This window comes from Lygodium microphyllum, chromosome 30 (assembly GCF_053477565.2).
Source record: "Lygodium microphyllum isolate KBCC chromosome 30, Lygodium_microphyllum_v1.1.10, whole genome shotgun sequence".
Taxonomy (NCBI): Eukaryota; Viridiplantae; Streptophyta; class Polypodiopsida; order Schizaeales; family Lygodiaceae; genus Lygodium; species Lygodium microphyllum.
In genome coordinates this window covers 112091281-112667996 of record NC_141164.1, presented here as the reverse complement: position 1 = coordinate 112667996, position 576716 = coordinate 112091281, and the positions used below count along the sequence as shown (strand labels likewise).

The window sequence follows — 576716 nt, the reverse complement described above, 5'->3', positions numbered from 1 at the left end:
TTTTTCCATAAAATCTTCTCAAAATGACTGAAAGCTATCTACTTTCTTTTAGATCTCATCCCAATCTAAAAGTTATCTATAGTTTTATGGATTTTTATAAAAGAGAATATCTAAAATATCAAAAATTGGCTAAACTTGTCCAAAAATCTAATATTTTTAAACCATGGGCACTAACACTAATGTCTATTGGCTCTCTAGATCAATAAGAAAGTCACACTTTAGAGTTTTTCATAGTATGCATGTAGCGGCACAACATCCACCCCTCCTAACCTGCACATCCTCTGGCATGTGCCAAAGTCTTATGGATCTATAGTGTCAAAAGAAGTATCTTCTACCATGTCAATGTCTTCATCTTCCACCTCTTTTTCTTCCATATTCTCATGTTCATACTTAGTATCCAAATCCTTCAACTCAAATGCTAAAGACTCCTTACGTTTAAAGAGCTTGATATATTTTCCAACCACTGGAATCCTTAGAGATGTCCCATCCATCTCATTTAATGCATAGGTAGCATTATCAAAAACAAACCTTGCCATGTATGGACCAAACCACCGCTTTGCCATCTTTCGAAACTAGCATTATGCTGATTTTCCAAGCTATTGTCATAAACCAGCACCCAGTCCCCTTCTTGCATAGCTCATGGTCAAAGTCTATGTCACTTTTCAAGTCTCTTCTTGTTTATGATCCTTGTAATCTTCAGCTTTTTCATGGCTATCTCAATGACTTCAGGCCTTCTTTCTAACTGTCTAATGCATAGGACTAGCAACTCTTCTCTATTCAAACCCTCTTCCCATGGTAGAACACTCCAAATAGCAATAGTCTCCTCAATAGGCATTATTGGCTATTGTTCATATATTAATTCAATAGGCATATACCTTGTAACTACACTATGAGTGGCCCTATCAGCCCATAAAGCAATGGGTATCATTATTGGCCACTCTTTCATCTTGCCCTTGCATGACTTTGCTAATGCCTTAATGATAGGCTGATGACCTCTTTCACTTTTTCCATTTGCTTCAGGATTGTAGGTTGAAGTTAAAGCTAGCTTGATACCCAATCGTGAAAAGAAGTCATGAGCCTCATCCACATCCAATTCTCCTCTATTTACAACCACTTTACCAACACAACAATACCTGCAAAAGACTTCTTCCAGTAAGAACATGCAAACTACTTGAGTAGTCTTTGTACTAAGAGCTCGTCCTTCGAGTTTATTTTTCAAGTTTTCTCATGCAAGCACAAGATATCTCATATTCCATAAACTTGTAAACATGGTAACCAGATCAACTACCCATTTGTAAAGCATAGATAATGGATAGGTCGGTTGCAACCCATCTCTATGCTTTACCATGGAATTCATATGACAGACACTACATGATTCCACATAATGCTTCACATCTTTATACATGTTTTTCCACCTATACTTCTCTTTGATCTTGGCAAATGTGCCCCAAACTCCTCAATGTCTAGCCCATAAGCTTTCATGAAACTCCTGCATCACCTATTGTTGAGAAGCCGTATCTCCCAATACACATATTGGAGCTTTATCTTTTTTTCTTTGCATGCTTCCACAAATATCCATGTTTCACGAAAAACCCATAAGATTTTCTTTTAATTCTTTTGAATTTAGCTTCAGACCACTTGGCCTTCTTTGTAATGAGGCAGAGATATTGGCCTATTTTCAGCCAATCATCCTTATACAACTCTTCCAAAAATTGTGATCTCATTGAAGCATAACACTGATGATGCTTTCTCTCTACTGCCCATCTCTTCTCCATGGCTGTAAGCTCTTTTCTTACTGCTAAAATTCATGTTAAAATACTTGTACTTGCAGTATTAGCAGCTACATACTCAAAGCCATACTTTAGAGTTTTTCTACACAATGTGCCTGTAGCAGCATGACAACGATGAAGCCTTATACCGATATGATAATGAAGCATTATTGATAAATAGTCGTAGATGTTAATTTTCTAAAGAAGAGGTTAATAGTATTTTGAGATGATAGCAAAAGCACGTGTTAGCTACTATTTTGGATTATGGACATCATCATATTATCATGGATGTATTACTTTGTGAGAACAGAGTGGCTCAATCCCATACACATTGTATTTATCTCCCATAGTTGTATTTGTCGCACCCACAAGTGTCGCGTGGGTTTTGCGCACATGGATTTGTGATTAGATTAGCATAGGCCTAGTCTATTTAGGTTAAATTTGAAGCATGTTTCTTGGCCTAGAGCCTACTAAGTGGGTATAATGCCCAAGAGAGGGTGCAAACCCTAATTCGCAGTTGTGAAAATCCTAAACAAAAAATGCACAAGGGGCACAAAACCCTAAACAAAAAACACAAACCCCAACCCTAACCCTAATTTTTGGTCTATATAAGGGTGAAAGGTCTCAATTTTATTCACCCTTTTGGCATATCCATGTTGCAGAAGCTCTATCAGTGTGATTATTCAAGCTTTCTATTCTATCTTTCCATTCTATCATCTTGTTTCCATTATGTTGAGAGTGACTGAGAGGGAGAGAGTGAGAGGTGTGTTGAGCAAGGGACTGAGGGAAGGTGAAGCTCTTTGCCATCCTCTTGCTTTTCCCATCTTCTCTCTATTGGCTCTTTGACTCATTGATATACTAGGTGGTGGATGCAAAGGAGTGATGACGGCATTGGATCATGTTGATCATGGACATGGAACCATCTTCGAGCCTTCAAAAGGTAAGTTAGGTGAGTTGGCTACAACTCAAAGCTAGTCATACCAAAGAGGCTAAGCTATTAGGTGTGATTGCCAATTTGTCAACACCCCTCCTCAATCACAACCAGAAAAGTATAAAGTGTGTAGAGGCTTTAGTGAGCAACCACCTACAAAGTGTGGGCACATCACAAACATGGTAAACACTAGAGGCTATCTTAGAAAAGGCTAAGTGTGGGTACCAAAGACATGGTGGACATCCAAAGGATGTAACAAGGGACTCACAAATTGTACAAAGGCTGTAGTACAAGGTTACATGAGGAGTTTACAAGCTTATGTCAGAAGCATTAGGGCTAGGCAATACAAGGCTAAAAAAGTCTATCAGAATAGGAGTAGAAGGGCTGATGAGGCTTGTCCTTCTCTTGGTGGTCTTCTTCTTCTTCTTTTGTTCCATGGTCTTCTTTTTCTTTAACAGTAGCTAGATAGGCCTTTTGCGACCTCTTTCTAGCATGTCAAAATTTCTCCATGTGCCTAATCCTTTTGCAGAAGTCACATACTAGCTAATCTTTCTTGCCCTTGTACCTGTTATACCAATATATAACATTTGTTCATCTTTAGATATGCTTGGTTCTTCTTTGTTTGGATTTTATCTTCTTTTCTTCTTCTAGCAAAGGAGGCCTTAATGTCAATCAGTTTAGGACTAGTAATGTTGATTAATGTAGTTGATACATTATTATAGTTAGGAGGTTGGCTTTTTAACAACACATCAATACAAATATCTTCATCCATCTTGAGATTTATCTGTGTAAGCTGGGTTAGGAGACTTTCCATGTAGTTAAGATGAGATGCCATGGATGCATTAGGTTTCATATCAAGCCGAAAGAATTGAATCAGTAAACTATACTTTGAGGATTTAGATTGCACACCAAACAAGATATCTAATCTATCCCAAGTGTCAACCAATTTAAGACTAGGCATGTTGATTAATGTAGTTCACACATTATTAAAGCTAGGAGGCATGCTTTTTAACAACAAACCAATAAAAATATCTTCATCCATCTTGAGATTTATCCGTACAAGCTGGGTTAGAAGACTTTTTATGTAGTTCAGATGAGATGCCAGGGATGTATTAGGTTTCGTATCAAGTCGAAAGAATTGAATCAGTAAACTATACTTTGAGGATTTAGATTGTGCACCAACCAAGGTATCTAATCTATCCCAAGTGTCATGGGACATGTCACAAGCATCCACATGATGGATGTAGCTATCATCCAAATCCAATCTAATTATGGCCAGTGCTTTGTCATCATTCTTCTGGCAAGTAGTTGCAAGAGTTGCATCCCGGGGCTTCTTTTCTTGTCCATTGGTAATGGCCCATAGGCCCTTCTTCATCAGGATGAGTTTGATGTGGGTTTTCTAGTTGTGAAACCCAATTCCATTGAATTGAATAGTTGAAGATCATTTTCCCATGTTGGAGTGGTAGAGACAACAACAAATCAACTAAAAAGTTATCAGCGATTGAGATGTGTTAAAAGACACAAGTGCTAAGAGCACTAGATGAGTATATATGGACACTATGTTTCTTCTTTGAGTATTCAAAATATGAAAAATCCTTCAAGTTCTTCCAAATTGAAGTCTTCCCATTGATTTGATGCTAAGACCTTTAGATCTGAGCGATAGAGATTTGATTTGAGTGTCAGGAGAGAGAAAATGAAGAAAAGATGAAGCTTCAAGTGAGTTGGCTATGGCTGCCCACGTAAGGGTTTCTATACCCAACTTTTTTTTCTCAAATTTTAGCTCATACAAGAGATCATTTAGGGAACCCTTTGAGTGGGAGAAAGCTTAGAGGTAGAGCCTTAGTTGCCCTATGATGACAATGGCGAGTATTGTCCTACATGTAGAGAGAGCATGCTGTATGAATAGCAACAGGTGCAGTTCTGAACAACGACAATGAATTTTGAAAATGTTGAGCTTTGGAGTGGCCAATGTCAAGCTCTTATGTGATATAGAGTAGCGCCCTGAGTCAGGGAACAAATCCCTAGAAGGAAACAAGTTGAGATATGCTCTACTTTGAGAGATCTAGAAGCTCAAAGTCATGTAAGTGCTGTTTTGGCTATGATAGACATGAAGTTCAAGATGAAGGTGAGGTTAACAATGGAGTTATGAGCTAGATTTGAGCTGATCTGAGGGACTGAGAGAGCAGAGAAGGGAGTTATGCCATGCTTAACTGAGCTCTCATACCATGTTAAAATGTTAAATCTAGAGCATGGGAGGAGTTGTGGTGGATGGAAGATGAAGGCTAGATTCATGTTGACATAGACAATGAGTAGACAACTATTACACAAGTGAATTAGGTTCTAAGATGGAAGCTTGGACTCATAAGCACAATCTTGTGTAATGTATTGACAATGAAAATGACACTAACTAAAAGAGGAAAGCATCATGATATTGCATTACTCATATGAAAGTGATAGTCAAGTACAATGCTTTATAGAATCTCCATAGGTGGCATTCTGCACCATTGTGCTTATGGGATTGAGAACCCTGAGCCCAGACTACTCCATACAAAAAGGCTAAGCTAGGTGTGATTGCTAGTATCTCAATATTTATGTAATTGTGGGGGATTTTTCCTTTGTTGGTAATTGGTACTCAAGTCATAAGTCCCAGGGTTAGGTTAGGCATGTTTGAGGGAAGTTTGAGTAGTTTTCCACCTTGTGTTGTAATAGAGTAAAAATGCCTTCATACATTAGCCAATATTTAGCCTATTAGGGTTAATATAAAAGGATATCTTATAACTAGCCAAGGACCTTTTTTCTATTTTACAATATTTTATACTTGAGGTCTCAACCGCCCACCATCTAAGAGGGTGCATACTCATGGCCACCATAGCTTAGGGTGCATACCATGTTGCAACCTCTCATCATTTGATTCTCAGCCATCAATGGTAATATCATTTCATGCCTAGCCACCTTGGCTATGGTTTCTTGGCATTTTAGTCTATTGCTTTGTATTTTTAGTTTAATGGTTTTCTATAGGAATCAACTTCTTTACATTGATATCAGAGCACATGTTTAATCCAATGGAAAGGTCGTTTTCATTGTGAATCCGGTTAGAAGATTAGGCATAGTGTAACTAGAGGACAAGAAATAGTCATAAGATTTGACATAGTTAAAATTGTGACTAGTTAAGATCTTTGCAGTAAGTTGTGATTAAATTTGATGGTCTTAAAGAATGTCTAAAGAAATAATGGCAAATTCATGATCATTTTGGTGGTTCGTGGTCAATTTGGGGCTATTTTGAAGGATCATGGACTTAGTTGAAGCCTAAACAGGGTTTAGAAGGGTTAAACCATGGTCACTTTTTGGAGCAGGCTTCTCTTTCCTCTTTCCAAGCTTCTTGTTGAAAACTTCCATGGAGATCTCTCCTCATATCTCCTTGCCATGGCCATATCTCTTCGTAAAACTTTCAGAGAATGATCCTTGATGTCTCAAGCAACCTATGGACTACCTATTTGCTCAAACATCACCAAAGTATTGACCACGTGAGGCCTGGGACAATTTGCATCATTTTTTTCATGCTCATCTCCTCCTAATGAATAGTTAGCAATCTTCTCCACCATTGAAGCTTCTATCTCACTTGGTTGATCAATGACAGCCCTACCATGAAGTACTTACCCTCTAATGCTTGATGTTTCACTCTCCTTAAGCCCCCTGAAGCTTCCTTCACAACCCTAGCTATGGCTGAAAATGGAAAACATGAATATTTCAACAATTTCTTGAAGTTTTGAGTCAATCTTGGTGCCTTTTAGCTTCAAAAAGTGAAAAGCAAGTATCTACAACCGACTTTGGGCAAACATTGGAGCTTCTAGGAAAGATTGAAGCATTTTCCTCATCTCAGATAGGGGCTAAACAGGGTAGCCATCAATCTTCATCAAATTTTTCTTCCTTGAGGCTTCAAATCATGGGGCTTTTGTTGTCTACAACTCCTAGAAGGTTTAATTGAAGGCATTTCATCAAGATAAGGCTTACATTGAAGCATTTCTTTAAGATTGAAGGCATTTTCAGCCTCTTGAACATGGCGATGTCTGAAAATTCTTGGAATCCTTGATTTTATTAAGAATTTACACTCTTCAAAGCTCAAATAATCTTCTCCAACAAACCATTTTAGACTTTTGTTAAATCATTAGATTCTCTTGATGCATTGGAGCCATCTTATTGATTGGGAGAGCTGAAAATTTCAATGAAGCAATCACATTGGATAAATCTTTCTTGAAGCTGGCCTTATAATCTTCAATCTTGATCCATGGATGGTGGTTTATGCTGAATATTGATTGGTTGGATTCATCTACTACTCTTTATCAACATTAAAAAGGTAATTCTATTTCTTTCCGCTAAATCTCTCTTTTCATCCAATTGTTGAACCGGTCCTATTATTGATAAAGAGAGATTGAGTGTAATAGATCATCTTAATTCCCCATTGAAGGGTATGTAGAATTCAACCTAGTAATGATTATGATTGCTTTATGAATTTTCTTTCTTGTCCATTCAAATGTTGATACTAAATTGATTGCATAAATGTTACTCAATGCCTACTTAGCTTGGATTTTTGTTGGATGATTGAACATTGATGCTATAGGATTGAAATGATGATAAAAATGGTAAGTGGGAATATTGTAAAAGAAGTGGGTCACTACAAAAGGTAATGCCCTATCCATAGCCTTTTCAATTCAATCATTTTCCAATACCCACTTGCATTTTATTGAAGAATTTAAAGGCTTTTCCAATCATCAATGAATTTTATTGAAGAATTTAAAGGCTTTTCGAGTCATCAATGCATAGCATCCTTATTTGAGTAGCCATTAGAATGTACTTTCCATGTTGATTCCTGCAAGGAAAAGTGGAGGCCATGCAAGTTGGGAAGACAAAAGAGAGGTGAACCTCCCTTCCTTATTATGACCCTGAAGGGGTGCACAACCCAGCTTGAAGAGGAACTTTGCACACCCCTCAAATCTCAGAGCCCATGCAATTTTCAAATTTTGATGTAGATACATTTTCCATTGTTAGATTTTGGCAGTATTATAGCAATTATAATTTCTATTTAGGGTACCATAGGTGGTTGAAGGTTCCATTGGAATAAGATTGAAAGAAGTGTAGGGCATGTCCTATTTTCAGGATACCTATAGGTGGTGGTCACAGTTTTACATATAGTAGATACCTACCAATCTACAGGTTATCCTTGAGCCCTACAAGTGTCCCATAACCCTCTTTAGGTTACTACAAAGGTTTTCCAGGGTTTCTTCCTCCCAAGATACTCCCGCAGAGTCAAATAGGATACTTATAGGTGGTGGATAGGGTACATAAAACTTCTATTTAGAACTAAAGATTCAATTCCATAAAATTCTGTCCCTATCCAAATTAAGAACTTGATAGCTCCATTCAAAGAGGGGATCCTAATATAATATTTGAAACAAAAACTTTATTGATCCAATATTGGGAGCTCAAGTTATTGTTGATTTACTAATAGTAGGTAAAGTGAGACATCACCCATACAACATATAGGGGAACACTATTTGTCATTGTTCCACCTAAAATGTCTAACCCAAGTTCATATCTTTTGAAATCTAGTATATCCCCATATAATAAGATTCATATAGAGCTATTAAGAATTAGAATTGGTGCTATATTTCAAGAGAAATAGGGGATTTATTGACAAACTGTCTATTATTACAGCACTATCTCCTAATGGCTAGGAATGAGAAGAAAGATCCCATTATTGAAGCATTAAATGATTGTTGAGATGGCAAGCTCAACACGTGCAGACATTGATGATGGACTGCATGGCCAGATGAGTTTGCACATCTACACTTAGAAAGTTGGTGGTCATTATGATACTCACATGGCCACTGACTTATCACTTATTATATTTAGTTTGTTACACCTACCTACAGCTGGCAAAGACATAGCGCCAATTGATTAGTGTAGTCGATTATGCACTGTTTGACTTAGAAGGCCACTTTCCTGTATGTTGTATCTTATCTATACTTTGTGTACATTGTATAGTGTGTGAGAGAAGAAGAAGAAATAAGCAAGAAGACGTTTTGGCCTCCATCTCTCTTCTTGTGTTCCTAAGTGAGCTTCCTCTTGTGTATACAGTGTATGTTTGGCACATCAGCTCAAGCACATTCCCCCATCACGCAATTCTTGACAATGATGGTGTGAGGAACTTTCAAGAGGATCAAAATTACACAAATGAAGCCCATAATGTTGAACAAATAGATGAATATTCAAGCATTGGGATTGCTTACAGCACACACCAAAAAAGGGATGACACACATGAAATGCATGCAGTGAATGATTGCCTATTAATATCAAAAGAGTTGGGACATGTGAATGAAGGCCTTTTTAAGGATTTGAAGACTTTGAATGAAGGCTTAATAATATGAATCAAGGTTTGTCGCAAGGGATGGCATAAGCAAACAAGGGTATCTCTGAACTGCAGCAAAGCAACAAATCTTGATTCCAAGAACTCATCTAAGCCATAAAGGAAATTGGGAGCAAGCCATACGGGGAATTGTCAAGATTATGGGAGAGAAGGAAGGAGTCTCGCTTGAAGCTTTCTTGCTTGCACAATGGGGGAAGACACACAAGGGTGGAGGCTGAAAACAGTTTTCCTCTTCTTAGTTGTGTAAGCCAAAAGAACTCTAGTACAAAGAAATAGAAGAACCCTATATGTGGATCTCAAACCAAACTCAACTAACTAAGGTGGCATACTAACTGAGCCACGAACTAGAATAGATAAGGATAGCTATCATGTAGCTATTATTCATAGGCGGTGTACCAACCGCGTCTGCAACTGACAAGTCGGTGACATAAATACACAACGGTCACCCTGGCGTATCACGAGTGGAGCTCGATATCTCAACACTCCCCCTCGAGCTCAATCCCAATTCCTACACACCAAGCAGGTCTCTGAACTTGCGCAGCTTCTCTGCGCCCAATGCCTTCGTGAATATGTCAGCTACCTGATCCTCTGTGCTGACATAAACTAGATCAATAAGACCTAATAAAACCCTCTCTCGCACATAGTGATAATGCACCTCAATGTGCTTTGTTCTAGCATGATAGACTGGGTTATTTGCCAAGTGTATACTACTCATGTTGTCACAATAAATGACAACTGGTCTATCTGTAGACTGATGCATATCATAAAGTAGCTTATGCAACCAAGCTACCTCACATGCAGCCATTGCTGCACCCCTGCACTCAGCCTCTGTGCTTGACAAGGCAACTGTAGGCTGTTTCTTGCTGCTCCAAGTGACTGCAGCACTCCCAAAAGAGAACACATATCCACTGGTAGATCGTCTATCAGAAATACTACCAGCCCAATCAGCATCAGTGTATCCATGCAACTGTATCTAAACCCCAGTCTCATAAAATAGTCCATACTGCAATGTGGACTTCACATACCTGAGTATGCGTCTAGCCACATCCAAATGTGGTTTCCTTGGAGCCTGCATAAACTAACTTACCAATCCAACAGCATAGCTCAAATCTGGCCTGGTAATAGTCATATAAATCAAACTTCCTACTATGCGTCTGTACATAGTAGGGTCTTCTAGAAGCTCACCTGCATCTGTGCTCAGCTTCACATTTTGCTCCAAAGGAACTGAAATAGGCTTACAGCCTGTCATCCCATATTTGGACAGCATGTCCAATCCATACTGCCTCTGCAAGAGCTGTATCCCACTTGGTGATCTAATCACCTCAATGCCCAAGAAATAACGCAGCTCTCCCAAATCCTTCATCTCAAACTTCTGCTTCAATAGCATTTTCACATGAAGGATATCTTCATCACTGTCACCTGTCATAATCAAATCATCAACATAAATGACAAGTAACATAATACCTTTCTCTGTTTTTCTCACATAAAGTGAGAAATCTGCCTTGGAAATCTAAAGGCCAATAGTGACAAGATACTGTCCTATCTTGTCAGACCATGCTCTAGGTGCTTGCTTCAAGCCATACAAGGCTTTCTTCAACCTGCAAACAAACTCAGGATGAACAGCATGCACATAACCTGGTGGCTGCTCCATATAGACCTCTTCTTGCAAATCACCATGCAAGAAGGCATTCTATACATCCATTTGATGTAAAGACTATCCCTTTGATGCAGCCATAGCAATGACTGCTCTTACGGTTGCCATCCTTGCAACCGGACTCAATGTTTCTTCATAGTCAATGCCATATGTTTGTGCGTACCCCTTGACTACTAATCTTGCCTTGTATCTATTCACAGAACCATCTGCATTGTGCTTCACCTTATAAACCCACTTACAGCCAATTGCATTTTTACCTTTAGGCAAAGGTACCAATTCCCATGTAGCATTTGCTTCCAAGGCATCCATTTCTTCATCCATGGCTTTCTCCCATTTTTCTTTTCCCATGGCTTCCTCAAAAGAAGTGGGTTCTGGTTCCTGTATCATTTTAACCATATATGCATAGTGAATGGCTGTAAATCCATCATATTTCAGCCTATCCACAGGATACCTAGCTCTCGTAGACCTGCGCAAAGTAGGTTCACTCCCAGGTGCTCTCAAAACATCCCTGGTCTTCCTTACTCCAGGTGTAACAATAGAAGGAATACCCAACTCATCATCAATGCTCTGTTCTGAGCCACTGGATTCACCATCCACATATAAGTGACCTGCATTCACATCAAACATGGGCTGATCAACCTTCTCTTTTCCTTTTCGTGATACCTGCATACCACTATCTGCATTACTTTGAGAAGATTCTCCTGATCTCAATCTGCCTGTCCACGGCGAAGAATGTGAACCACTGCTAGAGGACGCTCCAGGTCCACTAATATTTTGTGACTGCTGCTGTGAATTCTGTGCAGCATTACCATTTTGTGCATCTACATCATCAATCACATTTACTGATTTATACCAGCTACTCATCTCATCAAAAACAACATCTCTGCTCACTGTAAACTTACGAGTAGAAGGGTTATAGCATCTATACCCTTTTTGGTGCAGAGAGTAACCAATAAAGATGCACTTCTCAGCTTTTGGATCCAACTTGGATCTCAACTCATCTGGCACATGTACATAGGCAATGCAACCAAAAATTTTCAAATGAGAAATATCTGGTTTCCTACCAGTATACCTCTCCTCTGGAGTCATCCCATGTATTGCTGCAGTGGGAGTCCTGTTCATTATATAGACTGTTGTAGCAACTGCTTCAGCCCAATAAAAATCTGGCAAGTCTTTTTCATTGAGCATGGCACGAGATACCTCTCCAATATGCCTGTTTTTCCTTTCTGCAATTCCATTTTGTTGTGGGGTATAACTGCATGAATATTGCTGCTTTATGCCATGCTCCTGCAAGAACTTTGCAAACTCATTTGAGAGGTACTCTCCCCCTCCATCTGACCTTAGGCATTTTATTTGCAGACCTGTTTCTTTTTCAGCCATAGCTTTAAGGGTTTTGAAATGCCCAAAAACTTCACTTTTCTTTTTCATAAAATACACCCAAACTTTTCTGCTATAGTCATCAATAAAAGTGACAAAATAATGACAGCCTCCAAGAGATGCAGCTTTAGTAGTCCACACATCAGAGTGGATTAATTCCAATGGCTTCTCACTCTCTTGAACATGTCTAGGAAATGGTTTCCTTGCCTGTTTTCCAAACTGACAGGCTTCACATACCTTATGCATTTCTGCAACCTTGAATTTTGGCAATCCTGCAACAATATTTTGGGCCTGCATTGATTTAAGTCATTGTACATTAACATGACCAATGTGTTTATGCCAGATATCAATATCTGCAACTACACCGGTCCCATGTGCAAACATTGCTGCACTCAATTCAGACATGTCTGCATCCAACGTAAACATTCTGTCCTTCTTCTTTCCTTTTGCTATCAGGCGACCTTTATTTTTCATATCCTCAACAAAGCATCCATGAGGATTAAATTTGACCTGCAAGCCCTGCTCAACCATTTGACCAATAGAAACCAGATTCTTGGTGATATTTGGGACATGAAATACATCGGACAGGTATTTCTTTTTCCCATGCAATACATCGGACAGGTATTTCTTTTTCCTGAATATGCACAATCATAGAGTCTGAAATGGTGATAGACAGCCAGTACATAACTTTCCTGGCTCTCTCATGCCATGTTTTGAATGCCTGCATTTGTTGTTGATTGGGAACATCAGGAAGAAGTGGTTCTTCTTCATTTCCTGCAACAAATTTCAAATATCCTTTTCCCATAAGGAAATTCGTCATTCTAAACTTCCATGCTTGGAAGTTGTTCTTGTCAAGCTTTTCAGTTACAATCTGTGAAAGAGAATCAGACGCCATTACAGAATACTGCAAAAAATTCTGTCACTTCAAAGAACACAGCTTCAGCCTCACAAGGGCTAATCTGCAAAACTGGCGAAAGTGGTATTTGACCACACAGTCACTTCCTAGTGACGATTTTGCATCAACAGGTAACAGGGATGATTCTGTAACTCCCAATGTCTCTGTGCACAAGCATATGATGCAATTTCTACATTAACTTTTCACCGACCTGTAGAACAGTGGCTGCACAGCATAAAACTGGGCCTTTTTCTGAGTGCGTGCAGAAAACTTCCTCCTCCAAAACAGGCCCCGAAATGGCCTCAAATCAAAAAAAACAAGGTCGCCGAGGGCTAAATCCCTCACCCGCAGCATATACTGCCCTCTTGCTTTACCGCGAAGGGCGTCTCAACCTGAGACAATGCACTCCTGCACTTTCCGACTGTGCTACCTGCAGAGATCTGCTCCCAAAACAGAAATGAAAGCAACACTGCTCCTCTTACCAGAACACCGCGAGCTTGGCTTGCTTTCTTGAGCTCCTTACCACGAACAAGGCTTTGATACCATGTCAAGATTGTGGGAGAGAAGGAAGGAGTCTCGCTTGAAGCTTTCTTGCTTGCACAATGGGGGAAGACACACAAGGGTGGAGGCTGAAAACAGTTTTCCTCTTCTTAGTTGCGTAAGCCAAAAGAACTCTAGTACAAAGAAATAGAAGAACCCTATATGTGGGTCTCAAACCAAACTCAACTAACTAAGGTGGCATACTAACTGAGCAACGAACTAGAATAGATAAGGATAGCTATCATGTAGCTATTATTCATAGGCGGTGTACCAACCGCGTCTGCAACTGACAAGTCGGTGACATAAATACACAACGGTCACCCTGGCGTATCATGAGTGGAGCTCGATATCTCAACAGGAATCTCAAACTATTAACGATCCACATGCAACCCCTTTTGAGGTAATCCTTCCCATCCAAACAAAGAAAGTTCTCAACCAGTTATGCATGCTTTTGAAAGGGGAGAACCATCTAGAGTGAGGGGTAACCATCACCCTTCACAAACCCATGGCATTCATACCACAAGGCCTCAATTTAGTAGCCCAAAAGATAGTCATGGACATGAAGGGGGACAAGATTACAATCAATGGGACGATGACTATCATGGATGCAACCCCTTCTACAAGTCTTTTTACCATCAGCCCTCAAATGTACAAAAAGGAAATGCAATCAACCATCAAGTTCATGAAGGTGGAAGGTATGATGAGAGAAGATCAGCCCATGATATCCCAAACAAAGACCATATTTCAAATGGTCAACCCTCATCTCATGGTTTTGGGCCACCTACTTTTAGGAAAAACTCATGGAACAAAGATTTATGGAAGCAACATTCTTATAGGCAGCCATCTTACAATAAAATGAGTATAAGGAAAAGATCAATATCACTCGTTTCAAAAGGGATAATGCTTCACCTTTGGAGTGGGAGGAATAGATTAATAAGCTTGAATTATACTTCACCCTTTATCCTAGAAGTGAAGAAGCCAAGATCTATTTTGCGGATCTTAATGTGGTGGTGGATGCCTTATCAAGAATGTGGGCATGTTCTATCTTTACCATTTCAACCGTGCATAAGGATTGGATCCATGACATTCAATTTGATTGATAAGAAAGCATCCAAAATGATGAAGGAATTTCAGCAAGGCAAAGGAGAAGAGTATCCAAATTATAAATGGAATCATGGTCCCTTATGGCATCAAGGACATGTTTTCTTGGCTCCTCAATCATCTTGCATTTTGCAAGAAATGCACTCTTCACCTTTAGCAGGACATCGTGGTTTGTTCAAAACATTTGATAATATCCATAAGAGATTTTATTAGAAAGGGATTTGGAGATATGTTAAAGACTATGTCATGAGTTGTCTTCCGTGTCAACAAAATAAGGATTCCACACTTCTATTTGTCGGTGGTTTGCTTCAATCACTACCTATTCCTCATGGGAAGTGGCCTGATATTAGCATGGATTTTGTAATGGGATTACCCACAATAAAACATGGGTGGAATAGCATTTATGTTGTGGTAGACGAGTTGACTAAATCATCCCATTTCATTCCAACAAAGGCTCAATTTATAGCAAAGCAAGTGGTTGATCAGTTTATGGAATGTGTCTTTAAGCTTCATGGAATGCCAATGAAGATTGTGTCAATCATGACACAAAGTTTATGGGCAACTTTTGGAGGATTTAAGTTCTCTTCTATGGGGACTATTTTGACTCCTAGTATGGCTTATCATCCACAAACAGATGAGAAAACTGAAAGGGTCAACAAATGGCTCGAAGTTTATTTGCGTCATTTTTTCCATGATACACAAAATGCATGGGACCGTTGGCTTCATCTTGCAGAATTTTGTTATAATAATACTCATCACATGAGTATTGGAATGTCTCCTTTTGAAGCATTATATGGCTACAAGGTTCAAGTTCCTTCCGCATTGTTTCATGATTATATGAATCCTAATGCTCATAAAGAGTTAGAGAAGATAGAGGCTCTTATGAAGCAATGCAAGGATAACATTAGAAAAGCTCAAGAGACAATGAAGGCCTATCCAAATGAGAAAAGAAGACATGTGGAGTTTGATAAAGGTAAATGGGTTTCTTGAAGGTTTCAAAATCCCATTATGCTTCTCTTAAAGGAGGACATAATAAAATTGCTCATAGATATTATGGTCCATACCAAATAATTAAGAAAGTTAGGGATCTTGCCTATAAACTTGATTTGCCTTCAACTACACGCATCCATAATGTCTTTCATGTATCTCACCTCAAGAAGTATGTTGGCTCTAAAATCCAAGTTCTTGAAGAACTTCCTCCCCTTAATGAAGATGGTTTGATCATTTATAAACCTGAAAAGATTTTTGGTAAGTGGGAGAAAGTTCTAAGGAACCGAGTTCTTATGGAGTATCTTATAAAGTGGAAGGGTTTGCCTATGGAAGAATCTTCTTGGCAGCATGCTTCATATTTGGAATAATTTCCATAGCTTCTTCAAGAGGATAGTTCATTCACTAGACAATAATCACCTTGCTATAATAACAATTTATTTTAAAGCTAAATGCTTGAGGGTGTATACTTTTGGCCACCATAGTTTGGGTGCTACCATGATGCAACCTCTCATCATTTGATTCTCAGCCATCAATGGTAATATCATCTCATGCCTAGCCACCTTGGCTATGGTTTCTTGGCATTTTAGTCTATTTCTTTATATCTTCAGTTTAATGGTTTCCTGTGGGAATTAGCTTCTTTACACTTGTCAAGCATTCTAAGAATGGTTTTCAAAGGTAGTCTTAGTGAGCATATTCTGCTAGCCTACTAAAGAGTTGTTTCTAGGAGCTTTTATTAATAGTGAGGCAGTTAGAGAAGCCTACCAAAATCAAAAGAATAGAAAATTTTGAATATACTTGAAATATAAAAATACAAAGGTGTGTCAAAAGGGGTTCTAATCCCTCAAATAGAAAAGGAAAAGAAGAAAAATATTAAGAGCAGTTGATCATTGCCTTGCGAGGGCCTAGTAGGTTCCTGGGGATGAGTCAAATGACATGGGGTCGATGCCTTGTCTTCCTAGGGATGGCATCTAGTTGGAAAAAATACTAAGGAAGGTTGGAATAAAAATAAAACTGAGCAATAAATATTTAAGTGCCGCCTGGCGAGGGCTTGGTAGGCTCTTGGGTACTGAGTCAAGACTTGAGATTGATGACCTATTCTCCTTGGGATACTACACTTAGCTCCCTCCTTTTTACATGTCTGAGTATGGAAACTAGATAGAAAAATATCATAAAATGGAAATATATGCTACCAGACTATAGGAGTCCTCGCCTAGTAGGAGTTCCTCGTCCAGTTGTCGTAAGTCGAGTAGGTAGTTCATGCCACCACTTAAGATAACTTCTGTGATGGTTCTTTTCTTCCAGTTTGTGTTGGAGTAATTGATTAGTGACTCACTCTCAATTTCTGTCAGATTATACTAGACCTCTCCGTCATGGGTTTCATGCCTTGATCTTATCACAGAGTAGGGTGAGAACTATTTTGTGTGCTTTGTTGTGTATTCTATTTTTGTCAAGATTGTGGGAGAGAAGGAAGGAGTCTCACTTGTAGCTTTCTTGCTTGCACAATGGGGGAATACACACAAGGGTGGAGGCTGAAAACAGTTTTCCTCTTCTTAGTTGTGTAAGCCGAAAAAACTCACATACAAAGAAATAGAAGAACCCTATATATGGGTCTCAAACCAAACTCAACTAACTAAGGTGGCATACTAACTGAGCCACGAACTAGAGTAGATAAGGATAGCTGTCATGTAGCTATTATTCATGGGCGGTGTACCAACCGCATTTGCAACTGACACGTCGGTGACGTAAATGCACAACGGTCACCCTGGCATATCACGAGTGGAGCTCGATATCTCAACACTCCCCCTCGAGTTCAATCCCAATTCCTGCACACCAAGCAGGTCTCTGAACTTGCGTGGCTTCTCTGTGCCCAATGCCTTCGTGAATATGTCAGCTACCTGATCCTATGTGCTGACATAAACTAGATCAATAAGACCTAGTAAAACCCTCTCCCACACATAGTGATAATGCACCTCAATGTGCTTTGTTCTAGCATGATACACTGGGTTATTTGCCAAGTGTATACTACTCATGTTGTCGCAATAAATGACAACTGGCCCATCTGTAGGCTAATGTATATCATAAAGTAGCTTATACAACCAAGCTACCTCACATGCAGCCATTGTTGCACCCCTGTACTCAGCCTATGTGCTCGACGAGGCAACTGTAGGCTGTTTCTTACTACTCCAAGTGACTGCAACACTCCCAAAAGAGAACACATATCCACTGGTAGATCGTTTATCAGAAATACTACTAGCCCAATCAACATCAGTGTATCCATGCAACTGTATCTGAACCCCAGTCTCATAAAATAGTCCATACTGCAATGTGGACTTCACATACCTAAGTATGCGTCTAGCCACATCCAAATGCGGTTTCCTTGGAGCCTGCATAAACTAACTTATCAATTCAACAGCATAGCTCAAATCTGGCTTGGTAATAGTCATATAAATCAAACTTCCTACTGTGCGTCTATACATAGTAGGGTCATCCAGAAGCTCACCTACATCTGCGCCTCAGCTTCACATTCTACTCCAAAGGAACTGAAATAGGCTTACAGCCTGTCATCCCATATTTGGACAACATGTCCAATCCATACTTCCTCTGCAAGAGATGTATCCCACTTGGTGATCTAATCACCTCAATGCCCAAGAAATAACGCAGGTCTCCCAAATCCTTCAACTCAAGCTTCTGCTTCAATAGCATTTTCACATGAAGGATATCTTCATCACTATCACATGTCATCATCAAATCATCAACATAAATGACAAGTAGCATAATACCTTTCTCTATTTTTCTCACATAAAGTGAGAAATCTACCTTGGAAATCTGAAAGCCAATAGTGACAAGATACTGTCCTATCTTGTCAGACCATGCTCTAGGTGCTTGCTTCAAGCCATACAAGGCTTTCTTCAACTTGTAAACAAAATCAGGATGAACAACATGCACATAACGTGGTGGCTGCTCCATATAGACCTCTTCTTGCAAATCACCATGCAAGAAGGCATTCTTTACATCCATCTGATGTAAAGACCATCCCTTTGATGCAGCCATAGCAATGACTGCTCTTACGGTTGCCATCCTTGCAACAAGACTGAATGTTTTCTTCATTATCAATGCTTTCTCCCATTTTTCCTTTCCCATGGCTTGCTCAAAAGTAGTGGGTTCTGGTTCCTCTATAACTTTGACTATATAGGCATAGTGAATGGTTGTAAATCCATCATATTTTAGCCTATCCACAGGATACCTAGCTCTGGTAGACCTGTGCAAAGTAGTTCACTCCCAGGTGCTCTCAAAACATCCCTGATCTTCCTTACTCCAGGTGTAACAATAGAAGGAATACCCAACTCATCATCAATGCTCTGTTCTGAGCCACTGGATTCACCATCCACATAAGAGTGACCTGCATTCACATCAAACATGGGCTGATCTACCTTCTCTTTTCCTTTTCATGAAACCTGCATACCACTATCTGCATTTTTTTGAGGAGATTCTCATTATCTCAATCTGTCTGTCCATATTGAAGAATGTGAACCACTCTAGAGGACACTCTAGGTCCACTAATATTTTGTGACTGCTGCTGTGAATTCTGTGCAGCATTACCATTTTGTGAATCTACATCATCAATCACATTTACTGGTTTATACCAGCTACTCATCTCATCAAAAACAACATCTCTGCTCACTATAAACTTACGAGTAGAAGGGTTATAGCATCTATACCCTTTCTGTTATGCAAAGAGTAACTGGTATAATCCTTTCTGCAATTCCATTTTGTTGTGGGGTATGACAGCATGAATATTGCTGCTTTATGCCATGCTCCTGCAGGAACCTTGCAAACTCATTTGAAAGGTACTCTCCCCCTCCATCTGACCTTAGGCATTTTATTTGCAGGCCTGTTTCTTTTTCAACCATAGCTTTAAGAGTTTTGAAATGACCAAACACTTCACTTTTCTTTTTCATAAAATACACCCAAACTTTTCTGCTATAGTCATCAATAAAAGTGACAAAATAATGACAGCCTCCAATAGATGCAGCTTTAGTAGTCCACACATCAGAGTGGATTAATTCCAATGGCTTCTTACTCTCTTGATTATGTCTAGGAAATGGTCTCCTTGCCTGTTTTCCAAATTGACAGGCTTCACATACCTTATGCATTTCTGCAACCTTGAATTTAGGCAATCCTGCAACAATATTTCGGGCTTGCATTAATTTAAGTCATTGTGCATTAACGTGACCAATGAGTATATGCCAAATATCAATATCTACAACTACACCGGTCCCATGTGCAAACATTGCTGCACTCAATTCAGGCATGTCTGCATCCAACGTAAACATTTTGTCCTTCTTCTTTCCTTTTGCTATCAAGCGACCTTTATTTTTCATATCCTCAACAAAGCATCCATGAGAATTAAATCTGACCTGCAAGCCCTGCTCAACCATTTGACCAACAAAAACCAGGTTCTTGGTGATATTCGGGACATGAAATACATCCAACAGGTATTTCTTTTTCCCATCCTACATAGACAAAGGAATTTTTCCAATCTGCACAATAGGATGAGCAGTATCATCACCAGTCTCCACAAATCCTGGTTTTTCCATTTTCCTTGCATCCTCCATCCATTCTGCATTGCCTGTCATGTGGTTTGATACACCTGAGTCAACATACCACACATCGTTGCTCTCTTATGCACTTGTCACAGAATTGGTCATGTGCTGCACCATAAACAAATGCTCATTTCTGTCATCACCCTGTCTACTAGAAGATGCATAATTCCCTTGTTGCAATTTTCCATTCATGATGTCATTCTGCTTTTTATAGCATTCTTTAGCCATATGACCCATTTTACCATAGTAGTAGCATTCAACATTGATGTTTGCATTTTGGCCTCTTTGCCATCCACCACGACCTCTTTGGCTCCCCCTGCCTCTAGAGTTACCACATCCTCCTCCATAGGACTGGTTTTCTTGAGTTTGATGCATATTCTGATTTCTACCACGGCCTCCAGATCGGCCTCCTCTACCTTTGCCTTTACCTCTTTCAGCATTTGAGTAGAAGATAGCTTCTTTTGAAGTTCCTCCTAAAGAAGATGCACCACCATTTCTCTGCTCCTTAGAAATTAGAAGAGTAATCAACTCCTCAAAATCAGGAAATCTTTTACGGACGGAAATCGATGTTCGGAACTGTGCATAATCCTTTCCTAGACCATTCAAGGTCACAGAAACTAAATCATCATCTTCCACTGGCAACCTAATGGAAGCAAGTGCATCTGCAATCTTCTTCACCTTCATGTGGTAGTCATTGATGCTCATACTTTCTCTTTGCACATTGTGCAACTCTTGCTTGAGCTGCATTTTCCTGGCTTGCGTATTTGTGCTATACATTTTTGACAAAGTATCCCATACCTCCTTTGGCATACTTGCATCCTGAATATCCACAATCATAGAGTCTGAAATACGGATAGACAACCAGTACATAACTTTTCTGGCTCTCTCATGCCATCCTTTAAATGCATGCATTTGTTGTTGATTGGGAACATTAGGAAGAACTAGTTCTTCTTCGTTTCGTGCAACAAATTCCCAATATCCTTTTCCCATAAGGAAATTCGTCATTCTAAACTTCCATGCTTGAAAGTTGTTCTTGTCAAGCTTTTCAGTGACAATCTGTGAAAGAGAATCAGACGCTATTATAGAACACTGCAAAAATTTCTGTCACTGCAAAAATCACAGCTTCAGCCTCACAAGGGCAAATCTGCAAAATTGACAAAAGTGGTATTTGACCACACAGTCACTTGCTAGTGATGATTTTGCATCAACAAGCAACAAGGATGATTCTGTAACTCCCAATGTCTCTATGCACTAGCATACGATGCAATTTCTATGGTAACTTTTCACTGACCTGTAGAATAGTGGTCGCACAGCAAAAAACAGGGCCTTTTCCTGAGTGCATGCGGAAAACTTCCACCTCCAAAACAGGCCCCGAAATGGCCTCGAATCAAAAAAACACGGCAACCAAGGGCTAAAGCCCTTGCCCATAGCATATACTGCCCTCTTGCTACACCGCGAAGGGCATCTCAATTTGAGACAATGCACTCTTGCACTTTCCGGCTGTGCTACCTGCTGCAGAGACTTGCTTCCAAACTCGAAAAATGAAAGCAACACTGGTCCTCTTACCAAAACGCCACGAACTTGGTTTGCTTTCTTGAGCTCCCTACCACGAACCACGCTCTGATACCATGTCAAGATTGTGGGAGAGAAGGAAGGAATCTCACTTGTAGCTTTCTCACTTACACAATGGGGGAATAAACACAAAGGTGGAGGCTGAAAACAGTTTTCCTCTTCTTAGTTGTGTAAGCCAAAAGAACTCTAGTACAAGGAAATAGAAGAACCCTATATATGGGTCTCAAACCAAACTCAACTAACTAAGGTGGCATACTAACTGAGCCACGAACTAGAGTAGATAAGGATAGATGTCATCTAGCTATTATTCATGGGCGGTGTACCAACCGCATCTGCAGCTAACAAGTCGATGACATAAATGCACAACGGTCACCCTGGCATATCACAAGTGGAGCTCGATATCTCAACAATTTTATGACATCTTGATGCATTTTATGGTTGTTGTTTTGTGCAAATCAATTCATGGATTTGACAGACTGAGTCGCCCTATCCTGTGATCTCCAATGAGAGCAAATTCTTGGAGCCTGATCAAATGAGCAAAAAGACCCTAGGAGGCATAAAAGAGCAATTTTTCGTGGAAAATGAAACCATTATGGATCGATGAGTTGGAGTTTTCCTAGATAGATTTTAACGGTAGGAACCCAACATAAGTCTTTATTGGTTGATCCAAGTCAGTTTGATCGCCCATTAAATCTTTACGAGAAAAAGCATGACAAAGGCTAGAATGATAGATTTTGATGCTATGAAGCCAGCTATCCAATCAGATTGCAATTTCGAGGCCATTTGCACCCTCAATGGAGATAAAACCACTCATTAAGTAGTGTGAACACTTAGCCATGAACAAGATATTTTGAAAGTTATGTGTAAAGCTTGGTTAAGAGAGGGCTTTAAGTCCAAATTTGAAACAACATTGGGAGGGGGAGCACAATTTTTTGGCATATGCAATTTTTGCATTAAAATTTGATTGCCATGACCGACGAAATCAGAGGGCAACACTTGGGGGTTGAGATCTCTCTATTCCACACTTCAGAATGCCCCAATTTGGTCAAGAAATGATGCAATAAATGAAAACTTCAAAATTGAGTCTTTCTCTCTCCTCTCTCCTCTCTTCTCTTTATGTATGTTTCTATGGTTCAATCTATGAGAGAAGGAGGTGGGCTGATTTGAGAGATTTTGATTGGAAGATGATATTGAGACATGATGGAGCATAGATTGATGTTTGAAGAAGCATTAATAGTTGTTAGTGAACATTAGTGGTCTTCCAAATACGAGATACGTGTGAGATAAACCACAGTTTTATGAGCACGTGTTAAATTTTATCACTTTATGATAGATCTTTATTTGCAAATCGTTGAAAATGATTGCTCTTGATTGTCAATGATCTGTTAATGAGAAAATTTAAGAAAATTAGCAAGGATCAGTTATCTATTGATTTTTCCATAAACACGCAAAATCCATAAAATTACAGTTTTAGGGAAAATCATGGATTTTGGAGATTTTGATGTGTCAATGATGTTCTAATGGGATGAAAATAATTACCAAAATTTTAATCAAGTCACATTAAAAAATCAGAAAATATCAATATTTATTGATAAATAAATAGAAAAAATGAAAACAAATAGGTTTTTTTATGCTTAAAAATATAAAAAAATAATATATGTATTCGAGATGTATGGTAGGGCTGAAGCATAATGTTTATCCTTAGTTTAGCCCTATTTTTATGTTAAAGTGAGTATTTATCACTTTGTATGAAGAAGAAATACATCAAAATGCTCTCTAAATCTACCACCAAATGCACAACTCTAAATGGTAGGGAGAGGAGGGGATAATAAGTGCTAATTACACGTTGACTGTGATTTTTTTTTGTGCACTTTGTATATAGAATACATGTGCTTTGAGAATTGAAGGATTCAATAGTACGAGCATGCTTGGTGGTGCTGACCCTATGCAATGCAGCAATTACGTTTGGAATGAACGCATGAAAAGAAATGGTTTTGCATTGTCACAATGTTATTCTAAATTAATTAAAATGCTAGATCACTGTGAATCATTCACAAATGCATTGTATTCAATGCATGGTATCATCTTGGATGCATGGCAATTGTTTTCATAAACATTAATCCACATTGAGGGTGAGGTATCCCAAGCTGTAGGGCTAGTGATCGGTTTCTTTAGGGAGTGTGCAGTGAGGACCATATTCTATCTCCTAGAACGATTGATTAAAAGAGAGAACTGTGTATTAGACATGCTTTATGTGATCACGGCCATCTCACGGCTAATCCTCAAGGTATAGGGGAGAGCCATAGAGGGGTCGTGGGGGTAGTTAGCCAAGGGTTTCTCCCTATATTTGTTTTACATGCTATATAACACTAGTATGTGTAGGGACTCCATGTGAGGAGTTTGGGAAGGGTTATCAATTAGGCTACAAGCCATACAAATGCTTATTTGGTTAGATCACTATGCAGCCTCCAGATGCTCCTGGCCGAGAGGCGGTGGGGTGATTTGGTTGAGCATAAAGGCCCGTGGCTAGAGCCTTAGAGCCAGTGTTAGGCCGTTTTAGGTCTTGACATTGGGGCATGTGGAACTTATAGTAGCAACTTGGCTTATAATTTTTTGCATGCTATTCGTATATGCTCTCTCTGCTTGTATCTCATCTCCATTATTCTTTCGGGGGGTATGGCTTCCTTACCTTACTCTTCTAGTTGTGCTTGTGGCTGCAAAGGGGGGTTCGGTTCATGCAATTCTTCTTCATCCACCTGGTCTTGCTCAAAATCAGGCTCTTCTTCATGGTTTGGCTATCTTGGCTCTTGTGGAAAATACCGTGCTTATTGCTCCAACTCCCCAAACCCTAGCAATTCACGTTCTTCTATGGTTAAGCCGACTGAGATCAAATGGATTCTTTGCTTATCCATTCCTAAACCCGTGCTAGGTCTAGGTGCCTTAGCATGGAGGCCATGTTGAAGTGCTCTCCTTGCCAACTCTTTCTTTTGACTTCCTCAAGAGCCTCTTGTTCTCTTGTCTATGTTACATTTAGCACTATATTTAGAAAGGCTCTTTGTTGCTCTAACATCCTCATCTCTATAGCTACAACTTTGCTCTCTACTGTCAAGATTGTGGGAGAGAAGGAAGGAGTCTCACTTGTAGCTTTCTTGCTTGCACAATGGGGGAATATACACAAGGGTGGAGGCTGAAAACAGTTTTCCTCTTCTTAGTTGTGTAAGCCAAAAGAACTCTCATACAAAGAAATAGAAGAACCCTATATATGGCTCTCAAACCAAACTCAACTAACTAAGGAGGCATAGTAACTGAGCGACGAACTAGAGTAGATAAGGATAGCTGTCATCTAGCTATTATTCATGGGCGATGTACCAACTGCATCTGCAACACGTCGGTGACATAAATGCACAATGGTCACCCTGGCATATCACGAGTGGAGCTCGATATCTCAACACTCCCCCTCGAGCTCAATCCCAATTCCTGCACACCAAGCAGGTCTCTGAACTTGCGCAGCTTCTCTGCGCCCAATGCCTTCGTGAATATGTCAACTACCTGATCCTCTGTGCTGACATAAACTAGATCAATAAGACCTAGTAAAACCCTCTCCCGCACATAGTGATAATGCACCTCAATGTGCTTTGTTCTAGCATGATAGACTGGGTTATTTGCCGAGTGTATACTACTCATGTTGTCACAATAAATGACAACTGGCCCATCTGTAGGATGATGCATATCATAAAGTAGCTTATGCAACCAAGCTACCTCACATGCAGCCATTGATGCGCCCCTGTACTCAGCCTCTGTGCTCGACAAGGCAACTATAGGCTGTTTCTTGCTGCTCCAAGTGACTGCAGCACTCCCAAAAGAGAACACATATCCACTGGTAGATCGTCTATCAAAAATACTACCAGCCCAATCAGCATCAGTGTATCCATGTAACTATATCTGAACCCCAGTCTCATAAAGTAGTCCATACTGCAATGTGGACTTCACATACCTGAGTATGTATCTAGCCGCATCCAAATGCGGTTTCTTTGGAGTCTGCAAAAACTGACTTACCAGTCCAACAGCATAGCTCAAATCTAGCCTGGTAATAGTCATATAAATCAAGCTTCCTACTATGCGTCTGTACATAGTAGGGTCTTCTAGAAGCTCACCTGCGTCTGTGCTCAGCTTCACATTCTGCTCCATAGAAACTGAAATAGGCTTACAGCCTGTCATTCCATATTTGGACAGCATGTCCAATCCATACTTCCTTTGCAAGAGCTGTATCCCACTTGGTGATCTAATTACCTCAATGCCCAAGAAATAACACAGCTCTCCCAAATCCTTCATCTCAAACTTCTACTTCAATAGCATTTTTACATGAAGGATATCTTCATCACTGTCACCTGTCATCATCAAATCATCAACATAAATGACAAGTAGCATAATACATTTCTCTGTTTTTCTCACATAAAGTGAGAAATCTACCTTGGAAATCTGAAAGCCAATAGTGACAAGAGACTATCCTATCTTGTCAGACCATGCTCTAGATGCTTGCTTCAAGCCATACAAGGCTTTCTTCAACCTGTAAACAAACTCACGATGAACAGCATGCACATAACCTGGTAGCTGCTCCATATAGACCTCTTCTTGTAAATCACCATGCAAGAAGGCATTCTTTACATCCATCTGATGTAGAGAACATCCCTTTGATGCAACCATAGCAATGACTGCTCTTACGGTTTCCATCCTTGCAACCAGACTGAATGTTTCTTCATAGTCAATGCCATATGTTTGTGCATACCCCTTGACTACTAATCTTTCCTTGTATCTGTTCACAGAAGCATCTACATTGTGCTTCACCTTATAAACCCACTTACAGCCAATTGCATTCTTACCTTTAGGCAAAGGTACCAATTCCCATGTAGCATTTTCTTCCAAGGCATCCATGGATTTTTCCCATTTTTCTTTTCCCATGGCTTGCTCAAAAGAAGTGGGTTCTGGTTCCTGTATCACTTTGACCATATAGGCATAGTGAATGGCTGTAAATGCATCATATTTCAGCCTATCCACAGGATACCTAGCTTTGGTAGACCTGCGCAAAGTAGGTTCACTCCCAGGTGCTCTCAAAACATCCCTGGTCTTCCTTACTCCATGTGTAACAATAGAAGGAATACCCAACTCATCATCAATGCTCTGTTCTAAGCCACTGGATTCACCATCCACATAAGAGTGACCTGCATTCACATCAAACATGGGCTGATCTACCTTCTCTTTTTCTTTTTGTGATACCTGCATACCACTATCTGCATTGCTTTGAGAAGATTCTCATGATCTCAATCTGCCTGTCCATGGCAAAGAATGTGAACCACTGCTAGAGGACGCTCCAGGTCCACTAATATCTTGTGACTGCTGCTTTGAGTTCTGTGCAGCATTACCATTTTGTGCATCTACATTATCAATCACATTTACTGGTTTATACCAGTTGCTCATCTCATCAAAAACAACATCTCTCCTCACTGTAAACTTATGAGTAGAAGGGATATAGCATCTATACCCTTTTTGCTGCAGAGAATAACCAATAAAGATGCACTTCTTAGTTTTTGGATGCAACTTGGATCTCAACTCATCTGGCACATGTACATAGGCGATGCAACCAAAAATTTTCAAATGAGAAATATCTGGTTTCCTACCAGTATACCTCTCCTCTGGAGTCATCCCATGTATTGCTGCAGTGGGAGTCCTGTTCATTATGTAGACTGCTATAGCAACTGCTTCAGCCCAGTAAATATCTGGCAAGTCTTTTTCGTTGAGCATGGCACGACATACCTCTCCAATATGCTTATTTTTCATTTCTGCAATTCCATTTTGTTGTGGGGTATGACAGCATGAATATTGCTGCTTTATGCCATGCTCCTGCAGGAACCTTGCAAACTCATTTGAGAGGTACTCTCCCCCTCCATCTGACCTTAGGCATTTTATTTGCAGGCCTGTTTCTTTTTCAACCATAGCTTTAAGAGTTTTGAAATGCCCGAACACTTCACTTTTCTTTTTCATAAAATACACCCAAACTTTTCTGCTATAGTCATCAATAAAAGTGACAAAATAATGACAACCTCCAAGAGATGCAGCTTTAGTAGTCCACACATCAGAGTGGATTAATTCCAATGGCTTCTTACTCTCTTGAACATGTCTAGGAAATGGTTTCCTTGCCTGTTTTCCAAACTGACAGGGTTCACATACCTTATGCATTTCTACAACCTTGAATTTAGGCAATCCTGCAACAATATTTTGGGCCTGCATTGATTTAAGTCGCTGTACATTAACATGACCAATGCGTTTATGCCAGATATCAATATCTGCAACTACACCGGTCCCATGTGCAAACATTGCTGCACTCAATTCAGACATGTCTGCATCCAACGTAAACATTCTGCCCTTCTTCTTTCCTTCTGCTATCAAGCGACCTTTATTTTTCATATCCTCAACAAAGCATCCATGAGGATTAAATCTGACCTGCAAGCCTTGCTCAACCATTTGACCAACAGAAACCAGATTCTTGGTGATATTCGGGACATGAAATACATCCGACAGGTATTTCTTTTTCCCATCCTACATAGACAAATGAATTTTTCCAATCTGCACAATAGGATGTGCAGTATCATCACCAATCTCCACAAATCCTAGTTTTTCCATTTTCCTTGCATCCTCCATCCATTCTGCATGACCTGTCATGTGGTTTGATGCACCTGAGTCAACATACCACACATCGTTGCTTTCTTCTGCACTTGTCACAGAATTGTTCATGTGCTGCACCATAAACAAATGCTCATTTCTGTCATCACCCTATCTATTAGAAGATGCATAATTCCCTTGTTGCAATTTTCCATTCATGATGTCATTCTGCTTTTTATAGCAGTCTTGAGCCATATGACCCATTTTACCACAGTAGTAGCATTCAACATTGATGTTTGCATTTTGACCTCTTTGGCTCCCCCTGCCTCTAGAGTTACCACATCCTCCTCCATAGGACTGGTTTTCTTGAGTTTGTTGCATATTTTGATTTCTACCATGGCCTCCAGATCGGCCTCCTCTACCTCTGCCTCTACCTCTTCCAGCATTTGAGTAGAAGACAGCTTCTTTTGAAGTTCCTCCCAAAGAAGATGCACCACCATTTCTCTGCTCCTCAGAAATTAGAAGAGCAATCAACTCCTCAAAATCAGAAAATCTTTCACGGACGGAAATGGATGTTCGGAACTGTGCATAATCCTTTCCTAGACCATTCAAGGTCACAGAAATTAAATCATCATCTTCCACTGGCGACCCAATGGAAGCAAGTGCATCTGCAATCTTCTTCACCTTCATGTGGTAGTCATTGATGCTCATACTTTCTCTTTGCACATTATGCAACTCTTGCTTGAGCTGCATTTTCCTGGCTTGCGTATTTGTGCTATACATTTTTGACAAAGTATCCCATGCCTCCTTTGGCGTACTTGCATCCTGAATATGCAGAATCATAGAGTCTGAAATACTAATAGACAGCTAGTACATAACTTTCATGGCTCTCTCATGCCATGCTTTAAATGCCTGCATTTGCTGTTGATTGGGAACATCAGGAAGAACTGGTTCTTCTTCATTTCCTGCAACAAATTCTCAATATCATTTTCCCATAAGGAAATTCATCATTCTAAACTTCCATGCCTGGAAGTTGTTCTTGTCAAGCTTTTCAGTGACAATCTGTGAAAGAGAATTAGACGCCATTATAGAACACTGCAAAAAATTCTGTCATTGCAAAAAACACAACTTTACCCTCACAAGGGCAAATCTGCAAAACTTGCGAAAGTGGTATTTGACCACACAGTCACTTCCTAGTGACGATTTTGCATAAATAGGAACCAAGGATGATTCTGTAACTCCCAATGTCTCTGCGCACAGACATACGATGCAATTTCTACAGTAACTTTTCACCGACCTGTAGAATAGTGGTTGCACAGCATAAAAATGGTCCTTTTCCTGAGTGTGTGCAGAAAACTTCCGCCTCCAAAACAGGCCCCAAAATGGCCTCAAATTAAAAAAACAGGGTCACCGAGGGCTAAAGGCCTTCTCCTGCAGCATATACTGCCCTCTTGCTTCACCGCAAAGGGCGTCTCAACCTGAGACAATGCACTCTTGCAATTTCCAGCTGTGCTACCTGCAGAGATCTGCTCCCAAAACAGAACAAATGAAAGCAACACTGCTCCTCTTACCAGAACACTACGAGCTTGGCTTGCTTTCTTGAGCTCCTTACCACGAACAAGGCTCTGATACCGTGTCAAGATTGTGGGAGAGAAGGAAGGAGTCTCACTTGTAGCTTTCTTGCTTGCACAATGGGGGAATACACACAAGGGTGGAGGCTGAAAACGGTTTTCCTCTTCTTAGTTGTGTAAGCCAAAAGAACTCTCATACAAAGAAATAGAAGAACCCTATATATGGGTCTCAAACCAAACTCAACTAACTAAGGTGGCATACTAACTGAGCCATGAACTAGAGTAGATAAGGATAGCTGTCATCTAGCTATTATTCATGGGCGGTGTACCAACCGCATCTGCAACTGACACATCGGTGACATAAATGCACAACAGTCACCCTGGCATATCACGAGTGGAGCTCGATATCTCAACATCTACCACATGAGACATTCACTCTCTGAATGGGCTAGTCAGTAAGCTAAGTCTTTGATTTTTTCCTCATTCTTGGCTACCCATTCTTCTACTTTCTATTTCATCTGCTCTGACCCTTGATTTTGGTATTGGGATAGAGTGGCAATTAATTGCTCTTTCCCTCACCATAATATATGTATTTAGTCTTTTTTTTTTTTGTTTCGGTGCTCTACTTGCTCCTTTAGGATTGCTTGTTCATGTTGGAGAGCTGCTTGAATTTCGTTATACAGGTCTATCGACTTGTTCCCAGCCTCTTCATCTTTTTGTGTTCTTGCCATGTGCAAATCTTTTCTTGCCTCCTCTCTTTGCCTCTTCAACTCCTCATTTTCCAACTCTAAATGTCTATTTTACCTAGAGTTATAGGCACACATTTCTTCTAGAGCTATATGGTTTTCTCTTTCTTCTTGTACATATCTTTTAAGCTTTCTTCTCCTTGCCTTTCCTTTAAGGCATCTTTTAATGCAATCATCTCCCTATTTACAATGGTCATTATCCTCATTTTTTCTATCTTGTAGGATGTAAAGGCATTCTTTTCTTCTTCCCAATGTGCAAAGTACGACCTTTTTCTCTTCAGTCAGCTTGTCAAGTTGGCTCTGAAGTTCTTTTACCAACTCATTGTATTATTTTGTGTCGCACAAGGATGAGGGCACCAAAGTGTTTGACACTTCCAAGTAGGGTACCTTCAGCCCCGTTGGTGCGATTCAACATTATCTAGAGACTACTACTTGGCCTTTTAGTTCCTACAAGGGGGGTCCTTCACTTGGTGTAGGCACAAGTTCTTGTACTTTTCTCATTAGGTATTGCACCCAAGCCATGGCATCGCTTTCATTGACTGCCCCTTTGGTGGTTTCTTGTGTCAAGGTGATTGTCTAAGTGACTATGACTTGTAGAATTGCATATAGAGGGGCCTTATCCTTGCCTTTTGCCACTGGCCTTTGTCCTACCTCTTTTGCCATTGCACTTGTGCTTGGCATGTCATCATGTATGAGGCTCATCACAGCCAACTCCTAAGATCGGGAGGGTTGCTATACTAATCTTCTAATGGCCAAGGCTATCTTCTCCTCCTCTTCTTATCTCAGTATTTTTTCCACTTTCTCTTGTTTCTTCTTACACTCCTCTCTTCAACCTCCTAGATTCATTTTCCATACCATGTAGTTCTCTATTTTCCTCTATGGTGGATGGGGTCCTCTTGATGGGGATTTTCAGTGTGATCTTTTGTCTTTCTCCTTAGCTTGACAACTTTGATCCTTGCTATTGCTAACTATCCTTTCACATGAGATTCCTTACTGTTGAATGGGTCAGTCAACATCTTTCTCATCAGCATCTTGTTTTGTATTGTCATGTTAATCCATGTTGAATTCTTCCTCCCCCTGCTCTTCAGTTGAAAATGAGACAGGAGGGCTCACTAGGGTAGGGGAGTCATGCTCCTCTTGGATTGGTGATGGCTCTAGGGTTTCTTCCACTACTTCTTCTCTTTCCACCTCCCCAGTCTTCCTCGATTATAACCATTAGGATCCCTCCAAACCCTACAATTGATGCCTTGAAACCTAGTTTTTTTCTTTTTAGCTAGAATTTTTCTAGATGGAGTTCGATGCAAGGAACCCAAGGCAGCGATTCGTCGAGTTTGTTTGACCCCCCATTTAATCCCCGCAAGGTATCTCATTATTAAGCAATTATATGATCCGAAAGCCAAAAAGTGCATCACGATGGCCAAGTTTATAGATTTCCACGTCACGAATCCAATTGTTTAGACAGATCTTGAATCCGAGCTTGTTTGCCCCTTTGAAATTGAAAAAACCACTTGGGAGAAAGTGTGAAAGCAAAAAATTGAACAAGTTTTTTTGTCAAATAAAGTTTAAAGCTTAGTTAAGCTTTAGATGCCAAAAGGCATAATTTCATGAAACATGTGGGAGAGGGGGGGCATTTTTTATGGTGTCTCCTAAATCATTTAAAAATGTCATTTTTGATCAAGCAATCATAAGAGAAATCATCATGGCTGTAATATCCACCAATTTATCACTTCCCATCCCTTCAGAAATGACCAAATTTGATGCACTATACAGCAAGATTTGATTTTAGTCTTTGTCTCTCCTCTCTCCTCTTGTGGACTGTTCTTATGGATCAATATAAAAGAGATGGGGATGAGCTGAGATGGAAATTTTTGGTCAAATGATGATGTGGGAGTGGAAAGGGATGTGAATCAGAGTTGGACGGATCGTTAACGTCATGAAAGAGTGTCAGCAGGCCTTCAACATCAAACCATGTGTGTCATAATGAGCAGTTTTATGAGAAAAATGTAGATTTTACCATTTTATAATGAATTCTTATTTGAAATGGTTAGTAATGCTTGGATTTGATTGCCAATTATTTGTTTGATCAGTCATGTTGAAAGAATCATAAAAATTTAGTCGTATAATAATTGTAGGTAAAACATGGAAAACCCGAGACTAGACGGTTTAAGGAAAAATATGCAGTTCCATGTTTTAAGAAACTCGATAATTATTTGTAAATTTATATAAATAAATAGGAAAACAAAAAGAAAAATAGGATAAATTAGGTTTTTCACATCATAAAAGTAAGAAAAAATAAGATTAATGTGTGTGGATGTATGATGGAGCTGAAGCATGGGGTTTAGCCTCATTTCAGTCCTTTTTTTTTATTAGAGTGAGTTTTTTGGCTTTAAATAAAGAAAAATACATAAAAAACCATGCCCCTTACACCTGCCAATGCAAGAAAAATTTTAAATGGTAGGGAGTAGGGGGTGGTTAAGTGGTTAAAGTACGTTAAATGATGATGTTTCATGATGCATATCATATAGAGTTCATGGTTGTTTAAAAATTAAGTGGTATCACAGCCTAGAATTTGAAGCCATAACTATGATTGACTTTTTCTTTGCAACCTTTCGAAGAGAGTTTGCCCCTAAAAGGAGAGGTTAGCATTGGCTACGTGTCCTCAATGTAGCATATCAAGAACCTCACGAGATGTTCATGGGTATGCCAAGAAACTAAATGAAGTATTTTGTAAGTTGCAAACATATATCCCTATTCTAGCTGTTGCTCAATTGCAATACTTTTTGAATGGGTTAGACTTTAATATTCAAGTGTAGTTGAGTAATGTTGCTCTTGCTAATAGTGACACGGCTATTACAAGAGCAGAGGAGGTAGAATCACAATTGCAAGTGGCTTATACTTCTAGGGAAAACTGAAATCCAAGTTTAGTGTTGGAAATACTTTAGCATTGACGAATGACAGTTAAGGGATACCCATGAATACTCCTAATGGGAGAGGAAGCATGGTTCAAAATGTGCATGCATGATTCAAAATGTGCCTATATTGATAGCTCCTCCCAATGTGACCATGCCTATGGCTAGTTAGATGACTCCATGGAATGTTGGAAGTGAAATAATAAATCCTACCATTGTTCCAAGAATTCAACAATTAATTCCTAATCAAATGGTTAGGCTAGTGGAACGACAGGTAGACAATCACGGCTATGACTCAAGTGCCTTGATTGTCCTCGGAAAAGTTTAGGATGTGATGAAGCACTATATTGACATGATCATCGAGCAATATAGAAAAATAGTTGTAAATAGTTGTTGATGTTAATTTCCTTAAGAAGCATTAGAATTTGGTAGGGAGTTGATGCCTGAAGAGGGTTCCCCCTCTAGATTCAACTATATGTGGTGTGTTGACCAACATCTCCCTAGGAATTGTCCAAATGTTAAATGCGACATATGTGGAAAGTCTATCCATTTAGCTAGTACTTTTTGGAGCAATATTAGCTCTCTCCAACAAGGAAGTAAACAGCCAGGTCTGGTTAATCATTGAGCTCAAGGAAACAATCTTCAGCAAGATGAAGGACCGAAATAAATACTACAAAGAGGGAACGCTATGGTAGAGGAGCTACCTACTGGCAGTGGAGTTAGCCTTATAGAAGCTATTTGTGTCAATTGCAGTGAAGCTTTTAACCTAGGGGTCATTATGAGAGGGAAAAAAGGTAAAGAAGTTGTAACGTGTCCGCTTGTCCGCTTGTGGGATACGTCTTAGCAGCCCATCAAGAGGGGAGTCTAGAAAGCGCCACTTGGCACTCGCAAGGAATGTCATAGGGTTTGTGCTCTAGGTCTTCCCGAGTTTACCCCGAAGCGGAAGTATCCGGCCGTTCCAACTTAGACCTGAAGTCAGGGTGTCTTTCCTATCAGCCAAGTCTCTAGGAAGTAGCTAGCGTCGAGCTCCAGATGACCCACTTTGAGTATGAACAATAGAGTCGAAGTAGATTTATGCTGCACTTGGTTCATAGAGAATGGGAAATGAGAGGGATGCATCGCTCAACCTCTCTGCCCGTAAGTAGGGCATAGTCCCATTCCAGTCCCCTAAAACGGCATGAATCGGGTTCTAACTTAACAATACCTAAAGTCATTCAATGGTAAATCCTTGTGAGAAGCCTCCCAGTTCTCTAGGACCACCCAACCGTAGGATGGACCTGTCGGGGGATTTCGTCCACCCACTTCCCTTGATAGCTTTAGTTGTCTAATTAGGTCCTACCACATTTATGTGCAACATTTAAAATCAGCTTCATTAATTAAGCCTTTTAGGGCATAGAGTTCGTTCACGTAATTTACAACAGATACACAAAAACAAAACAAGCAGTCTTTTTATCAAACAAGTTCCTTAACTTATCTTTAAGTTAATCTTTGTCTCCTGCCCATACAGGAGAATTATGTATCCCTTTTTTCCAACAAAAGTACCCAGTCCAAATCTCATGGCACCGAAATTTCCATCCTTTATCTAGAATAGGATCTTCCAATGTCCCAAATGTTTGGCTCACGGAGGTCTTCAACTCCATTCTAGACCTAGCAAGGGGTGTCCAGAGCTCCAACTTGTTGAGATTCAGCAATCATACTCACTAAACAGCCTCTTTGTATGGAGCTTGAGGGCCAAGGACATGCAGGTTTACCTATGCCATATGCACAATGGTGCCTACTGCAGTTTCCTACTTTCCTATAAAGCATTGTACTTGCTTCCTTTTCTTAATGCAATGATAGTACTCTTTTTTTTTCAGTAAAGTGTCAGTGTCATTGTCCACATACACAAGATTGTGTTTATGAGTCCAAGTCTCAATCTTGGAACCTAATTCACTTGTGTAACAAACAGTGTCTTTTCCATTATGAGTCTACACTTCTCCTTCCATCCTCCATAGCTTCCGTCTTTGCCATGCTCTAGATCCCGCATTTCTCACATGGTATCAGAGCCCAGCTGGGCATGGCATTGCTTCTCCAGCCCCTCTTGATTCCTCTCAACCTCAATCTAGCTCAATGTCAGCTCATGACTTCATCTCCCAACTCTACTCTCACTGAAGCTTCCATGGCAGCCATAGCCAGCAGCACCCTGTCAAATTGAGCTGCTTATATCTCACTCCACAAATCAAATCTCTTGGAGCTTCCTTCTGGAAAAGTATTCCCCAACTCACAAATCTTCCCTACATCAATCCAGGACTTTTGACCATCTGGAGCTCAGCATTGTGAAAATTCTCAATCTCTGCTCTGTGTCTGCCATAGCCAGACAGGACCTACCTTACTTGGAGCTTCAATAACTCCTCAACCAGGCCATTTCAGCTCTTGATTTCTTCTAGGGAGTTGTTCTTCTACTCAAGACTCTTCATCCTGGCACGAGAATCGACGACATTACTGTGCCCTAACCCCAGCATTGCGGAAATCGCGCAAACATGTCCTGAACTGTGCCGAATCTGTTCGAGGTGTCTGCGTGCTTCATACAGGCCACAATCTTGACGATTATGATAGGGCTTTGATAGCCCATGAATTCAGCTTCCTAGGCATGTAAAAATTTTTGAAAATAATCAAGTATAGCTCCTGCAATGTTGAAAAAACCAGGCCCCTGTCTTAGAAACCCTAATTCCACCATAGCCAAAATTTCTCAAGCTTTTTTTCTCTGTTTTTTCTTTCTCCTAACACTTAGCCCAAGTCTCTGTCACTCTAATTCATTGACCCAGCATCAAATCAAGGAGGGGAAGGACCTGAGAAGATTGAAGAATGACCAAACGATCCCGAACAAGAAGAATCAAGAATCAAGCTCAACATCAACACTGACATAGTGTGTTTTCACACTGTCACTAACTGTGTCTCTTGACACACTGCAGTCTGCTCTTCTACTGATAAAATCTCAGAATTCTGGTGTTGATTTGCTGCTAATCTTGCAACCTCAACATGGGAAAAGACTCTCCAAATGCTCGATTCAAAGGAGTCGGGTTCCACACTTGGCAAACCCGCATCAAGCTCATCCTGATGAAGAAGGGTCTTTGGGCCATCACAAATGGCAAAGAGAAGAAACCTCGAGATGCAGACCTTGCAGTTACTTGGCAGAAGAATGATGACAAGGCACAAGCCATCATCAAACTGGAATTGGATGACAGCTACATCCATCATGTGGATGCCTGTGACACGTCCCATGACACTTGGGATAAATTGGATACCCTATTTGGTGCACAGTCAAAGTCGTCTAAATATGGTCTATTAATTGAATTTTTCCAACTTGATATGAAGCCTCATACATCCCTGGCATCCCATCTGAACTACATGGAAAGCCTGCTTACTCAACTTGCAGGAATAAAGCTAAAAATGGATGAAAATGTTTGTATTGGTGTTTTGTTAAAAAGTTTGCCTCCTGCCTATGATAATGTATCAACCACTCTAACCAATATGCCTGATCCTCAACTTGTTGATATTAAAGCCTCTCTGTTAGAAGAAGAAAAGAAACTTAAAAGCAAAGAAGAGCCCAGCACCTCAAAGGATGAACAAATGTTATATGTAAACAACAGGTACAAAGGTAAAAAGGAACCACTCTTCTGTGACTTCTGCAAAAGGACCAGACATACTGAAAAGTACTGTTATGCTAGGAAGAGGTCCCAAAAGGCCTATCTTACAGCTGTGAAAGAAGAAGAAGACCATGGACCAAAAGATGAAGAAGAAGATGAAGATGAAGACCACCAAGATCGGAAGGACAAGATTCATCAGTCCTTCTACTCTCATAACTCTGATAAACTGTTTTAAAAGCCTTGTACTTCCTTGCCCTAATGCTTCTTGCCATAAGCTTTGTAAACTCCTCATGTAACTTGGCATTACAGTCCCTGTACACTTTGTGAGGCCCCTGTTACAGCCTCTGGATGTCCATCATATTTTGGTACCCACACTTAGCCCTTTCTACAACAGCCTCTGGTGTCTACCATGTTTGTGGTGTGCCCACACTTTGCAGGTGGTTCTCATTACAACCTCTACACACTTTGTGCCTTTCTAGTTGTGATTGAGGAGGGGTGTTGAGATTCAGCAATCATACTCACTAAACAGCCTCTTTGTATGGAGCTTGAGGGCCAAGGACATGCAGGTTTACCTATCCCATATGCACAATGGTGCCTACTGCAGTTTCCTACTTTCTTATAAAGCATTGTACTTGCTTCCTTTTCTTAATGCAATGATAGTACTCTTTTTTTTTCAGTAAAGTGTCAGTGTCATTGTCCACATACACAAGATTGTGTTTATGAGTCAAAGTCTCAATCTCGGAACCTAATTCACTTGTGTAACAAACAGTGTCTTTTCCATTATGAGTCTACACTTCTCCTTCCATCCTCCATAGCTTCCATCTTTGCCATGCTCTAGATCCCGCATTTCTCACAAATCTGCAAGCTGTCTAGGAGTGAAACATCATTCCCATGGTTGGCATTTTCACCACTCGACCTTCGGCCCATGAATTGAGCAGTGCCCTCTCGGGTTAATCCACGATGCGATCATGGAGGTGATCCACCTGTGCAATATATCCTTCCTTAATTAAATCCTTTAAGAATCAAGCACAAACAAGGCATTCAAACCTAATATCATTTTCCAAGAAAACATTCCTTTATTCCCATGGCGACTTGTCATCACAGACCCTTGCCATGCATTTACCATAAATCAAAAGTACTTGGAGTAATCATCCAAACAACAATTAACAACCAGTTGAATGTAAAAGCATTTAGGATGTTGTTTGATCAACCAACAAAACTGTAACGTGCTCGATCCTCGAATCGTGGGACACATCTTAGCAGTCCATCGAGAGATATATCTAGAATACGCTGCCCGGCACTCCCAAGGAAATGACCTAGGGTTTGCCAACTAGGATCTCTTGAGTCTACCCTGCACAACGGAACTTATCGGGCCAATCTCGCTAGGATCCACCTGAAGTCTGAGTTCTTAGTCAACATTGCCTAAGGTCATAGACTGACTTTTTCCTAACAATTCTTGTTAACCTTTCCCTTGAGGAAAGCTCTTGGCTAACCGAGAACACCCTTCCATAGGATAGACCCATTGATCACATCCACCACGCTTCCCTCGAGGGTTGTTTTAGTTATCTAATTACCTACCACGTTATGCTTGACACATAAAAGTAGCCTCCTTAATTAACCCATTAGTCACAGGTTCCTTTACGTAATTTAGGCCACAGACACAAAGACAAGATAAAATAAGATCAAACACTTCCTTAACTTATCTTTTGTTTGTTTTGTAAGTGTGCGATTTCGCAGAGAGTCTAGCAAGTGTCATAAAGCAGCAATCCGCCACGATCCCTCGGTCTCTCTCTTTTTGACTCTCTGGGCCAGCCTTCGGCCAATAGCGAAGGCTGTCCAAAATAAGAAGACATAAGCTTCATAAATTCGAATGGACCAAATTAATGTGTGTCTCCTTCCCATACAGGAGAATTAAGTGCTTCTTTCTGCCTCCGCAGAAAAATCCTTCTGTCTTTCGACAATAAAACCCGAAGGTTTATCCTTCCAAGATTCCACCTTGTAACTAGTATCAAGACCTCGAGATCCCATCTCGAGTCACGTAGAACACTTGTGTAGGGCCCGGAGGCATTGGGATTTACGGCCAAAGCCCCCACTCGCACCCAAGCATCCTCCTACGCCAAGTGATTTCCACGGAGAGACCTCTCGCGGCGGGTTCGGTCCACATTCCCGTCGCGGATGCATAGCCCCCTTGGTTAGGGTTTGGCGGCTTGCGGGGGGTAGCTAGCACCATCCTTCCTTAATTATACTTTTAGAAAATCAACCATAGATGAAGCAACCAGTATAGTAACAATTGCTAGGGAAAAAAAACATCCCTTTCATTTCCATGGTAATCAATCATCTCAAACCTGGCCATGAAATCATCAAACACTTCCCACTTGGATTAACATCCAAAACCACATTAACAAACAGTTGAATACACAACCTCTTGCTTCAAGGCATCGCAATCCCATTGCATTCACAATCAGAGTTTTAACTGGATGTATCAAAACACTTGCATAAGGGATTTACAACCTTTTCAAAGTGCCAAGCATAACTTGGGTCAACAATCCATTTAGGGTTAGGTCACCAGCTTCAACTAAGATAGGAGCGTATCCATTTGCGATAGTCCACAGCAATATTGATAAAACAATTTGCAGGCAATTATACTTATTCCTAATGCCCGGATCACATGTGACTTGCACCCATGAAAGTCTAGGGTTTTGTCTAACGATGCAAGTGTATCTCATGAACAGAAATTAACATTTCATGTGTTTCTTTTAACCATGATTGCGAAATGTGAATTCTAAATGACTATTCATGCACTGATTTGGTTAAAAAACACCATATTGGAGAATATGGGAATTTCCCATAAGTTTGGGACACGTGGTCAAATCTTTGGATTTGTCATAACTTAAACACTATAAATCCAAATCGAACATTCTATAGCTCAATAGATTCCATCTTTCAAGCACTTTCGAATGATAGGTCACAACTTATAGAATTGAGAAACTTATGGGCATGTTATCCAAGTGCCACCTTTTTAGCATTCCAAAAATGGGAATTGGGAGATAAGGCGACCTCTCTCCCCTCTTCTCTCCAAACTACTTCCCTCCCCTCTTCTCTCTTCTCTCCCCTACCGTAAAATGGAATTGATTTGGTTAAAAGCTATCATTTTATGTGAAGTAAGGCGATAACCTTATCATTTTATGTGTGTAAAAGCTATCATTTTGTGCCTAAAATCTTGTGCGAATTCCAAACTCTACCATTTCGTACATGCAACTTAGCTCTTAGAGTAAAGAAAACCCTATGCATGACATCAATCCTTTCCTCCCTTCCACGAGAAATAACTCCCAAATTAATTTTTTTAACGCCTAGAACCTGGGCTTGATTCGTGTGTGTTGCGTTGGTCGTTCTGCTCACCCCTCCAGCATTAACGGTGGCTTGGGCACCTATGCTTCCCACGACTTTCTTCTTGGGAGCCATTCGCCTCACGGAGATTGGGCAGTCTAGACCTTGATGGTTTTGGTTAGACACAATCGGTTGGGAGGACCACCGAATGTGGTTCGTTGCCAAGAGAGTGGTTTGGGTGACTAGTAGCGGTTATCCCCTTTCTCTCTCTTCTTCCTCTACCTCTCTTCTTGTCCTTCTCCCACTTTTTTCTCCTTCTGCTCCTTCCTCTTTTCCTTCCTCTACCACTTCTCACCTCTCTTCCTCTACCTCTTCTTCTTCTTCCTCTACCTCTCTCCTTTCCCTTCTTCTTCTCCTCTCCTCCTTCTCTCCCTCTTCTTTCTCTTCCTCTACCTCTCTCCTACTCCTTCTCTTCTTCTACTACTCTCCCTCTACTTCCCTCTTCCTCTACCTTCTTTTCCTCCCTCCTTCTCCTTCACTTCTTCTCCTTCTCTTCTTTTTCTCCCTCCTTCTTGCTCTTCTACCTCCTTCTTCTTCTCTACCCACTTCTTCTTTCCTCTTCTCTCCCTCATTCTTTCCCTTCCCTCCTTCTACTTCTTATCCTCTCCTCCTTCTTCTTCTTATCCTTTCCTTCTTCTACTTCTTATCTCCTTCTCCTCTACCTCTCTCCCCTCTTCTCTCTTCTCTCCTACCTCATCCTCTTCTTCTTCTTCCACTACTTCTCTTCTCTCTCCTTCCACCCTTTCTTCTTCCTCTTCTACTTATCTCTCTCCTTCTCCTCCTCTTACTACCTCTTCTCCTCTTCTTCTTCTTCTTCTCCCTTCTCTCTCTCCTCTCCCTCCTTCTCTCCCACTTCTCTCTCTTCCCTCCACTTCTCCTTCTTCTTCTCCTTTTCTCTTCTCTCTCTCCTTACCCCTTCATCTTCACTTCTTCTCTTCTCTCTCCCTGTCCTCTTCCTTCTTATCTTCTCCTTCTCTTCTTCTCTCCCTCTTCTCTCTCTTCCGTCTTCTTCCCCTTCTTCTTCTTCTTTCTTCTCTCTTCTCTCTCCTCCCTCTTCTCTCTTCTCACCCTCTTCTTCTCTTCTCTTCTTCTCCTTCTCTTTCTTCTTCTCTCCTCTCTCTACTCTCCTCTCTCCTCTATCTTCCCTCTTCTCTCTTCTCTCTCTTCTTACCCCTTCTCTCTCTCACAACGATCACAGGTCGGGTGGGCTACTGATCGGACGCCAAGGGGTGTGCGCTGAACTGGAGGGAGGGGGCCGCTATTGCTCACGGCCAGTGCTTACAACTAGCAGGGGGTGCCTGTCTCTGACAAGGGGGGGTCTCTGACAGTCTGCAGGGGGGAGCTTCTCCCCTCTTCTCCACGAGGCCCCACGGGAGGGGGGGGGGAGGGGGGTCACGGGGGGGTCACAGGGGAAAAATGTTACATCCTCTCCTCCTTAGAGGAATCAAGATGTCCTCCTCTCAAAAAGACCTCGGTGAGACAAGCACTACTGGGCCTTAGAGCCTGTGGGTTAGGGCCCATCACGCTTTCATTGCACTACTTTGATTACTCAAGTTCTTAACTTAAAATAACAACTTGTCACAACTCATGGGATTCAATAGGTTTCATTCCAAGTACAAGAATTATTACCTCAAGAATATCTTCCTAGGATATCTAGTCATCCTCAAAGGTTACAACAAGCTCCAGGCCTTCATCATCATGTGATTTGATGGGACCTAAAATGGGCCAGCACTGGCTATGGCACTAGCTGGACCTCATGCTCATAATAGACAAACACACCTCACGGCCTCGCAGACCAGGAGCGTCTATCTACTGCTAAAGGACAAACTGTCCTAAAGCCTAATCTATGCGTTTATAGTTTTATAGTTTTGTAGTCCAGCGTTCCCTTTCTATAAACTCCACAGAGGGAGAACCCATACAGATTGGCCATAAATACCACGATAATCACATACATGGGAGGCAACCTCTCGGTGGAAATACCACTCCCCCACTGCAGCTCTCCTGCATCGCAGGGATTGGCCCCTTAATGCGCTGCTCAACATATAAAACAAACGAACAAACTCCACTTTTCATTTTCAAACATCTCCAAGAGATATACCATGTTTCCTCACCAAATAATCCCCCAAGAACTGAACGTCTATCCTACAGCTTAAGATGCCTTTTCACACTCAACCGTAGGTCATCGTTATCGAAAATAGGTGCTACGCATCCAGGTTTTTCATTCCGATACCATGGTTTCATGCACATGCAAATGTGAATGGTTCTGAAGTGCTCAAACATCATTTTCAAAATCAGCAACGTGCTTATGCACAACCAGGCTTTCCATGCTTATTCACTAACTCGTTGCAACGATGAAAGGATAGCACTGAAATAACACTCGTGCTACTACCCTCTTAATCAAAAATAACACGGACTCTATGTCATGGTATGCAATCAGAAAATTAGCAACAATCAGCACACAAATCACACCATTCAAACATCCCAACCCCCTACGTTTAGGTATTACTTTCATTGCATAGGTGTAGAGGTTCATTTTGTCATGTTTTGATGTAGAAAAAGCAATAAATCACAAACTTTGACAAAGAGATAGGGAAAACTAAGGCTAAACCTCATGCTTTACCACTACCACACATCCACAAACAATTATTATATTTTTCCAAGACGTATTTCTATTTTTTTCCTTATTTTTCCCATTTTTTTGATTTATTTGGTAATAAAATATACTATTTTCTGATTTTTCTTGTTCCAATCACTTCAGCATACTAACATTTAATTTATCTTCCATATTCCCCCCATGGGAACACCTTTTACCCACCCGAAACGGAAAAACTATCATTTTTCCACTTAAAAACCGCATTTCGGGTTTATGTGAATTAAATAAACCATGTAAATAATTGCAAAACCAAGATTTTCTGATAAAGATCAATTACTCATAATGGAAACATCCCACAAACAAATTTTCATCCAATAAGAACATAATTATCATCATAAACTATCAAAAATCCTTCATTTTCTTCATAAAAATGGCCATACCATGTTTTACGTAACCCGAGACGCCTTGAATGAATGCATAATCAGTAGAAGGAGCCTCCATTGCTCTCAATCCAATGCTGTACTTCAATCTTCAGCATCTCCATCAATCTTCATTACCGTTTCCTTCATTCTCCTTCCTCAATTCCTCCATCAAGATGGTACACATGAACAACCCATAGAGAAGACAGAGAGGGAGGAGAGAGAAATACTAGAATCTGTTCTCTTCATCCACACAGCCATTGCTCGCGTGAAGGGCAGTGATAAGATCAGCAAAGAGAGAGAAGTTCAGTCCCAATGTCTGTTCCATGGGGTACTCACAGCCTGCAAATCATCATCATGGGAGAAGGAGCGCAAATTTTGGCACATCCTACCGCCATATCTCATGCCATTCTTCATGATTTTTTTTGCATGAAAATTTTAGGGGGGGTTAAAATCTCCAAAGGCCCCCCCCCCCCCCCCCCCCCCCCCTTGTCCAAGGTTTAGTCCACCTTTTCGTATCTTGCCCATTTTGTGGCCACTTCTCCGTCCAGACTCCGATCAAGCTCTGAAAAATCATGGACGTCCGGCTTGACATCCCGCACTAACTGGCAACTCCTGGCATCCCGCACAGCAGTCAAAAAAATTATCAAAAATCCACAAGTGTCGCTCAGGCGCCTTTTAAAAGACATCTTTCACTTGGTGCTTAAAATCGTCCTAGTTGCAGCCATTGCCTTCGATGTTAAATATTTTTCCCCTAAATTCTAGATTTTTTGGCAAATTTTAGGCACATCCAAGGCTCAAAAATCCGCTCTCATGATTCATAATATGAGCCAAAAGTGGAGTTTAGTGGCTTTGTTTGATCACACGTTCCTGATTCTTAGGGTCCAACTCAAGACAATCTGTTTGGATGTGTCCTAGTTTATTGCAATGGAAACGTCGGCGGTTGGGGCATCTCTTACGGATGTGTCCTATCTCTTTGCACTTGTGGCACCTCTTGTCTTGATCCGGTGAGTCATCTTCATCATAGTTGTCTGATTTAAGTTCTTGGACAATTGGATTCTCTCGGAGTAATGCATCTTGCAAGTCCGTTGGGCACATTGATTCCAATCGAGTGTTTATGGGTGGATTCAACCCAGCACAGAACTTTGACACCTGTTGTGTCATATCCATTGGGGGCGCGTACTTTAGGAGTTGAATAGTATGCTTCAAGGGATAATCCTAGCTGTTTCAAGTCGTAGAATTCTTTCATCTTTTGTGTGTGGTAGGCAGGTGGCAGATACCTCCCTCGCACAGATTTCTTAAGCTTATTCCAGGTGATGGTCCCCTCCAAGATTGCTTGGTCTCTGCACCACTGTTTCCACCAAAGTCTCACTTTGCCTGTAAGCTTAAGTTTGGTGAGCATGGCTTGGTTAGCAGGTGCAGTTCCTGCTGCCTCAAAATAGTCCTCCATGGACTCAATCCAGATCTCGATGTTAGCTTGAACAGTCCTTCCCTTGCCATCAAACTCGAGTGGCTTAATTTGCTTGAGAAGGAACTTCTTCTCTTGCATGTTAGCACTCGTAGTGCAGAAGGTGCCTGACAATCAAGCCATACCACTTAGGTTATTTAGGTTATGTCTATGATCCAAACATTAATCAATCATGCATCATTAAGAAGTTCTGCTCTGATACCAACTGTAACGTGCCCGATCCTCGAATCGCGGGACACATCTTAGCAGTCCATCGAGAGATATACTTAGAAGACGCCGCCCGGCACTCCCAAGGAAATGATCGGGGGTTTGCCAACTAGGGTCTCTCGAGTCTGCCCCGCAACGGAACTTATCAGGCCGTTCCCGCTAGGATCGACCTGAAGTCCGAGTTCCTAGTCAACATTGTCTAAGGTCATAGACTGACTTTTTCCTAACATTTCTTGTTAACCTTTCCTTTGAGGAAAGCTCTCACTAACCGAGACCACCCTTCTGTAGGATAGACCCATTGGACACATCCACCATGCTTCCCTCGAGGGTTGTTTTAGTTATCTAATTACCTACCACCTTATGCTTGACACATAAAAGCAACCTCCTTAATTAACCCATTAGTCACAGGTTCCTTTACGTAATTTAGGCCACAGACACAAAGACAAGATCAAACAAGATCAAACACTTCCTTAACTTATCTTCAGATTAATGTGTGTCTCCTGCCCATACAAGAGGATTAAGTGCTCCTTTCTACCTCCGCAGAAAAATCCTTCCATCTTCTGGCAATAAAACCCGAAGGTTTATCCTTCCAAGATTCCGCCTTATAACTAGTATCAAGACCTCGAGATCCCATCTCGAGTCACGTAGAACACTTGTGTGAGGCCCGGAGGCATTGGGATTTATGGCCAAAGCCCCCAGTGGCACCCAAGCGTCCTCCTACACCAAGTGATTTCCACGGAGAGATCTCTCGCAACGGGTTCGGTCCACATTCCTAGTGCGGATGCATAACCCCCTTCCTAGCGCCATCCTTCCTTAATTATTCTTTTAGGAAATCAACCATAACTGAAGCAACCAGCATAGTAACAATTGCTAGCGAAAACATCCCTTTTGTTTCCATGGAAATCGGTCATCTCAGACCCGCCCATGAAATCATCAAACACTTCCCACTTGGGTTAACATCCAAAACCACATTAAAAAATAGTTGAATGCACAACCTCTTGCTTCAAGGCATCGCAATCCTATTGCATGCACAATCAGAATTTTAACTGGATGTATCAAAACACTTGCATAAGGGATTTACAACCTTTTCAAACCGCCAAGCATAACTTGGGTCAACAATCCATTTAGGGTTAGGTCACCAGCTTCAACTAAGCTAGGAGCGTATCCATTTGTAATAGTCCACATCAATATCGATAAAACAATTCGCAGGCAATTATACTTATTCTTAATGCCTAGATCACATGTGACTTGCGTCTATGAAAGTCTAGGGTTTTGTCTAACGATGCAAGTGTATCTCATGAACAGAAATTAACATTTCATGTGTTTCTTTTAACCATGATTGTGAAATGTGAATTCTAAATGACTATTCATGCACTGATTTGGTTAAAAGCTATCATTTTATGTGAATTAAGGCAATAACCTTATCATTTTATGTGTGTAAAAGCTATCATTTCGTGCCTACAATCTTGTGCGAATTCCAAACTCTACCATTTTGCACATGCAACTTAGCTCTTAGAGTAAAGAAAACCCTATGCACGACATCAATCCTTTCCTCCCTTGCACGAGAAATAACTCCTAAATTAATTTTTTTAATGCCTAGAACCTGGGCTTGATTCGTGTGTGCTGCATTGGTCGTTCCACTCACCCCTCCAGCATTAACAGTGGCTTGGGTGACTACGCTTCCCGCGACTTTCTTCTTGGGAGCCATTCGCCTCGCGGAGATTGGGCAGTCCGGACCTTAACAGTTTCGGTTAGACATGATCGGTTGGGAAGACCACCGGATGTGGTTCGTTGCCAGGAGAGTGGTTTGGGTGACTCATAGCAGTTACTCCCTTTCTCTCTCTTCTTCCTCTACCTCTCTTCTTGTCCTTCTCCCACTTCTTTCTCCTTCTGCTCCTTTCTTTTTTCCTTCCTCTACCACTTCTCACCTCTCTTTCTCTACCTCTTCTTCTTCCTCCTCTACCTCTCTCCTTTCCCTTCTTCTTCTCCTCTCCTCCTTCTCTCCCTCTTCTTTCTCTTCCTCTACCTCTCTCCTACTTCTTCTCTTCTTCTACTACTCTCCCTCTACTTCCCTCTTCCTCTACCTTCTTTTCCTCCCTCCTTCTCCTTCACTCCTTCTCCTTCTCTTCTTTTTCTCCCTCCTGCTTGCTCTTCTACCTCCTTCTTCTCTACCCACTTCTTCTTTCCTCTTCTCTCCCTCCTTCTTTCTCTTCCCTCCTTCTACTTCATATCCTCTCCTCCTTCTTCTTCTTATCCTTTCCTTCTTCTACTTCTTATCTCCTTCTCCTCTACCTCTCTCCCCTCTTCTCTCTTCTCTCCTATCTCATCATCATCATCTTCTTCCACTACTTCTCTTCTCTCTCCTTCCACCCTTTCTTCTTCCTCTTCTACTTATCCCTCTCCTTCTCCTCCTCTTACTACCTCTTCTCCTCTTCTTCTTCTTCTTCTCCCTTCTCTCTCTCCTCTCCCTCTTCTCTCTCTTCCCTCCACTTCTCCTTCTTTTCCTTCTCTCCTCTCTCTCTCCTTGCCCCTTCTTCTTCTCCTTCTCTTGTTTTCTCGCTCCTCTCTCTCTTCCCTCTTCTTCTCCTTCTCTCTTCTCTCTCTCCTTACCCCTTCATCTTCACTTCTCTTCTCTCTCCCTCTCCTCTTCCTTCTTCTCTTCTCCTTCTTTTCTTCTCCTTCTCTTCTTCTCTCCCTCTTCTCTCTCTTCCCTCTTCTTCCCCTTCTTCTTCTTCTCCTTCTCTCTTCTCTCCCTAGTCTCTCTCCTCCCTCTTCTCTCTTCTCTCCCTCTTCTTCCCTTCTCTCCTTCTCTTTCTCTTTCTTCTTCTCTCCTCTCTCCTCTCTCTTCCCTCTTCTCTCTCTTCTTACCCCTTCTCTCTCTCACAACGATCACAGGTGGGGTGGGCTACCGATCGGACGCCAGGGGGGTGTGTGCTGCAGAACTGGAGGGAGGGGGCGGTTGTTGCTCACGGCTAGTATTTATGGCCAGCATGGGGGGCACCTGTCTCTGACGAGGGGGGTTCTCTGCCAGTCCGCAGGGGGGGAGCTTCTCCCCCTTCTCCACAAGCTCCTAGGGGGGGGCTTTATAAAGGAGGTGGTATGGGGGGGAGGCGATGTCCTCCCACCACCTGGGGGGCTGCATGCCCCTTATATTCCACACATCTACTCTCTCTCTCTCTCTCTCTCCCCCTCCCATGCACACGGCAAGGGAGAGAGTGGGAGAGATCATTAAAAAAATAGAAAAAATTTAAAAGGGGGGAAGAGTTCCTATGGGGGGGGTCACGGGAGGGAAATGTTACAAACAAAACAAATTGCATTCTTTCCAACCAATACAAGACTAGACGATATAACATTTCCATTGTATATTTGCTCTCCCCCTTGGGATCAACAAGCGATTCTATATAAAATTTACTTAACACTTTTATGCACAATTTTTAATGTCATGATTATGCCATTCATAACCCTTGCCCAATTCTTCCTTGTAGTTGCTCTATCAATGAATAAGCCACATGCAACTAGGTGCAATTAACTTTCCTTAATATATGCACTTTGCAAGCTCCATCTTACAAATATGTGAGATGAAATGATCTATACTAGTGCATCATAGTATGGGCCTAACATATCTCATACGAGAATCAAAACAAGCATCTATCAAATTAGAAATACATTACTTACGACTGGTACCACAATTGGATTGACGGTGATGCCTTCGCTCAAAGCTTTGTTGTTGGTTGTAGAATTGTCATCTGCATGCAACATTCCTCGCTTGGAGGCCATCATCTGCAAGTAGACTCAATAGATTAAAAAGCTGGAATAGATTTGAGATGGGAGAGCGAAAGAGAAGATGGTTAAATCGAGGATCGAGATAGAGGGAAATTGTGCAACCTCTCGGGGTAACTCCTCTCTCTCTCTCTCTCTCTCTCAAGCTCTCTCTCACAATCTCTTGGAAGGGTATACTCTCTCTCTCCCTCTCTATTGCAGCCTTTCGGGGTCTCCTTATGCCTCCTCTTGCCTCTCCCATGCCTCCTATTTATAATGAATTAGAGAGGAGGGGATAAGTCTGAGAACAAGAGTGGAGGGGCTCTTAGAAGACTGAGTGATCTAATGCTCAGATCATAAATCTGACGGTTGCATTGGCTCCAAAAGGGGGGTAAAAGCCCAAGGTACTTGATTAGAAAGCTCTTAGTTCACTCCTTCTTTTCTCAGTTCGAAGTGTTGTCTACTACCTGTAGACTGCGACCGTGGCGCACGATTTCTCAAATCATTTTTCTTTATTTTTCTTTTTACAAATTCTCTAAAACTAACTAAAACATCACTTGTTTTTTCTTTTAAATGACATCCAATTCTAAAAATCTCCATATCTTTTTTTAAGGATAATATCTAAAGTATCTAAAATATACTAGTTTTGCCCAAAATCTAATATTTTTGGACCATCCAAACTATACACATTAATACTAGTGATTAATATAGCTCATAAGTCTCGTTCACGTTGTAACTTACGTGAAGGGTGGCACGGTCCTTGTCAATCTGAGAAAAATATCAGATTTATGACTCTTAATTTTTCTAAATAAAACATTTTTAATTAAATAAAAGTCCTTAATTATTAATGTTAATTATTTTTAACCTTAATTAGTCTTTAGTTAGTAACCTTACTAACTTATTAATTGACTAACTAACTTTCAAACTAACCAACTAACTTTTATTGTGCGGAGATATTACAGAAGTTGACAAAGACAAGATAAAACCTATCGAGGGAGACCCTATGCAAGATGGTAAGGGGACGCAAGTCCTTAATCCCAATATAGAAGGTGGACCTCTCAAAGCTATAGATGGTAAAGTCAACCCTAAATAAGGATAAGGAGTGGTTGAAGAAGAAGGCAAAAGGGAGGAAAGAGGCACCAAAGCTGGTTAAGACCAAAGAAGAGAATGGTTTGGCAAGAAAAGTGAGCTCTTGCTAGCTATCATGAATTTGATTTAGTAAATTTTCTTTGCAAATTTAAGCCGAATGTAAAACTCCTACAATTGATTAAGTTGTCTTCCAGAGTGCATTAAAAATTGAAGAAGATTCTTTGCATTGGGTATATCATTGAGCCCTTGGGAATAGCACAAGTAGGAGACAATTGGTTTACACATGCTGAAAAGCATTGTCCAAGGCTAGTAGCATATGTTGATGGAATATTAGTGGACCATACTATTGGGGACAAAGGATCCTTTGTCAATATTATGAGTTCAAATTTGATGAAGAGGTTGGGATTAGATACAAAAAAGGATACCTCCACGATTCTTCAAATGGCTGATGACAGTTTAAGACAACTTGAAGGTTGCATTACTAAAGTCCATTTTATCATTGCCAATGTGCAATGCATTCTAGAATTTAGGGTATTTAGGTTTGCAAGGAAACCTAGCTATCAAGTATTGCTAGGCAGGCCATGGATTTTACAAGTAGACTGTCAGCTTGATATACCACTGGTCAGTTGATCATTGGTAGAGGTGCTAGACATGTGGTGGTAGATGCCTATCTTGAATCTCCTCAAAGTAAGAGAGTTCATTTATCCTCATCAAAGTTTGATACACTAGATGTTCCATATGCTAGTGAGTCATCATCAAGTGATGAGTCCAATGAGAGGGGTCCACTACAAAGGATTATACCAAGTAACTTTGAATGAGCCAACGGAAGCTTAGGAGGGGATTAGAGATGCGGATGTAATTGAGTTAGACCTTGATATGCTAAATGATTCATGGTGGCCAATCAAATTAGGGTCCATGCTCAATTTGGAAGACAGGAAGGACTATGTTCCCTTGATATAGGAATTCCGCGACATCTTTGCTTAGAGTTATGTTGAGTTGAGAGGAATTCCTCCCAGCTTGGCTATTCATAAGATTCACTTAAAGGAGGGTAGCCTCCTTGTGCAACAAAAAGTAAAGCGCATACCTTTCGAATTGAGGGATGGGTTATTCAAAGAATTGATAAAACTATGGAAAGCTATGGTTTAGAGAAGAAGAAGAAGCCAAAGCAATGTTTTGACCAGACAATTAGGGCATAATAGATATTCTATGCTATGAACACTCAAAGAAGACACCCTTCAGAATCTTGCCTCCATCAATAATGGAGTCCCTTTCACATCCCCTATTTGCATGTCCCTCAACAAAGGATAGTAGCACAAAGAAGAAGATGGTGATGCAATCTGCAAGAATGCAATGTTTCTCTTTCCATAGCCACAATTGAATAGTTATCTTCTAATGTGAACTTGTCCACAAAAATTCACTCCGTCTCTGAGAACATGATTTGCCTTTCATGGTCCCTTGTAATGAAGATCAGGCAAGGGGTTTCAAAGTAGGGCGATCAAAGGTATTCCTGAGATAAGAAAAAGGATGGCCTTCTTGTCTGGGGGATTGCAAATTGGAATTGTGTTGCTTGGTATTTCTCTTGCTCTGAAGTTTCTTCCTCTATATATAGACAACCAGTAGGAAGAAGAAGAAGAAGAAAACAATTCGGGCTTTTGGAGCAAGAGGAGGCACATTTTTTCTGAAAAAGAAGATATGTTGAAGAATAGATAGCACAATCCTTCAACGGCTACTCCTCTCTTGGTCCATGGTGTCGCCTTTCCCCTCCGTTGACACCCTACATCTATGCCTCCCTTTCAAGCAAGGCAATAGCAACGTATTTAGAAATGAATTACCTACTTCACAATGGGGGAATGGCAAAATTTTGCATCTCCTAGCCTTTCACAAGAAGATGAAGCACCACACATATACAGAGATACATAGAGAGAGGATGTAGGAGGTTGACGATGGTGAAATGCATAATTGAGAAGGCAACAAGCACGAGATTTCACAGTCCTCCCCCTTGACTACACCGATCCATATAGAAAACCCTAACTTTGCAACTGCGTATGTAGACGCCATGAGAAAGCTCTCTCTACTCTGTTATTGTTATGCCTTATCATCCCACAAAACCCAGCGATCAACACTAAATTAGATAGTGATGGAGAGATAAAGAATGTCCTCGAGTAGCGGGAAGTACAAGGTCCCATCATTGATGAGCAACAAAGCGAAGGGGGAGGCACACCCTCACAATTACTTGTAGAGGCAGAGAGAGAGGTTGATTATCGGCATGCGAGAGAGAGAGAGAGGAGGTGTCTGTGTTAGACACAGTAGACGAGTCTCATCCCATCAAAAGTAGAAAAAGAAGAAGAAGAAGAAGAAGAAGAGAGAACATCCTAAATTGTTATCTCAAATGAGGTAGAAGATGCCGATGGAAACGCATTAGTTGAAGAGAAGAATAAGACAAAGCAACCTAAATTGAAAAGAAGGGGCACACCATCCCACATCGCACCTTTGAGGAGAAAGAGGGTGAGTGCACCTGCCATGGATTCCTCTCGACCTTCACATAAAAAAGAAAATGATGAGAAAAGAAGATGAGGAAGAAAAGAAGACGATGATGAAACTCTTGCCCCTACTTGTTACAAATTGAGTAGTCCTACATCCTGGAACAAGCCAGTGACCATGGAAGGAAGTGGCATATGAACATGAAGAAGATGGAAGCGAGAGAGAGAGAGAGAGAGAGAGAGAGAGAGAGAGAGAGAGGGAGAGAGAGAGAGAGAGAGTCAGAAGACATGCTTGACAGGCACCCGGCATGACAAAAATCACGCAATAGGCAAAGCAATTCACCTTATTGCAACATAATTTTTCCATCTCAAGTGGCTTTGCTACAGAGCACAAGGAGCATGTCAATGGGCTACATGCACCTAAAATTTGTAGAATGGACAAAAGACCATCATCTTGGCTTAGCCTTCCATGCCGGATTATCCAGATTTGAGTCGAGGCCTCCAGGTTACTGTGACATATCTTTCCATCGTTAGTAGCAGGAAAAACCAGGATGAGAGATGTTGAGAGAGATAGAGGGATAGATGGCAAAGGATTTGAGAAGCAATGCAGAGCTTGACATAGGTCTCAAAGATGGCAACCCTGCCTGTTTGCACTTCTGGGCCTTGTGTGCTGCGTTGCCTTGGATCAGATGGACACATAGACAGAGAAAGATAGAAAGGGAGGCCTCATTTTCGAGAGATGGTATTTCTATAGTTCTTGACCTTGTGCTTATCACCCGGGACATGATGAAAACCCCCTACCCTCAATGACAACTCCTTTCTCCCACCCTATCGTAGCATGTTCACGAGATCTCCATATCTATAAAGTGATATCAGTTTTTTTTTCTTTTATTTCCTTATGCCCAAAACCTTAACTTAAGAAAACAATGAAGACATTAATTTTAACATTCAAGTTAATTCACCAACCATCCATTTGAGCTTATTCTTATTCCCCTCCTTTCTTTGTCTCCCTAATGAATTTCTCTCACATCATTTTCTCCACCACTCAAGCCCCTTTCAATCCTTCACAAAAGCTAGATTTCTCATATCTCCTCAATAACCACTTTGTCTCATAGCATGTGCCTTACTAGATTTTTTACATTTCTATCTTCCAAAAGCCACATGTCATCTTCCCTTTCCTTTTGATACCCATTTCAACCCTACAATCATATCCTTTAAGATCTCATAATGTAATAAACATAATTTTATCTAACAATAACTAGTCCAAAAAAAATTGTGATCCTTTAAAGTTAAAGCCTTGTTCCCATAGCACAATCCTAAGATAGATAAGACCTTGAAAAAGGCATAAATATAACATTTAAACCTTATTTGTATTGAAAAAGCCCTTTTCACAAGGTCATGCTCTCTTGCTTTTGTTTTTCACCTTACACAATTTATCAAGAGCTCCATGGCATTGATGGCTTCCCTTAGCCTTCAAAAGATGAGACAAAAGTCTAATTTGAGAGGACCTAAGAAGACTCATTTATCAACAATAGTCTCTTCCTTCCCTCACCCTTTGAGCTACATAAATAAGGAGTCATCCTTATTTCCCCTATTGGGATGGAGGAGTTGGGCTCATGATCCCTTATTGAAGACTGAACCCTATCCTTGAACAAGTACACAATTTTTTTAGTGTGGGAGTGTGATGGAGGCACAAGTTCCCTTACTCTGGTGGTCATGGCTTTGGAGTCCCTATACCCTACCATGGCTAGGCCTTGTGATTGAAGTTGTTTTACTAACAATTTTGAAAATGTTTTGTGGTAGACAGTGGTTCTTCTTTGACAAGGTTTGCAAGGACACTTCATGTTTCAGTGTGGGAGAAAATGATGACACCAAAAGAAGCATAAAAATAAGGCACAAGAATGTCCATGCATATATCACAATTTCATCTTTTGTAAAGGAGATAACATTTACATTGTTTCAAAAGCACTAAAATACACCCTTACACATGGGGGGGGGGGGGGACCACATTCACATCCATCATTATAAATAGTGTACAAAAAAGTGTACATGCATGCATTTGCAAAAGGTAAGAAAGAATTGAAATGTGAAGGCTAAAGCCTTATGAATAAAAATGTATCAAAAAAATCAAAGAAATAAAAAAAATATGAAGGGTGGTGTGTCTTTTGGGGAAAAGGTGGGGTGGAGTGCACGGTTGGTTATGTGCCTCTTTCTCTCCTTTCTTTCAAAACTCATACATTCTCCTTTTGGATGGTGCCAATATTTCTCTCTCCTCTCTCCTCTCTCTTTTGTTCATAAATTCCTCTTTTCCCTTTCCTCTTGTACAATTGAAGCTATGGAGGATGAAGATTATGTTCATTATTAAGAGAGATTTATGGTTTCTTTTTAGTTTTGAGATTAATGGCAAAGTCATACACATAGATTTTGTGTGCTTTTCCCTTTGTTTTGTGGTTTTTTCTATTTGTGGAAGGGTTGCTTTCAAAGACGAGCTGAAAACAAGATTTATCACTATCTTCGGTACTTTTTCGTATCATGTGATGGCCTTTGGACTATGCAATGCACTTGGTTCTTGGTAATAAACAAGTGATAAGACTTTTGATGACATCTCCCTAGAGGATTTAAAAGTCTTCATTAATGATCTGGGGGCAGCCACCACCATAGGGGAAATGCAATCGATTATTCTAAGGAAATATTTTGAGTGTTGTAGATGGTTCTGCATCGCTCCTCTTAACTCACGAAAGTGTGTCCTTGGGGTGCCCTATGGGTTGTTACTTGGCCATGTGGTTAGTTCGGTTGTGGTATTGCAACTAACCCTGAAAATATAAAGGTTAGTTACGAGCCCACCATGTACTCCAAAAATAGGTAAATAGATTTTTGTCATCAATGGGATATTATGGAAGATTTATCAATGCACTGGCTAAAAGAGCATTGCCACTGATGAACCTCGTATCTTTTAAGTATCTATTTGAGTGAAATGAAACATGTCAAGTATCCTTTGAGGATGTGAAGTAGAAACTAGCAAAAGTATCCATCCTAAAAGCACTCAGAAGTGATGAATTTTTCTATTTATTTTCAACAGCCACAATGCATAATATTAGCTTTTTTTAAAGCTTAAATTTGGGAGAAGAAATGGTATCATCCAATTGCCCTTGCTAGTAGCAGGAAATCTAAAGTCAATTATACTTACATGGAGAAATTGTGCCTTGAAATGGTCTTTGCAAGACGAAAAATTTAGGAATTATATTCTCTATGAGAAGTTAGTATTCTTCACAAAGGTTGAACATCTTAGATTGTTGCTGAACAAGTTGCAGCCGCTTGACCATTTAGCAAAGTGGTTAATCACTTTATAGGCATTTGATTATGAGATTAGGAGTAAGCCATCAAAGTTGAAGGGTGTTGTGGAATGTTTTTTGGATTTCAGGGAGCCAAAAAAATTCTAGCTAAAGGACGTGACATCAAAGGCTTATTCAAGTTTGATACAGCTTCCATCCCTTCTTGGAATGCAGCTACAATGCATTATTTATCTATGGGAGGATTTGGGACTACTTTATCAAAGTCGAAAAAGAGGATGATCAAGAAATAAGCATTACACTTTTCAATTATAGCAGATGTTTTGTATCAGAGAGGAGTAGATGACATTTGTACCATTGTGTAGTACCTGATGAGGTACCATTCATTCTAGAGGAGTGCCATGATTTAGCATGTGGGGGATGTTTTGCTAGACGGCTTACTGTCCAAAAATCTCTCCATGCTGGCCATTGGTGGCCATCAATTTTCCAAGATGCTTTCAGTTATGTTGAGCACTATGGTGTCCATCAAAGACATGATGTGAGGGAGAATCGTAAGCAGCCTCTAAACCCTATTTTGGTTACGTTATCCTTTGAAAAATGGGGTATTGATTTTGTGCGATAAATATACCCTTCATCAACCACGCAAAAGCGGTATATTATTGTAGCAATAGACTACTTTACAAAGTGGTCTAAAGCTCAAGCAACAATGAAGGATAATGCTAAGGAAACAACTACTTTCATTATGGAGCAAATTGTCTGTCGTTTTGGTCTACCCAAGGAGATTGTGTCTGATCGAGGGACACACTTCTTGAATAAAGTTATGGTAGCTTTGAATGAAACTTTGAAGATTAAGCACAACAAGACTACCTTGTATAATTCTCAAGAAAATGGTCAGGTTGAGAGCACAAATAAGCAGTTGGTGCGAATCTTATCCAAGATAGTATATTGGAAAGCAAGCATGATTGGGATAAGAAATTATATGTGGCAGTATGGGCTTACAACATGACATTTAAGAGAGCCATAGGCCACACCCTGTTCAAGCTAGTATATGGGGAATAGTGCATTTTGCCATTGGAAATAAAGTTGCCCACTGTGTGTTTTTCTCTCAATCATTTGTTTGGGAGAGGCATAAGCATTAGAGGAAAGATATACTTCTCTTGCACATCTTGATAAGATTCGGTTCTAAGCTTTACTACATCAAGAAGTAGGGAAGCAAAGAATGAAAGCCCTTCATGTCCTTTGGGCTTAGAAGTACAAATTTGCAAAAGGTTAGTTTGGTGTTGTATTATGATGCTTGTCGTGAGCTATTCCCAAGTGAAATTGGAACTCAAGTGGGATGGACTATACAAGATTGTACGTTTAGAAAAGAATGGCTTTTTGGCCCTTTTAGCAGATTTTCAAGGGGAGTAGAGTTTAATAATAAAGTTAATTTTAATAAGTTGAAGCCTTACTATGTGTAAGGGTTGACATTGGGCATGGTGCCTGTGTAGGTTCTTCAAGATTCAACTTTACTTTGCAATAGGCACCAAGATGAAGAGCAGATGGGATGAATCATTCCATATCTGGAGCATCCATATCTAGAGCAAAATTACCACCAAGGTTGAGTGATCTAGTGGAGTAAGGACTATTAGGTTATTAAGTGGCAAGATATATCTTTTATGTGGGAAATTAAGGTCTACTATCACCATTGTCAACAAATTTGGACTAGCGTTCTTATTGAGTTTAGCAAGGAAGGAGGTATTGTCCCTATTATATATCTGGTGGCCTATCACTAAAGACTGGGTCTATACTTTGTAATTTGACGTGGCGCTTCTAGAGGGACCACTAAACATATGAGTGTTGGTGTGGTCATTAAAGATCCCCGACTTCGGGTTATTTTTATGAAGATGGGAGTCTATTTAGGAATTTCTTTTACTAATAATATGGCATAATACAAGGCCTTGATCATGGGGTTAAATGTACCCCGATGTGGTGGTATCCGTTGATTATTGGTTAAAGGTGACTTGCAGTTAGTAATCAATCAAATGAATGGGACCTATAGCTAGGACCTAGAGCATGCAAGATCCCATTCTATACCATCGTGCAGCCTTGGATATGTTGCATATCTTTGAGAAAGTGACTTGTCAGTAAGTTTCTTGATAGTGGAATTGCTTTGTGGATTCCTTGGCCAACTATACTTTTGTTGAAGATGTCTTTTTCAATTGTGGTCTAGGGGAGCTCTTACAATTACCTTCTAACATTAGCCCTGGACTACTTTGGGGTCTTCTTGCTGACACGTCATATTTTGGCGGCCGATGGTTAGTTTGGATCATGAGTTAGTTAGCGAGTGAGCGCCTTCCTACTGTGTTGTCATGGTGGACATATAGGATTGTGAATCGTCATATTCATTGGACACCCCTTGCTATTTATGCTGGGGGATTAGCTAATAACCTAAGGCACTTAGTGTAGGGTGTGAGGAGCCCTTATCCTTGGTGGATTTTGTGCTTTAGTAGAGTTACGTGAAGACCAAGGGGTTTGTTTTAGCAATACATTGTTGAATGGTAGTGAAGTATATTATTTTGTTAGGCCAAGAGGGCCATCTTTGTTTAATTCTAGTGTTTTATCTCTTAAGGCCAAGAGGGCTAGTTTATTTTGGTTATGAATTGTTATATTCCTTTAGGCTAAGAGGACCATGTGTATATTTGATGTAAGTATGTTTAATGGTTTTCTATTTTAGTGATTGCATTAGACAGGATTGACGAAGTGTACCTGGAGGGAGCCTTTGCTATGCAGGAGCTTCTTGTGGCCATTCTAGGTGGTGTCATCAACTTTTTGAGTTTTTCCTTAAGCTGGTAGATTTTGCCCACTTGGTAAGATAGTCTGTGTGGCAACAATGATGTACTTGGCTTGTGATGAGTATTGTGCCATAGGGTGATAATTGGACTAATGAAGTCAATTTCCCATTTCTCAAATGGTTGGTGCACAATCATTGGGGTCAACTCCATTTTTTCCTTTTACAATAGGGAATTTGGTCTATTGGCACTCATTACAATGCTTCAAAAACTTAGCTGCATCCGGAATAGCATTGGTGACCACAATTGAGACTGGACCATCTTGTGTATTGTGGTGTCTTCACTAAAATATCCTCTAGCAATCTTGCCATGTGCTTCCATGAGCACATCGTGTATTTCATGTTCGCAGACACATCTCCTTAAGAGTCCATCCTATCCTAACTGATCCAATTGACCAACGATCAACTGATAGGGTTTGATCTTCAAGACCAGTTTCCTAAGCCTAGCTTTTTGTATGGATCATTCATGCAATCCATTCTCTAGGATGTGGACTATGTCATCCTCTTTTCTCTAAACAGATCTCATTCATTGGACATTCTAAAAATATGTGCATCTGGTAGGTGTTGAGATATCGAGCTCCACTCGTGATACGCCAGGGTGACCATTGTGTATTTATGTCACCGACTTGTCAGTTGCAGATGCGGTTGGTACACCGCCCATGAATAATAGCCACATGATAGCTATCCTTATCTACTCTAGTTCGTGGCTCAGTTAGTATGCCACCTTAGTTAGTTGAGTTTGGTTTGAGACCCATATAGAGGGTTCTTCTATTTCTTTGTACTAGAGTTCTTTTGGCTTACACAACTAAGAAGAGGAAAACTGTTTTCAGCCTCCACCCTTGTGTGTCTTCCCCCATTGTGCAAGCAAGAAAGCTCCAAGCGAGACTCCTTCCTTCTCTCCCACAATCTTGACATGGTATCAGAGCCTTGTTCGTGGTAAGGAGCTCAAGAAAGCAAGCCAAGCTCGCGGTGTTCTGGTAAGAGGAGCAGTGTTGCTTTCATTTTCTGTTTTGGGAGCAGATCTGTGCAGGCAGCACAACCGGAAATTGCAGGAGTGCATTGTCTCAGGTTGAGACACCCTTCGCGGTGAAGCAAGAGGGTAGTATATACTGCGGGAAAGGGCTTTACCCCTTGGCGACCCCGTTTTTTTGATTTGAGGCCATTTCGGGGCCTGTTTTGGAGGCGGAAGTTTTCTGCACGCACTCAGAAGAAAGCCCTGTTTTATGCTTTGCAACCACTGCTCTACAGGTTGGTGAAAAGTTACCACAGAAATTGCATCGTATGCTTGTGTGCAAAGACATTGGGTTACAGAATCATCCTTGGTTCCTGTTTATGCAAAATCGTCACTAGGAAGTGACTGTGTGGTCAAATACCACTTTCGCCAGTTTTACAGTTTTTCCTTTGTGAGGGTGAAGCTGTGGTTTTTGCAGTGACAGAATTTTTTGCAGTCTTCTGTAATGGCATCTGATTCTCTTTCCCAGATTGTCACTGAAAAACTTGACAAGAACAACTTCCAAGCATGGAAGTTTAGAATGACGAATTTCCTTATGGGAAAAGGATATTGGGAATTTGTTGCAGGAAATGAAGAAGAACCAATTCTTCCTGATGTTCCCAATCAACAGCAAATGCAGGCATTCAAAGCATGGCATGAGAGAGCCAGGAAAGTTATGTACTGGCTGTCTATCAGTATTTCGGACTCTATGATTGTGCATATTCAGGATGCAAGTACGCCAAAGGAGGCATGGGATACTTTGTCAAAAATGTATAGCACAAATACGCAAGCCAGGAAAATGCAGCTCAAGCAAGAGTTGCATAATGTGCAGAGAGAAAGTATGAGCATCAACGACTACCACATGAAGGTGAAGAAGATTGCAGATGCACTTGCTTCCATTGGGTCGCCAGTGGAAGATGATGATTTAGTTTCCGTGACCTTGAATGGTCTAGGAAAGGATTATGCACGGTTTCGGACATCCATTTCAGTTCGTGAAAGATTTCCTGATTTTGAGGAGTTGATTGCTCTTCTAATTTCTGAGGAGCAGAGAAATGGTGGTGCATCTTCTTCAGGAGGAACTTCAAAAGAAGCTGTCTTCTACTCAAATGCTGGAAGAGGTAGAGGCAGAGGTAGAGGAGGCCGATTTGGAGGCCGTTGTAGAAATCAGAGTATGCAGCAAACTCAAGAAAACCAGTCCTATGGAGGAGGACGTGGTAACTCTAGAGGCAGGGGGAGCCAAAGAGGTCGTGGTGGATGGCAAAGAGGCCAAAATGCAAACAATAATGTTGAATGCTACTATTGTGGTAAAATGGGTCATATGGCTAAAGACTGCTATAAAAAGCAGAATGACATCATGAATGGAAAACTGCAACAAGGGAATTATGCATCTTCTAGCAGACAGGGTGATGACAGAAATGAGCATTTGTTCATGGTGCAGCACATGAACAATTCTGTGACAAGTGCAAAAGAAAGAAATGATGTATGGTATGTTGACTCAGGTGCATCAAACCACATGACAGGTCATGCAGAATGGATGGAGGATGCAAGGGAAATGGAAAAACCAGGATTTGTGGAGACTGGTGATGATACTGCACATCCTATTGTGCAGATTGGAAAAATTCCATTGTCTATGCAGGATGGAAAAAAGAAATACTTGTCCGATGTATTTCATGTCCCGAATATCACCAAGAATCTGGTTTCTGTCGGTCAAATGGTTGAGCAGGGCTTGCAGGTCAGATTTAATCCTCATGGATGCTTTGTTGAGGATATGAAAAATAAAGGTCGCTTGATAGCAAAAGGAAAGAAGAAGGGCAGAATGTTTACACTGGATGCAGACATGTCTGAATTGAGTGCAGCAATGTTTGCACATGGGACCGGTGTAGTTGCAGATATTGATATCTGGCATAAACGCATTGGTCATGTTAATGTACAGCGACTTAAATCAATGCAGGCCCAAAATATTGTTGCAGGTTTGCCAAAATTCAAGGTTGCAGAAATGCATAAGGTATGTGAAGCCTGTCAGTTTGGAAAACAGGCAAGGAAACCATTTCCTAGACATGTTCAAGAGAGTAAGAAGCCATTGGAATTAATCCACTCTGATGTGTGGACTACGAAAGCTGCATCTCTTGGAGGCTGTCATTATTTTGTCACGTTTATTGATGACTATAGCAGAAAAGTTTGGGTGTATTTTATGAAAAAGAAAAGTGAAGTGTTTGGGCATTTCAAAACCCTTAAAGCTATGGCTGAAAAAGAAACAGGTCTGCAAATAAAATGCCTAAGGTCAGATGGAGGGGGAGAGTACCTCTCAAATGAGTTTGCAAAGTTCTTGCAGGAGCATGGCATAAAGCAGCAATATTCATGCAGTTATACCCCACAACAAAATGGAATTGCATAAAGGAAAAACAGGCATATTGGAGAGGTATCTCGTGCCATGCTCAATGAAAAAGACTTGCCAGATTTTTATTGGGCTGAAGCAGTTGCTACAGCAGTCTATATAATGAACAGGACTCCCACTGCAGCAATACATGGGATGACTCCAGAGGAGAGGTATACTGGTAGGAAACCAGATATTTCTCATTTGAAAATTTTTTGTTGCATTGCCTATGTACATGTGCCAGATGAGTTGAGATCCAAGTTGGATCCAAAAGCTGAGAAGTGCATCTTTATTGGTTACTCTCTGCAGAAAAAAGGGTATAGATGCTATAACCCTTCTACTCGTAAGTTTACAGTGAGCAGAGATGTTGTTTTTGATGAGATGAGTAGCTGGTATAAACCAGTAAATGTGATTGATGATGTAGATGCACAAAATGGTAATGCTGCACAAAATTCACAGCAGCAGTCACAAAATATTAGTGGACCTGGAGCGTCCTCTAGTATTGGTTCACATTCTTCGCCATGGACAGGCAGATTGAGATCAAGAGAATCTTCTCAAAGTAATGCAGATAGTGGTATGCAGGTATCACGAAAAGGAAAAGAGAAGGTTGATCAGCCCATGTTTGATGTGAATGCAGGTCACTCTTATGTGGATGGTGAATCCAGTGGCTCAGAACATAGCATTGATGATGAGTTGGGTATTCCTTCTATTGTTACACCTGGAGTAAGGAAGACTAGGGATGTTTTGAGAGCACCTGGGAGTGAACCTACTTTGCGCAGGTCTACGAGAACTAGGTATCCTGTGGATAGGCTGAAATATGATGGATTTACAGCCACTCACTATGCATATATGGTGAAGGTGATACAGGAACCAAAACCCACTTCTTTTGAGCAAGCCATGGGAAAAGAAAAATGGGAGAAAGCCATGGATGAAGAAATGGATGCCTTGGAAGCAAATGCTACATGGGAGTTAGTACCTTTGCCTAAAGGTAAGAATGCAATTGGCTGTAAGTGGGTTTATAAGGTGAAGCACAATGCAGATGGTTCTGTGAACAGATACAAGGCAAGATTAGTAGTCAAGGGGTATGCACAAACATATGGCATTGACTATGAAGAAACATTTAGTCCGGTTGCAAGGATGGCAACCGTAAGAGCAGTCATTGCTATGGCTGCATCAAAGGGATGGTCTTTACATCAGATGGATGTAAAGAATGCCTTCTTGCATGGTGATTTGCAAGAAGAGGTCTATATGGAGCAGCCACCAGGTTATGTGCATGCTGTTCATCCTGAGTTTGTTTGCAGGTTGAAGAAAGCCTTGTATGGCTTGAAGCAAGCACCTAGAGCATGGTCTGACAAGATAGGACAGTATCTTGTCACTATTGGCTTTCAGATTTCCAAGGCAGATTTCTCACTTTATGTGAAAAAAACAGAGAAAGGTATTATGCTACTTGTCATTTATGTTGATGATTTGATTATGACAGGTGACAGTGATGAAGATATCCTTCATGTGAAAATGCTATTGAAGCAGAAGTTTGAGATGAAGGATTTGGGAGAGCTGCGTTATTTCTTGGGCATTGAGGTGATTAGATCACCAAGTGGGATACAGCTCTTGCAGAGGCAGTATGGATTGGACATGCTGTCCAAATATGGGATGACAGGCTGTAAGCCTATTTCAGTTCCTTTGGAGCAAAATGTGAAGCTGAGCACAGATGCAGGTGAGCTTCTAGAAGACCCTACTATGTACAGACGCATAGTAGGAAGTTTGATTTATATGACTATTACCAGGCCAGATTTGAGCTATGCTGTTGGATTGGTAAGTCAGTTTATGCAGGCTCCAAGGAAACCACATTTGGATGCGGCTAGACGCATACTTAGGTATGTGAAGTCCACATTGCAGTATGGACTATTTTATGAGACTGGGGTTCAGATACAGTTGCATGGATACACTGATGCTGATTGGGCTGGTAGTATTTCTGATAGACGATCTACCAGTGGATATGTATTCTCTTTTGGGAGTGCTGCAGTCACTTGGAGCAGCAAGAAACAGCCTACAGTTGCCTTGTCGAGCACAGAGGCTGAGTACAGGGGTGCAGCAATGGCTGCATGTGAGGTAGCTTGGTTGCATAAGCTACTTTATGATATGCATCAGTCTACAGATGGGCCAGTTGTCATTTATTGTGACAACATGAGTAGTATACACTTGGCAAATAACCCAGTCTATCATGCTAGAACAAAGCACATTGAGGTGCATTATCACTATGTGCGAGAGAGGGTTTTACTAGGTCTTATTGATCTAGTTTATGTCAGCACAGAGGATCAGGTAGCTGACATATTCACGAAGGCATTGGGCGCAGAGAAGCTGCGCAAGTTCAGAGACCTGCTTGGTGTGCAGGAATTGGGATTGAGCTCGAGGGGGAGTGTTGAGATATCGAGCTCCACTCGTGATACGCCAGGGTGACCATTGTGTATTTATGTCACCGACTTGTCAGTTGCAGATGCGGTTGGTACACCGCCCATGAATAATAGCCACATGATAGCTATCCTTATCTACTCTAGTTCGTGGCTCAGTTAGTATGCCACCTTAGTTAGTTGAGTTTGGTTTGAGACCCATATAGAGGGTTCTTCTATTTCTTTGTACTAGAGTTCTTTTGGCTTACACAACTAAGAAGAGGAAAACTGTTTTCAGCCTCCACCCTTGTGTGTCTTCCCCCATTGTGCAAGCAAGAAAGCTCCAAGCGAGACTCCTTCCTTCTCTCCCACAATCTTGACAGTAGGTCATCAATGATGCCCTATCCATCCACTTCACCTATATGTATGCGAGATATGTGATCTTCTATATAGTGTTGTTTACCTTTGTATACTACCAAAAAGAAGTCAAATCCTAAAAGAAAAAGTAACCATCAAGCAATGCATCATGTTGCATATGGTTTGTTCACAAGATAAAGCAATGCTTGATGATCCACAAAGAAGGTAAAGGGTTTCACAAGAAGATAATGCCTAAACGTCTTTATAGCAAACACCATAACTAACCATTTTCTCTTTGTTGTAAAATACTTTATTTCCATATTAGTGAGTTATTTACTAGCAAAGCTCATTGGATTATCAAGATTATGCTCACCAGGTTGTTGGCACAACACTACCTCTATGACAAACTTTGATGCATAAATGTGCACATGGAAGGTAATGGACCAATCTAGAGCTCTTAAGATAGGGGCTAAAGTTAGATCTTGTTTAAGCTTTTCACAAGCTTACTAATATTCTTTGGTTCACTCGAATACTATCAATAGCTTGTAAAAAGGTTTAGCAATCAATGAATATATTTAAACACAAACTGTCGCCGATAGTAGCCTATGTGGCCTAAGAAGCATTGAACTCCCTTGAAGTTGATCAAACATGGAATGTCTACAATTACCCTAGCTTTTGAGGAATCTATGGCTATCCTATTCCTTGACACAAATTTCCCTAAAATACATTACTTCACCCAAAATTGACACTTTAAGGGGTTCAGTGAGAGATAGTATTGTCGTTATCGCTCAAAGACTACTTGCAACTTTCCTAAGTGTTCTTCCCAATTGGTGTGGACACACAAGTCATCGATGAATACTTTTAACCATTTTCTGAGCATGTCCTTGAAGATGGCATACATGAGATGCTGGAAAGTAGCAAGGGTGTTAGTTAGTCCAAATGGCATGACTATGTAGGTAAATGGCCCCCATTCAATAGCAAATGCCATCCTGTGTCTATCATCTAGATAGACTTGCACTTGGTTATAGCTAGAGAAGCCATCTAGATTATTGTAGGCTTCCTTTCTTGCCACTCTCTCTAGCATGTGCTTAGTGTATGGTAGGGGACAGTTGTCTCTCTTTGTAGCTACATTGACCTTCTTATAGTCCACACACAATCGAATCTTTCCATTCTTTTTCATGACTATTACTATGGGTAATACCTAGTCCGTGTGCTCTATTTTGTAGTTGAATCATGCCTTCATTAGTGGCTTATCAATCTCTTCTTTTACTACATGTGCATGCTTGGGATTCATTGTGTATAGTCATTGCTTTATTGGTACTACATTAGGGATCATAGGAATGTTATAAGTCACGATAGTCAAATCTTTTCCTTTCAGCTTATCTAAGGACCATGCAAACATGTGGGAGAATTTCCTTAAGAGATTTATGTGACTCCTTAGTTAGATCAAGGCTTGAAAATGGGTCATAATGAGGTGATACAAGGCTGAATTAATCCCACTCACTCATAATCTACTACCTCAAGGCATTCTAGCCAAACTTGATGGCAATCTACCTTGGCAACTCCTTTGTTTACTCTAAATGTGTTGATCTCTTGGGGTTTAATATCTACTCTAATTTTCTCAATCACTTTTCCATCCATATCATACTCTATGGTCTCTACTTCCTCTTTGTTTCCCTCACTAATGGAACAACAATCCTCATACTCATAATTGAAATCCTCATACTTAGACTGTGTGTCATTTTTAGGGTTCTTGTTCTCAAGATTTTTCTCACTAGTCATGAGAGTCTAGTTGTATGACATGTTTAAGTTGTGCACCTTAGTCCATCGCCACTCCTTGCTTTCCATGAGATCCTTGAGAGGCTTTAGGTTTGCATCTGGGTTACTAGCTAGCTCATTAGACACATATTCAAAGATCATATGGAGTTCCCATTTGTTAGTTGAGACCTAATAGGTGATTGGTATTGATCAACTAATGGAACTCTTGGCCATCATGCATAGGGATACTGTGGTGGGTAGGTTTGAAGTTTTGATGTTGTTGGGCTTACTAAGTAAAGCTACAACTTGCCCACTTTCATCCTCACCCTCGAAAAATGGGAGATCAATGGTTGCCAACACATGCATCTAGTCTCCTCATCCTCTAGACAGGGAATGTTCTTTGTTATAGGTCCATACTCACTTCTAATCTTTGGGCCACTCTTGAGCATGGTAGAGATGGCATTTAGGCTCACTATTGAGGTTTTTTCCAAGTGTCCATCTCTAGTCATACTGCTTCTGATCTATTGTCTAAGAATATCATGCCATTACCCCGATCGTTTATCACCAAAATATTCCTCATCTAAGGTCTGCCTAGCAAAATATCATAATCCACTCCCTTCATGACCATGAATTTCATGTAAAGGCCAATCCTTTAGGACTCCAAAAGATCTAACCTTCATTTTTTTCAGTAGAGTTTCTACGGATGGGTTTTCCCAAGCTTGTAGGGCTGCATGGCTAAGTACACTAACTCTTGCTCCTGTGTCTACTATTCCCTTCCACAAAGTATCTCCTAGGGCAATGACAAGTAAGACTACATGCATCTCAATGCCTTTTCAAAAGGAATTTAATTGTGGGGACTTAGATATTGGATTCAATTTTAGTCTTGGTATGTATGTCACAACATCATGATCAAGCAAGTTGTGTAGTTCATGTTTATCAATTTGTTCACCCATCGCTTCAATCCTTGCCATAGTGCAAAGTTTTGCCTAAGCAATTGTCCTAGTGACAATGTCACAGGATTTGATATTAGTGTGGTTGGAAAATTTCCAACCATCTTTCCCTCCTCTACTTCATGGGCTTCCTCCCAATACTCTTGAGCAGCCCGTCTATTCATGGCATCCATGATCTACCTATGTGGCTGTGCACTCACTGTGCATGTGGTGATATTGCCTCTCCTACTCTCAAGTACATGGGAGAGACTGGTAGACTCATGGTTGAGAGTTCACTATTCCTCAATGATGGGTCCAACATCTCACAAGTGAGCTTGTGCTTCCTTTATCCATTCCTTGACCTTATCCATAGCCTTTAGTTGGTTGGGGTTGGGATACTCTCCAACCTTAGCACTTACCTTCTCGCTCATCTTAGGAGTAGAAGTTTCTACTTCTACATTCGTAACCTAATTTTCCTTTGTTAAGGTGGTCACATTCTTTTTTTGAGTGTTACTTTTGCCTTAGTCCCCTTTCTTCTTATACCAGCTCTTCTTTCCTATAGAGGCTTCTTCCAGGTTGCTAGGTCTAGGTAAAGAGGTACTAGCATGCTTTCTTTGGGCTTATGTCATCACATTTATGGGGATGTGTATGGCATCATTGTTAGGTAATTTGACACAAAAGAATCTGAATAGCACATATGGCATGATTGCCAAACTAATGAAAGGTTTCTATCTAGGGTAATCTGTGAAAATGTGTGTAACTCCACATTCAGGGCACCTCAAGTCAGCCTTCTCTCTATTTTCTTGCTCTTTTTCTAGGCTGTGAAAAATAAGATATGCCCTAGATGGCCACACTTCCAACATGCTACGGGCTCATGGTTCTATCTTCCTCTTAGGCCTCTACCTCTTCCTTTGCTTAAAGCCATGACCAGCATAGGCCTAAAATTCATCAAAATGGGATTACCCTCTTGGTCATAAGAGACATAAGGGTTCACATAGGAGTCTTCCTCTAGTGGTTCCTCAATGAAGTGCACTAGAGCATTGCTTGGTGGATGGGTCACTATAGGTCCTGGTGGTCTAGGGATTCTTGTTGGGTTGATGTCGATCTTTGGATTGGATAGCTTTGAATCATTAGGTGTGGATAGAGCTAAAGGACTCTACTTCTAAATTAAGGCTACCTAACCACTCTTGGATAATATGGCTGAGTGTAAGGTTACTGTATGGAAACCATCTTGGAAACCGAAAATGAATAGCATCATGCCCAAATCTTTTGCAGTTGGCACAAGGCCAAGATCTAGGATTGGGACATTCAAATGGTAGGTGGTTCCCTCTATACTGCATACATTGCACGTGAGGTCATACTGGTCTTCATATTGACTCTTGTAGCCTAGTCAGGTCTAACTTTAAATTAGCTATCACTTAGGCATGATCAACACTCTTTCCTTTATATTGCTTGTTGGAGACTATTTATTTGCTAAGTACCGTAGTTCTCTTGGCATTTCTAAACATGTTGTTCCCTTGTTGCATACCCCTAGAGCTTCTCTCTCTAAGCAAGTCATCCACCCGTATGGCCTCCTCAAAGACTCTTCCAAGGACATCCCTTTGCAGTTTTGAGTTGCTTGCTAGGGCATTATAGAGTTATTTGTTGTTTTGCGGATCCCATTAATGAATGCGGTAGAGCTCATTGGGTCATTTAGCTATAGATATCCTCTTGCAGAGACTCCTCACATGCGTAATGTAGCCTCACATGTCCTCTTTGTCTTTTTGGATGACATTCATCAGCTTAACAATGAGGTTATTAGAGTATTCTACCTCTAAGAATATCTTGATGAAGATATTCTTTAGATGGGTGAAGCTATTGTACTCAGAATTATTGAGACTAATAAACCAAGTCCATCCCTTACCTCCCAAGAAAAGACCAAATGCTTGTGCTCGTTGAGTAGGGTCCATGAGGTTGTTAGCCTCGCACACCTCCTCAAATTACTCAACAAAGTCGTAGTGGTCATTGCTTGCTTGATATTTATCAAGTTGCTTTGCAACTATGAGTATCTTCATTTGGCTCTTGGTATTTGGGGTGACTCCCAGCCCAGCTATAGCAATGATGCTACCAAGACTACCCCACTTTGCTCGATGCTGGTATTGACTAGCAATCATTTTGTGAGTAGCTCACTCACTATAAGGTCAGCTTCTAAGGCTCTCTCCCTATCGGCATTGCCTCCCATTCTACTTCTATGTGAGATGGGTAGGATCCTATGAATCTCATTGAGCTCTCTCTCATGGCATAACCTTTGAGCCCTTTGCTCTCGGCTATAGCTCGCTATGCACTGCAATGCAATCTGTTCTAGCCTCCTCTCCTCCTCAATGTCGACTAAGATATCAATTCGGTATCAATTTTGTAATAACCCCCCCTAAAGACAAACCAAAAAAATCCCCCCTGTCGCCGCCCACGATAGAGGTGGTGAGGGGGGGAAGGAAAAGGGGACGACCATGATGCCACAAACGACGTGGAAGGAGAAGGGTGGAGTTAACAAGGGAGGGAGGAAGCCATCAATAATGACATCAAGTGCAACTCTGCCATGCAAGATAGATGAGAGGTGGAGGCTCCGCCATCACTCCACCTTCTCTCCACAGTCACCTGGAGGGCCAAGGAGCCCCCACAGTCATGCAGAATAGGTGGTGGGTGGGGGAGGAAAAGACCAACAGAGGAGGAGAGAATGCAGTACGGCATCAGCTTAGAAATCCATGCTTAGAGTCAGCTAAAATTCTACAGCATTCACAACCTTGAGAAGGTGGTAGCCAAGGAGCAGGCCGCAAGGAGAGTAGTGGAACAATGTAACCTCTCCAAGTACCTAGAGAAGTTTGCGCAGGAACCTTACTACACGAAGTGTGTGGAATTTTTGAGAACATACAACCTCGACCAAGAATGCAGAACGGTGAGTGTGGGAAGAGGGGACAATGCTCGACAGGTGCAGGTGCCATTAAACCAAGCCTTGGTGGAGAAGGCACTAGGGTTAGAATCTAAGGTGGAGAAAAAACGTAAGAGAGATGTGTATGCTATGCTGAAGATGAAGAGGGAAGATGTTTTGACAAACGACGGCATCAGCATACAAGATATCCCCAATGCTAAGATCCATATGCAGGCAAAGTTGGTGCACTCACTTTTGTCCAACCAACGCTATAACTCCCTCATGAACCGGATCAGTGTGCCTGTGCTGGAGAATGTGGCAACCCACACCCTGGATGAGGTGGACTAGAATGGCTACGTGTGCAAGACGATAGACCAAGCAACCAAAGCACTAGCCCTAGGCAGCAAACAAGCAGGCAGAGAATCTCCAACCTCTAAAAATACAGAAAGGAAGAAACCTTCCTCGAAAGCCTACTTCATCGGGTATGGAAGTGTGATGACGGCCATCATCTAGGCAGTTGTAAAAGAAGCCCAACAAGGAAATAAAGGAGCAAATGAGACCCTAGATAGGTTACTGACCCACCAAGGGAAAGAGCCATCGAGCGAATGAACAGAAATTGAGACAGAGAAGAAGGAGCAAGAGGCTCAATCCGGAAGAAAAAAAACAAAGAATCCCACTGGAAAGACAACTCAGAAGAAGAAACGGAATGGGGGTAGAAAAAAAGAAAGAAGATCTAGAGAGAGCCAAAAGGGAGAGAGGCGGTGGAGAGGAAAAAGAAGAAGAAGGAAGAAGCTAAAAAACTGGCAAAAGAATCAAGGAAAACAGAAGAAGAGAGAGAAAGAAGAGTTGTGGAAAAGGAGGGGGAATTGAGGAGAAAGGAGGAGGAAGACATGGCCGAAGCAACTCGTCGGTCCTTAGAACAGCAAAGCCAACTCGATGGCCTAGGGGCTTTAAGTCCACCTAGGGAGGACAGACCTAGCTCAAGCGCCCACGTACCCGAAGTCATGCTACCCATGGTCATCGAAGGCAAGGGTAAGGCTCCCATCCATCCCGTCCCGTCCCTCTTGGTGCCTGCTAGCGAAGCAACCACTATCACCCCAAGCATCCCGGTCAGCACCGATGTGAACAGTTTTGTGGCCTGGATGCAATATTTTATCAATAAAGAACTAGCACAAAGAATGAGCGGGGAGACTATGGCCACCGGGCAGAAAAGACCAACCACAGATGCTGAGTCTAGGCAAGATCCTAAATGTCAAAAGATGGAAGCTTTGACCACGCCAATCCCTACTACTACGACGCCACCAGTAAACCATGACGAATATGTTAATGAATTTCTCTCTCAGTTAGAGAAGGCAAGGGAGGAAAGAAAGGTAGCGGTGGCTGAGTTGGAAGTGGAAAAGGAGGCGGTAGCAACCTTCTAACTCGAAAAGATGAGGCAAATGGCTATGCAACAAAAGGAAATCCTTCACCTAAAACGGGAACTAAAAGCCAAAGAAGAAAATGAGCAAAGATGGCGGCAACAGCACGTAGATGAAAATCAAGAGCTGGAGAAAATGCGGAGAGAGTATAAGCTTCTAATCATGCAACATGAGAATCTGGTAGCAAAATAGATTGGATCAAACAGGGCATGAAAGAGTTTGCCACATGGAAAGAAGGAAGGAAGCGAGAAGAGAAACAACACCACAGAGAAATGGAAACCATGACCGAAAGGCTTAGCCTTGAAAGAGAGAAGTATGAGAGAATGAGCAAGGAATTGGAAGACCAGGAGCAGAGGCTCATGGCCCTGGTGCAAAGACAAGGAGAGGGTATGGAGGACCTGGGCATGTCGCCTGGCTCTCATGGAAAAAGAGAGAAGTCCTACCAGAAGGCATAGCACGAGCAACCCAAGTGGCTTTCAATACTCAACAACGAATCTTCCTGAATACCCTGATGGATGCCACTCACGCAAAGGAAGGGGAGTCCTTGGAGGTGGTAAAGAAGAAGTTGAGCATAGCACGTAGAGCTCCGCGAGCAAGGCTACACATGCCCCCCCAATCCGTTGCAGTTGGGTTGAGCCTTGATGAACAACATAGGTACATGTTATCAGCCAGCCTAACCCCCCAGGAGATTGATGCTCTGGGGTTCACAAAGGAGGTACAACAGCAAGAGTGCCCGGGAAGTAAAGCTGAACTGTAATTCGACCTAGGCGAATTTGAAGAAGAAGTGATCCCACAACCCCCTTCACCCCATTTTGAAGGGCAGGGGCAGTAGCAGACACACCCACGGAAAGAAAAACCACTCTGAGGGAGAAGAGAAGGAAAATGATGGAAGAAGCTAGGCAAAGATTGAGGGCTAACCCTATGGCATAGTCTGTACCCCTCCCACCATGCCCAAATGACCTACCGGCCAGTTTCCATGTGGAGCTCATAATCTAGGAGAGACAAGAAAAAGAGAAGCAGCCCTTCAACTTCAGCTTCCTCATCCCCAATGCCCTGCGCATAGTCCTTCCCCCCAAAATAGTGGACGAGGTGATCAAAGTCAGAAGCCGCCTAGGCCAACAGTGGTTGGAAGAAAGAGAGAAGAATTCCACACTTTGGGGCACCAAGGATGCGAAATACTGGCAAAATAAAGTTTTTGAAGTGCCTCGGTCCATGCCAGGATACGAGTGACAGCCATTGTGGCGAAGATGCATCTACGACGACAACATGTTCGCATGGATGGCTTTTTGTAATACCCTCCTTTATGAGAGAAACAACCCCACCTACATGGCGTACCCTCGTAGACTAGGAGTAGACTTTGATGCAAACATCCATGGCTGTTACGACTTCCCCATCATATATAACCCCAGTACTAGCACCTTAGCCCAAGCCCTCACCTCCACCTCCGACAGCCTAGATGACACCATGACCCATTTTATTGCCGATTTCTCCTCCTGTCCAGATCTTGCTTTCATTACCACTTTCTACTATCATAGGCTATTAAAAATCCTACTTAGGCAGGATCCCACCCCGGCTGAATGTTGCCTCCCCCACTCTTTTTTGACCCCTAATGCCATTGATAGCTACGCGATGACCTGCCTGATGATGCGAGCCAACTTCATGCCTTCCTTCTGCCTCCTTGTCGTTGAAGATATGAGTGACAACCAGTTCACCAGCTATACCCATCCATCCTCTCCACCACCTCTCTCTAGGTCCGAATGAACCTTAAGAATTTCATGTAAAGCTGGCAATTTTTGAGTCACTCCATTAAATCCCCGTCATGACCACCTTCTGAGGACGAAGCTTACCTAGAGTTAGACCCAACTCCTTGTTCCACCAGCATGAGCACCAAGCACCGCACGACGAGGTAGACACTCCCCTTAGGTCGAGCACTTTCTCTTTTCAGGTACAACAAGATGCTACAAACCACCAACTTCGAAGGCCCCCATCATCCACTCAACACACCTTTAATTGTCCATCCAAATCATTATTGAAGCTTCCCAACCAAACGAGTCCCCCAGCCCTGGCCCTGAATCTGCTCTTCCACAACAAAGACCTCAAAGTGTCATGGGATTGGCACCTGTCTCGGAGGGGGTAATGTTAACCTCAGTTCAAGATGGCAGAAAAATGAAGCAAAAAGCGAAAAAATAATAGAAAAATAGCAAAGGTACAAAGGCGACCCCTAAAACCTAAGCTGAGGCAAAAGCGCAATTTTAAATAGAAGGAGCCTTAAAAAACTCTAAAACCCCTTGTAAAAGAGTGCCAGGCTAGATGGGTGTAGGCTTAAGGCATGAGGCAAGAAAAGGGAATTAGGAAAAAGGACTTTGCCATAAAGGCTGGTCATGTAAAAAGGGATGGGCGCCCATGGAATTTTAGGGCTTGTATATAAAGTTCAAAAAGTGAATGGAAGCTCATTCTTTCGTGTGTGGCTAACAAAAGACCTCTCTTCTTCTCTTCTCCTCTTCTCTTTGCTTGTGTGTGTGTGCTCTTGAGAGAGGGAGTGTGAGAGTGTGAGGGAGTGAGTGTGTGGGAGTGAGGAATCAAGAGGGTGAAGCCCTTCACCATCTCCTCTTCTCTTCTTCTCTTCTCTTCCCTTTTCTCGCGCGCATATGTGTTAGCAGTCATGTTTGTCATGCCTTGTCATCTCCTGCTTGTGAGCCTCAGTCTGAGTCACACGAGGACATTAGGAGCTCTGATATGTCTGTCATGTGTTATGATGGGGGAGGCTAGTCACTCTCGACTGGCTGTCTTAGGATGTGTATTTCTTTTTGGCCTCTTTTAGTGGGCAGCCACTAGCTGTCCGGCCACTTTTTGGTCACTGTTGTGGGACGCCCATTTTAGGGCATTTTTAGGGTTTGCGCCCATTTTAGGATTAGGGTTAGGGTTTTTCCTTTTGCCTATTTATAGACAGCCCCTCTCCCCACTTTATCACTTTGTCTTCTTTGCAGATTCTGACACTCCTTCTCCCTCATGGTGGCTGCCATCATCATCAGCCTGATCTAGTGCCCTCACTGACGCTGTGGGCTGCATGCAGGGACTGATCAGTCTCCTTCCGCCTTCCCTTTTGTATTCAGTATTCATTTCAGTCAGTGTAGATTTCTCTTCCTTATTTTCTGCTTTCTCTCTCTCTCTCCCTCCATGTTCGTATTCCCTCTTCCGCAGCACACTCTCATATGGTATCAGAGCCAAAGGAGAGTACACAAAGCTGAGATTTATGCGGGAGAACACCCACAACTTTGCATTTGCTGGTCAAGACATCTCCAACAGCTGAGACGTCACCTTCTGCACCATCTTCTTGATCAAGGCGGCCTATTTTGGTGTCACATCTTTGTGTTTGCTACTCGCATCATCCCCAACAGCCAAGGCGGCCCTTCCAAAAGATCCCAAATATTTGCGTTTGCTACTGGCGCCTTCTCCAGTGGCTGCCACATCATCAACAACCTCTTCCTGCTTGCGTTTTCAGCCAGGCGGCCTCCCCAACAGCTGGGCGACATCTTCCTTACTGGCATTTTGAGGCTAGAGGCTGTTTTTCTATGGTGATTGCATCATTAGCACTTGCGTTTGACATCATCCTTGCATTCTGTGGAAGGCGATCAATTCAGGAGCTTCTGGTGTTTGTGTTTCAACACCGGCAACCTTACCTTGTTGTGTTTTGGTGTTTTGCACATTGGAAGATGTCTTCTCATCAGTTTACGGGCTTTGATGACTCAGATGACGAGCTTTTGTCTCGACACTCATCTGAACGGAGGTGTGCTTTCTATCACGAGGACCATCATCCGGAGTCTATTCCTCTTTCCCGTCCCCCTTCTATTCATGTATCTCGGCGAGCCCCTTCCAGTGGGCCGAAGATGCACCCTTTGGTACCCCCTCTACAGGTACCCCTACTTCCTCAACTACCCAAAGAGGACCGATTGGATGGCTCCAACTTTTCTCTGTGGTCCTGCAAGGTGGAGTGTATCTTGGACTCCTTCGATCTTTAGAAGCTTGTTTCTATTCCTATTCCTCGGCCTCAGGTGGATCCCGCAGATGGGACATCTATGGATCGTGCAGCCTTATGGGATCGGCTCAATTCTAGAGTTTTTTCCTCTTTCTGAGTTTGCAGGATTCTGTCCTTGTTCATGTTCACAGGTTGAAGACTGCAGCAGATGTGTGGAGAAAGCCCGCGGCTCTCTATCAACAGAAGACATTTGCCCACTGAATATCTCTCAAAAAGAAGTTGTGGATGCTCGCTATTGATGATAGTCCTTCCATGAAGGACCACATCAACAAATTATAGGATATGAGGGATGAGCTTGCATCGCTCGGTCGGACGATATCTTCTGAAGACATGGCTATGATTCTTTTGACTCAGCTCCATCGCCTCGCTACACCAGCCTTCTTACATCGAGGACCCGTGAGCAGCTTCTATGGGAGGAGCTATCCCCGCTTGTCTTGGAGCATGACGAGTGACTCAGAGAGGTTAGTGCTAGTGGATCTGACTCCACTAGAGCCTTTGTTGCAGGTTCGGGAGGACAGAAGAAGAAGAAGAAGTCAAAGGCTACAAAGAAGGACAGTTCTTCAGGCTCTGACACAGATTCAGAGAGACCGAAGTGCCCACACTATGGGAAAGGGACACATCCCGAGGAGAAATGCTGGAAGAAGTACCCTCACCTTCATCCGGGAGCGAAGGGTGGATCTACATCGGAGCCTTCTTCTACCTCTACACCAGCTGTTACCCATGAGTCAGTGTTCCTTCATATCCATACTTTGGAGGAGGATCCTTCTTCCGTGGCTGCAGTGTCTTCTGCGCAGCCTTGGTTAGTGGACAGTGGTGTCAAGATTGTGGGAGAGAAGGAAGGAGTCTCACTTGAAGCTTTCTTGCTTGCACAATGGGGGAATACACACAGAGGTGGAGGCTGAAAACAGTTTTCCTCTTCTTAGTTGTGTAAGCCAAAAAGAACTCAAGTACAAAGAAATAGAAGAACCCTATATATGGGTCTCAAACCAAACTCAACTAACTAAGGTGGCATACTAACTGAGCCACGAACTAGAGTAGATAAGGATAGCTATCATGTAGCTGTTATTCATGGGCAGTGTACCAACCGCATCTGTAACTGACACGTCGGTGACATAAATCCACAACGGTCACCCTGGCATATCACGAGTGGAGCTCGATATCTCAACACTCCCCCTCGAGCTCAATCCCAATTCCTGCACACCAAGCAGGTCTCTGAACTTGCGCAGCTTCTCTGCGCCCAATGCCTTCGTAAATATGTCAGCTACCTGATCCTCTATGCTGACATAAACTAGATCAATAAGACCTAGTAAAACCCTCTCCCGCACATAGTGATAATGCACCTCAATGTGCTTTGTTCTAGCATGATAGACTGTGTTATTTGCCAAGTGTATACTACTCATGTTGTCACAATAAATGACAACTGGCCCATCTGTAGGCTGATGCATATCATAAAGTAGCTTATGCAACCAAGCTACCTCACATGCAGCCATTGCTGCACCCCTGTACTCAGCCTCTGTGCTCGACAAGGCAACTGTAGGCTGTTTCTTGCTGCTCCAAGTGACTGCAGCACTCCCAAAAGAGAACACATATCTACTCGTAGATCGTCTATCAGAAATACTACCAGCCCAATCAGCATCAGTGTATCCATGCAACTGTATCTGAACCCCAGTCTCATAAAATAGTCCATACTGCAATGTGGACTTCACATACCTGAGTATGCGTCTAGCCGCATCCAAATGTGGTTTCCTTGGAGCCTGCATAAACTGACTTACCAATCCAACAGCATAGCTCAAATATGGCCTAGTAATAGTCATATAAATCAAACTTCCTACTACGCGTCTGTACATAGTAAGGTCTTCTAGAAGCTCACCTGCATCTGTGCTTAGCTTCACATTCTACTCCAAAGGAACTGAAATAGGCTTACAGCTTGTCATCCCATATTTGGACAGCATGTCTAATCCATACTGCCTCTGCAAGAGCTGTATCCCACTTGGTGATCTAATCACCTCAATGCCCAAGAAATAACGCAGCTCTCCCAAATCCTTCATCTCAAACTTCTGCTTCAATAGCATTTTCACATGAAGGATATCTTCATCACTGTCACCTGTCATAATCAAATCATCAACATAAATGACAAGTAGCATAATATATTTCTCTGTTTTTCTCACATAAAGTGACAAATCTGCCTTGGAAATCTGAAAGCCAATAGTGACAAGATACTGTCCTATCTTGTCAGACCATGCTCTAGGTGCTTGCTTCAAGCCATACAAGGCTTTCTTCAACCTGCAAACAAACTCAAGATGAACATCATGCACATAACCTGGTGGCTGCTCCATATAGACCTCTTCTTGCAAATCACCATGCAAGAAGGCATTCTTTACATCCATCTGATGTAAAGACCATCCCTTTGATGCAGCCATAGCAATGACTGCTCTTACGGTTGCCATCCTTGCAATCGGACTGAATGTTTCTTCATAGTCAATGCCATATGTTTGTGCATACCCCTTGACTACTAATCTTACCTTGTATCTGTTCATAGAACCATCTGCATTGTGCTTCACCTTATAAACCCACTTACAGCCAATTGTATTTTTACCTTTAGGCAAAGATACCAATTCCCATGTAGCATTTGCTTCCAAGGCCTCCATTTCTTCATCCATGGCTTTCTCCCATTTTTCTTTTTCCATGGCTTTCTCAAAAGAAGTGGGTTCTGGTTCCTGTATCACTTTAACCATATATGCATAGTGAATGGCTGTAAATCCATCATATTTCAGCCTATCCACAGGATACCTAGCTCTCGTAGACCTGCGCAAAGTAGGTTCACTCCCAGGTGCTCTCAAAACATCCCTGGTCTTCCTTACTCCAGGTGTAACAATAGAAGGAATACCCAACTCATCATCAATGCTCTGTTCTGAGCCACTGGATTCACCATCCACATAAGAGTGACCTGCATTCACATCAAACATGGGCTGATCAACCTTCTCTTTTCCTTTTCGTGATACCTGCATACCACTATCTGCATTGCTTTGAGAAGATTCTCCTGATCTCAATCTGTCTGTCCATGGCGAAGAATGTGAACCACTGCTAGAGGACGCTCCAGGTCCACTAATATTTTGTGACTACTGCTGTGAATTCTGTGCAGCATTACCATTTTGTGCATCTACATCATCAATCACATTTACTGGTTTATACCAGCTACTCATCTCATAAAAAACAACATCCCTGCTCACTGCAAACTTACGAGTAGAAGGGTTATAGCATCTATACCCTTTTTGCTGCAGAGAGTAACCAATAAAGATGCACTTCTCAGCTTTTGGATCTAACTTGGATCTCAACTCATCTGGCACATGTACATAGGCAATGCAACCAAAAATTTTCAAATGAGAAATATCTGGTTTCCTACCAGTATACCTCTCCTCTGGAGTCATTCCATGTATTGCTGCAGTGGGAGTCCTGTTCATTATGTAGACTGCTGTAGCAACTGCTTCAGCCCAATAAAAATCTGGCAAGTCTTTTTCATTGAGCATGGCACGAGATACCTCTCCAATATGCCTGTTTTTCCTTTCTGCAATTCCATTTTGTTGTGGGGTGTGACTGCATGAATATTGCTGCTTTATGCCATGCTCCTGCAGGAACCTTGCAAACTCATTTGAGAGGTACTCTCCCCCTCCATCTGACCTTAGGCATTTTATCTGCAGGCATGTTTCTTTTTCAACCATAGCTTTAAGAGTTTTAAAATGCCCAAAAACTTCACTTTTCTTTTTCATAAAATACACCCAAACTTTTCTGCTATAGTCATCAATAAAAGTGACAAAATAATGACAACCTCCAAGAGATGCAGCTTTAGTAGTCCACACATCAGAGTGGATTAATTCCAATGGCTTCTCACTCTCTTAAACATGTCTAGGAAATGGTTTCCTTGCCTGTTTTCCAAACTGACAGGCTTCACATACCTTATGCATTTCTAAAACCTTGAATTTGGGTAATCTTGCAACAATATTTTGGGCCTGCATTCATTTAAGTCGTTGTACATTAACATGACCAATGCGTTTATGCCAGATATCAATATCTGCAACTACACATATCCCATGTGCAAACATTGCTGCACTCAATTGAGACATGTCTGCATCCAACATAAACATTCTACCCTTATTCTTTCCTTTTGCTATCAAGCGACCTTTATTTTTCATATCCTCAACAAAGCATCCATGAGAATTAAATCTGACCTGCAAGCCCTGCTCAACCATTTGACCAACAGAAACCAGATTCTTGGTGATATTCGGGACATGAAATACATCGAACAGGTATTTCTTTTTCCCATCCTGCATAGACAAAGGAAATTTTCCAATCTGCACAATAGGATGTGCAGTATCATCACCAGTCTCCACAAATCCTGGTTTTTCCATTTTCCTTGCATCCTCCATCCATTCTGCATGACCTGTCATTGGTTTGATGCACCTGAGTCAACATACCATACATCATTGCTTTCTTCTGCACTTGTCACAGAATTGTTCATGTGCTGCACCATAAACAAATGCTCATTTCTGTCATCACCCTGTCTACTAGAAGATGCATAATTTCCTTGTTGCAGTTTTCCATTCATGATGTCATTTTGCTTTTTATAGCAGTCCTTAGCCATATGACCCATTTTACCACAGTAGTAGCATTCAATATTACTGTTTGCATTTTGGCCTCTTTGCCATCCACCACGACCTCTTTGGCTCCCCCTGCCTCTAGAGTTACCACGTCCTCCTCCATAGGACTGGTTTTCTTGAGTTTGCTGCATATTCTGATTTCTACCACGGCCTCCTCTACCTCTACCTCTACCTCTTCCAGCATTTGAGTAGAAGATAGCTTCTTTTGAAGTTCCTCCTGAAGAAGATGCACCACCATTTCTCTGCTCCTCAGAAATTAGAAGAGCAATCAACTTCTCAAAATCAAGAAATCTTTCACGGACGGAAATGGATGTTCGGAACTGTGCATAATCCTTTCCTAGACCATTCAAGGTCACTGAGACTAAATCATCATCTTCCACTGGCGACCCGATGGAAGCAAGTGCATCTGCAATCTTCTTCACCTTCATGTGGTAGTCATTGATGCTCATACTTTCTCTTTGCACATTGTGCAACTCTTGCTTGAGCTGCATTTTCCTGGCTTGCGTATTTGTGCTATATATTTTTGACAAAGTATCCCATGCCTCCTTTGGCGTACTTGCATCTTGAATATGCACAATCATAGAGTCTGAAATGCTGATAGACAGCCAGTACATAACTTTCCTGGCTCTCTCATGCCATGCTTTGAATGCCTGCATTTGCTGTTGATTGGGAACATCAGGAAGAACTGGTTATTCTTCATTTCCTGCAACAAATTCCCAATATCTTTTTCCCATAAGGAAATTCGTCATTCTAAACTTCCATGCTTGGAAGTTGTTCTTGTCAAGCATTTCAGTGACAATCTGTGAGAGAGAATCAGACGCCATTACAGAACACTGCAAAAAGTTCTGTCACTGCAAAGAACACAGCTTCAGCCTCACAAGGGCTAATCTGCAAAATTGACGAAAGTGGTATTTGACCACACAGTCACTTCCTAGTGACGATTTTGCATCAACAGGCAACAAGGATGATTCTGTAACTCCCAATGTCTCTGCACACAAGCATACGATGCAATTTCTACAGTAACTTTTGACCGTCCTGTAGAACAGTGGTCGCACAGCATAAAACTCGGCCTTTTCCTGAGTGCGTGCAGAAAAATTCCGCCTCCAAAACAGGCCCCGAAATGGCCTCAAATCAAAAAAACAGGGTCGTCGAGGGCTAAAGCCTTCTCCCGCAGCATATACTGCCCTCTTGCTTCACCGCGAAGGGCGTCTCAACCTGAGACAATGCACCCTTGCAATTTTCGATTGTGCTGCCTGCAGAGATCTGCTCCCAAAACAGAAAATGAAAGCAACACTGCTCCTCTTACCAGAACACCGCGAGCTTGGCTTGCTTTCTTGAGCTCCTTACCACGAACAAGGCTCTGATACCATGTCAAGATTGTGGGAGAGAAGGAAGGAGTCTCACTTGAAGCTTTCTTGCTTGCACAATGGGGGAATACACACAGAGATGGAGGCTGAAAACAGTTTTCCTCTTCTTAGTTGTGTAAGCCAAAAAGAACTCAAGTACAAAGAAATAGAAGAACCCTATATATGGGTCTCAAACCAAACTCAACTAACTAAGGTAGCATACTAACTGAGCCACGAACTAGAGTAGATAAGGATAGCTATCATGTAGCTATTATTCATGGGCGGTGTACCAACCGCATCTGTAACTGACACGTCGGTGACATAAATGCACAACGGTCACCCTGGCATATCACGAGTGGAGCTCGATATCTCAACAAGTGGTGCTTCGAGTCATATGACTCCCCGAGGTGATTTGTTACAGGATCTCCATCCATCAGAGGGTTCAGTCAACTGTTGGTGACATTTTATCGGTGCCTATTAGTGGTGTTGGCACATTGCCTTTGTTTACTGACCGACCTTCGAGCTCCTTTTCACATGCCCTACATGTTCCAGATTTGGGCCTTCCCCTCCTCTCAGTTTATGGCCTTACGAGGCTTGGCACATGAGTGATCTTCACCAAGCATGCCGTTGTTATTGAGGATTCTCTTACAGGAGCTATCTTATCTACAGGTTGGCAGGAGAGCGGGCTTTACAGGCTCCATTCCCCTTCTTTGATGCAGGGTCCTCCGAGGCAGTCTATTGCTACACCCATTCCTGCTTGTGCACCTTCTATTCCACAGGTTCCTTCCCATCCCCCACGTTCTCCTCCGGTGGTTCCCTCGTACCCCCCATCCCTTTCAGAGGGGGACGATCTCGGTGATGTGACTATGGATTCCCTGGCCCCTAGTGTTTTAGAGGGGGATTCCCAAGATCGTGAGAAGCTCCTTCAGCGACAGTCTACATCGACGGACTTCATCAACATTGGCACTCCTCTTGCCACCCCAGGATCTATTTCCTCTTCGGCCTTCAGTCACATCCAGGATCTGAGAGGGGGTGTTAGCAGTCATGTTTGTCATGCCTTATCATCTCCTACTTGTGAGCCTCAGTCTGAGTCAGATGATGACATTAGGAGCTCTGACATGTCTGTCATGTGTTATGATGGGGGAGGCTAGTCACTCTCGACTAGCTGTCTTAGGATGTGTATTTCTTTTTGACCTCTTTTAGTGGGCAGCCACTGGCTGTCTAGCCACTTTTTGGTCACTGTTATGGGGCGCCCATTTTAGGGCATTTTTAGGGTTTGCACCCATTTTAGGGTTAGGGTTAGGGTTTTTCCTTTTGCCTATTTATAGGCAGCCTCCCTCCCCACTTTATCACTTTGTCTTCTTGCAGATTCCGACACTCCTCCCCCGTGGTGGTACTGCATCATCAGCCTGATCTGGTGCCCTCACTAACGCTGTGGGCTGCGTGTAGGGACTGATAAGTCTCCTTTTGCCTTCCCGTTTGTATTCAGCATTCATTTCAGTCAGTGCAGATTTCTCTTCCTTATTTTCTGCTTTCTCTCTCTCCCTCCCTCCGTGTTCGTATTCCCTCTTCTGCAGCGCACTCTCACAATATGACTATGGTGGATGGAGCTTGATGGAGGAGGCTTGAGGATGCTTGAGCTAGCATCTAGGATCGTGGAGCTACCGGTGTGTGCGAAGAAGGAGGCAACTCATTTTGGCATCAAGGTAAGCTCATTATATTCGTAGGTTCAAAGGCGTGTCAGCTATGTGAGAGGTAGCCATTAGAGCTCGCTTCGAACACTTGAACAATAAGCGATCCGTGGGTCTTGGTGGTTGAGCAAGAGCTCCTATAGAAATATTAAATTTGGATCTTTTTATTTACTACATTTCTGGTGCAGTTTGAAGCATCGAAGAGCAAAGAAAATCCATATCTCATGGCCCGAAGATGGGACAGAATTGCAGTAGGTACAAATATTATTTTTTAATGAGAAAGAGGCGCCAAAAAATATGTACCTCCCCTCCTCTCTTGTGATTTTTGAGAGCTTATCTCTCTTAAGCATGGTTTAAACACTAACCACAAAAAACCAGCTCAAATTTCAATGTTTACACTTGCTTGCAAGTGATTTTGGGATCCATAATTCCGAGGCTGTTTGCCCCTCAATCCATCCCAACAGCCTCGGAATCGTGATCTAACCAGACAAGGGGCTTTCTGGTATCAAAATCTATCACCATGGCCTCCATCACATGCTTTCTCACTTTCGGATCTAGTAGTTGCTTCATAATGCCAAACCTTGTGGCCATTAAATGGGGGGGATAATGGACTCCGATCAACAAACGAATACTTACATTGGATTGGTGGCATCAAAATTCATCAAGAAAAAATCGAAATCCTTGATCCGTTATCGTTTCATTGGCAACCTTTGTACTTGAATTTTGCCTTTAAAATCCGCTCTCATTAGCGACCACAAGATAGGGCAACTCAGTCTGTCAAACCCATAAATTGATCTACAGAAACAAAAATCATAAAGAGCATCAAGTTTCTATAAATAAAAATACATGACAAAGCACAAACACATCTCTCACCCTACTCCTTTGACAAAATCAAGGCATGAAGTTCACGAGGAATCAGCCCAGTAGAGTCTGACAAAGATCCCGGAGCTAGTCACTAACAAACTACTCCAACATAGGCCGGCTAAAAATAACTATCAAAGAAGTCAGTCTAAGTGGTGGTCTAACCCGCCTACTTGACCTAAGTGGCGGTCAAAGAAGTCAGTGGTGGTCCAACCCGCCTACCTGACCTAGGACAATTGAACCAAGAACTCCTATTAGATGAGGACTCCTATAGCCTAGTCTATAAAAAGTCACATTTTTTCATTTGACCACATTCTTTTTTTCTTAAATACTTTATACTCGAGTGTGTTAAAAGGAGGGAGCTAAGCGTATTGTGACCCAAGAAGAATAGGGCATCGATCTCAGGTCCTCGACCTCAGGTCCTATCTCAATATCCAAGAATCTACCAAGCTCTCGCAAGGCGACACTAAATCCTTTTTTTCTTCTCACTCACTTTTGTTTTCACTCCAACCATCCTTATTTACTTTTTTGGCTAAAAGCCACCCCTAGGAAGACAAGGCATCAGCTGGGATTACACTCATCCCAATGAACCTACCAGGCCTCTGCAAGGCAATGATTATCAGCTCTTGGAATTTTTTCATTTCTTTACTTTCTTATTTTAGGAATTAAAACCCCCTTTTTACACACCTTTGTATTTTATATATTTTAAATATATACATTATTTTTCCTCTTTGATTTGGCAAGCTTCTCTAACTATCTCACAACTAACAAGGATTTCTAAAAACAGTTACCTAATAGGCCAGCAAAACAAGGTCACTAGGGCTACTCTCAAAAGTATCTCTTAGAGTGTCCGACAATGTCTTTACAGGAGGTCAAACACCCCAAACACACCTAACCAAACCCTAGGTCTTCATGCCTTGAATGTCAGTCCCCAACAAAATAAAAATACCCCACATACATATACACATAAAACACAAAGGGAAAGACCTCATAAGGGAAGAATATCACCTCGACTTGGCTGAAGAAGCTTCTCCGTAGCAAGAGGCTCTCTCTAGGTGCTCCGTCAAATCTCTTTAGTGCAGCAGGAAAACAAGAAACTATTAACTACACCCACACCAAACAAACAAATGGCCCTCTTTGCCTAACAAAATATAACTCTAAAGCACACCATTCAGCAACCTACTACTGAAAACAAATCCTTGATCCCCATATAAACCATACTAAAGCACAAAGTAAAGGATGTCTACCTCAAAGCATTGGCCACTCCATCAAACTCCAAGCGGAGCTTGTAGAGTACTGTTCCCACTAGATTTGCCTTTGGAAGGGCAAACTACATGTGTTGAAGCTAGTCATGTACTTATGTAACACGGAAGTATAAATGACGGAATAGTGTCCTTTAACTCAAAACTTCATCTGCTGAAGCTGTCCATGAAGGGTCACACACACATGGGAAAAGGTGTCTCATGTAACTAAAGCTTAAACCATATTTCTGGTGAGATCCTGCAAGAGATAACCATCAAGAGAATTTTAGAAATACACCCACGCAATACCAAATATGCACATGCATTGTTGGAATTCCATCTAAGCACAACTTCCTCATGGTTGTCCTCATCAAAATCTTTGATAAGAGAAAAAGGGCATTGAGTCCGAGGAATAGCTCCATATACAATGTAGCAAATCCGCTTCTGCACAAACTAAGCTTTCATCACAGCACTCCATGTAAGATTGCCAAGGTCATGTAACTTATCATCTGTAGAAATGCACGGAGGAGCCATTAGGAGAGAATAAGAAGAGAAGATAGAGAATATAAGGTATGAGAGAAAATACAACCAAACCAATAGCAAAGACTTCACAAAATGAAAGCTAACATGTAACGTAATCAAAAATTTAATCAAAAACAAAGGTTGATTGTTACAAAATGAAAAAACCCCAATCAAGCATCGCCAAAAATAGAAAAAATGACCTATACAAACAATTGCCCAACCATGATTAGGGACAAAAAATTTAAAAAAATACAAGTTAGTGAAGCATTTAATGCAACAAACTGATTATTGCAAGCTGGAATCTAGACACAAACTAAAAACTCAAGTTGTTGGTTTAAAAAACACATGACTGATTAATAGGTGGAAGAAAGATATGTAACCGACAAAAAAATCACATCACAAATCTAGATCCTAGAATTTGATACCATGTCAAAAGTGATGCAATAATGAAAGCATAGACAAGTGCCGAAACAAACTATTGAACACAAGACAAAAGAGAAAGAAAATAAAAGAACACTAGAAAAGAAGAGAACTCAAAGATATGCTCTAGAAATGGAATCCATATACCAAACACAAGAATGACGCGTACAATAGTGAGTCACTGACTATATGGGCACTGGCACTGTCCTCTTTCCCTTGCTTTTCCTCTTAGCTCCCCACACCATATGGACCCTCCAAACACACCACCTCTCCCCTCCTTACCCATCTTCAAGTAGCCTATTGAAATTGTAACTTCTCCACAATCAAGGATTAAGCATTGCCTATCATCCTACTACAAGATTGTAGTATTACTCGCCAATGCATGCAAGAATAGATTGATAAGATTCTAAAAAGGAAACAAGGTATATGTGTGAGAAAGACCCTCGATGCCACTCAAAGATAAAGATCTCTAGCTCCTTTGTTCCTAATCAATCTACACATCTAGGCTTCCATCCATCCCTTATGTTAACTCCCTTCGTTAATGTATCATGAACCTTTGCAACAACCATTTCAAGAATTATTTATATAGTCACCAATGCTCAACTCAACAACATTGATTCTCTCTACAATACACACGATATCTATAAGCCCACACTTATAAGCAGTAATGTCTCAAGAAAAATCATGTTGTGGATAAAGTGATTGGGGAGCCAAAACATAACAAATAGTGCTACATTAAAAGTTTGCTTTAACATTTTCTAATCCATTAAGAACATGACCATTAGAGGAGCAACTCAATACCTCACTTTTCATAATGCTAGTTGTGGGTTGATGCAATGTTGGTTAAACTCCAAGTGGAGTAGGAAAAAAAAGAGAATTTGTCAAGCTCAAGTACAATATCTTCTTCCACTAGCGAAGCGTGTCAAAGGGTGCATAGATGGAATATAATGCACTCAAACAAGCTCCCTTATCCATACAACTCCCTCCTTTGGGCAATGCATGACATTGCTCCTCAACACAAGCTACCTCATCTCCCCTAATATATCTTCCCACCCTTTCCCATGTGTTCTTCCTCCTCCTCCATTCACTTTCACTCTTAGCATCAAAAAATTAGCAACTTCTACTAATGCATGGCAACCAATGGCATTAGAGTTTCACACAAGTTAAATAAGCAAAGAAAACATTGCAACTTCTACATTGGCTTATCAACCATCTTGCATGCCCTCACACAAGCCAAGCAACACTTCTAGAGACAATTGAATACGAGTCATCTTGAAATGTAGATGTTGATCCTCACCATGCAATTGAATACTCTATTTACTTGCTAGGTCCTTCAAATGTCCCCACCCCTTGATTATAATGTTTTTGCTTATCAATGGGGATAGTATTTTTTATGATGAGGTTGCATCTCATAACCCATGCTAAAAATGAACAACAAACTCCAAAGAATTGCATAGCATCGACTGCAACAATCAATATTCAAAGCACCACCACCAAAACCCCACAAAACAATGCGACTCTACGACTCAATACACATAAAGAGTTTGCTAGTGCAAAAATAAGCATATCGATATATTGGTCAAATCCCATCACCATACCTATAATCAAAGGCAAGCATCTAGAAACAAGCAAAATCAAGCTCGCATGCAACCAAAACCATCTTACTCTAAAATCACTTTCAAGCACAAGAAAAAAGAAAATGACAATAATTCTAGCAAACTTGTCCGCTTATTGTCATTATCAGCTTTGGCTTACGAGCATACAATAGCAACTCGTGATAAGATAGATAAAAGCCCTCCAAAACTTTACCGTGATTAGTGGACAAGCAAGCCCTTGTCAAGATGCTTGAAATGCCTCGACAACAAGAAAATGGCCTGCCCATTATGAATTTCCAAAGGAAATTGTTACCCCATAAGCCTATAATTTCATTTCTGGAAGACGGGTTCTTTTTTTTCTTCCAACCAATCAAATTTATTGGCACAAAACAACAGCATAACATTGTGATTTTAATCAATGGTTCAGTTAAAGTTAAATAGGGTCTAACATTCATCATGCTCTATGCCGTTTTTACACCAAATCATACTGACTTGATCAAAGTTTGCTTCTAACCAATGAAGTTTCTTGGTACAAAGGGACAGTATGATGTCTATGCATTCATCACGCTAAGCATTCCACTCATCAAACCAGAGTGACAGTTTTCAGTACCACCACAATTATGCACGTGTTCATCAAAGGTGATCAGTTCTAAAATATTTTGAAATTCACTTCTCAAACCTCTCCTCTCCTCACCACATTGAGGTTCCCACTTTCCAATTAGGCCCAGTTACCAACTTTAGAGCACTGCCAACTTCAGTTTAAAACCAGGCTGTTTCCTTTAGACTCATCCCACATCTCTATTTGCTATCAAAAAGAAAAAACTGTACAGGGCTCATTTAGTCAAGCCTACACTCAAAAACAGTACATACTACAGATTTTCTATTTATTGCACACCTAGACCATACATCGACTTTTCTCCTGCTCAACCGCCAAAAAACCACAATCCTAAAAACAACAAAACACGATTAGAATCTGAGATTTTCTGGATTTTACAAAGAAAATTCATAGAAATCCACAAGGACTACACAAGGGTAACATAGCATGGGACAAGCTTGGCAAATGGCTGCAGAAAAATGTTGAATACCTTTAGAACATGTACTTTTTCACTTCGTTACTAAGTGATATTCCCTGCCTGCATATGCTAAAAACATCAAACAAGAAGAGTTTGATATGTAGTAGCCAAGTGCCAGTGGCTATAATTCCTAAAAGGACTATAGTCATAGCCCATTACTCTGCCATTACTATCAGACTGAGATGTGTGGTATTCAGGTGTCTGTGCCTGTAACTCCCAAAAGGACTACTGTCTCAGTCCATTCCTGTGTAATGAGCTACAAATTCATGAATCTCAGAAAGCACACTGCAGTGAAAACAGCAGAGATACAAATACTGAGCTACAGACAAAATATGCCTACAGATTATTGAAAGCAAGGTCCTGCTTCCTGCATGAGAATTGGTTCCTCCTTTTTTCTTTTTTTCTTTTAATTTCTGTTTTAAGAAGCCTTCACTTGGACATACACCAAGTCAAATCCTGTGCTAGCATAAACATAAATCAAAGCCTTGCAGCATGACACCAAAATAGCTGCAGCCTCAAGTTATGGAACAATTTAATGAAGGAAGAGAAATGATGTGATTGCCTATAATCTATAGATCAAATGTTACCCAAAACTAACCGAGCCAGATAAGGCTACCCAACCTTCAAGATCAGTGGGAGATTCCCCTTCAGAAACAAGATTCTGGAGTCACTTTTTCACGAGAGCTTTAGGGCCCAAATCATCAATCTGCATATCTTGCAGGTTCAGCATCAAACCATCAGAACTTAGCAAGACTCTGTTTGCTGAATTGGATATAGTGCCAGCGATTTCTCTGCTAGCCTCAATCTTTCTGAGTGTAATGAAAGCAGGATTGTTGGATATAGCTTCTCCGATAAGTTGAGCACTTTTCGCCTCTCCCTGTGTTCATTACCATGTGTTAGTTTTTGAACAAAAACCAAGCCACCAAGTCTACTGTAGGTAGTAGCAGCATGACAACTTACTTGTGCTCGAACAATGGCACTTCTTTTATCTTGTTCAGCTTTCTCAACTATGAACTTAGCTCTCTCAGCTTCCTGAGCAGCCACCTGTTTTGCTTCAATAGCAGCTGTAAACTCTTTACCAAAAGTAAGGTTAATGATTGAAACATCATCAAGTGCAATATTGAAATTTGCAGCCCGCTGGGTGAGAATTTTTCTTATCTCTCTGCTAACAGCCTGCAAAAAGATTACTATCAGCATTAATAGCCCAAAGAGTAGATTGACCTGCTCTAAATCTCCTTACTGATGAACTTCCTCCCTCGCATAATCACGTGGCAAGGTGATTCTGAATATGGTAATATTAGCGCTCTTATTTTCGTACCTCACGCTGTGTTATGAGCTGGCTTGCATTATACTGTGCTACAACTGCCTTCAAGGTCTCATGAATTATGGACGGTAAAACTCTTTCATTGTAATTAGTACCCAAGGTCCTGTAGATTGTTGGCAATGTATCAGCTACAGGTCTTGTCAAGACACGAAGTCCTATTTTAACCTGCAATACCATCCAAAGAGGAACTTGAGAAAATATACTCCTCACTTAGAAGACCAACTACTACTTCAGTTTTCTAAGTCAAGGAAACAATCAGGTGCTACTCATAACTCAATGGCTATTTTAGAGGGGATTATGGCAAGCTCTGGGCAGTTTTCCTTGAACCGCTTTGGAAAGAAAACATAGTTTCCATAACATATGAAGATTTTGAAAATTTTGCCCATTTTTCCAAATTACTGTCTCTAAATACACCACCTTTACGCTCTTATCATACAATTCAGCCTTAATTTTTACCCTGCTCTTTTTTTGGCTTTGCTCCCACGCAAAAAGTTGACTTGCAAACAACCTCGAATTTCGAAGTCAAGTAATTGGCTGTTTCCAACATAAGCACATCTTCAGCATGCAATTTAGAACATGGACACAGACATGTATCAGGAGCAGATCTCCTAACTGCACATCTTGAGAATGAAAGAGGACAACCAGTATTTCATAGCATCACTTGTTGACAGAATTAGGATGTTCAAGCTAGTCTGTCTACTGAAACTGCAATAGCAAGAAAAAGGCCCTAAACTGCCTTCTATCTGACATCTCTGAGAGTTCCCAGTTCCCTTGGCGACCAAGTATTAGACAAGTCCTATTCATTGCTACAACAAATTCCATTAGAACAAGTTCCAACAGCATTCAAGCATTCGAACAAGTTCCATTCATAGCTACGCTAAACAGCGTGTGATTTTGTCCATCAAACATTCTTTCTTGTCTCATCAAAAAGCCGGAAGTGAACCTCTAAAGTTTCAACACATAAGTACAGAGCCTTTGAGATGTCAAAACTTTTGATTCTAAACACTGTTAAAGGCTTAAAACCTTGCAGACATAGACAGTTGCTATACAGAAGGATAGCATACCATTTGCAGATCTTTACTTCCAGAAGTACTCTCAACAACATGAGGCCTTGCTCTGACATCAAAGATAATCGGTCTGTCAAACCAAGGAATCATCAAATGGGTTCCTTCGGGATAAACCTGCATATAAATATTAAAGATTGTATGTCATAGAAGAAACAGTCTAGAAAATACTCTCAAACACTGTCCTAATAATATGAAAAGGAAAAGAAATAAACCTTCTAATAAAATATTGACTTTTGATTCCACATAACTAAACTAATCACATTAAGCATTTATATTTTAAAGGTTTGTCCACAAAAGCCTGTGGTGCAGATGACTTTGCATAGATTGGAGGACCACCCTTGGAAAGAGCTCTCTAGCAGGAGAGAGATGAACCTCTTTTGTTAAGGACATTTTATTCATCGTTCAACAAACTATGTAAACTTGTGGGTGCAAAACTGTGGGTCTAGGGACATAAACAGGATCAAAACTTGAGTTGATTTCAAGATTGATATGTGTACATATGCTGGATGGTCGGACAAAACTGCCTGTACCCGCCACCACCTGGCTGAAATTCACCAACAAGCCTGTCCCTCACTCCTTGCCCAGGCAGCACTGTTGCAATTGCTTCTCTACTCCTGCTCCTTGCTTCCTGCCTTTGCAACCCTGCTTCTTTCTCCAGCAGCCCCTCCACGCTGCCTGTCTTCTCCCACCACTGCTTTCTGCTGCCAGTTCTAGAAGAGTGCAGCCACCCAGCTCTCCTATTGCCATTGCCACCACCCTCTGCCACCAACTGCGACCTTAGCCCTGCTGTTCTCACTGCTGCCCAGCTTTCTGGGCAGCCTGCCACCTGCCATCATCCTGGTCAGCCAACAACAATAATTGGCAGCAGCTCCCTTCTGTCCAATGGCAACATCCTCATCTTCCTCTTCCATGGTGGCTGCCTTTCTTCACTTCTTTGCCCAAGCTTCTTCATTTTCCACCTCTTCCATCTTCACTTTCCCACAAGCGCCCAATTTTGCCCAGCTAGCCCCTGAAGCACAAGCAATCCAAGACAATTCAGCAAACCAAACTGAAAGAGTGAGTGAGACTCATGAGATAGTGGCTGGTGCTCCAGCATCAACAAGGAACTCCAATGCAGCCCAACATGCACCCTTGGACAATCTTTTCCTACATATCCACTTTGCTCCATGACATATGAATAGAGTGAAGGCCTTGAGGTGTCTTCTTTGGCATGGCAGTTGGTTGGAGATCATCCCTTGCACAGCCTAAAAGACTCCCTCCAAGAAGCTCTAACACCCCATCCACATAGTTTCTTTTGAAGGGTTGTAGCAGATGGACCAGCATGCGACCTTCAATGTAGAATGTGTAGGAGTAAAAGTATGACTAGTATGAGGGTTTGCTGGTTTTTGACTAACATGCTTGTTTCTGGCTTGATGCTTGCCCTTTCCATGATGGCAAGTAGAAAAGGTCTACTCCATCACCACAGTAGCCTTGCAATTGAGAACTTTATTCTTCCTATAACAAAAGAGACACAAGCTAGTTGAAAGTATAGGTAACTTAGCTTCCCATAGTTACCAATTGCAAAGTATTTGCAAAGCCTTGATGAGATTCAAGGAGACCATTAACAGTAATAGAAACAAGCTGATTACCTCCAAGTACTTCATCAATATTCAATATCTACTCTCAAAGATCTTTGATACCAATGAGATAAGCTTCCATGTTATACCTCCTTTGCTCATGCAAATATCTTCTAGTTGCTTACGCAAGTAAGCAACATGTGCTTCATTGCCCACTTGATACAACAATGTAAGTTGTCCCCATGCATCCTTGGTTGACTTGCATGATCAAACATAAGGAATGATGCCCTCCTTTCATGGATGCTTAAGACAACAACAAGCAATCTACTGAAATCGATGATTAATGGCTATTGATGATCTAAAAATGTGAACAACAATAGATTTAGAGAATGTTTGCCCATAAATGGGCCTAAAAGGTACAATTTTGCTTCCTCAAAGATGAAATTGGGCAAAATCCCAAATTTTTCATGGATCAAGGCCTTGTATTCTACCATATTATTAGTAAAAGAGTGTCCTAAATATACTCCCATCTTCATAACAACCCTACATCAAGGATCTTTAATGACCACACCAATGCTTGCATGTTTAGTGGGCCCTTTAGAAGCTCCGTCAAAATACAAAGTATAGACCCAATCTTCATTAATAGGCCATGTTATACTAAAATTTGATGATATTTTTACCGAATTAATGCCAGTCGTCACAATTTTAGCTGAATTGAGCGAGCTAATTAAGATGAAATTTGTGGCATTTCATAAAAATCCTTAATTTGCCAATGGAATTCAATGAAATTGAACCCAAACAATGAAAAGTCCACATTTTATCAAGAAATTGAAGAGAATTTTATAGAATTTGTATGAAACTTTTATCCAAATGATACTCATGTCATGCCAACTGCCAAATTGAGCCTTATTTTGAATGAATTCAATCAAAATTCTCACAAGCACCAAAATATTGGAAAAACTTCGAGAGAAATTGATGACATAATGATAAATTCCTACTATTAGATTAAAAATTCCTGAGAAATAATGAGAAGAACCAAATATTTAATGCAAATTGGGGTTTAATTAGAGGGTTTTAATGAAAATCTCCAAAATTTACCCAAAGTGTGCTTGGAAAGGGTAGTGTGTATGAGCTATTGATGTGGCAACAAGGACGAACAAAGTATATCGACTATAAATGTGACAAGTTGGTAATTGTGTCAATTGATCGAGATCATGTTGACTAACTCGTCAAGTGATTGCGAGCAAGAAGGCAATGGAAGAGCAACCTACCGATGGGAAAGGCTACATGGTAGAGATCAAATATCGCAAGCCACAGCAAGGCAAGAGTAGTGCCTTTTAGGTAGGGCAACGATAGCTCAAAGCAAGGACAGCTAGTACAAAGGGTGTCAGGTGGATTGGGGGGCAACATAACTCTATTAGTCATTGGCAACATCGAACGTAAGGCAATGGACAAATTGCCAAAGACAAGGCTGCCAATAGGTGGGCCAAGAGGCAATGTGTATTGTTGATACAACAAAAAGGGCGTGTTCTAAGTGGCACACATACTAGCTATGGGGCAACAAAGACATTGCTATTGCATAGTGCTAAACAATCTGTGAAACAATAGCATGTAGAGATGCAAGCTATTGCTAGGCAATGCAAGCAGCTTGGACACAAGGGCAACAACAATGGCAACACAATGACATATGGCCATTGAGAGGAGGTGAGAGAGTTGGCTCGAAGGCAATGGCACAATGTGGCAACTGGCCAAGGTGCGGCCTCCAATGGCAATGGCTAAATGGAGGATTGTCACACGCAATGGCGATGATACCACTATTAACCCAAGTGTGGAGGAATTACTTGATTAATTGATAGAGAATGAAAGATAATAAGAGAATCAATCAATGGCTACCATGAGGATTATCACACGCAATGGCGCTGATACCACTATTAACCCAAGTGTGGAGAAATTACCTAATTAATTGATAGAGAATGAAAGATAATGAGAGAATTAATCAATGCACAATGATACTCAACCACAAATGTACTATGATTGAATGAAAGTACAATGCTCAAAAGACCATTGTGAATAATGCCACATTTCACATCTAGGGTTGCAAAAAAATTGTGTTTGTAGACAAACCTAACCCTATATGGCTTAACCATCATAAGAAACCCTAACCCTTGAATCACTAGGGTCCTAGGGCACCAAGGGTAGCAACTATTTTAATAACATTTTAAAAACCTAGGAAGCCCAAAACATGGATCAAAGGGCATCAAAGTGAAGCCCATGAGATGGCCTACAAATAAGGCAGCAATAATTGTAACATAAGAGTGTTTGCATAATTGCATAGCTGATTTTCATTTGACTGCTGCATATCATATGTTGTCATCAATTCTGCCCAAAGCAAGACATTTGTCCATGCAATACTGTGTTTCATAGTTATTCAGTGCATAACAGTTTTTCTCCCCTGCTAGCTGCAATCCAGCTGTGTTTAGCACTGAAACATATGCAAGGGATCTTATACTAGGACACCTTAGGAATATGAAAGCTCTTGTCAGGGGTGTAGGTCCATTCTAAGGTTCAATCAATTAGGAGAGCTAAAAAGAATGCCATGCAATCACCTGCCATGTTTAAGTAAGAAACAGTATTAAGTGTTTTTAGTCTTCCCATGTAAAGCTACTCAAGGCAAGAACACAACCCTTCAACCCGAAATCAACACTCAAATAGAAACTGTTTAACCAGAACTGTTACCCCTCACATCTATATGCATGAAGCTGCAAAAGAAAACCAGCTGGACACTGCAAAAGAAACCAAACGCTTTTTATAGTTAACGTTGCACAGAAACCTAACCCTGCCACTTCCAGAATATTGTGTGATGACATACAGTTGTTCACTATGCCACAGCGCTTTCACATTGTATAACAGGCAGCATGCATATTAACCTTCTCGAAATGCAGAGGACCAATATAAGGGAAGACCATGACGAAAGCATGAGAAACAGATGAAACTTGAGGCGAACGGCAGCCAAAGTGACAAAGAGAACGTATTCATGACTATCAATCCGACTTTATTGAAAGGTATCCGCACAATGTATTGGAATGGTCTGTATCGAACCTTCTCTTTGATCCCCACGATGCGGTTGAAGACGATGGCGCGATGTCCTCCCTCGACATTGTAAAGGCTGTTGGCAGCAGCATACAGGCCCACGCCACCTACCACCGCGACTTTGAGTATCGCGGAAAGAGGCCCTGCGTTAGGAATCTTAGGGTTGCGGAAGTTCATTGCGCCTCAGAGAGAGCGCTCACAGGAAAAGCAGGGCAAATCGGTGCTCGCTATGCGGGAAGGAAAAACAGAAGGAGGTTCAGGGTTTTACAGGTCTTTTGATTCAGGGTTTTACATTTCCTTCGTCTTTTTTGTTTTTTTAACTTAAACATCTTGTACACACACACACACACACAAAAACCATCCTCTCCCCGTACACACACACCCCCATGCCCCCTTCCCCCCGCCCCCCCCCCCAACACACACACACCAAACCAAAAAAAAGGGACAATTCTATTTCTTTGTTCGTGGAGTTTGAGAGTTTTCTCTAAGGAAGCTTTTACACATGCAATAAACTAGGTTGACAAGTATAGCTCAATAAAGGAGTATGAAATTCTATATGCAATTCTTGCATGTTTGTTATGTAATAATTTTATTGATAGTGTTTAGACATGCATCGTGTTTCAAAGCATAGAACGATTGTAGATAAGTTTTTGCATTGCTTAAATACATGGAGGATGTCGAAAGGAGAATATGTATGCATATGGAGTTCGAGTCACCGATCGTGATTTTGAACATTCACATTTCTTTTGGTATGTTAAATGAGATTTCTTCTCTTCAAAAAATAATATTTTTTACATCTTGTTGGGTGTCCGTATAGGTTGTCGTACCCTATCTCACAGTTACATTTTTCTTACAAATGGTGGCCTGCTCAAAATTCCTAACTTTGTTTATGCTAACAAATATTGCTTCTATATTAACCTCGAAGTTATTCTCAAACGGCTAGAATATTTCTATGTCTTTCTTCATTTTCTTGACGGGATTTCTTCAGTACTGTTGGATTCTTTTCTCGATGTTCGTCATCTATCCTATGCACTCCTTTCCATTTTTCTTACATCTTATGCTGTAGATGAAGTCCTTGCTTTTATATCTCTACGTTGCTACTTCTAGACTGACTCGTGGGTCTAAGTTGCGGGCGATGCCGAATGATATGGAAGTACTTGAGCTAATGGCAAGACTTGCAGTGATTGAGGCTAGAAGTTTGGTGCTAGTGGTAGAAGTTTTGTTTGCTCTTGGTTTGCTTCTGTCTGCATTTTTGCGAGAGAAGTTAATATCGTTAGTTTTTTTTTTAAGTTTGAGAAGAAGTCATGTTTGAGAACTTACCTGTTATGTAGGTTATGTCATTGATTGGATTGGAGTTGGAACCATTTTTCTGGGTGTAGACCTCTTTGCTCAATAGGTATATGACCTTCTCGATCGTTATTGCAAGATTGTCACAACCATGATTGTAATGGTTATTTTTCATGTAATCTTCTAGTGTGTCATTGCCTTCTTTTTTCGTGACTTTTGCCAACTAGTTGAGCGAGATGTTAAATCTATAATGCAGCAGCTCAATTGGATATGTTTTGATCCTGTTTATTATTGTGTCTAGTAGCGCTTGGGCCATGCTTGTTCATAGTGGATTGTCAACCGTGTCTTTATACTCAAGTTCGAGTCAGTCAAGTATGTATTTGAGAAATCCGGCATGTTAAGTGCATGTGAGTTAGCATTGTTATTTGTAGTAAAAATTAAGGTTGCGAAGTTTTAGGAGGTTGTGTACTAGTTGCGAGCTTGTCATCTGATGCAAGACACCTTTCATTGTTGAGAATTTGAGAACATGTGGCCATCAATTTTTGGAGGTCATTGTAGGTTGTGAAGCCGTTGGTGTATGTTGATGGCTTTTGCCCAATGGCGTTTGCCATTCTCATCTCATTTGTCGTTACATATTTGCGATTCTGTATATATGCAGGATGGTTGTTGATAGGGTGATGGGTGTTCCTATGGTTTTGAATGTATAGCTAGAATATCTTCATGCATAGATGAATGTGGTTAGGTAAATTAATCTATTAGATTTTAAATACATAGTAAGTATCATTTGGTTTGTATGTACCTCATCCGAAGTCATCTTTGCCTTGAAGGGTGTTGTATATCTGTAAAGGAGAAAATGAGGAAAGCACATTTGTTTGTTAATAAATATATTTGTTGGAGATGAGAATTTGGAGAACACATTGGTCTATTAACAAAAAACATTTGAAAGAAGTTATAGAAGTTTGATTTATTACTTGCTACAAGAAGTGTATGAGATTATTGTGTGATAGAATGTGTTGTGTTTAATTTTTCTTTTTTGTTGGGTTGTGTTGTTTCTTCACTTGAGTCATGGTATCAGAGAAGGTATCGAAGCAAAGACAAATAAATCTAGAAGACTGAGGATATGCAAATTTCTTCTTTCAATTACGTAGGAGAGCATTACGTACACTAGCCTTGGTGCGTGAATGCTTCTAATGTGTAGAAGTGCCTTTTGGTTCACAGTGGCTCCTTGCGATTTGTGATCAGTGATCATGTATGCAAGGGTCAAAGAGAATGTGGATTTATGGTACCACTTGCTATTTAGTGCCTTGCGTTGGTGCTTACTACATCGCAAGGTGAGTTGCTGATTCATTGAAAGGATTGTGACCTAGATTCCTTATATCATTTTTTTCATTTGTTGTGTCGATACGGTTGATCTTACATATTGCACCATTTGTTGCACCTATGGTGAGGTCAATGTTCTGAGTTATCATTGTAATCACCCCAAATGTTATCTCGTCTATCTTGTGGAAGTTCTTGTCATGTAGCAAGGTCAGCAGTGCTAGCTCGTCATTTTCATTCGTTTGAACATTGATGGTTTGGATTTGTTCAGTCGTGTAGTATTTGTGTAGAATCCACTTGTTGTACTTGTGAACATCTTCCTTGTGTGTGCATATGATTGTTGTTTTTTGGTCGACGAAATATAGGATGTCCTTCTTGTCAATCATGCACTAACATAAGCATTCATGTATCTCTTGCTTTGTTGGACAATGATGCCTAATCACTTGTAGGAACTGTAGGAACGACAAGTCACGTGTGTGCTGATGGAGAGTGTGTTGCTTTCCATGTGTCGAGTATGAGGAGGACATGATGTGACATTGTTCAAGAACTCGATTTGATGGTTGCAAATAGGTGGTAACTGTGCAAGATCACCAAATAGTATCAAGAGCTTCTTGCTGAATGGATTGAGTAGCGATCCTTGGCAAACACTCACTGAATGACACACTATTATATCGAGTGTTGTCCTTGTTAACATGGACATCTCATCGATGATGATTGCATCACGTTCTCTTATTGCAATGTAGCATTCGTCCATCTCTTGCAATTGTAATGGATATTGTTGTGCACATACTGGTATCTTGAACTGGTATAGTGGACTTGGTGGATAGGGTGCAAAGTCTAGTTGTAGTTGCTCCTATGCTTGCTATCAACAATACGCTCTTATTCATGGCAATGAGGTTGTAACTATAGTAACATATGAGGAAGCTTTTTCCACTACCTGGTGTGCCACTGATAATGTGTAGGCCATATGTCTCATCGAAGGGGTGGTTGTAGATAGCTTGTTGTTCTGTTGTTAGAGTACTTTCAAGAATTGTTTGGAACTCTTTCATGAGCTATAACATATGTATCTGTATTGATGCAACGGCACTTTCACAGTCAAAAGTTATTGGAGGTACTATGAATGTTGTTGGGTTATCTTTGATGAAAGGGATCTTTTGAATGATCATGTTCATTAGTTAGTGGATTCGATCTAAGGCGAGCAAAATTCTTTTCATGAACATTTCAAGGTCTTCCTCATTGGACATGAGACCACAGAGTTGGCACTTGATCTAGTATGATTGTGTCATGTTCTCGGCACTTATTAGTTCGATCTTTGATTTGAAGGTTTTTCGCTATAGTAATGTGTTGAAGAAGAAACCTTTAGTTTGGTGGCGTGGGTGAAAATCAGTGAAACGCACAAATCTCGTATGCTCTTGCACTGTATTGCCATAAGTGTTGTGGAGAGTGGGTTCATGATCAGATATAGTGGTGGCTTTTGTGACGCTATAGTTTTTGTGGTAGTGGTACAATGTTAAATGCTCTAAGCTCGATGGTCAAGTATGGTAAAGGGCTACAAGGTGCATGATAATATTCCATGTCCTTATGAGCTTCTGCTGTTGTATTTGTGCAAGGAAGCTATCAATGTACTCAATGGACTTGCTTCTTGTGATTATCAAGATCTACTAGCAATTCAACGCCACTTCGATGTGGGTGACACTGGCTTGCACAATATTGCGGCAAAAGTTAATTTCTGCTTGTTGGAGTCCAATTCCTACAATCCAAGTTTGTGGCATCTTCTATTTGGATGTTTATCTTCCCGATTGGCTCTGCCTTCATTCCGTACTTGAGCAAGTAGTAAGAGATGGAAGAGTTTGTTACTTGTTAACCGTCAGATGAACAAAGTGGAAAATCTGGAAAAGCTAAAGCAGAAGACAAAGGCCAAGGCAAAGTGAAACGGAAGATGAAGGCGCGCCAAAAAAAATCTAGAAACACAAGAAGTGCAAAAAAGTTCTAAATAAGGGAAAAATGCACACAAGGAAAAGTGCAAGTCAATACTTTTGTAAAAGAGCGCAAGCACATCATGATTTAATTCAAGGAGTGCTGGGCTCTCACTCGTGCAATTTGTAAATGTAGACGGGCGGTGGAAAGGAAGCTAGGAAGATAGAAGGACAATGGGAAAAAGGGCCTAGGCCACAACCGGCCATGTAAAAAAGGGGATAAGGGGATGACCGCCCAAAAGGGATTTAGGGTTTTGTATATAAAGTTGAAAAGTGAATGAGAAGCTCATTCTTGTGTGTGGCCAAAAGTGAGTCTCCTCCTAATTGAAAAGTGAATGAGAAGCTCATTCTTGTGCGTGGCCAAAAGTGGGTCTCCTCCTCCTCTTCTTCTTCTTCTTCTTCTTCTTCTTGCTTGCTTGAGCTTGTGCTAGAGAGAGGGAGTGTGAGAGTGTGAGGGAGTGAGTGTGTGAGGGTGAGGGACCGGGAAGGAGAAGCTCTCCATCTTCCTCTCTCTTCTTCTCTTCTCTTCTCTTCTCTTGTCTTGCTCGTGGTTATGGAGCTTGGAGTGTGGAGCTTGCTTGAAGCTTGCACTTTGGATCGTGGAGCTACCGAGTGCATGGGAGAGGAGGTAACTCGATCGGCATGAAGGTAAGCTCACTACACTCGTAGATATGGATGGTGTGTCGGCTATGTGAGAGGTAGCCATTAGTGCTCGACTTGGAACGCTTGAAACAATAAGCGGTCCGTGGGTCTTGGCGATCGAATCAAGCATAGAAGTAGGGTTTTCTTTGAACCAGTGCTTGAGATAGATAGGTAGAAAGCAAGGGAGTTTGAAGAGGTATTCGATCTCCTTAGCAAGTAGGTTTTTGGTTTTTTGGATTTGGAAAAGCATATTGGAGTAGTGTAGGTATTTTCTTTGTGATTTGGATGCATTAAGGTAGGGGAAAAAAAAGAAAGAGAAGAAAAATAAGCATCAGGGTTTTTGCTGTCATAACAGGGCATGAGAGTTTGATTCGGTTGCCGATTTGCATTTTGGAGTTTATTGGCTATTCCAGGTGTATACAACTCTTCCCCACCATCCATAACTTTGATCTGGAGGTGTGTGTGATAGATCGTAACTTGAATCTTGTGATTCTAGCGATTTATCGTTGCGCCGGCCAAAGTCACGCTGCGTTCGGCCAATCCAAGCGACGACGATTCTGGACTGAGTCCCAGAATCGGCCCTCGGTCCACTATCGCTCGGACCACCTGACTCGGACCACTCGCTCGGACGTCTCAAAATTCGGCCCTCGGCCCACTCAACTCGGACCCTCACCACTCGGCCCGTCCGAATCGATCATTCGGACCAACTTTGAAATTCCGCCCTCGGCCCTTAGCCCTGCGGACTCGGCCCAACCCCACTCAGACAAGTTGACATTCGGCCTAACCGAATTCACCATTCGACCCTCAGTCCACTTGACTCGGCCCAACCCCACTCGGACAAGTTGACATTCGGCTCGGCCGAATTCACCATTCAACCCTCGGCCCACCTGACTCGGCCCTCGGCCCACTCAGACAACCACACTCGGACTGGCCGAATTTGACATTCGAACCAGTTACATTCGACCCTTCCTCATTCGGCCCTTCGACCCTCGAATGGGCCAAATCGGGCATTCGGTCCCTGCAATTCAAACTTGTGATCAAATTTGGATTTGTCCAGATTTTAACCTGTAGATCCTGAAACTAACCGAGAGACCATATAGAGCCGAAACCATATCATAGTTTGATCACTGGGCTAAAACTTAGAGCAAGTAGTTCAAAATTTGGCTATAAACGGTCCTCCAAATCGTGCATGGTGGTTACCGTGATGGCCCTGTGGGCCGGGGGGGTCTGTCCCCCAGGACCCTTGCAGAGGGGGCTCTGCCCCCTCTACACCTTCCCCAAGTAGGTTGGAGAGAAAACGCGCGCCGTGACAGGTCCTCCAAATTGGACCCTAGTGTAGTAATGGCTCTACATGAGCATGGATTCTCACTTGCAAAAGAGCAACCAAAAGCCCATACCCGAACATGGACAAACAACGACCCTAAAACCTCAATGGGCCAATCTAGCCCAACAAGGGCAAAAAGGCCACACTACAAAAACATGTACGTGTTGCATTCGGATTGCATCTGGTCAAAGCGAAAAGTAACAACATCAAGCTACAACAGCGAGGATAACTAGATATAACAGTCCTAACGATATATGCACCTTGAATAGCACTGCACAAATGATCCAAGACATTAGTGGAGAATCCACATCTAGTCGTGCAGTTGGGGACCCAAGGGCGTTTGGTAGAAGGCTTAAATTTATAAGCCAAGACCCAGAAGATGAAGACATAGTATCACCTACTTATCTTAGGGTCAAACTCACCGCGAAAAGAGAGCACACTATCAATGCTCTAATTAATGAAAGAGCAGATTTTAATATCTTGACCTATGAAGCATGGACCCTACTAGGCTAACCAGAGCTCACACCGACTAATGCAACTCTTAGTCCTTACGGGGGACACCCACAAGCACTCATAGGGAAGTGCAAAATCCTTACGACAATTGAAACTGAAAGCTTTCCTATCCTATTTCATGTTCCTCCAAATAGTGCTAATTGCAGGAAGGAAACCCTCCTAGGAAGACCCTTCAAAAGGGCGACCAAGTGTGAGGCTGACTATGTAGCACAGAGGATACACCTGACACTACCGGGTGTGAGGATAGTCGCAACCTTTAGCAAGGGTGACCTCATCGAACCTCGAGGGAAAGGCAAGGAAGGTGCTGACATAACAGTCAAGCCTGCTAACGAGAGCAAGGACTTGTTGGAAGATTTGATACAAGCACAGGTCGAACACGAGAACCAGTGAGTGAGGCCATACCTAAAATAAGAAGGTCAGGAGACAATGCCAAGGACGGCTTTTGAACTTACAAATATTGTAGAAGACCCTAAAAGAAGCCCAAGCCTTATAGATGAAGGCATCGATGGAGGGTCAGCGCAACACTGCGATGGATATCCAAAGCATTGCTACATGCTCAAGGGTATTACATAGGTAACTGATGGATTTGGGTGCCAAAACCCCCTGCTAAACCTCCTCTGTCGACTGAAGGCCAGATCGTATCAAGAGAAAAGAAGCGTAGGAGGAGATCTAAATGAAATACCAAGTCTTGAGTCAAAAACATTGGAGTGACCGAGCCCCTCATGGTCGAAATCAAGAAACCAAACAGGACCAATCGGAGGGTAGATCCTCAGCCTAGCATGCTTGACAAGCAAATATTATATGTAATCGTTGAAGATACACAAAAGCCACTAGTGCCCAAGGAGCCTTTAATTCCTCAAGAGGATAACATGCATCATAGGCACAACATTGCTTATGGCAAGGTTAAATGCTCAACAAAGCTAATGGTAAAATCATCTAACAGCCACGAGCAAATCTTCCAGCCAATGTCGGAGCCACTTAGGAGTCCCAAGTCCCCTACACCCTCTTTCTCTAAATGGACACAAGAAGCACAACAACAATCATCAAGTGTAGCTGCTCAATCCCAATCTGTATCTCCATCTAAGCTTCCAAATGTCCAAGAAGTGGGACATGACACCATCCGTAGCTCTCGGCCCAAGGATATGCCTGTGCAACCTAATGTGACTAGATCAAATCATGCTCGATCTACACAAGTGAATGCTCAAAGGGCAACAAAAGATATGACCACTTCCGATTGCCCTAGGGACTTGACACTGAAATCTACTAACAGTAGCCAATCCACTGAAATAGTTGCTACTACTTCCAATTAGGGATCACAACAGTCACAACCCTTGGCCGTGACAATGCTCCTTGCGGAACATGTCCTTAGCAGTTCACCTGTGGAGGAGGTGCCTCAACCAGCATGCTTGACAACTCCAGCACTTCCAACATGCTTAAAGCCTAGGCTGGAGGAGTTAAATAGAAGGGAATTGGCTGAAGAGCTAGATTCTCCAAAAAGAGAGGCAGTTGTACCCTCACAACCTAGCGAGGCTATTCAGCAAGCTACGGTTATGCCCCATGAGGACACACTAGAGAAAGAGAATGCTGAGGCCCAGCCAAGCACATAATCGACTGACCTAGTTCAAGGTCCCGAGTCTTTAAGGGATACACCTCGATTGCCTAAGAAAAAGAAGAGAAAAGAAAGAAAACAACAATGGTGGTTGCAAGTGGCTATAGACCCCAAGAAGATTGAAGCCAAGAGTGCCGAAGAGCTGAGGAATAAAGCATCGAGACCATCCACCAACGAACCCATTGATGTCTCTTCTAATAGCGGTGAAACCTCAGACACATCCGTGTGTTCTGAAAAATCAAAGCAGCCGTTACCATCAACGGTTTCTTGCAACACTCAATCCACCGACAACAGAACTCGCATTGACTAATCAAGAGTGGATACAACATTGTCACAACAGGGTGACAAATTTATACCAGTCACATCTAAGGAGAACCATGATGCAATAACAAAGCCTCAAGGGAAACATGGAAACCTCAAGAGCATAAGCAACCCTAGCGTTGACCAATCTTGCTCATCTAGGCCTGAGTCCCCAACTATGCTAAAGCCTAGGGAAACTCCTAGAACCTTGCATGAGATAGCAATCAAGCAAGCCCTCATTGAACATAGAAGTGTCGTAGATTAACTGAGTTGGATGCTAAGCTCAAAGTATTCACATGTGTCTATGTTCTGGCAGACATGGGTGCATTCCCTAAGGAGTAGCTTGAAGAATACTTGCCATTTTTCCTATCCTAGGAAGAGCAAGAACATCTTGACGAGCACTATGACAAGCTCCTACATGAACGCATGCGACTCACCTCTGACGAGGAAACCGACGAACTATGCTTAACTGTAACATTCAATGATGTCCTCTGCCAACCAAATCTCTTAGGGATAGAGCAACTAAAGCGATACTCGGAAGGTCAAAGTCAATTTGAGAAACGTTGGTTTGAAAATCGTGTTGTAATGGCTGAACTAGGAGCCCAAATCTTGACAGTCTCAGAAGAGAGATTGGCCAAATGGCGGTCTCAAAGAGACCCAACCTATGTGTCACCAACTTCCTTTTGAGTGCTAACTGCCATTCGGGGTACGGACTTAGCTGGAACTAGTCAAGAGAACTCTTTGGCTGATAAGGTTCTCACTGAGGAGGAGCTACATGTTGCAAGTAGACTTGAACAAGGTACCATGATACTTGACATTGCAAAATACCTGATGTTATTAAGAAGGCTGCCACGAGTACTGGATGTGTGCCACACTCTAGTACAATCCTGAGTTCTACAATTGGTTTTTATCCTTGTGAAGTGACATGGATTCGTAAACATGTACATAAATAAACAATGAATTTTGTGACCTTGTATAGATAATATCAACACACACAAGCAATGATAGTCAAGCGCAGGGAGAAGAGTTGGGTTTGACAGACTAAGCTCCTCAGGTCCTCCTCTCACCACACATTTAGAAGTCGTGTGACCATTCCCGCCTCTAATTGGAGGGCATGCAACCCTCATTATCGCCATAGGAAGCCTTGGCCAACATCTTTGATGGTGTAGATGGGGCATCATCCCTTTCTATACACCTTTCCCCTTTTTCGGTCTATCCTTCTAGGGATGAGCCCTGCTCCACTCCATGACAACCACTCTGTGCAACTTGGCATAAGCCAAGATTTGTTAATGGTTGGAGGCAACACGAACACCAATAGGGGGCTGTCCCTCAATAACAAACATTGCATGCCTCACCTCACCCCTCCTCATCATATACGCTTGATAACCCACTGTATAATCCCTTCCATGCGAATAGTTTTATCCTGCCTCAAGGCCTAATCCTTGGTTCGCATTTTGCAGGTCCCTCCACGGTAGCCGACATGGAGCACCCAGTACAGTTGGCTTGTAAGGATGCTATCCGCCGTCAAAGGGAGCATACATCACAAGCTCCTCCGCCGGAATGCTACGTACCTACCCTTAAAAGGTATGCAAAGAAACGAGGCCCCAAGCGACACCACCTCGGACGTAGGCCAAAAAATCCCCAGGCCAGGGGAATAGAAGCTCAAGGGAGCACACGGGGCATGGCAACACCGATTGTGCGGGCCCCCACCAGACACTCGGGCACCAGGTGCTTGAAAGAGGAGAGGGCAGCTCGAGACAAGCAAGAATTTGATGCATTGTTCAAAAGCATTCTGGAAATAGTTGCGGCTAGGGACTATACCATTCAGGTCCCGGCCGACATTTTCCCTGCCCAGCCTCACAAGAGCTTCTCACCAGCACAGCCTTAGTCGCCCGACCACCCAGACTCGCCCCGCCTCGTGCAAATAGAGTAGCCCCATGTTGTATAAAAGGCTAATCAAATGCTACCTGGCCATGACTTTTTGTCTTTAAATGGTTAAGTGTTGACATGTTCCCCAATTGTACAAACTTTTCATATCTGCGTTTAATATATTTCACATCTTTAGCAAAAGAAAAAGCTAATCAAGCACGGGTGATAAGTATCTAAGTCAACACCATGGAATTCAGATAAGTGATATCTCCTTGAGTTGCACTGGTTTATTATAGTTACAGCATATGACGTGCATGTACTCTCATGAAGGGACAAGTGGATGCAGGATGACGCATGTCTTTGTGTGAAAGTGTTCAATGCCCAAGTCACCACAAGACCACCGATCCCACAAAGAGCCGCGACAAATCCACGCTGCCAAAAGCGAAAATCACCCTTGCCGACTGCCCACATCGCATGGCCCAAACCATAGTCATGGGCTACACTCTCTTTCTAGGTCAAGCTCTACATTTGGCTCACGACAGTTGTTACCTCAATTGTACCGACATCGTGTGTCGCAAAGAGGTTTGCAAAATCTCAAGTGTATCTCCCCATCTCAACAACAGTTTCTCTAACAACGAGGCTAGGGCACAATCATCGTTGTAATATCCATTTCGTGAGCCTTCGAAGCTCGACATTTTCCAACCCATGGAAAGGCTGACAGTCTCAACATATTGCAATGGTTGTACCTAGGCAAGTCCCAAAAAAAAACGGACAAAGAAAAAAAAAAGAGAAAAGAAAAGAAGAGAAAAGAGACGAAAAGATAAGAAGCACCCATGATCACAGCACAACACCTAGGGGTCCTCAAATTAGGTACATCAAGTGACCTTGGTCGGTTGGCTCCGTCCCTAGTCCCCTCGCCCTTTCGCATCACCCACAATTGTTCAGGGCACATCAAGGGTAGGACATACCCTGGGAGCTTGTCTCTCCTATGGTTAGACCTGTCACCCTGACCCATTCACACGATTCCCTCTTGCACTCTGCCTTAATACCATTGCAATCAATCATGGTAAGCACCGCACGAATGGCCATGAAAAGTACACCGTCCTCATCAAGTAAGTCCAATAGCTTCCAACTACCAAAAGTGCGGTGTCCCTGTGTTCAATTATGCTACGTCGTGTAGTCACAACGCAAAGGATGTCTCATACACCTTCACGTGTACTTCTTCTCAACATGGACAACTTTACTTCATCCACACATTGTTACAAGAAACCAGTCCGCGGTCTTCTAACTATGTAATATCTAAGTATGCAAGAGCACTCACATAATATCTGCACCGAAATATATACACAGTTTGGGTCCTCAAGTCCAGGACAATACTCTTAGCTTGCTTAGAGTTCGACCTATCTCCCAAACTAATTGAATTATATCTTGTACACGATAGAGAAGACTAGCACTACCCCTAGGGAGAGACCACCTATGAGAGGTTTTCAATTGTAGGTATTGAAGACTCCAACGAAAGTGTCATTCGCTCTTCATCGACACTCAACTCTGAATTCTTATCCTTTATCATCCTGTAAGCCCGCCAAGAATCGTCATGTGTAGAATCCCCAACAAACCAAAACTTATGTTGGCTATCAGTGCAATCCCCAACAAAGAACAACCCTACCACTAGCCACCTAGGCCACCAACTCGCCCCCAATGACCTTCCTCCACACTACTACCAACACTCCTCCACGGCAACCATAGATGTCCCTTCCACCCACGTCTTTAGTGCAGGTCAAAGCCTACTACCTACGACGGTGAGTGCCATGGGACTGGCACTTGTCTAGGAGGGGGTTACTGTTAACCGTCAGAGGAACAAGGTGGAAAGTCTGGAAAAGCTAAAGCAGAAGACAAAGGCCAAGGCAAAGTGAAACAGAAGACGAAGGCGCGCCAAGAAAAATCTAGAAACACAAGAAGCACAGAAAAGTCCTAAATAAGGGAAAAATGCACACAAGGAAAAGTGCAAGTCAATACTTTTGTAAAAGAGCACAAGCGCATCATGATTTAATTTAAGGAGCGCCGGGCTCTCACCCGTGCAATTTGTAAATGTAGATGGGCGGTGGAAAGGAAGCTAGGAAGATACAAGGACAATGGGAAAAAGGGCCCTAGGCCACGGCCAGCCATGTAAAAAAGGGGATAAGGGGATGAAAGGGATTTAGGGTTTTGTATATAAAGTTGAAAAGTGAATGAGAAGCTCATTCTTGTGTGTGGCCAAAAGTGGGTCTCCTACTCTTCTTCTTCTTCTTCTTGCTTGCTTGAGCTTGTGTTGGAGAGAGGGAGTGTGAGAGTGTGAGGAAGTGAGTGTGTGAGGGTGAGGGACTGGGGAGGAGAAGCTCTCCATCTTCCCCTCTCTTCTTCTCTTTTCTTCTCTTCTCTTGTCTCGCTCGCGGCTATGGAGCTTGGAGCATGGAGCTTGAGGATGGAGCTTGCTTGAAGCTTGCACTTGGATCGTGGAGCTACCGGACTGCGCGGGAGAGGAGGTAACTCGATAGGCATGAAGGTAAGCTCACTACACTTGTAGATATGGATGGTGCGTCAGCTATGTGAGAGGTAGCCATTAGTGCTCGGCTTGGAACACTTGAAACAATAAGTGGTCCATGAGTCTTGGCGGTTGAGCGAAAGCTCTCACATTACTCGTTGAATATTCATGTGCGCTCCCCATAGGAGTAGTAACATTGGGTGATAAGGCACAACATTTTTTGGTGCTTATCTCCAGGACAATAGTAGATGTATCTTTGAGTTTCAGGGTCTATTGTTGGTTCACAATCATCGTGTGAGGCATACAAAAATTCATACTTATATTTATCATGGTCATTACTTTTACTTATATAGCAGGCACGATGGCACCTATGAATTTGCTTTGCCATGATGAGGCTCTTAGTTTTCCTGTCAAGTTGCACTGATCATCATTGGATGGAGTGTACATGCATATCTTGTTAGTCGTATTTCCGACGCCTGCCTCATGTAACCATAGGATTACGTTTGCATGTAAGGAGCCCCTATGTTGGATCTCATACCTAATGACATGGTGCTAGACATGCCCTATGTAGGCAGGTTTGCTAAGGATGTATTAGTTGAAGAAAAGATGGAACCTAGTGTGGAAGAGGATAACGCACTCGACGGGACAGTCTTTCCATGAGAATTCAGGATTGAACTCCTTTGCGATGCATTCCAACTTGTTGATCTTGGTCCACCTTGTACTGGCGACCTCATCTGTAGTGAATATGAGGAAGAAATGAGGCATTCCCCATGCATCGACCATTGTGATTAGGTCTTTCAAGTTACATCGGTGCCAAGATGGGGATCTTGGTATTGAGGTGGGAACATTGTATTGGAGGATGTGCTTGATGACCTCTTCATTGGAATTGTGCTTGTTTGCACACTTGTAGTTGTTGATGTCCCTTTGTAGGCAAGTCGTGCTTGTGTTGTTCATGATCAAGACACCTTGTTTTAGGTGGTATAGAATCATAATGTAAGGCTTATGTAAGGTGTACACAGAGAACAGGGTTGAAGCCCGCATCTTGATGTATTCGGTAAGGTAGATGTTGCCATCATAGGTGCCATGGCCAAGTGGGAATAAGAATGAAGACATTGCATTTTCCAAGGTGATATCTAGGTAGGGTGAGGTTCTTGCATGCAAGTCGTCTATCTTGAACATCGTTGTTCTTTCAACGAGACAGTTATTATTCCATAATATGATGCATGTGAACTCATGTTGATCGGCTCTTTGGAATGCCTATCGTCGGCTTGGCTCGACTACACTTTCGAGTAAACTGTAGCATCTTTCATTCTCATGATCTACTTGAAGCATTGGGTCAAATGGAGAGCTTTCATAATGGAGCTCTATAATCCTTTCGATGGATTGCTTGTTGAGGATGCAAAGCCTTGTCCTTGGATGTGGATATTCGGCTATAGCCACATATTTCTAGATCTGTGAATTATGTAGCATGTTGAAAGTAAACACATATGCAATATTGGATATAGTCAAGTCAATTCTAGTAGATGGTTATGAAAGTGATCAATCATTCCAAGAGACTAGAGGGTTATTGAGAATAGATCAATGGTCCAAGGTTCCATTCGGAATCACTCTTGTCATTTTGCAAGCTGAGATGGATATATCAATGATGCTCAATAGATGAAGCTATAATAGTTTTGCATTGAGAATTCGTTTTGTGTAGTTTGGTAAGAGTGAAATCACGTATTTTTTTCTCTCTTTCTTTGCAAGACATGGTCGACATTTAGTTATCATCATGTTGATTCCGTGTTGTTGGCATGCAAAGATGGGAATAGTGCTTGACAAAGCCATTGTAACTTGTATTTCTTTTGTAGATGGATCATTCTTTTGCGAGTTGACAACATGATGTTGCATTGTGACTATACCACAAGATGAACACATTGTTAGTCTTTCAATGATGCTTTCACATTCTGTTGCCCAAGATGATTCGAATTTTTTTATGTCGTACCAAGTTGCAACAAATGGTTTTAGTGATATTTTTCTAGAAGTCATAGTTTTCCTTTTTCTAGAAGTCCTGAAGGAGGCCTTGTGACTTTGTTTCTTCATAGCGTCCCCATTGATGTTGATGAGAACAATATGTTTTTATCATAAAACTGCAATACACTTGTTCACAAAAAAACATGCTATACTTTGTAATTTCATTTTTTAAAAGATAGTTTATTTTTTCGCATGCAAGGATAATGTTTTTTTTCTTCTTAATAGTCATTATAATAAAATAAATGAATGAAATCAACAAATGACAACAGTACTTCAAAAACTTAAAACAAACTAAATGAAATGAGAAAACATGCTATATAGCATGCCGAAGAGTTATCACAAATCTCTTCGTAATTAAATAATTATGGGAGAATGTGCCATTCCCCCGTCTATTAAAAATATTAAATTTATTAAAGTTTTACGTTTTTGTTGTTTTTTTTTTCCAGTATGTGTTCGAAAGTTTGTTACACTTTCGTTTTCACCATACGTTCAAAAAATTGTTAACAATAACAATACTTCAAAAAAAAAAGAGAGAAAACATGCTATATAGCATACCGCCAAAGAGTTGGCACAAATCTCTTCATAATTAAATAATTATGGGAGAAGGTGCCATTCTCCCATCCATTCAGAATATTCAATTTGTTGAAGTTTAACGTTTTTGTTTTTTTCAGTACGTTTGAAAGTTCGTTACGCTTTCATTTTCGCTATACATTCAAAAGATCGTTAACAATAATAGTACTTCAAAAAATTTTATTAAAAAAATGAAATGAGAAAACAAGCTATATAGCATGTCAAAGAGTTGGCACAAATCTGTTCGTAATTAAATAATTATGGAAGAAGATGCCATTCCTCCAGCCATTTAAAATATCTAGTTTGTTGAAGTTTTACGTTTTCGTTTATTTGAATATGTTCGAAAGTTCGTTACACTTTCGTTTTCACCATACGTTCAAAAGATCATTTTCTTTCATTTTCATTTCACTACTATTTAACTATTAACTAACATAAGTCTATCTACTAATATTGCAACTATTAATTGCATACTAACTATATTTACAAATACTATTAATATTACATAAGTATATCTAGTTTACTAATTACAATAGAACTATTAAAGTTACTAATAAGTCTAACTAATTAAGCACTACTAATATTACTAATAAGTTTAAATACTAATACTGGAACTACTAACTAACTATTAACTAGTACAAATACTACTAATACTACATAAGTCTATCTAATTAACTATTACTAATATTACATAAGTTGAGAACTAGTAGTCCCTCAGTACCTCACTAGCATCCAAGTGATTCACTAGCTTCACCTTGCAAATACTACTGATACTATAAAAGTGTACTAATTAACTAATTATACTACAACTATTAATTAACTATTAACTAGTACAAATACTACATAAGTCTATCTAATTATCTATTACTAATACTAGATAAGTCGAACATACTACAACTACTAATTAACTATTAACTAGTACAAATACTACTAATGCTACATAAGTCGAACTAGCAGTCCGTCACAAACACCTCACTAGCACCCAAGTGATTTGCTAGCTTCGCCTTGCTTGCGTCAACTCATATTTTGCAAGCTCTACATTGCACCTTAGCTTGCCCAAGTCATCAACCCATTGCTCTGACTTTGCATGTGCAAGTATTGAATCCGTCCAACTCCGCCTGGCAATGGTGCTGAACCTATTGATGGCTTTGATGTAGTGATAATAAGTTGTAGCTATGGTGAGTCTATCATGACATGCTAGCTATTAACGATAGTGCCAAGAGTTTGCTTTGCTAGGACTCAGAATGGTCATTTCATTTACCATTTGCAATGACAAATCGTGATTCCTTATTATCAATTAATCAATTCTGAAACTTGGCACTAGGGTTGTTCTTGTGCATTTTAGCTCTATAAGCTAATTCTTGTGTGATTGAACCAAAAGAATTGTGTAGATGTGGGTTACAAAGAGAATGGAGGGCTATGTTGTTGCCAAATGCTCAAACTTTGGTTGGAGACCATAAAGGAGGACTTATTACTTGAAGCTCAACTTTTATTCAAAGGGCCTTTATTAGCCATTTCCTTATACCTGAGGAGTGTGGAAACCCATTAATTTTTAATAATGCAGTAGTGATTCTTGTCTTTGAAGGTGAATTTATTGGTTGAATCTAGAGATGGACTCCACCTTCTTGTTGAGCTCCTCTGATTGATGGAAGGCTCACGACGACACAATTGTGAATGGGCATGGGGCTTGGTCTCCACCAAGGAGGAAGGTGAGTTGACATTGGAAGTGTCTTGTAGGTTTCCAATAGATGATGATCTTGATGATATTTGTGCATGATGTCTATAGTGATGGGGTGCAAGACCATGCTTCTTCTCACATATAGCTCTCCATGTAGCATCTAAGGTGTCACCAGGGGTGGAGGCACACTTGGCAGGGCTGCAGGAGATGTGCAAGGGGCTATGAGAATGGGTTGAGGTGTGGGAGATACGCAAAGGGCTATAGGAACTGTCACTTGGAGAGGCTTGAGAGAGCTGTTTGTTGTGTGTGAAATGAGCTGAGGGGAGGGGTCGGTCATGCATGGGTGTGAAGGGGCCTTGGGTGCTACCAAGGAAAGGGGGCTGGGGAGTACGAATTGGGAAAGGTGATGGGGTGATGGGCTGTCTATTTTTGATGATGGGGGGTGGGAGGGTTCTCATAAAAAGGGGCATCAAGGAAGGCTTCCTCCTTCTCCTCCCTCTAGTTCTTCAGGCCTCTCTCATGACCACCAACATTATCATCATGATGGTCACCATCTACATCATCATGAGATCCATCAACACTACCACCACCACCACTATCATCACTATCTCCACCACTATCATCATGACCATCCTCTCGGAAGTGATGAGTAGTGGTGGATGACTATGCATGTTGATGACCTACTTCCATGGCTTCTTCCATCCTATGAGTTAGGGAGAAAGAGAAAGGGAGCTACTGAAGGGGATGTTCATGATGATGAGGATATTGATACTGATGTTGATGACTAATGCTGATGATGGCCATGGTGATGGACTATGTCTAATGGTCTCAGAGCTGCTACTTACTACTGGTGGCGATGGAGATGGGCCAAGCCCATGATGGAGAAAATGAGGAGGTTGAGGAGAAGGAAGAGGTTGCACGGAGTGAGGACTTGCTATTGGAGGCGCGAGAGGAGCTCCGTGTATACGAGCCTCAAAGACAACAGAGAGTAGGCAACCAAGAGCCCCGCCAAGAGCACATACAAGAGAGAGGGCTGCCACAGAGAGAAGCTTCAGTACTGCCTAGCCCCAAGATGACAAAGAAGACAAAGAGTGGCCTCTTGCTCTACTATTGCTCCACTTTTTAAGCTTTTCTTCAACTTTGGATGTACGCTTATTTTTTCCATCTTTAACCCAAAAAAAAAACAAAAAAGATAATTACAAAACATCACATAGCTGCACTTGTAACTAGTTTGAGACGTAGAGCCAGGTTTAGACTCGATTGTTTTACACAAATAGATGGATAATAATCCGTTTTTGCCATAGCAAGTTTTGGTTCTTGAATACTTCAAAGAAGTAGTGGAAATGATAAATTCCTATTCTTTCCAAAAGGTTAGATAGGCAATATGAAGTTCTTATTTTATCTTTGTCAAAGTGCTTGTTTCTAGATAGTGTGGAAGAGTGTGGTTTACTTGCTGTTGCTTGAAAATCAAAGTTGAATAGAAACAACATTGTACGTTTTAAAAAACATATAATTTTTAAGAACATTTTGATCTAGTTTAGTTGATGTTTTTGCATTGAAAAATAAGTACTACATCCTTTGACTACAATACTAGTTCATAGAGTAACTTATTCTAGAAACTTTAACTATTTACATTATGAATCATATTAATCTTAATGAATTAAAGTTGCTTTCAATGACATGTAGGTAAAATGAATGTGTGTGTTTTGAACTATGTATGGGAGAATTGAATGTGTGTCTTTTTGTGTATGATATTAATCCTCTTGAAACGAATGTGTCTTTAATCGTATCTAAGCAAAATGAAATCTCTATTTTAAACTATACATCAAATGAAAAACACATGCAAGTTTTTATTGAAGTTAATTAGATTTAGCTAGAAACTTATTGTACAAACTGAGACATTGTGTTGATTAAAAGTGCCTTGCAGGCATAAAACCAAAAACCAAAAAGTTGCTTGGTTAAATTTTGAGATGTGGTGACTTTCATATTTCACTAACTTGTTTTTTTAAGACTAAAATTAAAACTTCATAAAAACATAGCAATAACACATAAATATGCTATACAAGTAGCATGTTGAAGTGCCAATACAAGTCTCTTCAATGTTTTATGATTATGGGAGAAGATACTATTTTCCCATCTTTTAAGAAGATATGCATTTTTCTTTCCTTTTCTTTACTTTCATTTAATGTTAATTATTTTAAAATTTAAAAAACTATAGATTTTAACCTTGTGAAAGATTGTACATATAAAGATTCCAGCTACCTTTATGAAGTGAAGCTTGTAATAATGGGATAGAACCAAATGAGCAAAATGCATTACTTCTAAGTAAAGGAATGAGTTTTACTAAAAAATAATAAAAAATGATAAATCATTTAATAATAAATAAATAAGTAATTAAATATATTTACACACACACACACACACACACACTCTCTCTCTCTCTCTCTATGCGTGTGCATGTGCATGTGAGAGAGAGAGAGAGAGAGAGAGAGAGAGAGAGAGAGAGAGAGAGAGAGAGAGAGAGAGAGAGAGAGAGAGAGAGAGAGAGAGAGAGAGAGAGAGAGAGAGAGAGAGAGAGAGAGAGAGAGAGAGAGAGAGAGAGAGAGAGAGAGAGAGTGTGTGTGTGTGTGTGTGTGTGTGTGTGTGTGTGTGGCAACAATATATATTAACATCAAATTATCTAGCAAAAGAGCTACATGATTGTTGTGCCCAAATCTAGTAGATCTCAATCCAATACATAACAACTATTGAGCTCATGAATATGTATATAGAAAATTAGATTTAGTAGCATATAAACTATTATATGTAGGTATTATAATTAAAAACATATAACTGATTACATAATTGATTATTCTTAACTTACTAACTCTATTCATGTATACACATATGATTATTTAATTATGTACATATAAAAGAGTTAACTTTTTACCAATTTAATTAAGTAATCATAAATGACTAGGAATTAACTGAGCATTATTAATAAATTATTGATATATGTTATCAATAATATAACTATTGTCCATTGTTATCCATCTATAATACTATTAAACTATTATTAAACTATTATAGTTAAGTTGCTAGTCAATATATTTAACTAATAGTAACACATGTAAAAAGAAAAAGCAATCTCTCTCTCTCTCTCTCTCTCTCTCTCTCTCTCTCTCTCTCTCTCCCCCTCTCTCTCTAGGCCCTCTATTTGTCCGTCTCCCCCATCACTCTTTGTTTCTAGCTTATTTAATCCTCTCGTCTCTTCTCCCTCTAATTATTTCCTTCCTCCTTTCTCCTCATTTCCCCTTATTTGTTAATGTGTTTATGTGCTCTTTGCCTCCATGCTTCCTTGCTCGCCTACTACTTTGCAGAGAATCGTGGACGCTTATGCAACCTCGTACTACTTCCAAGTGTCTTTTTCTCTCTTCTTGATGTCTCTTTGCTTCCCCTTTGTGTTGTCCAACCCCTCTACCACCTTTACATCACCATGGAAGGCTATATTCTTGAAGCAAGTGGTAAAAAAGGTTATATTCTAGGCTTTGTGTAAGCAAGGGGTCACTTATTGTTAGCATTTTGAGTTGCTACAACCAAGCTATATTGAACAATCTCATATTGACTTGGCAAGAGATAATGAAGAGGGGAGGTGCTTTTCAATAACAACCCACACCATTCATCATGGTGAGGCTCCGAACATGTAGATAAGTGGCATGTACAAGGGTGTGTAGATTTCAATGCCACTATCAAGATAGTTGTGTGTGTAATTCATATATCCACTAGCATTGGAGAAAGTTGCAAGTCACAAGAACCTAAAGTCTTGCCTTGAAACTTCATTGCGAGAAATGGGGCCACTTTTGACCAATCATATGGCCATTCTTCAACCAATGCATGAATAAAATAGGTCAAAACCATCCTCAATTAAGTATGTACCAAGAAAATGTAGGCAAATGAGTGAAATTGCTTTATGACCAACACATAGCACAAACCTATCACTCTAAGATCCAACAACTTCAATCTTTGTAGCCTCTGGCTCAATATCATCTTACAAGCCTTTCTATCTTCATTCTAGTGTCTTCATTGTAATCTCCATGCATCTGCATAAGCTTCCCTAGGTCAAACTTAGGTGCCTTCAAGATATTCACCTTCTTGATGCATGCATTTTGCAATGGGAAAACTCCAATTTTTGCCTTCTCAATTTCTTTACCAATTGACTTTAGGATAAATTTTGCTACCAATTCTTTCAAGTCACAAGAATGAGCTTCATGAATCATAACATCCCTTGTTTTTTTCTAGATCAAGCAAATTTGACTTGATTGGTTCTACATTCTTTGTACAAAGTTTAATTTTACATGATGACTAATCTTCATCTTGCTATAGATCAACAAGTGAACATTTAAAGACTCTACCTTTTAATCCATCAGTAGCAATATTGGTTCCTTGAGTTTTGGTCACCAAGGTTTTACTAATCGAGTGCTATGTAAAAGTTTGAGGAGCCTTAATGTCATACAAGTTTTCCTTCAAGAAAGGATCCACAACTTTCTTTTTGCCTCCTTTTCTTCCCCTTGGAGATTTGCTTTTTCTTCTCGATAACCACGTTTGAAGAAGAAGGCCCGTGATCACACCAGATCCAAATCTCTCTCTTCTCTCATGGGTGACTAATTCACTCATTCAGGTTGGATGAAAAGATGATTATCCGATAAGAATACAAAGTAATAAACACATCACCACATATGTAGTTATTATTAGATTACGATAAACAACAAATCTTGCCTGATTCATTGTGCTGAGCAAAAATAAGACTTTAGACCTTAATATATGCAAATCTACAAAGCAAAAACAACTTGTTTTCTTTACTCGATGCCAAAAGCAATGGTTTTTCTTTGAGTAAGAGTAAAATGAGTAAAAGCAAAATGGAGAAAATTGAGTGTAATTCAAAAAAATTCAAAAAAGTTGAACAAAAAGTCCTCATAAGATGAGTGTGTAATAACCATATTTACAATTAAAACTTTTTTAAACAAATATTATGGAAAATAGACTATATTTGTCATTTTGTGAGGTTTTTTTTTGTAGGTTATAAGGCTAAGAATGTGATAGGGGTCAACTTATATTATGGGATTGTGCAATAGATATTACAAAAAGTACTATAATAATATTATGCTTTTAGATTTCACAATGCAAATGCTACATTGTCCCACACAAACTATAAGTGTGGCATTGTCTGCATATACTTTAAATAGACTATAAGTATTCATGTGGCACATCTTATATAACTAATTAGTTAGATGATGAGCTAGTGTCATTGCCAATTGTGACACTGTTGACATAGATGATGATAAAGAGGAGGAGGATAAAAAAGCCAAAGAAGAAGAAGAACTAGTAATATCACAAGTGACACCAATCCTCATGCACTAGAGGCAACAAAATGTGTGATCAACATGCATGATCTTAGGTAGTTAGGCATAATAAATGCCTTATGAAAGTTGAGAAAGAAGATGGTGATGAATAAGAGGTGAAGGAGGAAGAAGTGAGAGAAGAAGAAGAAGACGTGAGGAGTTAGAGGCAAATAAGTTAGTTAAATTGGTGGGTTGGTGGATGAGTGGAGAGATAATTAGCCAATATTCATTACTTAATATTACTATATAGGTGTGTACATTAATGCTAGACATCATCATAGACAATGTATCATACCCAAAATGCCATGTAGACATAATAGGCATAAACCTTCTCAGGGGAAAAGCTTGTTGTCCACACTATTATAGCAATAAAAAGTCTACCAAAATTGAGCTAATGCAAGCTCAAATGTGTCCCCAAATCACCTTCCATATATCCAAAAATGATCTTGCATCAATACATGAGTGGGGCATGAGTATATGAGCATCAATGAGGCTCAAACAATGAAGGACTGGCTGTCCCAAATCTATATATAGTAGGCATGCTATATATTATAGCCAATAATTGAGAGTTGATGCCTCAAAGTATTGTCCAATCACAAGAGTTGAAAGCCAAGGAAGTTGCCAAGTGCTCATTGTAAATTATTTTGTAAAAGAGCATGGGCTCTCTCCTGTGCAAGGTGTAAAGAATGAGAGGCACGGGTTAAGTCCATGCTAATAGGAAAGGAGGAAAAAGAGTGGAGGAATGGAGTACAAAGGTTGGACCAAAAAGGAGGATGGCCACACAAGGAGGAGATAGGGCATGTATAAAAGTCAAAAAGTGAATGAAGAAGCTCATTCTTGGTGTGTGGCCAAACTTGCTCTCTTCTTGCTTCTTGCTCTTGCTTCATTCTTGTGTACGAGAGAGGGAGAGCATGTGTGTGAGAGAGCGAGGGACTGTGGAGAAGCTTTTCTTCTTCTTCTTCTTTTTCTTCTTCTTCTTCTCTTTTCTTGCATATGTGGCTATGGAGCTTGAAGCTTGGAGCTTAAAGATGGAGCTTTCTTGAAAGCAACTTGATCGTATTCAAAGGTAAGCTCACTATATTTATATGTGGGAGAGTGCTCACGGCTATGTGAGAGGTAGCCATAACTCTTGGCTTGAAACTCTTGAAGCAATAAGTAGTTCGTGGGTGTCTTGGTGGTATGCCAACGAGAGTGACGGCATGCCTTCTCCAAAGAATTGTCAACAGCGGTCAATCATCACCACCACCCCCCCCCCCCCCCCCCCTCCCCCCTTCTACCATGATGGCCACCTTCATGCTATCATATCACTCTCCAATAGAATGCAGCCTACGCTTTGTAAGTCTTTTTCTAAAGCTTTTTATTTTTGACTAGACCAATAGCTTTTTCTTCATACTATTCAACATGGGTTTTTCAATGTTTTGAGAGCGATAAAACCTTGAGTACATTCTCATGCCCACTAATTCTCATAATACCAAAACATACTCTTTCTATGACCTTCCCTTTAGGATTTTATTGTAGAACCCCTTCTCATGTATTCTAGACTTCAATCAATGCACTTTGGAACAAGTTCAAAAACCACAAAGTCTTGAATAAATGTAGAGCCAAGTTGCCAATGCCTATCATAATGAATCATGAGAGCCCTCACATCTTTTGTGCTTTCTATGTTATGTCTACCATACTATGGAATGAATCCCATAATGGCAAAACTATGCCTTGTCAATGCAAATAGTTAACATCCACAACCTACTTATACATGACAATATAGAATAATGGATTCCTTGTGTCCACCAACCTGCATGCTAGTTTGTGCTTGCTCCACTTCACCTAGATATAGTTTCCAACTTATATGAGATAGATCAAGTTATTGTAAAACTATCTAACAGTGTGACCTAATAGTTAGTAGGGATGTCGTTTTTATGAAATGAGTAGTTGGTTTAGTAATGTGCAGAATACAATTGGGTTTGATGAGCATGAGGGCGTGACTATGTAGAAAACACGTTATGAGTCACAAATATTGAGTAGACCATAAGAGTCTCCTAGTCATGGTTCTATTAATAAACCTTGGAGTGGTAGATTGAGGTCATAGGTTACTCTACCAAGTACATAACAAATGTCAAGAAAAGGTAAAGAGAAGTTAAGGACTCATCTATTGTGACAGATGTATTATCACATTTCTCTCATATTAATGTTAATTCAAATGGCTCTGAGCAAGGAGCTTGGATGAGGAGTTTGGGACTTCATCTATTAGAACACCTAGTGTGCGGAGGCATAAGCAGATGCTAAAGCACCTGGTAGTGATCCAGGTCCATGCAAGTCAAGTAAGTGAGAGATTCAACATAATGATTAACATATGATAGCTATGTAGCTCATCATTATGCATACATGGCTAATGTTGTGCAATATATGAAACCTACTTATTTTGAGGATGTAGTGGATAATGAGTATTGGGAAAGCTATTGGCTACAAATGGGTTTACAAGGTTAAGCATAAGTCAAAAGGGCCTTTTGAACACCATAAGGCATGATTGGTTGCCAAAGGGTATGTACAAACTCATGGTATTGATTATGAGGAGACTTTTACTCCATTGGCTAAAATGACCACTATAAGGGATCTCATAGCAGTGGCTACATCAAAAGGTTGGATCATGCATCAAATGGATATTAAGAATGCCTTCTTGTAGGGGAGGTTGCAAGAGAAAGTTTATGTGGAGCTACCACCTGGTTATGTGAATGAGAATCATCCAAATTATGTATATAGGCTTTGTAAGGCCTTTGAGAGTGGGATTTTAAGCTAGAGAAAAGACTAAAAGTGTGCCAAATTTTATTATTTTGAAGCAGAAATGTGAACCCATTAGAAGCAACAAATGTAGATCCGACCATTTTAAGTGGTCGTGAAAGATGGGTTTTAAAAGTGCATTTTTTGAATGGCAAGTTTGATAGACATAAGTGCTAGACTGAGTGGAGTTTCAGATGGCCGGGTATAAAATTTCAAAACTCAATTCAAAGGCTAGACAAAGAAGTTGGGGGTACCCGAGCAGGAGGTCGAGAAGAAGGCCAAATATAAAAAGGTTTTGGGCAAGTGAGGAAGGGATGTGACTCCCCTCCCCAATTTTTCACATGAAGGGGTGGGGAAACTTTTTAATGGGAAAAAGAAAAAGATGGAGGAGGTGTCATATGCCAAGATCGGGAAGAAGAAGGGAGAGATGGCAAGGAGAGCTTCAATATACCCATGCTACCTGACGACAACACAATTCTTCTGATTTTTTGCTTCATATTGCACCTCCAGCTTTTCAAATGGTGGCTTGAGCAAAAATCTACATTTCTATTTTCTCTCTCTCTTCTCTCTCTCTCTCTCCTCTTGTGGGTTATTCTTATAGGAATGATCAAGAGAAAGTCGAGACGAGATATGGATGTCTGGTTTGAATCGAATGAAGATGAGATAATGTTGATACTGAGATGCAATGACCAACACTAACTAGAGCCTCAATTTGGACGAATTTGTGGGCCGTATATGCAACTATAAAAATATAAAAAGAAAAAAATCATGGTAATGGAAATAGACTCAAACAACCAATGGTGTTTCAACACTTGAATGGAGATGACACTTCCACTTGGACTTGGATGTGTAGGGATCAGGTGTGTTGCCTTAGACTCCTTTCTTTCTCACTCAGACGACTTGAGAATGGTTCCTCTTTACAATTGGATTGCTTTCTCTTTATTTTCTCTCACACTCAGATGACTTGGGTGTACTCTTCCCTTCTACTTGGATTGCCTGCTCACACTCAGATCACTAGAGTGGACTTTTCATTATTGCTCAAATAACTCGAGTGATTCATCTTCATGCTCAGATTACTTTCTCCCACATAGCCTACACATACTCCAAACTCATCACTCTATCCATTCTTCTCCAAAACCATGTGAAAGTAAGAACAAAAAAAATCAAGAAGGGTGTAGTGAACTCACCACCTTAGCTTCTCCTCAATGCCACAAAGGGAAGGCTCAATGGTAGCTCCACCATTCGTGTGATATTACATCAATCTACAACCTCTACTCCATAGCTCATGATCTAATATGTAAGCACCCAATTTATGAGAGGAAATGTGAAGAAGAAGAAAGACCACCTGATCCCTTCTCCAATCTACTTCTCACCCAAGAAGGGGAAGAAGAGAAGAATGCACACAAGGAAGGAGCTTCACCTCTTAGGTCCCTCACTCTCACACTCTTACTCTCACTCCCCGTCACTCTCAAGATGGAGCATAAGTACATAGACTAGAAGCAAGAAGAAGAAGGATGTCTCAAGTTTGCACACCACAAGAATGAGCTTATTCTTTCACTTTTCAAGTTTTATACATGGAGTTTTGAGTTTGGGCTTCCACTTAAGTTGAATACTCGTCTCTTCCATTCGGCTCATGGTAAGCCTTTCATAGTTTATGCATATATATTAGATTATACTAGAAGTATGAAAGTGAATGAAAGCTAGTGTTCATGCCCTTGTTGAGCTACAGGTCTTTCTACCCAGCGAAAAATATTATAACTTGCATGGGTGTTACATCTGACTTTCAAAATAACATTACAACTAATTGTATGATTACAAAATTTGACAAAAAATCATATGACTTGTGTCCTTTGTTTGATTTACACTTCTCTTTACTTTTTTTGCCTTTGCACATCTTTGCAAATTTGCTTTGTTGTCATATTGCCTTCTGTTCTATGGTTAACAATAAGGCTAGTAAGATAGATGTTCTAGTTTATGCTGCTCAGAGGGATTGGAAGGACCAAGTCCAAAAAGAAGGCCAACAAAGGAGTCCTTTAACTTTAAATCTAATGATTCTTATACAAATGATACTAGTGATGATGTAGATTATTGTGATCTAATTTGAGCATCACTACCATAGTGTAGAGTGCAGTCATACTCAAAATTGACATAGGTGGACACCGACATCCTAACATACAGTCGATGTTTGAGGTAACAAGACATAAACAAACAAAATAATAGAGACAAAGATACATGCTCAGACAAAATTTTCAAGTGTATTGATATCAGTATCCATTACAATAGTCTTATCAAAGATAGAAATAATAGTATTCCAATACATAGAGGCTAACATTGGAGAAGTAGCATAACTTCATAGACTTGGGAAGGACAAACAAAAATACAAAGGGGGGACAATACTACTACCAATGATCATGACTCAAGACATACACCAAGGAAAACTCTACGAGTTTTCTTAGCACCCAAAATACCAGTCAAAGAACATGTCAATTGTGAACTATTGAACCATGTGACAAACAATTGCCAAACTACTCAAGGTACTCAAATGAACCAGGAAACAAATCAACTCAACCCTTTTGTTAGGCAAGCCTCTTGTCTTTATAGCTTGCTATGATTTGCAATATTCTCTCTGTCCACATGCCATTCCAATGGTCATAACTACCACTATAGCCATTTAATCATCAATGTGTTGCTCGTAGACTTGCATTTGATGTTGCTACTTGCTTCTGCCCTTAAGACTTGCATGCACTATGGACTCCAATCCAAATAATTATTCAATGATGTCACCTTTATCCTTAGGTGGTAGGTGCGCCATCTTGCTGGATTTGGACCTGGTGTTGGTGTGGGAAAATGAGAGCCAAACCCAAAGGAGAGATGGGGGAATGTAAGGGCAAGGGTGGGGTTTGGTGGAGGCCAGAGGTAGGGCGCAGCCACAAGTTGGGGTCATAAAGTGAAGGGAGTGGAATGTACTACACATAGTGCTATTGTAGCCAAAAATTGACGTGGGCCTAGAGCGGAGGTTGCAACACATTATGGAAGATTAGCTTGACTATAAGATTTTCCAAGTAAAGTTCCCCAATCTAGATTAGTTACTAGAGTTGATTATGCTCAAAGGCGATGTAGGTGAGGTGGGTCTATATGCCATTTGTTTCTTATTTATGCAGGGATTCAATGCTCAGAAGTGCATGGATGTGGTGCATCCATTTGAGTGACAAGACTTAGACTTGGTAAGGTGGGGTCGAAACTGGGCAATATTTGTTAGCTTCATGATATCCTGATTGGGAGTGGAGGGGTCTTCAGCATCAGGTTATGATCTTTGCCTTCCTAATCCTTGCATGGATCATTAGGATTTGGGGATTCTTCTCCCTAATCCATATGCAATTCTTTCTTAGATTTGTCTCTTTATGTGAGGCAAGCACTATGGTAGCATTTCGGTGGAGGGAAAATGGGATCTAGGTAAGCCAAATCTTGATCAAGATGGGGAATGCTAGCCTCCTCCATTTTTTGGGCCACATGGGCCCACTTTTTATCTAGAATATATTGCCAGAGAAGGTCAGATTCTACCTTCCAATCCCAATTTGGATCCAACACTACCTCTTACAAGACTTTAATCTACTCCTTTGTCTTGTCATTTTACAGCTCTAGCAGTTTATAGTTCTCCACCAACATTTGCCACTTTGGATCTATGGAGCTAATGCTTGGAGAGAAGTTGAAGTTGTCCATAGCCAGAGCCTCCTCAAGTGACACATTCTCATCACTTATAGGCTCTTCCTAGAAAATTTGCTTCTCTTTTTCTCAATGTAGGGACATGAGAGGCTTTGTTATTGACCCTTTATTTGTGGGGTGGTTGATCGAAAAGGATTTGGAGAGTGTGTAATCTAGTGGGGAGCAAGGCCACAAGTTTGAACATGGCAATTGAGCTTGAACCAGAGTGGGAGAGAGATGTGGTGCAACTAGGAGGGACACTTTTGCCTTACTATTGGTGGATGTACAGAGTGGTGGTGGGCAAAAGGAGTAGATTGGGCATCTATCTCTAGCTCATCGGGTTTGTCAGGCAGGATGAGTGTAGAGGTGAGCACAAGCTCAATCGCCAAGACCCGCGGACCACTTATTGTTCAAGTGTTCCAAGTGAGCACTAATGACTACCTCTCACATAGCTGATGCACTATCCCTCTCTATGAGTGTAGTGAGCTTACCTTGATGCCCGATTGAGTTGCTTCCTCTCTCAAGCACTCCGATAGCTCCACGATTCTTGATGCAAGTTCAAGCATCCTCAAGCCTCCACCTCCAAGCTCCATCCTCCATAGCCATGTGCGAAACAAGAGAAGAGAAGAGAGAGGATGGTGGAGAGCTTCACCTCCTTAATCCCTCACCCTCACACACTCACTTCCTCACACTCTCACACTCCCTCCCTCAAGCACATAGAAGTAAGCAAAGAGAAGAGAAGGAGAGAAGAAGAAGAGTCCACTTTGCCACACACCAAAGAATGAGCTCTCCTTCCTCTTTTGAACTTTATATACAAAGCTCTAAATCCCATTTGGGCGGTCATCCCCTTTTACATGGCCGGCCATAGCCTAGGCCCTTTTTTCCATTGTTCTCCTATCTTCCTAGCTTCCTTCCTACTGTCCATCTATATTTACAATTTTCACGGGTTAGAGCCCGTTGCTCTTAAAATAAATCACGCGCTCTTTTACAAAAGTATTGAATTGTGCTTTTTCTTGAGCGTCTCTCCTTGATTTAGGACTTTTTCACACTTCTTGTGTTTCTTGATTTTTCTTGGTGTGCCTTTGTTCTCCATTTCACTTTTGCCTTGGCTCTGTCTTTTGCTTTAGATTTTCCCGATTTTCCACCTTGTTTGTTTGAGGATTAACAATGAGAGCTTGGAGTAGGGGTTTGCAATGGTGGCCTAGAGTTCACGCTTTAGCTTTTCCCAATGGTCAAGTCACTCCTCATAATCTCGCTAGAGTTTCTCAATGGTCTCCAAATTGAGCAGGATTGTGCCATCTGGTTGCTCCATACCAGTTACATGTGTGTAAAGGAAAACATTTTTCTTCTTTGCCTATTGTGCTTTGGTATGGATGTCATATGCAAAGGCTAGATGCACTTGTTGGCATGCCTCTAGACTTTGTCGATTTTTGTGGATAGCAACATCCTTCTGTTAGAGATATTTAACAAGGGCTGTGTTGGCCTACTTGAGGTGGGCCACTTAGACAATGAGCTCTTCATACTGGTAATGTTGGGTCAAGAACCCATTAACAAACTTCATGAAAAAATGTTCCATTTTTGAGATGAACTCCAAAGGAATGAGAACAAGTTGTTGAGAGGGAGGAGGAGAAGATTGGGTGCCAACAACAATGGAGGTGCCATCCAAATTGATGAGTGTGGGGCGGAGCAAGTGCAGTGTACTTGTTAACTTGGGAGGGTTCTTCCTCCTAAGTTACTAGAGCTATTCTCCTTTAGATTTGAGGAGGGTGCGTTTGGTGGAGAGGCTACTAGTGGAAGTGGTCTTCTTGGGAAATTTGGGGGTGGGGGGCTAGTGGGTCGACTTTGGTGTCTTCTTGTCTTAATCTGTATGATCCTCTTTTTTGAGGACTTAGTCTTCTCAACTCTTCACTACCTAGTCTTGGGGAGGGCTAGGGGGACTTTTAGGACGCACTAGCCTCCTGAATCAGGCAAAGTTTACAAGAGAGGTAGTGGAAGTTGTCGAGCTAGGTCAATGAGAGAAGATGGAGAAATGAGCAAAGAAAAATGTTGGCTGCACATTACTTTCATTAATTTGGTGTTGGCTAGCTAGTGTACCAAGCATTTTGCCTCCACAAAGAGGTAGTCACAAAACACATGGGCCCAAGCAATAATAAGAACATAAGGAGAGAGAAGAGAGAAGCTATATTTTTAGATATGCTAAATACATTGGCTTGTAGATATTCTTCCACAAAGAACCTCAAGGTATCATGCTTGGGCTTGTGGGAGTCAAGTAGACTTGTTGGGAAATATTTTTTGTGAATAGTTGGACCAAATAAATCTTCCATGTTTGAAGTGGAAAATAGAGGAGGGTTGGAGTTGCCATTATTAGGGAGGCACAACTTTTCCTTGAGTGGCTTGGTGGACAAGGTGTACTTGTGGCCTTGGATGTAGATGTTGGAGCCTAAGGAAAGATGCTCCAAAATAGACTATGTTTTTGGATGAAAGGGGTGTTATCCTAGGGAAGGTTGATGAAGCAGTTGAGCTCTAGGGAGTCTATCTAGGGCTATATATAATGATATACTCTCAATTGGGAGAGAAGATTTCTTCAATTGTAAGTTGAAATGTATCCATGGTACCGAGAAGAAGAGATTAAATATAATCAATAAAGAAAATCAAGGAATACAAGTGTAAGATGACAAATAAGGGCTATGAGAGAAAGAAACTTCCTTAAGAGTCCATTTAGTTAATGCCAATGTATTGTGGCCAATGTATGTTCATCACATTAGCAAAAGAGGCCATAAGAACACATAATGAAGATGGGCTTTCTAAGATAACATGTTGTTGTTGAGGGATGGGGTTTCATCACATGATTGAGTTTTATGAATGAATGCCACATCACTTTGACTTGCGACTACTAGATACAACTCAATCTAAAGGTGAACAACCATTGGAGTGAAATAGTAGAATCTGATAGGGGAGGAGTGGTGAAGATAGTAGGGGAATACGACTTGATGGGGAATGGACACTAGAAGCCATTGGCATGATAATGGCATAGCCAAAACCCATTGACAAACTTTGGTAATAGATTTCTTTGTAATTCAATCAAGTAGAAAGAGTTAGTACTAGAATCATGGAACACCCAAAGGGATTGCTCCATTAGAATTTCAACTTGCTTGGAGCTAGAAGACTAGGACAAGTTCACCCTTCTAGAAGACTTGCTTCATGAAAATTTGGTTGACTTGATACTTTTGCCAGGCTTGGACTTTTAGGTAAGATGCAAGCACTCGAGATCCAATCTTCTTCTAATTTTGCTAAGGCTTCCATCCAGAAGGGAAGAGATTCCTTCAAGATGAGCTGACCTTGTATCAAGATTCATAGATTGGTGACAACTATATACTTCAGAGGTGTGATAGCTTCTAAGTTGAATGCCAATTCATAAGATGTTATTTTGTATCTGCCTTCAAGGAAGCATGGTAGGTCCATCATGCTTCTGGAAGTTTGGTATCGAAAACTTTTTTGTTTTGATCTACGAATTTGGTTAAAATTTTACAAAGCACTTTGTTGGTGGATTCTATACTAAGCCATTGGCCTATGAATAATATGGTGATGACTTCTTGTGAACAATGAGAAAAAATGAAGTTCATTGATGACCTTATTAATAACATGCATACCTCAATCACTCATCATTTTTATGGGGGTACCATACCACGTGAAGATATCTTTAAATAAGCATTTGTCAACATATTTTGTAGTATTTTCTAGGAGAGCTGATGCTTCCATCCATTTCATACAGTAGTGAGTTACTATCAAGATGTACATATTTTTGGTGTATGTTCTAGTCGGTGAGATTGGACATAGACACCATTTTTGAAAGGGCTCCAAGGGTGAGATTGTCTCTGGTACTAGGTTGACCCAACCTTTGGTAGTAGGAATCACATTGCTGGACCCATTTACATACATCACCATGCATGATTGGCCACCACAATCCGAGCTACTCAAAATTTTTGATGGTCACATCAACATCAAAATGGCAGTGGAAATTTGCCTAATGAGCTTCCTATAGAATTGCAAATTACTCCATTGATAAAACCACTCTCTGTAGCACTCTGGATAGGGTGCATTGATATAATTGGCCCATGATGGCCTCAAAATGTTGGCTTCGAATACCCAATCATTTTCATTGATCCTTCTGGAGATGGGTTGGAGGCACTTTGGTCTCCATGAAGGTCAGTAGTTCCCCATACGAGGTCCATGGTGGATTAGGTGGTTCAAGCTCTAGTTCATCCACTTTTGCTATAAATAAGTGGAGCATATGAGAAATCATCATTAACACTTATTGGTGCTTCTCTAGAATCTAGTTGGGAAACAAATTTAGCAATCACATGTTGAGCTCGTAGAGTCGATGTATCACTTTGTACTCAAATTCTTGTAGCAACAATAGAATCCTTCTTGCTAATCTTCGAGATGCATTCTATTTCTTAACCATGTAAACTAAGGCTGAGTGATCTACATGGAAAATAAAAGCATGTCCTAACAAATAATACCAAAATTTCTTTATAAAATAAATCATGCTAAGGCACTCCCTTTTAGTGATAGAGTATTTCTTCCATATTGGATAATCTCCAACTTGCATAAAAGTCTGGTTGGAACCACCCATTGGAATTCTCTTGCATGAGAACAATGCCAATAGCCATGTCAAATGCATCAACAAAGACATGAAACAATTTCTCCCAATCTAGTGGGATCAAGATTGGAGCTTGGGATGACAATAACCTAAGGTACGCGAATGCTAGGTCTACCTCCTCATTCCATTTAAAAATAGATTTTGCCACATGTGCCACAACTGATTCAAGGGAAAGAACAACTAAATGCGCCAAGAGTTGTAGGTGATGCCCATGATACCAGATTTATCCCAAGGCGGTTTAGATAAATGTCGACAATGAATTTGGAATTGTGGCTTGCATGATGGATGCAATCTTTGCGGGGTCGACATCAATGCCATCTTTGGAAATAATATGGCCAGGCAAAGCACCTCCTCAAACAACAAATGCACACTTTAAAGGATTCAAAATCAAACTTACCTTGTAGCATCTCGTCAGACATAGCTAGAGATGCCTCAAGTGGAGTAATACTTTCCCAAACAAAGTAAAGTCATCTAAGAAAACTCTTAAAACATCAGTTAGATAGGGGCCAAATATCTCCTACGTGTCCCTTTAAAAAGAAGCCACAGCATTCTTTAGACCAAACTATATCACTCTACACACAAAGATACCCCATACTGTAATGAAAGTTATTTTGGATTGATTCTCCAAAGAAAGTTCAACTTGGTTATAACCATAGAATTCATCTAGAGAAGAATACATCTCATGGCTAGCCCCTTCAGCTAGAATATTATTTAGGCAATGAATAGGGAATGGATTCAAAATGATGGCAGCATCATTAAGATTTCTAGAGTCAACACAAATCCTCAACTTCTTGTTCTTCTTAGGGACAATGATGATTGGTGAGATCAAGTCAGCTTGACCTACTAGGGCTATGAAGCCAACTCATAATAGTCCAATTCTTCTTTGACTTGTTTGGCTATGTACAAATTCATCTAGTATCTATGCATTATGTTTTCATCTTCAAATTCCGGGTTTTGGATTCCAAAAATCTTCAAAGTATAGCCCTCCTCCTTTAGGGGTATATCTAGTAGACTGTGATTGCACATATTGTTCACTAATCTGCAAAATATCAACTAGGTATCATGGACATAAATTTACATTGGCCTTTAGAAACTCATCTTTCTCATCATCACTCAATCTTTACACCATATTGATTGTTTTTGCCACAATCAGTCTACATGATAGTGATGGAGGGAAAGTTTTTTGCAAGAAAATAGTAACTTTATGTTGATTCTGATGAATAGTGAGTTTATCTTGATTCGAGTTGTGACTTATTCATGTTTGGCAAAGCTAGGGCTCCCTAATAAGAGGTAGTAATTCATGCATGCATGCTCCATATTCAAAAGAGCTAAAGAAACCAGGAAGGGAATGGTAATAATTTTGATAGCCCAAAAACTTATGCAAATAAAGGCACAAAAATGTGATCGTCATGGAAATATCTCTTGTAAAGTGGCAACTCTATACTTGTAACTTTTGTGCCAAAAAGCCATATATGAAGCAATGCAAAATGTGTATAGTCCAAAGTCTCACATTTAAAAATGTTGAGAGGAAAAATGAGGGTCAATACCTTTCGTCCCATTCCAAAAATGAAGGGTCTTTAAGACCTTAGTTCATGCATTCAAATTTGAATTTCATAATTTAAGAAAGAAAGGGAAGGAGGTATATTAGATGATTTGAGGAGGTGGGTGGTTGCAACCCCCTTTCCCCTTTATCTTCCTCTTTCACGCTTCATTTCTCCCTCTCTCACTTTGGCATAACTCTCATTTCTTATTCTTATTTCCTTCTCTCTTGTGCTTCTTTGCAAAACCTTATGGAGAGTGAGAAAGAAGAAGAGAGTGGGGATGGTGATAATGACAAATTATTTGTGTGACTTTTTCTCTCTTATATGTCTTGAGGGCATGGTTTCTTGGCGAGGAAGAGAATTTATTGTAGGTTTTTGTGGCTAGCAAGTGCACTTGCAGCCTCTTCCCATAGTCGGTTTGTGTTTGCCTTGTGCTGTGACAGGGTGCTCTTCAAATTTCTAAAAGGCCAAAGCAAATAATGCCAAGTGGTCTCACCCTTTGCTAATTTACCATTCTTACTAGAAATAGGGATGGTTTCCAATCCATTAAGCCAAATTCCTAACAGGTTGCCAAGGTGATGATATTGACACTGGATCCATTGTTGAGGAGGATGCTTTGGATGATTCTATCCTTGCACCAAACATGGAGTATCAAAATTGTTAGATTAGACAATGGGCCTAGTGGTACTAGTTCTTGATAGACCCTCTAGGTTATCTCCTTCAAAGCGGTTGCAATCATAGCAAATACTTGGGGCTCTAGTAACACTAGCCGATCTAGCTAGATAGGCTTTAGTAGATGGTACTTCAAATCTAGTATAAGATTCAAAATATCTTCAAATGAAATAGTGATATTAATTGGGAAGATTAGAATTGGACTTTTGGTGCTTATGCCTCTTGGATTAGCTTCCAGCATCTTATTATACTTCTATCCAGGATGATCATTTGGATTCTTTTTCTACTCCTTATCGGGATGAACTTCCAATATATTACTCATTGGCTTACCAAGCTAAACTTGTGGATGCTTACATTTCTCAATTTTAGGATAAACATCTAGATGCTTGTTTAGTGATATTTTGGGATAGACTTTTGGATTTTTAAATTGTGATTAGTCCTTATAGTATGTGGGGTTCTTGCCTTTGGGGATAGAACTTCGGTGAAAACATTGGGTTGTAGATCCTCCTTCACAACTTGCTTGCCTTTATATTGCTTTGGGGTTGGTATTTGCTAGACATCCCCTTTTGTGGCTTAAACTTTGTAGTCTGCAAGGCCATGGCCAGGGCCCTGGCCATGGCCATTCTCTAGGTTTGTTGATTCCATCCTGAACTTGGGTATAGATTTATCTTCACACCTAGTTTTGGTCCTTGAACTAGCGGTGTTTGTGCATCTTGTTGCTAGCTATACTACATATAGTTCATTGCAGTAGTGTGACTACCATTCACCCCACTCAAGGTTGTACCATTGCAACCATCATTTTTTGGTGAAAATTTACTTGTCACCCATGAAATTTTAGGCCATATTTCAAGTTGAACGTCTAGATCAGAACTTGACAACATATATTTCATCATGGTCACTTCATTTGCTATCCATCTGGTCACTTAATGGTAGAATCTCTCTTACTCTAACTACGAAGGGCTTATAGGTTTAAATGCTTCTTTCTTGTAAGTTTTTTCAAATTGGGTTACCACATTGACATCTGACTCCATTAGCTCCTTGATTTCCATTGTGTTGACTCTGAGCATGGATGCCAGATCTTACCCTTGCCTTTTTTGGTCATTGTTTGCCTAGGCTTCATGACACTCCAATCTCTAATGCCCTTTTGACATATAGAAGAAACACCATTTAGAAAATGGCTAGAAAATTCCTCCGCTTCTTCCTTCTCTACCATGTATGCCATGACCATTACTCGGCTAATGTTGATACTCATGATTAGTGTAAGCTATTATGGATGTCTCAGCTTGATTGGCTAGAATGTATTCCATTGAGACTAGACTAGGATGCTTTAGGACCTTGCCATCCTCCAAGGTGGGCCATTTGATATCTGCCACTGTACTAGAAATAGTATGCTATATTGTGAGTGGCCATATTACAAATGCTACACCATTGCTCATTCATGCCACATTTAGCTTGTACATGGCCTAGATTATTACATTGTGTACACCATAGAAATTTTTTTCAAGTGTCTCATCATTAATTAACATGTACATACCCTAGATTATTGCATTGTATATGCCATTGTAATCAATTTGATAATAGATTATTGAAGCGAGCACCCTAACAATACCATGTTAATCAAATTGTACCCAAAATGATAGCACAAAGAGGATTCATAAGTTTTGGAACAAAGGATTAGCCACCAAAATAGTGGGACCATGACCAACCAGGACCATGGAGCAATATTTAACAAAGGCCAAGAGGACCTTGTTACAACTACAAAAGGTAGGGATACATGTGATGACCAAATAGTGAGCTATGGGTATGACATAGGGCTAAGAGAAGGATGTAAACCAAGAATTAGTAAGAAATGTGAGTAGAAGAATCACTCTAAGGTTAACAACCATTGGCACCCATAACAATGATCTTAGTAGAAATCCCTATGGAGATTACACAGGAGTAGTCCATAGACCAATAGGCTAAAGCAAAGAAATGGAAAAATTATGATAATAGAGGTGCCATGTGAAGAGGAGAAGTCCACAAAGAAAAAGTTGGATCAGCATGCGGGGTGTGATTGCATCATAGTAGAGGATTGACCAAAGGACACTAAAGTCCTCGCTATTACAAGGGCAAAGCAAAGAAACTGATAGACTAGGACATGAGGAGAAAGCTAGAGAATCGGCTACAAAAGAGGTGCAAAGACAATAAAGAAAGAGATACATAAACCAATTTAGCCTTGTAGATCCATTGTAGGAAATGTGAGAAAGTCAAGAATTTAACCAAGAACAACAAGGATTGCAAGAGGTTTTGTAACTGCAAAATTATCATGATGAAAACTTAAGTCTTCATAAGTAATAAGAAGACTCTCATGAGTTGTTAATGCATTAGCTAAGTCTTCTTTAAAACTAACCTTAAAACAAATCCTTGATCTTATTCATGGCTTCAAAGAGAAGTTGACATTAAGGATTATGACCAATCAATGACAACCATTGTCAGGACCAAAAAGGGCTCGATATGGCTCTAGGGTCATTAAGACCTCTCCCTCATAGGGGTATCGGGCTACTACATTGAGGGGAATACCTCCTAAGGATTTCAGTTCACCGTCTAGTCCTTTCGACTCTTTCTTGTTTTTAAATCTTGGATTGACAATGTTTATTGGGAAATAAGGGGTCTATCTCGATGCTCTTTGGCATAAACTAAATGACTAGTCCTGCCACTTATTAGCGGCTCCCAATTAACATACCACTTGTCGAGAACAAAAATGGGTCCGACACTAGCTCGAGGGCTATAAACAAGCCTCCTAAACTCACCTAAACAATCCCACGGTCTGGCAGCTAGGAGCATATAGACACTATAAACTGATTTACTGAAAGAATGCGTTTGTAGACACAATCACTAGATTGTAGATGTGATGCCCCTCCCAAGTCCAAGCAAAACATATTGGTGAGTGGTAGTACCTTGTAACACAAATGAAAGGAGCACCCCGCAACTCATTGCTATGGCCCTAGTAAATGTTGGGGGTAAAGGCACCTCTGCCTAGTCACCCGTGTATTACTTCATTGATAGTACCTACCACTACACACTACAAGTGGCATGCACTCGCCATCGTCATTTTATTCTTTATTCTTTTAGTGACAGTTTGAATAAAGGAAGGCCCAGTCATACATTGTGATTGTTGGAGTTCCCATTTAGTCTCTCTCTCTTTCTTGCTCTTGCTCTCCCACCATAGCTCTTCCAAGCAAGCTTCGATCCTTCTCACCTTTCAACTGGTATTAGAGCATGGTTGCTTGAGCATTTCAACTTGGTTCGTGACTCCTTCAGCTTCCTATTGATTACCTACACTCATTGGGTCTCCTTTCGGGCAGCCATAGCCGACTCTCTGGAGCTCCTGCTACTCCTCGACTTCCCGAGAACCTACCCGTGGCCCATTTGGGCACCCTCATGGCATTTCTTTAGAGGTATTGGAGCTCTCTTTTGTTATTTTATTTTAGTCCATAGGTTTTGTGAAGCAGGGTAGCCATGTTCTCTTGCTTCTTGTGATGCCTAATCTCTATGAGTGACTTTGCCCTTCAAGAGGGAGCTCCACGGGGGTCCTTGACTACTCCCCCAACCTTGTCTTGACCTTGCCCAGCCCTTCCACAGGCCCTAGATTAGTTTGGGCCAGCTTGAAGACCTGAAAATAAAATAAAATTGTTATTTACTTCAACCCTCCCTTGGCACTCATTGGCAGCTTGAAAACACTTCATTTGGCACTTGGGGACACCCCCTTAATGGTCGACATTAGTAGTTATCATTGGCATTGATTTGTGGACTGATTTACCTCAGTCCAGGACTATTTTCCATAGTCCATAGGCAGGCACAAACAATGTTACATCAACACTTTATGTTTATGCTTGGTTGGCATTGACACTGGTTGCTCGGATAGTCTCGAATGTGCCTCGAATGCTAGGGGAATGTATATCTATGATGTGAGATGCTTTTGGGGCTGAATTTAATCAACCATTGACTGTTTTACATAGTCCATAGGCAGCCCAAAATATGGCAGCTTTATGCTCATACTACATAGTCATTTGATGTCTAATTATGCCCGTCAGTTGGTGCCTATACATATGGGAAAGTATGCCTATGGTTTGTCTATAGTTTTGAGCTTGGACTGAGCCACTATTTTCTCAGTCTTGGACATTTATTTGCTAATGGAATATTCAGGGCTGCAACTCTTTTGCTTATGTTTGGATATGCCTATTGCATTTGGGCTATGTCTTGGATGTATACATTGATGTAGCGACTCTCGGGGATCGACATAGAGCTTGGATTTTCTCTTGAATCATTGGTTGAGCTTGAGATTTCTTTGCATAGAATTTGGATCTTCATCTCTGGTGTACTTATGGCATGTACATTGCTTATGTCTGACCGGTCTTGACATGCTTGGCCTATGCCACTACTACATGCACGTTACATTGTTTGGAGTTGGATGCTACTGAGCCTTGCTTTGGCTTGACATTTGATTGCCCGAAGCTTGCTTTGGCTATTTCTTGGCTTGCCAGAGTTATAGTTTGGATGTACTTGATGTCTATGGATGCTATGTATGGATGCTACATGGCCTATATGCTCATGAGGTCTCATTGATGCTTGATCTTGGATCTTTTGGAAATAGTGATATCATATGCCCTTGTTGAGCTTCTTTGCTTGATATTTGCAGATTTTGTGCCAGTGGGAGCATCTTGATATGCTTGATAGACATTGAGCAGGTGGTTTATGCTACTTGAGCATTTGGATACTTGAGAGTGGGATCTTCACTTGGATGTTGCATGGTTGATATGCCGTGGTCCTCATAGATGTACTTGGGCTGATTTGTGCTTTGCACTCCCTGAGTATAAAACTCTTTGTGTTAGGTCTTGCTAGCATTGCGTACACTTTGCCCTATTACACAAGGGGTGTGTCGGCTTACTAACATATTCTTTTGACATGCTTAGGTGTTTTCTTGATGTCCGTATGACTGTCACATGCTGATTTATGCCCACTTGATGCTGGTTATGCTTTGATAGTCAGTGGTTGACTTGGTGCATTCATGTTGTCTACAGTTTGTTCTCATTGTACACGGCTGTAATTTATTACAACAAGCCGTTATGCATGGACTGACGTAGAATTTTCATGCCGAATCATCTTGATTTTATGTACTTTTGATGGTACTTGGTGGCCAGCATCATTAACTATCAATTCATGGTCATTTTGCCTTGGTTTTGGTGGTATTTTGGCAGTTTACAATAGAAAATAGCAAGTAATTTTGAATTGTCTACACCGTTTTGGATTGTAGTATGGTATCTTCTTCTATTGATAGTGCTATCTTCAACATCACTAAGCTTGATGGTACAAATTATGTCTACTTGAAGAGCCAAGTTTGGTAGGTATTGGTGTAGAAATTGCAGATAAAGGCATTAATGAGTGTGGGTATGGACGTGGCAGAGACTCGCAGAAATCTAGGTCTAAATCACATGGGTATGGTACAAATTATGAGTGTGGGTATGGACGTGGCAGAGACTTGCAGAAATCTAGGTCTAAGTCACGTGGTAAGTCACGCAGCAAGTCTCGAGGGAGAAATGCTAATGTGACATGTCATCATTGTAGCAAGAAGGGTCATATACGCCTAGAGTGTCATGAGTTGCACAATGAGAAGCGCAAAGATTAGAAGGGGAAAGACAAAGTACATGAAAAGTCCTCTGATTGTAGCATTATGCCTGCGAAATCTAGTGTGAAAATCGAGGAGATACATGTCATGCAGACTGATAACTCTAATGGGGAGTACATACTTGCACCTAGTTCTTGTGATGCTACGCTATTGACTGAGGTCCACTCTATGTATGCGCAGTGCTGGATTTTGGATTCTAGTGCTTCATTTCATGTTACACCATGCCATGAGTGGTTCCATCCCTACCACACTGTCTCTGGTTCAGTTTGCTTGGGTGATGATAGGTCACTTGCTATTGTTGGCATTGGGGATGTACGGCTGCAGTTCTCTACTGGTCGTACTTTTCTGTACAAGATGTACGTAATGTACCTGCACTTACACGCAGTCTTATATCTATAGGGAAGCTTGATGATGCTAGATTTCATGTTTTATTTGGGGATTTTGCCTAGAAGATCACCCGTGTGGCAGACTTGTGCTTGCTAGAGGTGCCAAGGCAGGCAGTCTCTATTCTCTTGTAGTTGATGGGTCCTCTGTTGATCATGTTTTGTAAGTCAGTTCCATCCCACATGTATCTCTTTGGCATGCCCGTTTGGGCCATATGTCCTTGAAGGGAATGAAAATACTTTTTGGTTTGTAGTACTTACCGCCCCTTGACTATGTATGTTTTGATTCATGTGAGCATTGTCTTTATGGCAGATAGACTAGGAATATGCATAAGAAGTCTTGTAGGATATGCATGAATGAGCCCCTGGCATTGGTACATTTAGGTGTCGTGGGCCTATGCCTTGTCAGCCTATGGGTGGTGCAAAGTATTTTGTGACATTCATTAATGATTTTTTGCATAAAGTCTGGGCTTACCCCATTAAGCTTAAGTTAGATATCTTGGCCGTGTTTCCGAGATGGCTCGCATTAGTTGAGAACCAGACTGGGCATAGACTGAAATGGCTTAGGACTGATAATGGGAGAGAATATGTGTCGTGTGCCTTTGAGCAGTTATGTGATGAGAGGGGTATTAAGCATCAGTTGATCACCCTCTATACCCCATCCCAAAATGGTTTTGGGTGAGTGGATGAATAGAATAATCTAGGAGTGTGTACGCAGTGTGCTTAGCCATGCAGGCCTACCACAAAGCTTTTGGGTTGAGGCAGTCAGTAGATCTATGCATGTCATAATTAGATCACCTTCTAGTGGTTTGGATTTCCACGTCACAGAGGAGGTATGGACAGGGAAACCTCCGTCTTATGCGCATATATGTGTCTTTGGATGTGAGGCATTTTGCCATGTGCCCAAGGACAAGCGTAGTAAGTTGGATCCTAAGAGTGTCAAATGTTGAGATATCGAGCTGCACTCGTGATATGCCAGGGTGACCGTTGTGCATTTATGTCACTGACGTGTCAGTTGTTGCAAATGCGGTTGGTACACCGCCCATGAATAATAGCTACATGACAGCTATCCTTATCTACTCTAGTTCGTGGCTCAGTTAGTATGCCACCTTAGTTAGTTGAGTTTGGTTTGAGACCCATATATAGGGTTCTTCAATTTCTTTGTATTAGAGTTCTTTTTTGGCTTACACAACTAAGAAGAGAAAAACTGTTTTCAGCCTCCACCCTTGTGTGTATTCCCCCATTGTGCAAGCAAGAAAGCTACAAGTGAGACTCCTTCCTTCTCTCCCACAATCTTGACATGGTATCAGAGCCTTGTTCGTGGTAAGGAGCTCAAGAAAGCAAGCCAAGCTCGCGGTGTTCTGGTAAGAGGAGCAGTGTTGCTTTCATTTTTTGTTTTGGGAGCAGATCTCTGCTAGGTAGCACAGCCGAAAATTGCAAGAGTGCATTGTCTCAGGTTGAGACGCCCTTTGCGGTGAAGCAAGACCCTGTTTTTTTGATTTGAGGCCATTTCGGGGCCTGTTTTGGAGGCGGAAGTTTTCTGCACGTACTCAGGAAAAGGCCCAGTTTTATGCTGTGCGACCACTGTTCTACAGGTCAGGGAAAAGTTACTGTAGAAATTGCATCGTATGCCTGTGCGCAGAGACATTGGGAGTTACAGAATCATCCTTGTTGCCTGTTGATACAAAATCGTCACTAGGAAGTTACTGTGTGGTTAAATACCACTTTCGTCAGTTTTGCAGATTTGCCCTTGTGAGGCTGAAGCTGTGTTCTCTGCAGTGAAAGAATTTTTTGCAGTATTCTGTAATGGCATCTGATTCTCTTTCACAGATTGTCACTGAAAAGCTTGACAAGAACAACTTCCAAGCATGGAAGTTTAGAATGACGAATTTCCTTATGGGAAAAGGATATTGGGAATTTGTTGCAAGAAATGAAGAAGAACCAGTTCTTCCTGATGTTCCCAATCAACAGCAAATGCAGGCATTTAAAGCATGGCATGAGAGAGCCAGGAAAGTTATGTACTGGCTGTCTATCAGCATTTCAGACTCTATGATTGTGCATATTCAGGATGCAAGTACGCCAAAGGAGGCATGGGATATTCTATAAAAAATGTATAGCACAAATACGCAAGCGAGGAAAATGCAGCTCAAGCAAGAGTTGCACAATGTGCAAAGAGAAAATATGAGCATCAATGACTACCACATGAAGGTGAATAAGATCGCAGATGCACTTGCTTCCATTGGGTCGCTGGTGGAAGATGATGATTTAGTTTCTGTGACCTTGAATGGTCTAGGAAAGGATTATGCACAGTTTCGGACATCCATTTCAGTTCGTGAAAGATTTCCTGATTTTGAGGAGTTGATTGCTCTTCTAATTTCTGAGGAGCAGAGAAATGGTGGTGCATCTTCTTCAGGAGGAACTTCAAATGAAGCTGTCTTCTACTCAAATGCTGGAAGAGGTAGAGGCAGAGGTAGAGGAGGCCGATTTGGAGGCCGTGGTAGAAATCAGAATATGCAGCAAACTCAAGAAAACCAGTCCTATGGAGGAGGACATGGTAACTCTAGAGGCAGGGGGAGCCAAAGAGGTCCTGGTGGATGGCAAAGAGGCCAAAATGCAAACAGTAATGTTGAATGCTACTACTGTGGTAAAATGGGTCAGATGGCTAAAGACTGCTATAAAAAGCAGAATGACATCATGAATGGAAAACTGCAACAAGGAAATTATGCATCTTCTAGTAGACAGGGTCATGACAGAAATGAACATTTGTTTATGGTGTAACACATGAACAATTCTATGACAAGTGCAGAAGAAAGTAACAAAGTGTGGTATGTTGACTCAGGTGCATCAAACCACATGACAGGTCATGCAGAATGGATGGAGGATGCAAGGAAAATGGAAAAACCAGGATTTGTGGAGACTGGTGATGATACTGCACATCCTATTGTGCAGATTGGAAAAATTTCTTTGTCTATGCAGGATGGGAAAAAGAAATACCTGTCCGATGTATTTCATGTCTCGAATATCACCAAGAATCTGGTTTCTGTTGGTTAAATGGTTGAGCAGGGCTTGCAGGTCAGATTTAATCCTCATGGATGCTTTGTTGAGGATATGAAAAATAAAGGTCGCTTGATAGCAAAAGGAAAGAAGAAGGGCAAAATGTTTACATTGGATGCAGACATGCCTGAATTGAGTGCAACAATGTTTGCACATGGGACCGGTGTAGTTGCAGACATTGATATCTGGCATAAATGCATTGGTCATGTTAATGTACAGCGACTTAAATCAATGCAGGCCCAAAACATTGTTGCAGGATTGCCTAAATTCAAGGTTGCAGAAATGCATAAGGTATATGAAGCTTGTCAATTTGGAAAACAGGCAAGGAAACCATTTCCTAGACATGTTCAAGAAAGTAAGAAGCCATTGAAATTAATCCACTCTGATGTGTGGACTACTAAAGCTGCATCTCTTGGAGGCTGTCATTATTTTGTCACTTTTATTGATGACTATAGCAGAAAAGTTTGGGTGTATTTTATGAAAAAGAAAAGTAAAGTTTTTGGGCATTTCAAAACTCTTAAAGCTATGGTTGAAAAAAAAACAGGCCTGCAAATAAAATGCCTAAGGTCAGATGGAGGGGGAGAGTACCTCTCAAATGAGTTTGCAAGGTTCCTGCAGGAGCATGGCATAAAGCAGCAATATTCATGCAGTCATACCCCACAACAAAATGGAATTGCAGAAAGGAAAAACAGGCATATTGGAGAGGTATCTCGTGCCATGCTCAACGAAAAAGACTTGCCAGATTTTTACTGGGCTGAAGCAGTTGCTACATCAGTCTATATAATGAACAGGACTCCCACTGCAGCAATACATGGGATGACTCCAAAGGAGAGGTATACTGGTAGGAAACTAGATATTTCTCATTTGAAATTTTTTGGTTGCATTGCCTATGTACATGTGCCAGATGAGTTGAGATCCAAGTTGGATCCAAAAGCTGAGAAGTGCATCTTTATTGGTTACTCTTTGGAGCAAAAAGGGTATAGATGCTATAACCCTTCTACTCGTAAGTTTACAGTGAGCAGAGATGTTGTTTTTGATGAGATGAGTAGCTGGTATAAACCAGTAAATGTGATTGATGATGTAGATGCACAAAATGGTAATGCTACACAGAATTCACAGCAGCAGTCACAAAATATTAGTGGACCTGGAGCTTCCTCTAGTAGTGGTTCACATTCTTCGCCATGGACAGGCAGATTGAGATCAGGAGCATCTTCTCAAAGCAATGCAGATAGTGGTATGCATGTATCACGAAAAGGAAAAGAGAAGGTTGATCAGCCCATGTTTGATGTGAATGCAGGTCACCCTTATGTGGATGGTGAATCCAGTGGCTCAGAACAGAGCATTGATGATGAGTTGGGTATTCCTTCTATTGTTACACCTAGAGTAAGGAAGACCAGGGATGTTTTGAGAGCACCTGGGAGTGAACCTACTTTGCGCAGGTCTAGGAGAGCTAGGTATCCTGTGGATATGCTAAAATATGATGGATTTATAGCCATTCACTATGCATATATGATCAAAGTAATACAGGAACCAGAACCCACTTCTTTTGAGCAAGCCATGGGAAAAGAAAAATGGGAGAAAGCCATGGATGAAGAAATGGATGCCTTGGAAGCAAAGGCTATATGGGAATTGGTACCTTTGCCTAAAGGTAAGAATGCAATTGGCTGTAAGTGGGTTTATAAGGTGAAGCGCAATGCAGATGGTTCTGTGAACAGATACAAGGAAAGATTAGTAGTCAAGGGGTATGCACAAACATATGGCATTGACTCTGAAGAAACATTCAGTCCGGTTGCAAGGATGGCAACCGTAAGAGTAGTCATTGCTATGGCTGCATCAAAGGGATGGTCTTTACATCAGATGGATGTAAAGAATGCCTTCTTGCATGGTGATTTGCAAGAAGAGGTCTATATGGAGCAGCCACCAGGTTATGTGCATGCTGTTCATCCTGAGTTTGTTTGCAGGTTGAAGAAAGCCTTGTATGGCTTGAAGCAAGCACCTAGAGCATGGTCTGACAAGATAGGACAGTATCTTGTCACTATTGGCTTTCAGATTTCCAAGGCAGATTTCTCACTTTATGTAAGAAAAATAGAGAAAGGTATTATGCTACTTGTCATTTATGTTGATGATTTGATTATGACAGGTGACAGTGATGAAGATATCCTTCATGTGAAAATGCTATTGAAGCAGAAGTTTGAGATGAAGGATTTGGGAGAGCTACGTTATTTCTTGGGCATTGAGGTGATTAGATCACCAAGTGGGATATAGCTCTTGCAGAGGCAATATGGATTGGACATGCTGTCCAAATATGGGATGACAGGCTATAAGCCTATTTCAGTTCCTTTGGAGCAGAATGTGAAGCTGAGCACGGATGCAGGTGAGCTTCTGGAAGACCCTACTATGTACAGATGCATAGTAGGAAGCTTGATTTATATGACTATTACCAGGCCAGATTTGAGCTATGCTGTTGGATTGGTAAGTCAATTTATGCAGGCTCCAAGGAAACCGCATTTGGATGCGGCTAGACGCATACTCAGGTATGTGAAGTCCACATTGCAGTATGGACTATTTTATGAGACTGGGGTTCAAATACAGTTGCATGGATACACTGATGTTGATTGGGCTAGTAGCATTTCTGATAGACGATCTACCAGTGGATATGTGTTCTCTTTTGGGAGTGCTGCAGTCACTTGGAGCAGCAAGAAACAGCCTACAATTGCCTTGTCCAGCACAGAGGCTGAGTACAGGGGTGCAGCAATGGCTGCATGTGAGGTAGCTTGGTTGCATAAGCTACTTTATGATATGCATTAGCTTATAGATGGGCCAGTTGTCATTTATTGTGACAACATGAGTAGTATACACTTGGCAAATAACCCAGTCTATCATGCTAGAACAAAGCACATTGAGGTGCATTATCACTATGTGCGGGAGAGGGTTTTACTAGGTCTTATTGATCTAGTTTATGTCAGCACAGAGGATCAGGTAGCTGACATATTTACGAAGGCATTGGGCGCAGAGAAGCTGCGCAAGTTCAGAGACCTGCTTGGTGTGCAGGAATTGGGATTGAGCTCGAGGGGGAGTGTTGAGATATTGAGCTCCAGTCGTGATATGCCAGGGTGACCGTTGTGCATTTATGTCACTGACGTGTCAGTTGTTGCAGATGCGGTTGGTACACCGCCCATGAATAATAGCTACATGACAGCTATCCTTATCTACTCTAGTTCGTGGCTCAGTTAGTATGCCACCTTAGTTAGTTGAGTTTGGTTTGAGACCCATATATAGGGTTCTTCTATTTCTTTGTATTAGAGTTCTTTTTTGGCTTACACAACTAAGAAGAGGAAAACTGTTTTCAGCCTCCACCCTTGTGTGTATTCCCCCATTGTGCAAGCAAGAAAGCTACAAGTGAGACTCCTTCCTTCTCTCCCACAATCTTGACATCAAATGCATTTTCCTTGGCTATGGAGATGTGGTCAAGATGGGTTATCACCTTTGGGATCTGTAGGCACAGAAAGTCATCTGCAGTCATGATATAGTCTTCCATGAAGACAAGATGCATAGGCAACCTGAGAAGGTGGTAGAGATACGCAGGGTTATATTCCAGGAGGAGTCACGTGCTCCTGCACAGCTGGTTGGACAGTCTGTAGTAGCAGTTGGTACACATGGCCAGGGTGTTGGACAAGATGCTAGACTTGGAACAAAGCCTATAGTGAGACGGTCTACTAGAGCTAGACGTCCACTTGATCAATTTGAGCCCTCGATGCATTATGTCTTGGTTACAGATGTAAGAGAGCCTCTCACCTTTGATGAGGCTATGTGTAGGGGTGACAGTCACTCCTGGGAGAGGGCTATGCAATCTGAGATGGACTCCCTGCATAAGAATATGACTTGGGATTTGGTTGCATTGCCTAACGACAAGAAGGCTTTGCCATGCAAATGGGTGTAAAAGCTGAAAAGTACCCTTGGGCACCCCAAGCCGGCTTATAAGGCAAGACTTATTGCTAAGGATTTTAAACAAGAGCATGGAGTTAACTTTGATGAAGTATTTTCTCCCGTGGCCAAGATGACCACTCTACGCTTGGTTTTGGCCTCAATTGCACAACTTGACTTGGACATGTATCAGATGGATGTCAAGACTGTGTGCTTGTATGGAGATTTGCATGATGAAATTTACATGGAGCAGCCTAAGGGCTTTGAAGAACCTGACAGGGAGCACCTAGTGTGTAAGTTGAAGAAAAGTCTTTATGGCTTAAAGCAAGCACCTAGGGAGTGGTATCATAAGTTTGATGCCTTTATGCAAACATAGGGCTACAGTAGGAGCGCTATGGATCTGTGTCTTTACACTAAGACAACCCATGATGACTCATTGCTTATTTTGGTACTTTATGTGGATGATATGTTGATAGCAGGGAAAGCTCATAATGAGCTGGATGCTCTTAAATCTCAACTGAAGAAGAGCTTTGAGATGAAGGATTTGGGACATGCCTCTCACATTCTTGGTATGCGCATTAAGTGTGATAGGCATCAGGGACTACTCTACCTCTCACAGAGGGAGTACATTCATAAAGTCCTTGAGCGTTTCTGCATGCAGGACGTGATGCCTATTGGCTGTCCATTACCTTCTTATGTGAAGGTTTCATAGGCCAATTGTCCATAGACAGATGAGTAGAGGGCCAAGGTGGCCAAGATCCCCTATGCATCAGCTATGGGTAGTTTGATGTATGCCATGATAGCCACTCGACTAGATATTGCCTTTGTAGTTGGTGTTGTGGCACGCTATATGGCTACACCTGGCAAAAAACATTGGGATGCCACGAAGGGTATCATAAGATATTTGAAAGGCACAATAGATATGTGTATTTGCTATGGCAGACAAGATATAGGAGTTGTGGGGTACACAGACTCCGATTATGTAGGACATGTAAATAGTAGGAAGTCCACTTCTGGCTATGTATTCATCATCTATGCTGGAGGTGTTGTCTCTTGGATGTTGAGGGTTCAAAAGTGTATGACTCTCTCTACCACTGAGGCTGAGTATGTTGCAACCACTGAGGCTTGCAAGGAGGCCATATGGTTGGGTTGTTTGGTTCATGACCTTGGGATTGATTCTATACCTAGGCTGCATTCGAATTCTATGAGTGCTATTTAGCTAGCCAAGAATCCGATCTTCCATGCAAAGACAAAACACATTGAGGTGAGGTATCACTTCATACGTGGGGTCATGGAGGACAAGTCTATTGACCTTGTTAAGATCTCCACTAATGAAAATCCTACCAATGTGCTCATGGAAAGCCTCACAATTGAGCGCTTTGCCTTCCTCAGGAGATTGATGGGCGTTGGATGAGATGGCGTTTTTCCTTATCCTATCGTACATGTGTACATTGTACTATCTTTTATTTTTCTTTTTCACTCCTCAGTGGGGCAGATTCATCTTTAAGTGGGAGGTTGTTGGGGGTAAAGGCGCCTCTGCCTAGCTGCCCATGTATTACTACACTGATAGTACCCGCCGTTGTACACTACAAGTGGCGGGGGCCCATCATCGTCACTTTATTCTTTATTATTTATTCTTTTAGCGACAATTTGAATAAAGAAAGGCCCGGTCACACATTGTGACTGTTGGAGTTCCCATTTGGTCTCTCTCTCTCTTTCTTGCTCTTGCTCTCTTGCCATAGCTTTTCCAAGCAAGCTTCTATCATTCTTACCTTTCAGTACAACTCTTCTACACCCCACATGGATTAGCCCCCAGATGCACCCTCTCAACATATAACACATGCACACAAAGTCCACTCTTTTGATAAAACATTCTAGTAAATAATATAACCCTTACCACATCACTTCCCAAAAGAAACGATAATACTAAACATACAGCATAGGGAGCCTCACACTCATCGTGGGTCAATAATTTGAAATCAAGTGCTATGCATCCATGAGATAATTCTCTTTACCATGCCAATGCAATGCAATGAAAAGTAAATGACTTTGAGTGCACAACCATTTTACTTAAACAAAATCAACATGATGCATGTTCTCAAATATTCTTTTCAAGATTTTATTTCGCTAATGATGTTGTTGCGATGATAACGAACTACTATGTGCTATTGTACCTTAAGAGCGAACCATATATGAAAAGTGCATAATATTTATCACATAAAATCCCCTCTCTCCCTACCGTTTAGGATTTTGCTTGCCATGGGTAGGTTAAGAGGTGTTTCCATGTATGTTTTTGTATAACAAAAGCAATAAACATGCACTAAAAACTACAAATGGGAGTAAACCGAGAAAAACCCTCATGTTTTACCTCAGTTATACTTACACAAACATAATTCTACTTTTCTATAATTTATTAGATGCAAAACTATTTTTTTCTCTATTTTTCTTGTCTAAAAATCATAATTTTGATATTTTTCTTATTTTTTGTATATAAAATGATGTATTTTCCAATTTTTTTGATATAAGAAATTTATTCACTCTCTAGTGCATCTTCACATTTAATATCATCCCATATGAACATGCTTTGGTTGGTTGAAAAACACCATTTTTTCACTTAAAATAAGCATTTTGGGTTTCTAAAAATTAATAACTCACATGCACAGACACATGTTCAATTATTTTATGATTCATACCCCTTCAAAAACATTACAACCAAGCTTCAAAAAAATTTCATCTCATATGAACAAGATTTACACCAAGAAATATAAAAAAGAATCTAAATTTCCATTAAATAAGAGGCTTACTATCATTTTTTTGGGATTTGGGTCTCAAGAATTGATTTTATGGATAGTGACCAAACTCGCCATTGGTTTGCAAATGGATCTAGTCATCACTCAGTTAGTGATGATGGCATGATCCCACATCAATCTGATTCAAGCCACCAGACAATTGATCTCCATCCTAGTCTTCTCCAAATAACTCCTGCATGAACAGCCCATTGGAGGAGAGAGAGAGGAGAGAGAGTGTGTGATTTTCCATGTTTCTATTTAGGCCATCAATCACAGAGCTGAGATTGGTGATATAGAGCAAAAAATTTGAGCACGAGGCTGGAGCAATTGGTTGCTGTGCTTCTTCTTTAGCTCCATAACCCCCTTGCCCCTCAAATCATGTCATCGTCTATAAGTGCCCTCTTCTTTTTTTAATTAAAAAAAAATCCCCCCTTCCCCCCGCCCAAGTCGTGTCATTTTTTGCGGGTTGGAGGGCCCTAAGGGTCACACCCCTTCCCCATTTAGTCCTTTTCACATTGCTTTTGGACCCCCTTTTGCCTAGGTCTCTTAAAATCATCAAATTTGCATCCACTGCTTCCAAAATCTTCGATTTTCACCTCAAATTAACAAAATTTGGTACATTTTTGGCTCTTGTGGGGTTGTAAAATCCCCTCTCAAGTGTGGATGTAGTATGTGAACAATGCAAATGATACAATATAATGTAAAATAGTGATACCTACCCAAACCGAGATTAAAATGTAGTAGCTGCATTTTCATTGTACTATCACAATTCCACTACAAAAAAGCACAATTTTACTACTAGAAACTTTAACTCCACTTTTAGGAAAGTGATAATTTGATGTAGAAAAACAACAGTTGGAGAAAATAACTAGCAATTCCATGCAAGAAAGTCAACATTGCAATGGATACAATAGAATGTCAAGTAGTGATACCTACCCAAATGAAGGTTACAATGTAGTATCTACAATTTCACTATAGGAAATCACAATTATACTACAAGAAACCACAACTCTGCTACATGAAACTACAACTTTGCTGTAGGAAAGTGGTAAAGAAAAATGATAATTTTAAGTAAATAACCAACAATTCCATGCAAGAAAGTCAAGATATTGACTAGAAAGTGTAGTCTAAGCACCAAGCAAAAATTAAAGAGGCTGTAGAGAAATCCAATTAATAAGCAATGATTGATCTGAAACTAAAATTTTAACATACCATGAGAAAATCAGTAAGGATGTTGGAAGATGATGTACAAGAGATTAATTTGGATTATTGAAACAAGTCTTAAGCCAATCAAATGAGTATTTTTGTAGAGGACTATAAACAATAGTAAGTACAATTCTATAAGGAGTCTCAAGATATATTTACATGGGAATATATAAAGGCCTTGATCCTCAAGTATGTCAGCACAAAATCAATCTGAAGGTGGATGCCAAGCCAGTAATGCATAAGAGGTACTATATGAATCTTAACTATGGAAAGTAAGTAAATGAAGAAATTGATAATTTTCTTAGAGTGACTTGCATTTGTTGAGAATCAAGCTTGAGATCAGTATCAACAACATGATCAACCTTATCTAGACAGATATCATCTTAGCTATCACTCTCCATGTGTGTTGCAATAACTGAGTTGGTTAGACTCAACCATGGTTAGTGTGGTATGGTCAATTAGTGACCTAGTGTGTTTTCAGTTATGTTTAATTAGACTTTAGTAAGAATCATGGAATAATGAGAAGTAGAGAACAATGAGAGTTCACTACTCTCTATTACAACTCCATGTCTTTGTCTCTCTCACCCTTTGAATCTTGAACATAGCATCAGAGCTTGAAGCTTGAAGGTTTGGCAGTGGCATTGGCATCGGCATTGCAAGAGCTAGAGCCCAAAGTCAGGAGCTCCACTGTGACCTACAAAAGTTCATGTGTTGGCAGCCATTGGATCAGTTGAAAGGTATGTTTCTTGTGGTTTATCAGTTCACAACCTATTGCGGATTCCTAGAGGGTTCTCTTGCCGCTTGAATGAGCTCTGTTGCATGAACATTGAGGGAAAAAATAGCAGCAAGGTGAAAAATGTGACCTGCACATATTGCACCAGTTTGCTGGTCATCTTCTCCTGCTCCAACTCAGACATCGACAGTCGTAAACACACTCTACTATTGATAAACAACTTGTTAGGGATTGAAGAAAGCTTCATGGCATTGGTGTCTTGGTTCTCAGCTTGTTTGTGGGATGTTTGAATCAAACATTGGTTGGAAAATAGAGCAGGTTTACTATTAATTATACAGGGACAACATACATCTACTTGGTTATAGGTCATTGGGAGCTATATTAACCTCTACTGATGTCTAATGATGCTTGGAAATGTATATGCCTTTCTCTCATGCATTTTGGCATGGATTTGAAGAGTTCAACACTTAGATTTAAATGGTAATAGCATGCTGAAATCTATCCAAAATGTAGGTTGAAATTTGTCCTGGAATTTCCAGCACTACAACAGGGCATTGTTTGATCAAGAAAGGCTTGAGAATGATGCAGACAATCATCCTAGATGCTTGGCAAGTGTTATAGCAACATCTATGTATACATGGGGATGATATTGGAGTGCTAAATGCTCAATTTTGGAGCTTATTTGCAGGCTACAAATAGTGAACTAGTTGTTGTCCTGAATTTGGAAACAGTATACCTACAGGGTTGAAGTATCTATGACGCTTATTTGCTACTGACAAATGCTTGCATGTTGGTCCATGAATATAAAATTTTTTGTGGATGTAAATGAGAATTAAATGCTCAAATTTGGGCTAAAATACTACTGGTTATAACACTGGACTAGTTGTAAACAACCTATGGGAAGAGTATTTGGCACTGCTACTTGCATACAATACAAACATTAATGCTTGTTTGGTCACATGTTGAATCCCCAATGTATTGGGACATGCCTATGGTGGTTTAAGGATATTTTTGAGCTGAGAATACCCTAATTATTGTAGAGTTTATGGTGCTAGTCATAATAGGTTGCTTGCTTGTCATAAATTGTGGGAAAGTCTAGTGAATGTCAGCATCAACTCGATGCATCTATTGATGCTTGTATGGACATAATTTATTGCTGAGATGTTTTGCCACTACCATAGAATGTTTTGAATTCATTTGAGCTTGGTCTATGCTCAATTGACCGTGTTTTTTTCATTGCCAAAATACAGTTTACAGCAAGCAGATTGTTAGGAAACTGTATCTGAAGAATTGTAGGAAACTGATCCTAAACTACAAGAAACTGTTCCTGAACTGCAGGAAGATTGTTCTCGAAGTGTAGAAAGTCTATTCCTTAACTATAGGGAGTCAAGCAGCCAAAAAGCTACTGTAGTATCGATCACAAAAATACATCATGGGAAAATACATGCTTCCAGAAGAGGAAGGAGAGTGCCAATGCTTAGGAATATGCTTGTGGAAAGCCTTTTTCGCTTATAGATTACATATAGCATTGAATACCTTAGTTGCAAATATGGCAAATTCTCAAGGCACTGACAATATCACTCAAATTGTGGGAGAGAAGCTTTATAACAAAAACTTTGCTCTATGGAAGTTTAGGACGTAAAATTTCTTGATTGGCAGAGGCTATTGGCATTTGTGTATAGGGGTTGAAGCTGAACCCAAATTGCATGAATGGAATCTGACACAGGAACATCAAAGAGCTCACCAATAGTGGTCAGAAAGAGCTAGTAAAGTATTTCATTGGTTTTCTTTGTGCATTTCTGATACGATGACTATGCAAATTACCAATTGCCATTCCCGGAAGGATGCTTAGGATGCACTCACGAATAATTATGGTAATGTCATGCATGCAAGGAAGATACATTTGAAGTAGCAGTTCAGCAACATGTCTAGGAATGGCAGGAGCATTCAAGCATACACGATGAAAATAAAGACCATAGGTGACCACGTGGCTACTATTGCATCTCGTCAAAGGATGATATGCTTGCAATGACATTGAATGGGTTAGGCAAGGAGTATAAGGCATTTGATATGTCCATTTCTATGAGAGAAGAACCTTCTAATTGGGATGAGTTACTTGCACTATTGCTACATGAAGAGGTAAATCTTGGCTTGAATATAGGTTCAAGCACATCTTAGGGTAGAGACACTGTCTATTACTCTAGTCAACGAGCTAGAGGTGGTAGAGCTCATGGAGCTTTTTAGGGTCAAGGAGACACTCAAAACACACATGGACAACAGCAGCAAATTGCTTGGCACAACTAGAATAATCAAGGACAACAAGGATCTGGAGCCTTTAGAGGCAGGAGGAGATCACCTAGAGGCAGAGGTGGCTCCTGGCAGTCGCATGAGAAATCTAGTAGGGATAAAGACTGTCATTATTGCAGAAGATATGGGCATATCACGAAGGATTGCCATAAAAAACAAGCTGATATGAAGGCAAAAGGTAGGCAACATGGACATTATGCATCTTCCAATGGTACTCAGGATGACCATGGAGATAGAATATTTGCTATGCAGCATGTATCAAAGAATATGCCTAAGCAAGGCAAAGATGAGAAATAGTACATAGAATCAGGAGCATCCAATCACATGACTCCTCATGGCAAATGGTTTGATGAGTTAGTAGCAGGGTCTCATGGATTTCTATGTATTGGTGATGATACACATCATGATATTCAACATACAGGTGTGGTTCCATTGGTCATGTGCCTGATGGCAAAAGGAAGAGCCTACATGATGTACTACATGTACCTTCTATTACCAAGAATTTACTATGGATTGGATAGATGGCAGAATAGAATCTGCAAGTCAGATTTAATAGGGATGGTTATTTTATTCAAGAATATGGCAATGGTTGTAAATTGATTTCCAAAGGCAAGAGAGATGGTAGAATGTTTACCTTGGATTTATCTATCCCGGAATTGAAGGCAATCATATTTACCCATGATAATGGAGCAGTTTGGGATATAGAAATTTGGAAAAAATGCATCGGTCATGTTAATGTATAGAAGCTAAAAAATATGCAGCAGAAAGAGGTTGTACTTGGCTTGCCAAAGTTCAAGTACACTGATCTTGGACATGTATTTTTTGCTTGTCAGTTTGGGAAACAAGCAAGATTCCCGTTCATGAGACATGTTAGAAACAGTTCTCGGCCTTTGCAAGTGATACATTTGGGTGTATGGGGTCCTGCCCATAATGTGTCTTTTGGTGGTACTAGGTATTATGTATCCTTCACCGATGATTTTAATAGATACACATGGCTGTACATTCTAAAGCATAAGGATGAGATGCTCGATGTATTTAAAGACTTTAAGAAGAATGGTAAAAATGAACTTGGCTATTAAATCTCGTGTCTGAGATTTGATGGAGGCAGAGAATATGTATCCAAAGTGTTTGATAGGTACCTTACTAAATATGGCATAAAAAGGCAGCTCACATGTAGTTACACACCTTAGCAAAATGGTATTCCAGAGAGAAAAAACCGGGTGCTTATGGAAGCTACGAGGGAAACGCTTAATGAAAAGAATTTTCCAAATGCTTATTGGGTTGAAGCAGTGGTTACTATAGTTTATGTACTAAACCAAATACCTATAGCTGGGGTTCATGATTTGACCCGTATGAGAAACTATATGGGCACAAGCCCAACATTAGTCACCTAAAAGTATTTGATTGCATTGCCTACGTACATGTGCCTCATGAAAAGAGGAAAAAGTTAGACGTTAAAGCTATCAAAAGTGTTTTTCTTGGCTATGCACATGAGAGAAAGGCTCATAAGTTCTATGATTCATCCACTTGGGAAACCCTGATGAGTAGGGATGTAGTTTTTGATGAGGTGGCCTCATGCTATGCTAGTCCGAATGCAATGGTCTATGATGGACCAGCCAACCCTACTTATGTTGAAAATGTTAGTCCTAGGATAGGATGACTTTGCATGTTCTATTGCATCCACCACTGACACAGATATGTCAGTGAGGGGGAGATTGGATAAAGGCAAAGAAAAGAAATTTGATGATGTGACTGGCCTGCTTACAACTAGATATGAGTCACTTGGCAGTGACAATCTTGATAGTGAATTGGGCATACCATCAGTTATGACACCTGGTGTAAGGCGAAGCAGGTATGTGCCACCTCATGAGAGGCAAGCCTAGAGTGCACTACAATTGAGGAGGTTTGAAAGGGTCAGAAAACCAATTGATAGGCTAACATACACTAGGTATTCAACCATTATGCATATATGACTAAAGTGTCAGGCTATAGAGAGCCTACGAAGTTTAGTGAGGCAGTTATAGATGAGAATTGGTGTGCTACCATGGATGAGGAATACACAACATTAGCTGAAAACGAGACATTGAGAATTGGTCCATTTACATGAAGGAAAAGTACCCATTAACTGCAAATGGGTTTATAAAGTGAAATACAAGTTAAATGGTTCATTGGAAAGGTATAAAGCTTGGCTAGTTGCAAAGGGATATGCACAATAGTATGACCTAGATTACGAGGAGACTTTCACTTGGTTGCGAAGATGGCAATGGTGCGAACAATCATTGCATTAGCAGCTTCTAAGGGCTGGAAATTATGGCAGAGGGATGTCAAAAATGCATTCTTGAATGGTGACTTTCTTGAAGAGGTGTATATGGAGCAGCTTGAGGGTTATGTACATCTTGACTATCCGACATATGTGTGTAAGCTGAAAAAGGCCTTGTATGGGCTGAAATAGGCAACGAGAGCATGGAATGCTTGCATAAGCACTTATTTGTAGTAGCTTGGTTTTTAGATAGGTCATACAGATCATAGCCTATTTACAAAGAAGACACAACATGGTTATGTTTTTCTGGTGGTTTACGTCGATGATTTGATCATCACTAGAGATGATGATCATGGGATTGCTAAAATTAAAGCAATGTTACAAGGTTGAATTCAAAGTCAGGGATCTTGGTGAGTTGAAGTACTTTCTCGAGATTGAGGTTGTGCCTATACCTCAAGGTATATGACTGCTACAAAAATAGTATGCTCATGATATGTTGGTGAAATATGGCATGATGGAGTATAAAGCCATGGAAACACTGTTGGATCAGAATGTCAAACTTGCAGTTGATGTTGGGACTGAGATAGAGAATGTCACTATGTATAGACAAATGGTGTGCAATCTAATTTACCTTACTATTACCTGTCCTAACTCAAGTTATGCAGTGGGGCTAATTAGCCGATTTATGTAGAAACCTCGTAAGCCACACTTAGATGCAGTCTAGGAGGATTATGCGATACATAAAGGGTACTGTTGATTATGGGCTATTTTATGAGCATGGGAAAAATAATTCGACTTGACATGTTATACGGATGCTGATTGGGTTGGTTGTGTCTATGACAGTAGGTCAACTAGTGGTTATGCTTTCAGTTTGGGTAGCAATATGATCAATTGGAGTAGTAAAAAGAAGCCAACGGTTGCTTTATCTAGTACAGAGGCGAAATAGAACGTAGATCGGATGCTGTATGTGTGTATGCATATGTAGCGAGCACCAAAAGGTCCCCAAGAACAAAGAACTCTAATTTTTGCTCAAATTTCAAGAGAGAAGACTTGCACGACATGAAGCAAGAAGACCAATTGGGTACAATCACCCCCCATGCCTTGTGTGAGCACTCCACAAAGCATGTATTTGAGATATTATTCATCTCCAAGCTAAAAAATAGCCCAAATTTACAATTAGCACGCTTTAGCTTTTGTGTTTGCTTTCGTCCAAATAAAGAATAAAGCAGTTGGGCACTCTAAGAGTTGGGCTATGCCCAAATACAATGACTAATAATCAATATTTAAATCGTGTATCCATGTGCATACAAAATAATAAATATATGTCAAGCGCTTTAATAAATAAGCGTGTCAAAATAAATATTGGTGCCACGTCTAAGACGTGCGTCCATCAAAAACGATAATTTCTTCTAAATAACTTGAATACACGCTATCGCCCAGTGCTTCCCAGCGCTGTCGTATTGCTGCGCATTCGAGGTATGTAAACCACCCAAAAGTTGTGCATGAGATTGTTACTTTGTACATACTTAGTTGTTATGTTTGCTCTTTCATTCTATGCCGAAGATGGAGAAGAATAAGTATGCCGAATATGGACTTTGTGAGGAAGTACTAAACTAATTCCAAGAGATGCAAGTCGAAGTACATTGGTGGATATGTTTGCCAAATGTGAGAGCTTGCTTGATGTTTAGCACACCTCAGAATGGTGCAATATAACTAGTAGGAGCATCAAGACAGGCTTGATTGTGAGTGTCATTGTATCACAGTGGACTTGGGCAGCTACTATTTTACAAAGCTCTAATGTTACATGGGAGTATGGTGTCAATGGCCTTTGTGGTATGCGAGTGAGACGACAATTCAGGTGCTCCTTTTTGGAGTATTTGTCATTGAAATCAAATGGAAGGCATCATCAGTACATACAATTGGTGAGAATGTGTGTGTGAGGTGGGTTCTTTTTGGTGCACATTGTTGTTGTTGGTGTTTGTTTTGCCCATTTCACCAAGATGGATACGCATAGTGGTAGCATGATTCGACTTCTCAGGCAACGGAGAAAGTGAGGGTGAATTTCAATTTGGCAACTATTCTAAAGAAGTGCTTCGTTCTGTGGTAGCTCATTACCATGATGTACATAAAATAATAAATGCTACCGGTTAAATAAAAAGGAGGGAAATCCGAAAAGGGAGGCAAGCTTCAAAAACTAAGATGAGAAAGCTAATCAAAGGGGCATTAAGCCAAGAAAAGGAGGAAGATAAAAAGAAAAGGGAAAAAGCAACGGAGATGGATTACGATGACGAAGGGACGAATTGGGAAGAGGAGGATGGAGAAAAGCTGAGGAGAAGCCGTGCTTTAGGAGGAAAAAGAGCCTAATTTGGAGGGGAGAAAGCGGACGATAGGGGGAGAAAAGGTTGCTTTTGGGGATCGGAAAAAAGGGAAGTTCTCTGGATGATGATCAGCAACGAAGAGAGAAGGGAGTGAGGCCTGGTGGAAAACGAGGGCATGAGGAGGCAGTGGAAGAAGGGGAATGAAGGATGCTGTAGCGGAAGGAGATGCAAAAGACTGGAGGCCAACTCTGTTTGGAAGACGAAGACGTTGCTGTGAAGGAGGTGAAGCCGAAGGTGACGAGAGGGGAGGGAAAGAAGTAGTCCAGACTGAAGGGGACTCTGCACCTGGGAAGATGAATCAGGGCGGATGTTGCTGTGATGTCGAATGGAAGAACGCAGCAGAAGAGAAGGATGGTGATGCCGAAAGCCAACGATGAAGCTGCTGTAGTACGAAGGAAGACATAGCAAAAGGTAGCAATAATGATGACGACAAAGCCGAAGGCGAAGACTGAAGCATCGAGGAACGTGCTGAAGGGGTCATCCTGTAGTCGAATTAGAGACCACTCCAATGATAAAGGAGCTATGCAGAAGACGACGGCAAGCCAAAGTGAGAGAAGGCCCTGTCGGAGGCCTCCTTCCTATCGCTTCGTCCAGAAGGCGCTTCACCATTCCTTTATCCAGTAGAAACTCTATGGCATTCCGCTCAATCATAATCATGACAGAGAGAGAAAGAGACGTATTGTTGGCCAGAGCTGATGACCCAGGAGTTCGATCTGGTTACGCAGGTTTACGTGTTTAATGCAAGGTGATCAGAGCATTATAAGGCCGCGTTATAATGTGTGAAGAATAGGTGGTGTGATGAAACGGCAATTTTCTCCTCGGACGAGAGCATACGCAGGACGAATCGTGTCGATGAGGCTGGATCTCCGAGGCGACGGCTTCATATACCCAGAGTGGTCAAAGTATCTTAGGATGGTTTGCACATGGAATCAAAGCTCTACCATGACTGTAAGCCAGTAACATTGCAAATCTCAGTTTCGGTCACTTCTCCTCATATCTCTCCTGTTCTACTTCATATATGTCCGGATGCTTCTATACGTGAGGAAGAAAGCAACGACTTAAGCGGCTGGCAAAATGTTTGTTTGACAAGGACTGTAGTTGATCACATGAGGAGAGTAGCTTTTTATGTACGTGTAAGGTGGTTGCAGCACGATGAATTCGTTTCTCCATCTCTGATTGAAGTTTTTCATGACACATCTTTATCTTCCATGGCTCCAAATATGAATAATGATTACGAATTCAGAAGATATTGATAATCTTGGTGGATAGTAAAGATTCTATTACAGTTCATGCCTCTTGTTTGTAAACTCACTGATGGCAGTTTCCTGCACATTATTAATATCAGAATCCAAGAAGTTCACAATAATGTTGTATATTGAAATCTGAATTTCTGCATATAAGACTTGAGGTCAAGGATCTCAAAGCCTAAAATCAGTGAACTGAACAGATTTGAAGTCATCTTGTATTTTGCAAACTTCAAGGCAGAAATATAAATACTATTTGATATCATTTTTCTCAGTCACTTGTTTGATCTTCCATCTTGATATTTATCAAGGTCTTCTGTAGACACGACTCTGCTTTCATAAACCCTTCGACATCTTTGGTGAACCCGACGTGAAAGCGTCGCAGAAATTTCAGGATGGGAGATTCTTCAGCCTCTATTTCAGCCTCTTCTTCAACTCCAGCTGCGTCTACTTCAGCTCCATCTATGACTGCTGCGTCAAGTACTTCAACGGAGGATCTAAAACAGATTTTGCAGAATATGTCCATGTATATGCAGCTCCAAAATCAGCAAACACAAATGTATATGCAGCAGCAACAACAATTGCATCAACAACAGTTGTCTCAGCAAAGGCAACTCTATTCGGAGCAGGAGAATGCAAACAGTGCAACTAAGGCTATTGAAGCAGTTGAGAGTGAGAAGAAGCTATTTGATGGGCGTAATGTTTCAGCATATTTGAAGACATATGAGATCAAGATGGGGTTCTTTGGAGTTCCTGCTGGACTTATGAGTAAGTACTTCCTTTGACTTGTCACACCTGCTTTGAGGACAAAGGTGACTGATTTATTTATTCAAAATACACATTGGCAAGATTTTAAGAAGGCACTAAAAGAAGAATACTTCCTTGAGGACTTTGGTATGGCTACTCGGCGGTCATTCCGAGAGTGGGTTTACATGCCAAACAAAGGTCTTGCTGCTTCGGAGTTGATTCGAGAATTTGAGGAAAGGTATAGTCAGCTTGATGCTATTGAACAAAGAGCATTGGATGTTGAAAAAGTTGAGCTTTTCTTGCAAGCTGCAGATCCTGCTCTTCAAGAAGAATTGGGTGAGCTTCTTGAAGATCGCACGAAGCCTATGGGTCTTAAAACTGATTGGCAGGATGCTCAGGATGCAGTCTCGACATTGACCAAGAGGAGGATATGGAAGACTCGTCTACAGAATGGTTCCATGACACCTACACCATCATCTGCTCCTATGCCTACTTCTATCCCTGTTATTTCTTCTCCTCCTCAGCCAGTTTCTTGGCCTATGCCAGTGCCTTCTGTTTCTACTCCACCTATTCCTCCTGTTCCACGACCGATGCCTACACCTTCTGCTCCAAAACCATCCGCTCCATCGGTGCCTACTTCTCTTGATGACATAATCAAAGGAATCACAGATTTGACACTTGAGTCAGTCAAAGCGGAGTTGGTGGGTAAGTTGAAGGAGCAGTTTGCTTCAACTGCGCCTGCTACTTCTTCTAGTGCTCCTATTGCACCTAGGAGTGCTCCTAGTGCTCCTAGGAGAGATTGGAGATGTATTTGGTGTGATAGTACGGAGCATCAGCATTGCAGGGATTGTGACTCTTTCCAGGATGCAAGGAGGCAGAATTTGGTATATTGGGGGCAAGATGGTAAGATTTGGTTGACTGAGACAGGAGCTCCACTTGCTACCAACTTTGGTAAAGGTGGAATGAAGAAGTTAGTGGAGGACATGGCTGCGCGTACTTCTTATGTGACGGCTAGAGGTGATGCTCCTGCATATGGAGTACAGATTGAGAAAGGATCGGAGACTCAGTCCGCACTATGGACTTATGCTTTGGAGACTGCAAACAAGGGGAAAATTCAGCAAACTGTTTTGACTAGCGCAAGCTCTAGCATCAGAGTAGAGACAGGATGGGACTCGCCTGTTGACAGGTATTCTATTTATGCTTATTTGGCTAAATCTCATGGTGCAGATGTATTTGTTGAGGAGAAGCGTAAGAGGGATGAAGAAAATCCAAGTGCAGCTAAGAAGACTAAAGGGGGTGAGTTTGTTACTCCACCTACTGCAGGACCGTCTTCACGATCAGGGCCAGATCGACAGATGGAGGATGCTCAAAAGAGGGAAAAGAGGCAAGAGCCTAGAGAGAGAAAGCAGCCAGGATTCAGATTGATGTCCGACATTGAGACATCTACAGATATGAAGAAAATCTTTAATGATAAGATACTTGGCAGTGAGGTGACTTTCACTATTTCTGAGATTTTGGGCATCTCAAAAAGAGAGTTTCAGGAGGTCCTGAAGAGGAAAAGACATGCATTGTCTACCACTGATACACAGGGAGTTTTGATTGGAGAGTTGGATGAGGATGATGATGAGGTTATGGTTGATAATGCTTCTATTTTGCCGCAGGTAGAGAAGAGGGTTCAGCCTATGCATTATGCTGAAATTGATGAGCCTGTTTTGATACCGCGTAGTCACTTTTCGCGGAGCCATTGGGCTAGGGCAACTACAGAGACGATGGTAAAGGTTGGAGAAAAACAGGTGCCTTATGTTGCATTGGTTGATCATGGTTCAGAGATTAATCTCATTGTTCGTGGAGTTTATGAGAGTAACAGATGGCCTATGGATGTAGAGCATGGGTGGCGTATGAGAGCCGCCAATAACACTGCAGGTGATTTATATGCTGCTTGCCCTAGTGTCAGGGTTTCTATTGGTGATGTAGAGGAGGATTTTCATTTCTTTGTGCAGGATTCATGCTCTTATCCCATAATTCTTGGTCAGCCATTCATTACAGAGATGCGCATGGAGACAAAGGTCATGGATGATGGATCTGCTTATGCACGGATTCGCAGTAAAGATGGTATGAAAGCAGTTCAGTTTATGACTGTATGTGTGAACCATGTTAGAAACAGGGATACTCTCAGAGATGCACCCTTACCCACTGTGAGGGATTCGGGTTTTCATTAGGTACCGCCGTTTCGCGAGACGACGGTGGTACAGAGGAGAGGAGATTGGAGTTCTCGCCTCCTGGCAGCGGTGTTTTCTCCTCCGGTTATGTTGGGATTTCAGCAAACAGTTCAATGAGTTATCAGAAGACTTCTAGGTTGCCTAGAGCTGCCAGGCAGTATATATGCAGGAAGGAGAAAAATTTGAAAAATGCAGGAATTTTGGAGGATGATGAGCACATAGATGGTATGTATGACAGTGTGATTTGTACAGATACAATGACAGAGATGGGAGATATGCTAAAAACTGATATGCTGAATTGTCATGGTAATGTATTAGTGCAGTCCCTGGACATGTTTCATGAAATTGCAGATTTTGTGTCACAGATTGAGTCAGAGGCTGAGGAAACTCAGCAAAGAGTGTTGAGTGTTGAAGAAATTCAGCAAACAGAGTTTCCAGCTGGTTATGATCAGCTTTCAGAGAGACAGAGGGCTGAAAAATTTCAGCCAACAGAGTTTACTGCTGAAATATTTCAGCATTCAGAGTTTGGGGCTGTTTCTATGCAGTCCATAGAGCAGAGGGCTGAGAATATTCAGCCATTGGAGTGCAGAATTGCTGATTTACAGCAAGGTTTATGTAATGCAGAAGAGCATAATGAAGCCAGGGTTGACACGAAATACAAGACTGTGGATAAGAATGTGGATTTTATAGGCAAGATTATGGAGTATTGTTCTACCACTTCAGAGATACAGAGATTCATTGGAGCTTGTGTGTTTTACATGACTTGGACACCCCATTTTGCACACATAGCAAATTGTTTTTATCAGCTGTTTCGAAAGGGACAGAAACTATTTTGGGATGAGAGCCACACTAGAACCATGTGGAAAATGAGGAAGTTATTGCAGATTTTTTGGAAGATGATGAAAAGATGGTTTGGGCCGTACATAGTCAGACATGTCTTTGATAATGCAACATATGAGCTGACAGAATTGGAAGGGACAGATGATATGGCTGGATATCTTGTTGATCTACCGGAAATGCATAATGAAGAGATTGATATGTTTGTGGATCTTAATAATAATGATCATGGGTAGTTGGCCCATCCGGAGGATGCGTAGGATTAGAGGGGGTGGATGTCGTATTGCTGCGCATTCGAGGTATGTAAACCACCCAAAAGTTGTGCATGAGATTGTTACTTTGTACATACTTAGTTGTTATGTTTGCTCTTTCATTCTATGCCGAAGATGGAGAAGAATAAGTATGCCGAATATGGACTTTGTGAGGAAGTACTAAACTAATTCCAAGAGATGCAAGTCGAAGTACATTGGTGGATATGTTTGCCAAATGTGAGAGCTTGCTTGATGTTTAGCACACCTCAGAATGGTGCAATATAACTAGTAGGAGCATCAAGACAGGCTTGATTGTGAGTGTCATTGTATCACAGTGGACTTGGGCAGCTACTATTTTACAAAGCTCTAATGTTACATGGGAGTATGGTGTCAATGGCCTTTGTGGTATGCGAGTGAGACGACAATTCAGGTGCTCCTTTTTGGAGTATTTGTCATTGAAATCAAATGGAAGGCATCATCAGTACATACAATTGGTGAGAATGTGTGTGTGAGGTGGGTTCTTTTTGGTGCACATTGTTGTTGTTGGTGTTTGTTTTGCCCATTTCACCAAGATGGATACGCATAGTGGTAGCATGATTCGACTTCTCAGGCAACGGAGAAAGTGAGGGTGAATTTCAATTTGGCAACTATTCTAAAGAAGTGCTTCGTTCTGTGGTAGCTCATTACCATGATGTACATAAAATAATAAATGCTACCGGTTAAATAAAAAGGAGGGAAATCCGAAAAGGGAGGCAAGCTTCAAAAACGAAGATGAGAAAGCTAATCAAAGGGGCATTAAGCCAAGAAAAGGAGGAAGATAAAAAGAAAAGGGAAAAAGCAACGGAGATGGATTACGATGACGAAGGGACGAATTGGGAAGCAGAGGATGGAGAAAAGCTGAGGAGAAGCCGTGCTTTAGGAGGAAAAAGAGCCTAATTTGGAGGGGAGAAAGCGGACGATAGGGGGAGAAAAGGTTGCTTTTGGGGATCGGAAAAAAGGGAAGTTCTCTGGATGATGATCAGCAACGAAGAGAGAAGGGAGTGAGGCCTGGCGGAAAACGAGGGCATGAGGAGGCAGTGGAAGAAGGGGAATGAAGGATGCTGTAGCGGAAGGAGATGCAAAAGACTGGAGGCCAACTCTGTTTGGAAGACGAAGACGTTGCTGTGAAGGAGGTGAAGCCGAAGGTGACGAGAGGGGAGGGAAAGAAGTAGTCCAGACTGAAGGGGACTCTGCACCTGGGAAGATGAATCAGGGCGGATGTTGCTGTGATGTCGAATGGAAGAACGCAGCAGAAGAGAAGGATGGTGATGCCGAAAGCCAACGATGAAGCTACTGTAGTACGAAGGAAGACATAGCAAAAGGTAGCAACAATGATGACGACAAAGCCGAAGGCGAAGACTGAAGCATCGAGGAACGTGCTGAAGGGGTCATCCTGTAGTCGAATTAGAGACCACTCCAATGATAAAGGAGCTATGCAGAAGACGACGGCAAGCCAAAGTGAGAGAAGGCCCTGTCGGAGGCCTCCTTCCTATCGCTTCGTCCAGAAGGCGCTTCACCATTCCTTTATCCAGTAGAAACTCTATGGCATTCCGCTCAATCATAATCATGACAGAGAGAGAAAGAGACGTATTGTTGGCCAGAGCTGATGACCCAGGAGTTCGATCTGGTTACGCAGGTTTACGTGTTTAATGCAAGGTGATCAGAGCATTATAAGGCCGCGTTATAATGTGTGAAGAATAGGTGGTGTGATGAAACGGCAATTTTCTCCTCGGACGAGAGCATACGCAGGACGAATCGTGTCGATGAGGCTGGATCTCCGAGGCGACGGCTTCATATACCCAGAGTGGTCAAAGTATCTTAGGATGGTTTGCACATGGAATCAAAGCTCTACCATGACTGTAAGCCAGTAACATTGCAAATCTCAGTTTCGGTCACTTCTCCTCATATCTCTCCTGTTCTACTTCATATATGTCCGGATGCTTCTATACGTGAGGAAGAAAGCAACGACTTAAGCGGCTGGCAAAATGTTTGTTTGACAAGGACTGTAGTTGATCACATGAGGAGAGTAGCTTTTTATGTACGTGTAAGGTGGTTGCAGCACGATGAATTCGTTTCTCCATCTCTGATTGAAGTTTTTCATGACACATCTTTATCTTCCATGGCTCCAAATATGAATAATGATTACGAATTCAGAAGATATTGATAATCTTGGTGGATAGTAAAGATTCTATTACAGTTCATGCCTCTTGTTTGTAAACTCACTGATGGCAGTTTCCTGCACATTATTAATATCAGAATCCAAGAAGTTCGCAATAATGTTGTATATTGAAATCTGAATTTCTGCATATAAGACTTGAGGTCAAGGATCTCAAAGCCTAAAATCAGTGAACTGAACAGATTTGAAGTCATCTTGTATTTTGCAAACTTCAAGGCAGAAATATAAATACTATTTGATATCATTTTTCTCAGTCACTTGTTTGATCTTCCATCTTGATATTTATCAAGGTCTTCTGTAGACACGACTCTGCTTTCATAAACCCTTCGACAGCGCCACCACCGCCTACTCTACACATTAACTGAAGCATTCACAATTCTTAGAAATAAAAGTGAATACCTAGCAGTCTTCAGCTACAAAATAAATAAATAGGTTGGAACTCTATCATAACCTTAATTTGATACGAGTGCGCAGTCTAAACTCATAAACGTCTATTAATTTAAATACGTATTTTGCAGAATCACCCGCTATAGAATCACCCACTTGCATATTAAATTAATGGGATGCCCGAAAAGGACAGGCGTCCCCATCGACTTTTCGCATAAGGAATTCACCTTGTGTACAAGCCCCGGCAAATAAATATAATTTTACGGAATCCATCGCAAAACCTCATGGAATCCACTGTGGAATATGCCTCCTGGCATCATACCCTCGGGGTGGGATAGTAATCATCCTCAATTGCTATTAGCTCAATGTGGAGCGAGCAGTGAAGGGTAAGCACTTAGGTCACGATCGTGCATCCATTGGGTCTCTTCAACAGGATGATTTTTAAATTTCACCAAATATCTAGAATATCTACGACCAGTTCTAGTGGTCATAAAATCGGTATCTAAAATAGTCTCACGTTCGAGGATTTTAGCTTCTTCTTCTAACAAAGAAGGATTTTCAGAAATAGAGTGAACATGTAATTGGTCGTTGAAAGGTCGTAACAAACTGATATGAAAAGTATTGTGGATTTTCCAATGTTGGGGTAGTTCTAATTTAAAGGCATTATCATTGATTTTGTGAATGATTTTGAAAGGTCCATAAAATCTAGGAGCTAACTTTACAACAGGGTGTTTCTCAACACTTTGTAGACTTTGCTTTTCAATTCGTAACCAAACATAATCATCAATTGTAAAATTCATAGCTTTTCTTTTCTTGTTTGCTTGTTTAGTATATGATTGCTAGGCTTTTGAAATCATATCTTTAACCTTATAAAAAATAGTAGCATGCATGTTGGCAATATCATCAACAGTTTTAACTTTGTTTGATAATGAAGTAAGAGGTGTAGGCAATCTATATCCATAAATGATTTCAAAAGGTGCTTTTTGTGTAGCTATATGTGGAGTGTTATTGTATGCAAACTGAAGTAAATGCAAGTGTGTATCCCAGGTTTATGATTTTGAAATTGTGCATGTACGTAAAAGATCCAAGATTGGGCTGTTTGTAGCTTCTGTTTGTCCATTTGTTTCAGGATGAAATGCAGATGAAAAATCAATCTTTGTTCCTAGTGAAAACAATTTTCAGAAACAATTGAGTAGCTTGAGATGCAGTTAATGTTTTCTTGCATGGAATGAAATATGCATGTTTGCTAAACCGGTCTAGTATAGTCCAAATCATATCGTGATTAGCTTGAGTGTTAGGCAAACCAGTAATAAAATCCATTGAAATATGCTCCCATGGTCTTTCAGGGATTAGTAAAGGCATTGACAAAGCATACTGCTTACCATGGTGTCGCTTAACTCTTTGATAAATTAAACACTTAGATACAAAGTTAGAAACATCAGATTCCATCTGTGGCCAATAAAAATCTTCAATCAAAGTACGTAAAGTGGAAATAATACCTCTATGGCCTTCATATGGGGGACAATGAATTTCGTGCAACACAAATGATCTAAAGGGAACAGTTACACATAACCTTTCCTCATAAAACATAAATCCATCAGCATAAGACAATGAATCAATTGGAATCCAGTTATTGTTAATTAATTCATTCCAATCAGCTTGAAAACTGGGGTCTTGATCATAGGTACCTTTCATAGGGATAAGAGATTCAAAAGATATCACAGAGATATTATGAATAGTTGGTCTTCTACTCAAGGCACCAGCAACAACATTTTCTTTTCCGGGTTGATATTGGATAAGTGGATGAAAACTTTGAATAAAAGCAGCCCATTTAATGTGTCAGTCAGATATTTGTGTGGTTGACTAAGGAGATGTTTAATACTTTGTTGGTCAGTTTTAATCATGAATTCAGATCCCATTAAATAGTGTTTTCATTGACCTAAAGCTTGTACTACAGCTAGCAATTCTTTATTGTAGGTAGAATACTTGAGTTCAGAGGGTTTAAGCTTGTAGCTAGAGTAGGCTATGGGATGCGAATCTTGCATAAGGACAACTTCTATTCCAGATCCACTAGCGTCAATGACTACTAAGAAAGATGGTCTAATAAAGTCAGGGAGTTGCAATACAAGAGCATGAGTTAAAGCATGTTTCAGTAAATCACAAGACTTTTGCTGATTTTCAAAACAATGATACACAATACATTTCTTTAATAATTTTGTCAAAGGTAATGCAAGCAATGAAAAATTCCTCACAATTTTTTTGTAAAAGCTAGCAAGATCTAAGAAAGAACGTAATTCATGCGCATTTTTAGGTATCAACCAATTCAAAATTGCTTCTATCTTTTTAGGATCAACTTTAATACCTTTAGATGAAACAATATGTCCTAAGTATTCAATTTGTGTTTGAAAAAATTCACTCTTTTCAAGATTAGCATATAATTGATTCTCTTTTAGTAATTTGAAAACCAAATATAAATGTTCATAATGCTCGCTCTCATTCTTATTGAAAACCAATATGTCATCAAAGAAAACAATGACACAATGCTGATGCTTCAAAAATATGCAATTCATCATATGATTGAATGTGATTGGTGCATTAGTTAAACCAAAAGGTATAACAAGGAATTCATAATGTCCAAATTGAGTTCTAAATGCAGTTTTGAAAATGTCAGATGTGTCCAGTTGTACTTGATGGTATCCAGATTTAAGATCTATTTTGCTAAATATTGCAGCCCCTTGTAGTTTGTCCATAAGATCGTCTACCCTAGGGATCGTATATCTATTTTTGACAATGATTTTATTTAGGGCACGATAATCAATGTACATCCTATAAGTGTTGTTTTTCTTTTTAACTAATAGGACAGGTGCACCAAATGGAGAACTACTGGGCCTAATAAGTTCTCGGGTTAACAATTCTTCAACTTGAGTTTGAATTTCTTTCTATTCAATTTGATTATGTCGATAAGATGCTTTACATGGTGGTTGAGAACCTGGAATTAAGTCTATTTTATGACCTTCAGGACGTGTGGGTGGTAAACCAGGTGGTAAGTCAACATCAAAACAGTCTTTAAATTGTGAAAGAAATTGTGCGTGCCTAGGATGCATATTATTTTCCTTAACTTCAATTTCATTCACCGAGATTAAATAGGATTTGCTACCTTTTCTTAATGCACGTTTAGCCTGTGTATGACTAAGCAATGGAAAATTATCAAAAGTGTGCATACCATGCAATGTGATTTGTTTCCCATGAGAATGAATCTTCATTGAATGCGTGGAATAATCTATATGGGGATTATATTGATGACACCAAGGCATTCCTAAAATAATGCCACTAGATTGCAGAGACATAACTAAGAAATTTCTACGTTCAACATAATCACCAATTTTAATTTCTAAGTCATGTACTTCTTGTGTTCCATTGTATCTAGTGCCTAAGAATGTGACCTTGATGTGATAATGAGTAGAAATAGTATGTAAATTCAATTCTTTGACCAATTTTGCAAAAATAAAATTGTGTGTACTCCCATTATCATGTAAAATAGTATTTTATTTACCATGCCTAAGACATTTTATCGTTAATAAAGAATGGGGATTTGGTATACCTGGTAAAGTATCTGAAGTAGTGCCGTTATCGTCATCGTCTTTCGTGAAATCTGGCATTAAATATCCTTGATTTGTTGGCTAATCAAGTACTCTAGGGGAGATTGGAACCTTGGCAGCCGTCTGCTTTGTCCTTGTTATTACTACTGCCTGAGAAAATGATAGGAAGAGTAATAAAGAACATGAACTTCCTTGAGCAGAAGAGGATCTAGCTAATAGCAAAAATAAAGGCGTGTTATTTGCAATCAATAGCACAATTATTCTATATACTAAAATTTTTTAGAGTCAAAATGTTTTACCTTATGCAATAATAAACTACAGAATCTAACAATTAAATATCCTTTTTACAACTAGCATGGACTTGTCCTCATGAGATATGCTAAGATAGTCCTCTTCCTCAGAAGTGCAAGAAACATTGATAACCATTTGCCCATACACCTCACCCATTCTCTTATAATCAACATGTCCAAGTACATCGATTTTTCTCTTGCAAACATCATCCTCGGTACCTTATTCTGATAATCATATTAAAATATTTGTTCATTAGGGTGATCTTATGAGCATGAGCAGCAACAATGTAAGGATAATTCATAAAGTCAATAACAAAGTATTCAACTGCATCCTAAAGAGAAAGAATCGCTACAAGCTACCATTTCTTTTGCAGGCAAGCTACCATTTCTTTTGCAAGCCAGTTTTAGTCAACATTCTTGAAAATCTATCAAAAATATCCTTGATTTGTTGGCTAATCAAGTACTCTAGGGGAGATTGGAACCTCGGCACTTGTTTGCTTTGTCCTTGTTATTACTACTACCTGAGAAAATGATAGGAAGAGTAATAAAGAACATGAACTTCCTTGAGCAGAAGAGGATCTAGATTGATTTGTTAGTTGATCAAGCACTCTAGGGGAGATTAGAACCTTGACAATTGTCTGCTTTGTCCTTATAATCATTGTTGCATCTGAGAATATGAAAGGAAGAGTAAAAAAAAACTATTCGCTGATATGGTCGATACGACATGGAGAGGATAAGTTGATATGACGCGAGAGCAGCAAAGCCAAATTTTCACAGGGTCCTATTCGCGCTGTATCGTGGAGTAACTCATACGGCGCGAGCGTGGCAAAGCATAATGTTTGGTACTATAATTCTCGCTCCATATCGTGGATGACCTGATATGGTGTGAGAGTGGCACAACGAAATCTCTGTAGGAGGAGTCTTTGCTCCATATCGTGGAGGAGTAAACATGCGCGTGCAAAGTACAATCCCCCTATAATGACTTATTTTTTGTGAGACCTTAAATTTATCAAAAAAATTCCAAAAAATTTCCATAAGTTTATAAGGCTCTAAAAATTTTTTGGAAAATTTTAAAGATTTTTTTCAGCTTGTTTGCTATTTTAAACCTATTTTTAAAGCAAAAAAGGGCTTAAAAATGACAAAAAAATCACCCAAAAATAGCATATCTAATATGGCACGAAAATGGGGTGTTTGAGGACCTCGAACACCCCATTTTTGCACCATATCAGATATGCCTTGAACGCCTCATTTTTGTACCGTATCGATATGCTATTTTTGGATGATTTTTTGGTCATTTTAGGTCATTTTTTGCTAAAAAATAATTTTAAAATAGCAAAGGAGCTCAAAAAAATATTAAAAAATTTCTAAATTTTTTTCAGAGCCTTATAGCCTTATGGATTTTTTTGGGAAATTTTTTGATGGGTTTAAGGTCTCACAAAAAATAAGTCATTACAAGGGGATGTACTTTGTACGCGCATGTTTACTCCTTCACCATACGGAGTGAGGAGGACCCCTACGGAGATTTTGTTGTACCACTCTCGCACCATATCAAATCATCCACGATACGGAGCAAGAAGTTTGGTACCAAACATTATGCTTTGCCACGCATGCGCCGTATGAGCTGCTCCACGATACAGCGCGAATATGACCTTGCGAAAATTTGGCTTTGCTGCTCTCGCGTCATATCAACTTATCCTCTCCATGTCGTATCGACCATACCAACGAATATTTTTTTTTTAACTCTTCGTGTCATATTCTCAGGCGCAACAATGATGACAAGGACAAAGCAGACAATTGTCAAGGTTCCAATCTCCCCTAGAGTACTTGATCAACCAACAAATCAATCTAGATCCTCTTCTGCTCAAGGAAGTTCATGTTATTTATTTATCTAACTTCATTGACTTGTCAAAAGTTCATGTTATTTCATATAGAGAACTTTGTATAACATCATATAATACTCTTTAAACTATTTTTAAAAAATAAATAAGATCATGAATGCTATAGAGTAAAGGAGATCTATAATCACAAAGATTATTTTGATGGTCATTTTTTTTGTGAAATTGAGATATATTACATTTGAAAAAAGATATACAAGGATAAAGCATCAATAATGTACTGATGCTTTCAATTATAAAATAAGTCTGCATTAGAATTAGAGTTCTGAGAGAAAGAAATAGAGTCAGGTCCATTCTATTTCTTCTTACAAATCAAGGGAAGAGATCTTAAGAGATTTGCTAGGATATGATAGCATGAGTGGTATCATCCCATGACATCAAGCCACCATTTAGGTATTGAAATCTGATAGTGCTAATAAGAATCACAATTGAGGATATTGAAACTTGAAACCCCATAGTGCTTATCATAGTTGAGGGTATGATAAGAAAAAGACTCCCAAGAGCTAATATCAAGTAAGAAGTTGTATCCTTCATATTCTTCGAAGCATCCTGCACACATAAAATCGTATTAGTCCTAAAGTTGATATGATACACAATGTCACTAATACTTCTATCTATTATTGTTTAATATTTTTTATATTTTAAGAGAAAAAATTGAATAATAAACATTTTTAATCTATTACTAGGTAAATATTTTTATCTCCCAGAAATCAAAGTACTTCCTTTCTTCTAATTATAATATATTATCCTTGTCTTATCCATTAGTGCTTGCTAAAAAGTTGATATTACAACACTGTATAATGAAGATATTCTATTTTCAAGTGCCAAGATCAAGGCAAAAATTTTCACTTTCTATTCTATTAGCTTAAGTATTATCCTTAGTATATCTATCCCTGCCAATTTGTATCAACACCATGGGACTCTTTTACCCATTTTCTTATGAATCAAATTGAAGAGATTGAAGAAAAAGCTTGGATTTAGTTGAAACAAAATCTTACAGAATGGATGTCTTAGGGGTCGAAGTAAAGATGCGGCTTGGATGTCCCAACCTAGTTGGGTTTGCTAAAAACTAACGAGATGATCTTATCTCAGGTCCATGGAGGACCATATCTCTATAGCTCAATCGGCAAGTAAGTGGTATTGATCCTCTGTGTAGAGACTCTTTTGATTGTTGATCACCTTCTCAAGATTTTGTGAAAGGAGACGAAGGGAGACCAATGCATGCTGTTGGTAAGAACTGGACGTGATTTTGGTGAGAAATTTTATGACATAGTAAAATTTGCTTTAAGAACTAAGAAACAAAGTGAAGAGGAGAGAACGATGATTCAAATGAATGCAGACGAAAAAAGAAGCGTGATTTTGGTGGGAAACGTGATAGTAGAATATTCAAAAAGAAAGAATAATGGCCAAAAAGTGACCTCTGATATGAGTTAACGTCCTTAGGTATTTAATGGCTAACCTCTTAAATGAATAATAAATTCTCTCATTAATCACATCTGAATGGCCAAATTTGGAGGGTTCATTATTTTAAAACCTCAACTAATTAGTAAATCATTTTCTTACAAGTGCCATTTTGAAATGTTTTTGGCCCTAATGCATGTATAATTAGTCCATGTGTAACTAATCTAGATTTGTACTTTTCTAAGTTATTATTAGCCTTATACTTTACCTTCTACACCCACTTTGTACCAATAGTCTTCCTCTTTTTTACTCATCTACTAGCTTTCAATCATCCTTCATTTTGTCAAATTTAGCTTGCATAGTTCATCTCCATACTAAATTGATAAGTACTTCTTCCAATTCTATTGGATCCTTTACTTCTCTTATCCTCTTTGTTGCAAGGCCATATTATCTATGTGAGGAGAATCCTTGTTTTTCTCATTTACTGTCAATTGATGCTTAATACTTTTGCTCTTATAAAAGTCTTCAATGTTCTCTAAGTTGAACTCACCACCACCATTTGTTCTAAACTTCTTTACACTTTTTCTATTTCTTCTCAACAAGTTTTATCCATTTTTTAAGCTTACCAAAAGCTTTAGTCTTAGCACATAAAAAAAATACACCCACATCTTTCTACTAAAATCATCGATGATCAATAACCAATATAAAATAAGAAGATTCTCCCAATGCTTGTGTAATAATTTTACCACACAAGTCATGTTGCACCAACTCTAGAGGATTATTTGTTGTATTCTTGATTTCTTGTGAAAATACATTTCTCTGTTTCTTGCCCATTATATAAGCTTCACATGGTTCCTTCATTTCAGTTATTACAGGTAGCAAGTGAGCAACCATACCTTAATTATTATTGGGATAAAAAAATGGGCCCAATAGTGGCTCAAAGGCTCTAGCCAGCAGGCCTCTATGCTTAGGAAAAACACCCACGGCCTCATCTCGCCAAGAGGGTTTGGAGGCTAAACACACTGATCTAACTTAGACATGTGTTTGTATTGTTTATAGTCTAACGAATCCCTTCCCTACTCTAAGAAATTGGAGTTCCCAAATAGATTAGTGGACTAGCACCTCCTATCACATCAAAACATAGTTATCTCTTTATATTCATTCCAAGAGATCAATCAATCCTTAGCAAATTAGGCCCCAAAGGGAATGAACATATTATCCTACAGCATAGAACTCCTTACACTCAACATAGGTCAATCACTCAAAAACAAGTGCTATGCATCCACGATTTGTTTTTTTGATACCATATGTACATGTAATGCAATGCAAAGATGAATGCCTTTAAGTGCACAAACATGTAAACTTATAAATCAAACAATGTGAATTTTGTGGCACAAGCAATACTTTTTATGATTTCATCCTAATGCAATGCGTCATTGCTAAGGCAACACTAAAGTAATTCGTGCTATTTCCCTTCTTTAAAGACTTAAAATGAATGAATCCTATATGTCAATTTATGCAAAAATCTAATTTCAATGGATTCTTAACTCCCCACACCCCTGTCGCCCTACCATTTATGGTTTGCATTCGTTGGTAGGTTAAAGAGTATTTTTCATGTGTACATTGTTAATAAAAAGTACTAAATACATTAACATAAATATATGGGGGATAAATTGAGGCTAAACCTCATGCCTCAGCCCCACCATACATTCACGAACACATTCATAAATTTTTGTAGTTTTTTGGTGCATAATATCTATTTTTTCCATATAAAACTCAGTTTCCTTGATGATATAATGCTTCAACATCATCCCACAATCAAAATCTTTCATCTTAGTCCACCTCTCTCTCACATAGGAGTAGCCATGGAAACAAGCACAAGAGAGAGAGAGAGAGAGAGAGAGAGAGAGAGAGAGAGAGAGAGAGAGAGAGAGAGAGAGAGAGAGAGAGAGAGAGAGAGAGAGAGAGAGAGAGAGAGAGAGAGAGAGAGAGAGAGAGAGAGAGAGAGAGAGAGAGAGAGAGAGAGAATAAACTCATAATTTTCTATTCATTGCACCATTTTCCTCGAGAGTTCAAGCAATAGGAAGCATGGAAATTGTGGATCTCATGCATGTGATGCCTCCCCTCCTTTCCAACAGTTGTTGCAGATCCCAAGAATCAATGATTTGAGGGGACGCAAAAAAAATTGCACTCCCCTCCAAATAATGAGAATTTTTTCTTTTTAAGCTTAAAAAATTTGTTACTAATTATCTAGTTTAGATTCCATGTGTTCACACTTGGATGCAAGTGGTTTCGGCTTCCTGAGGGTGCAATCGACCTCGGAATTGGAATTTGACTGGACAACTAGCTTCATGGCATCGAAATCTATCAACTTGGCCTGCATCACACTATTTCCAGCCCCCAGATTTGATAGCTACTTCATAACATGAAACTTTGTGAGGATTAAGTAGGGGATCAAACAAACTCCAATCAATGAATGAACAGTTGCTTTAGATTCCTTGCATCGAAATCCATCTAGGAAAACTCCAGCTCATCGATCTACACTCGAGTCACTTTCCATGAAAAATTACTCTTTTATGCCTCTCATGCCACTTTGTGCTAAAAAAATGGGCCTCAAAATCTGACTCTCATTGGTGACCATGGGATAGGGTGACTCAACCTATTGAATCCACAAATTGATATGCACAAACAATAACCATAAAAAGCATCAAGTTGCCACAAAACAAAATACTTAACAAAGCATAAGAACAACTCTCACACTACCCCCTGTTGAGATGACAAGCTCAACACATGCGAACATTGATGATGGACCGCCTGGTTAGATGGGTCCACACGTCTACACTTAGCACGTCGGTGGTCATTATGACTCACACATGGCCATTGACTCATTACTTATTATATTCAGGTTGTTACACCTATTTACAGCTGGCATAGTTATAGTGCCAGTCGACTAGTGTAGTCGGTTATGCATTGTTTGACTTAGTAGGCCACTTTCCTTTTATGTTGTATCTTATCTGTACTTTGTGTACATTGTAAAGTGTGTGGAAGAAGAAGAAGAAACCAGCAAGAAAACGTTTTGGCCTCCATCTCTCTTCTTGTCTCTTGAGTGAGCTTCTCCTTGTGCATTTTGTGTGTGTTCGGCGCATCATCTTGGGCAACTCCCCCCACCACGCGATTCTTGACATGGTATCAGAGCCGCACCACTGAGAGAGGCCGATTTCGAAGGCTGAAGCGAAGGAGAAGAAGCAAGGTTCGAGCAAGCAAGCCACGGGTAAGAAGCTCTCCCATCCTTCCACTCTTTCTCTTGGATAGTGCCTGTGGAGGCACCGGAAGCAGGGCAGAGCAAAAATCTCAGATTGCAGTGAGGTTTCAGGGCCCGTTTTAGAGCCGCAAGGTTGCAGACAACAGTTTCAGGGTAGACTGTGACTTCGACTATATTGACCGAAAGTGGGTGCACAAGTTATAGATTTTAGATCTGTAAGTTCAAAGGTGTTTACCATTGAGTAAACACAAGGTTTATCTGCAAACAGGTTGCAGATTGCATGTATTGTTGAGTAGATAGTGAAAAAGGCTGTCTGGTGTATTGTTATGCACTACAGGTCGAGGGTTGCAGAAGATTTGCTTGCTGTTAGTATTAATTTTGTGATAATGGTAGAGAGCAGTGGAAGCCCCATCATTGAGAAGCTCAACAAGAACAACTACCCTTCATGGAAGTTTCATGTCACAAACTTCCTTATTGGAAAAGTGATGGACCTAAAATCGGGCCGGCACTGGCTCATGCACTAGCCGGACCTCGTCACTATGCACAAGACAACCCCTCGGCCTCGCGGCCAGGAGCGTCTATCAAAATCTCTGCCTTCCTAAACATTGCGTTTGTAATACGTTGTAGTCCAACTGATCCTAACCCAATATTGCTCCCCAGAGGGAGTCCCTTTCACATAGCCAAAAGGCTCGAATCACATACACATGGGGTTCCTCCTACGGCTGAATGCCGTCAACCCTCTGCGACTCTCCTACACCTTGGGGATTGGCCCCTCGATGCGCCGCTCAACATTTAGACATTTCACACAAACGTCGCTCAAGGTACCCAATAAGCGTATCCAGGAATGTACCATTGTCCTTACTTAATTTCCCCTTTAGGATCCCACGACTAGCCTATAGCATAGGAACCTCACACTCTCAACGGTGGGTCACAGGCCTACTGAAAACAATTGCTATGCATGTCCAGGAGCTAACTCTGATACTTTTAATTTCCTCTAAATGATCATGCAAAGAGGTGGATGCCTAGTGCTCAAACATTTTAAAAACCAGCAGCGTGCAAGTGCAAATCATCTCTTTCATGCTTTTCTTTCTAACCGCTTTGTGCTTCGTTGCAACACCTAGCACCGAAGTGATCTTCGTGCTACTAGGTTTTAATTTTTATCATTATTATTCCGTCCTAGATGCGATGCATATAAAATCAGCAAATTATTCCTCATGCTCAGCGGCATTTAACCATTTTTCCCACAACTCTACCCTTCCCCGTTGATAGGGCATCATTGCATTCATTTCTTTCAGGGTTTCCTTGTCATTTTATGTGGAGAAAGGAAGGAAACACGCACTAAAACATATAAACAAGGCTGAACTGAAGCATAACTTCATGCCCTAGCCTTGCTACACATCAACAAACATAAATCCTATTTTTCTATATTTTTCGTAGCCCCAAATGTATTTTTCCCCTATTTTTCATGGTTTTTTTATCATTTTCCCCCATTTTCTTCATTTTCTTGTATTTTTTAAATTGCTGAAAATGAAAACCAGTTTGTGGGCTGTGGCCCTTAGTTCATTTGCAACAAAATTGAAAGATTAGTTGATGTGTATCGACGGTTTTCCCCATTTATATGCCCAAAACCCTTGTTTTTTCCCATTTTTCATACGTTTTCGGGTTTCTTGACATTATTTCGAGCCATGAAATGCATGTTTTTCATAATTTCTGGTTATAAACAGTAAGAACTCAGAAGAATCAGCAGCATAATCAAATCTTAGTCCATATGAACGGCATTCCATCAATCAAAAGCATAAAACACTAAATTTCCTTTCTAATTTTTTTAGTTTACCGCTTAAACGCGTGTTTCGGGTTTCTTTTCCATGGCTGTAGATTTGGAAAACAGCAACACTTCATGTCCAGCAACATCACAAATCACCATTCTCAGCCCGTGTAGCAATCCGGTCCATGCCGGACAAGTCTCCATCATTCTTTCTTCATTGCTCCTTCCCACACATGAACTGCCTCTTAGAAGAGAGAGAGGGAGGAGAGAGAAAGACTAGAATCAGAAATTTCAAACCAGGCCACCATTGCGCGAGCGAAGGGCGGCGATAGAGTCAGGATACAGAGGGGAATGAAGGGCAATGATGATTGGGGGGGGTTGTTTGCAGGCTGGGAGAGGCATGATTAACATCATGGCGTGAATTTCGGGCGTAGTCTGCTCACGTTTTCTTCCACGATTTCATGCATCTCTCAACTCCAAAGTTTCATGTGACATTAAATTTTGGGCCCCAAAGGTCACTTGCCCATTTTGGCCAAATTTTGTCCACCCCTTCGTATCTTGACCGGTTTCTTGGCCATTTCCCCGTCCGGACTCGGAATCGAGCTCTGAAAAATCCTGGGCGTCTGGCTTAGAATCCCGCATTGGCTAGTAGCTTGTGTCAACCCGCATGACTGTCTGAAAAATTATGAAAAATCACCAAGTGTCGCTCGGGCGTCTTTAAAGCACTTTGGCGCTTAAAATCGTCCTAGATCGAGCCGCCGCCTTTGACGGTGAATATTTTTCCCTTGATATTCATAATTTTTAGCTATTTTTAAGCACTTCCCGTCACCTAAATTCTGCTCTCAAAAAGGCCTCTACGAGTTTGTTTCAGGTGAAGAAAAGGAGCCGGAGGTGAGTGATCCTCCAACGGCAGAAGAGACAAAGGCATGGAAGGAATGGAATGAAAAATATAAAAAGGTAATGTATTGGTTGTCTGCAGTAATTGACAATAATATGCTGGGACACATTAGAAATGCAGAGAATTCATATGCAGCTTGGACCATACTTAAAAGTATGTTTTCTGTAAATACAAAGACACGAAAGATTCAACTCAAGGAAGAGTTGAATACATTAAAGAAAGGGAAGATGTTTATCAATGAGTATGCACTAAAGGTAAGAAGCATTGCAGATGCATTGGCAGCGATTGATGCAATGCCCGATGATGATGATTTTGTGTTGTCTACCTTGGGTGGACTTAACAATGAAAAGGCTTGGAAGTCTTTTGTAACTTCCATATATGTTAGAAAGCCATTTCTAGATTTCGATGAGTTGGTCTCCCTTATGATCACTGAAGAGATCAACATGCAGAGTGAGACATCTGAAAGAAGTGGTGAACATGTCCAAGCTTTCTACTCTAGTTCAGGAAGGGGACGTGGTAGGTTCTCTTCAAGAGGTCGTGGTATAGGACGTGGTAGTGACAATCAGCAAAACAGATTGAATCAGCAATTTGGCGATATGCATGTTTCAGGAGGTCGTGGTAACTTTAGAGGCAGGGGGAGCTTTAGAGGAAGAGGTGGATGGCAGAACAGAGGTTCTAACAACTCTGATATTGTGTGCCACTACTATGGCAAAATAGGTCATATTGCAGCCCAATGTTATGCTAAAAAAGACGATATCCGCAGTGGTAAGTTGCAGCAAGGAAACTACGCATCGTCTTCACGACAGAATGAAGACAAAAATGAACGTTTGTTCGTTATGCAGCATATGCTGAATGCTATTACAGGAAAGGGAACGCATGAAGATGTTTGGTATGTTGATTCAGGTGCATCCAATCATATGACCAGCCATGGAGAATGGTTTGGAGAGATGCAGGATTTGCAAAATGCAGGTTATGTGCAGACGGGTGATGATTCATGCCACCCAATTTCACACATTGGAAAAGTTCCCTTGTCCTTGCATGATGGTAAGACAAAGAGTCTTTCAGATGTATTACATGTGCTATCTATTACAAAGAACTTGGTGTCAGTCGGTCAAATGGTAGAGCAAGGGCTGCAAGTCAGATTTAATGCAAAGGGCTGCTTTGTAGAAGACTTCAATGACAAGTGCAGGTTAGTTGCAAAGGGAAGTAGAGTTGGACGTATGTTTACTCTGGATGTTGGAATTCCTACTATGAATGCTGCAATGTATGCTAAAGGAAAAGGTGTTGTTGCAGACATTGAAATTTGACACAAACGCATTGGACATGCAAATGTACAAAGGCTGAAATTAATGCAGTCCAAAGGGTTGGTTACAGGTTTGTCTACATTTAGAGTTGCAGAATTTCATAATGTATGCAAAGCATGTCAGTTTGGTAAGCAGGAAAGACAACCCTTTTCACATGACAGAGATGTAAGCAGAAATATCCTTGATGTTGTGCATACAGACATTTGGGGGCCTGCACAAAATGTATCTCTTGGAGGCAGTTCATACTTTGTCACATTCATTGATGATTGTTCTAGAAAGCTGTGGGTATATTTTATGAAGGAAAAGAGTGAAGCATTTGAGCACTTTAGAACCTTCAAGGCTACAGTTGAAAGAGAAACAGGCTTGAAAGTAAAGTGCTTGAGGTCAGATGGAGGGGGAGAGTACCTCTCGAATGAGTTCAGTGATTTTCTAAGGTCTCATGGGATAAAGAGACAATTCACATGCAGGTATACCCCACAGCAAAATGGGGTTGCAGAAAGGAAAAACAGGCATATTGCAGAAGTTGCACGCGCCTTGATGGCTGAAAAGAATATGCCTAAGCATTTTTGGTCTGAGGCTGTTCATACTGCTATTTATATTATGAACAGAACTCTCACATCTGCAGTTCATGGTATGACCCTCGAAGAATGTTTTATAGGTAAGAAGCCTGATGTTTCACACTTGAAAGTGTTTGGTGCATTGCATATGTTCATGTGCCAGATGAGTTGTGGAAGAAATTGAATCCAAAGGCTGAAAAGTGTGTGTTTATTGGATACTCTTTAGAGCAGAAAGGGTATCGCTGTTATAACCCTGTCACATGTAAGTTCAGAGTGAGCAGAGATGTCATCTTTGATAAAATGAGCAGTTGGTATGTATCTAGTGGTGATGCATTGGATGATGATGATGATGATCATGACACTCATGTGCAGGCTGAAAAGCAAGAATCACGGACTGACCAGAGACATCATCTGGTAGTCCTTGGTCTGGGAGACTAAGGAGCACCTCTACATCTTTAGGTGCATCTAGTAGCAATACAGGTAAAGATAAAGGAAAGAATAAAGTGTCAGAAGACATTGATGCAGTTCTTGATGGAGACTCCAGTGGCTCAGAGAGCCTGGATGATGAGCTTGGCATTCCTTCAATGAGGACTCCAGGTGTGTAGAGAGCACGCATCAATGCAAAGACTCCATTGAGTGATCCAGTGGTACGCAGGTCTAGCAGGGTGAGATACCCTATTAAAAGATTTGGTTTTGAAGGTTATGCAGGTCATCATTATGCTTATATGGGGAAACTAGTTGAGGATGTTGAGCCCACATGTTTTGAGGAGGCTGTTGGTCATGCTCATTGGGATGCAGCAATGGATGAGGAGATGGCTGCATTAGAGGCCAATAAGTCTTGGGATCTAGTATCATTTCCGAAAGGAAAGAAAGCTATTGGATGTAAGTGGGTTTATAAGATTAAGCACAATGTAGATGGTTCTATTAGCAGGTACAAAGCTAGGCTGGTTGCAAAAGGCTATGCCCAGACATATGGCATAGATTATGATGAAACCTTCAGTCTAGTTGCTAGGATGGCAACTGTCAGATGTGTGATTGCTTTGGCAGCAGCCAAAGGTTGGATATTGCAGTAACAAATGGATGTGAAGAATGCCTTCTTGCATGGTGATTTGCAGGAAGAAGTGTATATGGATCAGCCAACAGGTTATGAGGATTTAAAGCATCCCACGTATGTGTGCAGGTTGAAGAAGGCACTCTATGGGCTCAAGCAAGCACCTAGAGCATGGTCTGACAAGATCAGAGAGTATCTTGTCAATATTGGCTTTTATGTTTCTGATGCTGATCACTCACTTTATGTGAGAAAGGGAGATGCAGGTTTGGTCATCATAGTTATCTATGTGGATGACTTGATTATTACAGGTGATAGTGATAGTGGGATTGCTGAAGTCAAGGATTTTTTGAAGAAGAAGTTTGAGATGAAGCATTTAGGTGAGCTAAGGTACTTCCTTGGCATTGAGGTGATCAGATGTGATGATGGTATATGGTTGTCCCAAAGACAGTATGGCTTGGATATGTTGTCCAAGTATGGTAGGACAGCATGCAAACCACTTTTAGTCCCGTTGGAGCAGAATGTAAAGTTGAGTGCTGATGTTGGGGATGAGATAAAAGACCCTACTATGTTCAGGAGGATAGTGGGGAGTTTGATCTACATGACCATTACAAGGCCAAACTTGAGCTACGCTATTGGTCTTGTGAGTTAGTTTATGCAAGTACCTAGAAAGCCACATTTGGATGTAGTCAGACGCATATTGAGATATGTGAAGTCCACATTACATTATGGACTTTTCTATGAGGCAGGTATAGATGTACAGGTGTTTGGATACACAGATGCAGATTGGGCTGGTAGTATGTCTGATAGAAGATCTACTAGCGGATACATATTCTCTCTTGGTAGTGCAGCAGTTGCTTGGAGTAGCAAAAAGCAATCTACAGTTGCTTTGTCGAGTATAGAGGCTGAGTATAGAGGTGATGCTGTTGCAACATGTGAGGTAGTATGGCTACAAAACTTAATGGCTGATTTGGATGTGTAGGTGGAAGGTCCAGTTGTCATTTATTGTGACAACATGAGCAGTATACAGTTGGCTAGGCACCCTATGTTCTATGCCAGGACAAAACATATTGAGGTACACTACCACTTTGTGAGAGAGAAGGTACTAGCAGGTGAGATTGACTTGGTGTATGTCAGTACACAGGATCAGATAGCTGACATGTTCACGAAGGCATTGGGTACAGAGAAGCTTCAAAAGTTTCGAAGCTTACTTGGAGTTGCAGAGATGCAGTTGAGCTTGAGGGGGAGTGTTGAGATGACAAGCTCAACACATGCGGACATTGATGATGGACCGCCTGGTTAGATGGGTCCACACGTCTGCACTTAGCACGTCGGTGGCCATTATGACTCATACATGGCCACTGACTCATTACTTATTATATTCAGGTTGTTACACCTATTTACAACTGGCATAGTTATAGCGCCAGTCGACTAGTGTAGTCGGTTATGCATTGTTTGACTTAGTAGGCCACTTTCCTTTTATGTTGTATCTTATCTATACTTTGTGTACATTGTAAAGTGTGTGGAAGAAGAAGAAGAAACCAACAAGAAAACGTTTTGGCATTCATCTCTCTTCTTGTCTCTTGAGTGAGCTTCTCCTTGTGCATTTTGTGTGTGTTCGGTGCATCATCTTGAGCAACTCCCCCCACCACGTGATTCTTGACACCCCCTGACAAAATCAAGGCATGAAACCCACAAGGGATAGGCTCAGCATAATCTAACAGAAATCCAGAGCTAGTCACTAACCAACTACTCCAACACAGCCTAGTGGAAAAGAACTATCAAATAAGCTATCTTGAGTGGTGGTTTGAACTACCTACCTACCTACCCTAGGACAATTCAATCAGGAACTCCTACTAGGCAAGGACTCCTACAGGCTGGACTTCATATATTTTTATTTTATTATAACTTTCCTTCAGTGTTTTATACTCCAGCATATAAAAAGGAGGGTGCTAAGCATAGTGACCCAAGGAGAATAGGGCATCGGCCTTAGGTCTTGTCTTGATACCCAAGAACTTATCAAGCCCTCACGAGGTGATACTAAATCCTTTTCTTTTACTCACTTTTATTTTCACTCTCTCCATCCTTATTTCTTTTCTAGCTAGATGTCACCTCCAAGAAGACAAGGCAATAGCTCATCTTTGATTTTTTTATGTTTTTACTTTTCTAGTTTAGGGGTTAGAACCCCTTTTTACACACCTCTATACATATTTTTTAATCCCTTTTTTTAATATTTTAGATATACTCGTGATTGTTCTTATTTTTATCTCTCTAGGCTTCTCTAACTACCTCATACTAACAGGGACTCCTAGAAACAACTGGCTAGGAGGCTAGTAGAACAAGGTCACTAGGTCTACCAATTCTTAGAGTGCCCGAAAATGTCTTTATAGGAGGTAGACAACTGTTTGGACCTCCCCAAACACACCTAACCTAACCCTAGGACTTCATGCCTTGAATGCTAGTACCCAACAAAATAAAAATCCCCACATAAACATAACCATTCAGCATAAATTGAAAGAATTCATAAAGGAAGGATATCACCTAGACTTGGCCACAAGAAGCTTTTGTGTAGCAAGAGGTTCTCTCTAGGCTCCGTCGAATCTATTTAGTGCAACATTAAAACGAAACCTATTAATTGCACCCGCACCATACAACCAAATAGCCCTCTTGGCCTAATGAGATAAAACATTTCTCAATAAGTACAAAGGGCCCTCTTATCCTAATGAGAATCAATCATTAAATTCAATAATAATGGCCCACTTGGCCTAATGAAATAAACCAAAAACCACATCATTTATTAGCTTACTACTAAAAAATAACCATTGGTCCCCACATAACTCTACTAAAGCACAAAACTAGACCAAGGATATGGGCTACTTAGGCCCTACCCTAAGTGCATCAAATTATTGGCCAACCCCCCTGCATAAATGGAAAGGGGTGTTTGACGAATATAACGTTGAATAATTCTATGCATCCACGATAAAATAGGAAGGTGATCAATTTATATCCAACTTATAGCCCAAGCTATCCTACCACTGGTGGCCAAAATAGGACGTGTTAGCAAAGAAGTCACCATAGTAGACTTGGGCTAATATCTAAAGGCAATTTTAAGAGCCCCTCACGACCAGAGTTGAAAAAAACATATTCAACAAAAGCATAATTGGCCAAGGAATATGCAAAGCGATTCCATTATTGCGAGATTAGTTGGTAAGTCACTATCTCAAAAATATGCAACATAAGCAAGGTTACATGATGGTATATCTACAGAATGGGATCCCTCACCCTATAGGTCCCATTCAATTGGTTGATCACTAGTTATGAGTCACCTTTCACTAATAATCTATGGATATAACCAAGTCAACCTACTTTCACTCCCATAATTAAGGCCTTATATTCCACCATATTATTAGTAAAAGAGTTTCTTAAATATACTCCCATTTTCATAACAATTCTACATCGTGGATCTTTAATGACCACCCTGACACTTGCATGCATGGCGGACCCTCGAGAAGCTCTCTCAAAATACAAAGTATAGACCCATTCTTTATGGATAGGCCATGCCATACTGATCAACCTACTCATACTTATGATAATCAAAATCAAGCCAAGAGAGAGGATGTATAATAGGTACAATCCCTCCTTCGTCACCAAACTCAATAGGGATGCTAACAAGGACTTTGTGATAATGGTGGCAATAGACCCTAATATCCCAAGTAAAAGATCCATCTTGCCACTCAGTAATATGATAACCTTTACTCAACCAGATCACTCAACCTTGGTGGTAACATTGTTGTAAATACAAGTGTTCAAGATAAAAAATGATTCTACCCATCTGAATGCCTTATACCCACTACATGTTTAAGCTAGATCCTAAAGGACCTGTACTAGCACCAAGTTCGATGTCAGCCCATACACATAGTAAGGATTCAACTTATTAAAGTTCACTTTATTTTTAAACTCTATCCCTTGCAAATCTACTAAAAGGATTGTAGAGCCATTCTTTTCTATATGAATGATCTTATAAGGATCATCCCATTTGGATTCTAGCTTGCCAGGGAATAACTCATGACGAGCATTATAATATAGCACCCAACCGACCCTTCATGAATTTATATCTTTTAGCTCGAAGCTCATGGAGTGCTTTCATCCTCTTCTTCTCTACCTCTTGATGTAATAGAGCCTGCAATCATATCTCATCAAGATGTGCAAGGGAAGTGAACCTTTCTTGCAATGCTTCTATCATTATGATTTAGAGAAAACCTCATAGTGGGTAGCTCAATTTCCAAGGGCAAGGCACACTCCTCCCCATATACCAACTTGAATGGGGTGTGGCATGTTGCTATGTTGAATGTCATGTTATAAGCCTAGATAGCCACATGAAGTTTATTATCCCAATCACACTTACCCTTGGATATTGTCTTGAATGAAATCCCCACAAGCTATTTGTTAGTACTCTCTACTTTTCCATTTGCTTAGGGATTATATGGGGTGGTTTAAGTCCTCTATCTAAGAAATGTAAACAATATATTACGTGGTAGGACAATTTGACCATCTATCTGCCTTATACACCTATATTCAAGATTTGACCCAAAGAACTGAAGTCCAATCAGTGAATAGAGAAATAGCATAACAAGTGCAAGTAGCATTACATCTTCAAGTGGCTCCATACTTCTTTGGAGAGCTTGAAGGATTGCTAGAACATTGCAATCTACTTGATATCTTGCAACCAATCTATTGACATTGAAATTTTCCCCAAATGAACTGTGCTTTGCATTGCGGGTTACGAAGGGCATGCAAGTGTTACTTAAGTGATGTGCCGAATCACCACAAAGCTCCTAGACTTGCCTCTTTTCACTAAAAAAAATTAAATTTGACATTGGAAAGAGGGAAGTTATGGGAGAGAAGACAAGATCTTATCTTCTCTAGGTGATAATAATTCCCTATGGGAAAATTTTAGATAGTCATAATTGAGATTCACTAGGGAAATCTATCAGATTTTATCTATAGCACCACCTTTCTCTCATACAAGAACTTCCTTGTTACGACATTTCCTGGCAAGCTGCAGAGACACGGCCACCAAAAACAGCAACAACCAGCACCGCATCTGTACTAAATTAATGTAAAAAGTTGGTCACAATGTGCCAATTGTGTACAAATTTGCTAAAATTTTTGCAATAGTAGGCATTGTTTCTAGGCGTTGTCAACATCCTCCTCAATCACAACCAGAAAAGTACAAAGTGTATAGAGGCTTTAGTGAGCAATCACATGCAAAGTGTGGGCACACCACAAACATGGTAAACACTAGAGGCTGTCGCAGAAAAGGCTAAGTGTGGGTACCAAAGACATGGTGGACATCCATAGGCTGTAATAGGGGCCTCACAAAGTGTACATAGGCTGTAATACAAGGTTATATGACGAGTTTACAAGCTTATGTCAGAAGCATTAGGGCTAGGCAATACAAGGCTAAAAGAGTCAATTAGAATAGGAGTAGAAGGACTGATGAGGCTTGTGCTTCTCCTGGTGATCTTCTTCTTCTTCTTCTTCGTCTTCTTCATTTGCTCCATGGTCTTCTTCTTCTTTAATAGCAGCTAGATAGGCCTTTTGAGACCTCTTCCTGGCATGATATAATTTCTACATGTGCCGAATCCTTTTGCAGAAGTCACGTACCAATATGTGATCTTTCTTGCCTTTGTACCTATTATCGACATATAACATTTGTTCATCTTTAGAGGTGCTTGGTTCTTCTTTGGATTTTATCTTCTTTTCTTCTTCTAGCAGGGAGCCTTAATGTCACCAGTTTAGGACTAGGCATGTTGAGTAATGTAGTTATAGTAAAGAGGTAGGATTTTTAATAACACGCCAATACAAATATCTTTATCATTCTTGATATTTATCCATGTAGGCTGGGTTACATGATGGAACTAACCTAGCTGATTGTTGAGGGTTGAAATGACTTGATTTTTTGGGCTGATTTTTATTGTTTTTGTGGACTGAATGGTTGATTTTCTATGATAATTAGTTGATTTCGAAGTGTCTGAGAGTATTTTGGATAAGGTTGATTAAGTTTGAGAAGCTCATGATGGTTTTTAGTGGAGATATGATGTTCTGACATGTTCTGCTTGATGTCCTAATAGTGTATGAATTGGTTTTGTTGAGCTTTTATTTTGCACTATTATCTTTCTGTATGAGGGGATGGAATAATGATTGATGAATTTTGAGAGTTTTTTGAAGCTTATTGAATGATTCTTGATAGATTTGAATGGTTTTAGTTGAGCTAAAGGTTTTTTGATGACCTTCTATATGGTTTTGTAGAGCCTCTGTTGACCATCTATAGAGCCTCTGTCTCTATTTTGTATGCCTCTGTAAGTATTATATGGGATGAATGTGTAGCTTGGGAAAGTTTTTATAACCTTTGGAAGATATGAATACAAGTTCAAATTAGCTCAAAGAAGTGGAAGACGTAGCTGCTAAAGACTCAAGTGAAGACTTAAGTGAAAGTGACACTATCGAGTTGCGAAAGGACATTGTAATGGCTATGGTGACATTTCATAGTAGACATACCTCTTGGGAGAGGTATCCACGATCAAAGAGGGGTTATGGATGATTACTCTTGATTATTCCAATGTGTTGTTGAGAGAGAATATGCGTGTGAGAGATAAAGAGTGAGAGATAGCCAAATCTATGCAAAATAATGTATCTATGAGTGAGAGATAATGAGAGAGACTTTGAAGATTATGAAATTGTTGAAGATGAATACTATGTGATGATTTCCATTCAAAATGGAGCATTCCTTTGTATTCTCTTATTCTTTTGATGAAGAATATAAAGAATATGTTGAAGTTTTGTTGTGATAAATCCATGGGAGAATTGTTATATGAAGTTACGTGAAGATATGAGAAGATTGGTGTTTTTTCCTTGTTGTAGTCACATAAAATATGAAAGGAATGCTTGTTGATGATACAAGATAGATTTTCTTACAGTAGATTCCCCGTTTTCCTAGTGTCTCTCTTGGGGCTCCACTGATATTCCAAACCCCACCATTTGACTGCAAGCTAAAATAGTCCACACCCTTTTCTCAAGCCAGAGATATAATGATCTTATGAATAGAATAGGTGTATCATTGCTAGAGAGCCTTGTAGCCAATGTCCAAGATGAGGTAAATTGGAACCCCTATGTCTTGAAGACAATATAGGCATCGACAAAGGTATTAGCCACAACACAAAGGGTGGTAGGAGGGGAGTCTCGGGCTACCACAATGGAGTCTCAGAGGAAAAAACGTGCCTCCAATGCTTCAATTGTAGGCTTTCGAGGAGTATTAATGGCCATCATCGAGGAAGCTCTAGGGAGGGTAGAAAGAGAAGTAGTACAGGAGACCTCAGAGCCATCACTAATTCAACCATCTTGCTTTTTGCAAGAGAATAGGAGAGAGTCAAAGTCCACAAGGAACAACAAGACAACACAAAGAGAGTCGCTAATGAAAAGGATAATGACCAACCCTCTCAACAACAAGAAGCCTTGAGTGAGAGGATAGTTAATGAGTAGCAAGGATCATAGTTGTCGAGCCAAGGGGAGGAAAAAGACCACCCTCAAAATCTCCATAGGAAGAACTCGATCGAAGAGATTAGAAGAAGAGTGCATGAAGAGGTGCAAAGAGGAGGATGAATGACTAAGGCAACATGAGGAGGAGGAGATTGCCCTGGCCATTCACAAATCCGTGGAGCAGCCCTCCCAATCTTAGGAATTGGTAACAATGATGAGCCCAACACGGGAGGATGTGCTAGGCATGAGCACATCAGCCTAAGGTGTAGGACCAAGACTGACAAAAGCAAGGGTAAAGCCCCTCTATACTCAATTCCACCAGTCATGGACGCACCAATAATCACCCCAACACAAGGAACTATAGAAGGGGCAGTCAACAAAAGAAACATCATGGTCTCGATGTAGTACTTAGTTAGCATAGTATAGAAAATTGCACTTGAGCCTTCAGCTCACTTATCTCTTTTTGATAACTAGCCACTTGGCGAGAGTCCTCTCTAGCTGAAAGGCTACCAATGTTTCTCTTTTAGCTTCCAACTTGCCATTTCCATTTTCTTTTCTTCCTTAGCCCTCTCTAGCTATGAAAGGAGCTCTTTGATGTACTCATCATAGCCCATGGATGGCGGTACTGTTGTAGGGATGGATGTTGTGTATGCCTCTATTTTTTGCTTCTTTGGGTCTTGTCTTGATTCTGCATCTATAGCTACTGTCAGTCTTTTTGTTCCAGTTGCTGGGGCTCCGGCACTTAAATCTGGAGCTACCTCTTGTGCTTTATTTATTAGAAATCGCACCCAAGCCATGAGATTTCTTGCATCCACCATGGTTGAGGTGCCTTGGGTGGGTGTGGTAGCTGGGGTAGTAGGCACAAGAATAGATTGAATTGGGTGTAATGGGCTTTTGCACTTGCCATCTGTTACTAGTGGTGCTATGGTTTCTGACACTTGGGCACTAGTGCTTGGGGCTTCTTCTCCTCACAGGCTCATAGCCAACTCCTCCTATGCCTGGAGGGCTGCCATACCAACATGCATAATGCTTAAGCCATATCTTCATCTTCCCTTTTGCATAGCTCTTCTGCCTCTTCTTCTACTCTCCTCTTTCTTTCCTCTTTGGCTCTCTTAGACTCCTCTTGTATCTTTTGCAATTCGGTTTCTTCTTTCCTCCGTCTCTTTTTCAGCCTTCTTTGACTCTTTTTGTACCTTTTGCAAGTCAACCTTCTCTTTTTTCATCATTCTCTCCCCATCTTTTTGTTGTTGCTACTTCTAGGGAGTCTTCTTCTTTAGCTTTTTAATCCCTCCTCATCTAGATTGTGTCTCCTATTCTTCTCCCTTGCTAGACTATTCCTGCTCATGAGATAGTGTCCTCTCAGGTGTCTCTCTTACTTTCTCTTTATGTACCACCTCTCCCACTGCCTCCTGAATGAGGGCAATTAATACTCCACCAAACCCTATGAATGAATATTTTGAAGCAAGTTTCTTTCTTTTTGTTCTAGCTTTTGATGTTGGGGACTCTCCGCCAATTTGTCTATCCCTAACGCTAGTGCTTTGGTAGATCTATTGATCATCTTCTGCACATAGCCATTCTAGTCAATCTCATCAAGCAAATGGGCTGCCAAGCTCTCCAATACAGGCACTCCAATCTTGTGCATGAGCGAGTTGCACCTCTCGCTTGAAAACAACATGTGGATGACCTTGGCCTGGAGTCTCACTTCAAGATCTTGGATGTTGATGTCGTCATTTGCTTAGGACTTGGTACTTGTTCATGTTGAGCATGGCATAGACATCTCTTTTTGGTCTCCTGTCCACCTTGTGTGCTAACCCCAGTTCCTTCTCCTCCAAGGCCTTGCTCAACTCTACCTGCACCTGTTTGGCCTCTTTGCCTCATCCCACAATCATGGTGCCACATGCTCTATCAGAGTCATAGGTTCTCAAGAACTCTACACACCGATTGTAGGCATCCTGCCCAAATTTCTCATAGTACTTTGCTAGGTTGCACCATTCTATGATTCTTATGGTTGCTTCCCCCTTGGCCACCATCTTGTTGATATTATGGATGGTCTTGAACTTTAGTTAATTATAGGCCCGATTCTGGAGGGGCAATGCCATATCATCTTCTCTCTTCTTCTGTGAATGGAAGTCAATGGGCGGCGTGGTTTTGCTGTCCTGCCATTTGTAGCTCTTGTCATAGCACAACAAGCTTCCATTAGTTCATTTGCAAGATCGTTTTCTCCACAAGAACATGAAGGGATTACAACACAATTTTCACTTCAAGGAATTCATTTATTCCAGGCAAACCTTTCCTCCTTATTCATTTTTTAAGTGTAAAATCAAATTTCTCTTATTTTCACTTTTAGGTTTTGTTCAAGATTCAAAGGGAGAGAGAGAGAGACAAAGACATGGAGCTGTAACAGAGAGTAGTGAACTCTCATTGTTCTCTTCTTCTCATTCTTTCATAATGCTCACTAAAATCTAATCACACATAACTGATAAACACACTAGGTCACTAACTGACTATACCACTAACTGTAGTTGAGTCTGACCGACTTAGTTATTACAACACACATGTAGAGTGACAGCTAAGACGACAACTATCTAAATAACGTCGGTCATGCCGATGATACTAATACGAGCTTGATTCTCAACAATCCCCCTCCAAGTCAAGCTAATTGTTGTACTCCAAGTAGCTCCGTAAAATGCACAAACTTCTATTTACCAAGTGATTTGGTAAAGATATATGCTAACTGGTCTTTTGTCTTCACATGGAGTAGATCAATCTTTCTAGCAAGTACCGTCTCCCTGATAAAATGGTAATGAACTTCTATGTGTTTGGATCTAGCATGATAGATGGGGTTGGTAGCCAACATCACACTACTGAGATTGTCACAATGTAACGTGACTTTGTTGTCCAGTTGTATACCCAATTCATGTAGCAGTTTCATAAGCCAAATTGCTTCGCATACCATCAAGGTTGCACTCCTGTATTCTGCCTTTGTAGTACTAGATAAAGCAACGATCGACTGCTTCTTACTACTCCAATTGATCACACTGCTACCCAAACTGAAAGCATAACCACTAGTTGACCTCCTGTCATAGAGAAAACCAGCCCAATCAACATCCGTATAACCTGTCAAGTTGAATGATTTCCCATGCTCATAAAACAGTCCATAATCAGCAGTACCCTTCACATACTGCTTAATCCTCTTGACTACATCTAAGTGTGGCCAACAAGGTTTTTGCATAAATTGGCTAATCAGCCCCATTGCATAACTCAAGTCAAGATGGGTAATAGTAAGGTAAATCAAGCTATCCACCATTTGTCTATACATAGTGGCATTCTTGATCTCAGTCCCAACAACAACTACAAGTTTGACATTCTAATCCAATGGTGTTTCCATGGCTTTACAATCCATCATGCCATATTTCAGCAACATATCATGAGCATACTGTTTTTGTAATAGGCATATACCTTGAGGTGTAGACACAACCTCAATACCAAGAAAGTACTTTAGTTCACCAAGATCCTTGGCTGAATTCAGCATGTAACATTACTTTCATTTTAGCAATCCCATGATCATAATCTCCAGTGATGATCAAATCATCGACATAAACCACCAAAAAAACATAACGATGCTCTATCTTCTTTGTAAACAGGATGTGATTTGCATAACCTATTTGAAAACCAAGCTGTTGCAAATAAGTGCTTATGTGAGCATTCCATGCTTGGTGCCTATTTCATGGCCCATACAAGGCCTTTTTCAGCTTACACACATATGTGAGATAATCAGGGTGTACATAACCCTCAGGCTGCTCCATATACACCTCTTCAAGCAAGTCACTATTCAAGAATGCATTTTTGAAATCCATTTGCCATAATTTCTAGTCCTTAGAAGCCACTAATGCAATAATTGTTCTCATTGTTTCATCTTGGCAACTAGGCTAAAAGTCTCCTCATAATCTAGGCCGTATCATTGTGCATATCCCTTTGTAACCATTTGGGCTTTATACATTTCCAATGAACCTTTCTGACTTGCATTTCACTTTATAAATCCATTTGTAGCCAATGGGTACTTTACCTTTAGAAAAATGGACCAATTCCCATGTCTCATTTTCAACCAATGCTAGTATTCCTCATCCATGGCAGCACACCAATTCTCATATGTAATTGCCTCATTGAACTTTGTAGGTTCTCTGTAGCCTGACACTTTAGTCATATATGCATAATGTCTGGCTGAATACCCACTATATGTCAGCCTACCAACTGGTTTTTTGACCCTTTCAGACCTCCTCAACTGTGGTGCACTCTGGGCTTGCCTCTCATGAGGTGGCTCATACCTACATTGACTCGCACCAAGTGTCATAACTGATGGTATGCCCAATTCACTGTCAAGACTGTCACTGCCAGGTGACTCAAATCTAGATGCAAGTGGGTCAATCACATCATCAAACATATTTTCTTTTCCTTTATCCAATCTCCCCCTCACTGACATATCCGTGTTAGTGGATCATTAGGAAAAAAATAAACTCACAAATGGGCCCTTAAAAATAATATAGTTTAAGATATGGGCCTTTTGGATTGTCCAATAGGAAGGCTAGATGTTTACATCCATGGAGGGTGAATCTTCTCTCTCCAAATCTTGGGTTTTTAAATTAAAAAAATGGATAATGGGGGATTTAAAAAAAGGGAGAATGAATAGTACACAAAATTTGAGTTTCTCTAACCTTGTATTTTCCCCCTTTTTTTGGTGACTTTTAAATTTTGGTTTTTTCCCCTCTTATGAATTCAGTTTGACCCAAAAGTTGAGCAATAGACCACTTTCCCTCTCTTCTCTATACTGGTGAATTTTCGTCTCCATTGAAGTTCCCTAGTGAGAGTAATTAGGGTTTTGAGCATTCTGCTTATCTCAGTATTTTCTTCTCCATGCAGCTCCAGATTTTAGGAAAAACATAGGTGACCATCTCTCTTTGCATTTTCTCTTGTTTGCTATTTTTTCAATAGAGTTTGATGTCGTTTCTTACTATTATTGTTGTTTTATTGCAGAGGTTCTTTTGGGCAGGAGACAGAGGTGCTCATCTCTCTCTCTGTCTCTCTCTCTCTCCTTTCTTCCCCCCTCTCTCTATGTGTTGTTTCTCTTTTATGTTGTGTTTTCAATAGAATTTGATGTTGGTTCTAATTGTTATTTTCTTGTAGAGTTTATTTGGAGCAAGAGACAAAGGTGTTAATCTCTCTCTCTCTCTCTCTCTGTGTGTTTTTTTTAATTGCTATCTTTTCAATACAACATGATGTTAGTTCTAGCTTTTGTTGTTGTTTTATCGCAGAGCTAATTTTGGGTGACATTACATAAGTGCTTATCTCTCTCTTCATCTATCTTTCTCTCTCTATGTTTCCTCTTTTTTATTATTTTTTCAGTATACCTTCATGTAAATACTAACTCTTGCTATTGTCTTTTGTAGGGATCAATTTGGGCAACATTGGATAGGTGCTCATTTCTTTCTCTCTGTCGCATACTCACACACTCTCTGTTTCTTCCTCTCTGCATTTTCTCTTTTCTAGAATCTTTACAATAGGGTTTGATGCTAGTTCTAACTTAAGGATCAATTATTGTTGCAGCACTTAACACAAGGTAGAGTAGAGATTCTGTAGCTCAATTTAGGGGTAAAAGTGATATATTTTGTGGTGCCAAAATTTATTCATTTAACTAGTGACTTTTATGTTTTATGGGATTGATGTTTTCTTTTTTCCATCATTTGCAATGGGTTTTGATCAGCAACGATTCAATCTTATCTTCAGGAAATAAGCTTATTGGTAAATTGGACCTATTTTGTGTTGCTTCTATTCATGCAGTCATTTGGATATTTTTTGTTAAAAGGGATTCATGCATGTATTGTTTTGCACATGGAGGTATTGTACAAGGTTTAGGTGAAGGACATAATTCTCGATTGACTATTTTGATGTGGTAAGTGATTCCTTTGTGCTGGATGATATGGATTTGCTGGAGGTCGACGGTTCAAAAATCCTCTACTTTATTGGTCCTATGTGATGCCAGGAGACATATTCCACGGTGGATTCCGTGAGGTTTTACGGTGGATTCAGTAAACTTTGATGACCGGGGCTCATACACAAAGTGGATTCTTTGTGCGAGAAGTTGATGGGGACGCCTGTCCTTTTCAGGCGTTTCATTAATTTAGTGTGTACATGGGTGATTCCATAGTGGGTGATTCCGCAAAATGCATATTAAATTAATAAACGCTTATGAGTTTAGAGTGCGCACTCGTAATAAATTAAGGTTAGGATTTATTTCTAACCAGTTGATTTGTTTATGTAGCTAAGACTGCTAGGTATTCACTTTTGTCGGTTTAATTGTATTATTTTACTAACGATTGTGAATGCTTCAGTTGATGTGTAGAGATAGCAGCAGTGGCGAAGGAAAGCATTGGAGTCTAGCGAGTATTCGACCTATGGATTATATTTTGATAGGCGTCACACTTATATTTTGTTATGTCTATTGAGGCATCGATTATTGATTATTATTTTGTATGCGCCTATGCGCACGGATATGTTATTTCTATTTGGGACATTGTGTTGGGCGTGCCAGACTCTATGGGCACCGTCCATTAGCTTTATTTCCTATTTTTTGTAAAAGTAAGCTCAAAAGCTAAAAGCTTGCCATATTTTTGTAAATTGGGCTATTATTGAGCATGAAGATGGAAATATACATAAAATACATGCTTTGTGAAGCGCTCACAGAAGGCATGGGGGGAGATTGAACCCAATTGGTCTCTTGCTCTTGTCGTTCATGCTTTTTACATTGTAATTTGTGCAAAAAGGTAGAGTTCATTGTTCTTGGGGACATTCCGGGATTCACTAGGTGAGCATACTGTGACCGATCTGCGCACCAGTGGTATCAGAGCGGAGCTGAGATCAAGAGCTTCCAATCACTACCCATCTCGTGCGAAGGCGGAGCTCCTGGAACGATCGGGCTCTATGGTCAATCTCGTCGCGAACCGTTGATACATGCAGACTTCTGGCGATCAAGAACCCCTGTTTCTACTATCAGATCGCGAAGGACCAGGCTGTACAGGCAGAGGACCACTCTCTCATCTCCATAAACAAGTCGTGGATATACAGTAAGAACCTCCATATCTAACTTCTTCAAAAGCTTAGTATTAAAGCTTAAAAGCTTAAGTAACTTTACAAGCTTCACAAAAATCGTCATCGTGGTGTAAGAGGAGGTCTGAAAATCTCACGACGTTAAGAAAACGGCCCCCCTCCCCACGATTTGCGCCGTTGCTGCTCCATTAAGCCTCCCTTATTAAGCTTAATCTATTAAGCTTAATTCCTTAAGCTTAATCAAGTTAGACAAGACAAGCAAGTCAACAAACTCTGGGTCCTGCACTCCAAAAATAAAGTTCTGTAAATCAACCGTGATCAAGTCCTGCAAGTTCACTAAGTCGGCTAAGTCTGCAACTTTGCAAGTCACCTAAGTCTGCAACTCTGCAAGTCAGACTAGTAAACTGGAGTCAGAACTGACTTATGCTCAAAACTCCTAGAAGGGCTGTTCTTGCGTAGAAACTCCGAACCGCAAAGTTCGTGGCAAGGTATTCTACCCATACGCAGGTTCGCTGAAGTATTTTCAGCATACGAAGAAGGAGATATCGCAGATTTTTTAAAGATTGAGAAAGAAATACAAAAAAAAAAAACACATAGCCTTGTAACCCCGAACTTGAGCTACGCTCATCCCGCTAACCTGATTTTGAGTGAGAAAGGTCTTTTGAGTTTTACAGGATGACGGAACCACATATAGATGATCCTATGGCTGAAGACGACCTACCTGAGCCTACCATGGAGCAAAAGCTGGACCTAATCATGATGCAATTGGAAGAAGAACGAAGGGCTAGGCAAGCATTGCAAGTACAATTGACAAAATTACAAAGAGCCTCTACTGACAAAGAAGAACCTCAAGCTGAAGATTTGATTTGACGTACCATCGACGCCACTCTTGAAGCTCAAACCATTCGCAAGGAATCAAAGATAAGTAAACGAAGTTTCAAATTTCGCACTTTCAATGGCATATGAGAAGGAAAGACTGTTTTATCATTCATTAGTCAGTTTGATGACTATTTCCATGAGAAAACCTATCCAGAAAAAGATAAAATCAAGTGTGTTACTAATCATTTGGTAGACAGAGCATCACTTTGGTGGACTGTAGTACGCAAGAGCATAGAATGTCCTGCTACTTGGGAAGAATTCAAGAAGAAGTTCATGCAGAATTTCCTTCCACCGCAATTTCATGAGAAGGCTATCAAGCAATGGGATCTACTTCAACAACGGGATCGTGAGCCTATACCTCAATATACAGAGCGTTTTTGGAATGCACTCTTACAGCTACACATGCTTGAAGACGTACCAGAGACGACACATAAGCGGAAGTATATGTCTGGACTTCTTGGACATTACTACGCTGAAGTGAACATGTTCAAGCCTGCTACCCTTGAAGACGCCATTTCACTAGCTCACGACACTGAAGATAAGTTACGCAGTAGAGATAGACGACCACAGCAATTCCAAGCCAATGGTAATTATGGATCTAAACAATTCAATTCCAATTTTTGAAGATTTAATCCAGGTCGTTTCTCTTCATCATCTTTCCGCAAGAATTGGGCTAAACCACCTGCATTACCATCCAATGTCAATCCAAATCCTAAGCCTATTCCACAAGCAAATCCAAATGTACCTAGACTTCCAGCCATTGCAAATAATGTAACCAAAGCCAAGCCAATAGTATGCTATAAATGCCACCAGCCTGGACATCTCGCAGCAAATTGTCATTCAAAGAATCCACTTTGTGTATGAGCCCCGGCCATCAAAGTTTACGGAATCCACTGTAAAACCTCACGGAATCCACCGTGGAATATGCCTCCCACCCCAGGGGTATGATGCCAGGAGGCATATTCCACGGTGGATTCCCTAAGGTTTTACGGTGGATTCCGTAAACTTTGATGACCGGGGCTCATACACAAAGTGGATTCTTTGTGCGAGAAGTTGATGGGGACGCCTGTCCTTTTCAGGCGTTTCATTAATTTAGTGTGTACATGGGTGATTCCATAGCGGGTGATTCCGTAAAATGCATATTAAATTAATAAACGTTTATGAGTTTAGAGTGCGCACTCGTAATAAATTAAGGTTAGGATTTATTTCTAACCAGTTGATTTATTTATGTAGCTGAAGACTGCTAGGTATTCACTTTTGTCAGTTTAATTGTATTATTTTACTAACGATTGTGAATGCTTCAGTTGATGTGTAGAGATAGCAGCAGTGGCGGAGGAAAGCATTGGAGTCTAGCGAGTATTCGACCTATGGATTATATTTTGATAGGCGTCACGCCTATATTTTGTTATGTCTATTGAGGCATCGATTATTGATTATTATTTTGTATGCGCCTATGCGCACGGATATGTTATTTCTATTTGGGACATTGTGTTGGGCGTGCCAGACTCTATGGGCACCGTCCATTAGCTTTATTTCCTATTTTTTGTAAAAGCAAACTGAAAAGCTAAAAGCTTGCCATATTTTTGTAAATTGGGCTATTATTGAGCATGAAGATGGAAATATACATAAAATACATGCTTTGTGAAGCGCTCACAGAAGGCATGGGGGGAGATTGAACCCAATTGGTCTCTTGCTCTTGTCGTTCATGCTTTTTACATTGTAATTTGTGCAAAAAGGTAGAGTTCATTGTTCTTGGGGACCTTCCGAGATTCACTACGTGAGCATACTGTGACCGATCTGTGTACCACTATGTGTCCATTCGGATCTCCATGCCAATTGGCAATGATCCATGAAACTCTTGTATCATATCATCCATATAACGCACAATGTGTTGAGTCATAGAATATCTCAAGTGTCAATCCAATGTGCCTATTAAGATTTGCATGCCATGTGGCTGCTATCCTTGTAGTAACAACTACTCTATAATACCCATGTTTCATACAATGTATTGAGTCAAATAAGACTCCTATTCATTATAATAAAATTTATTTTGGTAAAATTCTCTGAGTATTCTTGTGCTATTCTTTTCATTATATTTCATGTAAATGGAATGATTAAAGTGATGCCTTGAAATTGAATCTATACTTTGTGTCGATGTATATATCCACATGCATTTTGATATCGATGTTTATGTCTGTTTACAATAGTGTAAACATCTCTTAATGCCATGTTGATTTGTATGGCATATTGGTGATTACTAGACAGACTTAAAATGCTTATTATTTAGGATTTAATACATACTTCTTTACATCTAATGCCTAGGTTATAATGCTTGAGAGAAGAACACGCATTATCTTGATAGAAGTATGTAACAGAAAAGATGAAGACGGGAATTGGATCACTGATACATATCATTGCTCGTCTTGGGTACATATGTGTCCAAGTATGAAGGGAGCTTTCAGGGTGAAAGCATTTGCAATCGCAAATGTATCAGAGCACTGGAAGGGTAAAATTTTAGCTCTTAGACAAAAGAGTGTTGATTCTCACCTTGTAATAGAGGCGTTTGTAAAACATGTATTCATGCAAAAACAAATACATATTGCGCCCACTGTGCCCTTTCAACGAAACATTGCAAACAGTAAGTATTTGCAACTCATTGAGAATGAGAAATTTCATGATATCTATGTAGCTACTTGTCTTGTATTTACAGAAGTATATCCTTCGGATTGATGTGAGTGGCAAAATGTCAAGTGTTTCATATGTTCTTTTAAGTGTTACCACCTTGAAATTGGTAGATTTCTCTTTGAGGGGGGGCGTACAACTAAGCAGCTCGTAGAGGACCTTGTTTTTTCACATAACAAATTTTTTTTTCTTATTCCACCACCATGTCTTACAGTTGTTCTGAAGTAGAATGTTTTTCTTGATAGTGAGACTTCTCCATGCCTTCTATATTCCATATGGACAATGGTCCATCGCTATCAAAAAAGTGCATTCCATGCTTTAGCAAAATGTGTTCACAAAAAGAGGAACTCATCATGTCCACAAAAAACTGAACTTGTGAAATAATGTTCTCAAGGAGTATACTTACCAAGTAAAATGTGTTGTCTTTCTTTGCCTAAGCATTAACTATTGCTTTCATCAAACTTTTTATAGCCTTCTTAAAGTCTAAGTAATAGCTTGCACTATTTATGCTTTACCACAAAGTTGCTACTAAGTTATTGAGCTTCATCCAAATCTTCATATGATCATTTGCTACTATAAAGGGTCACTTGCCACATTGGGTGTACATTTACACAATTCTTTTCAATATTCCCATATTGTAATTTTTTAATATTATCAAAGTTGGAGAGAAATTTTATAGCCTTTTCCCCTTCCATTGATATAGGGACTAATATATCATCTGATTTTCTTGATTGTTGTATATCCTTTTAAAGTTGCGCGTGGCTCACTATGAAAGCCTATTATTGAAAGGAGTTCTTCACATTTCTTGATGTAAGTGTCTAAAAGTGATGTAGGCTGGATAGAGTACACATAATCTAAATGCAAACTTAGAAGCTTACCAAGAATACAAATCTTTGCATATAATATACCATTACATACTCTTTCCAATGGTGTTTCAAGGATGGCCTCCCAATTTGTATCTTTCAATTCTTGAAGGGAAATATTTTGTAAATGCCTTCCTTCACTATTCAAAGTCCTAGCTTGACTACTTGTTTTGTCCCTTGATGGGACGATCCCTATGCTTCTTGTGTCAAAGCAACTGGAGGAGGTCATTCCATCCATACAATTCAAGCATGTGTGTGGTATTGTTGCTCCACCAAAAATCCTAAACATGCATTTTAGGGTTTTCACATCAACATTGAAATTCCATTCTACTTCAAATCACCCAACGTCTATTGCCTCAAGTAGGTCTCCTTTGTCTTGTGATTTTATGATGCTTGGGATGCATGTGTGATTGAAAAGGCATTTGAGGGTCTCATGGCTCTCACTAGGCACTTGAAATGCACCTATCCGCTATAGATCATTCTCGGATTGAATACTTTTAGTCTTTGCCCGTGATGACAAATCTCTTGCTTATTGCATAGCCATGTTCATGTATGCAATACTTTACATTTTATATTTTAGTGTTTTAATATTTGTGCCTTGCCTAGTTTTAATACAAATACAAGTCTCCTCTCTATATTCATTAGAGTCATAGTATAAGCACATACCAATGCAACATGCATGCTCTTTAGATCCACCCATCTATTTTTGAATTCATTATACTAAAAAACCAACATATATTTTTTCATTCTCTTTTTAATATGCATTGAATCTTTAACATGCTTGTAGTCATGTGTGAGCTTTATGATTGCCAAGTTTTGCTTTTAATTCACTTTTGCAAGCATGTATATTCTAAGAAAAACTAAACCATTTTGATGATATTTACTAAAATTCTTTACTATATCTTGTTAATTGCACCATATCCATGCCTACTTATTGAAGCATTGTTGCATGCTTCTAAAACTTCCCGTGGTTCAACTATGTTTTGAAAATCCTTGGTTAGCTCCTTCCACATATCCTTTCATAGAGAGATTGAAGCAAAATCCCACAGCAAATTTACCATATTTTGTTTGTTTTGGTTTGCTCTTTGCCTCATAAAATAAAAACTCTTGAAGTCACTATCTATTATATTCTTTCTTATTCTTTGCTTTAATGCCCCTAGCTTTTGGTGCTAAACTATCAAGGCTTTTAAAATACATTCGTTTCAATAGAAATCAATTGAATTCTATGAGACTTTCAATTTAGCCACTGGATTTTTTTGTGTTTTATTCTTCTCCTTGAGCTTCTCCATTTTCTCCTTGATTGTTAAATACCTAACCAATCTATTTGCTTATTATACATACTTTGTGAATAGTTATGATAATGTAACTACCTCAAATTGTGAACCTTGCTTATATATTGAGATTGAAAAAGATTACAATACCCCAACCAACCATCCTTTTTATCTCTAATAAACCTAATTATGTCATGAAGCATCCAAAATCTGAGTGGTTGACTTGTTAATGCATCTATTAGATATAATCATTCATTTACCCATAGATCAATGCACTTCTTGCCTTCATATATCAATCTTCAAGCTTCAACCTTTTAAAAAGATTCTTATGACTCTTTCCTCTCTATGTGAAGTGTTCTTCTTCCACACTAATATGTATATGAATCTTCTTTTTCATTGGAGATTCATCCATATTTCTTGAAAGCAAAAGAGAATGAAAGACGTACAACATTGAAAGGTATGGTTATGAGTGAAGCTTAAACTAATGCAAGTGCAAACACAAATAGAAATTACCTTACATTCTAATTACCTTGACAATTTTCTTACTTCTTTCAATCTAATCACCATGAAAATGACATCTAAAACCCTAAAAATTTGTACATTCCAATTACCTTGTCAACCTTCTTAATTGTTAACCCCAGCACGAAGAAAGCAAAGCAAAAGGAAATAAAAAAGACGCAGGGCAAAGGCAGAAAAAAGGTAGCCCGATTAAAGAAAGAATAGGAGAAAAGGCCAAAAGCGCAAGGGCAACCTTAAAAGTCCAAGGCAAATGCAAAAGGGGAAAGGTGCATTTTAAAATAAAAAGGTGCACCCTGAAATCTTGTAAAAGAGTGCTGGGCTCTCACCCGTGCAATTTGTAAATGTAGACGGGCAGTGGAAAGGAAGCTAGGGAGATAGAAGGACAATGGAAAAAAGGGCCTAGGCTATGGCCGGCCATGTAAAAAAGGGGAACAGGGGATGACCGCCCAAAAGGGATTTAGGGTTTTGTATATAAAGTTGAAAAGTGAATGAGAAGCTCATTCTTGTGTGTGGCCAAAAGTAGCTCTCCTCTTCTTCTTCTTCTTCTTCTTCTTCTTGCTTGCTTGAGCTTGTGCTTGAGAGAGGGAGTGTGAGAGTGTGAGGGAGTGAGTGTGTGAGGGTGAGGGACCGAGGAGGAGAAGCTCTCCATCTTCTCCTCTCTTCTTCTCTTCTCTTCTCTTCTCTTGTCTTGCTCGCGGCAATGGAGCTTGAGGATGGAGCTTGCTTGAAGCTTGCACTTGGATCATGGAGCTACCGGAGTGCGCGGGAGAGGAGGTAACTCGAACGGCATGGAGGTAAGCTCACTACACCCGTAGATATAGATGGCGCGTCGGTTATGTGAGAGGTAGCCATTAGTGCTCAGCTTGGAACGCTAGAAACAATAGGCGGTCCATGGGTCTTGGCGGTTGAGTGAAAGCTCCCACATTTTGGTTCCGTTGCCAAGACCTACGGATTCAAGCCTCAAGCGCTTGCGTGCTTGGAATCGAGCATCAAAGTAAGGGTTTCCCTGAACTGGTGCTTGAGATAGGTAGGAAGGGAGGGGGTTGAAGATGGTATTCGATCTCCTTGGCAAGTAGGTTTTTTGATTGTTTGAGATTTATGTTATGAGATGGAGTAGTGTAGGTATTTACTTTGTGATTTGGATACATTTAGGATAGGAAAAAACAAAGAAAAAGAAACAAACAGTAGGGTTCTCTGTTGTTGTATAACAGGCTAAAACAGGGAAATAGGGGCACAGATCCTTGGAGTGCCGTTTGATTCGAGCACCACAGTGGTTCCAGGCATGTCTGGCATTCCCTTGTAGCGTCTTGCACCTATCTGGAAGGCGTTGGATGATTCGGTGTAGTAGACGTCAGTCTAGAGGCATCGCGTGCAACTCGCGGGCCGTTGACCGCGTAGTCGGACCAGGCCGTCCGAGTCCCAGAATCGGACCAGTCCAGAATCGGACCAGTCCAGAATCGGACCACCCAGAATCGGACGTTCGTTCGATTGGACCACTTGGACCAACCTGTCCGATTTTGGAAATCGGACCACTCAGACGCTCAGACTCGGACACTCGGACTGTCGTCCAATCGGACCAACCCCGTCCGACTCGGACACTCGGACACTCGGACCACCCAAAATCGGACCGTCCAGAATCAAACTGTCCAGAATCGGATCACCCAGAATCAGACCAATCCGAAATCGGACCAGCCAGAATCGGACCACCCTGTCCGATCCGACTCCCAGAATCGGACCACTTTGAAAATCAGATCACTTTTTCGATCCGACTGCTAGAATTGGACGTGACCAAAATCGGACCACTAGGCCGATCGGACCAACCCAAAATCAGACGTCCGATTCTGATATTCGGACTCCTGAAAATCGGGCATCTGAGAATCGGACAGAAAATTGTCAAAATCGGACAGGTACCTAGAACACAAATTTTGACACATCTAAACCCCGAGATTGACCCGAAAGGCTATGTAGAGCTAAAGGCACATCATAGATCCATCACTGGGCTAAAATTTAGAGCACGTAGTTCAAAATTTGGCTATAAATGGTCCTCCGAATTGTGCATGGCTTTTACCGTAACGGCACTGCGGGCCAGGGGGGGACTGCCCCCCCCAGACCCCCGCAGAGGGGGCTCTGCCCTCTCCGCACCTCCCCTGAGTAGGTTGGAGAGAAAACATGAGCCGTGATAGGTCCTCCAAATTGGACCCTAGTGTAGTAATGGATCTACACGAGCATGGATTCTCACATGCAAAAGAGCAACCAAAAGCCCATACCCGAACAAAGAGAAGCAGAGACCCTAGAACATCGATGGGCCAATCTAGCCATCAAGGGCAAAAAGGCCACACCACGAGAACACAAAGTCATTGTGTTTAGACCATGTCTAGTCAGAGCGAAATGCAACATCAGTAAGCTACAAATGCCAAGATGACTAGACATGACACTCTTGACGAGAGATGTACCTTGAGCAACACTGCACAAACAACCCAAGACATTGGTGGAGAATCCACGTCTGGTCATGCATGTGGGGACTCAAGGGCATTTGTTAGAAGGCTTAAATTTACAAGCCAAGACTTGAAATATGAAGATATAGTACCACCTACTTATCTTAGGGTCAAACTCACCGCGAAAAGAGAGCATACTATCGATGCTCTGATTGATGAAGGAGCAGATTTTAATATCTTGACCTATGAATCATGGACTCTACTAGGCCAACCAGAGCTCACACCGACTAGTGCAACTCTTATCCCTTATGGGGGACACCCACAAGCACTCATAGGGAAGTGCAAAATCCTTGCGACAATTGAAACGGAAAGCTTGCCTATCCTATTTCACGTTTCTCCAAAAAGTGCTAGTTGCGGGAAAGAAACCCTCCTAGGAAGACCCTTCAAAAGGGCGACCAAGTGTGAGGTCGACTATGTAGCACAGAGGATACATCTGACACTACCAGGTGTGAGGATAGTCACAACCTTTAGCAAGGGTGACCTCATCAAACCTCAAGGGAAAGGCAAGGAAGGTGCTGACGTAATAGTCAAGCCGACTAACGAGAGCAAGGACTTGTTAGAAAAACTGATGCAAGCACAGGTCGAACAACGAGAACCAGTGAGTGAGGCCAGGCCTGAAAAAAGAAGGTCAAGAGACAATACCAAGGACGGGCTTTGGACTTACAAATATTGTAGAAGACCCCAAAAGAAGCCCAAGCCTTATAGACGCATGCATCGATGGAGGGTCAGCACAATGCCGCGATGGATATCCAAAGTGTTGCTACGTGCTCAAGGGTACTACGCAGGTAACCGATGGATTTGGGTACTAAAATCCCCTGCTACACCACCTCTATCAACTGAAGGCCAGAGTGCATCAAAAGCAACGAAGCACAAGAGGAAATCTAAGAGAAACTCTAGGTCTCGAGGCAAGAAAGCAAATATGAGTGTTCGAAAGAAAGAGCCTCAACCTAGCATGCTTAATAAGCAAATGACATATGTAGCCATTGAGCATGCACAAAAGCCATTAGTGCCCAAAGAGCCTTTGATTCCCCAAGAGGATAAGGGGCACCAGGGGCACCACGCTACTTGTGAGATGGCTAATTGCTCAACAAAACAAATGGCACAATCGCCTAATAGCCTCGAGCAAATTCTCCAATCAGTGCCAAGCCCACATAGGAGTCCCAAATCTCCTACATCCTCTTCACCTAAATGGACACGGGAACCACGGCAGTAGCAGCCTCGTGCCGCTGCTCAACCTACACAAGTGAATGTGCAAAGCACAACAAAAGTCATGACCACTTCTGATCTGCCTAAGGACTTGACACCACAGCCTAGCAATGGTAGCCAGTCCACTAAACTAGCTGCTACTACTTCCAATCAGGAATCACAGCAGTCACAGCCCTTGGTTGTGACAATGCCCCTTGTGGAATGTGTCCTTAGTAGTTTACCTGTGGAGGAGGTGTCGCAACCAAATCCCTCAACAACTCCAGCACTTTCAAAGTGCCTAAAGCCTAGGTTGGAGGAGTTAAACACAAGGGAGTTGGCTGAAGAGCTGGACTCCTCGAAAAGGGAGGCACTTGTGCCCTCACAGCTTGGTAAGGCTATTCAGCAGGCCACGACTGTGTCCCATGAGGACACACTAGAGAAGGGAAATGCTGAGGCCCAACCAAGCACATCACCGGTTGGCCCAGTCCAGAATCCTGAATAGACGAGAGATGCACCTTCACGAACCAGGAAACAAAGGAGAAAACAACGAAAACAACAGCAATTGCAGGTGGTTGTAGACCCCAAGAACATTGAGACGAAGAGCGCCAGAGAGCCGATGAATAAAGCATCGAGTCCATCCACCAATGAACCCATTAATGCCTCTCCTAATAGCGGTGAACCCTCTGACACATTCATGTGCTCTGAAAAACCAAAGCAATCGTTGCCATCAACAGTTGCTTGCAACACTCTATCCACTGACAATAGAACTCACATTGATCAATCAAGAGTGGATACAACACTATCACAACAGGGTGACAAGGTCCTACCAGTCACGCCCGAGGAGAACCATGATGCAATAACGAAGCCTCAAGAGAAAAAAGGAAACCCCAAGAGCATGAGCAATCCTAGCGTTGACCAATCTTGCTCATACAGGCCTGAACCCCCAACTATGCTAAAGCCTAGGCAAACTCCTAGAACCTTGCATGATATAGCAACCGAGCAAGCCCTCATTGAACATAGAAGTGTCGCAGAATGCTTAACTGAGTTGGATGCTAAGCTCAAGGTGGTTGCACGCGTTTAAGTCCTTGCGGACATGGGCATAATCCCCAAGGAGCAGCTTGGAGATTACTTGCCCTTCCCTTTATCTTGGGAAGAGCAAGAACATCTTAACGAGCACTATGACAGGCTCCTGCATGAACGCATGCGACTCATCTCTGACGAGGAAGCCGACGAACTGCGCTTAACTGTCACGTTCAATGAAGTGCTCTGCCTACCGAATCTCGTAGACATAGAGCAACTAAAGCGGCTAACAAAGGGCCGAAGTCAATTTGAACAGCATTGGTGTGAGAACCGCGTTGCAATGGCCGAACTAGGGGCTCAGATCATGACAGTCTCTGAGGAGCGATTGGCCAAATGGCGGTCTCAAAGAGACCCAACCTATGTGGCACCAACTTCCCTTCGAGTGCTAACTGGCATTCGGGGTACGGACTTAGTTGGAACTAGCCTAGAGAGCCCTTTGATTGATAAGGTTCTCACTGAGGAGGAGTTACACATTGCTAGTAGACTCGGATAAGGGTCCATGCTACTCGATGTGGCAAAATATCTATCGGTATTGAGTAAGTTGCCACGAATACTGGATGCGTGTGCCACACTCCAGTACAACCTCGAGTTCTACAATTGGTTCTTATCCTCGTGAAGTGACATGGATTCATAAATATGTATATAAATAAACACTGAATTGTGTGTCACCATGTATAAACAATATTAACACACACAAGCAATGATAGTCAAGTGTAGGGAGAAGAGTTGGGTCTGACAGGCTAAGCTTCTCAAGTCCTCCTCTCATCACGCATTTAAAAGCCGTGTCCCCACCTCCAAGTGAAGGGCATGCAACCCACATTACCGCCATAGGAAGCCTTGACCAACAACTCTGATGGTGTAGACAGGGTGTAGTCCCTTTCTATACACCTTCTTCCCTTTTTTGGTCTATCCTTTCAAGGATGTGCCCTATCCCACTCCATGACAACCAGTCCACACAACTTAGAATAAGCCAATATCTGCTAATGGCTAGAAGCAAAACGAACATCATTATGGGGGCCGTCCCTCTACAACAAACACTGCATGCCTCGCCCCTCCCCTTCTTGTCATATGCGCTTGATAAGCCACACTAAAATCCCTTCCATGCGAACAATTGTATCCTATATCAAAGTCTAACCCTTGGTTTGCACCTTGCAGGTCCCCCTACAAGGAAAACATGGAGAGCCTAGGGCAACTGGCTTGCAAAGACGCTCTCCGTTGTTGCCGATGGGAACATGCAGCACACGCCCCTCCGCCGATGCGCTACGTGCCCACCCTCAAGAGGTATGCGAAGAAGCGAGGCCCTAAGCGACACCGTCCCGGACGAAGGCCGAAGAACCCCTGAGCCAGGAAAGTCAAGACTCGAAGAAACACGCAGCATGTGGCAACGCTAGTGGCACAAACCCCCAACGTGCACTCGGGCACCAGATGCTCAAGGGCAGAAAAGGCGGCCCGGGATAGGGAAGAATTTAATGAATTGTGTAAAGACATTCTGGAAATGGTAGCGGCCCGGGACTACACCATTCATATCCCGGCCAACATGTTCCCTGCCCAGCCTCCCACGAGCCCCTCACCAGCACAGCCTCAGTCGCCTAGCCAACCAGACTCACCCCGCCTAGTACCTATCAACTAAGCCCCTATGATGTACAAGTAGCTTTACAAGTCATCATGCCATAACTTTTTGTTTTTGATGAGTAAAGGGGCAAGATCCCCATTTGTACACATTCCCTTACCTCTCATTACTGTATGCGACCTTAACAAGTAAGGAAATAGGCATCCCAATAGACATCATAGCATTCTGAAAAATTATGTCTTAACATGATTGCATTGGTCCGATGTACGTAACACAAGCGAGCATGTACTCTCACGAAGTGGCAAGTTGATGCAGAATGACACAGGTTAATGTCTAGAAGCATTTAATATCCAAGTCACCACAAGACCACCAACCCCACAAAGAACCATTATGGAGGAAGTGACAGGAATACCAAGAAACAAAAGCCATGACAGAAACGCCACTGGATGAGAACCCAAGGACACCTCTGCAGAAAAAGCACATATTGCAACTGAGCATGGCCAAAGATTACCTCCTCCTTCTTGGCCAAACTCTATGTTTGGGCAGGAGCCATGCTCTCAACAAGGGTGAACATCTCTTCATCATCCAGCATTCAATTCGCAAAATGCTCTGCCCTTGTCCATGCACAGCTCACTCCAAGTGCTACCTCAATTGTTCGATGTCTCACATGTTACAAAGAGGTTTGCAAAATCTCAAGTGTATCTCTTCATCTCAACAATAGTTCCTCTAGCATCAACGCTGGTGACACAATCATCTCTGTAATATCAATTCTTCATAGCCTTTGAATCCCAACATTTCTCAATCCAAATGAAAGGCTAACAGTCTCAATGTATGGCAGTGATTGTATTCACTTTTCCCACAAAAAAAAAAGAGGAAAAAAGAAAAGAAAAGAAAAGAAGAGAAAAAGAAAGAAAGAAAGAAAGAAAGAAAAAGAAAAAAAAAAGAGCACACACGATCACATCACCGCACCTAGGGGTCCTCAAATTAGGTACGTCCAGTGACCTTGGTCAGCTGGCTCCGTCCCTAATCCCCTAGCCCTTTGTATGTCCCCCATAATTTTTCAGGGCGCATTAAGGGCAGGACATACCTAGGGAGCTCGCCTCACCTATGGTTAGACCTGTCACCCTGAACCACTTGCACAATTCTTTTACAATCCATCTCAATGCCATTACAATCAACAGTGGTAAGCAAGGCTTGAAAGACAATGGAAAAGTACACCATACGTTCCAAGCACTACAAGTAGCTACTAGCTCCCAACAGCTTCAAGTGTACTCCCCGTCTTCATTGACAAAATTTTCCATCAACTTAGCCCCTTGCTTCACTAACCCATTTCTATACAAGGAACCAGGTGGACAGTCTTCTAACTAAGTAATACCTAAATATGCACGAGCACTCACATAATATCTACACCGAAGTATATACAGGGTTTGGGTCCTCAAGTGTAGGACAATACTCCAGGCTTGCTTAGAGTTCGACCTGCCTTCCAAACTAATCAAAATATGTCTTGTGGACGATAAGAAGACTAGCACTACCCCTTAGGGAGAGACCACATGAGAGGTTTTCCAATTGCAAGTGTTAACGACTCCAACGAACGCACCGTCACCTCTACATCAACACTCAACTTTGAACTCTTGTCCTTTACTTCATCATGCAAGACCACTAGAAAATCATCATGATCAGAACCCACCATGAGCATCCCAAGAACACAACACCTGTGCCAGCTATGAGTGACCATTCCCAACAAAGAGTAGCCCTATAGCCACCTACAACAATCATATCATCAGCCAATCAGAACAGCAAAGTGCCACCAACGACCTTCATCTGCACCAACATCAGAACTCCTCCAAGGCAAGCCACAATAGTCCCTTCCACCCACGTCTTCGGTGCAAGCTCCGCATGCTACCTACGACGGTGAGTGCCATGGGACTGGCACTCGTCTAGGAGGGGGGTAATGTTAAGCCCAACACGAAGAAAGCAAAGCAAAAGGAAATAAAAATGACGCAGGGCAAAGGCGGAAAAAAGGTAGCCCGATTAAAGAAAGAATAGGAGAAAAGGCCAAAAGCACAAGGGCAACCTTAAAAGTCCAAGGCAAATGCAAAAGGGGAAAGGTGCATTTTAAAATAAAAAGGCGCACCCTGAAATCTTGTAAAAGAGCGCCGGGCTCTCACCCGTGCAATTTGTAAATGTAGACGGGCAGTGGAAAGGAAGCTAGGGAGAGAGAAGGATAATGGGAAAAAGGGCCTAGGCTATGGCCAGCCATGTAAAAAAGGGGAAAAGGGGATGACTGCCCAAAATGGATTTAGGGTTTTGTATATAAAGTTGAAAAGTGAATGAGAAGCTCATTCTTGTGTGTAGCCAAAAGTAGCTCTCCTCTTCTTCTTCTTGCTTGCTTGAGCTTGTGCTTGAGAGAGGGAGTGTGAGAGTGTGAGGGAGTGAGTGTGTGAGGGTGAGGCACCGAGGAGGAGAAGCTCTCCATCTTCTCCTCTCTTCTTCTCTTCTCTTCTCTTCTCTTGTCTTGCTCGCGGCAATGGAGCTTGGGGATGGAGCTTGCTTGAAGCTTGCACTTGGATCGTGGAGCTACCGGAGTGCGCGGGAGAGGAGGTAACTCGAACGACATAGAGGTAAGCTCACTACACCCGTAGATATGGATGGCGCGTCTGTTATGTGAGAGGTAGCCATTACTGCTCGGCTTGGAACACTTGAAACAATAGGCGGTCCGTGGGTCTTGGCGGTTGAGTGAAAGCTCCCACATTAATTCTTCCAAATAGCTTCACACAACTTGCTTCTTCCAATAAGGCATCCAGATACACAAAAAGTGTAAGACTTCTAAAACCCGTAACGATGCAAATGGAAATGATATCTCAAGCTTCTTTCAATGGTGTGGAGAAACACAAAGAAAAAGAATGGTGATGAGAGGAGAAAGAGAAAAAATAACATAAAAACATAAACCAAAAAAATAAAGAATATATAAAGCCTAGAAAAGTGAAGGAATTAAAAAATCTTTAGTAAAAAAATAAAACATATTTAGAACTTGAAAAATGGGCATCCAAAGGCCCTAATCAAATTACTCAAGAAATGTGGCATCATTTTGAATGTCCTAACTAAAAAATTTGGCCCTAAAATGTGTCCTTCTTTTTGTACATTCACCTAGTTAGAATGCGATTAAGAGGAATTAATCCAATCCTCATAGGGTCCTGATGCCAGGAGGCATATTACACGGTGGATTCTGTGAGACCACGTTGGATTCCGTGAGGTTTTTCGATGGATTATGTAAAACTATATTTATTTGATGGGCCTCGTACATAAGGTGGATTCCTTGCGCGAGAAGTTGATTTGCAGCTGAAGACTGCCAGATATTTACTATTGTTTGTTTATTTTAGTTATAAATAATTATGAATGCTTCAATTGATGTATAGAGCAGGTAGCGATGGCTTTGGGTAGCACTAGGCATTAGCGTAAGTCCAAGCATAAATTTCATAATTATGATTAGTTAACTTAAGTATAATATATAATATTATGTATTTATATGATATTGTATTATTAAAATTATTACTCTATTTGTAAGTTTTAAGTTTAAACTTCTTTAGTAATAGTTAGATCATTGTCCTTAGTACTACTAATTGATTTGTTTTAATTTAGACTATTTTAGAATATGAGATTTAAGATATGTTTTTATTGAAATAAGCTTTCTTTATGGAATACCTTGCTATTTTCTTAATGTGGTTAAGTTTAGAAGGCTTTTCTAGCTTTCTTTATAAAAGCAACAAAAGAATCACGCACAAAATAAGAGAAGAGGGTGAAAATTGAGTTTTTTCATTTCTCCCTCATCTGAAATCGGAATTCAAAGCTTCAAGAGTTGTTTTGGGGGGTTTTGGCATGCTTTAGACATGATGGTGATGTCAAAACATCAAGATTCAGAGCATAGAATTTTCTGCAGCAACTGCAGCATGTTATAGGATACCTCTTGACTCTTAAAACTCTGTATTTCAATTGAGATTTGTACTTTCTTTGTAATTATATGTAAGATATGAATACAAATATCCATGTAAAACTATAATATATAATTGGCAAACCATGGCTTTTGCCATGGGGGAGGTTGGGCCCAATCATGCGTTTTTCTCTTATCTTTCTCAATCTATTGAGTAATTCAAATCCTCTTATGTATTATAATGTTGTTTGTATTTAATAGTTGAGATGTTTGATTCGCTAGATTTGCCATGTGTTCCGCTTCTTTGCAACAGGTCCTTTGGCCTCAAAATTGTCCCTAATGAGTAATTATCCATCAATTTACAAAAATCTTATTTAGATAGTTTTTTGATATGTATAGGCACTAAGTGTCTTCTAGCAATGCAAAAAAGAGATTTCATTTGAATTGAATCACTCAAGAAGAAAAAGTGTTATTTGTTTTCATGATATGCTTGCCATGATATGCAAATGATTGAGTCAAAAGAAAATGCATTTCAATCACTTGGCACTAATCCCAAGAGGGTCAATTCAAATCTCTAAAGAGTGTCATGCAAAAATAGGAGTGATAATGTGTCAACCTAAAATAGGATCCATAACTTGTTCAATTAGGCATCAACAAGGATATATATATTTCCTTTCAAAGGCATTGTGCTCATTATATGGGGATTGTATGTTGAAGTTCCCTTTCATCAACACATTTGAAAGCACATTCGAACCTCTTGTGGTAATATTTATTTAATTCAAATAAGTAATCACTCACTTTACTTTTTTGAGGAAGGCGCTTGAGTCAAGCATTTGATTAATTCAAAAGACCATTTGAATGCCCATTGGAAAAAGCGCATTTGCTTGCCGATCTCCTATTGCTTATTAATTGAGATCTTCTATATCTATTCATATAGGAGAGCCAATAGTCGGAAGTAATTGGGATGATATAGCAAGCTCACAAAGAATTTTTGTAAGGTTACTTCCTTGCTTCAAAAAAAGGCTTCAAAAAAAATAAAATAGCTCACTTTCAACTTTTGGTGAAGAGGAAAGCTTGTAATATAGATAGATCACTACATGCTTATAAGGATTTGATAGGGCTCTTGGGTTGCATAAAGTAGTATCGTATGGGAACATCTCAAGGAACATACAGATGCTAAAGAGGGAAACATGTTATGATGGCTCCCATTTGAGTCCATTTGGAAAATGATTGCATCCATTCAAATTGGATTATTTTGATTACTAAGCTAGTGGAGTGCTCATAATTTCTTCTCTATACTTTTCTCATTCTTTGAAGGTGGTTCCTCTATCACATGTGCATAGATTTATTATGATAAACATACCACTCTCTCCCTCAATCCTTTGTGTCATACGTACATATCTATTATTGTAATCATGCTAGACTCTCCCTTAGTTCTTTTCTCTTTCTACTTCAACCTAGTTGCTCTAGTATCCACTTCCTATTCCCACCTCGTCTCATATTATATCTCTCTAGACCCACCTCTTTCCTTCTTCCTTTTGAATAATAGAATTACAAATGTTAAAAAGAGCCCCCCTTTCTATTCTGCTTTTCAATTTAATTCAAATGTGACCTACCTTTCAAGTGCTTGCATCATTCGAATGCTAGTTTCGAATGTGACTTCGAATGTTAGTATCCAAGTATGCATCCACATGCTATCATCTAAATGTTTAAATTATATGGAGATCAATAAAATGACTCAATCTAATGAATCCTCTATATATTTAATGGGAGTTTACTTTTCACTAAGAAATAAATGAATATACCCTGAAAGAGTTGGGGATTTTGTTCCCCAATGAAATCAACATTTGTTTAGTGAGTTGTTTTCTCTTTTTTTTTTCTGAAACTACTAGATGAGCTACATTGACCAATTTCTACAATGTGCACATGCTAGTATCCAATCACTTGAATCTAGTGGGCCTATCCTTTTGTCACAAAGGCCAAGATGGAAATGCATTCAATGATGTCAAGTCATTTCTATCTCCCTACCTTCAATGGTCCTCATTAGTGTTCACAAAAAACTTTTTTCCCATCCAAATGAAAAAAGGAGTAGGCTCTCAGCCGGTTTTGGGAGGGAAATAGTTGGTTTTAAAACAAAAATGCTAAAAAAGTAGCAAGTTTTCATCAAGATGAGCTTCAATTTCAACTGGTTTTTTGAGAATCTTACTTGGAAAAAATACATCAAAGGACAATTTTATGTGAGCACTGGTCCTCATCACTAGTATTCCTTCTAGCAACATTTTGGTAGTGGAATCATTAACATCCTCTCATAAATGAGTCATTTCAATGTTCCTTTCCCTCTCAATATGCATTTAGTCCCTTAAGTGTTTTATTTGGAAAATCTCTCTCTCTCTCTCTCCTATCAACTTTTACCCAAAAGGTTATTCTTCCATTCAAATGCTCCTAGCATTTGAGTGCATTACATTTGTAGAAGTTGCATATGTGTGAGTTATATGTGCATACAATATGTTGTCCTAAGCCCAAACTTTTTCTCAAATCACTTTCCCAACATAAATGACGTTGTCTCAGTAAATTGATAGAACATTAGGAAGGATTAGTCCTTCAGAAAGCCATTTTCTAGGATGTGGATGATATCCTTTGCCCAATGGGGTATAAGATCTATATTAAAGAGTTGATCCTCTTGTTGAATGCAAAATAAATGATATTGAGGAGATTATCATCAACCCCAACTGCTCCTCCACTAGTGATATGAGACATGTGGTCAGCAAGAAAATGTAGCTATGACCAAAGAGAAATTAAATTCTAGTAGAAGTAGAAGCCATCTAGAAATACAACCTATGGTGCACGATCTGTTTACCGATTAAGTAGTTCTTGATGGTTAACAAAGAAATTGAAAGGAGCAAAAAACAAATAGTGTAAAAAATTCTTGATAGTGTACACTGTTGCTAATCTTACCCATTCTATTTTAGAGTAATTTGTTCAACTTTGATGAGCTACATGGTATAGCAAAGCTCACTAGGAAATTCATATTATGCTCATGTAGTTAGAACAACACAACTCCAATTGTGAATTTTGGATGCATTGATATGTATGTGGAAAGTGATTGTCCAATCCAAGAGCTCATATGAAGCCTAGCATTTCTCTATCCAATTGGCGATTTGTATAGAGACTATGTTATGGAATCGTAGTTTAGCACAAAGCAACAATAATAGTTAGTATGTCCAAGAAAAATTGGATGCCTTCATGGTTTGTGGGTAGTATAAGACCCATTATTACCTTGATCTTTGTCGTATCTATTCCAATGTCATTTGTAGATACTAGATGGCCCAAAATGATGCCATGTTTAACCTAGAATTGACACTTGAAGGGACTCCAAGATAGGTACTCAAAGACTAATTGAAGCTTCAAGGTGTTTCTCCAAGATGAAGTGGACAGAGAGGTTATCCACATATACTTCAAGTTAACATCTTAGTATGTGTTTAAGAATAGTACACATGAGTCTCCAGAAGGTGGTCAATGCATTCTTCAAACCAAAAGGCATGACAATTTAGCAATCATCAATCAAAGCAATTCACATATCTACTACTAGTTATTAGAGAGTGTTTTTTGTTTATGAAGGATTTTTTTGAGATATTGATTCTTATCTACTCTAATCTATTCCACCAATCAAATCATAACCTTAAATTAATTCTTTCTATTCCAATCTCTTACTTTGATCTATTCTATCCATGTGAATCTTAGGTAGGATCAATGCAAAATTGAGTGATCAATTTTTCATCTCTCATTCTCCTCTCACTCTATTGCACAATGGAAATGCAAGCACCTTAGAGCGATTAATTATGTCCATATCCCAACAGCAGAACCAAAATATCGAGCTACACATATGATATGTGGTGCTTGAATGGAATCCCTAAATTTATTTCAGGAGTTCCAATGCTCTTGGGCACAATTGCTTTTGACATAGTCTACTCATATTCCATTCTCAAAGCGATCTACTCTCTCCTCACCATCCCTAGTAAGTCAGAAAGGTGAATGCTTTTGAAGGCTTGATAAGAACATTATGATACAACTATGGTGCTATCAATCTACTCCTCCACTCCATTCCAACCAATCTAGTCCTCAAGCACTCCAACAGAAATATGAAATGTAGAGAAGAAAAAGAGTTATCCCAACCTCACCTCAACTCCATCTCTCTCCCTCCAAACTATGGAAGAAGAAGGGCAAGAAGAGAAGAACGCAAGTCAAGAGAGAAGCCTCTTTGTGTAAGTTCCTCATTCACTCGCTCACTCTTCTCAAGGTATTTGGGATTCAAAGTTTTCTCTCCATAACTTGGGCACCCTTTCCACTTTTGGATCACTTAACTAACCCCTTTTAATACCTACACATACCTTAACTTAATCAAATTGACTTGCCTTAAAGTGAATTTAGAAGCTAAGTACCCACAACCTCACTTGTTGTGGGTCATCCTAACTAACTTTAAGGATTTTTCCAATTCGCATGGGAGAGAGTCTAACTCTTAGAAGTTAGTAATACCATTGCAATAATTGTATATTGTGGATAATGGTGGTTTAAAAAATATCATGCAATCCAAAATAACTAATCCTTCCAAAATATTCAATTTATATTGGTGGTAATATTTTCATGTGGCCAAATGTAACTTTCGTTTAACATTCTACTTTTGAATATTGTGAAGTTTAATTTTGCAAAATCAAAGTGTTGATTGGGGAGGAGAGATGAGACAATAATGAGGAGGAAGAGTTTGAGGAACTTAGAGAAGTTGAAAGTTGAGGAGAAGAGACCCATAAGCAAGGACACGCACGCACACACGCAAGCACGTCTCCATGCACTAATAATATTATATAAGGGTGTATTCAAAGACAAGAAAGGTCAAATATCTAGGTCTAGAGCCTTAAATTCTAAGATATAAATGGTTGGTCCACGCTTGACTCCCTAACTAATTTAATGGACATGCACATATGTGTCTATGTGTATGCATGTGTGTCTGTTTGTACACATAAAAGGGAGAGAAGGTTAGTAGTGAAGTTACGCGCCTTTATTTTTTGAGAATAAAAGTTTGGCCAATACTTGGTCCTTGAGTAATTAACCTTGGTATTTAATTTTCTAGGCGTGTTAGGTTGCTCCATACATTAGTAGTTCACGTTTTCATAAGCCTCAACTTTATGTGACTTACTCCCATAACTATTTAGGTATTGTTAAAACAGTTATTGCGACAACCACTTTGAAGTCTTCATAGTACAAAAGTCTATATTACTTTGTGGGGAGTGCTTGGAGGTATGAGCTTGTACTATAGGTTCCATTTGATTTCTCATTTTTATGTGATGAATAACTTGTTTATGAATTAAAAAAGCTTCTGCAAAGGTTGGTCATAAAGTTTTGCAATTTATCTTAAGGGTAGCACTTTGCATGTGCAAGAAAATGGGCACATTCCCCACATGCAAAATTTAATAGGGATCAGGAAATTCACTATAGAAACTTTATAACTAAAGACTTCAAAAGGCAGTTTTAGTTGGTAAAGAGTCAAATAACAACACTCTGACTCCTTGAATGATTGGACTCATCATGGGTGTACTATTAACTAACAACAAAAATGAAGTATAAGAGCAACCTATACTACATGTATAGTAATAGTCAAATTGCAAATTACTCTTGAGAAGTTCCTTGATATGAAAATTTAACAAAGGCAAAAGGGTTGAGTTTCAGGTAGAATCGCAAATCAATAGTGTTTACATTCAAATATGTCCTTCTTGAAGTATTGGGACTATCGACCATATTGTGTGGGTTTTTTATTGAAATATGTTGAAGCCTTTTGAGGGGAGGGGTTTTGCAGCCATAGCCCCTTGAATGAGGGTATGTCAAGATTAGAGAAAGCTTTGTGCACCCTTATGGATCTTAAGAAAGAGATAATCAATCTTAAACCTCTTTCTTAGCTACCCTTATACGTCTTTGGTGGGAGTCATGCACCTCAAAGCCCGAGAAGCGCCATTGCTTTTATCTGCCTGGCGTTTGGTTGAGTGATATGTGCATGAACTTAAGCAATCTTGAAGTGCCCAATGACAACCCTGGTATGCGTTTGGGCCCTTTCACATTTCCACAATGTTGGTTTGGGCCATGCATGGGTTACCTTAGCAGGAATGGCCTTTGGGGGGTGGCTGCCTCTCATGATGATGAAATGAAGGGGCTAAAAGTTCCTCTTGGCCTCCGGTGTATGTGACGACTTATGGGGGCCAAGCTCATTGATGGTATGATCATTGATCACCCCTAGGGTGTAGTTATGACTCCACATTGGGTAGAAGAAAATGGCTTGGCTGCACGGGCGCTGGCTATATTATAAGAAAGAAAGCCTGTGGCAAATCAATTAAGAGCTGGACTGAGATCTTTTTATGAACTCAATGCAGTCGGCTATGGCGTCGGGGGTTGTGCAGGAGCTGCGAACACTGCAGTATTGGGCAGCGTAGCTCGCTCTGGCGGTAGTGCGCCGGTCTTGGCAGCTAGTGGCTGATGATTGCCTCCTTAATTTTACTGATCTTATAATTCGACTGCTTCGACCAGCTGCTGCTCTGATCCCCCCTCTAATCTTGATACACCTAATGTGGCAAGCTCGGATTGCTACCCTGCACTTCCTCTTAAGTCTCCGGAGAAGCCACCAAATGCAGGGGGGACGAACACGAGCAGCAGGCGCTAGGAAGCATGATGAGCCGGTTTTGTTTGTGCCATATTGGTGATGCTGATGATTATCTGCTCCTGGAATTATGGCCTTGATGAAGGTAGCTGGCATGTGAGAGGCCATGACAGCTGCAGGCGGTTTGCTTGTGTCAAGCAGAGAGGGACTGCTTGGCAATATAATGGGCAAGCTGGTGGTGTGCTGCGGGGACCCATGCGCAATCCTGCAGTTTCTTCGTGTAAACATGGCGATGGTAGAATGTAAAAAAACAGAGAGAGAGAGAGAGAGAGAGAGAGAGAGAGAGAGAGGTGATGATGAATTTGTGATTGCCTGATTGCTAAGACGAGGGATTTATTGCGTATTTATACGTAGAGAGAGAGTGTGTTTTGGGACGGGCATTGAGAGGCTAGAGCAGCTTAGTGAGACAGATTATGTTCAAGGCGTAGTAATAATGATAACAATAATGGGGGAAAAGTAGAGAGAGGGGAGGGAGACAGCCCAGGCAGGAACAGTGATTGGGGAGGAGGGGAGCGATACCCGGGAGGGGGGTCAGGCTGCCGCGTTTGACGCCTCCTTTCTCCCTCCCTCCCCGACAGCCCTGACCATTGCGCCCACCACTTACCCTACTTACATTGCTTTCCCTTAGTCCCCCCACCCAAATGAAAGAAAAAACAAAGACGAGAACAAGCTTATGGGTTCCCCTACCCTCCATGTGTTAGGGTCAAGGCAATGTTCTTTCATAGAAGCACATTCTAGCTTCTTAACATTAAACCTAGTGTCCATGTCCATAGTGATCCATCCCCCTAGACAAACTTTTGGCATAAAAACCGGATTTTAAGCACTAGGAATTACCACCTTCTACTCTCAAAAGTATGGGCTCGTACCAAAAACATACACAAAGATGCTTTTATTAGCCTTTTGGCTAAGAAAGATATATTCAAAGTACATGTAATTTGATATATGTCAAGTTCCCTTCCCAAACATGAGGACTTGTTGAACATCCTATCAACTCTTTGAGTGAAAAGTTTCATGGAAAAAAACATGCGTAAGGGGCCAATTTTGTAGCATTTGTAAAATTACAATTGGGCCGCTTGACATCGCAAAACATGCAAGCTTACCTTTATGGATATATACAAGGTCTTAAGGGGCACATGTAAAGTAATTATCAACTTGTTTTGTAGACAAATTGAGAGGCATCTCTAAGGCACAATGATCAAATTATAGACCACTAACCAAATAATATGCAACTGCCCTTCAATACACACATTAAGGACTAGTCTCAACTAACATCTAAGCTCATAAGAAGTTTCAACCCTAAGTTTGGCTTACCATCTCAATTATAAACTTGTGCTATTAAGCATGTTGAGTCGTTCTAAGTATTACTATTGCTCAAAAATTGGCACACCATTGAAGGCCATACGACATAACTCACCCCTTTACCCCAATCCATGCCCATGAGGTTGTGAAATGTTTGAGAGTAAGCCAAGCCTTATGAGTATCGATGCCGCGTGTATATATCAATTTGTTTCGTGTTTTAGCCAAATAGAGGATTATACTCCTTTTTATAGAGGGTCAATGTAGTGTACTACTTGTAAACCACTAGAAACCACACACCCAAGCCTACTACTAAAAAGGTATACAAGTCATGTTTTGTCATTTTGAATTCCCTGCTAAAGCACCAACAAGGTATGATGTCTCCAAACTAGAGAAACCCTCACTTGCCTATCTACTCAAGTAAAAGAGGAACAACCATTTGCCTCTCCATTTGAGCACAAGAGGAACGACCATGCCATGTCACATGTGCATTGTCTATCACTAGTTGTGCCTAGGCCCAAGAGGACACTAGTATCTCATTTCTCCCAACAATCAATCCACTCTAGCTGTCTTTTAGAGTGGGGTCTTCCTCACCAACCAAATGCATCAAATCTACTCATAACTGACAAGAGGTATGAACAAAAGTTTCACTTAGAATAATTGCCATTTTTCTAGGTTTTCGAAAAGGTAAAGTGCAAAAAAGTGTCAATTGTTTTGGTGCCCCACAAGGCTTGACAAAAACCCTCACTATGTGGGAATTTACTATTCACCACATTTAGGAACCCTATTGAAGTCCTATTCCTTCTTCCTTTAAGAGCCCTATTGAAGTCGTATGTCTTCTTCCTTGTCGTGGCATCTCGATTTCAAAGCTTGACCATTAGTTTGGATTGAAAATTCAAATTACAGTTAAAAGGCCTTGTTCCTTACGGTCCAAGTGGGTCCGAGTGGTTCATTTGTTTTCACCATTTGCTTGTGCCAACCTACCCTCATGATCCTCTAATCAAAGTCTAGGTAGACCAAGCTTTTTGATTGTTGTTGGTTCGAAACTATGGAATCATGGTCATTCAAGGAGTTGGGCATAACCCTAAGGCCCATGTGTTCCTAAAAGTGAGATCTTGAGACTACCTAGCCACTCACTTGAAATCTCACATGGGGTCCGTTGTGTAAGCTTCAAAAGGTAAAAGGAGATGCCCTACTACTACCAGGATGATGAGAGGACATATGTTAGGAACCATGCATGAGGAAGGGCAACTTACTAAAACGGCTCTCTCTTGCTAGGTGGCTGGTCAAAAAAGGAGATGCCTTTGAAGGCAGCCTTTAGGTTTGAATCAAAAGGTTCACATTTAACACACGGGGAGTCCATGATTATCAAGCATTATTCAAAGGGGGGGGGGGAGGAGGCCCCATGTGCCGGCAAGTGAGGATGCTGTCGATTGAACAGACATGAAGGACCTCGATCGGAGAGATGGTCTTGCATGTAGTGAACACGAGAATCGATGAGGAAGACACCGGCTTACATTCAACAAATTCAGTCATTTTTAAACCAGAAAAGAATCGATCGAATTGGCGTCTCCCACATCGATGCTGGCCAATCACGAAAGGCCTCAGCTAAGGGTTGACGGATAAGCTTTTAGATAAGCTCTAATATAATGAGTACAGATTAATAATCACGACTGACTGACTGACACACACACACACACACAACACACACACACTCCCTCTCTCTCTCTCTGTGGACAAGCAATCGCCATGCCATGATTGTTCTCTGATCCACACGACGTGGCTCGTAGCAGCTAATAAGCAGCCGTGGCGTGGCCTCTTGAGCTGCGCGTTCCTTGCCCCCCTCGCTCCTTGCGCCCCTCGTCAGAGATGTCGATAGAAACGCGGGATTTTGGAACTCTATCTCGTGACATAATCTAACACGCAATAATACGGAGGATTACCCTTCACCCCAACTGGCAACAACACCTCTTAACACTCGTTGACCTTTGTTTAACGCTTAAAAGATTGGCCACTGGCCACCATGTTCTCCTCGTATCACCAGCTCCACCATACGTTTTTTCTCATGATTATGCAAACTAATGCGCGTCAAACATTGCTACATGTGAATTGTGCAATGTGGAGCCCCCCACTCGATCCAATTTAACATAAGAAGATAATTACACACAATTAATAATTAATACACTTAGGTTCAAGAGGCTAGCTCCGCTAGTCTTAGCTCATGACTATGAACACGGGTATGGAGCCTAGCTTGGCTACTTTGAGTTCATATTTACGAGCATTCAAATCTAGCTTTTTGCAAAAACAATTTGTCCTAGCTTGAAAATGCCTTCGCATTAAAAAACTTAGATCCAAACCCTTGAATATGTTCTCAAGAAAATTATGAGTCATGTTTCTATTAACGAGTATTAACATTCAAAGAGGGCCATTAGGCTCTCAAAAACTTTTGATTCAGCTTAGATACAACTATTACACTAGTCTCCAATCTTTCAATGGTCCTACACACTTTATGATAACCTCAATTGCTTTTGTGAAGAGATTAGGTTGTTTGGGTATAGTTAGACGCATAGCTTTATAGACGATTCACTCCCAATATGTTGATTAGAGCATAGGGTATGATTATATGCCAAACCCCAAATGATGAGGTGATATTCAACTAGTCACCTTCTGTATATCTCTAGTTGCTTAAGCCAACAACCATTCCTCTGTGAAACCTCGTGCTTTAGCTTTATAGAACTTAATTTATACTTTCATCTCCTTCAAACCTCCATTAAAAATCAATCTTTATAGCATGGGTCACTCTTCTTTGATTCTTTTAGATATTCTCAATAGGTTGTTATATTATTTTCTTGCTAGTGAGATTTACACCCACACAGAATCAAGATCATTCTAGTTCAAAGGAATGTATATCCCATACGTCCTATGAGCTCTACACTCCCTTATCGTGTATCCTTTTAGAAATTCTAGGCCAAGTAGCTATTGGAAATAAACTTCCGTCAAAAGCTATGTTATTGAACTATATTGACTTCAAGAGAGAGCCATTAGCCTTGATAATCTTACCACATCACTCACAACCTTCAATTATTGTAACATTCCGACGTCGTCCGCTGTCGCCAACATATTTCCCCTTTTTTTTAATCGAAATAATATGTCATCGTCACCGTCAGATTTCCACCTTTTCTTTTACGAAGTAAAAATGAAAATTTGTTAATGAAACTCTATTATTGCATTTCAACGCCATTGGTTGGCGGAGGGAGGGGGAGTCGAACTATGAGCAGGAGGGGGAGTTAAACTAAGTGTTGAAATAGGTGGAGATGACGACGACAGTGGAAGTGGAACTCCAAGTCAACACTGAGATAAGGCAAGTAGACGACAACAAACCCCCACTAACCCTCCCGTTATGTTGCATGGCGACGAGCAGTAAGGCCATAGAGTGGAGCTAAGGCCTCCTTACCATGATGGCTTCTCCCCAATAATACCCTTCTCCCCCCTATATAATCCCCCCCTAAAAGAATACACACGCTATTCTCTTTTTTCCTCCTTGTTGCCAAACTTGAGAGAGAGAGAGAGAGAGAGAGAGAGAGAGAGAGAGAGAGAGGCTTAAGAACCAATTGCTTTCTTGGGTGAAGGCTTGAGTATCCCCTCTCCCCATTGCGATCCTCGTAACCTCTCCATTGACTGCCTCTAATTAACAAGGAGAACGTGAAAGTCAAGACAAGGCGTAGGGAATCCGCACCAAGGAGTCCTTCAAGAGAAATGAAGGTCGCATTCCAGTTCCGAAATGGCCCCAAAGCATAAACTCTCCCAAGTAACTGGAAAAGCCGCGACTACCGGAGAAGGATCAGGTAAAGATGCCACCATCAACACGAACAGGTTATCGAGCGTGAATGCTAGCTCGACACTCCAAAACCAGGTACCGCTACTATGTCTAGTAATTGAAATAAAATATTTAAGCATGGACATCATTAGGTAGAAGTCATACCTTGCATCGAGTAACTTGCATATTTTGAAAGGTAGTTGAAAAAGACTTAATAACCATGAGTTGTCGTGAATAGATTAAGCATCTACGGGTTGTCGCTGTAATTAAGTCAAGTATTAGGTTTGAACTTTCGCAAATGCATCATAGATTGCCGGTGTACATAAATATTCAGTATAGGTCAATGGCATCCCGTAGACTATTGTAGTGAATTAACTCGCATTTACAATGAACTCATGCACACTCACATTTAAATATTTAGGTCACGCCTTATGAATTGCATGAATGCATTAGAAGGAATTTTCATGATTGGGAATCCTGCTTTGCATTGTCAACTCACGAAAGACTTGCATCTAGATTTGCATGGCATCATGAATAGCCTTAGTTGCATCGCATAATAGGGATACATATAAAAATGTAGATTTAAGATTCGCATGTGAAATGTCAAGCTTAATTGCAAGGGCTGGTTTGGAAAATGAAATCCTGCATGATAAGTGAAGCCAAGATTTAGCTAGACTCAACTAGGACTCTAGTCACAAATAGGTCAAGTTTTCTTTACGACCATATTTTGACTTAGAGTCAACATACTCTTTTAGTCTCTATCCCAATAACCAGTTGCAAAGGGTCCAAAATACTCTTGGGAATATCATTTTCAAAATATGGTAAATCTTGAAGCTAACACAAGAAAACTCGAATGTCATATCCACAAGAAGAACGACTATTTGCCACATTACATCCGATGCTCACAACTATTTCAGAATGGTAAATAGACTTAGTTTACACTTGACTTGCGAGAGAAGTGAACACTAAGAAGCCGAGGGAAAATGCGATCAGTGACTTTGTCCCCACCCAAAGAAGTGATTAAAGCATGCGATGTTTTCACTATAATGAACGTGGACACTTCAAAAGGGAATGTCCCAAACTTGGCGGAAATCATCGCCAAGGAACATTCAGTGGCCATGCCAGAGCTACCCGTGGCCGCGGTCGGTGGCCACGATCGTGTAGTAATGGAAAGGGCAAAAACTTCCAATATCTCCACTAAGGGAATCAAGGAAGAAGAAGACCCATCCATGGAAACAAAGATTGAGAGGGCATCCATTCATGCCACTCTCCATAAAAAGGGACCAAGACACTAATTTTTGGTTATCCAAACACCATCGGATTACCAAGGTAAGAAATTTAAAACCCTAATTGATTGTGGCAGTGCTCATTCTTTCATTTCACCGCCTTGTGCGAGAAGGTTAGGGATAGCCACTGTAGCTGCACCCTGTTTGCTTGTCAAACTAGCAAATGGACAAGAAATCACTTACACTAGACAAATTGCTAAGGTAGAATTCTTACTCAGAAATGAGCCCACATCTATTAAGTTCAGGGTAATGAATTTAGGAATCCATGAGTGCCTACTCAGGATGGATTGGCTAGTCCCCAATGATGCTCACATTCATTGTGAGAAAGGACAAGTCTCCTTTCTGAATCCTAAGGGTGAGCTAGTTACAACACAAGGAGAAGCAAGTAAACCAAAGATCTGGTTAGCTAAGGCAATGTAATGTGCCCGCTCCTCAAATCGCGGGACAGGTCTTAGTAGTCCATCGAGAGATACATTTATAAGACGCCACCCGGCACTCCCAAGGAATGACACGGGGTTTGCCAACTAGGGTCTCTCAAGTCTACCTTACAACAGAACTTATCTAGCCATTCCCACTAGGATCGACCTGAAGTTCGGGTTCCTTATAGTCGGGTCTTCCTAACAGCCTTCTAGTGTTGGTCTGCAATGCTCCACTTTGCGTAGATACAACTGGACCAAAGCGGACTCATACCGCATTTGGTTTAAAGAGAATGGGAAACGAGAGGGATGCATCGCTCAACCTCTCTACCCGTAAGGCATAGTCCCATTCCGGTCCCCTAAAACGGCATGAATCAGGTTTTTAACTTACAAGTTCTAAGGTCCTTGTCTATCTAACATTTGCGTCAAATAAATTCCATTGAGGAAAGATCTCGGCTAACCGAGACCACCCTGCCGTAGGATGGACCCGACGGTCACATCCACCATGCTTCCCTTGGGGGTTGTTTTAGTTATCTAATTACCTACCACATTATGTTTGACACATGAAAGCATCTTCCTTAATTAACCCATTAATCACAGGTTCCTTTACATAATTTAGGGCAGAGACACGAAGACAAGATAAACAAGATCAAACACTTCCTTAACTTATCTTTAGATTAATGTTTGTCTCCCGCCCATATAAGAGAATTAAGTGTCCCTTTCTGCCTCCGCAGAAATAATCCTTCCGTATCCCGGAAATAAAAACCCGAAGGTTTATCCTACCAAGATTCTGCCTTGTAACTAGTATCAAGCCCTCGAGATCCCATCTCGAGTCATATAGAACACTTGTGTAGGGTCCGGAGGCATTGGGACTTACGAATAGAGCCCCCCCTGGCACCCAAGCGTCCTCCTATGCCAAGTAATTTCCATGGAGAGACCTCTCGCGGCGGGTTCGGTCCACATACCCAACGCGGATTCATAACCCCCTTGGTTAGGGTTTGGCGGTTTGCGGGGGGTAGCTAGCGCTATCCTTCCTTAATTATCCCTTTAGGAAATCATCCATAGCTGAAGCAACCAACCTAATAACATTTACTAGGGAAAACATCCCTTTTGTTCCCATGGAAATTTATCCTTACAGTTCCCGCCATGAAAATATAATCACTTGGATATTCATCCAAAACCACAACAAATCCTTAAGTATCCTTTCAGAAACAATCAATCTAAAACAACCAGCCTAACATCCTTTAACTAGGAAATCATCCTTTCCTAATCCATCAAGTAACCACTTTACCTAGCAATCACTTTTTCCATCTTTAAGAAGATCAACCTTCGTTAAAACCATTTCAACAGTTCCAAGCAACATGCTTAGCATAAATCAACTACCATAAAGTTCGCTCTCCCCCTTGGGTTAGGGCTTCGCAAGGTCAATTTAACAAATACCTTCTAGATCCTTTAAATGATCTAAGTGGTCTTTCCCTTGATCCTGATTTGATCAAGGCTAACATTGTCCTATTGTTTCAACTCCTATGGCAAGCTATGAGCAACATTAATGAGTCTACAGATTTTAAGTGTGATGATATAAACATCTAGAGATCGAGAACAAGAGTTTGAGAAACCTGGACTTGATTCGTAGGAGTAGGGGCATAGTTGATGCTTGCCTCTCCGTTTGCATCTCTTGTGTCTCTGGCTCCACTTATGATCGAAACTCGTAGCAATACTTGGCTTTGGTGCCATCGTGGAGAACTCTACCAGGAACTTCTTCTTCTTCAGCTCCACTTTTCTCAACCTCCTTCTCCCTTCTCTCTCTCTCTCTCTCTTCCTCTACCTTTCTCCCTATGATTATCCCTCCTCTCTCTCTCATCCACTTTCCCACTCTCCCTCTCCCTCTCTCTCCTTCTTGTTCTTCTCTTCTTCTCCTTCTCTCTCTCCCTCTTCTTCCTCTTCTTCTTCTTCTCTTCTCTTCCTCTTCTTCTTCCTCTTCTCTCCTTCTCCTCTCTCTCCCCCTCTTCTTCTCGTTCTTCTCCTCCTCCTTCTTCTCCTTCTCCCTCTTCTTTTTTTTTCTTCTTCTTCTCTTCTCTCCCTCTTCTTCTCCTCCTCCTTCTTCTCCTTCTCCCTCTTCTTTTTCTTCTTCTTCTTCTCTTCTTCTCCTTCTCCTTCTCCTTCTTCTTCTCCTTCTCCCTCTTCTTCTTCTTCTTCTTCTTCTTCTTCTTCTTCTTCTTCTTCTTCTTCTTCTTCTTCTTCTTCTTCTTCACAGCTAAGGGGGGGTGGAGGGCTGTAATCATGAGGAGGGGCAAAATGCTGCTAAAGGCGAGGAAGGGGGGTTGCGTCCGTGATGATGGGGGGCTGCTGCCTGCTGTCGCGGAGGGGGGGCATTGTCCCCTTATAATGGGGGAGGGAGGGAGGTATGGGGGGCGGAGACAGCTATTAACGGCTGCCACCCCTCCCACCTGGGGGACTGCATGCCCCCCTCTAATCATTACTCACACACACTCTCTCTCCCCGCCATGCAGTTGGTAGGGGGAGAGTAAAAAAAATTGAATTAATTAAAAAAAAAATTCTTAAGGGAGAGGGGTTCGCATGGGGAAAGGCACGGGGGCACGGGGGGATATTACATCCTCTACCCCTTAGAGGAATTGAGATGTCCTCATCTTGAGAAGAAACTAGGGAAGACAAGCACTAGTGGGGCTTATGACATGTGGGTTAAGACCCACCATGCATCTGTTGCGCAATTTTAATCATGCAACACTCAAACCTTTAACGTTTTTGCTCTGATACCAACTGTAACGTGCCGGCTCCTCAAATTGCGGGACACGCCTTAGCAGTCCATCGAGAGATATATCTAGAAGACACCACCTGGCATTCCCAAGGAATGACACGAGGTTTGCCAACTAGGGTCTCTCGAGTCTACCTCGCAACGAAACTTATCTGGCTGTTCCCACTAGGATCGACCTGAAGTCTAGGTTCGTTATAGTCGGGTCTTCCTAACAGCCTTCTAGAGTCTATCTGCAACAACCGCTCCACTTTGTGCAGATACAACTGGACCAAAGTAGACTCATACTGCACTTGGTTCTCTTTGGGAAACGAGAGGGATGCATCGCTCAACCTCTCTGCCCGTAAGGCATAGTCCCATTCCGCTCCCCTAAAACAACATGAATCAGGTTTTTAACTTACAAGTTCTAAGGTCCTTGTCTATCTAACATTCGCGTCAAATAAATTCCATTGAAGAAAGCTCTCGGCTAACCGAGACCACCTTGCCGTAGGATGGACCCAACGGTCACATCCACCACGCTTTCCTCGGTGGTTGTTTTAGTTATCTAATTACCTACCACATTATGTTTGACACATAGAAGGAGCTTCCTTAATTAAGCCATTAATCATAGGTTCCTTTACATAATTTAGGGCACATACACGAAGATAGGATAAACAAGATCAAACACTTCCTTAACTTATCTTCAGATTAATGTTTGTCTCCCGCCCATACAGGAGACTTAAGCATCCCTTTCTACCTTTGCAGAAATAATCCTTCCATATCCCGAAAATAAAAACGTGAAGGTTTATCCTACCAAGATTCTGCCTTGTAACTAGTATCAAGGCCTTGAGATCCCATCTCGAGTCACGTAGAACACTTGTATAGGGTTCGGAGGCATTGGGATTTATGGCCAAAGCCCCCCCCAGCACCCAAGCGTCCTCCTATGCCAAGTAATTTCCACGAAGAGACCTCTCGCTGCGGGTTCCATCAACATACCTGATGCGGAACAACATTTACTAGGGAAAACATCCCTTTTGTTCCCATGGAAATTTATCCTTACAGTTCTTGCCATGAAAATATAATCACTTGGATATTCATCCAAAACCACAACCAATCCTTAAGTATCATTTCGGAAACAATCAAGCTGAAACAACCAGCCTAACATCCTTTAACTAGGAAATCATCCTTTCCTAATCTAGCAAGTAACCACTCTACCTAGCAATCACTTTTTCCATCTTTAACAAGATCAACCTTCGTTAAAACCATTTCAACAGTTCCAAGCAACATGCTTAGCATAAATCAACTACCATAAAGTTCGCTCTCCCCCTTGGGTTAGGGCTTCACAAGATCAATTTAACAAATACCTTCTAGATCCTTTAAATGATCTAAGTGGTCTTCTCCTTGATCCTGATTTGATCAAGGCTAACATTGTCCTATTGTTTCAACTCCTATGGCAAGCTATGCGCAACATTAATGAGTCTACAGATTCTAAGTGTGATGATATTAACATCTAAAAAGAACAAGAGTTTGAGGAACCTGGACTTGATTCGCAGGAGTAGGGGCATAGTTGATGCTTGCCTCTCCGTCTGCATCTCTCATGTCTCTGGCTCCACTTATGATCGAGACTCGTTGCAATACTCGACTTTGGTGCCATTGTGGAGAACTGTGCCAAGATCTTCTTCAGTTCCAATTTTCTCAACCTCCTTCTCCCTTCTCTCTCTCTCTCTCTCTCCCTCTACCTTTCTCCTTATGATTATCCCTCCTCTCTCTCTCATCCACCTTCCCACTCTCCCTCTCCCTCTCCCTCTCTCTCCTTCTCCTTCTTCTCTTCTTCTCCTTCTCTCTCTCCCTCTTCTTCTTCTTCTCTCCTTCTCTTCTCTCCCTCTTCTTCTCTTCTCTCCCTCTTCTTCTTCCTCTTCTCTCCTTCTCCTCTCTCTGTCCCTCTTCTTCTTCTTCTCTTTTTCTCCTCTCTCCCTCTTCTTCTCCTTCTCCCTCTTCTTTTTCTTCTTCTTCTTCTCTTCTTTCCCTTTTCTTCTCCTTCTTCTTCTCCTTCTTCTCCTCCTTCTTCTCCTCCTCCTTCTTCTCCTTCTCCTTCTCCCTCTTCTTCTTCTTCTTCTTCTTCTCTTCTTCTCCTTCTTCTTCTCCTTCTCCCTCTTCTTTTTTTTTCTTCTTCTTCTTCTTCTTCTTCTTCTCCTCTCTCTCCCTCTTCTTCTTCTCCTTCACGGCCAGAGGGGGGGGGAGCGCTGTTGAAGGCGAGGAAGGGGGGCTGCGTCTGTGACGATGGGGAGTCGCTGCTTGCTGTCGCGGAGGGGAGGCACTGTCCCCTTATAATGGGGGAGGGAGGGAGGTATGGGGGGGGGGGGGGGGAGATGGCTATTAACGGCCGCCACCCCTCCCACCTGGGGGGTTGCATGTCCCCCCTCTAATCATTGCTCACTCACTCACTCACTCACTCACTCACTCACTCACTCTCTCTCTCCCCACCATGCAGTCGATAGGGGGAGAGTAAAAAAAATTGAATTAATTTTTAAAAAATTTCTTAAGAGAGGGGGGGGTTTGCATGGGGAAAGGCACAGGGGCACGGGGGGGATATTACAAGCAACATGAATAGTTCAAGGGATAAGGAAAGGATTACTCATCTACCTAATCAAGCTAAACAAACTGGAACATATAGAGGACACCAATGAAGAACCATCTTGGCTAAAAGAGTATGAGGATGTGTTTCCACAAGAGTTGACTAAATTACCACCACCTAGGGAAGTGGATCATGAAATTAAGCTAACACCAGGAGCTACACCAATCGCAAAAAGTCCCTACCAGATGTCCATTCCTGAAGCTATTGAGTTAAAGGAACAACTCAAACAGCTATTGGAACAAGGGTACATATGCCCCAACAGTTCTTCTCGGGGAGCTCCAGTCTTGTTCCAAAAGAAGAATGATGGTACACTTCGCCTTTGCATTGATTATAGAGGCTTGAACCAAGTAACCATTAAGAATAAATATCCTATCCCAAGGATAGATGAATAACTTGACCAATTGCAGCGAGCAAAAATCTTTTCCAAGATTGATTTAAGGTCAGGATACTACTAGACTTGCGTCATAGAAGAGGATATTCCTAAGACGGCATTCAACACAAGATATGGTCATTTCGAATTCATAGTAATGCCTTTTAGATTGATCAACACCCTGCCACCTTTAACATGCTAATGCAGGACATTTTTAGACCATATCTTGATGATTTTGTACTTGTCTTCTTTGATGATACCTTGGTTTATTCCAAGGAAGAGGAGGATCATGAATCCCAAGTTTGCATCATCCTTGAGACCATGAGAACTCATAAGCTCTATGCTAAGAAGAAAAAGTGTGCCTTCCTCAAGAGGCAGATTGGATACATTGGATTTATTGTGTCAAATGAAGGAATCTCTGTAGATCCTGCAAAAGTCAAGGATGTCCAAGAGTGGACTTCACCAACTATTATTAAAGAAGTGCATAGCTTTCTTGGATTAACAGGTTGGTACAGGATCTTCATTAAGGACTACACCTTAATCGCAGCACCCCTCATAAATTTGTTGAAAACGCAGGTTACCATAGTGTGGACTCCCACTGAACAATCAAGTTTGGATCAACTCAAGCATAGCTTAGTGGCAACACTGATTCTGAAACTCCCTGACTTGAGCAAGGAATTTAAAGTTGTCACGGATGCTAATTCACTTTCACTAGGTTTTGTACTAATGCAAAAAGGTCATCCTATAGTGTATTCTTCAAGGAAGCTAAAGACCCATGAAAGAAATTATGCTACCCATGACTTGGATCTACTAACAATTATTCATGATCTCAAGCTTTGGTGACACTATCTGCTTGGTAACAAGTTCTCTTTGGTCACAAACCATAAGAACCTTAAATGGATCTTCACCCAGACTGACCTCAATATGAGGCAATGTCATTGGATTGAGGTTCTACAAGAATATGACTTTGAGATCAAGTATCATCCTGGTAAAGAGAATGTAGTCACCGATTCCTTAAGTCACAAAGCATTCCTCAACTCTCTTATTATGGAGGAACCCTTGACAGCAAGATCATTGGCAACCATGGTGTCAATGACTAGCAACCCTATCCTTGAATTAGCAAAGGAGGAAGCTAGCCATGACCCAGAATATCTGAAGATGATGAAGGAGATTTTGAAAAAGAACCAAGATCCTAAACTTAAGGTCAAGTACTAATAATTTTCAGTCAATGAGGGATTGGCCTATTTCAAGACAAGATTATGCATACTCTCAAGCAAGAAACTCAAACAGAAAATACTTTGGGAAGCACATGACTCCCCTTTTCAGGCCATCCCAGATACGTCAAGACCCTCAACACGGTCAGGAAAAGTTACCATTGGGAAAGGCTTAAAGGAGACGTGCTCAAATATGTCACGGAATGTTTGTCTTGCCAGCACATTAAGGCAGAACATGTCAAGATGCCTGTGAAGTTGCAACCTCTTGACATTCCCCAAAGGAAGTGAAAATTTATCAGCATGGAATTTGTTGTTGGGTTACCAATTCAAGGAGGGTACTATTCCATTATGGTTATAGTAGATATGCTCACCAAGGTTGCACACCTCATTCCAGTTAAGACAATCTATAAAGCTTCAAATATTGCGAGACTATTTGTCAAGGAGATATTTAGACTCCATGGGTTGCCTAGAAGGATCGTTAGTGACTATGATTCCCTCTTCACATCTCATTTATGGAAAGGGATATTTGAGGCCATTGGGACTCAACTCTATTTCAATACATCCTATCACCCTCAAACTGATGGCCAAACGGAGAGAGTCAACCAAGTCATTGAAGACATTCTTAGGGAATATTGTTGTCGCGAACCTAGGAAATGGATCCAATATCTACCATTGGTAGAGTTCGCCTATAATGCTTCCTACCAACAAAGCATTCAAATGACACCTTTTCAAGCATTATATGGGCATGATTTCCGTACTCTATTAAACATTTCCGATCATACCTTGAGGGTAGAAGCTTATAAGAAAATGCTTGAGGAGATGGATGAGCAAGTCAAGGCCATCAGACAAGACATTAGACCTGCCAAGGATAGGCAGAAAGCCTATGCGGATCTAAAAAGATAAGAGTGACTCTTCAAAGAAGGGGACATGGTTTTTATTTGGGTATGACCCAAAAAGAGCTCCTTATTGTTGGGAGAATTTAAGAAATTGACTCCAAGGTATTGCAGACCCTACAAGATCCTCAAGTGCCTAAGACCCATGTTGAGATATTTGCAATCACACCTACTTCAATCCCTTTGTGAGAAGCAGTAAGGGCTTAGAACCAGAATCCCATATACACAACAAGAGAAAGTGCCACCACTCAATTCCTATAAAGCATTGTACTTGCACTCTTTTTCTAATGCAACGATAGAACTATTTTCTTTCCAGTAAAGTGTCATGTCACTCTCAATACACAAGATTGTGTTTATGAGTCCAAGTCTCAATCTTGGAACCTAATTCACTTGTGTAACAATTTGTCCTTGTCAAGTTCAATGTCTTCATGAGTTCCTTTTTCCTCTTTCAACCTCCATAGCTTCTACATCTGCCATGCTCTAGATCCTGCGTATTTTAACATGGTATCAGAGCTCAGCCAGGCATGGCACTGTTGCTCCACCTTCATTCTACTCTCATCTAGCTCAACTTGAGCTCAGTTCAGCTTAGGACAAGTCCAAGACCTCATCTCCCACTCCTTCTTCTCCACTTGACCTTGTGGGCCAGCAGTACCCTGCTTCCTTGAAGCTCTCATAACTTCCTCTACCGGTCAAATCTTACCAAGCTTCCATCTAGAGAAGTGTTCTCCCGCTACTAATGGTTCTCTGCATCGCATAAGATCCTGAGATTGCCCCACTTGGAGCTCAACATTGTCACTTCTGTCAGTTGCTGCCATAACCTCAATCTGTAGCCTGCAAGACATACCCACCTTAGAGGAGCTGGATCTCTAAATATAGAGTATATCTTCATGAACCTTCTTCTAGAAAAATCTTCCTCAATGTTAGATGCTCCTTTGTGGCACATCACACTATGACATTGGTCCATCTATGCTTCAACATTGCTGAAGATTCGTCACATTGTTAGAATTTGCGCCCGTGCTGATTAAAGGCTCTAATCCATCTCTACGCAGCACGATGTCAGTTGCCATTATAGGGCAATGATAGCCCTTGAAGTAAGCTTCATGCTCATATAAATTTTTTAAAAAATGATCAAGTATAGCTCCCACAATCAGGAAAAAACCATGGTTGGGTCAAAACCCTAATCCAGGAAGCCATAGCCAAACTTCATCAAGCTCAAAAATCTCATCATTTTCTCTCTCCTGCCACCTAGAACAACCCATTGTCACTCAGGTTTGAAGGTCCCAACATCAAATCAAGAAGCGAAAGATTTGGATCTGAAATATCTTGAAGGATTTTGCAGATTTGGAAGATTTAAGGAAGAAACATAATATCTATTGACACTCATTTTAGTGCTCTAAGCACTTGTGTTTTTTGACACATCCCAACCAACTCTTCTGCTGCTTAAATTTGATAACTCTGAAGTTGATTTTCTGTTGTTTCTATAAGTTTAACATGGGCAAAGATTTTGCAACTCTCCGTTTCAAAGGAGCCAAGTTTCATACCTGGCAGACCTGCATCAAACTCATCCTGATGAAGAAGGACCTCTGGGCCATTACCACTGGAAAAGAAAAAGAAGCCTCATGATGTGGATCTTGCTATCACTTGGCAAAAGAACGATGATAAGGCTCATGCCATTATCAAATTGAAGCTAGACGATAGCTATATCCACCGTGTGGATAACTATGAGACCTCACAAGATACATGGAAGAGACTTGACACTTTGTTCCATCCACAGTCTAAATCATCAAAGTATGGTCTCTTGATAGAGTTTTTCAGAATTGAAATGAAGTCCAACACATCACTTTCCACGCATCTAAATTACATGGAAGGACTTCTAACCCAACATGTAGGAATCAACATTAAAATGGAAGGAGATGTTTGCATCGGTGTTCTACTTAAGAGTTTGCCTCCTAAATATAATAATGTATCAACAACTCTAATTAATATGCCAAACCCTGACATTGTTGATATCCAGGCATCACTGTTAGAGGAGAAAAATAAGCTAAAAACTAAGGAAGAACCAAGCACCTCTAGAGATGAACATGCATTATATGTTGGCAACACGTACAAAGGTAAGAAAGATCAGCTCTTCTGTGACTTCTGCCAAAGGACCAGACACACGGAGAAGTTCTACCATGCCAGAAAGAGGTCCCAAAAGGCCTATCTAGTTGCAGTCAAAGAAGAAGAAGAAAACAGAGTGAAGGAAGAAGAAGAAGAAGAAGACCACCATTAGAAGGACAAACCTGATCAGTCCTTCTATTCAGATAGACTTTTTTAGTTTTGTATTTCCTAGCCCTAATGCCTCAAACATAAACTTGTAGACTCCTCAGTTAACCTTGTACTACAGCCTCTGTATACTTTGTGAGGCCCCTGCTACAACCTCTGGATATCCATCATGTTTTTGGTACCCACACTTAGCCTTTTTTGCGACAGCCTCTAGTGTTTTGCCATGTTTATGGTGTGCCCATACTTTGCAGGTGTTGCTTTCACTAAAGCCTCTATATGCTTTGTACTTTTGGTTGTGATTGAGGAGGGGTGTTGAGATATTTGCAATCACACCTACTTCAGTCCCTTTGTGAGAAGTAGTAAGGGCTTAGGACCGGAATCCCATATGCACATTAGGAGAAAGTGCCACCACTCAATTCCTATAAAGCATTGTACTTGCACTCTTTTTCTAATGCAATGACAATACTCTTTTCTTTCCAGTAAAGTGTCATGTCACTATCAATACACAAGATTCTGTTTATGAGTCCAAGTCTCAATCTTGGAACCTAATTCACTTGTGTAACAATTTGTCCTTGTCAAGTTCAATTTCTTCATGAGTTTCTTTTTCCTCTTTCAACCTCCATAGCTTCCACATCTGCCATGCTCTAGATCCCGCATATTTTAACAACCCAATGCCTACAAACTCCAACTCCCTGAGAACATAAAGGTGCACAATGTATTCCATGTTAGCCTACTAAAGAAATATGTATCCAATCCTACCCATGTACTCAATGATCAACAAGTTTTAGCAACAAGTTTTCATGCCAAGCCAAGGAGTCCTTGAGCTCTAGCTAGATAGAATCCTAGACATTCGAAAAAAGAGATTGAGGAGTAGAACCCTTAAAGAGTACCTCATCTAGTGGAAGGACTATCCAGAAGAAGATGCCACATGGATTGAGGAGAGTACTCTCAACCAACAATACCCCCAATTCCCTTCGCGATGAGGACATCTTGATTCCTTAAGAGAGGAAGGACGTAACACTCCGACATCATCCACTGTTGCCAATAGATTTCCCCCCCTTTTTTTATCAAAATAATCTGCCGTCGTCGCCGTCAGATTTCCACGTTTTCTTTTAAGAAATAAAAATGAAATTTTGTTAATGAAATGCTATTATTGCATTCCCCCTATCAACACCGTCGGTTGGCAGAGGGAGGGGGAGTTGAACTATGAGAAGGAGGGGGAATTAAACTAAGTGTTGACATAGGTGGAGATGACGATGACATGGGGAAACACAATATTAGTGAGTTTGGGAATCTCCTAATTCCCATTTTTTGAATACTAGAAAGGTGGCACCCAGATAACATGCCCATAAGTTTCTCAAAACCATACGATGTGACCTATCATTGGAAAGCGGTTGAAAAATGGAATCTATTGAGCTATAGAGCGCTTGATTTGGAGTTATAGTATTCAAGTTATGACAAATCCAAAGATTTGACCACATGTCCCAAACTTATTGGAAATTCCCATATTCCCCAATATGGTGTTGGGAGTGAAACTCCAAGTCAACATTGAGAGAAGGCAAGTAGACGAAGACAAACCCCCACTAACCCTCTCGTTACGTTGCATGGAAATTAGCACTAAGGCCATAGAGTGGAGCTAAGGCCTCCTTACCACGATGCCTTCTCCCCAATAATACCCTTCTCCCCCCTATATAATCCCCCCCTAAAAGAATACACATGCTGTTTTCTTTTTTTCCCCCTGTTGCCAGACTTGAGAGAGAGAGAGAGAGAGAGAGAGAGGGAGAGGGAAGGGGAAACATAGAGAGAAAGGGAGAGAGAGAGAGAGAAGAGGCTCGAGAATAAACTCCTTTCTTGGGCGAAGGCTCCATCGACTGCATCGCGTAACTTGCATATTTTGAAATATAGTTGAAAAGGGATAAATAACCATGAGTTGTTGTGAATAGATTCAGCATCTACGAGTTGTTGCGGTAATTAAGTCAATTATTTTGGTGAAGGAGGCCTTAACAGCATAAGGGTGTCTTAACAGCAGAAGATACTAGGTTGGCTCTTCAATGTGGTGCCATGGCTTCGTGAGTTTTTTTAAAAGCAGGCATATGCCTTTCACTTCCATATTTCGGTCAGCAATTGGCTTATGTTTCATGTCCTCTTCAAACATTTCTGTCTCTTTGGGATCACAAAGTCAACAATCATAGTGCTGATTGCCAAAAGAGGATAAAGAAGGAACAGCTCAAGAAAAGATGTTAGAAAGCTGAAAGTGGGAGAAGAACTTCTTGGCGAGCAGCTAGCTTTATAGAAGGGTCAATGTATATATCTGTTAGAAGGATTGGAACATAATTGAACTTTTGAGACAAGGTTCCTTCTCGACAATCAGAGGAGGAAGAAGAATCTTGAATACTGAGAAATTGATGTGCAGAGTAGATGAGAGCCCAGCTACTACTAAGGTCAATGAAGGGAGTACATTAGCTCATGTACTGATTATAGTAGATGCTGAGGGGGTAGTTGCAAGGCCATACACAAAAGATCATGACACTATCATCTATAATATCCTGTGGAGGGCCTTCATCAGACAAGACCATAACAGAGGACCAATTTTAATGATCCATATAACATTGATATACTTTCCTAGACTTCTTCTACAAAGAGAACTTGTATTGAGTCCAAGTTTCACTTATTCATGCAACAGAAGTGCTAGAAGTTCATCAAAGTCAAGCTGCTCATGACGCACTGAAATGGAAGTATCAAACTACTTATACTCTTGTCCAAGTCCATGGAGAGTAGTAGCCACCAAATCATCATCGTCAACTTCAGCTCCAATTGAGCCTAGTTGTGTTGCAATGGATCTGATCTCACTGACATAGTCTTCAATAGACTTTCCATTCCTAGATATGTGGTTGAATTTTTGCTTCAGTTGTGTCTTTATCGCATGAGTGACATGCCCATAATTCTTTATCAATAAGTCCCAAGCAGCTTTTGGGGAAGTACAATTTGCAAATTGCATAGCCTTTGTGTCAGACACACATAATGACAGCCAATGCAAAACCTTGCTGGATTTTTCCAACCAAGTCCCATGTGCCTTTAACTGATCCCGTGTTGGAGGTCTATCCTGTGGAGGGCCTTCATCAGACAAGACCATAACAGAGGACCAATTTTAATGATCCATAGAACATTGATAAAGACACAACTGAAGCAAAAATTCAACCACATATCTAGGAATGGAAAGTCTATTGAAGACTATGCCAGTGAGATCAGATCCATTGCAACACAACTAGGCTCAATTGGAGCTGAAGTTGACGATGATATTTTGGTGGCTACTACTCTCCATGGACTTGGACAAGAGTATAAGTAGTTTGATACTTCCATTTCAGTGCGTCATGAGCAGCTTGACTTTGATGAACTTCTAGCACTTCTGTTGCATGAATAAGTGAAACTTGGACTCAATACAAGTTCTAGTGGGTCTAAAAACAACACAGACAATGCCTTTTACTCTAATCAAAGGGGTAGAGGTGGAAGAGGAAGATCAAATTTTAGAGGAAGAGGTGCTAGAAATGCATATGCAGCCTGTGGACAACAAGCTACTGGATGGAAAAATAGGTAGTCTCAAGCAAATAGAGGTGCCTCAAATGCTCGTGGAAGAGGAGTTTATTCACCTAGAAGAAGAGGCACTTGGTAGCAACCTCAAATGAGTCATGGACAACAATCAAATGCAAATAAGAATTGACATTATTGTGACAAATACGGGCATGTGGCTAAGGATTTCTACAAGAAGAAGAATGATCAGAGAGCAAGAGGGAAGCAACATGGTAATTATGCTTCTTCTAGTGGTATACAGGAGGATGACAGGTTGTTTGCTATGCAACATGTGATGAAAAGGTTGCATATACAAGGAAAAGCAGATAGTGTATGGTATATAGACTCAGGGGCATCTAACCACATGACTCCTCATGGAGAGTGGTTTGACACATTGGTGGAAGGTGCTCATGGATATGTTTGCATAGGGGATGATACGCATCATGACATTATGCATACATGTACTGTTCCCTTGATGATGCATGGTGATAGGAAAAAGAGTCTCTATGATGTGTTATATGTACCTCCATAACCAAAAACTTACTTTCTGTGGGACAAATGGTTGAACATAATCTACAAGTTAGATTCAATAGAGATGGATGCTACATTGAAGAGTATGGTCAAGGATGTAAACTCATTGCTAAAGGAGAAAGAAATGGCAGGATATTTACATTGGATATGAAAATTCTAGCATTGAATGTTGCTATGTATTCACATGACAATGTTGCAATAAGGGACATTGAGATATGGCATAAAAGGATTGGTCATGTAAATGTTCAAAAGTTCAAGAATATGCAACATAAGCAAGTTGTACTTGGACTCCCTAAGTTCAAGCATGCAGAATTGGGACATGTATGTCAATCATGTCAATTTGGGAAGAAATCAAGGCTTCCATTTATGAGGCATGTAAGCACTACTACTAGACCATTATAGCTTGTACATTCTGATGTATGGGGACCCTTACAGAATGCATCTCTTGGGGGATCACGTTACTATGTGTCATTCATAGATGACTTTAGTAGATACACATGGTTGTATGTGTGATGAAGCACAAGAGTGATGTCATGGATACTTTTTAGGACTTCAAGAGACATGTGGAGAAAGAATTGGCTTGCTACATCTCATGCTTGAGATTTGATAGTGGTGGAGAATAGGTCTCTAACCACAATAGAAGTGGCCTCAAAAAATTCCTCCAATGGTGACTCAACAACAGTGGAATCCTACCAACTGGAATCAACAACCCCAAGTCTCAGCAGCAGGAGCTTTGAATCAGAGCCTAAACAGAGGACCTATAGAGATTGAGAGAGGCAGAGGCATGGTGAAGAGCAAGCATGCTCTCTTCTTCTTCCATTCATTATCTCACAACCACACACATAACATAAGTGTATACAATAGTACTAAGGTCTGTAGGACCATTCACACTGGGTCTAAGATCACCGACTTATTTAATATCCCACACTTATTGATACAGCTGGACAAGGCTAATGTTGGTCATACATACTAACATGAGAATAATATGAGCTTGATATTCTAACACTCCCCCTCAAGCTCAAATCATCTGATGAATTCCAAGTAGCTGTCTAAAACTACTAAACTTATCTTTACCTAAAGACTTGGTAAATATATATGCAATCTGTTCATCAGTCTTCACATGCATAAGATCTACTCTCCCTATATGAATCATCTCTCTTATAAAATGGTAGTGTACCTCTATGTGTTTTGTCTTGGCATGGTATACTGGATTCGTTGCCAGGAGTACACTTCTGAGATTGTCACATAATAAAATCACTAGAGCATCCACCTGAATATCCAAATCAGCCATAAGCTTGAGTAGCCATGAAATCTCACATGCTGCCAATGCAGCACCCCTGTACTCTGCCTCAGTACTAGACAATGCAACTGTTGGTTGCTTCTTACTGCTCCAGCTGATCATGCCACTTCCAAAGCCAAAAGCATAACCACTCGTAGATCTGCGATCATATGAGCATCCTATGTATCCAACCAGTTTCAAGGGCTTATCTCTCATATAGAACAACCCATAATCTACAGTGGACTTAACATATCTCATAATCCACCTAACAGCATCCAAATGTGGCTTCCTGGGCTTTTGCATAAACTGACTTATGAGCCCAACTGCATAACTCAAATGTGGCCTAGTGATGGTCAAGTAGATCAGACTTCCAACCATCTACCTGTACATAGTCACATCCTGAATTTCAGCTCCAGTGCTAATGTCCAACTTGACATTCTGATCAAGGGGTGTATCCAATGGTTTGCATTTAGGCATGCCATACTTTTTCAGCATTTCCATGGCATAATGTTTCTGCATTAGCCATAAACCATTTTCAGCCTTAATTACCTCAATACCCAAAAAATACTTCAATTTACCTAGATCTTTCATGTGAAATTTAGATTTCAGCATCTTCATTACATGTTGTATGTCCAAGTCATCATTACCAATGATTATCAAATCATCAACATATATGACCAGCACTACCAGCCATTGTCAGTCTTCTTTGTAAATAGGCTGTGATTAGCTCTACCAATAGTAAATCCCAACCTCTGCAAGTAGTTACTGATCCTAGCATGCCAAGCTCTCGGATCCTGCTTCAGCTTGTACAGTGCATTTTTCAGCTTGCATACATAATGCTGAAAATCAGGGTGAACATACCCTTTTGGATGAACCATATAGACATCCTCTTCTAAGTCACCATTAAGAAAGGCATTCTTCACATCCTTCTGCTGTAATTTCCATCCTCTAGCAGTAGCCAAAGCAATCACAGTGTGTATGGTTGCCATCTTGGCAACATGGCTGAATGTTTCCTCATAATTAAGTCCATACTGTTGGGCATATCCCTTAGCAACCAGCCTGGATTTGTACCTTTCCACACTGCCATCCGACTTGCATTTGATTTTTTAGACCCATTTGCAGCCAATGGTCTTTTTTCCTTCAGGCAATGGCACAAGATCCCATGTCTTATTTTCAGCCAAGGCATTCATTTCTTCATCCATGGCTACACGCCAGTTCTTATCTTCCACTACTTCAGCATATGTACCTGGTTCTTTGATCTCCATCACTTTTGTCATGTAAGCATAATGCTTTGCAGTGTAGCCACTATATGTCAACCTATCAACAGGGTATCTGACCCTCTGTGAGCATCTAGGCTATGGTGCACTGCTCGATTCCCCTCTCTCATGAGGCGGAATGTGCCTGCTTTGCCTTGCGCCAGGCATATAGACAGTCAGAATACCAAGTTCACTGTCTAAAGTATCAACAGACTCATATCCAGAAGTCATTCTACTAGGTGTCATCATCCCAAATACGTCCTCAGTAACTTTCTCTTTTTCTTTGCTGTCCACGACATCATATCTCCCCCTCACTGACATACTAGTGTTAGTGGACTGTGAGCTCCTCAATCTCCTTGTCCATGCGGATACTGTCTGACTACTAGGTCCTATCATAGCAGTGCTTTGCTGCATATCAACTGTAGATACATGAGTAGAAGGCATATCTGATGGCACTGTAGCTAGTGATACATATCAAGAACCCATCTCATAAAAAATAACATCCCTGCTCACCAAGGTCTCCCTGGTAGAGGGATCATAGCATTTGTATGTCTTCTTCTCCTGCGAATATCCAATGAAAACACACTTATGCGCTTTTGGATCCAACTTCTTCCTTTTTTCATCTGGAATATGCACATAAGCAAGACAGCCAAAGACTTTCATGTGACTTACATCCGGCTTATAGCCATACAGCTTCTTAAATGGTGTCATCTCATGAATACATGCAGTGGGAGTCTGATTCAAGATATACATGGCTATCATAATAGCCTCAGCCCAATAATAGAGTGGAATCTTCTTCTCATTCATCATGGCACGAGCAGCTTCCATCAAGACCTTGTTCTTTCTTTCAACTACCCCATTCTGTCGAGGAGTGTAGTTGCAGGTAAGCTGCCTACGTATGCCATTTTCAGCCAAAAAGTTGTTAAACTCATTTGACACATACTCCCCACCGCTATCTGATCTCAAGCAAGAGATATAGCAGTCAAATTCCTTTTCAACTTGCTTTTTAAACTACTGAAAAACAGTAAGCACCTCATCCTTTGTCTTTAGAATGTAAACCCAACTATAGTGACTGTAATCATCAATGAATGTCACATAATACTTTGAGCCTCCCATGGATGCATTATGGGATGGCCCCCAAACATCAGAGGGCACTAACTGCAATAGATGTGTACTTTGCCTGGAAATCTTGACTGCTTACCAAACTGGCAAGCATCGCATACATGACCAATATCTGAATATTGGAACTTGGGTAAACTTGTAACAAGCTGTTTTTTCTGCATAATTTGCAACCTTTGCAAATTCACATGCCCCACTCTCTTGTGCCGAATTTCCAAATCTCTGATAGTGCCCGTACCATGGGCAAACATAGTTGAATTCAGCTCTGGCAAGGTAGCATCCAGAGTAAACATTCTGCCATTCTTGTGGCCACGAGCTATCAATTTGCATCCATTGCCAAACTCTTTAATAAAGCAACCATGCTTGTTGAATCTAACCTGCAAGTTCTGCTTCGCAACAGAAAGTAAGTTCTTCGTAATCGAAGGAACATGCAATACATCATGCAAATTTTTCTTTCTACCATCATGAACCACAAGAGGCACTTTGCCTTTATGCTCAATGCTATGCTGCATGTCATCACGTGTATAGACATAGCCATGTTTTTCAGCCACCATATCAGTGAACCAATCACCATGAGGAGTCATGTGGTTCGATGCCCTTGAATCAATGTACCAAATTGCATCATCAGTGCATTGTTTAGCAACTTTGTCTTTTACATACTGCATGGCAAAGAATCTATATTTTGAAGTATCATCTGCCTGACTAGACATAGCAAAATGTCCATGTTGTTTGCCTTTCTGATTTCCCTACTTCTTCCAGCAGTCCTTGGCAATATGCCCATACTTCCCGCAGTAATGATAATCCTTATCCTTGTTCGAATTGTTAGATGGATGCTGCTGCCAGGTGCCTCTACCTCTAGGGCTAGATCTCCCCTTGCCTCTAAAGTTTCCACCACCTCTTGCATTCGATACCTGCTGGTTATTATTGCCATAGGATGCATTTTGGTGGCCTCCTATGCCAAATCCATAGCCTCTACCATGGTTTCCATGGTCGCATTGATTGGAATAGAAAACTGCATCCTTGTTTTTAGAACTATTCTATCCTATAGCCAAGACAAGCTTAACCTCTTCATAGATAAGCAATGCAACCAGCTCATTGAAATCAGACATTTCAACCTGCACAGACACAGAAGTGTCAAAAGACTTACACTACAAGGGAATGGGGCAATAGCGACACCGATTAGCGACGGCGGATGTCAGCGTCGCTATAGGCGTCGCTATATGCGTCGCAATTGGCGTCGCTATATGCGTCGCATTTGCGACGCAAATAGCGACGCATATAGCGACGCCAATTGCGACGCCGCAGGGAAAAAAAGCGCGGCCGAAACCAGAGCGCCGTTTTCATTTTGTTTTCTTCGCCTTTTGAGAGCGAGAGCGAGGGAGAGAGCGAGGGAGAGAGCCAAGGCTTTGTGGGAGAAGAGGAGGAAGAGACTTGCCGCCGCCGCCGCCGCCGCCACCACCACCGTCGTTGTTCGTGAAGGAGAGGAGGAGCCCTCGTTGCAAAGAGAAGCCGCCCACGGTCGCCATATCTCATTGGTGAGTCTCCCTCTCTCTTTCTTTTACTTGTTGAAGGTTTAAATCGTTCTCTTTTGTTTGTTTAGGAGAGGAAATGAAAGAGAAGGAGAGGGAGAGGGAGAGAGAGGGAGAGAAAGAGAGGGAGAGGGAGAGAAAGAGAGGGAGAGTGCATTCTCTCTCTCCCTTTTGCTTGTTTAATGTTTAAATTACTTTCTTCTTTGCTTGTTTAGGAGAGGAAACAAGAGAGTAAGAGAGAGGGAGAGGGAGAGGGAGAGGGAGAGGGAAAGAAAGAGAAAGAGAAATAGAGGGAGAGGGAGAGGGAGGGGGAGGAAATATGAGAGGGAGAGAAAGAGAAAGAGAGGGAGAAGGAGGGAGAGTGCATTCTCTCTCTCCCTCCCTCTCCCTTTTGCTTGTTTAATGTTTGAATCACTTTATTTTTTACTTGTTTAGGAGAGGAAATGAGAGAGAAAGAGAGTGAGAGGGAGAGGAAGGGAAAGGAAATGAGAGAGGGATAGAAAGAGAAAGAGAGGGAGAGTGCATTGTATCTCTCCCTCTCCCTTTTGCTTGGAGGATGTTTAAATCAGGGGATTTTTTGCTTGTTTAGGAAATGAGAGAGAAAGAGAGATAGAGAGGGAGAGGGAAAAAAAGAGAAAGAGAGGGAGAGGGAGAGGAAGAGGGAGAGGGAGGGGGAGGGGAAGGAAATGAGGGAGGGAGAGGGAGAGGGAGAAAGAGGGAGGGAGAGGGAGAGGGAGGGGGAGGGAGGAAATGAGAGAGGGAGAGAAAGAGAACGAGAGGGAGAGGGAGAGGGTGAGGGTGAGAGAAAGAGAGGAAGAGAGGGAGAGGGAGAGAAAGAGAGGGAGAGGGAGAGAAAGAGAGGGAGAGGGAAGGGAAGAAAATTTAAGATAATATATGTTGAGAATCAGCAATCACACTCAAACAGCCTCTTTGTATGGAGTCTCAGGGTCAAGGACATGCAGGCTAACTTATCCCATATGCACAATGGTGCCTACTGCAGTTTCCTACTTTCCTATAAAGCATTGTACTTGCTTCCTTTCTTAATGCAATGATAGTACTCTTTTCATTTCAGTAGAGTGTCAATGTCATTGTCCACATACACAAGATTGTGTTTATGAGTCCAAGTCTCAATCTTGGAACCTAATTCACTTGTGTAACAAACAGTGTCCATTCCATCATGAGTCTACACTTCTCCTTCCATCCTCCATAGCTTCTGGTTATGTCATGCTCTAGATCCCGCATTTCTAACATGGTATCAGAGCCCAGTTGGGCATGGCATTGCTTGTCTAGCCTCTCTTGATTCTTCCGAACCTCCATCCAGCTCAGTGTCAGTGTATGACTTCTTTTCTCAACTCTACTCTCACTGAAGCTTCCATGGCAGCCATAGCGAGCAGCACCTTGTCAGATTGAACTGCTTATATCTCACTCCACAGGTCAAATCTCTTGGAGCTTCCTTCTGGAAAAGTATTCCCCAACTCATAAAGCTTCCCTGTATCACATCAATCCAGGACATTGGACCATCTGGAGCTCAGCATTGTGAAAATCCCCAATCTCTGTTCTGTGTCTGCCATAGCCAGACAGGACCTACCTTGCTTGGAGCTTTCATAACTCTTCAACCAGGCCATTTCAGCCCACGATTTCTTCTAGAGAGTTGTTCCTTTGCTCAAGGCGTTTCATCTTGGCACAACAATCAATGACATTGATGCTCCCTGGCTCCAGCATTGCAGAAATTTGACCACGCTGTCCAGATCTGTGCCGAATCTGTTCGCGGCACCTGCGCGCCTCATACTGACCACGATCTGCACAATCTCCATGGGGCTTTGGTAGCCCATGACATAAGCTTCCTAGATATGTAAAAAGTTTTGAAAATGATGCACTGTAGCTCCTGCAATAAGCAAAAAACCAGGGCCCTGTCTCAGAAACCCTAATTCCACCATAGCCAAAAGCTTCAAAATCTTGACATTTTTCACTGTTTCTCTCACTGAAGTTATCAACAGTGATTTTAATCACTGAGCAATACTCTCTGAAGTTCGTTAAAGTACTGTCACTCAGATCTGAAGACATCAGCATCAAATCAAGAAGGGGAAGATCACTTGGAGAAAAAGACTTTTGCAGATTTGGTATTCATTGACACTCAGTTAGTGCTTTTTAGCACTTGTGTCTCTCAATCAATTCTTCTGTTGCTCAAATCTAATAAAGTCTCAAGTTGATTTGCTACTATTCCCGTAAATCTAACATGGGCAAAGACTCGCCAAATGCTCGATTCAAAGGAGTCGGATTCCACACTTGGCAAACCCGCATCAAGCTCATCCTGATGAAGAAGGGTCTCTGGGCCATCACAAATGGCAAAGAGAAGAAACCGCGGGACGTGGACCTTGCAACTACTTGGCAAAAGAATGATGACAGAGCTCAGGCCATTATCAAATTGGAGCTAGATGACTGTTATATCCATCACGTGGATAACTGTGAGACCTCACAGGATACATGGAAAAGACTTGACACCCTGTTCGGTGCACAATCTAAATCATCAAAGTATGGTCTCCTAATTGAATTCTTCAGGCTTGAAATGAAGTCCAGCACATCACTTGCCACACATCTTAATTACATGGAAGGACTCCTAACCCAACTTGCAGGAATCAACATTAAAATGGATGAAGATGTTTGCATCGGTGTTCTACTTAAGAGCTTGCCTCCTGAATATAATAACGTATCAACAACTTTAATCAACATGCCAAATCCTGAACTTGTTGATATCCAGGCATCACTGTTAGAAGAAGAAAAGAAGCTAAAAACTAAAGAAGAACCAAGTACCTCTAGAGATGAGCATGCATTATATGTTGGCAACAGGTACAAAGGCAAGAAAGATAAGCTCTTTTGTGACTTCTGCAAAAGGACCGGACACACCGAGAAGTTCTGCCACGCAAGAAAGAGATCCCAAAAGGCCTATCTAGTCGCAGTCAAAGAAGAAGAAGAAAATGAAGCAAAGGAAGAAGAAGATGAAGATCACCAGGATCGGAAGGACAAGACTCATCAGTCCTTGTACTCTCATAATTCTGATAGACTGTTTTAATAGCCTTGTATTTTTCCTTGCCCTAATGCTTCCTGCCATAAGCTATGTAAACTCCTTATGTAACTTGGCATTACAGTCCCTGTACACTTTGTGAGGCTCCTGTTACAGCCTCTGGATGTCCACCATGTTTATGGTACCCACACTTAGCTTTTTCTGCGACAGCCTCTGGTGTTTTGCCATGTCTGTGGTATACCCACACTTTGCAGGTGGTTCTCATTACAGCCTCTACACACTTTGTGCCTTTCCTAGTTGTGATTGAGGAGGGGTGTTGAGAATCAGCAATCACACTCAAACAGCCTCTTTGTATGGAGTCTCAGGGTCAAGGACATGCAGGCTAACTTATCCCATATGCACAATGGTGCCTACTGCAGTTTCCTACTTTCCTATAAAGCATTGTACTTGCTTCCTTTCTTAATGCAATGATAGTACTCTTTTCATTTCAGTAGAGTGTCAATGTCATTGTCCACATACACAAGATTGTGTTTATGAGTCCAAGTCTCAATCTTGGAACCTAATTCACTTGTGTAACAAACAGTGTCCATTCCATCATGAGTCTACACTTCTCCTTCCATCCTCCATAGCTTCCGGTTATGTCATGCTCTAGATCCCGCATTTCTAACAATATACGTATTGATAATGGTATGCAATGTGCTTTGCATACGGCCACGTACTTCATCAAAATGAACCCAAAATTATTGTTATAGAAAAAGAAACCCTTAAATTGAGTATAGGATAATTTCTCTCAGGTCTTATGACTATGAGTAGAATTGATTGAAATAAATTTTATTACTATAGTTATAAAATTTTATAGATGGCGCGCATTAATTTTAAAATGGATTACTTATACTCAAAGCCGAGATATAACAAAAAATTATCTACCGGGACAAACAAATCGTTGAGCATGATACAAGGCCGAGATATAACATCGGAAAATCTCTCGACTACTATATACAATGCAAGGTTTATGGTCAACTTGCAACTTGACGTACATCTCCATAAAGCTATCCATTTAAGCCTTGTTTGCTGTAATGTAGATAAGATGGCAAACGAAGAAGGTCCTATTGTTCAAGACCGCGAGTCGTATCTTAATCAGCGTGTCACATGTCCTTGCTCTCAATGCAAGTTGGCAATTAGACGAAAACGCCGATTGTCTATAGAACACGTACGACGATTTGGCGAGTTTCAATCTGAGATCATTGATCAGGCGATTGCAGACTTTCAGCAAACAGTACGGTAATTTGAAGTTAGCATTTTTCATGCATTGTACTCTCAAGCTAATTGAAAACCATACACAATAAGATTGGGTCTTGTTGGTAAATTTTGTATCCAGGGGGGTGATGTCTCGACCCAAGGGGGAGTGCACCCTTTGCGGCCAATTAGAAGAGTTCGTGGACGTGCGATGGATGGATTGCAGGAGCCAATCGACCACTCGCAAGGCCCATCTATACCGTCAATGCCAGAGGAGACATACAACCTTCCCGACTTGCCTACAATCTTGGAGCCTGAGATGGAGGCAATGATCGATGCATTGATTCCCATGGATGTTGAGACATCTGACCCGCTCAGAGAGGAAGCATCCATACCATTATATGATGGGTGCCGAGTATCTCGGTTGAAGACATTGCTTGCACTCTTAAGTGTGCAAGCAAAATACGGTTGGAGCGATACGAGTGTGACTGAGTTATTCAGGTACCTTGCACACAGACTTCATTGTTTTTTTTTTTAAACAGTATTATTGCAAACATGGATAGATTTTTCAAGGTGTTTTATGATTTTTTCAGGTTATTGAAATATCATATATTGCCACCTGCAAACACCATGCCCGAGTCTCGTGATGATGCGCGACATGTTTTACGGAAGCTTGGCATGGACTACAATAACATCCATGCATGTATCAACGACTGCATATTGTTTCGAGATGAATACGAGAGTATGGAGACATGCCCAAAGTGTGGTGCTCACAGGTATCGACAGGACTTGCAAGGGCAAACCATCCCTCAAAAAGTCCTCAGACACTTTCCGCTCATCCCCCGCATAAACCACATGTTTTGCACGTCTGCCATGGCAAGCTTGACAACGTGGCATGTGCAGAATAGGTCCACGGATGGAGTTCAACGAATATCAGCAGATTCGCGCGCATGGAGCCACATTGACTCTACCTTCCCAGGCTTTGCGCGAGAGCCAAGGAATCTTCGGCTCGGTCTCGCCATGGATGGTGTGAACCCATTCGGTCTGCGCTCGACTTCTTATAGTGTGTGGCCTATAGTGCTTGTCAACTACAACATTCCTCCATGGCTTTCTACGAAGAAAGGACATCTCATCCTTAGCTTGCTCATCCCGGGCCGCTACAAAGTAAAAAATATGGATGTATATCTTCGTCCATTAGTCGATGAGCTTAAGATTTTGTGGGAGGAGGGGGTCACGGTGCAAGATATGAGCAGGCGCGATGGTCGGCGGTCAGCCGACATTCGAGCCATTCTCATGTGGACGATGCATGACTTTCCGGGATTGGGAGAGTGCTCAGGTGAGCAGACCTTTGTTCTCGCCGGTAATATCCATATTTTATTTCATTCAATCAAGTATTCACTAGGTCGTGGATCACCTTGCAGGTCTCGTTACCTCAGGTTATCATGCATGTCCATTGTGTGGGCCACAGTTAGACTCCCGAGGGTCACGAACCATGAAGAAGATGGTATACCAAGGACACGCCGCTTTCTTGCCGGAGGATCATGAACTCAGGGAAGGTTTTCTTGGATGACCTCCAGCACGTATGAATGCTGCAAGCTGGTACGAGCTGAAAATGGTAAACCCAAATTCACATCCAAATGGAATGCGGCGGTTCTCAGTTTTCTACGAGTTGCCATATTGGACCCACTTACAGGTCAACCACTTGTTGGATCCCATGCATATTTTCAAAAATGTGGGCAGCTTGCTATGGGACCACATCACAGGAAAGAGAGACACTATAGGGGCACGAATGGATTTAAAGGAGGTAGGTAAGATGGAGGCGCTTTGGCCGCAGTCGAGTGCTGAAGGGGGAGTGCAGCTTCCTCGCGCTCCTTGGGTTTTGTCTACCAAAGAAGAGCGCATTGTGAAGCAAGTAATCAAGTCTATCCGCACTTCGACGGGTATGATGCGTTCTCTCAGGTCCGCATTTTCTAAAGATGACCAGATTTCTGGGCTAAAATCCCATGATTGGCATAAGATATGTCAGGTTTGTGAACAGAATGGATTTTAATTAGCGTGGACATTTTGAAATTTGAAAAGTGACCATTATTCTTAATGCTTTCTCATTTTTGGCAGTTTGTCCTACCGATCGCGATCGCGGGATGCCAAACTCCAGAAATTCGCGGGGCCATTTACAAGCTGTCGACTTTGGTGCAATGGATCTCACAGAAAGAGATTAAGACGTCCTCTATTGAATCCGCAAGGCGGGGAGCAGTTGAGACGGTCTGTCTCTTTGAGAAATACCTGCCCACTAGCATGCTCACGATACAAGTTCACCTTCTTGTGCATCTTGTGGATGAAGTGGAGATTGCTGGACCTGTCCATACGCGATGGATGTTCTTCCTGGAGCGCTTCATGAAAACCCTGAAAGGCTTTGTGCGACAACGAGCTCGTCCAGAAGGTAGCATGGCGGAAGGTTGGTTGGTGTCAGAGGCGTTAGTGCATATCTCACAATGGCTACCAACGGTGGAACCAGACAATGAAATGCTATGGACGCTGAAGGACGATGACAGGCTGACTGGAGATGTGGTGGTTGGAAATGGGGTAGAAAAAAGAATGGATGCCTCAATGGAAGAGAAGGTGAATTGCTTTTGTATGTTGCACCATGCCTCCATGGAGACGTGGCTCGCCAAGTACCAGATTGCAAGGCAAGATCGAGAGGAAGCACGAGCCGAATTCTGACGCAGTACGCGTCACCGACCGATTCGATATCCCGAAGGCATGGAGGAGATGCCGCGGTTTATGTCAACACGATGGTTGCATGGAGCCTTGATCGCAGCATCCAGCGAAGGGACAGAGGTCTCAATGGAGGAGTGGGAGTTCTCGAGGGGATGTAGTCCAAAGGTAATGAGGGGTTTAGAATGTGTCGTATCTAAATTTGCTTGCTACATCTAATTTGAGTATTTCAATGTGCAGTACAAAATATATAGTGCAGCGTGGTCGCGCGGACGGCATTTTTGGGTGGAGCGTATTGACAAAATGCGCTCCACAATGGACTGTGGTGTCATGGCAAGGTTTGAGCAAGAGAGCCGGCGACGAGCAACGGATCCGAACACGGTTGTGGATGAGATGGAGTATTTTGGGAATTTGCAAAGTATTATTATGGTGGATTACCGTAGCTTCTCCATGATAATATTCGACGTGCAGTGGTTCAAAGTGGTACTTGGAGGAGCTGGCGCAACAGTTCGACGAGGTCCATCTGGATTTCTCGAAATAGATTCCGAAAAAAAATGGATGGATTTGCGCGACACCTTTGTGTTGCCGGCCCATTGTGAACAGGTGCAACTATGCATTTGCTTGCTAATTGTAATACGACATGGTTTATGTCACAATGGTTTGAAGACGGTTTGTAAGTGTTTGTGAACAGGTAATCTTCTATCCAAATCCCCGACAACCTCGATGGTGGTATGTTATACCTTCAACTCCTCGAGGTGCGAGAGTATACGATCAAAGCGATGTTCCAGGCATAGATGAAGAAAATATGCAAATAGAGGGATCGAAATTACAAGGGGTGGAGGCCACCGCAAGCTTGGAGCCTGCATCGGCTAACAATGATGGAAATACAGAAGTCGTAGAATTTTTTGAGAACGAGACAGACTCGTTGTTTTGTGGTGACATGTCTATCGACCTTCCAGTGTATGCAGAGTTGTGTCAGGAGATTAACATGGGACCATAGAATACTTCATTCTTGGAGAATTGTATTACTCAATTCGTTGTTTAGATCTTCCATAAAGGTAGATAAGATATGCATTTTAAGAGGGATTTTTCAAAAATGATTTTATTAATGTGCTTTGTATAGTTTAAATTGATTATTCTAACATTATTTTTATCTGTGCAGGTATCGACATTTTCAGGATGAGTCGAGGGATGAGCGATGAGGAGTTTCAGGAGATGATGGCACGTATGTCTCCAGATCAGCTCGCGAGATTCAGAGAGATAGTAGATCAGGAGCTGTCTCGTTCTTTGTCAGGACGCTCTGCTAGATCAGCTTCGGCGCGATCAGATGCTTCAGCTTCGAGTAGAGGATCTCGACGCTCGCGACTTGGGCCAGAGGGAGGGACTGCGGCTGCAGGAGGATCAGGGGGGTGCTGCTGTGGAGACACGGACGCGGTGTCTCCGTCTCGTCGTTCAGCTGGAGCTCGGTCACCGCCAGGATTTGTCACACCTGTGGGGACGTCCACTCCAGTTACTCTGGCTTTTGCGCAGCCGTCGGCAGATGTCACGCCTTTTGGTGGCACTCCTTTTGGTGGCACCCCCTCTGGTGGCACTCCTTTTGGTGGCACACCCTCTGGCGGCACCCCTTTGTGTGGCACTCCGGGAGAGGGTACCCCCGTCGGTACACCGGATGTTCAGGGATCTCCTGGATATGCCCAGGAGCGTGGACGGAGATGGGAGAGGGCCCATATACGGCACACTCCTAGGGATTATGGATACCTAGTGGATGGCAGGTCAGGAGCCATCATCATGAATGATGAGGGGAGGAGGGTGATGGCTCGCATGAGGGAGTTGTGCCAACAAGTTTTTCGGCACAATGTCCTGGATCATTGGAGGAACATACCGGAGGGGAGCAAGGAGTACATAGTAGCATCCTTGCACGAGGAGTTCCCGGTGCCAGCCGCAGTGGATAGATTCTCTACGGGCTGGATGATGGATTGCATGCGTGCATACATGTCACATAGACGATCCGACGCACGCAAGGCAATCAAGAGTGGGGCTCCAAAGCCCGAGTGGTTAGATGCAGATGACTGGCACCGACTGAGGGAGGAGGCTACAAATTCGCCAGGACGTTGGAGTCAGCAGCGGGAGGCGGCGAGGGCACGAATCGAGGCCGGATCGGTACATCATCTTGGGAGTGGCGGCCACAGGACATATTTGGAGGACTTTGTAAGATTCTTTTTTGTTTTGCCTATTTGTTTTTTTGAGATATTCTTTGTACTGACAATCATGTTTCTAACAGTTAGCATTTTGTTTTCTTTGCAGCACTCCATTACAAATCGCTATCCGCAAGGCCTTGAGACTCGATATGCGGAGAGGCATGGTCTCAGATCATTGATCGACCGATTGTATAGATGCGGCGGCCCAGTAAGTCACTCATCTTTCTTGTCCGTAGTTACCATGAGATATTTGAATGCATTATTGTATGGTGGATTGATATGTTGTTTCTTTTTCTGCAGAATCCGTTTGATGCTCCTTTACAGCGGGAAGAGCTTTCGGGGGACGACGATTTGTAGCTCGCCCTTGGATCCTTAGAGCTCACATACCTTTAGTTTTTAGTCGCCCGATCTATGTAAACATTTTCTATGTATTAGTGATATTGTTTTATGATTGTACCAATCGCATTTTATGCGATATCATGTATTTATTTCATCCATCAGTTTTATGATTTCAGTATACATTCTTTTTGTTTGCAAACGCTTTGTATGAAGCAGTGCAGAAACTATTTTGTATGGCTCTCATACAGCACACAGTGCTATATGTGGTAGGGCAGCTTGCTGCCCTGCCACAATTTTTTTTTTCTCTGTTACCGTCGCTATTTGCGTCGCAAATTTACTGCACGTGTTGCTATTGCCGTCGCTATCAGCGTCGCAAATTCTCTGTAACCGTCGCTATATGCGTCGCATTTGCGACGCATATAGCAATGCATATAGCGACGATTCTATGGCGTCGTCAATAACGACGCTTTTTGCGACGACGGGGGCAAATTTTGTTGTTTGTATTTTCGTCACTTTAAACGTCGCTATAAGGTCTATATCTTGTAGTGTTATACTCAGGCCCCAAGCCATTCAAAGTCACAGCAACCATGTCTTCATCTTCAACTTGTGAACCAACAGACCAACAGATGCCAACTGATCCGCAATGGTCTTAACCTCCATGACATAATCCTGTATAGATCTGCTCTTCCTCTCCATGTACCATAATGTCCCATGCATTCTTAGGAGAGCTGCAATTCATTATCTGCATTACCATGGCATCTGAGATACATAAAGAGAGCCAGTGCAAGACTCTGGGAGCTCTGATCAGCCGTAGGTCGATCTGGGAGCTCAGGTTCAGCTTCTGCTCCAGTCACCAAATCCCAATAGCCTTTCCCTATTAAGAAGTTCTCCATGTGGAACTTTCATATGGCATAATTTTTACTATCAAGCTTTTCCCCCACTATCTGGTTTATGTTGTCAGTCCTCTCTACATTAACCATATCGTATGCTCTGTCTGACTACCTGCAAGCCAATAAGTGTCCCTAACTCACTGCAATTCTTAACTGTTTTTGACAGTTTTATGCAACAAATTTATTGTCAAAACTAGGGTATTTCAGCCCTTTTACTGCTCAAAAACATCCACAAACATGTGGTCCCACTTGTAGATACATTTGTCAATACATATACTATGTAGTTGCTTCAAGTCTATAACATGCAGCCTTATTGCCATGGTTCATACATGCAATCTGAAAACTGTAAACTGTCAGTGAGACCAACATCTTATTCAAAGCCAAAACTGAGTCATATACATGTCATACATGTCCCAAACCTTCATAGACAGTTGCTAGTACATGTCGGAGTCCAAACATAACTATACGGGCACAAATCAGTGCATAGACAGCATGTATAGGTGTCAAACTTCTTGCTCATAGATTGCAGTCAGCAAATGTTCAGTAAAACCTAGTCTATCTAGCTCCAAAACAGCCTCAAATCATGTCATACATTCACTTTGAGGTGTTAGGTTCAATACATGAGCATTCGGGTAACCATAGACATCCTGTCTTCACAAATCCAAGTCATAGATTGCATTTACAGTTTGTACCTAGCCAAGACAATGTAACTACATTAATTTCCAACTCTAGACTTCAGTTTTCAGTGGTATTTAATGTTTGTCTTAGTCCTCCAGACATTCAGTAGACATATCCCAAGTCATACATTTGACATTAACCCAAGCAATGTCATGTAATGCTTCAAGTATAAACAATGCTTGCTACCTACAGATTCATGATAGTTTTCCAACCAAGTAAATGCTTCCAAATTTGAGTGTTTTTGTCAAGAAACTTCAGCCCATAAGCATGACAACCAATGTACATGTCTCCTTGAACATACCTATGCTCTAATGAAGTCTTCCACACATGTCCAAGAGCTCCAAACCCTTTCCAATGTAAAGCATATGCCATATATACCCTGTATACATCAGTTCAAGACTGTTTCCAGGTCTGCAATTCACTGTTACAGCTCAATGGAGAGCTCAATAGGCAAGCATTTGTGTCTAGATCCCATCAATGACTTTCTAAGATGGTTTTTCAAGCATTAGAGAGCTTCAATAGGCCTTTATTGTGTTCTGTCCAGCCACAACAGCCTCCATTGACAGTAGGCACAAACATGCAGGTAGGGGCTGCTACAACAGTAGTAGATCTTAGCTGTTCTAATGCTTGATGTGCACTCTATTGCACCCAAATCAGACCTCCAAATGCTTTAGACAACCCATAACCAACCACTTGACCAATGGGAACCACAATGAACCAATGCATACCTTTCCAATGAATAATGGCAACCTATTTGGTCTTTGAGAAACCCTGATCTTCAACTCCTGCAAGTCTTCTTGACTTCCTCCTGCTCTAGAGAGCCCGCCTAGCATGGCTCTGATACCATGTAGAGATTGAGAGAGGCAAAGACAGGGTGAAGAGCAAGCATGCTCTCTTCTTCTTCCATTCATTATCTCATAACCACACACATAGCATAAGTGTATACAATAGTACTAAGGTCCATAGGACCATTCACACTGGGTCTAAGACCACTGACTTATTTAATGTCCCACACTTGCTGATACAGTGTGGGAGCTTTCACTCAACCGCCAAGACCCTCGGACCGCTTATTGTTTCAAGCGTTCCAAGCCGAGCACTAATGGCTACCTCTCACATAGCCGATGCGCCATCGCTATCTACGGGTGTAGTGAGCTTACCTTGATGCCATTTGAGTTACCTCCTCTCCCGCGCACTCCGATAGCTCCACGATCCAAGTGCAAGCTTCAAGCAAGCTCCATCCTCAAGCTCCAAGCTCCAAGCTCCATTGCCGCAAGCAAGAGAAGAGAAGAGAAGAGAAGAGAAGAGGAGACGATGGAGAGCTTCTCCTCCTGGGTCCCTCACCCTCACACACTCACTCCCTCACACTCTCACACTCCCTCTCTCAAGCACAAGCTCAAGCAAGCAAGAAGAAGAAGAAGAAGAAGAAGAAGAAGAAGAAGAGGAGAGCTACTTTTGGCCACACATAAGGATGAGCTTCTCATTCACTTTTCAACTTTATATACAAAACCCTAAATCCCTTTTGGGCGGTCATCCCCTTTTCCTCTTTTTACATGGCCGGCCATAGCCTAGGCCCTTTTTCCCATTGTCCTTCTATCTTCCTAGCTTCCTTTCCACCACCCGTCTACATTCACAAATTGCACGAGTGAGAGCCCGGCGCTCTTTTACAAGATTTCAGGGTGCGCCTTTTTATTTTAAAATGCGCCTTTTCCCTTTTGCCTTTGCCTTGGACTTTTAAGGTTGCCCTTGCGCTTTTGGCCTTTTCTCCTTTTCTTTCTTCAGTCGGGCTACCTTTTTTCCGCCTTTGCCCTGCGTCTTTTCCACTTCTTTCTGCTTTCTTTGTGTTGGGGTTAACATTACCCCCCTCTTAGACGAGTGCTAGTCCCATGGCACTCACCGTCGTAGGTAGCAGGCTGTAGCATGCACCGAAGACGTGGGTGACAAGGACGCTTGTGGTTTCCGTGGAGGAGTGTTAGTGGTGGTGTGGCAGAAGGTCCTGGGGGCCTGTTGGTGGCCAAGGTGGCTGGTGGAAGGTTGTTGGAGTTGGTGGTAGGGCTATGCTGTGTTGGGGATTGCATTGATGGCCAGCACAAGTGTTGGTTTGTTGGGGATTCTGCACATGACGATTCTTTGCGGGCTTGTTGGATGGTAAGGGACAAGTATCAAAGTTGAGTGTTGATGAAGAGCAAACAACACCTTATACATGCAATTGGAAAATCTCACCTGTGATCTCTTCTTAAGGGGTAGTGCTAGGCTTCTCATCGTGCACAAGACATATTTTGATTAGTTTGGGAGACAGGTCGAACGCTAAGCAAGCCTAGAGTATTGTCCTGCACTTGAGGACCCAAACTGTGGATATACTTTGGTGCAAATATTATGTGAGTGCTCGTGCATACTTAGATATTACATAGTTAGAAGACTGTCGACCTGGTTCCTTGTATAGCAACGGGTTAGTGTAGCAAGGGGCTAAGTTGATGGAAAAATTTGTCGATGAAGACGGGAAAAGTACACTTGAAGATTGCTTGAGACATCATTATGGTCTTATCAAGGCCATGTAGCATAATTGAGTTCCTTGATGTTTAGCTCTTGGTAGCTATTGACTACATATAGTGCTTGAAAGGTATGGTGTACTTTTCCATTGTCGTTCATGCCTTGCTTACCAATGTGGATTGTAATGGCATTGAGATGAGTGCAAAAGAATTGTCCAAGTGGTTCAGGGTGACAAGTCTAACCATAGGCGAGGCGAGCTCCTGAGGTATGTCCTGCCCTTGATGTGCCCTGAACAATTGTGGGGGATGTACAAAGGACTAGGGGATTAGGGACGGAGCCAGCCGACCAAGGTCACTGGGCGTACCTACTTTGAGGACCCCTAGGTGCGGTGCTGTGATTGTGTGTGCTTTTTTTTTTCCTTCATTCATTCATTCTTTCTCTTTTTTTTTTTCATTCATTCATTCTTTCTGGTTTTTTTTTTTTTTTTTTTTTGGGTGGGAAAAATGAATACAATCAATGCCATACATTGAGGCTGTTAGCCTTTCATTTGGATTGAGAAATGTTGGGATTGAAAGGCTATGAAGAATTGATATTACAGAGATGATTGTTTCACCAGCCTTGATGCTAGAGGAACTGTTGTTGAGATGAAGAGATACACTTGAGATTTTGCAAACCTCTTCGTAACATGTGAGGCATCAAACAATTGAGGTAGCACTTGGAGTGAGCTGTGCATGGACAAGGGCAGAGCATCTTGCGAATTGAATCCGGGATGATGAAGAGATGTTCACCCTTGTTGAAAGCGTGGCTCCTGCCGAACATAGAGTTTAGCCCAGAAGGAGGAGGTAATCGATGATTATGCTTTGGCCATGCTCAATCGCAATATGTGCTTTTGCAGACGTGTCCTTGGGTTCTCATCTAGTGGCGTTTCCGTCATGGCTTTTGTTTCTTGGTATTCCTGTCACTTCCTCCATAATGGTTCTTTGTGGGGTTGGTGGTCTTGTGGTGACTTGGATGTGAAACGGTTCTAGACATTGACCTCTGTCATTCTGCATCAACTTGCCGCTTCATGAGAGTACATGCATGGTATACGCCGCAACTATAATAAACCAGTGCAATGCAAGGAGACATCACTTATCTGAATTTTATGGTGTTGACTTAGATATTTATCACCTGCGCTTGATTAGCTTTTTCTTTTGCTAAAGACGTGAAATATATTAAACGCAGATATGAAAAGTTCATACACTTTGGGATCATGTCAACACTTAACCATTTAAAGACAAAAAGTCATGGCTTGGTAGCATTTGATAAGCCCTTTATACAACATGGGGCTACTCTATTTGTATGAGGCGGGGCGAGTCTGGGTGGCCGGGTGATTGGGTCTCTACTGGTGTGGGACTCCCGTGGGGGTGAGCAGGGAACATGTTGGCCGGGAAAGGAATAGTGTAATCCCGACTCTCTACCGTCTCCAGAATTTCTTTAAATAATTCATTAAATTCTTCTCTTTCCCGAGCTGCCCTTTCTGCCTTTGAGCGTCTGGGACCCGAGCAGGAGCTGGGAGTGCGTACTACTAGTGCTGCGGCCTATTGCGGGTTTCGAGTCTCGACTTTCTTGACTCGAGGGTTCTTCGGCCTTCGCCCTGGGAAATATCGCTTAGGGCCCTGCTTCTTGGCATACCTCTTGATGGTGGGCACATAGCGCTCTGGTGGAGGGGCGTGTGCCACATGCTCCCGCCTTCTGCGAAGAGCGTCTTTGCAAGCCAACTCTCCATGATTCTCCATGTGTTCCGTCAAAAAAGGAAACCTGCAAGGTGCAAACCAAGGGTTAGACCTTGATATACAGGAGACAAATGTTTGCATGAAAGGGATTTTAGTGTGGTTTATGAAGCACATATGACAAGAAGGGGAGGGGTGAGGCATGCGGTGTTTGTTGTAGGGGAATGGTCCCCATGCTGATGTTCGCATTGCCTCTAGTCATTAGCAGATATTAGTTTATGCTAAGTCACGTGGACTGGTTGTCGTGGAGTGGGACAGGGTACATCTCGGGAGGATAGACCAAAAGGGAAGAAGGTGTATAGGAAGGGACTACACCCTGTCTACATCATCAGAGTTGTTGGTCAAGGCCTCCTATGGTGGCAATATGGGTTGCATGCCCTTCACTTGGAGGTGGGGCTGGTCACCCGTCTTTTAAAAGTGTGATGTGAGGAGGACCTGAGGAGCTTAGCCTATCAAACCTGACTCTTCTCCCTGCGCTTGACTATCATTGCTTGTGTGTGTTGACATTGTTTATACATGGTGACACACAAATCAGTGTTTATTTCTATGAATCCATGTCACATCACGAGGATAAGAACCAAGTGTAGAACTCGGGGTTGTACCGGAGCGTGGCACACACATCTAGTATTCGTGGCAGCTGGCTTAATACTGATAGATATTTTGCCACGTCGAGTAGCATGGAACCTTGACCGAGTCTACTGGCAATATGTAACTCCTCCTCGGTGAGAACCTTATCAATCAAAGGGCCCTGTAGCCTAGTCCCAGCCAAGTCCGCACCCCGAATGTCAGTGAGCACTCGAAGGGAAGTTGGTGCCACGTAGGTTGGGTCTCTTTGAGACCGCCATTTGGCCAATCGCTCTTCTGAGACCGTCATGATCTGAGCCCCTAGTTCGGCCATTACAACGCGGCTTTCGCACCAACGCTGCTCAAATTGACTCTGGCCTACTGACAGTCGCTTTAGTAGCTCTATGTCAATGAGATTCGGTTGGCAGAGCACTTCATTGAATGTGACGGTTAAGCGTAGTTCCTCAGCCTCCTCATCAGGGACGAGTCGCATCTATTCATGTAGGAGCTTATCGTAGTGCGTGTTAAGATGCTCTTGTTCTTTCCATGGTAGAGGAAAGGTCAAGTAATCTCCAAGCTGCTCCTTGGGGATCGTGCCCATGTCCGCAAGGACATAGATACGCGTGACCACTTTGAGCTTAGCCTCCAACTCAGTTAAGCATTCTGCGACACTTCTATGTTCAACGAGGGCTTGCTCGATTGCTATCTCATGCAAAGTTCTAAGAGTTTCCTTAGGCTTTAGCATGGCTGGGGGCTCAGGCCTAGATGAGCAAGATTGGTCAACGCTAGGATTTCTTATGCTTTTGGGATTCTCACGTTTCTCCTGAGGTTTTGCTGTTATTTCATCATGGTTCTTCTCGGATGTGACTAGTATAGATTTGTCACCCTGTTGTGACAGTGTTGTATCCACTCTTGCTTGATCAATGTGAGTTCTATTGTCAGTGGATAGAGTGTTGCAAGCAACTGTTGATGGCAATAGTTGCTTTGGTTTTTCAGAGCATACGGATGTGTTTGAAGGTTCACCGCTATTAGGAGAGGCATCAATGGGTTCATTGGTGGATGGGCTTGATGCTTTATTCATCGGCTCTTCGGCGCTCTTCGTCTCAATGTTCTTGGGGTTCACAACCTCCTCCAACTGTTGTTGTTTTCGCTGTTTTCTCCTCTTTTTCTTAGTCAGTGCAGGTGCATCTAATGGCTCAGGACCATGGGCTAGGTTGACCGTTGATGTGCTTGGTCGGGCCTCAGCACTTCCCTTCTCTAGTGTGTCCTTATGGGGCATAGCCGTGGTTTGCTGAATAGCCTTGCCCGGTTGTGAGGGCACAATTGCCGCTCTTTTCGGAGAGTTTAGCTTTTCAACCAACTCCCCTGCGTTTAACTCTCCCGTCCTAGGCTTTAGGCACTTTGAAAGTGCTGGAGTTGTCGAGGGATTTGGTTGCGACACCTCCTCCACAGGTAAACTACTAAGGACACGTTCCACAAGGGGCATCGTCACGGCCCAGGGCTGTGACTGCTGTGATCCCTGATTGGCAGTAGTAGCAACTAGTCCAGTGGGCTGGCTACCCTTGGTGGATTGCGGTGTCAAGTCCCTAGGGCGATCATCAGAAGTGGTTGTGTCTTTCGTTGGCCTTTGAGCACTCATTTGTGTAGATCGAACATGAGCTGATCTAGTCGCATTGGGTTGCGCATGCATATCCTTGGGCAGAGAGCTACGGCTAGTGTCATGTCTCCCCTCTTGGGCATTCGGAAGCATTGATGGAGGTAGAGATTGGAATTGAGCAGTCGCCCTTGACAACTGCTGTGGTGCTTCGTGTGTCTGTTTGGGAGAAGAGGGCATAGGAGATCTAGCACTTTTAGGTGGACTTGGCACTGAATGAATGATTTGCTCGAGGCTATTAGATGATTGTGCCATTTGCTTTGTTGAGTGATCAGCCTTGCCTTGAGCAATGTTGTGCCTATGATGCCTGTTCTCCCTTTGGGAAAGCAAAGGCTTTTTGGGCACTGATGATTTTTGTGCATGCTCAATGGCTACATATGACGTCTGTCTATTTAGCATGCTAGGCTGAGGCTCTTTCTTTCGAACAATAATGTCCGGTTTGTTGCCTCGAGACCTCGAGTTTCTCTTAGATTTCCTCCTGTGCTTCACTGCTTTTGATGCACTCTAGCCTTCAGCTGATGGAGGCGGTTTAGCAGGGGATTTTGGTACCCAAATCCATTGGTTACCTGTGTAGTACCCTTGAGCCCGTAGCAACGCTTTGGATATCCATCGCGGCGTTGTGTTGACCCTCCATCGATGCCTGCATCTATAAGGCTTGGGCTTCTTTTGGGGTCTTCTACGATATTTGTAAGTCCAAAGCCCATCCTTAGCATTGTCTCTTGACCTTCTTTTTTCAGGCCTGGCCTCACTCACTGGTTCTCGTTGTTCGACCTGTGCTTGTATTAGTTTTTCTAACAAGTCCTTGCTCTCGTTAGAAGGCTTGACTATTACGTCTGCACCTTCCTTGCCTTTCACTCGAAGTTCAATGAGGTCACCTTTGCTAAAGGTTATGACTATCCTCACACCCGGTAGTGTCAGGTGTATCCTCTGTGCTATATAGTCAGCCTCACATTTGGTCGCCCTTTTGAAGGGTCTTCCTAGGAGGGTTTCTTTCTTGTAGCTAACACTTTTTGGAGGAACATGAAATAGGATAGGCACGCTTTCCGTTTCAATTGTCGCAAGGATTTTGCACTTCCCTATGAGTGCTTGTGGGTGTCCCCCATAAGGGCTAAGAGTTGCACTAGTCGGTGTGAGCTCTGGTTGGCCTAGTAGGGTCCATGATTCATAGGTCAAGATGTTAAAATCTGCTCCTTCATGAATCAGAGCATCAATAGTATGCTCTCTTTTCGCGGTGAGTTTGACCCTAAGATAAGCAGGTGGTACTATGTCTTCATCTTCCGGGTCTTGGCTTGTAAATTTAAGCCTTCTGACCGATGCCCTTGAGTTCTCAACTGCACGACCAGATGTGGATTCCCCACTAATGTCTTGGATCGTCTGTGCAGTGCTATTCAAGGTACATCTCTCGTCAAGAGTGTCATGTCTAGTCATCTTGGCATTTGTAGCTTGCTGATGTTGCACTTCGCTCTGACTAGACATGGCATGAACACAATGTCTTTGTGTTCTCATGGTGTGGCCTTTTTGCCCTTGTTGGCTAGATGGGCCCATTGAAGTTCTAGGGTCTCTGTTTGTCTCTATTCGTGTACGGGCTTTTGGTTGCCCTTGGACTTTTAAGGTTGCCCTTGCACTTTTGGCCTTTTCTCCTTGTCTTTCTTCAGTCGGGCTACCTTTTTTCCGCCTTTTCCCTGCGTCTTTTCCACTTCTTTCTGCTTTCTTCGTGTTGGGGTTAACATACAACTAGACAAGGTCATATATACTAACAAGAGAATAATATGAGCTTGATATTCTAACAGGACCTTTTGGATCAACCCAACCAGTGTATGCAATAATTACAAAAGCTTCACAAAACCCTACTACAAGCACTTCAAGTGGTGAAAATCTAAAGGACTACTTATCCAACTTAGTTGCAAGTATCAAGAAAGAGCTTATGGATGTGATTACAAAGCAGCTACAGACGCTGAAGGTGAATACTGTGAATATATCTACCCCTACGGGAGCTAGAAGAGATGTGATGCGCTCTAATACATGGTGCGGAAAGTGTAATCAAGCGGGACATTTAGCCACTGAATGTACCCAAAAACCAATCATTTTGGAGCCTTCTGTTCCTACTATTTGCGGAAGAACCATACAGAGGATATTTGCTCTCTGAAAGAGATGCATGAACAAAGACAGAAGGATGAAAATGCAAGATTCAGCTTGCTAGAATCCAAAATGACAACACAAGATATTGGACCAAAGCCTAGGGAATTGAGTCCTAATTTTGGTCCAAGGAGGTTTCCCTTTTAAAGTTACAGAGGACGATAGTCTAGAGGTGGTCAGAGATCAGATGTGGAATGTTATAGGTGTGGAGAAAAGGGTAATATCTCCCCAAATTGTCCAAACCCTAGACGATCTATGGATTACAAGCCCTTATACAGCTGATGCAAAGGTGAAGGCCACATTGCAAAGGACTGTTCAAGTCCAGCCCCTGTAAAGGCCAATGGCACTGATAGCCAATAGAAGATACAGGAGTCTACCTCCAATTTGGTAGATTTGGAAGTTGCCGCTGTCACATGCACTAAGAAGAAGGGACTAGTTGTGCAAGAAGAGAACAACTCTCCTGCCAAGACTGTGAATTTCAATCTGTCAACAGAGGGACATAGCAGTACAGAACAGAATAGTGCAGTACTGAGCATTGTAGTGCCACAGAGCGTCACAAAGACAGTACCAGAGACAGGACCAGAGGTCCAGGAGATAGACAATACAGAAGCACCTCTAGAAACAAAGGAAGTGTTGATGCTGCAATTATTAGAAGAAAAATGAAAGATGAAAATGGGTGTAGCCCCATTTCCTAGCAGGCTGGAGAAGCCTGTGGATCCTATCAAAGATTATGACTTAGTCAAAGACCTAGACATCTTTAAACCAAACCTAACATTCCGACAGTGCTGATGTTGTCTCCCAGCTGTTGAAAGAAATTAAAAAGCATCTTGACAAGAAGACATGGACTAAGGATCACTCCTTCAATAGCGACCAAGACCGATAAGGCCCCAGAGCATGTAAAGGAAGTAGATGTGGCTAATGCCTTCCTAGATCCTGGAACCCTAGAGATTAGTGTATGGATTGAAGGGTGTTTTATTTCAGATGCATTGATTGATGGAGGCTCATCAGTAAACATAATGATGGATGTGACAATGAAGGACTTAGGGTTGCAAGGAATTCAACCTACACAATGGCTTTTCAGATTGACAGATCAGAGCAAAATTAAACCATTGGGCATCCTCCCATATGTAAAAACAACCCTTGCAGGAAAAGATTATTGGCTAACATATCTAATGGTCAAACCAAATTCTTATGGAGCTTCATACCCTCTGCTGTTGGGAAGACCTTGGCTTTTTGAAGCAAGAGCCAGGATGGATTGGTTCAAAGGAACCCTAACCCTAGGCAGAGGACCCAACAAAGTGGTGTTAAAGTTGTATGGATTGCAAAAAGGCAATGGATCCACATCCATCAAAGTTATAACTGACTCCTCTAACAAGGTAACAAATGATACATCAAGAGATGAAGAGGCTGTTAAGCAGATCTTTCCTAAGAAAATAGAAGCACGGTCCCTAACAGTGGGCATTATAAGCTAACTACCAAAGGAAGCAAAGTCCTTATCCATGGGAGAATACCTCCTACCTCAACTTGAATTGACTTCTAAAATCACCTCTGACAGTGAAATAGAAGCATGGATGTATTGTTCTCCCTGTTACATGACAGTTCGTAGAGACAAAAAAGATACAGAGCAGTAACAGACACAGAAACAGAGCAGATACAGAACAGAGACAGAGCAGAACCAGAGACAGAAGCAAAAATAGAAGCAGATGTAGAGGCAGAAGATCTATTCTTCTCCTACATAGTCTCTACAGAAGCAGAGACGGAGCCTCTAGAGGAAGAGAATGAAAATGATGAGGAAGAAAATGAAGCAAGTTATGAAAGTGCAGTTGAAGAATTTCCTCTCATAGCGGATGATCTTGTTGATGTCCCTACAGAGACCTCAGAGGCCGAAGATCTCAAGGTGCTGGATGGAATGACCATGGTTCCATTTGGGTTGATCAATGGACCACAAAGTATGCAGAATTTGTATAAGAAATGGATTAAAGGCATAAGAATTAAGTTCACCAATGGCTCCTGTCGCCCTGACCGTTCAGTCCAAATAAAAGATGGTGATGATGCCCCTTGTCAACAGAAGTCAAAGCCCTCAGAGCCATGGCCTCTTGAAGGTCCGTGCTATGTGACATTCTTGGATGCATCCTCTGAAGATGAATCCCTAAGTCCAGAAGAAATCACCCCTCACACAGAAGCAAACAAAGCTCTGATACCCTTCCAACAACCTGAACAGACAAATGAGTTATTTTTTCAGAAGGAGAACACAGGTTTTAGTGGAACATCAGACGAGGACACTATTCTTTTGAAAGAGTCAAACCTCTATCTGGAAGAAATCCGTGGGACGTTTATTTGTGAAGTGGAAGGTGAAAGATAAGTAACGTTCTTGGATACTGACGGTACTAAACATCACCTAAAAGTGGGTTTCAATCTTCCAAAAGAAGAACTAGTGGTCCTGCAAGACTTATTAAAGGAGAACTTAGACATGTTTGCTTGGTCATATAAAGATCTAAAGGGGATTGATCCCACAGTATGCCAACATCACATTGACCTAGAGCATGATGCCAAACCTGTAAGGCAAATACAAAGGCGTGTGAATCCTAATTACTCTGCTCTGTTGAAGGCCAAATTATTGAAACTTCTTGAAGCCGAGTTCATTTATCCTATGGCAAACAGTGAATGGGTTTTTCCCATTGTGGTAGTACCCAAGAAGAATGGGAAAAACCCATTCACTGTTTGCCATAGGATAAATGAACTCGGCTTCAAGAAGTTTCAATAATTCGGCCTTCACCAGAGCAGAGTAATTAGGATTCACACGCCTTTGTATTTGCCTTACAGGTTTGGCATCATGCTCTAGGTCAATGTGATGTTGGCATACTGTGGGATCAATCCCCTTTAGATCTTTATATGACCAAGTAAACATGTCTAAGTTCTCCTTTAATAAGTCTTGCAGGACCACTAGTTCTTCTTTTGGAAGATTGAAACCCACTTTTAGGTGATGTTTAGTACCGTCAGTATCCAAGAACGTTACTTATCTTTCACCTTCCACTTCACAAAATTGTGGTAGTACCCAAGAAGAATGGGAAACTTTTAATATGTGTCGACTTTCAAAAGCTCAATTCGAAGACGAAGAAGGATCATTTCCCTATCCCTTTTACAGACCAACTGTTGGACACAGTGGCAGGCCATGAGCTCCATTCCCTCTTGGATGGATTCAACAGATATAACCAAGTCCAAATTGCAAAAGAGGACCAATCCAAAACAACCTTCACCACAGGATGGGGGACCTATGCTTATAGAGTGATGCCATTTGGGCTCTGTAATGCTCCTACCACTTTCCAATGAGTAATGATGGCTACCTTCCAGAATCATTTGCATGATTTCATTGAGGTGTATCTTGATGATTTTTGTGTCTATAGCTTAATTCATGAGCACTGGGGACACCTAGAGCAATGTTTTGACAGATGCCGAGAGTATGGGATTTCTCTCAACCTTGACAAATGTGTCTTTGGCATCTCCTCAGGAGTTCTTTTGGGCCATATTGTCTCTACACAAGGGATTGCAACACACCTGGTAAAGATTGAGAAGATTGCTACCTTAACAGCACCAACAAATCTCAAGCAATTGAGAGGATTTCTTGGCCATGTGGGCTACTACAGAAGATTTATTGCACATTTTGCAACTAAGGCAGCCCCTCTGCACAAGCTCCTAAGGAAATATGCGAATTTCCTTTGAAGGACTGATGACTATGAAGAAGCCTTTAATACCCTAAAACAGTGCCTTATCCAAGCACCTATCTTACGACCTCCTAACTGGACAAAGGAGTTCCATGTGCACACAAATGCATCAGTTGAAGGACTAGGTGCTGTCCTTATGGGACCTGAAATGGATTGGCCCTTTGATGTGCTACTAAACATATAACACAACCAAGCACAAACTCCTCTCTTTTATATTTCTCATATTTCCAAGAGATATACCATGCTTCCTCACTTCACAGTCCCTTTGGAAACCGACCCTCTACCCTACGGCAAGGGATAACCTCACACTCTCAATCTGGGTCAAAGTCCTAAGAAAACAATTGCTATGCAGTCCAAGAGATTTTCCTTCGATACCATGAACCATGCATAGTGCATAATGTGAATGGTTTAGTGCACAAACAATAGAAAATCAGCATTGTGCATCATGCGAAACCAATCTTTTTATGATTTCCATGCTAACGTTTATGTATTGAAATGAGGAGAGACACTGAGCCTTACACTCATGCTATCTTTTCCTTTATTTTAAAACAACGTCCTATAGCCATGATGCAACACATAAATCAGATTTAAGATTGTAATTTGATGCCCTCTCACCCTACGGGTTAATGTTTTGCAATCGTTGATAGGTGTAAGAGTCGTTTTTATGTGTATTTCTCTGTAGAGAAAGCAATAAATACGGAAAAAAACATAGAAACGAGGGTAAACTGAGGCTAACCTCATGCTCTACCTTCATTATACATTGCACAAACACTTATGTGATTTTTTGAAATTTTCCTTTTATCGTTTTCGAATTTTCTCCCATTTAAAATCCATTTTCCACCATTTTTGGTATTTTTCCTCTATTATCTTCAATAAAAAAAGACTAGAAATTGAGATTGATTGTGGGCTGTGGCCCTTAGATTCTTTGACAGCAAAATTTTAGGTTTTATTGATGTTATATCTCATGTTTCCCCTTTATTTTGCAAAAAAATCCCATTTTGCCTCTTAAACACGTGTTTTACGGGTTTTATACCATTAATGTCAACCATCCATAACACTTATGATTTTCTGATTTTCTAAGCATAAACTGATCAAACTCATAGCAAACAACAACATAATGCATAATCAGCCCATGGGAAAAATAGTTCATCGCCCAAATAGCATAAAAACTCATTTTTTCTTCATAAAAATTGAATTACCGCTTAGGCTTCGTGTCTCGGGATCTCGGTTTTGCTATGGGATTGCGTGTCAGTCCTCATTCAATGTCCAACATCTTCAAAATCAACACTCTTCATGTCTTCATCCACCCGGAAGCAATCCGGTCTCATCCGGACAAGCTTTCTGTTTGAAGAGGAGAGAGAGACAGGGTTGAGCAAATGTTTGAACCATTCAGGTTCCATCATCTTCTTCTCATTATCTCATCATTGAGTAAAACACACATACAAAAGTAACATAGAGTAAGTGACACGCTGACTAGACAGACTAACCATAGTCAGGCTACCGACTAGCTAACCGACTTATTTAATGTAGTCACATGCAGGAGACAGTTGTACACTAGCTGTCATGTCGGTAGTACATAAAGACAGTCACACACTACATGGGGAGCTTGACTTCTAAGCTTGACTTCTAACACTCCCCCTCAAGCTCGAGATAGCATCTGCACACCAAGTAGCTGTCTAAAACCACAAAACTTATCTTTACCCAGAGACTTGGTAAAGATATCTGCTACCTGCTCATCAGTCCTCACATGCATAAGATCAACCTTTCCTGCAAGGACCATCTCACGAATAAAGTGGTAGTGTACCTCTATGTGTTTTATCCTGGCATGGTAAACTGGATTCATGGCCAGGAGTACACTACTCAGATTATCACATAACAGTTTCACTGGAGCATCAACCTGAATATCCAAGTCAGCCATAAGCTTGAGCAGCCAAGCAATCTCACATGCTGCCAATGCAACCCCCCTGTACTCTGCCTCAGTACTAGATAAAGCAACCGTAGGCTGCTTCTTGCTGCTCCAACTGATCATGCCGCTACCAAAGCCAAAGGCATAGCCACTCGTAGATCGTCTGTCAGTTGAGCATCCTGCCCAATCTGCATCTGTGTATCCAATCAGTGTCAAGGGCTTATCTCTAACATAGAACAGTCCATAGTCTACAGTGGACTTAACATACCTCATGATGCCTCTAACTGCATCCAAGTGCAGCTTTCTCGGCTTCTGCATAAACTGGCTTATCAGCCCTATTGCATAGCTCAAGTCAGGCCTAGTGATGGTCAAGTAAATTAGACTGCCGACCATCTGCCTGTACATAGTCACATCTTCTACTTCAGCCCCAGTGTTCATGTCTAGCTTTACATTCTGGTCCAAAGGTGTATCTAGTGGTTTGCATTCAGCCATGCCATACTTCTTAAGCATTTCCATGGCATAGTGCTTCTGCATCAGCCATAAGCCATTTTCAGCTGGTACAACCTCAATACCCAAGAAATACTTCAGATCTCCCAGATCTTTCATGTCAAATTTAGATTTCAGCATCTTCATAGCATGCTGGATTCCCATGTCATCATCTCGAGTGATTATCAGGTCATCAACATATATGACCAGCACTACCAAGCCACTGTCAGTCTTCTTTGTAAACAGGCTGTGATCAGCCCTGCCAACAACAAATCCAAGACTCTGCAAGTAACTGCTGATCCTAGCATGCCAGGCTCTCGGAGCCTGCTTCAGCCCATACAGTGCCTTTTTCAGCGTGCACACATAATGCTGAAAATCAGGGTGCTCATACCCTTTCGGCTGAACCATGTATACATCCTCTGCTAAATCACTGTTGAGGAATGCATTCTTAACATCCATCTGCTGCAATTTCAAGCCTTTTGCAGTAGCCAAGGCAATAACAGTTCGTATGGTTGCCATTTTTACAAGCGGGCTGAATGTTTCATCATAATCCAAGCCATACTACTGAGCATATCCTTTAGCGACCAGCCTTGCTTTGTACCTTTCCACACTGCCATCAGACTTATATCTGATTTTATAAACCCATTTGCAGCCAACAGGCTTTTTCCCTTCAGGCAGTGGTACCAAATCCCAAGTCTGATTTTCAGCCAGGGCTTTCATCTCTTCGTCCATAGCCATGCACCAATTTTCATCCTTTGCTGCTTCAGCATAAGTACCTGGTTCTTTGATCTCCATCACTTTTGTCATGTAGGCATAATGCTTTGCAGAATAACGAGAGTACGTCAACCTGTCAACAGGGTATCTGACCCTCTGCGATCGTCTAGGCTATGGTGCACTGCTCCATTCCCCTCTCTTATGAGGCGGAATATACCTGTTCTGCCTCGTACCAGGCGTATAGACAATCGGAATGCCAAGTTCACTGTCTAATGTATCAGCAGACTCATATCCAGAAGTCATTCTGCCAGGTGGCATCATACCATCCTCAGTAGCTTTCTCTTTTCCTTTGCTGTCCAAGACATATTCTGCCAGGTGGCGTCATACCATCCTCAGTAGCTTTCTCTTTTCCTTTGCTGTCCAAGACATCATAATATCTCCCCCTCACTGACATACCAGTGTTAGTGGACGATGAGTGTCGCAATCTCCCTGTCCATGGGGATACTGTCTGCTGACTGCTAGGTCCTGTCATATCAGTGTTCTGCTGCAACTCAACTGTAGATACATGAGTGGAAGGCATATCCAATGGCACTGCAACTGGTGATACATACCATGAGCCCAACTCATCAAAGATGACATCCCTGCTTACCAAACTCTCCCTGGTAGAGGGATCATAACATTTGTATGCCTTCTTCTCCTGCGAGTATCCAATGAACACACTCTTATGCGCTTTGGGATCCAGCTTTTTCCTTTTCTCATCTGGAATATGCACATAAGCAAGACAGCCAAAGACCTTCATGTGTCTTACATCCGGCTTATAGCCATAGAGCCTCTCAAACGGTGTCATGTCATGAATGCCTGCAGTGGGAGTCCTGTTCAGAATATATGTGGCTGTCACAACAGCCTGTGCCCAATAGTAAAGCGGCATATGCTTCTCATTCATCATGGCCCTAGCAGCTTCCATCAGAACCCTGTTCTTCCTTTCAGCTACTCCGTTTTGCTGCGAAGTGTAGCTGCAGGTTAGCTGCCTACGAATGCCATTTTCAGCCAAAAAATCAGCAAATTCATTGGAGACATACTCCCCACTGCTATCAGATCTCAAGCAAGAGATGTAACATTCAAATTCCTTCTCAACCTGTGCTTTAAATTTTTGAAAAACAGCAAAGACCTCATCTTTTGTTTTCAATATGTAAAGCCAGGTATATCGACTGTAGTCATCAATGAAAGATACATAGTATCTGGAACCCCCCATAGAGGCATTGTGAGCTGGTCCCCAAACATCAGAGTGCACTAACTGTAGTGGTCGTGTACTCTGTCTTACATGCCTGACGAACGACAATCGTGACTGCTTACCAAACTGGCAAGCCTCACATACATGAGCAATATCTGAATATTGGAATCTAGGTAACCCTGTTACCAGCTGCTTCTTCTGCATGGTCTACCGCCTCTGCAAATTGACATGCCCCACTCTCTTATGCCAAATCTCTAAGTCCTTGATAGTGCCAAAACCCTGGGCAAACATGGCGGAGTTCAGCTCTGGCAGTGTAGCATCAAGAGTGAACATTCTTCCATTTTTGTGGCCTTTCGCGATCAACTTGCATCCATTGCCAAACTCTTCAATAAAGCAGCCATGCTTATTGAAGCGAACCTGCAAGTTCTGCTCTATCATCTGGCCCATAGACAATAGGTTCTTCGTAATTGAAGGAACATGCAAAACATCATGAAGATTCTTCTTCCTGCCATCATGTACAACCAGAGGCACTTTCCCCTTGTGCTCTATGCTATGCTGCGTATCATCTCCTGTGCAAACATAGCCATGCTTATCTGCAACCATCTCAGTGAACCAGTCACCATGTGGGGTCATATGGTTTGATGCCCCTGAATCAATATACCATACTACATCATCAGATGATTTTGCAGCAGCCTTATCCTTGACATATTGCATGGCAAACAGCCTGTCACCAGAGTCATTTTCCTGACTGGACGTGGCATATTGTCCATGCTACTTACCCTTCTGATTCCCCTGCTTTTCCCAGCAGTCTTTTGCAATATGTCCATATTTCCCACAGTAATGACAATCCTTGTCATTATTCGGATTGTCTGACTGACGCTGCTGCTGCCATGAGCCTCTACCATGGGATTTAGATCTCCCCCTGCCTCTGAATTTTCCACCACCTCTGGCATTTGACGACTGCTGATTGCTATTGTTAAAGGAGGCATTTTGCTGGCTTCCTCTACCAGATCCAAAACCCTTGCCACGGCTGCCACGACCGTGCTGGTTCGAGTAAAAAACTGCATCCTTATTCTTGGAACTGCTTGACCCTGTAGCCAAGCCAAGCTTCACCTCTTCATGAATCAACAATGCAACCAGCTCGTTAAAGTCGGGCATTTCAGCCCTCACAGACACGGATGTGTCAAATGACTTGTATTCTGGACCCAAGCCATTCAAAGTCACTGCAACCGTATCTTCATCTTCAACCTGTGAACCAACAGATGCGAGCTGATCTGCTAAGGTTTTAATCTCCGTGACATAGTCCTGTATGGATATGTTCTTCCTCTCTATGATGTTGAATTTTTGCTTCAGTTGTATCTTTCTGGCACTCGTAGTTGTGCCATAGTATCTGACCAATATGTTCCATGCATTTGCCAGACTCTTACAGTTCATAATCTGCATCACCATAGCATCTGAGATACATAATGAGAGACAGTGTGGCACTCTACGAGCTCTTTCTGTCCAAGCTCGATGCGCTCGTCTTTGATCAGCTGTGAGGTTCCTGTCTACTACCTCTGCTTCAGCTTCAACACCTGTCACTAGGTCCCAGTACCCTTTGCCTATCAGAAAGTTCTCCATGCGGAACTTCCATATCGCATAATTATTGCTGTCAAGCTTCTCCCCCACAATCTGGGTTATATTATCAGTTCTATTTGCATTTTCCATGTTGTAGACACTGCCTGACTACCTGCAAGCCAATGACAACCTGACTACCTTCAGCCCGTAAGACTTTATGAAAGTTTTTCTGCAATTAGTTGCAGAAAAAAAACAGTAAATTTCAGTCAAATATCAGCCCAAACAAAGTCAAATCGGTTGATCCAACTCATAAAGACAACTGCTAATACATATGCCTGATGTTCGGTTCAGATTTAACTCCTGCAGATCCACTGCCAAGGTCCAAAAGCATGCAGTCCAAACCTGTAAACTGCAATTATAGTAGCCTTTCCAAAGTCAACCTCCACCTGGATACATGTAATACATGTTCCAAAGCTGCTTAGTTGACTGCTGGTACATATGCCACTTCAGACATAAGCATAGAGACATTAGCCAGTGTATTATTAACAAGTACCAATGCCAACAGTTTATGTAAAAATTGCAGTCAATAAACTAGCATAACCCGCTTCAACTAGGTCAAAAAAGTCCTTAAATCAGACCATACATTTGCTTCAGTATGTCACCGTCAGTACATGACTATGTAGTGACAATACCCTGTCTACATCTGACAAGCAAGTCAAACAAAATGTGTGCAATTTATATTCATCCCAAGAAGACAAGATTTCTTTTATTTCAGCTGCAAACTTCCAGTATTCAGTGGCATTTGATGCTCCTCTCAACCCAAGACAATTCTAACATGCATATGACAACATATATGTCTTTCAGATGTCTGCATCTGTCACTCTGTGCTTCAGTAGAAAGCAAAATGCTTACTGCCCACAATCCAAGACAGTTTCCAGCCAAAAAAGAAGCTTCAGATCTGTGTATTTCAGCCACCAAACTCAGCTTGCAATTGATCAAGACAAGTACATGTAGCCTCCAACATGTACCTATACTTCACAGGTGCTTCTGGGCATACTCAAGAGCTTCCAATGCTCTTCAAAGTGTTGTAGAATCCATGAATGCTGTGTATACAGCAGTGCAGACAATTTACACTGTTCTTCCCACTCTATTTCAGCTCATATCAGAGCTCAACCACAAGTACTTACTCCATGTACTTCACAAAGACCTTTTTCAGTAAGCATACATGCTTCTCATGACCCATTTATGGTCACCATTGAGTGCAGTAGATAGTGCAGGCCTTCAGCCCAAACAGGCGCAATCACGTTGGTTGCAGACCCCTGTTTTCAGTTCTTCTGATGAAGATGATGATGGTGGTGTTGATGCCACACCCAAATGCACTCTAAACAGCCTCCTCAAGGCTCTCAAGAAGCCACAAGCTCTGATCTTGACCCTGGAGTGTGTAATGAACAAATACCTACATGCAGTCCACAATGGCAGCCTGTCTGCACAAAGGAAAAATGAGTCTTCACTTCCTGTGAAGTAGATCTTCACTTTCTCCAGCTCTCAGAGATCCACCAAGTCCTGCTCTGATACCATGTTTGAAGAGGAGAGAGAGACAGGGTTAAACAAATGTCTGAACCATTCAGGTTCCATCATCTTCTTTTCATTATCTCATCATTGAGTAAAACACACATACAAAAGTAACATAGAGTAAGTGACACGCTGACTAGACAGACTAACCATAGTCAGGTCACCGAATAGCTAACCGACTTATTTAATGTAGTCACATGCAGGAGACAGCTGTACACTAGCTGTCATGTCGGTAGTACATAAAGACAGTCACACACTACACGGGGAGCTTGACTTCTAAGCTTGACTTCTAACACTTTCCTCCATCATTCTTCAATGTTTTCTTCCACACAAGAACAACCCCTTAAGGGAGAGAGAGGGAGGAGAGAGAAATACTGAAATAAGAGATCTCCATTGAGGCCACCATTTGACGGGCAAAGCGCGGCGATAGAGTCAGCATCCAGAGGGGAATGAATGCCCATGATCATTGGGGGGGGTTGTTTTGCAGGCTGAAGATTGATCCATCAAGATGTGGGCGCATTTTTCGGCCGCCTGATGACGCCTCCATCCTCCACGTTTTTTTTCATCCTCTTCATCAAAAGTTTCATGCTACATTAAGTTTTGGGCTCCCAAGGGTCACTTACCCATTCGACCAAAGTTTTGTCCACCTCTTCGCATCTTGACCGTTTCCTTGCCCATTTCCCCGTCTGGACTCCGAATCGAGCTCTGAAAAATCCTGGGCATCCGGCTTGACATCTCACATTGGCCAGTAACTCCTGACAACCCGCACATCAGTTTGAAAAATTATAAAAAATCAACAAGTGTCGCTCGGGCACCTTTAAAGCACTTTGACACTTAAAATCGTCCTAGGTCGAGCTGCCGCCTTTGACGTTGAATATTTTTCCCTTGATATTCGTAATTTTTAGCTATTTTTAAGCACTTCTTGGCATCAAAATTTTGCTCTCATTGGCGACCACGGGGTAGGGCATCTCAGCCTGTCGAATCCCATACCAGATCTGCACAAAACAACCAAAGGAAGCATCAAGTTGATACAAAATAGATACATACTAAACACAGCACAATGCTCACCTTACCCCCTGACAAAACCAAGGCATGACATCCGCAAGGAGTAGGCCTAGCATAATCTGATAGAAGGTCCGAAGCTAGTCACTGACCAACTGCTCCAACACGGCCAAACTAAAAAGAACTATCAAGGAGGTTGCCCTAAATGGTGGTTTGAACTACCTACCTAACTAAGGACAACACAACTAGGAGCTCCTACTAGGCGAGGACTCCTATAGCCTGATCAAGAAGTATTTTCTTGTAGCACATTTCTTCTTTTAGGGTTTTTATTTTCCATACTCGGGCATGTAAAAAGGAGAGAACTGAGCGTAGTGACCCAAGGAGAACAAGGCATCAGCCTCAGGACCTGTCTCGGTACCCAAGAACCTACCAAGCCCTTGCAAGGTGACACTTAATCATTTTTTGACGCTCACTTTTATTTTCGCTCCAACCTTCCTTAATTTCTTCCTTTCTAGCAAGAAGCCACCCCTAGGAAGACAAGGCATTAGCCTCAGGTCTGACTCGTCCCCAGGAACCTACCAGGCCTTCGCAAGGCGATGAACAACTACTTATAAATTTTCATTTCATTTCTTTTTCTATTTTTATAGGGGGTTAGAACCCCTTTTTACACACCTTTGTATATATTTATTGTCTTTAAGCTATTCAGGATTTCTCTTCCCTTATCATTATGTTTTTCTGGCAGGCTTCTCTAACTGCCTCACAACTAACAAGAACTCCTAGAATGGCTACCTAGCAAGCTAGCAGAACAGGGTCACTAGGACTCCCTTCTAAAACAGATCTTTTGATGCTTAACAATGTCTTTACAGGAGGCAATGACTAATCAGACCTCCCTCAAACATACTTAACCTAAACCTCGGGACTTCATGCCTTGGACGCCAGTCCCCAAGAAGAAACGAAAAAACCCCTTTAACAAGTACACAGACACATATAACATAAAACACGGTACTCATAAAGGAAAGATATCACCTGGATAGGGCCAGGAGAAGCTTCCGCGCAACAAAAGGCTCCTTCCAAGCTCTTCTTTGAACCTGTCTAGCACAAAACTAAAACAAGCAACCATTAACCGCACCTCTACTAAACAGACAACTGGCCCTCTTGGCCTAATGAAATAAATCACTTCACTACAAAAAACTGATCGGCCCTCTTGGCCTAATGAAATAAAACAATAACACCTCGCAAAACGGGCCCTCTTGGCCTATTGAGATAAAACAAAGTAGCACCTACACATCCTTCCCTGAAAGAATCCAGATATACAATAATAGGCTCCTTCCCAAGGAGGAAAACACAGGGCTTGTAGCCATAAACTAAATGCATAAGGTTATGACCCATCCCTCCTGCATATATAGCAAGAGGCGTACGCATAACATGTTGTCTAATTAACCTATGGGTCCAAGATAATAATGGTAGATTGTTCTCGGCTACTCTTTGCATCACCCATATCAACCATCGTCTACCATATATCTCATGCTCTGATAACATTCCCCACAAGAGACCGGGTCCTGTTTCATAATTGATAACAATATCCAAACTAGGGCCACAATTAAAGAAGAGGTCTTCCTCATAAGCAAGATTTGCCAAAGAATCCGCAAACTGATTCCAGTAATGTGGAATCAGCTGAAAAGACACTCTCTCAAACTCTTCAAGTAGGGTTATCGTAGTCCGATGATACATACAAAGAATGGGATTCCACACTGTGTATGTCCCATCTAGCTAATTTAGGATCAACTAGGAATCCCCTTTTACTAACAACCGATGAATGCCACCTTGTTTGGCAATATGCAGTCCTATAATCAAGGCTTTATACTCTGCCATATTGTTAGTGAATCCTATCCCGAGATAAGCAGCTAACTTCATCGTAACTCTTCGTCGGGGATCTTGGATTACTACTCCAACACTCCCTTTTTTATTAGGGCCCTGGACGCTCCGTCAAAATATAATGTATACGTCCATAATGGGTTTACACAGTCTGCCATTGGGAACTCCTCTATTCGTAATTATGGTAATCAAAGTTTAGCATGTTGAGAGGATGAACTAACGGCTCCATCCCACCTTCTTCATTGAACTCAACAGGGATACTTGTCAACAGTCGTAAGCAGTGATGGCAGAAGACTTTAATCTTCCACACAAAGGTTCTGTCTTCTTGCTCAATCACTTTGTATCCTTTTCTCCACCAGATAAGTTTCCCCTGATGGTAACTCTTCTCTAGATATGGGTGCTCCAAATAAGGGATTAACCGCCCCATCAACCAGCTTTTAAGCTCTTTTGTAGGTCTTAAATCATCCCCAGCATGGACCTGCAATGCATTTCTCTATATTAGCATACTTAGAAATAATAAGGTTTAATCTTATTAAGATTAACCTTATTTTTAAACTCTACTCCCTGTAGATCAGCTAATAGAGCCATAGACCTATTTTTCCCTAACCTGACAATCTTGTAGGGGCCATCCCATTTAGGTTCCAGCTTCCCTGGAAACAACTCCATATGGGCATCATAATAGAGGACTAATTGACCTTTTTAAAATGTATATTTCTTCACTTTAAGGTCATGCAACTGCTTCATCCGACATTTAGCTACCTCCTGGTGTAATAAGCTCTGCAACTTCAGCTCATCCAGGTGGGCTATGGTCGTGAAACGTTCAAAAAGGGAATCCTCATCTCCCAAGGAGTGGTTAATTGCAAACCGTATGGTTGGCAATTCGATTTCAAGGGGTAACACACACTCTTCCCCATAAACCAATTTAAATGGAGTATGGCTGGTAGCTCGCTTGAACGTTGTATTGTACGCCCATACTGCCACATACAGCTTCCTGTCCGAGTCTCGTTTCTTCTCAGAGACTATCTTAGACAAGATACCCACAAGCTGCTTATTAGTACTTTTCACCTGCCCATTTGCTTGCGGATTATAAGGAGTCATTTTATTATGCTTGATTTGCCAAGCTTCTGTTAGGATTTTGATCACTTTGTTCAAAAAATGGGTTTCACGGTCCGACACTAATTCTTTTAGTGGAACGAAATGGCAAATAATCTGCTCTAAAAGGAAACTTGCAGTCTCTTTTGCATTGTCCTGCCTCGTCGCCCGTGCTTCTGACCATTTTGTAAAATAATCAGTTGCTACTATAATATACCTCTTCTGGGTAGTAGACGATAGGGTGATAGGACCCACAAAATCAATGCCCCACTTCTCAAATGGAAGGATAGCCATGATAGGCATAAGTGGACGTTTTCTATTCTCTCTATTGTCATGTCTTTGACAGGTATCACATCTCTTAACATACTCAAAGGAATCTTGGAAGATGGACGGCCACCAATATCCAGCTCGTAAAGCTTTCTGCGCCCTCAACCGTCCCGCGAAGTGCCCTCCACATGCAGAGTCATGACACTCCTCCAAGATGAAAGGAACCTCATCAGGCATCACACATCGGTGATAGATATCATCAACGCCTTGTCGATATAGCGTCTCTGCGATCAAAGAAAACTTCAAAGCCTGTTGTTTGATTTTTCTCTTTTCAAACTTTGATAAACCAGCTCCCGTCTCTCCTGTTGATAGATAGTGTATAATAGCAACATACCAAGATGGAATAGAAGCTGTATCAATTTTAAACATTTCCTCAATATCACTTCCTTTAGCCAAAGTCTCTTTCGGCTCCCCGAAATCCACAAGGCATTCCACAATACCCTGAAGTCTCGGTGGCTTACTCTTAATCTCATAATCGAACTCTTGCCAAGTCATTAACCACTTTGCCAAACGATCAGGCGGTTGCAGCTTGATCATAAGCAATCTAAGCCCTTCCGCCTTCGTATAGAACACTACCTTTTCATAGAGGATGTAGTGCCTGAATTTCTTAGTCCCAAACACTATCGCAAGATACAACTTCTCCATGTAGGTATAATTGATCTTTGAAATGCCCAATTTTCGTCTAGCAAAAGCTATCAAATGATACCACTTGTCCTCCCAAATTTGGGCTAAACAACAGATGATATTATGCATGGTGGCTACTAAAAATATATAGAACACCTCGCCTCTTTTAGGTGCTTTTAAAACGGGTGCTCTTACTAGTTCTTGTTTCACATCCTCAAAAGCTACCTTACAAGGGTCGCTCCATTCAAATGAACAGCTAAAGGATAATAAATTTGTTAATGGCGACTTTCTTTCTACCAAGGCATTTATAAACCTCCGATAGTACCCTATCGATGACAGAAAACTCTGAATCTCTTTCGGAGTACGTGGTGGACTCATAGCAACTATAACCTTGGTCTTTTCAGGGTCAGTTGCTATTCCTACTGAACTAACCACATGGCCTAGCAATAGCCCATAAGGCACTCCAAAAACACACTTCCATGGATTAAGAGCGATGCAAAATTGTCTGCAGTGCTCAAAGCACTTTCTCAAAATAATCAACATCCTTTCCCTTACGGTGGTTGCCCCCAGGTCATCAATAAATACTTTCAACTCATCTGGGGAGATGTCACCAAAGGTCTTGTCTGCTGTTCGTTGCCACGATCCAGGTGCATTGCACAAACCAAAGGCTATCACATGGTACGCAAAAGTACCAAAGACAGTAATAAAAGTCATTTTCAACTTGTCCTCTTTTGCAATTTCCATCTGGTTATATCTCGCAAAGCAATCCATGAATGAATATATTTCCCTACTCGCTAATTGATCCAAAATCTGGTCAATAAACGGCAATGGGTAGTAATCCTTAACTGTCTGCTTATTCAGCTCTCTAAAATCCACACATAATCGGATCTGGTTATTTTTCTTCTTCCTGATAACAACTGGTGAACACCATTTTGTGTGCTGAACAGGGAAGATTAAACCCACTTTCCTTAACTTCTGTAACTTCTCAAACAGCCCGTCCCTCAATTCAAAAGGCATACGCCTTACTTTCTGACACACAAGACGACTGCCTTCTTTTACAGGAATAGTATGAACAACCAGGCTGGGAGGAATACCTCTCAGCTCATCATAACTCCAAGCAAAGATATCGCGGAATTCTTGAATCAAGGACACATAGTCCTCCCTTTTTGCTGAACTAAGCATGGAACCTAATTTAATTGGCCGCGAATCGTTTGGTGTGCCAAGGTCCAACTCAATCACATCTGCATCTCTTATCCTATCTTGCGGCTCTATTGGTTTATTTAAAGTTATTTGATAGATATCCTCTGTAGTGGACCCCTCTTTAGATTCATCGCTAGATGATGTCTCACTACCAGACGGATCATCTGCTGTCTCTAATTCAGTAGAAGATAAAGGAGCTCTCTCACTTTGAGGAGACTCAGGATAAGCATCGACTATTACTCGATTAGCACCTTGACCTAGAACTACTCGATTGGCGGGTATATCTACTTGACAGTCTGTTTGTAAGATCCAAGGCCTAGCTAGCAAAACCCGATAGCTAGGACGTCGTGCAAATCTTATCACCCTAAAGTCCAAGAAACATTCTACACTCGCAATTGTAACATGGACCTTAGTAACGCAACCTTCTGGTTGTCTTAGACTATCATCAGCCATTCTCAGAAGGGTGGAGCTATCTTTCTAGATGCCTAGACCCAACCTCTCCATCAATTCTGAACTCATGATATTGACGGAGGATCCAGTGTCTACAATGGCATGTTCCACTAATATTCCATCTACATAAGCTGGAACCCTAAGGCAGTTCTTTTCAGCATGGTCAAACCAATCTTGCCCTACTCGTGCTATGCCCAGAGGTTCTACAATATACCTAATACGCAGGATCTTCTTAAATTCCTTGCGTACTCCTGGAGATAATTTGATCAACTGTAGAAGGTTTACGTCTGGTTTAACTTTGCAAAGAGAACTTGCTAAATCAAAGTCATGATAAGTAGCCAAAGCTCTCTTTTCTCGCCAAATCATCCTCTCTTTTGGTCTTTGGACCAGGTTTGGTGCTTCTTTCTTGGCTCTTGCCTTGTTTTTGGGCACTTACTCATCCTTCTTAGGGTCGCCTTTTTTGTCAACCGGCCTTAGCGGTCCTGCTTTTATACTAGGATTCAGGGCTTGCGTCCCCTTATCCCCTTGTTTAGGGTTTGTCTCAACCGATTTTTCCTTATCTTTGTCAACCTCTTTAGCCTTTTGGCCTCTTGTCACGGCTCTTAACTTAGAGGTTTCAGCATCATGGACTCGTACATCCTCAATAAGGCTGACTTTGTTGCCTTGTGGCAACTCTTCCATATTTGTTTTTCCCCTCTGCAATATTTGCCTTGGTGCATCATTCTGCTTGCAAGACATTTCATTGTGCTCTATGATTCACTGGGCCCGGCTGTTTACTCCCTTGTTGGAGAGAACTAATCTTACTCCAATAGGTAGCAGCTAGATGGCCCGACTTCCCACAAATGCCACATTTCACATTTGGATAGTTTCTGGGGAAGTGCTGTCCACCACACCATTTACAACTGAATCTAGAGGGTCCACCCTCTTCAGGGCGTCGACTCTCTATCAAATTTTGTTGCTTCTTCAAGAAATTAACGTCGACAGCTATTTGTCAATATTGTTCGAAAATCATATCGGTATAATGCTTCATCATGTCCTTAACTTCGCCAAGGACATTAGATGCACTCGACTCGTAGCCTCGATCATCGACCCGTCGTTCCATTGGCCTAACAACCTAATTTGGCATTGGCTGTTGACCCACCGGAACAACATTAGAAATCGAAACTTGGCCTCCAACATTTGGTGGAGCCAACTGACTTGCCGTAGGCATAGTCACACTGGGAGGAGCCGGTAGTAAAGGTACATTCGAAACCATACTCCCTCTCCCAATAGGGTTAGTCATAGGCATCCCTTGACTTCCACTCATCAATGATGGATTGCCGCTAGGTACTAAACCCCCATTAACATTCATTCGAGAGGAGTAGGCCATTTGTAATTGTGATTCTACTCCCTCTGCCCGCATAATAACGGTATCTATGTCTGCCAAGGCCACATTGCTCAATTGTACTTGGATATTAAAATCCAACCCATGCAAAAAGTATTGCAATTGGGCAGCCGGCGGAATGGGAATGTAAGTTTGCAACTTACGAAATACTTCTTTAAGCTTTCACATTCTCTTGAGGATCTTGACGTGTTACATTCAAGACCCGCAACCAATATTGGCCACCTCTTTCAGGGGCATATTCCGCTCGGAAAGCTGCATAGAATTGATCAATGGTGGTTATGGTTCCAGACTCTATATTGTGATACCATATCGCAGCCCTTCCTTTTAATGTCTATTAAAGAACATCATGAGATGTCCCTCGTCTTGGATGCGATAATTGAACATCAATCTTTGAAATTCACAAATGTGAAATTTTGCATCCTCTTCCACTAACCCATTAAAAATGGGCAAGGGAACTCCTAAGGCTGGTAAATCCGGCGTCCCTGCAGGAATCGCAATAGGCTCTGCCATGGTGACAATCGGATTAGCAATAGGAGCTTGAATGGGTGAATTCACCCCCCCACTTGAAGTGGGTAGACTTGGTGGAGGAGAGGAAGATCTTACACTTCCTCCTGTACCTAATGGAATAGGTGGAGTAGTTAAATGACTAAGACCACTACTTCGTATACATACTGGGCTACTCCTTTGAGGAGAATAACGGCTTACAATCTCTAACCGCCATCTAGCCCTCTCAGCACGTTTTGCTTTTTGGATTTCAGCTTGACGGTCCTTTTCAGAGGATATAAACCAACTTCCTTTTGGCCCCTAAAAACCCTAGATCCGAAAACCACCACTTAGAAGCGGCTCCTGGCAGACGCACCACTAATGGGACCTGAAATGGGCCGGCACTAGCTATAGCACTAGCCGGACCTCATGCTCATGACACACAAACACCCTCACAGCCTCGCAGACCAAGAGCGTCAATCTAATGCTAAAGGACAAACCGCCCTAAAGTTTAATTCTTGCGTTTATAGTTTATAGTCCAACGTTTCCCTAAAACTCCTAAGAGGGAGATCCCAAAGTACTTAGGCATAACGCCTCATCACACACATATAGGAGGCACTCCACCGACTAATAGTCGGAGCCCCACTACAGCTCTCCTACATCGCAGGGATTGGCTCTTTGATGCACTGCTAAACATATAACACAACCAAGCACAAACTCCTCTCTTTTATATTTCTCGTATTTCCAGGAGATATACCATGCTTTCTCACTTCACAGTCCCTTAGGAAACCGACCCTATACCCTACGGCAAGGGATAACCTCACACTCTCAATCGTGGGTCAAAGTCCTAAGAAAACAATTCCTATGCAGTCCAAGAGATTTTTCTTCGATACCATGAACCATGCATAGTGCATAACGTGAATGGTTTAGTGCACAAACAATAGAAAATCAGCATTGTGCATCGTGCGAAACCAATCTTTTCATGATTTCCATGCTAACGTTTATGTATTGAAATGAGGAGAGACACCGAGCCTTACGCTCATGCTGCATTTTCCTTTATTTTAAAATAACATCCTATAGCCATGATGCAACACATAAATCAGATTTAAGATTGTACTGTGATGCTCAAACTCCCCTCTCACCCTACCGTTTAATGTTTTGCAATCGTTGATAGGTGTAAGAGTCGTTTTTATGTGCATTTCTTTGTAGAGAAAGCAATAAATACGGACAAAAACATAGAAACAAGGGTAAACCGAGGCTAACCTCGTGCTCTACCTTCATTATACATTGCACAAACACTTATGTGATTTTTTGGAATTTTTCTTTTATCGTTTCCTAATTTTCTCCCATTTAAAACATATTTTTCACATTTTTTGGTATTTTTCATCTATTATCTTCAATAAAAAAAGACTAGAAATTGAGATTGATTGTGGGCTGGGCCCCTTAGATTCTTTGACAGCAAAATTTCAGGTTTTATTGATGTTATATCTCATGTTTCCCCTTTATTTTGCAAAAAAATCCCATTTTGCCTCTTAAACGCATGTTTTACGGGTTTTATACCATTAATATCAGCCATAACACTTATGATTTTCTGATTTTCTGAGCATAAACTGATTAAACTCATAGCAAACAACAACTTAATGCATAATCAGCCCATGGGAACAATAGTTCATCACCCAAATAGCATAAAAACTCATTTTTTCTTCATAAAAATTGAATTACTACTTAGGCTTTGTGTCTCGAGATCTCGGTTTTGCTATGGGACTACGTATCAACCCTCATTCAATGTCCAGCATCTTCAAAATCAGCACTCTTCATGTCTTCATCCACCCGGAAGCAATCCGGTCTCATCCGGACAAGCTTTCCTCCATCATTCTTCATTGTCTTCTTCCACGCAAGAACAACCCCTTAAGGGAGAGAGAGGGAGGAGAGAGAAAGAATGAAATCAAAGATCTCCATTGAGGCCACCATTTGACGGGTGAAGCACTTGATAGAGTCAGCATCCAGAGGGGAATGAATGCCCATGATCATTGGGGGGGGAGTGTTTGCAGGCTGAAGATTGATCCATCAAGATGTGGGCGCATTTTTCGGCCGCCTGATGGTGCCTCCATCCTCCACGTTTTTTTTCATCCTCTTCATCAAAAGTTTCATGCTACATTAAGTTTTGGGCTCCCAAGGGTCACTTACCCATTTGACCAAAGTTTTGTCCACCTCTTCACATCTTGATAGTTTCCTTACCCATTTCCCCGTCCGGACTCCGAATCGAGCTTTGAAAAATCCTGGGCGTCCGGCTTGACATCCCGCATTGGCCGGTAACTCCTGAAAACCTACATGTCAGTCTGAAAAATTATCAAAAATGAACAAGTGTCGCTCAAGTGCCTTTAATGCACTTTGACGCTTAAAATTGTCCTAGGTCGAGTCGCCACCTTCGACGTTGAATATTTTTCCCTTGATATTCGTAATTTTTAGCTATTTTTAAGCACTTTTCGGCATCAAAATTCCGCTCTCATGTCCTATGTCAAAAGGGCCCCTCTAAATTAGATCAACCAATATATTATGCAAGCCAAAAGTTCATTGATAGGGAATGGAACTACACAATGATAGAGCTTGAGTGCTTGACAATGGTCTTTGCACTGGAGAAGTTTCGACACTATCTATTATGAATACATTTCAAGTTCTACATGGATCATGAAGCCTTGTCCTTCCCGATGAACAAAGCAGATGTTAAAGGACGACTGATGAGATGGTTTCTCCTATTCTAGGAGTTTGATTTTGAAGTGGTCACTAAGCTTGGCCGTTCCCATGTCCTCACCGATCATCTATTACGGATCCCTCAAATAGAAGAAGAGGAACATGATGATCCTGACCTTCCTGATGCTTCCTTGTTTCTAGTTGAAACAGTTACTCCCTGGTATGCAGACATAGCCAACCTCTTGGCAACTCAACAGTATCCTCTTGGCATCTCAAGCCATGATAAGAAGAAGCTTCTGTTAGAATCAGCCCCCTACACTTTGCTAGGTGGTGCATTGTACAAGAGAGGCAAAGATGAAGTATTTTGAAGATGTGTTGCAAGGGATGAAATCGGTATAGTATTGAAAACATGCCATGATGAACTATGTGGTGGACACTTCGCAGGAGAAGCGATAGCTAGGAAGGCTCTGTTGGCAGGATACTGGTGGCCGACCCTCCAGAAGGATGTATATGACTATTGCAAGAGATGTGATGCTTGTCAACGAATGGGGAAACCCACCAAAACAAGTGCCATGCCACTGCAACCTATTCTTCCCCTAAAGCTATTTGAGAAGTGGGGGATTGATTTTGTGGATCCCATTGATCCCCCTACCCGATGGAAGCAGAACAGATACATCTTACTATGTATGGATTATGTCACAAAGTGGTGTGAAGCTAAAGCATTGAAGTGGGACGATGGTAACAGCATAGCCCTGTTCATGTACGAGAATATTATCACCCATTTTGGCAGTCCCCTCAGAGGTACTCATTTCCTTAACAAAATCATGGAAGAGCTGACTGAGCTCTATAAGATCTACCATCGTAAGTCCACTCCCTATTACCCCAGAGCCAATGGTCAAGTTGAAGTCACCAATCGCATCCTTTGCTCAATCCTGATAAGAACGATTGCTGCACATCGTCGCGACTGGGAAGATCGACTTACAAAGGTCCTCTGGGCATATAGAACCTCCCATAAGGAAGCTACAAGGCAGACCCCTTTCCAGCTAGTGTATGGTACAGAAGCCATCTTCACTGTCGAACTTGAATTACCCTCTTTGCAAGTGGCAGTTAAAGAATGCTTGGGAGATGATGAGTCACTGCAATGCTGCCTCTTGCACTTGGAATGCTTGGATGAGATACGGAGGATGGCCCTACAGTGCATGGAAACCACTCAAGTGCGACACAAGGCCTATCATGACAGTTTCATCAAGCACAAGGAATTCAAAGAAGGTGATCTTGTCCTAGCCTATGATTCGAGATTTGGCAAGTTTCATGGCAAGCTTCAACAAGATGGATGGGCCCGTACAAGGTACTTGCTGTCAATCCTAACGGCTCTGTTCAGGTGCAGACCGTTGATGCCTCTAATGATCCATTCCTGTTCAATAGTTATCGTCTAAAGAAGTACTTCCCTCCTTGGGGATCTTGACAATCACAGTCGACCTACCCTTCCCCTTTTGGGCATCGCACTATCCTTCTCGTCATGCTTCTAATAGCCCTTATGATTCTCCTCATGAGACGGTCTCGTTCTACTAACCCCTCATAGATACATCTCAACCCGACCTTGTTCTCTTCTTGTCGGATCCAACAACGGTGGAGAGGTTAGTCCTAACTCATGGTATTTCTACCATTCTCTTTCTTAATAAAAAGAGAAAATAATAGAAAATAAAAAAAGAAAAAAACTGTTGTGGGAGAAAATGAAGAAATTCCCTGTCATAACAGGCCTCATTCCAAGAAAAGGTGGAAACACCCCACGGCGGGAAGTTGACTATGGAAAAGGTGGTAACACCCTGCAGTTCAAGATAGCCGATTCATCAACAGAACCTTTTCAGAAAAGTAATTCGAAGCCACCTCCCTAGGTGTGCTATCTTTGCTATATCAGTCCGTCTGTCCTTAACAGACAACCCTTTTTACAAATCATTAAAGTATGAGATTTGTAGGCTGCCTCCCTGGGTACGCCTCATCTTCAAGATCCTGTTGACAACAACGGCCGACATTATCTTCATCACCAACCCCTTGAGTGATGTGAGCTTTCGTCCTAATAGGATGGGGATGCGAGTATGGGCTGCCCTCTGTATCTATCAAAGCATGAGATAGAGGGTGGGGTGAGTGACCAGTCTTTCCCTTCCAATCAAATGAGAGAAGAGATGTGTGAACGGAGTGTTGCACCCACGGGATGAACCTCTCAATGCACAATGCACGATTTGTTCCTGTTCACTGCACCATAAGGCTCCCTTTCCTCCCTTCTTGCATTGTATGCCCGCACAAGGTGGGATGCATAGTTGCACCATCAATTGCGCACAAGGCATACAACCTCTGCACAAGTGACGGTGAGGATTACATCAATGGGTTTCAAGAATGGGCTGCCCTCTGTATCTTTCAACAGAGAGTGAGACAGAGGGTGGGCTGAGTGTGACTGGTGTTTCTTTAATCAATTATCGAGAGGTGAGGATCGAGGGACGTTACGAAAATTGGAGTCAGGTACATAACCGTTTCCCTTTGCACCCATGGGATGGGTCTCTACCATCAGCACAGGGCACGTCACTCTGTTTTGTACATTGCACTGCAAGGCTCCCGGGCCTTCCTCCTTGCACATATGCCATACGGGTTGGACGCACTAATGCACCATCAACTCTGCAACCTGGCATACTCCCTCTGCACCACCCCCTTGTTGATTTGGAAACGGGGTGTGAGATTTGGGTTTTCATCATTATTCACTCGAGTGATGTTAGTAATGGGGTGAGTGACTACTCTTTGATTTCAGTTGAGTGCTCGTGAGTTGAGTGCAATATCCCTCGTCATCGACGAATTTCTTGTGATTCCTTCCACCAGCTACCTCCCTAGATGCTGCCGCGTGGTCCCTGCCATGAAGGACATGTGTTGTGAAGACACCTGGGTACCTCCTAGCTGACAACGATACAAGACGCAACCTCGATAGTTGACATTACTCCTCGGCAATATGGGCCAAGTTTTTCTAACCCTACACCTTTTGTTTCTCAGTGACGGTCATGTTTTAAGTGTGGGGACGCTTGTGGTTGGGATGATGTGTGGTATTAGGTCCTTGATGTTCGGTTTACCCTTCCTACTAAGGTTTTAAGTGTGGGAACACGTCCCTGCACGTCTATGTTGCATACCCCCATGCATATACTTTGCTATGATCATGCATCTATGCCATGACTTCATTTTTCCCTAAGGAGGTCCCTTCCCCACTCTTCTATTCTATTTCACCGTGTCCTCGGAGCTGTTCCTTGACCGTTTGCCCTTATCGTTTGTTTTGTGATTTTTCCATGCGAATGCACCCTACGTTCACTGAGACTTACATCCAACCTTACAGCTGTGTTTGCCCCTTCGAATTGCCCATTTTTTCTTTTTAACAACCCATGTTCCGACAGACGGTTCTAAAGTTATTAATTTTTGAAGTAATTCCCGTAAATTGGACGGTTTTCCATGTGAATGTGCCTTTATTGCTTTGAAGCACTAATCTGAGGTGCCAGCCCTACCCTACCCATTCCTCATGACTTTTTTTCATTTTACTCCGTGTCATTTTGATACACGGTTCATCCGCTATTAATTTTTGCGGGTTTTCAGGTCCTTTTGTACTTATTTTCTACATTTTTTCATTTGAACATGCCCTATTTGCACCGGAATTCCAGTTTAACTTGACTATCGTGTCTTGCCAGCCTTTTTCCCACTTTTTCCTTTTTCCTCCTCCCTCTTTCGACTGCTGGATTTTTAGTTATTAATTTTTTCGAGTGTTTTCGGGTGTGTTTTTTGTGTTTTTCCCATATGAGTCCCTCCTAATTCCCCCAAATTGAGTTTTGATGTGCCAGTCCTGTGCATCCATTTCTCATGGATATTTTTCTTATTTATCGCACTTCGTTCCGGCAATTAATTCTTCTCATATTAATTTTCGAGTCCATTTTCACGTCTGTTTTTGGGGTTTTTTTCATGTGAACGCGTCCTATCTTGATCGGAACTGTGTTTTGCCATGATAAGGTTGTTGGACACATTGTTTTGCACATTTTTCCTTCTTTTTGCACTTCGTTCCGACGAGCGGATTTTCCAATATTAAAACACGTATGTGTTTTTGGGCTTATTTTTTTGCATTTTTTTTCATGTGAACACTCTGATTTTGCCCCAGAACTAGTGTCGCATTTTTCTATCATCTTCTCCTCGTCTCCGGACACATTTTCTTTTTTATGGTTTATTGATCCGACGTGCGGTTTGGGTTTTAATAAAATTTCTTTATTTTTGTTGTGTGGCCACATTTCTTGTGTCGCCCGTGAACACGCCTATTTTTGATTTTGCGCACCTTAGGACGCCCCCATCGCCTTTGTGCCTCGCGCGTCGCCGTCCCTACCTCGTCTGATCTTGCCGCTGCAAATTTTTTTACTCCTGCCACGCGCATGTAGGTGGGATGGCGGTACACTCATTGTTTCTAATCATCATTACAAGAAAAAAAAAACCACAAATACCCACAAAAACAAAAACAAAAGAAAAAAAAACACAAAATAACAAAATAATAATAAACAAAAAAATTCATAACAACTCACAACATTTAAAAAAAAAACCGAAAAAAACTCCCAACACAATTTTTTTAAAAACAAAACAAAAAAAACACAAATAAAACACAACCCACACAACCAAAACAATCAATTTTTTTAAAAATAAAATAAATCCCCACCCACGAAAAAAAAAAAACAACAAAAAAACAATAATACTACATAATTAAACAACCCTTAAAAAAAAGAAAAACAAAAAAAGAAAAAACGAAAAAAAACCCAAAGAAAGAGAAAAAAAATGAAATTTATTAAAAAAATTAACAAAAAAAAAACCTAACGAAAAAGAAATGTCTTACCTTCTCCTCATGCACCCGATCACTCTGCAGCTGTCCCCCCCCGGTGTCCTTCGATTCCCCCCCACCCTCCTCGTCGCCCTCCTCCCCACCCTCCTCGCTTGCCTCAGCCGCCCTCCTCGCCATGGCCGCCACCCGCCCTCTTCCCCACCCTCCTCGCCTTGCCTCTCCCATCCGCCCTCCGCCGCTTGCTCCCCCGCCTTCCACCCTCCTTCGCCACCTTCTCGCTCTGCCGCCTCCAGCTGCCACAGCGTCGCCCGCCCTTCTTCCCTCTCCTCTGCTAGCTCCTCCTTCTGCCTTCTCTCTCGCCCCTCCTCCACCACCACTCTGCTTCCCTCTTCTCCACCATCCTCCCTCCTTCCGCCGCTTCCTCTCCTCCTTCCCCCCCTCCTCCCCACCTGCCCACTCGGACGTCCATTTTTGGGCCCCCTTCCAAATTACCACACCCCCCCCCCCCCCCCCCCCCCAAACTTTGGCTACCCCACCCCTAGTTCCCTTAACCCACCCCCGGTTACCCTCACCCCTGACTAACCCAGTGTTACCCTAACTAACCCCTAGTTGCCCACTCGGACGTCCATTTTTGGGCCCCCTTCCAAATTACCACACCCCCCCCCCCCCCCCCAAACTTTGGCTACCCCACCCCTAGTTCCCTTAACCCACCCCCGGTTACCCTCACCCCTGACTAACCCAGTGTTACCCTAACTAACCCCTAGTTACCCCTACCCATCCCCCCTTCCCCCCCCCCCCTTCTCACTTCTCCCCCTCCTAGCCCCTTTTCCCACCCACACCCCTCTCCACCCACAGCCCCCTCCCCTCTCCCTCCCTTGTTCCCATGCCATGTGGCCGCTCTTGATTTGCATGTCTACGGGTGTGGCTAGCGGGCGTTCACATGCGAGGACACGCATCCGACTTGGTGGTGTGTTGCAGTTAGCCATTCACACGCAGTCATTTTCAGCTATTCACATGCGGCTCGGGTACCAACTTTTAATTTCAAACCCCGAAAAACGCATTAAAAACACAAAAATAAACATAAAACACCAAAAAACTTCAAATTTTCCTTATAATTCATTTAAAATCCAAATAAATTGCAAAAAATTTCTAAAAATTTTCAACATTGCTGAAATCATTTGCATTATTTTCTAAAGTGGGACTTTAAGAAAATAAATTCCTGAAAATTCAGAACTTCAAAATTCTTCCAAAAATACATGTAAAATGAGCAAAATTCATTAAAATTTAACAAAAATTCAAAAATATTTCCAATTTTTTTATAAAAAATTTCACAAACCCCCTTGCCCATTTTTCCAATAATTTCTCAATTAGAGATGTTTTCATAAATGGCTAAAGTATTATTTGAAGCAAAAACTTCTACTTTTCATACTTCACCTCATGAGAATTCATTTTAAATTCCAAAAATCAACTCAAAAATCATGGATAAATTCCAACACATTATTGACACTTGTTGGATTGCTGAAATTCCACCATTACACTTCACAACATATTCATGTGTCCTATATCGCGTTTTAATCATTAAAACAAGGAAGAAAAAGAACAATAAGAAGAAAACAATACACAATATACAAAATACAAACACACCTAAAATACAATTTAAAAAAAAACAAAAAAAAGTAAAAAATAAAAACTAAAACTAAAACTAAAACACTAAGGTGTTTTACTTTTTCCAGTTAGTGGTTTTTGCTTTTTTGACAGGATTTCTTGCATTTGGGACTACTCAGTGCGCCTTTAGTCTCTTGCATATATACCCCTACCAGGGTTTTTTTTTTTTAGCTTTATTCATTTTGATCATCCCTTAACCACGGTTAATTGTTAAAATAAACTTTTTTCACTCACTTTTTCACGCGCGCTAACGCTAAACACACAGTTTTCTAATTATTTAAAATCAACCCGTCGTTCACTTTGCACGCGCTACGTGTGCTTCAGAGGCACTTTAATTTTTAAATAAAAATGAATCAATTGTCACAAAAAAGCACACGCTGACAAAAAAGTGCTCCACATTACCATTAATTTTTAATTAATGAATTTTCATTTAGAGACCCCAGTCTGGGTATCGCAATCCAGGTTTCGTTTAAGCACCGCTTCACCCTAATAAATTGTAATTAAAATTTTAAGAAGGAACCACCGTTTTCTTATTGAGGTTTATAACCTAATAAAATTTCACCCATGGTTAGTAATCTCTTAAAATGAACCCTTCATTAAAATCATTCCCCTCACTGCACTTTTTTTCCCTTTTTAATAAATACGCTTCATGGGATGGGCACGTATAGTCCTCTTAGCTGAAATTGTTGGTCAAAGTTATGGCTAGGTCCTGCTTAGGTTTTTAAGGTATAATGGTTTGCTTGTGTGATACGATTATAGGTGCGATTTGTAGTTTTTTTTCTTTTTTGCCTGATATGGGGTTTTGGGTGCATATTTTTTGCATTGCATGAAGTTTTCGATCACATATGTGTAGAGGTCATGCCGAATTTTTTCTAGGATATGGGTTGTTTGGGGTGGTCAATTGGTTAGTTACGTCTGTGCGTGTACTTCTTTTGATCGATTTCTTTTTTATAGCTATTTTGGTTGTTTTGCAGGCATTCTTTGTGATTGTATGTGTTTGTGGTATGTGTATTCCATCTGAATGGCACCTCATGATCCTCCTCCTATCTAGTATGTCACGTTGATCAGTAGGGATTATTCTTCCCTACTGACTTTTGAGTCTATAGCGAAAGCAGGCCTTGCAACTTTCGTGGCTGCTTCAGTCCCACTGATTCCATACGATCCATCTATGTGTGATGAGTTTCTTGCATCATACAGTAAAAAATCGGGCCTGGTTTGTGATGCTTCCATGGTATTGATACCTAGAGGGTTACGGAAGGCTTTGTCTCTTCCCTACAAAGAAGAACCCTTTGTTACAACTAGACAATTATTCTCCAATGATGAGATTCTCAAGCTGTTACAAAAGCAGACCAAAAAGGTTCTGGATGTCAAGAAAGTGATTAACACTTCAAGAGTGTCTTTCTCCATGATCACTGATCCTCTTTGGAAGTTAGTCTGCCAATTTCTCCAAGATAGGTTTATGCCTGCCAAAACAACATCTCATTATTTGTCCAAGGAACTCTTCACAACTTCCAAGATGGTGTTAAAAGGGCTTGCCATTGATTGGAGTACTTACCTGCTTACGAAGATGGACCAACATTTTGTCAAAGTGACCAAAGGGAATGTAACTAATGTCACTTATGGTTCCTACTTATATGCTTTCTTGACATACTCAGGCCTTAAGAAGGGTGTGATACCACCTGCTCCATCTGATCTAGTTCCTCCCCGTCCACCTTTAGAAGAGTAGTCAAAACCTATTGACATAGATGATCTTGATTCCCCTCCTCTGTTGGTCATTCAACGGAAGCGCTTGAAGCATGTGGCAGATAAAACTCCCTCAGTCATTCCTTCAGTACAGTTCCTACTACTTTTGGCAATGATCTCCTTGCCTATCTTACATGCAAGAATTTATTCAAGGCACATAGAGAGGGTTCTTTGGAAATATCAATCCCTTCACTGAATAGTTTAGTGTCAGGAGATGCTATTCCATTCCTTTGTAACGACATCCAGAGTTCTATTGAAATCTCAGTGACAGCTTGTGTTCAACAATTATATGCTTCTTTCTATGAAGATTTGATGCAATCCAAAGACCAGTTGCATAAGGCAACCACAGAGTTAGCCTCTACTAAAGACACTCTTGCTGATCTATTTAAGCAGATGGAGTAGCAGGCCCAAATGATTGAGACCCAGAGAGAAGAAATATATTCTTTGAAGATTCAGTTAGTAGAAGCTCAATCAGAGGTCACTAGAGTTTCAGAAGAGAAAGAGAGAATATCCAAAGAAGCTCAAGAGTTTCAGACTCTTTTAGATGCAAAACTGTCAGCTTTGCAGACTGCTCATAATACAGTGGAATCACAAGCTTTCCAGATTAAGCAGTTGCAGGACTAACTAACGTAGTCACGGTCCATTCCTCCAAGCCCCAATGTCCGTATGATTCCTTCTATATCTCAGCAAGACTTGGCAGTTCTCAAGAGACATGCCACATTATATTCATTATTTCAAGATAAAGTGGAAAGATTGCAGTCCATGATGGATTTGTTATGGTCTACATTTGAGCACTTTTAGGAGTATGTTCCTCCGGACCATTCCTTCTTTGTCCACTATCAGTTGTTTGCAGAAGTTGGCCTTCTATATGAAGCTTTCAATGATGGATCTCCCTCTTCCAGAGGATGGTTGGAGTGGGGCTTAGTCTTCTGATTTGCTGACAGAAGTTGTCCGTATGGTCTTTGAATATTCTATGACGACGGATACCATGTTGTTGTCTTACATGTATCTACGAGGTGATTTGTTGATTTCAGATGATGTAGATCTGGCTTGGTATGTGGGGGATGTGGTTTTACAAGCTGTTTTGTATGTCAACTATTTGGAGTTGAGGATAGATGACATATTCCAGTGTTATTCTTCTAAGGTGGCTACTTGCCCTGACACTTCACGGCATTCAATGATTGATTCTGTGGTCATTAATCAACGTCAGAATACAGCTTCTACTTATGTGTAGAGCACTAACTAATTGAGGGTGGATCTCCTAGCTTATCTTTCCAAGAACCGTCCATTTGATTCATCCTTCTTTGATGCCGATCATAGACGATCTGTTTTAGGTCCCTCTGCTCCTAGCCTATTATACTATCAAAAAATAGCCCATTGCTATGATACTTATCTTTCCCTTTATCAACCCAACTCAACAGCTATCTTACCTCTTCTTTTCCAACCTCAGGGTTTTCCTCAAATTCCTATATTTACCTATTGTTCTTTCATCGAAGATTGAGTCTTTTCCCCTTCTCCGCCATGCCCTTCTCCATCTATCCATATACCTTCTACTTTTTCTACTTATCAATTGACACATTTCATAACTAATTCACTTAAATTTTCAGCCACTCCTTCTTTAGATTATTCCTCCTTTTATGATTTTGCCTACCCATCTCTTCATCCTCTTTTACTTATTCCACTTCCATCTCCTTGCCACTTCTATTTCTCAACCCCCTCAATTGGTTAGTGAGTACGAAGGATTTGATCAGTAGATTCCGAGAAGAAGAGGATAGAGCTCTAGATCCTTCAGTGACATTGACAGCTCATTTTACTTGGTATCTAGCATATATGCATAGGCATTCCCATAACAATCAAAAGGCCATTCCAAAGCTTTGTATGAATGTCAATGTGAACATTGATTCCAAAAAATTGGATGTCCTATATTTTCATGCCCTACGTCTACCTAGCAGATACCTTGTTTTGCTAGAAAGGATGTGCTGCCTTCAGTTCTTTCAAAATCCTCCAAAGACATTTGTGGATGAGTCCTTCTCCATGGATCGTTTTCGAAATCACCAAGCCTTCAAAAGGGATCACCTTCATTGATGCCTTTGCAATGTATTTTGGATGATTCTTAATTATATATATCTCTTTTTGGAGGTGTCATTTAGATAGTTGTGTTTGTGTGTGTGTTGTAATAATTTGTATGTGATGAGTTTGTGCTAGTTGAATAATTTTTTCGAGAGTTTTTTTCAACTATTGATGGTGGATGGAAAGCCTATGATGGAACATTGAAGACGAAGCTCTTATATCCTTTACAAATTTGTTATGATTTTTTATTGATTATCAGATGTGTTAATGAATAACGAAGTTTTCCTTTAGTAGTTTTTTCTAGAGATACAGGTGATACGTTGGGGTTATGGTGGAGTGATTTTTGAAGATCCTACGGAAGATAAAATTAAGCTATTTAATGAACTTATATTCTTCTTTTCCTTACGTCGCGATGACACTTCCTTTCTAAGCGTGGGGATATGTTGAGAGTGGAAAAAGACTGAAATTTTGACTGATTTTTGTTGTTTTTGAGGACTGAATGATTGATTTTTGATGGATTTAGAGTGATGTATGGTTGTTAAAGAAAGTGTTTGAGAGTGTTTTGGATGATATTGATTATGTTTTGGAAGCTCATGATAATTATTAGTAGAAATATGAAGCTCTGTGATGTTCAAATAGGTTCTGTTGAGGTTGTGATTGGTTCTGTATACCTTCTATATAGCTTCTGTTTTGTTCTGATCTTCTTCTGTATGAAGTATGGATTAATAATTGATGGAGATTAAAATATTTTGGAAGCTTATTGAATAGTTTTTTATAGTTTGGAATGGTTTTAGTATGAGCTATGAGGTTCTAATGACCTCTATAACCCTCTGTAGACCTTTTGTAGAGCCTCTGTCTCTGCTCTGTAACTGTTCTGTATCTATTCTGGTACTGTACTATACTGTTTTGTAGATCTTCTGTAAGTGTTTTGTAGAAAACATGTGTGACTTTGGAAAAGTTTTCTAACTTTTAAAAAGGATGAATCTAAGTTCAAAAGAGCTAAAACAAGTGGAAGAAGCAGCTGCTGAAGATGAAGAGAAGATTGGAGTGACAATGACAGTAGTGACCAATGAAGAGACACTGTAGTGGCTTTGGTGTCTCTTCACATTAGACATACCTCTTGGGAGGTGCATCCATGACCTAAGAAGGATTATTGAGAGTCATTATTTAAAGAGTATTGTAGAGAGGAGAGGATGTACTATAGAGAGAGAGAGAGAGAGAGAGAGAGAGAGAGTTAGAGATAGCCAATTCTATCAAAACAATGTAATTGTATATGAGAGATTGAGAGAGAAAACTATGAAGACATTGAAGATGAATACTATGTGATTGATTTCCATTCAAAAATGGTGTATTCCTTTATATTATTTGTTTTATTGAAGTATTCTATGAAGATGTTGAAGATTATGGTTGATTCTATCAAATCCGTGGGAGATATCTACTATGATGTTGGGTGAAGATTTGTTGTTTTCTTTGTTTTGGTCATCAAAAGAATGAAATAAAAGCTTGTTGATGTTACAAGATACATTTTCTTGCAGTAGAATCCCCTTTTCCTTGGTGTTCCTCTTGGGGCTCCAGTCACACATAAATGAGATAGGGCCTAATTAGATAACTAAAGAATGACCATTGAGGGAAGCGAGTGGGTGGAACCCCTGACAGGTCCGTCCTATGGAAGGGTGGTCTCAGAGAATTGGGAGGCTTCACACAAAGTTCTACAGTCGTTTGAGTTTTAGGTAATATTAGGTTAGAACCCAATTTATGCCATTTTAGGAGACCGCAATGGGATTATGCCCTATGGGTAGAGAGGTTGAGCGGTGCATCCCTCTCGTTTCCCATTCTCTTTGAACCAAGTACGGCATGAATATTCTTTGGCTTGGGTATCTCTGCCTAAAGTAGGATGTCCAGGATCCGATGCTAGAATGTATTTAGGAGATCGATTTTGTGTGTGTGTGTGTGTGTGTGCATGTGCGAGCACTCTTGAGTGCTTCATCTCTCTCCTCTTGTTTGTTTCCATAATATCTGAGTTGCCCCATAGTTGCACAGAGCTCGATTGAAGGTGGAGGTGAAGGCGTTGGAGTAGAAAATAAAGCAAGCAAGAAACAAGTAAGAAGTGCTTCTACCATGCTTGATTTGCCTTAGATTATAGTTGCAAGAGGCTTAAATTGAGGTGTTCACTCACCTTAAAAACTTTAAAACTTTGAATGAGAAGGAGATTGTTAGATATGATCAATGCCCCACCCTCATTAGGTGCTACCAATGATCCATGGTGCTCAAAGTTGTAAGGCCCTCATTATGAGGAGAAGCCAAATGTGAGCCCGGACATTGGTTGAGTCCTGACTTGTATATCAGATGAGGTCTATGTGACCGCATGGCAAAAAGGTGACTGTTGTGGGTCTAATCTTTGGGTTAGATGGAGTGGTTAAGCTGGTAGCAATTCGAGGCACATTGCATTGAGCGGCCCCTGGCTGGGGGGTCTTAGGGGGGCCAGCGGCCCCCCTGGCGGGGGTCCGGGGGCAGCGCCCCTGGCCCGATGGTAAAGGGAATATTCCCTGGAATATTCCCTGGCCGACTAGTGGAGGCTGATATGGTAGGTCGCGACCTAATGACCTTCGTGGGCTATAAAAGCTAAACCCCTTCGCAGCCATCTAACACTCATCTTTCACCCAGTCAGAGTTGTTGTTCCAGCTAGCCTTAAGCTCTTCACCTATCTTCTGTCTAGATCGCCATCTAAGCTTCACACAGTGGAAGCGCACGGGTGGACAGAGCCATCTTTGTATCAGTTGTTTGGAGTTAAAGAATTTACTGATTCTCCTCTTATCTGTTGTGTACTCTCTATCTCTTTCTCAGATTCTGTTCGCTACGCCGTGTAATATTTTACATGGTATCAGAGCCCAGGGGGCTCTAGAGATCGGAGAGCGTGCAAGAGGCAAAGGCTTCAACAGCAAAGAGAAATGATGTCGACTCCGGGAAGCAGTTCTGGCGCATCAGGAAGCGGTGCAGGAGGTGGTGCTGCTGTACCGGCTATTCAAACACTGAGGATTCGTCCACCAACCTTCAGCGAAGGCAAGTTAGATGGTACAAACTACACCTTGTGGAAGTTCAAAATTGCAACTATCCTTGATTCTTATGAGCTTCTGGAGACTGTGCTGGGGACTGACGCAGAACCATAGCCTACCCCCGACCCATCAAATCCTACTGTGATGATTCCTCCGAATGCAGATCTTCTACGAGCTTGGAAACGAAGGAATGCAGATGCATTGTGTGCCTTAGTTACAAACTGTTCTGACAGTGTTTTGACTCTGATTCAGCATACAACCAAAGCATCAGATGCTTGGAATGTACTAAGGAGTCAATATGAAACACGAAACCAAACAAGGATTCAAAACTTGGAGAATCAACTAGCAGCGGAGAAGTTTGCTGAAGGAGAGACGGTTGAAGCATTCATCACTCGGATTAAGAATCTGCGCGACCAGATGGCTGGCGCTGGGATACAAAAGACTAGTGAAGAGCTAGCTCGGAGGTGTCTTCGGATTTGTCCACAAAAGTTTGATGGACTAGTAACTGCCCTTAATACTCAGGTGAGACCTCAAGCTTTGACTTTTGAGGAGTTTTGTGCATTATTAATGGAGGAGGAGTTGAGGCTGAAAGCCCGAGAAGGAAGCAACAATGGAGATGCTGCATTCTCTGCCAATGCAAAAGGCAAAGGTGTTTCCTCCACCAAAAATGATGGTGACAAAAAGAAGAAGGGCGGCAAGAAGAAGTTTCAAGGAGAGTGCTTCTACTGTAAGAAGAAAGGACATGCAATTGCAGATTGTCGTGTCAAGAAGGCAGATGAAAAGAATGGTACCCTTAAAAGTAAAGGGAAAGAGACAGCCAATACGGCTGAAGCAGAGTTGGAATTATTCATGGCGACCATTGAGGAAGTATGCTCCTCGGCGCAAGAAGAATCTACCACTGACTCTTGGGTGTTGGATAGTGGGGCCTCCCATCACATGACCAACAAGAAAGGTCTATACAGTTATATGCAGCCTCTACAAGAATCCATCACTGTGACAGTTGGAAATGATGCTAAATGCCCTGCTGCGGGCACAGGTACTATTTCTTTTGTTGCTGCAAATGGTGAAGTCAAAAAGCTTTCAAATGTGTTGTATGTTCCCAAAATCAGGAGAAATCTCTTATCAGTTGCTGCCATAACTAATCTTGGTCATGAAGTGAGGTTCAAGAAGACAGGTGCAGAAATTATTGATAGTGCTGGCACAATTGTTGGCAAAGGAGAAAGAAGGAACAACTTGTATGAGCTAAGTGCTCTTACAGCCACCGCTGGAGTGGGCACAAGTAAGCTTTGGCATGAAAGGTTTGGACACATCGGATTTGCAGTATTGAAGGAGATGCAAAAGCAAGGTATGGTTGCTCACCTACCTACAATAACTGAATTGAAGGAACCATGTGAAGCTTGTATGATGGGCAAGCAACAGAGAAAGGCATTTCCACAAGAAAGCAAGAATAGAGCACAGGGTCCTCTAGAGTTGGTGCATGCTGACTTGTGTGGTAAGATGCCTACACAGGCCTTGGGGGGATCTTCTTATTTTATGTTGATTGTCGACGACTACAGTAGGAAGATGTGGGTGTACTTCCTTCGTGATAAGGCTCAAGCTTTTGGTAAGTTTAAAGAATGGCTAATACTTGTTGAGAATGAAACAGGGAAAAAAGTGAAGAAATTTAGAACAGATGGTGGTGGTGAGTTCAACTCAAAGGAGTTTGAAGGCTTTTGCAAGAGCAAAGGGATCAAGCATCAATTGACGACGCCTCACACACCTCAGCAGAACGGTGTTGTGGAACGCAGGAATCGCACCATTGTGGAGATGGCAAGATGCATGCTAAAGGGCAAGGGATTGCCTAACCATTTTTGGGCTGAAGCTGTTAATACTGCAGTCTACATTCTAAATCGGAGCTATACAAAGGCTCTCAAGGGAAAAACACCTCATGAGGCTTACACTGGTAAGAAACCATCTGTCTCACATTTCAGAATTTTTGGATGTGAATGTTATGCACATGTTCCAGATGAGAAGAGAAACAAGTTACAACCAAAAAGCAGAAAATGTATCTTCTTGGGTTATAGTGATGAGCAGAAGGCTTACAAATTATATGACCAAGAGGCAAAGAAGATCATCGCGAGCCGTGATGTGGTGTTCAAGGAGGAGCCGCATATAGTGGAGGAGGAGAAGGCAAGTTCTTCCACTTTATCATCAAGCGAAGAAGTAGTCCACTATGAACCTGTCCCGAGAGCTATCCCTATCCTTAAGGAGGAGGAAGCATCATCTTCAGATGATGAGGAAAAAGTTCACCAACCTGACATCACCCCACCGGAAAATCCATTGCCATGCTGGGTGAAGCAGCTCTATGACCACAATAATCCTATGCCTGCATCTGTTGAGGAGAAGGCAGACGGACCAAGGAGGTCACAGAGAATAGAGGAGCAAAGGAGGGCTTCTGCTCACATAGTCAATATGGCCTTAATGGTTGAGATTATGAGAGAAGTAAAGGAGCCAACTGACTTAGAAGAAGCACTTGCAGATCCATCATGGAAGGCTGCTATGCAGGCGGAGTATGACAACATAATGAAGAATGACACTTGGGAGCTAGTGGATCGACCAGCAAAGCGGAAGGTTATTGGCACCAAGTGGATCTGGAAGGTGAAGTACAAGGCTGATGGTACCTTAGAAAAGTACAAAGCTAGACTGGTTGCCCAAGGATTTTCACAAGTTGAAGGGTTTGATTTTCAAGAGTCATTTGCCCCAACTGCCAGAATGACCACTATTCGCATGGTACTTGCAGTGGCTGCCCATAAGAAGTGGCCAGTGTACCAAATGGATGTTAAGTCAGCGTTCTTAAATGGTGACCTCAAGGAGGAGGTGTACGTGGCTCAGCCACCAGGGTTTGAGGCCCCCCATTCTGAGAACAAAGTGTGTAAACTGAAGAAGGCATTGTATGGGCTGAAGCAAGCCCCCAGAGCATGGTACCAGTGGATAGATAGGTTCTTTTTAAACCTAAACTTCAAAAGATGTGCCTCAGATGCTAACTTGTATGTTTACAGGGATGGTAAAAAGTCTGTAGTGATTGTCCTATATGTGGACGACCTTCTTATTACAGGTGACTATGAAGATATGATCAACCAAACTCGAAAGGCTTTGAGCTCTGAGTTTGAAATGACAGACTTAGGCTTGCTGCACTATTGTTTGGGAATTGAAGTCTGGCAAGAGCCAGGAAAGATCTTCATCTCTCAGAAGAAGTATGCATGGGAGATCTTGAAGGCATTTGGCATGACCGAGTGCAAGGAGATAGCTACACCTATGGAGGTGAATGCAAAGTTATCCGTCGAGGATACATCAGCATTAGCAGACATTGGGAGGTATAGGAGGTTGGTCGGCAATCTGATCTACTTGTGTAACACTAGACCAGATATCAGTTTTGCTGTTGGTGTTTTGAGCAGGTTCTCAAACAAGCCTCATGAGAGTCATTGGAAGGCTGGGATGCGGGTGCTTAGATACTTGAAGAAAACTCTTGATTATGGTATCATATACAGTTTCAGAACTTCTCTTGTGGGGAATTGTGACTCAGATTGGGCAGGAGACATTGATTCCAGGAAGTCAGTTTCTGGTTATTGTTTCTCTTTGGGTTCATGAATTTTCTCTTGGATTAGTAAGAAGCAACCAACAGTGGCATTGTCTTCTACCAAAGCAGAGTACAAGGCAGCTTGTTTTGCTGCATGTGAGGCCGTATGGTTGAGAAGGATTCTATGGCATATGGGAGTGCAGGATGAAGAACCAACTGTGCTGAGATGTGACAATCAGAGTTGCATCGCCATTGCCAAAAATCCAGTGTTTCATGCACGCACCAAACATATAGAGATCCAGTATCACTATGTGCGTGATTTGATGGAGGATGGGATAGTGGAATTGGTCTACTGTCCAACAGAGGAGAATGGAGCAGATATCTTCACCAAAGCACTTACGAAGGATCTGCTTCAAGTTCATCTTCAGAGACTCGGCATTGGGCCGAGGAGATAGTTCACCTATGGGTGGACATTGAGGGGGGGTGTTAGATATGATCAATGCCCCACCCTCATTAGGTGCTACCAATGATCCATGGTGCTCAAAGTTGTAAGGCCCCCATTATGAGGAGAAGCCAAATGTGAGCCCGGACATTGGTTGAGTCCTGACTTGTATATCAGATGAGGTCTATATGACCGGATGGCAAAAAGGTGACTGTTGTGGGTCTAATCTTTGGGTTAGACGGAGTGGTTAAGCTGGTAGCAACTCGAGGCACATTGCATTGAGTTGCGTGGTAAGGGAGTTAAAAGGGGCCCCTATTGTGGGGTCCGGGGGCAGCACCCCTGGCCCGATGGTAAAGGGAATATTCCCTGGCCGACTAGTGGAGGCTCATATGGTAGGTCGGTCAGCAGGCCAACCTAACGACCTTCGCGGGCTATAAAAGCTAAACCCCTTCGCAGCCATCTAACACTCATCTTTCACCCAGTCAGAGTTGTTGTTCCAGCTAGCCTTAAGCTCTTCACCTATCTTCTGTCTAGATCGCCATCTAAGCTTCACACAGTGGAAGCACACGGGTGGACAGAGCCATCTTTGTATCAGTTGTTTGGAGTTAAAGAATTTATTGATTCTCCTCTTATCTGTTGTGTACTCTCTATCTCTTTCTCAGATTCTGTTCGCTGCGCCGTGTAATATTTTACAGAGATATGGTTGTATATTAAATTCCTAAGATCACATGGAGGGAAAGAAGATATTTCCAATGAGTTTTCTAAAATTTTATAGAAAAATGACATACAAAGGTAACATACATGTAGATATACTTTTCAACAAAATGAAATTTCTGAGCAAAAAAACAAGCATATTGTAGAGGTGGCTTATGTATTGATGTTAGAAAGAAACTTGCCTCATTACTTTTGGGCTGAAGTAGTTTCTATTATGATATATATTATGAATAGAACACCCACTACTATTATACATTATATGACACCTAAAGAGAAATTTATAGGTAGAAAGCCAAATCTGTCCCATTTGAAAGTATTTGGATATATTGCTTACGTGCATATCCCTAACGATTGTGCAATAAATTAGATCCCAAAGCAGAATGTGTATTTGTTTGATATTCTCTTAAGTAGAAGGGATATAAATATTTTAACCTTATTTTACGTGAGCTAAGAGTTAGTAGGGATATTATTTTTTATTAAATGAGTATTGGAATTGTGCTATGGATGAAGAAATGACTACACTTATGGATAATGCTACATAGGAGTTAGTGTGCTTACCTAAAGGCAAGAAAGCTATTAGCTGCAAACGGATTTACAAGATTCAATATATGATGCCAGGAGGCATATTCCACGGTGGATTCCGTGAGGTTTTACGGTGGATTCCGTAAACTTTGATGACTGGGGCTCATACACAAAGTGGATTCTTTGTGCGACAAGTTGATGGGGATGCCTGTCCTTTTCGGGCATTTCATTAATTTAGTGTGTACATGGGTGATTCCATAGCGGGTGATTCCGCAAAATGCATATTAAATTAATAAACGTTTATGAGTTTTGAGTGTGCACTCGTAATAAATTAAGGTTAGGATTTATTTCTAACTAGTTGATTTATTTATCTAGCTAAAGACTGCTAGGTATTCACTTTTGTCGGTTTAATTGTATTATTCTACTAACGATTGTGAATGCTTCAGTTGATGTGTAGAGATAACAGCAGTGGCGGAGGAAAGTATTGGTGGATAGCGAGTATTCGATCTATGGATTATATTTTGATAGGCACCACGCTTATATTTTGTCATGTCTATTGAGGCATCGATTATTTATTATTATTTTGTATGCGCCCATGCGCACGGTTATGTTATTTCTATTTGGACATTGTATTGGGCGTGCCAGACTCTATGGGCACCGTCCATTAGCTTTATTTCTATTTTTGTAAAAGCAAACTCAAAAGCTAAAAGCTTGATATATTTTTGTAAATTGGGCTATTATTGAGCATGAAGATGGAAATATACATAAAATACATGCTTTGTGAAGCGCTTACACAAGGCATGGGGGGAGATTGCACCCAATTGGTCTCTTGCTCTTGTCGTTCATGCTTTTTACCTTGTAACTTGTGCAAAAAGTAGAGTTCATTGTTATTGGGGACCTTCCGGCATTCACTATGCGAGCATATAGCGTCCGATCTGCGCACCAGTGGTATCAGAGCGGAGCTGAGATCAAGAGCTTCCAATCGCTATCCATCTCGTGCGAAGGCGGAGCTCCTGGAACGATCGGGCTCTACGGTCAATCTCGTCGCAAACCGTCGATACAAGCAGACTTCTGGCGATCAAGAACCCCTGTTTTTGTCATTGGATTGCGAAGGACCGGGCTATACATGCGGAGGACCACTCCTTCATCTCCTCCATCAAGTCGTGGGAAAACAGTGAGAAAACTCGATATCCAATCTTTTCAAAAGTTTAATAGTAAAGCTTATAAGCTTTAAAGAAGCTTAATAGCTTCAAAATTCGTCATCGAGGTATCAGAAGACCTCCCTTTTTTTCGCGACGGCTGAAAAAACGGCCCCCCAACGTTTTGCACCGTTTCTGATTGATTAAGTTCTAAGCTTAATCAATCAAGCTAAGACAAGTAAGACAAGTCACCTCTACAAGTCATAAACTCCAGGACACACCATAGGAGTCAAGTTCTGCAAGTAATTTCTGATCAAGTCCTGCAAGTTCCTTAAGTCGAATAAGTTCTGTAAGTCTGCAACTCTGCAAGTCACATAAGTCTGCAACTCTGCAAGTCAGACTAGTCAACTAGAGTCAGAATTGACTTGTGCTCAAAACTCCTAGGATTGTTCATGCGCAGAAACTCTGAACTGCAAAGTTGTTCGTTGGAAGATACTCTACCCATACGCAGGTTTGCTGAAGCATTTTTAGCATATGAAGAAGGATAAATCGCAGATTTTCTGAAGATTGAGAAAGCTATACCCAAAAACACATAAGCCTTGTAATCCTGCACTTGAGCTACGCTCATCCCGCTAACCTGATTTTGAGCCTATACCTCAGTATACAGAGCGTTTTTGGAATGCACTCCTCCAGCTACGCATGCTTGAAGACGTACCAAAGGCGACACATAAGCGCAAGTATATGTCTGGACTTCTTGGACATTACTACGCTGAAGTTAACATGTTCAAGCCTGCTACTCTTGAAGACGCCATTTCATTAGCTCATGACACTGAAGATAAGCTACGAGGTAGAGACAGACGTCCACAGCAATTCCAAGCCAATGGTAATTATGGATCTAAACAATTCAATTCCAATTTTAGAAGATTTAATTCAGGTCGTTTCTCTTCATCATCTTTCTGCAAGAATTGGGCAAAACCACCTGTATTACCATCCAATGTCAATCCAAATTCTAAGCCTATTCCACAGCCAAATCCAAATGTACCTAGACTTCCCGCCATTGCAAACAATGTAACCAAAGCCAAGCCAATAGTATGCTATAAATGCCACCAGCCTGGACATCTAGTAGCAAATTTTCATTCAAAGAAGCCACCAGGTCATATCAACTACCTTGGAGCAATGGACGAAGACGAACATGAAGATATGCCTAGCTTCACTGAAGATGAGGACGACACTACTACTACTTCCGATACTTTACCAGGTATGCCTACTCCACATTCATTATTGACTATGAAATGTTTGGTGGATGGAAAGGAAAAGACTATTTTGCATGATGACTGTAGTACTCATGATTTTATTTCAGCAAAATTGGTAAAAGAATTGAAATTACAGACTGTACCTACGCATTATCGCATAAAATCTGCATTCTTAGGCACTAGGTATAATGGTACACAGGAAGTGCAAGACTAATTAGAGATTCAAATTGGTTCATACACTGAAAGAAGAAATTTCTTAGTTGTTCCATTACAGTTGAGTGACATTATTTTAGGTATGCCTTGGCATCACCAGCATAACCCAGATATAGATTATTCCACACACACAATGAATATTAATTTTCAAGGAAAATCTATTACATTATATGGTATGCATGCATCTAATGTTTTTCCACTACTTTCGCATACTCAAGCTAAACGTGCATTACGCAAGAGTAGTAAATCCTATCTCATTTGGGTGAATGAATTGCAAGTAAAAGAAAATCATATGCATCCTAGGCATAAAGAATTTCTCGCATATTTTAAGGACTGTTTTGCAGAAGACCTACCACCTGGTTTACCTCCTTCACGTCCAGAAGACCATAAGATAGATTTGATCCCTGGCATACAACCACCTTTTGCAAAGCACCATATAGGCATAACCAGATAGAGCAAAAAGAAATCCAGAGTCAAGTTGAAGAATTACTAAATAGAGGATTGATTCGACCTAGCAGTTCTCCATTCGGTGCACCTGTTCTGTTAGTCAAGAAAAAGAATAATACCTATCGTATGTGCATTGACTATCGAGCTTTAAATAAGATCACTGTAAAGAATAGGTATCCTATTTCTAGAGTTGATGACCTTATGGACAAACTGCAAGGATCTGCTATATTTAGTAAAATCGACCTTAAGTCTGGTTATCATCAGGTGAGACTAGATAAGTCTAACATATTCAAGACTGCATTTAGAACACAGTTTGGTCATTACGAATTTTTAGTCATGCCATTTGGATTGACTAATGCACCTGCTACCTTTAGTAGAATGATGAACCGTATCTTTTTGAAATATCAGTATTGTGTAATTGTCTTCTTTGATGATTTTTTGGTGTTTAGTCAAAATGAGAAAGAACATTATGAGCATTTGTCTTTGGTTTTTCAGTTATTGAAAGAAAATCAACTGTATGCAAATCCTGAAAAGAGTGAATTCTTTAAAACAAAAATTGAGTATTTAGGTCATATTGTATCATCTGATGGAATTAAAGTTGATCCTAAGAAAATTGATGTAATATTGAATTGGCATGTCCCTAAAAACGTGCATGAGTTACGCTCATTCCTTGGTCTTGCTAGTTTCTATAGGAAGTTTGTACGTAATTTTTCATCACTTGCTTTACCATTAACCAAACTTCTGAAGAAAGGTATTGTCTATCAATGGACCGAAAATCAACAAAAATCTTTTGACTTACTGAAACATGCATTAACCCATGCCCTAGTTCTACAGTTGCCTGATTTTAATAGACCATTCTTTCTAGTAGTGACCGATGCTAGTGGATCAAGAATAGGAGCTGTACTTATGCAAGACAATCATCCTATAGCCTATTCTAGTTCTAAGCTGAAACCCTCTGAGCTGAAATATTCCACATATGACAAAGAACTATTAGCAGTTGTACAAGCATTAAGACAGTGGAAACACTACTTAATGGATTCAGAATTTATGATTAAGTCCGATCAGAAAAGTATTAGACATTTACTTAGCCAACCCCAAATCTCTGACCGTCATATCAAATGGGCCTATTTTATTCAAAGTTTTCATCCTATCATTCAATACCAACCCGGAAAAGAAAATGTAGTGGCTGATGCATTGAGTAGAAGACCTGCCATTCATAATATTTCTGTCATATCTTTTGATTCTTTGATTGCTATGAAAGATACATATCATCAGGATATTACTTTTCATGCTGATTGGAATAAATTAGTTTAAAATAATTTGATTCCTATTGATTCATTGTCATATAATGATGGATTTATGTTTTATGAAAAGAGATTGTGTGTTACAATTCCATTCCGATCTTTTGTTTTGAATGAAATTCATTGTCCCCCATATCAAGGTCATAGAGGTATCATATCTACCTTACGTACATTAATTGAAGATTTTTATTGGCCACATATGGATGCTGATGTGTCTAACTTTGTTTCTGAATGTTTGATTTGTCAAAGAGTTAAGAGACATCATGGTAAACAGTATGGATTACTTATGCCTTTGTCTATTCCATCTAAACCTTGGGAACAAATTTTTATGGATTTCATTATTGGTTTACCTAATACTAAATCTAACCATGATATGATTTGGACAGTTGTAGATAGATTTAGTAAACAAGCATATTTCATTCCATGTAAGAAAACTTTAACAGCATCACAAGCAGCACAATTATTTTTGAAAATTGTTTTTACTAACCATGGATTGCCAAAAGTTATTATTTCAGATCGTGATTCTAGATTTTGTAACAACTTTTGGATTACTCTGTTTGCTTACCTAGGCAGAAAGATTGATTTCTCATCTGCATTTCATCCAGAAACTAATGGACAAACAGAAGCAACTAACAGCACAATTCTAGATCTTTTACGTGCATATACTATCTCTAAACCATAGACATGGGACACACATTTGCATTTATTACAGTTTGCATATAACAATACACCACACACATCTACAAAGAAAGCACCGTTTGAAGTCATTTATGGATATAGATTATCTACACCTGTTGTATCTTTGTCTAATAGAATTCAGAGTGCTGATGATATTGCTAGTATGCATAACAATATTTTTGATGAGGTCAAAGATATGATTGCTAAAGCCCACCAATCATATACCAAACAAGCCAACAAGAAAAGACAAGCAATGAATTTCAAAGTTGATGATTATGTTTGGCTGAGAATAGAAAAACGTAGACTTCAAAGTGTAGATAGATATCGAGTTGTGAAATTAGCCCCTAGATACTATGGACCATTTAGGATCATTCATAAAATTAATGACAATGCATTCAAGTTAGATTACCATCTCATTGGAAAATTCACAATACATTTCACATTAGTTTATTGAGATCATTTAGAGGCCAATTACCTGTACACCTTGTTTATGAAAACCCACCTTTATTAGAGGAAGAGACTGAAATACTTGAACCAGAAGCTATTATAGACACTGACTTTATGACCACTAGAACTGGCCGAAGGTATTCTAGATATCTAGTTAAATTTAAGAACCATCCTATAGAGGAAGCACAATGGATGCACGCTAGAGACTTAAATGCTTTCCCCACTCTGTTAGCTCCACATTGAGCTAATAGCAATTGAGGTCAATTGCTATCCCACCCCGGGGGTATGATGCCAGGAGGCATATTCCACGGTGGATTCCGTGAGGTTTTACGGTGGATTCCGTAAACTTTGACGACCGGGGCTCATACACAAAGTGGATTCTTTGTGCGAAAGTTGATGGGGACGCCTGTCCTTTTCGGGCGTTTCATTAATTTAGTGTGTACATGGGTGATTCCATAGCGGGTGATTCCGCAAAATGCATATTAAATTAATAAACGTTTATGAGTTTTGAGTGCGCACTCGTAATAAATTAAGGTTAGGATTTATTTCTAACTAGTTGATTTATTTATGTAGCTGAAGACTGCTAGGTATTCACTTTTGTCGGTTTAATTGTATTATTTTACTAACAATTGTGAATGCTTCAGTTGATGTGTAGAGATAGCAGCAGTGGCAGAGGAAAGCATTGGTGGATAGCGAGTATTCGATCTATGTATTATATTTTGATAGGTGCCACGCCTATATTTTGTCATGTCTATTGAGGCATCGATTATTTATTATTATTTTGTATGCGCCCATGCGCACGGTTATGTTATTTCTATTTGGACATTGTATTGGGAGTGCCAGACTCTATGGGCACCGTCCATTAGCTTTATTTCTATTTTTGTAAAAGCAAACTCAAAAGCTAAAATCTTGATATATTTTTGTAAATTGGGCTATTATTGAGCATGAAGATGGAAATATACATAAAATACATGCTTTGTGAAGCACTCACACAAGGCATGGGGGGAGATTGCACCCAATTGGTCTCTTGCTCTTGTCGTTCATGCTTTTCACCTTGTAACTTGTGCAAAAAGTAGAGTTCATTGTTCTTGGGGACCTTCCGGCATTCACTACGCGAGCATACAACGTCCGATCTGCGCACCAATATATGTATCTATTAAGTGCTATAAGGCAAGAAATGTGTTGGTTATACATGGATTTACAAGATTAAGCATAACCTAGATGCAACTATTGAGCATTATAAGTCACATCTAGTTGCCAAAGGATATGCATAGACTCTAGTATTGATTATGAGGACATCTTTGCTCTAGTGGGTAAAATGGCGAATATAAACTACCATAGCAGTGGCTATGTCAAAAGGTTGGATCATGCATCAAATGCATGTTTAAGAATGACTTTTTGTAGGGGAATTTGCAAGAGGAAGTTTATGTGGAGCAACCACCTGGTTATGTGAATGAGAATCATTCAGATTATGTATGCAAGATTTCTAAGGGCTTGTATGGGTTGAAGCAAGCACTTGAGGCATGGCATGACATGATTGTAGAATACCTTATCAGCATTGGATTTTGTAGAGCATAGATTGATTACTCACGCTATGTATGTGAGAGTGATGCAAGTATTGTAATCATTACTATATATATGGATGATTTGATCATCATGGGGGATATTGAGATAGAGATTGACATTGTGAAAGGTCTTCTCAAGGCTGAATTTGAGATGAAGGATTTAGGAGACCTGTGCTATTTTCTCAGCATAGAGATAATTAGGACTCCAAAGGGTATATGGTTATCAGAGAGATAGTATACATAAGATATGTTAAAGTATGGTATGGTTGATTGCAAGCCTATTCCTATACCTTTTGATGTTAATGCTAAGTTTAGTGGACATGAGGATGACTTGATTGAGGATGTCACTATGTATCAAAAGATTGTGGGTAGCCTTATCTATTTGATGATCATTAGGTTAGACCTAAACTACACAGTTGGTTTGGAGAGTAAGTTTGTACAACTTCTATGGAAGCTACATTTGGATGTAGTGTGGCATACATTCCATCATGTCAAGTCCACATCAGACTATGCCTTATTCTATGGTGCAAGTGTACAATTAGAGTTACATGGTTACACAAATGCAGATTGGGTTGCTAGTATTTTAGATAGAAGATCTATGAGTGGTTTTATGTTCCTTAACAATGGTGTTGTTACTTGGGATAGCAAGAAACAACCAAAAGTTTCCTTGTCTTATAAAGAGATAGAGAGTACATAAGTGCTGCAATTGTAGCATGTGAGGTAGCTTGGTTACACAAGCTACTTGGTGATTTGGAGACGTAGGTGGATGAGAAGGTTATTGTTGGGGGTAAAGGTGCCTTCGCCTAACTGCCCGTGTATTATTAAACTGGCAGTACCCACCACTGTACACTGCAGGTGGCAGGTGCCCGTCACAGCTACTTATTCTTTATTCTTTTAGTGACAGTTTGAATAAAGGCCCGGCCACACATTGTGGTTGTTGGAGTTCCCATTTCTTGTCTCTCTCTTTCTTGCTCTTGCTCTCTCGCCATAGCTCTCGTGTGCAAGCTTTGATCCTTCTCATCTTTCAACTGGTATTAGAGCAAGTCCTTCATGAGCACTTCTCGGTCTTCCTTGGTATCTACACGAGGTATGAGAGCTTACTTCTCACTTAGTTCTCAGCCATTCTCTGACATACCATTACCTTCCACCTGCATATTGATGCTTTGAAATTCACCGTGGGCGCAGTGTTGTGCCAACTTGGCGAACACAACCTTGACTATCCAATGAGCTTTGCTAGCAGACAACTCATTGAGACTGAGATAAATTACTCGAGGAGACTGAGAGAGAGGGTTTAGCCATGATATTTTATGTAAAGAAGTTTTGGCATTATCTGTTGGCTACACCTTTTGCTTTCTTTGTGGACCATCAAGCCTTGATATATCTAGTAAACAAACCCTGCGCTACAGGATGCATAGCTCGATGGCTCTTTCTTCTTTTAGAATTCGACTTCTCCATAGTTGTACGGAAGGGAAAACAGGACTACATGGCTGACCACATGTCACACATCCTCATAGGAGAGGCCACTGGACAAGGCATTGCCGATGAATTGCTAGACGCCCATCTGTTTTAACTTTCCAATGAGAGAGATTTATTCAAGGCTGATCTAACGCCATATTGGCAGATGACATCGTGCAAGTGCTAAAGTATGGATTGCCTAAGTGATCGATAGAAAAAGCCCGACTTAGGTGACTTATCCTCAAAATCCAACCCTATCAGTTGATAGCATGCAAACTATTTAGGCTAGGGCAAGATGAATTGTTGTGTAGATATGCTCTCAAGCATGAGATGCACAATGTGCTTGTAGAGGTGCACAACGGAATTTCTGGAGGCCACTTTAGCGGAGACACGACAGCTTGCAAGGTGCTGCAATCTCAACTGTGGTGTCCCACGCTTTTTCACAACGCAGCAAGATTCGTCAAGCATTGTGAAGAGTGTCAACGGACAAAGATCCTGATTCGAAAGGATCAAATGGAGTTGATCCCAATCATTGCACAACAACCCTTCGAGAAATGGGGGATCAACTTCATAGGACCCATTAGTCCTACGACATAGTATTCGCAGGCCAAATATATCATCATGGCCACAGACTACCTAATGAAATGGGCAGAAGAGAGAGCGACATGAAAGAATGATGCTGAAACGACTTCCAAGCTCTTATGGAAGCAAGTGATCTCATGATTCAACTGCCCCATTGAACTAGTCAGTGATTAGGGTATGCACTTCATCAATGAAGTGATAGGGCATCTTCTATCCACCTTTCTAATTATCCATCGAAAATCCTCTCCATACTATCCTCAGGAAAATGGGCAGGCAAAATCCATAAATAAGATCCTTGTAAACATCCTGACCAAATTAGTCTATGCTTCATGCAACGACTGGGATAACAAGCTGATGGCAGCCTTGTGGGCTTACCATAAGCTTATAAAATGGCTGTCGGCCAACCCCTTTAGGTTGACCTATGGGATTGAAGCAATTCTACCAGTAGAGTTCTTCATTCCTAGCCTAAGAATAGCACTTTAAGAATGATGGGAAGGGAAAGAGGCATGGACACAATGTCTGGTTGAACTTGAACATCTCTCGGAAACTCACCTTCTAGTCACTCATACGCTCATATGCGAGAAGGCACAATGCAAGAGTTGGTTTGACAAGTATGTCGAGTAGCGCAACATTGAATAAGGAAACTTAGTGCTCCTTTACTCAGTTAAAGGACACAAGTAGAAAATGAAGTTTAGAGGTCTTGGGCCTTTCAAAGTTCGTGCAATTAGCCAAACTGGCAACATTGAGCTCGAGACTCTAGACAAGGAGGGCATAGGCTTCTTCAATGGCAGTTGCATTAAGAAGTACTACCCTCCCACGCATCCATTGCATGAAGCACCAATGTTAGAACCCCCTATCAAGGTACGAGTTGCCACAATCACAGAAATTGATGATGAGGATAAGTAAGCCGTAGAACCCGCATATCTCCACATCATGGTCACTACCAAGCAAACATGTGCTTTCAATGCCTTGATCGATGATGAAGTAGACTTCAATGCATTAACTCACGATCATTGGACCCAACTTGGTAAACCACCACTACAGCCCACTAATGCCAAATAAAGCCCATATGGGGGCTGCTCATATGCACTTCTTGGCAAGTGCAAGCCGTTGTTGCTATCGAGTTTGACGTTGTATTAATGATCTTTTACGTGTTGCCAAACACTAAAGAATCAGGCTGCAGTGCCATAGGCAACATCCGCATTGTTACAGCCTTCAACAAGGACTGCGTGACCTCATCAAAGTTTGCAAGGCCACCGGTAGAAATACTCACAGCCAAGTCTATGGAAGGGGGTAGTACTCGGCCATCATCCACCGAATCTCACAAGCAGCAACAAAAGCTAAGGCCCAACAGCCTAAGTGTTAACCCCAATTTGCCAATTCGAGATGGGAAAAAAATGAAGAAAAAAGCAAAAAAACGATGGAAAAAGAGCAAAGACATAGAGGCGGCCCCTAAAGCTAAGCTGAGGCAAAAAGTGCAATTTTAAATGAAAGGTGCCTCAACAAACTCTAAAAACTCTTGTAAAAGAGTGCCAGGCTCCCTCATGTGCCATTTATAAAAGAATAGACAGGTATAGGTTTAGGGCATGAAGCAAGAAGAGGGAATTAGAAAAAGATACCTTGCCACAATGGCCCGTCATGTAAAAAGGGATGGGTGCCCATGGGAATTTAGGGTTTTGTATATAAAGTTCAAAAAGTAAATGAGAGCTCATTCTTTGGTGTGTGGCTAACAAGATTCCTCTCTTCTCCTCTCTTCTATTCTCCTTGATTGTGTGTGTGCTCTTGAGAGAGGGAGTGTGAGAGTGTGAGGGAGTGAGTGTGTGGGAGTGAGGGATCAAGAGAGTGAAGCTCTTCACCATCCCCTCTTCTCTCTTCTTCTCTCTTCTCTTCCCTTCTCTTTTCTCATGCGCATTGCTGCTATGGTGAATGAAGCTTGGAGATGGAGGAGGCTTGAGGATGCTTGACCTAGCATCTAGGATCGTGGAGCTACTGGCATGTGCAAGAGGGGAGGCAATTCATTTCGGCATCAAGGTAAGCTCACTATGCCACAAGAGTATCGACGGCGCGTCGACTAGGTGAGAGATAGCCACAAGAGCTCGCTTGGAACGCTTGATGCAATAAGTGGTCCATGGGTCTTGGCAGTTGAGCGAGGGCTCCCACATTTCGGTTCCATTGCCTGGACCAATGGATTCAAGCTTGAGTACTTGCGCGCCTCATATCGAGCATTGAAGTAAGGAATTCATCCCCGAAATGGAGCTTGAGATAGGTAGGAAATTTGGGTTTTTGATCTTCAAAACAAGTAAGTAGTTTGGGTTTTTTTGTTGGTTTGATGATTGGAAAAGATGGACAAATCATTTCAATTTTTTGCCTTCGATCTTTGTTGCATTTAGTGTAGGTTAGGATTAGGAAATCAGATCAGAAAAGTGTAGGTTTTACTATTGCAAAACAGGAAAAAACAGGGCACAAATCATGCAAAAATAAGAAAAAAGAGTGCTCGGGATGTTTAATGTTGGCAAATGAGTGATTGGGGACATCAAAACCTTACCTGGGAAGGGATTTAAGAGCCAAGAGGTCAAGGAAGAGCTCATTTCACACCCTGACATTGAGAGAGAGAGAGAGAGAGAGAGAGAGAGAGAGAGAGAGAGAGAGAGAGAGAGAGAGAGAGAGAGAGAGCTCTTGGAGATTCAATTCAATCTTGCCACCACGGAGCCTACCGCGCATTCCAGGTATATCAAGCCCTCCCCTTATGCCTTGGTATATTGATTTGGAAGCTCTTGTGTGATGTGATTGCATGTGGCGCAAGATTCGAGTAAATTAGTGCCTTTAATGCCATCGTCGCATGTCACTCAACCCGTTCGAGTGACTAGTTCCTAGCCTAAGTCCCACAATTGGCCCTTGGCCCACTTACTCTCGGCCGACTCAGCCCACTAGTTGAGTCACCCCGTCCGAAGGAACCTACTTGGCCCAAAGTTCACTTGGCCATATCGAAACTCGACCCTCAATCCATGTGCCTCGTCCCGTCCAAATAGACCCCCTTGTCCCATCTGAGCGAATCTTCTCGACCCATCCAGATCACCCCATCTGAGTCACCCTGTCTGAATCACCCCGTCCGAGTCACCTTGCCCGTGCTTCCCATTTGGCCCTCGGTCATGACAACTCAGTCCACAACTCCCATTCGACCCTCAGCCCATCCGAATCCATCACTCAGTCCCTACAATTTAGATGAGTTGGGCCAAGTTAGGATTTTTCCAAAATTTCAAGAAATTAGACTAGATCAAGCTAGAGTACGGCCGCGTAAACCTTCTTGAGTCCTCCCTACACACAGAACTCAATTCTGGTGTAGGGAAGAGGAAAATTCATAGGATGCATCAACTTAGCAGCTCAAGTAGGCTATTGTGAGACCCAAAGTCCTAGCAACAACTAGGTGAGCCAAAGACCTTGAACAAACCTAAAAGGGGTAAGACAACGCAGTGAGAAACCCTAAAATTTGACAAGATGGCCAGAAGTGGGTCAACAAGCCTATCAGGCCTAAAACGAAGTGAGAGTGTATAAGCCGCTTAGATTCTTGTTTTCCACATTCACCTTGAATTTCCGCACTTGAAGTACACTTAGTGATAGAGATGAAAGCCTGATTGAGCACAAGTGCATGGGAAAGAGCACACATACACTAAGTAGGATAAATTAAGGATTGGATGCAATAAGTCAAGGAACTCACTCAGATGAACACCTCAAGGAACCCACCAATAGGAGAGGATCCCAAGACATAAACCGACGTCCAAATCACAGAGTAGGACCAAGCAAGCGATGCTAGAGAAGTGGATCTGATCAACTTTCTCAATCTGATTGACAGCTTGGTGGAGCATGAGAACGTGATGATGACATAGGAAAGCTCAGATCACAGGTCAAATGAGGAACTCGAATTGGGAAATTTTCCAGATGCAATTCATTATTAGCTAGTGAGCAGCTACGATGCGCACGCTCGGTATGAGCACTCCTGGCAAAACGGCATAAGCCATCATAACAAACTTGGAAAAGGAACGGAAGCTAGCCCACAAGGCACTGCAAGGCATAGTGAAATACAACCAAGACCAGCATGCTAGGAGCTTAAGGAAGAAGCAGAATTGCATGAGGTACAATGGGTGCTGAACCTAGCAGGTGGGAATTGGACCGATCATGAGAGAGCCCTGGAAGGAGACCTAACATTCAGTGAGCTTCTCATGAAGTGACTGCTCGACAACACAGCAGTGGAGTAGAGTGCTGCAGCACTAGCAACATCATTACTAGCAGGATTAGGAGCACACCAAGACTCTAAGGGCCTGTCTAAAATCTGAATTGTTGTGAAGCAGCTTGATAAGTACCAACCCCATGACGATCCATACAGCTTTGTAGAGCAATTCGAGCAAGTCTGCAAGGCCAACCGCCTCACCGACTTGATTCAATGCTCTCAAGCATGTGGGCTTTGCTTAGGCAATAAGGGTAGGACTCGGTACACGAGTCTAGATGCCGGAGAATGAGTGGACTTTAACGGCCTCAAAAAACTCTTCATGAAGAGATTCTCTGAGCCTGGATACTCCGACAATCTGCTAGTAAGACTGATGAATGTCAAGCAGAAAGAGAAAGAGGACATCTGCGACTATATCACCCACGTGAGGTGCCTCTTCAAGAGAATCCCCATGGGCAAACGACCTACCGAAAGAGCGGTGTCCACCGCGTATATCAGTGGAATACGGAGTGAGGAGCTGTATAAGGCCTTCGTAGGCAAATCGAGCTTGCAACAAGACTCACTAATTAGGGTGTTTGAAGAGGCCATTTGAGTAGATGACCAGGTGAAAGAGTGGAGCTTCAAAAGCTCAAATTCAGAAGAGACCAACTCGTGGAGTTTAGAGAGAGCATCAGCCCCTAATGAACGATCAGGTCCAATGGCCCAGGACAAAGGGAAAGCCACTGAGACAAACCAAGACTTGACTGAGGTAAAAATGGAGATAGCCAAACTGTAGGATATGTTGAGACGACCAATGCACCTGTGTGTACTGTGGTGGAAACCACTTGCCAGTCGAGTGTCAAGACCCTAGGTCATGACCCTGCGCTAATTGTAGTAGATTTGCTTACAATGTCCCACATTGCAAATTACCAAGAAGACTTCCGTACTCACAATCATACGGCCAATTATATCTAACGAGCAGGCCCCAACAATTATTTGGAAGGGGAGCCCCATTTTCCCTTCTTGCGCCTATCGATGTTAAACTGGGTGTTCCTAGAATGGACATAAACCCTACAGGCATACCTAGACCTCCTGGTCCCTACATGACCCATCCACCGAGTGACGCTCTAGTCCACTACGTGGAGGAGCCAAATGAGGAAGAGACTTACGTATACCCATACATCTTGCATGATGACAAGGGCAACACAGTCCTTATGGACTATCGACCAGTACTGGTGATGGCGTTAGGAAGAGGCCAAGGCAGAGGCCTAGGAGGGCTGACACAGGAACCAATCATGTGTTGGACTTGCGGTCATCCAAGGCACATCTCATCATGTTGTCCTGAAAGGGAGCAATCAAATAGAGACAAGGCAAACGTAAGGTTCCCTGAGTGCGGAATCACTCATCTCTTCATTGACTATCCCAAGCGAAATCCATCCTCAAGCTCAGCCAACATGCCATTTGTCCCAAGGGGAATATTCGACATTGAGAACCTCGATGGGGAGGCCACACCTATCCCATTCCATGTCATGACCCGAGCACAGACAAAGCAGGCCGACATCTTATTGCCAGGCCCTAGCAACCTCGATGCAGCCTTGATCGAGAAGAAGAGCCATAGACAGAGAAAGAAGAAACCCAAAGCTAAAATCACACTGAAACTGAGAGTGCCATGACTCTGCCTGCTGGAAAGAAGGTCACTGATGTAGAGGCAAAAACCTTAGCCCCTAAGATGACCAAAAAGAAAAGTGCTAAGGTAGGGGAATACCAGCATCCAAAGCGCCAACTAGAGGCTATCGAGAAAGTGAAGGAATGGATAAAAGAGGCCCAAGAACACCTAAAAGATACTAAGCCCATCCTAGAGGACGAGATCGAAGATCTCTCCAGCATAAGCACGCAAGTCCCACCCCCTCGACCAAAATTGATAGATGCGACTGCACCTCAAGTGGTACTACTTAGGCAAAGCCTTGACGCTACATGCCAGCAAATCAGTCATGGCCATTTGTCAACAAAATCTGGAATAGAGCAGCCAATGACCTCCTTACCACGCTAGTGACCACCCCTGTGACACTGAGCCTAGGAGACCTGCTTAGGCAGCATCCCACCTGGTGGCAAGACTTGAAGCTGTAGGTCCTCTGTGCCTAAGTCCTTGCATGTCAATGCTTTCTAGGAAGGCACCGAGATGCATGGAGTCTTACTTGTCTTAGCCCTAGGCAACACAACGAGAAAGGGGATTGTAGACACAGGAGTGGGGGTTAGTGTCCTAAGCCATGCAGTGCTTGAGACTTGGGGAAACCCACCTGTCAAGACCGCTAGGTTCAATGTCATACTAGCAAACGGTATGAGAGTGAAACCGTTCGGGGTACTTAAAAACTAGTCAGTGAAGATCGTAGGCGTCTAGTTCTCAGTTGACTTTATAGTCATGAAGGGAGTGGACTACGACATCCTATTAGGCCAATCCTGGATGCACAATGCCAGAGTCATCGAAGATTGGGGTAACAACTTAATCTTCCTTGGCAATAGAACCGAAGCTATGAGGGTAGAGATGGACATGTGGAAGACCTCATCACTCGACTTGGATGCCATCTCCGCTATGCTTAAAGGTAACGCTCGAGTCAAGGTGTCTGATGGGTCCTTGACCAAGTATATCCCATGCCTAGAGGATGAGCAAGACTGGATGCATGTCATTGCTACGATTGACTTGCCATTCTCAGATCATGAGGCATACGAGCAAGCCATCAAGACAATTGGCAAGTTAAAAGAAACACCCTCCTTACCAATCTCTGCATAATGGCAGAAACCCTTCGTGGGGGCGACCTAAACATGTCACATTTCAAGTGCCAAATAACAAGATAAAACTCCAAGAGATTCTGGAGTACTTGACCGACAAGCTAGCTGGCAATCCAGCAGCAAACTTCAAGCCACTTCAAGATCTGTTAGATGAACCAAGGTGGGAATGGACTAAGGTGCCGACTTCAACCTAATGTACAATTGGGCCCTAGTCCCCAATCAGAGACAAGAGATATACCAAAACCTAGGAGACGATGATGAGCAGTTGGACAAAGATGACTCCAATGATGAGTACAAAGACTATCATCCTTTCAATTGACGAAAGTGAGGGTGAGATAGACACTGTGGAATACGACACTAAGGGACGAGAAATACAATAGATACGAGTAGACTCCAAGCCACAGAAAAAGGGTGTCTTTAAGATAGAGCAAGGGGTCATGCACATGGATTGTGACCATGTTTGGTTGGAACACACATGAGCCATAGATTTGGAACAAGCAGGCCTTACCCAACCAGGTATGACACCAGTGCTTAAAATAGAGTCACCCTTTGAGTTGGACCGCCAGGAGAAACCACCTCTTCTAGCAAAAATGATGAGTTCAATTCTGAGTTGGAAATAAACTTAGATAGCAACCCTGAAATACCTAGATCCTATCCAAGACCAGACGCACCAAGGGGGACCTACCCATCTACCTGAGGCGCAGACGGTTGAAGGAAGAAAGGGCAAAACAGCCTAGAGACATGCAAATAGAAGAGCAAAGAAAGCTGCAGGATCTCCCAAAGAGATTTACGAAATTCAAAAAGGATGACAGGGTAGTAATCCTGTTGGGTGCCAAATGCCAAGGGCAAACGAGTGAACCCATCGAGGGACCAGCCAAGGTCAAGGAGGTGAACCTAGCACAGGACGAGGAGACACCCTGACCGTTCTTTATTGCCGATGACTTGTCTGAGGAAGAGGAGACGAGTATTGTTGCTCTCTTGCAAGAGTATATAGACATGTTCGCTTGGTCCTTAGAAGAACTTAAGGGGATAGATTTGAGTGTAGTGACTCATAACATACCCGTGATGCCAGACGCAACGTCGGTCAAGTAGCGACTGTACCCGATGAATCCAAAACATGCTCATGTAGTCAAAGAGGAGATTGACAAGCTGATGAGAGAAGGATTCATTTACGAAATTAAGAACACAGACTGGGTGTTGCCCATAGTCATAGTGATGAAGAAAAACAGAAAGATTAGAGTGTGCGTCAATTACAAGAAGGTGAATGCTGCCAGTAAGAGAGACAACTATCCATTGCCATACACCAAGCACATGCTCGAAAGAGCGGTGGGAAAAGAGGCCTAGAGATTTCTAGACGGCTTCTTTGGATACAATTAGGTGGAAGTGCATCCTCCTGATAGGCATAATACTGCCTTTTCCACTGAGTGGGGCGTCTTTGCTTACATAGTCATGCCCTTCGGGTTGACCAATGCCCTAGCCACCTTTCAATGCCTCATGTGCACCATATTTAAAGACATGCTTCGCAAGGAATTGGAGATCTTTGTGGATGACTTGTGTGTTCACTTGATCTGGAGAGAGCACTTAGACAAACTCTGAGTAATCTTTGAGTGGTGTTGCTTATATCGTCTCTCCCTGAACCCCTTAAAATGTCAGTTCTGGTGGGTGAAACATGGATGCATCCTAGGGCATGTGGTGTCAAAGAACGGCATTTCCACTGACTTCTTGAAAGTCAGGGTTATTGTTGATCTTCTACCCCCAATCAACTATAATGGAGTTCAATGCTTCTTAGACCATACACAATACTATCGATGGTTTGTGCTGAACTATGCATTGATTGCTAGACCTTTGTACAAACTATTGATCATCTTCAAGTGGACTGAAGCATGCCAACAAGCATATGAGAAGTTGAAAAAGGCTGTGACTACTGCACCGATTCTACGAGCCCCAGATTGGACCATTACCTTCCACGTGCATATTGATGCTCGAAATTCGTTGTGGGGGCACTATTGTGGCAAGCTGGCAAACACAACCTTTACCATCCACCATGCTAGCAGACAATTCACTGAGATTGAAATGAATTGCTCGATGATTGAGAGAGAGGGTTTAGCCATGGTATTTGCGGTAAAGAAGTTTCGGCATTATCTGTTGGCTACGACTTTTACTTTCTTTGTGGACCATCAAGGCTTGCTCTATCTAGTAAACAAACCCTATGCTATAGGATGCAGATGGCTCCTGCTTTTAGAATTTGACTTTTCCGTGGTTGTACGGAAGGGAAAACAACACTACATGGCTGACCACATGCCATGCATCCCCACAAGAGAGGCTGTTGGACAAGGAATTGCCGATGAATTGCCAGACGCCCATATATTCTACCTTTCCAGTGAGAGAGATTTATTCAAGGCTAATCTAATGCCATATTGAGCAGATGACATCATCCAAGTGTTGGAGCACGGACTACCTAAGTGACCCATAGAAAAAGCCCGACTTAGGTGACTTATCCTCAAAATCCAACCCTATCAGTTGATAATAGGCCAACTATATAGGCTAGGGCAAGATGGATTGTTGTGTAGATGCATATGCGAGCATGAGATGCATGATATGCTTGCAAAGGCGCAGAGCGGAATTGTTGGAAGGCACTTTAGTGGAGACACGACAGCGCGCAAGGTGCTGAAGTCTCAACTGTGGTGGCCCACGCTTTTTCGCGAGGCAGCACAATTTGTCAAGCATTGTCACGAGTTTCAACGGACAAAGGTCTCGATTCTCAAGGATCAAATGGAGTTGACCCCAATCATTGCACGATAACCCTTCGAAAAATGAGGGATCGACTTCGTAGGATCCATTAGTCCTACGGCACAGTATTTGCAGGCCAAATATATCATTGTGGCCACAGAGTACCTAACAAAATGGGAAAAAGGGAGAGCAACACGAAAGAATGACGCTAGAATGACTGCCAAGTTCTTATGGGAGTAGGTGATCTCACGATTTGGTTGTCCCATCGAACTAGTCAGTGACCAGGACACACACTTCATTAATGAAGTAATAGCGCATCTTCTTTCCACCTTTCTAATTATCTATCTAAAATCCTCTCCATACTACCCTTAGGCAAATGGTCAGGCAGAATCCACAAATAAAATCCTTGTGAACGTCCTAACCAAAGTAGTCTTTGCTTCGTGCAGTGACTAGGATAACAAGCTGATGGTAGCCTTGTGGGCTTACTGTACAGCTTATAAAATGGTTGTTGTCTAAACTCCCTTTAGGTTGACCTATGGGACTAATACCAATAGAGTTCTTTGTTCATAGCCTGAGAATAGCACTAATACCAATAGAGTTCTTTGTTCATAGCCTGAGAATAGCACTTCAAGAATGATGGGAAGGGAAGGAGGCATGGATGCAACGCCTAGTTGAACTTTAACGCCTCTCGAAAACTTGCCTTCTAGCCACTCATGCACTCATATGCGAGAAGGCATGACGCAAGAGCTGGTTTGACAAGCATGTCTTGGTAAACCACCACTACAACCCACTAATGCCAAATTAAGCCCATATGGGGGCCACTCATATGCACTTCTCGGCAAGTGTAGGGCCGCTATTGTTATCGAGTCTAAGATTGTACCGATGATCTTTTACATGTTGCCAAACACTAAAGATGCAAGCAAGCACGGAGTCATTGCTAGGGCTAACCTTCAAGAAGAAAACTCACTACAATGTTGATTATGAGTGGCAGTGCATCCACCTCACCATAGGCAACATTCACATTGTTACAGCTTTTAGCAAGGGCTACACAACCTCATCAAAGTTTGCAAGGTCCGCATTGTTATAGCTTTCAGCAAGGGCTGCGCAACCTCATCAAAGTTTGCAAGGCCACCGATAGAAATATTCATAGCCAAGTCTACCGAGGGGGATAGTGCTTGGTCACCATCCACCGCATATCACAAGCCACGGTTCATAGAAGAAAAAGCTAGGGCCTAACATCGTAAGTTTCAATGGAGGCCTAAACAACCACAATCACCGCCTAGGAGTGGACACTCACATTCTCGTAAAACAAGAAAATCTAAACCCAAGAGTGCGAGACACAGTTACAAAAATGGAAGCATGATCAAGACAAGATGGGTTCCTAAAGCCCTTTTGCACGTGCAAGGCTACTATGAGGAAAATGCCTAGATATGGATCCCTAAGACCCGAATGGCCCAAGGTACTACTCACACACCGTCCTCAAGCTTGATCACCTCGAGCCCCATAGAACCTCACAACCAGAAGCCATAGCGCTTCCAGGACTGGCCTCCTACAAGCTCACCCACGCATAAGCCCAGAAGGGTTGAGCAAGCGTATCAGCCCAAACCACAAATGCCTTTCCATACTTCAACTCTTTCTAGTGCCAATAGGACTTGCCAAACCCAATCCGAGTGTAGCAGCCCACCCGTAACAGCTACTACTCTGATGCTCATCCACGAGGCTTAACCACCACTTCATGGGCAACTGCCATCATCCGCCACCAAGCCTTCTAGCCCCATCAAACCTTAGCCACCTGCTGCAGGCCTTAAAACCTCCTAAGAGTGGAAATCATTCTTAACTCTAGCCCTCGCAAACCTAGATATAGACACAGGGGATGACATTATTGCTTGTCTTAGATGCTTAGGTGACACGTTCATGTCGTTGGCTCTAAGTTATGATCGCTTGGACTTAGGCCTGTTGCAAGAGCCTTTAGCAACCAAATTTTGCACGATGCCTTGTTCCTGGGAAACATTCGAATTTGCATTTTTCAAAACACCCCACTCAGCTACCGAGTTTCTATGCACTAAGATATCAAGCGAACAAGCCATCAAACAGTGCCTCATTACATCCTACCATAAGTGCGTGATTGCTTCCATCACTAACAAAGAAGTTGAGGAGTTGAAAGCGTTAGATTTGGCACCGACTCTCCATTTTTACGAAACTAGTACACTCTGCAATTGCATTGGGAACTTGAAGGATTTCAAATCATGACCAACGCTGAGCAGCGCTGTGCAATCAAGATATCGGAGTATGACCCAACCTATGTTGCACCCACCTCATATAGAGTGTTAACCACTCTTTGTGGCCAACCTATAGAAGAGCACATCAGAGGACACCCATATCTTGATTGTCTCCTGATTAAAGAAGAGCTCCACATCACTAGCCGTGTCAACTTTGGCAATTTCCTAACGAATATCCTCACTTACATCACACACGTAAGCACCTGACCCTTCGATCTGGATTGCGAAGCTCAACTAGAGTATAACCCAGAATTCTATACTTGGCTCATGCGCAAGTAACCCTTATATCTGAATGGTAAATGCCCTCGACCTCCTAAACTTCAATCATAGAAAGGATTCTTCTCAATCTAGAAGGGGAGGGCGTAAGTCAAATTAAAACCAATCAAGATAAGGAAAACACATAAACGCATAAGAAACTGGTGATGTAGGAGGAATTTCACAAAAGATTTGAAATAAAAGGCCAAAAGTCTGAAGGGAATAATCTATGTTGGATCTTAATGACATCATTCAACAAACATAAAGTCTTTCTTTACAGCAAATTATTATTTTTAAAAGCACTAATGGGGATTATGGTTCGTGATAGGAATGAAAGATGTCGCAACAAGACCGTGCCCACCAACTCCCCTTCACGGAAGAGGAGAGAACCTAGTACGACATCTCCTTGGAAAGTCGTGCCTACAACCAACTAAAATTTTGAACCATCCATAACATCAAGAAAGTACGGCCAAGGGGGAAGTAACCAAGAGGGTCGTAGAGCAGTGCAGCCTTGCTAACTACCTTGAGAAGTTTGTATAAGAGCCTGACCACACAAAGTGTGTGGAATTCCTCAGAACTTACAGCCCAGATCAAGAATGTGGAACCGTAACAGTGGGAAGGGGAGAGAAGGCCAAATAGGTATAGGTACCCTTGAACCCAGCCTTGATGGAGAAGGTATTGGGGTTAGAGCCTAAGGTGGAGAAGAAGCATAAAAGAGACATCTATGCCTTGCTTAAGATGAAGAGGGAAGAGGTGCTAGCCAACGATGGCATTAGCATCTAGGATATCCCTGATGCTGAAGCCCGCATGTAGGCAAAACTTGTATACGTACTATTCTCTAGCCAGCACTACAATTCCCTCATGCATTGGATTAGTGTGCATGTGCTAGAGAACGTGGCAGTTCTCAGCCTGGATGAGGTTGACTGGAATGGCTATGTGCGCAAGACCATAGACCATGCAACAAAAGCACTAGCCTTGGGGAGCAAGTCAGCAAGCGGGGAGTCCCCAACCTCCAAAAGCACTGAGAGGAAGAAAGCCTCTTCCAAAGCCTCTTTCATCGGCTACAGAAGTGTTTTGATTGCCCTCATCCATGAGGCAGTAAAAGAGGCACATGATATAGAGGAAGGAGAAGGAGAAACACCCGACAGATAGCCCCCTCACCAGGACCAAGAGCTGTCTAGCGAGAGGACTGAAAGTGACAAAGAAGGGGGAGAACAAAAGGAATAGTCAAGCAAAAATCAAGCAAAGAAACCTAAGAAGAGGACAACACAAAAGAAGAAGCAGGGCGAAGGCAGAAAAAAGGAGGAGGAGAACTTAGAGAGAGAAAAAAGGGAATCCCTCAAAGAAGAGGCAGAAGAGAGGGAGAGGAAGAAGAAAAATGAAGTAGAAAAGTCGAAGAAAGAAGCCAAGAAAGCCAAGAAGGTGTCAAAACAGGAGGCCGAAGAGAGGAAGAAGAAAGAAAAAGAAGAAGCAGATAAATTGAAGGAAGAATCTAGGAAAGCAGAAGAAGAGAGGGAGAGAAGGGCCGTCGAGGAAGAGGAGGAGCTGAGAAGGAAGGAGGAGGAAGACATGGCCGAAGCCACACGTCAGTCTATAGAGCAACAAAGCAGGGCAAATGACCTAGGAGCTCTGAGCCCACCCAAGGAGGAGGGGCCAGGCTTAAGCACTCAGGTGTCGGAGATCATACCGCCAACCTTCAATGAAGGCAAGGGTAAAGCCCCCATCCATCCTATCCCGACCCTCCTGGCGCCTACCACCAAAGCAACCACCTTCACCCTAAGCATCCCCACTAGTACCGACGTCTCAAACTTGGTGGCGTGGATGTAATATTTCATCAAAAAAGAAGTAGTCCAAGGGAAGAGCATGGAAACCATGGCCATGGGGCAAAAGAGGCCAATCGCAAATGCCAAATCTAGACAAGATCCAAAACATAAAAAAGTGGAGGCCTCAACAACTCTGATCCACACAACGATGATGCCACCAGCTAATTACGATGAATATGTTGTTGAATTTCTCTCTCAGCTAGAGAAAGCTAAAGAGGAGAGGAAGATAGCTATGGCTGAGTTAGCTACAGAAAAAGAGTCCATAGGTGCTTTTTAGCTTGAGGAGACCCGACAGATAGCCATGCAACTAAAGGAGAACTTTGATCTCAAACAGGAGCTCAAGGCTAAGGACATTAGGGAGGAAAGCTGGAGGCAGCGGTTGGAAGATGAGAATCAAGAGTTGGTAAAAATGTAGAGGGAGTATAAACTCTTGATCATGCAACATAAAGAGATAACCACAAAGATTGATCAGATCAAATGAGGCATGAAGGAGTTTGTCGCCACCCCAAGGAAGAGGAGAGGAACCAAGAGGAAGAACAACATCATAAGGAGATGGAGACCATGACTGATAAGCTGAACTTAGAAAGAAAAGAGCAGGAGAGAATGAGAAAATAATTGAAAGACCAAGAGCAAAGATTCATAGCTCTGGTGCAAAGGAAAGGGGAAGGCATGAAGGAAATGAAAAAGAGAGCCAAAGAATGGGTTGGGACAAAATGAATGAAGGATGAAAACCTTGGCACATCGCCTGGCTCTAGTGGAAAAAGAGAAAATCATTGCAAAGAGCAGAGCAGATGTTGCCCAAGTAGCCTTCAGCACACTCAACAGAAAGCCTTCTTGAACACACTAATGGATACCACCCACTCAGAGGAAGGGGAGTCCCTCGAGATGGCAAAGAAGAAACTAAGCATGGCCCGTAGGGCCCTGCAAGTAGGACTGCACATGCCACCCCAACCCAATGTCATGGGGTTGAGCCTTGATGATCAATGAAAGTACTTATTGATGGCAAGCCTTAACCCCCCAAGAGGTCAATGCACTAGGCTTTGAAGAGGAACCACAGCAAGTGGACTGACAAAGGGATGAAGCTAAACTCCAAATTGATATGGGTAGATTCCACCTCACTTTGATGATGAAAGTTAGAAAATGGTTGTCATCCTAGCTTAATTAAAAAATTTGAAAAAAGAGAGAGAAAAATAAAAATAAAAGAAAAGAAAAATAAAAGAAAGAAAGGAAGGCAAGAAAACACATCACAAAAAGAAAAAGACATGGAAAGAAAGACTCACATGAAGACACAACCAGGACCACATAGAACACGATCACTGCACCTAGGGGTCCTCAAGTTAGGGTATCCAGTGGCTTCAGTCGGTCGGCTCCACTCGTAACTCCCTAGCTCCTTTTTGACTCCCCACTTCATGCTTAGGGCACATCAAGAGAAGGATATACCTAGGGAGGTAACACTCGCCTATGGTTAGAAGTGTCACCCTACGCTACACACACCGCACCTCCCTACCGCATGAATGGGATCCTCAAGTGTGGGACATCACCGAGGCATGTGTAGACCCAACTCCTCATTCCACCAACATGAGCACAATGCACCACACAGTAAGGTAGGAACTCCCCTTAGGTAGAGCACCGCACCTTCTCCTTTTAGGTACTACAAAATGCAGCAAATCACCAACTTCGGAGGCCCCATCATCCACCTGATATCTGATTGGCTTCTCCATCAACCATCATTTCCAAAGCTTCCAAAGCATGTGAGTCCACATGTGGCCCTACCATCACCTGACCAACAACTTGTCAACCACCTACCCTTTCCCAACAAACAACTAGAAGTGCCATGGGACTCGCACTCGTCTCAGAGGGGGATAATGCTAACCTCAATTCGAGATGGCAAAAAAATGAAGGAAAAAGTGAAAAATATGATGGAAAAAGAGCAAAGGTTAGAGGCGGTCCCTAAAGTTAAGACGAGGAAAAAAGTGTAAATTTAAATGAAAGGCACCTCAAAAAACTCTAGAAACTCTTCTATAAGAGCACCAGGCTCCCTTTTGTGCCATTTGTAAAAGAATAGACGCATATAGGCTTAGGGCATGAAGCAATAAGAGGGAATTAGAAAAAGGGACCTTGCCACAATGGTTGGTCATGTAAAAAGGGATGGATGCCCATGGGATTTTATAGTTTGTATATAAAGTTCAAAAAGTGAATGGAAGCTCATTCTTTGGTGTGTGGCTAACAAGAGTCCTCTCTTCTTCTCTTCTTCTCTTCACCTTGCTTGTGTGTGTGCTCTTGAGAGAGGGAGTGTGAGAGTGTGAGGGAGTGAGTGTGTGGAAGTGAGGGATCAAGAGGGTGAAGCTCTTCACCATCTCCTCTTCTCTCTTCTTCTCTCTTCTCTTCTCTTCTCTTTTCTTTTCTTGCATGCGCGGCTATGGTGGATGGAGCTTGGAGATGGAGGAGACTTGAGGATGCTTGAGCTAGCATCTAGGATCATGGCGCTACCAGTACGTGGGAGAGAGAAGGAAACTAATTTCGGCCTCAAGGTAAGCTCACTACACCCCGAGAGGATTGAAGGCCCATCGGCTAGGTAAGAGATAGCCATGAGAGCTCATTTGAAATGCTTGAAACAATAAGCGGTACGTGGGTCTTGGCGGTTGAGCGTGAGCTCCCCCTACACAACAAGAGGGCTCGAAGAATGTTCTAAGAGAGATCACAATATCATTGAGAGATTGGAAATATCAAGAATTGCATGATGGGGGAATGTGCTTGAGCTTCTGCGCCAAACACACACTGTATACACAAGAGAAAGCTCACTCAAGAACACAAGAAGAGAGATGGAGGCCAAACGTTTTCTTGCTAGTTTCTTCTTCTTCTTCCTTAGACTATACAATGTACACAAAGTATAGATAAGATAAAACATAAAGGAAAGTGGCCTTCTAAGTCAAACAGTGTATAATCGACTACACTAATCGACTGGCGTTATATCTTTGCCAGCTGTAGGTAGGTGTAACAAACTAAATATAATAAGTAATAAGTTAGTGGCCATGTGAGTATCATAATGACCACCAACGTGCTAAGTATAGACGTGCGGACTCATCTAGCTAGGCGGTCCATCATCAATGTCCGCACGTGTTGAGCTTGCCATCTCAACACTGAAAGGTGAGAAGGATCGAAGCTTGCACGCGAGCTATGGCAGGAGAGCAAGAGCAAGAAAGAGAGAGACAAGAAATGGGAACTCCAACAGTCACAATATGTGACTGGGCCTTCCTTTATTCAAACTGTCACTAAAAGAATAAAGAATAAAGTGACGTGACGGGCGCCCGCCACCTGCAGTGTGCAGTGGCGGGTACTGTCAGTGTAGTAATACACGGGGCGGCACGGAGGAGGCACCTTTACCCCCAACAAGCTCCCACTTAAAGGCAAATTTGCCCTAGTGAGAGAGAAAAGAAAAGGAAAAGACATTACAAATGTACATAGGTACAAGGGATGAGGAAAGGCGACATCTCATCCAACGCCCATCAACCTCCTGAGGAAGGCAAAGCGCTCAGTAGTGAGGCTCTTCGTGAGCAGATCTGCAGGATTCTCGTCAGTGGAGATCTTGACAAGGTCAACAGACCTGTCCTCCACGACACCACGTATGAAGTGATACCTCACCTCAATGTGTTTCGTCTTCGCATGGAAGACCGGATTCTTAGCCAACTGAATGGCACTCATAGAATCCGAATGCAGTGTAGGTGTAGCATCAATCCCAAGGTCAGAAACTAGACGGCCTAACCATATGGCCTCCTTGCAAGCCTCAGTGGCTGCAATATACTCGGCCTCAGTGGTAGACAAAGCCGTACACTTCTGAACCCTGGACATCCAAGAGACAGCCCCTCCAGCATAGGTGAATACATAGCCAGAAGTGGACTTCCTACTATCTGCATGTCCTGCATAATCGGAGTCAGTGTACCCCACGACCCCTGTATCCTGGCTGCCATAGCAAATATACATATCTGCTGTGCCCTTCAGGTACCTCATGATACCCTTCATGGCATCCCAATGTCTGCTGCCAGGTGTAGCCATATAGCATGCCACAACACCAATTGCATGCGTAATATCTAGACGAGTGGCTATCATGGCATACATCAAACTGCCCACGGTTGAAGCATAAGGGATCTTGGCCATCTCAGCCCTCTGCTCATCTGTCTGCGGACAATCGGCCTGTGGCACCCCTGTACTCGGCCTCTGTGCTCGACAAGGCAACTGTAGGCTGTTTCTTGCTGCTCCAAGTGACTGCAGCACTCCCAAAAGAGAACACATATCCACTGGTAGATCGTCTATCAGAAATACTACCAGCCCAATCAGCATCAGTGTATCCATGCAGCTGTATCTGAACCCCAGTCTCATAAAATAGTCCATACTGCAATGTGGACTTCACATACCTGAGTATGCGTCTAGCCGCATCCAAATGCGATTTCTTTGGAGCCTGCATAAACTGACTTACCAATCCAACAGCGTAGCTCAAATCTGGCCTGGTAATAGTCATATAAATCAAACTTCCTACTATGCGTCTGTACATAGTAGGGTCTTCTAGAAGCTCACCTGCATCTGCGCTCAGCTTCACATTCTGCTCCAAGGAACTGAAATAGGCTTACAGCCTGTCATCCCATATTTGGACAGCATGTCCAATCCATACTGCCTCTGCAAGAGCTGTATCCCACTTGGTGATCTAATCACCTCAATGCCCAAGAAATAACACAGCTCTCCCAAATCCTTCATCTCAAACTTCTACTTCAATAGCATTTTCACATGAAGGATATCTTCATCACTGCCACCTGTCATAATCAAATCATCAACATAAATGACAAGTAGCATAATACGTTTCTCTGTTTTTCTCACATAAAGTGAGAAATCTGCCTTGGAAATCTGAAAGCCAATAGTGACAAGATACTGTCCTATCTTGTCAGACCATGCTCTAGGTGCTTGCTTCAAGCCATACAAAGCTTTCTTCAACCTGCAAACAAACTCAGGATGAACAACATGCACATAACCTGGTGGCTGCTCCATATAGACCTCTTCTTGCAAATCACCATGCAAGAAGGCCTTCTTTACATCCATTTGATGTAAAGACCATCCATTTGATGCAGCCATAGCAATGACTGCTCTTACGGTTGCCATCCTTGCAACCGGACTGAATATTTCTTCATAATCAATGCCATATGTTTGTGCATACCCCTTGACTACTAATCTTGCCTTGTATCTGTTCACAGAACCATCTGCATTGTGCTTCACCTTATAAACCCACTTACAGCCAATTGCTTTCTTACCTTTAGGCAAAGGTACCAATTCCCATGTAGCATTTGCTTCCAAGACATCCATTTCTTCATCCATGGCTTTCTCTCATTTTTCTTTTCCCATGGCTTGCTCAAAAGAAGTGGCTTTTGGTTCCTATATCACCTTGACCATATATGCATAGTGAATGGCTGTAAATCCATCATATTTCAGCCTATCCACAGGATACCTAACTCTGGTAGACCTGCGCAAAGTGGGTTCACTCCCAGGTGCTCTCAAAACATCCCTGGTCTTCGTTACTCCAAGTGTAATAATAGAAGGAATACCCAACTCATCATCAATGCTCTGTTCTGAGCCATTGGATTCACCATCCACATAAGAGTGACCTGCATTCACATCAAACATGGGCTGATCAACCTTCTCTTTTCCTTTTCGTGATACCTGCATACCACTATCTGCATTACTTTGAGAAGATTCTCCTGATCTCAATCTGCCTGTCCATGGCGAAGAATGTGAACCACTGCTAGAGGACGCTCCAGGTCCACTAATATTTTGTGATTGCTGCTGTGAATTCTGTGCAGCATTACCATTTTGTGCATCTACATCATCAATCACATTTACTGGTTTATACCAGCTACTCATCTCATCAAAAACAACATCTCTGCTCACTGTAAACTTACGAGTAGAAGGGTTATAGCATCTATACCCTTTTTGCTGTAGAGAGTAACCAATAAAGATGCACTTCTCAGCTTTTGGATCCAACTTGGATCTCAACTCATCTGGCACATGTACATAGGCAATGCAACCAAAAATTTTCAAATGAGAAATATCTGGTTTCCTATCAGTATACCTCTCCTCTGGAGTCTTTTCATGTATTGCTGCAGTGGGAGTCCTGTTCATTATGTAGACTACTGTACCAACTGCTTCAGCCCAATAAAAATCTGGCAGGTCTTTTTCATTGAGCATGGCACGAGACACCTCTCCAATATGTCTGTTTTTTCTTTCTGCAATTCCATTTTGCTGTGGGGTATGACTGCATGAATATTGCTGCTTTATGCCATGCTCCTGCAAGAACCTTGCAAACTCATTTGAGAGGTACTCTCCCCCTCCATCTAACCTTAGGCATTTTATTTGCAGGCCTGTTTCTTTTTCAACCATAGCTTTAGGAGTTTTGAAATGCCCAAAAACTTCACTTTTCTTTTTCATAAAATACACCCAAACTTTTCTGCTATAGTCATCAATAAAAGTAATCAAAATAATGACAGCCTCCAAGAGATGCAGCTTTAGTAGTCCACACATCAGAGTGGATTAATTCCAATGGCTTCTTACTCTCTTGAACATGTCTAGGAAATGGTTTCCTTGCCTGTTTTCCAAACTGACAGGCTTCACATACCTTATGCATTTCTACAACCTTGAATCTAGGCAATCCTGCAACAATATTTTGGGCCTGCATTGATTTAAGTCGCTGTACATTAACATGACCAATGCGTTTATGCCAGATATCAATATCTGCAACTACACCGGTCCCATGTGCAAACATTGCTGCACTCAATTCAGACATGTCTGCATCCAACGTAAACATTCTGCCCTTCTTCTTTCCTTTTGCTATCAAGCGACCTTTATTTTTCATATCCTCAACAAAGCATCCATGAGGATTAAATCTGACCTGCAAGCCCTGTTCAACCATTTGACCAACAGAAACTAGATTCTTGGTGATATTCGGGACATGAAATACATCGGACAGGTATTTCTTTTTCCCATCCTGCATAGACAAAGGAATTTTTCCAATCTGCACAATAGGATGTGCAGTATCATCACCAATCTCCACAAATCCTGGTTTTTCTATTTTCCTTGCATCCTCCATCCATTCTGCATGACCTGTCATGTGGTTTGATGCACCTGAGTCAACATACCACACATCGTTGCTTTCTTCTGCACTTGTCACAGAATTGTTCATGTGCTGCACCATGAACAAATGCTCATTTCTGTCATCACCCTGTCTACTAGAAGATGCATAATTTCCTTGTTGCAGCTTTCCATTCATGATGTCATTCTGCTTTTTATAGCAGTCTTTAGCCATATGACCCATTTTACCACAATAGTAGCATTCAACATTACTGTTTGCATTTTGGCATCTTTGCCATCCACCACGACCTCTTTGGCTCCCCCTGCCTCTAGAGTTACCATGTCCTCCTCCATAGGACTGGTTTTCTTGAGTTTGCTGCATATTCTAATTTCTACCACGGCCTCCTCTACCTCTGCCTCTACCTCTTCCAGCATTTGAGTAGAAGACAGTTTCTTTTGAAGTTCCTCCTGAAGAAGATGCACCACCATTTCTCTGCTCCTCAGAAATTAGAAGAGCAATCAACTCCTCAAAATCAGGAAATCTTTCACGAACTGAAATGGATGTCCGAAATTGTGCATAATCCTTTCCTAGACCATTCAAGGTCACATAAACTAAATCATCATCTTCCACTGGCGACCCAATGGAAGCAAGTGCATCTGCAATCTTCTTCACCTTCATGTGGTAGTCATTGATGCTCATATTTTCTCTTTACACATTGTGCAACTCTTGCTTGAGTTGCATTTTCCTGGCTTGTGTATTTGTGCTATACATCTTTGACAGAGTATCCCATGCCTCCTTTGGCGTACTTGCATCCTGAATATGCACAATCATAGAGTCTGAAATGCTGATAGACAGCCAGTACATAACTTTCCTGGCTCTCTCATGCCATGCTTTAAATGCCTGCATTTGCTGTTGATTGGGAACATCAGGAAGAACTGGTTCTTCTTCATTTCCTGCAACAAATTCCCAATATCCTTTTCCCATAAGGAAATTCGTCATTCTAAACTTCCATGCTTGGACGTTGTTCTTGTCAAGCTTTTCAGTGACAATCTGTGAGAGAGAATCAGACACCATTACAGAACACTGCAAAAAATTCTGTCACTACAAACAGCACAGCTTCAGCCTCACAAAGGAAAATCTACAAAACTGACGAAAGTGGTATTTGACCACACAGTCACTTCCTAGTGACGATTTTGCATCAACAGGCAACAGGGATGATTCTGTAACTCCCAATGTCTCTGCGCACAAGCATACGATGCAATTTCTACAGAAACTTTTCACGGACCTGTAGAACAATGGCTACACAGCATAAAATTGGGCCTTTTCCTGAGTGCGTGCAGAAAACTTCTGCCTCCAAAACAGGCCCCGAAATGGCCTCAAATAAAAAAAACAGGGTCGCCAATGGCTAAAGCCCTCTCCCGCAGCATATACTGCCCTCTTGCTTCACCGCGAAGGGCGTCTCAACTAGACCACCGCGAGCTTGGCTTGCTTTCTTGAGCTCCTTACCACGAACAAGGCTCTGATACCATGTCAAGATTGTCGGAGAGAAGGAAGGAGTCTCACTTGTAGCTTTCTTGCTTGCACAATGGGGGAATACACACAAGGGTGGAGGCTGAAAACAGTTTTCCTCTTCTTAGTTGTGTAAGCCAAAAGAACTCTCATACAAAGAAATAGAAGAACCCTATATATGGATCTCAAACCAAACTCAACTAACTAAGGTGGCATACTAACTGAGCCACGAACTAGAGTAGATAAGGATAGCTATCATGTAGCTATTATTCATGGGCGGTGTACCAACCGCATCTACAACTGACAAGTCGGTGACATAAATACACAACGGTCACCCTGGCGTATCACGAGTGGAGTTCGATATCTCAACAGTGATACCTTCACATAAGAAGGTAATGGACAGCCAATAGGCTTTACGTCCTGCATGCAGAAGCGCTCAAGGACTTTATGAATGTACTCCCGCTGTGAGAGATATAAAAACCCCTGATGCCTATCGCGCTTAATGCGCATCCCAAGTATATGTGAGGCCTGTCCCAAATCCTTCATCTCAAAGCTCTACTTCAGCTGATATTTAAGAGCATCTAGCTCATCATGAGCTTTCCCTGCTATCAGCATATCATCAACATAGAGTACCAAGATAAGCAAATTGCCATCACGGGCTTTCTTCGTGTAAAGACACGGATCCATAGCACTCTTGTTGTAGCCCTGTGACTGCATAAAGGCATCAAACTTATGATACCATTCCCTAGGTGCCTGCTTCAAGCCATACAAGCTCTTCTTCAACTTGCACACTAGATGCTCCTTGCCAGGTTCTGCAAAGACCTTAGGCTGATCCATATAGATCTCATCATGCAAGTCCCCATGTAGAAAAGCCGTCTTGACATCCATCTGATATAGATCTAAGTCAAGCTATGCAACCAAAGCCAAGGCTAAGTGCAGGGTGGTCATCTTAACCACATGAGAGAAGACCTCACCAAAGTCCACACCATGTTCTTGCTTAAAACCCTTTGCTACCAATCTAGCCTTGTATGCCGGCTTGGGGTGCCCAGGGGTAATTTTCATCTTGTACACCCACTTGCATGGCAAAGCCTTCTTGCCCTTAGGGAAGGCAACCAAATCCCAAGTCTCATTCTTATGCAGGGAGTCTATCTCAGACTGCATAGCCCTCTCCCAGGAGTGACTGTCACCCCTACGCATAGCCTCATCATAAGTGAAAGGATCTCCTACATCTGTAACCAAAACATAATGCATAGAGGGTTGAAATCTATCAGGTGGACGTCTGTCTCTAGCAGACCATCTCACCGCAGGCTCTGCTGCCTGTCTAACTGCCTGTCCAACACCCTGGCCCTGTGGAGGAACTGCTGCAAGCTGTACTACTGGCTGTGCTGGAGCTCTAGGCTCCTCCTGAAAGATCACTCTGCGGATCTCAACCACCTTCTCAGGCTGCCTGTGTATCTTGTCTTCATGGAAGACGACATCATGGCTGCGTACTATTTTCCGTGCTTGCGGATCCCATAGGCAATAGCCCATCTCTCCTGACTCACCATAGCCAAGGAATATGCATTTAATGCTCTTTGGATCCAATTTACTCCTCTTGTCCTTGGGCACATGGCAGAATGCCTCACATCCAAAGACACAGAGATGCGCATAAGAGGGTGGCTTACCAGCCCAAACTTCCTCTGCAACCTCGAAATCCAATCCACTGGAAGACGATTGGTTTATGACATGCACTGCCGTACTAACTGCCTCTGCCCAAAAACTCTGGGGTAGGCCTGCATGGCTAAGCATAGAGTGCACACGCTCTTGAATAGTCCTGGTCATGTGCTCAGCCAAACCATTCTGGGGTGGGGTGTAAGGGGCGGTCAACTGACGCTTAATACCCCTATCATCACAAAACTGCTCAAAAGCACGTGAGACATATTCTCCCCCATTGTCAGTCCTAAGGCATTTCAGCCTATACCTAGTCTGGTTCTCAACAAGAGCAAGCCAACGCTGAAAGACTGCCAAGACATCGGACTTTTGCTTTATGGGATAAGTCCACACTTTCCTAGAAAAATCATCAATGAAGGTAACAAAGTACTTCGCGCCACCCATAGACATGCAAGGCATAGGCCCACAAACATCGGAATGCACCAATGCCAAGGGCTCACTCATGCGTGGCCTACCCGATTTCTTATGCGTAGACCTATTCTGCTTACCATAAAGACAATGATCACACGAGTCAAAATGTGCATAGTCCAAAGGCGGAAGATACTGCAAACCAGATAACATTTTCATTCCCTTCAAAGACATATGCCCCAAACGGGCATGCCAAAGTGATACATGTGGGATAGAGCTTACTGCCAAAACATGGTCTACAGAAGACCCAGATACAACAAGAGGATAGAGGCTGCCAGCCTTGGCGCCTCTAGCAAGCACAAGTCTGCCTTTGGTAATTTTCCAAGCAGAATCCCCAAAACAGACATGAAACCCTGCATCATCCAACTGTCCTGCAGACATAAGACTGCGCGTAAGCGCAGGTACATGACGTACATCCCTGAGCAAAAAGGAACTGCCAGTGGAAAACTGCAACTGAATATCTCCACAGCCCACAATATCAAGAGACCTGTCATCTCCAAGTTTGACTGATCCAGATACAGTACGGTAAGAGTGAAACCACTTACGGTAAGGCGTCACATGGAAGGACGCACCTGAATCCAATAACCAGCACTATGCATACATACTAGATGTCTCAGTCAAGTGTGAAGCATCAGAAGAACTAGCTGCAAGTATAAACTCATCACCACCATCGGACTCCTCAGTCTGCGTGACATTAATTTCCTCAATCTTGATGCTGGACTTCAGAGGTACTATGCTGCGATTGGAGGACTTCTCATGCACTTTATCTTTCCCCTTATCCTTGCGCTTCTCATTGCGCAACTCATGACACTGTGGTCTAATATGGCCCTTTTTCCCACAATGATGACAAGTGACATTTGCATTGCACCCACGCGACTTACTATGCGACTTGCCACGAGATTTAGATCGACCCTTCTGCGAGTCACGGCCTCGGCCATTACCACGGTCATACCTGTCATTCCTGCCTCTAATTGTCAAAGCATGACTACCACGAGAGGCATCCAAGTTTTTGCGATTCACCTCTTCCTGAAGAAGAGCACTCTCAACATCTGCCAACTTTAGAGTAGCACTAGAGGCACAAAGAGCAGTGCGGAATACATCCCATGACTCATTCAGAGTCCCAAGCAAGAAAAGAGGAGTTACTTCCTCTCCAAAGGTGATATCCTGCGAAGTCAGATTCTTCAGTATAGCATGGAACTGGCTCAAGTGAGCAGACATAGTCGCATTATCCTTCATGCGCAGATCCATAAGCTGCTTCAACCAGTACATCTGACTCGCCGGAATTTTCTTATCATAAAGATTCTTGATCTTATTCCATAGATCCCATGCACTCTGTGCTTCCTCAAATACATTATAATGTACCTGTTCAGTGAGAGACAATCGTGGACTTGCATAGCTCATCAAGTTCAAGCCAGTCGTCATTGTCCATAGTTTCAGGGTGCTCCCCACTCAACCGAAGTGGCTTAATCTGAGATTGCTGCACCAAAACCTGCCATATTTGACTCTTCCAGTAAGAGTAGTTGGTACCATCCAACTTTGTAATGTTAAAGATGGCACTATCATGTGAAGATGACGCCATTATGCAGGCTGGAAATGCCCAAACAGTCCAAAATTGCTTGCTGTTTTACTGTAGAAACTGCCTAAAAATGACCAAAACGGGGTCCAAAGGGCGAGCAAAGTGTGCCAAAAGTTGCTGCCCACTTAGTACTAGGTGCGGTACACCAAATCAGGATATTTCAGCATGAAAAGTACATCTCAGTTCACCAATAACTGCTTGCTGTAATAAATTGCAGGTATGCAGTCTAGAGAGCAAACTGTCCCAAAATAGGATCCAATGTCAAGCAAACAATGCTAGGTCCAAAGCCGGCATGAAACGGACATAAGCAAGGCCAATGACAGTGAAAAGAACATGAGCTCAACACCGAAGCATGTCAAAATAACATCTGCCAGTGAAAGGCACACCCCCAGACACTCTAGGCAAAGTGTTCCTGTAATTGCCAAAACCTGACACAAATAGGTGTCTGCTCAAAGGGAAAGATCCAAATATGAGACTCGGCTCATAACCATCCTGTGAACCAAGAGTACATCAATGCATATCCATAAAGATCAGAGTATGATCCCAAAGTCTCAATGCGTATGTAGCTGCTCAAGACATAAACTGCTCCAAATACATGTAAGTGCTCCAATAGTATGCAACTGTCAAAGGTCAAGCAAGCATGTAAAATGCTCCCACTGGCACAAAAGGCGTACAAAGCGAGCTCAGAAGCTCAAACAACCCAAGAGAAAGCACCAGTGATAAGTGACCCTGTCAATGCATCAAGCGCATCCAAGAGAGCATGACATACATGAAGCACCGGTCGTATTAACCATGAAGCAATACATAAGCCCAAATAAGCTCTCGGTCAACTCAATGACATCCAAATAGCAACCAAGATCAGTGATCAAGTAAGCCAGGAATGCTCAAATACATCCAAATCCAAGCTCCAAATGTCGGTATGGCATACACGAACCAAATAGCATATGTCACGAACCAAAGCATGTAATGCAAAAGCCTAACTGTCAAGCAGAGACATGAGGCATAGGCGGTCCACGAGCATGCCAAGTCTGTCCAAATGCCAGTGAAGACGGAGCTAATGTGAAGCTCAAAAGCATCCCATAATCTCATACATATGCTCCAAGTCGTCCCCAAATGTCAGAGACATCATGCCAAAGCTCAAAGCATACATCCGGTATCGGTAGGTAAGTGCCAAAGCATGTAAAGTACCTTCAGCCCACTGTTATTCCAGCATGTATTTACTGTTCTAAACAGTAGATTTCAGCCCCGTATTCAAGCCAAAATTGCTCCAAGTCGTCCCCAAATGTCAGAGACATCATGCCAAAGCTCAAAGCATACATCCGGTATCGGTAGGTAAGTGCCAAAGCATGTAAAGTACCTTCAGCCCACTGTTTTTCCAGCATGTATTTACTGTTCTAAACAGTAGATTTCAGCCCCGAATTCAAGCCAAAATCATGGTCAAACTAGATGCATACATCCCCAATACATCCGGGTAGGAAGTAGACCGCATACGGGCATCAAATAGCTCCAATGGAATGAGGCATAAGCAACAAATGTCTGTGTCAGGGGTGCTGCCCTGTTTCCAGCACTGTTATGCAGTGAATGATAGTTTCAAAACTGAGAATGATCAGCTCCCAACCTCAATGTCAAGCCAAAGCATCAAAATGACATCCAAAAATGGCTCAAATGCCCTCCAAATAGGCCAATGATGAGTGCTCCATGAGCAACAAAGCATTCAGTTGTAAAACATGGAGGTCAAAGTCTGAAAATGGGTGCCATATTCAGCGTGTTGAGGCCTGAAGTGCTGCTTTAATCACGTGGCTGAATGTTGAGTTTGGGGGGACTCAATGATGTCCCAAGGTAGGCACATACCAAGCCATGAAGGCCCAATGCAAAGGGGAGGGAAGATATGAGCTATGGAGCTCAAGAAGAGTGGCTGCCCTTTGTTCCTGCCCTATTTCAAAGTGAGAATACACTCGTAAGCCGGGGAGAGTCGGGAGCTCAAGAGGTTGGCTATGGCTGCCGGGATGGAGACCCAATGCGTGAAGTGAGTCGATGCGAAGGTCGGGAAGCACCGAGTCGAGCTCGAGCAAGAGAATGCCAAGCTCTGATACCAGTTGAAAGGTGAGAAGGATCAAAGCTTGCACGCGAGCTATGGCGGGAGAGCAAGAGCAAGAAAGAGAGAGACAAGAAATGGGAACTCCAACAGTCACAATGTGTGACCGGGCCTTCCTTTATTCAAACTGTCACTAAAAGAATAAAGAATAAAGTGACGTGACGGGCGCCCGCCACCTGCAGTGTGCAGTGGCGGGTACTGTCAGTGTAGTAATACACGGGGCGTCACGGCGGAGGTGCCTTTACCCCCAACAAACACTCTCCCTCAAGCTCAACTCTATCTCTGCAACTCCAAGTAAGCTTCGAAAATTTTTAAAGCTTCTCTGCACCCAATGCCTTTGTGAAAATGTTAGCTATCTGATCCTATATGTTGGCATATACCAAGTCAATCTCTCCTACAAGTATACCTTCTCTCTCACAAAGTGGTAGTGCACCTCAATGTGTTTTATCCTAGCATGGAACACTGGATTCCTAGCTAACTGTATACTGCTCATGTTGTCACAATAAATGACAACTGGACCATCTCCTTGCACATCCAAATCACTTAATAACTTTTGCAACCATACCACCTCACATGTTGCCATAGCAGTACCTCTGTACTTGATAAAGAAACTATAGGTTTCTTTTTGCTGCTCCATGTAACTGCTACACTACCAAGGGAAAACATGAATCCACTTGTAGATCTTCTGTCTGACATGCTACTAGCCCAATCTGCATCTGTGTATCCAAAGACCGGTACGTCCTTACCTGCCTCATAAAAAAGTCCATAATGTAAAGTGGACTTCACATACCTCAATATACATCTAACTGCATCCAAATGAGGCTTTCTAGGCATATGCATAAACTGACTGACAAGACCAACAACATAGCTCAAGTCTGGCCTTGTGATAGTCATGTAAATCAAAATCCCTACTATTCTCCTGAACATAGTAGGGTCTTCTATCTCATCTCCAACATCAGCACTCAACTTCATATTTTGCTCCAATGGTACTGAAAGAGGCTTACATGCTGTCATACCATACTTGGATAACATATCCAAGCCATACTACCATTGGGATAGCCATATACCATCATCACATCTGATCACCTCAATACCAAGAAAGATCTCGACTTACCCAAATCTTTCATCTCAAGCTTCTTCTTCAAGAAGTCCTTAACTTCAGCAATCCCATTGTCACTATCACCTGTAATAATCAAGTCATCCACATAGATGACTATGATGATCAACCCTTCATCTCCCTTTCTCACATAAAGTGAGTGATCAGTATCAGAAATAAAAAGTCCAATATTGACAAGATACTCTCCAATCTTGTCAGACCATGCTCTAGGTACTTGCTTCAGCCCATAGAGCGCCTTCTTTAACATGCACACATATGTGGGATGCTCTAAATCCTCATAACATGTTGGCTGCTCCATATACATTTCTTCTTGCAATTCACCATGCAAGAAGGCATTCTTAACATCCATTTACTACAAAATCCAACCTTTGGCTACTGCCAAGGCAATCACACATCTAACAATTGCCATCCTAGCAACTAGATTGAATGTCTCTTCATAATCTATGCCATACGTTTGAGCATAGCATTTTGTGACCAGCCTAGCTTTATACATGCTAACTAAACCATCTGCATTATGCTTGACTTTGTAAACTCACTTACATCCAATAGCTTTCTTACCCTTAAGTAAGGGTACCAAATCCCAAGTCTTATTGGCTTCTAATGCAGCCATCTCCTCATCCATTGCTGCATCCCAATGAGCATGACCAATAACATCCTCAAAATAAGTGGGCTCAATATCCTCAACTAGTTTCACCATATAAGCATAATGGTGAGCTGCATAACCTTCAAAACCAAATATTTTAATTGGGTATTTGACCCTGCTAGATCTGCGTACCACTGGATCACTCAATGGAGCCTTTACATTACTATGAGCTCTCTATACACCTGGTGTCTTGACTGAAGGAATGCCAAGCTCATCATCCAAACTCTTCAAACCACTGGAATCTCTGTCAAATCCCAAATGACTGGTAGATGCATCATTACCATCCAACACTTTATTATTTCCTTTGTCCTTTCCTGCAACACTTATAGATCCACCTGAAGATGTGGGGCTACTCCTTAGTCTCCCAGGCCAAGGCCTCACTGTAGGTATAGTACTAGATGATGTTTTTGGTCCACTAAGACTCTGTGATTCTTGTTTTTATTTTTGCACATAGCTGTCCTGATCATTATCATCATCTAATACATCACTAGTAGGTGCATACGAACTGCCCATCTCATCAAAGATAACATCCCTGTTCACTCTGAAGTCACCTGTTGTGACAGGGTTATAACAGTGATACCCTTTCTGCTCTAAAGAGTACCCAATAAAAATAAAAATTTCAGCCTTTTGATCAAGCTTCTTCTGTAGCTCATCTGGCACATGAACATATGTGACACATCCAGATACCTTCAAGTGTGATACATCGGGCTTCTTGCCAGTAAAGCACGCTTCAAGAGTCATCCCATGAACTGCAGCTGTGGGAGTTTTGTTCATAATGTAGATAGTAGTATGGATAGCCTCAGACCAAAAATGTTTGGGCATATTCTTTTCAGCCATTAATGCACGTGCAACTTCTGCAATATGCCTATTTTTTCTTTCTGCAACACCATTTTGCTGTGGGGTATACGTGCAAGTAAATTGCCTCTTTATCCCATGAGTCCTCAAGAAGCCACTGAACTCATTATAGAGGTACTCTCCCCCTCCATCTAATCTCAAGCACTTCACTTTTAAGTATGTTTCTATTTCAATAGCTGTCTTAAAAGATTTGAAGTGCTCAAACACATCAGTCTTTTCCTTCATGAAGTTTACCTATAGCTTCCTTGAACAGTCATCAATAAATATTACAAAGTATTTGCTGCCACCAAGAGATAGATTCTGTGTAGGCCCCCAAACATCTATATGTACTACATCAAGTATATTTCTGCTCACTTCTCTATCATGCGAGAAGGGTTGTCTTGCATGCTTACCAAATTGGCATGCTTCACAGACTTTATGCAATTATGCAACTCTAAAAGAAGGCAACCCTATAACCAATCCTCTGGACTACATAAATTTCAACCTTTGCACATTTGCATGTTCAATACTTTTATGTCATATTTCAATATCTACAACTACTCCTTTTCCTTTAGCATACATAGCAGCATCCATTGCAGGAATTCCATCATCTAAAGTGAACATTCGGCCAACTCTACTTCCTTTTGCGACCAACCTACACTTATCATTAAAGTCTTCTATAAAACAACCTTTTGCATTGAATCGGACCCGCAACCCCTGCTCTACCATTTGGCCAACAGACACTAGATTCTTTGTAATTGATGGCACATGTAATACATCTGTCAGACTCTTTATTTGACCATCATACAAGGACAAGGGAACCTTTCCAATGTGTGAAATTGGGTGGCATGAATCATCACCCGTCTGCACATAACCTGGGTTTTGTAAGTCCTACATCTCTCTAAACCATTCAACATGGCTGGTCATATGATTTGATGCACTTGAATCAACATACCATACATCATCATGTGTCCCTTTTCCTGTAATTGCATTCATCATATGTTGCATAACAAACATACGCTCATTTTTGTCTTCATTCTGTCGTGAAGACGATGCATAGTTTCCTTACTATAATTCACCACTGTGAATATCATCCTTCTTTGCATAGCAATGGGCTGCAATATAACCTATTTTGCCACAATAATGGCAAACAATAGAAAAATTTCTAGAACCTCTATTCTGCCATCCACCTCTTTCTCTAGAGCTCCCCCTGCCTCTAAAGTTTTCTCTACCTCCAGAAACTTGCATTTCACCAAACTCTTGATTGAACTTGTTTTGCTGGCTATCGCCAGCACGTCCCATACCACGGCCTCTTGAAGAGGATCTACCATGTCCCCTTCCTGAACTCGAGTAAAATGTTTGGACCTGTTCACCATTTCTTTCAGACGAATCACCCTGCATATTGATCTCTTTAGTAATCATGAGAGAGATCAGTTCATCAAAATCTAGAAATGTCTTCCGTACATATACTGAAGTAACAAATGATTTCCATGCCTTCTCATTGTTAAGGCCACTCAGAGTGGATGAAACCAAATCACCATCATCCGGCATTGCATCAATCGTTGCTAAAGCATCTGCAATGCTCCTCACCTTCAACACATACTCATTGACAGACATTTTCCCTTTCTTCAAGGCATTGAACTCTTGCTTGAGTTGAATCCTTCGTACCTTTGTATTTACTGAAAACATGCTCTCAAAAATTGTCCAAGTTGCATGTGAAGTTTCTGCATTCTTGATATGTCCCAACATAGTATTATCAATGACTCCAGATAGCCAATACATCACCTTTTTGTCTTTCACATTCCACTCTTTCCATGCTTTTAACTCATCTGTAGTTGGAGGGATACCCAGCTCTAGCTCCTTTTCTTCACCCGAAACAAACTCATAAAGGCCCTTTCTAATGAGGAAGTTTGTCACACGAAACTTCCATGAAGGGTAGTTGTTCAGCTTCTCAATAATGGGATTTCCACTATTCTTTGCCATTATCACAAACAAGGATACAACACAGCAAGCTAGTCTTCTGCAATCTTTCACAACACGTGCACAATAATACACCAAGAAACCTTTTTCACTGATTGCTCAATAGTATACATAATGTGCAAGCTATTTGCAGATAAGCCTTCCTGCAAACACCTCAAAAATTACAGATTCGCAATTTGTAACCTATGCATCTACTTTCGGTCAATACATCCGAAATCACAGTGTACCATGAAACTGTTGTCCGCAACCTTGCGGCTCTAAAACGGGACCTAAAACGGTCTCAGAAATGTGCTTGAGCTTCTGCGCCAAATACACATTGTATACACAAGAGGAAGCTCACTCAAGAACACAAGAAGAGAGATGGAGGCCAAAACGTTTTCTTTCTAGTTTCTTCTTCTTCTTCCACATTCTATACAATGTACATAAAATATAGATAAGATAAAACATAAAGAAAAATGACCTTCTAAGTTAAACAATGTATAACCGACTACACTAATCAACTGGTGTTATATCTTTGCCAGCTGTAGGTAGGTTTAACAAACTAAATATAATAAGTGATAAGTCAGTGGCCATGTGAGTATCATAATGACCACCAATATGCTAAGTGTAGACATGCGGACTCATCTAGCCAGGCGGTCTATCATCAATTTCCACATGTGTTGAGCTTGCCATCTCAATAGGAAATAAGAACAAAACAAGATCATGATGGTTTAATGGGTAGTACTCACCCGAATCCCATGATACTTAGGGATCCATTCTGACACTCTCAAAATGCCCCTTTGCATGCCATAGGATCGAGATGCCCTCCTTGCTATCAATGGCTTTCATCTTTTGATAAAGGTTGCTCAAGATCTAGGACCCCACTAATGGGGATTGATAGGGCCTCAATTAGGACTTAGTCTTTTGGACTACACTAATCGGCAATGGATATGTTAAGCATGAATACAATGATAAAGATTTTGAAAAAAATTTAGCACATGCAAGATGAAGGCCCATCCTATGTAATACTTCTTGCTTTTCACCTCCTCTTGAATCAATACACGAGTCCTCTTGGCTCTAGGCATCTAGCTACTCATCTTTTCTTGATATCTTATTGGCAAGAGGAGACCTTGAGTTGATGGAATGGGAACTTGCACTTCATGTGGCATGTATATGTCTAGCTACCCAGTTCTCTCAACCATGAAACCATGAATTGTGATCTTTTGAAAGTATATTGTGGGAGCATATAACCTAGTGAGAACTCATTGAGGTGTGCACCTTGGCCACAAATTTCTTATGTATGATTTCAATTTAATTCTTGCAATCACTATGAAGACTAGGTGAAATCAAATACAATCCTTGTGGCCAAATCTTAGCATGACCCAATTTTCTTTGCAAATTCCTTTCCCTTGAAAATAAATCTTCCTAAGTGGAAATTTTCCTTCAAATAGACTCTACACTAGAGCTGATTAGCATGTGCATTTTTAGTTTTAGCTACATGGAAATCTAGAATTCATCAAGCATTGTAGTTTTTACTAGTTTTTAATGGGGAAAAATTTAGTCAAGACATAGTCTCTTCCACTACAACAATCACTAAACATGCAAAGCATGAACATGATGACAAATATTTTGAAATGATTTATATAGAGTATTCTTTGCACAATGGACTCCCTCAATCTATGCTCATATAGTTATTTTATCCATATAGAAGAAACTAGGAGGGTATTATATTCATTAATGTGAGAAGTGAATTGGATATGTCAATGTAGTACACAAAATAAAGAACATCATGCTTCAAACATAATTGTTAAGTCCAAGCACATAAGCTTGGCTAATAAGAGAAACATAACATGGAGATTCTACTGTGGACCCCACAACACGCAAGGAGCCATTCAAAAACTCCCAAAATGGCTTCTTGCACATTACAGAGTTTGGATGGTTGTGAAGACTTGAGGAAGGACATGACAAAAGAAAATACAAATATATTGAACAAGAAAAACAGAGAGGTACCCCTTAAGCATGTTCAACCTCCCGATTTGTACTCTAAAGATGTACTTTTTATTTGATTGGAGACATGCATATATATAGCATGTTCAAATCAACACAATGTCATGAGTCAAGTAATTGGTTGAAAAACACATCATGCTTGGTGTAAAGAATGTCGGATCTAGAGCATGGCTATGGAGGTTGAAAGAGGAAGAGTAAGCTCATGAGGTAATAGACATCAAGACCAAATGTCACACAAGTGAATTAGATACCAAGATTGAAGCTTCGACTCATAAACACAATCTTGTGTATTGACAATGACACAGATACTTTGCTAGAAGTACAAAAGTACTATGACATTGCATTAAAAAAGATATCAAGTACAATGCTTTATAGGAATAGACCCTAGCTATAATTTCCACCACTATGCATATGGGATTCTGCATCCTGAGCCCACACTACTCCATACAAAGAGGCTAAGCTAGGTGTGATTGCTAATATCTCAACACCGCTCCTCAATCACAACCAAAGGAGTACAAAGTGTATAGAGGCTTTAGTGAGCAATTACCTACAAAGTGTGGGCACACCACTAACATGTTAAACACCAGAGGCTATCGCATAAAAGGCTAAGTGTGGGTACCAAAGACATGTTGGACATCCAGAGGCTATAACAGGGGCCTCACAAAGTATACAGAGATTGTAGTATAAGGTTACATGAGGAGTTTACAAGCTTATGTTAGAAGCATTTGGGCTAGGCAATACAAGGCTAAAAAAATCTATCAAAATTAAAAGGAATGATGAGGTTTTTCCTTCTCGTGGTGATTTTCTTCTTCTTCTTTTACTCCATGGTCTTCTTCTTCTTTAATAGCAACTAGATAGGCCTTTTGGGACCTCTTCCTAGCATGACAAAATTTCTCCATGTGTCCGATCCTTTTGAAAAAGTCACATACGAGTTAATCTTTCTTGCCCTTGTATCTAGTACCTACATATAATATTTGTTCATCTTTAGAGGTGCTTGGTTCTTCTTGGGATTTTACCTTCTTTTCTTCTTTTAGCAGGGAGGCCTTAATGTTAACTAGTTTAGGACTAGGCATGTTGATCAATGTAGTTGACACATTATTATAGTCAAGAGAGGTAGGCTTTTTAACAACACATCAATACAAATATCTTCATCCATCTTGAGATCAATTTCTACAAGCTGAGTTAAGAGACTTTTCATGTAGTTGAGTTACAAGAGATGTGTTTGATTTCATATCTAGCCTAAAAAATTCAATCAATAATCCATACTTAAATAACTTTGATTGTGCACCAAACAAAGTATCTAATCTCTTCCATGTATCATTAGAGGTTTCATAGGTATCCACATGGTGGATGTAGCTGTCATCCAATTCCAACTTGATGATGGCTTGTGCTTTGTCTCATCATTCTTTTGCTAAGTAGCTACAAGGTCTGCATCCCGAGGCTTCTTCTCTTTGCCATTGGTAATGGCCCAAAGACCCTTCTTCATCAAAATGATCTTGATGCAAATTCGCAAGGTGTGAAACCGGACCCCTTTGAACCGAATAGTTGGAGAGTCTTTGCCCATGTAAGAGCAAAAAATCAGCACAAAAACTCTCATATTTGAGCAGCAGAAGATCTAATTGTGTCAAGAGCCACAAGGGATGTAGTGTCAAATAACACTTGAAAGGTATCAATAGATACTATGCTTTCAAGCACTTGAGTTTGATGCTTTGATGCTTGGATTTCTCTCCTCCTTGCTGATTTGATGGGAAATGGTTGCTGGAAACATCAATTTTCAATGGATCAGAGTGGCAGAGGTTTGGTTTTGAGTGCCTCGAGAGAGAAAATGAAGGAAAGATGAAGTTTCAAGTAAGTTGGCTATGGAGTTTTATGGTTTGCAGGACATGGCATTGATTTTTCTCTCTGTGTGGCTCACACAATGAACCATTTTAGTCAAGATTTGAGATAGGGGTGCCTTAGGTGATGGCTTTCATTTCCCTATGAAAATCGTCAATATTTCTCTATAGGAAGGTGGAATCACCAATCTAAATAGGAAGGGCGCAATTTGGACAGTAATCACATTTTTCAGTAATGATGGGCATATACTCCACCAATGTCAGCAACACTGAAGTGCCATAGAAAATCTTTGGAAGCAAAGGAAAAATTCTCCAAAAAGAAGCTTAGTGAGATATGGCTTGTAGAGTGAGATATAAAAGCTCTTAGCAAGGTAGGTACACACTAGCTATGGTTGCCACAAGGTGGAAGTTGAATATGAAGTTTTGAGGTACCATTGAGTTGAACTAAAGTTGAGAGAGATTGAGAGAGTAAAGAGAGGAGTTGAGTTGAGCTTAGGCCATGCCCGACTAGGCTCTAATACCATGTAAAGAATGTCGGATCTAGAGCATGGCTATGAAGGTTGAAAGAGGAAGAGTGAGCTCATGAGGTAATTAACATCAAGAGCAAATGTCCCACAAGTGAATTAGGTTCCAAGATGGAAGCTTGGACTCATAAACACAATCTTTGCATTGAAAATGACATAGACACTTTGCTCGAAGTACAAAAGTACTATTATATTGCATTGAAAAAGAGAGAAAGTATAATGCTTTATAGGAATAGACTAGGTTGCACTTTCCACCATTGTGCATATGGGATTCTGCATCCTAAGCCCACACTGCTCCATAGAAAGAGGCTAAGCTGGGTGTGATTGCCAATATCTCAACACTTGGCATATGCCAAATAGTTTTCCATGAATTCCAATTGCATACACATGTGGGGAGGGACATCAAACAATAATGTGGAAAATAGCTCTTGATCATTTCCACATACAAGGACATGTGGCACTGTCATGATCTCAAGGGGGTCACTCATGAATATATGTATATATAACGTGAGTTCAAAATAAGGGGTTTTTAAAACACCATTTTTATACATTATTTACATACAAAAGGGTGTCATATAAAGGGATTACTTACAAATTGAATAGAAAAGGGTTGTGTTTTATTCAAAAAAAAATCACAGATTAGGATATTTATAAATAGGCCATGAACGCACATTATATAGAGAATATATATAGAGTGAGACCCCCCGAGGTCATGATGTGGACTCTATGTGTGGAATTAGCATATAAAATTTATGCAACCCAAATTTTGGGTTCACATTTCTGTTTCAACATTTTTCCAACTTGTGTCATGCTATGTTGCACAACATTGGGGGCAAGAGTCAATGCATCCTTAGGTTGATTTTGTGCATTTGAGAGAGGTAACATTCATCCCTTTCTATTTCAATTTATCCTAGTTGACTCTATGGTGCACTACATTGCATTTTGCCATTGCAAGAATGCTTTTATGCCCACTCTTAGTTTTTGATGAGTGAGACAATGTCAAAATAGCCCACCTTCATGCCATCACTTGCCTCCTTTAGAATCTTCCTAGTTTGTGTCCCCTAGTTGGAAAGTTAATGACACATCAAGCCACTAACTCTATCTTTCTTTCAATTCCTAGTTAGGAGAGGAGTTTCTCATGGCTTAACCTATGTCTAAAATGGGCACAACATACCCCTAGATAGGCCTCCCAACTGTGTGTGTGTGTGTGTGCATGTGCGTGTGCGTGTGTGTGTATCTCTCATATGAAGACACAATAAGTGCTAAGAGAAACACACTAAAGCATGGTTTTTTGTGTTTCCTAAAGCATTGGGAGATCTCTAAACAAGAGGATCATCAATTCATCCTAGTTTTTCTAATGTTTAACAAGAAATTCTAAGTTTGTAGTGTGGGTTTCTTTTTCAAAAGCCTATGTTAGTTGTAGTTTGGAGTTGAGATCTAGCTATGTAATTGGAGTTTCTATGATGTGTGGGTGGATAACCATCCTAATGACATATTCTACTTGTATTGGTGTCTTTAGTATTTGCATTTATTCATGTTTAGTATTGCTTTCCATCCACTCATCTAGACTCTATTGTGAGTAGGAACACATTCCCACATTGTTGAATACCCCTCCTACTTATAGGGTCTGGGTTCTATTGTGCAAGTATCTTGCAAGATTTCAAGAGTTAACATGTTTAGTTTCTAAATTGCACAGCTGCAATGACAAGGCATAGAGTCAATGGTAGGAATCAGACGTACTATAAAGAAAGTTTCTAAGGAGCAAGTTAATAAAAGAGTAGAGGGCACAGAAGAGAAGGGGCAAACCAAGAAGAGAGCCAAAAGTTATTCCTAATTATGGAAACCTTGATATGAGGAAAAGTAAAAATCTTAATAATAAAATGGGAGATGGAGAACCCATCAATCAAGAAGAGGCTAGCCAAAGGAAAAATCTCAAGGATGGCGAGGAGCTTGAAACACCAAAGGAACCATGAGACACTCAACACCCTTAAGAAGTAGATCAAAGCCAAGTGCCTGAGATACCAAGGGAACCATGACATTTATAGAGGGTTCACTCTCAAGCATAGTGGCTTCAAAGGACAAGTCCCAAAGAGTTTGCAACTTTGTAAAAGGAAAAAAAGGGGAATTTGCCCATGTGTTAGCAAGTGGTGTGAAAGAGAAGGTTGAGAAGTCTATGAGAAGAAGGGTGAGATAGCATCATATGAATGCACTTAGAGAAATTAAAAATGAAAAAAAGTCATTTGTGTTCAAATTCATAGAGGCAGATAGATGTCAGACAGAGTGTAGCACCATGCTTCCTCTCACACACTTTATTATTCATTCAACACTGTATAGTGAAAGTACAACCTAAGGTCATAAGACCATTCACACCAGTAGTGGCACCGACTTATTTAATGTACCTAACTACTATGGCTAGACTAGCTGTGTCCAGCTCATGTCGGTCAACACACATAAATGAGCTTGATATTCTAACACTCCCCCTCAAGCTCAAGACAGCATTTGAACTCCAAGCAGCTGTCTAAAACCACAGAACTTATCTTTACCCAAGGACTTGGTAAAGATATCCGCCGCCTGTTCATCTATCTTTACATGCATAAGATCAACGCGTCCTGCGAGAACCATCTCTCTGATGAAATGGTGGTGTACCTCTATGTGTTTCGTCCTGGCATGATAAACTGGATTCATAGCCAGGTGTACACTACTCAGATTATCACATAGTAGCTTCACTGGAGCATCTACCTGTATGTCCAAATCAGCCATAAGCTTGAGCAGCCATGAAATCTCGCATGCTGCCAATGTAGCACCCCTGTACTCTGCCTCAGTACCACTCGATAAAGAAACCGTAGGTTGCTTCTTGCTGCTCCAACTAATCATGCCGCTACCAAATCCAAATGCATATCCACTTGTAGATCTGTGGTCATATGAGCAACCTGCCCAATCCGTATCTGTGTATCCAATCAATGTCAAGGGCTTATCTCTGACATAGAACAACCCATAGTCTACAGTGGACTTAACATACCTCATGATGCGTCTAACTGCATCCAAGTGCGGCTTCCTTGGCTTCTACATAAACTGGCTTATCAGCCCTACAGCATAGCTCAAGTCAGGCCTAGTGATGGTCAAGTAAATCAAGCTGCCAACCAACTGCCTGTACATAGTCACATCCTCTACTTCAGCCCCAGTGTTCATGTCCAGCTTGACATTCTGATCAAGAGGTGTATCCAATGGTTTGCATTCAGCCATGCCATACTTCTTAAGCATTTCCATGGCCTAGTGCTTCTTCATTAGCCATAAACCATTTTCAGCTGGTACAACCTCAATACCCAAGAAATACCTCAGATCTCCTAGATCTTTCATGCCAAATTCAGATTTAAGCATCTTCATTGCATGCTGAATTCCCATGTCATCATCTCCAGTAATTATCAAGTCATCAACGTATATGACCAGCACTACCAAGCCACTGTTAGTCTTCTTTGTAAAGAGGCTGTGATCAGCCCTGCCAACAGCAAAACCAAGACTCTGCAAGTAGCTGCTGATCCTAGCATGCCAGGCTCTCAGAGCCTGCTTCAGCCCATACAGTGCCTTTTTCAGCCTGCACACATAATGCTGAAAATCATGGTGAACATACCCTTCCAACTGATCCATGTAAACATCCTCTGCTAAGTCACCATTGAGGAAGGCATTTTTCACATCCATCTGCTGCAATTTCCAGCCTTTAACAGCAGCCAAAGCAATCACAGTACGGATAGTTGCCATCTTGGCAACAGGGCTGAATGTTTCATCATAGTCAAGCCCATACTGTTGGGAATATCCCTTTGCGACCAGCCTTGCCTTATACCTTTCCACACTGCCATCAGATTTGCATTTGATCTTATAGATCCATTTACAGCCAATGGTCTTTTTCCCTTTAGGCAAAGGTACCAAATCCCATGTCTTATTTTCAACCAAAGCATGCATTTCTGTATCCATGGTTGTACACCAGTTCTCATCTTTCACAGCTTCACCATATGTACCTGGTTCTTTAATCTCCATTACTTTTGTCATGTAAGCATAATGCTTTGCAGAGTAGCCACTGTATGTCAACCTGTCAGCAGGGTATCTGACCCTCTGTGATCGTCTAAGCTGTGGTGCACTACTCGATTCCCCTCTTTCATGAGGCGGAATATACCTACTCTGCCTTGTGCCAGGTGTATAGACAGTCGGAATACCAAGTTCACTGTCCAGAGTATCAGCAGACTCATAGCCAGAAGTCATTCTGCCAAGTGTCATCATACCAGATGCATCCTCAATAGCTTTTTCTTTTCCTTTGTTGTCCAAGATATCATGTCTCCCCCTCACTAACATACTGGTGTCAGTGGATGGTGAACTCCTCAATCTCCCTGTCCATGGGGATACTGTCTAACTGCTAGGTCCTGTCATAGCAGTGCTCTGCTGCAAATCAACTGTAGAGACATGAGTGGAAGGCATATTGGATGGCACTACAACTGGTGAGACATACCAAGAGCCCATCTCATCAAAGATGACATCCCTGCTCACCAAAGTCTCCCTGGTAGAGGGGTCATAGCATTTATATTCCTTCTTCTCCTACGAATACCCAATAAAAACACACTTATATGCTTTTGGATCCAGCTTTTTCCTTTTCTCATCTAGAATATGCACATAAACAAGACAGCCAAAGACTTTCATATGACCTATATCAAGCTTGTAGCCATACAGCCTCTCAAACGGCGTCATATCATGAATACCTGCAGTGGGGGTCCTGTTCAGAATGTATACAGCTGTCGTAACAGCCTCTGCCCAATAATAAAGTGGCATATGTTTTTCATTCATCATGGCCCTAGCAGCCTCCATCAGAACCCTGTTCTTTCTTTCAGCTACTCCGTTCTGCCGCGGAGTATAGCTACAGGTTAGCTGCCTACGAATGCCATTTTCAGCCAAGAAATCAACAAATTCATTTGATACATACTCCCCACCACTGTCGAATCTCAAGCAAGAGATGTAGCATTCAAATTCCTTCTCAACCTGTGCTTTGAACTGCTGAAAAACAGCAAATACCTCATCTTTTGTTTTCAATATGGAAAGCCAGGTATAGCGACTGTAGTCGTCAATGAAAGATACATAATATCTAGAACCTCCCATAGAGGCGTTATGAGTTGGCCCCCAAACATCAGAGTGCACTAACTACAAAGGACGTGTACTCTACCTTACATGCCTGACAAACGGCAATCGAGACTGCTTACCAAACTGGCAAGCCTCGCATACATGACCAATATGTGAATATCGGAATTTGGGTAAACCTGTAACTAGTTGTTTCTTCTGCATAGTTTGCAGCCTTTGCAAATTGACATGCCCCACTCTCTTGTGCCAGATTTCCAAATCCCTAACAGTGCCAGAACCATGAGCAAACATAGTTGAATTCAGCTCTGGCAAAGAAGCATCAAGAGTAAACATTCTGTCGTTCCTGTGACCATGAGCTATCAACTTGCAGCCATTGCCAAACTCTTCAATAAAGCAACCATGCTTATTGAATCTAACCTGCAAGTTCTGCTCCGTCATCTGACCAACAGACAATAAGTTCTTCGTAATTGAAGGGACATGCAAGACATCATGCAGATTTTTCTTCCTGCCATCATGAACCACCAGAGGCACTTTGCCTTTATGCTCAATGCTATGCTGCATGTCATCACCTGTGCATACATAGCCATGCTTTTCAGTCACCATATTAGTGAACCAATCACCGTGAGGGGTCATGTGATTCGATGCCCCTGAGTCAATGTACCACACTGCAACATCAGATGATTTTTCAGTAGCCTTATCTTTGACATATTGCATGGCAAACAGTCTATCACCAGAGTCATCCGCCTGACTGGATGTAGCATAGTGTCCATGCTGTTTACCCTTCTGATTCCCCTGCTTCTTCCAGCACTCCTTTGCAATATGCCCATACTTGCCACAGTAATGACAATCCTTGTCTTTGTTTGGATTGTCTGATTGATGCTGCTACTGCCATGAGCCTCTACCACAGGAGTTAGATCTCCCCCTGCCTCGAAAATTTCCACGACCTCTTGCATTTGATGACTGCTGATTTTGAGTGCCATAGGATGCATTCTGCTGGCCTCCTCTGCCAGATCCATAACCCCTGCCACGGCTCCCATGGCCACGTTGATTCGAGTAAAAAACTACATTCTTATTCTTTGAACCGCTTGACCCTGTAGCTAAGCCAAGCTTCACTTCTTCATGAATCAATAATGCAACCAGCTCATTAAAGTCAGGCATTTCAGCCCGCACAGACACTGAAGTGTCAAAAGACTTGTATTCAGGACCCAATCCATTTAAGGTCACTACAACCATATCTTCATCTTCAACCTGTGAACCAATAGATGCCAACTGATCTGCTATGGTCTTAACCTCCGTGACATAATCCTGTATGGGTCTGCTCTTCCGGTCCATGTTGTTGAATTTCTGCTTCAACTATATCTTCCTAGCACTTGTGGTTGTGCCATAGTATTTGACCAATATGTTCCATGCATCTGCTGGGCTCTTAAAGTTCATGATCTGCATCACCATAGCATCCGAGATACATATTGACAGCCAATGTAAAACTCTGCGAGCTCTTTCCGTCCAAGCTCGATGCGCTAGTCTTTGATCAGCTGTAGGATTCCTTTCTGGAAGTTCAGGTTCAACCTCAACACCTATCACTAAGTCCCAGTATCCTTTCCCAATTAGGAAGTTCTCCATTCGAAACTTCCAGATGGCATAATTATTGCTATCAAGCTTCTCCCCCACAATCTGGGTTATGTTGTCCGTTCTATCAGCATTCGCCGTTTTATAGACACTACCTGACTATCTGCAAGCCAATAAGACAACCTGTCTGACTTCAGCCCACCGGAACTATTTATGACAATTTTCTACACTAAATTGCAGAAAAAAACCAAGGTATTTCAGCCTACTGGCACCCCAAAACAACCCACAAACAAGTGGTCTCAACTGTAGATATCACTCTCAATACATAAGCTATGTGTTTGCTTCAGCTTGAGCTTTGGTAAACTCACTGCTAGGGTAAATACGTGCAGTTTGAAAACTATAAACTGCAAATAATCAGTAGCACTTTCAAGTCCAAAACTGAGTGGTAATCATGTCACACATGTCCCAAAACCTCCCAGATAGCTGCTAGTACACTTGGTAGTCATGACATGAGCATAGAGTCACAGAATAGTGCATAACCAACACATACAAGTGTCAACAAATTCAGTTGCAGGTTGCAGTCAACCAAAGTTCAGCATATCAAGTTCCAATCAGCCCCAAACTGTCTTCCAATCATGTCATACATTTACTTCGTAATGACAAGGTCAATACATGAGCATCTGGGTATACATAGGCAACCTGTTTTCACTGACCAAAGCATAAAACTTCATGAACCATTTGTACTTGACCAAGACAATATGTCTGCATTTACTTCAGCTCCAGACTTCATTTTTCAATGATGCTCATTGCATGTTTCAAGCCTCCATACATCCAGCATGTATATGACAGCTCTCATAGGTGATAGAGCTCTAAAAATGACCTATATTGCATCAGTAGTATCCAATGCTTGTCATTGACAGTATATGACAGTTTTCAGCAGTGAAACAGTTCTCAGATCTGAATATTATAGTTAGAAAATTCAGCTCAAGTACTTCACATCAAGTACATATGACTTCTTGACTTGTGTTGTCTGCAATGCAATCTTCCCAGCATATTAGGGAGCTTCAAATACTCTTCAGGATCAAAACAGTGATGTAAATCACTGTATTCAGTAGTGTACATTCAGTTTCAGACCTGTATACCTGCATAATAGTCCATGCCTCATCACCCAAGCTTCCATTGACATGTCAGACCTTCAAGGTCACACCCCAGGGTCAGCATACACTTTATAGAGCATGTATAAGATGCTTAATGCCTCATTTTGAAGCTGGAGGACCTAGCGCAACAGCGCAGACTGGCAAGGGGGGTAGCATAGCTCACGATATTGTTAATCATGACAATGAAGCACTCTAAGGTGCTCAACACATCCCTCTCAAGGCTATAAACAAGCCTTTGATAATGCCTTTGATCATTGAGCATACAACCATACACTGCATACCTTCCATTATTCAATGGCTTCAGCCTGTTTGAAGAAGAATGACCTGACTTCAGCTCCTGCAAGTCCAATGCCACACTCCTAGGCACCCAGTCTTTGCCAATTCATGGCTCTGATACCATGTTCAAATTCATAGAGGTAGATAGATGTCAGACAAAGTGTAGCACCATGCTTCCTCTCACACACTTTATTATTCATTCAACACTGTATAGTGAAAGTACAACCTAAGGTCATAAGACCATTCACACCAGTAGTGGCACCGACTTATTTAATGTACCTAACTACTATGGCTAAACTAGCTGTGTCCAGCTCATGTCGGTCAACACACATAAATGAGCTTGATATTCTAACAATTTGAAAAACTTATCTCCAAGGTCACTTTCCTCAAGCTCATCAAGGATATTTTTTATAGCTATGGTCTATGAGTTAGGTGGTAGAGTTCTACTTTGGCATCTCTTCAAGCATTTGTAGAAGACTATTTGATAATAATGATGGATAAGATTATGTACACTACCAAGTTGATTAGGTACATGTTTGATAAGTTTCTAATTCCAATACACCTAGCTAATAGAAAGGCCTATGACATATTGAACATTTCTCCTAGTAGGATTAGAGAATCCATCATTTAAGGGAGATGTGCACATTGAAGAGGTGACTTCAAGAAAAAATACAAAAAAGGATCAAAAGGAAAAGTTGATTGATAAGGGAAAATAAAATGATAATAAAATTTATTTAATATGCTTGTGTATTTGAAAAAAGAAAATGATAGCAAGCTCAATGAGATTCTAGGGCAATGGTGGTAAATATTGGACAATAAGAAGCATACTACCTCTCCATTTCACAAGGCACAATATTTCTTCATAGAAAGAACAAATACATAAATGACACAATAATTCTAGTAGTCTAGTGTGGTGTATTTTGTTTAATCTTTGATAATTCACTTACGTTGTCTTCCTTTCTTGCTTTCACCACATTTGATTCTCATATTTCAATGCATATGGTCTTTGCACATAAAAAAAGGGCATGGACCCGACATCACATATAGAGAGTATTTGACACTATCAAAATACTCTCCTTCGCATCAAAGCATCTCAAAGATCTCATGGAATCTTTGAAATGGATGTATAGCAAGGTGCACAATCTAAACCTCCTATAAAATTGGGCCCTTCTAAGAGACAAGGAGACCAGATGATGAGTGAATAGCCAATGGGTCTTTTGACTAAGAAGTCTCAAGTGAAGAATACATGGATTGTGATTGTGGGAATGAACATCTACCAATGATGTAGATACCATCAATTGTCATATAGATAGATGTATGATTGAGAAAATAATCATGGACTAAAAGCCATAAGGGGCTAATGCATTTCTTATAGAGAAAAGTGATCCAAATAGATTTTGACTAATCATGGTTAGAGCATCTAGAGATTGTGGACTATGAGGAAGCAGTATTGAGACAAGTTGATTGATTCTAAAACCTTATATGAAGCAAGGGTGGAATTTGATCTATGACCACCTAGTGTAACGCCCTTGTCTAGAAAAGGATGTGAGTTCAACTTTGAGTCCAAGAATAGCTTTGATAGCAACTCTAAAATTTGTGACCTTCTAATACTTGATGCACCAAGGGGAACCTCCCAATCCACTATTGATACAATGCTAAAGGAAACCCCAAGATCCCCCCAAATAGCTCACCAAGTACAAGAAAGAGGACCAAATCATAGTGTTCCTAGGTGCTAAAAGACAATGACAAATGAGTGAATCCATTGAAGGACCTATCAAAGTTAAGGAAGTCAACTTGGCTAATGAAGAGGAGAATCCTTGACTTAGTTGGATAACTTTACTATCGAGGAGAAGACTAACCTTGTTAGCCTCTTAAAGGATTTCTTTGATATGTGAACTTGGTTAATGGAAGAATTAAAAGGAATAGATCCTAGCACTATCACATTAACATCCCTATGGTCCCAGATGCCATGCCAATAAAACAAAGACTATATGCCATGAATCCTAGCCATAATCATGCTACCAAGATAAATTTGATAAACTATTGAGCATAGGATTCATCTATGTCTCAAGAGAAAATTGAAAAACTCTTGAGCATAGGATTCATCTATGAGATTGAGCACATGGGATGGGTATCTTTGATAGTCATAGTACTCAAGAAGAATGAGAGAACTAGAGTGTACAAATTATAAAAATGTTGATATGGCTACAAAAAGAGACAACTACCCACTTGAAATAGTAGCAGGGAAGGAGGCTTATAGCTTCTTTGACAAATTTTCAAGATATAACCAAGTGGAGGCTCATCTAAACAATAGGCACAAGATAGCATTTGCAACTAAATGGGGAGTGATTGCTAATATAGTCATGCCCTTTGGCTTGAGAAATACCCCTACCACCTTCCAATACTTTGTGTACAATTTTCAAGGACATACTAAGACAATGGCTTGAAGTGTTTGTAGACAATCTCTTTGTTGACACCAATTAGGAGGAGCACTTAGAGAAACTTCACATTGTCTTTGAATGATGTAGATAGTATGGTCTCTCATTAAACTCCTAGAAGTGTAATTTTTGAGTTAAACATGAATATATCATGAATCATGTGGTGGGGGGACTTGCTTGAGCTACTGCACCAAAACACACACCATGCACATAAGAGGAAGATCACTCAAGAACATAAGAAGAGAGATGGAGCCCAAAAAATTTTCTTGTTGGTCTCTTCTTCTTTTATACACAATAAAATGTACACAAAGTATAGATAAGATACAACATAAAGAAAAGTGGCCTACTAAGTCAAATAGTACATAATGGACTACACTAATCAACCAGTACTATAACTATGCTAGTTTTTGTAGATAGGTATAATAAACTAAATATAATAAATAATAAGTCGATGGCCATGTAAGAGTCATAATGAGTATTGGCATGCTAAGTGTAGACATGTGGACCTACCTAACCAAGAGGTGTTATGCCGCTAGTTGCACACCGTGTAAAAAAAATCTAGAGTGTGGCTTCCTTCTAGATTTAGAGAGCCAATGCCACTTTAGGCATTAGTGTTAGTGTCCATGGTTCAAAATATTAGATTTTTTTGGACAAGTTTTTAGCCAATTTTTTATATTCTAGATATTATATCTTGTAAAAATCCATAAAACTATAGACAACTTCTAGATTAGGATGATATGTAAAAGAAAGTATGTAGCTTTCAGCCAATTTGAGAGGAATTTATGTAAAAAGAGGGATTGACAAAATCGTGCAATGCGCGATCGTTGTTTTCAGGCAGTGAGCAGCACTCCGAAGGGGGAGATGAAGAAGGAGTGATCTGGCAGAATTCTGGCTAGGTCTGCTGGTATTTTACCCCCCTTTTGGAGCCAATAGAAGCATCAGATTTGTGGTCTGAGTAGCATAGAGGAATGTATTATTTTATACATGTTTTTGTCTATTAGAGTTATATCTTCTCATAATGCTAAAAGAAACTGACATGCTTCATCTTTGTTAGTATTCTTCTTCATTTTCTATTTCTTTTTTGGAGTATTCTTCTACATCTTCAATTTCTTCGAACCCCTTCTCTTTCGTCTAATCCTCTCCCTGAATCTACCTTCACCCTGCTGTCTCTTATCTTCAAGAACTTGGCTTGAAACCTTCAACCCTTCTCTTATCCCTACCATCTCCAGAGTCTAAGCTCTTGAACCCCCATACATTCTTCTCTTGCCAAACCCTTGTTATGACCTTCAACCCTACGCGTTGTGACAACGGCCTATAATCAATATTCTCATGTGTTAATCTTGCCATCTTAATACTCCTTCTCAAGCTCAAATGTATCTCAATAACTCCAAGTAAGCTTTAAAACTTTTGAAGGTTCTTTGCAAACCCAATGCCTTCATGAAGATGTGATCTATCTAATCCACTATACTGGCATATACTAAGTTGATCTCACATGGAAATACCTTCTCTCTCACAAAGTGATAATGCACTTCAATGTGTTTTTTCCTAGCATGGAATATAGGCTTCCAATCCAATTGTGTGTCACTCATGTTGTCACAATAAATCACAACAATTGGACCATCTATGTACACATACAAATCACCCAATAACTTATGTAGCCATGTTACCTCACATATTGCCATAGTAGCATCTTTGTACTCATCCTTTGTACTTGATGAAGCAACTAATTGTTTCTTTTTGTTGCTCCATGCAATTGCTTCACAATCATGAATCCATTGGTAGATCTTTTTTCAAGCATGCTACTAGCCCAATGTGCATTTGTGTATCCAAACATCTATATATCCTCACCTACCTCATAAAAAGTTCTATAACATTTTACTCCAACATTACTAAAAGAGGCTTGCATGCTGTCATACCATACTTAGACAACATATCCAAGCCATACTACATTTGGGATAGTCATATACCATCATCACATCTAATCATCTCAATACCAAGAAAGTAGTTCAACTCACCCAAATCCTTCATCTCAAACTTCTTCAAAATGTCCTTGAATTTAGCAATCCTAATGTCACTGTCACCCATAAAAATCAAGTCATCCACATAGATGACTATGATGACCGAATATGCATCTCTCTTTCTCACATAAAGTGAGTGATCAGCATTAGAAACATAAAAGTTAATTTTGACAAGATACTCTTTGATCTTGTTAGACCATGCTCTAGGTTCTTTGGTCCATAAAGTGCATTCTTTAACTTGCACACATATGTGGGATGCTCTAAATACTCATAATCTACTAGCTACTCCATATACACTTCTTCTTGCAATTCACTTTACATCCATTTGTTGTAAACTCCAACCGGAGGGTTGTTATCATCATAGTGATAGATCATGAAGATGAGGATCCTTCCTAGCTCATAAAAGGAAGACATCTTCAAATCCATAATGAATGTATCTTTTACCCGATTAGATCTCTTTCAAATAGCCTTAAGCTCTTTCCGTATCATCTTTATAGATTATAATCTAAGCTTCATAATGGATGTGCACGAGTAGACAGAGCCACCTTTGTATTAGTTGTATAGAAATTACATGGCATAGTAGACAGAATCAGAGCAAGGAGTAAAGAACACGCATCAAATATGAGAAGAATAGAAGCTGCTTTAGTTTCAAACAAACTGATATAAATATGGCTCTATCCAATCGTCACTTTCATTGTGAAGCTTAGAAGGTGATTGCGATAAATGATATGTAAGGAGCTTAAGGATAGCTAGAAAAACTCTGATTAGGTGAAAGATAGATTGAAAATGGCTTTACAGGGGTTAGCTTGGAAAGGCAATATGGTCGACTTGTCTGACCATATTGTGAACAATCTCTAATTGGTCATCATAGAATATTCTAGAAAATACATTTTACTGTGGGGATTCCTTCATAGTCCTTGGACCCCAAAATAGGGGTCCTTAATAACCCCCACACCTGACAACTTGATGCATCATGCATGGAGTTTCTACCAACATAACTACTCTATCTAAACCAAAGGTTAGATTCACAAAGGTTAATTTTTACCATTCGATCACTTAGATGTCATTTGACATACAAGTTAGGACCTAACCAATATCCATGCTCACATGTGGCTTCTCCTCATAATAAGGACCTTACCACTTTGAGAACCATTGATCATTGGTGGCGCCTTCTAAGGATGGAACATTAAGTATATCTAATACCCCCCCCTCAATATCCAGTTGTAAATAAACTACATCCTTAGCCCAACGTTGAGTCTTTGAAGGTGACATCAAAGGAGATCCTTTGTAAGAGCTTTGGTGAAGATATCTACTCAATTCTTCTCTATTGGATAGTAGACCAATTCTACTATCCCATCATCAATCAAGTTATGCACATAGTTGTACTAGATCTCAATGTGTTTAGTGTGTGCATGAAAAAGTAGATTTTTGGTGATAGTAATGTAACTCCGATTGTCACATCTTAGCACGATTGGATCTTCATCTTGTACTCCCATATGCCATAGGATCCTTCTTAACCATACTACTTTGCATGTAGCAAAGCAAGTTGCCTTGTACTCTACTTTGGCAGAAGAAAATGCCATTGTTGGTTTCTTCTTTTTTTATCTAAGAGAAAATTCTTAAACCTAAAGAGAAGCAATATCCAGAAATTGATTTCATGGAATCACTATCACTTGCCCAATTCGAGTCACAGCTTTTCATCAAAGCACTTTTGAGATTATATGTGATACCATAAATAAGAGTTCTCTTCAATTATCTAAGCACCCACATCCCAACTTTCCAATCACTTTCTTATGGTTTATTTGAGAACTTGCTCAAAACTCCAACAACAACATTGATATATGACTTGGTATTACACAAGTAGATGAGGTTGTCAACCAACCTTCTGTACCTTCCAATGCCTGCTAGTGCTGACGTATTCTCAATGGATAACTTCACATTGACCTCCATAGATATAGCTATCTTCTTACACACTGTCATACCAAACACTTTTAAGATCTCCCATGTATACTTCTTTTGAGAGATGAAAATTTTGCCAAACTTCAATCCTCAAATGATAGTGCAACAAGCCCAAGTCCATCATTTCAAACTCAATGCTCAAAGCCTTTTGAGTCTGATGGATCATATCTTCATAATCATCTATAATATGATGATCATCCACATATTGGACAATTACTACAAACTTTTCACCATCGCTGTGTGACCATACAAGTTAATATCTAAGGCACATATTTTGAAATTCAGCATTCAAGCCCAAAATAAATTTATCTATCCACTAGTACCATGCTCTACGGGCTTGTTTTAGCCCATACAATACCTTCTTCAACTTACAAAATTTATTCTTAGAATGGGGGGGATTAAAACCTGGTGGATGAGTCATGTCACTTCCTCCTTGAGTCTCCATTCAATGCATAAGTAGTCCATAAAAAAAGTCAAATTTCTAGAGTGGTATTTCAAGATAATGGATATCCATCACATGAGTAGATTGTACAACTTGTTCCACATTATGCAAAGCTTGGATAGCCTATTAATGCTAAGGTGGGAGTGCCACAACATGGTGGACAATCTCATGTCTTACAAGATAGATAGGTGGGATATCCATATGCTCCTATTGAGTCAGTTTTACGTAGTTCTACAAGAGTATGTAGACCGCAAGCTATATATACTTCATCTTTAGATTGAAATTTGTCAATAGCCCAATTGGCAGCCAAAATAGAGCTCATAGAATGGTAGCTATAAGAGAACATCAATGATAATGGCAGTGGTGCAATAATAGAAGGCATAACATTAGCCATGGATTATTATAGATGGATTGTATGACACTACATGCACCAAAAGCTCTAAAGGATCAAAGAAGAAATGTTATGACACTCCATCAAAGCTTGACGGCACCCTTAATACTCAGGTAAAGCCCAAATATTTGATACTTAAGGAGTTTTGTGCATTATTAATGGAGGAGGAGTTATAGCTTAAAGTATGAGAAGGTGGAGCAATGGAGATGCTATATTCTATACCAATGCAAAGGAAAATGTTGTTTCTTTATCAATGTTCACAAAAAAAAGAAGCGTAGTAAGAAAACGTTTCAAGGAGATTATTTCTACTGCAAGAAGAAAGGACATATCATTGCAAATTTTTGTGTCAAGAAGGTAACCGAAAAGAATGGCACCTTAAAAACTAGTGGGAAGGAGAGACAACCAATACAACTGAAGTAAAACTAGAGAGAAGGAGACAACTAATGCAACTAAAGTAGAGTTGGAGTTATTCATGGTGAGACCATTGAGGACATGTGTTTCTCAACAAAAGAAGTTGTAGGAGCTCTCGCTCAACCGTCAAGACCCACGGACCGCTTATTGCTTCAAGCATTCCAAGCCAAGCACTAATGGCCACCTCTCACATAGCCGATAAGCCATCCATCTCTACGGGTGTAGTGAGCTTACCTCCATGCCCGATCGAGTTGCCTCCTCTCTCGAGCACTCCGGTAGCTCCATGATCCAAGTGCATGCTTCAAGCGAGCTCCGTCCTCAAGCTCCCCGCTCCAAGCTCCATTTTCGCGAGCAAGAGAAGAGAAGAAAAAAGAAAAGAAGAGAAGAGAAGAGAAGAGAAGAAGAGAGGAGAAGATAGAGAGCTTCTCCTCCGTGGTCCCTTACCCTCACACACTCACTCCCTCACACTCTCACACTCCCTCTCTCAAGCACAAGCTCAAGCAATTAAGAAGAAGAAAAAGAAGAAGAAGAAGAAGAAGAAGAAGAAGAAGAAGAAGAAGAAGAAGAAGAAGAAGAAGAGGAGGAGGAGGAGGAGGAGGAGAGTCACTTTTGGCCACACAAGAATGAGCTTCTCATTTACTTTTCAACTTTATATACAAAACCCTAAATCTCTTTTGGGCAGTCATCCCCTTATCCCCTTTTTTACATGGTCAGCCGTGGCCTAGGCCCTTTTTCCCATTGTTCTCCTATCTTCCTAACTTCCTTCCTACCACCCATCTACCTTTTACAAATTGCACGAGTGAGAGCCTGGCACTCTTAAAATAAATCATGGTGCTCCTTGCACTTTTTTACAAAAGTATAGACTCGTACTTTTTCTCGTACGCCTTTTTCCTTAATTTAGGACTTTTTTGCACTTCTTGTGTTTCCAAATTCTTCTGCGCACCTTTGTCTTCTGTTTCACTTTTGCCTTGGCCTAGTCTTCTGCTTTAGATTTTCTGACTTTTCCACCTTATTCGTTTGAGGGTTAACATTACCCCCTCCTAGACGAGTGCCAGTCCCATGGAACTCACCGTTGTAGATAGCAGGCTTTGGCGTGCATCGAAGACGTGGGTGGAAGGAACATTTGTGGTTGCCATGGAGGAGTGTTGGTGGTGGTGGAGAGGAAGGTCATTGGGGGCACATTGTTGGCCTAGGTGGCTAGTGGTAGGGTTGTTGGAGTTGGTGGTAGGGATGTTCTTTGTTGGGGATTGCACTAATGGCTAGCACAGGTGTTGGTTTTTGGGGGTTCTGCACATGAAGATTCTTTGGTGGGCTTGCAGGATGATAAAGGGTAAGAATTCAGAGTTAAGTCGGATGATACTTTTGTTGGAGTCTTCAATACCTGCACTTGAAAACCTCTCATATGTGGTCTCTCCTGGGGGTAGTGTTAGTCTTCTTATCATGCATAAGACATAGTTTGACTAGTTTGGGATATAAGACGAACTCTAAGCAAGTGTCCGGTACTTGAGGACCCAAACTGTGTATATATTTTGGTGGAGATATTATGTGAGTGCTCGTGCATACTTAGATATTACGTAGTTAGAAGACTGTGGATTTGGTTCCTCATAACAATGTGTGGATGAAGAAAAGTTATCCATGTTGAGGAGAAGTACATATGAAGGTGTATGAGACATCCTTTGTGTTATGACAGCACGATGTAGCATAATTGAACACATTGACACAAAACTTTCTGTCGAGCTGGTAATTGCTGGGCTTTCTCAACTAGTATGGTGTACTTTTCATAGCCATTTGTGCGGGGCTTACCACGATCAATTGCAATGGTATTAAGGCGGAGTGCAAAAAGGAATTGTGTGAATGGATCAGGGTGATAGGTCTAACCGTAGGCAAGACAAGATCCCTAGGTGTGTCCTACCCTTGATGTGCCGTGAACAATTGTGGGGGATGTGTAGAGAGCTAGGGGACTAGGGACGAAGATAGCCGACCAAGGTCACTGGGCGTACCTAATTTGAGGACCCCTAGGTGTCGTGCTGTGATTGTGAGTGCTTTTTTTTTCTTTGCTTCTTTCTTTCTTTCTTTCTCTTTTTTTTTCTTTCCCCCCTCCCTTTTTTTAAAGGAATAACATGAGTACAACCATTGCAATACATTGAGGCTATCAGCCTTTCAATTGGATTGGGAAATGTCAAGATTCAAAGGCTGTGAAAATGGATATTATAGCAATGATTGTGTCCTAACCTTGTTGCTAGAGGAACAATTGTTGAGATGGGGAAATACACTAGAGATTTTGCAAAACCTCTTTGTTACATGCGATATTGGTACAATTGAGGTAACAACTGTTGTGAGTGCAAGGTGTAGAGTTTGACCCAGAAAGAGAGAGTGGCCACCACAGATCATGCTTTGGGCCATGCAATGCAGGCGATCGGTAAGGGTGATTTTTGCTTTTGGCGGTGAGGTTTTGGCATGGCTCCTTGTGAGGTTGGTGATCTTTGGTGACTTGAGCATTGAACACTTTCGTACAAAGACCTATGTCATCCTACATCCACTTGACACTTTGTGAGAGTATATGCAAGTCACATGCATCAATTATAATGACAGGTGCAACACAAAATGATATTACTTTATCAAAATCCTATGGTGTTGACTGCGATGCATATCATCAGCACTTGTTAAAGACGTGACATGTATTAGTAGAAGGTAAGGGAGGTTTGTACAATTGGGGAGCCTGCCCCTTTAACCACTTAAGGACAAAAAGTTATGACAAAATGGCATTTGGCAAGTAGTTTATATATCATAGGGCCTATTCTATTTGTATCAAGGGGGGTGAATTTGGGTGGTCAGGGGTGACTGGGGTTGTGTTGGTGCGGGACTCCCATCAGATTGGGCAAGGAAGATATTAGCTAGGACCCATATGGTGTAGTCCCTGGCTGCATCTGTTTCAAGAATGCTTTTGAATAATTCATCAAATTACCTCTTGTTTCTAATGGCCTTCTCCTCTTTCAAGCACCTGGTGCCCGAGCGTCTAGTGAGGGCCTACACACGGCCAGGGTTGCCACCCCCGTGCATTCCCTTGAGCCTTTGTTTTCTTGGCTTGGGAATTTTTTGGCTTGCATCCGGGGTGATGTCACTTAGGGCCTCTTTTTGGTGTGTACCTCTTAAGGATAGGCACATATCACTCTGGTGGAGGTGCTTGTGCCTTACGCTCCCTTCTACTCCAGAGGAGAGCTTCCTTGCATGCCCGCTGCATTGTGTGCTCCATGATGGTGGCTACTGTGAGGAAATCTGCAAAATGTGAACCAAGGTTAGGCTTTGAGGCAAATTAGAATTATTTGTATGAAAGGTATTAAACAGTGGATCATCAAGTACATATGAGGAGGAGGGGTGAGGTGAGGCATGCAGTGTTTGTTGTAGAGGGGCGTTCCCCATGATGATATTCGTCGTGCTTCGACTGCGGGGCATTTTCACTTTTGTCGGTTTAATTGTATTATTTTACTAATGATTGTGAATGGTTCAGTTGATGTGTAGAGATAGCAGCAGTGGCGGAGGAAAGCATTGGAGGATAGCGTGTATTCGAGTTATCACTTATATTTTGATGGGCGCATACCATAGGTATGGTTCCTATATTTTGTCGCGCCTATTTATTAAGGCGTTGGATATTTATTTATTATTTTGTATGCGCATGGGCGCACGATTATGATATTTGTATTTGGACATTGTATTGGGTATGCCTAACTCTTTGGGCGCCCGCCCATTAGCTTTATTTCTATTTCTTACTAAAGCAAACTCAAAAGCCAAAAGCGTGCTATTTTGTAATTTGGGCTATTATTTGAGCTTGAAGATGATTAATACATAAAATACATGCTTTGTGGAGCGCTCACACAAGGCATGGGGGGAGATTGCACCCAATTGGTCTCTTGTTCATGTCGTGCATGCTTTTTACCTTGAGTTTTGTGCAAAAAGTAGAGTTCTTTTGTTCTTGGGGACCTTCCGACGTTCACTACGCGAGCATATAGCATCCGATCTGCGCACTAGGAAGAAAACCCCTCGAATGAGTTTAGTGATTTTCTAAGGTCTCATGGGATAAAGAGATAGTTCACATACAGGTATACCCCACAGCAAAATGGGGTTGCAGAAAGGAAAAATAAGCATATTGCAGAAGTTGCATGTGCCTTGATGGCTAAAAAGAATATGCCTAAGTATTTTTTGTCTGAGACTGTTCATACTGCTATTTATATTATGAATAGAACTCCCACAACTACAGTTCATGGTAAAACCCCCGAAGAATGTTTTACAGGTAAGAAGCCTAATGTCTCAAACTTGAAAGTGTTTGGTTGTATTGCATATGTTCATATGCCAGATGAGTTGCAGAAGAAACTGGATCCAAAGGCTGAAAAGTGTGTCTTTCTTGGATACTCTTTAGAGAAAAAAGGGTATCATTGTTATAACCCTGTCACATGTAAGTTCAGAGTGAGTAGGGATGTCATCTTTGATGAAATGAGCAGTTGGTATGCATCTAGTGGTGATGCATTGGATGATGATGATGATCATGACACTCATGTGCAGGCTGAAAAGCAAGAATCACGGACTCTTAGTGGACCAGAGACATCATCTCACAGTCCTTGGTCTGGGAGACTAAGGAGTATCTCTACATCTTCAGGTGCATCTAGTAGCACTACAGGTAAAGACAAAGGAAAGAATAAAGTATCAGATGGCATTGATGTAGTTCTTGATGGAGAATCCAGTGGCTCAGAGACCTTGGATGATGAGCTTGGTCAGCTAGCAGGTTATGAAGATTTAGAGCATCCCACATATGTGTGCAGGTTGAAGAAAGTGCTCTATGGGCTCAAGCAAGCACCTAGAGCATGGTCTGACAAGATCAGAGAGTATCTTGTCAATATTGGCTTTTATGTTTCTGATGTTGATCACTCACTTTATGTGAGAAAGGAAGATGCAGGTTTGGTCATCATAGTCATCTATGTGGATGACTTGATTATTATAGGTGATAGTGATAGTGGGATTGCTGAAGTCAAGGATTTTTTGAAGAAGAAGTTTGAGATGAAGGATTTAGGTGAGGCAAGGTACTTCCTTGGCATTGAGGTGATTAGATGTGATGATGGTATATGGCTGTCCCAAAGACAGCATGGCTTGGATATGTTGTCCAAGTATGGTATTGTTGAGATATCGAGCTCCACTCGTGATATGCCAGGGTGACCGTTGTGCATTTATGTCACCGACTTGTCAGTTGTAGACGCGGTTGGTACACCGCCCATGAATAATAGCTACATGATAGCTATCCTTATCTACTCTAGTTCGTGGCTCAGTTAGTATGCCACCTTAGTTAGTTGAGTTTGGTTTGAGACCCATATATAGGGTTCTTCTATTTCTTTGTACAAGAGTTCTTTTTGTCTTTCACAACTAAGAAGAGGAAAACTGTTTTCAGCCTCCACCCTTGTGTGTATTCCCCCATTGTGCAAGCAAGAAAGCTACAAGTGAGACTCCTTCCTTCTCTTCCACAATCGTGACATGGTATCAGAGCCTTGTTCGTGGTAAGGAGCTCAAGAAAGCAAGCCAAGCTCGCGGTGTTCTGGTAAGAGGAGCAGTGTTGCTTTCATTTTCTGTTTTGGGAGCAGATCTCTATAGGTAGCACAGCCGGAAATTGCAAGAGTGCATTGTCTCAAGTTGAGACGCCCTTCGCGGTGAAGCAAGAGGGCAGTATATGCTGCGGGAGAGGGCTTTAGCCCATGGCGACCCTATTTTTTTGATTTGAGGCCATTTCGGGGCCTGTTTTGGAGCCGGAAGTTTTCTGCACGCACTCAGAAAAAGGCCCAGTTTTATGCTGTGCGACCACTATTCTACAGGTCGGTGAAAAGTTACTGTAGAAATTGCATCGTATGCTTGTGTGCAGAGACATTGGGAGTTACAGAATCATCCTTGTTGCCTGTTGATGCAAAATTGTCACTAGGGAGTGACTGTGTGGTCAAATACCACTTTCGTCAGATTAGCCCTTGTGAGGCTGAAGTTGTGTTCTTTGCAGTGACAGAACTTTTTGCAGTGTTCTGTAATGGCGTCTGATTCTCTCTCACAGATTGTCACTGAAAAGCTTGACAAGAACAACTTCCAAGCATGGAAGTTTAGAATGACGAATTTCCTTATGGGAAAAGGATATTGGGAATTTGTTGCAGGAAATGAAGAAGAACCAGTTCTTCCTGATGTTCCCAATCAACAGCAAATGCAGGCATTTAAAGCATGGCATGAGAGAGCTAGGAAAGTTATGTACTGGCTGTCTATCAGTATTTTAGACTCTATGATTGTTCATATTCAGGATGCAAGTACGCCAAAGGAGGCATGGGATACTTTATCAAAAATGTATAGCACAAATACGCAAGCCATGAAAATGCAGCTCAAGCAAGAGTTGCATAATGTGGAAAGAGAAAATATGAGCATCAATGACTACCACATGAAGGTGAAGAAGATTGCAGATGCACTTGCTTCCATTGGGTCGCCAGTGGAAGATGATGATTTAGTTTCTGTGACCTTGAATGGTCTAGGAAAGGATTATGCACAGTTTCGGACATCCATTTCAGTTCGTGAAAGATTTCCTGATTTTGAGGAGTTGATTGCTCTTCTAATTTCTGAGGAGCAGAGAAATGGTGGTGCATCTTCTTCAGGAGGAACTTCAAAAGAAACTGTCTTCTACTCAAATGCTGGAAGAGGTAGAGACAGAGGTAGAGGAGGCCGATTTGGAGGCTGTGGCAGAAATCAGAATATGCAGCAAACTCAAGAAAACCAGTCCTATGGAGGAGGACGTGGTAACTCTAGAGGCAGGGGGAGCCAAAGAGGTCGTGGTGGATGGCAAAGAGGCCAAAATGCAAACAGTAATGTTGAATGCTACTACTGTGGCAAAATGGGTCATATGGCTAAAGATTGCTATAAAAAGCAGAATGACATCATGAATGGAAAACTGCAACAAGGGAATTATGCATCTTCTAGTAGACAGAGTGATGATAGAAATGAGCATTTGTTCATGGTGCAGCACATGAACAATCCTGTGACAAGTGTAGAAGAAAGCAACAATGTATGGTATGTTGACTCAGGTGCATCAAACCACATGACATGTCATGCAGAATGGATGGAGGATGCAAGGAAAATGGAAAAACCAGGATTTGTGGAGACTGGTGATGATACTACACATCCTATTGTGCAGATTGGAAAAATTCCTTTGTCTATGCAAGATGGGAAAAAGAAATACTTGTCCGATGTATTTCATGTCCCGCATATCACCAAGAATCTGGTTTCTGTTGGTCAAATGGTTGAACAGGGCTTGCAGGTCAGATTTAATCCTCATGGATGCTTTGTTGAGGATATGAAAAATAAAAGTCGATTGATAGCAAAAGGAAAGAAGAAGGGCAGAATGTTTACGTTGGATGCAGACATGTCTGAATTGAGTGCAGCAATGTTTGCACATGGGACCGGTGTAGTTGCAGATATTGATATCTGGCATAAACGCATTGGTCATGTTAATGTACATTGACTTAAATCAATGCAGGCCCAAAATATTGTTGCAGGATTGCCTAAATTCAAGGTTGCAGAAATGCATAAGGTATGTGAAGCCTGTTAGTTTGGAAAACAGGCAAGGAAACCATTTCCTAGACATGTTCAAGAGAGTAAGAAGCCATTGGAATTAATCCACTCTGATGTGTGGACTACTAAAGCTGCATCTCTTGGAGGCTGTCATTATTTTGTCACTTTTATTGATGACTATAGCAGAAAAGTTTGGGTGTATTTTATGAAAAAGAAAAGTGAAGTTTTTGGGCACTTCAAAACTCTTAAAGCTATGGTTGAAAAAGAAACAGGCCTGCAAATAAAATGCCTAAGGTTAGATGGAGGGGGAGAGTACCTCTCAAATGAGTTTGCAAGGTTCTTGCAGGAGCATGGCATAAAGCAGCAATATTCATGCAGTCATACCCCACAGCAAAATGGAATTGCAGAAAGAAAAAACAGGCATATTGGAGAGGTATCTCGTGCCATGCTTAATGAAAAAGACCTGCCAGATTTTTATTGGGCTGAAGCAGTTGCTCTGCATTGCCTATGTACATGTGCCAGATGAGTTGAGATCCAAGTTGGATCCAAAAGCTGAGAAGTGCATTTTTATTGGTTACTCTCTGCAGCAAAAAGGGTATAGATGCTATAACCCTTCTACTCGTAAGTTTACAGTGAGCAGAGATGTTGTTTTTTATGAGATGAGTAGCTGGTATAAACCAGTAAATGTGATTAATGATGTAGATGTACAAAATGGTAATGCTGCACAGAATTCACAGCAGCAGTCACAAAATATTAGTGGACCTGGAGCGTCCTCTAGCAGTGGTTCACATTCTTCGCCATGGACAGGCAGATTGAGATCAGGAGAATCTTCTCAAAGCAATGCAGATACTGGTATGCAGGTATCACGAAAAGGAAAAGAGAAGGTTGATCAGCCCATGTTTGATTTGAATGCAGGTCACTCTTATGTGGATGGTGAATCCAGTGGCTCAGAACAGAGCATTGATGATGAGTTGGGTATTCCCTCTATTGTTACACCTGGAGTAAGGAAGACGAGGGATGTTTTGAGAGCACCTGGGAGTGAACCTACTTTACGCAGGTCTACGAGAGCTAGGTATCCTGTGGATAGGCTGAAATATGATGGATTTACAGCCATTCACTATGCATATATGGTCAAAGTGATACAGGAACCAGAACCCACTTCTTTTGAGCAAGCCATGGGAAAAGAAAAATGGGAGAAAGCCATGGATGAAGAAATGGATGCCTTGGAAGCAAATGCTACATGGGAATTGGTACCTTTGCCTAAAGGTAAGAATGCAATTGGCTGTAAGTGGGTTTATAAGGTGAAGCACAATGCAGATGGTTCTGTGAACAGATACAAGGCAAGATTAGTAGTCAAGGGATATGCACAAACATATGGCATTGACTATGAAGAAATATTCAGTCCGGTTGCAAGGATGGCAACCGTAAGAGCAGTCATTGCTATGGCTGCATCAAAGGGATGGTCTTTACATCAGATGGATGTAAAGAATGCCTTCTTGCATGGTGATTTGCAAGAAGAGGTCTATATGGAGCAACCACCAGGTTATGTGCATGCTGTTCATCCTGAGTTTGTTTGCAGGTTGAAGAAAGCCTTGTATGGCTTGAAGCAAGCACCTAGAGCATGGTCTGACAAGATAGGACAGTATCTTGTCACTATTGGCTTTCAGATTTCCAAGGCAGATTTCTCACTTTATGTGAGAAAAACAGAGAAAGGTATTATGCTGCTTGTCATTTATGTTGATGATTTGATTATGACAGGTGACAATGATGAAGATATCCTTCATGTGAAAATACTATTGAAGCAAAAGTTTGAGATGAAGGATTTGGGAGAGCTGCGTTATTTCTTGGGCATTGAGGTGATTAGATCACCAAGTGGGATACAGCTCTTGCAGAGGCAGTATGGTTTGGACATGCTGTCCAAATATGGGATGACAGGCTGTAAGCCTATTTCAGTTCCTTTGGAGCAGAATGTGAAGCTGAGCACAGATGCAGGTGAGCTTCTAGAAGACCCTACTATGTACAGACGCATAGTAGGAAGTTTGATTTATATGACTATTACCAGGCCAGATTTGAACTATGCTGTTGAATTGGTAAGTCAGTTTATATAGGCTCCAAGGAAACCGCATTTGGATGCGGCTAGACGCATACTCAGGTATGTGAAGTCCACATTGCAGTATGGACTATTTTATGAGACTGGGGTTCAGATATAGCTACATGGATACACTGATGCTGATTGGGCTGGTAGTATTTCTTATAGACGATCTACCAGTGGATATGTGTTCTCTTTTGGGAGTGCTGCAGTCACTTGGAGCAGCAAGAAACAGCCTACAGTTGCCTTGTCGAGCACAAAGGCCGAGTACAAGGGTGCAGCAATGGTTGCATGTGAGGTAGCTTGGTTGCATAAGCTACTTTATGATATGCATCAGTCTACAGATGGGACAGTTGTCATTTATTGTGACAACATGAGTAGTATACACTTGGCAAATAACCCAGTCTATCATGCTAGAACAAAGCACATTGAGGTGCATTATCACTATGTGCGGGAGAGGGTTTTACTAGGTCTTATTGATCTAGTTTATGTCAGCACAGAGGATCAGGTAGCTGACATATTTACGAAGGCATTGGGCGCAGAGAAGCTGCGCAAGTTCAGAGACCTGCTTGGTTTGCAGGAATTGGGATTGAGCTCGAGGGGGAGTGTTGAGATATCGAGCTCCACTCGTGATATGCCAGGGTGACCGTTGTGCATTTATGTCACCGACTTGTCAGTTGTAGATGCGGTTGGTACACCGCCCATGAATAATAGCTACATGATAGCTATCCTTATCTACTCTAGTTCGTGGCTCAGTTAGTATGCCACCTTAGTTAGTTGAGTTTGGTTTGAGACCCATATATAGGGTTCTTCTATTTCTTTGTACAAGAGTTCTTTTTGGCTTTTACAACTAAGAAGAGGAAAACTGTTTTCAGCCTCCACCCTTGTGTGTATTCCCCCATTGTGCAAGCAAGAAAGCTACAAGTGAGACTCCTTCCTTCTCTCCCACAATCGTGACAGCTATGACAGCATACAAACCACTTTCAGTCCCGTTGGAGCAGAATGTAAAGTTGAGTGCTGATGTTGGGGATGAGATAGAAGACCCTACTATGTTCAGGAGGATAGTGGGGAGTTTGATCTACATGACCATTACAAGGCCAGACTTGAGCTACATTGTTGGTCTTGTGAGTCAGTTTATGCAAGTACCTAGAAAGCCACATTTGGATGCAGTCAGACGCATATTGAGATATGTGAAGTCCACATTACATTATGGACTTTTCTATGAGGCAGGTACAGATGTACAGGTGTTTGGATATACACATGCAGATTTGGCTGGTAGTATGTCTAATAGAAGATCTACCAATGGATACATGTTCTCTCTTGGTAGTGCAGTAGTTACTTGGAGCAGCAAAAAGCAATCTACAGTTGCTTTGTCGAGTACAGAGGCTGAGTACAGAGGTGCTGCTATTGCAGCATGTGAGGTAGTATGGCTACAAAAGTTATTGGCAGATTTAGATGTGCAGGTGGAAGTTCCAGTTATCATTTATTGTGACAACATGAACAGTATACAGTTGGCTAGGAACCCTGTGTTCCATGCTAGGACAAAACATATTGAGGTACACTATCACTTTGTGAGAGAGAAGGTACTAGCAGGTGAGATTGACTTGCTGTATGTCAACACACAGGATCAGATAGCTGACATCTTCACTAAGGCATTGGGTACAGAGAAGCTTCAAAATTTTTGAAGCTTACTTAGCAGAGATGTAGTTGAGCTTGAGGGGGAGTGTTGAGATGACAAGCTCAACACATGTGGACATTAATGATGGACCGCTTGGTTAGATAGGTCCACACATCTACACTTAGCACATCGGTGGTCATTATGACTCTCACATGGCCATTGACTCATTACTTATTATATTCAAGTTATTACACCTATTTACAACTGGCATAGTTATAGTGTGTGGAAGAATAAGAAGAAACCAGCAAGAAAACGTTTTGGCCTCCATCTCTCTTCAGCTTGTCTCTTAAGTGAGCTTCTCCTTGTGCATTCTGTGTGTGTTTGGCACAGCATCTTGAGCAAGTCCCCCCACCACGCGGTTCGTGACATCTCTCTCTCTCTCTCTCCCTCTCTCTCTCTCTCTCTCTCTCTCTCTCTCTCTCTCTCTCTCTCTCTCTCTCTTAGTGCTTGTTTTCCTAGTTGATCTCATATGAGAGAGACGTTGGATGAGATAAAAAAATTTTAATGTGGGATGATGTTGAAGCATTATGAAGCATAGATCGATGATCGAAGAGGCATCAATGGCCATGAATGAGTATCAACAGCTTCAAGAACATGAGATATGTATGGATTTTTATGCGATTTTATGTACAAGTGGCATTTTTCATAGTTTTATTATGCATTTTGGTTCCATATGGTTAAAAATGGTTGCTATTACTTGCAAATGATTTTTTCTATCTAGAAATATCAAAAAACAAGCAAGTATAAATTATTTAATAGTATTATGCTAAACATGCAAATTCCACAAAATGTAGTGTATGATAAATCATGAGTTTTATGGATTTTGTTGTGTCATATCATGTTCGTATGGCATGAAATGATAAATAGTGACAAATCTCAGTATTCCTAATTATTTTACATTAAAAATTTAAGAAATATAAAAGATATATATATAATAAATAAAAATGGATTTATATGGAGAAAAATAGATTTTATGTACCTAAAATTACGAAAAAATATGAATGTGTTTGTAAGTATGATGGGGCTAGGGCATAAGGTTTAGCCTCATTTTATCCCCATTATTTATGTTAAAGTGTGTATTTACTACTTTTTATATATGAAGAATACATGAAAATACTCTTTACATCTACCAACAAATACAAAATCATAAACAATAGGAGGAAAGGGTTGTGGGGAGTCGAGAAATCATTGCAATTTGATTTTTTCATATCTTGACATATAGGATTCATTCATTTTAATTCTTTAAAGAAGGGTAGTAGCATGAATTACTTCGGTGCTACCTTAGCAACGACACATTGTGTTAGGGTGAAATCATGAAAAGAATTGCTTGCGCACAATCTATGTTGTTTGATTTATAAGTTTACATATTTATGCACTTCAAGGCATTACATTTACATATGGTATCATAAAAACAAATCTTGGATGCATAGCACTTATTTTTGAGCAATTGACATACATTGAATGTAAGGAATCCTATGATGTAGGATAATACATTCGTTCCCTTTGGGGCCTAATTTGGTAAGGATTGAATGATCTCCTGAAGCTAAAAAGAGGACTATATTTGCATGTTCTTTATATTGAAACGATGCATTTTGGGGCCAATCCGTGGGATGTAGAAGAGCCGTAGTAGTGGGGCCACAACAATTAGCTGGGGGATGTTCCCTATGCATGTGATACGAGGTGCTAGTCATTGATCTATTTGGAAACTCCAATTGCTTGGAATCAGGATGGGACTCACTAGATTATGAACAATACAAATGCATGTCTAAGTTAGATCAATGTGTTAGCCTCCAAACCCTCCTGGTAGCCACAAGGCCATTGGGTGTTTTGGTTGAGCACAAATGCCCGGCTAGAGCCTTAGAGCTAGTGTCAAACCCATTTTTTAGTCCCAATAAGTGGTGCGTTTACCAAGAACCACTAATAAGTGGCAGTTTTTTAATCTTGGTTAGTAGGGACCAATTTTCAATGTATGCCAAAGAACATTGAAATAGATCCGTTATTTCCTGATAGACACCATCAAGCCAAGATCCAAAAGCAAGAAAGAGCTGAAAGGGCTAGACAACAAGAGGAAATCCTTAGGAGGTATTCCCTTCAATGGACCAACTTGATATCCCAACAAGGGAGGGGTCTTAGCCACCCTAGTGCTATAAGAAATTCTTCAAGATGAGCAGGAAGTGCTAATACTTCCCCTCTCCCAATAGGTCAGCCCATTTTGAGTAGAGTTGTAGTCCCTTTGTCACAAACTCTTGCAACAAATTTGATTGTCGTCATGGTGCAATTACAATTCTTGTAGGGACACCGGATATGCTAGCTTTAGGATTCCCTTGGGTTAGTAGAGGAAGGAAGGTACAGGGCTTCACATTAGTGAGTTCCAAAAGGTAATTTTCAACTTTGTTGAATTCAAGATGAGGGACATCTAATGATGTTCTTTAATATGACTCTGAAAGGAAGAGATACAATATGGTATCATAGCCTAGAAGCCAAAACCATAATTATATTTTATCTATTTTTCATAGTCTTTCAAAGAAATTTTGCCCCTCAGAGAGGTGGTCACTATTGGCTATGTGTTCTCAATCTAATATGTCGCGAACCTCATGAGAATATTTGAGTGTATGCCAAGAAACTAAAAGAAGTATTTCGCAAACCTATATTCCAATTGTAGCTATGCTGCTCAATTGTAGTACTTTTTAAATGGGTTGGACTTTAATATCCAAGTACAGTTGAGTAGTGTTGCTCTTGCTGACATTGATATTGTTATTACATTAGCAGAGGAGGTAGAGTCATGATTCCAAGAAGCCTATGCATCTAAGGAAAAATTGAATTCAAGTCTAGGACTTGGAAATAATTTGGCATTGATAGTGGAGATTAAGGGCCATCCATGACAATTGGATGACACAAATAATGCATCGAGTGCATTCAACAGCAAATAGGGGGTTCACATGGAAAAAGATGAAAAATCGACCAATACAAAGTTCACCAAAACTAATTTCGCAAAATTCGTTTGGTGAAACAAAATGCAAAAAGAAGAAAAATATGCGTAATGAGAAGCTGGACAAGGCTCTCATGTCAAAATGCTATTATGATGAGATTAGAAATCGTTCACATGGAAAAAACAGAAAAATAAAACCTAAAAATGTAATCTAAAATTAATAACAAAAAATTGGAAATTCTAAATGGCATCTAGCAAGAAGAAAAAATGTTTGGGGTGACAAGTTGGATAGGGTTATCCAGTTGAAACATGGTTTTGATGGCAAATGGAGTGGCTTGTATGGAAAAAATGATAAAAACACACCTAAAAATCTGAACAAAAATTAATTCCATACAATTTTTAAGTCAAAATAAGGGGCAACAAAAAGAAAAAATGTCCAAAAAATAGAGGTTGATAGGGTTGTCTAGTCAGAATGTGATTTCGGCAAATGAAAGATGAATTCACAATAAAAAAGGGGCAAAAGCGCATAGAAAAACACAAGTAAAATTTGATAAGAAAAAACCGAGGGGTTGGAATGAGGGGAAGAAAAATGGAAAAATGTTTTGAGGAAGTAATAGCTCGAGGCTATCTAAACAAACTGCAAGTTTGATGAGAAAAGAGTGTGTTCACATGGAAAAAATTTAAAAAATGCGTAAAAATAAACCCGCAAACACATAAAATCAATAATGACCAATCCATGCATTGAAAAGATGGGCTATAAAAAGAAAAAGTGGTTGGAAAAAGGGGAAGATCATGGTATAATATCAAATTGCAGCTTTGGCACAAAAAAGTTATGTTCGCATGGAAACGCGTTTGATTCACGTAAAAATTTTCAAAAATTAATAACTCATGAACTGTTGCTCAAAACCGAGGGCCGTAAAAGGCGAAAGTGACCAATTTGAAGGGATTAACATGGTTGTGGGGCAGATTATAATTTTTGTAAACATGTGATACTTTCACATGGAGGATCTGTCAAATGATGAAACAACCGGAAGGGCAAGAAAAGATTGCGGGAAGGAGGTAAAATAGGCATGGGGGAAGAAAGGGATATCAATAAGGAATAAGAAAAATATGATATCATGTAAGGATCAATTAATAGGGTATTCATGAATATATATATTTGAGATGCATAGGGATGTGTCCCCACACTTAAGACGTGAAAATTTTGATTTGACTAATCAACAAGGGCCTTACAATTGACCATAACCCAATCCTATATGTCCCCACACTTAAGACATGACATACACATAAATGAACACAAAAGATAGGGTTAGAGACACTTAGCACATTCATATGGTTAATTTAGATTGTTGTCGACATGCACTAGGAGTCGAAATCATCCACATGAGCTACCATGGCTCGCCTCAGCATACTTCTGGCATGGCAGGGACCATGCAATAGTACCTAAGGAGATATCATTTTTGATGAAAACCTGGTAATTTGTCGATGGCAAAGAATGCAACACTCAATCTTGGTAGTCGCTCATAGAAGGATGATAGATCATGTGCTCACCCCATAACCCACATCACTCGAGGAGAAGGATTGGAACCCATATATCACACTCAGTTTAGAAATCAACAAGAGAGATGGTTTAGAAGGAGTATGCCAGCATGCACAGCTGATGGTGCATCAGTGCATCCCAACCCATTTGGCATAGGTGCAAGAAGGAGAGTCAGGGAGCCTTATAGTGCAGTGCACCACAAACAAAGTGATGTGTGTGTAGTGATGGTGAAGGCCTGTCCCGTGTGTGCATAGAAAAATGAAAATGTACCTGTTGATGCTAAGTGTCATAACGTCCCTCAATCATCACCTCTCAGTTGATGAAAGGGAAATCAATCACAATCAGACCCCTCTCTGTCTGAGACTCTGCTGATACAGGAGGGCAACCAAGTTTCTCACATCTATTGATGTAATTCTTTGCTGCCACTTGTATGCCTTGTACACAATTGATGGTGCAATAGTGCATCCCACCTTGTGTCGACATATGGTGCAAGAAGGAAGGCTAGGGAGCCTTATAGTGACATGCACATGAATAGATCATGTATTGTGCATTGATAGGCCTAGGTCATGCGTGCAACACTCCATTCACAAAGCTTGCCTCTCTTTTGGATTTAAAGGGCAAAGACTGGGTCACTCACCCCATCCTCTATTTCACACTTGTTTAATAAATATAGAGATCAACCCATACTCACATCCCCATCCAATGAAGGATGAAAGCTCACATCACTCAAGGAATTGTTGATGAAGATCAACTTCATCTAGTTGATGATGTCTTGTCCCTTGTGTAGAGGTAATGTGACCCAAAATAACTCCTGAAGAGACTCCAAGATGCATTTGTCAGTGTTGAGAGAGATCCCATACTCTCAAAGCACTGTTCCAAGTGTCCCCAATGCTCTCGGATCAAGCTATAGATACAAAAGTCATCCAAGTATACCTCAATGAAATCATACAAATGATTTTGAAATGGAGCCATCATCAGTCGTTTGAAGGTAGTAGAAGCATTATAGAGCCCAAAAGACATCACTCTGTAAGCATAGGTTTCCCATTCAAAGGTGAAAGTTATTTTGGATTTATCTTCTTCTGCAATCTGAACTTGGTTGTATATGTTTAATCCATCCAAGAGGTAATAGAGTTCATGTCCAGCCATCGTGTCTTACAGTTGGTCTATAAAAGAGATAGAAAAATGATCCTTCTTTGTCTTGGAGTTGAGTTTTCAGAAGCCCACACGTATTCGTAGCTTTCCATTCTTCTTGGGTACTACCATGATGGGAAAACCCATTCAATATTAGCCATTGGATTAATAAACTCAGCTTCAAGTAGCTTTAACAAATCACTTTTCACTAGGGTGGAGTAATTTGGATTCATACACCTATGTCTTTAACAAATCACCTTTCACTAGGGTGGAGTAATTTGGATTCATACATCTTTCACTAGGGTGGAGTAATTTGGATTCATACACCTATGTCTTTGCCTCACTAGCTTGGCATTAAGCTATAGGTCGATGTGATGACCTTTCACTAGGGTGGAGTAATTTGGATTCAAATCACCTTTCTCACTAGGGTGGAGTAATTTGGATTCATACACCTTTCACTAGGGTGGAGTAATTTGGATTCATACACCTATGTCTTTGCCTCACTAGCTTGACATCAAGCTATAGGTCAATGTGATGCTCGCATAGTGTGGGATTAGTCCCCTTCAGATCTTTGCACAACCATGCAAACACATCCAAGTTCTCCTTCAGAAGGTCATGCATGATCGACTTCTCCTCTTCTAGAAGACTGATACCCACCTTCAAGTGACATTCAGCACCATCAATATCCACAAAATTTAGTTGATTTTCACCTTCCAGTTTGCGAATGAAGGTCTCATTGACTGCTTTTGGGGGGAGTGGTCTTCTCTTTTGATGCTCCATTGGAACCGACTTCCTCTTTCCACAAGAATTTTTCTTGCTTCTTGGTATGCTAAAATGGTGTCAAGACTTTTCCAAGTTTGATTTGGGAATTAGTTACCTCTTGGCTTGAGGAATTAGGTTCTGAGAATGCCTCCAAGAACATCACACAACAGGAACCATCTGAGTTCTATTTGGGCGGTAGGATTGGTGGTTGTTGGCAAGGTGCATCATCATTATCCTCTCTTGAGAAGGGTAGATTCGGGTGACAAGAGCCACTACTGATTAATCCATTTCTTATGGATATTTTGCATATGATGTGACTCATTAACCAGCCTAAAGAGTACTAGAGGCATTCTACCTAACAATATGGGATCTTCAGCTTCTGTAGCCTTTGAAACTTCATCCTCATTTGTATCCTCTGTAGGCACTGGATAGATTCTTCCAATTCACTTTCATAATCTTCTTTTGCATTGTCATCATCATCCTCTTCAAACTCTATCTCTGCCATTGTAGGGGCTCTGTAAGAGAAGAATAAATTCTCTATTGTATCCTCTACTTCTATCTTTGTGTCTAGCTCTACTTTTGTGTGTCTGTCTTTGTCTCTGCCTTTGTCTCTGGCTCTACTTCTATATCTGACTTTGCTATAGTCATGTAATAAGGAGAACAATACATACATGCCTCTATCTCACAGTCAATGGTGATTTTAGCCGTCATTCCTAATTTAGACAAAAGGTATTCACCCATTGACAATGACTTTGCTTCTTTCGAGAGTTGGCTTATAGTGCCCACATTGTCGGGGACTGTGTCTTTGTTTTCTTGGGAAAGATTTATTTGACAGCCTCTTCATCTCTTGATATGCCATCTGTTACTTCATTGGAGGATTTTGTTAAGACTTCAATGGAAGTGGATCCATTACCTTTTTGCGAGCCATACAACTTCATCACCACTTTATTGGGTCTTTTACCTAGGGTTTGAACCAATTCATCTATGCTCGTGCTTCAAAAAGACACGGTCTTCCCAAAACAACAGAGAATGTGAGGTCCCACAGAAATTTGATTTTACCCCCAGTAATTCCATCATGCTTTTAATTCGAAGGTTTTCCATCCAATCCCACACATGTTCTAAGTGCTTGACAGATTTTGACTACCCGATCCTTGATCCAAGTCTACACAGTCCCACCCAATTTCTCAACCCAATGGAATCCTCCTTCTTGATTGGCTACACGAGTTGACTGCCCTTCCATCCTTTGTAAGACTCAACTAGTTTATTTGAATTTTTATTGGGAATCAAGATGTTGTGTATGAAACTTAGGCTTTATCCAATACCCCCATTTCTTAGAAGTACACCACTGAGGGTAAGACACTTGTGCGGCAAGTTGTCTTAGTAGAGCCTATGCCTTCTAGTCACAAATACCTTTTCCAGTTCCTGACACATGCTACAAGCCACCCACCTAATCCAAGTGACTTGCCCTAAAATTAAAGTCAATCTTATTTAGGCTACTCACCAAGCCAAGTAGAAGATAATCAACAAGCCTAAACTATTTGGAAGGGGCCCCTATGTATAGTTGTTATGATATGATTTGCCACATGTTTAATTGAAAGTGGGATTGTCTATGTACACAGAAATTGCATGATATCACACTCAATGAGAAAAGTCAAAAACTTGATTGTGCACTAGGCATTGGTGGTTGCATTAGTAAGAAAGACTGCTTGACATAAAAGGAACATGACAAAAGAGAGATCAAGCGCATTAAAAAAAGGCCAAATAAGAAGCAAACTTTTAGCCATTGTGTGAGTCATAAGGCAGTTACTTTGTCAAAGCTAAGAAACATCAAGAAGACCAAGGGGCAATCCGATCTAGCATTTTGACTATGTTAAACCATAGACACACAAGGTGACTTCATCAAGAGTATCCATCCCCTTATATGACCTCATTTTCCTAAGAAGAAACCATAAACATGTCCACCCCAAACATGGATAGAAATTACCTAGGCAAATTGTTCTAGCATAGCTTTTGTAGAGAGGCAAAACTAAATGGAAAAGGGAACCTACATTATTATTAGCAAAGGGTGAGAAGGGTGATTAAAGAAAACAAGCCGAGAAAAAGATCACAGAGGAGTTAGAAAGTAGACCACTTGGTTAAACATCACCAGCATAAGAAAAGTCATATGACATTAGTATGTTAATGATGGAAAAATCCAAAGCCTGATTGAGCACAAGAAGCACATGAATTATACAAATTGTAACTGAACACATAGTCTAGTCACACAATATTAGTGAGTTTGGGAATCTCCCAATTCCCATTTTCTGAATACTAAAAAGGTGGATTCCTGATAACATGCCTATAAGTTTTTCAAAACCATATGATGTGACCTATCATTGGAAAGTTCTAGAAAAATGGAATCTATTGAGCTATAGAGTGCTCAATTTGGAGTTATAGTGACAAATCCAAAGATTTGACCATGTGTCCCAAACTCATGGAAAATTCCTATATTCCCTAATATGGTGTTAGAACATGAACACAGAATTACATACAAACTCATCTCAAATTCTTGGAAAAGGGAGTGTATACAATGCTAATTTGGTAGGAAAACACACTTAACCAAGAGCTCAAAAAGAAATATGAGAGGGGAAAGCAAACTTTGACTATACCTAGCAGGCAAGCAAGTAACACAATAATTGCACATGTGAAATGGTATGAGGAAACAATGAAGGACATCAAAATCAATACGGGAAAAAGAGAGACAATTACTCTAGTAACAACCATCAAAGTAAGATGAATCAAACTGAGAATCTATATGATACAACGTTAGGAGGAGCAACCAAACCTAAGCAATGGATCTCAATAACTTAACAAAGTCAGTCCTTCCAACAACTTCAACATCTAAATCAAGATCTAGCAATAACCACCACTCTTTATTAGCTAAAGCATGCTACCTTTGATAAAGAGTGCCATGGGACCAACACTCTTCTAGAAGGGATTAATGTTAAAGGTAGGAGAAAAGATAGCAGGATCAAAGAGAAAATTGGCAAAGACGCATAAAGGTGGAAAATGTAAAGAGAAGTGCAAATCAAGCGAAGAGTGCAAGGCATATAGATTTTTGTACAAGTTTGTAACTGTACAACTAATTGTATTATTATTTTGAAAGCTAGGTGCAACACTTATGCAAGTTGTAATGTTTTCTGCCAGGGGTAGAAAGATACATAGCTCAGTAAGGGCATGAGAACTAGCTTTCGTTCACTTTCATGATAATGAGTATAATCTAATATGTATGCGTAAAATAAGAAAGGATATCTAAGAGCCAAATAGAAGAGATAGGTTCCCAACTTTAGTGAAGGACCAAACTCAAAACCACATGTATAATAACTAAAAAGTGAATGGATAAGTTCATTCTTGTGATGTGCAAACTTGAGGGCATTCTTCTTCATCTTGCTTCCAGTCTATCTACTTGTACTCCATCTTGAGAGAGAGAGAGAGAGAGAGAGACAGACAGACAGACAGACAGACATACAAAGAGAGAGAGAGAGAGAGAGTGTGTGTGTGTGTGTGTGTGAGTGAGTGAGTGAGTGAGTGAGTGAGTGAGTGTGTGTGTGTGTGTGTGTGTGTGTGTGTGTGTGTGTGTGTGTGTGTGTGTGTGTGTGTGTGTGTGTGTGTGTGTGTGTGTGTGTGTGTGTGTGTGTGTGTGTGTGGGGCTTGAAAGATAAAGATACTTCCTTGCACGTGCTCTTCTCTTCTTCCCCTTCTTGGATGAGAGGTGGATTGGAGGTGGGATTGGGTGTCTTTCCTTTTTGCATTTCCTCTTGCAAATCAGGTGCTTGTGGATTGGATTAGGTGCTATGGAGTAGAGGTTTTAGATCAAGTACCATTGCATGGATCGTGGAGCCCCCATCATTGAGCCTTTGCTTTGTGACATCAAGGAGAAGGTAGTGTGGTGAGATCACTATACCCTTATGGATTCATTCGTTCTTGCTTTGTCAGGACCTAAAACGGAACCCACATTGGCTCTAAAGCACTAGCCGGGCCTCTACTACTCACCTAAAACCACCCCACACAGCCTCACGATAGGAGAGTCTAAGAACTTTGCATTTGTACATTTTTGTAGTCCGATAAACAATTATCTCCCCACTCCTCAGAGGGAGTCCCTAAATATGCTCGTGTTACACACCACGTACCACACACGGGGAGCACCCATCGCTTAATCATCGTGGCTCCACTACGGCTCTCCTAACCTCGGGGATTGATTCCAAGATGCGTCCTAAAGATAAAACACATTTGAAACAAAGGCCTCTCTTTTGATAAATCGATCTAGGAGATGATAGATAAACCTCACCAAATAACTCCCAAGGAACCAAATATCTAGCCCTGGGATACCTCACACTCTTAACGTCGGTCATCACTCATACAAACAAGCACTATGCATCTAGGATATGATACCATATGGTGCATCAATGCAAGTGTCTATATGACCATCATGCTCAAAAAAAATATTAATTAACAATTAGCAATGTGAAAGTGCAAAGACAATTCTTTTCATGATTTACTTTTATTATGATGATGCTTCGTTGCTTAGGGCTAGTACCAAGTGTGCTACTAGTCCCTTTAAGTTTAAAATAACCGTGAACTCTTTATGATATGCACCATGAAACATTAGAATTTAATGTACTTTATCCACTCAACAACTACCTACTGTACCCTACCGTTTAAAATTTTGCATGCATTGATAGGTGTAAGGTGTGTTTTTAATGTATTTTTCTTTATTTAAAGCGATAAAAAACTCATTCTAACAAAGAGATAGGACTGAAGTGAGGCTAAGCCTCATGCTTCAGCTCTATCATACATCCACACACATAAATCTTATTTTTTCTTATTTTTATAATGTTAAAAATCTAATATTTATTATTTTCTCCTATTTTTCTTATTTATTTAAAGGAAATTTCTGATAATTATTGATTTTCTGGTTCAGACTCATTGCTCTTATTGAAAATAATTTTTGTAGCATGTTTCATTGCATGGAAATGGAAAATACACACTAAATATCCAAAAATCACATGTTTCCCCTTCAACCGTCTAGTCTCGAGTTCTGCATGTTTTGTGTAAAATTATTATACGATGGATTTTTAATGATTCCTTGAACATGACTGATCAATCAGAGTATGGGCAATCAAATACAATCAATACTAGCCATTTCAAACAACAATTGATCATAATATGATAAAATCCACATTTTTATCATAAAAACACTCATTATGATGCACATTTTGCGACGTTAGCGGCCTGCTCATACTCTTCCATGGCCACTGACGATCCATCCACCCTTCATGTGTCTTTCCACTCCTGCATCATTGCATGATCAAAACCGTCCATCTCAATGCATTCCCCTCTCTTTTACATCGATCCATGAGAACAAACCACAAGAGGAGAGAGGAGAGAGAAAGACTAAAATATAGACTTGCTGTAGAATGCGTCATTTTTTATCGTTTCTAAAGTGATGGAGGGTGAAGAATTGATACATATTGCTGCCAAGAGCTTGCCCATGATGGTGCTGATTCCAAAATTCATAATAAAATGAAAATTTGGAGGTGACGAAAAAAAATAGCATCCCCCTCCATATTTTGATAAGTCGTGTTGTTTCATCACATGAAAATTATTTAAGCTTAAAATTTAAGCTTTAAAAAAGTGGTTCACATTTTTTCTTCACACTTTGGTCGAAGTGGTCTTTTTGCTTTCCGAGGGACAAACGAGCTTAGATTTGAAATATGCCTAGACAACTCGCTTCGTGATGCCAAAATCTATAACCTTGGCCACTGTCATGTGCTTCTTGGCTCTCAGTTCATATAAGTGCTTCATAATGGAAAACCTTATAGGGATTAAATGGGGGTTCCAAAGAGACATTGATCGACAAACTGAGACTTGTGTTGGGTTACTAGCATCAAACTCCATCTAGAAAACTCCGGCTCATCGTTTTGCAACCATTTCATTTTGCATTAACATTTGTTCTTTGATGGCCTCCCAAGATCTTTTCGGAATCAAAAATAACATTTAAACTTCACTCTCATTGGTGACCATGGAATAGGGCAACTCAGCTCGTGGAATCCCATGAACTAATCTTCACAAACAACAACCAGAAAAAGCATCAAGCTGCCACAAAACATATGCTAAAAAAAACACAAGAATAGCTCTCACCCTATCCATTGACAAAATCAAGGCATAAAGATCCTTAAGAGATAGGCCTAGCATATTCTAACAGAAATCCAGAGCAAGTCACTAACTAACTACTCCAACATAGACTAGCTAAAAGAACCATCAAAGAGGTCATCCTAGTGGTGGTCTGGAACTAGCTACCTAACTTAGGACAAGTGGACCAGGAACTTCTACTAGGCGAGGACTCTTATAGCCTCGTCATCATATATTTTCATTTAACACATTTTTCTTTCAAAGTTTCCACACTCAGGCATGTAAAAAGGAGGGAGTGGAGTGTAGAGTGACCCAAGGAGAATAGGGTATCGGCTGCCACAGGTTCTGACTCGGTATCCAAGAACCTACCAAGATCTCATAGAGTGACATTTAATTCATTTCTTTTCTGCTCACTTCTATTTTCGCTCCAAACCTCCTTATTTCTTTATTTTGGCTAGCTACTACCCCTAGGAAGACAAGGTATTAGCTCGTCCCCAAGGACCTACCAAGCCTTCACAATGTGATAATAAACTATTTTTAGGTTTTTTCATTTATCTTCTTTTTAAGGGTTAGAACCCCTTTTCATACACCTTTGTATTGTTTTATCTTTCAAGCATATTCAGATTTTCCTCTTGTTTATACTTCAATAGGCTTCTCTGATTACCTTGCATTAGGAACGACTCCTAGAACAACTACCTAATAGGCTAACAGAACACAGTCACTAGGACTACCTTCTAAAATAGACCTTCAATGCTTGACAATGTCTTAACAAGAGGTAGACAACTACTCAAACCTTCCCTAGATAATATACCTAATCAAACCCTAGGACTTCATGCCTTGATTGCCAATCCTTAATAAGAAAATAAACTCCCATATACACATATAATATTGTTTGCTTAAGGGGGAAACTTAGAAAGGTAATGACACCACTTGGAATGACCACAAGAAGCTCCCACGCAACTAAATCTCTCCTCTAGGTACTTCATCAAACCTGTCTGATGCAATCACTAAAACAAAAAACCATTAAATGTACATGCACCAAACAAACACATGGCCCTCTTGGCCTAAAGGAATATAACAGTTCACAACCAACAAACTGGCCCTCTTAGCCTTATGAAATAAAACTTTAGAACCCTATAGAAATGGCCCTCTTGGCCTTATGAGATAAACCACTTTACTACCATTTAGTAGCATACTGCTGAAACAATCCCTTGGTCCTACCATAACTCTATGATGGCACAAAACCAACCAAGGATAAGGGCTCCTCAAGCCCTATACTAGGGCATCAGGTGTGTAGCTAACCCCCTACATACATAGTGACTCATAATCCAAACTAACCATCGGTGGCCAAAATAGGACGTGTCAACAAGAAGACCCCAAAGTAGTCCAAGGCTAATGTTAGAAGGTAATTGTAAGAGCTCCCTTGGACCAAAATTGAGAAAAACAGGCCTTATACGCTAGTTTGGGGCATCCAAGGATACTCTTCAACTTGATTATGCACTTGCATGGAAATGTTGCATGGCAATACATGTTTCCAACTATGCAAATGAACCAAATCCCATGTATGATTTTTCTACAGTGAATCAAACTCTGACTGCATTCCCTCTCCCAAGAGTGATTATCACCTCTGCATATAGCCTCCTCAAAAGTAAGAGGCTCACCAAAATCTGTCACCATAACATAGTCCATAAAGGGTGCAAATCCATCAAGCTGACATCTATCTCTAGTAGACTATGTCTATGGAACTGATACATCTAGTCTAACATCATGGTCATGGGCCACTAAAGCATCTATTGCAAGTTGTTTAGCTAGTTGTATGATAAAGGAGGCTCCTCATAGTAAAAGATCACCCTAATAATGTCAACTATCTGCTCAAGCTGCTTATTCATCTTCTTTTCATGAAAAACAACATCATGGCTACTAATGAAAGCATAATTATCCAGGGAATTCGCAAAGTGATTCCACTGTCGAGGAACTAACTAACAGGTCACTGTCTCAAAGATATGCAACATATCCAAGGCTGCACGATATTGCATTTGTAAAATGGGATCTGGCACACTGTAGGTGCCATTCAACTAATTGATTACTAACTGTGAGTCAACTTTTACCAATAATCGCTAGATATCGCCACATTGGGCTACATTCATCCCCATAATCAAGGCCTTGTATTCTACCATATTATTAGTAAAAGAAGGTCCTAAGTAGACTCCTATCTTTGTAAAAACCCAACGTTGAGGATCTTTAATGACCACACCATCACTTACATGCTTAGTGGGCCCTCTAGAAGCTCTATCAAAATATAAAGTATAGGCCCAGTCTTCATTGATAGGCTATGCCATACTAATTAGCTCACTCATACTTATGATAATCAAAATCAAGCCAAGAGAGAGGATGTATAACAAGTAGAATCCCTCCTTCCTTGCTAAATTTGATAGGAATGCTAATCAAAATTTATTAACAATGGTGGCAAAATACCTTAATTTCCCACATAAAAGATCCGTCTTGCCACTCAATAACTTGATAACCTTTACTCCACTAGATTACTCGACCTTGGCAAAAGACCTTAATTTCCCATGTAAAAGATCTGTCTTGCCACTCAATAACCTGATAACCTTTACTCCACTAGATCACTCAGCCTTGGTGGTAACATTGCTCTAGATATGAATGCTCAGGATAGGGAATGATTTGTCCCATCCGATTGTGTATTGGTACCTAAAACTATAATTTAAAGCTAAATCAAGAAGAAGGACCTATACAGGCACCAAGCTCAATGTCAGTCCTTACACATAGTAAGGCTTCTCAGCTTATTAAAATTAACTTTATTCTTAAACTCTATCCCTTGCAAATTTGCTAAAAGGATTGTGGAGCCATTCTTTCCTAAACGTACAATTTTGTATGGTCCATCCCATTTGGGTTCCAACTTACCTAGAAATAGCTCAGCACGAGCATCATAATACAACAACAACTGACCTTTCACACATTTATACTTCTTAGCCCGAAGATCATGAAGGTCTTTCATTCTCTTCTTCTTCCCTAATTCTTGATGGAGTAAAGCCTACAATTGAATCTCATCAAGATGTGCAAGAGAAGTATATCTTTATTGTAACACTTTTGCCTCTCCCAAAATGAATGATTGAGAGAAAAATGCACAATAGAAAGCTCTATTTCCAATGGCAAAACACACTCTTCCCCGTACACTAGATTGAATGGGGTGTGGCATGTAGTTATCTTGAATGTCTTGTTGTAAGCCCATAGTGCCACATATAATATCTTATCCCAATCATGCTTACTTTTTAATACTATCTTGGATAAGACTCCCACCAACTCTTTATTCCTACTCTCAACATGGTCATTGGCTTGAGGATTACACAAGGTAGTTTTATTATACTTATTCTTCAAAGCTTCAGTCAAGGCTAATAAATGTATTCAATAAGTATGTCCCTCGATTAGACACTATCTCCTTCAATGGACCAAGATGGAAAATAATTTGCACCATAATGAAACTTGCCATCTCCTTAGCATTATCATTCACCATTGCTCAACCTTCAAACCACTTTGTAAAGTAGTTCATCGCTACAAGAATATACCGCTTTAGCATAGTTGATGAAGGGTATATTGGTCCCAAAAAATCAATACCCCATTTTTCAAAGGGTAATGTAACCAAAATAGTGTTTAGAGGTTGCTTACGATTCTCCCTTGCATCGTGTATTTGATAAACATTACAATGATTAACATAACTGAAAGCATCCTTGAAAATCGATGGCCACCAATAGCTAGTAGAGAGAGCTTTTTGGGTAGTAAGACGGCCAACAAAATGTCCCCAAAATGTGCTAAATCATGGCACTTCTCACAAGAATGAATGGTACCTCATCAGGCACTACACAACAACAATAAATGTGTCTATTCCTCTCCAATACAAAACATTTGCTATAATTGAAAAACATAGGGCTTGTTGCTTAATCTTTCTCTTTTTAGATTTTGATAGAGCAGTCCCAAATCCTCTTGTAGATAAATAATGTGTTATAGCTATAGACTAGGAAGGAATGGAACTTGTATTGATTCTAAATAGACCTTCAATATCACTTCCTTCAGCTAGAATTTCCTTTGGCTTCCCAAAATCCACAAGACATTCCACAATACCATGCAGCTTTGGTGGCTTACTCCTAATCTCATAATCAAACTCTTGCAAAGTGATTAACTACTTTTCTAAACCATCAAAAGCGGCTGTAACTTGTTCATCAACAATCTAAGTTCTTCTACCTTTGTGAAAATACTACCTTCTCATTGAAAATATAGTGCCTAAATTTCTTCATCACGAAAGACCATTCCAAGGCACAATGTCTCCATGTACATATAATTGACTTTAGATATCCCCAATTTCCTACTAGTAATGGCTATTGGATAATACCATTTCTCTTCCCAAATTTTGGCTAAACATAAGCACTGATACTATGTATTATGGCTACCACAAATATATAGAAAATATCACCTCTTTTGGGTGGTTTTAGGATTGGTGCTTTTGCTAATTCCTGCTTTATACTCGAACGATACTTGACAGGCTTCATTCCACTCAAACAAATAGTTAAAAGATAGGAGGTTCATCAATGACAACTCTCTTTCTTCCAGTGCATTGATGATAGAAAGATCCATGCCTCTTTAGGAGTATGCGGCAGTCTCATAGAGACTATCCTACTGATGATAGAAAGATCTATGCCTCTTTAGGAGTACGTGGTAGTCCCATAACGACTATAATCTTTATCTTTTCAGGGTAAGCCGCAATATAGGGACCAAACTAACCACATGGCCCAATAACAATCCATAGGGCATCCCAAAGACACACTCTAGGATTAAGAGCAATGAAAAATTTTCTACAACACTCAAAAAATTTCCTTAGAATGATCAGTTTTCTTTCCCTTGTGGTGGCTTCCCCTAGATCATCAATAAAGACTTTTAACTTCTCTCAGGAGATATCACTAAAAGTCTTATCAATTGTTGCCAAGAACCAGGCACAATGCATAACCCAAAGGACATCACATGATATGCAAAGATACCAAAGACAGTGATAAATGTCATTTTCAGCTTGTCTTCCTCCATAATAGCTATTTGGTTATATCCAGCAAAGCAATCCATAAAGGAATAGATTTCCCTACCTATTAATTGATCTAAAATATGATCAATAAATGGTAGTGAATAGTAATCCTTAACCGTCTACTTATTAAGCTCTCTAAAATCTATGGAAAGCTGAATTTGATTATTCTTCTTCTTCCTGATAGCAACTGTGAACACCATTCTATGTGTTGAACTGGAAATATCAGCCCAACATTTTGTAGTTTTGTTTGTTCTTTGAATAGTCCATCCCTTAATTCAAAATGTATACGCCTTACTTTTTGTCTCACATGGCAACTACCTTCCTTTAAGGGGATAGTATGAATAGCCAAGTTGTGAGGAATACCTCTCAGTTCATCATAATTCCAAGCAAAGATATCACAAAATTCCTTAATCAAGGACACATAGTTCTTCCTTTCTTCCAAATTAAGCATGGACCCTAATTTAATTAACCGTGAATCATTTAGCATACCAAGGTCTAACTCGATTACGTCTGCATCTCTTATCCTCTCCAAAGCTTCTATTGGCTCATTCAAAGTTACTTGGTAGATATCCTTTGTGTAGTGGACCCCTTATTGGATTCGTCACTTGACGATGACTCACTAGCAATAAGTGGACCCCTTGTTGGATTCACCACTTTGACAATGACTCACAATAGGTGGACCCCTTGTTGGATTTGTTACTTGACTTGCAGACATGGAGCATCTAATGTATCTAACTCTGACGAGGATAAAGGAACTCTCTCACTTTGAAGAGGTTCAGAATAGGCATCTACTACTACATGTCTAGCACCTTTGCTGCTAAAGATCAATCGACCAGTGGGTATATCAACAGTCTACTTGTAAAGATCCATGGCCTACCTACAATACTTGATAGCTAGGTCACCTTGCAAACCTGATGATCCTAAAGTCCAAAATGCATTTAATATTAGCAATGGTCACATGGACTTTAATAATGCAACCTTCAGGTTGTCTTAAATTGTTATCAGCCATTCAAAGAATCATGGAGGCATCTTTTTTAATTTCTAATTCCAACCTCTCCATCAATTCCGAACTCATAATGTTGATAGAGGATCATGTGTCCACAATAGCATGGTCCACTAATATTCCATCGACATATGCTGCTACCCTTGGGAGATGTGTTTTAGCATGTTCAAAACAATCGTCTCCTACTTGCACTACTCCTAAGGGCTCAACAATATACCCAATGTGAAGAGTCTTCTTAAATTCTTTACACACTCCTAGAGAAAACTTAATCAACTGCATGGGGTTTACATCTGGCTTAACTTCACAAAGAGGACTCCAGATCAAATTCGTGATAAGTAGCAAGAGCTTGCTCTTCTTGCCAGACCATTCTCTCATTTGGTCTTTGAATTAGCTTTGGTTACTCTTTATTGGCTTTTTCCTTCTTTGGTAACTCCTTATCCTTTTTTGGGTCAGCTTCACCATCTATTACGGTCTTTAGAGATCTACCTTCCATATCGGGATTAAGGACTTGTGTCCCCTTATCATTTTGCTTAGGGTTTCCCTCAATAGGTTTTACATTGTCTTTGTCGGCTTCTTTTTACCCTTTTGACCTCTCGTAATAACCCATAGGTTAAAAGCTTCAGTGCCATTGACACAAACAACTTCAATAAGAGTGACTTCACTACCACTACGCAACTTCTCTACCATAGCTTTCCCTCTCTGTAGTATTTGCTTCGGTCCTTCATCTTACTGAAGATTGTTTCCTTGCACTCGATGATTAACTGGACTTGGTGCTGGAGAGAACTAATCTTGCTCCAACAAGTACTAGCTAGGTGGCCGAACTTTTTTCATATGTCATATTTAACATTTGGACAATTCGTAAGGAAATGTTGGCCGCCACACCACTTAGAGCTTAATCTTGAGAAGGCACCCTCTTCAGGACGTCTACTCCCTATCAAATTCTGTTGCTTCTTAAGAAAATTAACATCAATGGCTATTTGACTATATTGTTCAGTGATCACATCAATATATTGCTTCATCATATCCTAAACTTCGCCAAGGACATTCGATGCACTTGACTCATAGCCGCGATTGTCTACCTATTTTTCCATTGGCCTCACCACTTGGTTGGGAGTTGGTTGTTGATTTCTTGGAACAACAGTAGGATTTATCGTTTGGCTTCCAACATTTGGTGGTGAGCCATCTGACTAGCCATAGGAATGGTCACACATAAGCCGCTTGCAATCCCAATTCTAGCTCCTCTGCTCTTGTAATAGCCATATCAATGTCAGTAAGAGCAACACTACTCAACTGCACTTGAATGTTAAAGTCTAACCCATCCAAAAGATATTACAACTGAGCAGTAAAGATGTAATAGGATTATATGTTTGCAACTTACAGAATACTTCCTTCAGTTTCTTGGCATACCTACAAACATTTCCTTCAATTTCTTGACATGGATTAAACACGTTGATTCATAAAAAATTGCATTCTGCATATCACATGGCATCATTCTTGGATGCATTGCAATTGTTTTCCTATACGTATTACCTACATGTAGTATGTGAGATACCTAAGCTGTAGGTTTAGATGATCGGGTTCCTTGGGGAACTATAAAGTGAGGAAATATCTTATCTCCTGGAACATTTGAAAACAAGAGTGGAGTTTATGACGTACACGTTATTTGTGTTGGTGGTGCATTGAGGGGCCAATTCCCAAGATGTAGGAGAGCTATAGTGGGGCCGTGGCATTCAGCCAAGGGGTACCTCTTATTGTCTTTGCTTACGAGGTGTTTTACATCAAGATATGTGCAGGGACTCCCTCTGAGGAGTGCGGGGAAGGCTTAACCATTGAATTACAATTCAAAACAAACACAAAATTAACGATAGAAGTTAGGGCAGTGTGTCGCTTAGACGCTCTTGGCCGCAAGGCCAAGGGGTTGTGTTCTTTGAGTGTAGAGAGGCCTGGCTAGTGCTTAGAGTCAGTGTCGGGCCCGTTTTAGGTCCCAACAATCTCCCTGAGGGAGGGGAGGGGAGGGGGAAAACTCTCTTCAGAAGTCCATAAAGAAAAATTCAATCTTAGTCATGGTTCCATCTTTTAGGCTATGATACCATACTACAACTCATCATTTCAGAGTCATATTAAAGAACATCACTAAGTGTCCTTCATCTTGAATTCAACAGTTAAACATTAACTTTTGAAATTTATTGACATAAAGTTCCACATCTTCCTCTACTAACCCATTAAAAATGGATAGACAAAACCCTAAGACTGGCAAGTCTAGCACTCCTACTAGGATTGCAATGTGTTGTGCCATGGTGACAACTAGATTCACTAAAGGAGTTTGGATGATGTGAACTATTACTCCACTTGAAGTGAACGGACTGACTAGAAGGGGGGAAGTACTAAAACTTCCTCCTCTTAACAAACTATGCATCGAGCTAGGGTTACTAAGACCCTGCCCTTGTAAGGATATTGGACCACTCTTTTGTGAATAATATCTTCTAATAATCTCAGCCCACTCTCTGGCCCCAATTTAGACTTTCTTGCTTCTGAAGTTTGGCTTGATGATCTTTTGAATCTACTCATTTCCTTTTGGCATATACGAACAAAATCGTTGACCAAGATTCAAAAACTAGCACTTATTAGCGGCTCTTGGCAAATGTACTACCTATCGGGACCTAAAATGGGCTCAACACTAGCTCTAAAGCACTAGCTAGGCCTCTACTACTCACCTAAAACCACCCCACACGGCCTTGCAGGACCAAGGGCATCTAAGAACTTTGCAATTGTACGTTTTTGTAGTCTAATGAATAATTCTTTCCCCACTCCTCAGAAGGGAGTCCATAAACATGCTGGTGCTACACACCACGTAGCACACACAGGGAGCACCCCTCAGTTGATCATCGTGGCTCCACTATGGCTCTCCTAAAGGTCAGGGATTGGCCCAAGATGTGCTGTGAACATAAAAAACATTCAAAAAAAAGTCTTGTCTTTTGATAATTTGATCCAAGAGATGATAGATAAACCTCACGAAATAACTTCCAAGGAACCAAATATTTAGCCCTACAACTTGGGATACCTCACACTCTCAGCGTCAATCATCACTCATACAAACATGTGCTATGCATCCAGGATATGGTACCATATGGTGCATCAATGTAAGTGTGTATATGACCATCGTTTTAAACCAAATTAATTCATTAACAATTAACAATGTAAAAAAATTCAAAGACAATTCTTTTCATGATTTGCTTTTACTTCAACGATGCTTTGTTGCTTAGGGCTAGTACCGAGCTTTCTTCTGCTACTGGTCCCTTTAAGTTTTAAACCACTACGAACTCTATATGATATGCACCATGAAATATCAGAGTTTAACATACTTTATACTCAACAACTGCGTACTCCCTACCATTTAAATTTATGCATGTGCTGATAGGTGTAAGGTGCGTTTTTTATGTATTTTTCTTTATTGAGAGCGATAAAAAATCACTCTAACAAAGAGATAGGGATGAACCTAGGCTAAATCTCATGTTTCAACTCTATCATATGTTCACAAACATATATCTTATTTTTTCTTATTTTTATGAAAAAAAGGAATTTTCTCTATTTTTCCTATTTTTAATATAAAATTACTGACAATTACTGATTTTTTGGTTTAGACTAAATTCTCTTATGAAAAATTATTTTCTTAGCATATTTCATTCCATGGGAACGACAAATACATACCAAAAATCCAAAAACCACATATTTTTTCCTAAATCGCTTAGTCTTGGGTTTTGCGTGTTTTGCATAAAATTATTAAACAACTTATTTTTTATTATTTCTTTAACATGACTGATCAATTAGAGTATGGAAAATCAAATAAAAACATTACTAACCATTTCAAATAACAATTGATCATAAAACGATAAAATCTACATTTTTCTAATAAAATCGCTCATTTGATGTGTATTTTTCGACGTTGGAGGCCCATTGACGCTCTTTCATCCAACCTTGATTCATGTCTCTTTCCACTCCCGCATCATTGCACGATCAAAACCGTCCATCTCAGTCCATCCCCCTCGCTTTTACATTGATCCATGAGAATAAACCACAAGAGAAGAGAGGAGAGAGAAATACTAAAATCAGATCTTGTTGTAGAATGCATCATTTTTTATCATTTCCAAAGCAATGGAGGGCAAAGAATTGATGCATTTTGCTGCCAAGAGCTTGCCCAGGATGGTGATGATCTCAAAAATCATTAAAATTTTTGAAATTTGGGGGGGCCTAACAAATGCCCCCCCCCCCCTCCCCCCACGTTTTAGTAAGTTGGGTTGTTTCATATCATGAAGCTTATTTAAGCTTTAAAAAAACTGGTTCACATTTTTTAGTTCACACTAGCCGAAGTGGTCTTTTCGCTTTTGGAGGGGCAAACAAGCTCAAATTTGAGAATCATCTGTACAGCTAGCTTCGTGATGCCGAAATCTATAAAGTTGGCCACTATCATGTGCTTTTCAGCTCCCAGATCATATAGCTACTTCATTACATGAAACCTTGGGGGGATTAAATGGGGGGTCAAATGGACTTCGATTGACAAACTAAGACTTGCGTTGGGTTCCTAGCATTGAACTCTATCTAGGAAAACTCCAACTCATCGATCCAGAATTGTTTCATTTTGCATGAAAATTGGTCTTTGATGGCTTCTCAAGCTCTTTTCCACTTCAAAAATGGCCTTTAGAATTCATTCTCATGCTTTCATGTGATTTGGGAGAACAATGGATAGATCAATGAGTTTAGAGGATGTATACATTATGCAAGAGATAGCCATTGCCAAGTCTGATGAGATGCTTAAAGTAAGTGTTCTGTCAAGTTCAATGGTCAATCTTACAAAAGCTTTGACACTTATTTTTGGACTTGCTCTTTCCAAGTCTCTTCTCTACCCTCTGAGTAGTATCATCTAGAACATCTATAGTGGCATTTGCCTAGAATTTAATTTTAGCAATTTTAATTACAATGTTCTTATCTAGACCCTTCACAAAATAGGAATATCTTGTCTCAAACTAGCTAGCATGGTAATCAAGATGTTTCTTCTTCTTTCCAAAAAACTCGGAAGTCCTAATGTTAGGGTTAATTGGTTGATTTGGGGCTACCTCCTTGGCCTTCTCAACAAAGGTAAGAGATTTCTTTGCTGCCACATTAGAAGTCTGCGAATAGGACGACTTTACTCAAAATACTAAATGTTGCAATCTTTCATCCACTTGATGAGATGAGTAATTTGAGTTTGGGTAATAGTAATTGGTTTCTTTTTTTCTTTTGAACTAGCAAGAGAATGAGCTACAGAGGTATGTACATCCTAGTAATCCTCTATGTAGGTTGTATAACTATTCTCATCCAAGGTTTTAGATTCTCCCTCTTCTCTTCTATAATTCCTTAAAGATTCATACTATTGCTATCTTACAAATAACTCCTACAATTCTCTAGAATTGCTTCATTTCAATATGTAAAAGAGTGAGGATAGACGGGTAGGACACGGGTTAGCATGGGAATACCCAATTATACTGACAGGGTATATAAGGTGTTGAGAGACCCAATTAGGGCATCAATTTTATCAATAATCAAGTCAATTTTCTCCTTCCTTCCAGCTTTCATGGCTTCCCTCATTTTTGTCTCTCTTTTCCTGTCTTTCTCTCTCTTCTTCTTTCATCTTCTTCCTCTTTCTCTCTCCTCTCTGTATACTCTCCCTTCTCTCCTCTCTCCTAGGTCTCCTTCATTACAGTTGGTATCGGAGCTTAGTTTTTAGATCCTTCCTTTCCCTCAAATCTAGTCTCATTTTCCAACAATAAACCCTAATTTTTAGGTACACGGGCAGAGATGGTAGCTTTCTTGGAAGACACACAGGAGCTGTAAGGGGCAGTGATGGAGTACTACAGGGGGATGGTAGCTTTCTTGAAGGCCATAGCAAAGATCTTTACTATGCCTGTTGTCTACAGCCCAAAAGCAGTATCACGTTTTGAAAATCGATGTTTGATGGCCATAGATCTCTTATCAGTGGTGAGTCCTTTGTGAAAAAATCTATTTGAGCAGAGGGAGGACTCTCCGTTTCATCAAGAGATGCAAGATCCAAAATGCCAGCCCATGGTCCTCCAAATTCACATCTTTCACCCATCGGAAACTGTGACCTTTCACCCCAAAGTCTCATCTCTCACCACCAAGAAATTGTGGCCTTTCAAGGGACTTAAAGAATTCACCTACTCCATGAGACGCACATACAACCATAGCTGCACGAGGTTTCTTTGATGTTGTAAGCGTGATAGCATCTGAACCCCTTTTCTTATCAACATTGGATGAAGGGGCTGAAGGGGTTGGGTTAGGCTCCGGGGCCATTTTCTTCTCTGACTTCATTTTCTCCAACTCAGCTCCCCTTTTTTGAAGGCCCTCAGTAGGATACTGACTTTCAAGCTTGTAATGACTAATACAATTTAGAACAGCTTTAGTAGCAACAGGCTCTTTTGTGATGTGATCACCCTTGTCATCTGAGCTAGATTTTGTAATGGCTTGTGAGGCCTTCTTTTTTGCATCCTTCACATGGGCCTTAAGCAATGGCATAGGGGGAAATTTCTCTATTAGTTCAAATTCGTGTATCAAAGAGACAATTTCCAACCTCTTGCTACATTTTATCAGCTGTTGCACCAAATCTGGGACCTTTGAAGTAAAATCCAGGGCACAGAAAAGGCCAGGAATCTATTTGCGTCCGCCAGTACAAACCATAAGGCTTCACAGGTCATCCTTTTCATATTCAGGAGCCAGTCCAAATGTTGCAATGAGCTGCAAGAAACTATGAATGACTGCCAATGCAAAAACATCTGCACTCTCTAGCTTGACCTTCAACTTCCATGCATTTGCAAGATTTCTCAAACTTTCCTTGGTTTTGGGAGGGAGAGTAACATGACCCTCCTGTAACAAAGAACCCAGACCCTCAAGAATGTGAAAGCATGCCTTGCGACTAGCAGAGGTACCACCAGACTCTTTTTTCTTGCCTCCTAGGCCTTGCTCTTAAGGTTGATACTCCTCCACAACCATGAAAGCCATGGCAACATGATTTGTTGCACACTTTAATGTAGAATGCAGCTCTTTGCGTAGTGCATTAATATCCTTTTTATGCTTTACAAGGTAGTCCCGCAAACCAAGCCCATCCATCTTCTCACACACAGCTTTCAGCTCTGGCCTGGCCTCAACTATCTTATTGGATCGAGCTTCCTTATTATCGGCTCCATCTTTGCTTTTGTTAGTAACATCACTTTTGACCTTCTTGTTGTTCTCTTTTGGATGATCTTCGTTCACATCCACATTCTCGTTCTTTCCATCATCATCCTTTCTGGAATCATCAACCTTATCAGTGCCATCGTTATTTTCATCAACAGCATCAGACTTGAATTTCACATCCTTGACCTCCATAGCATGAGACTAAGGCTGTGAGTCACTCAATGAGCCATTAACTTTCATGTCCTTGAGTTTTGTGCCTTCATCTTTCCTCTTTGCTTGAGCATTTGCTTCCTCTTTCTTCTCTCTCTCAGTTTTAGCATTCCAGTCTCATTTTTCTCTTGGTGATACAATGCAAAGGAAAGTAACCTCACACGTTTATGGAACTCCCAATGTGCTACATCTTGCTCCATGGCAATTTCATAGTTGAGGACTCAAAAATAGAGAATTGGCTCAATTCTGATATGGGGATATGGATGCTTGACTTCCATCAAAAGATCATGTATGCGGGCAAGATTGAAAATACTGATGTGATAAACAAGGCATGATCTATTTGGATCAGAGTACACACCAGACAACATATGATAGCATGCAATTGTGCAAGCTTGGAATCCTTGTGTGCTATCCTACATGTATCACAACAAGCATCCCTATAGTCAGCCCCAGACTAGCTCATTTGACATGCTGACAATGACAGTGTTAGACATGGGAGTGCATGATAGGTGTTTTGATGCTAATTGATCTATGGATGTGGTATGGTTATGCCTCAGATATTATATCATAATTTCAAAGGATATTGAAACATTGATTTTTCTTGACAATGACACTTATGGTGGCACTTATATGCTCATGTTAACATTGAGATGTCGATGAACTTGTCTATGTTGGCAATTATGTACCCTTATTTTGCAGTGATGCTTATGTGGTCATGAGATGATCATATTTGACAAGTTTATGCTCTTGTGGCAATGTATTATCCCTAAGAAGCAACTATTTGGTTCATATTGGCAATGGTTCCCGCGCATAGTGATGCATGGAAGTTGCAAAGGATTGTAGGGATGCAGACTCAGGGAACTGCTGACAAAAGTCAATTACAGTAAAGCCTTCTTATGTGACTGAGCACAAACCCCATAGCTTGATTTGAAGAGGGCATCATCCCCTTTGATCTGAGCCAAAAATATTCCCATTCTGCCCTAAGGTTTGGGAGATACACCTAATTTTGTGCTTAGAGGTACTGTGGTACAAGCAGCAGTCCTACAGAGTGAGCCCACAAAAGTCAATTACAGCAAAGCCCTAATCATTTATTGTCAGATATATTTTTACATAGCCTCGTAGATGGTATTGAGAGATTTAAATTGAATAAAAAAATTTGGCAATTGGAGCTTCCTAGCTCAAGATATTGCCATTTCTGTAACAAGGGGTCAGGTGGACTGCACTTGGGATGGCAGGCCACAAGGGTAAAGCAAAGGCCCAAGAGGACTTCTAGCATGGAATAAGGGACTCCCATGCCTCAACGAATGATCCTAGCTCAACCCACCAATAGGATCATGAAGACATGTTTGAAGAGGGTGCCCCCGAGATGGACCGCTTCTCTATGCTCAACCATGTTGTATGCACATGAGACTTGTCATGCAGACCGACATCGAGAGTTGGAACAATGCCATAAGGAGATGGAAACCCACTAAGATCCGTGTCATTCCCAGATGATGGCCAATATGGACTTACTCATTGAGCGCATGGGTGCCCTCATCCCCGCCATCGCACCCTCCTCAACTCAGCTCAAGGAGCATGTCCCTCCCCGTGAGGCCAACTCCCCTCCTACCTTGGAGACTGGGCGTAACCCACAAGGTTTTGGTGGCACCCATGGCCTTCCCCATAGCACCTATGAGTTGGGTGAGCGCCCTATGTGACATGATGAACCCATTCTCCCATCACCTATGACGAACCCTTCTAGCCCATCCTTGGGACAGTAGCTCCCTCGTAGTGGAAGCTATATGCAAGGGCAAAATGCAAATTTTGGGCAGCATAGTATGCAGGGAGTACATGGGCAGCATGCACATGGCATTTTTGGGCAGCAAGGACCCAATGTTCAGTTTGGTTTGCATGTATTGCATGGGCAACATGGGAATTTTGGGCAGTAAGGCCCTAATAATCAGTTTGGCCCTCATGTATTGCATGGGCAGCATGGCACCCATGGACATTTTGGTCAGCAAGGCATGTATGGGCATTCTCATAGACATTATGAGTACCATGACCATTGGCATGAGTTCGATGTGCAAAAACACCATATTGGGGAATATGGGAATTTCCCATAAGTTTGGGACACGTGGTCAAATATTTGGATTTGTCATAACTTGAACACTATAACTCCAAATCGAGTGCTCTATAGCTCAATAGATTACATTTTTCAAGCTCTTTCCAATGATAGGTCAGATCGTATGGTTTTGAGAAACTTATGGGCATGTTATCTAGGTATGTTATCTGGGTACCACCTTTTTAGTATTCAAAAAATGGGAATTGGGAGATTCCCAAGCTCACTAATATTATGGGAATTGAGAAACTTATGGGCATGTTATCTGGGTGCCACCTTTTTAGTATTCAAAAAATGGGAATTGGGAGATTCCCAAGCTCACTAATATTGTGTTCAAAGGCAAATGCATGTGCCTCCTTATGGTCAACATGCATATGAAGAGTGAGAATATTTTGGACAGCATGCATCTGATGACTATATATGTTCTTATGAACTACATTCTGGTCACATACATGGACAACCATCTAGATAGCATTATGTACATGGACAACATCATGCAAATGTATATGAGTATGTACATGGGGAGCAACATCATTATCAACAATGGAGTGCTCGATATCATCATCCACTTGATCATGACTATAAGCAACATGCGCATCCTTATGAGCCACACGATACTTCTCAAGAACAATGCCATGATGAGAGCATCTCACTGCTGCAGGCTCATGCAGATGCCCCATCAGCCCAAGGCCCTTAACTTTGAATGCCCATTAGTAGCCACGCATATGAAACTCATGGACATGAAATTCCTAGGGATTGATGCAGTGAATGCTATATTGATTGCAGCCTCATCTGCTCCAGCCCGATTTGATCTAGTGGTTCCCAACAAGTTTATGGACAAGTCAATGCATGCTACCATATGGGTCGGTAAGGATCTTGTGCCACCATCAGTGCTTGGCGATGACACCATGAATTACTTCTATGATATAGTGGATGCATTGGATCACAATTATCCTTTTGACCCCTGTGGTAGTATGGTGATCCATGCTTATATGGATGACCCTTGTGCTCTTGATGCTTATTATGCACGTTATCCATTTGATCCCAGGGAACGGAATGGTCTTGGAAATCCCTATCCTGATCAGCATTTCACCAGTGTAGTTCTTTCCCTACTTCAAGGATGCAATTTTGATTGAGCAGTAGCTAAATTTGCCCCAGTCTGAAATGTAGACAACTTACAGACAGCATACTATTTCAGAGCATTTTTTACCCTACATTAATGACAGTCAAGTGTCACCTATATGGCTTGAAAGCACGCTTCATGAGCTTTGTTTTGACATGTCACACGCCTCAATCGGAGCTACCCATAGGAAGTTATGACCAGTTTTCTCCAGCAGGCCTGTTCTGGACAACATGTTTTCCATTGTTTGTCAGCCCCTAATTGTCAAGAATTGGAGGCCAAACTCATATGCTATCAACTCGCACATGTTATATACATCATATACACAATTCAATGCCCCAATTCCACATGAGATTGTACTCCCCCATACCTATATTCTTCTTTGTAATGCTGAGCAATGTAGTACTCTGCAACCCCCCCCCCCCCCTCCCCTTTTTGTTGTGAGCCATAAGCCCTCTTTTGATTTTGAAGGCAAAAACCTTCGAGGTCGGGATGGAATGTAAAAGAGTGGGGATAGACAGGTAGGACACGAGTTAGCATGGGAATACCCAGTTATATTGACAAGGTATATAAGGTGTTGAGAGACTCAATTAGGGGATTGGTTTGATCAATAATCAAGTCACTTTTCTCCTTCCTTCCAGATTTCATGGCTTTCCTCCTCTTTCTCTCTCATTTCCTGTCTTTCTCTCTCTTTTGCTAGTCTTTCTCTCTCTTATTCTTTCATCTTCTTCCTCTTTCTCTCTCCTCTATGCAGTCTCTCCCTTCTCTTCTTCTCTCTCCTAGGTCTCCTTCATTATACAATAAAATTGATGCGTAAGGATAATTCTTTGGCATATAAGCACAAACACAAGATTAACCCTTGAATTGCATCATTCTACATAAGAAAATATATTACTACTACAAGGTTTGTACAAAACTCAAATATTTGCTTTTTTGCTTGAATTTTAAACTAGAGGTATAGCAAAGCATATTTAAGATTGCGAAAGTGTTACAGCCTAAGTTTATGAAAAATACATAACAAGACTACATTGTTATATGAAGAATTATAATAAACTACTACATGCATTGCAAATACTACCCTACTACTTCGGGAAATGAGCACAAAAATTAAAGAAAACATTATGAAACATGAAAAAAGAGTACATAATGTTCATGATATCATTAGAGAGATAAGAAATAGAGAATACTATTGAAATAATACAAAAAAATAGAGCATAGAATACGGCAAAAACTATTAGACATACGGCAAAAACTATTAGACTATGTTTCCATCACCAAGTCTCATCATCTCATACAACATAAACAACAAGAATCAAGAATAATAATGCCTCTTTAGGCCATAGATATTCTAACTACATATACTAGTAGTTATATTCCTTCTAAAGTCTAGTTACATATCCATAGTAATGAACTAAGGTAAATAACCAAGGTAAAACATAATGCTTGTGTCATATATAAATATGATGTCAAAGCCTAGGCTAAACAGGACTCTTAGAGATTATGGAGCTTAATCAAGCAATACTGATTGAGAGAATTTGAACTATTAGTATTTAGGGGCTAAATGGAGGCTCTATATTTGGTAGGCAAGATATAGCTATTGCTTTTGATATGTGTGTCAAAGGTATACAACTTATTATGAAGGTGATAAAGGGAGTTGATCCACTTTATAAGTACTTGATAGGGCTATAAGCAAGTTTTGACAAATTTGTAATGGATGTTGTATATGTTCTATCGTTATTGAGAGGAGTTTAAGCGAGTTTTGGCGAATCAATAATGGATTTTTGTATATATTTTGCCATTACTTTGATATGAATCTCTTCATAACAAAAAAAGTGTATGCAAACAAGTGATTGCAAAAAAAAGTAAAGAAATCACTCTTTTTTTGCTCATTTTCTCCATGTGGAGCTTTTGCCTATATAGTGTGAAAGCTCTCTTTATACATAGAAACATGTAAGAATTATATTTCAAGCATGGGAAAATTTAGTCTATTATATGTCTAATAGAAATCAAATGTGCATATGTTGATTTCAAAAAGCAATACATATGTCAACTATGTAAATATAGCTCTTAGCATATTATTTTACATACAATTATGTTTTATATAATATGTTAGAAAGAAGAATATTGTACTTATAGCTGAAGTAATAATTTTGATATACAAAATTATATATTGAATATGGTAAGTGGTTGCATTAAAGAATTATGGCGGAATTCTAAATAGTATGATATTTTTCACATTCACAAAGTCACTTTGTACATCATAATATAAACTAAATCTAATTTGCATTAGTGTTTTTCACATATATCAAAGGTTTTACTTAGTATGTAAGAAATTGAACTTTGCTAGATGCTACTTTTCTAAAATATTTTAAACTATACTGTTTAATGCAAAAGTATCTTCCAAGCTTAGTTTCATATACTACACATTTCACTTATGTCAAATTATATGTTTTAAAAGAATCATTATCAAATGGAACATTTTGTAGGATGTATACACTTCATCACATGTAATTGTTCTTGTTAGTACTACTACAAACCACAATTATATAAATGCAAATTTTTGTTCTAAGCCAACTCCCACATGCAAAAGCACAATTCACATATAATAAATTGAATAACAATTTTTTGAATAGTAAAAGCCACACTTTCATATGCAAAAGTGTCTTACAAGCTATTTTATATACAAAAAATCCTTTTGTGCATATGTTAAATATATGTCTTAGAAGAAGGAACACATGATACATTTTGATATAGAAAACATAAACTGTATCACATATTATTATTTTTCTCACTAAACCCACAAGTTTATGTGTAAAGGTGTTTTTCAAGTCGATTCTCACCCACAAAAGTACATTTCATGTAAAGTAAATAAAGGCATTAGAACATGACAAATCTAAAAGAATATATTGATGGGCATGCAAGGAACCTATTTTTCACGTTCATATTTTGCTTGATTGTACGAAGTGAAAGCTCATATGGAATAGACCTTTGGAGGTTGAAGTATCAAATCACAAATCTTAAGCTTAGTCATATGATAAATTCATTCACAAAAGGGATAGATCATTCTATCCACCTGCTAGTCCTTGATTGTGAGCATATAAATGTAAAAATAATGCATGTTCTAAATCAATCCTTCACAATTACAATCAAGCTACTACAAATAAAACACCATATAAAGACTAAAAACCTTAGACCAAAAAACAATAACAAGTGTATGACCATATTTCTACTCATATAGAGCGCGTTATTAAATTGGTCAAGTTTGAAAATAAGACTTTAGTGAGGATTTTAATATTATCATAAGTAATGGTAGTTAGATTGCCTTGAAGTTCAACACATTTTTATCCTATTACATAGTCCACAATAAGATTCCATCTTTTTTATGCCTTTATTTAGGGTAGTTATTAAGGTAGTCTTCTATACATAGCATCCAAATTATCTTCATCCATCATTATAGCTAGAAAAATTGCCACATTCTCTTCAATTTTGAGTTGATGTACCTAGGAAGCATATTCAATCAACATTCTTAGAAACATAAGACTTATTAATAACATGAATAACATGAGATTGGGGGACAATGAAAACTTACGTGATTATTCTTCCGTGATTATGTGATCTTACTAGTACTTAAAAACATTTATTTGCTTTAGGCATGCTTGATCTATAAGAAGATTTTTGAAAGAAAAGGAAGGAAGTTTTGAAATTTAAAAAACACATAAAGACTAAACCAATAATAAATCACGAGTTCTATACTATCTTTTTACAACTTAGAAGCTATGTACATCTTTGTGGCCTAGAAGCATAGGATAAAATTTAAACCAATATTGTCATATAAATGGAGCAAACATAGTCATACATTGTTGTTAAATCTTCATTTAGAGCACATATAAAGTCTAAACCAATAAGAAATTACTAGTTCTAAAAGCTATGTATATCTCTATGGACTAGAAGCATATGATAAGAATTAAACCAACATGTCTATACATGACTGTTAGTATATTTAAAAATTATTTATATTCAAAAAATATTATTATATTCTTAACACATGGCATAATTTTAATATATATATCATTAATTAGATTCTCTTTTTAATTTGAAGTATAAAAATAATACAAAATCTAAATAGTAATTTTGATGCAATAAAATACTGTCATATTTTTTACCACTAATTCTAATCGTGTCTAAATAATAAGGATACCATTCACTATTAATGAGGTGTTGTACACCAATTCAAAAGGGGGAGAGGTACTTGGAAAGCCTTTGCAATCTAGGGCTTTCCGCGTTGTCATCGTGTTAAGGGTTGAAGGTCTACCACCGGGGCTTAGTGCAGAAGAGGAGTATGGGATTCAAAGTTTGGGAAAGGGAAAAAGATTAGAGTTTGACAAGATCTGGGTTTTAGAAATGATTTAGATGTGTAAGAAGAAGTCAAGATTTTTCTATGTATTTAGCATACATGAATGGAATAAATAACTCTATCTTGATTACATCAAATGCTTTTGGATACATAATCCATAACATAAGGATATACTCAGATTCTTAATCCAAATATGAATATCAAATGCAAGGTCTAATGGCTTTTATCTCAAGTACATAGATGGATTTCAACTCTAGGAAACAAGTATTATGTTGGTAGACTTCAAATACATTCAAGATTTGGGCCAATGGAACATGAAATGCATTGAAGGAGCATAATTTTAACTTCAGTCCTATTTTAAAACGGAAAATTCCAGCCCATAATCAAGCTCAAAAAGAGTGCATAAACTCATGAATAAGCTCCTCTAATCATTAATGAGTAAAGTCCTGATGAAAAGAGGTCATTTTCTTCTATTACAACCACATAAATCTCTTGTTTCCTCATAAAAATGGACAAGAACAGTGGGCTGCCCTGTTTATGACTGGTTATTTCAGCCCATACGCCTTCAAAATCCTCACCCTTTGCTTGCCCAAAGTCACTCAAGTACTTGGGTACAAGTTGGGCTTCATTGGACCATGAATAAGGTAGACAAAATGAGAGAAGACGTACATAAGAGCAGGCTGAATACTTTTCTCTCAGATTTTCCCCTTTTATAGACTTTCATACCATGCATTTTTGTCAGACCAAATGGACGGATAAGTGGAGCTCTCACCTTGTTTGCATCTTCATCTTCAACTCGTGTTAATCTCTAGTTTGCATGCTCCAAAGCATGCACCATGGCTTCAGCTCTCTCCAGTTGCAGTTAGGCTGTGCAGGCCCACATTTTGCGTCGAAAAATACGGGCTGCATCCTGCTCACGCCCAAGTCACTTTTTGACCTACTCATGTCACTTGGTGGTCACATTAGTCCATTACTTCAGGTCCCCCGTGAACCTAGTGGACTTTTGGCATTTTTCTTGAGTTCTAACCATATTTTTGCACTTGAATCAATGTGGTTTATCCTGCAAACTGTCAATTACTTCCAGCTGACCAAGTTGTAGGTTCCCATAGACTTATTTTTCATCAATATACATGGTACAACTGAAAATTATATGCTAAATACAAAAGAACTTATGTAACTAAGTTGGTTATTGGGTAACAATGAGACTGAATTTTGTATGCAAATTCCTCATATAACTCCCAGTGAAGTTCTTCTGTGTTCATAAGAATCCCATGATTTATATTATGAACAATAAACTCTTTGACATTCACCCTCTCCTAACTTGCACATCCTCCGGCATGTGCCATTTCATAAGATTACAGGTTAATGAGGGTCTTCTTCTGATATATCTTCATCTTCATCCTCTAAGTCTTTTTCTTCCTGCTTGTCTTCAAGTAGAGGACTCATATCTAAGTAATCAAGCTCATAAGTTGAAGATTCTCTTCGTTTGAAGAGCTTGATGATTTGTTTCCCGGCTATTGGTATTTTTATCATGGTCCCATCCATTTCAACCAAAGAGTAAGTAGCATTATTATGTACTACTTTTACAACATATGGTCCAAACCATCACTTGGCTAACTTTCTATGAGCACTATATTGATTGTCTAGGCTACTATCATAGACAAGTACCCAATCATTCTCTTGAATAGCTCTCGGACGGAGTCGATGATGCTTTTCAAACCTCTTCTTATTCTTTAATCTTGTTATTTTCAGCCTTTCAATGGCTGTCTTGACATCTTCTGGCCTTCTTTCAAGTTGACTTATGCGCAGAGTCAGCAATTCTTCTCTATTCATGCCTTCATCCCAAGGTAAGATACTCCATGTGACAATGGACTTCTCAATAGGCATGATAGGTGGTTGTCCATATATTAGTTTAGCCTCTATATAACCTGTATATAACCTGTTACTACACTATGGGTAGTTCTAATAGCCCATAATGCGAATGGCTGCATTCTAGGCCATTCCCTCATCTTTCCTTTGCAAGATTTTGATAAAGCTTTAAGAATTGGTTGATGACCTCTTTCACTCTTACCATTTCCTTCAGGGTTGTAGACTGAAGTAAGAAATAGCTTAATTTCCAATTGAGCAAAGAAATGGCAAGCCTCATCAGCATCCAATTCTCCTCTATTAGCAGTTACTTTGGCAACACATCCATATCTGCAAAATACTTCTTCAAGTAAAAATCTACAAACAGCTTGAGTAGACTTTGTTGTCAAGGCTTTTCCTTCCACTTGATTTGTGAGATCTTCTCTAGCAAGTACTAGATAACTCATGTTCCAAATTCCTGTAGGCATGGTTACTAAATCAATAACCCATCTATAGTGAATGGATAAAGGATAGGTAGGCCGAAGCCCATCTCTATGCTTAACCATAGAGTACATTTGACAAACATGACAAGACTCAACAAAATGCTCAATGTCTTTATACATGTTTTGCCACCAAAATTTCTCTTTTATTTTGGCAAAAGTGCCCCATATGCCTCTATGACCAGCCAATAGGCTTTCATGAAATTCTTGCATGACCTGTCTTTGAGTCTTTTTGTCTCCTAAGACACGAACAGGCACCCTTCCTTTCTTTTTCGCATGCCTCCAAAGGTAACCATCTTTAAGAAAAAAGCCATAAGCTTTTCTCTTAATTCTCTTGAACTCTTCATTAGACCAATCTTCCTTATTTGTCATACTGCTAAAAAATTGGCCAATTTTTAGCCAATCATTTGCATAATATTCCTCTTTAAAGTATGAATAAACCATAACAAAACATTGAGCATGCTGTCTACAACTGCCCACTGTCCTTTTTTGGTTGTTTCATCCTTCCTTGTTGATGTAAAATTTGTTTTAGCAGTTGAACCTGTTGTACTTGCTGTAATTATTATTGTACCTGCATTTTTGACTGTTGAATCATCATTAGATTCAGCTATACTTGCTCTTTTCAGATTTGTACCTGCATTTACAGCATCATTTATAGACTCTGATTCTTCTTCATCCATTATTTCTTCTTCATCCTTATATCTAGCACGCGAAAGCATGTTAGCAACTGGATTATCTCTTCGTGCAATATGTTTCAAATCAGGATTTAAGGATTTAATATAAGCTATCCATCTTAGCATAGCTATGTCGGGAGTGGAACAGTTGGCAATCATGCCCAAAAGTGGAAGGCAATCTATTTCAACTATTACATGTGCACCCATGAAGTACTCCCAGTCACATTTCAATACAGTACTACTCCCCAAAGCTCTCTTTTAATTTGAGCATACCTTCTTTGTCGTTCATTAAGAACATTTACTCCAAAGCGGATTGCATATCTGTTGCCTTCAAGGTCGTCTTGACCAACTGCCCATCCTATTCCAATAGGACTTGTGTCCACTGTGAGTATAATAGGCTGTCCATTAGAGTAATTAGCCCTCTTTAAGGTGGGGACTGAAATCAACAATTTCTTCAGTTTTCGAATAGCTTGAGTATGTTCTTTCTCCCATATAAACCTTTGGCCTTTTGTTAGCAGTTGATAAAGACTTTCAACAACATGAGCAAAATGTGGTATCCAAATAAGGTAGAAGACACATGCACCAAGAAATCTTCTAATCTCTGAAACATTTGTACATATTTCTTGCATTTTGTTGATAGCATTAATTTTGGATGGAGAAGGCTTTCGGCCATATGGACCACACATATGCCCTACCACAAGAACTTCTTCAACTCCAAAAACAGATTTAGCACCTGAAAGAGTAAGATGGACTTCTTCTAATTTAGACAAGATTTGAGCACAATCATTAATATGATCGGAAACAAACTTGCGACATCCAAGTTCATTGAGTTCTTCATTCTTCTCATGAACTTCACATCCTTTGATTGGAACATCATCAAGGAAAGGAAGAGTTAATTGAGGAATATAATCCCTCAATACTTTATGCATGGCATTCATCATGTGAGCTATTGAATTCGTAGCCCCTTGGGGTAGAGTACACATGCGGACTAAGCCAAGAGGCGTCTTCATTGTGGTAATGTCTCGGCTTTCCAAAGCAAGCTGAAATTGGTCATAGCCTGAATATAAATCTCCCATGGAATAGATTGCTCTACCTGCAAAAGATTTAGCAAATTCATCAACAATTGGCCCTGATCCAACATTTCTAATAGTAACTTTATTGATAGGCTGTAAATCTTGAATGAATCGCAAAGATCCATTCTTCTTAGGCATGGTAAACCATCGGTTGGAATATGGAGCTGAAGATGGCTCCAATATTCGCATTTTTATCTTTTTATTTAGAAGTTCCAATAACTTAGGTAAATGAGCCCTTGGTACCGGAATTGGTTTAAGATTCCAAGGAACGTGTGGGACCGTAAAAATCACCATTGGTGCCATAATGCTTGGATCCACACAGCCAATTTCATGTGGCTAAAATGAAAAAGCTTTGCCATGATTCTTTAACATCTGCATGAAGATTTGCTTTTAGCTGGCAAGAGGAAAGAGTCTTCACCAATTTTCGGCTTTTGTAGACTTTCTGCTATAAATTGGTGACCAATATCTTTAGGATCACGAAGGCTTGGATGTTTGGATACCCTTTCTGCCAATCCTTCGCTTTCAGGTGGTAGAGGAGTAGCCACCGGATTGACCTTTTTATCAACTGTTTTATACTTTGTTTCTACTCTTACTTCATCCTTGTTTGGCTGTCCAAAGGCTTCATAATCTGCAAATTTTTAAATTATGTCATACATATCCAATGTGCATACCTGTATGGACTGATTTTCAGCTTGATTTTCAGCATTAACGACTGTATAAATTTCAGCCATTGTATGATTATAATTCAGCCCATAAAATAGCCCTGAAATTTCTTCATCTTTAGGTAAAGCATCAATTTGCTTCAACTCTTGTTCCATATGACACAAATACTTTCTTTCAGCCCTATTCATGGCTAAAAACTGTTTATAACACCCCACACTATTGGCTGTAAAAACCTGCAAGTCAGCTTTTGGCCTTGCCTCCTTTATATGTGGAGGCAATTTTTTATGACATGATGCACTGCCATAGCCTCCACTTATAGCAGCGCTACTCGAAAACCCTTAAATTCTCGGGCATTAGGAGGAACAGGATGATCTCTCAATCGATCCCTATTCCGGTGATGATTTACACAGACGATCAGGAATTGGACAGCTTTGTCATTATCCTTACTTCTTATCCGAGCATATGATGAACCATCATCAAGGGCCTTTGTCTCTAAACGAGACTCAGAAATAAACGGTTGTCCAAGAATGATAGGATAGCTACAGGAACCTTGAACAAAGAAATGAAATTCATCTTTTACATTACCAATAGTAGCTTGTACATAAGGACATGCTACATAAAGATTGCCAGAAGAGTTATTGGTTGCCTTCATGCGCCATCCTAAGTCCACATCAATGGGCCATCCACCATTCTCGTAGAGAATTCTGGACATGACATTAATATCTGAGCCATGGTCTATAAGGGCAATGCATGGAGTCTCTTTTTCTCCGATCTTAACAATGGTTTCAGTAGAGTCGCCCTTGCCCAATGGGTATGGGAGTAGTGACTACTAGGAATAAAGTGAGCATCACTTTCTTCTTGCATGTTGTGAAGATGAGCTTCTTTCTTAAGCATGGGCTGCACTTAGATTGAGAAGTCCCCACCATAATGGCTTCTTTAATTTCTGCTTCATAAATGTCTTCATCTTTGGCTTCTATGGCTGTAATCAATTCTTTGATTGCCTCCAATCGAATCCCTTGAGTTTTCAGTTTCTCTTCATCTTGCAAATACACATGAAGTGCTTGCAAAAAAGCATGCACAGATTTTTCAAATTCCTCGCCAACATATTGTCTTTTTCGTTTAATTACATCAATTATTATATCATGGAATCCTAGTTTTGCAATTCCGAGAATTTCACCTAATGTAAATTCAATTCTACTTCCAAGAATCCTTTCTTCTAGGATCTGTTGCGGTCTCTATGTCTGACTGCAACTTGTAACTGGGATGTTTACTTTTTCTTTTTCCTTCTGTCTTCTTTGCTTGAGGGGCATCTCCCATATCAAGCTCCGGCGGTGATGGATTTTCAGTAGCCTTCTGCTGGTCTAGTTTACTTCTTGTCACGCGTTTAGTTGGCCCTGAAGAAGAAGGACCGGCAAAATCTTCATCTCTTCTTCTCTTTTCTTCTATCATGGCTTCATGATTATTAATTTCAGCTAACCAGGTAAAATCTGAAAATGAATCAATAAGCTCGGTCCAACCAGTTCTTCCTCGGATGCATTGACTGGCAGTGGTTAAATCATCTTTGGTTGCCTTGCCTTGCTCCATGCGATCCAAGGCCTACATCCACACTTTAGATTTTGCATTAGTTTTACATGCTTTAAAAATTTCATTAGTTGGCTCAATTTGCAGCCCATAGGTTGCTGCATCAATAGCTGCATAGGCTGTTCTTGTTGCCAAATCCTCCAATCTTTTCTTCATGCCACCATTGCTGAAGTTTGGCTCAAGAGGAAGCCCGGTTTTGGTTGCATGAATTTTACCATCCTTCCAAAAGACTAATTTTTGTGCTTTAGCTTCACGGAATGCATCGCACTCCCTCTTGTCATGCTGTAGGCTATCACACCAGATACAGCGTCTTTTGAAGCCTTCTCGTACATGCCTTTGGGCAGTTGACCATCCCCTTTCTTCCACTTTTACATCAAGCCTTTCCACTTTAGAATTAATCTCCGTTAGATTAAGATGGAGATCCCGCATGCTTTTAATTAGCTCGTCCATGACATCCTTCTTTGGAGATGGAACAACAGAATATCTTGGTTGCTTGGCCATAGAGACAGGAGGTCAAGAAACTGGAACAGGCTCCTTCATGGATTCAGTTGAAGCGGGGGTTGATCCCCATCTTAGGCGCAACTGCTCTCTTTGAGCAATCATATTAACTGGTTCAGTGACATCACTCCCAGCAGTCTTCAATCCCATCTCAGAGCCAGGATCTTCAAGTCGATCAGTTAGCTTCTCTTGAAGAGAAGAATCTGCAGCTTTTAGAAATAATTCAATCTTCTAGCTTTTCATACCTTGTTGATCGTCAGGATCTAGTTGAGCAAATTTGATTTCAAATTCTCGATGAAGAGCAATGGTGGTTAGACCCTTATTGGGCCTTTCGACCCATTCAGTGAAAACTTTCTTTGTCATAAGGCCAGAATCTTCAAGAAAAAATTCTTCTCGAACAGCCTTCTTGAACACGGACTATCCCGCGTCTTTTTGGAAAAGACCATGAATTCGGTCCTGGAGACCATGCACAGCCAGACGTGCAAAATAACAGCTCCAAGCATGTTGAGGACCTCCAAAGAAGACCATCTTGTCAGTATAGAGGCAGATAAAAGTGGACACATTTTGCCCATTAAATTGCTTGAGCTCTTGCCCAACTGCTTCCAAAGCTTTAATGGCAACATCATCAATCCGCTCTTCTTCTTGTCTCTGTTGTTGTTGCAATTGCAATTGCTGCTGAAATTGTAATTGTTATTGTTGACTTTCTTGCATCAAACGAACCAACTGTTGCAAGGCATCTCCTCCCAAACTTGATGACTCTCCCATTGTACTTCTTCTTCCGCAGTGGACCTTCACGTCGGGTTCACTACAATCGTCATGTTAAGGGTTGAAGGTCTACCACGGGGGCTTAGTGCAGAAGAGGAGTATGGGATTCAAAGTTCGGGAAAGGGAAAAAGATTGGAGTTTCACAAGATCTGGGTTTTAGAAATGATTTAGATGTGGAAGAAGAAGTCAAGCTTTTTCTATGTATTTAGCATACATGAATGGAATAAATAACTCTATCTTGATTACATCAAATGCTTTTGGATACATAATCCATAACATAAGGATATACTCAGATTCTTAATCCAAATATAAATATCAAATGCAAGCTCTAATGGCTTTTATCTCAAGTACATAGATGGATTTCAACTCTAGGAAACAAGTATTATGTTGGTAGACTTCAAATACATTCAAGATTTGGGCCAATGGAACATGAAATGCATTGAAGGAGCATAATTTTAACTTCAGCCCTATTTTAAAACAGAAAATTACAGCCCATAATCAAGCTCAAAAAGAGTGCATAAACTCACGAATAAGCTCCTCTAATCATTAATGAGTAAAGTCCTAATGAAAAAAGGTCATTTTCTTCTATTACAACCACATAAATCTCTTGTTTGCTCATAAAAATGGACAAGAACAGTGGGCTGCCCTGTTTATGACTAGTTATTTCAGCCCATACGCCTTCAAAATCCTCACCCTTTGCTTGCTCAAAGTCACTCAAGTACTTGGGTACAAGTCGGGCTTCATTGGACCATGAATAAGGTAGACAAAATGAGAGAAGACGTACATAAGAGCAGGCTTAATACTTTTCTCTCAGATTTCCCCCTTTTATAGACTTTCATACCATGCATTTTTGTCAAACCAAATGGACGGATAAGTGGAGCTCTCACCTTGTTTGCATCTTCATCTTCAGCTCCTGTTAATCTCCAATTTGCATGCTCCAAAGCATGCAACATGGCTTCAGCTCTCTCCTTTGCAGTCAGGTTGTGCAGGCCCGTATTTTGCATTGAAAAATGTGGCCTGCATCCTGCTCAGGCCCAGGTCACTTTTTGACCTACTCAGGTCACTTGCTGGTCACATTAGTCCATTACTTCAGGTCCCTCGTGAACCTAGTGGACTTTTGGTATTTTTCTTGAGTTCTAACCATATTTTTGCACTTGAATCAATGTGATTTATCCTGCAGACTGTCAATTACTTCCAGCTGACCAAGTTCTAGGTTCCCATAGACTTATTTTTCGTCAATATACATGGTACAATTGAAAATTATATGCTAAATACAAAAGAACTTATGTAACTAAGTTGGTTATTGGGTAACAATGACTGAATTTTGTATGCAAATTCCTCATATAACTCCCAGTGAAGTTCTTCTTTGTTCATAAGAATCCCATGATTTATATTATGAACAATAAACTCTTTGACAGCGTCTGCCACGTAGCGGAAGTATTCCGGCCATTCCCACTTAGGATCGACCTAAAATAGGGTTTTCCTTATTGGTCATTTCCTAACGGTAACTAGCGTCGGACCCAAGCGAACTACTTTAAGCAGAAACTCCAGGTTCGAAGCGGATTCACGCTGCACTTGATTCAAGGAGAATGGAAAACGAGAGGGATGCAAAGCTCAACCTCTCTGCCATAAGGTATAGTCCCATTCTGTTCCCCTAAAATAGCGTAAATCGGGATCAATCATAACTCTAGGTCAACGCTTTTGTTGTTCGTGTTCTTTGACGATCTTCTTGCTATCCATCATGATTTGAGAAAAGTTCCTGGCCAACCGGGACCACCCATTTGTAGGACGGACCTATGGCCCATCCTCCGCACTTTCCTCGAGTTGTTTTAGTTATTTAATTACCTAACACATTTAGTTGGACATGTATCAATCAACTTCTTTAATTAACCCGTTAGGTACTGGTTCTTTCATGTTGTCGTATTGCTGCACATTCGAGGTGTGAAAATCACCCGAAAGTTGTGTGTGCGATTTAATACTTTATGCATACTTAGTTGTTGTGATTACATTTATTCTCTGCGTATGAGTATAGATGCTCACATGAAGGGCTTCACTTCAGATGCTTTTGTTAATAGCACACTTATTATGTGGCAGCATTTTAGAAGCAGAGAGCATGTTTGATGGGCTATTTGATCAGGACATTGTCGTGGCATGGAATGTGATGATCTCATTACACTCTCAACTGGAGAATGGATGTGGAAGATGGTGATGGAAAGAGACATTGGAAGTATGGCTCCCTCATCATTTACAAGTCTTATAGAGAAGAGAAGGGTTTCAAGCATAGAACTTGCACGCAACAAGGAGATTGTGAGTGCACACAAGAGAAGCATTAATAGTCTTCAGGTACCTGATTTCGGGAGCATTAGATGGATCTGTTGCTGCTTATGACATTCAGCAGCCAAGCAGCTATGGATACAATTCATGTACACAAAAACATGAGGCGTTGTTTTCAGTCGATAAAAGGGCTAACCATGGGCACACATATTGTGTCTCATGTGTACACTGGTATCCCATTGATAGAGGCATCTTCATCACTGGATCTTTCGATCATTTTGTGAATGTTTGGGACATTCGAAGGTCAGGGCTGTTACAGATGGATGAACAGTTGAACAACAGGTTTTGGAGTCAAATCCGCTTCTTGAGGCTTTTGGCAATGCAAAAAAATAGTGCTTTAGGGGAAAGGAGCCGTGCTTTAGGGGAAAGGAGCCGTGATTTGGGGGGAAAGAGGAGCTTTTATGTTTTTGAATCGAGCTTGGGGGATTTTCCCGGGATTGATGGATCTGGCATACGATTTTTTTGGAGGAGAAACAGAAGGCAAAAAGGGAGAATTGTTGTCTGGATTTGGAGGACGATACTCTGCGCGGAATAGAGGGGGAATAAACGACGAAAAAGCTGGGGAAAAAGCTCTGAATGCAGACGGAGTGTGGAAGTCTTGTGCAAGAGAGAGGATTGGAAGGAGTGCTGAAGCCTTGCGGAAGAGGGAGGATTGGAGGGGAAACAAAGAAGATGACGGAAGGGGATTCCTCACTGGATTCGTATGAGGCCGAACCAAGCTTGGATTGCAGACTCTCTTCATCTCAGGTGCCAAAATTTGTTTTTGTGTGTACAAATCTGGCTACAGAGTAGACCCCCCAGCCATCCATATTTGAGGCTTTCTGTTAGCATGTCGATTTCGGTGTTTCGGCCGAAGAGTAGAGCCAAATAGCACCCCAGACTGCGTGTTCTTGGAGTGTCTATCACGGGCAGGTTTATTGTAGCAAATCCAACCTTTGCAGGGTCTGTGATGTGAAGAAGCAAAGGAGGGAAAGGAGAAGTGGATAATCGAAGCAGCGATGACTGATGAAGACGAGACATCAGACTGACGAGCGACCTGAAGCTGGCAAGCTGAGATTGATAAAGAGGAATGAAGTGACGCAGAGAAGACAAGCAAACGATAGACGAACGAAGAGGAACGAAGTGATGCAGAGAAGACAAGCAGATGATAGATGAAATTGATGAAAGAGTCGAAGTTAAAGAGACGAACGAAGCTGAAGAAACTAAAGACGCTGTTAAAGACTGCAACAAAGACAAAGAAGCATCAGCTGAATTCAATTCAGCCTTCTGCGATAACTCGAAGCAGAGGATTGGGCAGAGTGGATTCCAGGGAGGAGACAGCTTAACCATTAATAATACCATCTTCAACAAAAATTCAAAGGAATTGCACGAAGGAGCCATATCATCTCCCTTACGTCCTCTTTGCAGCTGCACAACCACAGATCGCTGAAAACCCCTCATTCATTGTACAACTGCCATCACAGTGACTGAATTGAAGCCTCTCAAGGCTTGTCAAAAATCGCAAGCATTGTATTAAATGCATCTACGGGCAAGTGAAATGAAACTATTTGTTCAATCACTTCTACCATAAGCACTACCATGTACATAGCAAGCCAATTGTAGTGTTACTGGCACGCACTTCCCACAAAGTGCCTGTTCTACAACTAATTGCTGCAGCAAATGTGTCAAGAGACTTACTTTCCAAAGCATAATTATCCAATATTGAGTCTAGCAATCAAAAGCATGCAGGGCAACAGAGCAAGTGGAATCCATCTGATGGAAATTAGACTTATGTTGGTACCTTGGACAGTGAACCAATAAGCTTGAACAGCATGACACGACCAGTTGGTGCACTGAATGAGCGCTGGCAAAAATGAAGAAGAATACTTGACTGCTGAAGTCGATTGGGGCAGCTGATATCGATACAAAGGGTTAAATCCTCATGCAGACCAGTGTATGCAGATCAGGGATCTTAATGAATCGATGTACATGCATAGTCAAGAATCTGAGCTTTGATGTGAAGTCTGGCCTTAAATGTATATCCACAGAATTTAGCATTGGATCATGCTTATGCAACGTTGTTTCCTTTCCCATTTCCGTATGATTAACAGGATCATGTCAGAGCTCTTTCAATCATTGATCACTTTGGGTTCTTTTCTTTCCTAAGAGCAGCTGGAAGCAGCCCATACCCGTGGGTTGAGCTTCAGTTAGAATAGAACTGTGAGTAGCAGGAGATGAAAGCTTAGCCTTTGTCATCTCACTTGAAGGGCTTGGATTTGATCACTTGCAAGATCATGTTGAGTTTACCCAACAAAATTCTCTTCGTATTATGCAGTTTGCCTTTGAAGATGAAGTTAGCCTATTGATGTTTTTGAAAGGCAAAAATACATTGATGCAAACTTACAAACTTGCATTAGAAGCTCCTTATATTACTAATGTTGTGCATGAATGTACCCTGGTTATTTACAGATTTAGAGACTAAAAATGATGCAGAAATAGAGCTTTCAAATTGACTTTGAAATTTACAGATTTAGAGACTAAAAATGATGCAGAAATAGAGCTTTCAAATTGACTTTGATATGCTAAATTGACCTTCTATCCTGAAATTATTCAAAGTCCTCTGTGGTCGCGACTTTGCTTTCAGAATCCTTCGACATCTTTGGTGAACCCGACGTGAAAGCGTCGCAGAAATTTCAGGATGGGAGATACTTCAGCCTCTCTTTCAGCCTCTTCTACAATTCCAGCAGCGTCTACTTCAGCTCCATCTATGACTGCTGCGTCAAGTACTTCAACGGAGGATCTAAAACAGATTTTGCAGAATATGTCCATGTATATGCAGCTCCAAAATCAGCAAACACAATTGTATATGCAGCAACAACAACAATTGCATCAACAGCAGTTGTCTCAGCAAAGGCAACTCTATTTGGAGCAAGAGAATGCAAACAGCGCGACTAAGGCTATTGAAGCAGTTGAGAGTGAGAAGAAGCTATTTGACGGGCGTAATGTTTCAGCATATTTGAAGACATATGAGATCAAGATGGGGTTTTTTGGAGTTCTTGCTGGACTTATGAGTAAGTACTTCCTTCGTCTTGTCACACCTACTTTGAGGACAAAAGTGACTGATCTTTTTATTCAAAATACACATTGGCAAGATTTTAAGAAGGCCTTGAAAGAAGAATACTTCCTTGAGGACTTTGGTATGGCTACTCGACGGTCATTCCGAGAGTGGGTCTACATGCCAAACAAAGGTCTTGCTGCTTCGGAGTTGATTCGAGAATTCGAAGAGAGGTATAGTCAGCTTGATGCTATTGAACAAAGAGCATTGGATGTTGAAAAAGTTGAACTTTTCTTGCAAGCTGCAGATCCTACTCTTCAAGAAGAATTGGGTGAGCTTCTTGAAGATCGCACGAAGCCTATGGGTCTTAAAACTGATTGGCAGGATGCTCAGGATGCAGTCTCGACTTTGACCAAGAGGAGGATATGGAAGACTCGCCTACAGAATGGTTCCATGACACCTACACCATCATCAGCTCCTATGCCTACTTCTATCCCTGTTATTTCTTCTCCTCCTCAACCAGTTTCTTGGCCTATGCCAGTGTCTACTGTTTCTACTCCACCTATTCCTCCTGTTCCACGTCCGATGCCTACATCTTCTGCTCCAAAACCATCCACTCCATCGGTGCCTACCTCTCTTGATGACATAATCGAAGGCATCACAGATTTGACACTTGAGTCAGTCAAAGCGGAGTTAGTGGGAAAGTTGAAGGAGCAGTTTGCTTCAACTGTGCCTACTACTTCTTCTAGTGCTCCTACTGCACCTAGGAGTGCTCCTAGTGCACCTAGGAGAGATCGGAGATGTATTTGGTGTGATAGTACGGAGCATCAGCATTGCAGGGATTGTGACTCTTTCCAGGATGCAAGGAGGCAGAATTTGGTATATTGGGGGCAAGATGGTAAGATTTGGTTGACTGAGATAGGAGCTCCACTTGCTACCAACTTTGGTAAAGGTGGAATGAAGAAGTTAGTGGAGGACATGGCTGTGCGTACTTCTTATGTGACAGCTAGAGGTGATGCTTTCGCATATGGAGTACAGATTGAGAAGGGATCAGAGACTCAGTCCGCACTATGGACTTATGCTATGGAGACTGCAAACAAGGGAAAAATTCAGCAAACTGTTTTGACTAGCGCAGGCTCTAGCATGAGATCAGAGACAGGTTGGGACTCGCCTGTTGACAGGTACTCTATTTATGCTTATTTGGCTAAATCTCATGGTGCAGATGTATTTGTTGAGGAGAAGCGTAAGAGGGATGAAGAAAATCCAAGTGCAGCTAAGAAGACTAGAGGGGGTGAGTTTGTTTCTCCACCTACTGCAGGACCGTCTTCAAGACCAGGGCCAGATCGACAGATGGAGGATGCTCAAAAGAGAGAAAAGAGGCAAGAGCCTAGAGAGAGAAAGCAGCCAGGATTCAGATTGATGTCCGATATTGAGACATCTACAGACATGAAGAAAATCTTTAATGATAAGATACTTGGCAGTGAGGTGACTTTCACTATTTCTGAGATTTTGGGCATCTCAAAAAGAGAGTTTCAGGATCAGTTTCAGGAGGTCCTAAAGAGGAAAAGACATGCATTGGCTACCACTGATACACAGGGAGTTTTTATTGGAGAGTTGGATGAGGATGATGATGAGGTTATGGTTGATAATGCTTCTGTTTTGCCTCAGGTAGAGAAGAGGGTTCAGCCTATGCATTATGCTGAAATTGATGAGCCTGTTTTGATACCGCGTAGTCACTTTTCGCGGAGCCATTGGGCTAGGGCAACTACAGAGACGATGGTAAAGATTGGAGAGAAACAGGGGCCTTATGTTGCATTGGTTGATCATGGTTCAGAGATTAATCTCATAGTTCGTGGAGTTTATGAGAGTAACAGATGGCCTATGGATGTAGAGCATGGTTGGCGTATGAGAGCCGCTAATAACACTGCAGGTGATTTATATGCTGCTTGTCCTAGTGTCAGGGTTTCTATTGGTGATGTAGAGGAGGATTTTCATTTCTTTGTGCAGGATTCATGCTCTTATCCCATAATTCTTGGTCAGCCATTCATTACAGAGATGCGCATGGAAACAAAGGTCATGGATGATGGATCTGCTTATGCACGGATTCGCAGTAAAGATGGTATGAGAGCAGTTCAGTTTATGACTGTATGTGTGAACCATGTTAGAAACAGGGATACTCTCAGAGATGCACCCTTACCCACTGTGAGGGATTCGGGTTTTCATTAGGTACCGCCGTTTCGCGAGACGACGGTGGTACAGAGGAGAGGAGATTGGAGTTCTCGCCTCCTGGCAGCAGCAGTGTTTTCTCCTCCGGTTATGTTGGGATTTCAGCAAACAGTTCGGTGAGCTATCAGAAAACTTCTAGGTTGTCTAGAGCTGCCAGGCAGTATATATGCAGGAAGGAGAAAATTTTGAAAAATGCAGGAATTTTGGAGGATGATGAGCACATAGATGGTATGTATGACAGTGTGATTTGTGCAGATACGATGACAGAGATGGGTGATATGCTGAAAACTGATATGCTGAATTGTCATGGTAATGTATTAGTGCAATCCCTGGACATGTTTCATGAAATTGCAGATTTTATGTCACAGATTGAGTCAGAGGCTGAGGTAACTCAGCAACGAGTGTTGACTGCTGAAGAAATTCAGCAAACAGAGTTTCTAGCTGGTTATGATCAGCTTTCAGAGAGACAGTGGGTTGAAAATTTTCAGCCAACAGAGTTTACTGCTGAAATATTTCAGCATTCAGAGTTTGGGGCTGTTCCTATGCAGTCCAAAGAGCAGAGGGCTGAGAATATTCAGCCATTAGAGTGCAGAATTGTTGATTTACAGCAAGGTTTATGTAATGCAGAAGAGCATAATGAAGCCAGGGTTGACACGAAATACAAAACCGTGGATAAGAAGGTGAAGCCGGTTGCTGTACTGCTTCCACCAGACAGTGATCAGCAAATAGAGAGGGCTGCTAAACAACAAATTTTGAGGAATCCGGAGCATATTGGTCATAAATTTTCAGCAGAGACACTTGCTGAATTGAAAATTGGAAATGGTGATTTCTTGTTACCCATAGAGAAGCAATGCTTTCAGGATATGCTTGAGCATCATGGAAGGGGATTTGCTTTTTTGCCACATGAGATTGGATGTGTGAATCCTGATATTGTTGCTCCTATGGTCATTTTTACTATTCATCATATCCCATGGAATCTCCGACCTATTCCAGTGCCTAAAGCACACTTGCCAAAGCTGATTGATTTATTGAATGAGAAAATCAGGATGGGAATCCTTGAGCCTTCATCTGCACCATACTCAAACAGGTGGTTTACAGTTCCAAAGAAGAATGGTACTCTCCGATTTATTCAGGATATGCAGCCAGTGAACAGAGTTACTATCAGGAATGTTGGTATAGGTCCAGTTGTGGATGAGTTTGCAGAGGCATTTGCTAGACGTGCCATCTATTCTTTGGGTGATTTGTATTCAGGATATGATCAGTTTCAGCTGGCTTTGGAAAGCAGGGACATAACCACCATGAGAACTCCTATTGGGCTTGTCAGGATGTGTACCTTGCCTCAAGGTGCCACTAATTCTGTTGCGCATATGATGAATGCCATGCATAAGGTCCTTCGTGATTACATACCTCAGCTTACTATGCCTTTCTTGGATGATGTGCCCATTAAGGGGTGTGCAGAAGAAGAGAAGAATGAGAGCCTAAATGAGCAGGGATGCAGATACTTTGTGGCTGATCATATTTCAGCATGTGAGAAGATTTTGGCCAGGTTAGAAGAAGTGAACTTGACACTTTCAGGGCAAAAATCTGTTTTTGGAGTGAATGAGATTGTCATTGTTGGGCATATGCGTGGATATTATGGCAGGAAACCCTCACCTGATAAGGTGGATTTTATAGGCAGGATTATGGAGTATTGTTCTACCACTTCAGAGATACAGAGATTCATTGGAGCTTGTGTGTTTTATATGATTTGGATACCTCATTTTGCACACATAGCAAATTGTTTATATCAGCTGTTTCGAAAGGGGCAGAAACTATTTTGGGATGAGAGCCACACTAGAACAATGCGGAAAATGAGGAAGTTATTGCAGATTTTTTGGAAGATGGTGAAAAGATGGTTTGGGCCGTACATAGTCAGACATGTCTTTGATAATGCAACATATGTGCTGACTAAATTGGATGGGACAATGCTTAGAGTGCCTATTGCTGGAAAAAGAATCAAGATTTTCAAGAAAAGGGATGATGAGGACTATGCATTGGAAGAATTTTCAAGAGAAGAGCAACGACAAGAAACTCCAATGGAAGAGACAGATGATATGACAGATAATCTTGTTAATATACCGAAATGCATAACGAAGAGATTAATCTGTTTGTAGATCTTGATGATAACGATCATGGGTAGTTGGCCCATCCGAAGGATGCGCAGGATTAGAGGGGGTGGATGTCGTATTGCTACGCATTCGAGGTGTGAAAATCACCCGAAAGTTGTGTGTGAGATTTAATACTTTATGCATACTTAGTTGTTGTGATTACATTTATTCTCTGCGTATGAGTATAGATGCTCACATGAAGGGCTTCACTTCCGATGCTTTTGTTAATAGCACACTTATTATGTGGCAGCATTTTAGAAGCAGAGAGCATGTTTGATGGGCTATTTGATCAGGACATTGTCGTGGCATGGAATGTGATGATCTCATTACACTCTCAACTGGAGAATGGATGTGGAAGATGGTGATGGAAAGAGACATTGGAAGTATGGCTCCCTCATCATTTACAAGTCTTATAGAGAAGAGAAGGGTTTCAAGCATAGAACTTGCACGCAACAAGGAGATTGTGAGTGCACACAAGAGAAGCATTAATAGTCTTCAGGTACCTGATTTCGGGAGCATTAGATGGATCTGTTGCTGCTTATGACATTCAGCAGCCAAGCAGCTATGGATACAATTCATGTACACAAAAACATGAGGCATTGTTTTCAGTTGATAAAAGGGCTAACCATGGGCACACATATTGTGTCTCATGTGTACACTGGTATCCCATTGATAGAGGCATCTTCATCACTGGATCTTTCGATCATTTTGTGAATGTTTGGGACATTCGAAGGTCAGGGCTGTTACAGATGGATGAACAGTTGAACAACAGGTTTTGGAGTCAAATCCGCTTCTTGAGGCTTTTGGCAATGCAAAAAAATAGTGCTTTAGGGGAAAGGAGCCGTGCTTTAGGGGAAAGGAGCCGTGATTTGGGGGGGAAAGAGGAGCTTTTATGTTTTTGAATCGAGCTTGGGGGATTTTCCCGGGATTGATGGATCTGGCATACGATTTTTTTGGAGGAGAAACAGAAGGCAAAAAGGGAGAATTGTTGTCTGGATTTGGAGGACGATACTCTGCACGGAATAGAGGGGGAATAAACGACGAAAAAGCTGGGGAAAAAGCTCTGAATGCAGACGGAGTGTGGAAGTCTTGTGCAAGAGAGAGGATTGGAAGGAGTGCTGAAGCCTTGCGGAAGAGGGAGGATTGGAGGGGAAACAAAGAAGATGACGGAAGGGGATTCCTCACTGGATTCGTATGAGGCCGGACCAAGCTTCGATTGCAGACTCTCTTCATCTCAGGTGCCAAAATCTGTTTTTGTGTGTACAAATCTGGCTACAGAGTAGACCCCCCAGCCATCCATATTTGAGGCTTTCTGTTAGCATGTCGATTTCGGTGTTTCGGCCGAAGAGTAGAGCCAAATAGCACCCCAGACTGCGTGTTCTTGGAGTGTCTATCACGGGCAGGTTTATTGTAGCAAATCCAACCTTTGCAAGGTCTGTGATGTGAAGAAGCAAAGGAGGGAAAGGAGAAGTGGATAATCGAAGCAGCGATGACTGATGAAGACGAGACATCAGACTGACGGGCGACCTGAAGCTGGCAAGCTGAGATTGATAAAGAGGAATGAAGTGACGTAGAGAAGACAAGCAAACGATAGACGAACGAAGAGGAACGAAGTGATGCAGAGAAGACAAGCAGATGATAGATGAAATTGATGAAAGAGTCGAAGTTAAAGAGATGAACGAAGCTGAAGAGACTAAAGACGCTGTTAAAGACTGCAACAAAGACAAAGAAGCATCAGCTGAATTCAATTCAGCCTTCTGCGATAACTCGAAGCAGAGGATTGGGCAGAGTGGATTCCAGGGAGGAGACAGCTTAACCATTAATAATACCATCTTCAACAAAAATTCAAAGGAATTGCACGAAGGAGCCATATCATCTCCCTTACGTCCTCTTTATCCTCTTTGCAGCTGCACAACCACAGATCGCTGAAAACCCCTCATTCATTGTACAACTGCCATCACAGTGACTGAATTGAAGCCTCTCAAGGCTTGTCAAAAATCGCAAGCATTGTATTAAATGCATCTACGGGCAAGTGAAATGAAACTATTTGTTCAATCACTTCTACCATAAGCACTACCATGTACATAGCAAGCCAATTGTAGTGTTACTGGCACGCACTTCCCACAAAGTGCCTGTTCTACAACTAATTGCTGCAGCAAATGTGTCAAGAGACTTACTTTCCAAAGCATAATTATCCAATATTGAGTCTAGCAATCAAAAGCATGCAGGGCAACAGAGCAAGTGGAATCCATCTGATGGAAATTAGACTTCTGTTGGTACCTTGGACAGTGAACCAATAAGCTTGAACAGCATGACACGACCAGTTGGTGCACTGAATGAGCGCTGGCAAAAATGAAGAAGAATACTTGACTGCTGAAGTCGATTGGGGCAGCTGATATCGATACAAAGGGTTAAATCCTCATGCAGACCAGTGTATGCAGATCAGGGATCTTAATGAATCGATGTACATGCATAGTCAAGAATCTGAGCTTTGATGTGAAGTCTGGCCTTAAATGTATATCCACAGAATTTAGCATTGGATCATGCTTATGCAACGTTGTTTCCTTTCCCATTTCCGTATGATTAACAGGATCATGTCAGAGCTCTTTCAATCATTGATCACTTTGGGTTCTTTTCTTTCCTAAGAGCAGCTGGAAGCAGCCCATACCCGTGGGTTGAGCTTCAGTTAGAATAGAACTGTGAGTAGCAGGAGATGAAAGCTTAGCCTTTGTCATCTCACTTGAAGGGCTTGGATTTGATCACTTGCAAGATCATGTTGAGTTTACTCAACAAAATTCTCTTCGTATTATGCAGTTTGCCTTTGAAGATGAAGTTAGCCTATTGATGTTTTTGAAAGGCAAAAATACATTGATGCAAACTTACAAACTTGCATTAGAAGCTCCTCATATTACTAATGTTGTGCATGAATGTACCCTGGTTATTTACAGATTTAGAGACTAAAAATGATGCAGAAATAGAGCTTTCAAATTGACTTTGAAATTTACAGATTTAGAGACTAAAAATGATGCAGAAATAGAGCTTTCAAATTGACTTTGATATGCTAAATTGACCTTCTATCCTGAAATTATTCATAGTCCTTTGTGGTCGCGACTTTGCTTTCAGAATCCTTCGACAACGTAATCATATCACTTGACATAGAAAAACAATGTTAAACAAGTTCCTTATTAACAGGTTATCATATGTATCTTTGAAATACAACAAGTCCAGCCCGTAGGCTTATCCACAATCTGCCCGAAGGCTATCCAGCAATCCACAGGGATTACCAATCCAAGTTTCCGCCGCCCGTAGACTAGTATGCGGGCCTCAAGATCTAGTCCCGAGTCACATTACCCTCTTGTGCAGGGCTTGGAATGCGAGGGATTTACGGCCAGAGCCCCCCTAGCATCCAAGTGTCGTCCTGCTCCAAGTAGCGCTCAATGGAGAGACCTCTCGCGGCGGGTTCGGTCCACCTTCCCCGCATGGTTAACAACCCCCTTGGTTAGGGTCAGGCAGGCAATCGGGTGTAACTGAAGCTGCCTCTCCCTTCAGGCCTTCAACCTAAAGTATTAGATATCCATTTATATTTTGATTCATTGATCAAACAAAGCCAAATAGTGCTCTTAAATTTGTAACAAGCACAAACATTTCCATTGGTCGTTTTGTTGGCAAACTACTAAGGAATGAATCCTTCCTCTCGAATGTGTTCAAACCTCGATCCGGGATGACTTGTGACTTGGCAAGATCCCCTATATCCTGGGTTAGGGCGTACACTACTAACCCGACTTAGTCAAACCTTAAGTTCATAGATTATTTCGATTTATCGGCTGGTCTTTTGCTTCCAAACAATTTTTATTTACTCAAGAAAGATACTATATTAGGATGATTATTCGTCCTCTTGCAAGATAACTTGCGTAAGGACCTGCCAATCTTATTGCGAGAATTTGCCATTCCCTTGTGATCCAATCACAAGTTCATACGACTTCGCACTTGTTGCAAGTGTCGCATCGAACTATGAGACTATTCTACTCATCAAATGGAGTCATGAAACAATCTGTTCCTGATTACATTAGGCTAACGTTGTCAGTCCTAGGGATCCAAGTTCCATCTCATAAGATTCTTAGGGGCAAACCCTAGATCACTTCCCAAATATGTTTCACTGTCCCTACATTCGGTGAATGTGGGCAAGTATTTAGGGTATAGGAGTTTCATTTTTAGTAATACACACGATTAGGTCACGTATTAGTTCCTAGTGAATTTCTTGGAATTCAATTCATTCTAAACGAGTACTCCGCGGTTTAGGTATTTAGGTTTATGCCAATTTCTTTAACTCTTGAAGATAGTTACGTTATCATTTTATAAACACATGACTCGTTGTCTTCGCGTAAATTGATTTTCCAACCCTAACTTATCGATTTAAGGTCAGGCATAGGTTAGGTTAATTCCAACTAATCTTCCTATAACTTGCGAACAAAATTCATGCTAAATAAGCAACCTTTTACTTGATAATTTATGCCATTGACAAATGATAATTGCCTAGAGTTATGCATCGTAAGAATCATTTCATGCCTTGCACTTTCCTAAGGATTCTTAGCACTTCCCATGATGATTCATTGCGAAGAAGATATGGCTTAATAATACGATATGCAGTTTATACTTCCATGTTTAAACGAGGTATACTATTTTAATTCTGTTTTATAACAATGGACATTAAGATAATTTTAATTCATTGCACTGCATAAAGCTATTTGCTAGAAATGCATTTATGCTCCCTTTATTTTACTTTTTTTATTGAAAATATTAATGACTAAATTCCTCCATCGTGAGCTAATTTTTCTAAAGCATTTAAGACGAAAAATGCATCCTATTTCCAACAATTATCCTTTGCACGATTGAATTATAACAATACCAAATAAAAATGAGGAAGGAAAACCTGGACTTGGGGTGAGATGTCCACGTGGATGCTAGGAGACGACCCTCTTGCGGCGGCTACGCCTTGGACTTTCTTAGGAGGCATCGCAAATGCAGCCTTTCCATCGTGGATGCAGCTTTACAATTTCTTTTTGAAATTCCACCGTGGCTCCCTTTGCGATAACTTGCTCCGTCTGTCGAAAGCGGTTTTAGAAGGCTTCCTCCTTGAAGTAGGGATTTCAAAAAAGGGGGTGTTTCAAAATCTTTTGCGAATAAGACCCATTAAAGCCATGAGAAAGGCTTAATGGCCTTATAAAGATTTACACGAACAGGGAATAAAAGGTGTAAAAACCCTTACGGGGGCTTTTGTATGGGGAAAGAAAAGTGTCAAAAGACCCTTAATGCTCCCTTTTCTTTTACATGTGGGGGGGAAAAAAACAAGGGTATGAGAGAGGTAAAAGGGGTATTTTTACATGGGAAAAAAAAGGCTAAGGGAGCCCTTAGGGGGATTTGAGATACAGGGGGGGAGAATAAAAGGCATTTTTAAGGTAAAGGCTTTTGGGGGGGAAAGGGGCTTAAAGTCCTCTTAAAGGCCCTCCAAGGAGAATTTTGGGGGGGGAAAGGGCTTATAGAGCTCCAAGGGGGAAAATTCCAGGGGGGATTATTTGGAAGGGTTAATAGGCCACATGAAGGGGTTTCGAGGAAAATTTAAGTGGAAAAAAAAGACTAATAAGAAGGCCTTAAGTAGGCCGCCAAACATCATATTGGGGAATATGTGAATTTCCCGTAAGTTTGGGACATGTGGTCAAATCTTTGGATTTGTCATTACTTGAACACTATAACTCCAAATGGAGCAGTCTATAGCTCAATAGATTCCATTTTTCAAGCGCTTTCATATGATAGGTTACATCATATAGTTTTGAGAAACTTATGGGCATGTTATCTAGGTGCCACCTTTTTAGTATTCAAAAAATGGGAATTGGAAGATTCCCAAACTCACTAATATTGTGTTGCCATGTGAAAGGGGGCCTTCTAGGAGCAATAGAAGTTTCCTAGGAAGCTTCTAAGCTTCCTGGGGAAAGTCGTGAGACCTCCACGTGGCAGGAAAGAAAGCGATGGCGATGGCTTCACGATTGTTCCTCTCCACTACAACACGATGGCAGGCGGTGTCTTCAATCTTTCCTCCCTCACGAATTTGTCACACAGAGCTTCACTCTCTCTCCCTTTCTGAGTTTTGATGGCATCCCCCCCTTAAGCATTCATGGCAGTGCTCAGCCGTCCTCTTCCGCTTGCAACCCCCCCCCCCCCCCCCCCATTTAAATAGGTGAGGGGAGGGGGGATCCTCCCTCCCCTGCGTGGCAGCACGTAAGTCCTCCTTTCTCCTGCAAGCTCCATGGAGGAGCTTGAACGTACCTTCTATTCCCCTCCCCCTCCAACTTGACAGTCGGCTAGGGTGGGGATAAGGGGAATAATAATTTAAAAAATTTGTCATGATACTATTATTTATCCAAATCAAATATCCTTTGTAGAGGCGCTTCACGCACTGTTAGAAGTTCAATATTCATCATGATTAGAGAATTAAGGAATGCATGGTGACTGAGTGCATCCGCAACTACATTCTCTTTTCCTGGTCGGTACTTGATTTCAAAGTCATACTCCTCCAGTACTTCAATCCACCGACGTTGCCTCATGTTGAGCTCGTTCTAGGTAAAGATCCACTTGAGACTCTTATGATCAGTCACTAGGGTAAACTTGTTACCCAACAGGTAGTGTCTCTAAAGCTTTAGAGCATGGATGATAGCTAGCAAATCCAGATCATGGGTGGCATAATTCTTCTCATGACTCTTCAGTTTCCTTGAAGAGTAAGCTACCGGGTGACCTTCCTACATGAGCACACATCCCAAGGCAAGTGTGCTAGCATCAGTTACTATCTCGAACTCCTTAATGAGGTCTGGAAGTTTTAGGATAAGTGCTGATAGCAAATTTTACTTCACCCTATTGAAACTATTTTGTTTGGGAGTTGACCATGCAATGTTTGCTTCTTCAGTAAGTTCGTTAGAGGTGCTGCAATTAGAGCATAGTTTTTTATGAAGACCCTATACCATCCCGTCAATCCGAGAAAGCTGCGTATTTCTTTGATAGTTGTTGGTATTGGCCATTCAAGCACATCTCTGACCTTGGCTGGGTCCACTGAGATTCCTTTCGCTGATACGATGAATCCCAGATATTCAATCTGACGCTTGAAGAATGCACACTTCTTCATTTTAGCATATAGCTTATGTGACCTCATTGTCTCAAGGACAATCCAAAGTTGGGGTTCATGATCTTCTTCCTGTTTGGAATAGACTAAAGTGTCATCAAAGAAGACAAGCACGAAATCATCAAGATATGGCCTAAAGATATCCTGCATTAACCTGTTAAAAGTGGCACGTGCATTCGAAAGCCTGAATGACATAACTAGGAACTCAAAGTGTCCATATCTTGTATTGAAGGCCATCTTGGGGATATCTTCTTCCTTGATCCTTATCTGATAGTAACCCGACCTGAGATCAATCTTGGAGAAGATCTTTGCACCCTGAAGACGATCAAGAAGCTCATCTATTCTAGGAATAGGGTACTTGTTCTTGACCATTGATTGATTCAGTCCTTTGTAATCAATACATAGTCGAAGTATTCCATCTTTCTTTTTCTTGAACAGTACTCGAGCTCCCCATGGTGAACTACTAGGATGAATGTAGCCCTGCTGATCTAACAGTTGCTTGAGTTGCTCCTTCAACTCAATTGCTTCTGGTATGGACATTCTATAAGGTCTCTTTGCACTTGGCACAACTCCTTGTACTAACTTAATCTCATGATCCACTTCTCTTTGAGGCGGGAGTTCTGTCAACTCTTCAGGGAATACGTCCGCGTATTCCTTTAGCCAAGAAGGTCCTTCACTAGACGCTTGCTTCTGATCTAACTTGTTGAGCTTGATCAAGTAGACAAGTAATCCTTTCTAGACTCCTTTTATGATCTGAGATGCTTTGGCCAATTGGATTTTTTGCACTCCAGCCTCACCTTGAGTTGTGATTAGTTCCCTTTTAGAGTTCCGAAAGGAAACTTGACCCTTTCCACAATGAATGTGGGGTCATTAGGCTTAAGCCAATCCATTCCGAGTAGGCACTCATGGATACCTAATTTCATGACTCTGAATTTGACCCAAGTCGTCTTTCCTTCCAAAAAGAATTCCACCTTAGCAGTTTGCATGGTATAAGTAACCTCACGACCATTTGCCAATTCCACAAGCAAGGTAGGTGCTTCTACTGTGGCTACTCCTAATCTTTTTGCACAAGCTGGTGAAATAAAGGAATGTGTACTGCCACAATCAATCAAGGTCTTGAAACTTTTACCTTGATAGTTCAACAGTGTCTGAATCACCAAGAATTGGCGATGGGCCTTTCTTGTGTAGAGCGGCATGGACTGTCGCCCTTTCAAACTCTGCTTCCATGGTCGAATCTTCTTCTTCTTCGCACATTTGCCTATTGGCAATGCAAGTGGTTCTTCCTCTGCCTCGAGTAGCGGCTCCTTGACCATAGCCCATTCCTTGGAAAGGTACTTGGCGATGTCCTCCTCCAAGTTTGGGACATTGCCTCTTGAAGTGACCGGGCTCGTTGCAGTGGAAACAACCGAGGTTTCGGCCATTGCTTTGAGTAGGAACAAAGTTGTTGACATTGTTAGTTCTTGCTTTCTTTCTTTAACCCTGATTTTGACCTTGAACTCTCTTCATCTGAGGTCTAAATGCTCCTCTGTTCAGGTCATTATAAGGCCAAGTTTTATTACTCCTTGGTCTAGACTGCACCTCCTAAATTATAGACACAGCTCGAATGAGTGCGTCCTGAAGATCTGATGGACACATAGATTCAAGTCGGGTATTTACTGTTGGGTTTAAACCAGCAAAAAATTTGGACACCTTCTGTGTCATGTCCATCTGCGGTGCATACTTAAGAAGTGAGACAAATTTGGAATAGTATGCGTCAAGAGTGAGTCCCAGCTATTTTAGCTCGTAGAACTCACTCATTTTCTACATGTGATATGCAGGTGGTAAGTATCTTTCCTGCACGGCTTTCTTTAGCTTCTCCCAGGTAATGGATCCTTTTGCGATCCCTTGATCCCTGCACCATTGCTTCCACCGAAGCCTGGCTTCGCCGGTGAGCTTCAGCTTGGCGAGCATAGCCTGATTGGTGGGTGCAGTATCGGCTTCTTCAAAGTAATCCTCCATGGATTCAATCCAAATTTCAACGTCTGCTTGGACGAACATGCCTCTCCCGTCAAACTCGGGCGGCTTAATCTGCTTGAGAAGAAACTTTTTCTCCTGGATTACAGCAGTACTTGATGTAGGAGGAAAACTAGGAACCTGTACCTGGGGTTGTGCCTAGATAAAGGTTTCTTAATGTTATTACATGATAATCGTTATTGATTTATATTACCTCTTTAATTCCACCATCAACCTGGAAATCTAACCTCTTAACTTTTTATCAATTTTCATGCACAATCAGACATTGATAAAAAGAAGTCTTATTTGTATTTATATGGGCATAGTCCTTTCGAAATTAAAACATTTCTTGCGATGATAAGCCAATAGTTACATTTAGTTTGGGGAGAACAACATTGTGTTACATTTATCTATAGGAATTGTATAATAGTATGGTTTCGGGTCATGGATCTTCAGGAATCGGTAAGTCATTGGAAGTTCAAGGTATCCTTTCCTTTGGAACCCATTCTTCTCATGGTACCCCAACACTTTAATCCTGTCGCGGCGAGGATTACACAGGTTACTTCCTCATATACATATGAGTTCAGCTCAATCCTCTGACCACGAATATGTAAAGTTGAATTTACGTGAGCTTCCACAAAAATGAAGAGCTTCACGACTTTTAGGTCTTCCAATCACTTGATCCTCTTTAGGTTGGTCTGTGAATATGCAAACCGGTGGGCAGCTATATAGTAGATTCCTGATGCACCCGTCCATATTCGTTCCATGTACAAAGCCGATGGATTATAGATTTTCTCTAGGATGTTCATCATCTCAACCCTTTGTCGATAATCCGGGGAATGCATCGCAGTCATAAACATGACTCGAAACACCAAGAACCTGTTCCATGCTTCATAGTTCTGCAAGATAGCATTGGAAGTAAGAAAATGTTTAGACAACAACATTTGCTTTACTTTATCTTATTAATATTTAATAAAAAAAATTCCGTTGTTGGTTGGCTCTAATACCAAGTGTAACGTGTCCACTTGTATCTTCAGGACATGTCTTAGCAGTCCATCGGAAGGGATTTCTAGAAAGCTCAGCCCGGCACTCCCATGGAATGTTATGGGGTTTGCGATCTAGGGCTTTCTGCGTTTGCCATGTAACAGAAGTATTCCGGCCGTTCCCACTTAGGATCAACCTGAATTAGGGTTTTCCTTATTGGTCATTTCCTAACAGTAGCTAGCGTTGGACCCAAGTGAACTACTTTACGCAGAAACGCCAGGTCTGAAGTGGATTCACGCTGCACCTGGTTCAAGGAGAATGGGAAACAAGAGGGATGCAAAGCTCAACCTCTTTTCCGTAAGGGATAGTCCCATTCCATTCCCCTAAAACAGCGTAAATCGGGATCAATCATAACTCTAGGTCAACGCTTTTGTTGTTCGTGTTCTTTGACAATCTTCCTACTGTCCATCGTGATTTGAGAAAAGTTCCTGGCCAACCGAAACCATCCATCTGTAGGACGGACCTATGGCCCATCCTCCGTACTTTCCTCGGGTTGTTTTAGTTATTTAATTACCTAACACATTTAGTTGGACATGTATCAATCCTTCTTTAATTAGCCCGTTAGGTATTGGTTCTTTCACATAATCATATTACTTGACATAGAAAAACAATGTCAAACAAGTTCCTTATTAATAGGTTATCATATTTATCTTTGAAATACAACAAGTCTGGCCCGTAGGCTTATCCAACACGGATAACCCAATCCAAGTTTCCCCCCGTAGACTAGTATGTGGGCCTCGAGATCCAATCCCGAGTCACGTTAGTCTCTTGTGCAGGGCCCAGAAGGCAAGGGATTTATGGCCACAACCCCCCCTAGCACCCAAGCGTCCTCCTACTCCAAGTACCACTCAACGGAGAGACCTCTCATGGCAGGTTTGGTCCACCTTCCCGACATGGTTAACAACCCCCTTGGTTAGGGTCAGGCAGGCAATCGGGGGTAAGTAAAGCTACCTCTCCCTTTAGGCCTTCAACCTGAAGTATTAGATATCCATTTATCTTTTAATTCATTGATAAAAAAAGCCAAACATTGCTCTTAAATCTGTAATAAGCACAAACATTTCCATTGGTCGTTTTTATTGGCAAACTGCTAAGGAATGAATCCTTCTTCTTGAATGCGTTCAGACCTCGATCCGAGATGACTTGCGACTTGGCAAGATCCCCTATATCCTGGGTTAGGGCATACCCTACTAACCCGACTTGGTCAAACCTTAAGTTCATAGATTACTTCAGTTTATCGGCTGGTCTTTTGCTTCCAAATAAATTTTCTTTACTCAAGGAAGATACTATATTAGGATGATTATGATGGGACCTGAAATGGGCCGGCACTAGCTATGGCACTAGTCGGACCTCATGCTCATGACACACAAACACCCTCACGGCCTTGCGGACCAGGAGAGTCAATCTAATGCTAAAGGACAAACTGCCCTAAAGCTTAATTCATGTGTTTATAGTTTATAGTCCAATGGTTCCCGTAAAATCCTCAGAGGGAGAACTCTTACACATTGGCAATGCCACAATCACACACATATGGAGGCAACCTCTCGGTAGAAACACTGCGGCCCCAATGCAGCTCTCCTACATCGTAGGGATTGGCCCCTTGATGCACTGCTCAACATATAACACAAACAAACACAATCCTCTCTTTCATATTTCTCATATTTCTAGGAGATATACCATGTTTCCTCACTTAACAATCACTTAGGAAACCCGATCCTCTATCCTACTGCAAGGGATAACCTTACACTGTTAATCGTGGGTCAAAGTCCTAAGAAAACAATTGCTATGCAGTCCAGGAGCTTTTCCTTTTATACCATGAACCATGCATAGTGCAAAATGTGAATGGTTTAGTGCACAAACAAAAGAAAATCAGCATTGTGCATCGTGCGAAACCAATCTTTTCATGATTTCCATGCTAACGTTTATGTATTGAAACGAGGAGAGACACCGAGCCTTACGCTCATGCTGCCTTTTCCGTTATTTTAAAACAATGGCCTATAGGCATGATGCAACACATAAAATAGATTTTAATCTATATTTTGACACTCAACCTCCCCTCTCACCCTGTCGTTTAATGCTTTGCATTCGTTGATAGTTGAAAATGTCATTTTATGTGTTTTTCTTTACAAAGAAAGCAATAAACATGAACGAAGAAATAGAAACGAGGATCAACTGAGGCCAACCTCGTGCTTTACCTTCATTATAAGCTGCAAAAACACACATGTAATTTTTTGGAATTTTCCTTTTATCGTTTCCTAATTTTCTCCCATTTAAAATCCATTTTCCACTATTTTTTGGTATTTTTTCTCTATTTTCTTCAATAAAAAATGACTAGAAATTAAGATTGATTGTGGGCTGTGGCCCTTAGGTTTCTTGACAGCAAAACTTTAGGTTTTTTTGATATTATGTCTCATATTTCCCATTTATTTTGCAAAAAACTCCATTTTACCCCCTTGAATGCGTGTTTTACAGGTTTTATGACTTTAATTTCAGCCATATCACTTATGATTCTCTGATTTTCAGAGCATAAACTGATAAAACTCATAGAAAAAAACATCATGATGCATATTCAGCCAATGGAAACGATATTTCATCAACCAAATAGCATAAAAACTCATTTTTTCTTCATAAAAATTGAATTACCGCTTAGGCTTCATGTCTCGGGATCTCGGTTTTGCTACGGGACTACGGGTCAGCCCACATTCATTGTCCATTATCTTCACAATCAGTAATCTTCATGTCTACATCGATCCGGAAGCAATCCGGTCTCAACCAGATAAGCTTTCCTCCACCATTTCTCATTTTTCTCTTGCACACAAGAACAGCCCCTTAGGGGAGAGAGAGGGAGGAGAGAGAAAGGCTAGAATTGGCTCTCTTCATTCCCACAGCCATTTCATGAGTGAAGATAGGCAATAAGACCGGCAAGGAGGGAGAAGATCGGGGGTATGATCGATTAGGTGGGTTATTTGGAGGCTGCAATCATAATCTCCATCTCCACATGGCGCATTTTTCGGCGTGAAGATGGCGCCTTCTTCCTCCATTCTCTCTCCACGTTTTTTGATGGCCCCCAAACTCAAAAATTGAAGGGGGGTTAAAATTCCCCCAAAGGGCACCCCTTTTGGCCTTCTCAAATGTCCACATTTTCATATCTTGCCCCTTTTGTGGCCATTTCCCGTCCTGGCTCCGATTCGAGTGTTGTAAATTTCTATGCATTCGGCTTTACATCTCGCATTGACTGGAAACTCCTGACAACCTGCACGGTAGTCCAAAAAATTATCAAAAAGCCATAAGTGTCACTCGGGCGCCTTTTAAGAGTCGTATTTCACTTGGTGCTTAAAATCATCCTAGCTGGAGCCGCCGCCTTCGATGTTAAATATTTTTTCCCTAAATTCCAAAATTTTTGGCAAATTTTAGGCACTTCCTAGGCTTTGAGCTCTTATATAAACCCATTATGGACTTTCCTTTTAAAGGGAAAGGTATGGAAGATTCTCTAAGAGGGGATCAAAATGACATGTTGAAACTTATAGGGCTCCCTAGACCACTCAGTGAGTTAGCAGAAAGGGATGTCACTAAGGATATTAACCTCCCTACATCGAAAAGGGTGGGGATGGAAGAGGTTAAAGATCCTAAGAGGCTCGACCTAGATCATGATGAATATGAAGATTTTAATGACCTGGTGTTGATCCCAAAAGGAAGGACTAAATGTCCTCCTCTTTATAGGGATCTCCCAGTGTTTTATGGGTTGCCAAATGAGGGTTCGATGATTCATTTAAGAGAATATGACCTAACTTGCATTGCAAGTGGGTTCGACGATATCCATCAGATGCTCGTATTTCCAAGTACCTTGAAGGGAGAGGCAAGGAAATTGTATTGGAGCCTCCCAAGAGGGTCGATCAAATCATTTGAGGAGTCTTGTGATAGATTTCTAGATGAGTATGAAAAACAACTCCCTATGATTCAAGTCTTAGGGCAGCTTATATAGTTTAGACAGGAGTCTTATCTTTCTGTGAAAGAGTATGCTAGAGCCTTTGATAGTACTCTTAGGCTTTGGCCAAGAAAAGCCAGTGCACTACCAGATGATGTGCTATGTGAGCTCTTTCTGAATGGCTTAGAGATTAATACGCAAATCCAAGTGGGACTGCAGAATCCTAAGTCGTTAAGGGAAGCAAAAATGCATGCCATTGATTATGAGGGTCATATTCAGAGATGTTGGGAAAACTTTTGGAGTTTTCCCCGCTCAGTACAAGTGCATCCTAGCTTCCAACCATTTCTGCAAGAAGACAGCTCACTTGTTGATACCAAGGTAGCCTATGAAGGGAACCTTGGTGGCCAAAATCGCAAAGCAGAAAATGGCCATCCTATGAGTAGTAATGATATGCCTCTCAGCGAAAAGGTTCCAAGCCATGTAAGTCCCATTACGACTTGCAACACTTCCACGAGAGGTAGTTGTGATGGCAACATGGATAGAACCAATGGGCCTATGAGTGTTGATAAGCATTCTGTGTGTGGTTCTAATTTTGTTGCTAGTAAGGCTCTTGAGAGACCTTTGGTGTTGGAATCATGCTTCCCCGTGAATGTTGTTCCCTTCAGTGAAAGCATGGTTCTTATGAAAAAAAATTTGCAACGTAAACAAGTAAAGACATCTTTTGTAAAGAGGATGCAAAATGCTAAAAGTCCACCTATGCTTCACAAAGGTCATAAGGATGTGAGGCCATTTGGCCATAGGGATAAGTTTGCATTGAGTTCGTTAGACTAGTGCAGCAAATTGAGGGAATGCAAGAATATTAAGGGAAATGTGAGATGGGCTTGGAGACCCAAAATCTCCAAAAGTATGGCAGGAGTGTTGGATGCAAGGCCAAGGATCCCATCTAGATATATTTTGTCGAACCCCCAAGAGGATAAGACTGGATATACATCTGACAATATACACTGCCTTGGGATACACCCATGTGATGTGCCTAGGCTTGAAGCTCTACCTAGTTTGGGTCGCATCAGTGATTTATGTGAAAACCCAAATAGGGGAGGTTCGAATGAGTACAAAGCTATGATTTTTTTATGCCAAAGAAGCCACTCAGCCGCTTGAACGACCAGTTTATTCGGATTACAATAAATGTAGGACATGCGAGCCCACTGAGGCCGTTCATTCAGCTCATAGTGCCCAAGAAGGGATCGGCCTTATTGATGAGTTATTTGTGGAAAGGGTTGGACTTGCAACTCTACAAAAAAAAAACTAAGATAAAAAAATACAAGATCGATCTTTTAGCTAACTTGCATGAGTAACATGGGGCTAGTCGACCTATGATATGCTATCCTCCGCACCCTGGGTAGTCTGATAGGGTGTGATGTATATGCCAAGGACATCAGCATTACGTGGACTAAAATGACCTATCTAGTTTTAAGCTAGGAAGGCTAGATGCTTTAGATATTACGTCCAAATTTCGTTAGGCCAAGAGGGCCAGTTGTCTGTTTAGTACAGGTGCGGTTAATGGTTTCTTATTTTAGTTCTGTGCTAGACAGGTTCAAAGAAGAAGAGCTTGGAAGGAGCCTTTGTTGCGCTGAAGCTTCTCGTGGCCTTATCCAGGTGATATCTCTCCTTTATGAGTACTGTGTTTTTATGCTATATGTGTTTGTGTACTTGTAGGGGATTTTCTTTTCTTGTTGGGGACCGGCGTCCAAGGCATGAAGTCCAAGGGTTTAGGTTAGGTATGGCTGAGGGAGGTCTAAGTAGTCGTTGCCTCCTCTAAAGACATTGCCAGGCATCGAAAGACCTATTTTAGAAGGCGTTCTAGTGACCCTGTTCTGGTAGCCTGCTAGGTAACCGTTCTAGGAGTTCTTGTTAGTTGTGAGGCAGTTAGAGAAGCCTGCCGAAGAAGAAAATAATGATGATGATAAAAACCCTGAATATCTCACAAGATAGTAAATATATACAGAGATGTGTAAAAAGGGGTTCCAACCGCTATAAAAATAGAAAAGAAAAGAAATGAAATTTTATAAGCAGTTAAGCATCACCTTGTGAAGGCCTGGTAGGTTCCTGGGGACGAGTCAGACCCAGGGCCGATGCCTTGTCTTCCTAGGGATGGCGTCTTGCTGGAAAAGAAGAGATTGAGGAAGGTTGGAGCAAAAATAAAAGTGAGCGTCAAAAAAGGATTCAGTGTCGCCTTGCGAGGGCTTGGTAGGTTCTTAGGTACCGAGACAGGACTTGAGGCCGATGCCCTGTTCTCCTTGGGTCACTACGCTCAGCTCCCATCTTTTTACATGCTCGAGTATGGAAGAATAAAAACCTTAAAAGAAGAAATGTGTTAAAAGAAAATACTTCTTGATCAGGCTATAGGAGTCCTCGCCTAGTAGGAGCTCTTAGTTGTGTTGTCCTTAGTTAGGTAGGTAGTTCAGACCACCACTTAGGGCAACTTCTTTGATAGTTCTTTTTAGTTTGCCCGTGTTGAAGCAGTCAGTTTTAGTGACTAGCTTCGGACCTTCTATCAGATTATGCTAGGCCTACTCCTTGTGAATTTCATGCCTTGGTTTTGTCAGGGGGCAGGGTGAGCATGGTGTTGTGTCTTAATATGTATCTATTTTGTATCAGCTTGATGCTTCCTTTAGTTGTTTTGTGCAGATCTATTGTGGGATTCGACGGGTTGAGTCGCCCTATCCCGTGGTCGCCAATGAGAGCAGAGTTTTGAGCCCGAGAAGTGCCTACAATTTGCCAAAATTTTTGGAATTTAGGGGAAAAGTATTTAACATCGAAGGCGGCGGCTCCAGCTAGGATGATTTTAAGCACCAAGTGAAATACGACTCTTAAAAGGCGCCCAAGCAACACTTGTGGATTTTTGATAATTTTTCAGACTACCATGTGGGTTGTCAGGAGTTTCCAGTCAATGTGGGATGTAAAGTCTAACGTGCAGAAATTTACAGCACTCGAATTGGAGCCAGGACGGGGAAATGGCCACAAAAGGGGCAAGATATGAAAAGGTGGACATTTGAGAGGGCCAAAAGGGGGTGCCCTTTGGGGGAATTTTAACCCCCTTCAATTTTTGAGCTTGGGGGCCATCAAAAAACGTGGAGAGAGAATGGAGAAAGAAGGCGCCATCTTCACGCCGAAAAATGCGCCATGTGGAGATGGAGATCATGATTGCAGCCTGCAAATAACCCACCTAATCGATCATACCCCTGATCTTCTCCCTCCTTGCCGGTCTTATCGCCTAGCTTCACCCATAAAATGGCTGTGGGAATGAAGAGAGCCAATTCTAGCCTTTCTCTCTCCTCCCTCTCTCTCCCCTAAGGGGTTGTTCTTGTGTACAAGAGGAAAATGAGGAATGGTGGAGGAAAGCTTGTCCTATTGACACCAGGTTGCTTTCGGATCGATGTAGACATAAGATTCCTAATTGTGAAGATACTGGACAATGAATGTGGGCTGACCCGTAGTCTCGTAGCAAAACCGAGATCCCGAGACATGAAGCCTAAGCGGTAATTCAATTTTTATGAAGAAAAAATGAGTTTTTATGCTATTTGGTTGATGAAATATTGTTCCCATGGGCTGAATATGCATCATAATGTTGTTTTCTATGAGTTTTATCAGTTTATGCTCTGAAAATCAGAGAATCATAAGTGATATGGCTGAAATTAATGTCATAAAACTCGTAAAACACGCGTTTAAGGGGGTAAAATGGGATTTTTTGCAAAATAAATGGGAAATATGAGACATAATATCAACAAAACCTGAAATTTTGCTGTCAAGAAACGAAAGGGCCACATCCCACAATTAATCTTAATTTCTAGTCATTTTTTATTGAAGAAAATAGAGAAAAAATACCAAAAAATGGTGGAAAATGGGTTTTAAATGGGAGAAAATTAGGAAACGATAAAAGGAAAATTCTAAAAAATTACATGTGTGTTTCTGCAGCGTATAATGAAGGTAAAGCATGAGGTTGGCCTCAGTTTACCCTCGTTTCTATTTCTTTGTTCATGTTTATTGCTTTCTTTGTAAGGAAAAACACATAAAATGACATTTTCAACTATCAACGAATGCAAAACATTAAACGACAGGGTGAGAGGGGAGGTTGTGTGTCAAAATATAAATTAAAATCTATTTTATGTGTTGCATCATGCCTATAGGCCGTTGTTTTAAAATAAAGGAAAAGGCAGCATGAGCGTAAGGCTCGGTGTCTCTCCTCATTTCAATACATAAACATTAGCATGGAAATCATGAAAAGATTGGTTTCACACGATGCACAATGCTGATTTTCTTTTGTTTGTACACTAAACCATTCACATTTTGCACTATGCATGGTTTCATCGTTTCAAAGGAAAAGCTCTTGGACTGCATAGCAATTGTTTTCTTAGGACTTTGACCCATGATTGAAAGTGTAAGGTTATCCCTTGCCGTAGGATAGAGGGTCCGGTTTCCTAAGGGACTGTTAAGTGAGGAAACATGGTATATCTCCTGGAAATACGAAAAATATGAAAGAGAGGAGTTTGTGTTCGTTTGTGTTATATGTTGAGGAGTGCATCAAGGGGCCAATCCCTATGATGTAGGAGAGCTACATTGGGGCCGCGGTGTTTCTACCGAGAGGTTGCCTCCATATGTGTGTGATTGTGGCATTGCCAATGTGTAAGAGTTCTCCCTCTAAGGAGGTAAAGGTAACCGTTGGACTATAAACTATAAACACATGAATTAAGCTTTAGGGCAGTTTGTCCTTTAGCATTAGATTGATGCTCCTGGTCCGCGAGGCCGTGAGGGTGTTTGTGTGTCATGAGCATGAGGTCCGGCTAGTGCCATAGCCAGTGCCGGCCGATTTCAAGTCCCATCATATTATTCATCCTCTTGCAAGATAACTTGCGTAAGGACCTGCCAACCTTATTGCGAGAATTTGTCATTCCTTTGTGATCCAATCACAAGTTCATACGACTTCGCACTTCTTGCACAAGTGTCGCATCAAACTATGAGACTATTCTACTCATCAAACGGAGTCACGAAACAATCTGTTCCTGATTACATTAGGCTAACGTTGTCAGTCTTAGGGATCCAAGTTCCATCTCGTAAGATTCTTAGGGACAAACCCTAGATCACTTCCCAAATATGTTTCACTGTCCCTACATTCGGTGAATGTGGGCAAGTATTTAGGATATAGGAGTTTCAGTTTTAGTAATACGTGCAATTAGGTCACGTATTAATTCCTAGTGAATTTCTTGGAATTCAACTCATTCTAAACGAGTACTCCGTGGTTAAGGTGTTTAGGTTTATGCCAATTTGTTTAACTCTTGAAGATAGTTACGTTATCATTTCATAAACACATGACTCATTGTCTACGCATAAATTGATTTTCCAACCCTAACTTATTGATTTAAGGTCAGGCATAGGTTAGGTTAATTCCAACTAATCTTCCTATAACTTGCGAAAAAAATTCATGCTAAATAAGCAACCTTTTACTTGATAATTTATGCAGTTGTGACAAACGATAATTGCCTAGAGTTATGCATCGTAAGAATCATTTCATGCCTTGCACTTTCCTAAGGATTCTTAGCACTTCCCATGATGATTCATTGCGAAGAAGATATGGCTTAATAATGCGATATGCAGTTTATACTTCCATGTTTAAACGAGGTATACTATTTTAATTCCATTTTATAACAACGGACATTAATCTAATTTTAATTCATTGCATTGCATAAAGCTATTTACTAGAAATGCATTTATGATCCCTTTATTTTGCTTGTTTTATTAAAAATATTAATGACTAAATTCCTCCATCATGAGTTAATTTTTTTAAAGCATTTAAGATAAAAAATGCATCCTATTTCCAACAATTATCCTTTGCACGATTGAATTATAACAATACCAAATAAAAATGAGGAAGGAAAACTTGGACTTGGGGTGAGATGTCCACGTGGATGCTAGGAGACGGCCCTCCTGCACTGCGCCTTGGACTTTCTTAGGAGGCATTGCGAATGCAGCCTTTCCGTCGTGGATGCAACTTTACAACTGCTTTTTGAAATTCCACCGTGGCTCCCTTTGCGATAACTTGCTCCGTCCGTCGGAAGCAGTTTTAGAAGGCTTCTCCTTGAAGTAGGGATTTCGAAAAAGGGGGTGTTTCAAAATCTTTCATGAATAAGACCCATTAAATCCATGGGAAAGGCTTAATGGCCTTATAAAGATTCACAGAACAGGGAATAAAAGGTGTAAAAACCCTTACGGGGGCTTTTGTATGGGGAAAGAAAAGTGTCAAAAGACCCTTAACACTCCCTTTTCTTTTACGTGTGGGGGGAAAAAAAACAAGGGTATGAGAGAGGTAAAAGGGGTATTTTTGCATGGGGAGAAAAAAGGCTAAGGGGGCCCTTAGGGGGATTTGAGATACGGGGGGGGGGGGGGGGGGGGAGAATAAAATGGATTTTTAAGGTAAAGGCTTTTGGGGGGGAAAGGGGCTTAAAGACCGCTTAAAGGCCCTCCGAGGAGAATTTTGGGGGGGGGGGGAGGGCGGAAAGGGCTTATAGAGCTCCAAGGGGGAAAATTCCCGGGGGGATTATATGGAAGGGTTAATATGCCACATGAAGGGGTTTCGAGGAAAATTTAAGGGGGGGAAAAAGGCTTATAAGAAGGCCTTAAGTAGGCCATGTGAAAGGGGGCCTTCTAGGAGCAATAGAAGTTTCCTAGGAAGCTTCTGAGCTTCTTGGGGGAAGTTGTGAGACCTCCACGTGGTAGGAAAGAAAGCGATATCGACGGCTTCACGATTGTTCCTCTCCATTGCAGCACGGTGGCACGCGGTGTCTTCAATCTTTCCCTCCCTCACGAATTTGTCACACAAAGCTTCACTCTCTCTCCCTTTCTGAGTTTTGATGGTGTCCCCTCCTTAAGCATTCATGGTAGCGCTCAGCCGTCCTCTTCCGCTTGCACCCCCCCCATTTAAATAGGTGAGGGGAGGGGGGATCCTCCCCTGCGTGGCAGCATGTAAGTCCTCCTTTCTCCTGCAAGCTCCATGGAGGAGCTTGAACGTACCTTCTATTCCCCTCCCCCTCCAGCTCGGCAGTCGACTGGGGGGGATAAGGGGAATAATAATTAAAAAAATTTATCATGATACTATTATTTATCCAAATCAAATATCCTTTGTAGAGGCGGTTCACGCGGTGTTAGAAGTTCGATATGTCACAAAGTCTTCCCACCAAACCCAATTCTAACATGGTACTAGAGTGCACATTAGAAAGAGATTAGTTTTGAAAGCTAAAGTAAAGGAGAAGGAGCAATGATTCAAGCAAGTAAGAAATTAGTAAGAAGCTATTCCATTCTCTCTCTCTTTTGCTTGGATAGTTATTATGGAGACACCAAAAGCAAGGTAGATAAAAAATCATAGGTTACAATGTTATTTAGTATCTAAGTAGAGTGGCGTATACTCTACAGAGTCTTGCTATGTTTTTCACCATTTGAGGCCATTGCAACCCTGTTTTAGATCCATAAGGTTACAAACAATTGTTTTAGGAGATATTCTAATTTCAATTATGTCAATCATTTGTGTATGGGTTAAAATTTCAAATCTATGATTTCTAAAGTATTTGTTAAAAAGTAAATACAGGGGTTATTTATAAGCAAGTGACAAATTCTATCTATTATTGACTAGTTAGCGAAAAAGGATTTCTAGTTTACTATTGTGTGCATTTTGTGAAAGGTTACAAAAGACTTGCTTGTTGCCTAGTACTCTGTTTTGTCATAATGACTGAGAACAATGGAAATTCTATCATCAAGAAGCTAGAAAAAAATATATATACATTATGGAAGATCAGTGTGACAAACTTTCTTATTAAATAAGGCCTCTATGAGTTTGTTTCAAGTGACAAAAAGGAACCAGAGCCAAGTAATCCTATGACTGTAAAAGAATTAAAGGCATGGAAAGAAAGAAATGTAAAAGACAAAAATGCAATGTGTTAGTTCCTTGCAATCATTGATAATACTATGGTGGAGCATATAAAAAATGTAGAAACTTCAGTGCATTTTGGACAATCTTCAAGAATATGATTTTGATAAATACAAATGCATGGAAGATTCAACTCATGAAAGAGTTGAATACCTTGAAGAAATGAAAAATGTCTATAAATGAGTATGTTCTAAAGGTGAGAGGCACTGCAAATGCCTTCATAGCTATTGATGCAATGTGTGATAATGATGAGTTGGTTCCATATACTTTGGGTAGCCTTAATAATGAGAAGTTCTAGAAATCTTTTGTTACATTGGTATAAACATAGAAGTTGTTTCTAGATTTTGATGATTTGGTCTCTCTCATGATCAATGAAGAGGCCTACGTGCAAGGTGAATCATCTAAAAGAACTAGTGAACAAGTCCAAGTATTCTAGTCAAGTTTAAAAAGGGGACATGGTAGATCCTCTTCAAGAGCTAATAGTGTGGGTCATTCTAGCAGTAACTAGAAAAATAAGCTAAATCAACAGTTTAGTTAAATGCAGATTTTGGAAGGCCAAGGTAATTCTAAAGATAAGGGGAGTTCTAGAGGAAGAGATGGATGGAAGAATAGAGGCTTGATCAATTCTAGTACTACTTACCATTACTAAGGAAAAATCTATCATATTGCAGTCCATTGTTTTGACAAGAAGGATGGCATTCACAATGGCAACTTGTAGTAAGGAAATTTTGTATCATCTTTTAAGATAGAATGATGAAAAATATGAGTTTTTGTTTGTCATGTAAGATACGATGAATAACGTTACAGAAAATGAGACAGATGATGATGTATGGTATATTGGTTCTAGTGCATCTAATTATATGACTAGCCATGTTGAATGGTTTAGAGAGATGCAAGGTTTAGAAAGCCTAGGTTATATAGAGATAGGTATTGATTCTTGTTATCTAATTTCACATATCGAAAAAGTTCCTTTGTCATTGCATGGTGGTTGGACAAAGTGTTTGTTAAAGGGTTTTACATGTGTCATCCATCACAAAGAATTTGATATATATGTTGGTCAAATGGACCAATGGTTGTAGGTTTGATCTAATGTGAAGGATTGTTTTGTTGAAAACTTTAATAACAAGTACATGTTGATTTCAAAAGGAGTAAAGTTGACCACATGTTTACCTTAGATGTTGGAATTCCTACTAAGAATATCGTTATATATGCTAAAGGAAAAGGTGTGGTTTGCATATATTGAAACATCATGGCACAAAAATATTGGACATGCAAATCTACAAAGGCTAAAATTAATGCAATCCAAAGGATTAGTTGCAAATTTGTCTATGTTCATACTTATGGAATTGCACGATGTTTGTAAAGCATGTTAGTTTTGGGAAGTAGGAAAGGTTACCTTTTTTGCATGATAGTGATGTAACCAATAATATATGTGATAATGTGCATAGAGATGTTTGAGGGTCTACCCAGAATGTATCTCTGGGTAGCAAAAGTATTTATTGATGATTGCTCCATGGAACTCTGGGTCATAAAGGAAAAGAGTAAAGTGTTTGAGCACTTCAAAACTTTCAAGGCTATTCTTGAAACAAAAATAGGCTTGAAAGAAAAGTGCTTGAGGTTAGATGGAGGAGATGAATACCTTTATAATGAGTTCAGTGATTTTTTTAGGTCTCATGTGTTAAAGTGACTATTTATATGCATGTATATCCCACAATAAAATGGGGTTGTAGAAAATAAGAACACACATACTGTAGAATTTGCATGGGCATTGATGATTAAAAATAATATACCTAAGCATTTTTTGTCTTAGGCTACTCATACTCCTATTGACACTATGGATAGGTCTCCCATAGTTACAATTCACGGTATGACTCTTGAAGAATGTTTTACAGGTAAAGAAATGATGTATCACACTTGAAAGTGTTTGATTGTACTATGTATATTCATGTTTCTGATGAGTTAAGGAAGAAACTAGAGCCAAAGTATAAAAAAGTATTTTCATTGGATATTCTATTGAGCAAAAATGGTGTCATTATTATAACTTAGTTGGTGGGGAGTTTTAGATGGACAAAGATATTACTTTTGATTAAATGAGTAGTTGGTATGCATCTAGTGGTGTTAAAGGTAGCAGTGGTATTAAATATAGGAGCCACCAGTAGCGGTGCATTAAAGAGTTAACATGAGAAGAGAAGTAATGGTGACCCAGCACAACACATGGGTGGGGAGAATGTCACACCACCTCATGTGGTACATGGGTAGTAAGAAGACCCCATCACAACCTATATAACATGAGGAAGCAAAGCGTGGTGGGTTGTTGTTTTTCAAGCATACTCGTCATCTTAAAGGCCAAGCAACATGAGGTCTTTTTACTCCATGCCATATCCCTAGTGTGCTCTAACAATAGAGCTATATTGTACTATCCCTAATTAGTGTATTCAACAGTAGTACTACCTTGGTTATCCTTTTGCTCTTATATTTTCATAGAATTATGTTGGGAGACCGTTTGGTCCCTAATTGATGTATTGACTTGGATTTTAGCAATAAACTCCATATTGAGTCTTGATTACATTTTTCTACTTGTTTCCCGTGCTATGATTATATCTTGCTCCTTAACCCGGGCTGCTCTGAACATCAAAAGTGATGTTAGTGTATGTCTATGCTGGTTCTAAGTGAGTCCATTGTTATTTCTATGGTGGTCATACAAGGAAACCGATAATACATGGAGACCACAATTTTTGTTCCTTCATGCAACACTGAGTTGAATATATACACATTTGCAAAGTCTGTCTAAGATAGTTTCGATCAGTTGTAAGCTATACATAGTGGTCCTAGTCTAGACAATGCCAAATACTACCTCCTACGATTGTCTTGTATCTTAGTGAGGCTATAGCCCAGGTGCAGTATACTACCCCAAATTCTAGAATTATCATTTGCATTCTACTCCCTTGATTGGGAGTGAACCAAATCTTTCTACCTTTTAACAAATTACACCTTTTAATTTGACTAGTTGATTTCTCCCTTCACTCAACCCAATAGGTTTCCCACCAATAACCACCACTTTACCTACCACCTCGATTCTAATGAAACACCATCCCCTTCCAAAGTTCTTAGGATCTTCTAATGAAGATCCATATGCATTTATCTGACAGTTTGATGTGGAATACATAGTAAATTAACCTAATCAGGTTAATGAAGCTCATAAGGTTTCCATTTTCAAATCCTTGATGCAGAAGAAGGATGCAACTTGGCTAGTTGCAAAGAATAGCTAGCCATCATGGAATGAAGCTCTAACTACTTTTTGTATCTAGTTCCAACCAAATCAAATGGATGCATAAAAACTTGAATGACTCCACTACCTTAAGCAAGATGATAGATTGGTTTAGGCATATACCACCAAGTTCACAATATTAAATAGCTGCATTGATCCAAATGCACATCGAAAGGATGAAATGCTAAACACCTTGTATATCCAAGATTTCAATAAACCTATATTTAAGGCCTTTGCTTTTGATGTTCTCTCTAGTACGAGCATTGACCCATTCCATAAGAAATCTCTCAAGTTAGAGCAATTTATGTCAAAAGAGCAATAAAAAAAAGGGAAAAAGTTTGATAAGTTAGTCGAAAATGTCAACATTGTTAAGATTCAAGCTCAGTATCTACATAGACTTAGTTGTATAGCTATAGCTAGCTATCACCGTCTTGTGTGTCATATTAATGAGTGAGTAAGTTTAGAGGTGTCTGGTTAGTTGGTGACCTATTTTCATACACTACATGTGTGACTTAGACTTGGTATCTTTGGTGTGTTAGACAATGAAAGAATAATTAAAAGAGAGAGAGTACACTGCTCTTTGTTCATGGCTCCCATTCTTGTCTGTCTCTTCCTCTCTCTTTGAACACACATATTGACAACAATGAATGGACTTCTAATTTTGACCAGGATGCAGAGTCTAGCGGTACAAAGTTTGGTTCCAAGGAGGAGAAAGAAAAAAAGACAAAAAAAGCAAGAAGAAAGATAAATGAAAGAAAGAAGTAGACAACAATAAGAATACTGAGGTTAGAAACCTTTAATGGATAGGGTATAACAATCTTACACATGTCCAGGCAAAATTTTTCCAAGTGGTGCAATATTTGCAACTTGGCCACACACTCGGGGAAGTTACTATATGTATATCCTCTACATCACATGCATTCAAGGCCTATTTATAAATATCCTTATAGGTGAATTTTTCTTGAATAAAACATGACCCTTTTCTATTCAATCTATAAATAACCCCTTTATATTACACCCTTTTGTATGTAAAAAATATATAAAAATGGTATTTTAAAAATACCTTATTTTGAACCCACATAATGCACACATATACTCATGAGTAACTTACCTGAGGCCACACACAACACCAAGTACTACCAATACAATGGCAAGCTTTAGATGGCATTTCCTAGAGGTTGGGACCAACAAAGCAACCAACTCCTATAAATGGACAAACCTCCAAGCCAATTCAGTGTCTACACTAGTCGTGGTATATATCAATCATTAGGATTATCAACAACCTAGTAATGGCCATGGTGGGTGTGGTCAATATGAAAGAGGTCGATGGAGTTTTTTGACCATTTCTAAACATTGTTTCTTTTGTATGTAGGAGGGACACTATCAAGCTACATACCCCAATGCCCAAGGATATGATGCTCAAAAGAGGCAAGAATAAGACACAACACATATTCTAGGAGCCAATACAATGGAGAGGAATGCAACATCGTGGGAGGACACAACCCCATTTAGCATGAGGCCAAGGTAGTTCCAACTTGAGCATACATCTGAAGTCTGAAAAGTTCAAACTGCAATCGTATTTGCCTTTAAAATATCAAACCCATCCAAGAGAAAAACAAGTAAGTTGCAGGAGAAGACCCACAAGCTAGTGGAGTAAAGAACCTGGGCATTGATCCTTGTTAGAAGTGTAGCATGGGAACCCTGAGTAAGCAAGGGTACATGAGGAAAGTTGAGGTGTGAATGAAAAAGAGGGCAAGTGAAGCCCTAACCCTAGCCCACATTGAGTCTACATAAACATCATAGAGGTCACTCTCAAGGAGTGTAGAGAGAGTGTACTGGTTGTACTTGTGAGCAACTTACTAAGCAAGTTCTTCTTCTTGTACTTCAACTCTCTCCCCCTCTTGTGTACATATCTTTAGGCTCTCTAATTTTCAACATTGTATTAGAGCCACATCTGATCCATTGAGCTTCCCACAATCACATATTGGCTTAAGTTCACAAGAGACTTTCATCTCTTCAACCTATCCTCCTTTCCACCATAGCTAGTTCTAACCTACCTCCATTGGAGGAGCCAATGTGAGAAATGGAGGCCATATTTTCTTCTAATTTCTTCTAAAGTCTTCTTCGTGATGTCTATTTTGTAGCATTCTAATACTTTAAACCTTGAGATTGGGCAACCAAGAAGGTGGCATTAGAGAAAATGTAGAAATAGGTGTAATTTTGGACAGTGTTAACTTCATTGACTTGGTATCACCTAAAAAGGTGCAATGTTCACGAGCCTCATGAGGCTTTCTTAGCCCCCAAGTTGGCTACTCAACCCTAAAAGTGTTCCCTAAAATTCCTTCTTTGAAATTCACACAAACAAAAACCCTAACTGTGTACCTTGCATGCAACCATAGCCAAAAAGCTTGAAGCTTGGTTTCCTTCAATTTTCTTATCACTTAAATTCATGAACAATGATTCTAATTTGACCAAAGCTCATTCCAAACCTAGAAACTCAAAGTTCAGAGCCTCTTCTCCCAAAGTTGAGTCTCAAGCCAACATCCAATGGGTGGACTCCAACACAAGCACTTCATTAAGCTTGGATACTAGTGTTTTTGAGCTTTACTAATCAAACCATTAATCATTTCTTGCTGGTTAATCTTAGCGATTTGAGGGTTTTAGGAGTAAGCATATTCATTAAGTGCTTGAGTGTCACCATCTCTCCCAAAAATTGTAATGCTATGTGTTAGATATAAATGTATAGACCATTTTTTTCTCTTCATATAATCTATTTGTATGAGTTTATATCAATGGTTTTCAACTTGATTGCTTTTGCTTGTATACCCAAACTTGTAAAGAAATAGACATTGCCATTGCCTTATGCAATCCTTAAGACCTCTTATCATGGCCTATGTTGATGTAAAGCGTCAAATCCGCATGTTTGATGGGAGAGCCTTCCATCCACAGAAAGTGTTAGTAAAATATAAAATGATGGAGAGAGGATACTAGCCCTTCATCAAAGAGACCAAATCCATTGATCCATCTAATCCTATTAAATTTGAAGATGTTGAAGAAGTGGGATGAGCTCAAGAAATTGTATGGTGCAAGAGGGAAGAATTCCAAAATCTTCCTCAAAATAGAGTTCTTCAGCTTGGAATACAAGAAAGGAGAAGACATGGGAAACTTTACTTTCCATTGTCAAAGGGTCTAATGGCTCAATTAGCTTCAGTTTAAGCTTCAGTTATTGAAGAAGATGCCATTGCAATACTCTGGAAAGCCGTAAGAAAAGTCTTTCAAGTCTTATCACTACTCTAACAGATGTACAAAATCCCACACTTGAAGGTGTCATTCAATCTTGTTTAGATGAGGAGAAGAGAAATTAAAAAGAAGGTAGCATCATCATAACATGTACCTTGACAACCCATGAATAAACCTTAGTCGATACTGTGACTACTAAATACTCCTTTTGCAAGAAAAAAGGATATATTATAAACAATTGCTAAAAAAAATATTCCAACAAGATGAAGTGCAACAAATGTAAACAAATAGGGTATATCATTAGTACATGTACAAACTCTCTTGAAGTTCCCAAAGAATTGGAGGCTAACTATGTCTACAAAGCATCTAAGGACCGACTTTTCTAGTATTTGGTGTATCATGTTTCCATAAAAATCCTGGTAGGCTATTTTATAAAGGCACACATTGATTCATTAAGGAAGGGGAGACCATTTACATGTTACGTAATCCAATGCCACCTTGGCATTGAGGGGGGGTGTTAGAAGTGTAGCATGGGAACCCTGAATAAGCAAGGGTGGATAAGGGAAGATGAGGTGTGAATGAGCTGGAGGATAGACTACACTAACCCTAGCCTACAGTGAGGCTATATAAACAACTTAGAGGTCACTCTCAAGTGTAGAGAGAGTGTAGTAGTTGTACTTGTGGGGAACCCTAAGTAAGCAAGTATGCATGAGGCAAGGTGAGGAGTGAATGAACTAGAGGGCAAGGGAAACCCTAGCCCTAGTCCAAAGTGAGGTTATATAAATAGCATGGAGATCATTCTTAAGTGTAGAGAGAGTATACCAATTGTACTTGTCAACAACTTACTAAGCATGCTATTTTTCTTGTACTTGAGCTCTCTCTTCCTCTTATGCATACATCTTTAGGCTCTCACTCTGATTTTCAAGAGTCCCAATAGTCAAAAACAAAAGCCACCAAAATTAAAGTACAATGAAATTGCATTCAAATAATAGGCAAGTACAATACTTTATAGTCTTTTGGGTAGATAACATTTTTCACCACTATGCTTATGGGATTCAGCCCCTTCTCCTAGATTGCTTTCATTTCTGTAAAGAAGCTAATTCCAACAAGAAACCATTATACTAGAAATACAAAGAAATAGACTATTTACCAAGAAACCATAGCCAATGTAGCTATGCATCAAATGATATTACCATTAATGGCTGAGAATCAAGTGATGAGAGGCTACAATATGGTATGCACCCTAAGTTATGGCTGTTAAGGCTTCAAGCTCAGCTTTACTATCTTTAGGTTGTGTGTATGTACCTGAGACTTTGTTTGTCCAGGTGCGTGGACATTAAATAAGTCGGTCTATACTTGGTGTGAATGGAGTTACAGAACTTAGACCTTAGAGTGTTGTATTCACTTTAGTTATATGGATTTTGATCTATGAAGAAAGTGAGGAGAGCATATGGCTCCTCTTTGTTGCTCCAAGCTCTACCTCTATCTCTCTTCTAACATGGTATCAGAGCCAACTTGAATGGGCTCTCTAGAGCAAGAGGTTGTGAAGAAGACCTAAAGAACTTGAAGGCCAGAGTATTTGAGAAGAGAATGAGCTTGCGATTGGTTCTTGAAAGGTATGCATTGAGACATTGAGTTTGCCATTGCTCAAGAATTGTATGTGGCTTTGTCTGGGAGTGCACCAAGGCTCCATTGAGCACTTATAAGTTGTCAATGAGCACCATGTGTTGCTGGTTTGCTGCAAACATAGCCTATCAGGCTACATGAACTGTGCCTCCTACATGTTGAACCTCAATGATTGCAAAGACACCACATAAAGTGTCTAGTAAGTGGTTAAAACTGGCCCATACCCTTTGCAAGATGCTTGAAGATTGCTATATGAAAATGCCTTGGAGAGGGCCCAATTATGAGCTAGGACATGAATTCCTTGGAGAGGGCCCAGTTATGAGCTAGGACATGAATGTACAAATCTAAAATTTCAGTCCTAATCTGCTAGTAATTATGAGCTAGGACATGAATGTACAAATCTAAAATTCAGTCCTAATCTGCTATATGGAAATGCCTTGGAGAGGGCCTAGTTATGAGCTAGGACATGAATGTACAAATCTAAAATTCAGTCCTAATCTGCTAGTAATAGAGAATACACAGCATGTATGTTGCCTTGACATGATCTTGGAGCTCTATGCCATGCTCAGAAAGCATCAGTGAAGTATAGATACATCATGGAAGACATATGTATTGTGGATTATGCACTTGAGTTGCAATGTTTGAAGAAAATAATTAGATTTGGAAGTATTTGATAGGTTGAAATCTATCCTAGAATTTCCAACACTAGTATAGGGCACTGTTTGATCCATACATGCCTTGGAATGATGGATATGACTCTCTAGAATGCTGAATGTGTGGCAATACCCGTGTACACTTGGGAATGATTAAAATGATTAAAATTTTAGTTTTGGAATGCATTTATAGATCTAAAAATTACAGGCTGAAAACTATCACAAAAATGTGGACAGCAAACATGGTCCTTGCCTGAAGCACTATATGACATTGATTGGTCCCTATCAAATGTATGACTTGGGATATGCCTAGGAATGTTTGGAGCATTAGGACAAGCATTGAATGCTACTGAAAACCAAAATTTGGAGCTGAAAAAAAATTCATTTAAAGTGTCTTGGCTGGTTACAAGCAGGGAATGTAGTCCATGACATTGCTTCTAGAAGATAGAGTGACTATGGTTGTATGTATGGTTATGTATTGACCCCGACACACTGAAGCAAATGCATGAACTGATTTGAAAACATTTTGGATTTGGATAAACTTTGCTTTACACTGAGTATTTTTTTATTGCAATCTATGAACAGGAGTTTTGACACTTGTACTTCTTGTTTATGCACTGATTTGTGTTTGTGTGGTCATATTTGGACTACCACATGTAATAACAGAGGTCTATGGAGTTTTGGAGCATGTATGACTTATATATACACCTCAATTTTGGCTTCGAATTAGTTGTTGGTCACTAAAAATTTACAAATTTTAGACTGCATGTTTACTTGATTGTAGTAAGGTTGCATGAGACAGTGCTAAAGCACCTACATGGTCTATGTGTTGACTAAGGCACCTATGGGTTATGCCACATGTTTGTGGATGGTTTTGAGATGTTGATGGGCTGAAATACTTTGGTTTTAACAATGAAGTTGTTGCATAAAAATGTCATAAACTATCAAAGACTGCAGTTGGTCAGTTAGGCTTGTTGGCTTTTGCAGGAAGTCGGGCATTGTTTGCAACATGGCAAATGTAGACAGAAGCGACAACATAACCTTGATAGTAGTAGGGGAAAAACTTGATAGCAATATTTATGCCATATGGAAGTTTTTCATGGGAAATTTCCTAATAGGAAAAGGATATTGGGACTTGGTGATAAATGTTGGAGCTAAACCTAAAATTCTAGAGAGGAATCCTATAGCTGATCAAAGACGAGCGCACCGAGCTTGGTTGGAAAGAGCTCATAGTGTGATATACTGGTTATCTTTGTGTATCTTGGATGCTCTGGTAATGGAGATCATGAATTGCAAGCCACCAACAAATGCATGGAACATATTGATTAGGTACAATGGCACAACTACCAGTGCCAAGAAGATACAATTGAAGCAGTAATTCAACAAGATGGAGAGAAAAGAAAGATCTATACAAGATTATGTCACAGAGATTAAGAATATTGCGGATCAGTTGGCATCCATTGGCACACAACTGGAGGATGAAGACATGGTCGGAGTGACATTAAATGTTTTGGTATCTGAATATAATTCATTTGATACTTCCATCTCTGTGCAGGCTGAAATGCCAAGTTTCAATGAGTTGGTTGCACTGCTTATTCATGAAGAGGTTAAACTTGGATTGTCTACAGGTTCTAGCAACTCCAAGAACAAGGATGTTGTATTTTATTCAAATCAATGTGGTCGTGGGAGCTGTGGGGTAGAGGTTATGGTTTTGGAAAAGGAGGCCAGCAAAATGTATCCTATGGTCACAATAACCAGCAGGGTTCAAATGCACGAGGGGACAAAAATTTCAAAGGCAGGGGGAGACCTAGCCCTAGAGGCAGAGGTTCCTGGCAGGAGCACCGTTCATATGACAATCCTAATAAAGATAAGGATTTTCACTACTGTGGAAAGTATGGTCATATTGCCAAGGACTACTGGAAGAAGCACGACAATCAAAGATGAAAAAATCATGGACATTATGCATCATCAAGTTAGGCAGAACATGCATCTGGGGATAGATTGTTTGCCATGACATATGTGAAAGGCAAGGCTATTGAGAAGTCTCTTGAGGATGCAATTGGGTTTATTGATTCGGGGGCATCGAATCATATGACGCTTCATGGTGACTAGTTTATTGACATGGTGCCTGAGAGGAATGCCTATGTATGCGTAGGGGATGACACGCAGCATAGCATAGAACATAAAGGCAAAGTACCCTTGGTAATCCATGATGGCAGTGATAAGAACTTACATGTTGTACTGCATGTCCCATCAATTACAAAAAATCTATTTTTTGTGGTCAGATGACTAAACAAAATTTGCAGGTCCGATTTAACAAGCATGGATGCTTTATTGAGGAGTTTGGTAATGGCTACAAATTGATTGCTTGCGGTCATAGGAATGGCAGGATGTTTACTCTTGATGCCACTTTGCCACAGTTGAAATCAACAATGTTTTCCCATGGCTCTAGCATAGTTAGAGACTTGGAAATATGGCATAAGAGAGTGAGGCATGTTAATCTTCAGCGCGGCTGCAAATGATGCAGAAGAAATAGCTTGTGACAGGTTTTTTAGTATACATATACTAGTCATGTCTGTGATGCTTGTCAGTTTGGTAAACATTCAAGGTTGCCATTTGTATGGCATGTAATAAATAATACATAACCATTGCAGTTAGTTCACTCTGATGTGTGGGTGCCAACCCATAATGCATCTATGGGAGGCTCCAAGTACTATGTGACATTCATTGACGACTTCAATCGATATACTTGGGTTTATATAATGAAAACAAAGGATGAGGTATTTGTTGTTTTTCAATAGTTTTAAAAGTAGGTTGAAAAGAAATTTGATTACTATATCTCTTGTTTGAGATCTCACAGTGGTGGGGAGTATGTGTCAAATGAGTTTGATGGTTTTTTGGCTGAAAATGGCAGACGTAGGTAGCTTACCTGCAGCTACACCCCTGAGCAGAATGGGGTAGCAAAATGGAAGAACAGGGTATTGATGGAAGCTGCTTGGGAAATAATGAATGAGAAAAGTATGCCGCTCTATTATTGAGATGAGGCTGTTATGGCAGCCATGTATATCTTGATTATGACCCATTTTAGGTATTCATGAGATGACACCATTTGAGAAGCTATATGGCTACAAGCTAACATCAGTCACATGAAAATATTTGGATGTCTTGCTTATGTGCACATACCTGATGAGAAAAGGAAAAAGCTAGATCTGAAAGCAGATAAGTGTGTCTTTATTGGATATTTGCAAGAGAAGAAGGCATACAAATGTTATGATCTCTCTACTCGAGATACATTAGTGAGAAGAGATGTTATCTTTGATGAGACGGCCTCTTGGTATGCATCATCAACTACAACGCAATCAGATATGCCTTCTACACATGTTCCTACAGTTGTTTTGCAGCAAAGTACTACATTAACAAGCCCTAGTGGTACGAGGATATCTCCATGGACAAGGAGATTACAAAGCTCTTGTTAGGGGTAAAGGCACCTCTACCTAGCCGCCCATGTATTACTACACTGACAGTCACCGCCACTACACACTACAGGTGGCGAGCACTCGTCAGCGTCACTTTATTCTTTATTCTTTTAGTGACAGTTTGAATAAAGGAAGGCCTAGTCAAACATTGTGACTGTTGGAGTTCCCATTTCTAGTCTCTCCCTTTCTTGCTCTTGCTCTCCCACCATAGCTCTCGAGTCCAACCTTCGATCTATTGCTCCCTTTCAACTGGTATCAGAGCTTTGCTTTCTAACTCTTGAGCTTGGTTCGAGGCATTCTCAACATCCCATCGACTCCCTACTTGCATTGGGTCTCCTTCCCGGCAGCCATATCTGACTCCTTTGAGCTCTTATCACTCCCCGGCTTCCCGAGCACCTTCCTAGCATTGTTGGGCACCTTCAGGGCATTACATCATAGGTATTTGATCATTTTCTTTAGGGTTTACTTTAGTTCTCAGGTCTCATAGGCTGTAAACAAGTTGTGGGCAGCCATAGCTCACACCTCTTGGAGCTTCTTTCACCTGGATCTTGCTTCCAACCTATCAAGGGTTGTTGAGGCTTGGTGTAGGCCTACTTTGGCCCTCATTTGTGCCCCCTTTGGGCCCCATTTTTGACACGTGGGACAGGAGACCCCCCCAGCCAGCTCACGTTTTTTTTGCGTCTGTTTCAAAATCTGGTCCAAAAATCACTCTTTTTGTCATATCTCAGGCATTCGGAACCCGATTCAGGCAATGTAAGAGTCTAAGTTGGGATTTTGGCATGCTTTGGATGCGATGGTGATGTCGGATTTGCCAAATTCTAATGATAGAATCTTCTCCAACAGATTTTAGGTCTAAGACAGCATGTATTTGTATGCCTATGCTTGTTTGGGCATGACTACATAACCGCTTTGATGCCTATTGCATCCCGATTGATTGGCGGATTGAAGCTACATGTAATGCTATGATTTTGGCCTGATTTTGGGGCTAGAAATACATATTTTATAACAATAAATGCATGCTGAATACTCTTGGGCTAAAGCTATTTTTCATGCTTTGACGTATGCCTATTGGTTCCGGATGTATATCTTGGGTTATGCTATGATGAATTGATCATCGAGGGACGACTTTGAGCTTTTCATTGAATCCAGATGCTTTTGGAAGCTTAAGCTTATTTCAGCCTGCACTTATTGACATTGGTATATGCTTTGACACTGATGCTTCTTGGGTTTATGCATACCCATTGCCTACGGCTTGATGCTCATGTCACGGTTGATTACCCTATGCATACGTTGAGCTTAAGTGCTCATTGAAGCTCCACCTTGGATGAATTTTGGATTATTTGGAGTAGTCTTGGATATTACTTGGCTTGTCAGAGTTTGGATTGGGATGTATTTGATGTCTTACATGCTTACAGATGCTACAAACGGATGCTCTACCGCCTGCATGTTCGGGATGTACTATTGATGTATTGTCTTGGAATTATGTCATTGGCACTGTCTTGCCTTGGCTTGAGCTCTTGAGCTTGTACATATGAATTTTGTGCCAGTGGGAGCATTTTTGAATGCTTATCAGACATTGAGCAGCGGTACTTTTATGCATTGAGCCGTTACATGCCATTGAGCAGTTACAGACACTTGAGACTTTGGGACTTCTTACCTTTTGGGATGATGCATCATATGTCTTGGCTCACTGTATGCTTATGAGCTAAGTCTTAGTTTTGGATCCGTATCTTTGTGAACTGACACTTACTTGTGTCAAGTTTTGGTAGTGGCACGAACACTTTGCCCCGTTGCTTGGGAGGTGTGCCTACTCACTGGCAGATGTCTGTATGACATACGTGGGTGTTGGATTCATGCTTATCGACTGTCATATGCTTATGCTATGCCCGCATGATGTCGGCTTTGGTCTTGGCAATATTTTATTGCCTTGGGATCTGATTTTGGCACTATTAGCTCTCTTTTACTGAAATCTGAAATTTACTACAGCAAGCATATATGTATGGAGTGACATGGATTTTTCATGTTGAAACACTCTGAAATGAAGTACTTTCACTAATACTTGGTGGGCAACAGCTTTGATTCCACTTTCCTCTCCATTTTCCCTCGATTTTGGTGATTTTTTTGTCATTTTCTGCAGTAAACAACAAGTAGTTTTGAACTGTCTACAGTCTTCTAGCCTGCATTATAGCAAGTTCATCCACTAATCATGCTATTTTCAACATCACTAATCTTGATGGTACAAATTACTCTTATTGGAAGAGCCAGATTGGGCAGGTGTTGGTGTAGAAATCGCAGATCAAACCTTTGAGGTTAAGCGAGCATCCGTCTGCAACTATGCTAGATGAGGAATGGCTTGAGCTTGATGAGTTATGCAAGTCCACTATTGTATTGTCTCTCACAGAACAGATTCACTATAATTTTTTTGAGGAAGAACAAAGTTCATGGTAGTTGTGGGAAAAGATAAAAATTCTCTATGACAAGAAAAGTCCAGCGAGTCAGATGTATGGCTGAAGCAGCTTATGGATCTATGCATGAAGGAGAATGTGACTATGTCTGCTCACTTGAGCCAGTTCCATGCTATACTCAAGTACTTGACTTCGCAGGACATCACTTTTGGAGAGGATGTCACTCCTCTTTTCTTGGTTGGTACTCTTATTGAGTCATGGGATGTATTCCGCACTGCATTATGTGCCTCTACTACTACCTTGAAATTATCTGATGTTGAGAGTGCTCTTCTGCAGGAAGCGGTTAACCGTAAGAATTTGGATGCCTTTCGTGTGTCTCATACTATGACAGTTAGAGGCAGGAATGATGGATATGGAAAGCATGGTAGTGGTAGTGGTCATGGATGGTATTCTTAGAAATCTCGCTCCAAGTCTCGTGGGAAGTCATGTAGCAAATCCGGTGGCAGGAATGCAGATGTTACTTGTCACCATTGTGGGAAAAAGGGCCATATTAGGCCACAATGCTATGAATTGTGCAATGAAAGGCGCAAAGATAAGGGGAAAGACAAAGTGCAAGATAAGTCTTCTGATCACAGCATAGTACCTGCAAAGTCCAGTGTTAAAATTGAGGAGATCAATGTTATGCAGCCTTAGAATGTTGATGATGATGATTATATCCTAGCATCTTCTTCTAGTGCTTCGCAAATGACAAAGATACACTCTATGTATGCACAATGTTGGCTCTTGGACTCGGACTCAGGTGCATCCTTTCATGTGACACCTTGCTGAGAGTGGTTTCATTCATACCGTACTATTTCGGGTTCTGTGCACTTGGGTGATGACAGCTCTCTTGATATTGTGGGCATTGGTGATGTTAGGTTGCAATTTCCCTCTGGCAGAAGTTTTGTTATGTAAGATGTACGTCATGTACCTGCTTTAACACGCAGTGTCATGTCAACTGGATAGCTTGATGATGCAGGTTATCATGTATCTTTTGGAGACTCTGCATGGAAGATCACTCATGGCAGACTTGTGATTGCGAGAGGTGCCAAGGCTGGCAGTTTCTACCCCTTGATTGTATCAGCTTCTTCCCTTGATCATGTTTTGTCTGTGGGTTCTATCCCACATGTATCTCTTTGGCATGCCCGTTTGGGCCATATGTCTTTGAAGGGAATGAAAATGCTTTCTAGTTTGCAGTACTTACCGCCCCTTGATTATGCATGTTTTGATTCATGTGAGCATTGTCTTTATGGCAGGTAGACTAGGTCTACGCATAAGAAGTCTAGTAGGCCGCGCATGAGTGAGCCCTTGGCATTGGTACATTCGGATGTCTATGGGCCCATGTCTTATCAGTGTATGGGTGGTGCAAAGTATTTTGTTACGTTCATAGATGATTTTTCACAGAAAGTTTGGGCTTATCCCATTAAGCTGAAATCCGATGTCTTGGCTGTGTTTCAGAGATGGCTTGCATTGGTTGAGAACCAGTCTAGGTATAGGCTAAAATGCCTAAGGACAGATAATGGGGGTGAGTATGTCTTGCGTGCTTTTGAGCAGTTATGTGATGAGAAGGGTATTAAGTATCAGTTGACCACCCCCTACACCCCCCTCCAGAATGGTTTGGCTGAGCAAATAGGCCTTCAAGATACAGTCTAGATGCATGCGTTCCTTCCATTTCTCTTAGTGCGGTACTATGCAGAATTTTCCAATCAATCTTTTCCATCATGCACATGGTGCGTTTAGTATATTTGTACATCCTAATCGACCTTTAACTCTCTTCATACCTAGCAACGAACACTTATTCCTAATGCATAGGATCACATGTGACTTGCGTATATGAAAGTCTAGATTTCTATCCATCGGTGCAAATGCACCTTGCAAACAGAAACTAACATTTCATGTGTTTCTTTTAATCATGATCGCAAAGCATGAATTCTAAATGACTATTCATGCAGTGAACTAGTTTAAAAGCTATTATTTTATGTGAAATAATGCAAAAACCTTATCATGCTATGTGTGTAAAAGCTATCATTCCATGCATATAAACTTATGCGAACTCCATACTCTACCATTTCATGCATGCAACCTAGCACTTAGAGTAAACAAAAAGTCCTAAGGCTTGTTCTTGTTCCTTGCATGTAACTACCCCTTTATTTCTTGTTTTAGAAATAATACAGAATATGCTTAATCAACATTGATTATAAGACCTAGGATATTCAAAAGAAACCTGAGTTTGATTTGTGATCGTAGGGGCATTTGTTGCGTTGGTCACTTCGCTCTCCTCTCCTGCATTACTGGTACAATGGTAGCTTTGGCACTTACACTTCCCGTAACTCTCTTTTTGGGAGCCATTTGACACGCGGAGTTTGGATAGTCCGGGCTTTAACGGCCTTCAAGATGATAGGCTTGGGAAGGAAGGGTCATGAGAAAGTGACCTTCACCTATGAGGGGGTGGCTTGAAAAAGATGGCTTCACAAACGCGGCTCCTCGACACGGCCCTCAATACCTGACTAACTCTCACTCCCTCTCTTTGTCTCTCTCTATTCTTCTTCTTATTCTCTTCTCCTTTCTCTCTCTCCTTCCTCTTCTTCTTCTTTTCTTTCCTTCTCTCTCTCCCTCTCCTTCTCTTCTTCTCTCCCTCTCTTCTTCCTCTCCTTCTTCTTTTCCTTCTCTTCTCCTTCCCTCTCTCTCCTTCTCTTCTTCTCTCCCTCTTCTCTTCCTCTTCTACTTCTTTTTGTCTTCTTCTCCTTCTTCTCTTCTCTCTCTCCTTCTCTTCTTCTCTCCCTCTCCTCTTCCTCTTCTCCTTCTCTCTTCTCTCCTTCTACCTCTTCTTCTTCTTCTTCTTCTTCTTCTTCTTCTTCTTCTCTCTTCTCTCCTTCTACCTCTTCTTCTTCTTCTTCTTCTTCTTCTTCTTCTTCTTCTTCTTCTTCTTCTTCTTCTTCTTCTTCTTCTTCTTCTTCTTCTTCTCTCTTCTCTCCTTCTACCTCTTCTTCTTCTTCTTCTTCATCTTCTTCTCTCTTCTCCCCTTCCACCTCTTCTTCTTCTTCTTCTTCTTCTTCTTTCTTCTCTCCTTCTACCTCTTCTTCTTCTTCTCTCTCTTCTCTCTCTCTCCCTCTCCTTCTCTCTTTCTATTCATTGGGGGGGGGGATTTCTGTGGTCATGGCTAGGGGGGTTCTCAGCCCGATGAGGAGAGGGGGTTTCACAGACAGAAGCCCGGGGGGGAGTGCAGCATAGCCACATGGAGGAGGGGGGAGGAAGATGATGAACACAAGGGGGGGAGGAACTGCCGTCTAACGCAGGGAGGGGGGACACTGTGTTGTGATGCAGGGAGGAGGGACACTTTTAAAGGGAGAGGGGGGAAGCTCCCTTTATAGGAGGGGGAGGAGGGTGGCATGGCCACCACCCCTCCCACCTGGGGGGCTACATGCCCCCCATTAAATGCGCTTCACTCCCTTTCTCTCTCTCCTAGACGTACTGTCGATAGGGAGAGAGGGGGATAAAAAATTGAACTAGGGTTGTAAAAAAAATTTAAATTAAGGGGGGGGAGTTCTTATGGGGAGCACGGGAATATTACATCCTCTCCCCCTTAGAGGAATTGAGATGTCCTCATCTTGAGAGGACCTGGGGATATTGTTGGTTGAGAGTATCTTCATCCATCCAGGTGGCATCCTCTTCGGGAAAATCTTTCCACTGGATGAGGTATTCTCTCAAGGTCCTTGACCTCAAATGCCTCTCGCTAACATCTAGGACTCTATCAGGCTGTAGCTCAAGGACTCCTTGGCTAGGCATTACAATTTGCTGGTCATCAAGTACATGATTCGGATTAGGCATATACTTTTTCAATAGGCTAACATGGAATACATTATGAATCTTTAGGGTTGTGGGCAGCTGTAGTTTGTAGGCATTAGGCCCTAGGCACTTAGTGATCTTATAAGGTCCACAATACCTCGGACTTAGCTTCTTGTACTCTCCCAAGGATAGTGAACTCTTTTTAGGACGTATGCAGATGAAGACTATATCACCTTCAAGGAAGGATCTATCTTGCCATTTCAAGTCAGCGTAAGCCTTCTGTCTATCCTCCTTGGCAACTTGGATGTCTTGTCTTATTGATTTGATTTGATCATCCATGTCTTCCAACATCTGCGTTGAGGCTTCTACCCTCAAAGTTGGATCTGACAATCTCAAAGGGGTACGACAATCGTGCCCATACAATGCTTAAAAAGGGATCATATGAATACTTTGTTGGTAAGAAGCGTTGTAGGCAAACTCAACCAGTGGAAAATATTGAATCCACTTTTTGGGTTCGCAACAACATTATGCCCTAAGCATATCTTCAATGACTTGATTGACTCATTCTGTTTGACCATTAGTTTGGGGATGGTAAGCTGTACTGAAACAGAGTTGAGTTCCAATAGCCTCAAAGATAGCCCTCCAGAAGTGTGATGTGAAGAGAGAGTCATGATCACTAATGATTCTTCTGGGTAACTCATGCAGTTTGAATATTTCCTTGATGAATAATCTTACAATGTCTGAAGCTTTATAGTTTGTATTGATAGGGATGAGATGTGCGACCTTGGTGAGCATATCTACTACCACCATAATAGAGTTGTATCCTCCCTGAACTTGGGGTAGGCCAACAATGAAGTCCATACTAATGAACTCCCATTTCATTTGTGGAATGTCAAGTGGTTACAATTTCCTAGGCATTTTGACATGTTTTTCCTTAATGTGTTGACAAGACAAACATTCCGTGACATATTTCAGAACGTCACCCTTGAGCCTTTCCCAATAATAGCTCTTTATGACCGCATTAAGGGTATTGGCATAACTAGGATGTCCTGAGAAAGGGGAGTCATGGGCTTCCAAAAGTATCTTCTACTTGAGAGTTTGGCTTGCAGGGATACATAATCTTGTCCTAAAGTAGACAAATCCACTACTGACAGAGAATTCTTGATACTTTGTCTTTAGCTTCGGGTCTTGATCCTTGATGGGGATCTCTCTTAGAATTTTCTGATAGACTGGGTCATGATATGCCTCTCCTTTAGCTAGCTCAAGCATTAGGTTGTTTGGCATTGATACCTTTGTGGCTAGAGACCTTGTCGTTGATGGATCTTGCAAAATAAGAGAATTTAGAAATGCCTTGCGAGCGACTAAGAGCATCAGAAAATACATTCTCTTTTCTAGGCCTGTATTTGATTTCAAAATCATATTCTTCTAGCACTTCGATACATTGGCATTGCCTCATATTGAGCTCATTCTGGGTGAAGATCCATTTAAGACTCTTGTGGTCCGTCACTAAGGAAAATTTGTTACCTAGCAAGTAATGACTCCAAAGTTTGAGAGCATGGATGACAGCCAACAGCTCCAAATCATGGGTAGCATAATTCCTTTCATGGATCTTCAATTTTCTTCAAGAATATGCTACGGGATGACCTTCTTGCATAAGTACACATCCTAAAGCAAGTGGGCTAGCATCAGTTACCACTTAAACTCCTTATTAAGATCAAGAAGTTTCAGGATGGGTGCTAATACTAAGCTTTTCTTTAGTTTGTCACAGTTGCTATGTTCCGCAGGTAACCATAAAATTGCTACTTGCTTCTTTAGTAGCTCAGTCAGAGGTGCTGCAATCAAGGCATAATCTTTGATGAAAATCATGTACCATCCTATCGACCCAAGAAAACTATATATTTCTTTGACAGAAGTTGGTGTTGGCCATTCCAGAACATCTCTGACCTTAGCTGGATCTACTGAAATTCCTTCCGCTGATACAAAGAATCCCGGATATTCAATCTGTTGCTTGAAAAATGCACACTTCTTCTTCTTGGCATAAAGCTTGTGTGCTCTCATTGTTGCAAGAACAATGCAAAGCTAGGGTTCATGATCTTTTTACTGTTTAGAGTAGACTAGGGTATCGTCAAAGAAGACGAGTATGAAGTCATCAAGATAGGGCCTAAAGATATCCTGCATTAACCTATTGAAGGTTGCAGGAGCATTCGTTGGCCCGAATGACATCACTAAGAATTCAAAGTGTCCATACCTTGTGCTGAATGCACTCTTCGAAATATCTTCTTCCTTGATCCTTATCTGATAATATCCAGATCTGAGATCTATCTTAGAGAAGATCTTCGCTCCTTGAAGATGGTCATGTAATTCATCTATTCTTGGAATGGGGTATTCCTTTAACCATGAAGGTTCTACATCTGTGTATTCCTTTAACCATGAAGGTTCTATTCAACCCTCTGTAGTCAATGCATAGACAAAGTGTTCCATCTTTCTTCTTTTGGAACAACATTGGAGCTCCCCATGGTGAACTGCTAGGACGGATGTAGCCTTGGTCTCACAATTGCTTGAGTTGCTCTTTCAGTTTGATAGCTTCTTGAATGGATATCTTATATGGCCTCTTTGCAAACAACTGGTGTAGCTCCTGGTGCCAGTTTGATTTCATGGTTGACTTCCCTTTGAGGAGGAAGTTCTGACAAATCTTCAGGAAATATGTCTGTGTATTCCTTTAACCATGAAGGTTCTTCCCTAGATTCTTGATTCTGATCTAGCTTATTCAGTTTAATCAGATAGATAGGTAGGCCCTTTCTAACTCCTTTTATTATTCGTGTTGCTTTTACCAACTGTATTTTTGGCTTACTAGCCTCTCCTTGAGTCGTGACTAGTTCCCCTTCAGAATTTTGAAAGGAGGCTTGGCCCTTCCCATAGTGGATGTGGGCATCATTGGGTATTAGCCAATCCATTCCAAGTATACATTCGTGGCCACCTAGGTTCATTACCTTGAATCTCACCAAAGTTGGCTTCCCACCCAGTAGGAATTTCACCTTAGCAATTTGCCTAGTACAAGTGACCTCACGACCATTTGCTAATTTTGCAAGTAAAATAGGTGCATCTATTGTGGCTATCACTAATCTTTTTGGACAGATTGGTGAAATGAAGAAATGTGTACTGCCACAGTCAATCAAGGTTTTAAAGCTTTTACCTTGATAATCTAATGGAGTTTGAATCACCGAGAATTGGTGCCTCGGACCCTTCTTGTGAAGAGTGGCATGAACCGTTGCCCTCTCAATGTTAGCATCCATGGATGGATCTTCTTCATCGTCCAACTCCTTGTTGGAAACACTCAGGTTCTTCCTCTAGCCATAACGGTGGTTCCTTGGCCATGAGCGGCTCTATTTTGACCTTGGAATTGCCCTAGGTGATGTCCTTTACTAAGCTTGGGACTGTCTCTTGAAGTTTTCGGGCTCGTTGTAATGGAAGCAATGTGGGTTGCGGTCATTACTTTGTGTAGGAACAAAGTTGTTGACAGCATTGGCCCTAGCTTTCTTTCTTTGGCCTTGGTTCTGACCCTGCACTCTCTTTTTCTGAGCCTTAGACGTACCCTTATTCTGGTCTCTGTAAGGCCAAATCATGTTATTCCTTGGTTTGGTCTGCACCTCCTGTATTATCGAAGCAGCTCAAATGAGTGCATCTTGTAGGTCTGTTGGGCACATTGATTCCAATCGGGTGTTTATGGGTGGATTCAACCCAGCACAGAATTTTGACACCTGTTGTGTTATATCCATTGGAGGCGCGTACTTTAGGAGTGAAACGAACTTTGAATAATATGCATCAAGGGATAATCCTAGTTGCTTCAAGTCATAGAATTCATTCATCCTTTGTGTGCCGTAAGCAGGTGGCAGATACCTCCCTCGCACAGTTTCCTTAAGCTTATCCCAAGTGATTGTCCCCTCCGAGATCGCTTGGTCTCTGCACCACTATTTCCACTAAAGTCTCTCTTTGCCTGTAAGCTCAAGTTTGGCGAGCATGGCTAGGTTAGTAGGTGCAGTTACTGCTACCTCAAAATAGTCCTCCATGGACTCAATCCAGTCTCGCCGTCAGCTTGAACAGTCCTTCCCTTGCCATCAAACTCGGGTGGCTTAATTTCTTTGAGAAGGAACTTCTTCTCTTGAATCACAGTTGTACTTAGTGCAGGAGTCGGACTTGGAACCTGCGCTTGGGTTTGTGTCTGGACAATAAGATTCTTTATGTTAACAACTTATCAAACATTTTCCATATTACGTTAATATGACTAGCATAGCTTTTAGCCAAGTGTTTTAATCACTTAACACCTTAGCTGACATTTATGATCAAGATAGACAATAGTAAAAAGTCTTATTCATTCATGAGGGCATAACCCTTTTGAGTACATTTATTTTGGATAAGTAGGACAAGCTAATTGATACATCAGTTTGGGAAAAATAGGATTGTGTTACAATCGGCTACAGGGACGGAATAATAATATGGAGTGGGGTCATGGATTTTCAGGTAATGGTGACTGGCCAAAGACCAAGCCACTTTTACCCAGGTTAACAAGCCAACTCCTAAGAGTTGTTGCACTAAACAAGTGATTATTGCACTAATTGTTTTAATTCGAGTTAACCTTCCCTAATATCTACAACGTTGTTTGTAGTAGTCCAACTACAAAGATTCTAAATTTGTATATCTCCGTTTAAAATTCCTTTTTATGTTTTTCTCCACCTGATTAAAATTAATTCTTTTTATTTGTTTAATTTTAAACAAACATTCAAATCAAATTTTCTGACGTACCATAAACCCCTAAATTTTAATCTCCCTTGGTAGACGTTTCCCACTCCGTATATAAATTTCGTCGTTGCTTTTAATTTTTAAATAATTTTTTCGTTCTGCGAAAATCACGTCCTTTCTTTTCCTCTTCTATAACAAGTATCAAGCATGATAAAACAAGTTCTTTCCACACTCTTATGGTTCACATACAACGTTCATTTTAAATCCCGTATATCCCCTTAGTTTTCTTTAAATTATCCTAGTGGCCCGCCACTCCATGTATTTAAGAAATTGGTTGTAAAATGAATAACATGTAAAAATTTAATATAGATGCTGAGGCTTTTTCCCCCATGCCATCCAATCGTTAAATTATTTGATTTTATTTTGGTTTTAATTTAAACTAAATTTTGTAATAGCAACATAACATTATTAATTATTATAAAGTGTTGTTAAGTTTTTTAATTTATTTGTACCCTCCCATGTTTCATAAATGTCCACGACATGTGTAATTCCTCTTATCAAAACCAAAACACCATATCTTTATACAAACATTTTTTAGTAAAATATTATTAAATTATTGTTTCTTTACTTTAACCCTTACAACATAAATGCACTAACAAATCAAAGATTTTGTTTCCAATATTTCACTAAGAATCCATAGTTTATATCAATAAATAACACATTTTACGTAAATGAAAACTATGCTTTTTCCCTAAATATAACTCTTTTCTAATTTTTAAATATAACAAAACATCTTTAAAAATCTTGATAGAAATTCAGTAAATTTGTTGACTCATAAGATTTATAGGAAAAATATCAGAACTTATAAATTTTCAGTTAGTAATTTTATAAAAATTTATTTATGATAATTTTGAGTCATTTTTTAGTGTTTTCAACTCTTTTTTATTTTTAATAAATAAAAACCAGTTTAGATAAATGCAAACAACCATGTAGCATGAGAAAACAGGTTTGAAGATATATTTTAAAAATATTAAACTAAAGAAATTATCATGCCATATCATTTACTTTAGATAAACGAATTAAGACACTTACGTGTAAAACCGCGGGTCGTCGTCACGTCCTTGGAGACCGTGTCCTCTTTCTGTCTAGCCACTATCCAGCCATTGTGCATCGCAAGCTCAACATTTCTCATCTCTTGAGAGATCTTATCACTTCAGATTAGATAAGTATATTGAAGCTCCAGTTTAGCGTCAAGAAAAGGACATGGTGATGATCTTCAACAACAAAGTATTGATTTCAATTCTCCGCTCTTATTCTCCAATTACATTCTTTTGCAATCTTTTTTTTAATTGTGCTCTCCAAACCCTCCTATCTCTCCCTCTCTCCAATTCGTTCAAAAAGATGGCACCCTCTTTCTCACGACTATTTCTTTCTCTCTCTCTCTAGTCTCTAGATGCTCTTCTGCCTATGACTCCCACACTTATTCTTCAAACTCCATGTTACATAGAACACAAGAAGGATCTCCCATCTACCTTTGATCATAGCACACCCTCGCTTATGATTTCACCAATGTAGTTCTCCACTTGTGGTCCTTTTCCATCATAGATGTGACTTTGAACATGAACTATTATCATTATTGGCTTGTGTGTGATAGAGAGGACATTGATGATTGCATGTGAATTGGGAATAAGAGTTAGGGTCTCTTTATCATCTTTTATTGAAAAGAAGGATAGAGAGGAGAAAATATGTCGTTTTGGAAAATCCATTGCCTTGAATCTGTAGCTTTCAAAGAGGATGAAATGCATCCGCATGCGAATATGGACTTCCCATCATTTTGCTTCGCCAGGGTTGGTGATCTGCGCTACGAGTCATGGCTGCGTCAATTCTTCCCTGGCATGAATCTTGTGATGCTGCCGATTATGTCTTCATCTTCTTGCTGATTGAAGATAAAGAAGTACTATTCATCTTGCTGCGATCTGCAACAAATGATAAGCTTGATGATCCGCAAAGCTCTCAGAAAACCTTCTCTGGTGGGCGGAGAGGGTCTCTTCATCCTCATCTCCCTCTCGCTCTCTCTCTCACATTCATATAAACGATTGTCGCTCCATCACACACAAGCAGGCCGCCTGATCGCGCTCATGCCACAGCTCCTCACTCTCTTGTGGTGCGTACCCATCCATCAATTCCGCTTTCTCTTTCTAATTGCAAAATGTATCCAGACCCAGATATAGATCCCGACAGTTGGGTTGAATGCTGCCCTTCGCGGTTTTCTTTCGTTCATCACAACCGACACTCTCAGAGTCTCTCTCTCTCTCTCTCTCTCTCTCTCTCTCTCTCTCTCTCTCTCTCTCTCTCTCTCTCTCTCTCTCTCTCTCTCTCTCTCTCTCTCTCTCCTTCTTCTTCTGATTCTGAACCGTTTCCCCCTCTCTCACCAATCGGCACCTCCTCTCTCTCCTCAGGGTAGTTCGCATCCCCCCTTTCCCACGCATAACTACCACACCCATATGAATAGTCCAATGCATTATCATAGACAATATAGAGGTTGCTTTCATTATAGTATGCCTAGTCTTGGTAGCCTTCTATGACCTATGACAAGGGTCATATTTGCCTTCTATATCATGTGTATTTCTCTTTGGATTAGACAAAGGAGAGAGTAGATCATAAGGAGTGCAAAGAGTGTCAATTATTGTATATTGAACTTATGTCCCCTCTAATACATGGTTGAGAGAGAGCATTTTTTGAAAGCCCCAACCTATCTTATTTTAACTTTTTGCACACACATTTTAGGAAATTAATATAGATAGAGTTGAATTTCATGCACACACTATAGTAAATATTGGAGTATTGAGGCAAAGTGGTACATATTCATAGCTAGAAAGGATAGTAACACTAATTTAATAAGAGAAAATGTGGGGTGTGTTTTACCTAGCAAAGAAGGAATCTCCTTTGTGCATTTTAACTTGCAAAAGGTTGTGGTACATGATAGCTGTGGTTGTGCAATTGCTTTCCACGCCATTTGGTAATCCCTCATGCATGGCTTACAAATACCATGGCCTGAGTTTGAAGCTTTGGAAGAAATTTATTGACTTGATCCCCTTTGCCATGGGATGTAAACTCATGTTGCCTAAAGAACCAAATGGCCTCTGCAAATCAATGTTTGAATCCTATGACCTTGCTGCCTAGTGTACTTCATGTGCAACTGCAGCTACGTCTCTGGATATATCCATCCCAAAAAGGCCCTTTGTAAATACTAAGTGGCTTGGTCGATATTGCTAGCTAGTGCTACTACTATGCTTCATACAGTTGGCACACTTTGAGTTTTAGTGAGTTCTCTTTATTTCTTCTAGGTTCTCTTGCCGTTATTCATATCCTTAGAAGCTAAGGGAATGGCCAGACATCTTATGAGTGGGAATCCACAATGATGGATCATCTTTGTTTAATGCTATTGTACCTTTAGTGCCATCTCAATTTTCTATTGAGGACTTTAACACAATTCTCCTTTGTTGTAACCTAGGCTCATTAAGCTCAAAGAGAACTGCATAATCTTCCATGAATGACATGATTTCTAGTGGCTCTAAGGATGTGGATTGCATAAACTCAAAGGATTCCATTTTGCAAAGTCCTATAGTCTCTAATTCTAGGTCTCCAAAGCCTGTGCCTCCTAAATGAGATATAAGAGTTTCCTGTGATTGTAGATAGGCCAAAAGATTAAATTTTGTACCTACATTCCCTGGCCAGACTGCAAGGACACGGCTTCCAAAGACAACAACAACGAACACCGCATCTGCATTGAATTCATGTAAACATTTAGTAATAAGGTGTCAATTGTATACAGTTTTGCCAAAAAATTGTTGCAATAAATGGCATGTTTTTAGGTGTTGTCATTCTCCCCCACTTAATTGCGAAGCGTCCTCACGAGCACAGCTACATCACGAACATTCAGCATCACGAACACTGTTACCACGAGCACTGCTACGCAACTTTGAAAGAAAAATATACTCTCCTCCACTTAATTGCGAAGCGTCCTCGCGAGCACAGCTACAAGATCTCCAAAACCGCACATGGACAACTAGTAGACACTAAAAGGATAGGAAAAAATACTTGTTGGTGTCCTATTAAAACACAAACCATACAAACATTCCAAGTAAATTGTATAAAAACTTATGCAAACTAACATTCTCCCTTACTCACTCTCCCCACTGAAATGCATAACAGAGCTTCATCCATTGCATAGAATATACCAACTAGGAAGCTGTCTAGAGCCGCTAAACAACAATAATCCCTCTAGGCAATAAATTGCCACACTACTATCCTACTAAAAATATTGCTTCTGAAATAGCATCACTGATAAGGTCGTTACTTAGCAAAGAACCCAAACAAGGTAAACTAATACTACAACACTAAATAGGACTCCTAGGGTTTAGCTGCTAACCCTCCATGTTCTACTAGAACAACCAGCCAATGGTTCGTAACTTCTAATTGTCCAAGGCTCTTCTTTTAAGTTTATGTTTTAATGGTTTTTTTTTAAAATGTCAAAAGAGTATATACATTGATTCTCTTTCCCAAAAGGTCCCACCCCAAAGAGATACAAGGCATCGGACGCAAGGCACCCGTCAAGGAAATCCCTACAGCCTACCAGGACCTCAGAGGCGATGGTTATCTTCTTTTGGTTGTTTTTTTTCTTTTTCAAACCCTGCAGTCTCAGGGTGTTTTTTTCTTGCTTGTTTTTATTCTTTCTTTCTTTCTTTAAAAGAATAAATATATAGACTCTTCCGAACTTTTAATATTTGGATTGGATTTTAAGGATTGTTTTGTTGTTGGTTTTTTTTTTTAAAAGGATCAACTAAAAAGCTAAGAAGACATCACTTAATTGAACGGTCAAACATTTCAGCTCAACAACTTTGCTCGAGGAATCTAATCTAACACATAATACTAGTCACTCTGCCTAGGAAAATGATAAGCAAAGAATACTCACCAGCTCAGCATCTTTCTTCCACGCTACTCCTAGTCAAAATTTCGTGGAGAGAACCTTGTTATTCAGCTATCCCACATATCGCTAGAAAAGCGACCAAAAGATAGGGGAAAACTCTATAGGATTCCTAATCGGACACCCATACAATGAAATTCACTATGTTATGCACACATGTCACCCCCTTTTTAATCACTCCCTAATGCTAAGTCCCATCCCTTGTGAGTGGACTTCATATAGAGAGAATTGTGTATATATCATTCATATTTGTTTAAAATATTTATTTATAATTCCTATGTAATTACTAAGGTTTTTTGTTTTTTTCTTTTTCTTTCTTTTTACATCTCTAATTTCGTTCCATAATTTTTTATTCTTGTATTTTTTCCAAAATGAATATGAAATAAAAAGTTTAGGTATGAAACAACCTTGTATGTTCGTGGATATTGCAACTCCAAGAATTAGCAACAGAAGCATACAACAGTGTGTAGCGCACAATCATAGTCAAATCTGCACATGAAACATACACTAGCCAGTACAATGTTAAAGAGTTAAATAAATAATAAAACTTCTTCCTGTACAAAAGAATTGTCAAATACTCATGTCACAATCGCGATCAACTAGACTGTCGTAACACTCCCACTGCTTGGTTGTTTAAGAAGCAGTATATTTCTCCACTTGATAACCATTATTGCATATAGAACTGTCCATCTTACTAACTTAAATATCCCAAACTCCAGCACTGAGAGGAATACCCTAACCGTGCATGCAACTAACTACTAACTACGTGGAAAATAAAACTAAAGTGCATGAAAACCTATAGGATATCAATAACTCAAAGCATTGTATGATTTTTTTTAACGATATATATTTGTTTGTTTGTTTGTTTGTTTTTTTTCAAAATGTAGAATAAAAGAAAAACATAAAAGACTAAGAAAACAAAATATCTAGACTAAAATCTTCAAAGTCTCTGAGATCTTCTAGTAAAAACAATAATCCTAATCCGAAATCATCAACTCCATCTAAGTCAAACCTATTAACTAAACTATCATCTATAGGATGCTCAAGAATAGCCTCTAGCGTAGACATATCAGAAGTCACAGATCCGCTATCAGGTGCATCGCTAAGAACCTCCATCACATCATGGAGCAAAGCCGAAGCTGCATCATCATAGTAGGGCATAGGGGCCACTGGTAAAGCATCTAAGGAATGCCCCTCGGTCGCATCCATGTACCAACAAATATAATCCCAACAAGGACATGGAATGCTAGTCTGCAAATCATGGTAAGATGGAGTAAGGCGGTAGACAATCGAACGATATCTCGCAAATTCTGCCTGCTCTCTACCTACCCTAGACTGACCAGCGCCGCGCTCAGGAGAAAAAACACTATTATAATCATGACGCTGGTAGGTATAACCAATCATTTCCTGCATGGCAGTGGTACCATAGCGTCGAAAGTATGTGCGACACTGCCAACACAAGAGCTGAGCACGCACAAATAAATGCCGCTGACAGGACCTACAACCAAAAGGTGGATGATACTGTAAACAAAAAATAATCACAAAAGAAGAACCACAACAGGCCTCCCCTCTCGGTGCATATAAAAACCTGTCATGCGTTTGAAAACGCGGAATAACGTAAGGTCCAGCATGAACAGGATCAGTACTATCGGCATCAATACGAGGGTAAAGCGCATCCATCCACAAAAAGGCCATACGTGTATCCCATTTAAAAACCCCCCAAGAAAGAAAAGACATCCAAGGGTGGATTAGTCAAAATATTATTGTAACTACTAACCTAACTATACCTAGCTAGCTTAAGTCACAAAATGTTTAAGGCGCAGGCCATTAACCCTAAATATCTCATTTTCAGCATTAATATCCTGCACATCAAGAGAACCATTATCATAAACATTAATCACCTTAAAAGGTCCCAACCAATGAATTTTAAGCTTCCCAGGAAATTTATAATAACGACTGTCATAAAGTAAAACTAAATCGCCTTCTTTAAACTCCCGTACTTTAATATTCTGGTCGTGCCATGCTTTACGACGTTTTTGCATTGCTTCTAGACTTTGTAGAGCTAATAATCTTTCCTCATCCAACTGTACCAATTGTAAAATCCGTTGTTTCAAAGATTCAACCTCACCTAGTCGTAATGATAGAGCTACTCGTAAAGTGGGCAACTCTTGCTCAATAGGGAATATAGCATTAGTACCATAAACTAAATTGAAGGGTGTATTTTGCACTGTCACCTTATAAGTAGTTCTATAGGCCCATAACGCTTCATATAAACGTTCATCCCAATCTCGCCTGTGGGAAGCAACCGTTTTAGTTAAAATCCCAGAGATAATGCGATTGGTTACTTCAACCTGACTGTTAGCTCTGGGATAATAAGGTGTTGATTTGCGATGTTTAATTTTATAGATTTCCATTAGCTCGCTAATAAGACCATTCAAGAAATGGGAACCTCGATCACTTACTAATTCCAGTGGGCAACCAAAACGCGTAATAATATTCTCATACATAAACTTAGCCACATCAATGGCTTTATCCGTTTTAAGCGCTTTCGCTTCCACCCACTTTGTAATATAGTCAGTACAGACTAAGATATAACGATTCGATCGATATCTAGTAGGTGGATCAATTGGGCCTACAAAATCAATTCCCCATTTCTCAAAAGGTGCTAATGCTAATATAGGTGTCAAAGGCGTAGCAAAACTCTTAGAAGGACGACCAGTCCTTTGACATACATCGCATTTGCGACAATAATAATAAGTATCTTTAAATAGAGTAGGCCACCAATAACCAGCTAATAGAACTTTTCTTGCAGTCAATTCACCGGCAAAATGGCCACCACACGGCTCATCATGCAATGCCTTAAGAACCACTGGTACTTCATCTTCCCTTACACAACGTCGATAGATACCTTCGCGTGGAAAAATTTTATAAAGGTAACCCCCTAATAATCCGTAGGAGCGTGATTGCATTAATATCTGACGTTTCCTGCGCTTATCAACACCAGGTGGATATCGAGCAGTACTAAGAAAATTCGCAATATCAGCATACCATGGAACTTGTGTCTCCACAGTAAAAAGTGATGCATCCGGCAAATCATCTTCCACACCTTCCTCATTGTCTGATGTTAATAATCGTGATAGATGATCTGCTAGCACATGAGCTCTACCAGGACGAGTAACTATTTGAAAATCAAACTCTTGGAATAACAACATCCAACGAATCACACGTCCTGAAAGTTCTGCTTTATTAAGCAAATACTTTAACGCCTCATGATCAACATATATAGTAAACTTATTCCCTAATAAATAATGACAAAATTTCTCCACCGCAAATACCATTGATAGGCATTCTTTCTCAGTGGTGGTATAATTCCTTTCTGCATCACTTAAATTTCGACTCGCATAATAAATTGGATGATCCACCTTATTATCATCTGCTTGGCACAAAACAGCTCCTACAGCATACATAGATGCATCAGCATGAATATGGAATTCTTTTGTCCAATCTGGAGGTGCGAGTAATGGTCCTTCAATTAACTTATGTTTAAGAAATTCAAGTGCTTTCTGGCAAACATTATCCCAAATAAAAGGAGTATCCTTTCGTAGTAGATTTGTCAAAGGTGATGCCACCTTTGCAAAATCGGAAATAAATCTCCGATAATAATTTAGATGTCCTAAAAATCCACGCAATTGCTTAAGATTTGTTGGAGGTGGAAGTGCAGAAATCTTAATAATTTTAGCTGGATCCATGGCAATACCTTCTTTAGAAACGATATGCCCCAATAAGGTTCCTTTTGGTACTCCAAAAACACATTTATCAGGATTCAAGGATATACCTACTTCATCACTACGTTCAAATACTTGCGTTAGTAGCTCAGGCATTTCTTTTGCCGTACCATAGACACAAAAGTCATCTAAGAAAACTTCCATCCATTGACGTAGAAAATCTTGATAAGCTGAAATCATAACTCTCTGAAATGTTGCGGGTGCATTGCACAAACCAAAAGGCATTACTCTATAAGCAAATGTACCCCATTCAGTAGTAAATGTAGTTTTGGATTGATCTTCAGGATGAATTAGTACTTGGTTGTAACCGCTAAATCCATCCATGAAAGAATACAGCTCATGACCAGCAACCTTATTAAGTACCTTATCAGTAAATGGCAAAGGAAAATGATCTTTACGTGTTTTGCTATTCAGCTTTCTATAATCGACACAAATGCGAATCTTCTTACTATTCTTCTTGGGTACTACCACAATAGGAGATACCCATTCACTGTATGCAACAGGATAAATGAATCCAGCATCTAAAAGCTTAGTAATTTTAGCTTTCACTAACTCTGCATACACAGGGTTTGTTCGTCGTTGACGTTGACATACAGGTTTTGTGCCTGGTTCTAGATCAATAAAATGCTGACATAATTCAGCTTTGATACCCTTAAGGTCCTTATATGACCAAGCAAAAGCGTCAACATGCACTCGTAAGACTTCTTCGAATCTTTCACGATGTGGCGATTCCAATTGGTCTCCTAAATTTAAATATTTTCCTTCTGCCATTTTAAGCTTAACTACTTCAACTTCAGGCTCTTCAATAAATAGAGAGTCTATTCTTCGTGGCTTAATTGTGGGCACATCTTCGGATATCTGCATCAATACATTTTCAAGCAGGTTATTCTTAGTACTTGATTCCAGTGCTTCTTCTCCCACACTCATAGAATTTACTAAGGGTAAAGCCCTATAAGGAATAATAGCCAGGTTATCTTGCGTAGCACCATCAACTTCTACTCCATAGACATTTACTAACTCAGGAAAGGATTTTTCAGTATATCTCTTCCCATATTTATCTAAATCGCCATTATTGACATTTACATTTTTACGAGATTTCATGGTAAATGAGGTTCGTACAGAGTCAATTACGCTAGGTATCTGCTCTGAATTACATGGATATTGAGCATGTAACCTACGGCGATATCGACGTAAAATTTCGTTATTCTTTTCTAGACATTCCTGATCATCTAAACTCCAAAACCATTGATTATCTTTAAGCTTGAGAATTAATGAATGTAGATTCTCATCCTCCTCGCCCTGAATTCGACAGCCCAAATAATGTATAACTTGTTTCAGTTCCACAAAATTCCTAGGTGCTGCAGGTTCAAACCATCTAAGTTGTGGCTCTTGCCCATCCCCATAAATAGTAAAATCCATTACTCTTTCTTTTGGATGAGGCAACACCACCGCTTGCATATTGTGCAATTTAACCTTAGTAGGTTCAGATTGGACTCGTTGATAACCAATTATCGGTCCCCTAGAACAGCGATAAATCTTCTGCGCAATTCTGGTCGAACGCCTAAAAGAATGACACAACCAGGGAACATTTGTAGGGTTTTTCTCTTGAGTCTCTGGTTCAAAAGTATTCTTAGATTTATTTTTTTCCAAAAACCTATCAGTGTTTTCATGTTCTTCCCAATAATTTGTATCCATAGATAACGCTTGGTCCATCTGTAACTCACCCCTACTGAATTTAGATTTCTCTTCTTCTAAATAAAATTCTAAAAGCGAGATTTCATCTAGATATCGCCTTTCTCTAAACTGAAACTCTGCCTTTTCCTTTTGCAACTCAGTAATCTTCTTCATTGCTTCATTTACAGCAGTCAACGCTGCCTCACGCTCTACTTTCAATGCCTCTTCCAATTCTCTAATAATCCTAGCGTAATTACCATGATGTTCACAAGAAGTCTGTGAAAACCTATTAAAAGCCGAAGCTGAATCATCCTCATCCTCACGAGATAGTGGTCTTTGTAAGGGTTTGCACCTATGCCTACTTCTCCTTTCTCTTTCCTTCGCTTCTAGTTGATAGTAATAAATCCTTTTAGCTCTATCTGGCAGTTGTCCAAATCCAAAGGGTAAAGCATTTTCCCCATAAGGAAGAGCTTCTAAAATCCTACTCTCAAGCATACTATTATGATTATCAGTAACATCATCTTCTCCCATACCTTCTGAAGAGGTTATTGAAATGTCAGCCACATTAGATATCATTAACTCAGGCATTTCTTCCTCCTCTAATTCATCCATAGAAATCACTTCCGACCTATTGTAAGCAGAAAATACATCTTCTTGATTATTTCCTTCTTGATCCGTAGATAATTGAAAACATGTTTCAAGCGAATCATCAAGATATTCTGCTTCTTCTGCTGAAAGCATTAAGCAGTCGAGGGTTGTATCTTCGGATGTAGATAACCACTGAGTAATATCGCTATCCGAATCATTGTCAGATGAAAACGCTACAGCATATTCACCAATACCCGTCTGTTCTACCTTGTGAGGCTGATTTACTATATTGACCTCCACTTTCTCTGCTCCTGCTGGGTGTGGTGTTTTAAATAACCAGGCATAAGGCCCTTCATGATCAGTCCCCTCCTTATCTGAATCATAAAACTCACTGTTGGATCTCTCATCCATTTCGCTAACTGCTTCATCTCTTGAATCTTTCAAAAATCCTTTTGAAATAACTTGTATTTTAACCCTATCATTTCGAGGACCAATCACAATTGAACCTTTATACCAGTCTTGAATGCATCTTGCTTGGTATAACCAAGGTCTTCCCAACAGGACAGAATATGATGAAATATTTGTTTGTGAACGAACGATCAAATAGTTCACATGAAATTCTAATCTGGCTACTACAGATTTCACATTTCGCAGTAACCCCAAAGGAGTTACTTTTCTTTGATCAGCCACACGTAAAACAATATGAGTAGGTTCTAGATCCTTCAACCCTAATTCTTGCATAGCTTGTTCTGTCATCAAATTAACTGCTGAACCGCCATCCAACTGCACTTCATGTAGCAAGTGGCCATTAATAGTAGTATCGATAACTGGAGCTCCTGGGTCCACAAATAAATCTACTATTTTTACATCCTTAGTTGTTTTTCCTTTGGAAGAATTTTCACTGACTTTAGAAGCGTTTATCTCAATCCTCTTCCTTCGACGCTGAACTAATTTATGGTAAAGTTGTTTCCGACAAACAGGCGCTATTTCTAGCAATTGCCGAAGGTTAATAGTCAATGATATTTCTTCTAATGCAGCCCAAAGATCATAGGTCTTATTTACGGATTCTACAAAATCTTTACTCCCTTCCTTAGGAGGAACCAATCTTTCGGGAAAAGGAGCTACTCCCACTTGAATCTTAGGATTTACTAAGGGCACAGGTAATAATGGATGGTTAGAGGAATGCTGCGGAGAATCCGATTCAGGTAGTTCTATATTAGGATCTATGTCCTTAGACTTATCCTTCACTGATCTGTTTAATTGTGGACTCTCTTCCTCTAAACCTTGCTCCTTTTGCTGTTGCTTTTGTGCCCGAGTAATAACATCAATCATAGGGTCAGCCCTAAAGGTCACCTTACGAGGTATAATTTTTGACTTAATTCCAATATCTTTCCTTATTGTTTCTACTTCAACTAAATTTGCAGCAGACATTAAAGGTTCATTAGAGGTTTGTTTCCCTTTGTCAGACATTTTATTATCCTCTCGCTTAGGACAATTCTCTTCATAGTGTCCTTCACCACTGCACCTCCTGCAAAGAGGAGTATAGTCTTGATTTTTACGCGCATTTGGACAATATGTGGCTATGTGACCTTCTTGTTGGCATCGATAACAAATTACTGGTCCCCTAGGTCTTTGTTGACCACCTTGTCCCATTGGATTACGAAAATTTCCATTATTTCTTCTAAGAGGAGAATTTCTCCCTCGATTGCCATCACTGTTGTAATTGGTTCGAGGCACTGGGGGTCTACCCTGGGTGGGCAATCCTCGTGGCCTAAAAGGTTGATTGGGTGGTCCAATCTCATAAGTCCTATTATTACGATCCATGTAATTGTAATTCGTTTGCATTGAACGAGCTTGTTGTTGCTCTTGACCTAATTTATGCCAACAATTTGTATCTAAATGACCAGTCTTGTGGCAAAAAGAGCAAAACGGTGGATGATCGGGCATAAACCTTGAAGGCGTCAGACACTCTGTAGCCACATGGCCGTAACCATGACACTTACCACACCAGATATTAGATCGAGGTGGGTTTGAAGTCGAATTTCCCGATGATTGTTGAGCACTAGATCCTTGTGTTGTTATCGAATAAATTTCCTTCAAAGGCACTTGAACTGTAGTCATAATTTCCTCCTTTAATTTTCCTAGAGATTTCGCAATAATATCTGCTACTTTTGCTTCATCCAGAGGAGATTGAGATTGCGGCATAGAAGGCATTCCTGTCTGCATCATATAGGCTGGAATTGAAGTGTACGGATTTAAGGGTACACTTGACATGTTTGAGCTTGCGATTACCGAGGGATTTAAAGGAACGGTCACATAAGACACGTTCTTAGGTCCCCCACCTGAAGTGCTTGGATATTCTGTCCGAGATTCTTTGAATAGATCTCTCCATCGTTGTTGACTAAGCTGCACTTCTTCCCACCATCTAGCATGTGTTTTAGCATCTGCCAACGTAGCTGGTCGTTGTAAACTAACATGCTGATGAACTTCAGGATTAAGTCCATCAATAAACTTACGTTTTTGCGTGGGATCGTCAGGAGTAGGATTCATCTTACGAATGATTGTCTCCATGCGCTCAATATAATGTTCAACACTTTCAGTTGCTCCTTGGGACAGATAATCCAGTTGAAGAGCCAATCTATCTTGAAAACCTTGTCGTCTAAATTTTTCTAGAAAAGCTCTTGATAAGGCATCATAGGTCCCTTTATGTTGAGCATCTAAATTCCCATACCATTTCGCTGCTTCATCTTTTAATGTTGCAGGGAAGATATGAAGCTTTTGGTCGTCATCTATTATCTCATTGGCGACGCAAGTCACCTCAAATCTTTGCGAATGGGCATCGGGATCTTCATCCCATAGCCCCCCGAATTGCGTGAAATCAGCTAATCTGACTGGGTTGCGAGCCATTGTTTCTCTAAATAATAGCCCTAACCCTAAATCGTTGATAGTATCAAACCACGGAGGTTCCTGAGGTTTCTTAAATAATTGACACAATCCGAAATTTGACTCTAAATCCCAGTCAAAGAGCAGTTCAATACTCCCGACCGTAGCATTAGCTTCACTCTCCCTATTTTCACTATTTTGCCTACCTCTTTCCCCAGTGACACTGCTAGTACTGGAGACAACTTGATCCCATTGATATGAAGCTGCTTCACTTTCCTTTGATAGTGTTCTATCAGTTGATAAGCTAGGCTGAAGAGGTTCTACCATTGAGTTAGACACAGCGTCTACTCCCAAATTCAGCAATGCGTTGACCCTCTCTAGCCTTTCTAATAGCCAAGCCTCTTGTCGCACTGCTCGTTCTCTAACTCGCTGATCCCTAGCTTCGTTTTGCTGCTTCCGTCTCTCTTCTGAATTCATCCACGAGTACTAAACTAGATTTTACTGTCATACTCCAAAATTACGCTCGTTTTATTGAAAGCTATAAAATTAGGTTGTCGCTTATATGCGCACTTAGAAGGTTCAAAATAGTCGGCAACTCTGGGTCTATCTCCCCAAAAGGTAACTTTTCTTCTTGCTCGGGGATTAAGCCTAGAATTTCAGCAACCTCTCTAACGTCTTTCGTGTCGAAAGCAATTTTTAAACCTCTGGATACACGTATCCAAGGCAACACATCATCCCACACTACTCTTCTAAACGTCCGATAAGCTGTGCAATGATACCAATCAAAGTGGTACGATACACTGATTGTATTTAACTCCACTGCGTCTATTAACCCAAAGTGTGTCGCTAATAGAACTATGGTTTGCGCACAGTCGTTATAACCCTAGCTCCAAGAGGATAATTGTTCGACGTCCACCGTTAATTGTGGCCCAAAATATGTACCTCCCTCTACTAACTCTGTATCTCTCGCCCAGTCTAGCACTTTTCTTTGGCACTCTTGGGGCAAATTAGGAAAATAGTCCCTTAGAAAAGAGACTGCGTATTCACTCATAAATAACACTTAGGATCTAAAATACCCTCGGAAGATTTATCACTCGTTCGAGCGCACTTGGCTCCCGGCAGACGCACCAAAAAATGACTGGCCAAAGACCAAGCCACTTTTACCCAGGTTAACAAGCCAACTCCTAAGAGTTGTTGCACTAAACAAGTGATTATTGCACTAATTGTTTTAATTCGACTTAACCTTCCCTAATATCTACAACGTTGTTTGTAGTAGTCCAACTGCAAAGATTCTAAATTTGTATATCTCCGTTTAAAATTCCTTTTTATGTTTTTCTCCACCTGATTAAAATTAATTCTTTTTATTTGTTTAATTTTAAACAAACATTCAAATCAAATTTTCTGACGTACCATAAACCCCTAAATTTTAATCTCCCTTGGTAGACGTTTCCCACTCCGTATATAAATTTCGTCGTTGCTTTTAATTTTTAAATAATTTTTTCGTTCTGCGAAAATCACGTCCTTTCTTTTCCTCTTCTATAACAAGTATCAAGCATGATAAAACAAGTTCTTTCCACACTCTTATGGTTCACATACAACGTTCATTTTAAATCCCGTATATCCCCTTAGTTTTCTTTAAATTATCCTAGTGGCCCTCCACTCCATGTATTTAAGAAATTGGTTGTAAAATGAATAACATGTAAAAATTTAATATAGATGCTGAGGCTTTTTCCCCCATGCCATCCAATCGTTAAATTATTTGATTTTATTTTGGTTTTAATTTAAACTAAATTTTATAATAGCAACATAACATTATTAATTATTATAAAGTGTTGTTAAGTTTTTTAATTTATTTGTACCCTCCCATGTTTCATAAATGTCCACAACATGTGTAATTCCTCTTATCAAAACCAAAACACCATATCTTTATACAAACATTTTTTAGTAAAATATTATTAAATTGTTGTTTCTTTACTTTAACCCTTACAACATAAATGCACTAACAAATCAAAGATTTTGTTTCCAATATTTCACTAAGAATCCATAGTTTATATCAATAAATAACACATTTTACGTAAAGGAAAACTATGCTTTTTCCCTAAATATAACTATTTTCTAATTTTTAAATATAACAAAACATCTTTAAAAATCTTGATAGAAATTTAGTAAATTTGCTGACTCATAAGCTTTATAGGAAAAATATCAGAACTTATAAATTTTTAGTCAGTAATTTTATAAAATTTTATTTATGATAATTTTGAGTCATTTTTTAGTGTTTTCAACTGTTTTTGATTTTTAATAAATAAAAACCAGTTCAGATAAATGCAAACAACCATGTAGCATGAGAAAACAGGTTTGAAGACATATTTTAAAAATATTAAAATAAAGAAATTATCATGCCCTATCATTTACTTTAGATAAACGAATTAAGACACTTACGTGTAAAACCGCGGGTCGTCGTCACGTCCTTGGAGACCGTGTCCTCTTTCTGTCTAGCCACTATCCAGCCATTGTGCATCGCAAGCTCAACATTTCTCATCTCTTGAGAGATCTTATCACTTCAGATTAGATAAGTATATTGAAGCTCCAGTTTAGCGTCAAGAAAAGGACATGGTGATGATCTTCAACAACAAAGTATTGATTTCAATTCTCCGCTCTTATTCTCCAATTACATTCTTTTGCAATCTTTTTTTTTAATTGTGCTCTCCAAACCCTCCTATCTCTCCCTCTCTCCAATTCGTTCAAAAAGATGGCACCCTCTTTCTCACGACTATTTCTTTCTCTCTCTCTCTAGTCTCTAGATGCTCTTCTGCCTATGACTCCCACACTTATTCTTCAAACTCCATGTTACATAGAACACAAGAAGGATCTCCCATCTACCTTTGATCATAGCACACCCTCGCTTATGATTTCACCAATGTAGTTCTCCACTTGTGGTCCTTTTCCATCATAGATGTGACTTTGAACTTGAACTATTATCATTATTGGCTTGTGTGTGATAGAGAGGACATTGATGATTGCATGTGAATTGGGAATAAGAGTTAGGGTCTCTTTATCAGCTTTTATTGAAAAGAAGGATAGAGAGGAGAAAATATGTCGTTTTGGAAAATCCATTGCCTTGAATCTGTAGCTTTCAAAGAGGATGAAATGCATCCGCATGCGAATATGGACTTCCCATCATTTTGCTTCGCCAGGGTTGGTGATCTGCGCTATGAGTCATGGCTGCGTCAATTCTTCCCTGGCATGAATCTTGTGATGCTGCCGATTATGTCTTCATCTTCTTGCTGATTGAAGATAAAGAAGTACTATTCATCTTGCTGCGATCTGCAACAAATGATAAGCTTGATGATCCGCAAAGCTCTCAGAAAACCTTCTCTGGTGGGCAGAGAGGGTCTCTTCATCCTCATCTCCCTCTCGCTCTCTCTCTCACATTCATATAAACGATTGTCGCTCCATCACACACAAGCAGGCCGCCTGATCGCGCTCATGCCACAACTCCTCACTCTCTCGTGGTGCGTACCCATCCATCAATTCTACTTTCTCTTTCTAATTGCAAAATGTATCCAGACCCAGATATAGATCCCGACAGTTGGGTTGAATGCTGCCCTTCGGGGTTTTCTTTCGTTCATCACAACCGACTCTCTCAGAGTCTCTCTCTCTCTCTCTCTCTCTCTCTCCTTCTTCTTCTGATTCTGAACCGTTTCCCCCTTTCTCATCAATCGGCACCTCCTCTCTCTCCTCACGGTAGTTCGCATCCCCCCTTTCCCACGCATAACTACCACACCCATATGAATAGTCCAATGCATTATCATAGACAATATAGAGGTTGCTTTCATTATAGTATGCCTAGTCTTGGTAGCCTTCTATGACCTATGACAAGGGTCATATTTGCCTTCTATATCATGTGTATTTCTCTTTGGATTAGACAAAGGAGAGAGTAGATCATAAGGAGTGCAAAGAGTGTCAATTATTGTATATTGAACTTATGTCCCCTCTAATACATGGTTGAGAGAGAGCATTTTTTGAAAGCCCCAACCTATCTTATTTTAACTTTTTGCACACACATTTTAGGAAATTAATATAGATAGAGTTGAATTTCATGCACACACTATAGTAAATATTGGAGTATTGAGGCAAAGTGGTACATATTCATAGCTAGAAAGGATAGTAACACTAATTTAATAAGAGAAAATGTGGGGTGTGTTTTACCTAGCAAAGAAGGAATCTCCTTTGTGCATTTTAACTTGCAAAAGGTTGTGGTACATGATAGCTGTGGTTGTGCAATTGCTTTCCACGCCATTTGGTAATCCCTCATGCATGGCTTACAAATACCATGGCCTGAGTTTGAAGCTTTGGAAGAAATTTATTGACTTGATCCCCTTTGCCATGGGATGTAAACTCATGTTGCCTAAAGAACCAAATGGCCTTTGCAAATCAATGTTTGAATCCTATGACCTTGCTGCCCAGTGTACTTCATGTGCAACTGCAGCTATGTCTCTGGATATATCCATCCCAAAAAGGCCCTTTGTAAATACTAAGTGGCTTGGTCGATATTGCTAGCTAGTGCTACTACTATGCTTCATACAATTGGCACACTTTGAGTTTTAGTGAGTTCTCTTTATTTCTTCTAGGTTCTCTTGCCGTTATTCATATCCTTAGAAGCTAAGGGAATGGCCAGACATCTTATGAGTGGGAATCCACAATGATGGATCATCTTTGTTTAATGCTATTGTACCTTTAGTGCCATCTCAATTTTCTATTGAGGACTTTAACACAATTCTCCTTTGTTGTAATCTAGGCTCATTAAGCTCAAAGAGAACTGCATAATCTTCCATGAATGACATGATTTCTAGTGGCTCTAAGGATGTGGATTGCATAAACTCAAAGGATTCCATTTTGCAAAGTCCTATAGTCTCTAATTCTAGGTCTCCAAAGCCTGTGCCTCCTAAATGAGATATAAGAGTTTCCTGTGATTGTAGATAGGCCAAAAGATTAAATTTTGTACCTACATTCCCTGGCCAGACTGCAAGGACACGGCTTCCAAAGACAACAACAACGAACACCGCATCTGCATTGAATTCATGTAAACATTTAGTAATAAGGTGTCAATTGTATACAGTTTTGCCAAAAAATTGTTGCAATAAATGGCATGTTTTTAGGTGTTGTCAAATGGTAAGTCATAGGAAGCTTGGGGTATCCCTTCCTTTGATACCCATTCTTCTCATAGCGCCCTAACACTTTGATCTTGTCGGCAGAGATCACCCGGGTCACTTCTTCATAGACATACTTGTTTTGCTTGACTTGCCAACTGCTAACATGCAAGGTTGTGTTTGTGTGAGCTTTGACAAAGATGAACAGCTTCACAATATTTAAATCCTCCATCCACTTGATTCTCTTCAAGTTGGTCTGAAGGTACGCGAGTCGATGGGCTGCTATGTAGTACATTCCTGAATCTCCTGTCTATCTCCGCTCTGCATACAGGGGTGAAGGATTATAGATGCAGTCCAGAATATTCATCATGCCTAGCCTCTGATGATAATCCAAAGCACGCATTGCAGCCATGAACATGACATGGAACACCAAGAATTTGCTCCATGCTTCGTGACTCTGCAACCCAGCATCCATAAGTGAGTAAAGAAATGTTTTCAACAGAAAACATTGCTCTATTCCACTCATCTTCCCTTGACTATACCCTTATTCCCTTTATTTTCCTCCATTAAGTTCCCTTGTAATCTTAGATCCCGTTGGTTTTCTTTGATACCAACTGTAACGTGTCCACTCGTCTGCTCGTGGGACACATCTTAGCAGCCCATTGAGAAGAGGGTCTAGAAAGCTCCACCTCGCACTCGTAAGGAATGTCACAGGGTTTGCGATTTAGGTCTTCCCGAGTTTGCCCCGAGCAAAAGTGTCCGGCCATTCCCACTTAGGATCGACCTGAAGTCTGGGTTCCTTTCCTATATCATCAAGGTCTCTAGGAAGTAGCTAGCGTTGAGCTCTAGGTGAACCACTTTGCGTGGGAACAACTTAGTTGAATGGGATTCATGCTGCACTTGGTTTGTGGAGAATGGGAAATGAGAGGGATGCGAAGCTCAACCTCTTTTCCATTAGGCCTAGTCCCATTCCTTTCCCCTAAAACAACATACATCGGGATTCTAACCCTACTGATGCTAGGTCTTCATAGTCTCATTATCTCGTCTTTTAAGAAAAGTTTCCAAATAACCGGGATCACCCTTCTGTAGGACGGGACTAAGTCATGTCCACTGCACTTTTCTCAGTTTGCTTTAGTTATCTAATTACCTACCACATTATGTTTTGACATGCAAAAGTAGCTTCCTTACTTAATCAACTTAATCTCACTGGTTCCTTCACGTAACTTAGGCACTGACACAAAAACAATGTCAAGCAAGTTCCTTTTTCTCAAATATCTGCTCTTTATTTACCATCATTCCGGAGTACATCCAATATCATGCCCGAAGGCTATCGCGGCAATCTATAGGAATGCTGCTCCAAGTTCCACCGATGTCTAGTACACGGGCCTCGAGATCCCATCTTGAGTCACATCGGCCTCTTGTGTGGGATCCGGAGGCAAGGAATTTAGAGCTAGAGCCTCCCCTAGCACCCAAGCGTCCTCTTGCTCCAAGCAGCACCCACGGAGAGACCTCTCCTGACGGGCTAGGTCCATATACTAGACGTGGCTAACAACCCCCTTGGATAGGGCCAGGCAGACAGTCCGAGGTAACTGTTCCTACCTCTCTCTCTAGGTTTTTAACCTGAAGCATTAAGTGTTTTTCCTTGAATTAGTTCCTTGAGCAAAGGAGATCAATTAATGTACCCAAGTGTACAAGCACAAACATTTCAGAGGTCATTTGTATGATCAACTGCTAAGGTGTGACTTCCTTTTTTTCTTTTTCCCGGATGCTCCCAGCATTCGGTCCTGGATCATTTGCGACTTGGCAAGATTCCAATAGTCTCAAACAAGATCATGCAAGTAAATGTTCTTGGTAAACTAACTTATTTTGACTTGTTCTTTCCCTTGGGTGTTACCTTATGGTATCTTAACCCTAACTCAGGCATTAATCCAAACCCAACCAAGGGTCTTTTAATCTTCCAGTTCTAACGAAGTTCAGTTAACACACTTGGCAACACATGACTCTTCATTTAGGCCTTCAAGATACAGTCTAGATGCATGTGTTCCTTCCATTTCTCTTAGTGCGGTACTATGCAGAATTTTCCAATCAACCTTACCCATCATGCACATGGTGCGTTTAGTATATTTGTACATCCTAATCGACCTTTAACTCTCTTCATACCTAGTAATGAACACTTATTCCTAATGCCCCGGATCACATGTGACTTGTGTATATGAAAGTCTAGGTTTTTATCCATCGGTGCAAATGCACCTTGCGAACGGAAACTAACATTTCATGTGTTTCTTTTAATCATGATGGTGAAGCATGAATTCTAAATGACTATTCATGCACTAAACTGGTTTAAAAGCTATTATTTTATGTGAAATAATGCAAAAACCTTATCATTCTATGTATGTAAAAGCTATCATTCCATGCATATAAACTTATGCAAACTCCAGACTCTACCGTTTCATGCATGCAACCTAGCACTTAGAGTAAACAAAAATTCCTAAGGCTTGTTCTTGTTCCATGCATGTAACTACCCCTTTATTTCTTCTTCTAGAAATAATACAGAATATGCTTAATCAACATTGATTATAAAACCTAGGATATTCAAAGGAAATCTGGGTTTGATTCATGATCATAGGGGCATTTGTTGTGTTGGTCACTCCGCTCGTCTCTCCCGCATTACCGGTACCAATGGTAGCTTTGGCACTTACACTTCCCACAACTCTCTTTTTGGGAGCCATTTGACATGTGGAGTTTGGATAGTCCGGGCCTTAATGGCCTTCAAGATGACAGGCTCGAGAAGGAAGTGGCGTGAGAAAGTGACCTTCGCCGATGAGGGGGTGGCTTGAAAAAGATGGCTTCACGAATGCGGTTCCTCGACACGGCCCTCGATACCTCACCAACTCTCACTCCCTCTCTCTCTCTCTCTCTCTCTTTCTCTCTTCTTCTTCTTCTTCTCTTCTCCTTCTTTCTCTCTCTCCTTCCTCTTCTTCTTTTCTTTCCTTCTCTCTCTCCCTCTCCTTCTCTTCTTCTCTCCCTCTCTTCTTCCTCTCCTTCTTCTTTTCCTCCTCTTCTCCTTCCCTCTCTATCCTTCTCTTCTTCTCTCCCTCTCCTCTTCATCTTCTACTTCTTTTTCTCTTCTTCTCCTTCTTGTCTTCTCTCTCTCCTTCTCTTTTTCTCTCCCTCTCCTCTTCCCCTTCTCCTTCTCTCTTCTCTCCTTCTACCTCTTCTTCTTCTTCTTCTTCTTCTTCTCTCTTCTCTCTTCTCTCTTCTCTCTTCTCTCTTCTCTCCTTCTACCTCCTATTATTATTATTATTATTATTATTATTATTATTATTATTATTATTATTCTTGTTCTTGTTCTTCTTGTTCTTGTTCTTGTTCTTCTTCTTCTCTCTTCTCTCCTTCTACCTCTTCTTCTTCTTCTTCTTCTTCTCTCTTCTCCCCTTTTACCTCTTCTTCTTCTCCCTTCTCTCCTTCTACCTCTTCTTATTCTTCTCTCTTCTCTCTCTCTCTCCCTCTCCTTCTCTCTTTCTGTTCACCGGGGGGGAGGGGGAGGGTTCTCAGCCCAATGAGGAGGGGGGTTTTACAGATGGAAGCCCAAGGGGGGGAGCGCAGTAGCCGCACGGAGGAGGGGGGGGAGGAACATGAGGGGGGGGAAGGAACATGAGGGGGGGGAGGAAGATAATGAACATGAGGGGGGGGGGAGGAACTGCCGTGTGATGCAGGGAGGGGGGACACTGTGTTGTGACGTGGGAGGGAGGGACGCTCTGTACTCTAGGGGGAGGGGAGCTCCCTTTATAGGAGGGATCATGCTATTTTCAACATCACTAAGCTTGATGGTACAAATTAATCTTATTGGAAGAGCCAGATTTGGCAGGTGTTGGTGCAGAAATTGCAGATCAAACCTTTGAGGTTAAGCGAGCATCCGTCTACAACTATGCTAGATGAGGAATGGCTTGAGCTTAATGAGTTATTCAAGTCCACTATTGTATTGTCTCTCACAGAATAGGTTCACTATAATGTCTTTGAGGAAGAACAGAATGCAAGGCAGTTGTGGGAAAAGATAAAAAATCTCTATGACAAGAAAAGTCCAGCGAGTCAGATGTATTGGCTAAAGCAGCTTATGGATCTGCGCAGGAGGGTGGCATGGCTGCCACCCCTCCATGCCACCCCTCCAACCTGGGGGGCTACATGCCCCCCCATTAACTGCACTTCACTCCCTCTCTCTCTCTCTCCCCAACGTACTGTCGGCGGGGAGAGAGAGGGGGATAAAAAATTTTGAACTAAGGTTTTTTTTTTTAAAAAAAATTAAGGGGGGGTTCTTATGGGGAGCACTGGAATATTACATACATAGAATGTATCTCTTGGTGATAGTAAATACTTTATAACATTTATTGATGACTATTCAAGGAAGCTATGGGTATATTTCATGAAGGAAAGGAGTGATGTTTTCGAGTACTTCAAATCTTTCAAGGTAAGTGTTGATACAAAAACATGCTTGAAAGTTAAGTGCTTGAGATTAGATGGAGGGGGAGAGTACCTCTCTAATAATGAGTTTAATGGTTTTTTGAGGAATCATAGGATAAAAACGCAATTTACTTTGCAGGTATACCCCACAGAAAAATGGGGTTGCAGAAAGAAAAAATAGGCATATTACAGAAGTTGCACGGGCATTGATGGCTGAAAAGAATATGCCAAAACATTTTTTGTCTAAATTTTTTCATACTATTATCTATATTATGAACAAAAATCCCATAGTTGCAGTCCATGGGATGACCCCCAAAGAATGCTTTACACGCAAGAAGCTCGATGTATCACAATTGAAGGTATTTGGTTGTGTTGCATATGTTCATGTGCAACACAGCATATGTTCATGAGTTTAGAGTGAGCAAGGATGTTATTTTTTATGAGATAAATAGTTGATATGCACCTTGTGGTGATGTATTAGATGATGATAATGATCATGATAGCTATGTGCAAAAAAAAAGTAAGAATCACAGAGTCTTAGTGGACCAGAAACATCATCCGGTACTACACCTTCAGTGAGCCCTTCGTCTGGGAGACTAAGGAGTAGCCCCAAATCTTCAGGTGGATCGATAAGTTTTACAAGAAAAGAAAAAGGAAAGAAGAAAGTGTTGGATAATAATGATACATCTACTAGTCATTTGGGACTTGATGAAGATTCTAGTGGTTCAGAGAGTTTGGATGATGAGCTTGCAGTTAGGACACTAGGTGTACAAAGAGCACATAGTAACATAAAGGCTTCACTGAGTGATCCAGTGGTACGTAGGTCTAGCAGGGTTAGATACATTGTTAAAATATTTGTTTTTGAGGGTTATGCAACCCACCATTATGCTTATATGGTGAAAGTAGTTGAGGATGTTGAGCCCACTTGTTTTGAGGATGCTATTGGTCATGCTCATTGGGATGCAACAATGGATGAGGACATAGGGGGGTTCACTCATAGTTAAGAAGACATGTCATGTGCATGCAAGGACTTCTAAAAAAACCCCTATTTATGAAGCTTGTAAGACTAATACATCCCCCTATTTAAGCTTGTAAGATATATACATGTATGAACTTTTATGTATCCCCTTTCTTAAATGCAAGTCTTCATAGAACTTGTTAAAAAGTCTGCCTATTGCCTATGATAATGTATCAACCACTCTAACCAATATGCATGATCCTCAACTTGTTGATATTAAAGCCTCTCTACTAGAGGAAGAAAAGAAACTTAAAAGCAAAGAAGAGCCTAGCACTTCAAAGGATGAACAAATGTTATATGTAAACAACAGATTCAAAGCTAAAAAGGAACCCCTCTTCTGTGACTTCTGCAAAAGGACAGGACACACTGAGAAGTTTTGTTATGCTAGGAAGAGGTCCCAAAAGGTCTATCTTGCAGCTATGAAAGAAGAAGAAGACCATGGACCAAAAGATGAAAATGAAGATGAAGATGAAGACCACCAGGATCGGAAGGACAAGCCTCATCAGTCCCTCTACTCTCATTACTCTGATAGACTGTTTTAAAATCCTTGTATTTCCTTGGCCTAATGCTTCTTGTCATAAGCTTTGTAAACTCCTCATGTAACCTGGCACTATAGTCCCTGTACACTTTGTGAGGCCCCTGTTACAGCCTCTGGATGTCCATCATGTTTTGGTGCCCACACTTAGCCTTTTCTGCGATAGCCTCTGGTGTCTACCATGTTTATGGTGTGCCCACACTTTGCAGGTGGTTCTCATTACAGAGTCTACACACTTTGTGCCTTTCTAGTTGTGATTGAGGAGGAGTGTTGAGATTCAGCAATCACACTCACTGACATCCTCTTTGTATGAAGCTTCAGGGCCAAGGACATGCAGGCTTACCTATCCCATATGCACAATGGTGTCTACTGCAGTTTCCTACTTTCCTATAAAGCATTGTACTTTCTTCCTTTTCTTAATGCAATGATAGTACTCTTTTCTTTCTAGTAAAGTGTCTGTGTCATTGTCCACACACAAGATTGTGTTTATGAGTTCAAGTCTCAATCTTAAAACCTAATTCACTTGTGTGACAGTCAGTGTCTAATTCTATGTCTACATGAGTCTTCTTCCCATCTTTGAACCACCATAGCCATGCTCTAGATCCATGTATTTTCATAATCCCACATCCTGCAACAAATCCTCGAGCAAGGGCATCACTACTAATTCAACTGTGGTATTACCAATCGTAATGAATATATTTTTGAATTGAGGGACTACTTGCTTTGATTTCTACACAAGGGGCATTAGGCCGTACTATGATGTGCCAGAATAGATTAACTGAAAGGATAAAGTTCATCTCAAATATTCGAGGATGAAGTTTGTGAAGTTCTTGTATCAAGGGAAGTTAATTGCCCTAGTTGCTATGCAAAAAATCCATGCATATCATAAGCAACATATAATATTTCTGAAGTACTAAGCATTGATAAGTCCTCGATTATTCTTTACCTAGGACAATATTGTTAAAGATCACAAATGCACGTAGATGGTACATGCATGGGAAATATTATATAAAACATACATCGATGGTACAAAAATTGATATTGCATTAAAGTCTTGCTAATATCATGAACTATTAGTTCATTAGGATCTTGAAGTTATGCATAGCTAGTACAAACAACATTCACTAGGATTAAAACTACGATGCCTTGAGATCCATCCGATATAGTGACTATGTTCATCAAACGTATTTGGGGGTTGGGCTCGATGCAACAACAACTCTAGAGAAAGTGAAGAGCTCAAGGATTAAGAAACCCTAAGTCGAATGCTTTTGTACTTGTTGGGAAGAAGGTTGGGTTATCAATCAATGTAAGTGTTTAATAGAACTTATGTCTTGTATAGTTTTTGAAACCCTAACATATGCCTTAGCCAAAGAAAGGAGTGCTAGGTAAATTTTACATAGAATCGCACTTTGATCCCAAGGGGGAAAGTAAATATGCAATGGCAAGGTTATCGCGATTATTCCTGCAATGTTGGAAAAAGATACCACCATTTTTTTTATTGATCTAACATCATCCTAAATACTTTTTTGCATTAAATTGATTGTTGGAATATGATCTAGATGATTATTCCAAGTGCTTGTGCTTGATGGTAAATGCATGGCACAGGTCTGTGATGACAAGTTGCCATGGAAAGTAAAGGAATGTTTTCTTGGAAGATGATATTAGGCTGACTGCCTTGATTGTGCTTGATTCTTAAGTGGATTAATTAAGGAAAGATATTTTTCACGGGTGCATCATCTCTAAGGTCATGCTGTGTTTCAACCCAAGAGGGCACTGCTTGATTCATGGGCCAAAGGTCGAGTGGTGAAAAGGCCAACCACAAAAATTGTGTCTCACTCCTAGATCACTTGGGGACAGTGGAGCTCTGGACACCCCTTGCCAAGTCCAAGATGGCGGGAGTTGTAGATTGCCGTGAGCCCAATGTCTAGGGCATTGGAAAATCCTATTCTAGATATTGGATGGAAATTGTGGTGCCATGTGATTGGGACCAGTTACTTCTATAGGGGCAAATGGGTACTTCTGTTGGCAGGATACAAAGATTAACTTCAAGATAAGTTAAGGAACTTCTTTGTCAAAAGGACTACTTGCTTTGCATTTGTGTCCATGCCATAAATTATGCAAATAAACCCCATTCCTTAAAAGGCCTAATTAAGGAAGATGATTTTGAATGTCACACATAAATGTAGTAGGACTTAATTAGAAAAATAAACCATCAAGGGAAGTGGGTGGGCAGAACCCCAATGGGTTTGTCCTATAGTACGATGGTACCAGAGAACTGGGAGGCTTCTCACAAGGTTTTACCGTCATTCGACCTTTAGGCAGTGCTAGGTTAGAACCCAATTTATGCCATTTTAGGGGACTGAAATGGGACTATGCCCTATAGGTAGAGAGGTTGAGCAGCGTATCCCTCTCGTTCCCCATTCTCTTTGAACCAAGTGCAGTATGGATCTACTTTGGATTGGGCATCTTTGCATAAAGTAGGATGTCCAAGACCCAATGCTCGAATGTTGTTAAGAGACCTTGACCACTAGGAGCCTAGATTTCAGGTCGATCCTAGTGGGTTTGGCTGCAAAAGTTTTGTTGCGAGGCGGACTCAAGAAACCCTAGGTGACAAACCCCGGAACATTCCATGGGAGTCCTGGGTGGTGACTCTTAGATTCCTTTCTCGATGGACTACTAAAACGTGCTTGGATAGCTGATAAGTGGGCACGTTATAGACAGTGTCTATGGTTGTATGTATGGTCATGTATTGACCCCGACACATTAAAGAAAATGTATGATTTGATATGAAGACATTTTGTAGCTATATAAACCTTACTTTACTGAGTATTTGTTTATTGCAATCTGTGAGTAGGAGTTTTGACACTTGTACTTGTTGGTTATGCACTAAATTGTGCATGTATGGTCATATTTGGATTGCTACATATACTAGCAAAGGTCTATGAAGTTTTGGAGCTTGTATGACTTATATATACACCTCAGTTTTGGCTTTGAATTAGTTGTTGGTCACTAATAGTTTACAAATTTCAAACTACATGTTTGCTTGACTCCATTAAGGTTGCATGAGACAGTGTTAAAGCACCTACATGGTCTGTGTGTTGACTGACATACCTACAGGTTATACCATATGTTGTGGATGTTTTGAGATGTTAAGGGGTTGAAATACTCTGGTTTCAATACTGAATTTAGTGTGGAATATTGTCATAAATAGTCAAAGACTGCAGTTAGCCAGTTAGACTTGTTGGCTTATAGTAGTCAGGCATTGTTTGCAACATGGAAAATGCAGACAGAACCAACAATATAACCCAGATAGTGGGAGAAAAGCTTCATATCAATAATTATGCCATATGGAATTTTTGCATGGAAAATTTCTCGATAGAAAAAGGATATTGGGACTTGGTGACAGGTGTTGAAGCTGAACTTGAAATTCTAGAGAGGAATCCTATAGCTGATCAAAGATGCTGATCAAAGACAAGCGCACCGAGCTTGGTCAGAAAGAGTTTGAGGGTGCTACACTGGTTATATTTGTGTGTCTCGGATGCTATGGTAATGCAGATCATGAACTGCAAGTCTCCAGCAGATGCATGGAGCATATTGATCAGGTACTATGGCACAACTACCAGTGCAAGGAAGATACACTTGAAGTGGAAATTCAACAACATGGAGAGAAAAGGCAGATCTATACAGGATTATTTCACAAATATTAAGACTATTGCAGATTAGCTGGTATCCATTGGCACACACGATACTTCAATCTCTATGCTGGTTGACATGCCGTATTTCAATGAGCTCGTTGCATTGCTTATTCATGAAGAGGTTAAAGTTGGATTGGCTACAAGTTCAAGTAGCAACAAGGATGTTGTATTTTATTTGAATCAACATGGCCGTGGCAGCCATGGTAGAGGTTATGATTCTCGTAGAGGAGGCCAAAAAAAAGTATCCTATGGTCATAATAACTAGAAGGGTTCAAATGCACGAGGAGGTAGAAATTTCAAACGCAGGGGGAGATCTTGCCCTAGAGGCAGAGGCTCTTGATAGCAACAACATTCATCTGAAAATCCTAATAAAGATAAGGATTTTCACTACTGTGGAAAGTATGGTCATATTGCTAAGGATTGTTGGAAGAAGCAGGGTAATCAAAGAGGCAAACAACATGGACATTGTGCAACATCCAGTTAGACATAATATGCATTTAGGGATAGATTGTTTGCCATGATATATGTGAAAGATAGGGCTGCTAAGAAGTCTCATGAGGATGCAGTTTAGTACATTGATTCAGGGGCATTGAATCATATGACACCTCATGGTGACTGGTTTACAAATATGGTGCCTAAGAAGAATGGCTATGTATGCATAGGGGATGACACACAACATAGCATAGAACATAAAGGCAAAGTACCTTTGGTAATCCATGATGGCAAGAAGAAGAACTTACATGATGTAATGCATGTCCCATCAATTACTAAAAATCTATTGTCTGTGGGTTAGATGACTGAGTAGAATTTGCAGGTCCAATTTAACAAGCATGGATGCTTTATTAAGGAGTTTGGTAATGGCTGCAAATTGATTGGTCGCGGTCATAGGAGTGGTAGGATGTTTACTCTTGATGCCACTTTGCAATAGCTGAAATCAACAATGTTTGCCTATGTATTTGGCATAGTTAAAGACTTGGAAATATGGCATAAGAGAGTGGAACATGCTAATCTTCAGCGGGGGCTGCAAATGATGCAGAAGAAAGAGCTTATGACATGTTTACCCAAGTTTCAGTATACAGATATTGGTCATGTCTGTGATGCTTGTTAGTTTGGTAAACAATCAAGGTTTCCATTTGTCAAGCATGTAAGAAATAGTACAACCATTGTAGTTAGTTTACTCTGATGTGCCATAATCCATCTATGGGAGGCTCCAAGTACTATGTGACATTCATTGATGACTGCAGTCGCTATACTTGGGTTTATATACTGAAAACAAAGGATGAGGTATTTGTTGTTTTTTAGCAGTTTAAAAAGCAAGTTGAAAAGGAATTTTATTGTTACATCTCTTGCTTGAGATCTAAAAGAAGTGGGGAGTATGTCTCAAATGAGTTTGATAAATTTTTGGATAAAAATGGCATACCTAGGCAACTTACATGCAGCCACCCTCCACAACAAAATGAGGTAGTTGAACGGAAAAACAAGGTATTGATGGAAGCTACTCAAGCAATGATGAATGAGAAGAGTATGCCACTCTATTATTGGGCTGAGGCTGTTATGATAGCCATGTATATCTTGAAGTTGTATGGCTACAAGCTTGATGTCAGTCACATGAAAGAATTTGGCTGTCTTGCTTATGTGCACATACCTAATGAGAAAAGAAAAAAATTGGATTTGAAAGCACATAAGTGTGTCTTTATTGGATATTCACAGGAGAAGAAGGCATACAAATGTTATGATCCCTCTACTCAAGATACATTAGTGAGAAGAGATGTTATATTTGATGAGATGGCCTCTTGGTATGCATCAATGGCTACAGTGCCATCGGATATGCCTTCGACACATGTTCATATAGTTGATTCCCAGCAGAGTACTACATTGGCAGGCCCTAGTAGGATGACGATATCTCCATGGATAAGGAGATTATGGAGCTTTGGCTCACCATCCCCACTGACACCATTATGTCATTGAGAGGGAGTTATGATGTACATCTGGTGTGATGACACTTGGTAGGATGACTTTAGGTTATGACTCAGCTGCTGACAGTCTAGACAATGAGCTTGGTATTGCGACAGTGTGTACACTTGGTACTAGGTAGAACAGGTACATTCCGGCTCATGAGAGAGGGGATTTGAGTAGTACACCACAACTTAGATGCAGAGAGTCAGGTACCCTGTGGATAGGCTGAATTACAACGGTTTTTCTATGAAGCATTTTTCTTATATGGCAAAGGTGATAGAGGTCAAAGAGGCTACTACATTGGTGAAGCAATGATGGATAAAAATTGGTGCACATCCTATGGATGAGGAGATAGATGGTTTGACTGAAAATAGTACTTGGGATTTTGTGCCACTACCAGAAGAAAAGAAGATCATTGGCTGCAAATGGGTCTGCAAAATTAAATGCAATTTGGATGGCAGTGTAGGGAAGTATAAAGTTAGGCTAGTTGCTAAATGATATGCTCAGAAATATGGGCTAGACTATGAAGAAACATTCAGCTGCATTGCCAAGATGGCAACCATACGAGGAGTGATCGCATTGGCTACTGTTAAAGGCTAGAAATTGCTATAGATGGATATGAAAAATGCTTTCCTCAATGGTGACTTGGAAGAGGATTTTTATATGGATCAACTTGAAGGATATATACACCCTAATTTTTAGCATTATGTATGCAAATTGAAAAAAACATTGTATGGGGTGAAGCAGTCTCCGAGAACCTGGCATGCAAGGATCAGTAGTTACTTGCAGAGTTTGGGATTTACTGTTGATAGGGCTGATCACAGTATGTTTACGAAAAAGATAGACAAAGGCTTACTAGTGTTGGTCATCTATGTTGATGACTTGATAATCACATGTGATGATGACTTGGGGATACAACATATTATGCAGATGTTGAAATTTGAGTTTAACATGAAAGACTTAGGTGAATTGAAGTATTTCCTGGGTATTGAGGTGATCAAAGCTGAAAATGGTTTATGGCTAATGCAGAAACACTATGCCATCTAAATGTTAAAGAAATATGGCATGGCTGAATGTAAACCACTAGATACACCTCTTGATTAGAATGTCAAGTTGGACATTAGCACTGGAGCTGAAATTGATGATGTGACTATGTACAGGTAGATGGTTGGTAGTCATGATCTACTAGACTATCACTAGGTTGGACTTGAGTTATGCTGTTGGGCTCATAAGTTAGTTCATGCAGAAGCCCAAAAAGCCACATTTGGATGCTATTATAAGTGGATTATGAGATATATTAAGCCCATTGTAGATTATGGGCTATTCTATGTGAAAGATAAGCCCTTGACACTAGTTGGATACACGGATACAGATTGGGAAAGATGCTCATATGATCACAGATCTACAAGTTGTTATGATTTTGGATTTAGAAGCAGAATGATCAGCTGGAAGAGCAAGAAGCAACCTATGATTGCATTTTCCAGTACTGAGGCAAAGTGTAGGAGTGCTGCATTGGCAGCATGTGAGATTGCATGACTGCTCAAGCTTATGGTTGATTTGGGCATACAGGTGGATGCTCCAATGACCTTGTTATGTGACAATCTTAGTAGTTTACTACTAACAACAAATCCATTGTATCATGCCAGGACTAAACACATTGAGGTACACTACCATATTATCAAAGAGATGGTTCTTGTAGGGAAAGTAGACCTTATGCATATGAAGACAGATGAGCAAGTTATGGATATATTTACCAAGTCTTTGGATAAAGATAAGTTCATTGTTTTTAGATAGCTACTTGTTGTACACATGCTGTCTAGAGCTTGAGGGGGAGTGTTAAGAGTGTTGAGATATTTGCAATCAAACCCACTATGTCCTCTTTGTATGAGGTAGTTCTGGGCTTAGGACATGGCGGCAAACTAAATCCCATATGTATAGAAAGGGGAACTGCTACCCATCCAACAACTATAAAGCATTGTACTTGACTACCAATTTTTGATATATGATGAATGCAATCTCATAATGCTTTCCCATTTCAATTAGTGTCTTGGTCATTTTCAGTCTTATACAAAATATTGTGTTTATGAGTCCAAGTCTCAATCTTGGAGCCTAATTTACTTGTGTAACAGGTCAAGTCATGTCTATGTCATCATGAGCTTAATCTTCCTCTTTGATCAACCATAGCCACTGCCATGCTCTAGATCCTACATCTTTTCACATGGTATCAAGTCGGGCATGGCTCAGCTTGGCTTATCTCTTCTCTACTCTCTCTCAATCCCTTTTCAACTCTAGTAATCCAGCCCATGACTTCATCTCTCAACTCTACCTTCACTTGAGCTTCCATGGCAGCCATAGCCAGCTGCACCTTGTTAGCATGAAGCTCTTATGTCTCACTCCACATGTCAAATTGCCTAGAGCTTCCTTCTAGAAATATGTTCTTCGACTTTTAGATCTTCTACTTGTCACCTCAATCACTAACATTAGGCAAAGATAGGCTTAGCATTGTAAAAATTCTCAATCACTTCCATAGCTTGCAACTATGACCTGTAGGACATACCATGCTTGGAGTCCCTAGATCTCTCAATACGAAGCATATATCCTCTTTCTTTCTTCTAGAGGATCATTTCTCAACTGAAGGCACAACCTATCATCACAAAAATAATTGACATTACTGCTCCTTGGCCGTGGCATTATGAATTTTTCAAATTGCTGACAAAAATGTGTCTTTCTATGTTTCCCCCTTCTGCGCATGATGAGCTGTAACCAATCTTCAAGATGCTCATAGGGCTTTGATAGAGCATCAAGTCAGCTTCATTTTCATTAAAAAAAATTCAAAAATAATCAAGTATAGCTCCTACAATGTCAAAAAAAAAATCAGGCCACCATCAGAAACCCTAAATGTGACTCCATAGCCATTTTCACCCAAGCTCAAAAATCTCATCATTTCCTCTCTCCTGCCACCAAGAGCAACCCATTGCCACTCTAATCTACTGTCGTAGCATCAAATCAAGGAGGGGAAGGACCTAGAAATATTGAAGAAGGATCCACGACCCCGAACTAAGAAGATTCAAGTTCGACATCAACTCAAGCATAGTCTTTACATAGTGTGTTTTCACACTGTCATTACTTGTGTCTCGTGACCCATATGTAATTTTCTCTTCCACTGATAAAATTTGAGAATTTTGGAGTTTATTTTCTAATGATCCTTGGTCATGAAAATGACAAACAAGAAGATCTTAATGAGGATGTAAAGAAACATTACTCTTTTTGCTCACTTGTAGTACATAGAAGTCTTGTTTGCATCACTTGCAGGTAATGTTTGTGCTGCCTACACCAAAGAGCAATCAATGATCTTATCTAAAGACCTTGAAGTTTCTCCAGACACTCTACTCAACATGCCAAAGAATGAGATGTCTTTGCTTGAGGGGGATATGGACATGAAGATTGAAGCTGCAAGCAAAGTGAAGAACAAGTACAAGATTAAAAAGAGCAAGCTCGGCTACACTGACAAGAAGACCTACAATGAATTGAAGATCTATGTAAAAATAAATTCTGAAAATTGAAACAACCTCATGGTCCTTGACCCAAAATTTTATTGACCTTTTTAGCCTTGTATTGCCTAGCCCAAAATGCTCCTGTCATAAGCTTGTAAAATCCTCATGTCGCCCTATACTATAGTCTCTATACACTTTGTGAGGCCCCTGTTACATCCTCTAGATGTCCACCATGTTTGTGGTACCCACACTTAGCACTTTCTGCAACATCCTCTGGTGTTTTTCCATCCATGGAGGATTATTTTGAAGCAATAGGTACTCCACCCTCTAACCAAGCGATGCTCGGCAAACTGAAGCTTACTAGCAAAGCAAGACTTTGGTGGAAGCAATGGTGCAGAGACCAAGGGATCTCGAAAGGGTCAGTTACGTAGGAAAAGCTTAAAAGAGCTATGCAAGGGAGATATTTACCACCTGCCTATCGCACACAGAAGATGAACAAGTTCTATGAACTGAAGTATCTTGGACTATCTGTTGATACTTACTATTTAAAGTTTGTCTCTCTTTTGAAATATGCGCCACAAATGGATATGACACAACAGGTGTCAAAGTTTTGTGCCGGATTAAACCCACCTATAAACAAGTGCCTTGAATCAATGCGCCCAACAGATCTACAAGATGCGCTCATTCGAGCTGCACCGATAATACAGGAAGTGCAAACCAGGCCAAGAAATAACAAGACTTGTTTTTACAAGGATCAAAACAAGGGAGTGTATAGGTCCTAGGCGAAGAGAGCGCGGGGCCAAAATCTGAGACAAAGGAAGAAAGCCAGGACCAACACTCTCAATAATTTTGTTCCTACCCAAGGTAATGGCCGCAATCTCCGTTGCTTCCATTGCAACAAGCCTGGTCATTTCAAAAGGCAATGTCCCAAGCTTGGCGGAGGACAAGGTCAAGGGCCATCCCAAGGAACCGTCCGTGGCTAAGGAGCCACCGTCATGGCTAGAGGAAGAACCTCCCGTGTTGCCAACAAGGAGTTGTGTGATGAAGAAAACCCATCCATGGAAGCAGACATTGAGAGGGCAAAGGTTCATGCCACCCTTCACAAGAAAGGCCCGAATCACCAATTTTTGGTGATTCAAACTCCATCAGATTATCAAGGTAAAAGCTTCAAAACCTTGATTGATTATGACAGTACGCATTTCTTCATTTCACCACTTTGTGTAAGAAGATTAGGAATAGCCACAAAAGATGCACCTACCTTACTTGTGGAATTAGCAAATGGTCGTGAGGTCACTTGTACCAGGCAAACTGCTAAGGTGAAATTCCTACTGGGTGGAAAGTTGACTTCGGTCAGATTCAAGGTTATGAACCTAGGTATCCATGAGTGTTTGCTCACAATGGACTGCTTAAACCTAATGATGCCCACATTCACTATGGGAAGGGCCAAGTTTCCTTTCAAAATTCTGAAGGGGAATTGGTCACAACTCAAGGAGAGGCTAGGAAGCCAAGAATTCAACTGGCCAAAGCATCTCGGATAATAAAAGGAGTTAGAAAGGGGCTACCTATCTATTTAATCAAGCTAAATAAGCTAGATCAGAATCAAGAGTCTAGGGAAGAACCTTCATGGTTAAAGGAGTACGCATACATATTTCCTAAAGAGTTGACAGAACTTCCTCCTCAAAGGGAAATCAATCATGAAATCAAGTTTGCCCCAGGAGCTACACCAATTGCAAAGAGACCATATAGAATGTCCATCTCGAAAGCGATTGAGCTGAAGGAGCAACTCAAGCAACTGTTAGACCAATGCTATATCCGTCCTAGCAACTCACCATGGGGAGCTCCAGTGCTATTCCAGAAGAAGAAAGATGGAATGCTTTAGCTATGCATTGACTACTACAGAGGGTTGAATCAATCAACCGTTAAGAAAAAATACCCTATTCCAAGAATAGATGAACTTCTTGACCATCTTGAAGGTGTGAAGATATTCTCCAAGATCGATCTCAGGTTTGGATATTATCAGATAAGGATCAAGGAAGAGGATATCCCAAAGACGACATTCAGCACAAGATATGGACACTTTGAATTCCTAGTCATGTCATTCGGGCTGACAAATGCCCCTGCTACCTCCAACAGGCTAATGCAAGATATCTTTAGGCCATATCTTGATGACTTCGTATTTTCTTCTTTGACGATACCCTAGTCTACTCCAAACAGGAAGAAGATCACGAACCTCAGCTTTGCATTGTCCTTGAAACAATAAGGGCACACAAGCTTTATGCCAAGAAGAAGAAGTGTGCATTTTTCAAGCGACAGATTGAATATCTGGGATTCATTGTATCAGCAGAATGAATTTTAGTAAACGCAGCCAAGGTCAGAGACGTTTTGGAGTGGCCAACACCAACAACTGTCAAAGAAATACGTAGTTTTCTTGGATTGGCAGGATGGTACAGGGTCTTTATAAAAAATTATGCCTTGATTGCAGTGCCTCTAACAGATCTACTGAGAAGCAAATATCAATTGCATGGTCAATTGCTGAACAATCTAGCTTTGAAAAACTAAAGCAAAGCTTGGTATCAGCACCTATCCTAACACTTCCGAACCTTAGCAAGGACTTTGAAGTAATAACTGATGCTAGCACACTTGCCTTAGGATGTGTGCTTATGCAAAAAGGTCATCCTGTAGCATACTCTTCAAGGAAACTAAAGAGCCATGAAAGGAACTATGCTATCCACGATCTGGAGCTATTAGCTGTGTCATCCATGCTCTCAAGCTTTGGAGACACTACTTGCTGGGTAACAAGTTTACCCTAGTGACGAATCATAAAAGTCTCAAATGGATCTTTACCCAAAATGAGCTCAATATGAGGCAACATCGATGGATTGAAGTGCTGGAGGAATATGATTTTTGAAATCAAATACCGGCCTGGAAAGGAGAATGTAGTTTGCTGATGCACTCAGTCGCAAGGCATTTCTGAATTCTCTGATTTTACAAGATCCATCAACAACTAGATCTCTATCCACAAAGGTATCCATGCCAAACAACCCAATTCTTGAGCTAGCTAAAGAAGAGGCATGCCATGATCCAACCTATCAGAAATTGCTAAGGGAGATCCCCATCAAGGATCAAGACCCGAAGCTACAAACAAGATATCAAGAATTCTCTATCAATAGTGGACTTGTCTACTATAGAACAAGATTATGTATACCGGCAAGCCAATCACTCAAACGGAAGATACTTTGGGAAGCCCATGACTCCCCTTTCTCAGGACATCCTGGCTATGCCAAGACCCTTAATGCAGTTGAAAGAGCTATTATTGGGAGAGGCTTAAAGGTGATGCTCTCAAATATGTCATTGAATGTTTGTCTTGTCAACGTATTAAGGCCAAACATGTCAAAATGCCTAGGAAATTGCAACCACTTGACATTCCTCAAATGAAATGGGAATTCATTAGTATGGATTTTATTGTTGGCCTACCCCAAGTTCAGGGAGGATACAACTCCATTATGGTTTTGGTGGATATGCTCACCAAGGTTGCACATCTTATTCCTGTTAAGACAAACTATAAAGCCTCAAACATTGCAAGGTTATTCATCAAGGAGATATTCAAACTGCATGGGTTACCCAGAAGAATCATCAGTGATCGTGACTCTCTCTTCACATCACATTTCTGGAGGGATATCTTTGAGGCCATCGGGACTCAACTCTATTTCAGTACAGCTTACCATCCCCAAACCGATGGTCAAACGGAGCAAGTCAACCAAGGCATTGAGGATATGCTAAGGGCACACTGCTGCCGTAAACCCAAAAAGTGGATTCAATATTTGCCACTGGTCGAGTTTGCCTACAATGCTTCCTACCAACAGAGCATTCAGATTACCCCTTTTCAAGCATTGTTTGGGCATGACTGTTGTAGTCCTTTAAACTTCTCGAATCCAACCTTGAGAGTTGAAGCCTCAAAGCAGATGCTAGGAGATATGTATGACCAAATCAAGTCAATAAGAGAGGACATCCTAGCCACCAAGGATAGACAGAAGGCTTACACGGACCTGAAACATCAAGATAGATTGTTCGTTGAAGGAGACATGGTCTTCATTCCCGTACGTCCACATAAAAGTTCCCTATCCTTGGGTGAATTCAAAAAGTTAAGTACAAGGTATTGTGGACCCTACAAGATTCTCAAGTGCCTAGGGCCTAATGCCTTCAGACTGCAACTCCCTGAGAACCTAAAAGTTCACAATGTATTCCATATCAGTCTACTGAAAAAGTATGTGCCTAACCCTAGTCACGTGCTTGATGATCAAGAAGTTGTAATGCCTAGCCAAGGAGTCCTTGAGCTATGGCCTGACAGGATCTTAGATGTTATGGAGAGGCATTTGAGATCCAGAACCTTGAGAGAATACCTCGTGCAATGGAAAGATTATTCCGAAGAGATGCCACTTGGATGGATAAAAGTACTCTCAACCAACAATACCCCTAGTTCTTCTCGAGATGAGGACATCTCGAATCCTCTCTAAGGGGGAGAGAATGTAATATTTTCACACAAAATATTAATGATCTTGGACCCTGCACATCTCGTGCAAAAGCAGTACAAACTAATCTCCCGCAATGGAAAAATGTTGGTGGCTAAGTGCTCCCTCCGCGTGCATCATCAAATTCTAGCCTGCATTGCGCACAGGGGATTGTGGCTTGAAAACCACAAGCCCACCCACGAACACCCTTCACAGGGAAAAAGGGGGGGATAATGGTTAAATTTTGTGCAAATGTTTTTATTATTAACCCCCTCCCCTCAGCCGATGCATGGCGGGGAGAGGGAGTGTGAGAAGAGCATGAGTTGTGGAGGGCATGGGGGAGGTGGCTTGCAGCCTACCACATGAGTGGCTATCCCTCCCCCTCTTAGCCCTATAAGACCACCCCCTCCCCAATCTTGAGGGAGGGGAGAGAAGAGAGAGAGGTGTGCTATCATGTTGCCTGCCATCGCCACCTTCACACCGTGCTGCTGCCACCATCGACGCCTGCTACGCCACGCTGCTGTTGCTGCCTCACCACCATCACCGTCATAATCATCATTGCCATCATTTCTCCCTCCATCCTCATCATTCCCCAATTACCATCTTCTCTCTCCACATTTTCTGTCAAAAGCCAGAAGCTTAGAAGCTTCTTTAGAAGCTTCTAATTTTAAGCCTCCTTAAGCCCTATTCTCCCGTGCCTTCCCCGGGAGATTTAAAACCAAGTCCCTAAGGCTGTGTCCTGCGCGGAAGGAGGAGATATCGGCGGATAGAAGTAGATTTGATATGTGAAGTGACCCAAAGGAGAGTTGCTGGAACAAAATTACAGCGTCAAATGGCCCCCAAAAAAAATACATGAGGTGCACATGCAAGAGCTTCCAACCCGAGTTCACGAATGGACAATGCTACAAGTCCTCATGCCCAGGTTCCAATTGTATTCTCGCATGAGAGGGATGTGTTAAGCATGATGGTTTTTAGGAAAATTTAAATGCATTTATCCATTCATTTTACAAAGTTTAGTGCATGCCAATTAATTGAAATTTCTCACACTCCTGTCAACATGGGTACTTGCAATCTTCTTGAATGATAATGCATAAATTAGGAAGAGGATATCGTGCTAAGAAGGATAGAGCTTATGTTGCATGTTGCACTTATGATTTAAATTTATGGACGTGATTTGTATAGAGGATAATCTTAGATGCCATTGAATGTTTTCCAAAGAATCGCAATGCATGGAAAGGAAACTATGAACTTTGCTAGTTGCATGCGAGGATGCTTGCATTTTAAGTCGGGTTAAGTACTAAAGGAGGGATAAACTAAATGTTAGACTCATGGTATTCGCTCATGCATGGACTTCTTTTATCAAAGTTGTATTTAGGAAGGGATGCAATTTTCATTTTAAAGCTTGAATTCAATGCATTAAACGAAGGGTTTATGGGTATAATTCTTGATATAAATGAATGTAGGGTTTATATGAGTTATCCCTAGATTGGCAATCATTATAGTTTAGGCAAGGAAAAGAAATGGTCATTGTACATTTTATAGTTGCATAGAAGGACAAAAGGCTATGAATTGCATATTTGCATGGAGTGTTATATCTTGCAATTATTTACATCTTTTAGGAAAAATATCACCTCTTGTCGCAAGACAATTAGAATCAATTTAGGTAAATCGCTTGTAATGGCATAACCCACATGGGATTCATAAAAGCATAAATAGTTAGTACGACAAACACCTCAAAGTGCTAGGTAGGGTTTAGTTACGTTAAAAATTCTGCCAAGTATCGCACTTGGGATGCCAAGTCAAGACTTTCAATCCCAAAGGTCCTACCCACATTCACGGAATGTTAGGGTTAGTTAAATGCCCATGCAAGAACGATCTAGGGTCCTTACCCTAAAGATAGATTGACCAATTACTAGCCTTTCGATTGAATTTAGAAACCCCAGGGTCAAACGTTGTCGGCCTAGTAGAGTAAGGGTTGGGTTGGGCCAAGAGGACTCCGAAACCCTACATCTTGACCAAGGTATTCTTGACCAAGGAATACCGTGTGATGGGATGAATAAACCCACAAGCTAGGTGCAACACTTGTCTCGTGCAACAAGTTGCAACGTTGCATGATTTTGTGACTAAAACACAAAATAGATTTGCCACTCCTTAGAAAAAGGTTGGCTAGTTCTAAGAGGATGGACAGACATCATGCTACATCACCCTTCTTTGAGGTTGATTTGCCAAGTTAAGGAAATTATGAATTGACTAGCAAGCAATTGACCAATCAAGTTAGGGCGACGACTTTGCCCAGGATTTATTGACCTTAATATAAGGAAACCTAAGGTATCTGTTAATTTGGGTTAACAGGGAATAAACCCTAGCCCAAGGAAAAAGAGTAAACTAGCAACACATCTTGTGAAACCCTTGGGGGATCTTGCAAAGTCGCAATTGATCCCGGATCAAATGATGGATGCATTCGGAGAAAAGGATTCACACCTTAGCAATTGGCCAAACAAACGACCACTAGATTGATTGTATTTGTACAGTTAGAAGCACTATTTGTACTTCTTTGCTCGAGGAACTAAAGATGGAAAAATAATTAATGCTTTAGGTTGAAGGCCTGGAGGGAGAGGCAGCATCAGTTACCCCCGACTGTCTGCCTGACCCTATCCAAGGGGATTGTTAGCCGTGCCGGGTACGTGGACCAAACCCGCCACGAGAGGTCTCTCCGTGGGTGCTACTTGGAGTAAGAGGACGCTTGGTGCTAGGGGGGGCTCTGGCTGTAAATTCCTTGCCACGAGGTCCTGCATAAGAGGCCGACGTGACTTGAGATTGGATGTCGAGGCCCGTATACTAGTCTACGGACGAAAAATTAGAATAGTGATCCCTGAGGATTGTTGGAATTGCCTTTAGGCGGATTATGGATTAGCCTTCGGGTAGATTATGGAATAGCCTTCGAGCTGGATTATATGATGTATTCCAAAGACTAATAAATAAGATCAATTGTTGAAAAGGAACTTGTTTGACATTGTTTTTCTATGTCAATGCTTAAGTTACGTTAAGGAACAGGTGATTAATTGGCTAATTAAGGAAGCTATTTTTGCTTGTCAAACTAAATGTGATAAGTAATTAGATAACTAAAGCAACCTTGAGAAAGTGTGGTGGATGTGGCCATGGGTTCGTCCTATGGATGGGTGGTCCTAGTTGGCCAAGAACTTTTCTCAACGGAATTGACAGCAAGGTAAGGATGACCTAGAATCTAGGAAGCTAGAGTCCCGATTTATGTTGTTTTAGGGGAACGGAATGGGACTATGCCTTATGGGCAGAGAGGTCAAGCTCCGCATCCCTCTCATTTCCCATTCTCCTTGAACCAAGTGCAGTATAAATCCGCTTCGACCCTGACGTTTCTGCACAAGTAGTTCCTCTGGAGCTCGACCCTAGTTACCTCTAAGGAACTTGACCATTAGGGAACCCTGATTTTGGTCGATCCTAAGTAGGAACGGCTGGAATGCTTCCACTTCATGGCAGACTTGGGAAAACCTAGATCGCAAACCCCGTGACATTTCATGGGAGTGCCGGGCGGCGCTTTCTGGACTCTCTTCCCGATGGGCTGCTAAGACGTGTCCTACAAGTGGACAGGTGGACACGTTACAAGCATGGATCTGCTCTGACTTGGGTACCTCTGTGTAAAGTAGGATATATCCAGAACTTGATGCTAGAATGTTGTTAGTAGACCTTGACCACTAGGAGCCTAAATTTAAATTTGATCTCAGTGGGTTCGGCCATGAACATTCCGTTTTTGCGAGGTGGACTCAAGAAACCCTAGGCGACACTGTAACATTCCATGGGAGTACTAGGTAGCGATGCTTAGATTTGTCTCTCGATGGACCACTAAAAATGTCCCTAGACAGGTAATAGGCATGCATGTTACATAGAAGCTTCAATGCCATTAAACTATATAGCCTTAATGAGGCTAACTCCTACCACTAGGCAGCTCCTCTACAGTAGCATTACCTCTTTGAAGTACTTTTTTCGTTCCATCATCTCGCTAAAGATTGTTCACTTGCACATGGTGATTAATAGGACCAGGCTATCTACTACCTTGTTGGAGAGAGCTAATCCTACTCCAGCAGGTGGCAGCCAAATGGTCGGACTATTAGAATATCAAGCTTCCACTACTCTTCAGTCAGTCTATCTTTATGTGTGTGATCGACATTAGTTGGATATGGTTGTATACGTGTGTGACATTCAATAAGTCGGTGTAGTCAGTGACTTAACCATAGTTAGTATTGGTTAGTCATACCTATGTGTGTAAGTCTCTTTTAGTTACTATGATGGAAGAATAATGGAAGAATAACAACAATGATCTAAGGCTCATCTTCCACTCCACTCTCTCTCTCCCTCTCTTCCAACATGGTGTCAAAGCTTGAATACTTGAAGCCTGAAGGCTTGGCAGTAGCCATTTGACATCAAGACATTAAATCTGAAGAAAACATCATCAAAGGAGATTGTGGTTGCAGCCTATTTTTTCGCAGAAGCTATATCTTGCTACAGAAATGGTTTTTGGAGAAATGGCCCATGATTCCTAACCGTTTTGACATGTCTACAACTTTCAAAAGAAAATTTTTTCAAATTCCTCCAGATTTTGAGATATTCAGTATAGACCTATGGAGATTAGCTGCTTACTATAGTAAATAACAAGTGCTTCTAAGGCTCTGGTGGCTTTCATCCTAACAATGTATATATCCTTATTATCATGCATTTGAGTATGATATTGGAGTGTTAAATGCTTAGTTTTGGAGCTTATTTGCAAGCTGGAAACAGTGAACTAGTTGTTGTCCTAAATTTGGAAATAATATACCTACAGGGTTATATCTGTGATGCTTATTTGCTAGTGAAAAATGCTTGGATTATACCACTTCAGTGGTAGATATTTTTTGGGATATCATGAGTGCTAAAAGTCCAAAGTTATGACTGATTTGTTTCTCGTTATACCAGGATATTGACTGGTTATTGTCTGCAGGAAGGATACCTATCATCTTCACTTGACATACATGCAATGTATTCTAACTAGTTAGGCATGTACCAACTCTTGCATAGAGTGGCAACTGAATGAGATGTTTTGGGGTTGTTTTGAGGTTTAAATACTCTTGTTTTAATAGAGAAAATACTACTGGTTATAGCAGTGGGTTGGTTATATTTGGTAATGCTACTTGCATACTATACAAACATTGATACGTGTATGGATATAGTTTGTTGCAATGATGTTTTGCCACTACCATAGAATGTTTTGAACTGATTTGAGCTTGGTTTATGCTCACTTGACTATGTTTTTTCATTGTTGGAATACATTTTACAGCAAGCAAGTTGTTAGGAAAACTATCTTGAATAGCAAGAAACTGGTCCCGAACTGTAGGAAAAGGAGTCAGTTACTTACATGTTGTGTACATCACTGAATACCTAAGCTGCAACTATGGAAAATGCTCAAGGCATTGACAATATCACTCAAATTGTGGTAGAATAGTTGGAAAACAAAAATTTTGCTTTATGGAAGTTTTGTATGAAGAATTTTTTGGTTGGTAGAGGTTATTGGGACTTATGTACATGTGACGAGCCTGGACGTGAAATACGTGAAAGGAATAAGATAAATGATCAAAAAAGGGCTTATAAGCTATGGACTAAGAGAGCATGCAAGGTGTTACATTGGTTTTCCTTACGCATATCAAATGCTATGGTTATACAGATTACTGGATGCAGTTCTCCAAAGGATGCATGGGAACACTTATGAAGAATTTTGGAAATGTAACACATGCAAGAAAGATTCTGTTGAAGCAATAGTTCAATAACATGTCTAGAAATGGCAAAAGTACTTAGGCCAAGACTAGAGAGGTCAAGAACATAGCAGATTAGCTTGCCACCATTGGATCTTCAATGTCTGAGGATGATATGATTGCAGTGACATTGAATGGACTTGGAAACGAGTATAAAGCATTTGATACGTCTATTTCTATGAGAGCTAAATCCCCTAATTGGGATGAGCTAATTGCTTTACTGCTGCATGAGGAAGTTAAGCTTTGGCTGAATACAGATTCTAGTACATCTTAAAGCAAAGACAATGTTCTTTACTTTAGCTAGGATGGTAGAGGCGGTGGAGGCCATGGCTCTTTTTGAGGCTGATGAGACACTCAAAATGCTTATAGATAGCATTAGCAGAATGCCTAGCATGGCACAAATACATAAGGCCAGTGTGGATCTTGTGACTTTAGAGGTAGGGAGGGATCACCCCATGGTAGAGGTGGTGGATCTGGTTTAGTCAAACAGAGATAAGGACTGTCATTACTATGGTAGAGGTGGTGGATCTGGTTCAGTCAAATAGAGATAAGGACTTTCATTACTATGGCAAATATGGATACATTGCAAAGGATTGTTACAAGAAGCAGGGAGATATGAAAACAAAGGGCAAACAGTATGGGCACTATGCATCTTCCAGCAGTGCTCATGATGAGCAGGTTGACAGATTGTTTGCTATGCAACATGTGTCTAATAATGCATCTAGGCAAAACAGAGATGAGAGATGGTACATTGATTCAGGGGCTTCGAATCATATGACACCACATGGAGAATGGTTTGATGATATGGTTTCAGGTTCACATGGACATGTTTGTACTAGGAATGACACCAACATAAAGGAGTTGTACCTTTTTTGATGCTTGACGGCAAGAAAAAGAGCCTCCATGATGTACTACATGTACCTACAATAACCAAGAATATTTTGTCAATTGGACACATGGCAAAACAGAATCTATAGGTGAGATTTAATAGAGCTAGATGTTTTGTTAAAGAATATGGTAATGACTGCAAATTGATTGCTAGAGGCTGAAGAGATGGTAGAATTTTTACTCTTGATGCATCAATTCGAGAATTGAAAGCAGCCATGTTTGCACATGATAATGGTTCTATACAGGATGTTGAGATATGGCATAAGCAGATTAGCCATGTGAATGTACAAAAGCTGAAATCTATGCAGCAGAAGGAGATTGTGCTTAGACTGCCTAAGTTCAAGTATCATGACTTTAGACATGTATGTGATGCATGTCAGTTTGGAAAGCATGCAAGGTATAACGTGTCCCCCTGTCCACTTGCAGGACATGTCTTAGCAACCCATCAGGAAGAGAGTCCAGAAAGCGTCGCCCGACACTCCCAAGGAATGTCACGGGGTTTGTGATCTAGGTCTTCTCGATTCTGCCACGAAGCGGAAGCATTCCAGCCATTCCCACTTAGGACCGACCTGAATCAGGGTTTTCCTAATGGTCAAGTTCCTAGAAGGTAACTAGCGTCGAGCCCCAGACGACCTACTTGTGCAAAAACATCAGGGTCGAAGCGGATTTATACTACACTTGGTTCAAGGAGAATGGAAAACGAGAGGGATGCGAAGCTCAACCTCTCTGCCCATAAGGCATAGTCCCATTCCTTCCCCTAAAACAACATAAATTGGGACTCTAGCTCTCTAGATTCCAGGTCATTGTTACCTCACTGTCAATTCTTTTGAGAAAATTTCCCGGCCAACCGGAACCACCCTTCTGTAGGATGGACCTAGGGTCACATCCATCGCACTTTCCTCAGGTTGCTTTAGTTATCTAATTACCTACCACATTTAGTTTGACAAGCAAAAATAGCTTCCTTAATTAACCAATTAATCACTGGTTCTGTCACATAACTTAGGCACTGACATAGAAAAACAATGTCAAGCAAGTTCCTTTTCAACATTTGATCTTTATTTATCAGTCTTTGGAATACATCAAATAATCTGCCCGAAGGCTAATCCATAATCCGCCCGAAGGCAATTCCAGTAATCCTCAGGGATTGCTATTCCAAGTTCCACCCGTTGACTAGTATGCGGGCCTCGAGATCCCATCTCGAGTCATGTCGGCCTCTTGTGCACAATCCGGAGGCATGGGATTTACGGCCAGAGCCCCCCCGGCACCCAAGCGTCCTCCTGCTCCAAGAAGCACCCACAACCCCCTTGGATTGGGTCAGGCAGACAGTCGGGGGTAATTGATGGTGCCTCTCCCTCCAAGCTTTCAACCTGAAGCATTAGTTATTTTCCACCATTAGTTCCTTGAGCAAAGAAGAACAAACAGTGCTCCTAAGTGTACAAACACAAGCACTCCAATGGTCGTTTATACGGCCAACTGCTAAGGTGTGAATCCTTCTCTCCGAATACATCTAGCATTCAATCCAGGATCAATTACGACTTGGCAAGTTCCCAAGGGTTTCGTAAGCTAAGTTTCTTGTTTACCCCTTTATCCTTGGGTTAGGGTTTATACCATGTTAACCCAAATTGTCAATACCTTAGCTTTCCTTAAGGTCAATAAATCCTGGGCAACCTCGTCGCCCTAACCTGGTTGGTCAACTACTTTCTTGGGAAATCATAAATACCCTACTTGGCAAAACAGCCCTAAGGAAGGGTGATGTAGAAGGCTGACTACTCATCCTCTAGAAAATTAAACTTGTACTTAAAACTTGCCAAACTTATTCTAAGGAGTGGCAATATTATTTTGTGATTTAGGCACAAAACCATGCGACGTTTGCAACTTGTTGCACAAGATAAGTGTCGCACGTGACTTGTGGGATTATTTCTCCCATCACACGGTATTCCTTGGTCAAGAATACCTTTGACCAAGATATAGGGTTTGGGAGTCCTATTGACCCAATCCAACCCTAACCCTACTAGGCTGATAACGCTTTGGCCCCAGGGATCCTAAATTCATACAGAGGTTTAGTATTTGGTCAATTGATCCTTAGGGTGAGAACCCTAGATCATTCTTGCATGGGCATTTAGATAACCCTAACATTTTTGAGAATGTGGGTAGGATCTTTGGGATCGAAAGTCTTAAATCGGCATCCCAAGTGCGATACTAGGCAGAATTTTAACATAACTTAACCCTACCTAGCACTTTGAGGTGATCGTCATATGCAATGTAATCGTACCTTTATGATTTTTATGTGAGCAACTCAACTATACGTGAATTACTTAGTTGATTTAACTAACCCACAATTAGAGACGATCATCCCTTTTAAAGATGCAAATACTTCCTTCTAAATTAGCAAGTACTTTTCTCTAAAAGATGCAAGGAACTGGAAGATAGGTGAGATGCATCATTCCATGTGAGTATGAACTTCAAACCGTAGAACTTCTGCTTTTATGCAACTTAGAGATCATTCTTTTCCTTGCCCTAAACTATAATGATTGACATTCAGAGCTAACTGGTATAAACCCTATGTTGATGCAATGAAATCAAAGCTTCAATATTTTTAATGAAGATGCATTCAAACTTTGATAAAAGGACTCCATGCATGAGAGAATACCATGAGTCCATCATTAAATTAATCCTTCTTTTAGCACTTAACCCGACCCAAAATGAACTATCATCGCATGCAACTTGCAAGGTACATAAATCCTTTCCATGCATTGCAACTATTGGGACATCATCTAATGTCCATCTATTATTACCTTAATTGTGAGACACAACCAAGAATTTATTACATAAATATGTTACGAGTTATATGTCCTATCCTTTGCGAGGTGCAACAAATATGACTTTGCACAATTTCATCTTTTTACTTATGCATCATGCATTCAGGATTGCATCTTGACCACGGAAGTGCAAGCAATTTGCAAATGCACGACATGCAACTAATTTTTGTAAATTGGGTGAGCAAAAAATTTTCCCAATGTATTTAAACTTGCCTACAATAATTAAACATGCCTAGTGCATCCTTTTCATGCGAAATTAATTTTAGGAACCTAGGCATTAGGAATCGGGGCGTTGTCCACTCACGTACTCAGGGTGGAAACTCCCGCATGTGCTCCTCTCACCTTTAGCTTCGTAGCCATTTATGTAGTGAATTTCGTCGCAACAACTTCCCCTTGGTTTACTCACGTGTTTCGAATACTCTCAGTTTGAGATCTCCTCTTCTGTGCAGGACACGGGCCTACCAGTCACGGGTTTTCAAAAACTCGAGAGGTTATGGGTGAATAAGGCTTATGGAAGCCTTATTGGAAGCTTCCAATTAGAAGCTTCTAAGCTTCTATTACCAGAATGACGTGGGGAGAGAAAAGGATGATTGGGAAAATGATGAGGATAGAGCTGAAGATGACGAAGAAGATGATGTTGATGATGATGTTGACGATGACAAGGAAGGTGGAGGTGGCAATAATAGGTAGCGTGGCCTGGCGGCGTCAGCAGCACGATGGCGGCAGCTATGGCGGGCAGCACCACGTCTTGGGCAACAACACGATGGCACAATTTTCCTCTCCCCCCTCTCCCAAGCTTGAGGGGGGATAATATAGAATGAAGGGGGGGGGGATAGCCACACACGTGGTTAGTTGCATGCCTCGTTTCCCCCCCATGCTCTCCTACTCCACACCCACTCCTCTCACACTCCCTCTGCCCCACCATGCAACAGCTAAAGACGAGGGGGGTTTTAATTTTTTAAAAATTGCAAAAATTTATCCATTATCCCCCTTTTCCCCCCTTAAAGAGGTGTTCTTGTGTGGGCTAGATTGCTCGTGGTTTTCAAGCCACAGCTTCCTACACACGATACGGGGTGGAGTTTGCTAGTGCACGCGGAGGGAGCACTTAGCCCAAAATTTTATTGTTGCGGGAGATTGCTTTCAATTGCTCTTGCGCGGGATTTCGGGTCTTGAATATTTTTTAGTGGAAATATTACACAAGGTTTCCATTGATGAGACATGTATAGAATAGCTCATGACCCTTGTAGTATGTACATTCAAATGTATGGGGTCTGTCTCATAATGATTTGTTTGGTGGTGCGTATTACTATGTATCCTTCATTGATGATTTCAGTAGCATGGTATACTTGGCTTTGCATACTGAAACATAAGGATGATGTATTTGATGCATTCAAGGAATTCAAGAAGAATGTTGAAAATGAGTTTAGGTGTAAAATTTCATGTCTTAGATTAGATGGAGGTGGACAATATGTCTCTAATTGCTTTGACAGGTACCTTGCTAAATATGGGATTAGAAGACAGTTAACTTGCACCTATGCATAGTAGCAAAATGATGTAGTAGAAAGGAAAAATAGGATACTGATGGAATAAGCAAGAGCTATGCTGAATGAGAAGAGTTTTCCAAATGGTTATTGGGCTGAAGCAGTACTTACTATTGTCTATGTGTTGAATAGAACCCCTACACCAGGGATTCATAATGTAACTCCATATGAGAGGTTGTATGGTCATAAGCCTGACATTTCACTCTTGAAGGTATTCGGTAGCATTACATATGTACATGTTCTTGATGAAAAGAGGAAGAAATTTGATCCTAAAGCTGTCAAGAGTGTGTTCCTTGGTTATGCACAACACAGGAAAGCTTACAAGAGTTATCTACCATCTACACATGAGACATTGATTAGAAAATATGTTTTTTATGAGATGGCATCGTGGTATGGTAATCCTACTGTAGTGGCTACTGATGGATCAGCCAGAACTAGTAATGCTAAAAATACACCTACAATGAGTACATCTATCAGTGGTCCTACAAGTGATGGGTCACCTACAGTAAGTCCTTGGTCATGACGCTTGTGGAGTCATACTCCATCTACTGACAAGGATATGTCAGTGAGGGGGAGATTGGATAAGGGAAAAGAAAATATGCTTTAGGATATAACAGGTCCACTTACAGAAGTTTATGAGTCATCCAACAGTGATAGTTTGGATAGTGAGTTGGGCATTCCCTCTATTATGACACCTGGAGCAAGGCAAAGTTGTTATGTACCACCTCATGAGAGGCAAGCTCAAAGTGAGCCACAATTACAAAGATCTAAAAGAGTCAGAAAACCAATTGATAGGTTTATATACAGTGGTTATTCAGCCCACCATTATGCATATATGGCTAGTGTGATAAGTTACAAAGAACCTACAAAGTTTGATGATGCAATTACAGATGATAACTAGTGTAGTGCCATGGATGAGGAGTATGCATCCATGGCTGAAAATGAGAAATGGGAATTAGCTTAGTTGCTTGAAGGCAAAGTCCCCATTGGCTACAAATGGGTGTACAAGGTTAAGTGCAAGTCAAATGGTTTGTTAGAGCACTATAAGGCCAGGTCGATTGCAAAAGGGTATGCACAACAATATGGCCTTGACTATGAGGAGACTTTCAATCCAGTGGCTAAAATGGCAACAGTCAGAACTATCATTGCTTTGGCAACATAAAAAGTCTAGAAATTATGGCAAATGGATGTCAATAATGTTTTCTTGAATGGTGATTTGGTGGAGGAAATATATATGGAGCAGCCTGAAGGCTATATTCACCCGGACTTTCCTACACATGTATGTAAGCTAAAAAAGGCATTATATGGACCAAAACAGGAACCTAGAGCATGGAATGCTTAGATTAGCAACTATTTACAGCAACATGGATTTAGATTGGGTGATGCATATCGTAGTCTATTCACGAAGAAGACGAATCATGGCTATGTGTTTCTAGTGGTTTATGGAGATGATCTTATCATCACTGGAGATGATGAAGAGGGCATTGCTGAAATTAAATCATGTTTACAGGCTTAATTCAAAGTCAAAGACCTTGGTGAACTAAAGTATTTTCTTGGGATTGAGGTAGTCTCTACGCCTCAAGGTATATGGCTGCTACAAAAGCAATATGCTCATGACATGTTACAGAAGTATGGTATGGCTGAATGCAAGCCTATGGAGACACCTCTTGATTAGAATGTCAAGCTGCAGATTGATGTTGAGAATGACATAGAGAATGTGACCATGTAGTATCAACAGATGGTGGGTAGCTTGATATTACCTATCCCGACTTATGTTATGCAGTGGGGCTAATTAGTCAGTTCATGTACACGCCTTGCAAACCACATTTAGATGCAGTCAGGAGGATCATGAGATATGTAAAGAATACTATAGGTTATGGGTTGTTTTATGCATATGGAAAATCCCTTGACTTAATAGGGTTTACCGGTGCTGATTGGGATGGTTGTGCCTATGAGAGGAGGTCAACTAGTGGTTATGCATTTGGATTGGACAGTTGTATGATTAGTTGATAGAGTAAGAAACAACCTACTATTGCATTGTTGAGTATAGAAGCTGAGTACAAAGGAGTTGCCTTAGCAGCTTGCAAAGCAGTTTGGTTGATGAAACTGTTGAAAGACTTGGGAATACAGTTGGAAAGTAGAGTGAGAGCATTGTGATAATCTCAGTAATGTTATGTTGGCTAGAAATCCTGTCTACCATGCTAGGTCCAAACATATTGAGTTTCACTACCATTTCATCAAAGAAATGGTTCTTATAGAACATATTGACTTGATTCATGTGAAGACTGAAGACCAAGTAGCAGATATATTTACCAAGTCTCTTGGTAAAGAAAAGTTCATATACTTTAGATAACTACTTGGAGTTTATCAGATGGTTTGAGCTTGAGGGAGGGTGTTAGAATATCAAGCTCCCACTACTCTTCAGTCACTCTATATTTATGTGTGTGACTTGGACACAAGTGTACACGTGTGTGACATTCAATAAGTTTGTGTAGTCAGTGACTTAACCACAATTAGTCTTGGTTAGTCATACCTATGTGTGTAAGTCCCTTTCAGTTAGTATGATGGAAGAATAATGGAAGAAGAACAATAATGATCTGAGGCTCATCTTCCACTCCACTTTGTCTCTCTCCCTCTCTTCCAACACGAACTTCCCACATATGTCACATTTGACATTTGGACAGTTTCTAGGGTAATGTTGGTCACCACACCATTCACAACTAAATCTTGAGGGTGCACCCTCTTCAAGGCATCTACTACCTATCAGATTTTGTTTTTTTAAAGAAAATTGACGTCAACAGCTATTTGCCGATATTGTTTGGAGATTATATTAGTATAGTGCTTCATCATATCCTTAAATTTTCCAAGGACATTAGAGCCACTTGACTCATAGCCATGATTGTCTATCCGTCATTCCATTGGCCTAACGATTTGATTGGGAATTGGTTGCTAACTCATAGGAACAATGTTAGGGTTTGATGCTTGGCCTCTAACATTTGGTGGAGCCATCTGACTAGCCATAGGCATAGCCACACTAGGAGGAGTTGGCAATAAAGGCACATTTTAAACCATGCTTCCTCTCACATTTGGGTTAGTCATAGCTATCCCTTGACTTCCATTGCCATTTGTCAATGCCAAATTATTTCCCAAAACTAGACCCATATTAAGATTGGTTCAAGAGGCTAGGCCGCTTGTAGTTGAGATTCTACTTCTTATGCTTGTCTAATTGCAGTGTCTACATTCGATAAAGTGACACTACTCAACTGCATGTGAATGTTGAAATCAAGACCATGCAAAAAATATTGCAATTAGGCAACCGCTAGGATAGTGACAGAGGCTTGCAATTTGCAAAGGACCTCTTTTAACTTCTTGGAATATGCTCAAATATCCTCATTTGGCTCTTGACATGTCACATTTAGTACACGTAGCCAATATTGACTACCCCTTTCAAGGGAAAACTCTCTTCAAAAGGCTTCAAAAAATAAATCAATAGTGGTTATGGTTCTGGTCTCTAGGCTGTGGTACCATATGGTAGCTCTTCCTTTGAGAGTCATGTTAAATAACATCATTAAATGTCCTTCATCATCCTGGATATACGACACTTGAACATCAACTTCTAGAATTCGTTAATGTTCAATTCCGCATCCTCCTCCACTAACTCATTAAAGATGGGTAAGGGGAAACATAAAGCTAGCAAATTCGCCATTTCAGTAGGTATAGCAATAGGTTGTGCCGCCATGGTAACAACCGGATTCACCACACGGCTTCGAACGATCGAGACTATAGCTCCACTCGAAGTGGAGGAACTAATTGGAGGGGGGGGAAGAACTAGAGCTTCCTCCCCCTAATGGATTGTGTGCCAAGCTCGGGTTATTAAAAAAATTGACCTTGCAAAGATATTGAGCTACTCCTTTGCAAAGAGTATCTTCTCTTTATCTCGGCCTGCCGTCTAGCTCATTTAGCCCATTCTTGCTTTTGGAGCTTCGCTTGATGGCCTTGTGAGTCTAGCTCACTAATTTTTGGCATACACTAGAGAATAGATCCTAATCGACCAAGGTATGGAAGCCGCCACTTGTAGGCACCTTCCAACAAACGCACCACTTGTCGGGACCTAAAACGGGCCTAGAAATGGCTATAGGTGCTAGCTGAGCCTCTATAACACTCACGAGACAACCCCACATGGCCTTGCGGTCAGGAGCATTGAAGGGACACATTGCCCTAATCGCTACTATAGATATTGCATTTGTAGTAGAACGTAGTCCAACGATTGTCCTTCCCTACTCCTCAGACGGAGTTCCCATACATCTTGGTATAATATACCATGTAACAAAAACATAGAAGAGGCACCCCTCTTGTTGAATGCCATGGCCCCACTGTAGCTCTCCTACACTAAGAGGATTAGCCCCTCCATGCGTTGCTCTAACATAAAGAATATACAAACAATCTCCACTCTTATATATTTTGAATAATCCAAGAGATAAAATTTTCTCACTTGACAATTTTCCAAAGGTTCAATTGTCTAGCCTACAGCTTGGGTTTCCTCACAACTCGACGTAGGTCATGTAATTGGCAATCAAATACTATGCATCTAGGAGTTACCATGTCATATGCATAATGCAGTTATAGATGACACACCTCGTGCTCAAGCATTTTATGATAAAAAAAGTAGCTACGTGAGGTGCAAAAACAACCCTTCACTGATTTTCCAACTAAGCATACGTGTAGCATTGATAGAGAATAACACCAAATATCTTCGTACTACTAGTCTCCTTAATTCAAACAATAATATGTCCTATATGTCATTCATCATACATAAATAAATCAGAATTTGATCATTTTTAGCAACTAACCACTTTCACAAACCCTCCTTCCCCCTACCATTTAGGTTTTGCATTCGTTGGATAGGCCTAGGGGTGTAAATTTTCATTTAAAAATCGATAAAAACACACTATAACATAGAAATAAGGCTTGACTAAGGCTTAATCCTCATGCTCCAGCCTTGTTATATGCTTAGGGACATGAAATGCAATTTTCTCTAAATTTTTAGGCAAAAAAACTAAAAATTCTCTTATTTTCTCTATTTTTTTCATTTATTTCTTCATAAAATGAGATATTTTAAAATTATGAGTTCTTATTGATCAAGGACACTCATCATCATTTCCATATCCATTTTTATCCCATATGACCTCAAAACACTCAACAAAAACCCCAAATTCCATTATTTTCATAAAAATCGCAACTTGCAGATTTTGTATGTTTTGCAAAAAATTATTATATCATTATAGTTTTTGGTTTCGTTTCATTTTTCAGAGAGAATGCAAATCAAGAACAAACAAAATGAAACACTTTCTTCAATCATTTTCCATAAAACAAAAGAACCGCTCACTTACACATAGAATTGCAATTTCGAGGCTTGTATCTCGTAGATGGAAGGCCGCTGACGCACTCTCTCAGCCTGATCTACATCCTCATTGCTCCAGTATTATCATTTGGTTTGGATTCTTCATCACAACCATGTCCCTTCTCTCTTGAATTGATGCATATGAACAACTGCAAAGAGGAGAGAGGAGAGAGAAGAACTAAAAAATTAGATTTCTTAATCCTCCATGAAAATGGGGGCAAGATTGTAGCCATCTCCTTCCTCTCTCTACCCTGATCAAGAATCTCACACACTCTCTATAGACGAATGTGAATCGGAGAGGTACCGATCGGATTTTGAGAGGGCACAAAAAAATTTGCACCCCCCCCTATTCGTAAGTTTTTTAAATAGTTTTGAGGCTTTTATTAAGCCTAAGATTAAAATATTTAAAATAAACAATTTATCTTTTTGTGTTCACACTATCTTGCAAGTGGATATTTCAATTTCGGGTGGAGAAACAGACTTGGATTCGAGATCCATCTAGAGAGGTGGCTTCGCAATATCGAAATCCATAAACTTGACCTCTGTTGTACACTTTTCGGCTCCTAGATCTAGTAGTTGTTTTATAATGCCAAACCTTGCAGGGATTAAATGGGGGGCCAAACCACCTCCAATCGACAAACCGAGACTTGCATTGGATTCCTGACGTCGAAATGCATCTTGGAAATCTCCAGCTTGGCCATCTGCCACCATTTGATTTTTCATGAAAATTTGGTCTTTGGTGCTTCTCAGGCACTTTCTGCTCCAAAAATGGCCTTAATGCTTCAAGCACAGCTCAAAATCAGCTTCTAAAATCAAGCTCTCATATTACAAACAGTCCATTAGGAGGAGGAGGAAGCTTTAGTGCTTCTCTTCTCCTAGTAAGTCAACCCACTTCAAGTGGAGTTGCAGTCACATCATTACAAACTCCTGTAATAAATCCAGTTGTCATTATGTCGTAACCTATTGCAATTCCTGTGTAAGCTTTGGATTTTCTACCCTTAGGGTTCCCTCTATCCATCTTTAATGGGTTAGCAAAGGAGGATGCGGAGCTTCATATCAGTGAGTTCCAGAAACTCATGTTTAATTGTCAAATTCAGAAAGGAAGGATATCTAATGATATTCTTTCACATGACCCTAAAAGAAAGGGCTACAATGTGGTATCATGGCTTAGAACCTGGTTACCATAACCACAATTGATTTATTCTTTGTAGTCTTTCATAGGGAATTTTCCCTTGAGAGAGGTGGACAATATTGGTTATGTATTCTAAATGTGACATGTCAAGAGCCCCATGAAAATGCATGAGTAGATGCCAAGAATATGAAAGAGGTCATTCGCAAATTGCAAGTCTCTATCCCTATCCCACTTCTTGCCCAAGTGCAATATTTCTTGCATGGATTGGACTTCAATATCCAATTGCAGTTGAGTATGTCCCTCTAGTAGATATAGATATTTCTATAACCCGAACAGAGGAAGTAGAGTCCCGCTTATAAGTGGCCTACACATCAAGGGAAAATCTAAATTTGAGCCTTAGTATTGGAAATAATTTCAAATTGGTTAGTGGAAATCAAGGTGCAATCAGTCACCCTATGATGAACTTGAATGATAGAGGAAGCCTAATGAAAAATGTGCCTTTGTAGCCAGCTCCTACAAATGTCTTAAGCCAATAGGTAGCCAAATAGATCCATTTCTAAATCAAGGGTGAATACAAGTAGCAACCCCTTTGCAAGTTATGCAACCTAGTGGGAGAGTAGGTCTTGAAGTCATTGGTTATGAGTCCTTTGCGTCAAACATTATAGAGGAAGTAAAAGATATGATGAAACATTATATGGATATGATCATTGAGCAATACTACAAAATTGTTGTAGATGTTTTTTTTTTTAAGTGTAAGAAAAATCTTATGGGTACTAGAAAGCTAATGATGTAGGCCCATCATGATTTAGCCATAAGTGGTGTGGTGGGCAGCATTTCCCTCATAATTGTCCTAATATCAAATGCTATATATGCAAGAAGTTTGGTCACTTAGCCACTTTCTATTGGAATAGGGTTAGTTCTCTCCAACAAGGTAGTCATCAACCTAAGTCCATGAATCATTGTTCAAATAACGAGAATGCTAAAGGAAAGGGCCCTAAGCAAATTTTGCAAAGGGGCCCGTAAAGCAACACTCGAGGAAATTCCTAGTAGGGAAAGTTTGGTTGAAACTTTACCGACAATCAGTGAGAGTTTATCTCCTAACAATATTAAGGTGGTAACTAGGGTAAAAAAGTGAAAGATGCTCAAAGATGACCCTAATACAAGCAAAGTTAACCCTAAATCTACCAGGGATGATAAGAAGGTGTTGGATGCCCAGGCAAGACCTCTTAAAAATGATGGTACTTTAGAGAAGCATGTGATTAAAAGAAAACAACAATCAAAAGATAAGGTGGGAACTAAGATAATGCAGAAGCCAAAAGAGCAGTTGGTGTGGAAAGAGACGAGAGTAGTGGTAAACTTTTGTGAGTTTGACCTAGCAAACATGCTATGTGAAGTCAAATCAAATCTGAATCTATACACCTAGTCCAATTATCACCAAATGTTCATAAGGAGTTCAAGAAAATCCTACGAATGGGTTATGTCGTAGAATCTTTTGGTGTCCATTGAGTGGGTAGTGAATGGTGGGATCATGTAGAGAAGCACTACCCTAGGATGCCGGCATATGTAATGGAATCTTGATAGACAATGCAATGGTGGATCCTAGCTCATCTGTAAACATTATGGGTATGGATTTATTGGAGAGATTGGGTCCACCGATCCAAAAGGATGTCACAAAGATTTTAAAATGGTTGATGATAGCCTAAGACAACTGGAAGGAATGGTAACAAAAGTGCATGTGATGGTTGCTAATATTGAGTGCACCCTTGACTTCCATGTTATTCGATTAGTTAGCAGGCCAAGCTGTCAGTTATTTCTTGGACATCTGTAGATATTATATCTGCATTGTTTGGTGGATATCCCATCTAATCAACTAGCAGTTTTTGGGCATGGGTTAAAGAGAATAATTTTGAATGCATACCTAATGGGACCTCAAATGGTCCTACACTAGCTATGGCACTAGCCGAACCTCATGGTCATAACAGACAAACACACCTACACGGCCTCGCGGGCCAGGAGAGTCTATCCGCTGCTAAAGGACGAACTGTCCTAAAGCCTAATCTATGCGTTTATAGTTTTGTAGTCCAATGTTTCCCTTTCTATAAACTCCACAGAGGGAGAACCCATACATATTGGAAATAAATGCCACGATAATCACATACATGGGAGGCAACCTCTCGGTGGAATCACCGCGGCCCCACTACAGCTCTCCTACATTGTAGGGATTAGCCCCTTGATGTGCTACTCAATATATAGAACAAACAAACAAACTCCACTCTGTCATTTTGAAAGTGTTCCAGGAGATACCATGTGTCCTTACCAAATAATTTTCTACCTCACAAAGTGATTAGGACAAAAAACTTATGGAAGCATTATGGGCTTATCGAATAGCCTATAAAACGGTTATAGGACAGACACCATTTAGGTTGACCTACAATACTGAGGCAATCTTGCCATTAGAATTCTTTGTCCCTAGCTTGAGGATAGCAATACAAGAGAGATGGCAAGTGAAGGAAGCTTGGACCAAGTGTCTCATGTAATTGGAACAACTCTCTGAGACTCAGCTCATAGCCACCCATGCCCTAATTTGTGAAAAAGCATGATGGAAGATGTGGTTCGACAAGCACGTCAAACAACACGACTTTGAGAAGAGAGACCTTGTTGTCACAAGTAGAAAATGAAAATCCAAGGATTAGGACATTTTCGAGTGTGTACCATAAGTAGGATGACGGGCAACATAGAACTTGAAATCCTTGAAGGTGAGGGCATAGGCTTCTTTAATGACAGTTGCATGAAGAAGTACTGCCCTCCCACACATCCAGTGCATGAAACCCCTACGCTAGAAGCCCCTGTCAATGTCTGCATAGCCACCATCATCGAGCTAGAGGACAAGGATGAGGAGGTAGTAGCACCCTCATACCTGCGCATCATGGCCATTGCCTGGCACATGCATGCATTTGATGCCATGATCGATGAGAGAGCTGTGTTCAATGTCTTTAATTATGCTCATTGGACCCTCATTGGTGAGCTAGAGTTACATCCCACCAATGCTAAACTCAGCCCATTCAGCCTCCACCAAATCCTGCTATGCCACCAATAGAGCTACCTAGGACCAAGCCTAAGGAGGGGGGTCGTGAGTCATTACAACCCACCTAGACTACAAAACCACTGCCAACTAATGCCATCCCCAAAGCCACAGAGCCCACACTTGAATGGGTGTCAAGGCACCAAAAGCAACCTACTTATACTAAGCAAACACAGCCTCGCAAGACTAACAACTATCATTTGAAACCTAAGAGACCAACCCGATGCTATTGACATAGGTGCACAATCAAGCCACGATGGATCCCCAAAGATTTGTTGTGAGCCCAAGGATACTACAAAGGCAACACATAGATATGGGTGCCCAAGAAGGGGAATCCTAGAAGCATAGCCCAACCACGACCATCGCTTGCCAACCCATCTCCAAGAATCCCCACTTTCACTAAGATTGTGAACACCCAGTGTTGAGAGTGAAAAAAGACTGAATTTTTTATTGATTTTTGTTATTTTTGAGGTCTGAATGGTTGATTTTTTATGGATTTAGAGTGATGTATGGTTATTAAAGGAAGTGTTTGAGAGTGTTTTGGATGATATTGATTATGTTTTGGAAGTTCATGATGATATTTAGTGGAAATATGAAGCTCTATGATGTTCTAATAGGCTCTGTTGAGGTTCTGATTAGTTTTGATACCTTCTGTATAGCTTCTGTTTTGTTCTGATTTTCTTCTGTATGAAGCATGAATTGATGATTGATGAAGGTTGAAATCTTTTGGAAGTTTATTGAATAGTTTTTGATAGTTTGGAATGAGATATGAAGAGACACTGTAGTGGTTTGTTGTTTTCCTTGTTTTGGTCATCAAAAGAATGAAATAAAAGCTTGTTGATGTTACAAGATAGATTTTCTTGCAGTAGAATCTCTTTTTCCTTGGTCTCTCTCTTGGGGCTCCATGTTTTTGGTGCGCAATCGGGGAAACTTTCCATCAGCAAGCATCAGAAGAGGTTGAAATTGAGGGAAATGGCATTGCCAAGAAGAGAAGAATTCAATGGATGTTTGCAAAGTTCCTTCTTCCATTGAATAGTTGGAGATTCTTATTATCAAAGCCACTTTCCAGAAGAAGCTCATCCCACATTGGCGGAAACATATTACCATCATGATGCAAGCTCTATGTGGTGGATTGTTTCCTCTTCCTATTGAAGCAACAGAAACTTGCATCTTGGTGGAAAATTGTTTGGGAATAAACTGAAGAGCAGAAGCAGAGAGAATGACTATCCATGGAAGATTTAGTATTCATTGAGAAGTTTCCAGACATCATCAAGTGGGAGATCGTGAAGATGCTTCAGGAGTCGTGGTCAATGGAAGTTCACAAAAACAAGAAGGAAAAAAGTTGGAATTTGTTCGTGGATGCTCAACAAAAAGATACGTGGGATGCTTGGTGTTCTGACAACCTTCTATTTGTCTAATTAGCAACCCACTGGAAGTTGGTAGATAGAGTGTTCTTTACAACATACACTATTGAAACCATCAAAAGTTTGCATTATTATAATGATGGAACAACAATGATCCTAAGAAAAATGAGTTTTGATACTTTCAGAATGGAATATCTCCCCCTCTGTAGTGGTTTGAAAGCTGATTCAGAGATGTTGAAAAGAAGGAAGTAGAAGAGATGTTGGCCAGAGAATCCTCCAGAGACTGAAGCCCCTCTCTAATTCTATTCTGTTGAGTATTGAACAACTAGTTGGAGCCAAGCCCCTGATGAATGACAATCAAGAGGCAAACATTAGAATGAATCCAGAGATACGTGAGAAGAGAGAAGGCAAGAATCAAAGCTGAGAATGACCTCACAGTAGAAGCCTCCTTTGACGCCCTAAAAGCACTCTTTATAGAAGTCCCCATGGCAACTCAAGGTCCCCTTCCTAGTTAGATTTGTCCTGGAAATATTGATGACAGGCCAACAAATGTAGTCCCATTGCCAATTTTCAAGGGAGAGTACAATGAAGACCTTGATCTTCATGTAGCAAGTTTATGGTAGCATGTGTGGCTAACAATGCCAGAACCCCTGAGCATTGATTAGTGATATTTCTTTCCACTTTGAAAGGCGTGGCATTTCAGTGGTATGAGAGACAAGCAGCAGGAACTTTTGGCACATGGGACGACTTGAAGTTGGCCTTCCTCACTAAATTAAAGCATGAAGGTTTTGAAGAGCGGATGTGAGAGGAGTTCATGAACCTAAGTCAGTCCTCTCGAGAAAGAGTAGAAGCTTATGTCTCGCAAATGGAATCCATCCTAAAGAGATGGACTAACTATCATTTGAATGAAGGCATTCAAAAAGGAGTGTTTCTCTCAGAGGCCTACAACTAGAAGTTTGCAAGTTTGTGGAATTGAGAAGACCAGTCAATCTGCAAGCTGCATTGGAAGGTGCAAGATTGTATGACAAAGTTGAAGGAAGGTTGTCAATGACTCCAGGGAGAGGAGTCTTACCTCCTCCCATGCCAGGAATGGTATACCCACCAAATGAAATCCCAAGGACAGTTTCCTACCCCTATCCCCAAATGCAAACAGTGCCATAATATAATGCACCTAATCCATTGTGGTTGCCGTAGATGATAGTGTCTCAAATGATGGTTCAACCACAACAACAGTGGCCTCAAACAGTTCCTCCAATGGCAACTCAACAACAGTGGAACCCTACCAACTGTAATCAACAACCCCAAGTCTCAACAGGAGCTTTGAATTAGAACTAGAGTAGAGGACCCTCTAGATCAAACCAACCTATATATGTAGTAATTACAAAAGCTTCCCAAAACCCTACTACAAGTACTTTAGGAGGTGAAAATCTGAAGGACTACTTATTCAACTCAGTTGCAAGTATCAAGAAAGAGCTTATGGATGTGATTACAGAGCAACTACAGACTTTGAAGGTGAATACCACCAATATATTCATTCCTGCGGGAGCTGGAAGAGATGTGATGCGTTCTAATACATGGTGCGGAAAGTGTCATCAAGCGGGACATTTAGTCACTGAATATACCCGAAAAGCAACCATTCCTGGAGACTTTTTTTCCTACTATTTATGGAAGAACCATACAAAGGATATTTGTGTCTGAAAGAGATGCACGAGCAAAGACAGAAGGATGAAAATGCAAGATTCAACTTGCTAGAATCCAAAATGACAACACAGGATATTGGATCAAAGCCTAGGGAGTTTGGTCCTAATTTCGGTCCAAGGAGGTTTCCCTCTCAAAGTTACAGAGGCAACAGTCTAGCGGTGGTTAGAGATTAGAAGTGGAATGTTACAGGTGTGGAGAAAAGGGTCATATCTCCCCGAATTGTTCAAACCCTAGACGATTTGTGGAGTACAAGCCCTTATGCAGTTGATGCAAAGGAGAAGGCCACAGTGCAAAGGAATGTCCAAGTCGAGCCCCTATCAAGGCCAATGCCAGTGATAGCCAACAGAAGGCACAAGAGTCTGCCTCCAGTTTGGTGGAGTTGGAAGTTGCTGCTATCACGCGCGCCAAGAAGAGGGAACCAGTTGTTCAAAATGAAAATAATTCTTCTGCTAAGATTGTGAAGTTCAACCTGTCAATAGAGGGACAGAGCAGTTTTGAACAGAACAGTGTAGTACAGAGCACTGTAGTGCCACAAAGAGTCACAGAGACAGTCCTAGAAATAGGACCAGAGGTCCAGGAGATAGATGATATAGAAGCACTTCCAGAAACACAAGAAATGCCGATGATGCCATTGCTAGAAGAAAAAGAAAAGATGAAAATGGGTGTAGCCCCATTCCCCAACAAGTTGGAGAAGCCCGTGGATCCTATCAAGGAATATGACTTGGTAAAAGACCAAGACACTTTTAAACCAAACTTAACATTCCGACAGTTACTGATGCTATCTCCCAGCTGCCGAAAGAAATTCAAAAGCATCTTGACAAGAAGACGTGGAGTAAGGATTGTTCCTTCAATAGCGACCAACACCAATAAGGCCCCAAAGCCTATAAAGGAAGTAGATGTGGCTAACGCCTTCCTAGATCTTGGAACCGCAGAGATTAGTGTATGGATAGAAGGATGCTTTTTTTTAGATGCATCGATTGATGGAGGCTCATCAGTAAACATAATGATGGATGTGACAATGAAGGACTCAGGGTTGCTAGGAATTCAACCTACATAGTGGCTTATCAGATTGGCAGACCAAAGCAGAATTAAACCATTGGGCATCCTCCCATACGTAAAAATAACCCTTGCAGGAAAAGATTGCTGGCTGACCTATCTGGTGGTCAAACCAAATTCTTATGGGACACATACCCTCTACTATTGGGAAAACCTTGGCTTTTTGAAGCGAGAGCCAAGATGGACTGGTTCAAAGGAACCCTAATCCTAGACAGAGGACCCAAAAAGTGGTATTGAAATTGTATGGATCGCAAAAAGGTAATGGATCCACATCCATTGAAGTCCTAACTGACTCCTCCAATGAAGTAACAGATGGTACATCAGGAGATAAAGAGGCTGTTAAATAGATCTTTCCCAAGAAAACAAAGGCACAGTCCCTAACAGTGGGCACTACTGTAAGCCAACTACCAAAGGAAGCAAAGTCTTTGTCTATGGGAGAATACCTCCTGCCTCAACTAGAGTTGACCTCTGAAATCGCCTCTGACAACGAGATAGAAGCATGTATGTACTATTCTCCCTGTTACATGTCAGTTGCAGAGTCAGTAATAGAGACAGAGCCAGAGACAAAGCTAGAGACAGAGGCAGAAGCAGAAGCAGACACAGAGGTGGAGGATCTGTTCTTCTCCTACAGAGCCTCTATAGAAGCAAAGACAGAGCCTCTAGAGGAAGAGCATAAAAATGATGAGGAAGAAAAAGAAGCAGGATATGAAAGTGCAAATGAAGAATTTCCTCTAATAGTAGACGATATTGTTGATGTCCCTACAGAGACCTCAAAGGCTGAAGATCTCGGGGTGTTGGATGAAATGACCATGGTTCCATTTGGGTTGACCAATGGACCACAAAGAATGTAGAATTTGCATAAGGAATGGATCAAAGACATAAAAATTAAGTTCACTAGTGGCTCTTGTCACCTTGACCATTCATTTTGAAGAAAAGATGATGATGATGCCCCTTGTCAACAAAAGCCAGAGCCATCAAAGTCCGGCTTATATAAGGTCCATGCTATGTGACATTCCTAGACGCATCCTTTGAAGATGAATCCCTAAGTCCGAAAGAAATCACCATTCACAAAGAAGCAAACAAAACTCTGACACCCTTCCAGCAATCTCAAGAGACAAATGAGTCATCTGTTCAGAAGGAGGACACTGGTTCTAGTGGAACATCAGATGAGGACACTACTCCCTTGAAAGAGTCAGACCTCTATCCAAAAGCAATCCATGGGACATTCATCCACGAAGTGGAAGGTGAAAGACAATGACATTCATGGATATTGATGGTACTGAACGTCACTTGAAAGTGGGTCTCAATCTTCCAGAAGAAGAACTAGTGGTCCTGCGAGATCTATTAAAGGAGAACTTAGACGTGTTTGCTTGTTCATACAAAGACCTAAAGGGGATTGATCCCATAGTATGCTAACATCACATTGACCTAGAGCCCGATGCCAAACCTGTAAGGCAAAGACAAAGGTTTATGAATCCTAATTATTCTGCTCTGGTGAAGGCTGCATTATTGAAGCTTTTTGAAGCCGAGTTCATTTATCCTGTGGCTAACAATGAATGGGTTTCACCCATTGTGGTAGTACCCAAGAAGAACGGGAAACTTCGAATATGTGTGGACTTTCGAAAGCTGAACTCGAAGATGAAGAAGGATCATTTCCCTATCCCTTTTACAGACCAACTATTGGACATAGTGGCAAGCCATGAGTTGTATTCCCTCTTGGACGGATTCAATGGATATAACCAAGTCCAAATTGCAGAAGAGGACCAATCCAAAACAACCTTCACCACAGAATGGGGGACCTATGCCTATAAAGTGATACCATTTGGGCTCTGTGAATGCTCCTACCACCTTCCAACGAGTAATGATGGCTGCCTTCCAGAATCATTTGCATAATTTCATTGAGGTGTATCTTGATGACTTCTGTGTCTATAGCTTAATCTATGAGCATTGGGGACACCTAGAGCAATGTTTTGACAGATGTCGAGAGTATGGGATTTCTCTCAACCCCGACAAATGTGACTTTGGCATCTCATCAGGAGTTCTTTTGGGCCATATTGTCTCTGCACAATGTCTTTGCACAAGGGATTGCAACAGACCCGGCGAAGATTGAGAAGATTGTCACCTTGGCAGCACCAACAAACCTCAAGTAATTGAGAGAATTTATTGGCCATGTGGGTTACTACAAAATATTTATTGCACATTTTGCAACCAAGGAAGCCCCTCTACACAAGCTCCTAAGGAGATATGCAGATTTCCTTTGGATTGATGACTGTGAAAAAGCCTTTAATACCCTAAAACAGTGACTTATCCAAGCACCTATCTTACAGCCTCCTGATTGGATGAAGGAGTTTCATGTGCACATAAATGCATCAGTTGAAGGGCTAGGTGTTGTCCTATGTCAAAAGGGCCCCTCTAAATTAGATCAACTGATATATTATGCAAGCAAGGTCACTGATAGGGAACAGAACTACACAGTGACAGAGCTTGAGTGCTTGGTAATGGTGTTTGCACTAGAGAAGTTTAGACACTATCTACTGTCAACGCATTTCAAGTTCTACGTGGATCATGAAGCCCTGTCCTTCCTGATAAACAAAGCAGATGCTAAGGGCGACTGATGAGATAGTTTCTCCTATTCCAGGAGTTCGATTTTGAAGTGGTCACTAAGCCTGGCTGTTCCCATGTCCTAGCCAATCATCTATCATGGATCCCTCAAACTGCAGAAGAGGAACACGATGATCCAAACCTTCCTAATGCTTCCTTGTTTCTAGTTGAAGCAATTACTCCCTAGTATGAAGACATAGCCAACCTCCTGGAAACTCAACAGTATCCTCTTGGCATTTCAAGTCATGAGAAGAAGAAGCTTCTCTTAGAATCAACCCCCTACACCACCTTACCAAGCGGTGCACTGTACAAGAGAGGCAAAGATGAAGTATTGCGAAGATGTGTTGCAGGAGATGAAATCAGCATAGTATTGAAAGCATGCCATGAGGAACCATGTGGTGGACACTTTGTAGGAGAAGCGATAGCTAGGAAGGCTTTGTTAGCAGGATATTGGTGGCCAACCCTCCACAAGGATGCACATGACTACTGTAAGAGATATAATACTTGTTAGCGAATGGGAAAACCTACCAAAACAAGTGCCATGCCACTGCAACCTATTCTTCCCCTAAAGCCGTTTGAGAAGTGGGGGATTGATTTTGTGGGTCCTATTGATCCACCCACCAGATGGAAGCAGAACATATACATCTTAGTATGTACGGATTATGTCACAAAGTGGTGTAAAGCTAAATCCCTGAAGCGAGATGATGGTAACAACGTAGCCCTATTCATGTACAAGAATATTATCACCCGTTTTGGCAGTCCCCTTGAGCTAGTAAATGGCAAAGGTACTCATTTCCTTAACAAAATCATGGAGGAGCTGATGGAGTTCTATAAGATCCGCCATTGTAAGTCCACTCCTTATTACCCCAGAGCCAACGGCCAAGTTGAAGTCACCAATCACATTCTTTGCTCGATCCTGACAAGAATGATTGCCGCACATCGTTGTGACTGGGATGATCAACTTACATAGGCCCTCTGGGCTTACAGAACCTCCCATAAGGCAGCTACAGGACATACCCCTTTCCAACTAGTGTATGGAACAGAAGCCGTCTTCCCTATTGAACTAGAATTTCCCTCTTTGTGAGTGGCACTTAAAGAATGCTTGGGAGATGATGAGTCAATGCAATGCTACCTCTTGCACTTGGAATGCTTGGATGAGATACGGCGGATGGCTCTACAGTGCATGGAAACCACTCAAGTGCAACGCAAGGCCTATCATGATAGTTTCATCAAGCACAAGGAGTTCAAAGAAGGTGACCTTGTCCTAGCCTATGATTTGAGATTTGGCAAGCTTCAACAACGGTGGATGGCCCATACAAGGTACTTGCTGTCAATCCTAATGGCTCTGTTCAGGTGTAGACCGTTGATGCCTTTGATGATCTTTTCTTGATCAATGCCTATCATCTCTGAAGAAGTACTTCCCTCCTTCGGGATCTTAACAATCACAGTCAACCTACCCTCTTCCTTTTGGACGTCGCACTGTCATTCTCTTCATGCTTCTGATAGCCCTTATGATCTTCCTCATGAGGCGGTCTCTTTTTGCTAGCCCCTCACAGATACCTCTCAACCTGACCTTGTTCTCTTCTCTTCTGATCCAACAACGGTGGCGAGGTTGGTCCTGATACATGGTATTTCTACCATTCTCTTTATTTTAAAAAAACAAAAAACAAAAAAAAGACAAAAAGAAAAAGAAAAGAAAACAAAACAAAACAAAATAAACAAAACTATTATGGGAGAAAAGGAAAAAATTCCCTGTCATAACAGGCCTCGTTCCAAGAAAAGGTGGAAACACCCTTGGGCGGGAAGCTGACTGTGGAAAAGGTAGTAATGCCCTGCAATTAAGGATAGCTGACTCACCAGTAGCACCTTTTCAGCACGTAATTTGAAGCCACCTCCCTTTGGTGTGCTGTCTCTGCAATATCAGTTTGTCTGCCCTTCTTAACAGACGATCTTTCTTACAAATCATTGAAGTACGAGACTTGTTGGCTGCCTCCCTAGGTACGCCTTGTCTTCAACATCCTGATGACAATAACAGATAAAGTGATCTTCATCATCAACCCCTTGAGTGACGTAAGCTTTCATCCTAACAGGATGGGGACGTGCATATGGGTTGCCCTCTATATCTATCAGTGAGTGAGACAAAGGGTGGGGTGAGTGACCAGTCTTTCCCTTCAAATCAAATGAGAGGTGAGATATGTGAACGGAATGTTGCACGTACGAGATGGGCCTTCCAATGCATAACGTACGATTTGTTCCTATTCACAGCACCATAAGGCTCCTGGCCTTCCTTCTTGCGCTGTATGCTGGCACAGGGCGGGATGTACAGTTGCCCCATCAAAAGCGCACAAGGCATACAACCTCTGCACAAGTAACAGTGAAGATTACATCAATGGGTTTCAGGAACGGGTTGCCCTCCTGGATCTTTCAATAGAGCGTGAGACAGAGGTTGGGCTGAGTGTGACTGTGTTTCTTCAATCAATTATTGAGAGGTGAGGATTGAGGGACGTTACAACAATTGGCATTAGGTACGTTTCTATTTCCCTCTACACTGAGACTCACATCCAACCTTATAGCCTTGTTCGTCCCTTCAAACTAGCCGTTTTTCCTTTTTATATAACCTTGTTCCGACTTACGGTTCATCCGCTATCCCATTTTGAACAGTTTTATGTATTTTCATGTGAATGCATCCTACGTTCACTGGACCTAATATCTGAAGTCATAACCCAGTTTGTTGACTAACACACATTTCCTTTTTTCATTCCCTTGTTTCGGCTTACTGTTTTTTGAGTATTAGTTTTTTAAGCAATTTTTGCTAATTGGATATATCTCCATGTGAACGCATCCTTGCCACTTCAAAATAGTAATCTAACATACCAGCCCTGTCCTATGCCTTCCCTTGGACACATTTTCTTTTTACACCCTATCCTTTTGCTATACGGGTTGTCCGTTATTAATTTTTGTGAGTTTTCATGTCTTTTTCATGCATTGTTTTGCCCTTTTTCCATGTGAACTTGCCCTATTCTTTTCAGAATTCCATTCTGACTGGATAGCCTTGTCCGGCCACCCTTCCTACATAATTTTCATTTTTTCTTTGCCCTATTTTGCCCTTTGGATTTTTTGTTATTAATTTTCATTGGTGTTTTTTAGCGCCATTTTCTTATTTCTTCCGTGCGAATGCCTTCTAACCCCATCTGAACTGAGATTTGATGTGACAGTTCTGAAGATTATATTTTTTCATACATTTTTTCCTCTTTATTATTCCTCTATTCTGGTGCACGGATCATTCCATATTAATTTCTGAATCCCTTTTCGAGTCTGATTTTTGGATTGTTTCCATGTGAACGGATCTTATCTTGGTTGGAACTGTGTTCTAATGTGATAGGCTTGTTCGGCATGCCTTTTTGCACATCTTTCCTTTTTCTGGCCTTTCGTTCTAGTTCACGGTTTGGGTTTTATAAAATTTTCGGCTCATTTGCGCATGTCGTGCCTCTCGCATCGCGCGTGCCCAATCGTTTTTTTTTTCGATTTTTAATCATCACGACGCATCTGTCGCGTCCTCCCGTCCCCCGTGCCGCCATCCCAGCCCTGCCGCTTCCCGCTCTACTACAATTTCTTTACCTTGCCCCACGCTTCTACATAGGACGAGGGGGGTTTTATTTTTCTCTTTATTCTTTTTTTTCATTTTTTTTCAAAAAAATATTCATTTTTTAAAAAACAAAAAAAGATCCCTCCCCCCGACAATTTTCCTTCCTCCTTTCTTCCCTCTCTTATTCCTTCTCTCTCCTTCTCTTTCTCTCTCCCCATCTTTTTCTCCCTCTTCCTCCTCTGCTGCTCTTCTCCCTCCTTTCCTCTCCCCCTCCTCCCTTCTTCCTTTCTTGCTCCTCCCCTCCTTCTCTTCCCCTCCTCCTCTCCTCCCCTCCTTCTTCTCTTCCCCTCCTCCTCCTTCTTCTCCTCCCCTCCTTCTTCTTCTCTTCTCCTCCTCCTCCTTCTCTTCCCTTCCTCCTCTCCTTCCGCCGCCACCGCTGCCCTTGCAACCGCCACCCGTCGCCACTACCCCCTGCGACCGCCGCCCGCCATTACCACTGCCTCTGGGAATCGTAGCCGCCCATGCGCCAACCGCCTCCTCCTCTCACCGCCATCTCCTCCTCCTTCCTTCTCCCACACCTCTAACAACTAACCTCTCCCTAGTCAACTAACCTCTCCCTAGTTAATTAACCACTCCCTAGTCAACTAACTTCTCCCTAGTCAACTACCCTAAACCTAGTTGACTACCCTAACCCTAGTTACACTAACCTACCATGGTCACACTAACCTAACCCCAATTTCCCCCCTTTTAGCCCCCTTTTCCATCACCCCAACCCGCCATCACCCCCGATTCTTATGGGTCCCTACACCACTCTACCCCCCACATGCACGCCCCTTGCTGCTCGGTGGTTTCGTGTGTGCGTGTGTTTGCGCGAGTGTCGCAGCTTATTCGCATGATCAAGAGCTGCTAGTGGGTGTTCACACGCAAGGACGCGCGTTTGGTCTTTATTAATGCGGTGGTGCATGCCATCCCCGAGCACACGCAGCTCTTCACATGCAGCCCATGTATTTCCTTTGATTTTCCACAAACCCGGAAAAACAAAAAACAACATAGAAACAACCTGATTCAAGCTGTGATAACTGATGCAGTAAAGCAATGGTATTCATGCGCAGATCGGTCGCAGATAGCTCACGTGGTGAATCCCGGAAGGTCCCCAAGAACAAAGTACTCTACTTTTTAGCACAAAAACCCATGTAAAAGCAAGCACAACATGAAGCAAGAGACAAATTGGGTTCAATCTCCCCCATGCCTTGTGTGAGCGCTTTACAAAGCATGTATTTAATGTATATTTCCAATCTTCATGCTCAAAAATAGCCCAATTACAAAAATATGACAAGCTTTTAGCTTTTGAGTTTGCTTTCTACCAAAAATAAGAAAATAAAGCTAATGGACGGTGCCCATAGAGTCTGGCACGCCCAATCTCAATGTCCAAATAGAAATAACATATCCAGGCGCATAAGCGCATACAAAATAATAATAAATAATCGATGTCTCTATATTCATAACAAAATATAGGCGTGGCGCCTATCAAAATATAGTCCAAAGGTCGAAAACCCGCTAGACTCCAATGCTTTCCTCCGCCACTGCTGCTATCTCTACACATCAACTGAAGCATTCACAATCGTTAGTAAAATAACACAATTAAACCAACAAAAGTGAATACCTAGCAGTCTTCAGCTACATAAATAAATCAACTGGTTAGAAATAAATCCTAACCTTAATTTATTACGAGTGCGCACTCTAAACTCATAAACGTTTATTAATTTAATATGCATTTTGCGGAATCACCCGCTATGGAATCACCCATGTACACACTAAATTAATGAAACGCCCGAAAAGGACAGGCGTCCCCATCAACTTCTCGCACAAAGAATCCTCTTTGCGTATGAGCCCCGGTCATCTAAGTTTACGGAATCCACCGTAAAACCTCACGGAATCCACCGTGGAATATGCCTCCTGGCATCATACCCCCGGGGTGGGATAGCAATTGACCTCAATTGCTATTAGCTCAATGTGGAGCTAACAGAGTGGGGAAAGCATTTAAGTCTCTAGCGTGCATCCATTGTGCTTCCTCTACAGGATGGTTCTTAAATTTTACTAGATATCTAGAATACCTTCGGCCAGTTCTAGTGGTCATGTAGTCAGTGTCTATAATGGCTTCTGGTTCAAGTATTTCAGTCTCTTCTTCTAGTAAAGGTGGGTTTTCATAGACAGGGTGGATAGGTAATTGTCCTCTAAATGGTCTCAATAAACTAATATGAAATGTATTATGAATTTTCCAATGGGATGGCAGTTCTAACTTGAATGCATTGTCATTAATCTTATGAATGATTCTAAATGGTCCGTAGAATCTAGGAGCTAATTTGACAACTGGATGTCTATCTACACTTTGCAGTCTACGCTTTTCTATTCTAAGCCAAACATAATCATCAACTTTGAAATTCATGGCTTGTCTTTTCTTGTTGGCTTGTTTGGTATATGATTGTTGGGCTTTAGCAATCATATCCTTGACCTCATCAAAAATAGTGTTATGCATAACAGCAATATCATCGGCACTTTGTATTCTATTAGACAAAGAGGCAACAGGTATAGATAATCTATATCCATAAATAACTTCAAAAGGTGCTTTCTTTGTAGATGTGTGCGGTGTATTGTTATATGCAAACTGTAATAAATGTAAATGAGTATCCCATGTCTGAGGTTTAGAGATAGTGTATGCACGTAAAAGATCTAGAATGGTGCTATTTGTGGCTTCTGTTTGTCCATTTGTTTCTGGATGAAATGCAGATGAGAAATCAATCTTTGTGCCTAGATTTGCAAACAGTGTAATCCAAAAATTCTTACAAAATCTAGAATCTCTATCTGAAATTATCACTTTCGGCAATCCATGGTTAGTAAAAACAATTTTCAAAAATAACTGTGCTGCTTGTGATGCTGTTAAAGTTTTCTTACATGCAATGAAATATGCTTGCTTACTAAATATATCTACAATTGTCCAAATCATGTCATGGTTAGATTTAGTATTTGGTAAGCCAGTAATGAAATCCATAGATATATGTTCCCAAGGTTTAGATGGAATAGATAAAGGCATTAATAACCCATACTGTTTACCATGATGTCTCTTTATTCTTTGACAAATCAAACATTCAGAGACAAAATTAGATACATCTGCATCCATATGCGGCCAATAAAAATCTTCAGTTAACATGCGTAATGTAGAGATGATACCTCTATGACCTTGATATGGGGGACAATGAATTTCATTCAAAATAAAAGATCGGAATGGAATAGTAACACACGGTCTCTTTTCAAAAAACATGAATCCATCATTATATGACAATGAATCAACAGGAATGAAATTATTTTGAACTAATTTTTGCCAATCAGAATGAAAAGTAATATCCTGGTGATATGTGTCTTTCATAGCAATTAAAGAATCAAAAGATATGATAGAAATGTTATGAATTGCAGGTCTTCTACTTAATGCATCAGCAACTACATTTTCTTTTCCAGGTTGGTATTGAATGATAGGATGGAAACTTTGAATGAATGAAGCCCATTTGATATGACGGTCAGAAATTTGGGGTTGGCTAAGTAGATGTCTAATGCTTTGCTGGTCGGTCTTTATCATGAATTCTGAACCCATTAAATAATGCTTCCATTGTTTTAATGCTTGTACAACTGCTAAGAGTTCCTTGTCATAAGTGGAATATTTAAGCTCAGAGGGTTTCAGCTTAGAACTAGAATATGCTATTGGATGGTTGTCTTGCATTAGCACGGCTCCTATTCCTGATCCGCTAGCATCAGTCACAACTAGAAAGAATGGTCTGTTAAAGTCAGGCAATTGTAGAATAGGGGCATTGGTCAATGCACGTTTGAGTAAATCAAAGGATTTCTGCTGGTTTTCAGTCCATTGATAAACAATGCCTTTCTTAAGAAGTTTGGTCAGTGGTAAAGCAAGTAATGAGAAATTACGTACAAACTTCCTATAGAAACTAGCAAGACCAAGGAATGAGCGTAATTCATGTACATTTTTAGGAACAGGACAATGCAATATTGCATCAATTTTCTTAGGATCAACTTTTATTCCTTCTTTTGATACAATATGACCTAGATATTCTATTTCTGTCTTAAAGAATTCACTCTTGTCAGGATTTGCAAACAATTGATTTTCTTTCAGTAATTGAAAAACTAATGATAAATGCTCATAATGCTCTTTTTCACTTTGACTGAACACTAAAATATCATCAAAGAAAACAATCACACAATATTGATATTTTAGAAAAATACGGTTCATCATTCTACTGAAAGTAGCAGGTGCATTAGTTAATCCGAATGGCATGACTAAGAATTCGTAATGGCCAAACTGTGTCCTGAATGCAGTCTTAAATATGTCGGATCTATCTAACCTCACCTGATGATATCCAGATTTAAGGTCAATTTTACTAAATATAGAAGATCCTTGCAGTTTGTCCATAAGGTCATCAACTCTAGGTATAGGATACCTATTCTTTACAGTGATCTTGTTTAATGCTCGGTAGTCAATACACATCCGATAAGTATTATTCTTTTTCTTGACTAGGAGCACAGGTGCACCGAATGGGGAACTGCTAGGTCGAATTAAACCTCTATTTAGTAATTCTTCTACTTGACTCTGGATTTCTTTTTGCTCTATTTGATTGTGCCTATATGGGGCTTTGCAAGGTGGTTGTGTGCCAGGTATTAGGTCAATCTTATGGTCTTCTGGACGTGATGGAGGTAAACCTGGTGGTAGATCTTCTGCAAAACAGTCCTTAAAATATGCAAGAAATTCCTTATGCTGAGGGTGCATATGAGTTTCTTTTGCGTGCAATTCATTCACCCAAATGAGATATGATTTAGTGTTCTTGCGTAGTGCACGTTTTGCTTGAGTATGCGAAAGCAGTGGAAAAATATGAGATGCATGCATACCAAATAATGTAATAGATTTTCCTTGAAAATTTATATTCATTGTGTGTGTGGAATAATCTATATTGGGATTATGTTGGTGTCTCCATGGCATTCCTACAATAATGTCGCTAGACTGTAATGGGACAACTAAGAAATTTCTTCTTTCAATATATGAACCAATTTGAATTTCTAAATCTTGAACTTCTTGTGTGCCATTGTACCTAGTGCCTAAAAATGCAGCTTTTATGCGATAGTGCGTAGGTACTGTATGCAATTTCAATTCCTTTACCAATTTTGCTGAAATAAAGTCATGCGTACTACCGTCATCATGCAATATAGTTCTTTCTTTTCCATGCACCATACATTTCATAGTCAACAATGAATGTGAAGTAGGCATACCTGGTAAAGTGTCGGAAGTAGTAGTAGGATCATCTTCTTCTTCAGTGAAATCCGGCATATCCTCATGCTCGTCTTCGTCCATAGTTCCAAGGTAGTTGATATGTGCTGATGGCTTCTTTGAATGACAATTTGCTGCGAGATGCCCTGGCTGGTGACACTTGTAGCATACTATGGGCTTGGCTTTGGTTACATTATTTGCAATGGCTGGGAGTCTGGGTATATTTGGATTTGCTTGTTGAATAGGCTTAGAATTTGGATTGACAGTAGATGGTAATGCAGGTGGTTTAGGCCAATTCTTGCGGAAAGATGGTGATGAGAAACGACCTGGATTAAACCTTCTGAAATTGGAATTGAATTGTTTAGATCCATAATTACCATTTGCTTGAAATGGCTGTGGTCGTCGATCTCTTCCGCGTAACTTATCTTCAGTGTCGTGAGCTAAGGAGATGGCGTCTTCAAGGGTAGCAGGCTTGAACATATTCACCTCAGCGTAGTAATGTCCAAGAAGTCCAGACATGTACTTCCGCTTATGTGTCGTCTCTGGTACGTCTTCAAGCATGCGTAGCTGTAGGAGTGCATTCCAAAAACGCTCTGTATACTGTGGAATAGGCTCACGATCGCGTTGTTGAAGTAAATCCCATTGCTTGATAGCCTTCTCATGAAATTGCGGTGGAAGGAAATTTTGCATGAACTTCTTCTTGAAATCTTCCCATGTAGCAGGACATTCTATGCTCTTGCGGACTACAGTCCACCAAAGTGATGCTCTGTCTATCAGATGATTAGTAACACACTTGATTTTATCTTTCTCGGGATAAGTTTCCTCATGGAAATAGTCATCAAACTGGCTAATGAATGATAAAACAGTCTTTCCTTCTCTTATGCCATTGAAAGTGCGAAACTTGAAACTTCGTTTACTTATCTTGGATTCCTTGCGAATGGTTTGTGCTTCAAGAGTGGCGTCGATGGTACGGCGAATCAGATCTTCAGCTTGAGGTTCTTCTTTATCAGTGGACGCTCCTTGTAGCTTTGTCAATTGCGCTTGCAAGGCTTGCCTAGCTCTTCGCTCTTCTTCCAATTGCAGCATGATAAGATCCAGCTTTTGTTCCATGGTAGGCTCGGGTAGATCGTCTTCAGCCATAGGATCATCCATATGTGGGGTAGTCATCCTGTAAAACTCAACAAACCTTTCTCACTCAAAATCAGTTAGCGGGATGAGCGTAGCTCAAATTTGGGGTTACAAGGCTATGTATTTTTGGGTATTTTCTTCTTCAATTTTCAAAAATTCTGCAATATTTCTGTCTCCGTTTGCTGAAAGTACTTCAACAAACTTGTAGATAGGTAGAACAACTTGCTGCGAACAACTTTCCAGTTCAGAGTTTTTGCATACGAACAAGTCTTCTATGAGTTTTAAGCACTAGTCAGTTCTGATTTAGTCTGACTTGCAGAGTTGCAGACTTAACAGACTTGCAGGGTTGTTGACTTGCTGGACTTAGGCCGACTTGCAAAACTTGCAGAACTTGATTCCAAGTGACTTACTGAACTTGACTTCTGGAGTGCGTGACCCGGAGTATATCGACTTCTCTGCCCTGTGTAACTTGCAAAAAGCCTTAAGCTTAAGTAGTTAAGCTTAATCTTAAGTGATTAAGGGCTTAAGGAGGACTAGCAGAGGCCGCCGTTTTTTCGTGAAGGGGGGGGGGGCGTTTTTTAATGACGCGGAAATTTCGGAGATGTCTTCTTGCCAATCGATTTGAATTTTGGAAGCTTAATAAGCTTCTTAAGCTTTCTCTAAGCTTTATTGAAAGAAATATTGATAAAAATAATGGAGCTTATCTCTGTAACTCCACGACTTGATGAAGGAGGTGTTTGAGTGGTCCTCCGCCTGCAGAGCCTGGTCCTTCGCGATCTGACAGTGGAAATAGGGGTTCTTGATTGCTAGAAGTCTGCCTGTATCGACGGTTCGCGACGAGATTGACTGTAGAGGCCGTTTGTTCCTGGAGCTCCGCCTTCGCCCGAGATTGGTAGCGATTGGAAGCCCTTGATCTCTGCTCCGCTCTGATACCACTGGTGCGCTAATCGGTCGCAGATAGCTCACGTGGTGAATCCCGGAAGGTCCCCAAGAACAAAGTACTCTACTTTTTAGCACAAAAACCCATGTAAAAGCAAGCACGACATGAAGCAAGAGACAAATTGGGTTCAATCTCCCCCATGCCTTGTGTGAGCGCTTCACAAAGCATGTATTTAATGTATATTTCCAATCTTCATGCTCAAAAATAGCCCAATTACAAAAATATGACAAGCTTTTAGCTTTTGAGTTTGCTTTCTACCAAAAATAAGAAAATAAAGCTAATGGACAGTGCCCATAGAGTCTGGCACGCCCAATCTCAATGTCCAAATAGAAATAACATATCCAGGCGCATAAGCGCATACAAAATAATAATAAATAATCGATGTCTCTATAGTCATAACAAAATATAGGCGTGGCGCCTATCAAAATATAGTCCAAAGGTCGAAAACCCGCTATACTCCAATGCTTTCCTCCGCCATTGCTGCTATCTCTACACATCAACTGAAGCATTCACAATCGTTAGTAAAATAACACAATTAAACCAACAAAAGTGAATACCTAGCAGTCTTCAGCTACATAAATAAATAAACTGGTTAGAAATAAATCCTAACCTTAATTTATTACGAGTGCACACTCTAAACTCATAAACATTTATTAATTTAATATGCATTTTGCGGAATCACCCGCTATGGAATCACCCATGTACACACTAAATTAATGAAACGCCCGAAAAGGACAGGCGTCCCCATCAACTTCTCGCACAAAGAATCCTCTTTGCGTATGAGCCCCGGTCATCTAAGTTTACGGAATCCACCGTAAAACCTCACGGAATCCACCGTGGAATATGCCTCCTGGCATCAGGTATCTAATGCAGTAGAGTCAGATCCTTCCATCCCTGCCATACATTGCACCTTATAAGACTGAGATAACTTCAGCAATCCCACTGTCACTGTCACCTGTAATAATCAAGTCATCCACATAGATGACTATGATGACCAAACTTGCATCTCCCTTTCTCACATAAAGTGAGTGATCAGCATCAGAAATACAAAATCCAATATTGACAAGATACTCTGCAATCTTGTCAGACCATGCTCTAGGTGCTTGCTTCAGCCCATACAATGCCTTCTTTAACCTGCACACATATGTGGGATGCTCTAAATCCTCATAACCTGCTGGCTGCTCCATATACACTTGTTCTTGCAATTCACCATGCAAGAAGGCATTCTTAACATCCATTTGCTGCAAACTCCAACCTTTGGTTGCTGCCAAGGCAATCACACACCTAACAGTTGCCATCCTAGCAATTGGACTGAATGTCTTTTCATAATCTATGCCATATGTTTGAGCATAGCCTTTTGCAACCAGCCTAGCCTTATACCTACTACCTGAACCATCTGCATTATGATTGACTTTGTAAACCCACTTACAGCCAATAGATTTCTTACCCTTAGGTAAGAGTACCAAATCCCAAGTCTTATTGGCTTCTAATGCAGCCATCTCCTCATCCATTGCTGCATCCCAATGAGCATGACCAACAACATCCTCAAAACAAGTGGGCTCAACAGCCTCAACTAGTTTCACCATATAAGCATAATGGTGAGGTGCATAACCTTCAAAATCAAATCTTTTAACAGGATATCTGACCTTGCTAGATCTGTGTACCATCGGATCATGCAATGGAGCCTTTACATTACTATGAGCTCTCTATACACTTGGTATCCTGACTGAAGGAATACCAAACTCATCATCCAAACTCTTTGAACCACTGAAATCTCTGTCAAATCCCAAATGACTGGTAGATGCATCATTACCATCCAGCACTTTCTTCTTTCCTTTGTCCTTCCCTGCAACACTTATAGATCCACCAAAAGATGTGGGACTACTCCTTAGTCTCCCAGACCAAGGACTCACTGTAGCTATAGTACCAGATGATTTTTCTGGCCCACTAAGACTCTATGATTCTTGTTTTTCTTTTTGCACATAGCTGTCTTGATCAGTATCATCATCTAATACATCGCCAGTATAGGTGCATACCAGCTGCCATTTTTTAGCCTTTGGATCAAGCTTCTTCTATAGCTCATTTGGCACATGAACATATGCAACACCAAATACCTTCAAGTATGATACATTGGGCTTCTTGCCAGTAAAGCACTCTTCAAGAGTCATTCCATGAACTGCAGCTGTGGGAGTTCTGTTCATAATGTAGACAACAGTATGGAAAACCTCAGACCAAAAATGTTTGGGCATATTCTTTTCAGCCATTAATGCCCATGCAACTTCTGCAATATGCCTATTTTTTCTTTTTGCAACACCATTTTGCTGTGGGGTATACTTGCAAGTAAATTGCCTATTTATCCCATGAGTCCTCAAGAAGCCACTGAACTCATTAGAGAGGTACTCTCCCCCTCCATCTAATCTCAAGCACTTCACTTTTAAGCCTATTTCTATTTCAACAGCTGCCTTAAAAGATTTGAAGTGGTCAAACACATCACTCTTTTCCTTCATGAAGTATAGCCATAGCTTCCTTGAACAGTCATCAATAAATGTGACAAAGTATTTGCTGCCACCAAGAGATACATTTTGTGTAGGCCTCCAAACATCTATATGTACTACATCAAGTATATTTCTACTCACTTATCTATCATGCGAGAAGGGTTGTCTCACCTGCTTACCAAACTGGCATGCTGCACAGACTTTATGCAATTCTGTAACTCTAAAAGAAGGCAACCCTGTAACCAATCCTCTGGACTACATTAATTTCAGCCTTTGCACATTTGCATGTCCAATACGTTTATGCCATATTTCAATATCTGCAACTACTCCTTTTCCTTTAGCATACATAGCAGCATCCATTGCAGGAATTCCAGCATCTAAAGTGAACATTTGGCCAACTCTACTTCCTTTTGTGACCAACCTGCACTTATCATTAAAGTCTTCTACAAAACAACCTTTTGCATTGAATCGGACCTACAACCCCTACTCTACCATTTGGCCAATAGACACTAGATTCTTTGTAATTGATGGAATATGTAATATATCTATCAAACTCTTTGTTTGGCCATCATACAAGGACAAGGGAACCTTCCCAATGTGTGAAATTGGGTGGCATGAATCATCACCCATCTGCACATAACCTGGGTTTTGTAAGTCCTACATCTCTCTAAACCATTCAACATGTTTGGTCATATGATTAGATGCACCTGAATTGACATACCATATATCATCATGTGTCCCCTTTTCTGTAACTGCATTCATCATATGCTGCATAACAAACAGACACTCATTTTTGTCTTCATTCTATCGTGAAGATGATGCATAGTTTCCTTACTGCAATTTACCATTGCGAATATCATCCTTCTTAGCATAACAATTGGCTGCAATATGCCCTGTTTTTCCACAATAATGGCAAACAATAGCAGAATTTCCAGAGCCTTTGTTCTGCCATCCACCTCTTCCTCTAGAGCTCCCCCTACCTCTAAAGTTTCCTCTGCCTCCAGAAACCTGTATTTCACCAAATTGTTGTTGATTGAACTTGTTTTGCTGGTTATCGCCAGCACGTCCCATACCATGACCTCTCGAGGATCTACCATGTCCCCTTCCTGAACTCGAGTAAAATTCTTGGACTTGTTTACCATTTCTTTAAGACGAATCACCCTACATATTGATCTCTTCAATAATCATGAGAGAGATTAGCTCATCAAAATCTGGAAATGGCTTCCGTACATATAGTGAAGTAATAAATGATTTTCATGCCTTCTCATTGTTAAGGCCACTCAGAGTGGATGAAACCAAATCATCATCATCCGGCATTGCATCAATCACCGCTAAAGCATCTGCAATGCTCCTCACCTTCAACACATACTCATTGACAGACATTTTTCCTTTCTTCAAGGCATTCAACTCTTACTAAAGGTGAGAAGCATCTGCAATGCTCCTCACCTTCAACACATACTCATTGAACATACATTTTTCCTTTCTTCAAGGCATTCAACTCTTGCTTGAGTTGAATCTTTCGTGCCTTTGTATTTACTGAAAACATGCTTTCAAAAATTGTCCAAGCTACATGTGAAGTTTCTGCATTCCTGATATGTCCCAGCATAGTATTATAAATGACTGTAGATAGCCAGTACATCACCTTTTTGTCTTTTGCATTCCACTCTTTCCATGCTTTTAACTCATCTGCAGTCGGAGGGATACCTAGCTCTGGCTCCCTTTCTTCACTTGAAACAAACTCATAAAGGCCCTTTTCAATGAGGAAGTTTGTCACACGAAACTTCCATGAAGGGTAGTTGTTCTTGTCGAGCTTCTCAATAATGGGATTTCCATTGTTCTTTATCATTACCACAAACAAGGATACAACAAAGCAAGCTACTCTTCTGTAATCTTTCACAACACGTGTACAGCAATATACTAAGAAACCTTTTTCACTGATTGCTCAATAGTACATGTAATCTACAACCTATTTGTAGATAAACCTTATGTTTGCTTTCTGAAAATACCTCAAAAATCACAAATTCGCAATCTATAACCTGTGCACCCACTTTCGGTCAATACAGCCGAAATCACAGTGTACCCTAAAACTACTGTCCGCAACCTTGCGGCTCTAGAACGGGGCCTGAAATGGCCTCAGACGCCCAAAATAACTGTGAGAAATCCCTAAAGGGCCTATTTGTAGAATATATAGTGATCTGCTCACACACCAAATCTCACAGTAATCTAAGATTTTTGCTCGACCGTGCTTTCAGTGTCTCCACAGGCACTATCCAAGAGAGAGAGTGGAAGAATAGGAGAGCTTCTTACCCGTTGCTTGCTTGCTCAAACCTTGCTTCTTCTCCTTCACTTCAGCCTTCAAAACCAGCCTCTCAATGGCGCAGCTCTGATACCATGTCAAGAATCGCGTGATGGGGGTGTGTGCTTGAGTTGCTGCGCCAAACACACACTGTATACATAAGAGGAAGCTCACTCAAGAACACAAGAAGAGAGATGGAGGCCAAAACGTTTTTTTGCTGGTTTCTTCTTCTTCTTCCACACACTATATAATGTACACAAAGTATAAATAAGATACAACATAAAGGAAAGTGGCCTTATAAGTCAAACAGTGCATAAATGACTACACTAATCGACTGGCATTATATCTTTGCCAACTGTAGGTAGGCGTAAAAAACTAAATATAATAAGTGATAAGTCAGTGGCCATGTGAGTAGCATAATGACCACCAACGTGCTAAGTGTAGGCGTGCGGACTTATCTAGCCAGGCGGTCCATCATCAATGTCCGCACGTGTTCAACTTGCCATCTCAACATTAAAGAGGGCAATGATCGAAGTTTTCGTGTCTCCAATTGAGAAAGCAAAGTTAGAGAAGAAGTGGTATGCTTTTGAGAAAAGGGGATTAATGGTTAGAGATTATTCTAACCAATTCCTTAGCCTCTCCATGTAGTGGATGGAGTCCGACAATGCCAAGTTGAATAAGTATATATTTGGGCTTGAATCTTCTCTATCTTCAGAAGTGGGAGCAATGAAACCAACCTCTTTTTAAGCTACCATACAATTGGTTGAAAGGTATGGTAACAAATATAAGAGTTTTCAATAAAGAACATGGCAATATTTTCAACCAAACCAATCCACCAGAATAGTTGCAAATTTTGGGCAGAACTTCAACAAGTAGGAAAGCCAACAAATGCCTATAGCAAGATTCCTACATTTCCTTCTATTTATGGATCAAAATAGGGCAATAATTTCAGATTTAATGCTGAAAATAGATCAGATGGAAAGAGGACTGAAATAGGTGGCAAAAACTCAGCTCCTATGGTGTAAGGAAAGCATGTGTCCTAATGATAAGCTGAAGGACTTGTATGCAAAAGATCTATGCTTCAAATGTGGGGAGAAATGGTCTCTTGACCACAAGACAAAATGCAAAGCCAAGAATGTCAAAGTGAGCATGATCTTTGAAGAAGAAATAGATGTTGAGACAAATTAAAGCAGTCTATCTCAGCTTGAGTGCTTACCTACTCTTGAGGAGACACATGACCATGATGATGATTGCCATCAAGAATTATATGACCTTATGGATGGTTTTCCATTCCACCCAAGTGGTTACTACATGGATGATCCTTGGAAAAAATTGGATTCATTGAAGCTTTGTTCTATCTCCTGTGATGCATGGAATGGTTCCAAAGGGGACAATACTTTACATCTTAAAGGTTACATTAATGGAAGAATTACTCATATTCTTATCGATACCAGGAGTACACATAGCTTTGTTAATACACGGACTGAAGGTATATACACAAGAAATGCCTTCATCACTAAGAATCCAAGTGGAAAATGGAGCTTATGAGAGCAATAATCAGATTTGTTCCAATGTTTCCATCACCTTACCATCATCTTGTACCACTTCACTGAATCTTATTACCTTGGAGATGAGTCCCATTGATGTCAGACTTGGCTACAATTTGCTGAAAAGTATTGGTAGGTTTACCATGGATTTGAATAGGCTGCAAGTGGAATTTCAATGGCATGAACATCAAGTTACTCTTCAAGGGATTGAGAAGAAGAAGCTAGAGGTGATGAGCACCAAGAAGATTAAGAGAGAGATCAATGCAAAGGCATGTATGTTTACCCTTCTATTGTCAAAGATTGATGAGGATAAACCCTCTTCAAATCAGTCCTCTACTCCTTCAAAAGATATGGATCCTTATCTTTGCAAATTGTTGGAAGAGTATGATGATTTATTTGAGCCACCTACCTCTCTTCCTCCAAAGCGTGAAGTGGATCACCCCATTGACTTGCTTCCAAATACCAACCCTATCAATAAACCTCCATATCGACTTTCAAAGGTGGAAAGAGAAGAAATTTTTGAAGGATTTGTTTACTTCCATGGGCACTACTCTTACCCCTAGTACGGCTTACCACCCTCAAACCGATGGTCAAATAGAAAGGGTTAACCAATGGGTGGAAGTATACTTAAGACACTATTGTCATGACACACAATCATCTTGGGATAATTGGTTGTACCTTGCTGAATTTTGCTACAAAAATACATATCATATGAGCATTGGGATGGCTCCTTTTGAGGCACTCTATGGATACAAGGTTCAAATTCCTTCAGCCATGTTTCATGAAGACCTGAATCCACAAGCAAAGGATGAATTAGAAAGAATGGAAATGCTTATGAAGCAATATAAAGAAAACATACGAAAGGCACAAGATGTCATGAAGTCCTATACTGATGATAGGCGGAGGCACATGGAGTTTGATGTTGGAGATTGGGTCTTCTTGAAGGTGCCCAAGACTCATTATGCATCCCTTAAGGGTGGAACTATTAAGTTGGCTCACAGATTTCATGACCCATATTTGGTGTTGGAAAAGATTGGAGAGCTTGCATATAAGCTCCAATTACCTTCAACTACTCACATACATGATGTTTTTCATGTATCACAATTGAAGAAGTATATGGGCAGGATGTACAAGTTATTGAAGAGCTTCTACCACTTGATGAAGATGGACTAATTGTTTATGAACTTGAGAAGATTATTGGGAAGTGTGAAAAGGTTCTTAGGAACCAAACTCTCACTGAGTTCTTGATCAAATGGAAAGGGCTACCTATGGAAGATTCCACTTGACAACCCTCTTCTTATTTGGACACTTTTCCATGGCTTTTGGAAGATGAATGATCATAGTATGTGTAGGGACAACTTGCTATTTTAAAATATTGTTATTGATTAAATTGCCTTAGTGACATCAAAAAGTGATCTTGATGGTATGGGATGATGCCTCAGGATGTTTATTTCATTTCTATAGTTCAAACTCTAAATTTGGACACTCTAGTCAAAGTTATGGCAGTTCTATTGATGCAGCCCTATTCGGATAACAAGCAATCAATTCACTATTTCAGGTTCATTATGATGTTTCTTCACACAAAGTTCTTCCACATGCTTATGGATCTTCATCAAAATAATTTGATTCATTATTGACTTTCCTATTACCTCATTATCTTCCATTTTGAGGACAAAACATATCTAGGAGGGGATGATTTATAATGAAGCAAATTATCAACATGAGAGTTGAAGCCTATTCCAAGTATAAACTTTGTAAATAGTTGAGCCAAGAAAAAAGAAGACTTAGGGTTTAGTATAAAAAGGAAAGAAATTCTAATGTAGCATTATTCTTTGGCATTATCACAATTTTATCGTTCTTGTCTCTCGTCTTCTTGTACTTGGTTTTAGTAGGTCATGACTACATTGTGCTATGGTAATGGAAGTTGTTCCATGGCATGGCCATGTTTGTAATTCAGTTTATTATATTTATTGTTGTGTGAAGCTTAGATTAATTTGATTTCCTATTCATTTCCATTGTTAGAATAGTCCTTCTTTATAATGTGTCTACCTTACTATGTGGTGCATTATGCTTGTGCTAGTGGAACTAGAAGTTGGGTCATAGGCTCATGGGCCTGGGTGTTGTCCCACACTTGAGGACCGAGTTCTTACCCAAGGGGGTTCGGTGAGTGTGGCTTAGGGGAATACATCTAACCATAGATGCCGGTGACATCCCTATGTATGTCCTATCCTTGATGTGCCTTAAGCATGATATGGGAAATCAAAATGGGCTAGAGGGTTAGGGATGCGGGAGCCGGCCAACCGAAGCCATCGGATGCTCCTAACTTGAGGACCCCTAGGTGTAGTGACTGTGGCCTACATGTAATGAGATCATTCGGTTGCTTTCCCTATGATTTCCTTCTAGTGATATCTTATTCATTCACTTTAATTTTTTTATTTCCTTAGTCTTTTCTCTACGTTTCTTTCCTTTTCTTGTTTCTTTCTTTCTTTTCTTTCCTTTTTAAAAAATATAAATAGACAAAGATTTAGTCATCTCATCAGAGTCATGAGAGGGGGAGGTTGGAGGCTTAATGGATTTGCTAAGAAATTTTCTATATTGGATGTATCCCTTTAGGCTTATTTGAGCATTAAGGGGAGTGCTAGATAGAAAGGGATTGTTGCAGCTAGTGAAACGATTGTGGCTCATATCCTCTAAGAGGGCTACAAAAAAAGATGGCAGAAGAGAAGCACACATCATTAGCCTAGCCAACTATCTATGCCGACATTGAGATTATAAAATAAGTGTTGAGAGGTGTTGCTCCTGTCGCGTAGGCTCTTGTCTAAGTAGTACGCTAAGTAATCTCAAATAATTACAAGTAGTAATAAAGATAGGATCTTGGCACAAAGTGAGCTCATTGAGAAAATGGAAAATTGAGTCCCATAGATCGATTTCGGAGAAGGTCAGGGCATCCTCTGGCTGGGTGGCATTTACTTTATATATCTTTGGGAAATCATATCTACCATGGATGTTAGGATTGAGATTCACCACTACCCTTCTTGGATATGGCATATGTGTGGGGTCATTCCTCATGAAGGGTAGTGTGTTGCAAAAAATGACATCCAATTGTCCATGTTGCCATCCCAGATTCTCCTTTGCCACTTTGGTTGGGACTCATAGCCTCTTGAACTGTCCGGGGCACCTCCATGACTTTTTCTTTCCATTACTCAAGTGCTTCCATTCCCCATCGTATCGAGTTCTTCTCCCTCTCTTGGTTCCACCTACTTCCAAGTGTTCCTCCCATGCTTATTACCCCCTCCACCACTTTGGTTGATAGCACTCTACATAAGGTTGAGGGGAATTAAAAGGTGAAGTCTAAGGGTTGGTGGCCATTTTATTTTTGCTCCCATACTATGAGCTCTGCATTCCAATCCACTGGTTGGGAGCAATCCACTCTTGGTGGAATGGGCACTTTAGGGGCTATTGTTGGTTGGGATTTTAATCTTCTCTTTTCCTACTCCAACATCCTCACCCTTTTCTTCTTGAGTTTTGCTTTTCTCTCTGGCAAATGTGTCCACTTCTTGCTACATTTCTAGTTGTAGATAGGGAGGTTGCGGTACTAGTTCCTCTTCTAGCCAAACTCCAACGCTCGACTTCTGGGAGTGGCCTCTACCTTTCAGCTTCACTCCTGGGCTCTTGTGGCTCTACTTCCTTGGGCCTAGTAGCTTGCAGTTGGACGTGTAGCCCGTGTCTTAGAGACTTGCAGGTGATTTCTAGCTTTCTCCTTAATGATTCGATGGCCTCCTCCTCTTTTGATTGTGTGGAATCTAAGAGAATATTGAGAAAGGCGCATTTTTGGGCTTCCAAGATTATTTGCACGGCCTCTGCCAGCCCTACTTTCTACAAACACCTTGTCACCTTTTGCAAGGGCTAGTTGATTCACCAAGGCTCTTATTTGTCTTTCACTCATGCCTACCCATTCATATATTCTTCTTTTCATCTCTTCCAAGATTTCATTATGTCTATGGGCTAAGTCCCTTATTCTCCGCTCTTGCTCCTTGATTTCTCTTTCTAGTATTTTTTGCTCTTCTAGCTCCACATCCACTGTCTTCTCCAACTTGTCCATGTTTTCCTAGTACCTTTGGGCTCTCTCTTCTTTCCTTGATGCGAGCTCCTCCATGGCATCTTGGACCCTCTTCATATGTCCTTGCAGCTCTTCTTGTTGTAGGTTCAGGAGCTTGTACTCTCTTTGAATTCCCCTTAGCTCTTGATTTTTGTCTTCAAGGTTTCTTCAACAGCTGTCCTCCTACTCCTCCTTAGCCGCCCTGAGTGCCACCTTTAGCTCACTTATTTCACATTGATACCCAGCTACTTGGCAGGTTTTCTCAAGAGCTAGAAAGGTGCTAACACGTCTTTCTCTACTTCTAGCTCGACAACTTGGCAGGTTTTCAGCTATGATAGGAGTTCGTGAACATAATTATCATAGTTTGCAGACAACGATAGTGCGGTGGGGGTAGTGGTCATAGATGCTTCTATCTTCTACCTTTTGGGGTCCTGTCTAGACTCTGCATCCGCAACTACCAGTCTTTTTGCTCTAGTCATTGGAGTTCCTCCACTTACACCTTGAGTTGTCTGTTTATTGACTAGGAGAAATGCACCCAGGGCATAGTGTTACTGGCATCCACCATGGTAGAAGAGGCTTGGGTGGGCGCGCAGAGACTGGGGTGGTGGGCACTAGGACAGGAGGGATGGGGTTAATTAGAACCTTGCCCTTGCCCTCAATTATTGGGGGTGGCATGATTTTGGGTGCTTTGGAGCTTGTGCTTGGGCATTCTTCTTCGTGAGGACTCATCGCTACTACTCTTCTTCCCTTGAAGGTTGCTCTAGTGAGAGGAGGATGGCCAAGGCTATGTCTTATTCTTCCTTCCTTCTTAACTCTTTGGCCTCTCCCTCTACTTTCCTCCTCCTCTCCTCTTCAGGTTTCCTAGATTCCTCTTTTATTCTTCACCTCCTCCTTTTCTCTTATCTTTCTTCTTTCTTCGGTGCTTTTGGACTCGCTTTGGGATCTTAGTAGATCTTCTTTTTCTTTCTTCCTACTCTCTTCTTCAGCCTTCTTTTGTGGAGTCTTTTTCTTTGACTTCTTGGCCCCTCCTCCGCTATATTTTTCTTGCCACTCTCCTTCTTCATCACTCACCATCCTCTTGTTGGATTGCTCTTATTCATGGTGTGGAGGGGACATGTCTGGCATCTCACTGACTTCCTCATCTTCTTGTGTTTTCCATGAGGCTTCTTTGATGATGGCTGTCAAGACCCTTCTGAAGCCAATAGTAGAGGCCTTTGATGAGGAGGAGGACTTTCTAGCTTTGGAGTGTTGAGACTTCAAGCTCTTCTATGTGATGAACACTGTCTTAGCTATGTCCAAATATATGAGCAAGTGTGGGACATTAAATAAGTCGGTTACTTTAGGCTATGTGTGAATGGTCTGTAGACCTTAGAGAGGTTTGTAGACCTCAGATTGTTGTATTCACTTCAGTTATATGTGATATGAAATAATGAAAAAGATGAGATGATAGCGTACGGTTCCTCTCTATTGTTGCAACCCTTCCCTCTATCTCTCTCTTGACATGGTATCAAAGCCATCTTGGATGGGCTCTTTGCAACTTAACAAAGTGAAGAAGACCTAAAGATTGAAGAGATAGGATCTATGTGAAGGAGGAGCAGGTTGCCATTGTTCATCCTAGGTAATTCGTGTTTCTCTTTGATATTGGAGTATGCTTGGGTCCTATTTGGAGCATTTGAAGGCTTCATTGACCATACTAGAGAGAGTACTGGTCATCATTGTGTTGGAGATTTGCTGGAATACACCCCCAGGCTACATCATGTGATTGCGCCTACTATCCAAATGGTTTCTCTTGGTTGCTAATCAACACAATGATCACTACTCAAGTGATCTACAGCTTCTTGCATACATACTTTGGAAGGTACTTTGATGACTTGACATGCCAATGATTAACTTGGAGATGAGATATGAATTGATCTACAGGTACACAGATCTAGAACAGAGAATGAGCTATTGTAAACACTAAATATACAGCTTACACTCTCGACCTTGGTTGAAGCATTGAAGCTATCTTACATGCATTCTTGGCTCCATTGAAGTGAAGATACATCCTGGAAGACATATGTATTGTGTCTTATGCATTTGATTGAAATTTCTTGGAAATAACACTCAAATTTGAGAGTGTATGACAAATTGAAAAATGTCATAAAACTGTGGACAACAAGCATTCATTGGTCATGAAGCATTACATAGCACTAGTTAGCTTCTGTCGTCAAATGTATGACATGGCATATGTCTATTGAATGTTTGGAGGACTGAGATGAGTGAATGCTCATGAAAGCTAAATATTGAAGCTAGAAACAAATGCATTGATATTATCTTGGCTGGTTACAAATAGGGAATGCATACTATGACATTGTCTATTGAAGATAGAGTACCTATGGTTGTCTATATGGTCATGTATTGACCCTTACATTTGATAGCACATGTATAAAGTACTTTGAGGACATTTTGGAGCTGGATAAACCTAATTTTATTGAGTATTGGTTGATTGCAACCTACAAGCAAGGTATTTAACACTTGTTCTTTGATGTACATGCTCTGAATTGTGCCTGCTTGATTATGTATGGACTCCTACATGTACTAGTAGATGTATGAGAGTTCTTGGAGCATGTATGGCATGTGTACATCTCAGTTTTGGCCTTGAAAGAATTGCAAGTCATTGACAATCTACAAATTTGAGACTGCATGTTTGGTCAACTGTAGTTAGATTGCATGATACAGAGTTACAACAATTACATGGTCTATGTGGTGCTGATGTATCTACAAGTTATGCCACATGGTTGTGGATGGTTTTGAGATGTTCATGGGCTAAAATACTCTGATTATAGTAGACATTTTGTTGCAGAAAACTATCACAAATAGTTAGACTACAGTTGGTCAGTTAGACTTGTTGGCTTGCAAGATGTCAGGCACTGACTAGCCATTGTTTGTTACGATATGGCAAACATAGACATGACCGACAACATAACCTAGATAGTGGGGAAAAATCTTGAGAGTAATAATTATGCCATATGGAAGTTTCGCATGGAGAACTTCTTGATAGGTAAAGGATATTGGGACTTGAATGACAGGTGTTGAAGCTGAACTTGAAATCCCAGAGAGGAATCCTACAATTGATCAAAGATGAGCGCACCGAGCTTGGTTGGAAAGAGCTCAGAAGGTGCTACAATGGTTATCTTTGTGTATCTTGGATGTTATGGTAATGCAAAACATGAACTACGAGTGACTAGTAGATGCATGGAACATATTGATCAAGTATTATGGCACAACTACCAGTGCTAGGAAGATATAGTTAAAGCAAAAACTCAACAACATGGAGAGAAAAGGCAAATCTATATAGGATTATGTCACAAAGATTAAGACTATTGCGGATCATCTGGCATCCATTGGCACATAGGTTGAGGATGAAGACATGCTTGCAATGACATTAAATGATTTGGGATCTGAATATAAGTCATTTGATACTTCCATCTCTATGTAGGTTAAAATGCTAGATTTCAATGAGCTTGTTGCATTGCTCATTCATGAAGAGGTTAAATTGGGATTGGCTACATGCTCTAGTAGTTCCAAGAGCAAGGATGTTGTCTTCTATTCGAATAAACATGGTCGTGGTGGCAGCCATGGTAGAGGTTAGGGTTCTGGTAGAGGAGGCTAGCAAAATGTATCTTATGGTAATAATAACTAGCAGGGTTCAGATGCAAGAGGAGGTGGAAACTTCAGAGGCAGGGGGATATCTAGCCCTAGAGGCAAAGGCTCCTAGCAGTAGTAGTGTCACTATTGTGGAAAGTACGGTCATATTGCCAACAATTGCTAGAAGAAGCAAGGCAATCAAAAGGGCAAGCAAAATGGACATTATGCATCATGCAGCCAGAGAGATGATCCTTCTAGGAATAGATTGTTTGCCATGACATATGTGAAAGATAGGGCTGCTGAGAAGTCTACTGAGGATGTTTTTTGGTATATTGATTCGCGGGCATCAAATCTATTTGGAAATGAAATTATCAGTTGGAGTAGCAGGAAGCAACCAATGGTTGCATTGTCTAGCACTGAGGCAGAGTACAGGGGTGCTACATTGGTAGCATGCAAGATTGCATGGCTGCTCAAGCTTATGGCGGATTTGGACATACATGTGGATGCTCTAGTGACCTTGTTATGCAACAATCTTAGTAGTTTACTCCTGGCAACAAATCCAGCTTATCATCCTAGGACTAAACTCATTGAGGTACACTACCATTTTATCAAAGAGATGGTCCTTGCAGAGAAAGTAGATCTTATGCATGTGAAGATTGATGAATAGGTTGCAGATATCTTTACCAAGCCTTTGGGTAAAGATAAGTTCGGACAACCACTTGGTGTATAGTTTTTATCTTGAGCTTGAGGGGAGTGTTGAGAATTCAAGCTCTTGTGTGTGATGAACAGTGTCTTAGCTGTGTCCAATTGTATTAGCAAGTGTGGGACATTAAATAAGTCGATGACTTTAGGCTGTGTGTGAATGGTCTATAGACTTTAGAGAGGTTTGTAGACCTTAGAGTGTTGTATTCAATTAAGTTATATGTGATATGAAATAATCAAGAAAATGAGATGAGAGCATATGGCTCCTCTTTGTTGCTCCAACCCTTCCCTCTGTCTCTCTCTTGACATGGAGGCCAGGGGTTCTTTCCTCATAGGTCTTCCCCTTGTGGCCAATTCTTTTGTCCCTAATGTTTTTAAAATCTTTTGCATGAAGCCATCTAGGTTCACATCATCAAAGGACTTGGCACTGATGCTTTCCAGCATTGGCACATTGATTCTGCTCATCAATGCATTGTACCTTTGGGTGGAGAATAAGGTGTGCACCATTTTTGCCTATAGTTGGACTTCGAGGGTTGGGGATGTCAGTTAGGCGGATGCCATTGTTGGTGTGGACCATCATTTTGTCCATTCCCAACATGTTTTCCACATCTCTTTTGGCGATCTTTCAACTTTGTTGGTGGGCAAGCCCAATGCTCTCTGTGCCAACTCAGGATCAGCTTGATTTCCAGTTGGCAGGCTTCATTCTCTTGATACACCATGATGGTGCCGCAGTTCTTGTTGAAAGTCCAGAGGAATTCCACATACTTCTCATAGTCCACAGCTTGGACCACCTTCTCCACATACTTCTGTAGCTTACACTACTTCGCAATTTTCTTGATGTCTGGCTCCTCCATGACTATGTCTTCCAAATTTAGGATGTGCGTGAATTTGAATTGATTGTAAGGCCTTGTCTCTATTGAGAGGTTGTACTTTTCCAGCTCTTTCTCCGAGAATGACATCTTGTTGGTTTTCTCATGTCTTGCCATTGTATGTGCATGTCATGAAGCCATAGCTCACCATTAGTATTCTTCAAATAATTTTTGCGAAAAGATGCATAGGAGATGGAAGAAATGCTAGTGAAAATTGAAATGCTTAAATATAGAAAGAGAATTTTTCTTTAAACTTTCCATGCATTTCAAAAAAAATTCTAACACGTTTACTCAATCATGGGCTGATTTTTATGCATCCTTTTTTGTTTTTGAATGTTGATTGAGGTTTTAGGGTTTGTTTTTATGTTCCACACCTACTATCATTCACATCCTCCTCCCTTAGAGATGAAAAGAATCCTTCCTAGGATTACAGGTTGAAGGGTGGAGAACATTCATCGCATGCTCACTCTATTTCACCTTCACATGAGCAAAGCGTAGAAGTTTAGGTTGTCCTCCATTTGAGCATAATGGTCCATGTTGATAGGTCGAATGCTTACATGGGTGAGATAAGTGAGGACATTCTTGAGAATAAATCACTAGAGTCCATTCAGCTAGCAATGTGTAGCTCCTCCTTGGTCAACTTGCGATCTAAGTAGGGCTGAGCCATGATGTGCTCTTTGAGGGGCCGGTTGCAGATGGTGGTCAACACCCTATAGGAGGTTGGGGCTACATAAGTTGGGCCATATTCCGAGGTCTTGATTGTATGTCTCTGCTCAATGTTGGTCATGATTTGGTAGCCTTCTTGCTCCCATTTGGAATCTGAGAGAATACCATTGGCACAAGAAAGAGGAGTCATTAGCAACCAACTATTTGAGCTTTGCAATTTTCTGGTCGATGGCAAGGACCATGCACTTGGCATAAGATGTAATGAGGCATTGTGTATGTGCTTGTTCATGGGGAATCTTGGTGTCTATAAGTTTCTCAATTGCCTAGGGAGCCTTGATGAATACAAATTCAGATTCTTCCCATGAGCAAGGCAAGATGTGTATCTCCATTGCTAAATGCTCATCTAAGAGACCTAGGTCTAACTAGTCATAGCTTTCGGCAAGTGTGGTAAACCTGACATCCAAACGCCAAAGGCAACCAACTAAGTCATCCTTTGTATTTTCGACTAAGTCTGTGGCCAAGGTAAGAATCAAAAATTATTCATAAGAAGGTTTAAGGCTTGTTAGGGGCTGGGGTTTGATTGTGGGGTTTGATTGGACTCGACATCTCAACGGACGACTAACATTTGCGGTTGCAGTTGCTCTAGAGTGTGCAATTTGGCCTCTTGTGTGCTAATCTTGGTTTGAGATTCTTTGTGTTGCCAATTGTTTGTGAGACTTGAGTGGCACTAACTGTGCTAGGTTGAGTTAGTTTTGAGTCAGAAAGCTACAGTTTTGATCGATAGACTTGTTGAGGTTTGATAGGCTTAATAGTATTGGGCTTTATGGCATTCGCAGCTTGAGCTCTTTTTAGCTTTAGTGCTTGATTTGTAGTGTGGCTCTATATAGTCAATTTTGAGGGTGGCGTTTAAATAGTGCCATTGGTGGCCAACATCGCTTTAGGCACCCATATCTAGGCATTGCCCTTGTAATAGCCTTGTGCTTGTAATAAGGTCTTGGGGACCCATCGCGGTGACCGTTCGTCAGTGCATATAGTTTTTTATTTGCCTTCTAGGTCTCGAGTATGAGTTCCTAGACTTGCAAGGTCATGATTGCATGCTCCTTATATTTCTCGTATTTCCAGGAGATATACCATGCTTCCTCACTTTAGAATCCCTTAAGAAAACTGACCCTCTACCCTACGGCAAGGGATAACCTCACACTCTCAATTGTGGGTCAAACTCCTAAGAAAACAATTGCTATACAGTCCAGGAGATTTTCCTTCGATACCATGAACCATGCATAGTGCATAATGTGAATGGTTTAGTGCACAAACAATAGAAAATCAGCATTGTGCATCGTGCGAAACCAATCTTTTCATGATTTCCATGCTAACGTTTATGTATTGATACGAGGAAAGACACTGAGCCTTACGCTCATGCTGCCTTTTCCTTTATTTTAAAACAACGTCCTATAGCCATGATGCAACACATAAATCAGATTTAAGATTGTACTTTGATGCTCAAACTCTCCTCTCACCCTACCGTTTAATGTTTTGCAATCGTTAATCGGCATAAGAGTCATTTTATGTGTATTTCTTTGTAGAGAAAGCAATAAATATGGACAAAAACATAGAAATGAGGGTAAACCAAGGCTAACCTCGTGCTCTACCTTCATTATACATTGCACAAACACTTACGTGATTTTCTAGAATTTTCCTTTTATTGTTTCCTAATTTTTTCCCATTTAAAATCTATTTTTCACCATTTTTAAGTATTTTTCATTTATTATTTTCAATAAAAACTGACTAGAAATTGAGATTGACTATGGGCTGTGGCCGTTAGGTTCTTTGACAGCAAAATTTCAGGTTTTATTGATGTTATATCTCATGTTTCCCCTTTATTTTGCAAAAAAACCCCATTTTGACTCTTAAACGCGTGTTTTACGGGTTTTATACCATTAATTTCAGTCATAACACTTACAATTTTCTGATTTTTTGAGCATAAACTGATCAAACTCATGGCAAACAACAACATAATGCATAATCAACCCATGGGAACAATATTTCATCAACCAAATAGCATAAAAACTCGTTTTTTCTTCATAAAAATTGAATTACCGCTTAGGCTTTGTGTCTCGGGACCTCGATTTTGCTATAGGACTATGTGTCAGCCCTCATTTCATGTCCAGTATCTTCAAGAACAGCACTCTTCATGTCTTCATCCACCCAGAAGCAATCGGGTCTCATCCGGACAAGCTTTCCTCCATCATTCTTCATTGTCTTCTTCCACACAAGAACAGCCCCTTAAGGGAGAGAGAGGGAGGAGAGAGAAAGACTAGAATCAGAGATTTCCAACCAGGCCACCATTTGAGGAGCGAGAGGCGGCGATATGATCAGCAGGGAAGGAGTAGATCAGCCCGATTGTCAATTGGGTGGGTTGCATTCAGCCCCACATCTCCATCTCATCCATTCATGGCGCAAAATGCGGCTGCTTGCAGACGATGTGCTCCTCCATTTCTTCATGATTTTTTTCCATCCTAAATGTCAAGTGACATCAAATGCCCCAACTCCCCAAAGGTCATGCCCATTTGGCCAAACTTTAGTCCACCTTTTCAAATCTTGCTCCTTTCCTTGGCCATTTCCCCTTCCGGACTTCGAATCAAGCTCTGAAAAATCCTGGGCGTCTGGCTTGACATCCCGCATTGGCCGGCAACTCATGACAATCTGGCAGTCTGAAAAATTATCAAAAATCAACAAGTGTCACTCCGGCGCCTTTAAAGCACTTTGATGCTTAAAATCGTCCTAAGTCGAGCCGCCGCCTTCGACGTTGAATATTTTTCCCTTGATATTCGTAATTTTTAGCTATTTTTAAGAACTTCTTGGCATTAAAATACCTCTCTCATTGGCGACCATGGGATAGGGTGACTCAGCCGTCGAATCCCACACCAAATCTGCACAAAACAACCAAAGGAAGCATCAAGCTGATACAAAATAGATACATACTAAACACAGCACAATGCTCACCCTACCCCCTGACAAAACCAAGGCATGACATCCATAGGGAGTAGGCCTAGCATAATCTGATAGAAGGTCCGAAGCTAGTCACTAATCAATTGCTCCAACACGGCCAAACTAAAACAACTATCAAAGAGGTTGCCCTAAGTGGTGGTCTGAACTACCTACCTAACTAAGGACAACACAACTAGGAACTCCTATTAGGCGAGGACTCCTATAGCCTGATCAAGAAGTATTTTCTTGTAGCCCATTTCTTCTTTTAGGGTTTTTTTATTTTATTGACATACTTGGGTATGTAAAAAGGTGGGAGATGAGCGTAGTGACCTAAGGAGAACAGGGCATCGGCCTCAAGTCCTGTCTCAGTACCTAAGAACCTACCAAGCCCTCAAAAGGCGACACTTAATCCTTTTCTGACGCTCACTTTTATTTTCGCTCCAACCTTCCTGACTTTTCTTCTTTTCCAGCAAGATGCCACCCCTAGGAAGACAAGGCATCGGCCTCGGGTTTGACTCGTCCCCAGGAACCTACTAGGCCTTCGCTAGGCGATGATCAACTGCTTATAGATTTTCCTTTCTTTTCCTCTCTATTTTTATAGGGGTTAGAACCCCTTTTTACACACCTTTGTATATTTTCATTTTTTTTAAAGATATTCAGGGTTTCTTTTCCTTTATCATCATCATTTCTCTTCTGGCAGGCTTCTCTAGCTGCCTCACAACTAACAAGAACTCCTAGAACGGATGCCTAGCAGGCTAGCAGAATAGGGTCACTAGAACTCCCTTCTAAAATAGGTCTTTCGATGCTTGGCAATGGCTTTACAGGAGGCAACGACTACTCAAACCTCCCTCAAACATACTTAACGTAAACCTCGGGACTTCATGCCTTGGACACGGGTCCCCAACAAGAAAAGAAAAATCCCTTAACAAGTACACAACCACATATAGCATAAAAACCACAGTACTCATAAAGGAAAGATATCACCTGGATAGGGCCATGAGAAGCTTCCATGCACAAAAGGCTTCTTCCAAGCTCTTCTTCAAACCTGTCTAGCACAAAACTAAAACAAGAAACCATTAACCGTACCTGCACTAAATAGATAATTGGCCCTCTTGGCCTAATGAAATAAAACACTTCACCATAAAACTTAATCGGCCCTCCTGGCCTAACGAAATAAAACATTCAAAACCTCGCAAAACGGGCTCTCTTGGCCTAACGAGATCAAATAGAATAACACCTACACATCCCTCCCTGAAATTGTACAAAGATACAATAATAAGCTCCTTTCCAAGGAGGAAAAATAGGCTCGTAGCCCTAAACTAAATGCATAAGGTTATGACCCATCCCTCCTGCATATATAGCAAGAGACGTACGCATAATATGTTGTCTAATTAACCTATGGGTCCCAGATAATAATGGTAGATTGGTCTCGGCTATTCTTTGCATCACCCATATCAACCATCGTCTGCCATATATTGCATGCTCTGCTAACATTCCCCACAAGCGACCGGGTCCTATTTCATCATTGATCACAATATCCAAACTAGGACCACAATTAAAGAAGAGGTCTTCCTCATAAGCAAGATTTGCCAATGAATCCGCAAACTGATTCCAGTAACGTGGAATCAGCTGAAAAGACACTCTCTCAAACTCTTCAAATAGGGTCGTCGCAGTTCGATGATAATACAGAGAATGAGATTCCGCACTTTGTATGTCCCATCTAACTGATTTAGAATCAACTGGGAATCCCCTTTTACTAACAACCGACGAATACCACCTTGTTTGGCAATATGCAATCCCATAATCAAGGCTTTATACTCTGCCATATTGTTAGTGAATCCTACCCCGAGATAAGCAGCTAACTTCATTGTAACTCTACGTCGGGGATCTCGGATTACTACTCCAACACTCCCTTTTTTATTAGGGCTCCTGGACACTCCGTCAAAATATAATATATACGTCCACAATGGGTTTACACAGCCTACCATCACGAACTCCTCTATTTGTAATTATGGTAATCAAAGTTTAGCATGTTGAGAGGATGAACTGACGGCTCCATCCCACCTTCTTCAATGAACTCAATAGGGATACTCGTCAACAGTTGTAAGCAGTGATGGCAGAAGACTTTAATCTCCCACACAAAGGTTCCATCTTCTTACTCAATCACTTTGTAATCTTTGCTCCACTAGATGAGTTTCCCATGATGGTATCTCTGCTCCAGATATGGGTGCTCCAAATAAGGGATTAACCGCCCCATCAACCGACTTTAAGCTCTTTTGCAGGTCTCAAATCATCCCCAGCATGGACCTGCAATGAATTTCTCTATATTAGCATACTTAGAAATAATAAGGTTTAATCTTATTAAGATTAACCTTATTTTTTAACTCTACTCCCTGTAAATCAGCTAATAGAGCTGTAGACCTATTTTTCCTTAACCTGACAATCTTGTAGGGCCCATCCCATTTAGGTTCCAACTTCCCTGGAAACATCTCTCTACGCGCATCGTAATAGAGGACTAATTGCCCTTTTTTAAAGTTATATTTCTTCACTCTGACGTCATACAACTACTTCATCCGATGTTTAGCTACCTCCTAGTGTAATAAGCTCTGCAATTTCAGCTCATCCAGGTGGGCTATGGTCGTGAAATGTTCAAAAAGGGAATCCTTATCTCCCAAAGAATGGTTAATTGCAAACCATATGGTTGGCAATTCAATCTCGAGGGGTAACACACACTCTTTCCCATAATGCAATTTAAATGGAGGATGGCCGGTAGCTCGCTTGAACGTGGTATTATACGCCCATACTACCACATACAACTTCCTGTCCTAGTCTCGTTTCTTCTCAGAGACAATCTTAGACAAGATCCCCACAAGCTTCTTATTAGTACTTTCAACTTGTTTGTTTGCTTGCAGATTATAAGGAGTCATTTTATTATGCTTGATTTGCCAAGCTTCAGTCAAGCTTTTGATCACTTTATTCAAAAAATGGGTTCCACGGTCCGACACTAATTCCCTCGGTGGACCAAAACGGCAGATAATCTACTCTAAAAGGAAACTTGCAGTCTCTTTTGCATTGTCCTGTCTCGTCGCTCACGCTTCTGACCATTTTGTAAAATAATCAGTTGCTACTATAATATACCTCTTCTGGGTAGTAGATGACGGGGTGATAGACCCACAAAATCAATGCCCCACTTCTCAAATGGAAGAATAGCCATAATATACGTAAGTGGACATTTCCTATTTTCGCGGCTATCATGTCTTTGACATGTATCACATTTCTTAACATACTCAAAAGAATCTTGAAAGATAGATGGCCACCAATATCCAACTCATAATGCTTTCTGCGTCGTGAACCATCCTGCGAAGTGTCCTCCACATGCAGAGTCATGACACTCCTCCAAGATAAAAGGAACCTCGTCAGGCATCACGCATCGGCGGTAGATATCATCAACACCTAGCCGATATAGTGTCCCTGCAATCAAGGAAAACTTCAAAGCCTGTTGTTTGATTTTCCTCTTTTCAGACTTTGACAAACTAGCTCCCGTCTCTCCTGTTGATAGATAATGCGTAATAGCAGCATACCAAGATGGACTAGAAGCTGTATCAATTTTAAACATTTCCTCAATATCACTTCCTTCAGCCAAAGTATCTTTCGGCTCCCCGAAATCCGCAAGGCATTCCACAATACCCTGCAACCTTGGTGGCTTACTCTTGATCTCATAATCGAACTCCTGCAAAGTGATTAACCACTTTGCCAAACGATCAGGCGGCTGTAGCTTGTTCATAAGCAATCTAAGTCCTTCCGCCTTCGTATAGAACACTACATTTTCATAGAGGATGTAGTGCCTGAATTTCTTAGTCCCAAAGACCATCGCAAGACACAACTTCTCCATGTAGGTATAGTTGATCTCTGAGATGCCCAATTTTCGACTAGCAAAAGCTATTGGATGATACCACTTTTCCTCCCAGATTTGGGCTAAACAGCACAGCTGATACTATGCATAGTGGCTGCTGAAAATATATAGAACACCTCACCCCTTTTAGGTGCTTTTAGAGCATGTGCTTTTACTAGCTCCTGTTTCACATCCTCAAGAGCTACCTTACAAGGGTCGCTCCACTCAAATGAACAGCTAAAGGATAATAAATTCATTAATGGCAACGTTCTTTCTGCCAAGGCATTGATGAACCTACGATAGTACCCTATCGATGACAAAAAGCTATGCACCTCTTTCGGAGTGCGTGGTGGACTCATAGCGACTATAACCTTGGTCTTTTCAGGGTCAGTTGCTATCCCTACTGAACTGACCACATGGCCCAG

At 41.0% G+C, this 576716-nt stretch overlaps 1 protein-coding gene and 1 pseudogene across 1 annotated transcript; both read right to left on the bottom strand.

Moving 5' to 3' along the window:
- Positions 1 to 89790: 89790 nt before the first annotated feature.
- Positions 89791 to 96787, bottom strand: LOC148010247 (prohibitin-1, mitochondrial-like). The gene is made up of 5 exons (XM_087672777.1): positions 96494 to 96787; positions 91836 to 91952; positions 90766 to 90936; positions 90408 to 90620; positions 89791 to 90324 (listed from the first exon to the last, which is right to left on the bottom strand). Exons 1-5 carry the CDS (start codon positions 96659 to 96661, stop codon positions 90115 to 90117), a joined length of 879 nt encoding a protein of 292 aa, XP_087528903.1. The 5' UTR covers positions 96662 to 96787; the 3' UTR covers positions 89791 to 90114.
- A 21292-nt stretch (positions 96788 to 118079) lies between these two features.
- Positions 118080 to 118864, bottom strand: LOC148010246 (small ribosomal subunit protein eS1 pseudogene; annotated as a pseudogene).
- Positions 118865 to 576716: the final 457852 nt, after the last annotated feature.

Bases quoted from the DNA above. Each gene is read 5' to 3' on its own strand.
- LOC148010247 (XM_087672777.1), bottom strand. From the start codon at position 96,661: ATGAACTTCCGCAACCCTAAGATTCCTAACGCAGGGCCTCTTTCCGCG. The intron at 91,953-96,493 runs GTTCGATACAGA...ATTTATATGCAG, and splicing joins TCGTGGGGATCAAAGAGAAG to GTTTATCCCGAAGGAACCCA. The intron at 90,325-90,407 runs GTAAGTTGTCAT...TAATGAACACAG, and splicing joins GTGCCATTGTTCGAGCACAA to GGAGAGGCGAAAAGTGCTCA.